The following is a 517,500-nucleotide window of genomic DNA, read 5'->3' on the forward strand; positions in this document are numbered from 1 at the left end:
TCTATCTATCTATCTATCTATCTATCTATCTATCTATCTATCTATCTATCTATCTATCTATCTATCTATCTATCCATCCATCTATCTATCTATCTATCTATCTATCTATCTATCCATCTATCTATCTATCTATCTATCTATCTATCTATCTATCAATCTATCTATCTATCTATCTATCTATCTATCTATCTATCTATCTATCTATCTATCTATCTATCTATCTATCCATCCATCTATGTATGTATCTGTCTGTCTGTCTGTCTGTCTGTCTGTCTGTCGGTCTGTTTGTGTCTGTCTGTCTATCTAATTATCTATCCATCTTTGTCCACATATTCATCCATCCATTAATTGTAGTCCCAACATTACTTAATTACTTAATAATTATCGTGTGAATGCTCCAAAGAATTCACAGACACGATTTTTTACATACAACAACTTCTTCTTCTTCTACAGAGTTTGGCGCGCTCTACCTTCCACGATTTTCATCCGATTCAAACCGTTCCAACTTCAAACTGTTCAGCCTTTTCGGGAATCGCTGGCTGTTCCTTTACCAATTCCAAAAATTCCAAGATTTCGCAGAATTCTAGGTTTTCTGGGACATTTTTCCAATTCTAAATGAATTGGCCATTTTTTTATTTTTCAATAAATTCAGACCATTGCACCTTCAACGCATCCCACCATTCTGGAAATTGAAAATTCTGTGATTTCAGGTCAACCTCAGCATTGGAGCATTCCCCTCATCTAGTTATTATTGTTATTATTATTATCATCATTATGAGACTCCTAAAGGTCCCCCACTCTATATTAGTGGACATTAGTGCCATGCTGCAATAGGCTTCACAATGAATTAATAATAATTGTTCCATCCATCCATTTCCTACCGTTTGTCCCTTTCCGGGTCGCGGGCGATGCTGGAGCCTATCCCAGCTGCACTCACGCGGAAGGCCAAGGACAAGTCGCCACCTCATCACAGGGTGAACACAGATAGACAACAATCACACTCACATTCACTCACGAGGGCCAATTTGTTACAAATTGTAAAACAAATACATGATATATGATCTTTCAAATCTAGAGGATCTTTGACAAGTGTTTTTGCAGTAGGTTATAGGTATACAATGTAATTAACAGAGTGCTCCTGTCACATTCAGAGGATCTTTGACAAGCGTTTTGCAGTAGGTTATAGGTATACAATGAAATTAACAGAGTGCTCCTGTCACATTTAGAGGATCTTTGACTAGTGTTTTTGCAGTAGGTTATAGGTATACAATGAAATTAACAGAGTGCTCTTGTCCCATTTAGAGGATCTTTGACTAGTGTTTTTCCAGTAGGTTAAATTAACAGAGCGCTCCTGTCGCATTCATTCGATCTTTGACTAGTGTTTTTGCAGCACGTTATAGGTATACAATGAAATTAACATAGCGCTCCTGTCACATTTAAAGGATCTTTGACTAGTGTTTTTTCAGTAGGTTATAGGTATACAATGAAATTAACAGAGCACTCCTGTCACATTTAGAGGATCTTTGACTGGTGTTTTAGCAGTGAGTTATAGGTATAAAATGAAATTAATAGAGCGCCCCTGTCACATTTAGAGGCTCTTTGACAAGTGTTTTTTGCAGTAGGCTATAGGTATACAATGAAATTAACAGAGTGCTCGTGTCCCATTTAGAGCAGTGGTCCCCAACCACCGGGCCGCGGCCTGGTACCGGGCCGCAGAAGAATTTTTTATAAAAAAATATATATATATATATTAAATCAACATAAAAACACAATATACACTTACAAATAGTGCACCAACCTCAAAAACTCCCTTTTTCATTACAAAGACGTCCCTTTTTCATGACAAAGAAGAAAAGAAAAAAAAAGGAAAAAAAAGGACACCCCCCCCGGGCCGCGGGACAAATTATTAAGCGTTGACCGGTCCGCGGATACAAAAAGGTTGGGGACCACTGATTTAGAGGATCTTTGACTAGTGTTTTTCCAGTAGGTTAAATTAACTGCGCGCTCCTGTCCCATTCATAGGATCTTTGACTAGAATTTTTGCAGTAGGTTACAGTTATACAATGAAATTAACAAAGCGCTCCTGACACATTTAGAATATCTTTGACTAGTGTTTTTGCTGTAGGTTATAGGTATGCAATGAGTTTAACAGAGCGCCCCTGTCACATTTGGAGGATCTTTGACTAGTGTTTTTGCAGTAAGTTATAGGTATACAATGAAATTAACAGAGCGCTCCTGTCACATTTAGAGGCTCTTTGACAAGTGTTTTTCCAGTAGGTTAAATTAACAGAGCGCTCCTGTCACATTCACAGGATCTTTGACTAGAATTTTTGCAGTAGGTTATAGGTATACAATGAAATTAACAGAGTACTCCTGTCGCATTTAGAGGATCTTTGACTAGTGTTTCTGCTGTAGGTTTTAGGTATGCAATGAAATTAATAGAGTGCTCCTGTCATATTCATAGGATCTTTGACAAGTGTTTTTGCAGTAGGTTATAGGTATGCAATGAAATTAATAGAGTGATCATTTAGAGGATATTTGACTAGTGTTCATGCAGTAGGTTGTAGGTACACAATGAAATTCACAGAGTGCTCCTGTCATATTCATAGGATCTTGGACAAGTGTTTTTGCAGTCGGTTATAGGTATACAATGAACGTAACAGAGCGCGCCTTTCCCATTTAGAGGTTCTTCGACAAGTGTTTTTTCAGTAAAGGTATGGTCTAAAATCAACAAAGTGATCCTGTCGCATTTGGGCATTGGAGAGTGTTTTTACATTAGGTCCAGAGTGCAGAGTTTTTACAATAGTGTCACATAGATCAGTGGTTCTCAAATCGGGGTACGTGTACCCCTGGGGGTACTTGAAGGTATGCCAAGGGGTACGTGAGATTTTTAAAAAATATTCTAAAAATAGCAACAATTCAAAAATCCTTTATAAATATATTTATTGAATCATACTTCAACAAAATATGAATGTAAATTCATAAACTTTGAAAAGAAATGCAACAATGCAATATTCAGTGTTGACAACTAAATTTTTTGTGGACATGTTCCATAAATATTGATGTTAAAGATTTGTTTTTTGGTGAAGAAATGTTTAGAATTAATTTTCATGAATCCAGATGGATCTCTATTACAATCCCCAAAGAGGGCACTTTAAGTTGATGATTACTTCTATGTGTAGAAATCTTTATTTATAATTGAATCACTTGTTTATTTTTCAACAAGTTTTTAGTTATTTTTATATCTTTTTTTCCAAATAGTTCAAGAAAGACCACTACGAATGAGCAATATTTTGCACTGTTATACAATTTAATAAATCAGAAACTGATGACATAGTGCTGTATTTTACTTCTTTAGCTCTTTTTTACAACCAAAAATGCTTTGCTCTGATTAGGGGGTACTTGAATTAAAAAAATTTTCACAGGGGTACATCACTGAAAAAAGGTTGAGAACCACTGACACAGATGATGTTCGAATAACTTAACATAGTAATTGTGTTTTAATCTGTGACCTTATGACTATTTGTGAAGGTATGTTTAATATTAGTTTAATGCTGAAGTATATGCACTTTTATTTTTGGCTTCTGCATAAAAATATGTAGATAGATGGTCAAAATAGACACCACAATAGAAACCCTTGTGACATGTCCAAGCCAAAGTTAATGTCAAAACAAATTATAATGAAAAAAATAACATCGTATCACATTATATATAGACTGAAAAAATCCCAATAACGTTAACATTTTTATTATTTTACAAGAAAAAATTACTTTTTGGTATGTAACTGAATTTACAATGTGACGTCATTTTGCAGTTCTTTCATTTGGCGTTAGAGGGCGCCGTTTACCAAATGTTGGTGCAAATTTGTCTGTATTCCCTAAATAAGACTATTAGGTTTCAATGTAGATTTAAAAGTGTTTTTACTTGCTCCCAATGAGAAGAAAAGGCAATATTTGTCCAAAGACTATTTTAAAAAGAAAACACATTTTAATGTGAAGCAAACTTTCATGCACTAAATAACAAACACTAATTTTAGGATAGGATAGGATAGACTGATTGATTGATTGATTGATTGATTGATTGATCGATTGAAACTTTTATTAGTAGATTGCATAGTACAGTACATATTCCGAACAATTTACCACTAAATGGTAACACCCGAATAAGTTTTTCATCTTGTTTAAGTCGGGTCCACGTTAATAAATTCATGCTACTTGTTATTTATCCCACAGTGTGGAAATTACGTTGTTGCAGTTCATCTTTTTACAAACAGTAACAGAAGTAAAACGTAATTAAATACAAACATTTAATAACTAAAACTACATATTGCATACTAATTTGGATACATAAAAAAAGATAAGATAAAACAAACAAAAAAACCAAACAAACCACCTAACATCTGTATTACAAACCACAAAAAAAAAAAACATCACAGTAATCACATACAGTCGTGGTCAAAAGTTGACATACACTTGAAAAGAACATAATGTCATGGCTGTCTTGGAAATGTTATTTTTTTGTGATAGAGTAATTGGAGCACATACTTGCTGGTCACAAAAAAAAAAGTTTGGTTCTTTTATGAATTTATTATGGGTTTACTGAAAATGTGACCAAATTGCTGGGTCAAAAGTATACATTTGACCCAGTAATATTTGGTTACATTTCCCTTGGCAAGTTTCACTGCAAAAAGCCGCTTTTGGTAGCCACCCACAAGCTTCTGGCAAGCTTCTGCTTTAATTTTTTAACCACTCCTCTTGACAAAATTGGTGCAGTTCAGTTATATTTGTTGGTTTTCTGACATGGACTTGTTTCTTCAGCATTGTCCACACGTTTAAAGTCAGGACTTTGGGAAGGCCGGTCTAAAACCTTAATTATAGCCTGATTTAGCCATTCTTTTACCACTTTTGATGTATGTTGGGGTCATTGTCCTGCTGGAACACCCAACAGCACCCAAGACTCAACCTGATGATTTTAGGTTGTCCTGAAGAATTTGGAGGTAATCTTCCTTTTTCATTGTCCCATTTACTCTCTGTAAAGCACCAGTTCCATTGGCCGCAAAACAAGCCCAGAGCATAATACTACCACCACCATGCTTGACGGTAGGTTTGGTGTTCCTGGGATTAAATGCCTCCAAACATATTGCTGGGTATTGTGGCCAAACAGCTCCATTTTTGTTTCATCTGACATCACATTGACAAAGATAAGACCTTCTGGAGGAAAGTTCTATGGTCAGATGACACAAAATTATTAACCAAATATTACCATTGCTGTATGTATACTTTTGACCCAGCAGATTTGGTCGCATTTTCAGTAGACCCATAATAAATTCGCAAAAGAACCAAACTTCATGAATGTTTTTTTGTGACCAACAAGTATGTGCTCCAATCACTCTATCACAAAAAAAAATAAGAGCTTCCGAAATGATTGGAAACTCAAGACAGCCATGACATTACGTTCTTTACAAGTGTATGTAAACTTTTGACCACGACTGTAAGTGCGTTGGAAAGTAATTGTATATGTTTTTAGCTCTGTGTCAGACCCAACTCTCCTGTGCCATCACTTAGACTGTGTTTCTATTTCTGGCCTGGCTCTGATTGTGGACCCTCCCAGTCCATGCTCTGTTTTTTTCTAGTGTCAGTTGTTCATGCTTATTAGGGAGAGAGAGAGTTGTCACAGGCTCGCTTCCGAGGGGATGCGGCAGCAGCAGCTGCTCTTGGGGCCACAGCTACCGAGGTGAGAACATCTCTGACCCAAACAAAACTTGTGTGCTTCCTCTTCGGATCGATCTCACCTCGAAAAAGTCTAGACCGAGACCAGGAGGATGGAAACCAGCCCCATTCCGGTTGTGACAGTCCAAACCACCCCCTTTGATGACCAGAGACCAGGTACCAATGGACTGCGGAGGAAGACAGCGGTGTTCGAGGGGAAGAAGAATTACCTACAGAACTACATCCAGAGCGTCTTGTCGTCCATGGATCTTCGGGACCGGCAGGGGTGCACCATGGTGGTGGGCAGCGATGGACGCTATTTGAGCCGGGGGGCCATCGAGGTCATAGTGCAGATGGCGGCCGCTAACGGGGTGAGTTTGGAAACTTTGATCCCCCTTGTCAACTTAGAGGCCATTTTGGAACACACTAACTTTGATTCAACCTCTTAAGGCCCAAGATGTTTGTTTACATGCTTTCTTTATTTCTCTTTGCTATTTGGGCTCATTGGACCCTAATTAGAATAAAAACTAAGAATCACCTTTTGATATGATGTACTTAGCCCATAAGTACACAAACGTGTACTTCATGTTTAGTGACATGCTAATTCTTATTTTGACACTTTTCAAATTCCATTGTATGTTGTACTCTTCTGACACCACCAGATGGCAGTATAAGTGTCCACATAAGTGGCTATAAGACCTCAATTCAGTGGTGTACACAATTTTGGAAATAAGAGCTAAAAGGTGCTGTCCACACATGTGGCCAACTAAGCCTATAGAGCAGGGGTCTCAAACTCAATTTACCTGGGGGCCACTGGATGCAGAGTCTGGGTAAGGCTGGGCCGCAAGAAAAGATTTCTTTAAAAAAGTATTTATTAAATGTCTTTATTTTCATTTTCAACACAAAATAGAATCAAAATATAAATGAACAAAATGAGGATTAAGAAATTTGAGGCAATGCAAATTAAATATAAAAATAACGGTTTGAATTGGTCCAGGTTATCGGGGAATGTTATTACTGACGGTATTACTGCCGGACAGATGTCGCGGTGCGACTGCAGTCAGGCACGCTAGAAAACCCTCGTCTCCATGGCAACGTCGCTGTCGTTTTCACTCATTAGCCGCTTTTCCACTAACGCAGGGGTAGGCAACCCAGAACATTGGAAGAGCCAATTTGGACCAAAATAACAAAAATCGTCTCTGTCTGGAGCAAATGGGAGGGATCGCTTAAGTGACGTCAATGTTTGGCCCTCGAGAGCCACATACCACACCATGATTGGTAGATTCCTACAGCTTCGCACACAACGTTGTCAAGCGCCATTCATACAAAACTCGCGGGCCGCACTAACATTAAACTTTCATATTGAGGTTGGGGGCCGCAAAATTACATCTCGCGGGCCGCAATTGGCCCTCGCGCCGCGTGTCTGAGACCCCTGCTATATAGGTTTTAAAGTACAAGCAAACTTGAATTTAATGGCAGTAGCTATGTTTTAATGGTCATAAATGGCGATGCAACTACCACAAGTGCTAAACAGCGTGTGCAAACTGTAAGATTGTACGTACTATTACTAAGGGTGCTGTAGGTGATTGACTAAGACTGTGTGGACAACTGATAACAAGTGCAAAAGTAGTGCAGACTGACACATTTAAATGAGGATTTCGCCTATACCAGCTTTCACCACGAAGATGCTCATGTGTGAATTATATTTATATAGCACTTTTCTCTAGAGACTCATGGCACTTTTACATTGTGAAACCCAAATATAAGCTACAATTTTTTTTTTCAAACCAGTGTGGGTGGCACTTGGAGCAGGTGGGTAAAGTGTCTTACGGCAGTGACTAGGATGGCAGAAACGGGGATTGAACCTGGAACCCTTGAGTTGCTGGCATGGCCACTCTACCAACCGAGCTATACCGTTATATTGAGTTTGAGTTTGAGTTTATAAAACAATATTGCCTTCCACATTTATTGCATCATATGGTCTAACCTGTAGCATATTACTATGTTGTTGACATGCAGCACACAAATATAATATGTACCAACTTTTGTTGGAATTGGGGGTTAAATCACCAAAATGATTCCCGAGCGCGACCACCGCTGCTTCTGACTGCTCCCCTCACCTCCCAGGGAGTGGAACAAGGGAATGGGTCAAATGCAGAGAGTAATTTCATCACACCTGGTGTGTGTGTGTGACTATAAGTGGTCTTTTTGTGGGCTATATACACCGGCCGAGTCAAACCAAAGACTACAAAAATGGGACCCATTACCTCTCTGCTTGGCACTCAGCATCAAGGGTTGGAATTGGGGGTTAGATCACCAAAAATGATTCCCGGGCGTGGCCACCACTGCTGCTCACTGCTCCCCTCGCCTCCCAGGGGGTGATCAAGGGTGATGGGTCAAATGCAGAGAATAATTTCGCCACACATAGTATGTGTGTGTGTGACAATCATTGGTACTTTAACTTTTTAACTTCAACTTTATATTCAAGAGCAATCTAGACAAAATAACCTGATTTTAGCTCTCTGAAGGTGCGTTTTGGGTGGCACTGCGGTGTTGTTGGTACATCTCTATCATTCGCTAACAGGTTTTATCCGGCCCGAGTTTGCTAAGTATAAAAAATTAACCAGAAATTTTTGAATGAAATAACCTGCTGTTTTAAATGTGTCCACTGGATGTCGCAATAACAATTCTTTGTATCTTTGTAGATGATGTTACATATGAACAAAATAAACCACACGATGTACAAACCCCGTTCCCATTGTAGTTGGGAAATTGTGTTACAGGCAAATAAAAACAGAATACAATGATTTGCAAATGCTTTTCAACCCATATTCAATTGAATGCACTACAAAGAAAAGATATTTGATGTTCAAACTCATACAAATTTTTTTTTTTTTCAAATAATATTTAACTTAGAAATTTAATGGCTGCAACACGTGCCAAAGTAGTTGGAAAAGTACATGTTCACCACCGTGTTACATCACCTTTTCTTTTAACAACACTCAATAAACGTTTGGGAACTGAGGAAACTAATTGTTGAAGCTTTGAAAGTGGAATTCTTTCCCATTCTTGTTTTATGTAGAGCTTCAGTTGTTCAACAGTCCGGGGTCTCCGCTGTCGTATTTTTCGCTTCATAATGCGCCACACGTTTTCAATGGGAGACAGGTCTGGACTGCAGGCGGGCCAGGAAAGTAACCGCACTCTTTTTTTACAAAGCCACGCTGTTGTGACATGTGCTGAATGTGGCTTGGCATTGTCTTGCTGAAATAAGCAGGGGCGTCCATGAAAAAGACGGCGCTTAGATGGCAGCATAGGTTGTTCCAAAAGCTGTATGTACCTTCAGCATTAATGGTGCCTTCACAGATATGTAAGTTACCCATGCCTTGGGCACTAATAAACCCCCATACCATCACAGATGCTGGCTTTTGAACTTTGCACCGATAACAGTCTGGACTGTTCGCTTGCCCTTTGGTCCGGATGACACAATGTCGAATATTTCCAAAAACAATTTGAAATGTGGACTCGTCAGATCACAGAACACTTTTCATCAGTACATCTTAGATGATCTTGGGCCCAGAGAAGCCGGCTGCATTTCTGGATGTTGTTGATAAATGGCTTTCGCTTTGCATAGTTTTAACTTGCACTTACAGATGTAGCGACAAACTGTATTTAGTGACTGTGGTTTTCTGAAGTGTTCCTGAGCCCATGTGGTGATATCCTTTAGAGATTGATGTCGGTTTTTGATATAGTGCCCTCTGAGGGCTCGAAGGTCACGGTCATTCAATGTTGGTTTCCGGCCATGCCGCTTACGTGGAGTGATTTCTCCAGATTCTCTGAACCTTTTGATGATATTATGGACCGTAGATGTTGAAATCCCTGAATCTATTGCAATTGCACTTTGAGAAACGTTGTTCTTAAACTGTCTGACTATTTGCTCACGCAGTTGTGGACAAAGGGGTGTACCTCGCCCCATCCTTTCTTGTGAAAGACTGAGCATTTTTTGGGAAGCTGTTTTTATACCCAATCATGGCACCCACCCGTTCCCGATTAGCCTGCACACCTGTTGGATGTTCCAAATAAGTGTTTGATGAGCATTCCTCAACTTTATCAGTATTTATTGCCACCTTTCCCAACTTCCCACCTTCTTTGCACACAAAAAAAAAGTTTATCAGTTTGAACATCAAATATGTTGTCTTTGTAGCATATTCAACTGAATATGGGTTGAAAAGGATTTGCAAATCATTGTGTTCCGTTTATATCTTCATCTAACAAATTTCCCAACTCATATGGAAACGGGGTTTGTAATTATTTGCGTTCACACGAGGAAAACTTTTCTGCAGTTCCGTGAAAGTTGGACGAGTGAAAGGCAAAGAAGGGAAATCCCTACAGCCCTCTGCATGATTACTTTGGACCTGCTCCGAAGAAACATGTGAAGGGAATATCGGTTTGTTTTTGACATCCTATTTTTCAACTTGCCTGGCCAAATGCCTCAGGTTTTCTGCCTTATCAGCTCCTCCATCCATCCTGCTCTTCTTTCCGGGCCAATCTTTGATCCCCTCAGCCTCTCTCCTGCCAGATCACTGAAGACGCTCCCAATTCCTGCAGCGTAAACATTGCAGGAGGCTGTAGTTGTACTTTCGGCGCTATGAATGCTAAGGAGCATACATTCCTCTCGGGTGAGGACACTCTTATTATGGGATGCTGCTGCCGCTACCAGGTTGAAAGCAGGAGACAATTATAGAGAGGCTTAGGCTACTTAGGCTCCACCTAGCACAGACATTTGACTTTTTCTATCCCGGATGATTTTTGAGCGAGAGGCACTGCACGCCTGGTCTGGTGACGAGCCAATCACAGAGCACGTTGACACCTATGGACAACTTTTAGAGTCTCAAATTAGCCCAAAAGGAACTCCGCACAGATATTCTAATCCTCAATCTTCTAACCCCGGGGGTTAGATGATGAGAGTATTTGGTGAACTTCGTTTTGTCCTACTAATTTCGGCGGTTCTGTGGACTGTGACTTAACGGTTTGTTTACATGTACGATCTTCCACTTTTTCTTTGTCTCATTTTGTCCACCAAACGTTTTATACTGTGCGTGGATGCACAAAGGTGAGCTTTGTTGATGTTATTGACTTGTTGGAGTGCTATTTAGGCCTTATTCAGTCAGCGCATGACTGCCAGCTATTCAATGTTAACATGCTTAGGCTAGCCGTATGTACATATTGCATCATCCTGCCTCATTTGTTGGTACATTTGAGCTCAATTAAGTTCCTTTACTTGTATCCTCTTTGTATATAATTTTGTTTTGCATGTCTCATGACACATTACCTGCATGTAACATTGGCTGCGTTTCAGATAGTTGTTTGTGCGCCATGTTGTTCCAGACCACATCAAATGTTTCCCAGCTTGCCAAAGATTGTAATAAATCTACTAAAAGAAGACAGCCTGCCGTTTCCTTTAATTTGGACACACACATTTATATCATTGGCCATTAAGTCATTTCCATGAGTTATCTCACCTTCTGAGTAGCCTCTGATTTATTTACAGTTTCCAATGTTGTAAAAATGTGTAGAATAAATATTACATTTCAACATTTCTGCCAACAAAGATTTGCTTCCGCCTGCGACACATAGTCATTTTGATAGTAGGCTAATATAGACACTTTGAGGTTTCATGGGGTAGTGGGTATAGCGGCCGTGCCAGAAACCTGAGGATTGCAGGTTCGCGCCCCACCTCTTGACATCCAAATTGCTGTTGTTGTGTCCTTGGGCAGGACACTTCACCCTTGCCCCCGGTACCACTCACACTGGTGAATGAATGATGAATGAATGATAGGTGGTGGTCGGAGGGGACGTAGGCGCAAACTGGCAGCCACGTTTCCGTCAGTCTACCTCAGGGCAGCTGTGGCTATAAATGTGGCTTACCACCACCAATGGTGTGAATGAATGATGGGTTCCCACTTCTCTGTGAGCGCTTTGAGTATCTAAAAATAGAAAAGCGCGATCTAATCCAAAATCTAATCCATTACTTACATCAATCAATCAATCAATCAATGTTTATTTATATAGCCCTAAATCACAAATGTCTCAAAGGACTGTACAAACCACTACGACTACGACATTCTCGGAAGAACCCACATAAGGGCAAGGAAAACTCACACCCAGTGGGACGCCAGTGACAATGATGACTATGAGAGACCTTGGAGAGGACCTCGAATGTGGGCACCCCCCCACCTCTAGGGGACCAAAGCAATGGATGTCGAGCGGGTCTAACATGACACTGTGAAAGCTCAATCCATAGTGGCTCCAACACAGCCGCGAGAGTTCAGTTCAAAGCGGATCCAAGACAGCAGCGAGAGTCCCGTCCACAGGAAACCATCCCAAGCGGAGGCGGATCAGCATCGTAGAGATGTCCCCAACCGATACACAGGCGAGCGGTCCATCCTGGGTCCCAACGAGCGGTCCATCCTGGGTCTCGACTCTGGACAGGCAGTACTTCATCCATGGTCATCGGACCGGACACCCTCCACAAGGGAGGGGGGGGACAGAGGAGAAAAAGAAAAGAAGCGGCAGATCAACTAGTCTAAAAAGGAGGTCTATTTAAAGGCTAGAATATACAAATGAGTTTTAAGATGAGACTTAAATGCTTCTACTGAGGTGGCATCTTGAACTGTTACCAGGAGGGCATTCCAGAGTACTGGAGCCCGAACGGAAAACGCTCTATAGCCCGCAGACTTTTTTGGGCTTTAGGAATCACTAATAAGCCGGAGTCTTTTGAACGCAAATTTCTTGCCGGGACATATGGTACAATACAATCGGCAAGATAGGATGGAGCTAGACCGTGTAGTATTTTATACGTAAGTAGTAAAACCTTAAAGTCACATCTTAAGTGCACAGGAAGCCAGTGCAGGTGAGCCAGTACAGGCGTAATATGATCAAACTTTCTAGTTCTTGCCAAAAGTCTAGCAGCCGCATTTTGTACCAACTGTAATCATTTCATGCTAGACATGGGGTGACCCGAAAATAGTACCTAACAGTAATCGAGACGAGACGTAACAAACGCATGGATAATGATCTCAGCGTCTTTGGTGGACAAAATGGAGCGAATTTTAGCAATATTACGGAGATGAAAGAAGGCCGTTTTAGTAACGCTTTTAATGTGTGACTCAAAGGAGAGAGTTGGGTAGAAGGAAATACCCAGAGTTTTTACCGAGTCACCTTGTTTAATTATTTGGTTGTCAAATGTTACAGTTGTATTATTAAATAAAGGTCGGTGTCTAGCAGGACCGATAATCAGCATTTCCGTTTTTTTGGCGTTAAGTTGCAAAAAACTTAGCGGACATTCATTGTTTAATTTCATTAACATGATGTGTTGTCTTCATTAAAACACTTATAAATAGAGAATTGTTACAAAGGAGAATCGAGATTAATTTGAAAATATATACTTTTTTGACACCCCTAATTCCCACCTCCTTTCCACGCTGGTCTGTCGGGTTTACGGGACTCATATTGGGTTAGAAAAGTGGACAAATCTTGTCATAAAGCAAAAAAAAAAAAAAAAAAACACAGGCAGGGCATACACTGAAGGGCTGAGAAGTGACTAGAAGTGTACTTTGCAGCAAGACACATGGAAGGCTCCTCTCCTCCAAAAAGAAAGATGTATTGATTGATAGGGGCGCCATTAGATAATGGGTTTCCCTATGTAAAGCGCTTTGAGTCACTAGAGAAAAGCGCTATGTAAATATATATATATATAATAATAATTATGTACGACTTTTAAAGTAATTTTGATAGTAGGCTAATATAGATACTTACATCATGCGTTGCCTTCATTACAACACTTAAATAAGACTTTTAAAGAATTTTGATAGTAGGCTAATATAGACACTTACATCATGCGTTGCCTTCATTACAACACTTAAATAAGACTTGTAAAGTCATTTTGATAGTAGGCTAATATAGACACTTACATCATGTATTGCCTTCATTACAACACTTAAATAAGACTTGTAAAGTCATTTTGATAGTAGGCTAATATAGCTGGTATAGACACTTATGCCATGTTTTACCTTCCTCATTCATGTCATTATATGCCTTGCATACGGCTTTTCATTTTTTGCGGCTCCAGACAGATTTGTTTTTGGTATTTTTGGTCCAAAATGACCTGGATGATCGTGTTGTCCTGAAGTCAATTGTTAATATTCTTTACATAATTACTTGATAATATTTTTGTATTAGTGACTGAGATGCTGTAATTTGGAGCTAAAGTTGTTTATATTTATTGTACGCTATAATCGGTAAACAGCAGTTAGATGATGTCACTTCCGCTAAATTACTTCCTGTTGGTTGACTTCCAATATTCGTTCGAAAGCAAGTCATACATGTTGCGGTCTTCTGTAGTAATTTATGTTGCCATCCTACACAAAGCGGCAAAGAAGCGATGCCGTAAGTTGTCTTTAATAAGTTAACATGTCAGACACGTTAAAAAAAAAAGTGTAATAATGTCGATATGTTGAATATAATTGTCGTATCTGATACAATGTGTTCAACTCATTCAGGCAGACGAGAGTCTCCCTCTGCTGGACATTTTTGGACATTACCGTTACATTTTCATATGTCATTCTAGACAATGGGTTGTACTTGTATAGCGCTTTTCTACCCCTTTTTAAGGAGCCCACAGCGCTTTGACAGTCTTTCCACATTCGCCCATTCACACACACATTCACACACTGACGGCGGGAGCTGCCATGCAAGGTGCTCACCAGGACCCATCAGGAGCAAGGCTGAACAAATATGTACAGAGGCTCTAAGTGTGTTAGTGTCTCTTTGTTGTTTTCAGTTTTTCAACATCTTGTCTATGAAGAATTACAGCGACATTCTCTTCATTGACTCCGGTTTGGCTTGGTGTTGAGTTGCCGTTTTTACACGTCTCACGAGAACACTAAAATGAGTGAAAACATTCATAGAAATTAGTCTACCTACATCCCGACTGCATTGAACATCTCCCTGATTGTGACGTTTTTGTGACGATAAAAAATACTCATGTTTGTCAATTTAATTGTGATATAATGTCTATCTGTGTTGGCCCTGTGATGAGGTGGCGACTTGTCCAGGGTGTAAAGGCCTTCCGCCCGAATGCAGCTGAGATAGGCTCCAGCACTCCCGGCGACCCTGAACGGGACAAGCTGTAGAATATGGATGGATGTATGGATGGATGGATAGCTCTTTCAGCGTTTTGGGTTACTGACCGTTGTTTGAACCACTCGGCCGATAAAAGCATTTAAAGGGGAACATTATCACAATTTCAGAATGGTTAAAACCAATAAAAATCAGTTCCAAGTGGCTTATTTTATTTTTCGAAGTTTTTTCTCATAATTTTATCCATCACTCAATATCCCGAAAAACTGCTTCAAAGTGCCTGATTTTCACCATCGCTATATCCACACGTCCATTTTCCTGTGACGTCACTGCGTGATGCCAATACAAACAAACATGGCGGATAGAACAGAAAGATATAGCGACATTAGCTTGGATTCGGACTTGGATTTCAGCGACTTAAGCGATTCAATAGATAACGCATGTATTGAAACGGATGGTTGAAGTGTGGAGGCAGATAGCGAAAACGAAATTGAAGAAGAAACTGAAGCTATTGAGCCATCACAACAGACAACGGCAACGAGGACGAATTCGGCGATCGCCTTCTAACCAACGATTGCATCTTTTGACAACTGGTGCAACTTGAATCTGTCGATTGGTATGTATTTGTCTGGCATTAAATGTGGGTGGAGGGAAAGGCTGGATGCAAATATAGCTACAAATGAGGCATAATGATGCAATATGTACTGTACATACAGCACGCCTAAATAGCATGCTAGCATTGATTAGCTTGCAGTTATGCCGTGACCCAATATGTCTGATTAGCACATAAGTCAATAACATCAACAAAACTGACCTTTGTGATTCCGTTGACTTTATCGTTGGAAATGCATCTGCTTTTAGTGTCGCAGGATATCCACACATCTCTGTCGTAGCATCGCTATCGTCGGTAGCGATGCTATGACAGAAAAGAACAAACGAGGGACTTTCGCATCTTTTGACAACTGGTGCCACTTGAATCCGTCGATTGGTATGTGTTTGTTTGGCATTAAATGTGGGTGGAGGGAAAGGCTGGATGCAAATATAGCTACAAATGAGGCATAATGATGCAATATGTACATACAGATAGCCTAAATAGCATGTTAGCATCGATTAGCATGCCGTGACCAGTTATATGTCTGAATAGCACACGCCACGTAAGTCAACTTGAATCCGTCCCTGATCGTGTTGTTATACCCTCGGACAACACACCGACGAGGCATGATGTCTCCAAGGTACGGAAAAGAGTCGAAAAAACGGAAAATAACAGAGCTGATTTGACTTGGTGTGTGTAATGTGTTTGAGAAAATGGTGGATTGCTTCCTGTTGTGACATCACGGGTGAAAGGTCATTGCTCCGACAGCGAACAATTGAAAGGCGTTTCATTCGCCAAATTCACCCTTTTAGAGTTCGGAAGTCGATTAAAAAAACATATGGTCTTTTTTCTGCTACATCAAGGTATATACTGACGCTTACATAGGTCTGGTGATAATGTTCCCCTTTAAACTGAGAATCTGTTCAAATCCCACACAAAAACACTATATAGCCTATCCTTAGAATGTAGTCATACCATTTTATATTTAATACAGAGAAGTGATGTGAATGTGGTCTGTCTATCTGTGTTGGCCCTGCGATGAGGTGGCGACTTGTCCAGGGTGTACCCCGCCTTCTGCCCGATTGTAGCTGAGATAGGCGCCAGCGCCCCCCGCGACCCCAAAAGGGAATAAGCGGTAGAAAATGGATGGATGGATGGACAGAGAAGTGATTCTATTGTAAAATGTAGCATTTTGGAGTTTTTTTTAAATATATATTAATGATCTTGCTGCATGTCCCTGTCCTTTTTCTGCTATGTGCAGCCGTAGAGCCCTCTGCCTTATTCTTTGTACAACAGGAATTCTGGCTAGCATCAAGGGACTATGCAAACAATACTGATGTCCAATAATGGCTTTTTCTCCGATATCCGATATTGTCTTAATTACCGATACCGATATCAACTGATACCAATATATACAGTTGTGGAATTAACACATTTTTATGCCTAATTTTGTTGTGATGCCCCGTTGGATGCATTAAACAATGTAACAAGGTTTTCCAAAAGATATCAACTCAATTTATGGAAAAAAATGCCAACATGGCAATGCCATATTTATTATTGAAGTCACAAAGTGCAAAAGTAGGTTTTGTTCTCGAGAGTGTGTCAGGAAGTGTTGGTGACGAACCCCAAGATGCAGAGAAGGCAGGCTTGATCCAGTAAAAACATGACTTTTAATCATACTTGCCAACCTTGAGACCTCCGATTTTGGGAGGTGGGGGGTGGGGGTGTGTGGTCGGGGGGTGGAGCGGAGGCGTGGTTAAGAGGGGAGGAGTTTAATTCACCAACTCGAGTATTTCATATATATTTCATATATATATATATATATATATATATATATATATATATATATATATATATATATATATATAATATATATGTATGAAATACTTGACTTTTAGTGAATTCTAGCTATATATATTTATTTTATTATATACATAAAAAAAATAAATACTTGAATTTCCGACGGCACCTATCAAATACACAATAATAAAAACACAGTACTGTACTAACTGTACTGTGCTTGCTGGTTACTAAAAAAAACCCAACAACACTTACCTTTCACTATTTGAGTAACCCTTGTTCTGCCATTTGCGTATTGGCGAGCGATCTTCGAATCCGGGAACATCCTTAACGGATTTGTTGTAGACATCCTCAAATGAGAACGGGATGTTGCTTCCATATCAGTATAGCCATCTTTGTCTCAGCATAAGTTACACCATTGGGTCTCCATTTTGCGAGGTGGCCCATAATACCGGGTCGTGAACGATGCTGCACTGCGGTTGCTTTGTGCTTCGCTGACCCTTCATGACTGAGTATATCCGTTTGTCCGCCGTGTTCAATGGAGAAGGCTGTTCTACAAAATTTACAGGCAACATACCTCTTCCCCTTCAAACTCTCCTGGATAAACTGAAATTCTTGTTTCCAATCGTTCTGGAACTTGCAAGTGTAGTTCTTCATTTTGCTCGTCGAGGGTGTAATATATGATGAAGTTACGTCTCTTTACTGTGGGCTTCAGAACAGACTCCCTAATGCATGTTACTTGACTGCACTTAAATGTAGAATATATGTAGAATTTATTTAAATTCTATTCTGTTCTATGTACAGTAGATGGCAGTATTCTCCTGTTTAAGAAGGTCATAACATTGCTGAGTCAGGTTCTCATGGAGCTGGAAGGGGCGTGGCCTCCAGCTCCGCCTGAATTTCGGGAGAAAATTTGTCCCTGGAGGTTTTCGGGGCAGGCGCTGAATTTCGGGAGTCTCCCGGAAAATCCGTGAGGGTTGGCGAGTATGCTTTTATTGTCCAAAATAAAATGCAAGAGAACAGGAACCAGGAGCCAGGAAACATGCAAACTGGAAACAGCTAACAGCATACATGATTCAGCAAACAGGAACCAGGGTCCAGCTCACAATAGTCCACCCATGACTGGAGGGCGAGGCAGGTATAAAAAGCAGCCGGCTGATTGACACCAGGTGTGCCCAGGCTGCCAATAAAGGGAAACAGCGCTCAGTGAGACAAGCAGGAAACTAAACCAAAATAAGAATGCTGACAGGAAATAAAATCTAAACACAGATGAAAAACAAAATAATTACCAAACTATCGTTGACAAGTCTGACAGATTGCACTATGATACAGCCTAAAAAGGTGGTACATACGGTATAATATTTGTGTGCTGCATGTCAACAACATGATGAAATGGCACAGGTTAGACTGTATGATGGCATAAATGTGGAGGGAAATGAGTGTCTCCATGGTTCATGCAAAATCCTTATTTGAATAGGGCGGTCTGCACCACTTTTGCACTTGTTATCAATTGTGCACGCAATCTTAGCAGATCACCCGCAGCACGCTGACATAGAATTCTATAGTTTGCACACGCTATTTAGCAGAGGCGAGGACTCGAGTCAGACTTGAGTCATGAATTTGATGACTTGAGACTCGACTTGACAAAATGTAAAAAGACTTGCAACTCGACTTCGACTTTAACATAAATGACTTGTGACTCTTCAGCTCTCACTGGATCGGTTCGCAGCCGAGTGTGAAGCGACCGGAATGAGAATCAGTACCTCCAAGTCCGAGTCCATGGTTCTCGCCCGGAAAAGGGTGGAGTGCCATCTCCAGGTTGGGGAGGAGACACTGCCCCAAGTGGAGGAGTTCAAGTACCTAGGAGTCTTGTTCACGAGTGGGGGAAGAGTGGATCGTGAGATCGACAGGCGGATCGGTGCAGCGTCTTCAGTAATGCGGACGTTGTAACGATCCGTTGTGGTGAAGAAGGAGCTGAGCCGGAAGGCAAAGCTCTCAATTTACCGGTCGATCTACGTTCCCATCCTCACCTATGGTCATGAGCTTTGGGTCATGACTGAAAGGATAAGATCACGGGTACAAGCGGCCGAAATGAGTTTCCTCCGCCGGGTGGCGGGGCTCTCCCTTAGAGATAGGGTGAGAAGCTCTGCCATCCGAGAGGAACTCAAAGTAAAGCGGCTGCTCCTTCACATCGAGAGGAGCCAGATGAGGTGGCTCGGGCATCTGGTCAGGATGCCACCCGAACGCCTCCCTAGGGAGGTGTTTAGGGCACGTCCAACCGGTAGGAAGCCACGGGGAAGACCCAGGACACGTTGGGAAGACTATGTCTCCCGGCTGGCCTGGGAACGCCTCGGGATCCCCCGGGAAGAGCTGGACGAAGTGGCTGGGGAGAGGGAAGTCTGGGCTTCCCTGCTTAGGCTGCTGCCCCCGCGACCCGACCTCGGATAAGCGGAAGATGATGGATGGTTGGATGGATGGACTTGTGACTTCACTTGGACTTGATGCTTTTGACTTGACAAGACTTGCAACTTTCCCCCAAACCCAAAGATTAAATAGTTATTCAGGAGCGGTCCCTATCTTTCATTGTGTACGTGTGTGTCTGTCAGCGTGTGTGCTGTCAGAACAACATCCAATCAAATTAGATCCAAGTTGTTTTCATCACACAGCATTCATCCAATCAAATTGCAGGACAACCAACGAAGAACAGTTGTCAAACAACGCGGCAGTGAGGAAAAATGATGCCAAAATAGTCTCGTTCGGGTATTAAAAACTACGAGTTGGTCAACAAAAAACGAATTGCAGTATGCGAAACATGCGGTTCGAACTTCAACTTCCAACTTCGTTCGACATTTGAAGTTGCACAAAGAAGGGTACGTTTTAAATGTAAGATAACGTTTATTGGCTAAATAACGTAATTTTTATTTGGTGTGTATTTAAGTCGGAGAGGCTGTAAACTCACTGCTAATGTTATAAACATAGACATTTTATAAGTAGACGGAGCATTGAGCGCTACTGCCTACTGGCGTTGACGAGACGCGGGGGCCGCCATCTTGGAGTGGTGATCCGCTCCACTCAGTGCAATTCATTTGGCAGGAGCAATCAACTGTCAGCGCATTTAATTCAGCTCACCTCACTGAATACAACTGATTTTCACGCGCTTTATTTGTCATACGTCGAGCTATGATAAAGGACACATGTTTTGGCGTGTTTTATTATTCATAGTTTGCAACGTCAGCACTATTTTTTCCCCCTGCAATTCCAAATGCACTTGTTCTAATGAATAAATACAGCATTTTAAAAGCATACACAATCTGAGTAAATATATTAGTCTGTGGTCAAAAGGACTTGAAAGGACTCGAAACTCAAAATGCAGGACTTGGGACTTGACTTGAGACTTTCAAGTCTTGACTTTGGACTTCAGTCTGTTGCGTGCGCGATGCATTTTGAATGCGCGTGTGTTGTCACCCCTAGATGCTACAGGACCGTAGCAAGCAAGATTGAAGGTAGGAGCTTATTTAATATAAAAATACAACAAAAGAACACTTGTACAAAGGGTAAAATAAAGGTGTGCCAATGCACGGAAAGCGGAATGCTAATAGTTAGCAAGAGTCGAGTTCAAAGTCCTTGGAAGCGCGAGCCGAGCGCGCAGAAGCTAAGATATGACTTAGCAGGGTGAATACAAAAAGGCGAGAATGGCAAACGCAACTGTTGCAAGAAGCAAACAAGACGTCCAGAAAGAACTAAGGTAGCAGACGGTCTTAAATACAAAACAATAATCAAAGACAGGTGTGCGCCAGGCGCCAGTGCAGGTGGACCAAATGAAGTCGCCATGTTGATGAATATAAACTAGGAAGTGCTCAAACAATGAGATCGGCAGAGTCCAGAAATGATCAAAACACAAAAAGGATACAAACATAAACTAGAGATGTGATCCGGGAACCGGATCACAACACACTCAGGACTTGCTTGTGTTGATTTGGGGCTTGAGGGCAAAGACTCGAGTCTTACTTATGATTTGCAAAACAATGACTTGGTCCCTCCTCTGGTATTCATTTATTTTTATTTGGGTCTTAGTAGATCTTGCCCAAAGTATTTTTCCGTAGGAAGCAGTCTGCAATATATAGGCGGTCCTAAATTGAGAGTCGAGATTTATACATGACAGATGACTTCTCCCCTAAGCTTTTCTTCCTGACACTTACACCAATCCAGTCACCAGGACATAGACCAAGCCCAGGCAATTATTTTGACTCGGGGGCCACATTTAGAGAACAAAATGTGTCTGGGGGCCAGTATATCTATTTTTATGAACACCAATACAAAACCTCACTATAATGTCTGATTGAATGTTAAAAACTAGGGTTGCGAATCTTTCGGTGTCCCACGATTTGATTCAATATCAATTCTTGGGGCACGATTCGATTCATAATCGATTCTTTTTTTCAATTCAACACGATTCTCGATTCAAAAATGATTTTTTTCGCGATTTTAAAGGATTCTCTATTCATTCAATACATAGTATTTCAGCAGGATCTACCACAGTCTGCTGACATGCTAGCAGAGTAGTAGGTTTTTTGTAAAAATATTTTATAATTGTAAAGGACAATATTTTATCAACTGATTGCAATATGTAAATTTGTTTTAACTATTAAACGAACCAAAAATATGACTTTATTTCATTTTTATTTTTATAAATGTCTAATGATAATATCAATGAGGGATTTTTAATCTCTGCTATGCTGTAATTATAACTAATATTGATAATATTCATTTTTGTTTCACTACTTTTGGTTTGTTCTGTGTCGTGTTTGTGTCTTCTCTCATTTGCTCTGTTTATTGCAGATCTGAGTGTTGCTGGGTCAAGTTTGGTTTTGGAATTGGATTGCATTGTTATGGTATTGCTGTGTATTGTTTTGTTGGATTGATTAAATTTTTTTTTTTTAAATAATAGATTTAAAAAAAAAAAAACAGAATCGATTCTGAATCGCACAACGTGAGAATCGTGATTCAAATTCGAATCGATTTTTTTCCCACACCCCCACTAAAAACGTTGTGACAAACCGCCTTAAAAAACATAATGGAATTTTACATTTTTCTATGAGGGATAGAACACTAAATATTGACAAAATATGAACGCCACAACCCCTTTTGATCGACATATTTTACAATCAAGTGAAACACACCAAAAATGCAACAAACAGTGAAATATAAACGCGAAGGGTACAAAATAAACCCACCTACAATCTGATGTATCAGATACATCACTAAGCTTTAGAACTTTAGAAAATCTCCTTCCGCGTCTTGGGAAACGCTTCCCGCCCACACTGCTTGGTGCCTCGTCTAAGCTGCTGTGACTTACCTAACCATAGCAACTAATTAGATGACCATAGTAACTAATTAGATGACCATAGTAACTAATTAGATTACCATAGTAACTGGTATATCATCCATAAGTGCAGATTCCAACCATTGAAATACTTTGTATAGTTCAAGACTTACGGTCGTTAGAAAACATGACTGCACATCAAAATGGCAGCCACACTTTCCATCTTAAAGATCTAAAAAAATTATTTGGGAATGTCCAGCGGGCCAGAATGAAAAGCTCAACGGGCCGCATGTGGCCCCTGGGCCTTAATTTGCCCAGGTCTGGCATAGACAATACAAGGGTTTCCCCTGTTATGTAGCCTACATAAACTGCATACATATACTCCATTGCTGCAGTTAGTCATGAAACAACACAACTATTTGGAGCGGAAACAGCCGTGTCAGCAAGTTTCTGTGCTGTGCAGATCGGTCGTCTGGTTATTGGTCACAATGGCCTGCTGTCCACCCCTGCTGTCTCCTGCATCATCAGGAAGATCAAGGCCATCGGAGGAATCATCCTCACAGCCAGCCACAATCCAGGAGGCCCCGGAGGAGACTTTGGCGTCAAGTTTAACGTGGCGAACGGAGGTGAGGAAGGATGCTTGCAGGGGAGTGTTTGAATGAGAATTCATTAGGATTGGGTACAAAATGTCTATTTCTTATGTTGGTTCTAATGTATCAGCAACCTATCATTTCCATCCATCCATTCATTTTCTATGGGGGGCGCTGGAGCCTGTCTCAGGTACATTCGAGCGGAAGGCGGGGTACATCCTGAACATGTTGCCACCTCATCGCAGGGCCAACACAGAGAGACAGACAATATTCACACTCACATTCACACACTAGGGCCAATTTAGTGTTGCCAATCAACCTATCCCCAGGTGCAGGTTTTTGGAGTTGGGATTAAGCCGGAGTACCCGGAGGGAACCCACGCAGTCTCGGGTAGAACATGCAAAGTCTGGGATAGTTACATGCTCCTCCCACGACCCCAAAAGGGACAAGCGGTAGAAAATGCATGGATGCTGCTTCCAAGTGTTACCATTTCTGAAATATTGTGTAGGGAAATAACTACAAAAAGGATTAATTCACTATTTATGTTAAATGATAAATAAATGGGTTGTACTAGTATAGCGCTTTTTTTACTACCTTCAAGGTACTCAAAGCGCTTTGAAACTACTTCCACATTTACCCATTCACACACACATTCACACACTGATGGAGGGAGCTGCCATGCAAGGCGCTAACCAGCACCCATCAGGAGCAAGGGTGAAGTGTCTTGCTCAGGACACAATGGACATGACGAGGTTGGTAATAGGTGGGGATTGAACCAGTGACCCTCGGGTTGCGCACGGCCACTCTCCCATTGCGCCACGCAAAAAAGATCAGTTAAGATAATACAGAATAGAGAAAATATACAAAAAATTATAATTTTCTGAATCAAACATATTGAAATTCAACTTTTTTTTTTGCATTTGCAAAGAGCTAAAATTATGTACAAAGCAAACTATAACCTGCTACCCAAAAATTATTTTTGACAAAATAGGAGAAATATAGCCTTGGAGGACAATCTGATTTAAGAGATCTGTATGCACGTACAACACTTAAAACATTTAGCAAATCAGTATGTGGATATAAATTATTGAATGGATTAAACAAGGAAATCCAACAACAGTAAGATTTAGTTTATGAAACTGTTCAAACTACATGTGTTCACATTGCAAAAACTGAAATCTAAGTAAGATTAAATATCTCAAATAAGTGATTGCTTATTTTCTGTCGGATTAGATAATTATTCTCACTAAGCAGATTTTACGTTTTAGTGTTTTACTTGTTTTAAGGGTTTCGGTCCGAAATTATCTCAATAAGATATAACAGCTTGTAGCTGAGATGTTATGACCTATATTGAGTAAAACATGATTGAAACTAGAATATCAACTGATGCAAAGCTGTTTCAGTAACACTCACATGTATACAACTGCTTTTTTAAAGTAATAATTTCTTACTTCAAGCATGAAAAAAAAATCATGATGCCGAGCCCATATGATTATGTCAAGATAATGGCACTAGCATTTACTTATTTAAGAATATTTTTAACATATTGAGCAAAAAGGTCAAATTTTTTTTTCTATCAAGAAAAGTGCACTTGTTATTAGTGAGAATATACTTATTTTAAGGTATTTTCGGGTTCATTGAGGTCTAATTTCACTTGTTTTGCAAATTCTTGACAAGCCAAATGTTCTTGTTCTATTGGCAGATAATTTTGCTTAGTTCAAGTAAAATACTTGTAGTTTTTCATTTTTGTTTTTGAGCACAGACATTTTGTAGTGCACAAAGAAGAATCATGATAAACATCGTGGACTTTTAAAAAAACAAACAAACAAAAAAAAAGTATTCATTTTAAAGACTTACACTGCCACTTCCTTCTATTGTCATTCAAATGTGAACTTTACAGTACAGGTAAGAACCACATTTTGTTGCATTAGCTTGTTGTAGTGCAGGATAAAAGAGCAATAAGATGCAGATAGAAAAAAATAGATTACTGTACAGATAAATATAATGCACATTTGCATATGCAGCCACATTTATGGATGTATGTTATATTGTCGGGGCTTCACGGTGGCAGAGGGGTTAGTGCGTCTGCCTCACAATACGAAGGTCCTGCAGTCCTGGGTTCAAATCCAGGCTCGGGATCTTTCTGTGTGGAGTTTGCATGTTCTCCCCGTGAATGCGTGGGTTCCCTCCGGGTACTCCGGCTTCCTCCCACTTCCAAAGACATGCACCTGGGGATAGGTTGATTGGCAACACTAAATTGGCCCTAGTGTGTGAATGTGAGTGTGAATGTTGTCTGTCTATCTGTGTTGGCCCTGCGATGAGGTGGCGACTTGTCCAGGGTGTACCCTGCCTTCCGCCCGATTGTAGCTGAGATAGGCGCCAGCGCCCCCCGCGACCCCAAAAGGGAATAAGCGGTAGAAAATGGATGGATGGGATGTTATATTGTCTTTATATTCTTATATTTATATTATACTCGTCTATATATATCTCTGAGGTGAACTATACATTACCTAGGTATTTATCTATGAGAATTGTAACTATTGTGTGCATGTCTAATATTTATTCATATATTGAATCATTTCTTACACACTTATTGTGTATTAATTTATGTATTTGCTTATTCACTGTAGTGTTACAGATAGACAGTGTTGGGTTAGTTACTAACAAAACCAGTAACTAGTTACAGTTACTAGTTACTTTATTTTAAAAGTAACTCAGTTACTAACACCAAAAAGTAATGGGTCGTGAACTTTATAGTCTATACATTAAGAATGATGTGATAATCAAACACTCTAGAAGTCTACAAAGAAATAGTGTATAATATGCTGAATTTCCCCCAGGGATCAATAAAGTACTTTCTATTCTAGTGTAGTCTATTCTATAAAAGAATTGACAAGAGTCTCTGTACCTTCAGTGCTGAATGATGAGCAAAGGCAGAGTTTGGAGAGTTTTCTTTAGCTCTCTTTCCATGTTTATGTGCTCACTGTCCACTCTGTCCAGGTACTTAAGAAATGTTTTCCATGCCATTTGCTGTTTGACGCCAATAATCATGCTAATTAACGCCACTGTAGAAATAGCCTGCATGTCTACATACGCTGCAATGGCTCCATCAATGTTGTCCTGGCTAGCAGTCCCTCCGTTAAAATCCTTAGGTGGAGGTGGTGGTGGAGGTGAAGTGGCATCGGAGTCTGTGTCTCTCTTTACGAGCTTCGTCGAAGTATGTTGCTTTTGTAGCTGTTTCAGCAGAATTGAATTGCTGTTTTGGGCAGTAGATAGGATCTTTGATACAAGACACAACTTTGCATTTAATTAAAATGTTCTTTTCTTTCTGCTCCACAAGAGAAAAGTAGTGAGAATATCTCCATCTTAAGAAAATTTACTTCAGTGCCGCCATGGTGTCTTGTTAGTAAACACAGACCCCTCCCCACCCCATTAACCCCCACCCGCCCACACACAACGCGTGACACACACTGCAAAAAGTCAGTGTTGAAAAACAAGAAAAAAAATTTACAAAAATTAGGGGTATTTTATTTGAACTAAGCAAAATTATCTGCCAATAGAACAAGAAAATTTGGCTTGTCAAGACTTTCCAAAACAAATAAAATTAGTTAACCTCAATGAACCCCAAAATACCTTAAAATAAGTATATTCTCACTAATAACAACTGTACTACTATATGAGTATGTATTTTCTATTGTTTCATTGAAAATAAAACAGCAAAGTCCATTTGGCTGTCATCTGTTTTAATTATGAGACACAATTGTGTCAAAGTCATGATTTTTTTTTTCCATGCTTGAAATAAGAAATCTTTACTTTAAAAAAGTTGATTTACGCTTGTGAGTGTTAACAGAGCTTTGCAACAGTTGATAATATAATTATAATGGGGGACTTTAATATCCATATGAATACCCCATTGGACCCACCGTGCGTGGCGCTCCAGACTATAATTGATAGCTGTGGTCTTACACAAATAATAAATGAACCGACGCATCGCAGCGGTAATACGATAGACCTAGTGCTTGTCAGAGGTAAGCTAATAATAATAATAACTGCTATAGCAGCCGCAACATTAATGCTGCCACAACGACGACTCTTGCGGACCTACTGCCCTCGGTAATGGCACCGTTCCCAAAGTATGTGGGTTCTATTGATAACCTCACTAACAACTTTAACAACGCCCTGCGCGAAACCATTGATAGTATAGCACCGCTGAAGTTAAAAAAGGCTCCAAAAAGGCGTACGCCATGGTTTACTGAAGAAACTAGAGCTCAGAAATTATTATGTAGAAAGCTGGAACGCAAATGGCGCACGACTAAACTTGAGGTGCACCATCAAGCATGGAGTGATAGTTTAATAACTTATAAACGCATGCTTACCTTAGCTAAAACTAATTATTACTCAAATCTCATCCGCATTAATAAAAACGATCCAAAATTTTTGTTTAGTACAGTAGCATCGCTAACCCAACAAGGGACTCCTTCCAGTAGCTCCACCCATTCGGCAGATGACTTTATGAAGTTCTTTAATAAGAAAATTGAACTTATTAGAAAGGATATTAAAGACAATGCGTCCCAGCTACAACGGGGTTATAGTAACACAGATACGATTGTATATACGGCGGATACTGCAAATATCCAAAATAGTTTCTCTCGTTTTGATGAAATAACATTAGAAGGATTGTTACAACGTGTAAATGGAATAAAACAAACAACATGTTTACTTGACCCACTTCCTGGGAAACTTATCAAGGAGCTTTTTGTATTATTAGGTCCATCAGTGCTAAATATTATAAACTTATCACTTTCCTCGGGCACTGTTCCCGTTGCATTCAAAAAAGCGGTTATTCATCCTCTCCTTAAAAGACCTAACCTCGATCCTAACCTCATGGTAAACTACCGACCGGTGTCTCACCTTCCCTTTATTTCGAAAATCCTCGAAAAAATTGTTGCAGAGCAGCTAAATGAGCACTTAGCGTTTAACAATCTATGTGAAACCTTTCAATCCGGTTTCAGGGCAAATCACTCGACTGAGACAGCCCTCGCAAAATTGACTAATGATCTATTGCTAACGATGGACTCTGATGCGTCATCTATGTTGCTGCTCCTCGATCTTAGCGCTGCTTTCGATACCGTCGATCATAATATTTTATTAGAGCGTATCAAAATACGAATTGGTATGTCAGACTCAGCCCTGTCATGGTTTAACTCTTATCTTACTGATAGGATGCAGTGCGTCTCCTATAACAGTGTGACCTCGGACTATGTTAAGGTAACGTGTGGAGTTCCCCAGGGTTCGGTCCTTGGCCCTGTACTCTTCAGCATCTACATGCTGCCGCTGGGTGACGTCATACGCAAATACGGTATTAGCTTTCACTGTTATGCTGATGACACCCAACTTTACATGCCCCTAAAGCTGACCAACACGCCGGACTGTAGTCAGTTGGAAGCGTGTCTTAATGAAATTAAACAATGGATGTCCGCTAACTTTTTGCAACTTAATGCCAAAAAAACGGAAATGCTGATTATCGGTCCTGCTAGACACCGACCTCTATTTAATAATACAACTCTAACATTTGACAACCAAATAATAAAACAAGGTGACTCTGTAAAAAATCTGGGTATTATCTTCGACCCAACTCTCTCCTTTGAGTCACACATTAAAAGCGTTACTAAAACGGCCTTCTTTCATCTCCGTAATATCGCTAAAATTCGCTCCATTTTGTCCACTAAAGACGCCGAGATCATTATCCATGCGTTTGTTATGTCTCGTCTCGATTACTGTAACGTATTATTTTCGGGTCTCCCCATGTCTAGCATTAAAAGATTACAGTTGGTACAAAATGCGGCTGCTAGACTTTTGACAAGAACAAGAAAGTTTGATCATATTACGCCTGTACTGGCTCACCTGCACTGGCTTCCTGTGCACTTAAGATGTGACTTTAAGGTTTTACTACTTACGTATAAAATACTACACGGTCTAGCTCCAGCCTATCTTGCCGATTGTATTGTACCGTATGTCCCGGCAAGAAATCTGCGTTCAAAAGACTCCGGCTTATTAGTGATTCCTAGAGCTCAAAAAAAGTCTGCGGGCTATAGAGCGTTTTCCGTTCGGGCTCCAGTACTCTGGAATGCCCTCCCGGTAACAGTTCGAGATGCTACCTCAGTAGAAGCATTTAAGTCTCATCTTAAAACTCATCTGTATACTCTAGCCTTTAAATAGACCTCCTTTTTAGACCAGTTGATCTGCCGCTTCTTTTCTTTCTCCTATATCCCCTCCTCCCTTGTGGAGGGGGTCCGGTCCGATGACCATGGATGAAGTACTTGACTGTCCAGAGTCGAGACCCAGGATGGACCGCTCCTCGGGACCCAGGATGGACCGCTCGCCGGTATCGGTTGGGGACATCTCTACGCTGCTGATCCGCTTGAGATGGTTTCCTGTGGATGGGACTCTCGCTGCTGTCTTGGAGCCACTATGGATTGAACTTTCACAGTATCATGTTAGACCCGCTCGACATCCATTGCTTTCGGTCCCCTAGAGGGGGGGGGTTGCCCACATCTGAGGTCCTCTCCAAGGTTTCTCATAGTCAGCATTGTCACTGGCGTCCCACTGGATGTGAATTCTCCCTGCCCACTGGGTGTGAGTTTTCCTTGCCCTTTTGTGGGTTCTTCCGAGGATGTTGTAGTCGTAATGATTTGTGCAGTCCTTTGAGACATTTGTGATTTGGGGCTATATAAATAAACATTGATTGATTGATTGATATTTTAGTTTCAAGCATGTTTTACTCAATATAAGCCATAACATCTCAGTAACAAGCTGTAGTGTCTTACTGAGATAATTGAGGACCAACACCCTTAAAACAAGTAAAACACTCTAACATAAAATCTGCTCAGTGAGAAGAATGATCTTATCAGACAGAAAATAAGCACTTCTCCCCCTTATTTGAGATAGGTAATCTTACTTAGATTTCAGTTTTTGCAGTGCAGGAAGATTCAGAAGGACGACATCACAGGGCTCCAATAAAACACACTCAGATCTTCTGTTTCTAGCCGATACTACATAAAAAAATAACGTAAAATAACGCAGTAACGCATCATGTAGTAACGGTAACTGAGTTACTGAATATAAAAAATAACGTGTTAGACTATTAGTTTCCACCGAAAATAACGTTACAGTAACGCGTTAGTCTTAACACTGCAAAATGGGATAAAATTGCTATGATACAAAAAGGGGTAGGTGTTATGATCCGCCACCCGGATCATATGTTATTTTGGTTTTTGAGTCCTCTTGTGTTTTCTGTTTGATTTTGGACTCTTCCGATCCCAAGTTTTGCTCTTCCTTGTTTGTTCCGTTACCATGGTTTCATATTTGTTCCACCTGCTACTTGTTTATGAGGCGCACCTGATTTCTAATTGCTGTCAGCATTTAAGCCTGCCTTCTACCTCAGTTCTATCTTGATCCGTTGTTTGCCTCATGCAACAATCACGTCGGGTGGGCCTCTGCACGTGATTGTTGCGCCTCAAAAACAAGTAGCAGGTGGAACGAATATGAAACCGTGGTAACGGAACAAACAAGGAAGAGCAAAACTAGGGATGGGAAGAGTCCAAAATCAAACAGAAAACACAAAAGGACTCAAAAACCAAAATAACATATGATCCGGGCGGCGGATCATAACAGTAGGATTAAATAAGCTCTGCTTCTTCCCACTCCTTTTCAGACGTGCTGTAATAAAACAACTGGAAATATGTGGTGCATTACATTGTAATTGTGTCCTATGCATGCTCGAAATGAAGTGAATCCTACCAACCGATGTTGGCTGTGCATGACAGGCCCGTCTCCAGACACGGTGATGGAGAGGATCTATCAAGTGAGCCGCAAACTGGAAGAGTACGCCATCTGCCCTGACCTTCGCATCGACCTCTCCAGGCTGGGACGACATGACTTTGACCTCGAGAACAAGTTTAAACCGTTTAGAGGTAAATTTGTCTCAAACTAACCACTGCAAGTCTTACTTTTCCCGGAACACGTTTACACAATATGTCTCTTAGCTTTTTCTGTCCTTTAGTTAGCATGCAATCTGTATTTTTATTCAAGTTTTCCGCAAGGCTGTAACACATATTTGTGGCACCCCCATGGGTTGGGATGAAAAGGCTTAGGAAGACATGCTAGAATAATGGTTTTATACAAATATCTTCAAAGTTTTATAATCATGGGATTATAAAAAGATCCCTCGCAAAGACCTTTTACTTGAAGGCAGACATGTTTTTCAACCAATCTTGCTTATATTTTTCATATACAGTACAGGCCATAAGTTAGCTAATGCATTAACGAGACAGCAATTAAGCGAGGCAATGGCCTAAAGCAGGGGTGTCAAACTCATTTAAATGGGGGGCCACATAGAGAAAAATGTACTCCCTAGTGGGCCGGACTGGTAAAATCCCGGCACGATAACTTAAAAATAAAGACAACTTCAGATTGTTTTCTTTGTTTGAAAATAGAACAAGCACATTCTAAAATTGTACAAATCACAATGTTGTTGTTTTTTTTACACTTACATGTTGCGGTTAATAGTATTCTATCTTTATTAGTCGTTATTTATACTTTCTGAATAAATTCTGTGATAATGTTCATCAGTCGACTCATTGGTGTTAATTCTCAGTCTATCAAGATAAAAAAAATTATATCATTTAGTTTGATAATTTTCCTCGACTGATGTACTAACATCATGTGGTTTATTTTGTACATATGTGGTATCATCTACAAAGATACAAATAATTGCTATTGTGACATCCAGTGGACACATTTGGAATTGCTGTTTCTTTCATTCAAAAATTGCAGGTACATTTTTATACTCCGCAAACCCGGGTAAAACCTGATCCGGGCCGCACGTTTGACACCCGTGGCCTAAAGAATGTCTTTTTAAAAATTGATTCACCAAAAAAATAAAAATGTTTTTTTTAAATGTATTTTATGTATTTAATTTATCAAACTTATGTATAGATTTGGAATCGAAATGAATAGTGTGTGTAGCTTGATCTACTTTACATAACCACTGCTCTCACGCTTCACTTAAAAGAGCCGTTGAAAAGAATGATCTCATATGAATGACTGTATAAACTTTATATCATTAGCAGGCAAGTGTTTATGCAGTTCTACATGACAAGCTTTTTAAGCTTTCTAAGGCCAAATGATGACCATAAAGATTCCACATAATGTGGTCAAAATGCATCCTTCCTACTAGGGTTGTATGGTATACCGTTATTGGTATAGTTCCGCGATACTAATGAATCATATTCGGTACTATACCGCCTCTAAAAAGTACCGGTCCGATAAAGGTGAACTTATAACACTGAAGCGTCCTCTGGAAGAAGTGCTTTAAGACATGGCTGCAGTCCAGCCCCTGTCGGCAATGTTTTAGCTACTTCTAAATCACTAATCCTCGCCTCCATGGCGACAAATAAAGTATGTTTCTTACATGTATCATCCCTGCAGGACGAGGAATAGCTAAACATGTTTCACTACACACCGTAGCTCACCGGCGTCACTGCTAATGACGACATTCCTGAATGTAAACAAATGCCATGGGTGGATCTACACCTAACATCCACTGTAATGATACCAAGTACAGGAGCGTATTTCGTCGATACTACTATGATTACATCTAGAGATGACTGATAATGGCTTTTTTGGTGATATCCGATATTCCGATATTGTCCAACTCTTAATTACTGATTTATACTTTCTGAATAAATTCTGTGATAATGTTCATCAGTCGACTCATTGGTGTTAATTCTCAGTCTATCAAGATAAAAAAAAATTATATCATTTAGTTTGATAATTTGTGGAATTAACACATTATTTTGCCTAATTTTGTCGTGATGCCCCGCTGGATGCATTAAACAATGTAACAAAGTTTTCCAAAATAAATCGATTCAAGTTATTGAAAAAAATGCCAACATGGCACTGCCATATTTATTATTGAAGTCATAAAGTGCATTTTTTTTTTTAACATGCCTCAAAACAGCAGTTTGCAATTTGGGACATGCTCTCTCTGAGAGGGCATGAGGAGATTGAAGTGGGCGGGGTTGGGGGGCGGGGTTGAGGTGGGAGGGGGGTGATTAGGGGGTAGCCGGGGTATGAATATTGTAGCATCCCGGAAGACTTAGTGCTGCAAGGGGTTCTGGGTATTTGTTCTGTTGTGTTTATGTTGTGTTACGGTGCGAATGTTCTCCCGAAATGTGTTTGTCATTCTTGTTCGGTGTGGGTTCACAGTGCGGCGCATATTTGTAACAGTGTTAAAGTTGTTTATACAGCCACCCTCAGTGTGACACTGTATGGCGGTAGACCAAGTATGCCGTGCATTCACTTGTGTCTGTAAAATGCTTGTTCATTGGCGCTCTGTACTTCTACCTATGTCCGTGTACCACTCCGCACAACGGCGTTTTAAAAAGTCATATGTTTTACTCTTTGAAACCGATGCCGATAATTTCCCATATCACATTTTAAAGCATTTATCGGCCGATAATATCGGCAGTCTGATATTATCGTACAACTCAAATTACATCGATATTTTTTTAGCATCACAAAATCTTTTTTTGTTTTCTTAAATTTATATTATGTTTATAAACTCAGGAAATATGTCCCTGGACACATGAGGACTTGAATATGACCAATGTATAATCCCGTAATGACTTGGTATCGGAGCGATACCTAAATTTGTGGTATTATCCAAAACTAATGTAAATCATCCAAACAACAGAAGAATAAGTGATTATTACATTTTAACAGAAGTGTAGATAGAACATGTTAAAAGAGAAAGTAAGCATATATTAACAGTAAATGAACAAGTAGATTAATAATTATTTTTTCTACCACTTGTCCTTAATAATCTTGACAAAATAATAGAAGGATAAATGACACAATATGTTACTGCATGTGTCAGCAGACTAATTAGGAGTCTGTTTATTTACTTACTAATAAAAGACAAGTTGTCTTGTATTTTCACTATTTTATTTAAGGAAAAACTTGCAATAAGAAGCATATGTTTGACAAACCCTATGATTTTTGATAAAATAAAGCTAATAATGCAATTTTTGTGGTCCCTTTTATTTTAAAAAGTATCGAAAAGTACCGAAAATAATGGAAATACATTTTGGTACCGGTATCAGAACCAAAATATTGGTATAGGGACAACACTGCTTCCTACTGTATTTATGCTTTTTTTTGTGTGTTTTTAGTGGAGATTGTGGACTCGGTGGATGTTTACCTGCAAATGCTACGAACCATCTTTGACTTCAGCGCCATCAAAAGTCTCTTAACGGGACAGGCCCAGCTGAAGATTCGCATAGACGCGATGAATGGAGGTGACATTATCTTCTTTTCAAAACCATACAAGTTGTTTGTTGGTGTTAATAGTGTCTTCTCTGCTGTTGCAGTGATGGGCCCTTATGTCCGTAGGATCCTGTGCGATGAGCTAGGGGCCCCGGCTAACTCTGCTGTCAACTGCGTCCCTTTGGAGGACTTCGGGGGACGGCCTGCTGAGCCCAACCTGATATACGCCTCTTCACTGGTGGAAGCCATGAAAGGAGGCGACTTTGGCTTTGGAGCCGCGTTGGATGCAGACGGGGTGAGATAAGACTGACTGATTTGGTTAGCTCGCTAAATGCTGAACTCTGCAGAAAGATAGCAGGAACTTGAGCTTTAGCTGTTTGGCACTACTGTGACTGGCTGACACCTCTTCAGGAACAAAGTGGATTCAAAAGACTGGAATAAGTGTTTTCCTGCTAAACTGACTGCACCACAGGGTGCAGGGTGAAGGAGCCTTGTTTAGACACTAGTAGAGTCAATGTGGACATTTTTTAAGAGCGTTTTTTTTCGTGTTTCATTTAGGCCAAGAATGGTGTCTATTTCTTTCATATTGAACGGACTTTATTATGGAAAACTTTGGTTAAACAACTGAGATCCTGAAATCCTGAGATCCGGTTAGGTGACTGCAGGATTAGGTCTCTGCTTTTTGCAGACGATGTGCTCCTGATGGCTTCATCTGGTCAGGATATTCAGCTCTCACTGGATCGGTTCGCAGCCCGATGTGAAGGGACTCGGATGAGAATCAGCACTTCCAAGTCCGAGTCCATGGTTCTCGCCCATAAAATGGGTGGAGTGCCATCTCTGGGTTGGGGAGGAGATCTTTACGCAAGTTGAGGAGTTCAAGTACCTCAGAGTCTTGTTTACAAATGAGGGATAGACAGGCCAATTGGTGCGGCATCTGCAGTGATGCTGACACTGTATTGATTCGTTTTGGTGAAAAAGGAGAGGAGCGAAGCCCGACGGCAAAGCTCCAATTTACCGGGCGATCTACGTAATGATCATTCCCGCGTTCATTTTGTCACGTATTGACTATTGCAATTCTTTCTTCACTCTTTTCAACAAGTCAACGCTAAAGAGACTTCAGACTGTAAAAAATGCAGCTGCCAGACCTTTGACTGGTGCACCCACAACCACAACAGCCCATGTTACTCCCATTTTATCCAATCTTCATTGGCTTCCAGTGTCATGATCCGTGGCCCGGATCATGTTTTTGTTATTTTCTGCTGGTTTTGGACTCCCTTAGTTCCTGTTGTTGTGCACCCTTGAGTTTGTTTGGTTATAATGGCTACTTATTATTTTCATCTGCCTCTGATTGGTGTTCGGGACGCTCACCTGTTCCCCGAGCACTAAGCAGAGGCATTATTTAAACCTGCCTTTGCCAGTCAGTCGGCCTGGCTTCTTTGTTTGCTTCATGCTCTCGTCACGTATGTTTTGGTTGTTTCCTAGCTAAGGCTAAGTTTAGCTTCGAGTGCGATTGGCACGTGTTTCCTACGTCTTGTTTTCTGTTTTTGGTGCTTCTTTGATTGTTCTGAGAAATAAATCATGTTCCTGCCTGCAAGTCCTGTCCAGAGTGGTCCGTTTGCATTCCGGGGGAACAAATCAGCAACACTGCCGTGACTTCCAGTTAAATTCTGCAATCATTTTAAAATTTTAGTCCTGACATTCCGTGCATTGCATGGTGGGGGCCCTCGGTACATCACTGACTTAGTATGCCCCTACTCTTCAGGACGCAGCCTTCGGTGTTCAGGCCAGGGTCTTCTAAAGATCCGCAAAACTCGTATTAAAACTCGTGGAGACCTGGCATTCCAGGCTATAATCTCAGACTCTGGAACAATTTGCACCAGTCTCTCTTTGATCTTGACTGTGTTGAAAAATTTAAGAAACATTGGAAAACTTCTGTTTTTAGTAAAGCTTTTAGTTAATGCACCCTTTAACTACCAATTTCAATCCACTTTGTATCCTTTTTATGATGTTGCCCCTGTTGTACTTACTTACTTACGTCCCTATTCTCACCAATGACCCGGAACTTTGGGTTATGACCAAAAGGACAAGATAAGGGTACAAGCGGTTGAAATGAGTTTCCTCTGTCTAGCTCCGTCATTAGGGAGGAGTTCAAAGTAAAGACGCTACTCCTCTACATCAAGAGGAGCCATATGCACGTCCGACCGGTAGGGGGCATGGGGAAGACCCAGGACATGTTGGGGAGACTGTCTGTCCTGGGAATGCTACGGGATCCCCCGGGAGGAGCTCGACAAAGTGAGGGAACTCTGGTCTTCTCTCTTAGGCTGCTGCCCCAGTGACCCAACCTCGGATAAGCGGAATAAGATGGATGGATAGATCGATGGCATTTGTGAAAGTGTACTCCTGTGGAAAGAAAATGTATAATATGTACATTCAGGTTTGATGTAATGATATTTTTATACTGGTTAAAAATATCTCTGTGAGAAATTCATAGTACATGCATCTTAACAGAATCTAAATCAAAAAATCGTTTGGGAACAGTAATCGAAACCCGAATCTGAACCGGAATCGCCCAACCTTAGAAGTGGACATTTGCCAGAGTAACACAGTTTTAGGAAGAAAGGGTTAGAATAAGGCAATGTTTGTGGAATAAGTCATTTTTATTTTGAGTTTATTGAGATGCTATGTTTTATCTTCTGGCAGCACGTTCGAACAGGGGTTAGTGCTCTTGCCTCACAGCAAGAAAGTCCTGGGTTCGATTCCTGGGCTCTGGGTCTTTCTGTGTGAAGTTTGCATGTTCTCCCATGCATTTTAACAGAATCTAAATCAAAAATCGTTTGGGAACCATAATCAAAACCCAAATCTGAACCGGAATCGCCCAACCCTAGCAGTGGGCTTTTTTTAGATCTATTTTGTTTTGTCAGAGTAACACAGTTTTAGAAAAAAAAAAGGGTTAGAACAAGGCAATATTTGTGGAATAAGTCATTTTTATTTGGAGTTTAATGAGATTGACTTTGGATTCCTCGACATTCAATATTTTTTTAAATGCTATGTTTTATTGTCTGGCAGAACAGGGGTTAATGCTCTTGCCTCACAGCGAGAAGGTCCTGAGTTCGATTCCCGGGCTCAGGGTCTTTCTGTGTGGAGTTTGTATGTTCTTCCCGTGACTGCGTGGGTTCACTCCGGGTGCTCCCACCTCCAAAGACATGCACCTGGGGATAGGTTGATTGGCAACACTAAATTGGCCCTAGTGTGTGAATGTGAGTGTGAATGTTGTCTGTCTATCTGTGTTGGTCCTGTGATGCGATGGCCACTTGGGGACAAGAGGTAGTAAATAGATGGATGGATTGATGGCCAAAAATGGTGCCTGTTAAATGCATTTTTTTTGTGAATTTAATTTCAATCAAAAGACAGATGAGCCTGACTTTATTCTATTGGAATTGTTTAGTTGGCCAACTTTTATGGATGTGCACTGTTAAAAAACAACTGAAGGATGATACATACTAGTCGTCTACAACGGGGGTTCTCAACTTTTTTTCAATGATGTACCCCCTGTGAACATTTTTTTAAATTGAAGTACTCCCTAATCAGAGCAAAGCATTTTTGGTTGAAAAAGAAGAGATAAAGAAGTAAAATACAGCACTATGTCATCAGTTTCTGATTTATTAAATTGTATAACAGTGCAAAATATTGTATAAAAGTGCAAAATATTGTCTTTCTTGAACTATTTGAGAAAATATAAAGAAGATATAAAAATAACTAAAAACTTGTTGAAAAATAAACATGTGATTCAATTAAAAATAAAGATTTCTACACATAGAAGTAATCATCAACTTAAAGTGCCCTCTTTGGGGATTGTAATAGAGATCCATCTGGATTCATTAACTTTCTTCATCAAAAAATAAATCTTTAACTTCGATATTTATGGACCATGTCCACAAAAAAATCTAGCTGTTAACACTAAATATTGCATTGTTGCATTTCTTTTCACAGTTTATGAACTTACATTCATATTTTGTTGAAGTATTATTGAATAAATATATTTATAAAGGGTTTTTGAATTGTTGCTATTTTTAGAATATTTTAAACAAATCTCACGTACCCCTTGGCATACCTTCAAGTACCCCCAGGGGTACGCGTACACCCATTTGAGAACCACTGGTCTACAACCCATTTCTTATTTTCATGTGTCTAGTGAGTAACAAAAAAGGCCAAAAATAAATGTTATCCTCTCATGTATTCTCAAGTTAATAGCAGGGGGATAAAACAAATAAGATAGAACAGAACACATAAAGACTTAGGGTATTAGGTGGCTCAGATCTTCCAATAACTCATCAACTTGTCATCATTTCTGCTTATTCTGGACACACGTACACACCATTTCCCGAATAAACCATCTTTGCATCAGGGGAGTTATGTCATCTGAGCTCCCCACTAAGGTCATTAGTGAGAGTGTTTAGAAGATGTTACGTAACGCTGCCGTCTTTATCTCGCCAAACTCTCAGCAGTCACCAAACACACAACAGAACTTTTATACACCAGTGGAACTCTTTATTCTTTTTAATATATGTCACGTCATCGTTGACATAGGGCTGCATTCACACTTGTCCTTTACCGTGAATTGATTAACGTGGATCCCGACTTAAACAAGTTGAAAAACTTATTCGAGTGTTACCATTTAGTGGTCAATTGTACGGAATATGTACTGTACTGTGCAATCTACTAATAAAAGTTTCAATCAATCAATCAATCAACCAATCAATCAATCGTGTCAGATTTGTTCAAAAGGAACTTTGGCGTGTTTGCGCTTCTAGTACAGTTTGTTTCAAGTGTGAACCAACCCTGGTATTCAAGGTTTTCACGGTTTCAAGTTTATTCGTCACATGCAGAGTACGCCACAGTGAAATACTTCTTTCCATGTTCTTCAGATATTGCGTTCAGTGGGATCCAAACACTAGTTGCAGAATCTACAGTTTGTAATACACTAAATACCGAAAATACCAAAAATGTAATCGCTCCGCATGTCAACATCTTAGTTTGGTGCCACACCAACAAAATGTAGAGGCAACCATTTCCACATCAATACTATATGAAAAAAATAGTCAATAACAGAAGGAGATAACGTCCACAGGAATCTACCACATAGCGAAGGACATACACTATTTGATTTCCTATTATGCAGCTCATTTTTATTTGACAGTTATTGAAATATCTTGTGTGACATCATGCACAAAAGTGCACTTTATTTGTTTTAAACTATTGTAGTGGCGTTTTGTACAAAATGTGCACTTTATTTTAGTGTTGTTTTGATGACATGCACAAAAGTTCACTAATAGCTTGTTTTAAAATGTCTCTGACAATCTTGCACTTTCTGTTTTGGAATGAAATGAATGTTTGTGCCACTGCTTAATAACTGTTTAATAAATACAGTTTCAGTCAATTGACTTAGTTGTGATTTCCCTCTGTGCATAAAAGTTTAAATTGAGCATATATTAATGCAGTATGAACAAGAATGTTTTAATGTTGACACATAGAATCATCATACTGCTGTGATTATATGTATCAAGTGTTCATTCAAGGCTGAGGCAAAATATCGAGATATATATTGTGTATCGGGACATGGCCTAAAAATATCGAGATATTAGAAAAAGTAAATCGCCCAGCCCTTAAGCCAATGTTAATTAGCACCAATATTGCGCATTTTGAAAAGTGGAGTCTTACTTTACATTTGAGCGTTTTATTTCTGTCATGTTTGCTTTGTTGGCATTGAAAATTGCAAAATTACCTTGAGGCAGTCCACTCGGAGTGCTGCTTGAGTGCTTGTTTCTTTGCCAAGTGTTTGACACTGTTTTTAATCTGCAATCAAGCAACAGAGTCATCAATATGGCACCGTTTGATTTCACGTGAATCAGTACCGGGTAGTACCGATGGAATTTGGTCAGTGCCTATAAAAGTAGCAAATTTTTTTATCCATCCTTATGTATGAAAAAAATACTCTCTTTGTCGCTCTTTAAAAGTATTTTTAGAGTCTTTATGACAAATCGAACTGTGTTAATGTATCAGCATATACAAACAGAGCGGATTACATTTTCATTTGGAATATTTAATTTACATCTCATATGTCAGCTCAGGTGTCAGGTCAAAGCTGACCAATCAAGTCCTTACTTCATTGTCAGGTTCAAACACTGATGACAGCTATTAATCAGACAAGAAGCAAGGAACCAAGCAGAGACAGAGTTCAATATAGCTCATGAGGAGAACGCGTGGCGCCGAACACTTAGTCACAGTCTCGCCCTACGCTCTAAGGTTCAGCTCCTGCGTCTCTCTTTTTATTCAGAGTTCCATAGTCAACATCACTGAGGCCACCTCTAAAAGGAGTGGTCACATATATTATGCAAAGCAGGTCCAGGACACACAGTACGTGACGGAATGGGCTGGGGGCCTTGTGATTTCGCCTTGCCCCCGCTTTGTCTGCGTGTTGTCATCTTATCTTCGTTGAGATCCTTGAAGTCCTTGGCTAAAACAAAGATAACATCTGTGGCAGATGCCACCCCTCAGACAAGAAGTTTTGTCCTTGCAAAGATTAGAAAAAGTCTAACTTGAGCACAATAGCTAATAACTAAAGAAACAGACTTAAAGCATACTAAAATTAGTATGATAATATATACATAATTATTCTAACATTCATGCATATTTATGTTCAGCTGTTAGTCACATAAAAAAAAATATGTTTCAAATAAATGTTCACAGTATGTTTATTGATGTGGTTGTAATTTGCAGAGTTCTACAACTAAACTGTTTCATACTTAGAGTCTAATATGAATGACAACATAACTGTGAAATGCACAATTGATGTTTGACTGTGCTCACTTCATCAGGACCGCTACATGATCCTCGGAGAGAACGCTTTCTTCGTCAACCCGTCGGACTCTGTTGCCATCATGGCCGCCAATCTCTCCTCCGTCCCTTACTTCCAACAGCTCGGCGTCAAGGGTTTCGCCAGGAGTGTGGCCACCAGCACGGCACTCGATAGGTACAACACACATACTTGACCCAGTCAGTGTTCCAAGCTGTTATTTCAGTCTCTGCAGAGTCTCACATGAAGAGTCACCCACCGTGAATTAGATATACAGTACGCACTTTTACTCACGACCTATAAATATTAAGCGTTATACGAGGCTGCGTGGGGCATTTAATGAATGGGCGCCACAGCTAAAGTTAGAGCCATTAACATGGTTCTATAAGTGGGATGGGGTTGGAGGGAATTCCCAGCTTTCCCCCCTCCCCAATGAACAACATGTATCATGCAAACCAAAGGTGCGTAATTTTTACCTTATAATACCGGTATATCTTCTCAAAGAGCATGAAGAGTCAATGAATGGTTCACAAAATGACTGTTTTGATAGTAAAGGTTGCCAAAACCTGACCTAGGCTGATGGAAAATAAGCATTTGGATTCTAGGGCAGGACAAAATTAGAAACTAGTTACCTATATTTGCATTTCTATAAATATTTGCACTGAAATATAATGGTTTCTCCTCGTGCCACCTCTCTGCCAATGCTGATATTGGCATTGTCAACTAACAAACACACTGTTTGAAATATTCACTTGTAATAAGCATGTCATGTCTTTGTGATTGATCATGTTTTGTTTGGTTATGTTCTGTTGGTTTTTGGACTCTATGTGCACTCTTGTTTTGTCACCATGACAACCATTAGTTTCACCTGTCATGTGTTCTGACTCACGCACCTGTTACTAATCATGTCTGTATTATTTAAGCCATAGTTTCCAGGTAGTCAGCCTGGCGACATCGCTCTTGATCACCCTTGATACACTCCTGATACCCCTGACATTGTTCCATGTTCGTTTTTTCACGTCACAGTAAGTGTTTTCGTTTTTATGTCCATAGTTCTGCCTTTGTGCCAGTTTTTGTTTTCTTCGCCAAGTTTGTTACCCGCCTTGTGCGCGCTTTTTTTTTGTTCCTTTTATTGTATAATTAAATGATGTATTCACCTTCAAGTCGTTTTGCACCCCGGGAGAACATTCATCGCAGCGAGCTACGAAAGCCTGGCAGTAAGCTGTTCCTTAGTCCAAGTCTTGACAAAGCAGAAGTTAAATGATGATTGTAATTTACATTTAAAATACTTCCTTGTGTTGAGCGGTTCTTAATCTTTTTGACCTCGGGGGCCAACTTTTTCACTAATTTTGCATGACTTACTGTTGGTTTTAATCTCTTAGTCATGGTCAAAAGTTTACATACAATTGTAAAGAACATAATATCATGGCTTGAGTTTCCAATCATTTCTACAACTGTTATTTTTTTGTGATAGAGTGATTGGAACACATACTTGTAGGTCACAAAAAACATTCATGAAGTTTGGTTCTTTTATGAATTTATTATGGGTCTACTGAAAATGTGACCAAATTTGCTGGGTCAAAAGTATGCATACAGCAATGTTAATATTTGGTTACATGTCCCTTGGCAAGTTTCACTGTAATAAGGCGCTTTTGGTAGCCATCCACAAGCCTCTGGCAAGCTTCTGGTTGAATTTTTGAGCACGCCTCTTGACAAAATTGGTCACAAAAACATAACTTTCCTCCAGAAGGTCTTATCTATGTCCATGGGATGTCAGATGAAACAAAAATTGAGCTGTTTGGCCGCAATAACCAGCCATATGTTTGGAGACCAAAAGGTGGGGCCTTTATTCCCAGGAACATCAACCCTACCGTCAAGCATGGTGGTGGTGGTAGTATTATGCTCTGGGCCTGTTTTCCTGCCAATGGAACTGGTGCTGTACAGAGAGTAAATGGGACAATGAAAAAGAAGGATTACCTCCAAAATTCTTCAGGACAACCTAAAATCATCAGCCTGGAGGTTGGGTCTTGGGCGCAGTTGGGTGTTCCAACAGGACAATGACCCCAAACACACGTCCAAAGGGTTAAAAGAATGGCTAAATTAGGACAGAATTAAGGTTTTAGAATGGCCTTCCAATGACCTGACTTTAATGTGTGGACAATGCTGAAGAAACAAGTCCATGTCAGAAAACCAACAAATTAAGCGTAACTGCACAAATTTTGTAAAGAGGAGTGGTCAAAAATTCAACCAGAAGCTTGCCAGAAGCTTGTGGATGGCTACCAAAAGCGCCTCATTGCAGTGAAACTTGCCAAGGGACATGTAACCAAATTGTAACATTGCTGTATGTATACTTTTGACCCAGTCGCATTTCCAGTAGACCCATAATAAATTCATAAAAGAACCAAACTTCATGAATGTTTTTTGTGACCAACAAGTATGTGCTCCAATCACTCTGTCATAAAAAATAAGAGTTGTAGAAATGATTGGAAACTCAAGACAGACATGACATTATGTTCTTCACAAGTGTATGTAAACTTTTGACCACGACTGTATGTATCTAACACACAAACCTCAGACTTAGGTCAGGCTGATTAGAAAAATAAGCTAAATAAATACATACGCATAATTATGTTTTGCTTTAATTAACAAACTAAATTAACAATGAATAGGAAGAAAACACTCTTTATTGTCATTATATATCAGCATAAACCCGTTCAAGATTAGACACACATTGTACAGGGGAGTTGATTTCAGACTGGGCTCTTGGTGGGGGGTCCAGCCTGAGGCCAAGAAAAAAAACTTGATAGCCGATAAGCACACATAAACTTGTCACACAGAAAACACAAGACTTGAAACACGGTTGGGGCAGCAGCTATTGAACTATGAATCGCTTACTTACATAGCTGAATACAAGACTCTGTGCTTAAGTTGTTTTATTTTTTCTTTAACAAGTTCAGCACACCATAGAGGGCCACAGAAAAATAGCGGGGTTCCGTTTGGGCCGCAGCAGTACTCAGATAAAATACCACATTCCACCACTTGTGGCTGTAAAGAAAATCTCCAACAAAGAAGTTTCTAAAGCGCAAAAATTAGGAATAGAGGATGAAGCGGTGAGGCAATTTTATTGACTGTATGATAAAGAAACATATTAAGATAGCAAAAGCTATCTTAATAGCGACTGCTAATATCTTAGTAGCTCCTACCCCAAATATGTTAGCCAATAAACACACATAAACTTGTCACACAGAAACCACAAGACTTGCAACGGGGTGGGAGCAGCAGCTACTAAGATAATAGCAGTCGCTATTAAGATAGCTGCTGCTATCTTAATATGTTTCTTTATCATACAGTCAATAAAATTGCCTCACCGCTTCATCACTTTATTCCTAATTTTTGCGCTTTAGAAACTTCCTTGTTGGAGATTGTCTTTACAGCCACAAGTGGTGGAATGTGGTATTATATCTGAGTACTGCTGCGGCCCAAACGGAACCCCGCTATTTTTCTGTGGCCCTCTATGGTGTGCTGAACTTGTTAAAGAAAAAAAAGAAAAAACTTGAGCACAGTCTTGTATTCAGCTTTGTAAGTAAGCGATTCATAGTCCAACAAGAACCCACAATGCAATGCGTTCCCACGTCACACTTTCAAACCCTATATATAGTAAACAGATTTATTGAGGTATCACTATGGCATCAAAAAGAGGCAAAACCTCGTCCGGTGTTGTACTTTGGCACTACCCAATGTCAGTCTGCTGGTGTTGGAGTCAAGGAGGAACTCCCATTTCAAGTCCCAAGTAAAGCGCCAGCATGCTCCACTTTTTTGACGTAATGCCAGGCAAAAGCTTTTAAGCCGTGGTCAGAGGAGACACACATAACTGGATGCTATGTTTGGCAAATTATAAAGTCACGGCCAAAAGCTGGTAGTGTTTCACCCCTACTCCCCACATCTTGACGGGGCCTCATCCACCTTTTGCTACTTTGAATTTGCTGAACGTTTTTGTGTAGGTGGAGGTTTGTTTTTTCACGCTCTACGTGTAAATGTGCTGTCGACAGCACTTAAACCTCATCAGTTTTTTATTTTTTTATTTTCTGGAATGTTTGGCTTTCAGTTCCGGCCCTCACATCCTCCCAGGAACTAAAATTGGTTTACTCTTATTTTGGTCTTGTAAACAACTGCACTGGGCGTACTGTGGGCTTTTACTGATGTGCATGATGGTTATGTGCACATGACAAACCCGAAGGGAAATCCCACAGGGAGAGTGTTTTCACGTTCATAAGACAGTTTACATTAGAGATGTCCGATAATGGCTTTTTTGCCGATATTCCGATATTGCCCACATCCTAATTACCGATTCCGATATCAACCGATACCTGTCATGATGTGGAGGTTTGTCATGTTTTGTGGCCACGTTCTGTTTGGTTTTGGACTCATTGTGCACTCTTGTTTGTTTTGTCACCATGACAACCATTAGTTCACCTGATTTATTTGGACTCACGCACCTGTTTTGTTTAGGACTCGTGCACCTGCGTTAATCACATCACTATTATTTAAGCTTGTAGTTGGCAGGCAGTCGGCCATCGCGTCATTGTTGTTGTTCCATGCTCTGTTCATTCTCTTCATGCCTTAGTTCATGCTTCATGCCCCGCACGTAAGTTTTGTTTTTTCAAGTCACAGTTAGCGAATTTTTCATATACTAAGTTTTTTGCCTTTGTGGTAGTTTTTGTTTTTTTTAGCCAAGTTTGTTCTCCGCCTTGTGCGCGCCTTTAGTTTGAACTTTTTTTTATAGATAAATTAAAATATGTATTTACCGTCACGCCATATCCCGTCACCTTCCTTTGCATTGCGGGAAAACAAACCACAACTTAGTCCTCGTTCTGACAAGGTTTACGCAGCTTACTGCGGAGTTTGTTCTCCCGGAATGCAAACGTACTACTCGGGACAAGGTGTGCAGGTAAAAACATGATTTAATCTTAAACCTCAAATGTGAAGACCAAAAGGCAACCAAGGTGAAAGCACAACATAACGCAGGAAACAAATACTAACACATAAACTGAACAATGGACATGAAACAAAAGTCACTAGTGATGGGTCCGGGAATACCAATGCACCCTGTGTTGGTGCGCGTACCGCTTTTAGAAAGTCACGTGGCAGATCATGAGCTTTTTTGGTCACGTGACCGACACGCGAACTGGGTCGAACTGACGCCTGTGCGCCCAACTGTGTTTATAAGGAAGCGCATCTATATACGGGATGCTGCTGCCAACAGAATCGCCGCACTTCTGTCGTAATTTATCGTCGTCGGAGATCATGGAGCAGCCTCAGGCAAAAAGAAAGATTTCCGCCATGAAATAATAGCTAAGAAGAGAAATCGTCTAAAATTTAAAACGTTGGAAAAACTGTTTTTTTGTTTTTTTTTTAATAAAAATGTGTAAAAAAATAAAACATTTTAAAAAATAAAATCCCAGTCCACAAGCATCCTCATTCACAACTTGTTCTCTTAGATTTCCATGTTATGATACATGTTGACATTATTTATTGACTGTATCTAAAAAAGATAAAAAAATATATTTTTTAAATGAAGATATGAAATAATCCTACAAACCCCGTCTCCATATGAGTTAGGAAATTGTGTTAGATGTAAATATAAACAGAATACAATGATTTGCAAATGCTTTTCAACCCATATTCAATTGAATGCACTACAAAGTCAAGATGTTTGATGTTCAAACTCATGAACTTTATTTTTTTTTTGCAAATAATAATTAACTTAAAATTTCATGGCTGCAACACGTGCCAAAGTAGTTGGGAAAGGGCATGTTCACCACTGTGTTACATCACATTTTCTTTCAACAACACCCAATAAATGTTTGGGAACTGAGGAAATTAATTGTTGAAGCTTTGAAAGTGGAATTCTTCAACATTCTTGCTTGATGTACAGCTTAAGTTGTTCAACAGTCTTGTTGTCGTATTTTACGCTTCATAATGCGCCACACATTTTTGATGGGAGACATGTCTGTACTTCAGGCGGGCCAGGAAAGTACCCGCACTCTTTTACTACAAAGCCACGCTGTTGTAACACATGGCTTGGCATTGTTTTGCTTAAATAAGCAGGGGCCTCCATGATAACGTTGCTTGGATGACAACATATATTGCTCCAAAACCTGTATGGACCATTCAGCATTAATGGTGCCTTCACAGATGTGTAAGTTACCCATGCCTTGGGCACTAATGCACCCCCATACCATCACATATGCTGGCTTTTGAACTTTGCGCCTATAACAATCCGGATGTTTTTTTTCCTCTTTGTTCCGGAGGACGACACCACGTCCACAGTTTCCAAATATAATTTGAAATGTGGACTCGTCAGACCACAGAACACTTTTCCATTTTGCATCAGTCCATCTTAGATGAGCTTGAGCCCAGCGAAGCCGGCGGCGTTCCTCTGTGTTTTTGATAAATGGCATTCGCTTTGCATAGTAGAGTTTTAACTTGCATTTACAGATGTAGCGACTAACTGTAGTTACTGTCAGTGGTTTTTTGAAGTTTCCCTGAGCCCATGTGGTGATATCCTTTACACACTGATGTAGGTTTTTGATGCAGAGGGATCAAAAGTTCGTAATATCATCGCTTACATGCAGTGATTTCTCCAGATTCTCTGAACCTTTTGATAATTTTACGGACCGTAGATGGTAAAATCCCTAAATTCCTTGCAATAGCTCGTTGAGAAATGTTGTTCTAAAACTCTTCGACAATTTGCTTACCAATTGGTGACCCTCGCCCCATCCTTGTTTGTGAATTACTTAGCATTTCATGGAAGCTGCTTTTATACCCAATCATGGCACCCAACTGTTCCCAATTAGCCTGCACACCTGTGGGATGTTCCATATGAGTGTTTGATGAGCATTCCCCAACTTTATCAGTACTTATTGCCACCTTTCCCAACTTCTTTGTCACGTGTTGCTGCCATCAAATTCTAAAGTTAATGATTATTTGCAAAAAAAAAAAAAAAAAAAGTTTATCAGTTTGAACATCAAATATGTTGTTTTGTAGCATATTCAACTGAATATAGGTTGAAAATGATTTGCAAATCATTGTATTCCGTTTATATTTACATCTAACACAATTTCCCAACTCATGGAAACGGGGTTTGTACAATGACTTGGTTTTTATTATTGTATATACTAGGTCATAAAATCAGTGTCAGTTGAGTCGGTCCATAGGTTGCCTGTAGGGATTTTTAATGTCCAGCAGATGTCAGTATTTAGTGACACAGTATCGACACAGTATCAATACAGTTTTGCAATGTGTCGAAATGCTTCATGACGCCTCATCAAAACATCACTTGTGCGCGTCTTTGATTTGCACTTTTTTTTATAGATATATTAAAATATGTATTTACCTTCACGCCGTTCCCATCACCTTCCTTTGCATTCCGGGAAAACAAACCACAACTTAGTCCTCGTTCTGACAAGGTTTACGTAGCTTACTGCGGGGTTTGTTCTCCCGGGATGCAAACGGACTACTCAGGACAAGGCGTGCAGGTAAAAACATGATTTAATCTTGAATCTTACATGTGAAAACAAAAAAGGCGCACAAGGTGAAAGCACAACTTAACGCAGGAAACAAAAACTAACAGACTGAACTATGGACATTAAAACGAAAGTTGCTAACTGTGGCATGAATGAACAAAAAACTTACTTGGCATGGAATGAAGCATGAGAAGAGCAATAGCAAGAATACCAGCATGAACAGAGCATGAAAAGATAATCAACAGAGCAATGTCGCCAGACGACTAACTGGCCACCACAAGCTTAAATAGTCTCTTTTTGGTTAGAGCCAGGTGTGTGTGTCACATGGGGCAGATGAAACCAATGAGTCGCCATAGTGCCCAAACAAGGGAGCGCAAAAACAGGAACTAATGGAGTCCTAAACAAACAGAAAAATAACAAAAAAGATTTTACACACCACAGATCATGACAATACCGATATATACAGTCGTGGAATTAACTATTAATTATTATGCTTAATTTTGTTGTGATGCCCCGCTGGATGCATTAAACAATGTAACAAGGTTTTCCAAAATAAATCAACTCAAGTTATGGAAAAAAATGCCAACATGGCACTGCCATATTTATTATTGAAGTCAAAAAGTGCATTATTTTTTTTAAAAATGTCTCAAACAGCAGCTTGGAATTTGGGACATGCTCTCCCTGAGAGAGCATGAGGAGGTTGAGGTGGCCAGGGTTGGGGGGGGGGGGGGGGGGGGGGGGGGGGGGGGGGGGTACATTGTAGCGTCCCGGAAGAGTTAGTGCTGCAAGGTGTTCTGGGTATTTGTTCTGTTGTGTTTATGTTGTGTTACGGTGCGGATGTGTTTGTCATTCTTGTTTGGTGTGGGTTCACAGTGTGGCGCATATTTGTAACAGTGTTAAAGTTGTTTGTACGGCTACCCTCAATGTGACCTGTACGGCTGTTGACCAAGTATGCGTTGCATTCACTTGTGTTTGTGAAAAGCCGTAAATATTTTGTGACTGGGCCGGCACGCAAAGGCAGTTCCTTTAAGGTTAATTGGCGCTCTGTACCACGCCCTACGTCCGTGTACACAGCGGCGTTTTAAAAAGTAATATATTTTACTTTTTGAAACCGATACCGATAATTTTTGATATTATATTTTAAAGCATTTATCGGCCGATAATATTGACAGTCCGATATTATCGGACATCTCTAGTAAAGACCCATATTTTTAACATTTGTGTTTTTTTTGTCAGGAAGTTTGTTACTTTAAAAAATAGGTAATGCGACCTAGCATTTGGCCCTGTGATGAGGTGGCGACTTGTGCAAGGTGTACCCCGCCTTCCGCCCAAAATGCAGCTGAGATAGGCTCCAGCACCCCTCACCACCCCCAAAAGGAACAAGCGGTAGAAAATGGATGGATGGATGGATGTAGCATTTTTTTGTGGTGTATAGTTTTTCCTATATGACATACTTCTGCTTGGACCCTGTATGGATCTGTCCAGTTACTAATACAGTATGTGTGCCCCCAAATTTAAACTCTACTACTGAATACATTTCTGCCCTTTTTCCTCATGAGCTTGGAAAGGTTTGCTGACTTGATCCTGTAACTCTTACCTTATTAAGTTGTTGCTTGGTTCGCTTTGCTTCTCTTTTCAAATGTCATTGTGACTGTCAAACTACCAGCAGGTGATAATTCTACTTTTTTATTCCTCTCAGGGTAGCCAAAGCCATGAAACTGTCGCTGTATGAGACTCCTACTGGTTGGAGGTACTTTGGCAATCTGATGGACTCCGGACGTTGTTCCATCTGCGGCGAGGAGAGTTTCGGGACAGGTAGCGACCACGTCAGCATCGCACTTTCACTCACTCGGCAACACATTGCAAAAAAGTTGGCACGGAGGAATTTTTACCACTGTGTTGCATGGCCTTTCCTTTTAACAACACTCAGTAAACATTTGGGAACTGAGTAAACCAATTGTTGAAGCTTTTCATGTGGAATTCTTTCCCATTCTTGCTTGATGTACAGCTTAAGTTGTTCAACAGTCCGAGGTCTCCGTTGTGGTATTTTAGGCTTCATAATGCGCCACACATTTTCAATGGGAGACAGGTCTGGATTATAGCCAGGCCAGTTTAGTACTATGAAGCCACGCTGTTGTAACACGTGGCTTGGGATTGTCTTGCCGAAATAAGCAGGGGCGTCCATGATAACGTTGCTTGGATGGCAACATATGTTGCTCCAAAAGCTGTATGTACTTTTAATGTGCATTTAATGGTGCCTTCACAGATGTGTAAGTTACCCATGCCTTGGGCACGAATACACCCCCATACCATCACAGATGCTGGCTTTTCAACTTTGCGCCTATAACAGTCCGGATGGTTCTTTTCTTCTTTGTTCCTGAGGACACGATGTCCTCAGTTTCCCCCCCAAAATTGAAATGTGGCATCGTCAGACCACAGAACACTTTTCCACTTTGTATCAGTCCATCTTAGATGAGTTGGGGCCCAGAGAAGCCGGCGGCGTTTCTGGGTGTTGTTGATAAATGGCTTTCGGTTTGCATAATATAGTTTTAACTAGCACTTACAGATGTAGCGACAAACTATAGTTACTGACAGTGGTTTTGTGAAGTGTTCCTGGGTCCATGTGGTGATATCCTTTACACATTGATATCGCTTTTTGATGCAGTACTGCGTGAGGGATTGAAGGTCCGTAATATCATCGCTTACGTGCAGTGATTTTTCTAGATTCTCTGAACCTTTTGGTGATATTATGGACCGTAGATGGTGAAATCCCTAAATTTCTTGCAATTGCTTGTTGAGAAATGTTGTTCTTAAACTGTTCGACACTTTGCACACGCATTTGTTCACAAAGTGGTGACCTTTGCCCCATCCTTGTTTGTGAATGACTGAGCATTTCATGGGCACTGTTTTTATACCCAATCATGGCACCCACCTGCTCCCAATTAGCCTGCTCACCTGTCGGATGTTCCTAATAAGTGTTTGATAAGCATTCTTTAACTTTCTCAGTCCTTTTTGACAATTGTGGCCAACTTTTTTGAAATATGTTGCAGGCATCAAATTCCAAATGAGCTAATATTTGCAAAAAATAACAAAGTTTAACAGTTCGAACATTAAGTATCCTGTCTTTGCAGTCTATTCAATTGAATATAGGTTGAAAAGGATTTGCAAATCATTGTAATGTGTTTTTATTTACCATTTACACAACGTGCTAACTTTATTGGTTTTCGGTTCCGTACAAACATTGAAAAAAAAGGAGTGTGTGTGTGTGTGTAGAATAGGGAATCAATATGCTGGTTGTTGTTGTCTGTGCTGGCTGACTTTTCAGAGGCGGTATAGTACCGAATTTTATTCATTAGTATCGCGGTACTATAGTAGTACCGGTATACCGTACAACCCTACTAGTATATTACTATATGATGGATATTACAGTGATGGAATCAACATTTTTATTTTTACAAAATCATTTTTTGGGCATTTTGTTATGGTTTCAAAATTCAGGCAATAATCCCCTGGACACGGCAGGACTTTGACAGTACAAAACAAAGGATTTAAATGAGAAGTATATTGTATTTTTGTATTTTGTTTAGTTATTGTCTATTATTGACTTTGTTTTGTTTAAACCTTAATAAACAAGAACAGGGAAACAGGTCAGGTTGTCAGGAATTGTTGGTGACGAACCCCAAGATGCAGCAATGGCAGGCTAGTTGCAGGAAAACATGATTTTAATGTCCATAATGCAGGGAAAACTCGAAAACAGGTGACAGTACACAGGAACCAGGAACCAGGCAACAGGATACAAAGAAAACTGGAGCCAGCAAACAGTCAACAGCAGTGTTTTTAACCTTTTTTGAGCCAAGGCACATATTTTGCATTGGAAAAATCCAGAGGCACACCACCAGCAAAAATCATTAAAAAACGAAACTCAGTTGACAGTAAAAAGTCGTCACAATTTTTGGATATGACTTGAAACCATAACCAAGCATGCATCACTATAGATAGCTCTTGTCTCAAAGTAGGTGTACTTTCACCACCTGTCTCATCACACCCTGACTTATTTTGACTTTTTTGCTGTTTTCCTGTGTGTAGTGTTTTAGTTATTGTCTTGCACTCCTATTTTGGTGACTTTTTCTCTTTTTTGGTATTCTCCTGAAGCAATTTCATGTCTTCCTTTGAGCAATATTTCCCGCATCTACTTTGTTTTAGAAATCAAGAATATTTCAGTTGTTTTTATCTTTCTTTGTGTGGACATTGTTGATTGTCATGTCATGTTCGGATGGACATTGTGGACGCCACCTTTGCTCCACAGTAAGTCTTTGCTGTCGTCCAGCATTCTGTTTTTGTTTACTCTGTAGCGAGTTTAGTATTGGTTTCATTCTGCATAGTCTTCCCTAAGCTTCAATGCCTTTTCTTATGGCACTCACCTTTTTGTTTATTTTTGGTTTAAGCATTTGACACCTTTTTACCTGCACACTGCCTCCCGCTGTTTCTGACAGCTACAAAGCAATTAGCTACCCGCTGCCACTTACTGATGTGGAAGAGTATTACACGTTTACTTTGCTGAGCTCTAGACAACACCGACATTAACAACAACAAATCATTTGCCGACTATAATTACTGGTTTGCAAAAAATATTTTTAACCCTAGTAGGTGAAATTAGATAATCTCCCACGGCACACAAGACTGTATCCAGTGTGCTACGGCACAGTGGTTGAAGAACACCGGTCTACAGCATACAATACTCAAGCCCTGACTGGAAAGTGAGGCGTGTATACATAGTGACATTGTAGCGTCTTGGAAGAGTTAGTGCTGCAAGGGGTTCTGGGTATTGATTCTGTTGTGTTTATGTTGTTTTACGTTATGGATGTTCTCCCACAAAATGTGTTTGTCATTCTTGTTTGGTGTGGGTTCACAGTTTGGCACATTTTTTAGAGTGTCCGCCCTGAGATCGGTAGGTTGTGAGTTCAAAGCCCGACCGAATCATACCAAAGACTATAAAAATGGGACTCATTCCTTTCCTGCTTGCCACTCAGCATCAAGGGTTGGAATTGGGTGTTAAGTCACCAAAAATGATTCCCGGGCGTGGCACCGCTGCTGCCCACTGCTCCCCTCACCTCCCAGGGTGATGGGTCAAATGCAGAGAATAATTTCACCACACCAAGGGTGTATGTGACAATCATTGGTACTTTAACTTTACTTTAACCTTTACCAGTGTTAAAGTTGTTTACATGGCCACCCTCAGTGTGACCTGTATGGCTGTTGACCAAGTATGCCCTGCATTCACTTGTGTGTGTGAAAAGCTGCATGTGTTATGTGACTTGGCCGGCACACTGTTTGTATAGAGGAAAAGCGGACGTGACGACAGGTTGTAGAGAATGCTAAAGGCAGTGGCTGTAAGGCACGCCCCCAATATTGTTGTCCGGGTGAAGATCAGGAGAATGGTTGCCCCGGGAGATTTTCGGGAGGGGCACTGAAATTTGTGAGTCTGCCGGGAAAATCGGGAGGGTCGGCAAGTCTGAGTATTATCTGTATAATACCAGCAGGCCAGCTCTAATGTTAATTTGATATTGCCTCAAGGACCAAATGAAATTACACGGCGGGCCAATTTTGGCCCGCGGGCCAGAGTTTGACACCCAGGCACTAAATCATCATTACAATATTTGTTTTAAAATGTTTTACCTTAGTTTGGCTGCCAGCTTACTTATTTTGTAGACTCCCCACATGGAGTAAGAGATGTTTATGACTGACTCCTAAGAAGGCCAAAGGGGGAAAAAATACAACAGAATCCAAGTCCTCTCCCCCCTTCTTGTTGACACACACACACACACACACACACACACACACACACACACACACACACACGCACGCACACACACACACACACACACACACACACACACACACACACACACACACACACACACACATTCACACACACTGCCCACTCGCTCTTTCTCAGGCTGGAGCGCATCCCGACTGCCATGTAATAGATGAGGGCCGCGACCCCGGCTGCATGTGTAAATAATCCCCATTCTTCTGCTATAAAAGGAGACTCTTTGAATGGCTGCAACATGCAGACGGCACATGTCGCTGCTGGTGTCTGGTCCACATGTTTCCCCCTCCAGCTTCTACACGGGATAAACACGACTTAAAAGTGTCTGAGAGATGTAAGGAGAATTGGTAGCGGAGAGCCAGCACGAGTGCAGGGAGCAGAGAAGTGAAAGGAGGTCTCTCTGCAGAGCACATGAGCTGTCTACCCTTTTAAGGCCAAAAAGCTTTGCAGAAGGGAGCTTTGCTGTAAATCATCTCAGCTGTGCACCACTTTTACTCTTCACTCCAAATGTCAGCGCTGTTTTGCATCCAGGTTTATATTATTATTGTGTATTGTCCAAGCAAAGCCAATTGAATAGCCTAAAGGTTTTTTTTGTGTGGTAATAGGATCTGATTCATTATGTGAGCCCAGACAAGCGTCGGTTCTAAGCAGGCCAAAAGTTTGGACACACCCAATGTTCTTTATTTTCATGACTATTTACATTTTAGATTGTCCCAAATGGCATCAAAACTATGAATGAACACATGTGGGGCTTTGTACTTTACAACATGTTGCATATTTTTTGTTTTTTGCCATAAAAACGGGGTTTTCTTCAACAAAAAATGCATAAAACATAAACAAAATAAAACAATAGACAAAAAGATCTGAAGTATATCTAGAGATTTAAGCGTTTACAAAAAATGAAATAATTTATTTATTTTTACTGTTTTTATGACTACACACTTCTGGGTCCCAGGACCAAACTTGAGGGGAGCCCTAAAGGTTAAAAAAAAATATACACAGTACAGGCCAACAGTTTGGACACACCTTCTCCTCATTCAATGCGTTTTCTTTATTATCATGACTATTTACATTGTAGATTGTCACTGAAGGCATAAAAGCTATGAATGAAAACATGTGGAGTTGTGTACTTAACAACATATTGCATATTTGTGTTTTTTGTTATAAAAACAGGGTTTTCTTCATCAAAAATTGCATAAAACATTAACAAAATAAAACTAGACAGAAAGACTGATTTGATTAACGTGGACCCCGACTTAAACAAATTGAAAAACTTATTCGGGTACTACGATTTAGTGGTCAATTGTACGGAATATGTACTGTACTGTGCAATATACTGATAAAAGTTTCAATCAATCAATCAATCAGATCTGAAGTTTATCTAGAGATTTAAACGTTGATAAAAAATAAAATATATGATTTTACGGAGGTTGCCCTCCTGCGCGTCCTCCAGTCCACCAAGCACTGCCATGAGAGCCTGGATCAGGGTTACATTAGAGTCTTTATTTCTAATAGTGCAGCAGCTTGCTTTCCAGCAAGTGTCCTTTTGCCGCTCTCGCTCTTGCTCGTGCACTCGCTCCAGCTCCCACCACCTCATTCCTCCCGGCTGCTGCTTATACAGAGCGACAGGTGACGGCGTGGCGCAGTGGGGAGAGTGGCCGTGCGCAACCCGAGCGTCCCTGGTTCAATTCCCACCTAGTACCAACCTCGTCACGTCCGTTGTGTCCTGAGCAAGACACTTCACCCTTGCTCCTGATGGGTGCTGGTTGGCGCCTTCAATGGCAGCTCCCTCCATCAGTGTGTGAATGTGTGTGTGAATGGGTAAATGTGGAAGTAGTGTCAAAGCGCTTTGAGTACCTTGAAGGTAGAAAAGCGCTATACAAGTACAATCCATTTATCATTTATTAGATAACAAGGCCTACCTGGGCCATCTACGCACCTGTCGCTGACTCCGAGGCCGATCCTGGCACACCCCGTTCTGCTGCAGAACGCCCCCCTCCACAGATTTATTTTTACTGTTTTCATGACTGAGACACTTCTGGGTCCCAGGATCAAACTTAAGGGGAGCCTTAAAGGTTAAAAAAATATATACGGTACAGGCCACATATAGTACAGGCCAAAAGTTTGGACACACCTTCTCATTCAATGCGTTTTTTCTTTATTTTCATGACTATTTACATTGTAGATTGTCACTGAAGGCATCCAAAATAGGAATGAACACATGTGAAACAACTGAAAATATGTTTTGTATTCTAGTTTCTTCAAAATAGCCACCCTTTGCTCTGATTACTGCTTTGCACACTCTTGGCATTCTCTCGATGAGCTTCAAGGACACCTGTGAATCGAAAACCATTTCAGGTGACTACCTGTTGAAGCTCATCGAGAGGATGCCAAGTGTATGTGAAAAAGGTGGCTATTTTGAAGAAACTAGAATATAAAACATGTTTTTAGTTATTTCACCTTTTTTTTGTTAAGTACATAACTCTACATGGGTTCATTCATAGTTTTGATGCCTTCAGGGACAATCTACAATGTAAATAGTCATGAAAATAAAGAAAACGCATTGAATGAGGAGAAGGTGTGTCCAAACTTTTGGCCTGTACTGTATGTGGGGGCATTCAGAAATGTGAAGGGGGCATCATGTGTACACGCTGCTCCACCATGCTGCAGCACTTTTTTTCTGTGCTAGTACAGTAGTGACACTGCCTTCTTCATAGAATTTAGTTCACTTGTGTCAAACTCGCCACATTATTTTATGTGGCCCGCAAAAGCCAGCAAATAATATGCGTTAATAAAATGCTTAATATTTTATTACTACATGTATTTGTTGTTTCCCTTTTGATATTAAAAATAATGTACTGCATGCAATTGCATATCTTTTAAAATTCAATATTATCAAAATCTAATATTATATTGGTCCTGGCTTCAATCCTGGGCTCGGGATCTTTCTGTTTGGAGTTTGCACGCTCTCCCATGGGTTACCCCCGGGTACTCCGGCTTTCTCCCACCTTCAAGGACATGCACCTGGGGATAGGTTGATTGGCAACACTAAAAGGTCCCTAGTGTGTGAATGTGAGTGTGAATGTTGTCTGTCTGTGTTGGCCCTGCGATGAGGTGGTGACTTGTCCAGGGTGTACCCCGCCTCCCGCCCATGTGCAGCTGCGATAGCCAATGGACAGAAAAGAGGGAGAATGATATCATATGTGTGTTGTAGCGTGTCCTTTTTTAAGAGGATTTCAACGCTCCGGATGGATGGGAAGACGTAGAGCTGGCCTCGCAAGCAGACACACTGGGATTAGACACTGGCGACTGTCACTTTCCTAACAGATGTCTTCTGCCAATAGGACACGTTCATGCCGCATGTTTGAGACATTTGCAAAGGTTAGGACTTGTCCCTTTTTTACTCCACACCCTTTTAATGGAAGTGTTACTTAAAGGGGAACATTATCACAATTTCAAAAGGGTTAAAAACAATAAAAATCAGTTCCCAGTGGTTTGTTGTATTTTTTGAAGTTTTTTTCAAAATTTTACCGGTCTCGGAATATCCCTAAATAAAGCTTTAAAGTGCCTTATTTTCGGCTCTCTGCGAAGACACTGGCCATTTCCCTGTGACGTCACACAGTGCTGCCAATGTAAACAAACAATGGGAATACCACAGCAAGATACAGTGACATTAGCTCGGATTCAAACTCGGATTTCAGCGACATAAGCGATTCAACAGATTATGCATGTATTGAAACAGATGGTTGGAGTATGAAAATATTGAAGAAGAAACTGCAGCTATTGAGCGAATAGCTATTGACGCTATTAATAGCCATAGCATGTCAGAATAGCTGCGTTAGCATCGCCGGTAAAATGTGCGGACCAAACGATCAGGACTTTCGCATCTTTTGACACTGGAGCAACTTAAATCCGTCGATTGGTAAGTGTTTTTTTCGCATTAAATGTGGGTGGAAGGAAACGGAATATAGTTAAAAATGCATCTACAGGTTATCCATACATCTCTGTTCCATGTCTGCTTTAGCACCGCCGGTAAATAGCATGTTAGCATCGATTAGCGTAGCATGTTAGCATCGATTAGCTGGCAGTCAACATCAACAAAACTCACCTTTGTGATTTCGTTGACTATCGTTGCAAATGCATTTGCAGGTTATCCATACATCTCTGTGCCATGTCTGCCTTAGCATCGCCGGTCAAATGTGGAGACACTCTGGCACATTCAATGGGGGTCCGGCGGCAGATTTCTTGCCACTTTCGCATCTTCAGTGCAACTTGAATCCCTCACTGTTAGTGTTGTTACACCCTCCGACAACACACCGTCGAGGCATGATGTCTCCAAGGTTCCAAAAAATAGTCAAAAAAACGGAAAATAACAGAGCTGAGACCCGGTGTTTGCAATGTGTTGAAAATGAAAATGGTGGTTGTGTTACCTCGGCGACGTCACATTCTGACGTCATCGCCTCTAGCGTGATAAACAGAAAGGCGTTTAATTCGCCAAAATTCACCCATTTAGAGTTCGGAAATCGGTTCAAAAAATAGATAGTCTTTTTTCTGCACCATCAAGGTATATATTGACGCTTACATAGGTCTGGTGATAATGTTCCCCTTTAACACATTGATTCTTGTTAAAGTATCAGCACGCTCACAACAGAAACTGTGCAACTGTCCTCGTGAGCAGCAAAATAGCTCCCTTAAGGAGCATATATGACATGGGTGTCCAAAGTGTGGACTGGGAGCTAATTTTTTAATGATATATTACAGAAATGTATTTAATTCATTATTATGGTGTGGCGGACTCCCAGCCGCCGTCACCGTGCGGGTTGCCGTGACACTCGACACAAGACGCATCATAGCAGGTTTGACTAGTGTTTATTAGTTCAATAAACCTGTCTTCTCTTGGCCATCCGATCGCGTCACTTTTCAGCGCGCGGGCTCTTCCTGCTTGCCGTCGCTGCAGGAAAGGCGTCCGGCGTTTGCGTCCGTTGCGGGTTGTCATCTCTCTCTCTCTTGTCCTTGATCGTCGTGCTCGTTGTCTGGTTGCCGTGGTGTCTTCGCCTACTCCTCCTCGCTCGTTCCTCCTTCCCCTCTTTTGTGCTGCAACAACAGATGAGCAGATTGAGCGCAGGTGTGTGGTGAACACACCTGACTTGGCTGGCTGGAGCGTCGCTCTGAGTGCGTCCCGCCTCCTCTCTCCGCCGCACGCCCCACCTCCTGGCCGCCATTGCGGGTAGGACCGGCATTTGTCCGCCCCTGCGGTCGGCTCCTCGGTTCCGTCTCTCCATCCATCCATCCATCCATTTTCTACCGCTTACTCCCTTTCGGGGTCACGGGGGGCGCTGGCGCCTATCTCAGCTACAATCGGTCGGAAGGCGGGGTACACCCTGGACAAGTCGCCACCTCATCTCAGGGCCAACACAGATAGACAGACAACATTCACACTCACATTCACACACTACGGCCAATTTAGTGTTGCCAATCAACCTATCCCCAGGTGCATGTCTTTGGAGGTGGGAGTAAGCCAGAGTACCCGGAGGGAACCCACGCATTCACGGGGAGAACATGCAAACTCCACACAGAAAGATCCCGAGCCGGGATTTGAACCCAGGACTGCAGGACCTTCGTATTGACATATGGTTATTATTATATTGATCCATTTCATGGGTGTCAAAACCTGTTCCATGGGGGCTGCACACTGAAAAAGCAATAAATAGCGAGGGCCATTTGAATAAATTCAATTTCCAAAATACAATATAAGATATATCCTTTTTGAATTAAAAAAAAAATACTCCATGTCAGCTTTGAATTATTAGTAGAGGTGCATTGTAAATATCGAACAGAAAATGATTGTGCTACGAGGTATTATTAGTCTATTTTTATTACTCTATTAGTCTTATTTCGTATATTCCGGAGAACCTGCATCCTCTGTTCTTTTTGAGGGACCTTCTGAATAACAGCACTCCTGTTGCGATCCGCTGCTCGGATCTTCACAGATTGTTGTTTTGTTTCCATTTTTGTATCACTCTCCGTCTGACTCCTTAGTTCCTGTTTAGTCCGTCACCAAGGTTACATATTATTTTCACCTTCCCCTTGCTTTCGACGCACACCTGTTTCTATTCTGATTACTGCCTTATATAACCCTGCCCATTTTCATTGTTCTGCCTGGGATCCTAGTTTGCTTTCATGCATCTGACGAAGACTTACTTTACATACACGCTAGCTCTCGCTCCGCGTTTTGTTTATTATAGCTCTCATGCTAATGGTTTGTTTTCCCTTTTTTGTGCCCTTGTGCCAAGTTTAGTTTATCTGTTCTTATTTTTAGTTTCCATGCTAGCGCCATTTGTTTGCCTTTGCTGCTTAGCACCAGTGTTTTTGTTTCCAGCCTGTTTTGATTTATTAAATCTTTATTTCTTACCTCAAGCTGTGTTTTTGCTCGACGCATCCCTGGAAGAACATAACCGGCATCGTTATGCCACATAGTCTTCACAACTCCGGTGTTTTTTATAATCTGCTGCAAAAATGTGAGTCCCTCCAACCTTTTCAAGCTGAACTCACAGGCCCCCGGTTAAATGACCCAAATGATGAAAAAGAGAGGACCTAATATGGAACCTTGGGGAACACCACGAGTCGAAATAAAGTAGTTGAACAAATGACTAGTAACTACATCTGAAGTAAACAAGCAACAGCATTACTTTATTAACATGAATCACGTCTCAGTTATCTAAATCACAAGTTTGGAGACCAGTGTTCTATGTTTGCTAGCAATGTTGAAATGTCAATGCAAGGATCTTCAAATGTGTTTAGAGTGGTCCAAGTTCTTATTTTGTTTGTCTCCCAAGTTTTTAACTGACCCAGGGGCTGGTATGGTGTCATTCCGGGACTGATTTTGCCCCTAGATGAATAGCCTTGGTCTAGGGCGAGGGTTTGCAACCTGCGGCTCTTTAGCGCCGCCTTAGTGGCTCCCTGGAGCTTTTTCAAAAATGTATGAAAATAGACAAAGATAGGGGAAAAAATATATTTTTGTTTTGATATGGTTTCTGTAGGAGGACAACATGACACAAACCTTCCCAATTGTTAGAAACCCCGCTGTTTATATTAAACATGCTTCACAGATGAGAGAATTTGGCAAGTACCGTTTTTGTCCTACTAATTTTGGTGGTCCTTGAACTCACCATTGTTTGTTTACATGTATGACTTTCTTCAACGATGCCAGAGAAAGACAGATTTTACGCCACTCATTCTTCGTTTCATTTTGTTCACCAAACTTTTTTCTGCTGTGTGTGAATGCACAAAGGTGAGCTTTGTTGACGTTATTGACTTGTGTGGAGTGCTTATCAGGCATATTTGTTCAAGGCATGACTGTAAGCTAATCGATGCCAACATCCTATTTAGGCTAGCTGTAATACATATTGCATCATTATGCCTCGTTTGTAGGTATATTTGAGCTCATTTCAATTCCTATGTCCTCTGTGGATTCAATTTATATCTGCATTTCTCACGACACATTATTTGTACTTAATATTGGCTGCATTTCTGATAGTGGTTTGTGTGCCATGTTGTTCCAGACCATAGCAAACGTTACTGAGCTTGCCAAAGATTATAAAAAAATCCATTAGAAGAAGACAGCCTGCCGTTTCCTTTAATTTGGACACACGCATCTATACCTTTGGCCATTAAAAGCCAGTAATTTCCAGGAGTTATCTCACCCTCTGAGAAGCCTGCATTTTACCAATGTTCTCCAATGTTGTAAAAATGTGTAGAATACATGTTAAATTTGAACATTTCTGTCAATGAAGATTTGCTTGAGCCCGCGACACATACTGTAGTCATTTTGATAGTAAGCTAATATAGACACTTACATCATTTGTTGCTTTCAGTATAACACTTATATAAGACTTTAAATTTTTTTGCGGCTCCAGACAGATTTTTAATTTTTTTTGTATTTTTGGTGCAATATGGGTCTTCCAACATTTTGGGTCGCCGACCCCTGGTCTACGGGTATGATTTTCACTTCGGGTGCTAGAGGTCAAAGATTTGAATCCAGGAGAGCCCCTTCTGTTGGCAGGAATGAAATAAACCATTATGTGTGACAACAATGTTACTCATACTTGCCAAGCTTGGGACCTCCGAATTCAGGAGATGGGATGTGGGGTTGTTCTTAGCGGGGTGTGTATATTGTAGCGTCCCAGAAGAGTTAGTGCTGCAAGGGGACTGGGTATTTATTCTGTTGTGTTTATGTTGTGTTACGGTGCGGATGTTCTCCCGAAATGTGTTTGACATTCTTGTTTGGTGTGGGTTCACAGTGTGGCGCATATTTGTAACAGTGTTAAAGTTGTCTATACGGCCACCCTCAATGTGACCTGTATGGCTGTTGACCAAGTATGCATTGCATTTACTTATGTGTGTGTGTATAAGTTGAGTACATTATGTGACTGGGCCGGCACGCTGTTTGAATGGAGGAAAAGTGGATGTGACGACAGGTTCTCGAGGACACTAAGGGCAGTGCCCGTAAGGCACGACCCCGATATTGTTGTCCGGTTGGAATTGGGGAGAAATTCAGAAGAATGGTTGTCCCGGGAGATTGTTGGGAGGGACAGTGAAATTCGGGAGTCTCCCGGGAAAATTGGGAGGGTTGGCAAGTATGATGTTGAAGCTACGAATAAAATTACAACATTAACTCCCAATTTATTTAAAAAAAAACAAAAAAAAAAACAGTGTCGTCGTATATCCGTGCCGCTTTGGACTTTCTATCACTAAAACTCAAATTTATTTTCTTTCTTTGACTTACATACTGTAAAAATACAAAAAACATAACAATTTGATGAACCAGACTAATTTAGTACATGGAGACGTAGTCAGTGTGACCTGAAAAGATGCAGCTGTGACACAAAGACTTGCTGGGGAAAAATAGTGTCTCAAAGTTTGTTAGCAAGATAGCAAACAGCAGAGGTTTGATGCAAATGTGAAGTGAAGTGAATTATATTTATATAGCGCTTTTCTCTAGTGACTCAAAGCGCTTTACATAGTGAAACCCAATATCTAAGTTACATTTAAACCAGTGTGGGTGGCACTGGGAGCAGGTGGGTAAAGTGTTTTGCTCAAGGACACAACGGCAGTGACTAGGATGGCGTAAGCGGGATCCAACCTGGAACCCTTAAGTTGCTGGCACGGCCGCTCTACCAACCGAGCTATACAGAAGATATTGGTGGTCATTGAAGGCAGCTGTCAGACAGATATCAAGCATTCTATCAAGTCTTGTATTGAGACTTGTCTCCAGTTTAGGTGGAAATGCTAAACCAAGCCAAGGTCAATGCCAAGACCATGCAGAATTCTTCTTTACTTCATGTCTCAACTAAATGAACCAAACAGTTTTTCCCCTGCAGGTTCAGACCACATCCGTGAAAAAGACGGCCTGTGGTCAGTGCTGATGTGGCTGTCCATCATGGCGACCAGAAAACAGGGCGTGGAGCAGATTGTCAAAGAACACTGGGCCAAGTTTGGACGTAACTACTTCTGCAGGTAAAGAGGCATTCACAAACTCACAAGCGGTTCCATTTCTCTGCAAACAATCACGCCTTTTACGGTTAAAGCCAAAAACATTCCCCTGGCCTTCACCTTTGTCCACTCCTCCTTACTCCCCGGGTGCCGTATTTGAACGTCTCTCCAGAGAGCGGTAAATAGATCAGCCATTGTCTCTTTTGACAAATACTGGTGGATACTGTGGTGTTCCCACATTTTACATAACAAGTAAACAAGATTGGAAGGGCATTGCGACCCCGTACGGGACAAGCGGTAGAAAATGGATGGATAAATTCCTGTGGCCATTTTGCATTAGGCTCCAGCAGATGGCACTGTGTTGAAAAAGAGTAGCGATTCATTTACTCAAATAAATTGTCTCACTGTCATTTCAGTTTTTTAGTGCAGTCATACCTCAATGTCCGTGCTTAATTGGTTCTGTGACAAAGCTCTTAACTCAAAACACTTGTATCTTAAATGTAAAGTGAAGTATATTTATGTAGCGGTTTTTCTCTAGTGACTCAAAGCGCTTTACATAGTGAAACCCAATATCTAATTTTTACATTTAAACCAGTGTGGGTGGCACTGGGAGCAGGTGGGTAAAGTGTCTTGCCCAAAGACACAACGGCAGTGATTAGGATGGCGGAAGCGGGGATCGAACCGGCAACCCTCAAGTTGCTGACACGGCCGCTCTACCAACCGAGCTATGCCGCCCCAAATCAATGTCTCCCTTTAAACTGAACAGAAATTAATTCAATGTGTACTTATCCCACCCCAAAACAGCACAAGTTTAACAAAATAAAATGCCTTTTAAAAAACAAAAACAAACATTTAGAAAAAAAATCCATCCATCCATCCATTTTTCTACCACTTTTCCCTTTTTGGGGTCGCGGGGAGTGCTGAAACCTATCTCAGCTGCATTTTGGCGGAAAGCAGGGTACACCCTAGACAAGACTGTATAAAAACAATACAATAATCTGTACTACTAACAACTAGTTAGTAGTACTAATTTTAGGAAGTGATGTTATTTTGATTCTCCTGAATTCTCCCTAGAAACTGTCGTGTTATGTGGTCACGTTTTGTTTAGTTATGTTCTGTTTGGTTTTTGGACTCTTTGTGCACTCTTGTTTGTTTTGTCACCATGACGACCAATTAGTTCACCTGATTCATTTGGACTCACGCACCTGATTCAATTGGACTCACGCACCTGATTCACTTGGACTCACGCACCTGGATTGTTTGGACTCACGCACCTGTCAATAATCATGTCACTAAAATTTAAGCTTGTAGTTGCCAGGCAGTTGGTTTGGCGTCATTGTACTCTGTACTCTACACTCTGTTTCATACCTGTTTCATGTCATAGTTCATGCTGCCCTGCTCACGTCTTCAAAAGTAAGTTTTTGTTTATTAATGCCACAGTTAGTGTCTTTTGTTTTTATGTCCATAGTTCTGCCTTGTGCTAGTTTTTGTTGTCTTAGCCAAGTTTGTTCTCCGCCTTGTGCGCACCTTTTCTTTGCACTTTTTCATAGTAATAGATTGAACATGTCTTTACCTTCACGCCACGTCCGGTCCAGTTCCTTTGCATTCCGGGAAAACAAACCACACCATAGTCCACGTTCTGACAGAAACTAGTGATGGAGATATTTGAAGTGAAAAAAGAAGCACATAAAGATAGAGGGGTGAAGTTTGTTTTATATAGATATTTATTCATTATTTGTTAATTTTTTTCTATTAATTTTCATATGTCTTATTTGTATTTTATTCTTTATTTTTACTTATGGTTCTTACTATTTTACAAGTTTGATTATTTTTATTTTCCAACGTTGTTCAGACGAGCCATCTGCCTCAGGGGTTATCGACCGTGCTTGTCAGGGCGCCTTTGTGTCAGCGTGCTGGTGGCCATGGTCTGGTGGCTCATGTGATAGTGTTTACTCACATGTGTCCTCTGTACTCAGCCATGCAATGATTGGTCCATATAGTTGCATAAGTGTGTATGTTGTGTGTGTTTGTTTGTGTGTGGTATCTGTGTCCGTGCGTACGTATGAGATAATGGGGGACATGTTTTAACTTTGTAAAGCACTTTGCGTTGCATTTCTTTAATGTATGAAAAGCGCTTTATAAATAAAGTTTGATTGGTTGATTTGATTAACATGTATGCTAAAAATAACATATCCTCATATCGTACTGTTTTCTGTCTCGCCTTTGTCAGGTTTGACTACGAAGGCCTTGACCCCCGCGCTTCCTTTTATCTGATGCGGGATCTGGAGTCGGTCATCTTGGACAAAGCGTTCATCAGCCAGAAGTTCGCTGTCGGAGATCACGTGTACAGCGTGGACAGGACCGACAACTTTGAGTACATCGACCCTGTGGACGGAACGGTGGCGAGACACCAGGTGAGTGCAGCATTGTACGAGGGTGTTATTAGGAATGAAATAAAGCAACCAGATGTAATAATTTCACCCAAAATCAACACCATGGTACACTGGGTTATAGTCAGGAGAATAGCATCATGGTGGCCCTAAACCAGGGGTCAGCAACCCAATAATGTTGAAAGAGCCGTAATGGACCGAAAATACAAAAAGTAAATCTGTCTGGAGCCGCAAAAAATTCAAAGTCCTATATAAGTCTTATAATGAAGGCAACACATGACAAAAGTGTTCTATATTAGCTATAATAGCCTACTATCAAAATTACTTTAAAAGTCTTATATAAGTGTTATAATTTAGGCAAGACATGATGTAAGTGTCTATATTAGCCTACTATCAAAATGACTATGTGTCGCAGGCTGAAGCAAATCTTTGTTGACAGAAATGTTGAAATTTTATATTTATTCTACACATTTTTACAACATCATGCACCGTTAGTAAATCAGAGGCTACTCAGAAGGCGAGATAACTCCTGGAAATGACTGGCTTTTAATGGCCATAGGAATAGATGTGTGTGTCCAAGTTAAAGGAAATGGCAGGCTGTCTTCTTTTAATCTATTTATTATCATCTCTGGCAGGCAATGTAATGTTTGCTGAAATGCAGCTAATATCACATATAGATAATATGTCATGAGACATGCAAAACTAAATTATATACAAAGAGGATAAAAGTAAAGGAAATGAAATGAGCTCAAATACACCTCCAAATGAGGCATGATGATGCAATATGTACATACAGTAAGCCTGAATAGCATGCAGTCAGGCACTGATCAAATATGCCTGATTAGCTCTCCAACAAGTCTATAACATCAACAAAGCTCACCTTTGTGCATTCATGCACAGTATGAAATGTTTGATGCGCAAAACTGAGAAAAAGGAGTGGAAGATTTTACATGTATACAAACTGTTGCGTCACAGTTTACACTATGGTGAGTTCAAGAACCGCCGAAATTAGAAGGACATAACGATGTTCGCCAAATACTCTCATTAGTGAAACATACACACAAACATATTAACCAGTGGGATTTCTAACAATTGGGAAGGTTTGTGTCATGTTTGTCCTCAAACAAAAAATATTCTAAAACCCAAAATGTATTTTCCCCCCTTCGTTTTCCATTTTCAATCTTTTTTTAAAGAATGCTCCAGGGAGCCCTTAGGATGGTGCTAAAGAGCTGCACGTGGCTTGAGAGCCGCAGGTTGCTGACCCCAGACCTAAACCATATAGTGAAACAGTCTATAAGAAGGGTGTCCAAACTTTTCTTCCACTTAATGCAGCACACTATAAAATAAAGCATGGGGGGGACATTTTAATTTTTTTCATTTTCAAAACCACTGCAATATATAAATTTGTTTTAACCTTTAGGGCTCCCCTCAAGTTTGGTCCTAGGACCCAGAAGTGTCAGTCATAAAATAAGTCTCAGTCAAAATAAATAATATATTTTATTTTTGTCAATGCTTAAATCTCTAGATAAACTTCAGATCTTTCCGTCAATAGTTTTATTTTTATTTGTTTATGTTTTATGCAATATTTGTTCTAGAAAACCCTGTTTTTTATGGCAAGAACAAAAATATGCAACATTTTCCACACACAAAATGTGCAAAGTGGAATATTTGATCTTAAGTATTTGGAGACTTAATTAGGTCAATAATTCCAAACAACATTGATTTTTTTTTGGTAACATTTTAGTATGGGGAACATATTGTAAGTAACAGACTTAATTTAGAGTTATTTTGTTAGGGTTAGAGGGTTAAGGTTAGGGTTAGTAATGGTGCATAATAAGGCCATGCAGAATAAGGCATTAATAAGAACTTAGTAATGAAGTCCTGAAGAATTTGGAAATAATCCTCCTTTTTCATTGTCCCATTTACTCTCTGTAAAGCACCAGTTCCATTGGCAGCAAAACAGGCCCAGAACATAATACTACCACCACCATGCTTGACGGTAGATACGGTGTTCCTGGGATTAAAGGCTTCACCTTTTCTCCTCCAAACATATTGCTGGGTTTTGTGGCCAGAAAGGTACATTTTTGTTTCATCTGACACCACATGGACAAACATAAGTCCTTCTGGATGAAAGTTCTGTGGTCAGATGAAACAAAAAATTAGCTGTTTGGCCACAATACCCAGCAGTATAATTGGAGGAGAAAAGGTGAGGAACACCATGTCTACTAGAAATTATTGGAAACTCAAGACAGCCATGACATTATGTTCTTTACAATTGTTATGTAACTTTTTGACCACGACTCTGTTATATTTGATGTTTTTAATCTACTTTATACCTGCATTATCCTATCCATCCTTACCCTTCCCATCCTTTGTAACTGAATTAGTGTGTGGAACAATTTCCCTTGTGGATCAATATTGTTTGTCTAAGTCTGAGTCTAAAACAAATATCTCTTACCTCTTCTTTAAAATCTGATTAGAAATATAACAGACTTGTCTACATGCTGACAATTTTCTAGCCATCTAATTGTTTATTTGAGAAAGGGGCATTTGTGTCTTCATCATGCAGCTCAAATTCTAACATGCCAGACCACCCACTCTGCTTTAACGTCGTCTCATCTGTGGGGATCCATGTTTGGATACGACGGCCTATCTTCCATTTTAAAACGTAAACACACCAACACAACTGACGTACGTACTCACTTCCCGTCCACGCCTCGGCCTGCTCCCCGCTGACTCCCGTCGGGTCTCTTCTGAAATGTCTGCCGCTGACATTTGCCCCACCCTGACATATGCCACACACACAAACAGTTCTTTAGTGTGTATACCAGCAGTTGTCCTTGTGTAAGCACAAACATGCATGCACCAACTCCCAGCAACGTTGTGCGACAGCTCAGGAGCGGTGAGGGGAACATCAGTCAAGGGGCCAATGACAACAAAGTGATGTTACCATGGTTACCATCCCCAAATGTGGCTTTAACCTCACTGGTATACCCATCAAGGCCCAGTCGCCCCCGATGTGCGTGTTGTTGTAGCACACATTCCTACCAGGCCGGAATTATATCAGCTGTCGTCTCCTCTCTCCAGGAGACAAGAAAAAAACAACACACACACACACCTATGGTAACACACACATCTTGTATGTATCTAACTTATAATAAATGATTCACCCCTATACAATATCCTACCCTAATACCTTCCTTTGCAATATTACCCTTCGAGTGCAATACATATGACACTGATTGTCATTTATCACTTTGGTACACTTATCTTGCTCTGTATATTGAACAGTATTTTGTATTTTGTATAGTGTTTTGAATATTGTACAGGATTGGTTATCATTTTTAGTGGATAGTAGTCTGTTTATTTCGAGACTTATTTATATTTTATTTATTACCTATTGTGCAATTTATTTTTTATCCCATATTTGTTCCCACTACCACACCTTAAGTTGGAGTCCTTAATCTTGTTGTATGCAAATATAATGACACAGACACCAGTGCCCCCCGCAACCCCAAAGGGAATAAGCGGTAGAAAATGGATGGATGGATAATGACAATAAAGTACATTCTATTCTATTCTAGTCTATGTAGGATTGTATGTTTAGTTCAGTGACATATAAAACAATAGTGGAAGTGGGACACTTTATTAGGTACACTCACAAGGTAAGATTGGTATCAAAATGTCAGTGACGTTTTTTTTTTAAAACCACAACATGGAAAAAGTTTCTAATTCCAAAAATTGTGTGACACCATAGCCCTCGCAGTGTGGCTGCTTTACGACCGTCATCACCGTGGCAACGGCCAGCGTCCTCTCGCCACTGTCACACATTTGAATACACTGCTGTTTGTGTGGTAAACAATGTTGGAGTTCACTGCTTCTATTGAAGTGAATTAAAGTGAATTATATTTATATAGCGCTTTACTCTTGTGACTCAAAGCGCTTTTACATTGTGAAACGGGTGGCACTGGGAGCAGGTGGGTGAAGTGTCTGGCCCAAGGACACAGCGGCAGTGACTAGAATGGCAGAAGCGGGGATCGAATCTGGAATCCTCAAGTTGCTGGCACGGCCACTCTACCAACCGAGCTATACCGCCCCATAATTGAAGCATTCCTTACCCTGTAATATAGGATCTTTGACCAAGGTTTTTGCAGAGACCGGAGCAGACCCAACAAAGCAACCAAGAGAGCCGACTCCATCCTCGGTTGCCCACCAAGTCTCGGACCAGCATTGACCACTGTGTGTTCTAAATCAGAGGTTCTTAATCTTTTTGACTTCCAGGCCCGACTCTTCCACTACAGAGGGGCACGGCCCGGTTCAAATATTAACAGGGAATTAGTAATCTTACTGTTCAATTTAATGGTATTCAATACTTATATCTAACCTGCTTACTTAGTATAAACCTTGGTAAATGATATGAAACCATGCATTAATCACAAAGATCGTGATCAAGGCTTTAGGTCAGGCTGATTATAAAAATAAGAAGTAATCGACTGTACTGCAACATGAATTTACATACAATTACCCAGGGATAAAATAAATACATTGTTACTACAATAATGAATGATGAATATATATTTTTTATTAAAAATGGTGAATAAAATTAAAGTGCAAAATGAAAATACTGCTTAACCACGTTAGTCATATTTTATGCGCTTAAGAAACTTTGATGATTATAGCTCCAGACTTCTTCTGTTTGTTTGAAATCGGCATTACTGCCACAAGTGGTGGAAAAGTATAGTACAAGTGAGTACTACTGCAGACCACTGCTGAGAAACAGATATTTTTCCGCCAATAGTTAAGCTTAACACTGTTCTAAATGACGATTTTTTAAAATTTATTATTGTTTTTCTGGATGATGTCGTTTGTCCTTAAACATGTTGGCATAAAACATCAATATTTTACAAATTTTGTTTTAAGTTTATTTCAGTTAAGAGTTTGTTCAATAGAAAAATACTGGCATTTATTAAGTAGTTATCACTGAAAATAACTATGATACCGTCAGCCTTGAATATTGACTGTCTTTATGTAAGTCCCTTGGTGCTAGTGACATCTAGTGGGCGTTTGCTGCTATTGCACTCTAAATGCCTATTTAGGGTAGGCCCTTGAAATGCAGAATTTTGTTTTCAAGGGGGTCCCTAAAGAGGACCAAAACACATTATTTCTTGCCTTGAAACTATGTCTTGGGAAAATTTAAAAATAAACATTTTAAAAACCTGCTAAGGTTTTTAATTTTCCTGAAGGAACTCTCCTGAAGGAATCAATAAAGTACTATCTAAACATCAAAATTAATAGATTTGTAGTCCCTATGCTAAGAGTTAGTAGTCTTTGGTGAGCAGAAATCTCCGAACTGGAGACTGTATTACATAATTTTTCTCACTTTGGGATCTCTGCTTGACCATATAACAACTGATTTCATAAAAACTAAACCTGTCCATCCAATAATGGCATGTCTATTTTCCCCAGGGTTTGAGAATCGTCTTTAGCGATGCGTCCCGACTGGTGTTCAGGATGAGCGGAAGCGGTGGTGGGATGGGCGCCACAATCCGCATCTATGCAGAGAGCTTTGAGAGAGACCCTGAGAGACACAACAGAGAGACACAGGTACAGAGTATGAATATGCGTTATTTGTGTGTGTGTGTGTGTGTGTGTGTGTGTGTGTGTGTGTGCGTGTGTGTGTGTGCGTGTGTGTGTGTGTGTTAGGAGTGGAATTATAAGCAGGGTTGTCAAACTCGTTTTCATTGAGGGCCACATCGCAGTTATGGATGCCCTCAGAGGGCCGCTTGTGACAGTGAATAACATATGAATATAATATGCCTCATTACACAATTATCGCTTATTATATTTTTTTACGTGTACTTTAAAACAAAATCTGTAGATTTGACATGAAAAAACTGACACTTCAGTTGCCAAAATTCAAATTTTTTTTACTATATACACTGTAAATGTAAATGGTAAAACAGTAGCACTGTTTTTACTTTAAAATCTATGATTGTCGTTTTTACGGTGTCTTACTGTAAATGAAAAACAATACCACACGTTTTGTTAGTTTTTTTTATGGTAACATTTTGCCAACTGAGCTACCAGTTTTAAAGCGTCAACACAATTTTTACGGTGTAAAATTTGAACTTGCTTTAACGTCATAAGTCCAGCCAATATTCAAGATATTTTATTTTTTATATATAATAATTGTGCAATATTAGGTATAATTTGAAAGATATAAAAATTGCATGCAGTTTGTGTCTTATTTTTCTGTCACAATGGAAAGTGTGCTAAAAAAATAATAATATGCATATTAATTCCAGGCTTTCGCAGACCATATGAAATTGTAGGTAGGTTTGACACATTTTTAGGTGTTATTCTCTTAGATATTTTAGTAAAAACCCCAAGTGATGAATCACAATGCTGAATTATTGGGATATACCAGGAGTGTCAAAGTAATTTTAGCTCAGGGGCCACAAACCTATTCCCACGTGGGCCGGACGAGTAAAATCATGGCATGATAACTTAAAAATACAACTAGGACAAGATCATAGTGTTTTCTTTGTTTTACTTTGGCCCAAAATAGAACAGGCAAATAGTCCTCTTCGCAAAACACTTAAAGTTAGTTAAATTCTGAAGCAAAAATTTAAAGAAAAAACTTTAAGTCACAGCCCCTCTAGGTTTGAACAAAAAAGAAAATAAGACATAAATAAAAAATATTGTATGTTTTAACTACCCCATTTTTCATTTCCATTATTCACTTTCTTTCAATTTGCACAGAAGACAATCATTTTCACAGAACTATATCAATGTGCAATTGTCTCATGCAGTATTTTAAGTGTTTGTTTTACTCCTGTTTGTTTTAATGCCCCACTTTACCGTGTACCTCTCGCTCTGTATACTTGCTCACCCTTGTGTAAACTGTTTGCTTGCCTAACAGAATTGCTATTGCGACATCCAGTGGACTCATTTAGAACAGCAGTGTCTTCAATTTAAAAATGCAGCTCAATTTGGGGCGGTACTGCTCGCTTGGTAGAGCGGCCGTGCCAGCAACTTAAGGGTTGCAGGTTCGATCCCCGCTTCCGCCATCCTAGTCACTGCCGCTGTGTCCTTGGGCAAGACACTTTACCTACCTTCTCCCAGTGCCACCCACACTGGTTTAAATTTAAAAATTAGATATTGGCTTTCACTATGTAAAGCGCTTTGAGTCACTGGAGAAAAAGCGCTATATAAATATAATTCACTTCACTTCACATTTTTACACTTAGCAAAGTTATCCCGCGGGCCGGATTGAAACTGTTCGCGGGCCGAATGTTTGACTTCCCTGATATATATGGTGTTCTGTGGTGTTAAATAGAACAACAATGTACATAACCGACCAAAATTGTGTACTTTGTGAACTGCTCCAGTGTATGTGTGTGTTTGTGTGAAACTGCTGACACGGTCATCATCATTACATGCCTCATTGTACCATGTACCACCTCCATTTGTCATTGGGTCGCCACAATTAGCAATACTGGCTTGTTGTGTAGCACTGCAGGCACTAACTTAACAAAATGGCTTTGCATGTGGCAGCCCACCACCCAACATAACAACGTATTAATAATCTGTTCTTCAATACTCTGTGGCCTAGTGGTTAGAGTGTCCGCCCTGGGATTGGTAGGTCGTGAGTTCAAATCATGGCAGAGTCATACCAAAGACTATAAAAAGGGGACCCATTACCTCCCTGCTTGGCACTCAGCGTTAAGGTTTGGAATTGGGGATTTACATCACCATAAATGATTCCCGGACGTGGCAATGCTGCTGCCCACTGCTCCCCTCACCCCCCAGGGGGTGAGGGGTCAAATACAGAGAATAATTTTGCCACATCTCCTATGTGTGTGACAATCATTGGTACTTTAACTTTAACTTTAATTCGCCAATAATCTGTTCAAAGATCAAACTTTTACCATCTCTGCAGCAGTCATTGATGCACTCTTCTCTTAACTTACCTGATGTCATGCATCTTGCACCATAACAAGAACCAGCTGACAAACTAGGTAATTGCCCCTATAAAATGCATGTTTTTAAAGGGCTGTAGGATCTTCTGTCATGACAACTAGCAAACCTATAATCTAAACAACTATCTGTTTATCTGCATGTTGCCCTTATCACTATCCATCTACGTAAGTAACAGTATCTATACGTGCTGCCTTACACAACAAAGCAAAGAGCAGACGGATGTTATTGTGGTAAAAATTGTTGTTGACCTATAGTTACTGGAGCCACAGTATTAGGTATACCTGCACAATCTAATGAGACAGAATATTAGGAGCGCGTTCCAGAGTACTGGAGCCCGAATACAAAATGCTCCATAGCCTGCAGACTTTTTTTGGGCTCTGGGAATCACTAAAAAGCCGGAGTTTTTCGAATGCAGATTTCTTGCCGGGACATATGGTACAATACAACCAGCAAGATAGGATGGAGCTAGACCTTTTTGTATTTTAGACGTAAGTAGTAAAACCTCAAAGTCACATCTTAAGTGCACAGGAAGCCAGCGCAGGGGAGCCAGTATAGGTATATAAGTATATAGGTATATACAGTATAGGCGGAATATGATCAAATTGTCTTGTTCTTGTAAAAAGACTAGCTGCCGCATTTTGTACCAACTGTAATCTTTTAATGCTAGACATAGGGAACTTCGAAAATATTACGTTACATTAATCGAGATGTGACGTAATGAACGCATTTATAATGATCTCAGCATCGCTGGTGGACAAAATTGAACACATTTTTACGATATTACGGAGATGAAAGAAGGCCGTTTTAGTAACACTCTTAATGTGTGACTCAAACGAGAGAGTTGGGTCGAAGATAATACCCAGATTCTTTACCGAGTCGCTTTGTGTACTTGTTTGGTTGTCAAATGTTAAGGTGGTATTATTAAATAGTTGTCTGTGTCAAGCAGGACCCATAATCAGCATTTCCGTTTTCTTTGCGTTGCAAAAAGTTAGTGGACATCCATTGTTTAATTTAATTTAGACACGCCTCCAGCTGACTACAATCTGGCGTGTTGGTCAGCTTTAGGGGAATGTAAAGTTGGGTGTCATCAGCATAACATTGAAAGCTAACACTGTATTTCATGTTACTTAGTGGCAGCATGCTTAAGAGTGCGAGGCCAAGAACCGAACCCTGTGGAACTCTGCATGTTATCTGAACATCCTCTGAGGTCACATTGTTATGGGAAACACACTGCATCCTATTAGTAAGATAGGAGTTAAACCAACAAAAGGCTAAATCTGACATACCAATATGTGTTTTGGTACTTTCTAATAAAATACTAAAATAATTAATCAGCAACATTAACTCAGAAGCGCAATATATAAAATAATTCAACTTACAAAACAAAAATCAATATATATATATATATATATACATTTTTTTTTTTGTCAAAATGATGAAGTCAGGATAATTGGTACAATGAGCACGTCTTGTAGTGCACAGCTTTTCAAGCGGGGTTTGTAGCATGGTAATGTATGGATGTGCGATACCACTGCTTTTCTTTCCGAACCGATACAGAGTAAAACTCAGGCTGCTATTGGCGATAACTGTCAGGTTCTGTCGGTCTTGAACCCCAAGATGCAGAAATGCCAGGCGTAGGGCAGGTAAACATTTTCGTGGCGAGGGGGGCAAGGATTGTTCTTCCAGGATGCAAACTGACTTTTCCGGACAACGGTAGAAGGTAGGAATATGTTCAATTTCCAAAACACAAAAGGGTACAAAAAAACTGAAAACAAATTGAAGTCGAGCGTGCCCAACGCACGCCAAAGCTAAGGTAAAAAATTTCGGACATAAAACGTGAAACTAAAAAATATGAAACTAACTCACTAAACTAGGGGTCGGGAACCTTTTTGGCCAAATATTTTTAAAAGTATTTCCGTGAAAGCCATATAGTATATATATATTTTTTTAACACTGAATACAACTAATTGCATGCATTTTTAAGCAAGACCAACATTTTTAGAGGATAATAAGTCTCTTATTCTTTTTAATAAGATTGTTATTCTGAAGCTAAACAACAATAAATAAAACACTTCTTACCATTAATGCGACTTCTTGAACAGGTGTGGTAGAAACCAGATGGATGGATTAAAATGCATGACAATGTTTTATATTTTGAACGTTATTTTTAACACTGTGATTACCAGCGGAGTTATTCATTACTTACCGTGTTAAGCGATGTCAGCTAAGATTTATCTGAGAGCCAGGTGCAGTCATCAAAAGAGCCACATCTGGCTCTAGAGCCATAGGTTCCCTACCCCTGCACTAAACTGTGGCTTGAATAAACAAATGGCATGAACTATGGACAGGGCAAAACAAAAACTCGCTAACTGTAGCATGAATAAACAAAAACGTACGTGGCGTGGCATGGCATGAAGCATGAAAAGAACAGAGGCATTGCATGAAACAATGACGGCAGGCTGATATAATGCCTCTGATTAGTGCTCGGGTAGCAGGTGAGCGGCCGAACACTTATCAGAGACAGGTGAACATAATTTGCAACCATAGCAACCAAAACAAACTCAGGGAGGTGCACAAACAGGAACTAAATGAGTCCAAAACTAACAGAAAATACAAAAATATGATCTGGACCACGGATCATGACAAACATGACTTTAATGTCAAAAAGCAAATAGTGCAACTATGTGCACATGTAGGGAACATTTACACAGGAAACAGGAAACAATCATCGAGCCCTGACTGGAGGGCGAGGCAGGGATAAATAGCATCCCGATTGGCAACGGCAACAAGGTGTGTCAGGCTGACAATCAGGGACAGGTGAGCGAAACGAGCGCTCAGGGAGACATGCAGGAAGTGGAACTAAAAGAAGAGCGCTGACAGGAAATAAACACAAGCTAAGGAAACATAACAAGACATGAACGTGACAGATCGTCACCATAATGATCCGATAACGATACTTTCTGCAAAAATACCTAATGTGTCTGGTCAAATTCAAAAAGTAGTGTACAGGTATTCTAAGTGTTGCTGCTCTTGGGCAATCATCTTCAAACAATATAAAATCACAGGGCGAAACAAATGATGACGTTATTCTGAACTGTTTTATCACATTCAACTCTGTATGTAGTGTCTCCAAATAGCCTCCAATAAAATGATACATGCACTTTCTGTTTTATAATACTGAGTGACTCATTATAATTGCTAGTAGTTTTCTTAAATAAACAAATGACAGACCGGATGACTAAGCACGGCACAGCGTGCCGCTGGACTTGCCCATTACGTACATACCTACATGTAGGCGGAACAATAAGTAGTTCCCAGGAATCACGTTTTATTTAGACAAGATCTCAGTGATTTAATTACTTTACACAGAGTTCCTATTAAGTAATGTAATTATTGATATAATCACATTATCTCAAACAATTGAAGTATCGACAGTATTGATATTTGATTTGACAATCAATATTGGAGCATAAAGATCTGGCATCAGCATTATCGGTGTTTCAGTATCGAACCGCACGTCTCTATGATACCACATGATACTGATAAAGCATTTTTGCTGGGGTCTCCTGCGACATCGCTCTACACCTTCCCCACTATTTGAGAATAACTTGTTTATCTATAGCAAATAATGCCATGTTTTGTGATTGTCAGTAGTGCTGTGTGTGTGTGTGTGCGTGCGTGTGTGCGTGCGTGCGTGCGTTTTGTTCTCTTGTTTCTGTTTTTATCTGTGTAAAACACATTGTGTTGCCGCTTGCCTGTGTATGATAAGTGCTGTATGAATAAAGTTTGATTGAGCAAATTAACACCAATGTTTTTAAATACAATTTACAGTACAATTGAAAAATAAATTATTTTAATGACAATATAAAATAATTTAATCATTTTTTAAATGTAATTATTCTTTTTTTATTTATAAATCCAACAAAATAATACACAATAATACCATAATAATGCAATTTCAATTCCAAAATCAAATCCGGCCCAGCAACATTCAGAATAGCAATCAACAGACCAATGGAGAGGACACACCAACATGACACAAAACAATCCAAACATAGTCAAACAAAATGAATAATATTTAACAACAGTAACAATATTAATAAGAATTCATACATAGCACTGATTAGAAATCCCTCATTGACATTATCATCACAGCAATTTATTTAAAAAAAATTAAAAATTAACAATAGTGTCACAGTGGCTTACACTTGCATGTAAAATGTAATTTGATGAAAACAGTTTAATCAAAATAAAAAAATTCATAAATCTAAATGTTGCTTTTATTTTAATCAATTAACTAACAAAAAAAATACATTAAGTTTGCATGTCCTCCCCATGAATGCGTGGGTTCCCTCCGGGTACTCCGGCTTCCTCCCACCTCCAAAAACATGCACCTGGGGATAGGTTGATTGGCAACACTAAATGGTCCCTAGTGTGTGAATGTGAGTGTGAATGATGTCTGTCTATCTGTGTTGGCCCTGTGATGAGGTGGCGACTTGTCCAGGGTGTACGCCTCCTTCCGCCCGATTGTAGCTGAGATAAGCACCAGCGCCCAAAGGGAATAAGCAGTAGAAAATTGATAGATGGATGGAAAAATACATTAAGTCAGTTAAATTCAAATTTCAAAGAGAGAATGTAGCAAATGGAATATATTAAATTTACATATTTTTGATAAAATTAACTAACTACTTACAGTATCTAATAGTTATACTGTTAGTTTCAGCAGATGTTGCATTAACCGTGCAGGATTTCTTAGACTTCTTATGAATAATGAATGTTCATCATCCTCAAACACTCCCCTACCAATTGGTGTGGTCACTGCAGGTGGTGCTGGGTCCTCTCATCGCCATCGCACTCAAGATCTCCAACATTCACGAGAGGACGGGAAGCAATGGCCCGAACGTTATCACATGAGTAGAAAACACTTTTTGCATCTCCCTGCTTACCATGTGTCCTCTGCAGCTTCATTCCGTGCACGCCCACCGAGGCGCTTACTTTCAACTATTTGAAGTAAAAATAACAAAAAAGACTAATAAATGACCACTATCTCGTGTGTCACTTATAGCCATCAACAGGGAGCTATTTACGTAATTATGGATCAATCATGACAAAAAGCATATTCATCAATGTGCATGGGCCTTCTATTTCATGTTTTATTGAGGAAATATTAACAAAACCTTCATGCTGAGCGTCTTGTTTCCACACTTTTCCCATGTGGTTTGTATGCCCCACTATATGTAACACTATGGAGTCAAATCAGGCAATGCATCACTAATAAATCCTTGCCAAATCAATTCGGAGTGCCTTGTATATCAAAATTTGATAGGATGCAAAAATACTTCATTCATATTAATGATGTTTCTCAATTATGTTTTTTGTGTGCCTTTTGGTATTTGGGCTTTAGTGAACATATTTTGTGTAGTGTTTTCCAAGATTTAGTTTGATTTAGATAGAGCAAAGGCTTGTGCAGTCGGAAGTCAAAAGGTTCCGCTTAAAGATAAGAAAAACAGTGTGGATCTTTACGAGGCCTGAAATTGACACTGAGAACAGGAACTTGTAAACACGCTGATTGCCGTGGTTATGAGTTGAGGATGTGCCAATGGATATATACGCACAAATGTCTTCACACGGTCAACTCCTTCTTTACCAGCTACTTATCACACCGTCAGAACTTTTACGATTTTTTTTTTTTTTTTTTTACAATATCACAGGCTATGTCTGAAGTGCCTGGATTAGAATCCGTGGCAAACTCAATCATAAAAATGAGTCACAAGTCAACCACGCAAAAAAGAATGGGTGTAAAAAGAAAGTCAATTTTCGAATGAATCACAATTCTTATTTGTAACAATTCCTATTCAATTAATAATTAAAAAAAATAAAAATATGTATATTTGTTTATTTGTCCTTTCCAGCTAAGCAAATCATATTTGTGATGTTGATGCCCATATTTGCTGTACAGATAAGTAAGTAATACAAACATTTATCAAAGCTGTTTGTCTATTTTATGGAGGAATGTAGTTAATCATAGAACTGGCATCTAGTGTTATTAAAAAAAAGTATTGATTATAAATCAATAATTATTTTGAATCGAGAATTGTTTCTGGATCAAAATGTTACCCCAAGAAGAATCAAATCGAATCGAATGGTGCCCAAAGATTCAATGCCCCCAAAAAGTCTAATAAATCTTCTTAATATTTCAAATGACACACGACCCCAAAAGGGACAAGCGGTAGTAAATGGATTGATGGATGATTGGATGGATATTTTTAGATAATTTTGATTAGCTGTGAGTTTGTAACTATGTTGAAAAACATTAGTGGTTAGTTTTATATATATATATATATATATATATATATATATATATATATATATATATATATATATATATATATATATATATACATGTGTGTACATGTATACTGTGCATATATATATACTATATATATACGTGTATATATATGTATGTAAAAATTGTATATATATAAATATATACACACATATAAACCCTGCAAATATTGTATATAAGTGTATGTATATGTGTTTATACACATTTATATGTATGTATACACACATATACTATACATACAGACATCTATATATGTATATATATATATTTATATATACATATGTGTGTAAATATATATGTGTGTGTGTATATATATATATATACTGTGTATATATATATATATATGTATTTATATATATATACATGATTGTATAAAAAATAAAAAATAAAAAATAAAAAAAAAAATATATATATATATATATATATATATATATATATATTTGAAAAAACAGTAGCGATCAAAAGTTTACATACATTTGTAAAGAACATATTATCAGTCCTATCTACAGTTGTATACATTATTGGAAACTCAAGACATTATGCTCTTTACCAGTGTATGTAAACTTTTGACCATGACTGTATACATATAATGGTACCCAAATTTCAATGCGAACCTGACTATGTTCTATTGAAAAGACTGTGATATCTAGCAGTACTAACGTTGTACATGGTTATTGGGTTGCCCCTAATGTTTTATTGCTTTGAACTTTATAAACGGTCGTAGAATGACTTCATCCTCTATTATTAGGACTAGATGATGTGATTCAGTCATCAGAGACATTATCCATTCATTTGCAACTACTATTATGGTGAACATAAAAGTCAGTTGATGGTGGAATATTCTCACAAAAATCTGAAAATGTTGTTTATTGGTAAACTGTCCAGCATGACATGACACACTCCAGAAAAAGGAGAAGTAACCATGTGTACATGTACTATTACCTTACACCAATGGTTCTCAACCTTTTTTCAGTGATGTACCCCCTGTGAACATTTTTTTAATTCAAGTACCCCCTAATCAGAGCAAAGCATTTTTGGTTGAACAAAAGAGATAAAGAAGTAAAATACAGCACTATGTCATCAGTTTCTGATTTATTAAATTGTATAACAGTGCAAAATATTGCTCATTTGTAGTGGTCTTTCTTGAACTATTTTGAAAAAAAGATTTAAAAATAACTAAAAACTTGTTGAAAAATAAACAAGTGATTCAATTATAAATAAAGATTTCTACACATAGAAGTAATCGTCAACTTAAAGTGCCCTCTTTGGGGATTGTAATAGAGATCCATCTGGATTCATGAACTTAATTCTAAACATTTCTTCACAAAAAAGAAATCTTTAACATCAATATTTATGGAACATGTCCACAAAAAAATCTAGCTGTCAACACTGAATATTGCATTGTTGCATTTCTTTTCACAGTTTATGAACTTACATTTATATTTTGTTGAAGTATTATTGAATAAATACATTTTACAAAGGATTTTTGAATTGTTGCAATTTTTAGAATATTTAAAAAAAATCTCACGTACCCCTTGGCATACCTTCTAGTACCCCCAGGGGTACGCATACCCCCATTTGAGAACCACTGCCTTATACAAACAATAGAAACACAGACAAGTCAGTGTCAATGTCTTGATGCTCCCTTGGCTGTCCTTGGATCGACCATGTGTGTCATGTTGTGTAACCACATATCTCGGCACTATTGTGCAAATGCCCGGCCTTAGTCACTTGGGGGTGCATCATGCATGTTTAGAACTCTTCCTCCATTCTGTGGACCCCACTCTCTCTCATCCACACATCCCAAAGGAAGCCTCAGTCCTTTCCTCAGGATACAGACTGTAAGGAGGCGGCTGCTCCCAGCTCCATGTGCAGTCTGGACTCTGAGCGCTGTCCCGGCTGTAGAGTGGAGGTGCCAAGCCCAAGATCACCTGCACCTCCTCCAGGATCAGTTCTTCTCCTGGATGTGGACTCTGGTGGCCCCCCTGGAACTCCTGATAGGCGGGGGGGAAGGAGCTGGGTCTTCTTTGTATTCAAATAGAACAATGGGTGGTTAATCACATCTGATATCACGGATATTATATCGATTGCAGGTTAGCTATATTTTTGTAATATTCAGGATATGTTCACTAAACTTGTTGGTGCACATTTATTTCCTTTTTCTCGTTTGGATTAGTCACAGATGAATAAAAAACAAAAATGGTAAAGTCATGTCGGTGACTGCGTGGGTTACCTCCGGGTACTCCGGCTTCCTCCCACCTCCAAAGACATGCACCTGGGGATAGGTTGACTGGCAACACTAAATTGGCCCTAGTGTGTGAATGTGAGTGTGAATGTTGTTTGTCTATCTGTGTTGGCCCTGTGATGAGGTGGTGACTTGTCCAGGGTTGGCATACTTGCCAACCTTGAGACCTCCGATTTCGGGAGGTGGGGGGCGTGGTTAATAGTCAAGTATTTCATATATATATATATATATATATTTATATATATATATATATATATATATATATATATATATATATATATATATATATATATATATATATATATATATATATACACACACATATATATATATATATATATATATATATATATATATATATATATATATATATATATATATATATATATATATATATATATATATATATAAAAATAAATCGCACGTACCCCTTGGCATACCTTCAAGTACCCCTAGCTGTCAACACTGAATATTGCATTGTTGCATTTCTTTTCACAGTTTATTAACTTACATTCATATTTTGTTGAAGTATTATTCAATTAATATATTTACAAAGGATTTTTGAATTTTCGCTATTTTTATAATACTTTTAAAAAATCTCACGTACCCCTCGGCATACCTTCAAGTACCCCCAGAACGAAATGTCAAATCATTCTGTGCAATTTAATTCAGAGTATTTTTTTTAAATTAAGATTGTTTTACATGCTTTACATGTAGATTACATCATTCAAGGTGTAAATATAACTGAACAGAAAAATTTATTGTTCAATTAAAAAAAACACCCCCCCAAAAAAACACAAGTGGTCGCGATAATGTGACATAAGCTGAAAATTGAAGTACCGTATTTCCTTGAATTGCCACAGGGCATACAGTATGCGCCTGCCTTGAATTACTGCCGGGTCAAACTCACTTCCCAAAATAGTTAGCGCATGCTTAGTATTACCGCTTGGTCAAATTCGTGATGTCACGAGTGACACTTCCCCTGTCATCATACGCAAATACGGTATTAGCTTTCACTGTTATGCTGATGACACCCAACTCTACATGCCCCTAAAGCTGACCAACACGCCGGACTGTAGTCAGTTGGAAGCGTGTCTTAATGAAATTAAACAATGGATGTCCGCTAACTTTTTGCAACTTAATGCCAAAAAAACGGAAATGCTGATTATCGGTCCTGCTAGACACCGACCTCTATTTAATAATACAACTTTAACATTTGACAACCAAATAATAAAACAAGGTGACTCTGTAAAAAATCTGGGTATTATCTTCGACCCAACTCTCTCCTTTGAGTCACACATTAAAAGCGTTACTAAAACGGCCTTCTTTCATCTCCGTAATATCGCTAAAATTCGCTCCATTTTGTCCACTAAAGACGCCGAGATCATTATCCATGCGTTTGTTACGTCTCGTCTCGATTACTGTAACGTATTATTTTCGGGTCTCCCCATGTCTAGCATTAAAAGATTACAGTTGGTACAAAATGCGGCTGCTAGACTTTTGACAAGAACAAGAAAGTTTGATCATATTACGCCTGTACTGGCTCACCTGCACTGGCTTCCTGTGCACTTAAGATGTGACTTTAAGGTTTTACTACTTACGTATAAAATACTACACGGTCTAGCTCCAGCCTATCTTGCCGATTGTATTGTACCATATGTCCCGGCAAGAAATCTGTGTTCGAAGGACTCCGGCTTATTAGTGATTCCTAGAGCCCAAAAAAAGTCTGCGGGCTATAGAGCGTTTTCCGTTCGGGCTCCAGTACTCTGGAATGCCCTCCCGGTAACAGTTCGAGATGCTACCTCAGTAGAAGCATTTAAGTCTCACCTTAAAACTCATCTGTATACTCTAGCCTTTAAATAGACCTCCTTTTTAGACCAGTTGATCTGCCGCTTCTTTTTTTTTCCTATGTCCCCCCCTCCCTTGTGGAGGGGGTCCGGTCCGATGACCATGGATGAAGCACTGGCTGTCCAGAGTCGAGACCCAGGATGGACCGCTCGTCGGGACCCAGGATGGACCGCTCGCCTGTATCGGTTGGGGACATCTCTACGCTGCTGATCCGCTTGAGATGGTTTCCTGTGGACGGGACTCTCGCTGCTGTCTTGGAGCCACTATGGATTGAACTTTCACAGTATCATGTTAGACCCGCTCGACATCCATTGCTTTCGGTCCCCTAGAGGGGGGGGCTTGCCCACATCTGAGGTCCTCTCCAAGGTTTCTCATAGTCAGCATTGTCACTGGCGTCCCACTGGATGTGAATTCTCCCTGCCCACTGGGTGTGAGTTTTCCTTGCCCTTTTGTGGGTTCTTCCGAGGATGTTGTAGTCGTAATGATTTGTGCAGTCCTTTGAGACATTTGTGATTTGGGGCTATATAAATAAACATTGATTGATTGATTGATTGATCATTTTCAAAATGGAGGAGGCTGATTTCAATACCGGTAATTTGAAATCGCATAAAGGGAAGAAGATTAAGAGCTATTCAGTAGGATTTAAGGTCCAAGCTTACATCACACTCAAATGTTTACTGCATGCCTTTGGTAAGTGCCGAAGTGAGAAGAGGTTTTAAAATAAATTAACGCATGCTTACTTTTACCGCATGCCTTTGGTAAGCGCAGGAGTGAGAAGAGGTTTGAATTAATTAGCGCCCCGGCGGCAATTCAAGGACATACGGTATATCTGTTAATCACTGTCGCACGATTGCACCTGCGAGCTATCAAAATAGATATATACAGTGGGGCAAAAAAGTATTTTGTCAGTTGCCGATTGTGCAAGCTCTCCCACTTAAAATTATGACAGAGGTCTGTAATTTTCATCATAGGTACACTTCAAGTGTGAGAGACAGAATGTGAAAAAAAAATCCATGAATTCACATTGTAGGAATTTTAAAGAATTTATTTGGAAATTATGGTGGAAAATAAGTATTTGGTCAACCATTCAAAGCTCTCACTGATGGAAGAAGGTTTTGGCTCAAAATCTCACGATGCATGGCCCCATTCATTCTTTCCTTAACACGGATCAATCGTCCTGTCCCCTTAGCAGAAAAACAGCCCCAAAGCATGATGTTTCCACCCCCATGCTTCACAGTAGGTATGGTGTTCTTGGGATGCAACTCAGTATTCTTCCTCCAAACACGACGAGTTGAGTTTATACCAAAATGGATACATGGATGATACAGCGGAGGATTGGGAGAATGTCATGTGGTCAGATGAAACCAAAATAGAACTTTTTGGAGTTGCATCCCAAGAACACCATACCTACTGTGAAGCATGGGGGTGGAAACATCATGCTTTGGGGCTTTTTTTCTGCTAAGGGGACAGGATGATTGATCCGTGTTAAGGAAAGAATGAATGGGGCCATGTATCGTGAGATTTTGAGCCAAAACCTCCTTCCATCAGTGAGAGCTTTGAATGGTTGACCCAATACTTATTTTCCACCATAATTCAAGAATAAATTATTTAAAATTCCTACAATGTTAATTCCTGGATTTTAATTTTTTTCACATTCTGTCTCTCACAGTTGAAGTATGATGAAAATTACAGACCTCTGTCATCATTTTAAGTGGGAGAACTTGAACAATCGGTGGCTGACTAAATACGTTTTTCCCCAATGTATGTTGTATTTCAGTTGTTTAAGTGACATAGTAAATCATGTCTGAGTGGTTTAGTATTGTTGTTAAAAGATAAATGAGGTACGGAATTATGAATTACATTTTTACCCAATTAGAATTTATTTTGATGTATTATTTATTTTGACCTAGAAGCAATTGCAGGTCACTGACCTCTCGATGGTGTACACTTGGATGTCATGTTGTAGTCTTCTCCTCCGATACACTTTGCTCTTCATGCGGTGGCAGAAGCTCCAAATGACGCCGGCAAAGATGGCCAAGAAGCCCAACACCATCAGGAGGTAAGCAAGGATGAGTGCCCATGAGTCTACGTCGTTGTCGTCGCCGCCGCCCTGTTGGGACAGAAGGTAGGCCATGCAAATCAACGCAAAGCCAACGCAGGGCATCATGACACGCAGCAGGCAGCACAGGTGCTTCTTCACGTTCTTCATTCTGGTTTCTCTTCAGAAATGTCTTCACTTCTCGTGGACGTTGACTGACTGCAACTTTCTCTGCAAGCAGTGTAAAGGTATGTGAGTGTAGTAATGTCCTGGAGGTGCAGCCCCTGTGGTTGTTTATTAACACAGTCTTAATTTGTCTGCAGATGCACAAAAACAAATCTTTGGAGAAATACATTAAAAAGGAGCTAAAGCTTCATTCCAAATAATGAGATGAGTAATTATCGGTTTAATGCTATTGATTGGCTCATCGTGCATCTAAAACAGCACATTATTACCAGGAGTCATGTCAGTAGAGGGCGCTGTTAGTCACATAATGCTTAAATTGGGCAACATTACATTACTCACCAAGGACAGTCAAAAACAGAAAGTCTGAACTTTGACACAGCCTAGTTGAAAAGTCATGACGTTATGTTTTCCATTCTTCATGCTAACAAATAGATAGAAAACAATGGTAAAGTTAGTTCATTTTACCCACTTCCACGCACACTATATTAGAATTAAATACATCTAGATCAGGGGTGTCCAAACTTATAGGTTTAGAGGCCGCAATGGGCTAAAGCTGACTGCATGTAAAGTAATTATATATATATATATATATATATATATATATATATATATATATATATATACATATATATATATATGTATGAATATACATATATATGTGTGTATATATCTATGTGTGGATATATATATATATATATATATATATATATATATATATATATATATGTGTGTGTGTGTATATATATATATATATATATATATATATATATATATATATATACACACACACACACACTATGGACTGGACTCTCACTATTATGTTAGATCCAGTATGGACTGGACATTCACAATTTTATGCTAGACCCACTTGACGTCCATTGCATCCAGTCTCCCCTAGAGGGAGAGGTGATCACCCACACCTGCGGTCCTCTCCAAGGTTTTTCATAGTCATTCACATTGACGTCCCACCGGGTTGTGAGTTTTTCCTTGCCCTTATGTGGGCTCTGATCCGAGGATGTCGTTGTGGCTTGTGCAGCCCTTTGAGACACTTGTGATTTAGGGCTATATAATTAAACATTGACATATATATATATATATATATATATATATACATATATATATATATATATATATATACATACACATATATATATATATATATATATATATATATATATATATTGACATATATATATTGACATATATATATCTATATATATATAGATATAGATATATATATACACAATGTATACAATATTTATACAGTTCTGAAGTTAGTCCATCCATCCATCCATCATCTTCTGCTTATCCGAGGTCGGGTCGCGGGAGCAGCAGCCTAAGCAGGGAAGCCCAGACTTCGCTCTCCCCAGCCACTTCGTCCAGCTCTTCCCGGGGGATCCCGAGGCGTTCCCAGGCCAGCCGGGAGACATAGTCTTCCCAAAGTGTCCTGGGTCTTCCCCGTGGCCTCCTACCGGTTGTACGTGCCCTAAACACCTCCCTGAAGTTAGTGTACTTATATATACACTATACCAGGGGTAGGGAACCAATTGTTCTCGAGCCATATGTGGCTCTTTTGATGACTGAAGCTAATTTGATTATCGTGGTCGTCTTGAATCAGTTAACAGCAACAAATGAGGGACAACAGTAAGGGCACTTTTGTTTTCATGTTTTATGTATCTTTTTTGTAGAACTTGAAACCTAGAAAACAACTTATTTTAAAGCAACAGTAAGGTAACATCTTTTTCACTGTTTTTGTTGCTCAAGGGTTGCCCCAGAAACACCAGTGATGCATGTCTCCTTATTACATGCTAGTGTACCATCGATATGGTTGAAAAGTTTTTTTTTGAGGTCAAATGACAATGTATTGTTGCCTTGATGATGCATCAGCGTGAATGCTAATCTGCATATTGTGCAGTGTAATGAATTAAATCACATACACGCTGGCTTTTTACTGGCACTGTTTCAGCACTCTTATCAGTGAGAGAAGTAATCCTCTGAGTGGAAATCATCGTGGCTTGTATGTGACAATTGCATCACAGCAGGATAACACATCCTGATATTTGATTGCAGCAAATCAATCACGCAATGCATCTTAATTGTGACACTAACTCCCTGATAGACTATACAGTAGATTAGATCATTCACATAGTCAAACAGCCTGTTGTTCAGAACAGGATATGAACATCATGTTGTGTAGTTATGACAAGTTATGGTCACGAGAAAACATCTCTGTGTGAGATGTCGATGGCTTGAATTTGTGCATGGACTCAATGCATGCATTAGATCATAGGCCTGCATGCAATTAGAGTGAGTGTGCGCATGCACATGCACACATACTTCTTTTAGACCTCATTATGTACTGATAATAATAGACAGAGGGTCATTAGTGATGAATGAAGGCCGGTTATTAATCAAATGGACCTGATGACGACCTGCTATCTGCTCTTTGAGATTAATAATACACATTATAGTTAGACTACGCACTGTCATTGTGCACAACTTTGCACATAAAGGCCTCCGCAGGATAGATAGATATCACTTATTTTTTTGTTTACATAATCAATCGTTCATTTTTGTCACGTGATTTTTATCTGCAGTACATCGGAAGCCCCCATGAGGGCGTGGAAGAGCTCTTGCGGTGGGATGATGTTCAGAAAAAGATAGTGTATAGTATAGTTTAAGCGTCTAGAACTGCATTAAAGAAATATATGTAATATTGTGAATATTTGTTGTACATTTTTTTTTATAATGTATTATAATTTGTTCAATTTACAGTTGACCCTTGTCGAATATTGCGGCTTCACCACATCGCAATTTTTGGCTTAATTTAAGCCATTTCATACGGAGCCCCTAAAGCATGGGTGTCAAACTCTGGCCCGCGGGCCAAATTTGGCCCACCGTGTAACCTCATTTGGCCCTTGAGGCAATATCAAATTAACATTAGAGCTGGCCCGCCGGTGCTATTCAGCGGTGGTGCCGCTGTAACACAGCATTCACCGCTAATACTCATACTTGTCAACCCTCCCGATTTTCCCGGGAGACTACCGAAGTACAGTGCCCATCTCGAAAATCTCCCGGGTTTACCATTCTCCCGATTTCCACCTAGACCACAATATTGGGGGCGTCACGTCCGCTTTTCCTCCATACAAACAGTGTGCCGATCCAGTCACATAATGTAAGCGGCTCGTAAGCACACCTAAGTGAATGCAAGGCATACTTGGTCAACAGCCATACAGGTCACACTGACGGTGGCCGTATAAACAGATTTAACACTGTTACAAATATGTGCCACACTGGGAAACCCACCCCAAACAAGAATGACAAACACATTTCGGGAGAACATCCGCAACGTAACACAACAGAACAAATACCCAGGACCCCTTGCATTGGGACGGATTCAGATGTTTTTAGACACATTCTCTAGCATAATTCTGGGAAATCTGTTATCTTTTTATTGTGTTGCTAGTGTTTTAGTGAGTTTAACAGTACCTAATAGTCGGAAGGGTGCATCCACGGGTGTCTTGAGGCCAGTGTCTGATGGAAGTCGACGGCAGCTGTATGTACGGCTCAAGCTCAGCTGATCTCCGGTAAGTGGCGACTTTTTACCACAATTTTCTCACCGAAACCTGCTGGTCGACATGTGGTCGGGATTCATGTTCGTTTGATCGCTCTGATCCATAGTAAAGCTTCACCTCCTGGAATTTTAAACAAGGAATCACCGTGTGTTTGTGAGGCTAAAGCTTTCCAACTCCATCTTTCTACTTTGACTTCTCCAATATCAATTGAACAAATTGCAAAAGATTCAGCAACACAGATCTTCAAAATACTGTGTAATTATGCGGTTAAAGCAGACGACTTTTAGCTGTGTGTGTGCGCATCGCTAATATTTCCTAACAGTCCGTGACGTCAAGAATATACGTCATCATTCCGCGACGTTTTGAACAAGAAACTCCCGGGAAATTTAAAATTGCAATTTAGTAAACTAAAAAGGCCGTCCGTATTGGCATGTGTTGCAATGTTAATAATTCATCATTGAAATATAAACTATCAGACTGCGTGGTGGGTAGTAGTGGGTTTCAGTAGGCCTTTAAGTGTGTAAAGTGACTGAAGGGAGTTATTTCATGTCTAGAGGGCTGTTAAAAAAACATTTAGAATTGTGATAAACATTTTTTTTATTTACTCTTGAAAATATTTGATTCATAACGATTCCTACTTCGGAGTAATTTGTTTATCGTGGTCATCTTGAATCAGTTAAAAGTAAAAAACGGGGGAATAAGGGCATTTTTGCTTTCATGTTTTGTGTATCTTTTTTTTTGTAGAACTATGATACGAATTGTAGTTGGACTACGCTCTGTCATAGTGCACAACTTTGCACATAAAGTAGATAGATATCACTTATTTTCTTTGTTTACATAATCAATCGGTCAGCTTTGTCATGCAATTTTTATCTGCAGTACCTCAAAAGCCCCCATGTGGGCGAGGAAGAGCTTTTGAGGTGGGATGATGTTCAGCAGAAGTTAGTGTATACAGGTGTTTAACTCCCAACAGTGTTCCACTTGATTGAATGCCTTATTGCTTTCATCATGTGGTACTTGTTTAATGGTTTGGTTAGAGGCGCTATGAAGCAGCCCGCCTGTTTCTGATAACCAGGATCCTCCTTGCTTTGGATATGTGGTCTACATTTTTTATCTTGTTTAGTCACAGACTGTAAATCTCCCAGCAGAGGATAACATATTTATGCTGCAAACTTACAGCCCCTGTGGCCTCTGAGGGCCGCTGTTGTAGATCCACTATAAATTAGGATGCACCCCTTGTCTTCTTTGCAAGACATGTTGGGCGATAGTGTGCGTCAAACTTTAGTAGAACAGTTTAGAGAAGTCCCTTTTCTGTCCGCAGTGCACAAAGTAAGGTTCTTAAAGGTCTACTGAAATGAGATTTTCTTATTTAAACGGGGATAGCAGGTCCATTCTATGTGTCATACTTGATCATTTTGCGATATTGCCATATTTTTGCTGAAAGGATTTAGTAGAGAACATCGACGATAAAGTTTACAACTTTTGGTCGCTAATAAAAAAGCCTGGCTTGTACCGGAAGTAGCAGACGATGTGTGCTTGACGTCACGGGGTGTAGGGCTCCTTACATCCTCACATTGTTTATAATGTAAACCTCCATCAGCGAGAGCTATTCGAACCGAGAAAGCGACAATTTCCCCATTAATTCGAGCGAGGATAAAAGATTTGTGGATGAGGAAATTTAGAGTGAAGGACTAAAAAAAAAAAAAAAAAAAAAGTTAAAAAAAAAAAGGCGATTGCAATGAGAGCGATTCAGATGTTTTTAGACACATTTACTAGGATAATTCTGGGAAATCCCTTATCTGCCTATTGTGTTGCTAGTGTTTTAGTGAGTTAAATAGTACCTGATAGTCGGAGGGGTGTGGCCACGGGTGTGTTGAGGGAAGTCATGAAGCTGCAGCAGGACAGAAGCTCTGCTGATCTCCGGTAAGAGGCGACTTATTACCACAATTTTCTCACCGAAAACTGCCGGTTGACAAGTAGTCGGGATCCATGTTCGCTTGACCGGTCTGATCCATAGTAAAGCTTCGCCTCCGGGAATTTTAAACAGGGAAACACCGTGTGTTTGTGTGGCTAAAGGCTAAAAGCTTCCCACCTCCATCTTTCTACTATGACTTCTTCATTATTAATTGAACAAATTGCAAAAGATTCAGCAACACAGATGTCCAGAATACTGTGTAATTACGCGATGAAAAGAGACGACTTTTAACCGTAAGTGGTGCTGGGCTAATATGTCCCCTCCAACCAATAACGTCACAAACACGCGTCATCATTCCGTGACGTTTTCAACAGGAAACTCCGCGGGAAATTTAAAATTGTAATTTAATCAACTAAACCGGGCGTATTGGCATGTGTTGCAATGTTAATATTTCATCATTGATATATAAACTATCAGACTGCGTGGTCAGTAGTAGTGGGTTTCAGTAGGCCTTTAAAGGCATGTTTGGATGGGTTTGATGTAGAAGACGAAAACACACGCCATCATCTTGGTGACTTCTGATGTCAGTAGAAAGTGATTTGTTTCGAGCCACTGTTATTTATGTTTTTATTGGATGTTGGAAGTATTACTGTAAATAAAAACATTGACATCAAATTATGGGCCCTGTTTACGCTGCACACCAAATCAAATTTTTTTTTTTTTTTTTGCCAGTCCAAATGCTCCAAAATGCTTCAAATCTGATCTTTTTGCATCAGATTCAGGCCACATCAGGAGCTAGTCTGAATCCGATTAGAATCTGATCTTTCCAAATGTGACTTCAGTCGAAACGGCAATTCACTTTGGGCGAGCTACGTCATTTGCGTGCACAGGGAAAGCCAGCGGAAGTGGATAATTAATCACAACATCCGGTTTTGGTGAGCAAAGTCTTTTTTTGACGCGCGTATTTTTGGTGCATCGCTAGTCAATAGTGCGCAAAAAACAGACTATGTGTATATAGTATATACATATCACTCACAAATATTCATATGACAGATGAATATATATATAATTAGGGCTATGCGATATGGCGTTTTTTTAACATTGCGATATTTTTAGGCCATATCGCGATATACGGTATATATCTCGGTATTTTGCCTTAGCCTTGAATGAACACTTGATACATATAATCACAGCAGTATGATGATTCTATGTGTCTACATTAAAACATTCTTCTTCATACTGCATTAATATATGCTACTTTTAAGCGTTCATGCAGAGAAGGAAATCACAATTAAGTCAATTTACCAAAACTGTATTTATTAAAGTTATTAGCGGGTGACTTTTTAAATGATGCTAAATATTAGCATTAATGCTATTTTTGGTCGCAACGCTTGTGCCCCACACTTGACAAATTGAAGTTGTCTATTCGACATATTCCCACTCAAAGCCAAACCACCGCCAGACGATGGACTCCCTGCTGTTTTTCTTGGGAATTAATTCTTCCTTCATTTGTTACCATATTCGCACTTTCTTTCTCTCGTACCACTTGACTTGAATGTGAATCTGCACCTCCGAGTCCGCTAGCATCACAGCTAACGTTAGCCACGCTGCTACCTCTCTGCTCCGGAGGGTGTTTAGGTATGTGATGTATGACGTGACAGTTGTGACGTGTGTGAGTTTGTGCGCTTGCTGTCTGTGAGGAGACACAAGAAGTAGTTAGAAACGCCTGAAGTGTAATGCCCGCAGCTGAAAGCAACTGCATGAGAACGTATACTCGAATATTACGACATAGTCATTTTCTATATTGCACAGACACAAACCCGCGATATATCGCATATATCGATACATCGCCCAGCCCTATATATAATGTTTATTTGATTCCGAATCAAACACGATTGTTGAATCACTGGAATTGACGCTCCCGTGCATTTGCTTACATATTATGTACATTGCATAAGTTGTTTACGTGAGTGAGTTCAAAAATAAAACCTTACCTAGATCCACGCCGGTGTCTGAGTCACCTTTTTTTAACAGCCATAAAAAGATTAGAACCCTCATAAATATGTTCAACTATATATATCCATTCATACATTATATTACTTTGACTTATTTTAATGTTTAAAACCCTCCCCCCACTATTTTTTAGGGTGTGGTGACTTTTATTTTATTTTGTAGTATTAGTAGCGACTTCCTTGCTAATTTACGGAATCCGGTCAACTTCCTTTGTTTTTACTTGATCAAACTGTGCATGAAAGGGATGTTGAGGTCACATTGGTGCCACACAAGGAGCCTGTGTGCTTTTACAATGGAGTTTGATAAAGATCACGTTTTACTTGCAGTGTAAACAGTCACACGGAAAAAAATGTGGTTTGTCCAACTTTGGCCTGGTGTGTAAACGTACTGTAGTCAAAATAATCTGTTCCAGGGTAAAACTGCCGCCATTAGAAACACTTATTAACTGTTGCATTGCTGTGTTGCAACATTGACACGTCAGGTTTTCGCTTTGAGGCGGGAACATTTAATGAATTCCGTTCATTTAGCAGCAGTTGTGCAGATGTCAAGCCAGATATAAAAATGTAGCTGCTTGTCGTTGCTATGGTATATGCTGCAGGCTTCGCAAGGTGTAGTAATCCAATTTTTGTTTAGGTTTTCTCAATGCTGAACATTTCACTATACACACTTAATACGACAAAAATCCATCCCATGTGGAAGTTCCTCAAGAAAATTGTTTTTATGTGGGAGAATAACAAACGTAAATAAATCAGTAACAGGCTCTACAGTTTATTTCAAGTTCATACAGATATTGACAAAGTGATCACTGCAAACTAGATTGTGTTCAGATTTGGCTCCACTCGACGAGAGCGACAGTTATTTTGTTGTTTTAATAATATTATTTAAACTTTTCTTAGGAACTCTGTAATAACTTTTATCAAAATCCCTATCTGAATGATTTCCACAGGCAGGAACATGGCGCACTAATGCTAAATTTATGCTCAGCTTTCACTTGACATCCTGCTATAAATATGCTTGCCAAGCACCACCGGACTTGACGTCACATTAGGGCTGGGCGATATTGCCTTTTTTTAATATCACAATATTTTTAGGTCATATCGTGATATATGATATACATTACGATATTTTGCCTTGGCCTTGAATGAACACTTGATGCATATAATCACAGGAGTATGATGATTCTATGTGTCTACATTAAAACATTCTTCTTCATACTGTACTAATATATGCTACTTTTAAACTTTCGTGCAGAGAGGGAAATCACAACTCAGTCAATTGACCAAAAGTGTATTTATTAAAGTTATAAAGCAATGGCACAAACATTCAAGTAATTTCCAAAACATAAAGTGCAATATTGTCAGAGACATTTTAAGTGTCAAATAAAAATGAGCTGCATAATAGGAAATCAAATAGTATTTGTCCTTCACTCTGTGGTATGTTCCTACGGTTATGAAATTCTCTTCATTCTCTAGCGAGTGACTTTTCAATTGATGCTACATATTAGCAGTAATGCTACTTTTTATAGCAACGCTTTTGGCCCACACTTGACAAATGATGGTTGTCTGTTCAACATATTCCCACATGAAGCCGAACCACCGCCAGACGATGGAAACCGTGCTGTTTATATTGGGAATTAAGTCTTTCTTCATTTGTTACCAGATCCGCACCTTCTTTCTCTCGTACGGCTACGTTAGCAGCTAACGTTAGCCCAGTCTGCTACCTCTCTGCTCTGCGAGGGCATATACGTATGTGACATATGACGTGACAGTATGTGACGCATTTAAGAATGTGCGCCTGCTTGTCTGCGAGAAGGAAAGACAGGAAAGAGCGAGAAGAGTCTGAAGTGTAATGCCCGCAGCTAAAAGTAACTGCGTGAAAACGTATACTCGAATATTACGATATAGTCATTTACTATATCGCACAGAGACAAACCTGCAATATATCATATATATCGATATATCGCCCAGCCCTACGTCACATGCAATTTTGCTTAAAGCAATGCTTTTCAAATATTTTCTGTTTCTCCCACGACCTAGGAAGAATGTGACTCATATAGAGTGGGGCAAAAAAGTATTTAGTCAGCCACAGATTGTGCAAGTTCTCCCACTTAAAATGATGACAGAGGTCTGTAATTTTCATCATAGGTACACTTCAACTGAGAGAGACAGACTGTGAAAAAAAATCCAGGAATTCACATTGTAGGAATTTTAAAGAATTTATTTGTAAATTATGGTGGAAAATAAGTATTTGGTCACTTCAAACAAGGAAGATCTCTGGCTCTCACAGACCCGTAAATTCTTCTTTAAGAAACTCTTCTGTCCTCCACTCATTACCTGTGTTAATGGCACCTGTTTGAACTCATTATCTGTATAAAAGACACCTGTCCACAGCCTTAAACAGTCAGACTCCAAACTCCAAACTCCACTATGGCAAAGACCAAAGAGCGCTCGAAGGACACCAGGAAAAGAATTGTAGACCTGCACCAGACTGGGAATTGTGAATCTACAATAGCCAAGCTGCTTGGTGTGAAAAAATCAACTGTGGGAGCAATTATAATAAAATGGAGGACACACAAGACCACTGATAATCTCCCTTGATCTGGGGCTCCACGCAAGATCTCATCCCGTAGCGTCAAAATGATCATGAGAACGGTGAGCAGAAATCCCAGAATCACACGGGGGGACCTGGTGAATGACCTGCAGTAACAAAGGTTACCATCAGTAACACACTACGCCGACAGGGAACCAAATCCTGCAGTGCCAGACGTGTCCCCTTGCCTAAGCCAGTGCATGTCCAGGCCTGTCTGAAGTTTGCCAGAGAACACATGGATGATACAGCAGAGGATTGGGAGAATATAATGTGGTCGGAGGAAACCAAAATAGAACTTTTTGGTATAAACTCAACTCGTCGTGTTTGGAGGAAGAAGAATACTGAGTTGCATCCCAAGAACACCACACCTACTGTGAAGCATGGGGGTGGAACATCATGCTTTGGGGCTGTTTGTCTGCTAAGGGGACAGGACGATTGATCCGTGTTAAGGAAAGAATGAATGGGGCCATGTATTGTAATATTTTGAGCCAAAACCTCCTTCCATCAGTGAGAGCTTTGAATGGTTGACCAAGTACTTATTTTCCACCATAATTTAAGAATAAATTATTTAAAATTCCTACAATGTGAATTCCTGGATATTTTTTTTTCACATTCTGTCTCTCACAGTTGAAGTGTACCTATGATGAAAATTACAGACCTCTGTCATCATTTTAAGTGGGAGAACTTGCACAATCGGTGGCTGACTAAATACTTTTTTGCCCCACTGTAGCTGTGTTTCTGATTGTGTAAAAGGAAGTTAGCCACTAAAAAGTAAACATAACATTTGTATCTAACTTAATGCTGGAGTCATACTGCTTTGAATGTGTCAATATTTGGCTTGTTCTTTATGGACTAGCTTTTGTTGAGGATGCTCATTAGTCTCAAAAGGCCAAAGAAAAAGCAAAATGTGCTTAGAATTTACCATTTGATGCGTTATGTTGAGGCTCGGGGACAGTGGTCAAAGACTTTTTTACCCCAATATTCTAGTAGAGTTCTAATTTGAACAGGTTTATTCAACTCTGTAGTGTATAAGAGGGGCTGCACCTAAGGGTGTGTACTCAGAACTATAGAAATAAGCAGTAGGTGTTCCACTTTCTCTCATGGCTTGCTCCTATGGCGTCCACTCCTCTCGTGTTGCACCGCCGAAGCCGTATAAACCACTTCGCAGCTCGTCTGGCTGAGGCGAGGCAGGAGGAGATCAATGAGTAGATCAATAGGGTCCCTGGGAGTCCTAATAGCCCTGTTACTGCTCGCTGACTTCCCTGACTGGCTGCCTGATACGTCTGGCAGCACGCTGGGAGGGGGAAGAAGCGTGTTGGTCCATGTGTGTGTACTCCGCATATATACAGTGAAAGCACCCCTGCTGAGTCTGCACCAAGAGACTTATGTAACAATAAGTGGCATCAGTCAAGCTCTTTGATGGAGCTGATAGCTAATTGGATCATTAAGTGGAATAAAAGTTGCTCTGATATTTCGCTTTTGATTTTTTTATACATTTTAAATATATATGTATATGTGTGTACCTTAGTGTGTATGTGTGTATACTGTATGTATTTTGGCCTGTCTAAACTGAGCGATCAGGGGACATGGGCCCTTGTCAGGGACCAGGAACCCGATGTCCGCTCTGTCGTAGCTACAGAATTCCTTTCTGGAGAGAGGAGAACCTTACAGAAAGACAATCATGTTTGCAGCAGTCCACCAATCAGGCTGGTATGGTAGAGGTACTAAACGGAAACCATTCCTTCGTAAGAGTTTCCTAAAGTGCACCTGAAAGACTGTCAAATCATGAGAAACAACATTCTCTAGTCCAGGGGTCACCAACCTTTTTGAAACCAAGAGCTACCTCTTTGGTACTGATTAATGCGAAGGGCTACCAGTTTGATACACACTTAAATAAATTGCCCGAAATAGCCAATTTGCTTAATTTACCTTTAACCATATTTTATTATTAATAATTAATGATATTTACCTTTGTGGAAACACTGATCATCTTAATGATTTCTCACAATAAATATATATAGAAACAGATAAATATCAATATGCAACACTTTATTTTTATATTTTCTCTAAGTGCACATTTTTCAAATTGAACATTTTCAAATGACCACTTCTAAGACAGTCTTGTGTAATCACAATAACCCATTTTAACTAGCTATCCACTAACATTTTTTTAACAAATCATGAATTACTTTGCACCATGTTTCTACAAATAACTCATGTAAAATACAAAGGTCAACTCTCAAATTTTTAAATAAATCATGTCACACTTTGAACTGGACACCAAATCTGTTATCTGTTTCTTTGTCAGTTAGTGGGAAGCCTGGATTTGCATGCTGTTAACTCGTGTGTTGTACTCTGGTGTGTAACTTGACACTGCAACTCTGAGTGAGTCTTGCAGATGTGCATCAGTGAGGCGTTTTCTGTGTTTGTTCTTGATGAAGTTCATGTCAGAAAAGGCTGATTCACAAAGATAAGTTGAACCAAACAGGCTTGCAACCTTCACAGCTGCTGCCCATACACCACTTTACTTTTCTGTGTCAACAAGGAACCAAAAGTTTGGTGCAGCCTGGTGGGCTTTAAATTTTAAATTGTCAGGAAAGAAGAGGAAGGAATATAAAAGGTAAAAGGGTATATGTGTTTAAAAATCCTAAAATCATTTTTAAGGTTGTATTTTTTCTCTAAAATTGTCTTTTTGAAAGTTATAAGAAGCAAAGTAAAGAAATAAATGAATTTATTTAAACAAGTGAAGACCAACTCTTTAAAATATTTTCTTGGATTTTCAATTTCTATTTGAGTTTTGTCTCTCTTAGAATTAAAAATGTCGAGCAAAGCGAAACCAGCTTGCTAGTAAATAAATCAAATTTGAAAAATAGAGGCAGCTCACTGGTAAGTGCTGCTATTTGAGCTATTTTTAGAACAGGCCAGCGGGCTTCTCATCTGGTCCTTACGGGCTACCTGGTGCCCGCCGGCACCGCGTTGGTGACCCCTGCTCTAGTCTAATCAAACGTTTAACTCTTTGGCGTGAATGACAGGCACAGCTTATCACCAGGCCAATACCATCCCTACAGTGAAGCATGGTGGTGGCAGCATCATGCTGTGGGGATGTTTTTCAGCCGCAGGAACTGGGAGACTCGTCAGGACAGAGGGAAAGATGAATACAGCAATGTACAAAGACATCCTGGATGAAAACCACCTCTAGAGCCCTCTTGAACTCAGACTGGGGCGGCAGCTCATCTTTCAGCAGGACGACGACTCAAAGCATACAGCCAAGATATTAAAGGAATGGCTTCCGGACAGCTTTGTAAATGTCCTTGGGTAGCCCAGCCAAAGACCAAACTTGAATCCAATTGAACGTCTCTGGAGAGATCTGAAAATGGCTTTGCTACGACGCTTTCCATCCAATCTCATGGCGCTGAGAGGTGCTGCAAAAAGGATTGGGCAAAACTGCGCAAAAATATGTGTGCCATGCTTATTGCGTCATATTCAAGAAGAGTTGAGGCTGTAATTCCTTTTTTTATTTTTTATTTTTTTTTAACAAATTTGCAAAAAAACCCGAAAAAAACCAACCTTTTCTCAAATTTTCGTTATGGGGTGCAAAAATGAAAATGATTATTTTTTGTATTTTGGAGCAAGGCTGTAATGTCACAATGTGGAAAAAGTAAAGCGCTGTAAATACTTTCTGGATGCACTGGATGTGTTTTAACATAGGGAGCAGGTGTACCTAAGGTGGTGGCCTGTACGTGTAAACCAGGGGTGTCAAAGTCATTTTAGATCGGGGGCCACATGGAGAAAAATCTACTCCCAAGTGGGCCGGACTGGTAAAATCACGGCACAATAACTTAAAAATAAAGACAACTTCCAATTGTTTTGTTTGAAAATAGAACAAGAACATTGTGAAGAAAACAAAAAAATGTTTACATTTATATGTTGCGGTTGATAGTATTCTATCTTGATTTGTTGTTATCTATACTTTCTGAATAAATTATGTGGTGTTAATGTTCCATCCATCAAGATACAAAAAAAAAAATATTAAAATCAAATTACAGGATGTTATTTATGCAGTTTGATAATTTTTGTCGACCGGTGCACTAACATCATGTGTGGGTTTTTTTGTTTTTACATATGTAGGATAATCTACAAAGATACAAATAATTGCTATTGGGACATCTAGTGGACACATTTAGAACAGCAGTTTCTTTCATTCAAACATTTTGGCTCATTTTCATACTTAGCCAACTCATCCCGCGGGCCGGATAAAACCTGTTTGAGGGCCTGATCCGCCCCGCGGGTCATAGGTTTGACACCCCTGTTGTAGACTGATAACATGACACAGCTTACAGTATTAGAACACTGGAGCCTTATTGGCTAACATGAGTACGACAAATGACACAATCTCAACAAAATATGTTTTTGTCAAGGAGGGTGTGAAACCACTTTATAACTGGGCATGTGTGTGTCAGCCAACTGACCAAGTTTTCGTCCACAGTTTCTTGTATATAGCATACCGAATTTCCTTGAATTGCCGCCGGGGCGCTAATTAATATAAAACCTCTTCTCACTCCTGCGCTTACCAAAGGCATGCGGTAAAAGTAAGCATGCGCTAATTATATTAAAACCTCTTCTCACTCCGGCACTTACCAAAGGGATGCAGTAAACATTTGAGTGTGATGTAAGCTTGGACCTTGAATCCTACTGAATAGCTCTTAACCTTCTTCCCTTTATGCGATTTCAAATTACCGGTATTGAAATCAGCCTCCTCCATTTTGAAAATGACGACAGGGGAAGTGTCACGAGTTTGACCAGGCGGTAATACCAAACATGCGCTAATTATTTTGCGAAGCGAGTTTGACCCGGCGGTAATTCAAGGCAGGCGCATACTATATACCCTGCGGCAATTCAAGGAAATACGGTATATCACAATAATCAATTGGTTTGATTCAAAGGCCACCCATTATTAATCTTGGAAAATGTTTTACTCAATTAGATAGGACATCCCATGAAATGTATCTGACTTATAAATGAAATGTTAAAGCCTACATCCATCTATCAACATTCCCCCTGTTCTGTGGTGGATACTCCCACTGTGCAAGTTTTCTCTGCGTGCTCACTCGAAAATGAGTTGTGACAGAAGTGAAAAAAAAACAACTGATGAATGCCAAAGCCGTACGTACGAACCCTGCTGGTTTTCACAAATTATCAGTCTTCTTCACACTGGCACATCACTTGTGCTAATAAACACAGTAGTAGGTGAGATGCAGAGAGGAGCAGTGCCATCAAGGTGATTCTGACTCTCGGTACCCCGCTGTCATAATTTCCAATATATATTCAAATGATTCGCACTGTCGGGATCAATCAAGAACAACAATGGCATTCAACAAAGATACATTTTAAAGGGGAACATTATCACAATTTCAGAAGGGTTAAAACCAATAAAAATCAGTTTCTAGTGGCTTATTTTATTTTTCAATTTTTTTTTCAAAATTTTACCCGTCCCGGAATATCCCTAAAAAAAGCTTTAAAGTGCTTGATTTTCTCTATTTGTTTAAGCCACTGTCCCTTTCCCTGTGACGTCACATAGCGATTCCAGTACAAACAATGGCGGATAGCACAGCAAGTTATAGCGACATTAGCTCGGATTCAGACTCGGATTTCAGCGGCTTAAGCGATTCAACAGATTTTGCATGTATTAAAATAGATGGTTGGAGTATAGAGGCAGATAGTGAAAACGAAATTGAAGAAGAAACTGAAGCTATTGAGTGATTAGCTGTTGACGCTATTCTGCCATCTTTGCGTTAGCATCGCCGGTAAAATGTGCAGACCAACCGATCAGGACTTTCGCATTGACACTGGATCAACCTAAATCCGTCGATTGGTAAGTGTTTGTTTCGCATTAAATGTGGGTGGAAGGAAACGCTGGATGTAAATATAGTTTCAAATGTACATATAGGTAGCCTAAATAGCATTTTAGCATCGATTAGCTGGCAGTCATGTCGCGACCAAATATGTCTGATTAGCACATAAGTCAATAACAACAACAACACTCACCTTTGTGATTTTGTTGACTTTATCGTTGGGAATGCATCTGCTTTGAGTGTTGCAGGATATCCAGACATTTTTGCCATCTCTGTGCCATCTCTGTCGTAGCATCGCCGGTAAAAACCAAACGGGGGACTTTTGCATCTCTTGACACCGGCGCTGTTACGATAGCGCCGCATCACGGATGTGCGGGGAGTGTCACCCCTCGATGGACGGGATCACAGCAGGCAGAATTGAAGGTAGGAACATGTTTTAATATCAATAACCAAAGTAACACTTGTACAAACGGGGAAAAAAAGGTGTGCCAACGCACGGGAAGCAGAACACAAACGTGAGCAAAAGGCAGAGTTCAAAAAGACCATACAGCGCGAGCCGAGCGCGCGGAGGCTAAGCTACACTTATCAGAGAGAATACAAAAAGACAAAACTAACGTAACTGTTGCGTGATGCAAACAAACTGGCGACGAGGAACTGAGCTACCAGGTGGTCTTAAATACAACACAATAAATCAAAACAGGTGTGCTTCGGGAGTAGGTGCAGGAAGCGTAATTAAGTAGCCATGGTGACAAATGTAAACAAGGAAGTGTTCGACTGAAGGGATCGGCAGAGTCCAAACGTGATCAAAACCTATCCAAAGCAAAACAATACACGATCCGTGTAGCGAATCGTGACAGGAGCAACTTAAATCCGTCCATTGCTAAGTGTTTGTTTGGCATTAAATGTGGATGGAGAGAAGGGCTAAATGTAAATATAGCTACAAATGAGGCATAATGCTCCAATATGTACACACAGCTAGCCTAAATAGCATGTTAGCATCGATTAGCATGCCGTGCTAATCGATGGACATTCTACGTAAAGCAACTTGAATCCGTCCCTGATCGTGTTGTTACACCCTCTGACAACACACCGACGAGGCATAATGTCTCCAAGGTATTGGAAAACAGTCGAAAAAACGGAAAATAACAGAGCTGATTTGACTCGATGTTGTAGGTAAAAATGGCGTTGAGTACCGATGTGACGTCACGTTCTGACGTCGTCGCTCAGAGAGGCATAAACAGAAAGTCATTTAATTCGCCAAAATTCACCCATTTAGAGTTCGGAAATCGGTTAAAAAAATATATGGTCTTTTTTCTGCAACATCAAGGTATATATTGACGCTTACATAGGTCTGGTGATAATGTTCCCCTTTAAGGCTTGGACCCCAAATGTGTTTTTCTTGTATTAATGTGAGGCCTCTTATTTACTTTATCATTAGTTGTTGTACGTTATATGTCTGTTATGGCAAAACACGACATATTTGATTATGATTAAGTCCCAGGGAGGAAAACCCTGTGTTAGATTTTGCCGATTTACCCAATATCTTGGCATACATCACGTCTGCTGCACGTGAGAATGTAAAGTTCAAAGCTTCTTCACCGGGAGCCATGTTGGAGGCAGATGTCATCCTCGATGCGTAGAGTTGCCACGTTATGTTCCTCCTGGGTAAGATGATGGCATGATAAGGCCAGCGGCCTCCTATACACAGGCCTTGGGGGAAAAGGTAATAATGGCGGTGTATAATTCAGGGTAATGAAGGCTGCACCACTAGATTCGTCATAAAGAATGATAGCCAGGGAGGCGGGAGAGGGGCTGCTTACACGTTTGACCTCAACTGGCATCCTCCCACTTCTCATAAATGTTTGTTGCTCGCACTACAGAGTGAAGGACTGAGACAAGATGAAAAGAAAATGAAGAAGGGAGTTGGAATCTAAGTAAAACTAGCACATGATTTAACTTAAGTCAAATCCATAGGGCACTATTTGGAATCTGATATTACCTAAGACAAGGACTCAATACTGTACTGTATGTTTTAGACGTATTGAATTTCTTTCAAAAAGAAAGGCAGAAAAAATTATTCTGCCCAAGGATTTTATCAGGTGTTAGTGTAATGAAAACACCTCGCTAACAAAAGCACCAATTTAATTAATTGTGAGTGTCATATAATCTCCAGCGTCATTGAAGTGTCTCAGTTTTGTCTTATTACAAAAACACGGACATTTGGTTTATTCAAAGTACCTGTAGAGTGGAAGCACAAGTGGACTTTATATTAGGGCTGCGAATCTTTGAGTGTCCCACTATTCGATTCAATATTGATTCTTGGGGTCGCGATTCAATAATATATCGATTTTTTTCGGTTCAATGCGATTCTCGATTCAAAAACGATATTTTTCCGATTCAAAACGATTCTGTATTCATTCAATACATAGGATTTCAGCAGGATCTACCACAGTCTGCTGACATGCTAGCAAAGTAGTAGATATTTTTTAAAAAGCTTTTATAATTGTAAAAGACAATATTTTATCAACTGATTGCAATAATGTTAATTTGTTTTAACTATTAAACGAACCAAAAACATGACTTATTTTATCTTTGTGAAAACATTGGACACAGTGTGTTGTCAAGCTTATGAGATGCGATGCAAGTGTAAGCCACTGTGACACTATTGTTCTTTTTTTAATTTTTATAAATATCTAATGATAATGTCAATGAGGGATTTTTAATCAGTACTATGCTGAAATTATAACTAATATTGACACTGTTGTTGATAATATTCATTTTTGTTCCACTACTTTTGGTTTGTTCTGTGTCGTGTTTGTGTCTCGTCTCAATTGCTCTGTTTATTGCAGTTCTGAGTGTTGCTGGGTTAGGTTTGGTTTTGGAATTGGATTGCATTGTTCTGGTATTGCTGTGTATTGGTGTGTTGGATTGATAAAATAAATAAATAAATTAATTAATTAATTTCTTTTTAAAAATAAATAAAATAGATTTTTTTTTTTAATCGCGATTCATATTCGAATCGAAATTTTCCCCACACCCCTACTTTAATTGTGTTTCATTGTATCCATTAAACCATATCCAATCATATTTACAATCCGCAAAGTATGTAAAAACACACTTTAACATCACAAAATGCCACAAATTCAGTGAACAATTTTGAATATTCCACTCCTATTACGTCACAAAGGGATTGCTTCTGCACTCTGACAACAGTATCAGATCAGTCATACTGGAAATACGCAAAAATGACACAGATATGCTGTCTATCATTCACAATCTCTATATATATATATTTATGCATTTCAAGGTGTACATAAATAAATACATAAAAAGTCTGCTTACGATGTAGTCAATGGGGTTTCTCTATTTTGGCCACAAAACCCTCTAAATAACCAATCAAAACCCACCATCAATACTCTTTATACATATCGTGACCTGAATTTTAACCAAATATTAGCGGCGTTAACGCATACAAACAATTTGTTAGCGGTGCAATGATACAGACAGCTTAGTAGCCCTCTGCTGCCTTTACTGTGAGCTGGCAGCGATGTCCTGCTGCACCCGCGTCATCGCGTCTTTGTTCGTCAAAGTTGTTTTGGATTATGAATCATGCCACTCATCTGGATAATAGGAGGATTTAGTCTTGAATCTAGAAGATGTTCATCTCTGACATTCAATTCATACCCAGAGATGGAGGCAAACGCACACAACCGGAGACCATGTCTGAAGGGTTACTTCCTTTTAACAGTTTGTGTGCATCATTATTAATTGTTTTTCTAAACAGGAAGATATGGACATCCTATCAGTTGTCATTTAAAGGCCTACTGAAACCCACTACGCAGTCTGATAGTTTATATATCAATGATGAAATCTTAACATTGCAACACATGCCAATACGCCCGGTTTAGAGTGCAGGTAGTTTCCTGGCCCGCCTGCAGTCCAGACCTGACTCCCATCGAAAATGTGCGGCGCATTATGAAGCGTAAAATATGTCAGCGGAGACCCCGGACTGTTGAACGACTGAAGCCCTACATAAAACGAGAATAGGAAAAAAATCCACTTTCAAAGCTTCAACAATTAGTTTCCTCAGTTCCTAAACGCTTATTGAGTGTTGTTAAAAGAAAAGGTGATGTAACACAGTGTTGAACATGCCCTTTCCCAACTTCTTTGGCACGTGTTGCAGCCATGAAATTCTAAGTTAATTATTATTTGCAAAAAAAAAATAATGTTTATGACTTTGAACATCAAATATCTTGTCTTCGTAGTGCATTCAACTGAATATGGGTTGAAAAGGATTTGCAAATCATTGTATTCCGTTTAAATTTACACCTAACACAATTTCCCGACTCATATGGAAAAGGGGTTTGTAGGTAGGTACCGCGCCTCAACCAATCTGCCAAGGGCCACATCTCTACTGAGCTGAACGTGGGCACACCTCTTACCTCCAATAGGACGTCGGTCTGTCTGGCCCCAAAGAGACACTCCACAATTGTTTTTGGTGGGGAAGGGCTCTGCGGCCCCTACCACTACATCACCCGATCACGTGTCTGGCTTCCTTATTATCTCTCAAAATGGCACAGGAATCTCCGTGAGCTTGATAATATTTTAATAATATCTATTTATTTGCAAACTTTGGAAGTCTTTACATGTCTTAAATCAGATATACCTGTACTGTAAATGATATCAATATAGAGGAAACTTCTTTTTCCACTCTACTGGTACTTAGTGGTTAGAGTGTCCGTCCTGAGATCGGTAGGTTTGTGAGTTCAAACCCCGGCCAAGTCATACCAAAGACTATAAAAATGGGACCCATTACCTCCCTGCTGGGCACTTAGCATCAAGGGTTGGAATTGGGGGTTAAATCACCAAATATGAGCACCGCTGCTGCTCTATGCTCCCCTCACCTCCCAGGTGGTAAACAAGGGGATGGGTCAAATGCAGAGGACAAATTCTGTTTACGATTAAGTTAATTGTAGTGTTTACAAAAAATGTATAATAAGATTGCTGAGAACTAGGGCTACGAGCGCCCCCTACATTTTAATACTTAAAAATGTCTGTTCAGTTTTGGGCCAAATGGCCCACAGCGGTACTCAGTTGTAATTCACTCTTCCACTACTGCTTACAATGTGTTGCGATCCGTGACTCGGATCTTCACATGTTGTTTATTTTTACACCTTTGTTTCATTCTCTTTCTGAACCACTTACTTCCTGTTTAGTCCGTCACCATGGTACTCATCAGTCCACCTGCTACTCCCGGTCCACACACACCTGTTTGTCTAATCACCCTCCTATTTAAGCCAGCCTCTTTGTTCATTTCTTTCTGGGTTCATAGTTTGCTCTCACGCAACTGTACGTCTGGTTTTGACCGTTTGCTTTCACGCAATTCGTATGTATATTCCCGCTAGCTTTTACGCTAGCCATTTGTTTATTCCAGCTCACATGCTAAGGAATTGTTTTTCTGTTTTTTGTGTGCTTTTATGCCAGCTTAGTTGTTTACTTTTACTTCCTAGTTCTCATACTAGCGTTTTTGGTTTGCCTTTTCTTAAGCTCCAGTGTTTCTGTTCAGAGCTCCTTTTTTGTTATTTAGAATAAATTTATTATATCTTACCTCTTTCTGTATTCATGTCTATGCATCCACGAAGTTTTCACCAGTCTTCACACAATGGAGCCTATTTTGCTCCTTTTGTGACATTTTTTTTGCCACATGTGACATCCGCGGATGTTTCTATACAGTATACAGTAAAGACTTATCCAATGTTTTTTGTGTGAATACGCCATTTTATTTACCATTCAAGCATTCGTAGTCCAAACAAGGTACGACACAAAGACCAGAACTGCCCTGTTATCAGTTGTTTTAACCAGCACAAGTCACTACGCAAACTTTCAGGGTCAGTTGGAGTAAAAACTGCCTTACTTTGAACTTTTATGATTCGTGGCAAAACACTAAACTCGGAAGAAGTCGCTCCGAGTATGTTCCAAGAAGAGTCCTGATTGATTGATTGATTGAAACTTTTATTAGTAGATTGCACAGTTCAGTACATATTCCGTACAATTGACCACTAAATGGTAACACCCGAATAAGTTTTCAACTTGTTTAAGTCGGGGTCCACGTGAATCAATTAATGATACAAATATATACTATCAGCATATAGTCATCACACAAGTTAATCATCATAGTATATACATTGAATTATTTCCATTATTTACAATCCGGGGGGTGGGATGAGGAGCTTTGGTTGATATCAGTACTTCAGTCATCAACAATTGCATCAACAAAGAAATAGACTTTGAAACAGTGTAGGTCTTACTTGGTAGGATATGTACAGCCAGCAGAGAACATAGCGAGTTCAGATAGCATCAGAACAAGTATATACATTAGGAATACATTTAATTTTTTACATTAGGTTATTTACAATCCGGGGAGATGGGATGTGAAGAAGGAGGGTATTAGTAAAGGGTTGAAGTTGCCTGGAGGTGTTGTTTTAGTGCAGTTTTGAAGGAGGATAGAGATGCACTTACTTTTACACCTGTTGGGAGTGCATTCCACATTGATGTGGCATAGAAGGAGAATGAGTTAAGACCTTTGTTAGATCGGAATCTGGGTTTAACGTGGTTTGTGGAGCTCCGCCTGGTGTTGTGGTTATGGCCTGCTTTCGATAAAATTTTACAAAATTATAGCTTTTCCAAAAAAATCGCTTTTAATGGCGGGCTCGGTGACTACTATTTATGGCAATGGATGAGACCATGAAAAGAGAAGTAATAACAGTAGGATATAAATGTGTGAATGATATGTTAGCATGGTTAGCTTGAGTTGTTGTGTTACTAGCTTAGCCTTTTAATGTAAGACAATAGCCTCACTGTCCTGCGGCAAAATGAAGAATGATTTTTCCTAAAAAGTACTTTTAATTGGATCACTGCCTACTTTGTATGGCAAGTGACCAGTTAGTAATATAATCCATGATTACGTTTGCGATGTCGCTCAGTCTGGTTTACTGCAGCCGGCTTGAGCCTCCATTGTTTACAAGTGTTCAATGTAACAGCAGTGGAAGAAGTATTAATAGAAAATCATTTTACTCTCATTATACGCATGGATATGTTCAGAGATACAGACTCTCTCGAAATTTAACCTTGGTGTATAGTTACAGACCTGCAACCTGGCTGGCTTTTGCTTCTCTTTTCTCATTTGCTTGCATAGTCTCTTTATTGCTCTGACAATAAAACACGGTGAGCCCGTCGGTCCTGCTATATCAGGGCTATTCAACTCCATAATGAAGAGTGCCGTATTTTCAAGGGCTCAGAGGCATGACATCGAAATTTAGATATTTCGTCAGAAAGTACCTTTGTAGTTTGAGACTGCGTTTACTTAATTGCAAGGTAAACACAACAGCTTTTACACTGCACTGTCAATTTCATTATTCTGCCCTCACTACTTGTTTCCAGCGTTTACCGCTAGACAGATAGTTAACAGCATGAAGGAACCGAAGCTCCAGAAGTTTTGTTGAAGATTGATGTTCTTTATTTTGAATAACACTTCTTCCTTCATTTAGGTTTGTAAGACTGAAAATATGAACATAAAATAAAGGCAGGAGTGACGGCCGCACCTGTTTTCAATCACCCTCTGCCTATATTGTCTGATCAACTCAGCTCGTTTCCAGTCCTCCTGCTTGTTGAGTTTATTTTTATGACTTCTCTATTCTTTAAATTTTGTATTCTGAGTGCTCAGTCTTCTCGTTTTCCCATTGTGGTCTACTTTTGTTTACTTGTTGCGTTTGTACTTTTTCATGTCACTGGCTCTCTCGCCAGAAGCATTGTCTTTTGTTTCCGACGTCCTAGTCTAGCATAGTGTGCAGACTTTTGTTGTTTTTCGCTTTTTGATGAAATCAAACAGACTATATGTCTATTCGTCTCTGTTATTTTGGGATTCTTCTCTGGAGTAAAAGTGTAACAAATTTTGTTAAATTTAAAGCCTCACATAAAAACTTTCAGTTTGTTAATTTTGGCGGCGTCAGTGGATCAAAGCGGTAGTGTTTTGCTTGAAAGACGACCACATTTCCCATGAAAACTAGCGCATAGCATCATCAAATTACTGTCGCGTACACACCAACTGACACAATAATACCGCAATGATTCAGTATGACTGATCTTAGGGACCTACATATTTTACTCAAAGGCCTACTGAAACCCACTACTACCGATCACGCAGTCTGATAGTTTATATATCAATGATGAAATATTAACATTGCAACACATGCCAATACGGCCTCTTTAGTTTACTAAATTGCAATTTGAAATTTCGTACGAAGTGTCCTGTTGAAAACGTCGCGGTATGATGACGCGTGCGCGTGACGTCACGGATTGTAGCGGACATTTTGTTCCAGCCTGATCCCAGCTATAAGTCGTCTGCTTTAATCGCATAATTACTCAGTATTCTGGACATCTGTGTTGCTGAATCTTTTGCAATTTGTTCAATTAATAATGGAGAAGTCAAAGTAGAAAGATAGAGGTGGGAAGCGGTGTATTGAAAGTTGCGAACTTTATCGTGGATGTTCTCTACTAAATCCTTTTAGCAAAAATATGGCAATATCATGAAATGATCAAGTATGACACATAGAATGGACCTGCTATCCCCGTTTAAATAAGAAAATCTCATTGTAGTAGGCCTTTAAAGCGTGAGTAATGAATGCGTTATGAATGCACTACTGACCTGATGTCTGAAAAAGATGATAACATGTTACCTGCTCACAGATAAATAAATGGGTTGTACTTGTATAGCACTTTTCTACCTTCAAGGTACTCAAAGAGCTTTGACACTACTTTCACATTTACCCATTCACACACACATTCACACACTGATGGAGGGAGCTGCCATGCAAGGCGCTAATCAGCACCCACCAGGAGCAAGGGTGAAGTGTCTTACTCAAGAACACAACGGACATGACGAGGTTGGTACTGGGTGGCGATTGAACCAGGGACCCTCGGGTTGCGCACGACCACTCTTCCCCACTGCGCCATGCCGTCCCATCTATCTGGTGGCTGTTTACACACTGTAGGTAGTCCTAGATAGTCCCACTCCTTAATGTCTAAGTCACACGTAAGATTGTCACAGGAATGAGGCAAAAATACAACCTTACCTACCTTGGATGGAATTTATTTCTAGTATTTTTCCATCATATCAGTTTTTTCTGGAATGCAGTATGTTTGTTGGTCATGTATTTGACAGTTTGGGGTGTCAACTGTATAGTTGAGATAGGCTCCGCCTCCTATGACCCGGATCAGAATAAAGAATATATGAAAAGTTGGACAAAACTGCACTCATTGCAACATAGCCTCCCTGGCGGAGGTAATCAAATAGTAGAGTCTAGCTTGGTAGTTGATCGGTATGCAGGCGGTGTGCACGTGCTGTGGGCAGACAGGGGCCACGCTGCTCTCCTCTACATGTCTGCTAAATGACAGTAATTATTTTCCTGGGCTGCAGGCGACTCATGCATGTTTTATTTCCTCCTCCACCTCCCCCATCTGCCTGCATGCACATGCATGGCACACTCTGTGGCGGAATGGGGAACGGAAGAAAAAAAAAAAACCCTGAAAAACATTTTATTTTTCTCGACACCTCCTTACTATGAGTCCCCATTGGGTTTCTCCAGGCATGCTCCTTTCACTGAGGAGGCCCCTGACTTTTATGGTACCACAGGGGTTTTGAGCAGGGGCTGACAGATGCTGTTAGGGTGGTCTCATGATGGTCGAGACACAGATAAAGACACCTAACGGGGGTTTGTGCACACTCACTGCTGTTGTAAGCATTTTGCTTGAAAATAGCAACCATGTTTCATGCAGCTCCATGTCAACAAGGTAATGCCCACTGTTATGTGTTTTTTCTCTCTCAGAAATATATATTTGCTCACTCTCAAAATATTATTTTTTTGCACCGGTCCCACTAAAATGAAGGAATATGCTTTGCGAGGCTGTCAAGTGCATTTCAAAGCACATAACTCCTAACTATAAAGGCAGTTGTATAGCCATTCAGGAGTCTGGAAAAAGTAATTTGAGGAAATGGCATATTTAATCATACGCATTGCCAATTTAAATAATTTCAATATAAAGTTATGAAAAACTATATACAAAGTTGTTCTGCCGTTGCTGCTCTGAACAGTGGAATTATCTGCCTTTACACATTAGACAGGCCTCTTAACTGCCTTTTTAAGTCTCTTCCTAAAGGCCTACTGAAAGCCACTACTACCGACCACGCAGTCTGATAGTTCATATATCAATGATGAAATATTACCATTGCAACACATGCCAATACGGCCTTTTTAGTTTACTAAATTGCAATTTTAAATTTCGCGCGAAGTATCCTGTCGAAAACGTTGGTATGATGACGCGTGCGCGTGATGTCACCGGTTGTAGCGGACATTTTTTTCCAGCCCAATCCCAGCTATAAGTAGTCTGCTTTAATCGCATAATTACACAGTATTCTGGACATCTGTGTTGCTGAATCTTTTGCAATTTGTTCAATTAATAATTGAGACGTCAAAGAAGAATGATGTAGGTGGGAAGCGGTGTATTGCAGCTGCCTTTAGCAACACAAACACAGCTGGTGTTTCCTTGTTTACATTTCCGAAGGTGAAGCTTTACTATGGAACAGAGCGGTCAAGCGAACATGGTTCCTGACCACATGTAAACCGGCAGGTTTCGCTGAGAAAATTGTGATAGTAAGTTGGCTCTTACCGTAGACATGAGCGGAGCTTGCGTCGTTCCTCGTGCACCTGTCAAAGAGGCAGCTGCGTGCCTTCCCTCAGAGACACTGGCGGCCACCACACCCGTGGCCACACCCCTCCGACTTTCAGGTACAACAGTATAATCTCACTACAACACTAGTAACACAATAAGCAGGTAAGGGATTTTCCAGAATTATCCTAGTAAATGTGTTTAATAACGTCCTTCACTCTAACTTTCCTCATACACAAATCTTTCATCCTCACTCAAATTAATGGGGAAATTGTCACTTTCTTGGTCCGAATCGCTCTCGCTGCTGGTGGCCATGATTGTAAACAATGTGACGATGTGAGGAGCTCAACAACCCGTGACGTCAAGCGCACATTGTTTGCTACTTCCGGTACAGGCAAGGCTTTTTTACTAGCGACCAAAAGTTGCGAACTTTATCGTGGATGTTCTCTACTAAATCCTTTCAGCAAAAATATGGCAATATCGCGAAATGATCAAATATGACACATAAAATGGACCTGCTATCCCCGTTTAAATAAGAAAATCTCATTTCAGTAGGCCTTTATACATGTCTATGAATGTTCTCTTTCATCCAGGTCATTGTAATCTCAGGGAATTCAGTGGATTGCAACTGGACTGTTTGGTATGTTTGAGAAGGCGTTTCTCCTCTCATTCAAATAGGCTTCATCAGTTCATGCTGGTAGATTTAGATTGGTCAGTTCTAGTCTGGCGGCTGGTGCCACCTTTTGTGACCACAATGTTTTTAACTCCTGTTATTTGTTGGAGGCTAAATATCTGAGTCATTTAGGAATGGTTGAAAGGACAGTGTTGTATGTGGCAAGTACGTGGTGTAGCAGACCACCTCCCCTGTTCAGGGATGTTTTTTCAACTTCAAATTTAAGATACCTTTTCTAATTATGACGTCAGTGGATATCTTCATACATAGTAGAAATGTACCCGAGGTGGTTTGCGCGTGTCAATAAGTTCCTTCTTTTTCTCTATTCTCTTGTTGTGGTGCAGACTGGCTCGTACATGCATCCTCTGCTGTTGCCATTTCAAATCCAAAATAGCGCAAAGTTAGAACTTATATCTGTCAGCGGACTCGCCCTGGAAGCACTAAAAACTACAATTTGGCTGATGGGGAGAATACGCAGTCAAAGTTGAGCCACATAAATAAAATCGCACCACAAAAGAGCACATTCTGAAGAGATGGTCAGAAAGTGGCTTGAAAAACATGTAACATTTTGATCAAAGAATCACCATGTTATGTAGACCATAAAGAAGTGTTTTGAATGTAGTAATAAATCATAATATGACCCCTTTGAGACATATCTCTTTCATTTGATCTTTGATAGGGTATTTATACTTTTTTATTTATCTATTGTGGTCTATCAATGTTAGAGGTGGGGAAATGTTTTGAGTTAACCAACGTCATCGATGACGTAATTACATCGGTTTACGCGCATTGCGTCGAAGAAAGATGGCCATGCGCAGAAAAAAGATGACACAAGTGGTGCTTGTATTAATCAGCCACCGTTCAAGAACTGTACTGTACTCAGCAGTGCAAGACACACAATAATGCTGTTTACTACAGGAGCCAGTGTGTATGCATGGGTAATTTTGTCATTTGTGTAACCTACCTTCCGCTCAAGTGCAGCCTGGATAGGCTCCAGCACCCCCCGCCACCCCGAAAGGGACACGCAGTAGAAAATTAATGGATATTCCTAAGGGTGTAACGGTACGTGTATTTGTATTGAACCGTTTCAGTACGGGGGTTTTGGTTTGGTGCGGAGGTGAACCGAACAAGTTGCCACAGGACATATTAAGTAGCGTAAACAATACTCAAAATGCCGGACATTTGAAGCATTTAAGAAACTCCGCCCGGACAGCCCCGCAAAAGAGGACATGTCCGGTGAAAAGAAGACGTATTGTCAGTCTATCCTAGCCCAATCGCTGCTAGCACCGGACATGTCCTCTTTTGCTAGCATGCTAGAAGCGACCGGGCTAGGATAGACTGACCATACGTCTTCTTTTCACCGGACATGTCCTCTTTTGCGGAGCTGTCAGGGCAGAGTTTCTTAAAGGCCTCAAATGTCCGGCATTTTGAGTTAGGGTTGCGTGTATTAAAAATGTACGTTCAGGGTTAAGAAGGGGTTAAAAACAAAAACAAATTGTGCGCGGAGCAGCCGCATTCGTGAGGGAGGGGCAGAGAGCGAGAGAGTTATGATAAACGCGCATGCGTCACCAGGCTCTGCTTTTTATCCATTGATTTATCAGATTTAATTTTTTATTATCTATAGCAGGGGTGTCAAAAGTGTGCCGCAGAGGCCATTTGCGGCACACAGCTAATGATTTAAAGGCCCACGGCACATTCTAAAAATACTATTAAAATAAACAAAAACATAACAAAAGTGAAATAAAAAAGTTTAAATGCTAAATGTAAATTAGAAAAAGTTGCAACGTTGACTAATAAAACAAAACTGTTTTTTTTTCTTTCAAACTGTCATTGCTCAAAACAAAATATTGAATCAAAATGAATGTTAATATGCATTATTGACCTATCCAATGTTCCCATTACTTCACATCAAATATTCCACTAAGAAAAATATTTTTGGTGGAAGATTTTGCAAATTTGGTAAATGAATAACCCCAAAAAATTATATTTGGTTGTTTTCTTACTGTACCGAAAATGAACCGAACCGTGACCTCTAAATCGAGGTATGTACCGAACTGTTACACCCCTAGATATTCCATTCATTGATGGAGCCGGAAGCAGCTAAAAATACATCTGCGATATAATTTCATATGACGTGCACTGTCATTCGTTAATGGAACACAATAGAACACATAATTGAAGCTTGCCCTCTCCAAAGACTAGTGACGATTAGTCACCCTCCACACAACAGACCAGGAGGCAACTGCTTGGCTAAAGGACTTTGCATTTGCTAAATAAATATTTGTTAATCAACATTTTACATGCATCGGCTCCAGCACCCCCCGCCACCCCAAATAAGGACAAGCAGTAGAAAATGGATGGATGGATGGACATTTTACATACGTACAGCGTAAGTTCTACCTTTAGGATAGGTCGACCCTGGATATAACTAATACTGCTCCTGTAACTGCAGTACATTGTATTGGATTGATACCAAAAGTTTAATTATGACCCTATACCAGTTCATGTCTCAAAAACGAAGGCGATTGTATGGTTCCTTTTTCAGACCATAATCAGTAGCACTCACCATAACTAATTAGAAAAAATGACAGTTCATGTGATTATATCGGCAGATCTCACTTACAAAGTTCATCACAACTATCAGCATAAACCCTGATCAGAACACCCATGGATGCCACCAAAGAAAATAAAAATAGCACATTCTGATGAGACCATCAGAAAGTGGTATGAAGATGGTCTATAAGACATAGTCTGTCAAAGAACCAGAATTATGTGTTACGTAGACCACAAGAAAGTGTTTTAAATGTAAAAAAAAAAAATCATCATATGATTGCTTTTAAAGAGGCACCACAGGGGATTCTTCATGATGGTGGAAGCGCTAAAAAGGCTCTGGAGTCTGAGTAATTTAATTTTGAACCCCAACTGAGTAGCATAAAGTTTTGACATACAATTACGTTGTTGGCGTATTCTGAGGGACTTCCGTCGTAAAATTGTTTCACCACTACATTAAAGAAACGTTGAATATAAAGACAATTAAATCTACAAATTATTTGGTGCGGCCAAAACTGGCTTATCTTTACTTGAGTTTTTTTTGGATGTATTTTATTGCACTTTTTCAGTATATGTCCCTTTTAATTTGTGTGTTATTCTGTCAGCACTTTGATCCATTGTGGTGCTCTACAAAGTTGGATTGGATTAGAAAACCGAAAAAATAACACCAACAAAAAAAAAAATCATCAAAATAAAGTTTGAATTGGGTTTTATATTGATTTTTCAAAATATCATTTTTAACACATTTTTCAAAATGTGTTAAAGCAGGGGGTTAGTGCATGTGTATCACAATACAAAGGTCCTGAGTAGTCTTGAGTTCAATCCCCGATCTTTCTGTGTGGAGTTTGCATGTTCTCCCCGTGACAGCGTGGGTTCCCTCTGGGTACTCCGGCTTCCTCCCACTTCCAAAGACATGCACCTGGGGATAGGTTGATTGGCAACACTAAATTGGCCCTAGTGTGTGAATGTGAGTGTGAATGTTGTCTGTCTATCTGTGTTGGCCCTGTGATGAGGTGGCGACTGGACCAGGGTCTACCTACCCCCCCTTCCGCCAGAATGCAGCTGAGATAGGCTCCAGCACCCCCGCGACCCTGAATGGGACAATCAGTAGAAAATGGATGGATGGATTGAGTCACAGCCCCTCTACCCCCTGTTTCTATTGTGGAGGCCATCCGTTTCTTTGGCACCACCATCGCCCAAGACCTCAAATGGGAGCCGACCATCAGAAGGCCCAGCAGAGGATGTACTTCCTGCGGCAGCTGAAGAAACATAAGGTGACGACCAAGATGCTGGTGCAGTTCTACTCAACCATCATTGAGTCCATCCTCACCTCCTCCATCACTGTGTAGTTCCCCGGCGCCACAGTCTGGGACGAGCATTGACTGCGCCGCATGGTATGTACTGCTGAGAAGGTTATTGGCTGCAAACTCCCATCCCTCCAGGACCTGTTCTCCTCCAGGACCAGGAGACGTGTGGGTCAACTGTCTATGCGACGTCAAGGCTTGGTTGTTCCAGAATTTTTTAATAATGAATGAGGGAAAAACGGAAATTTCAGTTTTTGGTCCGGCCCTCACTGACTTGGGACCATTGCAAAAGTACGTGCGTCTTAAAGTCACCAGCCTTGGCGTCAAAATCGACAGCGATTTTAAACTTGACAAACAAGTCAATGGCATTTTAAAATCGTGGTTTTATCACCTTTGTCTTTTAGTAAAGGTTAAACCGTTTTTATCTTTTAACCTTTTTGAACAAGTCGTGCATGCTTTTATTTCAAGTGGCCTGGACTACTGCAATACACTTTATGCTGACATTAGCCAAAAAGCGCTCTCCCGGTTGCAGTTAGTCCAAAACGCGGCAGCACAACTTTTAACAGGGGCCAGGAAACGCCAGCATATAACCCCAACTCTTCAGAGTTTGCACTGGCTCCCTATTCATTTTACAATTGATTTTAAAACATTGCTGTTTGTTTTTAAATCTTTACATGGACTGGCACCTCAGTATATCTCGGACCTCATCCAAATTTACAATCCTGCACGCGCTCTGAGGTCCGAGAGCCAGCTCCAGCTCGTGGTGCCCAAGACCATATTTAAAACCAGGGGAGACAGGGCCTTCTCTGTGGTCGGCCCTAAGCTCTGGAACACTCTGCCCCTCCATGTTAGAACTGCTTCCACAGTGGAGTGTTTTAAAGGGGAACATTATCACCAAACCTATGCAAGCGTCAATATATACCTTGATGTTGCAGAAAAAAGTCCATGTATTTTTTCAACCGATTTCCGAACTCTAAATAGGTGAATTTTGGCTAATTAAACGGCTTTCTGTTTATCGGTCTTTTAGCGATGACGTCAGAACGTGACGTCACCGAGGTAACACACCCGCCAGTTTCATTTTCAACACATTACAAACACCGGGTCTCAGCTCTGTTATTTTCCGTTTTTTCGACTATTTTTTGAAACCTTGGAGACATCATGCCTCGTCGGTGTGTTGTCGGAGGGTGTAACAACACTAACAGGGAGGGATTCAAGTTGCACCACTGGCAAGAAATCTGACGCCAGAACCCCATTGAATTTGCCAGAGTGTATGCATATTTTACCGGCGATGCTAAGACAGACATGGCACAGAGATGTATGGATAACCTGCAGATGCATTTGCAACGATTATGTCAACGAAATCACAAAGGTGAGTTTTGTTGATGTTGTTGACTTATGTGCTAATCAGACATATTTGGTCGCAGCATGACTGCCAGCTAATTGATGCTAACATGCTACGCTAATCGATGCTAACATGCTATTTACGCTAGCTGCATGTACATCTGAAACTAGATACCCACATTTAATGCAAAACAAACACTTACCAATCGACGGATTTAAGTTGCTCCAGTGTCACAAGATGCGAAAGTCCTGATCGTTTGGTCCGCACATTTTACCGGCGATGCTAATAAGGCAGCCATGCTATGGGCCACTTCATTAGGTACACCCACGCTATGGCCGAATAGCGTCAATAGCTATTCGCTCAATAGCTTCAATTTCTTCTTCAATTTCGTTTTCGCTATCTGCCTCCATACTCCGACCATCTGTTTCAATACATGCGTAATCTGTTGAATCGCTTAAGCCGCTGAAGTCCGAGTCTGAATCCGAGCTAATGTCGCTATATCTTGCTGTGGTAACCGCCATGTTGTTTGTATTGGCAGCACTGTATGACGTCACAGGGAAATGGACAGTCGCATCGCAAATAGCGAAAATCAAGAACTTTAAAGCTTTATTTAGGGATATTCCGGGAGGTGTAAAATTAGGAAAAAAACTTAGAAAAATAAAACAAGCCGCTGGGAACTGATTTTTTATTGTTTTTAACCCTTTTGAAATTGTGATAATGTTCCCCTTTAAGTCTCGTCTTAAGACCCACTTTTATTCTTTGGCTTTTAACACTACGTCAGTTGTCTGGTCCTCTGTTGTCCTCTGTGTTTTTTTTTTTTTTAATGCTTTTTGATTTCTATTTTACTGTTTTAAAAACAGTAAAATATTTTACCCTTTAAAATTGTTTTTAATCATATTTATTTTTGTATTGTTTTTATATTGGTTTTATATTTATTTATTTATTGTTTTTATTCAGTCATTGGTGGAGCATAATATTGTTTTTTAATATTGTTTTTAACATGGCTGTGCAGCACTTTGGAAACGTTCTTGTTGTTCAAATGTGCTATATAACTAAAATGGATTGGATTGGATTGGATCACAGCTGACTCTTCTCACCCTGGGCAAAAACTATTCTCTCCTCTCCCCTTAGGCAGGAGACTACGGTCCATCCAGACCCACACCTCCCGCCACCTGAACAGTTTTCCCCCTCAGCCATCAGACACATGAACAAGAACAAGATCTGATAGCTCAATTACAGCTCATCTTATTCTATTCTGTGTTATGTGTTTTATGTTGCACGATTGCCCATCCATCCCATCCATTTTCTACCGCTTTTTCCCTTTTGGGCTTGCGAGGGGCGCTGATGCCTATCTCAGCTACAATCGGGCGGAAGGTGGCGTACACCCTGAACAAGTCGCCACCTCATCGCAGGTCCAACACAGATAGACAGACGACATTCACACTCACATTCACACACTAGGGCCAATTTAGTGTTGCCAATCAACCTATCCCCAGGTGCATGTGATTGCACCAAGTAAAATTCCTAGTTTGGGAACCTGTTCTCAAACAATGGCAATAAAAACTTTTCTGATTCTGAAATGAAAGCTTAAACTATTTAAGCCAAACCTGGTCTTCAACCCTCCGGTTTTCCACTATAAACACCCGTTATTTTATTTTGTATTTTTCCCGTATTTTAGCTTTCATAATAAACAAACTTTTCTTTTGTACTGTTTGGGCAGCACAACTTCTGGTCCATTTGGCAGTACTTGGGAAACATCGGCGCAACACATATTGTTTGCTGTAAAGACAGGCCTTCAAAATGTAGAGCCCCTGGAAAATGTTTCTTAAGTTAGCAGGATTTCCCTTATTTTTCGTTTTCCTTTATTTGTTGGAAAGTTTCCCTTACGTTCAAATGCAAATGTTGACAGGTATGACAAAAGCCGATCAGAAGCCTCAAGTAAGTCATGTTGGGATAAAGGCAATAGAAAAAAAGAGCAATCATACTTAATTTACTGACATGATAAAATGAGCTGAACATAGAGATGAGCAGAAAAATTATCAAAATAAATACACAAAGCAAAAATTATTCCTTTATTTGGTTCAGATGTTTCGAAAAAAGAAATATCTAACTTTCAATGGATACTCTAGCCCAGTGGTTCTCAACCTTTTTTCACTGATGTACCCCCTGTGAACATTTTTTTAATTCAAGTACCCCCTAATCAGAGCAAAGCATTTTTGGTTGAAAAAAAGAGATAAAGAAGTAAAATACAGCACTATGTCATCAGTTTCTGATTTATTAAATTGTATAACAGTGCAAAATATTGCTCATTTGTAGTGGTCTTTCTTGAACTATTTGGAAAAAAAGATATAAAAATAACTAAAATCAGATTGAAAAATAAACAAGTGTATATAAAAATAAAAATAAAAATAAATAAAGATTTCTACACATAAAAGTAATCATCAACTTAAAGTGCCCTCTTTGGGGATTGTAATAGAGATCCAGCTGGATTCATGAACTTAATTCTAAACATTCCTTCACAAAAAAATAAATCTTTGACATCAATATTTATTGAACATGTCCACAACAAATCTAGCTGTCAACACTGAATATTGCATTGTTGTATTTTTTTCACAGTTTATGAACTTCCAGTTATATTTTGTTGAAGTATTATTCAATAAATATATTTATAAAGGATTTTAGAATTGTTGCTATTTTTAGAATATTTCTAAAAAATCTCACGTACCCCTTGGCATACCTTCAAGTACCCCCAGGGGTACGCGTACCCCCATTTGAGAACCACTGCTCTAGCCCACAATGCATGCTGGGGAAAAAATAGATATTTCAAACAAAAGGGAAGCTGCCCAGCTGGAAGTCAGTCAAGGTTGGCTAACAAATGCATTAACTGGAGAAGCTTGTCCCCCACCCAACCTCCTTTTTCTTTTTTTACGTATCCGCTTCATGGCACTGTTTTGTGTGTCACGCCGTCCTGTGACACGCTGGCTCGTTTGGCGCCACTCGGGGGATCTCTAACACCCCTGCAGCTTTCATAATGAACATGTGGCTTCTCTCTCTTGGGCACAATTTAACGTAATTCATAGGCAGAGGACGGGGCATTAGCCAGATGGTGCTGTGGGTGGCATCTTTTCTCTGGCCATCCATTAGCGCCATGCTGGTGACAAAATTTCAATTTGAGGAGACAGACAAGGTATTCGCTTTCAATATCATCCCTGTGTATGGGTCTGCGTGTCTGTGTTTGTGGGGGCGGTGGGTTGAAGTGTGAATGTTATATGTGGTTCAGTGATCTCTGCATGCTGGATTTCTCAGGGGGCGACAAGTTCAAGAAGACAAATGATTATTCATAAAAATATGTAGATTCCTGCTTATGGTAATTGAGTTGGTGATAGCAGCTTTAAAGGCCAACTGAAACCCACTACTACTGACCACGCAGTCTGATAGTTTATATATCAATGATGAAATATTAAAATTGCAACACATGCCAATACGGCCGGTTTAGTTTACTAAATTGCAATTTTAAATTTCCTGCGGTGTTTCCTGTTGAAAACGTCGCAGAGTGATGAGGTGTGTTTGTGACGTTATTGGTTGGAGGGGACATATTAGCCCAGCACCACTTACGGATAAAAGTCCTCTCTTTTCATCGCGCAATTGCACAGTATTTTGGACATCTGTGTTGCTGAATCTTTTGCAATTTGTTCAACTAATAATGGAGAAGTCAAAGTAGAAAGATGGAGGTGGGAAGCTTTTAGCCTTTAGCCACACAAACCACGGTGTTTCCTTGTTTAAAATTCCCGGAGGTGAAGCTTTACTATGGATCAGAGCGGTCAAGCGAACGTGGATCCCGACTACATGTCAACCGGCAGTTTTCGGTGAGAAAATTTTGGTAATAAGTCGCCTCTTACTGGAGATCAGCGAAGCTTCTGTCCTGCTGCAGCTTCGTGACTTCCCTCAGAGACTGGCGTCAACACACCCGTGGCCACACCCCTCCGACTATCAGGTACTATTTAACTCACTAAAACACTAGCAACACAATAGAAAGATAAGGGATTTCCCAGAATTATCTTAGTAAATGTGTCTAACAACATCTGAATCGCTCCCAATGCTATCGCCTCTTTTCTGTTTTTTTTTCTTTTTCTAGTCCTTCACTCTAAATTTCCTCATCCACGAATCTTTCATCCTCGCTCAAATTAATGGGGAAATTGTCGCTTTCCCATTCCGAATAGCTCTTGCTGCTGGAGGTTCACATTATAAACAATGTGAGGATCTGAGGAGCCCTCATACCGGTGACGTCACGCGCACATCGTCTGCTACTTCCGGTACAGGCAAGGCTTTTTTATTAGCGACCAAAAGTTATGAACTTTATCATGAATGTTCTCTACTAAATCTATTCAGCAAAAATATGGCAATATCACGAAATGATCAAGTATGACACATAGAATGGACCTGCTATCCCCGTTTGAATAAGAAAATCTCATTTCAGTAGGCCTTTAAATGACCAATAGCTTGTTTATAGTGATCAAACCCACATATACAGTACAGCACAAGCTTTTCACATTTCTAGAGTTTTTGTCTTAATCTTTGTTTTGTTTTCTAACTCTTCCCGATGTTCTACAGACTAGTTTACTTTTGGGCCACTGTGGTAAATTCAGGGATAAAGAAAACATGTAAGACTTAAATTCCATAAATAAATAACACAATCGTGACTTTACTAATGATGAGAATATTATTGTTGTTATTAGCAGTATATTTTTAAAATTGTCACATTAATGTATTATTTTCTGTCCTATTTACTATAGCAAAGATACTATAGAATTTACAACATAATACAATAATACGAATACAATTTATACTGTAGCAATGAGGTAAGCTAATCACTCAATGTTTTTATAGTTAAAAGTATTATTAATGTGCTACTGATATATTAATTTATCAATATATATTTGTATATTCTTAATCATATTTTTATTTGAGTAAGTAAATGTTTTCTTACGCATAGATTTATTTTTGCTGTCAATATTAGCTACTCTTATGAATCCTATCATAGTTAAAAAAGGGGAAAAAAATAGAATTCCTGTGACGATGCTGAATGCCGGCTAGTGTCGCGATCTCAAGGTGCAGAAAAGGCAAGAGTTGTGATCAATGTGGCGACTCTCAAGCTGAAACTCTGCAAAACAAAGATGGAAGTACCACAACGTAAACACCAAGACATAGCCAAACTCAAGTGCCTAAAGACTAACCGAAAATTCATAAGATGTAAAGAACTGCTTCTCTGCTCTTGCCGACACCTATCAGGAATCTGACGTGGACACCAAGTGGAAGACCATTAAGGACACATACATAGAAACCGCTGTCAACATCTTAGGCTACAGGAAGAAAGAGAATAAAGAATGGTTAACATCAGGCACATAGCAGAAGATTGGAGATAGAAAGGATCTGAAGACCAGAATATTAAACACCAAATCACCTCGATTCCAAGAGCAGGTGCTGCAAAGACCGTGAAGTCAAGAAAAGTGCTAAGAGGGACAAGTGGGCCTTTGTAAGAGAGCTTGCAAATGAACTGGCACCTGCCAGAGGGGAACTGAGCAGTGTGTAGAAGATCACCAAACATCTTTATGGTAAGAATAACAGTTCCTCCTTCCCGGTAAAAATGGAAGAACAAGCTACACGATAGGTTCAACACTTTTGTGACGTTCTTAGCAGACCAGAGCCTGAAGACCCAGCATTAATTAAAACACCAGAAGCTGCCTTGGACATTGACACCAGCCCACCCAGTAAAGAAGAAGCAAAGACAGCTGTCAGAGCCTGAAGAATGGGAAGGCAAGTGGAATGGACAGCATCAATGCAGAAATGCTAAAGGACGGTTTAAAAACCCTCAGCCGAGGTTCTTCCCGTCTTCTTCAATTCCATCTGGACCTCCGAAACAATCCCTGATGACTGGACTAGGGGTGTCATTGTAAAGCTTCCCAAAAAGGGAAACCTAAACACCTGTGACAGCTGGCAAGGCATCACATTACTATCCATATGATCCAAAATGTTTTGCCGAATCCTCCTGATGGGAATTGTCTCAAAAATCAACACCGAGCTGAGGGAATAACAAGCTGGCTTTAGGAAGGGAAGAGGATGTATAGACCAGATTTTGACCTGAGGAATATTATTGAGTAATGCTTAAAGGCCTACTGAAATGAGATATACTTAATTAAACGGGGATAGCAGGTCCATTCTATGTGTCATACTTGATCATTTCGCGATATTGCCATATTTTTGCTGAAAGGATTTAGTAGAGAACATCCACGATAAAGTTCGCAACTTTCGGTGTTAAGAGAAATGCCCTGCCTCTACCGGAAGTCGCAGACGATGACGTCACACGTGTGGGGGCGCCACACATATTCACATTGTTTTTAATGGGAGCCTCCAACAAAAAGTGCTATTCGGACCGAGAAAACGACAATTTCCCCATTAATTTGAGCGAGGATGAAAGATTCGTGTTTGAGGATATTGACAGCGACGGACTCGAAAAAAAAATGATAAAAGAAAATAAGTTAAAAAATAAAACGCGATTGCATTGGGACGGATTCCGATGTTTTTAGACACATTTACCAGGATATTTCTGGGAAATCCCTTATCTTTCTATTGTGTTGCTAGTGTTTTAGTGAGTTAAATAGTACCTGATGTTCGGAGGTGTACGTCCACGGGTGTCTTGACGCCAGTGTCTCAGGGCAGTCGACGGCAGCTTTATGGACGGCACAATCTCAGCTTTTCTCTGGTAAGAAGCGACTTTTTACCACATTCTTCTCTCTGAAACCTGCTGGTTGACATTCCGTCGTGATTAATGTTTGCTTGACCGCGCTCTGATCCATAGTAAAGTTTCACCTCCGGGAATTTTAAACAAGGAATCACCGTGTGTTTGTGTGGCTAAAGGCTAAAGCTTCCCAACTCCATCTTTCTACTGTGACTTCTCCAATATTAATTGAAAAAATTGCAAAAGATTCAGCAACACAGATCTCCAAAATACTGTGTAATTATGCGGTTAAAGCAAACGACTTTTAGCTGTGTGTGTGTGCGCAGCGCTAATATTTCCTTACAGTCCGTGACGTCACGCGTACACGTCATCATTCCGCGACGTTTTCAACAAGAAACTCCCGGGAAATTTAACATTGCAATTTAGTAAAGTAAAAAGGCCTTATTGGCATGTGTTGCAATGTTAATATTTCATCATTGATATATAAACTATCAGCCTGGTTGGTGGGTAGTAGTGGGTTTCAGTAGGCCTTTAAGTTGTACAAAAGAGTAATAAACTTATTTTTACCACAGTGCCATTTGCAGGATCAGGTGGGGCATTTTGTCACGTGCAACACAGCAAATCCAATACTGTACCAGCATGGCTACCAGCAGCTCATGGCTAGCACTTTGTCAGCGGAGGTGTCACGGTCGCCACGGCAACCGTATAATGGGTGCAGGCCTAATTCAATCCCAGGGGGTGAACAGTGGGTCTTGGTTGGACTGGTGCACGGAGAGAATTGGTGTGCGTCTGAAAGCCATTCAAGTGTGAACTGAAAAGCCAGCAGAAGACGTAACTTTCTCATCCACTCCTAATCTTCTCCTCCACATTATTCCCTCCTACTCTCATTATTCCTCTTTTCACCATCTTCTTCTCCACTATACTTCCATGCCTCACATCGCTTCCACTCTATTCAATCAATACCTCATACAATCACACTCTCTTGCCCCCTTTCTCCCTCCCTGCTGACATTCCTGCTCCGGAAAATAATAGGATTTCATTAGTACCACTGGATCTTGTTGTATTATTGTTAAACCTCCCCGAAGAAGACAGGGATTAGTGCTGGGGGGGCTGCGGACAACTTAAAGCAATAAGCCTGCAGCCAAGCGTCCACTAGGTGAGCAGGGGAGCGGAGCAGCGAGGGAGGGCGGGACTAGCATGGCTAATAGCATGACCGACCAATCACACGGCTGCGTGTGTTAGTCCCGACGAGGGAGCTGGAACAGTTAGTTACAGGCGGTGTGGGTGCATAACTCCTGTCACTGGTTGTGCATATAGAAAAGGCCTGAGAAGGGCTCGAGGCTAGCGAGCACTGTTTGCAGACGGGGGTGGAATTAGAGGGAGGACGTGGCAAGATTTGCATCCCTTTGAATCCTGGAGGAAGAGGAGAGGCTGTGTTTTAAAGGGGAACATTATCACAATTTCAGAAGGGTTAAAACCAATCAAAATCAGTTCCCAGTGGCTTATTTTATTTATCAAAGTTTTTAAAACATTTTTACCCATCATGGAATATCCCGAAAAAAGGCTTTAAAAAGCCAGATTTTCGCTATCTGTGAATCCACCGTCCATTTTCCTGTGACGTCATACAGGACAGCCAAACATGGCGGATAGTACAGCAAGATATAGCGACATCAACTCGGATTTAGACTCGGATTTCAGCGGCTTAAGCGATTCAACAGATTACGCATGTATTGAAACGGATGGTTGGAGTGTGGAGGCAGGTACCGAAAACGAAACTGAAGCTATTGCACGAATAGCTATTGAAGCTATTCGGCGATCGCCTTCTAACCAACGATTGCATCTTTTGACCACTGGAGCAACTTAAATCCGTTGATTGGTATGTGTTTGTTTGGCATTAAATGTGGGTGGAGGGAAAGGCTGGATGCAAATATAGCTGCAAATGTACATACAGCTAGCCTAAATATCATGTTAGCATCGATTAGCTGGCAGTCATGCCGTTAGCCAATATGTCTGATTAGCACATAAGTCAATAACATCAACAAAACTCACCTTTGTGATTTCGTTGACTTTATCGTTGGAAATGCATCTGCTTTGAGTGTCGCAGGATATCCACACAACTCTGTGCCATCGCTATCGTCGGTAAAATGTGCAGAACAAACGAGGGACTTTCACATCTTTTGACACTGGTGCAACTTGAATCCGTCAATTGGTATGTGTTTGTTTGGGATTAAATGTGGATGTAGGGAAAGGCTGGATGCAAATATAGCTACAAATGAGGCATAATGATGCAATATGTACATACAGCTAACCTAAATAGCATGTTAGCATCGATTAGCATGCCGTGCTAATCGATGCACACTCCACATAGGGTCAACTTGAATCGGTCTCTGTTCGTGTTGTTACACCCTCCGACAACACACCGACGAGGCATGATGTCTCCAGGGTACGGAAAACAGTCGAAAAAACGGAGAATAACAGAGCTTATTTGACTTGGTGTGTGTAATGTGTTTGAGAAAATGGTGGATTGCTTCCCATTGTGACGTCACGGGTGAAAGGTCATCGCTCCGACAGCGAACAATTGAAAGGCGTTTAGATCGCCAAATTCACCCATTTAGAGTTCGGAAATCGGTTAAAAAAACATATGGTCTTTTTTGTGCAACATCAAGGTATATATTGACGCTTACATAGGTCTGGTGATAATGTTCCCCTTTAAAGAGTAGCATACACAGAAACTAATGGTCTAAGGGGGGGGACGATTGGTGCAAATTGTTTACGACACTGTTTGTCAGGATTTAGAGATAAGACTGCCACCATATCCAGCTCAGTGGCGTTGTGGGTTGAGTGTTCGCCCTGAGACTGGGAGGTTGTGAGTTCAAACCCCGGCCGAGTCATACCAAAGACTACAAACAATGGGACCCATTACCTCCCTGCTTGGCACTCAGCATCAAGGGTTGGAATTGGGGGTTAAATCACCAAACGATTCCCGAGTGCGGCGCATGCTGCTGCTCACTGCTCCCCTCACCTCCCAAGGGGGTAAGCATGGGGATAGGTCAAATGCTGAGGACACATTTCACCACACCTAGTGTGTGTGTGACAATAATTGGAACTATATATATTCAAAATTCTTGTGTTCGAACTAGGGCTGGGCCATATGGCCTTTTTTTAATATCTCGATTTTTTTCAGGCCATATCGCGATACACAACATACCGTATTTCCTTGAATTGCCGCCGGGGCGCTAATTAATTTAAAACCTCTTCTCACTCCTGCGCTTACCAAAGGCATGCGGTAAAAGTAAGCATGCGCTCTTTGTTTTAAAACCTCTTTTCACTCCGGCACTTACCAAAGGCATGCAGTAAAAATTTGAATGTGATGTAAGCTTGGACCTTAAATCCTACTGAATAGATCTTAATCTTTTTCCCTTAATGCGATTTCAAATTACCGGTATTGAAATCAGCCTCTTCCATTTTGAAAATGATGACAGGGGAAGTGTCACTCGTGACATCACGAGTTTGACCAGGCGGTAATACTCCATCCATCCATCCATCTTCTTCCGCTTATCCGAGGTCGGGTCGCGGGGGTAGCAGCCTAAGCAGGGAAGCCCAGACTTCCCTCTCCCCAGCCACTTCGTCTAGCTCTTCCCGGGGGATCCCGAGCCGTTCGCAGGCCAGCCGGGAGACATAGTCTTCCCAACGTGTCCTGGGTCTTCCCCTTGGCCTCCTACCGGTTGGACGTGCCCTAAACACCTCCCTCGGGAGGCGTTCGGGGGGCATCCTGACCAGGTGCCCGAACCACCTCATCTGGCTCCTCTCGATGTGGAGGAGCAGCAGCTTTACTTTGAGTTCTTCCCGGATGACAGAGCTTCTCACCCTATCTCTAAGGGAGAGCCCCGCCACCCGGCGGAGGAAACTCATTTCGGCCGCTTGTACCCTCGGTCATGACCCAAAGCTCATGACCATAGGGGAGGATGGGAACGTAGATCGACCGGTAAATTGAGAGTTTTGCCTTCCGGCTCAGCTCCTTCTTCACCACAACGGATCGGTACAACGTCCGCATTACTGAAGACGCCGCACCGATCCGCCTGTCGATCTCACAATCCACTCACCCCCCACTCGTGAACAAGACTCCTAGGTACTTGAACTCCTCCACTTGGGGCAGGGTCTCCTCCCCAACCCGGAGATGGCACTCTACCCTTTTCCGGGAGAGAACCATGGACCATTTAGAGGTGCTGATTCTCATTCCGGCCGCTTCACACTCGGCTGCGAACCGATCCAGTGAGAGCTGAAGATCCCAGCCAAATGAAGCCAACAGGACCACATCGTCTGCAAAAAGCAGAGACCTAATCCCGCGGACACCAAACCGGAACCCCTCAATGCCTTGACTGCACCCAGAAATTCTGTCCATAAAAGTTATGAACAGAATCGGTGACAAAGGGCAACCTTGGCGGAGTCCAACCCTCACTCAAAACGTGTCCGACTTACTGCCAGCAATGCGGACCAAGCTCTGACACTGATCGTACAGGGATCGGACTGCCATAATAAGACAGTCCAATACCCCATACTCTCTGAGCACTCCCCACAGGACTTCCCGAGGGACACGGTCAAATGCCTTCTCCAAGTCCACAAAGCACATGTAGACTGGTTGGGCAAACTCCCATGCACCCTCAAGAACCTTGCCGAGAGTATAGAGCTGGTCCACAGTTCCACGACCAGGACGAAAACCACACTGTTCCTCCTGAATCCGAGGTTCGACTATCCGGCGTAGCCTCCTCTCCAGTACACCTGAATAAACCTTACCGGGAAGGCTGAGGAGTGTGATCCCACGATAGTTGGAACACACCCTCCGGTCCCCCTTCTTAAAGAGAGGGACCACCACCCCGGTCTACCAATCCAGAGGTACCACCCCCGATGTCCACGCGATGCTGCAGAGTCTTGTCAACCAAGACAGCCCCACAGCATCCGGAGCCTTAAGGAACTCTGGGCGGATCTCATCCACCCTGGGGCCTTGCCACCGAGGAGCTTTTTAACTACCTCAGCAACCTCAGCCCCAGAAATAGGAGAGTCCACCACAGATTCCCCAGGCACTGCTTCTTCATAGGAAGACGTGTTGGTGGGATTGAGGAGGTCTTCGAAGTATTCCTTCCACCTATTTACAACATCCGCAGTCGAGGTCCAGAATCGCTTCGAAGCCGTCCGGAAGTCGTTTTCCATTGCTTCTCCGAACTCCTCCCATGTCCGAGTTTTTGCCTCCGCGACCGCTGCAGCTGCACACCGCTTGGCCTGTCGGTACCTGTCCACTGCCTCCGGAGTCCTATGAGCCAAAAGAACCCGGTAGGACTCCTTTTTCAGCTTGACGGCATCCCTCACCGCCGGTGTCCACCAACGGGTTCGAGGAATTACCGCCACGACAGGCACCAACAACCTTGCGGCCACAGCTCCAGTCAGCCGCCACAACAATAGAGGTTCGGAACATGGTCCACTCGGACTCAATGTCCCGCATCTCCCTCGTGACATGTTCAAAGTTTTTCCGTAGGTGGGAATTTAAACTCTCTCTGACAGGACACTCTGCCAGACGTTCCCAGCATACCCTCACAATGCGTTTGGGCCTGCCAGGTCTGTCTGGCATCCTCCCCCACCATCGCAGCCAACTCACCACCAGGTGGTGATCGGTTGAAAGCTCCGCCCCTCTCTTCACTCAAGTGTCCAAAACAAGAGGCCGCAAATCCGATGACACAACTACAAAGTCGATCATGGAACTGCGGCCTAGGGTGTCCTGGTGCCATGTGCACATATGGACACTCTTATGTTTGAACATGGTGTTTGTTATGGACAAACTGTGACGAGCACAGAAGTCCAATAACAAAACACCACTCGGGTTCAGATCCGGGCGGCCATTCTTCCCAATCAAGCCTCTCCAGGTTTCACTGTCATTACCAACATGTGCATTGAAGTCCCCTAGCAGAACAAGGGAATCACCCGTAATACTAAGCATGCGCTAATTATTTTGCGAAGCGAGTTTGACCCGGTAGTAATTCAAGGCAGGCGCATACTATATGCCCTGCGGCAATTCAAGGAAATACGGTATACATATTCAAAATTCTTGTGTTCAAACTAAGGCTGGGTGATATGTCCTTTTTTTAATATCTCGATATTTTCAGGCCATATCGCGATATACGATATGTATCTCGATATTTTGCCTTGGCCTTGAATGAACACTTGATACATATAATCACAGCAGTATGATGATTCTATGTGTCTACATTAAAACATTCTTCTTCATACTGCAATAATATACACTCATTTTAAACGTTCATGCAGAGAAGGAAATCACAACTAAGTCAATTTACCAAAAAAGTGCAAGATTTTCAGAGACATTTTAAGTGTCAAATAAAAATGAGCTGCCTAATTGGAAATCAAATAGTGTTCGTCCTTAGCTATGTGGTAGGTTACCGCAGACGTTATCTCCTTTTGTTGACTTTTTTTTTATACGGTGTTGAGCTAGAAATTGTTGCTTCGGCCTTTTGTTGGTGTGGCACAGAACGGAGATGTTGACATGCAGAGTTTCAAACACTCTTCATTCTCTAGCAGGTGACTTTTCAAATGATGCTACATACTAGCAGTAATGCTACTTTTTGTAGCAACGCTTTTAACCCCCACACATGACAAATTACGGTTGTCTGTTCGACATATTCCCACTTGAAGCCAAACCACCGCCAGAAGATGGACCCCCTGCAGTTTTTCTTGGGAATTAATTTTTCCTTCATTCGCACCTTCTTTCTCTCGTATTACCACTCGCATGGCTCTGTTAGCATCACAGCTAACGTTACCCATGCTGCTACCTCTCTGCCCCGCGAGGGCGTATACGTATGTGACGTGTGTAAAAAGGTGTGCTTGTCTGTGAGAAGGAGAGACAGGAAGGAGCGAGAAGAGCCTGTAGTGTAATGCCCGCAGCTAAAAGCAACTGCATGAGAACGTATACTCGAATATCACGATATAGTCATTTTCTATATCGCTCACAGACAAACTCGCGATATATCGTGTATATTGATATATCGCCCAGCCCTAGTTCAGACACGTTTTTTGGGGGTTGGAAAGCTTTTTTTTACCGGCTGACACTTCAGCCTTCGTCAGGGCTTCCTAGTGTGACGTGTCTAAAAACAGTTGACCGAGGTGATCCTTCCTCCTGCAGGGGTCGGTTATAGGTAATTTTTCGTTTGTTTTTGTGTACTGGTGAACTTTGCAACTGTCTCCTCAACGACTGAGACAAGAGAAAAGTCATGACATCAGAAAGAAAGAAATACAAGAGATGGATCAAGGAGGCCATGAAAATCAGGAAGCGAGGGACCAACACCATGGACAGGATGTGCTGTTTAGCACACCTTCATCGGCGACGTCTGGTCGGAGAACTTGATTTTGAAAGGTTTCTCGACCAGGTCGGCTGTTGTTGGAAACGCCACACTGCAGCTCTGTCGAAGGCTGAGGAGTCAGCTGTAACTGTCAGTAGGTAAGAAACCTCTCTTACACACAAAAAAAATAATATTTGAGAGGACAAGACAGAGGAGACCATCGGTTTTTGTCGTTGTTATTAATTGTTGTGTCATTGATGCGTTTACTGCGGCTTGGTCTTCAGTTATTTTGAAATTGTAATTCTGTAGGTACAAAGAAGACACACTGTATATTTCCAACAAAACCCATGGACCATCTCAGTGGCCTTGTGGTTAGAGTGTCCGCCCTGAGACTGGGAGGTTGTGAGTTCAAACCCCGGCCGAGTCATACCAAAGACTAAAAAAATGGGACCCTTTACCAATAGGGCTGCGAATCTTTGGGTGTCCCACGATTCGATTCAATATCGATTCTTGGGGTCACGATTAGATTCAAAATAGATTTTTTTTTCAATTCAACACGATTCTCGATTCAAAAACTGTTTTTTTTCCCGATTTAAAAGGATTCTCTATTCATTCAATAAGTAGGATTTCAGCAGGATCTACCCCTGTCTGCTGACATGCAAGCAGAGTAGTAGATTTGTGTAAAAAGCTTTTATAATTGTAAAGGGCAATGTTTTATCAACTGATTGCAATAATGTAAATTTGTTTTAACTATTAAACGAACCAAAAATATGACTTATTTTATCTTTGTGAAAACATTGGACACAGTGTGTTGTCAAGCTTATGAGATGTGATGCAAGTGTAAGCCACTGTGACACTACTGTTCTTTTATTTTTATTTTTAGAAATGTCTAATTGTAATGGCAATGAGGGATTTTTAATCACTGCTATGCTGACATTATAACTAATATTGATACTGTTGTTGATAATATTCATTTTTGTTTCACTATACTTTTGGTTTGTTCTGTGTCGTGTTTGTGTCTCCTCTCAATTGTTCTGTTTATTGCAGTTCTGAGTGTTGCTGGGTCAGGTTTGGTTTTGGAATTGGATTGCATTGTTATGGTATTACTGTGTCCTTGGGCAGGACACTTCACCCTTTGCCCCCGATGAATGGATGATAGGTGGTGGTCGGAGGGGCCGTAGGCGCAAACTGGCAGCCACGCTTCCGTCAGTCTACCCCAGGGCAGCTGCGGCTACTGATGTAGCTTACCACCACCAGGTGTGAATGAATGTTGACGCCCACTTCTCTGTGAGCGCTTTGAGTGTTTAGAAAAGCGCGATATAAATCCAAGTTGTTTTGTTATTGTTTTGTCGGATTGATTAAAAAAATAATTTAAAAATCTTTTTTTTTTTTTTTTAAATCGGATTTGATTCTTAATCGCACTACGTGAGAATCGCGATTCAAATTCGAATCGATTTTTTTCCCACACCCCTAATTACCACCCTGCTTGGCACTCAGCATCAACGGTTGGAATTGGGGGGTTAAATCACCGCATAATTCCCGAGCGCGGCCCACCGCTGCTGCCCACTGTTCCCCTCACCTCCCAGGGTGTGAACAAGGGGATGGGTCAAATGCAGAGGACACATTTCACCACACCTAGTGTGTGTGACGATCGTTGGGACTTTAACTTTAAAAGCAAATCGAAAAAAAGGCTACCAAACCAGAGATTTTCCTTAATATAACTGCGAAAAATGCATCACAACTCTGCCATATGCAGTAAGACGGTATTTATGACAATATAATGCCGATCCAAATAAGCATAAGTGGGTGTTGGCTCGTGGAACTCGCTCAAGTCAAGTCATGCCTGGGTCATTCTGCGGACTCGAATAGATTTCGTGAATGGCAACGGGAGAGCAAGAAAAGGACAAGGCTTCTCTCTCTTTCTCCATGGCGTCATATTAAAATTCATGGAGGCTCTCTGTGCAGAGCACAAATGTCAGCGACAAGGGCCGTGATATATGCTCACATTCTCTCCCCTTCCTGTCGCTCCATCTTTCTTTCGCTCCCCTCTCGCTTCCCGTCTTTGTTCCAGTCGGCCGGACGCTCAGTGCCTGCTCCTGCTGCTGCCGGAAAGGAGGGAAAAGAAGCAGACATAGATGACTGAGTGGGACGTCACGCTGTTCCTCATTTAGGCTTTTAATCAAGCAGCCAGGGAATGTTGAGACCATTTCTTCCGGCGAGGCCTTCACAGCTTGTTTACACCCCCAGCCTCTTTGCGTATGCTATTAAACTCCACATTACCTGGAATCTTCTACTCTGCAAGTCTAAAACAAAGCAGGGCTTTAACGATGTCATTCTCACTGCGGTGTTTTTTATATTCTCAGCCGCGGCCGTGCTGTGCTGCTGGATGTGACGTGTCTGCCGAGCATATTTGCTGAGGAAAAGAGGAGTCAAGTGGGCTTTTCCTTCATTACGCTGCTCTCGCCGTGACATTATAAACACTGGCAGACAGATTTAAGGCCCTTAGCAGGAGAGACATCCGGAACACAGTTGGACAAAAAAAAAACTAAGTAGGAACAGGAGAGAAGTGACAGTATTTTGGTCATACAGGTGTCTATAATTTATATTCTAACTCAAGTATCAGCAACTACACAGAACCAAGTACTGTTGGCCTCTGTAGTCAAAGGGCAGGCCACCTTTCTTACTTTCTTTCTAATTCCTTGTAGTTTAAATCAAAGTTACTGTTCTATCCTTACAATTTTGACCTTCCATCCATGAATTTTCTACCGCTTGTCCCATTTGGGTTCGCGGGGGGGAGTGCTGGAGCCTATCTCAGCTGCATTCGGGCGGAAGGCGGGGTACACCCAGGACAAGTCGCCACCACATCGCAGGTCCAACACAGATAGACAGACAACCTTCACACACTCGGGCCTCTTATCCAAAAAAATATGTAATAAAGATAGAGTTGTTGTTATTATCAATAACAGTAATAACAGGGATTAGGATTCTTACAAAAATAATACATTAAAGCAGGGGTGTCAAACTCAAATACAGAGTGGGCCAAAATTTAAAACGTAACAAAGCCGCGGGCCAAGCTTGAACAAATTAACCTTTTAATAGAGACCCAAACAAGTTTTGCAATGAATATTGAACAAGCAAGGCTTAAATAGGGCAGCACGGTGGAACAGGGGTTAGTGCATCTGCCTCACAATACGAAGGTCCTGAGTAATCCTGGGTTCAATCCCAGTCTTTCTCAATCTTTCTGTGTGGAGTTTGCATGTTCTCCCGGTGACTGCGTGGGTTCCCTCCGGGGACTCGGGTTTCCTCCCATGGAACAGGCAGAGCTTATATAACGTAATAGTGAAAATCAACTTTCAAAAAACTAACAAAAAAACATCAATTTAATTTTGTAGCTGAGATAGGCGCCAGCGCCCCCCGCGACCCCAAAAGGGAATACGCGGTAGAAAATGGATGGATGAATAAAAAAATTAAAAACCTCTTTTCTATTTGCAGCCTTTTAAAGTAAATATCAACATTAACTTTTTCCACAGGCTAATAAATTCGAAAATAAAATAAAAATGAGGTGGGCGGGGTTTGGTGGTAGCGGGGAGTGTATATTGTAGCGTTCCGGAAGAGTTAGTGCTGCTAGGGGTTATGGGTATTTGTTCTGTTGTGTTTATGTTGTGTTACAGTGCGGGTGTTCTCCCGAAATGTGTTTTGTCATTGTTGTTTGGTGTGGGTTCACAATGTGGCGCATATTTGTAACAATGTTAAGGTTGTTTATACGCCCACCCTCAGTGTGACCTGTATGGCTGTTGACCAAGTATTTGGGCATTCGCATTTGTGTGTGTGAAAGCCACATATATTACGTGACTTGGCCAGCATACTGTTTATATGGAGGATAAGAGGACGTGACGACATGTTGTAGAGGACGTTAAAGGCAGTGCCTTTAAGGCACGCTCCCAATATTTTTGTTGAAACGTGAAAAAAATTAGAAACAATTTTTTTTAAGATGTTGTTTCTCTTTAGATATCCTTTTTGAAAATAGCCTTGCAAATATGTGTTGTCTTGTCCTGATGGGGCCTGGTTAGCGCCTTGCATGGCAGCTCCCGCCATCAATGTGTGAATGTGTGTGTGAATGGGTGAATGTGAAAATAGTGTCAAAGCGCTTTGAGTCCCTAAAAAAAAAGTGGAAAAGCGCTATACAAGTACAACCCACTTACCATTTACCATTCGTCTAATCATAAAAGATGCAAACGAGGCATGTTGGCTGACTTCTTCAAGTTTACTACACAGCGTCCTCGACAATAACATCCAGCTGCCGGCATGTCTACATTTAACAACCCAAACGGAGCTACTGTGCATGCTGGGTAATGGAGTTCTTATGTTACCTGGCTCATAACATCACAAAATATATCTGCCTTACGCCAGCTAGAAGGCCTTACTGACAACAACTCGTGATCTTATTGGCTATCGCAACAGTCTGTCAAATGTTTGTGTCCGTTCACTTAGAGTGCACTGAGACCCGCATTGTTGATTCTGAAGGTCTCAGGCAGATTTGGTACAGCATGGCAACATAAGTTAGCATATTTCTGATTGGATAAAAACTCTATAACCTAAAAACAACCGCGCTTGAAGGAGCACAACATGACATGAAGAGAATATGAATAATTTTAGATATTTAGGGAAAGTAAATAAAAAAATATTTTTAACCTTCTGCCCAATTGTAGCTGAGATAGGCGCCAGCGCCCCCCGCGACCCCGAAAGGGAATAAGCGGTAGAAAATGGATGGATGGAACTTTGAATATGATCATGATTTCTGGTTATGTTAGGCTAGCCACTGGTGAAACCCTATGGGATAATATTGTTTTAGTTTTTCTCTGTTAAGGTATTGCTTGGATTTTTTGCGCGCAAAGTGTGCCGTGTTTCACAGAGAGACAAGCTTGGTAGGTAAAGCTCATTACTGTATATCGACAGTGTGGAATTAGTTCAATTTTTTTGTCCTTGGGATTGTAAATATGCAATTTGCAACGACTGTAAAGCACGAGTCATATTAGGGGGGAGTAAGCTGTCTTCCTCCAACACTTCTGAAGGCCGCACATAGTTAAAGTTAAGTACCAATGATTGTGACACACACACTAGGTGTGGCGAAATCATTCTCTGCATTTGACCCATCACCCTTGATTTAACCCCCCAATTCCAACCCTTGATGCTGAGTGCCAATGGGTCCCATTTTTATATTATTTGGTATGACTCGGCCAGGGTTTGAACTCATAACCTTCTGATCTCAGGGCGGACACTCTAACCACTAGGCCAGTGGTTCTCAAATAGGGGTACGCGTACCCCTGGGGGTACTTGAAGGTATGCCAAGGGGTATGTGAGATTTTATAAAAAATATTTTAAAAATAGCAACAATTCAAAAATCCTTTATAAATGTATTTATTGAATAATACTTCAACAAAATATGAATGGAAGTTCATAAACTGTGAAAAGAAATACAACAATGCAATATTCAGTGTTGACAGCTAGATTTTTTTGTGGACATGTTCCATAAATATTGATGTTAAAGATTTATTTTTTTGTGAAGAAATGTTTAGAATGAAGTTGATGAATCCAGATGGATCTCTATTACAATCCCCAAAGAGGGCACTTTAAGTCGATGATTTATGTGTAGATATCTGTATTTATAATTGAATAATTTCTTTATTTTTCAACAAGTTTTTAGTTATTTTCATATCTTTTTTTCCATATAGTTCAAGAAAGACCACTACAACTGAGCAATATTTTGCACTGTTATACAATTTAATAAATCAGAAACTGATGACATTGTGCTGTATTTTACTTCTTTATCTCTTTTTTTCAACCAAAAAAGCTTTGCTCTGATTGATTAGGGGGTGCTTGAATTAAGAAAATGTTCACAGGGGGTACATCAGTGTATCTATGTAACAGTGTATATGTTTCTTTTACTTTTTATTCATAGCTGTATGTAGAAGTGGCTGGTTGCGTCAGCTCCGCTACTTTGATGTCTCTCATGTCCTTTGTTTTCTTTGATGTTTCCCTCTTAGTAAGAGGGATGTGTACTATGGCTATGAGTTGTTGTTTTTTTCCCCTTGGCCTCAGTCTTAACCCCCTCTCCAGGGGCCCTGGCGTAGACCATTTTTTATTTTTTTTTTAATTTTAATCTTTTATTTTTTTCTCCCATTCCCCCCCTTGTTTACCTGTATCTCACCTTTTTTGTAAGGGGCACTGGAAGTCGGCAGACCCGTCAGTGATCCTGTTCTGTCTCCCTGTAATGTTTGTCTGATCTTGAATGGGATTGTGCTGGAAATCTTAATTTTCCTGAAGGAACTCACCTGAAAGAATAAATAAAGTACTATCTCTTTATCTATCTATCCATCTATCACTGAAAAAAGGTTGAGAACCACTGCACTAGGCCACTTAGTGTATTATATACACCCCCCCACGCCCTCATTTTTTGTATATATTGTTTTTCAAATCACCTGACATGTATACTGTGTATATGCACATATTTTATCAAATTTTTTAGGTATTTTTTTATATACCTGTTACAGATTATTTATCTTTAATTATTGAATGTATCAAATGTGATGAATATTTAATGGACCACAATGGAAACAAGCCTTTTGGCTTTTTGTGCCATTCATTTGCCTTTTTAAAGCATTACATGGAAGAGCAAAATAAAAAATGTGCACGGGAATTTCTAAAAGTCACCAGATTATTTTTTTAAAGCAAACTCAAGTGACAAGTGCTTTGTTTTGCAGATCTTTCACGGCTGGTCCCAAAAACAAAGACTAAAAAGATGTAGTTTTCCAATAATAGATGTAAACAATGTCATTTTGGCCATTTGTGATTTTACCGCCGGTCGCTTCTTAATATTTTTCTGCGACTGATTCAATTCTATGAGATGCCAATAAACTTCTCAATCAATCAATCTAAAGGATTACCACACCCCAGGAAGAATCACAAATGGCCAAAATGACATTGTTTGTATCTATTTTTGGAAAATTACATCTTATTAGTCCTTGTTTTTGAGACCAGCCGTGAAAGATCTGCAAAACAAAGCACTTGTCACTTGAGTTTGCTTTGAAAAATAATCTGGTGACTTTTATGATTTCCTGTGCACATTTTTTTTTATTTTGCTCTTTAATGTGCAGTCCAGGGTTATAAAAAGATGGTTTACGAGGCAAAATCTGTCTTTGGAGGATCTCAAAGGCATAACTGTCAAGAACATCACCGGTGCTTTGCTGTGTTTTGTTTTGAGGAAAAGTAGTAGAGTAAATATGAGTCATAAACCAAAAAGCAGATGAGGCCCAGTAGACAAGGAGCGGACATGTTAGTCAGTCGCTCAATATCCTCCCATTGCTTATAATCATTACTGATATTGGAGCCAGTAAAACATTTGTGGCCCAGAAATTGTGGGAGAATAAAACTAAATGACGTGTGTAACTTTGTTCAAACATTTTGTCCTCCTCGGAGGCTCGTGTAGGTCTGCCTGAAAACGGCGAGAATGTCAAAAGAGGTTACAAAAAAATAAATAAATAAAAAAGATGGCACCGCAGTGTATTTCAGCGTGTAAGTTATGACCGGAACTTTCTCACTCTGTCAGGCGCTTTAAGCGTCTGTCCTGCAGGACACGTTAACTTGGTATCCTTAAATAAAGTCCCTTAAATAAAGCTGGGGGAGTTCAATAATGAGAAAGCGGCCTGTCCGCTTTTAAATGAACCTCAGCCTTTCTTATTAATGTCCCCTTATCGCTCATCATGGCCGCTGACCTGCCGCTGTAACCCCGCCTCACTCCACCTCGTCAGCGCCGCCGCCAAGTGGCCGCCGCTGAAGTAATTGAGGGCAATTTTCAAATTAAAATTTAAACCCCTCGTCCATCTTCGAAAGCCGCAGAGAGAGGGGGCTTTCGGGGGAGGCGGGGGGCTGACGATTCGATGAGGTTTCCTGGCGTGGCGGGCAGGCAGGCAGGTACTCGGGCCTGGCAAGGAGGGATGATGAACGAGGGGCATTAATCTCCATGACAGAGAGAGAGAGGAGTTAGCGGCGGTGATAGCGGCGCTAACGGATTTAATTAGCATTTAATCAGACGCCTCTGGGCAGATGGAGGGGGTGGGGAGAAGATCAAACTCCGGCGGCCTCTTGGAGGAACGGGGAAGACGAGTCCCACTTGCTGCAGGCTGTGTCGAAGAACACGCGCCTATGATCCTTTTTTTTTTTTTGTAGCTGTGTAATGCTAACGAGCTTGAAGCATCTCGAAAGGCTGCAGACTTTTTTTTTTTTTTTTTTTGCGGAGTGTGCTTGTACTGTCGATGCAGCGCAGCATTACTCCAGAACCACTACATTAAACATCTAAGAGATTATGATGCTGTGCACAAAGTACCCAGACATGGCGAGCATGAGAGCTCTGGGCCTTGCTCAAGCGTTGAAGCTTTAGGGGTGTCTACCGAATGTCTTACTTTTATAGGTACCATCAGGATTAAAGGCCTACTGAAACCCACTACTACCCACCACACAGTCTGATAGTTTATATATCAATGATGAAATATTAACATTGCAACACATGCCAATACGGCCTTTTTAGTTTACTAAATTGCAATTTTAAATTTCCCGGGAGTTTCATCTTGAAAACGTCGTGTAATGATGACGTGTACGCAAGACGTCACAAGTTTTTAGGAAATATTAGCGCTGCGCACACACACAGCTAAAAGTCGTCTGCTATAACCTCAAAATTACACAGTATTTTGGAGATCTGTGTCGCTGAATCTTTTGCAATTTGTTCAATTAATATTGGAGAAGTCAAAGTAGAAATATGTTTAGCCTTTAGCCACACAAACACACGGTGATTCCTTGTTTAAAATTCCCAGAGGTGAAGCTTTACTATGGATCAGAGCGGTCAAGCGAACATGGATCCCGACCAAATGTCAACCAGCAGTTTTTGGTGAGAAAATTGTGGTAAAAAGTCGCCTCTTATCGGAGATCAGCTGAGCTTGTGCCGTCCATAAAGCTGCTGTCGACTTCCCTCAGACACTGGCCTCAAGACACCCGTGGACACACCCCTCCATCTATCAGGTACTGTTAAACTCATTAAAACACTAGCAACACAAAGAAAGATAAGGGATTTCCCAGAATTATCCTAGTAAATGTGTCTAAAAACATCTGAATCTCTCCCAATGCAATCGTGTTTTGTTTTTTTAACTTGATTTTTTCTTTTCTAGTCCGTCGCTATCAATATCCTCAAACAAGAATCTTTCATCCTCGCTCAAATTAATGGAGAAATTGTCGTTTTCTCTGTCCGAATAGCTCTGTTTTTGGAGGCTCCCAATAAAAACAATGTGAGGATCCGAGGAGCCCTCAATGGGTGGCGTCATCGTCTGTTTCATGAGGGGTTCCCTCAATCATCAGGAGATGATGATCTCCTGATGATTGAGGGAACCCCTCATAAAACAGTTCTGTAGAGACGAAGTAGTCTTGTGATTTTTCCCACACACACACACACACACATATATATATATATATATATATATATATATATATATATATATATATATATATATATATATATATATATATATATATCCATCCATCCATCCATTTTCTACCGCTTATTCCCTTTCGGGGTCGCGGGGGGGCGCTGGCGCCTATCTCAGCTACAATCGGGCGGAAGGCGGGGTACACCCTGGACAAGTCGCCACCTCATCGCAGGGCCAACACAGACAGACAACATTCACACTCACATTCACACACTAGGGCCAATTTAGTGTTGCCAATCAACCTATCCCCAGGTGCATGTCTTTGGAAGTGGGAGGAAGCCGGAGTACCCGGAGGGAACCCACGCATTCACGGGGAGAACATGCAAACTCCACACAGAAAGATCCCGAACATGGATTTGAACCCAGGACTGCAGGAACTTCGTATTGTGAGGCAGACGCACTAACCCCTCTGCCACCGTGAAGCCCATATATATATATACACATATATATATATATGTATATATTATATATAATATTTAACTTTAATATTAAATAATATACTTATATAATATTTCTTCAATATTATTAAACCTCAAAAAAACCCAAAATAGGTTTTCTTTATCCTTATAATTATATGTTAGTTTTTTTGTTTGTTGTTTTTATTTTCAATGTGGGCTGATTTTGGTTGAATTCTGCAATACAGTATTTGGATTAGATACTAAAAATTAACTGAATAGATAAAATGGATGACTAAATAAATAAATCCATGTAAATAATTAAAACTGTCCTGTAATAAAGTCGTGACTCGGAGCAATGTGAGTGGTTAAGAAAAGAAATGGACTGATCGATTAAATTGAGTTCAATCACGAGGTGCCTGTAAGATATGTTGGGTGTATTTTGTAACCTTTAACCTCATAAATGACAGAGCACTTGAAGACAACATGATCATCTCTGCTGCTGTGTGAGGACGACATTCCATCTCTTATATCAATCCGTGCAACTTATGCAGCAGCACATATTTTTTTTAAAAATGTCAGAAAGGACTTTTGTTCATCTTCAAACCAGTCTTTCAGTTGGAGGTGAAAGCGGCAACAGACTGACAGCTCAGGCGAGTAAATGTCAGCCTTGATGCACGGGGAAGCGAGGGGGAGTGGAGTGTAGGAGAGGACGGGGGGATGACGGTGTTGGAATTCAGGGATTTTTTTTTTTTTTTTTTTGGCATGAAAGCGAAGCGGCGTGTGATCATGATGTCATTAGTAGTATGTGGTGAGACAGGCCCGCTTGCACCGAGCTGCACCCGTGGGACGTCATTACCAGCTGCAAGTGAGCAAGGCACCTGCACACAGGTCACACACACACACACACACACACACACACACACTCACACACACACACACACACACAACTAGCATGGGTGATGTTTTTTTTTGTTTGTTTTTTTTTAAAGCTCAGCTGCACTATTTCTTTTCAGGCAGGCATCCGTCACGTAACACACGGAGACTACGGTGTGGCCTCTGACAGCAGAGGGCCTTTTGTTGCTAAAGCTGTTGCATTCCTCCATAGCCAGGTGGACACCTCTATGGACAAATGGGCCTCATTAGTGGCCACACACACACACACACACACACACACACACACACACACACACACACACACACACACACACACACACACACACACACACACACACACACACACACACACACACACACACACACACACACACACACACACATACTGATTATCATTTGGAATGATCTTGTGGGGCCCACACTTTCTATAGGTTGTGGAGGCATGAAAAAAAATTGGTAAAATGGCCACTGCCCAGTTAGCTCATACACGTCTCTAAAGGTCTACTGAAACCCACTACTACCCACCACGCAGTCTGATAGTTCATATATCAATGATGAAATATTAACATTGCAACACATGCCAATACGGCCTTTTTAGTTTACTAAATTGCAATTTTAAATTTTGCGCGAAGTATCCTGTTGAAAACGTCGCGTGACGTCACAGATTGTAACAGACATTTTTTTCCAGCCCGATCCCAGCTATAAGTAGTCTGCCTTAATCGCATAATTACACAGTACTCTAGGCATCTGTGTTGCTGAATCTTTTGCATTTTGTTCAATTAATAATGGAGACGTCAAAGAAGAATGATGTAGGTGGGAAGCGGTGTATTGCAGTCGCCTTTAGCAACACAAACACAGCTGGTGTTTCCTTGTTTACATTTCCGAAGGGGAAGCTTTACTATGGAACAGAGCGGTCAAGCGAACATGGTTCCCGACCACATGTCAACCGGCAGGTTTCGGTGAGAAAATTGTGGCAATAAGTCGGCTCTTACCTTAGACATGAGCGGAGCTTGCGTCGTTCCTCGTGCACCTGTCAAAGAGGCAGCTGCGTGGCTTCCCTCAGAGACACTGGCGGTCACCACACCCGTGGCCACACCCCTCTGACTTTCAGGTACAACAGTATGATGTCACTACAACACTAGTAACACAATAAGCAGGTAAGGGATTTTCCAGAATTATCCTAGTAAATGTGTCTAATAAAATCTGAAGCGCTCCCACTGCCCTGTCTTTTTTTTTTTTTGTAGTCCTTCACTCTAACTTTCCTCATCCACGAATCTTTCATCTTCGCTCAAATTAATGGGGAAACGTCGCTTTCTCGGTCTGAATCGCTCTCGCTGCTGGTGGCCATGATTGTAAACAATGTGAGGATGTGAGGAGCTCTACAACCCGTGGCGTCAAGCGCACATTGTCTTTTTTACTAGCGACCAAAAGTTGCCAAATTTATCGTCGATGTTCTCTACTAAATCCTTTCAGCAAAAATATGGCAATATCGTGTAATGATCAAGTATGACACATAAAATGGACCTACTATCCCCGTTTAAATAAGAAAATCTCATTTCAGTAGGCCTTTAAATCTCTGGATTGATGAAGTACCGTATTTTTCGGAGTATAAGTCGCTCCGGAGTATAAGTCGTACCTGCCGTAAATGCATAATAAAGAAGAAAAAAACATATATAAGTCGCACTGGAGTATAAGTCACATTTTTGGGAGAAATTTATTTGACAAAACCCAACACCAAGAATAGACATTTGAAAAGCAATTTAAAATAAATAAAGAATAGTGAACAACAGGCTGAATAAGTGTACGTTATATGACGCATAAATAACCAACTGAGAAGGTGCCTGGTATGTTAAAGTAACATATTATGGTAAGAGTCATTCAAATAACTATAACATATAAAACATGCTATACGTTTACCAAACAATCTGTCACTCCTAATCGATAAATCCCATGAAATCTTATACGTCTAGTCTCTTACGTGAATGAGTTAAATAATATTATCTGATATTTTACGGTAATGTGTTAATAATTTCACACATAGGTGGCTCCTGAGTATAAGTCGCACCCCTGGCCAAACAATGAAAAAAACTGCGACTTATCATCCAAAAAATACGGTAATGTGCAGATCATTCTAACTGGGGACCTTGGGGAAAAAGAGTTAATATGGTTCATGGGGACCAAATTTAGATAATTTTGCATAATTCACACACATGTGTACGTGACTACTGAGGACCTTTTAAAAATAAAAATAAAAAAATAAATAAAAAAGTTCAAATTAAATATGACATGATCCTCAGAATACAGCACTGCAGCTGTCCTCTTATAGCAGGGGTGCCCAAAGTGCGGCCCGGGGGCCATTTGCAGACCGCAGCTAATTGTTTACCGGCCCCCCACATATTCTGGAAATTCTATTACAAAAATAAAAAAGAACATTTAAAAATATTGGAATGAGGTGAAATCTATCGAGAGAAAGTTGCAATTTTGACACAAAGCTGCCATGCAGTTGTTTTTTTTTTGTCTTTTGTCTTTATTTCACCATGTAAAAACCATCTTTACCATGAATTGATTAACGTGGACCCCGACTTAAACAAGTTGAAAAACTTATTGTGGTGTTATCATTTAGTGGTCAATTGTACGGAATATGTACTGCACTGTGCAATCTACTAATTACAAGTTTCAATCGATCAATTATTTATTTTTGATTTTTTTGACATTTGCTCCAAAAAATATAAAAAAATAATCCATGTTGTAATTAATTATTTTCAAAGCTCCAATTAGTTCAAATATTTCACTTTAAAATGTTTTATGTGGTAAATATTGCATATATTGTGTAGTTGCCATAAAAAAACATGAACGTTTTCTTTGACAAAAGAGCAAAAAACGAACAAAATGATAGTTTAAACGTAAAATCAACAGATATATCTGAACTTAATCTCGTAATGTAAGTGTTGAAAGTAAAAAAAAAAAAACCTAATAAAAATGTATCACTTCATGAGTGTGGCACCTTTTTTGTCTTTTTTTTCACTGTGATTACTCAAAAATAATAAAGATTTCAAATCAATGGTGTCCTGCATTGATGATCTTTTAGGGCTCTTATTACTAAATACCGCATATTTCAGTTTTACTATAAAAACAATTTCTTTTTTTTACAGAAAAGCCATAAAACCTTTTTTTTAAAAGTTGATGTACAGATTTACTGTAAACGTTAAATAAAAAATAATAATTCAAATTTGAATTGTTTTTAACATTTTAATTACTGAGACCCTTTATGGTCCCTGGGACTCCTAGAGGTAAAATACATTTTAAAATCCATATATTTTGTTATGGTTTGAAAATGAAAAATATCAAAATGGTGAAGTGAATTATATTTATATAGCGCTTTTTCTCTAGTGACTCAAAGTGCTTTACATAGTGAAACCCAATATCTAAGTTACATTCAAGCCAGTGTGGGAGCAGGTGGGTAAAGTGTCTTGCCCAAGGACACAACGGCAGTGACTAGGATGGTGGAAGCGGGAATCGAACCTGCAACCCTCAAGTTGCTGGCACGGCCACTCTACCAACCGAGCTAAACCGCCCCCTGGTCCCCGCATGCTTTAATTTTTCCATGTGTGGCCCTCAGTGGAAAATGTTTGGACACCCCTGTCTTATAGGAACTTTCACCTCTTACATGTTAAAGCACATCCTGCATCTTCTGTGACATTACTGAAAACTGCTACTTAGCAGCAATGAAGATGTCTGCAACTCTAACTAGCATATATAGAAGGATGGAAAATTTTGAATGTGAATCATACTTTAAGGTAATAATGTTTTATAATCATGCTGTATGAAAATGTCATCCTAAGAAACACCAAACCAGATTTTGTTTTTGGAAAAAATATATATTAGTTTTTCTAAAGATGGATACCATACAGAATCACAGTACTATTAATGTTTTATGGGCCACAGCTTAAAAATCACTTAAGCATCTTCAGAATGGATCCTGTTGTGATCCGCTGCCCGGATCACATTTTGATTTTGGTTTTTGAGTCCTTTTGTGTTTTCTGTTTGTCTTGGACTCTTTCGGTTCGTGGTTGCACTTCCTTGTTTGTTGTTACCATAGTTTCTGATTTGTTCCATCTGCCCTTGTTTTGACGCGCACCTGTGGTTACTAATTGCTGCCCTGATTTAAGCCTGCCTCCTTGTTTCTCTCGTTCTCGCTTAGTAGTTTCTGTTCACGCCGTTTGTGTTTCGCAACAGTAACGACTCTGTTCCCGATCCTGTTTTCTGTTTCGCAACCAGCTAGCTTCCATGCTAAGTATTTGTTTTAACTCTAGCTGTCATGCTAGCGCTCTTGGGTCTTTCAAGCTCCCATGCTAGTTCTGTTTTTTTTTTCCTTTTGTGCCTAGTGCCAGTGTTTCTGTTCTTAGTCTGTTTTTAGTTTAAATAAACCTTTAATTCTTACCTTCACGCTGTGTCCGAGCCCGATCTGCATAGAGGAAGAACAAACCGCATCACCATGCCACCCTGATGTTACAGGATCCGGCAATCATTTAAAAAGCTCCTGATCCCCATACCGTCAGAAGTCCCCTAAAGGTGACCGTGTAAACAGAGGCATGTCCCCATTAAGTAAGCATTGCCAGAACACACACACACACACACACAGAGACACACACACGGACATAAAGGTTCGTGTCGTGTTAGGCAGCAGTGTGCGCTTCATTACCGTTCACGCACAGACAGTTGCGGTGTTTTTGTGTCAATGTTTAATGAGGGTCTGTGAGTCTGGGGACCTCGCTGCTGTCAGGAGCTCCTGTAAGTCTGCTGCTGGTACCACCTGTTCCCAGTCAGTCCCTCAAGGGCCCCCCTCCCAGCACACGCACACACACACATACATAAAAGGGTTGCAAACAAGACACCTGACAAACTACACGCACTGATGATGTAGTCATCCTGTGGCATGGGTGTGTAAACGGCTCAGCGGACACCAGCTACAAAAAGCAAAAGGGAATTGCAATTACTGTATTTTCCCGGCTATAGGATGCACCGGCGGTATTTAAGCCACACCCACCAAATTTCGAAATTATTTTTTAAAATGTATATACTGTATGTTAGCCGCACCAGACTAAGTCGCAGGTTAGGTTGTGAAATGAGATATTTTGTAGAGATGTCCGATAATGGCTTTTTTGCCGATATTGTCTAACTCTTAATTACCGATTCCGATATCAACCCATACTGATATATACAAAATTATGCCTAATTTTGTCGTGACGCCCAGCTGGATGCATTAAACAATGTAACAAGGTTTTCCAAAATAAATCAACTCAAGTTATGGGGGAAAAAATGCCTTACATGGCACTGCCATATTTATTATTGAAGTCACAAAGTGCATTATTTTTTTTAACATGCCTCAAAACAGCAGCTTGGAATTTTGGGACATGTTGAGGTTGAGGTAGGGAGTAGCGGGGGGTGTATATTGTAGCGTCCCGGAAAAATTAGGGCTGCAAGGGGTTCTGGGTATTTGTCCTGTTGTGTTACGGTGCAGATGTTCTCCCGAAATGTGTTTGTCATTCTTGTTTGGTGTGGGTTCACAATGTGGCGCATATTTGTATCAGTGTTAAAGTTGTTTATACGGCCACCCTCCGTGTGACCTGTATGGCTGTTGACCAAGTGTGCCTTGCATTCACTTGTGTGTGTGAAAAGCCGTAGATATTATGTGACTGGGCCGGCCTGCTGAGGCAGTGCCTTTAAGGTTTATTGGCGCTCCGTACGTCTCCCTACATCCATGTACACAGCGGTGTTTTAAAAAGTCATACATTTTACTTTCTGAAACCAATGCCGATAATTTCCAGTATTACATTTTAAAGCATTTATCGTCCGATAATATCAGCAGCCCGATATTATCGGACATCTCTAACAAATAGTATTTTTTGGAAGTTGATAATATATGTTGTGATGTGTTGGATACAGTATAATCTTATCAGTCAGAACTTGCTTACGCTTTTTGATGCAATTACAGTTAATTCTTGCAAAAACCAGCTTGCGCAGGACAGAAGTAACTTGGAGGTTGTTTTATACTATGATGTATGAACGTGTGGTAATAAATGGTTTTTACATGATTTTTTTATGTAGCATGTACGTGTCATTTCTGAGGGATCTGATGCAAAAACAGCTTGTAGAAGATATAGGCTGGATTGCTATGACAGTAGTAAATTTGAATTCATGTGGGCGTGTTTGGTCAGCATTGTAGCAAGTACAAGCTTGCAGGAGATAAAGAAACTAGTGTTTGCTATCATATGCTGTGATGTGTCAACCAGGATTACAATATTTTTCCATTCATTGCTTTCTTTGGCGTCTCTCAGCTATTACTTGAATCTTTTATCCTGGTAACATTTTTAACATCATTTTGAGGCATCCGCGGCTGGGGAATCGGATATTGCCGTGATATGTTGTGATACAGTAAGCAATACCATCCCTGCAATAATCTGAACTGAATGATATCATTTTAGCGGCAGCAACTGCAAAAAGAGTTGTTGCTGTGATATGCTGTGATGCCAGGAATTGATTAATGTGGACCCCGACTTAAACAAGTTGAAAAACCTATTCGGGTGTTGATTGATTGAAACTTTTATTAGAAGATTGCACAGTACAGTACATATTCTGTACAATTAACTACTTTTGGTTTTTCCACTTGTTTAAGTCGGGGTCCACGTTAATCAATTCATGGTGTTACCAATTAGTGGTCAATTGTACGGAATAAGTACTGTACTGTGCAATCTACTAATAAAAGTTTCAATCAATCAATGCATCAACAACTACCGTGTCACTGTCCGTCGCTCTCAAAAGGATAAAGACTTTGAAAAAACTATTTTTTTTAAAGAGGACCTATTATGCAAAACAAAGTTTTCTTACATATCGGTTACTGTTTTGGTGTATTTGGGATCTGCATAGGTCTAAAAATTTGAAACCATGGAGGCATGGCGGATATATTTTATAAAATGTTCCCAATTTGTGACGTTTTTCCAAAATCTTTATTAGAGATGTCCGATATTATCGGCTGATATATGCTTTAAAATGTAATTATCGATTTCAAAAAGTATTAATTTTTTTGTCCTATCCATTTTCTCAGGCAAATCATATAGTTGATATAAATGCCCATCGGCTGTTCAGATTGAGCCCAGTTTATAATTCCCTGTTACACAGTACGCCAGGCAGTCTTGCACTAAAGGAGGACTATGTTATTGTTTACTTTATTACTCTAGTATACTCTGGACTGAAGCTGTGTGCCTTCGTTGTTTTTGTTGCTGTTGTTTTGAGGCATGTCTAAAAAAATGTTTTAAGAAAAATAATGCACTTTGTGAAAGTCAAAGTATAGTATTTCCCATAGTTGCAGTGGGTATTAGGATTATCTCAGGGAGAGCATGTCCCAAATTCCAAGCTGCTGTTTTGAGGCATGTTAAAAAAAATAATGCACTTTGTGACTTCAATAATAAATATGGCAGTGCCATGTTGGCATTTTTTTCCATAACTTGAGTTGATTTATTTTGGAAAACTTTGTTACATTGTTTAATGCATCCAGCGGGGCATCACAACAAAATGAGGAATAATAATGTGTTAATTCCACGACTGTATATATCAGTATCGGTTGATATCGGTATCGGTAATTACAATTTGGACAATATCAGAATATCAGCAAAAAAGCCATTATCGGACATCTCGAATCTCTATTATTAATTTACCCGTTAATTTACTGTTAAAGGGAACCTATCATGCAAAACCAACTTCTCTTACCTATTGGTAAGCTTTTTTTTGTGTATTTGAGATCTCCATACACCAAGTCCCTACAATTTGACATTAAACCAACTATTTAAAAAATAATCATACTTCCTCCCACCGCTCCATTTAGATTTTCCCTCAAATAAGTTAAAGTACCAATGATAGTCACACACACACACACACACACACACACACACACACACACTAGGTGTGGTGAAATTTCTCCTCTGCATTTGACACATCCCCCTGTTCCAGGTGAGGGGAGCAGTGGGCAGCAGCGGTGCCACGCCCGGGAATCATTTTTGGTGATTTAACCCCCAATTCCAACCCTTGATGCTGAGTGCCAAGCAGGGAGGTAATGGGTCCTATTTTTATAGTCTTTGGTATGACTCGGCCGAGGTTTGAACTCACAACCTACCGATCTCAGGGCAGACACTAACCACTAGGCCACTGAGTAGGTTGTGATGTTTTACAAATGACGTCGGCGGATATGTCCATACAGGGTAATGTTTTACCCAAACAGCTTTGCGCGAGTCTGCCATTTTTAGTCGTACGCCGTAGTCAATAATCTCTTTTTCCACTATCCTGTAGCGGGAGACTGGCTCGTACATGAACGTGCATCCTCTGCTCTTGCCATTTCTAATAAATTAGCGAAAAGCTCTAACTTGTATCTGTCAGAGTCCTAACAGAAGCGCGGTCGAAGTGGAGGCACGTAAACAAAACAATACATCCTGAAGAGACGGTCAGAAAGCGGCTTGAAGATGATCTGGAAAAGATAATCCACCGTATTTCCTTGAATTGCCGCAGGGCATATGGTATACGCCTGCCTTGAATTACTGCCGGGTCAACCTCGCTTCCCAAAATAATTAGCGCATGCTTAGTATTACCGCCTGGTCAAACTTGTGACGTCATGAGTGACACTTCCCCTGTCATCATTTTCAAAATGGAGGAGGCTGATTTCAATACCGGTAATTTGAAATCGCATAAAGGGAAGAAGATTAAGATCAATTCAGTAGGATTAAAGGTCCAAGCTTACATCACACTCAAATTTTTACTGCATACCTTTGGTAAGTGCCGGAGTGAGAAGAGGTTTTAAAATAATCAGTGCATGCTTACTTTTACCGCATGCCTTTGTTAAGCGCAGGAGTGAGAAGAGGTTTTAAATTAATTAGCGCCCCGGTGGCAATTCAAGGAAATACGGTATGCACAATTTTGAGCAAAGAACCACCAATCCATGTTATGTAGACCACAAAGTGTTTTAAATGTAGAAAAAAACAAAACAAATCATAATATGACCCCTTTTATTAAAACAAAATCAAAAAAATAAAATAAAACAAAATCAATAATTGACTCATTACCAAGATTATAAAACAGTGATTTAGTTACATAAATAAACTGATATCGGTGTATCAAATTTGATTTTCATAAGCATGTATACATGGGTCATGGTAATAAATAAAAAGGGGAGAGCGTCCTACACGAACAAACAAAAACGGCTAGAAAGACTCAAGAGGAAATTGTTGAGACACTGGACATGACCAACATACTTTTTTTTTTTTTTGTCTTTTTTTAACCACCAGCAGACACACGTGAGGAGTTTTGCTTTGTCGTTTAAAGCAAGAAGAGTTTACTAACACAGCCATTCGCTTTACTAATTAAGGACACTAAAGCTGGACCAAGGTGGGTCGCCTCTCACCTCTTTGAACGCGTTTGGTTGTTAGACAGAACTTCCTGTTTGGTTACTTTAAAGCGTTAAGAAGACAAGGCAAGAGAAAAAGGCTGCACTTCTTTCTGTTGTCAAGACACCGAAAAAAAAAAAAAAAAAATCTACAAACAATACAAAATGTCCTTTCTTTCGACGGCTTGCTGACTGATATGAGACAAGTAGTTTCACTGCAGAGGGACGATCCATTCATCTGACTCGTATTATTAGTCCTTCTCTTTAAAGCGCTTTATCCATCACCCAGCTTTGACCTCCTTTCTCCTCTTTGCTGGAGTCAGCAGGAATGAAGTCAGACATCACCCCCCCAACATGATATGTTCCATCACATGACAAAAACAAAAGAAAGCAAGTGAGCGAGAGAGAGAAAGAGAGAGAGCAAACTACAGCGGCTTCAAGTATTTCACATTACATAGAATACTCTGTATAAATTAGTCAACATATACTTTCAGATCCTCCATATTCAGACATATACTATGGCATATATACAGAGTACAATAAATGCTCGCTCATGTCTAGTTTTTTTTTTATTTTTTCAATTTTCCTGCAGTCAGTCTTTTTGTTCCGCCTTTTCGCTTTTGTTTTTCCCTTATTGTGAAGAAAAATCCCTGAGAACATTTCGGTGGACAATTAGTGAAGGTTTTAACAGTAGAAAGTCTCATTGCTATGACACACAGAGAGAGAGATAGTGGTGGGGTGGGTGGGGGGGGGTGGGGGCATAAACAATGACACTGGCCTATTTGTGGACGATGGGTGGGATGGGAGTGATGCACATTCCCCCCCCCCTCGGCTAGCCCCGCCCTAGATTGATGACGACTGGTGACAAATATCCTGACAGCACATTTAAATTGGGAGCATGTTCCACACTGCATCATGAGGTAGCGACCCCCCCCCCCCCCATGCAAAGCCATTATGTTCATAAAACAACACCCACTCCATTAGGTACACATGCACTGAACCTAATGAGATTAAATGCACCATTGATGCTCATATGTTCACTTTGGATTGACAGCCGCAACGGCCGACTTTTTGCCGCGTCCCGTCGTGACGATTGGGGAGATTTTTGAGTGTTGTGAACATTCAAACAAAAAATTTGTTTTCCCCTTGGCTATCAGGCACATGAACAATAACAATAGCTCAGTTAAAGCTGATGTTATTCTATTCTGTGGTATATGTGTGTTTTATGTTGCACCATTACACCAAGAACAATTCCTAGTTTGTGAACCCGTTTTCAAAAAAATGGCAATAAAAACAATTCGGATTCTGAGATACATGGCCTTTGTTGGGGGGGAAAAGCCCACAAAATAAATAGTATAATAAACACAAAAAATACGGAAAAAGAAAAATTCCACATGCATTTTGTTGAACAGTAATACTAAGAAAATACATACTGTCACCTAACAGCTTTTATTCTTATTTCTATTAGGGCAGTTAAAAATTACCACTTCCATCCATCCATTTTCTACCCCTTGTCCCTTTTGGGGTTCGGGGGATGCTGGAGCCTATCTCAGCTGCATTGGGGCAGAAGGCGGCTGTATACCCTGGACAAGTCGCCACCTCATCACAGGGCCAACACAGATAGACAACATTCTTAACTCATGCAATTAATCACAAAAAAAAATTGAAATATTGTGTGCATCAGGTCAATACGCAGATTTAATTAGTTTTGTTTTTTTTTTTGTAAATTTTTGACCGTACATGTTACTTTACATTAACCACAGGAAAAGGCAGCGTGGGTTGTTATACGCTCAGTGGTCAGTGCAGAAGTCTGCTGGCTGACATATTTCAGGACAAAATGCACCCCAAATAGACTTTAGATCAGGCCGGGGGCCACATGCGACCCGTTAAGCTTTTCAATCTGACCCGTCGGACATTCACAAATTTTTTTTTAGATCTTTAAGATGGAAAGTGTAGCTGCCTTTATGATGTGCAGTTATGTTTTCTAATGACCGTAAGTCTTCAACTGTACAAAGTATTTCAATGGTTGGAATCTGCGCTTTTGGATGATATACTAGTTACTATGGTAATCTAATTAGTTACTATGTTAATCTAATGAGTTACTATGGTCATGTACGTCACAGCAGCTCAGACGAGGCACCAAGCAGTGTGTGTGGGAAGCGTTTCCACAGACGCGGAAGGAGATTTTCACAACAACGTTCTAAAGCTTAGTGATATATCAGATTGTAGGTGGGTTTATTTTGTACCCTTCACGTTCATATTTCACTGTTTGTTGCATTTTTGTTGTGTTTCACTTGATAATATGTCGATCGAAAAGGGGTGCGACGTTGATATTTTGTCAATATTCTGTGTTTTATCGTTCATATAAAAATTTAAATTTCCATTACGTTTTTAAAGCGGTCTGTCGTAACGTATTTAGCATTCAGATTTTATTGTGAGGTTTTGTATTAGTGTTCCTAAAAATAGATATACCGGCCGCCAGACACTTTTTTTTCTGTAAATGTGGCCCTCGAGTCAAAATAATTGCACAGGCCTGCTTTAGATACAACAGTAACCGAGTTTTGAACAAATAAATGAAATTCTTAAAGTAAAAGATAAAAAAACAAAACATTTTGACAATTGAATGGCATTAGTGTCCTTTTAAGTTGAATAACCTGTGAAATTGAAAGTAGGATTACTTTGATTTACACATTTTTTATCATTTAACAGTACTAACTTCTATATTTTTATTTGAAATTATATTTCCAATTTTAATAAACAGCGATTATTAAAATTGTAGTTAAAACACCAAATGTGCATGTGACTTAATACATATCTGCCAAAACACTGCTTGGTTACCAAAATACTGAACTTGCAGGACATTCAAATACAGTCACCCACTATGCTGCTCACAGCCACTAGGGGGCGTTTTTGGTTTCATGTCATGTATTGACACAGTTTGATGACAGGCATGGACATCCAGATTCTCTTAACAATTATGTTTTCAGACATCCGAAAATACTTGTAAAATTTGGCTTCTCATAAGGTTGAATAAATACATCTGACTGTCAATCAAAACTGAGCATATATCTTTGTCAAAGGCCGATTTTTGATACATGTGTATTGCTGGTGTACCTAATAGTGTGTCCAGTGAGTCTATACTATAAGATGTAATGACTGTAGGTAGCTGCATGCGTCACATTATTACAGGTGGTTACGAAGAGCATTGGTGTGTGTGTGTGTGTTGGTTCTAAGAGCTAATTAATGGTTCAAGTGCTGCTGTCCGGGAAAAAAAAAATGCTGACGATGGCTTTCGGGGCCTAGCGAAGCTGTGCAGTGCTGTCTGGTGTCCCCTGGTGGGACCCCGAGGGCCAAACGGGGAGGTTGCTCTGTGTGTTATTAAAGCCTTAGTTTTCTCTTCAAAAGATGCAGTTCTGTCGTTGTTTTGAACATGAGCGCTGCTTGTTACAAGGCCTTCAGCCACACACAGAAAGAAAAAGATGTTTCAATCACAAAAAAAGTCATTTTCCTTTCATACACATGTAGAGAAGTACGCACAACATTCACAACGTGACCAATTTCCTCCCTTGTGAAAAATAAAAACACTTCTGTACACATAGTAGTAATATTATTATTATTATTAATAATAATAGTAATAATGTTTGTAACCATAACAACAGCAAGAACGATAATACCGCGTGTGGCTTTGTTGAGTTTTTTTTTCTACGTCCTCTTATTACGAGTAGTCCAAAGGAAGTTGAAAAGGCAGACTTGATAAAAAAAATAAAAAAAAAAAGTACGAGTGCGAGCTCAGCCGAAGCGCTCCCTGACCAGCATCATTAGTTTCTTTTTGCCCTTGTAGATCTGTTTCAGGTTGTCTATGAACTGAGTGAACTGGATGTGTCCGTCGTGCGCCATCATGAACGTCTCGCGCGCCTTGCCCAGGAACTCGATGAACTCGCTGTAGTGGCGCGGGCTGATGTGCGTGAGGCGCGAGTGCGTGGTGTTGATGTAGGCCCCGATGGTGGCGTCCAGCAGCTGCCTGAGCGGCGCCTTGTCCAGCGACATCAGCTTGCCGGAGTTCCTGCGGCTGTGCAGCGCCGACACCATGCCCGGCGTGGTCAGCGTGCACCGCCGCAAAATGTCCGAGAGCACCGTGGCGCACTTGACGCTTTTCACCACCAGGGGGATGACGGCGGCCAGCTCGTTCTTGCCCAGCGAGTGGCTGAGTGCGCACGCCCAAAGCACGTCGTTGATGGCGGGGTGCGTGTCCTGGTTGTAGCTGAGGTTCAGGTGGGCCATGGCCAGCGTAGCCAGCTTGTACGCCCGCATGGGGTAGCCGCGGTGCTCCATGTAGCGGGCGATGGTGAACAGCTGCGTGTAGCTCATCCCCGTGGCGGCGGCGTCCAGTACAATCTGGTAGGCTGTCTCGAAGGCAATGTGGTCCTTTTCGCAGAGGGTGAGGGCCGACAGTGCGCAGTTCTGGGGGTCCTTCATGGCGCACTGCAGGGCCAGGGTGCGGGCTGACGAGGCCAGGTTCTCCTGCTGGTGGCAGTCCAGGTGCAGGCGCACGATGGTGCTGTTGGACATGACCGTGGTCGCCACGATGCTGGTGGCCTCAGTGGGGGTGAAGAGGGTGAACCAGCTCTGCATGATGCTGTCCAGCGCGTACACGCCTGGCACGGGAGAGAACAGAGTGAATTTTGGAACCTAAAGCAGCAGAAAGAAGCAGCATTCTCTCAATTATACGATCATTCCTTCAGCAGATTTACTTTTTATAACTGGACTATTTGCAGATATGTCTGAAATTTGCCACAAAATGTACTTGTAAAAAGTGAAAATGTATTTTTCAAAATACAATTAATAAAGTAAGGATATATAATTAAATAAACCATATTAAACTGTCAAACTTTCATTCATCTTCTTCTGCTTATCCGAGGTCGGATCGCGGGGGCAGCAGCCGAAGCAGAAAAGCCAAGACTTTCCTCTCCCCAGCCACTTTGTCCAGCTATTACCGGGGGATCCCGAGGCGTTCCCAGGCCAGCTGGGAGACATAGTCTTCCCGTGTCCTGGATCTTCCCCGTGGCCTCCTACCGGTCGGTAGTGCCCTAAACACCTCCCTAGGGAGCCGTTCGTCCTGACCATACGCCCGTACCACCTCATCTGGCTCCTCTCAATGTGGAGGAGTAGCGGCTTTACTTTGAGCTCCTCCCGAATGGCAGAACTTCTCACCCTATCTCTAAGGGAGAGCCCCGCCACCAGCTGGAGGAAACTCATTTCGGCCGTTGGACCCGTGATCTTGTCCTTTCAGTCATAACCCAAAGCTCATGACCATTGGTGAGGATGGGAACGTAGATCGACCGGTAAATTGAGAGCTTTGTCTTCCGGCTCAGCTCCTTCTTCACCACAACGGATTGATACAGTGTCCGCATTACTGAAGACGCCGCCCCGATCCGCCTGTCGACCTCACAATCCACTCTTCCCCCACTCATGAACAAGACTCCGTGGTACTTGAACTCCTCCACTTGGGGCAAGATCTCTTCCCCAACCCGAAGATGGCACTCCACCCTTTTCCGGGCGAGAACCATGGATTCGGACTTGGAGATGCTGATTCTCATCTCAGTCGCTTCACACTCGGCTGCGAACCGATCCCCTGAGAGCTGAAGATCCCGGCCAGATGAAGCCATCAGGACCACATCATCTGCAAAAAGCACAGACCTAATCCTGCAGCCACCAAACCGGATCCCCTCAAGGCCCTGACTGCGCCTAGAAATTCTGTCCATAGAAGTTATGAACAGAATCGGTGACAAAGGGCAGCGTTGGCTGAGTCCAAACCTTCACTGGAAACGTGTCCAACTTACTGCCGGCAATGCGGACCAAGCTCTGACACTGATCATACAGGGAGCGGACCGCCACAATCAGACAGTCCGATACCCCATACTCTCTGAGCACTCCCCACAGGACTTCCCGAGAGACATGGTCGAATGCCTTCTCCAAGTCCACAAAGCACATGTAGACTGGTTGGGCTAACTCCCATGCACCCTCAAGGACCCTGCAGAGAGTATAGAGCCGGTCCACAGTTTCACGACCGGTAAGGTCTATTCAGGTGTTCTGGAGAGGAAACTACGCCGGATAGTCGAACCTCGGATTCAGGAAGAACAGTGTGGTTTTCGTCCTGGTCATGGAACTGTGGACCAGCTCTATACTGACAATCTTTATATCCGAAAATGAAATACATATTATGAATAGTGTATAAATATCTATTGTATACATACAGTATGTTATCTATTCAGGAGTTAGGATTTTTTCAAAAACAGTCTAAAAGAATACATGTTGAATCTGAACAATATTTATTATCCATCAATCCATTTACTATCGCTTGTCCCTTATGGACACGTGGGTGGTGCTGGAGTCTATCCCAGCTGCACATGGGCGGAAGGCATTGGACACATTTGATTTAAATAATTATTTAAATACAATATTGATTATTTATATTATTTACCTATGTAGCATACATACAACACAATGATAAAATGGTTTCAGAATAGTACGCCTATTTCATAGGGCATTAGGTTTTTTATAGGGATGTCCGATAACATCGGCCGATAAATGCTTAAAATTAATATCGGAAATTATCGGTATCGGTTTCAAAAAGTAAAATTTATGACTTTTTATAACACTGCTGTGTGTATGGACATAAGTAGAAGTACAGAGCGCCAATAAACCTTAAAGGCCCTATCTTTGCGTGCCGGCCCAGTTACATAATATCTACGTCTTTTCACACACACAAGTGAATGCAAAGCATACTTGGTCAACAGCCATACAGGTCACACTGAGGGTGCCCGTATAAACAACTTTAACACTGTTACAAATATGCGCCACACTGTGAACCCACAACAAACAAGAATGACAAACACATTTCGGGAGAACATCCGCACCGTAACACAACATAAACACAACAGAACAAATACGCAGAACTCTTTGCAGCACTAACTCTTCCGGGACGCTACAAAATACACCCCCACCTCAACCTCCTCATGCGCTCTTAGGGAGAGTATGTCCCAAATTCCAAGGTGCTGTTTCGAGGCGTGTTAAAAAAAATAATGCACTTTGTGACTTCAATAATAAATATGGCAGTGCCATGTTGGCATTTTTTCCATAACTTGAGGTTGGTTTATTTTGGAAAACCTTGTTACATTGTTTAATGCATCCAGCGGAGCATCACAACAAAATTAGGGATAATAATTAATCCCACGACTGTATATATCGGTATTGGTTTATATCGGAATCGGTAATTAAGAGTTGGACAATATCGGGAAAAAAAACATTATCGGACATCTCTAGGTATTTATTAAACTGAAATCATATCAATTATTCTTTAGTAAAATCTATAAAGTACAAAAAAAAAATCAACCAAAGAAAAAAACCCCATTTTCCACCAATGAGTGCATTACTTGTTTGTACAAAACTGTATACAGTTTACCAGGACTTAGAGTTTAGTAGACAAAATGGACTCACTTACCAACTTCAGTGGCACATGTGACTAACCAGCGCACCATTTCCCGTCGCCTCCAGTTTAACGTGGACAGAGTTATTCTCATCACCTGACCCCCAAAAAAAGAAGTTAACTTCCAATTTGCTCAATACCTCAATGCTCATTTAAGGACGACAAATGTGATTTGTTAGTCTGCGTTGGTATCGTAGCATCATTAGTGCACACGCTCTGGTTACCTGCAGTCCGAGCTCCAGGGCGACTTTTAGCAGCGTGATGTCAGGCAGGCTGTCCATCAGAGTGGCGATCTTGAACGCGTCCTGCGCCAGTTTGAAGATGTGAGACGAGGAGTGGATGTTTTTCTGAATGGACTCCAGCACCGTCTCCAGCCTGCGACTGTCACCTGGCAGTCGACACAAACATCTGTCATTGGGTCCGGTTCCATAGGTGTTGTGTGTGCCTAGTCGTCCCATTACTTATGCCCGTGTGTGTCGTGTTCACCTTTGGCCGCAGTGAGCATGGTGGAGGCCAGCTCACACTGCTGAGACTCGATGTGGCTGAGGGTGAACCAGCGCGGGTAGCGGTTGGGCACCACCGACACAATGTGGTGAGGCCTAGACAGGTCGCCGGATGACGCCGTCGACTCCAACACGGGCAACCTGGGGGGGACGGGACCGCATGATAAGACCCCAAATATATTCACATTATTGTTACGCATAAATGTAGCTTGTATTCAAAATGAAAGTCACACCAAACTTCACCGATACACGCTGTCAACCCTTTGTGCACAGCAAGGATTAACAAGAGTGAGTTTTTTCTGTTTTCCAAAATCAAGAAACATTAGCCTTACGAGGTTATTTATGAAACAAATAATTATATTCACCAGAAATAAAACTAAGGTGCAGTAAAGTTAACAATGAGTATTTTGTTGGGGTTTAATGTTTAACAATGATCCATTCTTTTTCAGGGTCTCTGTAGGTTTCAACAAGTCAAATTTAAGACTTTTTAAGACCATATTGAAAATAATAGAAGCCCATTCCACATCCATACGAACAAAAAAAGTACTAAGTAAAATCAGAGGGTCAGAATGACTAGTAAGTAGAGATGTCCAAAAATATCGGGCGGCCGATAAATGCTTTAAAATGTACTGTATTTTTCGGACTATAAGTCGCAGTTTTTTTAATAGTTTGGCCGGGGGTGCGACTTATACTCAGGAGCAACTTATGTCTGAAATTATTATCACATTACCGTAAAATATCAAATAATATTATTCAGCTCATTCACGTAAGAGACTAGACGTATAAGATTTTATCGGATTTAACAATTAGGAGTGACAGATTGTTTGGTAAACGTATAGCATGTTCTATATGTTATAGTTATTTGAATGACTCTTACCATAATATGTTACGTTAACATACCAGGCACCTTCTCAGTTGATTATTTATGCGTCATATAACGTACACTTATTCAGTCTGTTCACTATTTTTTATTTATTTTAAATTGCCTTTCAAATGTCTATTCCTGGTGTTGGGTTTTATCAAATACATTTCCCCAAAACATGTGACTTATACTCCAGTGCGACTTATGTTTTTTTCCTTCTTTATTATGCATTTTCGGCAGGTGCGACTTATACTCCGGAGTGACTTATACTCTGAAAAATTAAGTAATATTGGAAATTATCGTTATCGGTTTCAAAATTAGCCCTGCGATGATGTAGCGACTTGTTCAGGGTGTAGCCCGCCTTCCGCCCAATTGTAGCTGAGATAGGCACCAGCGCCCCCCGCGACCCCAAAAGGGAATAAGCGGTAGAAAATGGATGGATGGATGGATGGATGGTTTCAAAATTATCGGTATCGGTTTTAAAAAGTACAATTTATAACTTTTTAAAACGCCGCTGTGTACACGGACGTAGGGAGAAGTACAGAGCGCCAATAAACCTTAATAGCACTGCCATTGCCAGTCACATAATATCTACGGCTTTTCACACACACAAGTGAATGCAACATACTTGGTCCACAGCCATACAGGTCACACTGAGGGTGGCCGTATAAACAACTTTAACACCGTTACAAATATGCGCCACACTGTGAACCCACACCAAACAAGAATGACAAACACATTTCGGGAGAACATCCACACCGCAACACAACATAAAAACGATAGAACAAATATCCAGAACTCCTTGCAGCACTAACTCTTCCGGGACGCTACAATATAAGTTGTGAAAAACAGTGTGTGCAGACAGTCAGAGCTTGTCTAAAAAGCAAGAACCGATTGCTCAGCTCATTTTGTATCTGGTGTGCATGGATACATTGTGCCTGTTTCTTGTGACGTTTTAAAACATTGCTATAACAAGGAATATTTTTTCTTTAAGCCAGACAAGATCCATCCATCCATGTTGTACCACTTGTCCCCTGACATTTGCAACTCTTTTTTGCTTTCCTCACCCCGCCATAAAGTGAGTGTAAACACTTAAAATACCACCTTTATAGCTTTTAATGTCAGTTGTTGTATAATCTTGGAGAAAATATTAGGCATGAGACACTGACATGAAATTATTGAAATAAATAATAGAAGACAAATACGTTGTTTTTTTTTTTTTTTAAGTTTTACTGCTGTAAATACACTACTACAGAGAGAAATTAGTGTGCTTACTGTATGTTATAGTTTGATTTCACTAGGGGGGTGGGGGGCTTGCCCACATATGCAGTCCTCTCCAAGGTTTCTCATAGTTACTGTCACCGACGTCCCACTGGGATGGGTTTTTCCTTGCTCTTATGTGGGCTCTGTACCGAGAATATCGTTGCGGTTTGTGCAGCCCTTTGAGACACTTTTGATTTAGGGCTGTATAAATAAACATTGATTGATAGATTGAAACATCTCATATTTATCCCCATTGGCAATTGGTGCCATTTTACTCATGTGACACTCCTATGGGTGGATTACCTTTTTGGTGTTTCAGCTGATTTATCCCGGATTTTTGACCTTAACATTGTCCATTCACTTTCAGCGCAATGTTTACAAACGCTCCCCTCCTCGATGGCTGCACATCCGGTTCCTGAACACTTAATATGTTTCCATCCACCGGCTTCAAACATTTATTCAATTGATCGTTCTGGAGCCACAAGTCAATCAACGTGCACTTACTCATCTTATGCATGTAATTCGGCTTTGCTGTGTGCTTTCCTTTATTTTTCTCCGCTGCTATTTTAAGATGTAAAATCACACCGCTGCGCACGAACAGCACGCTCGCTGATTTTCCGGGATACATTCTGGCCAGGGTAGCACAGGGAGCTAGCTTACTTTGGTTCCATTTTGTAGTTACGGCATGTTATAGAGTCCTCCAAAATCGAAACAGTTAAAAGCAAAACTGAAGTTTATGCATGTTCTAAATACAAATAAAAAATGTTTTAGAACCTTTTACAATCCTATTCAAGAACTTTTATGAGATTGTAGGATCCATCCATTTTCTACCGCTTGTTCCTTTTGGGGTGGCAAGGGGGTGCTGGAGCCTATCTCAGCTGCATTTGGGTGGAAGGCGGCGTACACCCTGGACAAGTCGCCACATCATCACAGGGCCAACATAGATAGACATACAACATTTACACTCACATTCACACACTAGGGCCAATTTAGTGTTGCCAATCAACCTATCCCCAGGTGCATGTCTTTGGAAGTGGGAGGAAGCCGGAGTACCCGGAGGGAACCTACGCAGTCACGGGGAGAACATGCAAATACCACACAGTGGGATCATTTTAGAAATTTCAAGTCCTTAAATTAAAATTTTGGGATTTAAGACTTGAGACACCACAGATACCCTGTAGTTGCATTCTGCAACCGGTTACAACTTTATTTTCAGTAAAGTTTTATTCTCCTAAGGGTTGCAGCTATGGAACAATTGAATAATTGAGTAATCTTGTCAAATTTTTTCTTGCCCTGGTGTGGGATCTGAGCCGAGGATGTCGTTGTGGCTTGTGCAGCCCTTTGAGACACTCGTGATTTAGGGCTATATGATTGATTGATTAAATCTATTAATTAATTTGCAAATAGTGCGTGTTTTAGAGAAAATAGCTGAAAAAACAAAAATGTTTCTGGTTGCCTTAATTAACCTCTCAAGGCCTTAGTGGCCACATGCGTGGACAGCACCTTTTAGCTCTTATTTCCAAAATTGTGTACACTGCAGAATTGGGGTCTTACGCCGCTTTTGTGGACACTTATACTGCCATCTGGTGGTGTCAGAAGAGTATAACACACAATGGAATTCGAAATAAAAAAGTGTAAAAATAAAAAATAGCATTGACACTACACATGAAGTACATGTTTGTGTACTTATTGACTAAGTACATCATATCAAAATACATTTTTTTGTTTTTATTCTAATTAGGGTCCAACAAGCCCAAATACCAAAGAGAAATAAAAAAAGCATGTAAACAAACAGCATGGGCCTTAAGAGGTTAAGCGTCATTATTTTTCTAATAAATGCACATCATCAACATCGACATTGCACTTTTAACGTGAAGTGAAGTGAATTATATTTATATAGCACTTTTATCAAGTGACTCAAAGCGCTTTACACTGTGAAACCCAATATCTAACTTGCTTTTTTATTTTTTTAACCCAGTGTGGGTAGCACTGGGAGCAAGAGGGTAAAGTGTCTTGCCCAAGGACACAACGGCAGTGACTAGGAAGGCGGAAGCGAGGATTGAACCTGCAACCCTTAAAATGCTGCTCTACCAACCGAGCTATACTGCCCCCGTGGACAATAATAGACATTATGAGTGTGTGTGTGGGGGGGAGGGACTCTCTGCTGTTCTCAACCATACAGATCAGACCCTCACACATCACCACTCTCATGTGCTTTCTATAGATAGAAAGATTGTACTTTATTGATTCCTTCAGGAGAGTTCCCTCAGGATAATTTAAAAAACGATATTGCAGCGCCAGGCGAAAACTAAGTCCATCTATGTAAAGTTCCGCACATTCGATGTAGATTTTATAATTTTTATTAGTTACACTCGTTAAATAATTAATTGAAGTAACAAAATATAACTACATGTTTTTTTTAATTAAACAATTGTTGCAGCCATAATTCATCTTTATATTTGAAAAACTGAAGTTGGTTAATTAACTTTTATGTTTAAAATTGCCTGGACAGTCAGTTATTTTAATAAAGGCATTTTGAGGACCGTGTTATTAGATTTTACCGTTGACTGCTTTTTACTCAAGGATGACAAAAAATTAGGTACTTAAAACACTGACAACATTTTGACCATGGATTATTACCTATACCAGAAGCGTATGTAATCCTTTCCATTGGTTTGTGAGTTAGTTAGCAACATAACTGAAAAAGTAATGTACAGATTCTAATCTAACATGCAGGAAATGTCCAAAAATGAGATAAGGAAAAAGTCACTCTATTGTGGTTCTTATCCTAATCATGTATACTACCTTGGCTTACATTTTCAAACTCCTTCACATGTAGTCTAGCACCTCTGCCTCCAACCACAGAGACAAAGACAGTGGATGACTGACAAGAGGCTTTATTTAGGTAGCTCAAAAAACGATGGGTAGATTTTGATTAAACTTCTATTAAAGGGAAACTGCACTCTTTTTGGAATTGTGTCTTCACAATCTTTACGTAAGACAAGCACACACCTTTTTGTTTTTTCATGCATTCTAACTCATGCAAGCAAAAGTCCAATTATAATGGAGTCTATTGGAGTCGCTCTATTCTGCCTTTAAAATACTTATAAATATCCAAACACCTCCCTTAAGGTTTTATATACATGCTGTAAACATGTAACCGGCACATTCATAATAACATTTAATACTTACATATACCCCAAAAGGGACAAGCGGTAGAAAATGGATGGATGGATATTTTGTTCATTTTAACCATATGGTGGTGCATTCATTTCACAAATGCATCCACACATTGTCTTTTTTCTTCATCATCACTGATTACCCACTGCAGAAAACATCATTGGATAAATTGGCTGTCAAAGTTGACCAACTTCTTGGATTATGTCATCATTCTTCTACTATTAAAGGTGAGAAGCATTATTTATGATCTAGAACAGTGGTTCTCAAATGGTGGTACGCGTACCCCTGGGGGTACTTGAAGGTATGCCAAGGGGTACGTGAGATTTTTAAAAAATATTCCAAAAATATCAACAATTCAAATATCCTTTCTAAATATATTTATTGATGAATGCTTCAACAAAATATGAATATAAGTTCATAAACTGTGAAAAGAAATGCAACAATGCAAAATTCAGTGTTGACAGCTAGATTTTTTGTGGACATGTTCCATAAATATTGATGTTAAAGATTTCTTTTTTGGTGAAGAAATGTTTAGAATTAAGTTCATGAATCCAGATGGTTCTTTATTACAATCCCCAAAGAGGGCACTTTAAGTTGATGATTTCTTCTATGTGTAGAAATCTTTATTTATAATTGAATCACTTGTTTATTTTTCAACAAGTTTTTAGTTCTTTTTTAATATTTTTTTCTAAATAGTTCAAGAAAGACCACTACAAATGAGCAATATTTTGCACTGTTATACAATTTAATAAATCAGAAACTGATGACATAATGCTGTATTTTACTTCTTTATCTTTTTTTTCAACCAAAAATGCTTTGCTCTGATTAGGGGGTACTTAAATTAAAAATATGTTCACAGGGGGTACAGCACTGAAAAAAGGTTGAGAACCACTGATCTAGAATAAACATTTACAAGCTCCAAGGAGGCAAGGAAGCAGCTAACCAGCTGATGACAATATAGCAGCAATGAGCGAGTTAGTGATCATGGCATCGCTAAAAATAGTTTGTCTGTGTTAGCACTTACAATAACAATATAGCTAATACTTAGTTAATATTCCATTCATCCTGTTTCTACCGCTTATTCCCTTAGGTGTCGCTGGTGCTTATCTCAGCTACTATCGGGCGGAAGGAGTTGTACACCCTGGACAAAATTTCAATAGAGTATTCTTGGCGCTTTATGGATGGTTATTTAGAGGGCGTATTGGGCAGAATAAAGTACTCCCAGTGACTCCATTGTAAGGTGACTCCTATTTATGAGTAAGAAAAGCATTAAAAAGGAAAGGTGTTCTTTTCTCTTATAAGATTTGTTAGCTATAGGGAAAATTTCCCAAAAACTCTAGTTCCTTTGAAAATGTCAGAAATGAGCGTGATCCAGATCAATGTCTGGATTTAAGACTTTATTACTATTGGGTAACAGGGCCTGGCGGAGGTCTGCATTGTCCAAGTGCTATTTTAATTCATAGGTTTGTAATAGAGACGTCCTATAATGGCTTTTTTGCCGATATCAGATATTTCGGTATTGTCCAACTCTTAATTACCGATTCTGATATCAACCGATACAGATATATACAGTCGTGGAATTAACACATTATTATGTCTAATTTTGTTGTGATGCCCCGCCGGATGCATTAAACAATATAACAAGGTTTTCTAAAACAAATCAACTCAAGTTAATGGGGAAAAAAAATGCCAGCATGGCACTGCCATATTTATTATTGAAGCCACAAAGTGCATTATGTTTTTGAACATGCCTCGAAACAGCAGCTTGGAATTTGGGAGCATGAGGAGGTTGGGGTTAGCGGCGGCGGGGGGGTGTATTGTAGTGTCCCGGAACAGTTAGTGCTGCAAGGGTTTCTGGGTATTTGCTCTGTTGTGCTAATTTTGTGTTACGGTGCGGATGTTCTCCCGAAATGTTTTTGTCATTCTTTTTTGGTGTGGGTTCACAGTGTGGCGCATATTTGTAACAGTGTTAAGGTTGTGTGTGTGTGAAAAGCCGAAGGTCAGACCAGGGCAAATTAAGGCCCGGGGGCCACATGCAGCCCGTTAAGCATTTCAATCTGGCCCGCCGGACATTCCCAAATATTTTTTTTAGATCTTTAGGAATGAATTTGTAGCCGCCATTATTTTGTGCAGTGATGTTTTGTAATGACCGTAAGTCTTCAACTATAGAAAATATTTCAATGGTTGGAATCTGTGCTTTTGCATGATATACTAGTTATTACGGTCATTTAATTAGTTACTATGGTAATGTAAGTAGTTACTATGGTAATCTAAGTCACAGCAGGTCAGACAAGGCACCAAGCAGTGTGGGTGGGGAGCGTTTCCACAGAGTCTTTTCTGAGCCTAAAATGTGGGTGTCAGGGGCTGACGCGGAAGAAGATTTTTACAACAAAGTTCTAAAGCTTAGTGATATATTTTTTACCCTTCACGTTCATATTTCGCTGTGTTTGTTGCATTTTTGTTACGTTTCGCTTGATTGTAAAATATGTCGATGGAGAGGGGGTGTGATGTTCATATGTTCTCAATATTCAGTGTTTTATCTTTCATAGTTAATATTGTAAATCCCATATTCTTTATTTTCATGTACATTCTGGGTGTCTCATTCAGTAAAAAAAAATATTTTTTAAGGCGGTCTGTCATAACGTTTTTAGCATTCAGACATTATTGTGAGGATTTGTTATTGCGTTCCTAAAAATAGATATTTCGGCCGCCCAGACACATTTTTTCTCAAAATTTGGCCCTCAAAGCAAAATAATTGCCCAGGCCTGCCGTAGGTATTATGTCATTGGGCCGGCAAACAAAGGCAGTGCTTTTAAGGTTTATTGGCGCTCTGTACTTCTCCCTATGTCCGTGTACCACTCCGTACAGCGGCGTTTTAAAAAGTCATACATTTTACTTTTTGAAACCGATTCCGATAATTTCCCATATTACATTTTAAAGCATTCATCGGCCGATAATATCGGCGGCCCGATATCATCGGACATCTCTAATTTGTAATCTTATTTTCATAATTGGAAAAAAATATGTAAATCCAATAAGGTGGCTTGAGCTAATTTACATTTTTTTTTCAATACCTAATTTCCAACATCTATGTATTCAAAGAAAACAGGCATACAATATTTATTATCGGAACAGAATCACTTTTTGGCCAGACGGTGAACATGAAACTGTTTGTCACATGTTTCATAGCCAATTGTTGCTAGGCAGAATTTGTAAAGAGCAGTCATTTGTTGCCAATGTGACAGACAACATACAAGCCATGCCAACTACTGAGAGAGATACACAAACATGTTCACGTACATTAACTTTGCAAATGATTACTACGTGGTACTAAATACAAAGTACACAGTAAGATCGGATACGGCCACTGCATGAAACGCATTTCACTGAGGTGACAGGAGAAGAAAATCATTAGCAATTTGAAACAGACTTGAAAATGAAAATAGGCTCACAGGGGAATACAACAGTTAGCTTATCCCTGCAATTTACCCCCAACTTGCTATTTAATCACCTAGAAACCAGAGTTTAATGAGTATTTTCTCCACTCTAATTGGTCCTAATGAAATCAGAGCTGCGTGACACCTGCTAGCGCATGAGGACGCTTCACTCTCTCATCACCATCATCATCATCATCATCATCACGGACAGAGCCAAGTCTTCTACGGCCCCGACCCAACCTGTCTCATCTCCTATTCCACTTCACTTGCAACCTCCACTTTCAAAAAGGTCTACTCCGCTTCAGAAGCCAGCAACCTGGCCTTCTCTCGACCAATCGCGACGCTAATTGAGTCCACGGGGAAATTAAGGGATTCACCTTCCAGCCGCGTAAGGCTGGACACACATCAAACAAATACCGGCACACATGAGCAGAGGAAGGGAGGAAAGGGCCGACACACACACACATACACCTGCCCTTTTGAAAACACATCAAAGCTGCCTGGTAAAAGCAATGTGATGCTAAATGCCAAGTTTCAATTCCGGTGCAACATGCAAGTGATCCGTTTGGCTGCTGAGTGAGAGCACCTTTAAAAACCATGTGAACCAACACGGAAGGCAACAAAACACACCGTTGCCGTTGGTGCAACAGTGTGAACATTTCCTGCAAAGGGTTCTTCCCATTTTCACACCATCTAAAGAGCTGCTAAAAGCTTCCACCTCACAAGGGCCTTCTGGAAGATTCCTAGGGTGTAGCAAAGCAAAAGGAGAAGAAAAAAAAAACGGAGCCTTGGGTAAAAAAAAAAAAAGGAGGCCTCATCAACATTCCATCCTTTGTGTTTGGTTTGCACTGGAGAGTCAGAGGCCTCCATTGGATGGAAGCTGAAGAGGCTTGGATGGCAGGCAAATAACCTCCTCCAAATGTCGGGGAGGGGAAATCCATACTGGGCTTTTGTTCCTTGTGGACTACAAAGTTGGGAAGCATGTATTGAAAACAAGTACAGTAGGATTCCCTTCCGTGAGGGTGCTTTTCATGCAGCTACATTCCACTGCATGGTTTGAGGAGAACTGGCTTTCTTTGCATTGCAACCAATCTAAACAGGATCCTGACACCCTACTTTTACCTACGCAGCATAGGTTGCTATGGTAACAGGGTAGGCACACTGTGTATTTACTAGGAAGGGACTAAGTTCTATACATTTTTAAAAAGGTCCCCTATTCGGTTGGTAGAGTGGCCGTGCCAGCACTTTGAGGGTTCCAGGTTTGATCCCCGCTTCCGCCATCCTAGTCTCTGCCGTCGTGTCCTTGGGCGTGGAATGAACACATTATTATGCCTAATTTTGTTGCAATGCCCCGCTGGATGCATAAAACAATTTAACAAGGTTTTCCAAAATAAATCAACTCAAGTTATGGACAAACATGCCAACATGGCACTGCCATATTTATTATTGAAGTCACAAAGTGCATAAATTTTTTTTAACATGCCTCAAAACAGCAGCTTGGAATTTGGGACATGCTCTCCATGAGAGAGCATGAGGAGGTTGAGGTGGGCAGGGTGGGGTTGAGGTGGGGGGATAGGGAGTAGCGGGGGGTGTATACTGTAGCGTCCTGGAAGAGTTAATGCTGCAAGGGGTTCTGGGTATTTGTTCTGTTGTGTGTATGTTGTGTTACGGTGCGGATGTTCTCCCGAAATGTTTTTTGTCATTCTTTTTTGGTGTGGGTTCACAGTGTGGCACATATTTATAACAGTGTTAAAGTTGTGTATACAGCCACCCTCAGTGAGACCTGTATGGCTGTTGACCAAGTTTGCCTTGCATTCACTCGTGACCGTGAATAACCGTGCCGGCACGCAAAGGCAGTGCATTTAAGGTTTATTGGCGCTCTGTACTTCTCCCTACGTTTGTGTACCACTCCCTACAGCGGCGTTTGAAAAATTATAAATTTTACTTTTGAAACCGATGCCAATAATTTCCGATATTACATTTTAAAGCATTTATCAGGCGATTATATCGGCAGCCCGATATTATTGGACATCTCTAATGAAATTAAAACTGAAATTGTGTAATTAATATCTTAATGTGCTATAAAAAAAACAATTACTTAATGTGTTGTTTTTCAGCTTCTTGTGTTGTTTTATCCATTGGAAGTCACACAAACAACACTCTTTTGAGCTTGTATTGCCAATCTTGTGCCAACAACAACTTTAATTCCGAAACATATTCTTTCTTGTGCACACTTTCTCTCACGCACACGCCACTTCCTCATTCCCCATCAATACCTTTTAGGCACAATGGTAATATTCGTGAACCGGAGAGCTTGAACATCAATACCACATGAACATATAACAAATCACCATACCTCTCTTTTCCGGACCAACAGCAAAATTGCCCATGCTCTGCTGGGACCGTTCAGGGGTTAAAGTAAAGTTAAAGTACCAATGATTGTCACACACACACTAGGTGTGGCGAAATGATTCTCTGCATTCCATCCATCACCTTTGATCACCCCCTGGGAGGTGAGGGAAGCAGTGAGCAGCAGCGGTGGCTTCGCCCGGGAATCATTGTTGGTGATTTAACCTCCAATTCCAACCCTTAATGCTGAGTGCCAAGCAGGGAGGTAATGTGTCCCATTTTTATTGTCTTTGGTATGACTCGGCCGGGGTTTGAACGCACAACCGACCGATCTCAGGGCGGACACTCTAACCACTAGGCCACTGATTCACAGTCCATCTTGACCAACTTATTTTCCTTCCGTTTATGAGTCAAACGGCCATTAAAAGTAAACTGATGTTTCTGAATGATTAGTTCCAGTGTCAACAAAGATGGCGATGTTGTGGGTTGTCATCAATCTTCACAAAACGCTGCGGTTGCTTTTTCGAGAGACCCTGCCACTTAGTGTTTTGGAAGAGAATTGCAATTTAAAAGTCAGGCCCAGTGGAAGAACTATAAATCAATCAAGTCGCCATCAGATGACGTGGCGCAGGAGTTTATCCCAGCCTTTACATTCCAAGATCCATCACAAGTGTCTGGTCAGCATCCCGATGACCACCAACCTTTTGATGTCAGTCCTTGACTGTAAACACTCTTCTTTCCTCAAGTGTTCCTTCTTCAGCTAAGCTACACATTCGCCAACAAGAGCTAAAGTGCGTCCACACAGATAGATTAAAAAAAAAAGTCAATTTTAAACGTTCAGGCGTTACATCTAGTATGAAAGGTGCAGGGTTTAAGGTGCAGGCAGGGTTTAAAGCCAAAAATGCAAAGCGGGGATGAGCACTTGTGAGTGTCATTGCTTTAACTTTGTCACGCTTCCTCCTCACTCCACCACAAACAGTGCTGCGTTGGCAGCGATTATGCAGCGGATCAAAGGTTGCGGATTATAGCGAGGATCGAGCTTCATTAGCATTGGAAGTCTTGTATCTCCTATGGAAATCTAATATGATAACAAGCGCTGCCGATTTGGCTCCTTGGCTTCCGGAGGAGTGGAGATAAGGGGGATGTGCTGCATCTGCTGCTTCTTCATATTCATATCCACACTTTTAAGTTTGAAAAAGGCACACTTTCTAGTACATTCCACCCACAGCAGGGGTGTCCAAAGTGTGGCTGTAGGGATGTTTGACGGACGTAGGGAAAGGTACAGAGCGCCAATTAACCTCTAAGGCACTGCCGGCACGGTTATTCACAATCACGAGTGAATGCAAGGCATACTTGGTCAACAGCCATACAGGTCACACTGAGGGTGGGCGTATAAACAAACTTTAACACTGTCCACAAATATGCGCCACACTGTGAAACCCACACCAAACAAGAATGACAAAACACATTTCGGGAGAGCATCTGAACAGTACCACAATATAAACACAACAGAAAAACTACCCATAATCCATTGCAGCACTAACTCTTCCGGGAAGCTACAATATACACCCCCGCTACCCCTACCTCGCCCCCTCCACACACATCAACCCCACCCACCTCAACCTCCTCATAACCTCTCTCAGGGAGAGCATGTCCCCAAATTCCAAGCTGCTGTTTTTGAGGCATGTTAAAATAAAAATGCACTTTGTGGACTTTAATAATAACTATTGGTTGTGCCATGTTGGTATTTTTTTCCATACCTTGAGTTGATTTATTTTGGAAAACCTTGTTACATTGTTTAATGCTTCCAGCGGGGGCATCACATCATGATTGGGCATAATAATGTGTTAATTCCACGACTGTATATATCGGTTGATATCGGAATTGGTAATTAAGAGATGGACAATATCAGGTATCGGCAAAAAAAAGCCATTATCAGACATCTCTAATAATAATAATAATTTATAATGCTTAAGAAAATTTTTCATTTAAATAAATCTGAAAGGGCTACAGTACAAATTAATATTTAAAACAATAAAAGCTTAGCCATTAGAACAGACTAAAACACTAAGTGAGGCATAAGAAACACAAAACATGTTAAATAGTGGGGTTTTTTTAATAGTGTCTATTTTCATTTATAATTTTTTTGTTAAATAATTACTTATTTAAAAGATTTTAATGTATTTATAAATATATATGTGCTTTCAACAATAACAATAAACCTTTAAGATTTTGGTCACAATCATTTTGCATAGTTACAGCCCTACTTTAATTAAACACAAAAAACAACATTTTGCCACAATTTCAGTCATTAAAGACATTAAAACCAAAGCTTTATCGAGAAAAAAACATTCCACTTATTAGAATGCATTACATTTTGTATAAGTTCTTACTGAATTCTCATGGTAAAAAGCTTCATTACATGCATGATTAGAAGACGCCAGCACACCACCTCTCTCTAAGATATATATATATATATATATATATATATATATATATATATATATATATATATATATATATAAATATATATATATATATATATATATATATATATAAATATATATATATATATATATATATATATATATATATATATATATATATATATAAAACAGCTCCTGTGAAGCAGCCAGATGAAGACAAATACAAAAAGCATGCAATGTGAAAAAGTCTCCCTTTCTCCTCTGCGTGTATCAATGATAATGTTATAATGGGGGCCATTAAAATAGCCCCGGCTCCTTTACCCTCCTCCTCTATATTTAAACTGTCCGTCGTCCCGTGGGAGCGTTGGAGCTATATGCTCTCGTATTACACTACGCTACATTACACACATTCATTATGTGCTGAGTAGACACCCCTGGCTCCCAGGGAGCACCCATAAGTGGCCGTATTATTCTAAATCGCCTGTTTCACACCACAGGGGGAGCACATGGAGGAGTAACAAGTGAGAGGAGGCTGACTCAGGCAAAATAGAAGTTTGAGGAGTGGAAAGCAGCGGCCAAGCACTTGTTTGGCTTCAATTAACTCAATCTCCTCTCTGCAGGAAGTGAGGTGTGATGTGTTCGTTGTCTTGGTATATATATCTAAAAACTGGACGGGCTGGGGGCAGAACGTACCCTTTCGATGAACTTAATTTGCCAGCTTTGCGGAGAGAGACAAACAAACAATCTTTCCCATACTTCCCAGTCCCTGCTGGCCAGCACGCCCCCCTCTTCCTCATTACAGTCACACTAATTAAACTCTCATTAATATAATTAATATTCACTGATCCAGCTCCCGTGAGTCCACAACATCAAAAACAGCAGCGCAGACTGATTAACACACATTGTCCACACGTGACACATACACACCAAAACACACAGTGCAGGGACAGAGGGGCAACACACACACTGGCATCCTTACTTGTCCCCTATTCCAGTGGAAGCATCCCACAAACCGGAATGAATCCATCACCGTTAACGTGCTTTTGACTACTTATGCGACTGACAGAGCACTTTGACTCATTTATGAAAGACTTTTTCCCAAAAAAAAGGTGCACATGTTTGACTTTTAACAGGCAGCGGATTGGACATAGCAAGCCAGCTAAGTGGCTAACGATGCCGAGTCACCAAACAGCGGCATTTTTCAAGTTTTTTTTTATCGACAACACCCAGAAATGCCGCCGGCTTTGCTGGGCCCGAGCTCATCTAAGATGGACTGATACAAAGTGGAAAAGTGTTCCATGGTCTGACGAGTCCACATTTCAAATTTTTTTCGGATACTGTGGACGTTGTGTCCTCTGGACCAAAGAGGAAAAGAAACATCCGGACTGTTCTAGGCGCAAAGATCAAAAGCCAGCATCTGTGATGGTATTGTAGTATATTGGTGCCCAAGGCATGGGTAACTTACACATCTGTGAAGGCATCATTAATGCTGAAAGGTACATACAGGTTTTGGAGCAACATATGTTGCCATCCAAGCAACGTCATCATGGATGCCCCTGCTTATTTCAGCAAGACAACGCAAAGCCACGTGTTAAAACCGCGTGGCTTCATAGTAAAAGAGTGCAAGTATTAGACTGGCCTGCCTGTAGTCCCAGATCTGTCTCCCATTGAAAATGTGTGGCGCATTATGAAGCGTAAAATACCACTACGGAGACCCCGGACTATTGCACAAATTAAGCTGTACATCAAGCAAGAATGGGAAATAAATCCACCTGAAAAACTTAAAAAATTGCTCTCCTCAGTTCCCAAATGTTTTACTCAGCTGCCGATGTAGTCGGGAGATGACTCAGCAGAGATTAACTGTTTAACAGGGGTGACCCGAGCCCGATATTTATATCTGCTTGATATTAGCAACAAAACATGTATCGTATTCTATCGGTTTGCATCTAAAATCTCCAAAATAAGCCCTCAGAAATGAGCATCATTTACTTTAGAATCTTCAAAATATCCTCCAATAAGCACAAAATGTAGGCTGTAGGCTAATTAAAGCTCGCAGCTACACAACAACTGAGCACGGAATAGCACACGAGCTAGGCATACATAACAAGTGTCCTTATTTGATCAATAGTGCAGTCTAAAAGTTCAAGTTAAAGTCCCAATGATTGTCACACACACTAGGCGGGGCGAAATTTGTCCTCTGTATTTGACCCATCCCCTTGTTCACCCTCTGGGAGGTGATAAATGGATAGATAGGTCTTTATTAGTCATTGCACAAATACAATAAAACTTTGTTTTCAGCACAAACCCGTTCAAAATTAGACGAACAAACAGTGTACAGGGTTACAGAACAGGAACACTGATGGGTCCCGCCGCAAGGCGACCCCGTAAAAGATGGGGAAAAAGGTAAAATGCTGTGGAAGGATAATTAAAAAATACAATCTAGACTGGGCTCCTAAGGGGGCTCAGTCTAGAGTGGGAAAAAAAAACCTCCATAGCAAAGCACATTTACATATCTCAACGTACATCTTGAGATATCTAGCAACAGAGGGGAGGGAGTGCGGGGTCATGGTGGTAGGCCGCAGCTCTCAGGCACTGACCATCCTTGGTGAGGGGAGCAGTGAGCAGCAGCGTGGGCCGCACTTGGGAATCATTTGGTGATTTAACCCCCAATTGCAACCCTTGATGGCTGAGTGCCAAGCATCCCATTTTTTCTAGTCTTCAGTATGACTCGGCCGGGGTTTGAACTCACAACATCCCAGTCTCAGGGCGGCACTCTAACCACAAGGCCACTGAGCTGAACCACATTTTGTCAATATAAAATATTACCAAATAATTATAGTGGCAAAATTACTTACACATACTGAGACTCCAAGACACATGTGTATTAGAAAGTATCCAGGAACAAACATGTCCGCATCATTCAAGACACTGCTTCATGAACTTCACTTAATTAATTGTTGTGACCATTAGGGTGGACGCTAAGAAAACAGTTGAAACCCCACTTCAACTTAAAGACAGCATAAGTCCCATTCCAGAAGGATAATAATAAAGGTTCATATTGTAATACCTACTATTGATCTCTGTCACTTGATCAAATCCTTATATAACATTCCACACTAAAACATCAAAGTATGTACAGTTTTACGCTGATATTGCATTGGTTGAATATCGGTAATCGGCCGATACCCAAGGCTCCAACATCAGTAGCATATTGGAAGCGAAAGCGTAACGGGACACCCCTACATTTGTTTGTTGATGACACGTTCTAGCTGTGTACAGCAAATTTAACAGCAAACAAGCGCACAACCGTATTCTCAACGCAATGTAGCATTCCTGCAGGCAATCTAGTGGCTAACGTCCCTTCACAGTGCAAAGCCGCATCCTTGCTTGCAAGTTAAAAGCAAACAAAGTATCTAATCTTATCACTAAAGGACCAGGAATAGCTAAATATGTTACACTAAACACCAGGAGGATACAATAAGCCATGCTAACTACTAAGATAGCGATAAGATAGGTGGACGGATCGATACAAATATTGAGAGTAATAATACCAAGTATAGTATCAATATATGGTCGATACCACAGTGATCAATATTTTTTTGTTATCTTAAATCCGTTTTTGTCGCTTTTGTTATTGTTTACAAATTCAGGCAATAAGTACCTGGACAGCGTAGGGCTTAAAGGGCAAAAAATCAAAAGATTTAAATCCAAGACAATAGTAGTTTTTGCTTATGTTTACTAATTTTTCCCAACTGCAGTTGTTTTGTTCAAAATAAAGAAATAATTTTAATATTTAATTGATTTTGCCATTCTGTGTTTTTACCAGATTATAATGTTGATGAAAAATGTTATCATTCAAAGATACTGAAAATTTTAAGTATCAGTATTATCATTGATATGACCAATACTGCCCCCTGTAACTACTTGGCATTGGATCGATACCTACATTTTTAGTATCGCCTAAAACTAATGCATAATATCCAAACAGAAGAACTTGTGTTTTTGAACATTTTAAAAGAAGAGTATATAGAACCATGTTACAACAGAATGTAACCAGATATTCACAGTCAGGTAGCAAGAACTGTAGATGAATATTAGTTTTTGAGAAAATAATACACCCAGAAATGACACAATATGGTACTGCATACGTCAGCAGACAAATTTGGTAATAGTTTTAAAATGGTTGTATTATTTACATGCCAAATAAAATGTTATCGCCGGAGGCTATAATATACTGTATATCGCAATATAGATTTGGACTGATTTTCAGTAGATAATACATCTGTATTTATATACAAGCTGTGCACTGACAACACTAAAGTAGTTGTATCATAATAACAAATAATGTTAAAATGTGAGGGATGTACTCACTTCTGTCAGATACTGTATATTTTATTGCATTAAAAAGCAGTATTGGTTAGTCCACTTACCGCATGGCTCTCAGTGCAATTTTGTACGCCAGTTCAGCGTCATGAGGTAGGAGGGAGGTGAAGAGATAGCGGGCGAAGGTGTGCATGGGAACACTCTCTCTTTGGACGATCTCTCCAAGACCAGAGTAGGGACCGGCTGCGTGAAGCAACAGAATTTTCGGGTCAATAAAGGAACGATTTAAATGGCTGCCAACAATAGTTTTTGATTTGTTTTAGTTAGTGTGCATTAGCCACTTTATTTAGTTGAATATATAGCATTCAGTACCACAAATTCAATACATCATCTGAATTGCAAACAATACTAGCAAACAAAATTTTATAAGATCAGCTTTGTAAAAAATGTGTCATTGTGTTTCTTTCAGTTATTTGCTATAAAACATTTTCAGTTTCTATTGTCTATTGTCAAAGAATCGGATTGGGACTCAAAATATAATCGAGATTGGAGGTAAAAAAATGTTGATTAAGACATCTTTACATTTTATTTACTGTGCTTTGATCGCTCATCAACTGGTAGAGTTCTGTCTCTTCTTGTCCAAGTCTCAAGTCAGTTTTGTGAACCTGAAGTACTCACTGGGAATTGTCCATATTATTTTGGCGGGTTTTTATTTACTTTGTTGTTTGTAGTACAGTCCCGTTGGTTAATATAACATGATGGACAGAATATCTTCTGTTCATGGTTCAAAACTGGGCAAAGATATGCGCTCTCAATATAATTGTTTCTGGAAATGACTTCTTTCTGGCTTGTGATTGGCTACAACATATGTACAGTTAAGGCTTAGAGTTAGCCCTACTAATTTGATAGTGTGTAGATGTGCTTTCACATTGACAGATTTTTTGTTTCTACCAAATGTGTTTGAAAAGATATTTGGACCTATGAGAGGACAGAAGTGGTCTGGCGAGGAAAAGTCAAAGCCACATGGCCTTTAAACAAACAATGATGTCAAAGACCACATGTTCGTGTGCACAGTTGGACTTGGGACTCTTCTCTTACCCCACCCCTCCAATGGTGCTTCCTGTCGTCTCTGGTGGGTTATTTAAGAAGAAAAAAAAAAACCTTAAGCGCAGACCGCATCAGATGGTGGCGTCGGTTGCAGCCCTCTAAAAAGCCGCACGGGGGCCTCTGTCTATTAGAAACAGAGCCAGAGGTGGGTGGTCGTGCCAAGCCCTGTGTTTTTGGTGCAGATTGGGGGGTTTGGGTGGAGATGGGAGTCGTATTTTGACGGTGGCCCCCCTCCGCCCTTTTGCAGCATTCTGCACCATAAATGACCACAGTGTAGAGTATAATACGTGGTATGTGTGCTGACACAATGGGGCGGGTTTTGCAGGGCTAAGAGCTCATTTTGGTCGGCTTTGCCTCGATTTGCACCACAAAATGAAAGCAGAACAAATAGCGAGTCCAAGTGAAGGATGTGTTTTCAAAAGTAAATATACACACACAAGTTCAGGCAAATCCACTTTCTGCTTACCTTCTAGCAGAAAAACGGCTTGCTTGCGGAAGATCTTTACTAGCAAGTCGTCCAGCTCCACCTCCTGAAGCTTGGCCAACAGCTGCTCCTCGTTGCGACACACCTTCTCCTGAGCGTACAGCCCGTCCGGCATCACCCGCTGCTGGCCCAGGCCAATCAGAGCCGTCTCGACCGCCAGTGCCACGTACGACTCGCCATCGCCCAGCAGTCTCTGCACGGGCATTCGCTGGAGGTCTGCTCGAGTCACCACACTGGAGCAGTCTAGGAAGAAGGATGAATGGGAGTAGTTTTTAAAATTCAGATTATATGCTCAAACCCAGAAGTTCATGGTTCTTCCCCGGAAAAGGGTGGAGTGCCATCTCCGGGTTGGGGAGATCTTGCCCAATGTGGAGTAATTGAAGTACCTCGGAGTCTTGTTCGCGAGTGAGGGAAGAGTGGATCGTGAGATCGACAGGTGGATCGGTTGGTGGCGTCTTCAGTAATGCGGACGCTGTATCGATGCGTTGTGGTGAATAAGGAGCTGAGCCGGAAGGCAAAGCTCTCAATTTACCAGTCGATCTATGTTCCCCATCCTCACCTATGGTCATGAGCTTTGGGGTTATGACCGAAAGGGACAAGATCACGGGTACAAGTGGCCGAAATGAGTTTCCTTCACCGGGTGGCGGGGCTCTAGCTTAGAGATAGGGTGAGAAGCTCTGGCATCCGGGAGGAGCTCAAAGTAAAGCTACTGCTCCTTCACATAGAGAGGAGCCAGATGAGGTGATTCGGGCATCTGATCAGGATTGCCACCCGAACGCCTCCCTAGGGAGGTGTTTAGGGCATGTCCGACCGGTAGGAGGCCACGGGGAAGGACCCAGGACGCGTTGGGAAGGACTATGTCCCCCCGGCTGGCCTGGGAACGCCTCAGGATCCTCTGGGAGGAGCTGGGCAAGTGGCTGGGTAGAGGGAAGTCCGGGCTTCCCTGCTTAGGCTGACCCGACCTCAAAATAAGTGGAAGAAGATGGATGGATGGATGTATATCAAATGTAGGTCTCATTAAAAAATATTTCATACATTAAATGTATTCAAAAAAATTCATTATGATTTATTGTTATTTATATTGATAAAAAAAAAAAGAAGGAAGATATGCAAAAAATAATGTGCCTTGATGTACTAAGAAATTTATTTTCAAAAGATGACCATCCATTCGGGATCAGTACAAGCGTTCCTTGTCACATCGCCTTTAAAATGTTATGTAGCTTTACTCTGTCCACGGTTGTCCTTTGACGTTTTATGTATTTTTTACCCATTTGTTTTCTAAATTAAGTTTAAATATGTCAAAATAACATTCTTATTTATTAATGAGTACGTCAATTTCCATTTTAATGCCGATGAAGCCATTCTTTGCGTGCCTGTTTTTCTTATTAAGTGGAAAGTATAAAAAACTGCTTATGCACGTCATCTTTTTTTACTAATGTCTTTGGCGTGGTTGTGGCCGACAAACCGTTTTGCTCACTAAAGTGATCGATGGAATTCCTACCCTCCTGAAAGCGTCTTTCTTGACAGATGTTACAAAAATTTAACAGTATTGACGCACATTGTTTTATCTGTTGCACCCGCTTGTTGGTCACCTGTCAAAATCATACAAAATAAATTGTTGTGTTTATTTTGTTTAGAGTTCATGTGAAAACTTTATTTTGTGCGCGGCAAAGGACGCGTGAGCAGTGTGTAATCGCGCAGCAGAAGCAACGTTGGTTGAAACCTGTATTTAGAAGGTTCATAAACAGTTTTTTGTTTATACTCTAACAATGAACATATTTATTGATTTATTCATTACAATCTTACTAAGGGAAATTCATTTTTCAAAGTCAGGCCTGGAACCAATTAGAAGATAAATGAGGGATTAATGTACAACATATGGTCAGTATTACCTGAGAGGTCCAAGCAGATATTGGATCCCTCTTCTCCTACTCGTCCCCGACTCGGTCAGGGTGCTGAAGAGAGTGCCGATGGGGTCCAAGGGATGTCCCCACCCAGCCCTCCATGTTGGTAATGGAAGTGTGGCCCTTGAGGAGCAACTCTGGGAGGAATGGAAGTAAGCATTTGTCAGCATGGATAACATTTTATGTGGGATTATTTTATAAAAAGCCTTAACCCTTCTTGTGTCGGCGGAAGTGCTCAAGTTGCCGCTGCTGTTGCCGCCGTAACGTGTTCACCACGGCGATGGCTAGTCGGAGGGCTTCTCTGGGGTATCCGTGGGAACGCAGCGCATCCACCCTGGCGCAGGCTGTGGGGGACGTGCTCTGTAGGAGAGCCAAAAAGGCAAAAATTCATCCTAACATTCTTTTGAACTTGGTGTGTTTCTCCAATGTGAAAGTTCCCAAGCTCACCATGCCACAAGGGGCCAGCCGCGCGAGTCGAAGAGTGAGCCCTCTTGGTTGTCCATGGTAAACAGTAGTTGGCATAGAGGTCACTGGCTATTATGTGCTGCAGGTGCCGGTCCTGCCAGTGCAGGTCACAGGCCTCGATGGCCCGCGTGAACACAGGTCCTGTGGGGTCGCATGTCTGCAGAAAAGCATGTTTGTTTTTTATACATTATATCGAACAAAGAGAGAATTGCCTCATTTTCCCAGCCAATCTGAGAATAAAGAGGGTTTCAGTCAAGGCACACTTAAAAGGAAACTGTCCATCCCATCCATTTTCTACCGCTTGTCCCCTTTTGGGGTTGCGGGAGGTGCTGGAGCCTATCTCAGCTGCATTCAGGCAGAAGGCGGGGTACACCCTGGACAAGTCGCCACCTCATCACAGGGCCAAACACAGATAGACAAACAACATTCACACTCACATTCATACACTAGGGCCAATTTAGTGTTGCCAATCAACCCAGGGTTTCCCACACATTCGTTTATTTGTTGCGGCCCCGCCACGAAACAATTACGGGCCGCCACAAAAAAAATAAAAAATAAAAAAATAAAAAATAAAATATATATATATATATTTTTTTTTCCGGCTTTTGACTCGCTCGACCGCTCATAAAAGCAAACAGGACTCTGTCTGTGAATGGAGCTTGTAGTTACATATTATATAAATATTATATAAATATGTATATAAATATGTACATAAAGTGTTGTAATTTATATTCCAACTCCGCGACCTTCTTGGTCATCTCCGCCGCCGCTGCCTCTTACAGCTAATGCCACAGCAGGCCGTCGAAAGGCGATGTGTTACTACGCCAGAAAAACAGTTTGTCAGTGTTTGAGCTTACAATAACAATGTCTCTGCAACTTGGTTATTATAAAAGTTACAGAACATAAATTAAGCAATGTTGGCTGTTTTTGGATGCATTTTTAAAGTGACTTAGAGGCAGAATGAATGGTTTCCCATCAGCTGCATTGCTAGCCACCCAGAATGATCTGATTATTACAAACTAGAATCCAGAAAATAAAAACTTGTCTTCTTGTCTCTCATAAAGATTTTGAACGATAGGCAAAATTCCCCATAAAAAGGTGCAGTTCCCCTTTAAGCTCCCATAAAGGCAATACATTCTTTGTACATGGAAGTTTAAATATTTGTTAATGAAAAATAAAAAAACCTTCACAGATCAAAGCAGTTGTCAAGTTAGTTAATTTGTGGATTGCTAGATTGTAATCACTTATCAATAGCACGCCCAACGACACTTAACAATTACAAAAACATGGGCAAGAGAGTGTGACTAAAACAAAAGAGCAAAGAAAGAAACATGGTGATGTAGCCACTAATCAGGAAGGTAGATTCCAGGCTAGCTTTGAGACATATTTGTTGCTCCAGCATGTCCGAGGTCTGCCCCGAGGCCTCATTCAGGCTGGGCATGCGAGATCACCTCACCAGGGAAGCATCCTGGACACAAGCTGGTCCTGGAACTTTGCTAGAATGTAGTATACGAGAACCCACTGTGGAGTTAAGCTTGCAGGAGAGGGTCGCAAGTAAGTGCCCGGAAAAAAAACAGCCATAAGGGGCCACTTTTGCAGACCAACTACTAGGGCTGAAAACTGTATCAGTACATGTGTGTTTAGGTCTAGCAATAATTATTGATATCTTTATGAATATGGACCCGGAGAAAACTACAAATTATTAAATGTATTCATTTTTATTTAAATTGGAAACCTACTTCTGAGCATAATCCCTTCAGCTATCAAACACAGAAAAAGAAAGGACATGTCAACACAACCATGGCGAACACTTAATCAATGTCAACAACATTCTAAATCACATTGAACACTTAAAGAGGAACTCCACTTTCTTTGTTGCCTAACTTTCACAATACCTATGAGAGAAAAAAAAAAAAATGTTTTTTTTTTTTGCATTCTAACTTGCAATAATCGGCTCTGTCTAGGTGCACTGCAAAAAGTCAGTGTTCAAAAACAATAAACAAAAAAACAAAAATGAGGGTATTTTATTTGAACTAAGCAAAATTATCTGCCAATAGAACAAGAAAATTTGTCTTGTAAAGACTTTCCAAAACAAGTGAAATTAGCTAACCTCAATGACCCCAAAAATACCTTAAAATAAGTATATTCTCACTAATAACAGGTGCAATTTTCTCGGTAGAAAAAAAGAGAGACCTTTTTGCTCAATATGCTGAAAAATATTCTTAAATTAAGTAAATGCTAGTGCCATTACTTTGACATAATGATATATGCTCGGCATCATGATTTTTGTTTTTTCATTCTTGAAGTAAGAAATTACTACTGAGTGGAGCGTTGATGACACAGCTTTGCAAAAGTTGATATTCTAGTTTCAATCTTGTTTTACTCAATATCGGCCATAACATCTCAGCAACAAGCTGTAATATCTTACTGAGATCATTTAGGATCAAAACCCTTAAAACAAGTACAACACTAAAATAAAATCTGCTTAGTGAGAAAGAATTATCTTATCAGACAGAAAAAAAAGCAAATATCACCCTTATTTGAGATATTTATCTTACTTAGATTTCAGTTTTTGCAGTGTGACTAGCAATGCAGCTAATGAGAGCAATCCATTCTGCCTCTAAATCACTTTAAAAATGCATCTAAAAAACTGACAACAATACTTTCATTTAGGGCCCATTATCTGTATAATAACCAAGTTGTAGTGACATTGTTATTGTAAGAGCGAACACAGAGAAACTGATACACATCGCTTTGCTACGTAAGCTTTGTACGTACTGAACAAGTTGTCCTGTGTTGACAATTACTTTGTGTTCAAATAATCCCGGAAAGTTAAAGATTGTGTAATTGACCAACCTTGGTTGCCATGGGCACCCTGGGGCAGCGAGTGGGTGAGGGTTGGGCAGCTCGTTGCCGTGGTTTCCATCCTCCCAGGGGCAGACGTCCACACTGTTTCCACCGGCGCAGCTGCCGCAGCCACGACATCTTCTGCTCGGACTTGCAATGCGGGTTTCAGTACGATGCACATCCACAGGGCGCCTGGACGACAAAATACAGAGCATAATGTCATAACTCCATCTTGCTTTCAAAGAAGTACGGCATTCCTCACTTTTTTTTTTATAGAGGACATTTTGTAGCCTGCAAAAAAAACTGATAGGACTTTACTAGTTTTCGAGGCGAGGCACACATCATTTTGGCAAAAAATTGGGAATAAACAGGATACGAAAAGTGTCTGAGTCCCTTGGGATGCGAGCACAATCAGGGATTTTACTCAAGACTGAAAGAGATGTGCACTCTGTGTGTGAAAAAGTTGGGGAGAAAGGGCGAAAACAAGGCCGGGACAAGAGCCTCTGAAAAATGTGAGTGAAACAAAAGGAGGTTTAGAAAAAAAGAATTAGGAAAACGACAAATGAAAGAGCTAAGAAAATAGCTGATGTGGGATGAACAAGACACATGAGAGGACAAGTGAGCAAGAGAAAGAAAGACGAGGAGTTGTAGCGGTAAAAGAAAAAGTGAAGATAAAAGAATAAAAAGGCGAGAGTGGGAGAGAAAAGAGGCAAACGGAAGCATGCAGCCAACATCACAAAAAGCGATAAGGACTCGGCAAAAAGGGGTTTGAAATGCTGAATTCAAAAGGAAGCCGATGCATACACGTTAGACTGCAAAAAATACGTAAGACGAGATCATTGCATTGCCCAAACAAAGTGTACAACAAGGAGAGAGACATCATTGTCAGTAACAAGAGCTATGACATGAGACAGACAAAAAGGATGAAGAGAAAATGGTGGCTGTCCTCTGTTTGCCACATTTGTTGTTGTTTGAGCATTTCTCATCAGACTAATCAAAAACAGCTGAAGACGTGCTTAAATTGGCCCTGCGATGATGTAGCGACTTATCCAGGGTGTACACCGCCTTCCGCCCGATTGCAGCTGAGATAGGCTCCGGCACCCCCGCGACCTCGAAAGGAATAAGCGGTAGAAAATGGATGGATGGATGGACATGCTAATGGAACCTGATTTTGTATTTTGTGGCTAAATGTGGCATTTTAGTGCAGAATGTTGGCCAGGTTTGAAGTGTACATATTGAAGAATGTTGGCCATGCTTGAGGAGTATTTTGCACCATATTGACTATAACTTTGGTGTGTGGTACAGAATATGCACCATGTCTGATTCTTACAGCCTGTCAGCCATGTTTGATATTTTTCGGGCATTGAAAATTGATTACAACTGAACTGTTCATATTGAATTAAAAGACCTTCTGCCTCTAATCAGAGTCTTAATCAGTTTCTGCTCGCGACTATATGGAAAGTTGTAATCTGAGAGAATGGTGCATCATCCCAAATATGGTTTTGCTCTTTTGTGGTGCAAAATGGCAGAGAAAAAAAGTGAAATTATTTTTGCTCTAGCATATTGGGTATCGTGACTACCTTGGAATATAACTACTTTGGATCCTGCACCATCCCCTCAAACAAGAGCTGTCTTATGTAGTCTTAGGAGCAGGAACCGATGAAGCCTGCCTGGATTAGAGCGTCTTTCAAAAGACGACATAAACAGTCCTGTTGTGATTGATTTAATGCCCTGAAAATATGGCTGGGCGATATATATTGCGGGTTTGTCTCTGTGCATTATAGAAAAGGACTATATCGTGATATTTGAGTATACGTTCTCACGCAGTTGCTTTTAGCTGCGGGCATTACATGACAGGCTCTCGTTGCTCTTTCCTGTCTCTCCTCCTCACAGACAAGCCCACTTTCTTACATACGTCACATACTGTCACGTCATACGTCACATAAATATACGCCCTCGCCCAGCAGAGAGGTAGCAGCATGGGTAACGTTAGCTGTGATGCTAGCGGAGCCATGCGAGTGGTAATACGAGAGAAAGAAGGTGCAAATGAAGGGAGAATTCATTCCTAAGAAAAACAGCAGGGGGTTCATCGTCTGGCCGTGGTTTTGGTTTCAAGTCGGAATGTCAAACAGACAACCATAATTTGTCAAGTGTGGGCCAAAAGCGTTGCTATAAAAAGTAGCATCACTGCCAATATGTAGCATTATTTGAAAAGTCACCTGCTAGAGAATGAAGATAATTTCATAACGTCCGTAGTAACCTACCACATAGCGAAGGACGAATACTATTTGATTTCTTATTATGCAGCTCATTTATATTTGACACTTAAATGTCTGTGACAATCTTGCACTTTCAGTTTTGGAAATGACATGAACGTTTGTGCCACGGCTTAATAACTGTTTAATAAATACAGTTTTGGTCAACTGACTTAATTGTGATTTCCTTCTCTGCATGAAAGTTTAAAAGTAGCATATAGTATTGCAGTATGAACAAGAATGTTTTAATGTAGACACATACAATCATACTGCTGTGATTATATGCATCAAGTGTTCATTCAAGGCCAAGGCAAAAATATCGAAATATATATCGTATATCGCGATATGGCCTAAAATATCGAGATATTAAAAAAAGGCCATTATACCCAGCCCTACCTGAAAATACAATAAACTGAATGAATGGGAATATTTACGTTTGGAGAGTAATTTTGGCAGCATGTCCGCCATATTTGAGGAGTGTATTGTAGCGGGTGCGCCATGTTGAAGCATGTCTAACATGTCTGACGTTGAAGTAAGGTTACCTACACGTGTTGCGTGTGAAGCGGACACAAAACTATTGCGCTTGAATTAGTATACCACTGCCATTTTTGAGTCAAATATAATTCATGAGGCTCCTGGTGCTTTAAAGAAATTGTTGATCATTTAGACTACATCCACACTGAGAAACTGTGTGTGTGTAGCTATAAATGTGTGTGCTATCTAACACGCATGAAACATGTCTGTGTGTGCCTTCGTGGTGATGTCTGCGTCTGATCAGCCACCCACCTTGTTGAATGTGTGCGTGACTGTGCATACTGTGACGTGTGTGTGTGTGTATCTTACCCAGCTCGTCCCAGAGCTGTCTGTACTTGTCTGTCATGGTGGTGCCTTGCTGTCTCCACAGTGCCAGCCGAGGGTCGGCCATGAATTGTTCTGTGATAAGTGTTAACATTCTCGCTCCGTTGGAGTCACGCATCTTCAGCATCTCTCGCACCTACAGTGGAGGAGTGAGAGTGAGAGTGCTGTCATGTACACACGTTCATACACAATGTGGTTACAATAACAAACTGCTCACTCACTTGACATACACAGAGAAAGGGCCAAAACAATAAGCAGGTGTACCTAATGTTGTGGCCTGTGAGCGTAAATATAGCTTTCCCCGTCTCGCTCTTGCAATTATCTCTGACTAAGAGGCAGCACACCAAGTCTAAGTGCCAATGTGCGTCTGAGATTACTTATAGGACAAATATCTCTTCTCAGGTGGGAGCATAAGTGCACTAGAGAGGGAAAATATTAACCAGAAGCGGAGGAAAAGATCAGGGTGAGACTACATTATTCTTCATGTAGTGGTGGTGGTTGAGGGAGAACCTGAGTGCGGAAAGACGTGGCGGTAGGTGCTGTTGTGGTGGGGTGTGAGTGTGGCGGCTCCTCACCTTGCTGAATAGCAGGTTGAGCTGCTTGCCTGAGCCGTGGTATCCTCCCTGGGACAAGAAGAGTTTGACTTGTTCCTGAACCTGCTCCTCATCCAAATGCCAGCAGTTCTCATCATCTACGCTGGCGCCTGCAGTAGGGTCCGGGGCACCTAAAAGAGTGAAATACAGTATTAAAAGAGGTATCTCTCGTTTCCCAAAATAACATTACACTGCCTTCCCCACCTCCCTCTTCCTTCCGCTGCACGTAAAGAAGATGAGGCAACATGATACATTTTGTTTTTTTTTCCATTCGCATCATTGTATTAACCTGCCTGTTAAATTTATATAGTTTTGTAATTTTGTGAGACTGCGTGCACCACAGGGCTAGTGACTCTGTGTGTGTGTGTGTGTGTGTGTGTGTGTGTGTGTGTGTGTGTGTCTTACCCAGCTCGTCCCACTCAGCATCAAGGGTTGGAATTGGGGTTTAAGTCACGAAAATGATTCCCGAGCGCGGCCACCACTGCTACTCACTGCTCCCCTCACCTCCCAGGGGGTGGAAGAAGGGGTTGGGTCAAATGCAGAGGATAATTTCACCACACCTAGTGTGTGTGTGACTATCAGTGGTACTTTAACTTTGTACACACATACTAGGATAATATCACCACACCTAGTGTGTGTGTGACTATCAGTGGTACTTTAACTTTGTACACACATACTAAGTGTGGTGATATTATCCTCTGCATTTGACCCACCCCATTGTTCCAGTGAGCAGCAGTGGTGGGCGCGCTTGGGAATCATTTTGGTGATTTAACCCCCAACTCCAACCCTTGATGCTGAGTGCCAAGCAGGGAGATGATGGGTCCCATTTTAATAATCTTTGGTATGACTCGGCCGAGTCATACCAAAGACTATTTGTGGTTGTTTTGACTTTATTAAATAGAAAGTTGACCCTTCACCCCATTATGATGTTTGTTTGATATACAGTACTGTATGGTGCGTTATATTGCGTTCAAAGTTTACAACACTTTGCTAAAATATGGTTGTTAAGGCTGGAACCCATCCATCCATTTTCTACCGCTTGTCCCTTTAGGGGTTGCTGGAGCCTCTCAACTGCATTCGGGCGATACCCATTATATATATATATATATATATATATATATATATATATATATATATATATATATATATATTTACATTGATTAATATAGAGAAATGTGCTTCAATAATCTAACTTTTCTATTTAAGAACCCTGTTCAAGTGCCAATTAGGTTCATAAATTGAGGTTACACTGTATTATCTGCCAATAATCAAGACCTCAAGAAGCCATATTGTATTGATCCTTATATACCTCACCATAGGTCTGGGCGATATATCGATACACACGATATATCGCGGGTTTGTACCTCAGTTAGAAAATGACTATATTGTGATATTCGAATATACGGTCTCACGCAGTTGCTTTTAGCTGCGGGCATTACACAGCAGGCTCTTCCCACTCCTTCTTGTGTCTCCTTCTCACGGACAAGCGCACCTTCTTATACACGTCACATACTGTCACGTCATACGTCACATACGTATACGCCCACGCCCAGCAGAGAGGTAGCAGCATGGGTAACGTTAACTGTGATGCTAGCGAAGCCGAGTGGTAATACAAGAGAAAGAAGGTGTGAATCTGGTAACAAATGAAGGAAGAATTAATTCCCAAGAAAAACAGCTGGGGGTCCATCGTCTGGCGGTGGTTAGGCTTCAAGCGCGAATATGTCGAATAAAAAACTTTAATTTGTCAAGTGTGGGGCACAAGCGTTGCTCCCAAAAGTAGCATTACTGCTAATATGCAGCATCATTTGAAAAGTCACCTGCTAGAAAATGAAGAGTGCTTACTCCGCATGTCAACATTTCCGTTCTGTGCCACACGCCCACACCATCAAAATACCGAGGCAAACATTTCCAAATCAACACCGTATGAAAAAAACAGTCAACAACAAAAGGAGATAATGTCCGCAGTAAACTACCACATTGCAAAGGATGAACACTATTTGATTTCCTATCATGCAGCTAATTTTTATTTGACACTTATTGAAATACCTTGTGTGACATCATGCACAAAAGTGCACTTTATTTGTTTTAAACTATTGTAGTGGCGTTCTGTACAAAAAAAGCACTTTAATATAGTGTTTTGATATGTCATCTTAGTGACATTATGCACAAAAGTGCACTAATAGCTGGTTTTAAAATGTCTGACAATCTTGCACTTTGTTTTGGAAATGACATGAATGTTTGTGCCACTGCTTAATAACTGTTTAATAAATACAGTTTTGGTCAATTGACTTAGTTGTGATTTACTTCTCTGCATGAAAGTTTAAAATGAGCATATATTAATGCGGTATGAACAAGAATGTTTTAATGTAGACACATAGAATCATCATACTGCTGTGATTATGTCTCAAGTGATAATTCAAGACTATGGCAAAATATTGAGGTATATATCGTGTATCGCGATATGGCGTAAAAATATTGAGATATTAAAAAAAGGCCATATCGCGCAGCCCTACCTCACCAATATCCATACTTGAAGTTTACTTATGAAACATCATACTTTTGCCCCACCCACTCACCATGAACTTGGTTGATCTCAGAGTTTTGAGACAGGATCTCGTCCGCCAGTTTCTGCGCAGTAGGCAACACTTCGGTGTGGTGAACCGAAATTAGATACTGTACGAACTTCTGCAGCTGGTCCCTGCTCATCTGGAACAGGGTTTCCGAAATGGGCAGGTGCAGTTTGACCTGCTCGGGTTTGCGCACTCGGTAAAGTGACAGTGCCACCACGTGGGCGCAGTAGAAGATGTCCTTGTTGCCGCACGTGCACGTTACTGCCGTGATCTTGCAGCGGTCGAAGCTGACGCTGACGCTGCATACGAGTTCTGGGGTGGAAGGAGTGGCGGGGTCCGTTACTGTGCCACTTAGGTGGAAACCTAGCAGGACAAAAAACACAAAAGATTTATAGTTAGGCTTATTTTGCATTTATATTATACAATGACAAACTCACAATATTAACATTCTCAACCAATACACAACATGCTTTAAATCCTAACATTTGGAGACCAACAATACTTTAGGGATAAATATAATTTAAGAGAAAAAATGCTTTACATTAAATTAAAGATTTAGTAGCTGTTCTTTGTATTTTGCAGCATCATCAACTTATTCATGAAGCAAGAGAATAACTGTTAGGCTTCATTGCCCACTTTGTTACTGAGTTTACTCGATTAGGAATTAACCAATTTGGCTCATTTTAGTAAATTAGGTTTTGGAGAAAAAAAGATTAGGCTTGCAGGGGGAGTGTGGGAAAGGGATTGAACTTGATTTGGATCCTCTCAAACAAAGAACACAAAATGTAGTTTCAGCCATTATCAGGTAAACACCAATTCATTGAATTTTCCCTTTATAGCAAATGAAATGACCCAATCTTTAATGAATCAAAGAGGTGAAAATTGAGTTAAGATGAGTTTTTGTTTATTTCAAACATGCATGCTTACAACATGATACATGCCATTTTCCAATTCCTCTATTCAACATGTTTGAAAAGGAGTAGGAAGAAGCAGAGCTTATTTAATTCACCCCATTTCCTTTACATAGCAGTTGCTAAAACTTTTGTTCACTTCCTGTTCTCAATTTATTCATAATATACTCCATAAGTAATAACAATAAACATAAATAAATAAGAAATAGTGAAGTAAATTATATTTCATATGGTGAGATAATCTAGAAAATGAATGGATGGATGAAGTGGGGATGGCGTGACGCGGTTGGTAGAGTGGCCATGCCAGAAACCTTAGAGTTCCTAGTTCAATCCCCACCTTTTACCAACTTCGTCACGTCCGTTGTGTCCTTAAACAAGACACTTCACCCTTGCTCCTGATGAGTCGTGGTTAGGGGCTTGGATGGCAGCACCCGCCATCAGTGTGTAAATGTGTGTGTAAATTGGTCAATGTGGAAATAGTGTCAAAGCACTTTGAGTACCTTGAAGGTAGAAAAGCGCTATATAAGTATAACCCATTTAATTAAATACATTCAGAATGTTTATCATGGTTCTTCTTCTTTTTACTTTGTAAACACTTTAAGTTTGAAGAGTTTCATGAAGTGGATTATATTGGTACATTGTTTGATTTTTTTACTTAATTCATTCCATAATTTAATTCCACATACTGATATACTGATGGTCTTAAGTGTTGTACGTGCGTACAAATGTTTTAAATAAACATTTTCTGAAAGGTTATATTTCTCCATTAATGTTGAGAAGAATTGTTGTACAAACCCCGTTTCCATATGAGTTGGGAAATTGTGTTAGATGTAAATATAAATGGAATACAATGATTTGCAAATCCTTTTCAATCCATATTCAGTTGAATGCACTACAAAGACAAGATATTTGATGTTCAAACTCATAAACCTTTTTTTTTTTGCAAATAATACTTAACTTAGAATTTCATGGCTGCAACACGTGCCAAATTAGTTTGCAAAGGGCATGTTCACCACTGTGTTACATCACTTTTTCTTTTAACAGCACTCAATAAACGTTTGGGAAATGAGGAAACTAATTGTTGAAGCTTTGAAAGTGGAATTCTTTACCATTCTTGCTTGATGTACAGCTTAAGTTGTTCAACAGTCCGGGGTCTTGTTGTCGTATTTTACGCTTCATAATGGGCGACAAATTTTCGATGGGAGACATGTCTGGACTGCAGGCGGGCCAGGAAAGTACCCGCACTCTTTTACCACAAAGCCACGCTGTTGTAAGACGTGGCTTGGCATTGTTTTGCTGAAATAAGCAGGGGCGTCCATGATAACGTTGCTTGGATGACAACATACTGTATGTTGTTCCAAAACCTGTATGGACCATTCAGCATTAATGGTGCCTTCACAGATGTTTAGTTACCCATGCCCTGGGCACTAATAATAATAATAATAATAATAATGGATTGGATTTATATCGCGCTTTTTATTATTAGATACTTAAAGGGCTCACAGAGAAGTGGGAACCCATCATTCACACCTGGTGGTGGTAAGCTACATCTGTAGCCACAGCTGCCCTGGGGTACACTGACGAAAGCGTGGCTGGCAGCTTGCGCCTATGGCCCCTCCGACCACCACCTATCATTCATTCATCATTCATTCACCAGTGTGAGCGGCACCGGGGGCAAGGGTGAAGTGTCCTGCCCATGGACACAACGGCAGCAACTTGGATGTCAATAGGCGGGGAGCGAACCTGCAACCCTCAGGTTTCTGGCACGGCCGCTCTACCCACTACGCTATGCCGCCCCATACTACACCCCCATACTATCACAGATGCTGGCTTTTGAACTTTGTGCCTATAACAATCCGGATGGTTATTTTCCTCTTTGTTCCGGAGGACACCACGTCCACAGTTTCCAAACATAATTTGAAATGTGGACTCCTCAGACCACAGAACACTTTTCCACTTTGCATCAGTCCATCTTAGCTGAGCTCAGGCCCAGCGAAGCCGGCGGCGTTCCTGGGTGTTGTTGACAAATGGCTTTCGATTTGCATAGTAGAGTGTTAACTTGCACTTACAGATGTAGCGACCAACGGTAGTTGCTGACAGTGTTTTTATGAAGTGTTCCTGAGCCCATGTGGTGATATCCTTTCCACACTGATATCGATTTTTGATGCAGTACCGCCTGAGGGATCAAAGGTCCATAATATTGTCGCTTACATGCAGTGATTTCTCCAGATTCTCTGAACCTTTTGATGATTTTACAGACCGTAGATGGTAAAATCCCTAAATTCCTTGCAATAGCTCGTTGAGAATTGTTGTTCTAAAACTGTTCGACAATTTCCTTACAAATTGGTGACCCTCTCCCTATCCTTGTTGGTGAATTACTTAGCATTTCATGGAAGCTGCTTTTATACCCAATCATGGCACCCACCTGTTCCCAATTAGCCTGCACACCTGTGGGATGTTCCAAATAAGTGTTTTATGAGCATTACTCAACTTTATCAGTATTTATTGCCACCTTTCCCAACTTCTTTGTCACGTGTTGCTGGCATCAAATTCTAAAGTTAATGATTATTTGCGAGAAAAAAAAAAATGTTTATCAGTTTTAACATCCATCTAACACAATTTCCCAACTCATATAGAAACAGGGTTCGTATATTCTTGGGTAGCAGTCTGTAGTTTGCTTTGTGTATAATTTTATCTGTTTGCCCTATGTCGTGGAATTTCAGTATTTGATTAAATACATTTGGAGGCCTCCAAATAAATGCCAAGACTAAAAAAATCCAGTATTTTCCCCCTGTTTGATTTTAACAACTTCACTAGGGTGAGCAATGGTACCCAAAGGGTGGAATAAAGACAATGTTGTATTCTGATTGATCAACATACATGTGTCAATTCTTTAAAATGGGCCACAAAGAAAACCAGTTGCCGAATAGTTGTCATTTGTTGGGCAGAAAGTCTCTCTATTCTAGGCTCAAGCCTAGGTGAAGAGGTGGATCTGTGTTTGTACGGTTGCTCACACAAGAGCACATGCATTGAAAATGTTGGATTATGTATCAATACAGTACATTCAACTCTATGAGGAAGAGGTTACAGTGTTTCAGCATGGTAGCGTTTCGGGGCAGTGTTGCATTGCTGGGAGAATACTACACCATTGAAAACTATCGTGGAAAGCTGAACAAAATTGCACTGGGCTTAAATGAGTCATCTGCAATGCATGGGAACAGCAACGAGGAGCATGTGCAGAAAGTTACAGCAGGTATTATACAGCCCCCGCCTCCAAACTCCCTTACTTTGCATATCATGTTTGATCTTATCCCTGACTGCGCTATCTGGAGGTGCCACCGCTTTATATTATGCAGGGATGAATATGAATGAGCAGGGTGGAGTCCCCGGGACTGTATTGTAAAACACACAAGATGAGCATATGAATCAGACACGCACACACCCGCCGATTCACAGCATGGGATCATACATTTATTAATAATGGGAGTGGTTAAGGAGAGGCTGAGAGCAGCTTATGAATGCATTCATGTGCTCAGGAGAGATGTTTGAAATATTTGGAGCAAGCGAAGACATACATCACCTAAACATGTTTATCAAAGGGCTGAGCGGTACGCAACGCTGTTATATCAAGCATGTATTAGTGAGCGATATCAAAGCGGCTTCCCATTGATGTACGCGCAAGGGAGGAGTTGAATATTTTATTGCATGCAAATGGAAAGGGGACGCACGCGTAAGCTAAACCGAGGCCAATAATAAAAAGGGTCAGCGCAACCTCTGCAGGGTGGATGCTAAATGAAACAACCAAGGTCTTGTGTATCAATGCAGTGCAATGGTCAACACTAACTGCACAACTAGGAAGTGTCGGTGGTAAATATCGCCATACAGATTTTCCCAATTGCAAGCGCCAGCTGGCAGAGGGAGGACAAGTTTGTTAACAATATTCAGAGAAGAAGGGGCTGTGCACGCAATAAAGCAACCGCCTGCATCTGCACTGATCAAAGAGAGCGACTGTCGCCGTGAGGCGGTCGTAGCGAGTCACCCAAGTGGTACAAAAAGGTTTACGCGATGCAGCTTGTGGTACAATGGTGAAATAAACTCGCTTTTTGTTGCAAGGCATTTGAGTAATTACCTCTGCCAGCGTTGTGGAGAGGCGGGGCTTTGGTCAAGGAAGAGTCCATTACATTTTGGTAAGGATATGGGTCTTCTTAAGGTTTGTTCCCCCGTTTCATATGTTCAAAGTCGCTATTAAAGCAGTGGTTCTTAAACTTACCACCATAATGACCAATATTAGAACAGTAGCGTAGTAGTCCTGAATATTCATTAAAAACAAGTAAGGTTTTATTCAACAAGTATATTTAATACAATTCAAGTTATCATTACATGTATGTATTGTTGCATTTGAAACAACTGCATTGTTGATAAATGAGGTAGTTATTACTATTCATCATAAATAGTGTTATTTCTATTGGTATTTTTACTGCTCCATTTGTAGTGCAGTACTTTTCATTGCAATTTCTGTGTTATTAATTATCCGCTTTGCAAATTGGCTCTTTGCTATCAATTTCCGCATCATATTTGTACATATCGTATTTGCTAATGTTGTTCTGTTTTTGTTGTTATTGTGTCTGTCTTATCATCCGCATTTCATTTAATAAATTCAAATACAAATAAGGCAACAAGAGAAGCATCCCACACTTCTCTTTTGAAGAGTAAATCTGTACAGCAGATATGGGCTTCTACATCAAAAACATGATTTGCCTGATTAGCTAAACAGGACAAAAACAAAACAAAACAAAACAGTACATTTAATATTTTTGGCCAATGTGATATTACTCATAACACTGTGTTTGAATGTAGAAAGATAAAACACTTTATTTTAATAAAGTGATTAAAGGGGGTTAAAAGTAAGAAAGTCTATATAATTTGTGCCTGTTACAGATCCATCCTCTATTGACTGCCATTCTAGTCCATTTAGGTCTAAAATAATGAAGTCTATTTCACCCTTTAAGACACTGGTAAAACAAGCATCTGTTTACATGGACAGAGTCTATTTCACCCTTTAAGACACTGGTAAAACAAGCATCGGTTTACATGGACAGAAGCTTGAAAACGTTGGTTTTACCAGTGTAAAACAGTAATATTTGATGATTTGCCGCTGGTTATTCGGAACGGCGACCATGTGAACAGGCATTCAGCTACCGTCTGCGTTGTTGGAGTATAATCTCGTTCACTGCGCACATGTGCTACGTCAGCGTGATGCGTTTCCGCCCTTGAGACAGCCAAATGTTCACAGTGTGCAGTAAACATGGGGCAGGGAAGCATAATTGGTCCGTTGCTGACCCGGCTTGATTGTTGGAAACATTGAGAACTCAGGATTGTTGAATGCCTTGATAGTTGAAAGGTTGGTAGAAACACAAAGTTGTGCAAACAAGTTAATAAAAACTGCAGAAAACAATCAACCAAATTAAAAAACGCAGGAAATGTTTAAAAGGCTTATTAAAAAGCTGAAAGTCAAAACGGTTCTGACCCTGCCAGCTTTCTAGCTGATGGATGACTTTATGGGAGATCAACCGTTGACAAACTTGTTTTTCACTTGTGTGGATGTTGTTTCAGACGAGGAAAATGTTAACATGCCCTAGGACAACAACTTTGAGGTTCATGAGGATAATATCACCACAAAGATCCATCTATCTATCCATTTCCTACCAATTGCCCCTTTTGGGGTTGCGGGTGGTGCTGGAGCCTATCTCAGCTGCATTTGGGCGGAAGGCGGGGTTTGATTGATTGATTGAGACTTTTATCAGTAGATTGCACCGCACAGTACATATTCCGTACAATTGACCACTAAATGGTAACAACCGAATAAGTTTTTCAACTTGTTTAAGTCGGGGTCCACGTTAATCAATTCATGGTAAGTCAAGGGTGTACCCCTGGGCAAGGGGTACACCCTGGACAAGTCGCCACCTCATCACAGGGCCAACACAGATAGACAGACAACATTCACACTCACATTCACACACTGGGGCGAATTTAGAGTTGCCAATCAACCTATCCCCAGATGCATGTCTTTGGAGGTGGGTAGAAGCCGGAGTAACCGGAGGGAACCCACGCAGTCACGGGGAGAACATGTAAACTCCACACAGAAAGATCCCGAGCCCGGGATTGAATTTAGGACTACTCAGGACCTTTGTATTGTGAGGCACATGCACTAACCTCTGTCCCACCGTGATGATGTACATAAATGTGCACAACGCCAGAAGGTAGAAAATTAATGGTGAATGAGCTGACGATGTGCAGTCAACACAGAGTTTGTTAACAACATGGAAGAAGTAGTTCCTTCTTCTATTTCCAAAAAAAGGCAACTGTGCACATGACCAAATGTTTTTTCTTTTTCTATTAAATGCTTGCCGCATGAATACGCACGCCATGTGAGTTTGGAATTTTGATCAACCAAGTTTGAGATCATATTAGAGAAAGTTTGCGCATGTAAGCATAGCTACTGTTGGATAACCAAAATGGGGAAGATGTTATGTATTTGCTTCGCCGCATGTGGCTGTTGACTATAGCAAGGTGACTTGTTTTATCCGCGAGGAGACGGAGAGCAGCAAGAAAACAGATCGCTGCAGCAAAGCTGAGACTGTGGTGTACAATGTAAATGTTCTGTTTTTGCATTGCGCATTATTATTGTACTTCCGGTTGTCAGTCGGTTATGTGAACGGCAGTGGCCAGTTTGTTATTGTGTTCCCTCAATTTACACTGAGTAAAATATACTTATACAAAGAATGTTGTCGTCATTGAGTTATCATATAATACTGTATATTAGTCATTTTTATGTTCATGTATCCTAAAATATTACAGGTAGTGAGGAATTTGCTCAACCAATCAGCGAACAGGGTCACCAAAATAGTTATTGGCAATAGTACTTTATACCTGCTTTTGCCAATTAAAATAGTAGAGCTGTGGTCAGAGTCACTATCCTCCTTTTTACAAAGATTTTTATCTCTAAGTTACCACATATTGTTGCTTCAATAGAGAGTGTATCAGGAGCGTGTGTGTGTGAGACACACTTGTGTTTGAAGAGTCCGGAGAGGGCAATGAAAAGGAGAACATCAAAAACATGTGAGAGCAAAAAAAAAAAAAAAAAATAAGATACTCATGCTAAAGTCCAAAACAGCTGTACCGTCTTTTTCACCACCACTTCCCCCTTGGGGTAAAATTTACACAATTATTTTTCAAATTCATCACACTTGGATGATATACTGTAACTGATTCAAAAGTCTATTTTGTTTTGCTTGCTCCAAACCACCATCCTCCCTCGCCCTTTTCCCACAGCTCTCTCTCTGACAGATGGGTAGGTAATGAGTTTCGCCTTTCCCTGTCCAATAGCCTGGGCACCAAAAACTGCCCCCCACGCCAAAAATGCCCTTTTAATTTAGCCAAGTGCTGAGTACAGGGATATTACTGTTTAGGTACACACACACACACACGCATACCTCCCATGACTCCTGGTTGGGTGGGTTGAAACCTTCCACGTCTCGTGTACTTGCTATGTAAGAGTCTGGTTCCCACCCCAGTCCACCTAGAAGATTTCCCCCTCTCCTTTCCACGAGTGGTGCTCAGGGATTCTTTCTGTGCGGGTTCAAGAGGCTGCTCTTGGCTTTCAAAGTAACCATGGCGGCCATTTTTAGAACAAGGCTTCTGTGAGGTTGCCCTAGAAACCCCTCCTGGCCGCAACGGTGAAATCACACTTGGCCCTCGGCGTTGTGGAAGAGTGTGTGAAAGAGCAAGGCAGAAAGCGCCCATATGTATATATATTTATATAGGTTCAAATCCCACAGAGGCTTGAAGGACCACCCACATTTTTGCTACATCAAAGCATCCTCGACACTCACACACCCCCCCCAGATTAGCCCTTCGCTCTCTTCCCTCTCTGGAGTTTTAAAATGAAAGTGCTGATAAGCTAGTGTGTGCTCTTTGGACTCAAGAATACAGATAGGCATTGCTTAGTTGATTAATGGATGGTTTAGAATTCTGTCGATTGTTTGGAATTGATTGCAAATGAGACAAACTGGAGCGCGTCTCTTGAATGCAACTAGCTATCGATTCATTCGACAACTTTGCAACCTGAAGAAGAAAGATGGCTACACAGCACCAGTTATGGGAAGTAGGGCTACAATTATAAAGATATGGCAAAACTTATCTGCATCAAAACAAGAGTTCAAAACATTCAGAGAGAGAGTCTCAAGTCAGCGGTTGACCATGTAGCTAAATGAATGCGGAAGGAGCGTCCTCGTCTGTACTGTATCATCCAGGAGTTGAGTGGGTGCATTCTGTGGTAGAAAAGCACTTACGAGTCAGATCCTTCTCTGTAAAGCGTGCCAGGTCGCCTCAGTGTCTTTAATAACTTCTCCTAACATTCAAAAATGAAACAAGTTTCCTCAAGAAGCCAATAGTTTGACACCAAGACCTGATAATTGCCTTGCTATTCAGTATAACCTAAGCAAAACTTAGAGCACTGAACTCTTGGATATAAATATATAGACATAGTACAATACTTTTATATGTACTAATGAAAATATTTATAGGATCAATTTGTACAAAACCAGCTTTTAAAAAGTGCATATTAATACCCTCATAGATTGTGTTCAACCTTTTTAAATATCTCTAATTAACATATCTACAATATGGATTGGAAATGTGTTGCTCCTTGCACATAAATGTAAACACTTTGATCAAAGGATCACCAGAGTGGACTTTCTATGCATGGACCAGTCTACATGGAAGAAAGATCATAGCGCGGCTCCAACCCGAACATTTAATTAACAGTAGATGACGAGAAGCCGAAGGGAGGGGGCCAGTTTACACCAACAGGAAAACAAATTAAAGATGCAGACACTAAAATGTCACTAATTTTCTAAGTATACAAGTGCATTACGCCAACATGTTCAATAAGTAGCAAAACATTTTAATGAATAAGTCGGTTTTCTAACACCAAAACTAATTTGCATAGAAACGGAGAGAAACTCATTGTAGGTCTATTTTTCGTCACAGCAGTAAATAAAATGTATTTAATACCTCTCATTATTATTTATTTTAAAGGGTAAAAACACCCAAAGTGGTATGACGGTGTGCTTAATCAAACTATTTGGTGGAATAATACTGGAATGTCCATTTATAACAATTTAGACACCATTGCATCCATGTATTATAAATAACTCTGTGCATAGCAAAGTTTGTTTTTAGACAGCAAAACATCACAAAGGTGATTTTTTTCGATTTCTCAAAGGACGATCACAAGAACCAAAGCAGATGTCATTAAAAAAAAAAACATTAAAAAAATAACTGACAGCACGAAAGTGCTGTAGAAAGCTATGTTAACCATTCATTTCAAAGACACACAGTGGGCAATCATTGATTTAGACAGCATGCATGTAAACAGGGATTTCACATGAAGGCCAAAATATTCTGGGAATTTGATTGATTGAATTACCCAGACATTTACTGCGCTTGTAGTTGTACACTTCTACTTCCCAAGACCGGTTCTCCAAGGTGACAACAATGACATCCACTGATAATGGATCTATCGATTCTACAAATATCACAGCACCACATGCCAAGTCAAGACTGATTCATTTTCAAATCATCCAAATCAGATCACGTTTTTCAGCGGAAAGGCCCCAGACTGGAATCCTTACTGAGATGGAAGAATGGAGACGGGGGTTAGCCGACTTTGTGCTCGCAAAAGCACAAAAGTGCTCAGTGTTGGACTGGACTTAATTTGATTAGGCTGCAAACATATCTATTTCTCTAATCAAATTAAGATTCCAAATCAAAGTAGGAAACTGGTAGAGGACATTAAGTGTACTGGCTAAATTGAGACTAACTGTCAACTAAATCTAATATGGCACCACACCGCTTTGGACTTGATGTGTGCGAAAAATCAGACTACATGGCCAATTTCGATGTGATAGGGAGTCAACAAAGAGAGTAAAAATACGTTAAATTTTCCCTCGCACCTTATTAAATTACCTCATCAGACAGAGCGAGCCGACACGAGACCTCCTGACTCTTAACTCACTTTTTATGATACAAAGCCTGTGAGCGCCTGCGGCCATTTAGAAACAAGGGATTTGACTCTGTGTTGACCAAAGATGGCCTGCTGAAAAGCCTCCGGGATAAAACGACTACTGGACTGGAATCCAATCTGTGTGGTTGGATTGGAAACCCTGAAAGGAGACCTGAACCCCGACCAAAGAAAAGCAAGGCTTTGCGGCAGTTCGAAGAGAGGTCGAAGAACATTGCACGACCTCCCCTCACCTTTTAAACGCTGCCTGAATCCCACCCACAGCTAAAGAGATCCCAACTCATTGCGGCTTCCTTGAACTGACCCAATAAATTGGCCTACAAAGACCAACACAAGGCCTTTTCGGATCTTAGGTCTAAGCATGTGTGGTCCTATAAGGGAGCACAAATAGAGATCAATGCTATCCTACTGGAGACCTTGGTGTGTGTGTGTGTCTCTTAGGTGTTACATGGGCTGGAATAACACAGCTGAGCTCCAAGGGCGGCCATATTTATGCCCTGAACCCTCCGGGGAGGGCGGGGATCCTCCCCCCAGATGTGTTTTCATCATTTGGGACATCCATGTATGTCCCCTCTCTCACGATCCCAACTTGTTCATGAAGCATGAATTTGTATTCAGGAAAAATTCTGCGAGTTTTCCGATCCTGACAAGCAAAATGTACACACTAATCAGCGGGATGGAAGGCAAAGGAAGGGAGGGGGAGGCACCGTAGCTGTCACGATCTGGCAGTTCGGAAGTGACAAGCCGCTGCTGACTGCCACTTAGTTGCCAAGCGCTACATCCAGAGTGACTTGCAATTTTCCAACTATCACTTTCAAAATGGATTCTAATTCTGCCGGACGGGAGCCTGTCAAGCGGAGCTGATGCTGCTGCATGCTGATGACTCATCCCAAAAGGTTGCCGCTCTAAAAGGAATGACTGGCAAATGGGGAAAAGACAGCCAGGGTTGATTCGGGAAACAACAAAGGGTTAAATACAGTGGCGTTTACATGAATTAAACAGAAATGTATACAAATTGACAACTGTTACATTGTTTAATCAAATAACTTTAAAGGGGAACTGCACTTTTTTGGAATTTTGCCAATCGTTCACAATTCTTATGACGACGGATGGATTTTTCTGTAATGCATTCAAAATATTAAATAAACGTAAATAAGTCAGGTTACAGCGGAGCCAATGGGAAGTCCTTTATTTCGCCCAATACATAACCATTCAAAAACCAGCAACAATAATACATTTAGATTTCGTGTCTTGAATATTAACCAAGTATTAGTGGTACTGTTATTTTAAGCACTAACGCAGATTAACAATTTATAGCGGCGCCGTGATCACTACTGTGTGTGCCTTTGTTTACAATTTCGAGTGGTCTATTTTTTCCCTTCCCTGCTACCCGTAAGTTTATTCTAGATCACAAATCATGCATCTCACCTGGACAGAAGAAGTCTGAGTAGGTATTCCGACAAGTTGGAAATTTTTGACAGCCATTTAAGACCCGAAAATAGCGAGGACGACACAAAAATACACTAGGTTCCCTCCATCGGTTTTTTTGTGAGCATTATGAGACATTCATCATCTAAATGGGAATATCTGAACATCCTAGCAGGCTGCATCTTAATGACAGCAGATGTTGTACAGTAAGTTATGTTTTATTATGTTTATTGGCTTTCAAAGTCTGCAGTGAGTAATAATCAGTGATGAACAAAAAAAAGCAAACGTGATGAGTATTTTAAATTAATGCGCCACGTATGCTTAATGATCAAAATACGTAAATACTAAATGTGTGAGAGCAACCAACGGTTACTTTGGGCAAAATCATGATCCAGAACCTAATAATATTGATCCTGAATATAAGCAGGATTAGCTACAAGTTTTGGAAGCTCTGCTAAACAAATTCAGCTTTAGTGAAACACAACAGCATCACTTGGCAGCATTGCTTAGTGTTACTAAATAAACCAAACAAGAAAAACAAACTAAAAACATAATACAATGATAGCCTACTGTACAATGTCTTCTCTTACTTTGATGACTACTGATAGGCTGTCCATAAATTCCCATTTAGATGAAGAAATAATCATGATACACACAATGGGTTAACAAGGAAGTCTCCCTGCAGACACTGTCGTCGTTTGTTTGTGTTTGTCTCCATCTCTGGGTATGAATTGAATGTCACAGATGAACAGCTTCTAGATTCAAGGCTAAATCCTATATTATCCAGATGACTCGCATGATTCATAATCTAAAACAACGTTGACGAGCCGAGATGTGATGATGCGGGAGCAGCAGGATATCGCTGCCAGCTCACAGTAAAGGCAGCAGAGGGCTACTAAGCTGTCTGTATCATTGCACCACTAAGAAATAGTTTGTTTGCGTTAGCGCTTATAATAACATTGTTAATATTTGGTAAATAATCAGGTCACTATATGTATAAAGAGTATTGTTGGCGGGTTTTGGATGGTTATTTAGAGGGTTTTGTAGGTAAAATAGAGAGCCCCTATTGACTACATTGTTAGCAGACTTTATGTATTTATTTATTTATGACTTAGAATGCATAATTTTAAAAAAAAAAGTGTGTTTATGTCTTGTATAAAGATTGTGAATGATAGACAGCACATCTCTGTCTAATTTTTTAGTATTTCCAGTATGGCCGATCTGATTCTATGGTTCCCATCGTGACGTCAATTTCCGGAAATAGCCAAACGTATTCGGAGCGGGATATTCTAAAGAGCTCACTGAATTTGTGGCATTTTGTGAGGTTTAGGGCTTAACGGTGGCAGAGGGGTTAGTGCGTCTGCCTCACAATACGAAGGTCCTGCAGTCCTGGGTTCAAATCCAGGCTCGGGATCTTTCTGTGTGGAGTTTGCATGTTCTCCCCGTGAATGCGTGGGTTCCCTCCGGGTACTCCGGCTTCCTCCCACTTCCAAAGACATGCACCTGGGGATAGGTTGATTGGCAACACTAAATTGGCCCTAGTGTGTGAATGTGAGTGTGAATGTAGTCTGTCTATCTGTGTTGGCCCTGCGATGAGGTGGCGACTTGTCTGGGTGTACCCCGCCTTCCGCCCGATTGTAGCTGAGATAGGCGCCAGCGCCCCCCGTGACCCCAAAAGGGAATAGGCGGTAGAAAATGGATGGATGGATGTGAGGTTTAAGCGGTGTTTTTACATACTATGTGGATTGTAAATATGATTGGATATGGTTTTAATGGATACAATGAAACACAATTAAGCATTTAAGACCAATATGTTTTTCCGCTCTACTGGTACTTGAAGGGCTTTGTAAGCGGAATTGCGCAGCTCTTAAAAGCTCCGATTCAAGCAAACTTCTGATCGCATTTATTTAATATTTGGAATGCAAAAAATATATAAATATCCATCGTCATGTCTTTCGTGATTGTGAACGTTAGGTTAAATTCCCCAAAAAGTGCAATTAACTTACAATAAAATAAACATTACGTGTTTTGTATTTTTGTTTAGGGTTTAAGTTGATTACATTACAAAAATGATGGTCAAAAATACAACAAATATTTACTGAAAGCACAAACTGTATTAAATATCATGGATTTAATAAAGTAGAAGTGCAACATTATACTGTATATAGTTTCACATTTAAACTTTGAATGATTTAAACTTTTATTAGTAGTTTGCACAGTACGGTACATATTCTGCACAATTGACCACTAAATGGTAACAACTGAATACGTTTTTCAACTTGTTTAAGTCGAGGTCCACGTAAATCAATTCCATGGTAAACACACGCAAAACTACTGTAAAAGTTCCTATAATTTACCAGAATTTAGTACAGTAAACACAAAGCTGCAGTCGAAGGCTATTTAGCTTAGCCTAGCAGAATTTTTTTTTTTTAATGAAACATGGTATTTTTGTGATTTTAGTGGCTGAAAAAACATCTTTAAAGTCAACACAAAACTTTGATTTTGAAACTACATGAAAGCTACCACAATTTGTCCATAAATTCCTAAAATGTTACAACTCTGAACCTCGCATAAATGCGCTTGTGTTTTTGAACTCTGATGTTAATTAGCATCCATGTTGTTGCTAGTCTGTCTAAATATGTCAAATTAGACCCGACACACACAGGACACATTTTAGGATATTTTAAAACAGGAAGTAACTAATCTGCAATTGGGTAGCGAGAGCGCTGTTAACCTTGGACTGGCAATACCATTATATGTAGATTTACAACCAGGTGTCATTTCAGAATGGCGCCTACTTTCGTGTGCTATTCCACAAGTATCCCTGTCACTGAAGGAGCCGGCCACCTGCTAATTCCGGTCTCCTGGCTGTACATTAACTTTACATTATAGCAATCCATGTGTAAGGTTCATTAGTGTGAATGAAATTACAGCTAGCTGGGAATGGATGTGTGTAATTAGCAGAGCTGTGTCCCAGTAGGGCTACAGCCGCTATATACTGTAGATGGGAGGTAATGGGATCCATTGAAAAGCCATTGTCTCCTACTCCTGGCCTTGAGTATCTTTCTAACGACAAAGCCATAGAGTGGAGACATTATAGCGCTGGCCAGGCGATAAACTGAGAAGATGATGCTGCTGCCAAAAGTCCGTCAAGCTTGAAGACTAAACAAAGAGTGGAACAATAAATGTGGCGCATTGCTTTGGAATGTGCGTTGGTGTTTGCTTGTGTATACATTCAAGCATGAGCGTCCCAAAATGACAGTTGTTGTGCCGGTCACCATTGATTACAAATGTGTGGCTCTTGCTTCAGTTGAACATTGACTCACAAATCCCATTAAGTTCAAAAGTTCAGTTTGAAAGCCGGAAGAAAGCCTGTTGTAAAAAGGAACTACAGAGATGACAATAAGGGGGACTATGACCTATATTCCAGCATATTTTAGGTTTACTATTTCTTTTTCCAGGAAGTAGGCACACAGATTGTAATCAGCATGGGGTCATAACATAAATCAGTTCCAGATGTGACTGTAGGTAACCGCCTAATGGTGTTTGTTGTTTTTTTAAACCGCCACAGTAGCTGCATTTGAAGAATCATGAGTGGTCCTTAGCTGCCTCTGCATGCGCTTTTAAATACCAGTAGAGTGAAAAAAACAAGTTCACATGAATTGATTACGTGGACCCCGACTTAAACAAGTTGAAAAACTTATTCGGGTGTTACCATTTAGTGGTCAATTGTACGGAATATCTACTGTACTGTGCAATCTACTAATAAAAGTTTCAATCAATCAATCAATCAAACTGTATATGGTTAGTTGCGTATCGTTGTATCCACTAAACCATATCCAATCGTATTTAAAATCCGCAAAGTATGTGAAAATACCGTCTAAAAATAAAAAAATGCCTCAAATTGAGTCAACCATTTTTTTAATATTCGGCTCGAAACATTTTCAGTAATTTCCGTAAATTGACATAACTGTAGTAATACGCAAAAATTAAAAAATCTTTATGAAAGACATGTACACGTTTTTCTTTGTTATGTTTTCCAAGTTATAAATAAACACAAATAAAAAGTCCGCGAACAATGCAGTCAATGGGGGGGCTCTCAATTTTGCCCACTAAACCCTCTAAATAACCATTCAAAACCCGCCGAAAATACCTTATACACACATCGTGACATGAATATTAAACAAATATTAGTGGTGTTGTTATTAAAAGCGTTAACATAGGCAACTATTTTTTAGCAACACATTGGTAGCACACAGCTAAGTGGCCCTCTAGTGCTTTACTGTGAGTCGGCAGCTATGTCCTGCTGCTTGTCAATGTAATTCTAGATTATACAATTATGCCCCTCATCTGGATATTAGGAGGATATAGCCATAAAGCTAGAAGTTGTTCATCTGTGACATTCACTTCATACCCTGAGATGGAAACAAACACACAAAACCGAAGACCGTGTCTGCAGGGAAACTTTTCCTTCTTAAGCCTTTGTGTGCATCATGATTGATTCTAAACAGGCAAATATATGGAAATCCTATCAGTCGTCATCGAAGTAACAGAAGACATTGTACAGTAAGTTATCGTTTTGTTATGTTTGTAGTTTGTATTTCTTGATTAGCACTTACGAATAATGCTACATGATCCTTAGTGTTCCACTAAAGTTGGATTTGTTTAGCAGAGTTTCTAGAACGTGTAGATAATCCTCTTTATATTCAGGATCAACAATATAATTTTCTGGATCATAATTTTTCCCAAAGTAATTGTTGTTGGTTCTCACAAAGACTGCATGATTTGCATTGTTGTTGGTGATGAAGGGATCTGTGGTTCCGACCTCTAAAATCACGCGATGACGTGTCTGGCTAGCTCATTATCTTTCAAAATGGCTCGGGAATCTCCATGAGATTGATACTATTTTGATCATATTTATTTACTAGCAAACTTTGGAAGTATTTTGGTGTCATAAATTACATATATCTTTGGTAATAGCTCCAATATAGAGGCAACTTGTTTTCCCACTCTACTGGTACTTTAAAATGTAATTTGCGCTTCTCAGCTGATGGTGTGAAACTCATGCGTGTTACCCTTGATTTTATTTGTTTACAATGGACTCATCACTGCTATAAATACTGGCTAAGCAGTTTGCACCTCAGAGCCTACATTATTGGTTCTGTTTCTGTTGTTCTGTGCTATATGCAGTACTAGCTAATTAATGACGGTGTAGTCTGTGACCTTCTTTCAATAAGTTATATTCGTCAAACCCGTTATGATATTTGTCGCTGACAAACAATAATAGTTGGTGATGTCATCGCCCGTGTATTTCCGAATGGAAACGAAGCTCAAACCGTGACTGGCAGCAACTGAAAGAGAAAAATTGCTACCAATGTAACAACAAAGCGGGCAAAAACGTTAAAAGTACGGGAACATTTTACCTTTAACACGTCAAAGACACAAATAAATGGCGGAATTTGGAACGCGTACTTTGCTTTTCATGCCAGTCATGTCGGACAACTGACAGATGCGATATCCAACTATACTTGGTAAGATAGTTAGCCTACAGGCGAGAGATGAAGTTAGTTGTCAGAAAAAAAATATCCGCCAGCCAAACTTTGTCTAAATACCAATGTAAATATTTCCAAACACATCACAAAATGAGCTTTTCTTTTTGAAGAAGTTAGCTAGATTCTTACTTTTAAATGAGCAAAGGTTTATTAGCCAGTTTTGTTTTGAGACAGCCTAATGAGAAGCACAGATCCAGCACAAATACATATTTCTGAATAAAGTAGTCATCTTTATTGTTAGTAAGGGTCTGAATAAAAAATATCTCAAGCTGAATTTAAACGGCAATGGCTAAATTAGAGCAATTGAATGTGTGTACACTTCATAATCCGATTATAGTCAACTAATGGTGAAGATAGTCGATAACTAATCGACAATCAAAATAGTTCATAGGCTTGCAGCCCTATTTGGGTTTTTTTTTAGTTACAAATGAACCCTGTTATGCAAAACACAAATGTCAACTGCAATATTTTTAGGCCATATATATACGATATATATTACGATATTTTGCCTTGGCCTTGAATGAACACTTGATGCATATAATCACAGCAGTATGATGATTCTATGTGTCTACATTAAAACATTTTTCTTCATACTGCATAAATATATGCTACTTTTAAACTTTCATGCAGAGAGGGAAATCACAATTAAGTCAGTAGACCAAAACTGTATATATTAAACAGTTATTAAGCAGTGGCACAAACGTCCATGTCATTTCCAAAACAGAAAGTGCAAGATTGTCAGAGACATTTAAGTGTCAAATATAAATGAGCTGCATAATAAGAAATCAAATAGTATTCGTCCTTCGCTATGTGGTAGGTTACTACGGACGTTATGAAATTATCTTCATTCTCTAGCAGGTGACTTTTCAAATAATGCTATTAAACAGTTATTAAGCAATGGCACAAACATTCAAGTCATTTCCAAAACATAAATTGCAAGATTGTCAGAGACATTTTAAGTGTCAAATAAAAATGAGCTGCATAATAGAAAATCAAATAGTATTTGTCCTTCACGATGTGGTATGTTACTAAGGTTATGAAATTCTCTTCATACTCTAGCGAGTGACTACCATGAATTGATTAACGTGGACTCCGACTTAAACAAGTTGAAAAACTTATTCAGGTGTTACCGTTTAGTGGTCAATTGTACGGAATACCTACTGAACTGTGCAATCTACTAATAAAAGTATCAATTAATCCAAAAAAAACTTTACAAATGATGCAACATATTTGTAAAGTTTTTCCCTCCCCACTTGACAAATTACGGTTGTCTGTTTAAAATATTCCCACTTGAAGCCGGACCACCACCAGACGATGGAAACCATGCTGTTTTTATTGGGAATTAAGTCTTCCTTCATTTGTTACCAGATCCGCACCATCTTTCTCTCGTACGGCTACGTTAGCAGCTAACATTAGCCACGCCGCTACGCGATGGAAACCATGCTGTTTTTATTGGGAATTAAGTCTTCCTTCATTTGTTACCAGATCCGCATCATCTTTCTCTCGTACGGCTACGTTAGCAGCTGACGTTAGCCACGCCGCTACCTCTCTGCTCTGCGAGAGCGTGTATGTGACGTGTGACGTGACAGTTTGTGACGTATGTAAGAATGTGCGCCTGCTTGTCTGCGAGATGGAGACACAGGAAAGAGCGAGGAGAGCCTGTAGTGTACGCCCGCAGCTAAAAGTCCTGCGTGAGAATGTATACTCGAATATTACGATATTACGGTATTAGCTTTCACTGTAATGCTGATGACACCCAACTCTACATGCCCCTAAAGTTGACCAACACGCCGGATTGTAGTCAGCTGGAGGCGTGTCTTAATGAAATTAAACAATGGATGTCCGCTAACTTTTTGCAACTCAACGCCAAAAGAACGGAAATGCTGATTATCGGTCCTGCTAGACACCGACCTCTATTTAATGATACAACTCTAACATTTGACAACCAAACCATTAAACAAGGCGACACGGTAAAGAATCTGGGTGTTAACTTCGACCCAACTCTCTCCTTTGAGTCACACATTAAAAGCGTTACTAAAACGGCCTTCTTTCATCTCCGTAATATCGCTAAAATTCGCTCCATTCTGTCCACTAAAGACGCTGAGATCACTATCCATGCGTGTGTTACGTCTCGTCTCGATTACTGTAACGTATTATTTTCCGGTCTCCCATGTCTAGCATTAAAAGATTACAGTTGGTACAAAATGCGGCTGCTAGACTTTTGACAAGAACAAGAAAGTTTGATCACATTACGCCTGTACTGGCTCACCTGCACTGGCTTCCTGTGCACTTAAGATGTGACTTTAAGGTTTTACGACTTACGTATAAAATACTACACGGCCTAGCTCTATCCTATCTCGCCGATTGTATTGTACCATATGTCCCGGCAAGAAATCTGCGTTCAAACGACTCCATCTTATTAGTGATTCCCAAAGCCCCAAAAAAGTCTGTAGGCTATAGAGCGTTTTCATTTCGGGCTCCAGTACTCTGGAATGCTCTCCCGGTAAAAGTTAGAGATGCCACCTCAGTAGAAGCATTTAAGTCTCACCTTAAAACTCATTTGTATACTCTAGCCTTTAAATAGACCTCCTTTTTAGACCAGTTGATCTGCCGTTTCTTTTCTTTTTCTCCTATGTCCCACTCTCCCTTGTGGAGGGGGTCCGGTCCGATCCGGTGACCATGTACTGCTCGCCTGTGTATCGGCTGGGGACATCTCTGCGCTGCTGATCCGCCTCCGCTTGGGATGTTTTCCTGCTGGCTCCGCTGTGAACGGGACTCTCGCTGCTGTGTTGGATCCGATTTGGACTGGACTCTTGCGACTGTGTTGGATCCATTATGGATTGAACTTTCACAGTATCATGTTAGACCCGCTCGACATCCATTGCTTTCCTCCTCTCCAAGGTTCTCATAGTCATCATTGTCACCGACGTCCCACTGGGTGTGATTTTTCGTTGCCCTTGTGTGGGCCTACCGAGGATGTCGTAGTGGTTTGTGCCGCCCTTTGAGACACTAGTGATTTAGGGCTATATAAGTAAACATTGATTGATATAGTCATTTTCTATATCGCACAGAGACAAACCCGCGATATATCGTATATATCGATATATATTGCCCAGCCCTACTTATAAGTATAGCTAATATAAGTTGCTAATTTTGTTTTTAAAGAAATCTAATAGAGACAATTTTTACCTGTTCTATTCGCAGATTTTCTGCTGATTACAAGTTATTTTTGCTTGTTATCAGCAAATAAATCTGCCAATGGAACAGGTCAAAAATGTCTTGTAAAATTTCTTGAAATAAGGAATCAGCAATTAAAACTTACTATTAGCTATACTCACTAGCATTGTGAAGTGCTGTGTCCAATAGCCAACTTGTGAAGCTCAAAAACAGTATATTTTTTACTCAGAAGATCTATTGTCTAAAAAGTACGTTCTTATGTCTTACTATTTAGGGGATTGTGACTTGTATAAAGTTTTAGATATTTTGACTAGAAATTAGAACTACTAACTTGGTGAGATTGTGAGTTTTTTCAGTGAGGCATCAATGATCAGGGCTCTACAGTCTTCTCTGTCATCTGCCATATGTAGGAGTTCAATAATATTGATATTTCCGATAACATTTCCTAGGCTGTTGATGTTGTTCGCTGTCAAACTTCTTTCCTACTAGTTTTCTCGTTAACATCAGTTTTTCTAAGCTGTCCGAGGAATTTCAGCTGCCATTTTCGAATCGTTGCAATCTGAGATTTTCTTGTTTTTGCCTGTGCTAATACGTAATTACCGTATTTTTCGAACTATAAGGCGCACTTAAAATCCTTTCATTGTCTCAAAACTCGACAGTGCGCTTTATAACCCGGTGCGCCTAATGTACGGAAAAATTTTGGTTGTGCTTACCAACCTCAAACCTATTATATTTGATACATGGTGAAATGATAAGTGCGACCAGTAGATGGCAGTCACACATAAGATACGTGTAGAGTGCAATAAAATGGCAGTTATATATAAGAGATAAGTGTAGACTGCAATATGACTCAAACAAGACCAACATTTTAAATGTTCCATTGAAAATATTTAACAGACATGGCGCTCAAAATTGTATCAAAATGTTTTAGTACGACTTTGGTAAGCTTGATGGATTGTACTGAGCTTTGACCTACAAGTAATATGATGTTTGTATAGGGCAGTGGTTCTTGACCTGGGTTCGATCGAACGCTAGGGGTTCGGCGAGTCGGCCTCAAGGGTTCGGCAGAGACTCTGCCGCGGACGTCAAGACACACCCGACTCATCGTGTAGATACAAACTTCTCCCGATCGGCTTATTGTGAATACAGCAAGAGCAGAAGTCACACCGATTTGCAGGTGTGTCATTTGTTGAGTTAATGCACTGTGTTGGTTTTGTTCTTTGAACAAGGTGATGTTCATGCACGGTTCATTGTGTCCATCAGTGAAAAAATATAACTTTGTCTTGAATTTGAAAAACAAAACAAAAAAAAAGCCATTTTATATTTCACTAAAGGTGAATGCGCATATTAAACTGGTGGGGTTTGGTACCTCAAACAAGGTTAAGAACCACTGGTATAGGGTAAGGCATATTATCTACAATTTTGTTTTGCAATATTATCCAACATCAAATTTTTCTTCTGCTGATCTGTATTTTGGATCTGCATAAGTCCTGAAAATTTGGGCGGGTCCGCCTTTGTTGTCCGGGCCGACACCGTAGTTGATAGAGAAATAGTTCTCTTTCTTCTTGTTATGGGACATTCATCCTCCGCTGTTGCCATTTCTCATATAAAGTATTGTAAAGTTCTTACTTGTATCTGTTGGTAAACTCGCCATGAAAGCGCTAAAACATACCGGTGAAGTGAGTTTACATTATTCACCCAAGGAACTTTAGTAGTTATAGAGTTCCGGTCAGACGGTTTCTCACGGGACACATTTCCGGCGTTGTTATTGCATTAGTGAGCCACGGATGAGGAGTGGCTGCTCCGTTATTGATTTAAGTAAAGTCTGAATGTCATTAAAACAGTTAGCTCCATCTTTTGACACTTATTCCACTCCCGTCCTTGCACGCTACACCGCTACAACAAGGATGACGTTGCTGAGGGTGAGCCATGTAAATAAGACCGCCATCACAATAGCACATCCTGAAGCGACTGTCAGAAAGTGGCTTGAAGATGATCCGCAGAAAATAATCTATGCAACATTTTGACCAAAAAAAAACACCATTACATGTTATGTAGATCACAAGGAAGTGTTTTCCATTTTAAAATGTGTTTTAAAAAATACTACCCCTTCAATGTGCCCTATAATCCAGTGCACCTTTTGTATGAAAATAGCCCTGACAAGATTGGCGTTGCGCCCTATGGTCCGGAAAATACGGTACTTTTCTTATTAGTTCATGATATGCATTTTTTTTCCTGAAAAAATAATTTGTTATGTTGTGATGTTGTATTTTATTTTTTATCATATTGTATATGTATTGTGTGCTTTTATTATTGTTCTCCCTCTTTCTTTCTTTTTTGTTTTAAATTGTAATTTTAATACCTTTTTTACATCATGGCCAGGGGACTACAGATGAAAACTAGCCTTCTGGCTAATTCAGTCTTTTCAACCATGTGTAGTCATGTGTTTTATGAAATTGCTTTGTCCCCTTTGAAATAAACTAATGTAATCTAATCCAATTCCAGTTGCCTCTAATTTTCTCCAGTTTACAATTTACAGTAGTAATAAAAGTTAACTGCGTTTAGTCATGATGTGAAGAGACTCACCTCACAATCACACATGGCAATGTTTCATTTTAACAGCGGTTAACTACTTTTTACATTTGAAATGTTACTCAAAATGCCTGTACGTCTATTTTCCTTCCTTTATTTTCAATGGATGGAAATTATGTAAAGATGAACAAAGTGGACGGCGACCATGCAGCATTTCAGAATGCACACTATTTTATATCCATTCATTTTTCTACCGCTTATTCCCTTCAGGGTCGCTGGAGCCTATCTCAGCTACAATCGGGCGGAAGGCGGTGAACATCCTGGACAAGTCGCCACTTCATCGCAGGGCCAGAAACAATTCACACTCACATTCACACACTTTATTTATAACATATTTAAACTGACGCAAGAAATACACACACACGATATTTCTTGATGCGCACGCACACGCACACACACACACACACACACACACACACACACACACACACACACACACACACACACACACACACACACACACACACACACACACACACACACACACACACACACACACACACACACACACACACACACACACACACACACACACACACACACTCTTAGCAGTCAGCCTCATTCTGCTCCAAAACAGCCCCACCTCTCTTTTCTCTAGCTCTTCAATAATTGGCTCATCTCTGGTTGCCCCCTCCCATCGCTCTCACACACACACAAACACACACACACACAGTGAATGTTCCCTAGCCTGAAGCTGACCCGTTGTGTGTACTGACGTCACTTACTAGTCAAGGGAAGGCATCATTCCAGACACACACACACACACACACACACACACACACACACACACACACACACACACACACACACACACACACACACACACACGCACACGCACACGCACACACACGCACACGCACGCACACGCACACGCCCCAGCCGAGGCAGGAGAGAGGAGGGGGAGTTGCATTCCAGAACAGGCACACAGACACACATCACCACGCCTGACGAGTGGAAGCATGGGGAGCGCTCAGCTGTAGCAGGTAGGCGGGGCTAAGTTGTGGCGGTGGTGGGGGCTGGCGGCGTGATGGGCGGATAGGCTAGGGGAGTGGTGGGCGAATAGCAAGGGGGTGAGGTGGCAGCCAGCCAGCGCTCCTCTGAGCTCAGCACTTCCCCTTTGAGCAGCAGCCAGCCGCTGCTTTTTGCGTAACGTGCAGCAGGCCCTGCCTGCTGACCGGCTCTTTATTTAACCTCTTCCTTCCTGGACTGGCCGAGGTCACGGCGGCCATTCTCCTGTCTGCACTTATGAACGTGACTTTTTGTGTGTGTGTGTGGTGTGCAATGCATCCTGCCACCCCCTCACTGCACCCCAGTCGCTTTGCCTGACAGCCCCCAATATCCCATTATAGCATAGCGCTCATACTTTCACATTATTACCATGACACAGATGAAAGCACACACATGCATGCTCGCCACAAAGTCAGTTAACCCTTTACATGCGCACAAATGTGTGCATGGAAACAGATTCTGCCCTTTAGACTGTGAAAACTCAGAATCTTTGTTCTCTTACCAGTGCCTTTTTATGTTAGAGCAATTTGCTTGCCGGTGTTCGGGTCTGTGGGACCTGTTTTAATTTTTTATTAAAAGAATCACGGTGGCAGAGGGGTTAGTGCATCTGCCTCACAATACGAAGTTCCTGTAGTCCTGGGTTCAAATCCAGGCTCGGGATCTTTCTGTGTGGAGTTTGCATGTTCTCCCCGTGAATGCGTGGGTTCCCTCCGGGTACTCCGGCTTCCTCCCACTTCCAAAGACATGCACCTGGGGATAGGTTGATTGGCAACATTAAATTGGCCCTAATGTGTGAATGTGAGTGTGAATGTTGTCTGTCTATCTGTGTTGGCCCTGCGATGAGGTGGCGACTTGTCCAGGGTGTACCCTGCCTTCCGCCCGATTGTAGCTGGGATAGGCGCCAGCGCCCCCCGTGACCCCGAAAGGGAATAAGCGGTAGAAAATGGATGGATGGATGGATAATTAATTTTTCAAACTGAGACTCACTGACTTTGGCTCATTTGCTGTGAAGAACATATATCAGAATACATATTTAGTGACCACACACCATACACCCACCCCTCCCCCCAACACATTTATTTTACATATAAGATGTCCAGGTCCACTGGACCCTTGGCTAATATAAGTCTGGAAATTGATGTTTGGTGTAATGCACGCACCTAAACAGCAGGCCTATACAGGAGGAGGACAGAGTGTATGTACACAGAACATCAAAGGGTCAAATGTGCGAGAAAATGAGAGCAGACAGTGCTGACAAACAATGTGGCAACCGCAGGTGCAGAAACAAAAAAGAAGAATCCCTGTGTGATACAGAAACTGGCAGAAAAATTTTCCGTGCAACATTCATATTGTTGTTACTCAACCAGCGCTTGTGGGTCTGATGGACTCGTTGCATTTTGTGGCTTTTAATGCCTTACAATATCTACTGCTTTTGACACACACAAGTGAATGCCACGCATACTTTTTCAACAGCCATACAGGTCACACTGAGGGTGGCCGTATGTATAAACAACTTTAACACTGTTACAAATATGCGCCAAACTGTGAACCCACACCAAACAAGAATGACAAACAGATTTTGGGAGAACATCATCACCGTAACACAACATATACACAACAGAACAAATACCCAGAACACCTTGAAGCACTAACTCTTCCCGGATGCTACAATATACACCCCCCGCCGCCCCCTAAAAACCCCGCCCCTCCCAACCCCGCCCACCTCAACTTCCTCATGCTCACACAGGGAGAGCATGTCCCAAATTCCAAGCTTCTCTTTTGAGGCATGTTAAAAAAAAAATGCACTTTGTGAATTCAATAATAAATATGGCAGTGCCATGTTGGCATTTTTCTCCATAACTTGATTTGATTTATTTTTGAGAAAACCTTGTTACATTCTTTAATGCATCCAGCCGGGCATCACAACAAAATTAGGCATAACAACGTGTTAATTCCACGACTGCATACATCTGTATCGGTAATTAAGATTTGGACAATATCGTAATATCGGATATCGGCAAAAAAGCCTTTATCGGACATCTCTAGGCAAAACTATTTTAAATAAAGATAACTTGGTATTGCACGTGGTAGCACATCTGCATTACAGCCAGGGTGGTTTGCCGGGTTGAAATCTTGGCTCTGTGTTTATAGTTCTCAATGTTTTCGTGGAATCCACTGAGGGTACTTCTTTCCCCATGCATTATAATACAAACATTTTTTTCTGTGTTTAAAGACCACATAGACGGCCATTTGAGATGTACTCTGTACTCTAAACAAGACTCTAAAAAAAGACAAAGAACCGTCTCACATTGACCAAAGCAGACAGTCCTTGGCGGAAGGGTCGCCGGAGGAGGAGTAGGTGATGGGGGGAGGTAGTGGATGAGAGGGGAGGCACGTTTCTCTCATGTATAATACCGCTTGACACACGTCATGCAGCATCTCTGGAGGAGCCGCTGAGTCGGGGGTCAAAGCCGCAGCTTGGGCAAATACCTCGGCCACCTGGCGCTGTGGTCAAGCGATGGGAGCAAGAGAGAAGGTAAAATACATCTGGTCGATTCTCATGCCTGCGGGGCACTGCTGTAAATATTGACGTTGATGTTAGGATCACTCTCCTAAGGATAAGCTATAAAGCAAAGGGAGGCGGGTGTTTAGATTTACTCAGATAAAAAAAAAAAAATCACACGCTACACTTCCTTTCAGAGTGCGTTCAAGGCAATCAATGAGGTGACGTTGGCAGGGTGAAGACTAGTAAACACCACCGGGGAGTTCAGCTTTTCCCCCTCCACCTCACTGGGTGGTTTAGGTTTCCACACTCAAGCTTAAAGCAGACATCAAATCCTTCCTCCCTCCACTTTTTTCACCAGAAACATCTCCCCTTTCATACGAATAGACGCCCTTTGGTGTCTACTTTGAGATAAATTGGACCCTGCTGGACCGGAGGAAGGAGAGGAGAAAACTGGGGGCTGGGGTGGACAATGCTCAACCTCTGAAGCCTCTTCTTTTGTTGACATTTGTATGTGTCACCATGACAACTCGCCGCCAGTGCAATCGTATGCATTTGTTCTGCAAAATTGTGAGCAAATAAAGGCCTCCATGGCATTCATTCGACCTTGAACAAGAATATGTGACAATATTAGGACACCCTGCACACAAAAGCATAAACATCCATGAAAACATGCACTCTGGCAGTGTTGCCCGCATTGTTAATTCTATTAACAACTAAGATGAAAATTATTCCTCAATGACACATTTTCCCCTGACTAAGATGAGACTATGACAGTTTAGTCCAGGGGTCGGCAACCCAAAACGTTGAAAGAGTCATATAGGACCAAAAATATAAAAACAAATCTGTCTGGAGCCCAAAAAAAAATAAAAGTCTTATATAAGTCTTATAATGAAAGCATCACATGATGTAAGTGTCTACATGAGCTATAATAGCCTACTTATCAAAATGACTTTAAAAGTCTTATATAAGTGTTACAATGAAGGCTACACATGATGTAAGTGTCTATATTAGCCTACTATCAAAATGACCATGTATCGCAGGCTGAAGCAAATCTTCGCTGACGGAAATGTTGGAATTTAAAATGTATTCTACACATGTTTACAACATTAGAAACCATTAGTAAATCAGAGGCTACTCAGGAGGTGAGATAACTATTGGAAATTAATGGATTCTAATGCCTAAAGGTATAGATGTGTGTGTCCAAGTTAAAGGAAACTGCAGGGTGTAATAAATCTTGAAAAAAATCTTCTTAAAATAGATGTATTACTTTCTTTGGCAAGCTAGGTAATGTTTGCTGTGGTCTGGAACAACCTGGCACACAAACAACTATCAGAAATACAGCCAATTTTACATACAGATAATGTGTCATGAGACATAAACTAAATTATAAACCGAGGATAAAAGTAAAGGAAATTAAATGAGCTCAATATACCTAAAAATGAGGTAAAATGATACAATATGTACATACAGCTAGCCTAAAAAGCATGTTAGCATTTATTAGCTTGCAGTCATGCTCTGACCAAACAAGCCTGATAAGCTCTCCAACAAGTCAATAACGTCAACAAAGCTCACATTTGTGCATTCACGCACAACATAAAAGGTTTGGTGGCCAAAATGAGATTAAAGAAGGAGTGGAAGATTTTACATGTAAACAAACTGTTGCGTTTGTTTGTATTTCCCCCCCATCTTTTTCCATTTTCAATCCTTTTTTAAAAATGCTCAAGGGCGCCACTAGGGCTGCACAAAAGAGCCACATGCGGCTGTAAAGCCGCGGGTTGCTGACCCCCGGTTTAGTCCATGAATAAAACCGACAAAAACCCATTAATGCGCCAAAAATGTCATTTACATGCATGTGGAAAGATTACAACACCCCATGGGGAAGGAAGTACTGGCACAATGTCATGCTAATTTTATATCATATATTGCTACAAAATGGACATGAACTGCACATAAACAGCGAAGACAATTTTTATTGGCTATAAACATGGATTCATGACTGATTCTGGCCCCTGTCCTTCAGTTTGGAAACCCTCATCTAATGTGATTCAATCCACGACAGTACTTTTGTCCAAACATTTGACTTAATGTTTGGTCAACACATAATTAAGCTTGGAATGAAGCTCTAAGTAGGTGAACGGTCATTGCCAAATGTAGTCTTCACATAAGTTGCTCACCTTTGCGATTGTTGTAAGCAATTACGTGAAACGAAATGGCCTTGATTATTAGGCCGCACGTTTCCATTCCAGTATCCTTCCGTCATTCAACGGGGGGTATGAACCCGGCGCCATGGCAACCAGGAAGGATGTCAAGGACCAGCAAGTTAACCCGCAAGGATGGAGGCAGAGTGAGATTTGTTTATGTGAGATTTTCTATCCTGTGGGCAGCAGTTAGCTTTCACCCCTTAAGTAGGTCAGTGAAATTTGCCCAAATTAGGTCAGTGGCAGTCAAAGGCAGTCAATGGGGGGGGGGGGGGGGGGGGGGGAGATGGTAAAGGAGGAGAGTGGTTATAAAGCCATTTTTTTACCAAGCCAAAGCGTAATCTGGCTTGTGTTATCACCACATTTTTGTGCAGTTAACAGTAAATAGTGAGACCTCCGAGCATCAAATTCATATAATTTTTATCCTACTGCGCTTATCCTGGAGTCTATCCCAACCGGTGGATAAATTAGTGAAAGCCCAATGCATTCAATATATATTAAGGTGGTTATGGACAACTACTTTGCTTATTTTATTGGTCAGTCCTCCACAAACAACAATTTTTAGACCTACACTGAAGGACAAAATTATTAGCCACCTATTAGCCAATTTCTACCTAATATTTGTTACATTTTAAAAACAATTCTATAAATAATTATTCAATGACATAACCTGATTTTGCTTCATTTTTAAATGAAAAAATTATTTTCAAGATGTCTTACTGAACGATTTGGTAAAATTGATTAGTCCTCTTAAAATGTTGAGCTTTAAAAACCCATCTGAGCATTCAATGAACACTAAATGTTATTTAAATGACCTCAAGAAGCAGGGTTAGTATCAATCGACCACTTGATGGGAAGAGACTTGTTCCTAAATCGTTTTAAGAATGTATATCATCATGCTAAAAAGTAAGGAAAACAGTCTGGATCTCACGAGACCAAGAGGCACTAACTGTTTTCAGGTGATGATCTTGAGTACCATGAGGCTGCTGTTTATTTACCTGCATCAGTGCAGATTTGGGCGTATTGGAAAGGTTTACATGCACAGAAAAAACATTTAAAATGGAAGGGAGTGGATTTATACACTTAAGAAAAATTGTTTTGGAAAGATTTAAACCATTCTTTACCACCAAGACGTTAGTGCTCGCTAAGACCTTACTTAATTTGACAATCGCACAGATTTATAGAAGAAAACACTGGAGGCACATCATGCCTTTACATCTGTGGGGTTCATAAATTAAGCATTAATCCGTGAAAGACAAAGCTGGACTTATTCCTGCATCGCTAAGTAACGTGTTTGATTGACATATAGTACCATTCAGGTGTAAACGTGACGCTAACAAGAAAAAGGATACGTTTGTTCGCAGAATTCCTGCGATCTAAAATTAATATCTACTGTTGTTTTGGGACTCTATAACAGCTATTTCCTATCTCTGTTTGAACGACTGGAACACCCAAGAGCAGAACAGCAATATGGCAGTTTACAGTATGCTCAAACTCTACACTCACTCCTATTTGTTTTAATGCTACGCTCGAGCTCCTTGACCATCGTGTTAATTAAGCCGCGAATAAGAAAAACAGATGTGACGTCATATGCAACCCAGCAATAGTTGCTCCTCTTGAAGGGGAACTGTATTTTTTTATTTTGCCTATTGTTCACAATCATGAATGACACAAACTGTTTTTTTTTAGGATTCTAAAGATGATAAAAACAATTTAGCCTTCAAAACCCCTTCATCAACCTGTTATGTACACACTGTAAGTATATATACAGTATATATAATGTAGTAACAGACATGTTCATAACAATTTGCATGACAAAAACAGGTTTTTTAGGATTTTAAAGATGATAAAAAAATGTAGCCTTCAAAACCCTCCATCCACCTGTTAAGTACACGCTGCAAGAATACATATAATGTAGCAACAGACATGTTTTGTAACAACTTGCAATATGTACAATAATTACCATACTTTGGTCATTTTAGGCCTTACCGGAAATTATTTGTGGGTGCAATGATTTTCTGTTTTCAATAGCAACGTACGTCTGACTTATGTGAACAAGTTAAAGTTAAAGTTAAATTACCAATGATTGTCTCACACACACTAAAAAGTGTGGCGAAATTTGTCCTCTACATTTGACCCATTCCCTTGGAAGGTGAAGGGAGCAGTGGGCAGCAGCGGTGCCGCGCCCGGGAATAATTTTTGGTGATTTAACCCCCCATTCCAACCCTTGATGTTGAGTGCCAAGCAGGGAGGTAATGAGTCCCATTTTTGTAGTCTGTGGTATGACTCGGCCAGGGTTTGAACTCATGACCTAATGATCTCTGGGCGGACACTCTAACCACTTGGGTGTAGGTGTAGTAACAATAGTAACAAATGTGTGTTCCTACATCCTGCAACAAACGCGTGCGCGTTTTAATCACGGCAGACTTGGTAATAGACAACAAAGCTGACTATTTGTGGAGAAATGAGGATTCACACCATTATCTTTTTGAACCTGAATATACGGAAGATGAACCACTGGTTATAGTAGCAGAGCGAGCACTGAGAGAGGGTAAAACGTTGGAGTGGACGAAAGCCGAGAGAGTCAGGACCAGCATGACTTTGTCACGTTGTAAATGTGAAGCTTGCCAAATTATGCCAACAGAAATGAAGTGCTTCTGCTGCACTGAGTGCCAAACAATCTTATCGATAGAAAGCATTCTTGTATCTGGCGAGGACGACATTGCTAAAAGAAACTGCATCACAACGAAAGACGAACTGTTAGCACAAAAAAAAAACCCTGCAGTGGTAAAAACTTGTTTCCCCTTACCCAAAATCAACTAGAAATGACCAAATGGACAAGTGTCCATTGAGTATGTTACTATAATTTTGACCATGATACTGTCAGAACGTGGATTACTTTGCAGCTTGCTGTGAGGATTGTTTTCCCGGGATGCATACGAACTTGACTGGACATGGCTTGCAGGTAAAAACATGATTTAATCTTAACTCAAAAGCAACAAAAGGGTACAAACAAAAGGCGCTCACAGTGAAGGCACAAAACTTGGCGCAGCCAACAAAAACGTAAACACGTAGCCTGAACTATGGTCATAAACAAAAACACTTACGGGGACGTGAGCAGACCAGCATGAACTATGAAAAAGAATAAACAGAGCATGATCATGTCAAGAGTACTAACAATGTCAATGTCGCCAGGTCGACTACCTGGCAACGACAGGCTTAGTCACTTCCTGATTAGTGACAGTTGCTTGAGTCCAAATGAGTCGAGTCAGGTGACAAAACAAACCAGGAAGTGCAAACAGGAACTAAAAGAGTCCAAAAACCAACAGAACATAACATGACGGATACATTCGCCACATCATGCTTATTATTACAACTACATATGCTGTCGAACTAGCTGTGTACAAACAAAACATGAAATATGCGCTAATATTTTACAGACACTGTAATATGATTGTTCATGTTTTTCAGTCAGTACAGATTGGTGTTCTATCGCATTACAAACTCAAACACTATTGAGCTGCTGACGCAGAAGCTTGCTTACGTCTTGCCAATACCGTAGAATACGGCGCAAGGCAATGTGTTACTACGCTAGAAAAAACTGTTCCTCAGTGTACATTTTTAAAATAGGCCTTGTTCACACTGCAGGTCAAAACAATATTTCTTAGAGAGAAAAATAGTTCAAGATGCGAACAAGAATCCTCAGATCTCTGCAAAGGCTATTTCCCACCATTGAGACTTGATGTTTCACATCATATTGTTGTACAGGCTCTTCGTTGTGGTGGACTGTATGGCCACTGTCCAACAAAAAACGTTTTTCTCTTACAGCAGCACGTCAAAGCTTGATTGAAGTTTGCCAAAGAGAATCTGAAACATGGGGACGAGTTTTGGAAGTCTGTTTTTTGGTCTAAACAGTGAAGCATGGTGGTGAGAGCTTTATGCTGAGATGTTTTGCTGCTTCAGGCAAAGGAAACCTTGTTAGGGTGCATGGGACCTTAAAAACTGTTGATATGTTCAAGGATAACAGCAAGAAGTTCGCTTTAAGTCTTGGTTTTTGCTCGTCATTTAGTCGCCTAACTAGAAAATACATACAATATACATCAAAGTTGATCAATGCGCCCATCATTGCCAAAATCTCACTCCTATGGAGAATCTGTGGAGAGAGCTGAAGGTTAAGGTCCACGCTCGGAAGCCAAGCCATCTGGATGATCTTGAAAAATGTTCCATGGAACAATGCACTAACATCCCTCAGCAGACATGTGCCAACTTCATTAGAAACTACCAGAAGACATTGGTTTTCCAATTTCGAATCAGAAAGGTTGTACTATTGACTATTAATTATCATCAAGGGGCTAATCATTTTGTCCATTGCATTTTTTTTTACTTTTGTCCTGTTTCAATTAAGCAAAGCAATAAAAATGTTGATTTGGCTTTCTTCATGCAGATGGTTTCTTTGTTAAAGAAGACATAAGCATTCAAGAAAAGGGATAATATTTTCGTCCTCAAGTGTATGCTTTCTTTTTTTACTGCCCAATATAAAAATAGCTTACTTTCCTTCTACCACATTTCTATTGTCATTTGGAACGCCTGATAATGGTGGGCATGTGTAAAGAGAAGCATGACATACCAGCACAGCAGAGTATAATTACCCAATAATATATATAATTTTTTTAAACTCAAACAAGCTAACAATAATCAACAGTGCGAAGTCCTGGAGTCATACAAATTGAAATGTGTCATTTTAAAGAAAAATATGCAACTAAAATGGCACAAACCTTTAGGTTAACTTGCCACCATACATAGGCCTTTTTCTACTGCAGGAACATTAAAATTTACACGGTTAAATAAAGTGTCTTGTGTTTCCACAAAAAACTACCTGGGTAGATTTAGTTCCACCGGAATTTTTTTATAGTTCCTAGTAACAAGGTGGGACGTTCAGAAGTTCCATAAGAACTTTTGAAGGACGATAATTGGTTGAACACAGTTGGGGTGCGTTCCTAAAACTTTGTATACAAAGTTTCATCCGCCACTAGAGTATGTGGGGACAAACTGTTTATTTTATATTTATTGTCTATTTCTTATTTATTTCTAACCTACTTATCAACAGAGAAAAAGACTAATTTACTTTTGTGGGGCTGAAGAACGCTGATCACTATAACTATCTTGTCGTGTTTTTTTACTCAGCTGTAGTCGTCGTACTAGTCTGCAGTTTGATGTTGTTTACAAACATTGTTCTACATATTTCATTTCAATATGCAAAGCTACGAGAAGTTGACAAACTCTTTTACACGTATTTACAGAGGAATATAAACTTCAAAGCGGCGAGGTGAGCTGCTCACTGGGACTACAACCTAGTAGTGTGAAGATAAACGTGAAATGAGTAGAAAAAATATCAAATATTCACCATTTAATTTGTTAGGTGCTGTAAAAGTAGTCAGTGACACAACATTTGTGGCGCTATTTGTCTTAATCCGACTAACCCAATTGCTAATGCCAACAGGCAAACACAAAATTTGATGTGTTACCGTGAGATTAACACTTGACCATTTTATATATATTATTTGCGGCTGTAATGTATTATAACAAATTACCTGACCCTCATGAATTCCTCATTTACTAAGGGGACTACTTTCTGACTGTTGGACATTCTGGACAAAAGCCTGACTTTTTATGTAACATCCGGTACACTTTGTTTTTAAATTATATAATTTTGTATATTCTTGATTTGTATCTAATTTACTTACATAGTAAAATAACTATGCCCGAATATTGTCTGTTTATTTATATGGTATCAGTTTTCAAATATACTTTAGCACTTATACTTACAGTACGTCATCCGCCTGATTTGTATAAACTACCCTGAACTGTGAAATGCGGTGGAAACACAAGCCACATACTTCTGCATGGACCTTCAAACTAAAGGTTCCAATAAATAAAAAGACCCTGATCTTTCGGTGAAAAAAGGCCTCATGACATAATGCAAAAGTTAGCGTACATAGCAAGAGCTCATTTAGGTGAGCGCTGCTCCTGTAGTATGCTGACTCAAACACTCTAAAGCATCACTTATGCTATGTTATGACAATAGACTGTTTGCCAATCAACTAACAGCAATGTCTGTAAATCAGGGGTCTCAAACTCAATGTACCTGGGGGCCACTGGACGCAGAGTCTGAGTGAGGCTGGGCCGCAAGAAAAGATTTCTTCAAAACAATGTTGCATACTCCTCAGCATGTCTAGTTGCATAATGACGTTTCAAATTGTATTCCTTGTGCACCGCAACTTTCTCTGTGCAAGTAAGACACGTCTGGGTGCCCCTGTGCTCAACAAAGAAATATTGCATCGCCCACTTTTCCTGGAATTGTCCTTGCTCATCACAAACCCTTCTCTTCACTGCAGGCTTTGAAAAACACATATTTGGGGTTGTGGAATATATTTGTATTTAGACGACGCACGGAGAATAATGTTATTTCCGCAACGTGTATCGTTCCGCTTTTCCTACCTACAGCAACACGGCAGTCAGATAACAGCCGGCCGGGAAAGTACCGGGATAATGAGCGCAAAAAAGTGACGGCTACCGGAGTGTTATCCGGCGTCATATAGAAATATATGTAATGTTCATCGTGTGAGGCAATGCAAATTAAACAATAAAAAAAAAAATAACGGTTTTAATTGGTCCAGGTTATCGGGGAATGTTATTACCGACGGACAGGTGTAATGTTAGAAAACCCTCGTCTCCATGGCAACGTCTCTGTTGCTTTCACTCATTTGCCGCTTTTCCACTAACGGAGGGGTAGGCAACCCAGAGCGTTGAAAGAGCCCTTTTGGACGCAAATAACACAACGCTGTCAAACGCCGTTCATATAAAACTTGCGGGCCGCACTAACATTAAACTTTCATATTAAGGTGGGGGCCGCAAAATAACGTCTCGCGGGCCACAATTGGCAAGTTTCCTGTACCATACTTGTACCGCAACAAATGGCTGCAGTTTCAGTGATGATTGGCGATCGTTAATTGCCATTGGCAGTGGAAATGTGGTTTAAGGCTAGCTGAGCAGAGTGGGGCATCTGACTTTGAGCTTTTAAAATGGTGTTAATCGTATTGCTTTGCAAAAGGCAAAGTGAAAAACCACACTTCCCAAAAGCAAATTTTTTATGAACTTCAAGACGTCACTTTTTCTCCCCTCAAACATCCTTTGTATCAGAAGGCATGCGCATCAAACACCCGATTTGATTGAAAATGCTTTTGAAAAGTAGTCCGATTCGGTTACAGTGCTTTGGTCTGATTATTTAGCGGCCCTCTTTTCATTTTTCCTCCATCGGGCCCCCTCCAGCTGTTTGGATGGCTCCTTGCTTGTCATTTGCCTCTGTTCCTCCAAGCTTTCCCTCCTCCCTATTTTCAAGAATCCACATTGGGAGAGCGGATTGTTGCCGATAAATGGCGGAACATGGGACACTTTGAAGTGCGCGCTGAGTTCTGAATATGCTTTCATCGTCCCCGCATGTGTCAGTCAACACAAGGAACCCAAAAGGAAACTTTTTTTTTTTTGCTGCACACCCACTGCTTTCCTCTTTGTGCATACACAAACAACCAAAATGGCAAGAACAGCCAAGAGTGGGCTGGATAATCATCCACAAGGCGCTTGCCTATTTCCACACCAGAGAAGTGTGTCTGTGGGGTATTTTCTGAACAGTGTCATCCCCGTGCAAAGGCGGAGGAATTGGAAGAACAATGACAGGTGTCTTCTATGGGCGAGAGCCTGGACCTCCACCTAATCCCACAAGCCTGCAGCCTCGCTCTGACAGCCACTGAGGTGGCAAGAGGAGGAGGAGGGATGTGTATGTGGGACAAAAGCTCCATTCCCCGGGCAAAAATCAAACTCGGGGGGGCCCCTGGCTTGCCAGGAGATGTGACAAGGCCCCCCTTTGCCGCTTTCCTCCACGCCCCCTGCTGCCAATCATGTGTCACATGCTTCGCACTCTCGCCCGATGCACACATTTGTGTTTGTGCCATGGCCGGGCTGTCTCGGCGAGTTAAAGAGACGTAAAAAAGAATCCGAGCAGACAAAGAGACACATGATGAGCCAGAGAGAAGAAGAGAGAAAGAAACCCGAATGTGTGAGCCGAATGTGGCTTGCAGTGAAGTGAGCCACAAAGAGTTACAGTGACTAATGTTACCAGCCAAAGAGAAATGCCTGGCCAGAGTGGCCAGGAATGGGAGCCAGAGAACTGAACTGCAGCCAACCTAGATGGAGTCTTGGTCCAGATAAGTTGGGCTTGGCCCAAAGGGCCCAGTAACAGCTTGTCAGTGAGGGGAGAAGGAAGAGGAAGGAGGGAAAGGCTAGCTTATGGGCAAAATAGAGACGCGGGGTTTAGAGGCTGCAATGGTTGGGGGGGGGGGGTAACCACTGAGTCAAAACGAGCTGGATTCAAGACTCAGAGGCAGGGCCATGGTAGAGCTGGGGCGGCCCAGAGAAGAGCCAGGGCTGGAGGCCAGAGGAAGGAAAGGAAAGAAGGAGGGGTGGCTCGGAACACAACCAGGGAAGAGGGAGGGAGGCTGCAGCAGGGTTGGGGCTAGAGCCAGAGCCAGAGCCAGGGGCCCCCAGCTTTAGATTTAGTCAGCTGTTCCCCTGGCCAGCAGCTGGAAGGACACGGAAAGAGAAAGCAAGGGGAGGTGCCGGTTAAAAGGGGAGGGGGCGCTTTTACAGGGAAATGGAAAGTAGAGCTGGAGGACAGTGGAAAAGCCATTAGATTCCTTGGAGAGTGAAAACAGGACAAAACGCAGACAGAAGGTGGTTAAAGCTCACTTGCTTTGCAACCACTCATTCCCTCCTCCATTATCCTTTTCCTCCTCCTCTCCGGACAACTCCATCTCCGCCATTTGTGCTCGGGCAAAAGGCCCGCTATTCATTGCGGACGACCCGCAGCCGAGAACCGACAGTACCAAAATAACAGGTGCCACATACACGTTCAAGCAAAGGCATCCCACATGACAGAGGAGCAAGAAAATAGGGATGGTAAGCCAACAAAGCCGTTAAAAAAAAGAATGAGATATATTGTGTTTCTAGGAAATGAGTGAGTCAAGTGATAGCGGATTACTAGCCAGTATTGGCAAACGCACTCTATGACGGATCATATTGCATTCAGATGGACAAGGCGTTAGGGATAGAAAGCATTTTGGCTGCGCGTTAGAGAGTGACTCAGCGCTTGCACACTTTGCAGGTGTGCCGCGCTTTTGCATATATCAGCTGCATATCAATGAGGTGCATATGGAAGGAACACTGCTTCTCTCATTCCCTTGGTTTACTTTCACATACACCGCATTTTTACTTATCGAAAAACAGCATACCCTGAAGGTTTTTCCTTTAGATCAGCCAAAGAATGTCTAGATTGCTGAAATAGCTAAGCCAAGTCAACAGTTTGGTTCAGAAAGGATAAAGCATTACTTGGATTTTTATGGACACAGGACCACTGGAAACTAGGTGCTCGGCACCTTCATGGAGGGGTGCAAAAAAGGACATCTTAGGTCTGATTTTTTTGTACGCGCTGTAAGTCAACCGTTAAGTGGCGAGGGAATCTCTGTATTTATCCCCCAGGATTAAGGAAATGTTTGAAAGCTGTGTGATGTCATTCTGTTGACGTCACAGACAAAGGCGATGAACCGTAAAATGGTTAAATAGTACAGACCAAGTGATCCAACTCGGATCAGTGCATTGCAGATTTTAAAGTACCAGTTTTAAATAGTTTGTTTAAGTTATGTATAATTTAGTATATGAAGTGTTCTAAAAGCATAGTAACTGTTTACACGTTTGTTTTAAAGCTGTGCGGAGAGCTTATAAAAACTTTGAATGCATATAATATTCAAAAAAATCATAAAATAGCGTGCCTACTTTGTGGAAATTCACTTATCATGGTGGGGTCTAAAACTTAATCCCCGCCATAATCGGAATAATAAAGATCCCACAATTTTCCAGAGGGAACCTGAATTTTTTTATGCAAACCGGTGTTAGGGGCCAATTTACTCACTTTTCACGCCAGTAAAATAAAAAAAAATGTTCCTGCTTTTTGCCATATTGTTGTTCTGTGTGAAAAACACTGACACTGAATAGCGGTATTGAGTCAACACATCAGTTTTCTGTTTTAGGAAGGTAGTATTCCAGCTGTAACACAGGCAGGAAGTCACCTGTGTGGCTAAACCAGCTTGAACCAATAGAAGATTAAATACTTAGTTCACTTTAACAGAAGTTTAGATGGAACCGCCCAACAGCAAAATGTAAGCAGCTATTAACAGGAAAGTAACAAATACATAAACAACCGTAGAGACAGAATAATATAACAGCTACTGCTAATATAAGCAACACCGCACTGGAGCTACATGTAAGGGATCCATATCAATAGTGATGCTCGTGTGATTAGATCGATATTTTATTTCAAATTAGTTTTTTGTCATTTTTGTTAATTAAAAATTAAAGGGAATACTACAGAAAGACTTTGGCGGCAAATGCTAATGGCAGTTTTTACTTTTGTTTAGTTATTTTGCAGGATTGACTTTATTGTGCTTAAACAATTGCAAGTTAAAAAAAAGAAAATGTAATAGTTAAAATATTTAGTTGATTTGGTTATATTGTGATATCCAATTTTCAGTGAATGTAAAGGATAGGCAAATATAAGCTTTGGCTTCAGTCTATTCCTTTTTTGGTCATTCTTTTTCTTTTCTTTTCTTTTTGTGTGTAAATGTGTTCCCCCCTTTCTACCGCTTGTCCCTTTTTGGGGTCGCGGGGGGTGCTGGAGCATATCTCAGCTGCATTCGTATGATTGTTAAATATGTATAATCTGTACTGTTAATCTGGTCACACAAAAAGGTTAACAGTTGATTATATGACCAAAATAAACTTGTTTCATTCTTTCATTCATTCATTCATATTGCCATTCTGTCTTACGCAGATGTTTGTAATTGCTATTAAAACATGAAAAGCAAAATTATTCAGCGATTCTCAAATGGGTGTACGCGTACCCCTGGGGGTAATTGAAGGTATGCCAAGGGGTACGTGAGATTTTTTTTTTAAATATTCTAAAAATAGCAATAATTCAAAAATCCTTTATAAATATATTTATTGAATAATACTTCAACAAAATATGAATGGAAGTTCATAAACTGTGAAAAGAAATGCAACAATGCAATATTCAGTGCAGACAGCTAGATTTTTTGTTTACATGTTCCATCAATATTTATGTTAAAAATTTATTTTTTTGTGAAGAAATGTTTAGAATTAAGTTCACGAATCCAGATGGATCTCTATTACAATCCCAAAAGAGGGCACTGTAAGTTGACGATTACTTCTAGGTGTAGAAATCTTTATTTATAATTGAATCACTTGTTTATTTTTCAACAAGTTTTAAGTTATTTTTTATCTTTTTTTCCAAATAGTTCAAGAAAGACCACTAAATGAGCAATATTTTGCACTGTTATACAATTTAATAAATCAGAAACTGATGACATAGTGCGGTATTTTACTTATTTTTCGGGTATTTTTCAACCAAAAATGCTTTGCTTTGGTTAGGGGGTACTTGAATTAAAAAAATGTTCACGGGGGTACATCACTGAAAAAAGGTTATACCACTAACATAGTCAATAACAATCATAATAAATACATACAAAAATGATGTGATTATTGGCGGATCTCACTTATGATCAGTTTAGGAAATGCTGCATAACAACCAAAGCCGGACACCCCTAGCTGCCACTGTAGAAAACGATCCTTTTGCAAGGAAAAAAGTTCATAGTCCAGTGTCACAGTCATGGAAAACATTAACACCACACTGTACACGGTTCTGCTACAATGCACAAGCACTTAAAATGGCATAAAGTTGTTGTTTTTTGGGAGGATTGGCGATTACCAAGAACAACGCGGAGTGGGAATATAATTACAACACTTTATGTACATATTTATATACATATTTATATAATATGTAACTACAAGCTCCATTCACAGACAGAGTCCTATTGCTTTTATGAGCGGTCGAGCGAGTCAAAACCCGGGGAAAAAAAACAAAAAACAATTTATTTATTTATTTTTTGTGGTGGCCGTAATTCTTTCGTGGCGATCCGCCACAAATAAATGAATGTGTGGGAAACCCTGTATCGATATACGCGATATATCGTGGGTTTGTCTCCGTGCGATATAGAAAATGACAATATCGTGATATTCGGGTATACGTTCTCTCGCAGTTGCTTTTAGCAAAGGGCATTACACTACAGGCTCTTCTTCACTCTTTCTTGTCTCTCATTCTCACGGAGACGTAAAACAAGCGCACCTTTTTACACACGTCACATACTGTCACGTCATACGTCACATACGTAAACGCCCTCCGGAGCAGAGAGGTAGCAGCATGGGTAACGTTAGCTGTGATGCTAGCGTAGCCGTGCGAGTGGTAATGCGAGAGAAAGAAGGTGCGAATCTGGTAACAAATGAAGGAAGAATTAATTCCTAAGAAAAACAGCAGCGGTGTTTTGGCTTCAAGCGGTGAGGTGTCGAATAAACAACTTTAACTTGTCAAGTGTGGAGGACAGGCGTTGCAACCAAAAGTAGCATTACTGCTAATATGCAGCATCATTTGAAAAGTCACCTGCTAATAACTGTTTAATATATACAGTTTTGGTCAATTTACTTAGTTGTGATTTCCTTCTCTGCATGAAAGTTTAAAATGAGCACAGTATAAACAAGAATGTTTTAATGTAGACACATAAAATAATCACACTGCTGTGATTATATGTATGAAGTGTTAATTCAAGGTTAAGGCAAAATATCGAGATATATATTGTGTATCGCGATATGGCCTAACAATAGAGATATTAAAAAAAGGCCATACCGCCCATCCCTAGTGCAGCACTAAACGCCAAAGATGGTGGCCCATTTTCGAGCTCCACCATCCCAACAAGCCTAACAAAGTGCGACAGTCCGGGTTGGATATTGTGAGACCCTTTACGATGGAAACACATTCAAATAAAGAGAAACAGGGCTTTATGACTAAAGCAGACACCCTCCCCCTCCATCACCCTCATCTCTCTCCCAGTAACCCATCTGCCCTTCTTCCTTCTACCTCTTTGCCATTTCATCTCCTACCCGCCCCTCACTGGTGCTTAATGGCGCAGGCATCCAGTGTGGAATATAGATCAGTGCGAGATGGATGGGGCACCAGGAGCTCCGGCCAGTCCCGCAGGTCCCAGACCAAAGATTAACTAAATATTAGCTGACAGGAAGAGAGAGAGGCTGGGACACAGCTGCAGCTGCCCGTGCCACGGCTGGCGGAACAAACGACACAGGCGAGCTTGAGCCCTCTTTTTTCTTTTTAAATGTGATAGTACACACACACACAAACACAACACACTGGGGGGTGTAGATTCTGGTGTGCAATCAGAGGCATCCTGGGAGAAGAAGTCCTCTAATCACATTCTCTCCTCCCCCATCCTCGGTCGGCAAGAAAAAAGGGAATAAATCTTTATTAGGCGATGTGTCCCTACTTTATCGATCGTTTTGCTCCTCCCTCACTCTTTCGCTCCCCTCCTCCTTTTGTTATTTTAGGCGTGTGTCTGCCATCCGCTCCAATTGAGTCAGGCCGTACATCAGAGACGACCATTACCCACGTCTCCCTGGGCCCCCGAGCCTGTCACTGGCCTTGCAAGGGTTAGGGGGTGAGGTGATGGAGCCACCCAGGAGGCACAGCTAGCCGGCTAATAACTAGCCAGACAGACAGATATGAGGTTTTGGGCAAGAATGCAGACAGGCAGGGTGGAAATGTCACTGTGGCGGCCAGATGACAACAATGGGGACAACTGTGCTTTGTTGCTATTGTAAAACAATTCATGTGGCCCCGGACCTAATGGAAGTACATTCAGGAACTAGACCGCTCCCACTCGCACAGTTTTAGCACACTTGCAGATGTTCTTCCCTGACAAAAAAAGGGAAGCAGCTGTACACAAAATGCTGAATATTGCATAAAGACAAGCAGTCGACAAGCAATTCACCTGTGTAAAAAAACAAAGCCTATGTTTTATTGATGACGACAATGACAATAAACAAGGATACAAATTGAAGTAGACATGTCGTGGATCCTTTCATACTTTTTTTGGGAAGCTCATGAGAATTTAGAAGGATTTCTTCAGAAAAGTACACAAAGATGCACACATTTTTGTTACTTATTTTTTAATATTGTCAGGGATGTTCCTCCGATCAGGCTTTTATCGATCATCCATGAATGGGATCGGCCGATGCCAATACCGATCACATGTGTTGGCAGCACAGTGAAAGATGGGTTTGTGCGTCTGCCTCACAATACGAAGGTCCTGAGTAGTCCTGGGTTCAATCCCGGGCTCGGGATCTTTCTGTGTGGAGTTTGCATGTCCTCCCCGTGACTGCGTGGGTTCCCTCCGGGTAGTCCGGCTTCCTCCCTCCTCCAAAGACATCAGGGTTTCCCACACATTCATTTATTTGTGGCGGCCTGCCACGAAAGAATTACGGCCGCCACAAATAAAATAAAAAAATAAAAAATAAACAAAGATTTTATTTATTTTTTCCCGCTTTTGACTCGCTCAACCGCTCATAAAAGCAATGGGACTTCTGTGAATGGAGCTTGTAGTTACATATTATATAAAGATGTAAATATTATATAAATATGTATATAAATATGTACATAAAGTGTTGTAATTATATTCCAACTCCGCATTCTTCTTGGTCATCGCCGCCGCCGCCGCCGCTTCCACCCTCCCCCCCCCCTAGCCATGTCTTAAAGCACCTCTTCCTGTGGGAGTTTCAGTGTTATAGCTTCACCTTTATTGTTAGTTTTTAAGCCAAAATGCATCCGTTTTTCCTTTTCTATCTACACACTGTATCTGCTTGTAAGTACCCTGTGGTTGTGCGCTGCCGAACATGCTCGTCTGCTTGCAAGCCAGCAATGACACAACGTGACGACGACAGGGGGCAGAAGGTAGGGGACCGGTACTTTTTAGAGGCGGTATAGTACTGAATATGATTCATTAGTATCGCGGTACTATACTAATAACAGTATACCGTACAACTCTTATGGATAGTTTAGCACGATCAACACAATAGTTAAACTAGTTCCTTATTCTCTATTGTTACATACAAATGTTTGAGCAAAACAAAGTCAATAGTACACAATAACTAAACAAAAGAGAAAACTACTATTTGCTCATTTTAATTATTTGGTAGTGCCTTCTAAAGCCTCAGTTAACTCTAGTATTGACCATACACTGATACTACCCTTTGTAACGGTTTTTAGGTAGGTCAGTCCTCGAGGACCGTGAAGAATCCGGACAAACGATACTGCTATTTGTATTTTTTGTTCCAGCTGACCGACGTTATCATGACACGCTGTCACATTCAGTTCAGCTGCTGCTACATGTTGCAATTAGCTTTGAATAATGACAAATAAGGAAGCAAAGCCACAAATATGTTTGTAATACAAATATATTTCCTCTTCAAAACTTCCTCAAAGTCACGCAAGCTTTACAAGTTTGAAGTTGATTTGGGGACGACGTGGCGCAGTTGGAAGAGTGGCCGGGCCACCAACCTGAGGGTTCCAGGTTCGAAACCCACCTTCTACCAACTTAGTCACGTCCGTTGTGTCCTTGAGCATGACACTTCACCCTTGCTCCTGATGGGTCATGGTAAGTGCCTTGCATGGCAGCTCCTGCCATCAGTGTGTGAATGTGTGTGTGAATGGGTGAATGTGGAAATAGTGTCAAAGCGCTTTGAGTACCTTGAAGGTACAAAAGCATTATACAAGTATAACCCATTTACCATTTAAGTGAACACACTTTGCTCACGACGAGTCATGACCGCGGTAGATCATCTGTCCTCTTAGCGATCCATTAATCCACAGGCCAATATTAATCCACTCAAAAAACTGAAAAATGTAGCTAATGCAATAATCTATAAAGTTGCTTTGAAGCGATATAGCTTTCACTGTGACTGACAGGTCTCTGGTTGCCGTCTGACGTCACTCCACTGTGTCACATTTGCGTGTCATTAAACACAATTTGTGTAAATGTCTTTGTTAGTTTCGTCTCTTGACTACAAACTGGACGATCGAGCATTACACTTTGAGGCTTTTTTAATTATGTAATACACACTGCACGCTGGCATGATACCTACTATGGCTTCCGGTCCTTCACTCAAATACATCCACGTACAATATAAACACAAATAATAATTCCTATTGTTACAAAATGCACAGCAACATTATATGCTAATCGATTGTATTGATTTATATTCTATATTTGATGTTAGACATATATATATATTAAGGGTGTAACGGCACACAAAAATTTCGGTTCGGTACATACCTCGGTTTAAAGGTCACGGTTCGGTTCATTTTCGGTACAGTAAGATAACAACAAAATAAACATTTTTGGTTTATTTATTTACCAAATTTGTAAACAATGGCTTTATCCTTTTAACATTGGGAACACTATAATAATTCTGCCCACGTTAATCCACATTAAACTGCCTCAAGTTGTTGCTTATATTGAATACAATGACAAAACTTTTCTTCTACATATAAAAAGTGTAGCATTAAACAGTTTCAAGTCAACTCCATTTTCTACCGCTTATTCCCTTTTGGGGTCGCGGGGGGCGCTGGCGCCTATCTCAGCTACAGTCGGGCGGGAGGCGGGGTACACCCTGGACAAGTCGCCACCTCATCGCAGGGCCAACACAGATAGACAGACAACATTCACACTCACATTCACACACTAGGGCCAATTTTTAGTGTTGCCAATCAACCTATCCCCAGGTGCATGTCTTTGGAAGTGGGAGGAAGCCGGAGTACCCGGAGGGAACCCACACATTCACGGGGAGAACATGCAAACTCCACACAGAAAGATCCCGAGCCTGGATTTGAACCCAGGTCTGCAGGACCTTCGTATTGTGAGGCAGACGCACTAACCCCTCTGCCACCGTGAAGCCCAAGTCAACTCATCATGCTTAATTTATTACAGCATTTGGGAAGCCTGTAGTTGATTTTTATTATGTAAATGTTATATTTTTATCAACATGTGATAGCAGGGACCCTGCTATTCAAAACTAGGCTGCTGCATTACTACTGATTAATATTAGATTAGATTAGATTAGATAGTACTTTATTTATTCCGTCAGGAGAGTTCCTTCAGGAAAATTACAATTTTCAGCACAATCCCATTCAAGACCAGACAAACATTACAGGGAGACAGAACAGGATCGCTGACGGGTCTGCCGGCTTCCAGCGCCCCTTACAAAAAAGATGACATACAGGTAAACAGCGGGGGGGATGGGAGAAAAGAATAGAAGATTAAACTAAAATAAAAAAAAAAATAAAATAAAAAAAAAATATCGGTCTTAGCCTGGGCCCTGGAGTGGGGGTGCAGACTGAGGCCAAGGGAAAAAAAAACAACAACAAAAATATAACTATATATATAATATATATATATAATATATATATACAACTATAGATGGAAAAATAGTACAATAGCAATAGGAGAGACTATTCATCCCTGAACACCATGGAGTTCATGTAGGCTTAATGATGCACTTACATTATTATATACACTATCAGAGACAGAAACTCTTCATTTAACATAATGTCCTTTTTTGCTGCTTCAATACAGCTTAATCAACACTGTCCGTAACACACACACACACACACACACACACACACACACACACACACACACACACACACACACACACACACACACACACACACACACACACACACACACACACCGCACAATGAGCTAACACACACACACCGCAAAGTGAGCTAACGTTACGCTAAAAGCTAATTAGCCTTCACCTCAAGCCAGGACTGCAAGTGAGCTGAACTACAGTTTGTTTCTAGAACGTCAATGGGCTCATAGTGATGCGTGTAGTTGACAGGGAGGTGTGATCGAGTCGAGTGATCTGCTCGACGCTGAAGCATTTACTACTTGCGCTCTGAATACGCACTGCTGTTTGGTTGTTACCGCTCTGAATACGCACTGCTGATTGGTTGTTACCGCTAAATATGTAACCAATCAGATAGTTGTGTGGGTGGGACAATGCTGGGTGCTGTGTAGGAGACAGGGGCAGAAAGCAGAGCAGCTTGTTAAGACTTTAGCTTAGGCGGCTACTTCAGATGTTCGTGTGGAAACTCGTTCGGTACACCTCCGCACCGAACCGAAACCCCGGTACCGAAACGGTTCAATACAAATACACGTATCGTTACACCCCTAAAATTTGATGTCATTTATATGCTGTATAAGATGTTATATATATATGTCATATAAAAAGGTCTGTACTCTGCACATGCATGTCATGCATAACCATTATTTCCAGCTGAGTAATTGTAATAAATAGAGACACATTGATGGATCTGTGTGGCATTTACAAGAAAATGACATAACTGTATTCCACCTTACACTGCACACATAGATGACGCGTTTAAAACTTTAAAAAAACAGGTGTTGATCTTTATTTCCCCAAATGACATATTGTACCAATAAAAGTACCGATAAATACCGGTATTGAGAATGAATATTGATAAGGGTATCGTATGGATAAAATCTTAAGGAGATACAGCAATAGTCTTGAGTGTCATGTGTCGATGTAACAAAAAAAGGAGGGATCCAGTTGTTTCAAAAAGCTGTTTTAGTCATTCAAAATGCCAAATGCTAGAAACTACCGAAACTACGGCAAACAGTACATATCACAACATGGAGGGCACAAAACAGCTCCATTTCAAAGACAGAGGTAAAACAAAACAAAAAAAGATAACGTTGCCACCTTTGACAAGCTAAAATGCACAGAGCCAAGTTTGTTGTTGACTGCTTCCTCTTCTTCTTCTTCTTCGGTTTACGGTAAGTGATGCACATGTCAAAATAAAGTATTCTGATTTAAGGTGTGGTGCATGAAAATGCATGACATCATCTGATCATTTTTTCAAGTTCCATGTACACAGTAGCACTCTAATGTGAATTAGGATCAGATTAAATAATTTTTCCCCATGTATACGTGGCTTGTGAAATTGAACTTTTAACATGTGTGCATTAACTAAAATACCGAATTTAATGGCACCCTGGCCTTAACCACTATTCTCATATGCAACCCACAGTCGACACCATGTCTGCGTATTTCAACTTTTGGGCACTCCATGTGGTTCGGATTTGATACATTTGTATTCGTTACGCTCAGTTAACGATTATTCAAAGTAACAGAATATGAATCAAAGCTTCAATCGATTAATCGTTGCAGCCCTATAATGTAGTGCATCGTGTTCTATTCCCTACAAAATCATGTGAAAATCCCCACAGCTCCACTCTGAAAGTAAGCACCAAACATTCCATCCATGCATCCATTTTCTACCGCTTGGTGGTGCTGGAGCCTATCTCAGCTGCATACGGGCGGAAGTCGTGGTACACCCTGGACAAGTCGCCACCTCATCGCAGGGCCAAACATAGATGGACAGACAACATTAGGGCTGGGCGATATGGCCTTTTATTAATAGCTGGATATTTTTGGGCCATGTCACGCTACACGATATATATCTCGATATTTTGCCTTAGCCTTGAATGAAAACTCGATAAATATAATCACAGCAGTATGATGATTTTTTGTGTTTACATTAAAACATTCTTGTTCATACTGCATTAATATATGCTCAATTTAAACTTTCATGCAGAGAGGGAAATCAGAACTAAGTCAATTTAGCAAAACTGTATTTAATAAACAGTTATTAAGCAGTGGCACAAACATTTATGTCATTTCCAAAACAGAAAGTGCAAGATTGTCAGAGACATTTTAAAACAAGCTTTTAGTGCACTTTTGTGCATGATGTCAACTAAGATGACATATCAAAACAACACTAAATTAAAGTGCACTTTTTATACAGAATGCCGCTACAATAGTTAAAAACAAATAAAGTGCACTTTTGTGCATGATGTCGCACAAGATATTTCAAAAAACTGTTAAAAAAAAATTAGCTGCATAATAGGAAATCAAATAGTTTATGTCCTTTGCTATGTGGTAGGTTCCTGCAGACGGTATTTCCTGTTGATTTTTTCTTCATACAGTGATGATTTGGAAATTGTTGCTTCGGCATTTTGTTGGTGTGGCACGGAGATGTTGACATGCAGAGTTTCAAGCACTCCTCATTCTCTAGACCAGTGGCTCTCTGGAACTTTTTGCTTTTCAAAAATATATGAAAAATGGAAAAAGATGAGGGGAAAATTTTTGTTTTTTGTTTTAATATGGTTTCTGCAGGAGAACAAACATGACACAAACCTCCCTAATTGTTATAAAGCACACTGTTTATAATAAACATGCTTCACTGATTCGAGTATTTGGCAAACGCCGTTTTGTCCTACTAATTTTGGCGGTCCTTGAACTCACCGTAGTTTGCTTACATGTTTAACTTTCTCCGACTTTCCAAGACTTATTTTATGCCACTTCTTTTTCCGTCTTATTTTGTCCACCAAACTTTAAAGTTGGGCATTATTGCACAAAGGTGAGTTTTCTTGATGTTATTGACTTGTGTGGAGTGCTAATCAGACATATTTGGTCACTGCATGACTGCAAGCTAATCGATGCTAACATGATATTTAGGCTAGCTGCATGTACATATTGAATCATTATGCCTCATTTGTAGCTATATTTGAGCTCATTTAGTTTCCTTAAAGTCGTCATAATTCAATTTATATCTCATGTATCTGTATGTATTATGGCTTATAATTTTTTGCGGCTCTAGACGGATTTGTTTTTGTATTTTTGGTCCATTAAGGCTCTTTCAACATTTTGGGTTGCCGACCCCTGCTCTAGATGGTGACTTTTTAAAAGATGCAACATATTAGCAGTGCTGCTACTTTTTGTAGCAACGCTTTTGCCGCATAATTGTTCACCAAATTCCCGCTTGAAGTCAAACTACTGCCAGGCGATGGACCCCGTGCTGTTTTTCTTGGGAATTAATTCTTCCTCCAGTTGTTGCCAGATTCACACCTCCTTACTCTCGTATTACCACTCGCACCTCACTGTTAGCATCAAAGCTAATGTTACCCATGTAGCTATCTCTCTGCTCGGGGAGGGCGTGTGACGTTGCACGCGTGACGTATGTAAGAAGGTGCACTTGTTTTTTATGTCTCTGTGCGAAGGAGATACAAGAAAGTGTGGGAAACACATGTAGTGTAATGCCCGCAGCTAAAAGCAACTGTGTGAGAACATATATTTGAATATCACGATATAGTCATTTTCAATATTGCACAGAGACAAACCCGTGATATATCGCCAAGACCTAGACAACATTTACACTCACATTCACACACTAAAGCCAATTTAGTGTTGCCAGGGTCAAACCCAGGACACTTCGTATTCTGAGGTAGACGCACTAACCCGTGTGTTCCACCGTACTGCTGCAGCCAACATTAAAGAAGCAAAAATATGTTTATGCCGAGCAAGGCATGTAAAACATAAAGGGGGGGGGGGGGGGGGAAACTCCAGAGAACGACATCACAGCAAATAGGCCAAGTGCTGCTCTGCCTAATTCCAGACATTGGTAAACACAGCTTCTAAATGTAGCAGCTGATAGCCCTGAGGTCGGGATGCAGACTCGCTCCGACTGGGAACGGGCCGAGAGGGACGCCAGTGAACGAGCAGTCAGTAAGCAGGCTCTACTGGCTATGGCCATCCTCTGGGAGTTTAGACACAGGAAGCATTATGGAAACATGCTGTATCTAGATAGGGGCAGTGTAAATAAGATATGAGTTTATATTGCCTAGCTTGGGAAATGAAACTGGAAAATTGAGGAGCGCAGGAATGGAGAGTTAAGAGCTTAAAGAGGGAGAGGGAGGAGGGACACCCGAGGATGATTAGAAGCTGAAGAGGAAGGAGGAAAATGATGGGTAGGGATAGAAAGCAAGAACTTAAGAGTACGTTTAAGTGATAATGACTGAGAAAAACCTTTGCATGTTACTGTGAGACCACCAGATACATTGACATAGCCATGGATACAAAAAACACCCGTGGCAGATCAAAACTACAGAAAAAAATTTGAAAGGGCTGTTTGCAACACTTACACAGATGGCTAGAAGGTGTTAACTTTCCACTGTATTTTGCATCCTAAAGTATTCACAGCACGTGACTTGTAATGTTACAGCCTTATTCCAAAATGGAATAAATTCATTTTTGATTCTGACGAGTCTCTAAGTTCCTGCCGCTGAAAAACATCCTCATTTCATGCTGCCACCACCATGCTTCATTTATGCCAAATAGTTCAATCTTTGTCTCATCAGACCATATAACATTGTTTCTCATTGTCTGAGAGTCTTTCAGGTGCATTTTGGCAAACTTTTTATTGAGATATGGCTTGATTGGCGGATTGCTGCAGAGATGGTTGTCCTACTGGAAGATTTTCCTCTCCACAGAGGAATGCTGTAGCTCTGACAGAGTGACCATTGGGTTCTTGGTCACCTCTGACCAGACTAAGATGCATGCAGCAATTTACAGAGACATCCTGGATGAAAACCAACGCTTCCAATTGGAGCTGTCCGATAATATCGAACTGCCGATATTATCGGATGATAAATGCTTTAAAATGTTAAATCGGAAATTATCGGAATCGGTTTGAAAAAGTAACATTCATGACTTTTTAAAACGCCGCTGTATGGAGTGGTACAAGGACGTATGGAGAAGTACAGAGCGCCAATAAACCTTAAAAGGCACTGCTTTTGCGTGCCGGTCTAGTCACATAATATCTACAGCTTTTCACGCACACAAGTGAATGCAAGGCATACTTGGTAAACAGCCATAAAGGTCACACTGAGGGTGGCCGTATAAACAACTTTAACACTGTTACAAATATGCGCCACACTGTGAACCCACACCAAACAAGAATGACAAAAGTATTTCGGGGTAACATCCGCACATAACACAACAGAAACACAACAGAACAAATACCCAGAAACCCTTGCAGCACTAACTCTTCTAAGACGCTACAATATACACCCCCAGATACTATACCCCCCCATGCCCTCCCCAACCCCGTCCACCTCAACCTCCTCATGCTCTCTCAGGGAGAGCATGTCCCAAATTCCAAGCTGCTGTTTTGAGGCATGTTAAAAAAAATAATGCACCTTGTGACTTCAATAATAAATATGGCAGTGCCATGTTGGCATTTTTTTTCCATAACTTGAGTTGATTTATTTTGGAAAACCTTGTTACATTGTTTAATGCATCCAGCTGGACATCACAACAAAATAAGGCATAATAATGTGTTAATTCCACGACTGTATATATCGGTATTGGTTGATATCGGAATCGGTAATTAAGAGTTGGACAATATCGGACTATCTGCAAAAAAGGCATTATCGGACAGCTCTACTTTTGATCTATTTTTTTTGTTGGAGTTACACATTTCAGAAGAAGAACAAAAACAGAGGATAACAGATGATACAGTCACTTAAAAATAGTGTCAAAAATCTGACTTATGCACTCAACCTGGAAATTTGTTTAACTCCAGACTCATTTTCATCAAAACATTTCCAGGCTTCATGAAATGAGATGTCAGTGACAACACTGCAAGCACTGAGCAGTGTCATCTTAAGAATGCAAAAAGTGAAACTATCCGTCCAGCTGCCTTTCATACCATGAGGGCCTCTCCCCTTTATGTTTGGCATCGACTTGCCAGAGAGCAGCACGCTCACGTCTCACATGCCACAGCGCCCTGACATCGCTGCGCCAGGCGCACCCAGAGGCACCTTACCCTCTCTGGTCCTTCCGGCACAAACACCGCTCTTTCTCCACATAGCTCACATGGCTCTTGGAGTCTGTTGGCCAGGGACAGTTTCAGGGTTTGAAGTCCTCGTTCTCTCACGTTGGACATTCACATGACACTTTTGGACTGGAAACGTGAAAACCGTCGGCTTATAGAGCCTAAAAATGCAAGGTGTCTCTATGTTAGGTGTTTGAAAAGGATTGTGTGTAAAAACAAACAGTCTTGTGGAAAAAACGAGGACATACATGTTAAGTAGTCAACGCAGCCTGCAGTTACTCTGCATTAGGAGTTCCAGAGGCATCAGTTGGTTACTTTTCATCTTTCCAATATGCAATATTCATATTTAATACAGAATAATGGGTCAAATGCATTTGTTTCCGGTGGGGGAGATAGACAAGCGTATGGTTCTTTTTTTCCCTTGGCTTATAGGTTAGTTATGATTCAACCTTATGAATTCTGTCTCGCAATAAGCATTTATGCAAACTATTGAGCTACAATGCTGCATATTAGACTTCAACTTCCTTTTTATTGTCATTCAAATTTGAACTTTACAGTACAGATAAAAACAACATTTTGTTGCACTAGCTCAGGCCTGGGCAATTATTTTGATTCGTGGCCCAAATTTCAAGGAAAAGTGTGTCTGGAGCCGGTATATCTGTTTTTAAGAACACTAATACAAAACCTCAAAATAATGTCTGATTGAATGCTAAAGACTGCCTTAAAAAACGAAATTAAATTAAAATAGTTTTTACTGAATGAGACACAGAGAATGTACATGTAAATAAAGAATGTGGGATTTACAATATTCACTATGAACGATAAAACACTAAATATTGACAACATATGAATATATGACAAATTTTACAATCAAGTGAAAACGCAACAAAAATGCAACAAACAGCGAAATATGAACGCGAAGAGTAAAAAAAACCCCACCAAAAATCTGATATGTCTGATATATCACTAAACTTTAGAACTTTGTAGTAAAATTCACTTTCCGTGCCTATCCCTGACACCTGCATTTAAGGCTTGCCACTCTGTAAACACTCCATGGAAACGCTCCCCCCCCACACTGCTTGGTGCCTGGTCTGAGCTGCTGTGACTAAGATTACCATAGTAACTAATTACTAGGGGTGTAACGGTACACAAAAATTTCGGTTCGGTACGTACCTCGGTTTAGAGGTCACGGTTCGGTTCATTTTCGGTACAGTAAGAAAACGACAAAATATAAATTTTTTGGTTATTTATTTCCCAAATTTGTAAACAATGGCTTTATCCTTTTAACATTGGGAAAACTATAATAATTCTGCCCACGTTAATCCACATTAAACTGCCTCAAGTTGTTGCTTTGATTAAATAAAATGACAAAATCTTTCTTCTACATATAAAAAGTGCAACATTAAACAGTTTCAAGTCAACTCATCATGCTTAATTTACTACAGCATTTGGGAAGCCTTTAGTTGACTTTTATTATGTAAATGTTATATTTTTGTCAACATGTGATAGCTGGGACCCTGCCATTCAAAACTAGGCTAGGCTAATAGTACAATAGCAATAGGAGAGACTATTCATCCCTGAAACAAGTGAAATAACGGACAGACAGGGCTTTGCTGCCCCTAACACACACACACACACTTAGCAAAAATTAGCTAACGTTATGCTAAAAGCTAATTAGCTTTCACCTCAAGCCTGAATTGCGAGCGAGCTGAGCTGCAGTTTAAGTTTCTAGAAGGTCAACGGGCTTATAGTGATGCTAGTAGTAGTTGTGACTGGGAAGTGTTTTTTATAATTTGGGGAGAGTACGATGTCCGCTGCTATACACATATCTGCTCGACGCTGAAGCATTGACAACATGCGTTCTGAATACGCACTGCTGATTGGCTGTTACATCGCTCTGAATATGCACTGCTGATTGGCTTTGTATGTAACCAATCAGATGGTTGTGTGGGCGGGACAATGCTGGGTGCTCAGACAGAGGCAGAAAGCAGAGCAGCTTGTTAAGACTTTAGCTTACAAACTCGTTTGATACACCTCTGAACGGACCGAAACCCCCGTACCGAAACGGTTCAATACAAATACACGTACCGTTACACCCCTACTGATTACATTAATATAGTAACTAATTAGATTACCATAGTAACTAGTATCTCATGCAAAAGCACATATTTCAACCATTGGAATACTTTGTATAGTTCAAGACTTACGGTCATTTGAAAACATCACTGCACATCATAATGGCAGCTACAGTTTCCATCTTAGAGATCTAAAAAAAGTATTTGGGAATGTCCGGCGGGCCAGATAGAAAAGCTTGACGGGCCGAACCTGGCCCCCGGGCCTTAATTTGCCCAGACCTGCATTAGCTGATGGTAGTGCAGAAAAAAAATATGAATATAAATAAATGGATTACAGTACAGATAAATAGATTGCACTTTTTGCATATGCATCCATATTTATGGATGCATGTTATATTGTCTTTATACTCCAACGAGTTAATCCATTTTTGGGGGGAATTGAGGGGATTATTATGACGCGTTCAAGAGTCTTACGGCCTGAGGGAAGAAGCTGTTACAGAACCTGGAGGTTCTGCTACGGAAGCTGCGGTACCTTTTACTAGAGTCCAGCAGTGAAAACAGTCCTTGGTGGGGGTAGGAGTCTAACTTCTAAAATACTGTTTTAATTGTTACCTTCTCAAAGAGTTTAACATTGAGATGTTCCAATCAGGGTTTAAGGCTGCCGATTTCGATACCAATTATCCATGACTGAAATCTTTAAAATACAAAATCTTTAAACTAGTTCCTTATTGTCTTTCTTAGTGTGATATATAATCAGTGTTGTCCTCCAGTGATAATGTTACGTTATAAAAATACTTAAGATACAAACACATGCAGTTTGTTTGCCATACAAGAGGTGATTATTATTAGCAAAGAGGAACGGCTGCCCACTGTTTATGGGGATACATTATTAAAGGACTAAAAATAAATAATAAATAAACAAAATCCTTTTTTGTGATCAGCAGTTAAATGCATTAATCGGCAATGGCCATCACACGTACTATTTTACGAAAATCGTCACATTACAATTTTCATGTCAATTGTGATCAAATAAAATCTAAACGTATGTTCACGTATGCCTTAGACTTGCCTGAGCGCATGTTGGCTCATTTTTGACCTATTGTTACTATAACAATCTACAAGGTTAATTAATATAGGTTGATTCTCTCTATTCCCCTCCATTTTTCCATATTCATTTTTTATCTGTAGTTATCATTACGTATATGTATTGTTGCATTTGAGCAACTGTATTTGTTGATAGTAGAGGTAAATTATTGGTATTGTTCATTATGAATAGCGCTATTTCTATTGGTATTTGTAATGCTCCATTTGTAGTGTAAAAATTCTCATTGTCATTTCTGTATTATTATTCATTTCGCTAACTGCTTCTTTGCTATCACTTTCACCATCATATGTGCTGATTTTGCTCTATTGTTGTTGTTGTGTTCGCTGTTGTTGTTTTTGTCTCTCTATCTAATCCCCCTCTAGTCCCCACAATTTCCCCCTCTGTCTTCCTTTTTTTCCCCTCTTTCTATTCTTTTCTGCTCCGGCCTGGCTGCACCAAATGATAATGTAAATACATTTAATAAAGTCAAATACAAATAAGGCAACAAGAGAAGTATCCTACACTTCTCTTTTGTAAAGTAAATCTGAACATCCGGTATGGGCATCTACATCAACTATATGATTTGCCTGAGAAGCTGGACAGGACAAAAAAAAAGACTTGCCTGTACGACTGCAGCATTGTGTATGACTTTGTGGCTAAGTGCAAGTTCATCGATCGATTTTCTACCGCTTGTCCCTCTTGGAGTAATGGGCGGGCTGGGCGGAGCCAAGTCACTCTGCTTTAATTCTATTGTGCATAGTAGTGGTTATCATTACTAACTGACGAAAATAGTGATTGCATTTAATATGACATTTGCCTCTGCTCGTGCATAAACCAGCAGACTGTCGGCTTTGACTATGTTGACTATTGCAATCGATGTGTTTTTATTATGAAAGGTGGTTATCATTAATAACTGGCAGGGGGAGGCACAGCGATCAGTATATTGATTGCTGAGTGAATGTTTGGTATCCTTTTTTTTGTTGGTATTGTGCAAGAAACTGCACATTACAGCATTTACAGGTTTCAGCGGTGGTCATTTTGGCCGGACAACTTTTTAAAGATTTTATTTGAGTTACTGTGTCGATCCTGCCAAAGGAGGTACGGGAGATAGTGAGCCTGTCCGATCAGGCGCAGGGCTGTTTGTCAGAGTATGCAAAAGTCTAGCTTTGTTGTTTATTGGAAAACAATAATGGCTCCTTGCTCTTCTAAGTCAAGCAATTGGCCACTGGAGGGACCGTCTGACCATGTTGACCTGTGGCTTTAGTAAATCCCTGAGGGGGTCAAGTGAGGAGGTCAACATTGGGCCAGCTCACCGCTTTTTTTTGGGTGAGGTCGATGAGTGAACACCTCTGTCTCCTCCTGTGTGCGAGTACGTTAGCGTGACAGGGGTCAGCGGCAGGTAAGCCCTCATTGCTGGAGGTTGTTTATTCTAAGGCGCCGAGTCGGTGGCGCCCCAGCACCGCCAAGCTGAGGGAGCGCCTTAGAACACCCCTGTGTGTGCGTGCAGGAGTGGAAAGGCAATAGCGTGGGAATGAAGACAGACGGGAATGTCATCTACCAGCTTATCATTTACATGCCTCACCTTTATTATTGGCCGTAAACACATTTGGCGAGTGCCTTCACGCTTGTATTAACCCAGAGATAAAAATCTTCCCAAGCATGGAGTAGCCAAACGTTAACACGCCCTCCACTTTTTGGATGTGGAGTCATATTATTGTGGGACAGCAGCAGGTAACTTTCCGCTCTTTACACAAAACATACACTGATTATGTACACACACACACACACACACACACACACACACACACACACACACACACACACACACACACACACACACACACACACACACACACACACAAACACACACAGACACACACACAGACACACACACACACACACGCGCACACACACGCACACACGCACACACACAAAGATTGTTTGTCGCCTTTGGGCTCAGGCAGAGCAGTTTGGCTTCTGGCGAGAAAACAGATGCTGATCAGTTTGCAGAAAAGAGCCTCTGTTCTCCTAAGCACGTATTCTTAGGTGGCGCCCTGGGCTGTACAAATCGGAATTCAACAAACATTTTGAGGGTTTGAAATAACATCTAGTAAGTAGTCGAGTACAAGCTGTTGTGGTGAGACCTGAGTGCAGTCAGCATCAGTAATAGGCTTGGTTGACTGTGAGAACAAATGTACAATACTTAACTTGTATTGTTATGTTTAAATGCAATAAGAGTATCCCTCTAAATCAGAACTGGGCCAATTAAGGCTCGGGGGCCACATGCAGCCCGTTAAGATTTTCAATCTGGCCCACGCAGACATTACCAAATAATTTTTTTAGATCTTTAAGATGGAAACTGTAGCTGCCATTATGATGTGCAGTTACGTTTTCTAATGACTGTAAGCCTTGAACTATACAAAGTATTTCAATGGTTGGAATCTGCACTTATGGATGATATACCAGTTACTGTGGTCATCTAATTAGTTACTATGGTCATCTGATGAGTTACTATGGTCATCTAAATTACAGCAACTCAGACGAGGCACCAAGCAGTGTGGGTGGGAAGCGTTTCCACAGACACAAGTTCTAAAGCTTAGTGAGATATCAGATTGTAGGTGGGTTTATTTTGTACCCTTCACATTCATATTTTACTGTTTGTTGCATTTTTGTTGCGTTTCACTTGATTGTAAAATATGTCGATCGAAAGGGGGTGCAACATTCATATGTTGTCAATATTCAGTGTTTTATCGTTCATAGAAAAATGTAAAATTCCATTACGTTTTTTAAGGCAGTCTGTCATAAGGTTTTTAGCATTCAATCAGACAATACTGCGAAGTTTCGTATGAGTGTCCCTAAAAATAGATAAACCGTACCCCAGACACATTTTTGTCTCTAAATGTGGCCCCCCGAGTCAAAATAATTGCTCAGACCTGCTCTAAATGTTCTGGACTTCTGTTCCTAACGTAGCGTTATTTTGAGCAGAATGATGCTGACCACAGCAGTAATCTTTCTAAAACTCACATCAACAGCACCTCTGCTGGTTGCAGCCAAGTAGTGCACTCTATTTTACCTCACGATTAATTAATCAATTCCACACAATTAACCACATGCTTAGTCATAGGTTAAATGGTTGTGATGTCCATGCCTAGCTCGCATCACATTAATGTTTTGTGGAATTTTGGGACAGTACATTCCAAAAATAAAAACAACTAGGGATGGACATTATGTCCTAAAGTCTGTATCACAGCCTCTTGCTATATCACAATGTAGTATTAGGTACATAAATAATAATATAATCATTTCAAAACAAGGTAAAAGGTCTCCTAACTTAGCTGCTGATCTATACGGTAACATCTAGCCATTTCCACTCGTATTGGTTTGTCAAAACTATCATGAATATACTTGTTCATTTACTGTTATTAACTGGTGACTTTCTGTTGTAACATGTTTCTATCCACACTTCTGGTCAAATGTAGTATGTCTGTGTTTGAAAATGTGGGTATCGATCCAGTACCAAGTAGTTACAGGGGCAGTATTGGTCATACTAATGATTATACTTGTACTTAAAATTGTCAAAATCATTGAATGATTACATTTTTGATCACAATTATAATCAGACAAAAATATGGGATGGCGGTGAAACATAATCAATTAAATACAGTCAATAGTGCAAAATAACTAAACATAAGCATAAACTAAACACACTTGCTTTTTGCCACTCAAGTCTCCCTATAATCAGGGATTTATTCCTAGAGTTTGTAAACAATGACAAATACTGTAACGAACACATCAATCTAATAATCACTGTAGTATCAGCCATATATTGGTACTATTCATGGTAAAGTAACTGTTGATATTGGTATCAACCTGCCCAAATGTGTTGACATTCAAGAGGTTTAGTTTTAGCGTTAGCCTAGCTTCTTGCATCCTCGAACAGTGTGTTGTGTGGCATGTTAAGCTATTCCTAGACCTCCAGTGATATTGGTACGTGTAAAAAACTAGTGTATACTAGAAACAACTTAGTGGTAACTTCAGTGAATTTTATAGAGTGCCTTACTAAAGTGATACAGTTCAGTTGGACCCGGTGTTGTCCAGTGTTTCTGCTGACTCAAGTCAGTGATACATCAACATCTGAGTTGATGATTCGCAATGTCTACTTTGCAGCAGCTCCCTGCCAAAGGACTCATAGGGTCCAAGTTAATGGCAACCCCCTGACTCATGCTTCCTGATTGGGAAGTTTTGAATCATTAACCTGGGCGATTACGGAGCCAACCAGCTTTAGCCAAAACAATGGCTATTAGGGGAAGAAGAATGTACACAGAAACTTACGTGAAGTAAGCGGATATACATCTGGAACATAGATGGTCAATAAAAGGTGTTTTGATAATGTATGGCTGGGCGATATGGACCAAAAAGTATATCCCGATATATTTTTATTTAAATTCGATATTCGATATTCGATATATATCTCGATATATTTCAGGTGAAAGTATACAAATATAGATATTCATTTTTGAGCGTGATTCACTGAAATTGAAGTGAATGACAACTGTACTGTAAACAGTCAGTGGCACTTTTATTAACCCAGTTAGTCAAGATGGGCATTAACTAGGGGTGTAACGGTACGTGCATTTGTATTGAACTGTTTCGGTACGGGGGTTACGGTTCGGTTCGGAGGTGTACCGAACGAGTTTTCACACAGACATATTAGGTAGCGTACCGCACATTGTGTAAACAATGCACACCGAGGCACAACACACGGCATGCTAGCAGCGACCGGGCTACAATAGACTGATCATACCTCCTCTTTTCACTGGCCATGTCCTCTTTTGCAGGGTTGTCCGGGTGGGGTTTCTTAAATGCCTCAAATGTCCGGCATTTTAAGTTAGGGTTGCGTGTATTTTCAATGTACGTTCAGGGTTAAGAAGGGGTTACAAACAAAACAAATCAAACAAACAAAACAAAACAAAAACAGTAGCTTTTGTGAGGGAAGGGCAGAGACAGAGAGAGCGAGAGAGTTATAATAAACGTGCATGCGTCGCCAGGCTCTGCTTTTTACCCATAGATTTATCAGATTTTATTTTTTATTATCTATAGCAGGGGTGTCAAAAGTGTTCCCCGAAAGCCATTTGCGGCCCCCAGCTAATGTTTTAAAGGCCCACGGCACATTCTAAAAATACTATTAAAATAAACAAAAACATAAACAAAAGTGAAGGAAAAAAGCTTAAAGGCAAAATGTAATTTACAAACAGCTGCAATGTTGACTAATAAAACAAAGCTGTTTGTTTTTCTTTCAAACTGTCATTGCTCAAAACTAAATATTGAATCAAAATCAATGTTATGAATTATTGACCTATCCAAGGTTCCGATTATTTCACATCGAATATTCCACAAACAAAAATATTTTTGGTGGAAGATTTTGCAAATTTGGTAAATAAATAACCAAAACATTTATATTTTGTTGTTTTCTTACTGGGCTTCACGGTGGCAGAGGGGTTAGTGCGTCTGCCTCACAATACGAAGTTCCTGCAGTCCTGGGTTCAAATCCAGGCTCGGGATCTTTCTGTGTGGAGTTTGCATGTTCTCCCCGTGAATGCGTGGGTTCCCTCCGAGTACTCCGGCTTCCTCCCACTTCCAAAGACATGCACCTGGGGATAGGTTAATTGGCAACACTAAATTGGCCCTAGTGTGTGAATGTGAGTGTGAATGTTGTCTGTCTATCTGTGTTGGCCCTGCGATGAGGTGGCGACTTGTCCAGGGTGTACCCTGCCTTCCGCCCGATTGTAGCTGAGATAGGTGCCAGCGCCCCCCGCGGCCCCGAAAGGGAATAAGCGGTAGAAAATGGATGGATGGATGGATGTTTTCTTACTGTACTGAAAATGAACCGAACTGTGACCTCTGAACCAATGTACGTACCGAACCAAAATTTTTGTGTACCGTTACACTCCTAGTATTAACAGCACAAAAAAAAAACTGTTTAAATTGCATAGAATTACTTAACATAAATAAAATAGAAAAATATACTTTCTACGTGAAATAAATAACATAGCTGTGCAAATAATACAAAATGTATCTCATATAAAAAATGAATTCGCAGGCATGGTAAACAACTCACATGAATGTTTTATCCAGACCCATGCATTTGTCCAAATGTGGCCAAATATACACAGTGGGTTTCCTGGATGTCGTCTAAATTGTTAAAAAAAAAAAAAATCTAAAGAAGAGATTATTAGCCATCTTTCACTAGTTTTTTAATATATAAATCGCCTGCTTGAATATTCCCTTTTTCTCTGGTCCGACTCTCTCTTCATCATTTGTAATGTCTGTTGTGATTACCCTTCTAGGTTCCATGACCCACCCTATCCTGCCTCTGATTGGCCTAATCTCAACCAATAGTGACTCATCATAGTAAACAACCATCCAATCATGGATGTTCTCATATATGCAAGCACGTCTTAGAAGGAGGGAGGGGAGGGGTTTAGTAGCCCATGGAGGGACAGCGGGGGAGAACAAGGAACACAACAAATATGTAGAGATGTCCGATAATGCATTTTAAATGCTTTAAAATGTGATATCGGAAATTAGCGTTATCGGTTTCAAAAAGTAAAATGTATTACTTTTTAAAAACGCCGCTATACGGAGTGGTACACGGACATAAGGAGAAGTACAGAGCGCCAATAAACCTTAAAGGCACTCCCTTTTCATGCCGGCCCAATCACATAATATCTACAGCTTTTCACACACACAAGTGAATGCAATGCATACTTGGTCAACAGCCATACAGGCCGTATAAACAACTTTAACACTGTTACAAATATGCGCCACACTGTGAAACCACACCAAACAAAAACGACAAACACATTTTGGGAGAACATCTGCACCGTAACACAACACAAACACAACAGAAAAACTCCCAGAACCCCTTGCAGCACTACTTCTTCAGTGACGCTAAAATATACACCCCCCACTACCCCCTACCCACCTCAACCCCAACCCTTCCTACCGCAACCTCCTCATGCTCTCTCAGGGAGAGCATGTCCCAAATTCCAAGCAGCTGTTTTGAGGCACGTTAAATAAAATAATGCACTTTGTGACTTCAATAATAAATATGGCAGTGCTATGTTGGCCTTTTTTTCCGTAACTTGAGTTGATTTATTTTGGAAAACCTTGTTAAATTGTTTAATGCATCCAGTGGGGAATCACAACAAAATGAGCCATAACAATACGTTAATTCCACGACTGTATATATCGGTATCGGCTGATATCGGAATCTATAATTAAGAGTTGGACAATATCAGAATATTGGCAAAAAAGCCATTATCGGATATCTCTACAAATGTGCGATGTTTTGGTCGTTTGAACGATATTACGATATTTTCTTAATTCATATCTTCTTTAAAAATATATCGATATACCTTACAAACTCGATATATCGCCCAGCCCTATGATGATTGGCAGCTTGACCCTAAAACTGAATATTTGTACAACTATTATGATTTCCTATGTTCAAGCTTAAAGGTTGTACTGTACAGTAAATGCCCTCACACATATACAGTATGAATACATTTGAACATTGCACTGCTGTAAGCAGGCTGTTTTGTGCTTATTTCAGCAGGCCATTGGTGCAAAGAGGAATTCATTAAAAAGGGGGTTGAAAAAAAAAAAAGAATGTGAACATCAGATAGGAGAATGCTGAGCGCTGCATTCTCTTGTTATTATTGCCCAATCGAAGAGCGGCGTGGTAATAAAAGTCATTAAATGAAATAGGGAGAAAAAAATGGCTTTTAATAGGGCGCTGTCATAGTGGATTTAGTAGCCCTTTTTCTGCTGCCCCGCTTAACCCTCCTTCCTCGTGAGGAAGAAGAGCAGCACACGAGTGGATTCCTAGACAGAGCCTTGCAGCCAGTCGAGGAGCGGCGCTGACGCAAGCCAAGCAGCCACAGTCTGGGACGGGAGACAAGTAGAGCTGGAAAAGGGAGGCGGGGGGGGGGGGGGGGGGGACTGGGAGGGAAGTCACGTGGGAGCTTTATTACTTTAACTGGTTTATTTTAACAGGGGTGACACACACACACACATACACACACACACTGATGTGGGGTATTGAAAATGCGTTAGTGTGCAGGGTCATTTTTTAAAAGTGTGCTACATCTGGAGTGTGGTATTGAGGCAAGGCTGCAAGGCTGGCTTTGGTAATTTAGGGGGAAACAGTCCATGTCTGAGGCTGCAATTGGGGTAGGGAAGGGAGAGGAGAGGAGAGGAGGCTGGCACCAGTGGGCTGGAAAAGACTGGAAATAGGGCAGAGACATCAGGACTTGATGGCAAAAGGACTGTCCCTTGATAAAACGTGACAAAGAGGAGAATATGGTCTGGTGTAGAAAAGCGTTTTTGGAAATAGGGGTGATTTGCTAGGAGTGTGGGACGGGGGGGCATGACACACGTGCACTCTGGGACCGTCTGGCGTGCAGGGAATTTAACGGGGAGCCGTTAGGGATACGTTTGATCGTTCCCTTCCTCGCGTTTGATCGTTTTCCAGCCAGCCACGACACATTTTTATCTCATCGCATATGGCAGCTATTTTGTTTTGATTACTCGTTGGGACAAGAAAAAAAAAAAAAAAACTGGGCAAAAAAACATTTTATAGCCCGTCGCCAAAATGATCAGGAGATTGGAAGACATTATTGAGAATAATCGCTCGCTGCACAAAACACTGAAGATGGCATACAACAACGAAAAAAGTGTTTGTTTGCCAGAATCTGCCTAGAAACACAGGCACCTATAAGGACTGCAAGATTACTGTGCAAAAGTATTGTTTAAGCTATAGGGCTGGGCCATATATCGATATACTCGATATTAGGGCTGGGCGATATATCGATATACACAATATGTCACGGGTTTGTCTCTGTGCGATATAGAAAATGACTATATCGAGATATTTGAGTATACGTTCTCACGCAGTTGCTTTAAGCTGCGGGCATTACACTACAGGCTCTTCTCGCTCTTTCCTGTCTCTCCTTTTCACAGACAGAAAGCGCACCTACTTACTACATACGTCAAATACTGTCGTCATACGTATACGCCCTCGTGGAGCAGAGAGGTAGCAGCATGGGTAACGTTAGCTGTTATACTAGCAGAGCCGTGCGAGCGGTAATACGAGAGAAAGAAGGTTGAATGAAGAAAAAAGTAATTCCCAAGAAAAACAGCAGGGGGTCCATCGTCTGGCAGTGGTTTGGCTTCAAGTGGGAATATGTCGAACAGACAACCGTAATAAGTCAAGCATGCGGCACAAGCGTTGCTATAAAAAGTAACAATACTGCTAATATCTAGCATCATTTGAAAAGTCACCTGCTGGAGAATGAAGAGTACTTACTTCGCACATCAACATCTGCGTTTGGTGCTATACGCCCACACCATTAAAATGCAGATGCAAACATTTCCACATCAACATCGTATAAAAAAAATATAATTTAATAACGTCCCAAGTGACCTACCACATAGCGAAGGACGAACACTATTTTATTTCCTATGATGCAGCTCATTTTTATTTGACACTTAAAATGTCTCTGACAATCTTGCAATTTCTGTTTTGGAAGGTACATGAACATTTGTGCCACTGCTTAATAACTGTTTAATAAATACAGATTTGGTCAATTGACTTAGTTGCGATTTCCTTCGCTGCATGAAAGTTTAAAAGTAGCATATATTAATGCAGTATGAATTAATGTAGACACAAAAAATCATCATACTGCTGTGATTATATGTATCAAGTGTTAATTTAAGTCCAGGCAAAATATCGAGATATATATCGAGTATCACGATAAGGCCTCAAAATATCGAGATATTAAAAAAAGGTTATATCGCTCAGCCCTACTCAATATATCTATCAACATACTCAATATATCGGTGGTTTGTCTCTGTGCGATATAGAAAATGACTATATTGTGATATTCGAGTATACGTTCTCACACAGTTGCTTTTAGCTGCACGCATTACACTGCATGCGGCAAAAGCGTTGCTACAAAAAGTAGCAGGACTGATAATTTGTAGCATCATTTGAAAAGTCCCCCGCTACAGAATGAAGAGTGCTGAAACTGCATATCAACATCTCCGTTCGGTGCCACACCCACAAAATGCTGAAGCAACTATTTCCACATCAACACCGTATGAAAAAAATAAACAACAGAAGACGATAAAGTCCGCAGGAACCTATTATGCAGCTCATTTTACTTGACAGTATTTGAAATATCTTTTTGACATCATGCACAAAAGTGCACTTTATTTGCACTTTATTTGTTTTAAACTATTGTAGTGGCGTTCCGTACAAAAAGTGCACTTTATTTTAGTGTTGTTTTGATATGTCATCTTGGTGAAATGAACAAAAGTGTACTAAAAGCTTGTTTTAAAATGTCTCTGACAATCTTGCACTTTCTGTTTTGGAAATGACGTGAATATTTGTGCAACTTCTTAATAACTGTTTAATAAATACAGTTTTGGTCCAATGACTTAGTTGTGATTTCCCTCTCTGCATGAACGTTTATAATAAGCATATATTAATGCAGTATGAACAAGAATGTTTTAATGTGAACACATAGAATCATCATACTGGCGTGATTATATGCATCAAGTGTTCATTCAAGGCTAAGGCAAAATATCGAGATATATATTGTGTATCGTGACATGGCCTAAAAAGATTGAGATATAAATAAAATAGCTTTAGCCTAGTCATAACAACTACAAATTATACCACAAACTATCACCAAAAGGTAGGAAAAAAAAAACACTATCACCATATTTTCATTTCGGTTGTCATCTTTTATTTTTAGTCTAATGGAGACTGAGGGCAGAGTGCAACATTGGGTATGATTTGGTGATTAGTACATTTTTAAAAGTGTAGATGGAACCATGTTGCAGCAGAAAGTAGGCTGTTATTAACAGGAAATTAACAATTAATTTAATATTAGTCAAGAGTGAGAATACAACAGCTGTTGGTGTGTCAGCATTGTTAAAGTCGGTACATGTCACATAAAAGCAAAACAAATCAATCAATACCAAGGGTAGTATCAGTATATGATCTGTACTTGAGTGATTGGATCATTTTTTGGGTAGTTCTTGTATATATTCACAAAATTAGGGAATAATTCCCTGGACACGGGAGGACTATGGGGGCGAAAACCAAAGGATTACAATGAGCAGTATTGATTCTAGTTTTTTTCCTTGGTTAAATTATTGTGTACTTTGATTCTCATTTGCTATTCTATGTAATCAACAACTATTGTAGTGGCGTTCTGTACAAAAAGTGCACTTTAGTGTTTTTAATTTTCCTGAAGGAACTCACCTGAAGGAATCAATAAAGTACTATCTATCTATCTAGCTAATAAAAGTCAATAAGTAACTAAAATTGGCCTTAGAGTGTGAATGTTGTCTGTTTATCCGTGTTGGCCCTGTGATGAGGTGGCGACTTGTCCAGGGGTACACCCTTGAATTACCATGAATTGATTAACGTGGACCCCTACTTAAACAAGTTGAAAAACGTATTCATGTGTTATCATTTAGCGGTCAATTTTACAGAATATGTACTGTACTGTGCAATCTACTGATAAAAGTCTCAATTAATCCGCCCGAATGCAGCTGAGATAGGCTCCAACACCCCCCCGTGACCCAGAGAGGGACAAACGGTAGTAAAATGGATGGATGGAAGTAACTGCTGTATCTTTTGAAGTATAAGTCGCTCGGGAGTATAAGTCGCACCTGCCGAAAATGCATAATAAAGAAGGAAAAAAAAAAACATATATAAGTCGCACTGGAGTATAAGTCGCATTTTTGGGGAAATGTATTTGATAAAACCCAACACCAAGAATAGACATCCATCCATCCATCCATTTCCTACCGCTTATTCCCTTTTGGGGTCACGGGGGGCGCTGGCACCTATCTCAGCTACAATCGGGCGTTTGAAAGACAATTTAAAATAAAAAAAGAATAGTGAACAACAGGCTGAATAAGTGTACGTTATATGACGCATAAATAACCGACTGAGAAGGTGCCTGGTATGTTAACGTAACATATTATGGTAAGAGTCATTCAAATAACATATAAAACATGCTGTACGTTTACCAATCAATCTGTTACTCCTAATCGCTAAATCCCATGAAATCTTATACGTCTAGTCTCTTACGTGAATGAGCCAAATAATATTATTTGATATTTTACGGTAATGTGTAAATAATTTCACACGAGTCGCTCCTGAGTATAAGTCGCAACCCTGGCCAAACTATGAAAAAAACTTTGACTTATAGTCCGAAAAATACGGTAGTTTAAATATTGTGTTGATATTGTTAAATCGTCAATAGCACTCGGAATAAAAATAGTGTACAGTTAACATATGTGATCAGTATCTATATTGGTATCAGCCAATCGCACTCATGGATGATAGGTATCAGAAAGTTTGATCGGAACATCCCTACTAATGGTCATAAAACTGCAAGAGTATTATATATTAGTATTACGTGTACACTAACATGTTTACCAAAAAATACCCCATAGGGGGCGCCACACATGCCACACAGCATGAGAACTAAATACTGTAAAAATGTTAAGAGCTTCACCAAGCGAAATATATCAGTTGCGCGACAAAGCTGTGGAATCCGCTTCTCGGAATGTCCGCTCCACAGCGAAAGAGCAAGAGTTCTTTCCCTAAAGACCGTCTTTCACATGAATGCAGTTGTTGGCCCTCGCTCGCTCTCTCCCTCTTGGACAGCCAGATGTTTACACTAGCTCCAGGCTCAGCCATGTTTCCATGACGATACAAGTTAGTCACATGGCCGGGGGTAGACCTCAGGCATGGCGGATCCACGGGATTTCGTCTCACCTTTGAGGCCGTGAGGGGGCTATTTTCCCTACACGTGCGTGACTCACAAAGATGAAATGACCTTGCAGCGCTTCATTTAGAAAACATTAAATACTTTTGGGTGTCGGGGCACGCTTCCCAAAAGTTCTGAATCATATTGTGTCAGCATCTTGTTAAGCTGTCACTTGGCACTCTCAGCGGAGCACGTGTTGGCTCATTTTTGACGGGCATTATGAAGAAGGAAAAGGGAAGAAAAGAGGGGGGTGGGCGGGGAGAAACCCCGAGATAATAAAACCAGATCCACCCACATGAAACGAAAACAGCTCACACACACACACACAAACAGAACGGCGGAGCACTCAGCTCACCTAGAACGCCGCTCACCAACCTGCTGGCGTCTGGCTGGCGACATGCTCATGCAAGATTTACACTTCTCATCATAAATTCTGCACCTTTGTGGACAAAATGCTTGAAGTGTCCAGCCTGGACTTGCAACTAAAACCAAAATACTAAACATACTGCCACAGTGATGCCTCTCTGCTGACCAATCATAATGGGGATGGGCTGATTGGCAACACTCAATTGGCACAAGTGTATGAATGTGAGTGCACCTACACCACATACATACACACATTCACATAGGTATATATAAACACATTTATACACATACATATACACACTAGGACTGGGCGATATATATCAATATATCGCCGGTTTGTCTCTGTGCGATATTGAAAATGACTACATTGTGATTTTCGAGTATACGTTCTCACATAGTTGCTTTTAGCTGTGGGCATTACACTCCAGGCTCGTCCCACTTTTTCATGTCTCTCCTTCTCACAGACAGCAAGCGCACCTTCTTACATACGTCACATAATGTCACGTCATACGTCACATACGTATACGCCCTTGCGGGGCAGAAAAGGTAGCAGCATGGGTAACGTTAGGTGTGATGCTAGCGGAGTCGTGCGAGTGGTAATACGAGAGAAAAGGTGCGACTCTTGTAACAAAAATGAAGGAACAAATTAATTCCCAAGAAAAACAGCAGGGGATCCTTCTTCTGGCGGTGGTTTGGCTTCAAGTGGGAATATGTCGAACAAACAAACGTGAATTGTCAATTGTGGGGCAACCCCACACTTGACAAATGTAGCATAATTTGAAAAGTCACCTGCTAGAGAATGAAGAGTGCTTACTTCACATGTCAACATCTCCATTCGGTGCCACACCAACAAAATGCCGAGGCAACCATTTTCACATTGACACCGTATGAAGTAAATTGTCAACAACAGAAGGAGATAACGTCCGCAAGAACCTACAACACAGCGAAGGACATACACTATTTGATTTCCTATTATGCAGCACATTTTTATTTGACAGTTATTGAAAAATCTTGTGTGACATCATGCACAAGTGCACTTTATTTGTTTTAAACTATTGTAGTGACCTTCTGTACAAAAAGTGCACTTTAATTTAGTGTTGTTCTGATATGTCATTTTAGGGACATCATGCACAAAAGTGCACTAATAGCTTGTTTTAGAATATCTCTGAAAATCTTGCACTTTCTGTTTTGGAAATGGCATGAATGTGTGTGCTACTACTTAATAACTGTTTAATAAATACAGTCTTGGTCCAATGACTTAGTTGTGATTTCCTTCTCTGCATGAAAGTTTAAAATGAGCATATATTAATGCAGTATGAACAAGAATGTTTTAATGTAGACACATAGAATCATCATACTGCTGTGATTTTATGTCCATCCATTCATTTTCTACCGCTTATTACCTTCGGGGTCGCAGGGGTGCTGGAGCCTATCTCAGCTACATTCCGGCGGAAGGCAGGGTACACCCTGGACAAGTCGCCACCTCATCGCAGGGCCAACACAGATAGACAGACAACATTCACACACTAGGGCCAATTTAGTGTTGCCAATCAACCTATCCCCAGGTGCATGTCTTTGGAAATGGGAGGAAGCCGGAGTACCTGGAGGGAACCCACACAGTCACGGGGAGGACATGCAAACTCCACACATCAAGATCACGAGCCCGGGATTGAACTCAGGACTGCTCAGGACATTTGTATTGTGAGGCAGATGCTCTAACCCCCGTTACACCGTGCTGCCCCTGATTATATGTATCAAGTGTTAATTCAAGGCTAAGGCAAAATATCGATATATTATATATCGTGCGTCATGATATGGCCTAAAAATACGAGATATTAAAAAAAGGCCATATCGCCCAGCCCTATATCCGATCAGTATAGCTCGGTCTATACAGAGCTAAGTGCCGGAGATTCAAGAAATACACGGCACACTTACCCGTTTAGTGTGGCTGACACGAGATTTAGGCTAAATAGTTATTAGTTGAAGGAGTTATCCGGCTTAATGTAGACAGGGCCGAAAAATTCTCCTGCCCAACAGTTAGACGATGCCTAAATTCTACTGAGACTTGAGTATTAAGTGTTTGAATACACGAAACATTTTTTTCATTTTTGCATTAATTTTGTCAAAGACATTTCTCTTCAAAATAACTAACTGGGAGGACCGGACTCTAAAACACAACTGGGACCTCTTGTAGAAATCCAATTTAATCAAATTAGACAGTATTACCACAAATTAAAGTGTTTACAAAGTACAAAGAAGAAGAACCATGAAAACATTCTGAATTTATTTCATCCACCTATTCATTTTCAAAATGATTTTACTCATCTCACCATATGAAATGTAACTTACTTCATCGAGCATTATTAATTCATTTATTTATTTTATTGTGAATAAATTGGGAACAGGAAGTGAACAAAAGTTTTAGCAACTGTTATGTAAAAAAAAAAAAAAAAAAAAAAGGAGTAGGATTAAATAAGCTCTGCTTCTTCCTACTCCTTTTTGAACATGTTGAAAAGAGAACTTGGAAATTGTGATGTATCATGTTGTATGCATGCATTTTTGAAATCAACTCAAATAATGAGTAGTAAAGAGTAGGGGTGTAACGGTACACAAAAATTTCGGTTCGGTACGTACCTCGGTTTAGAGGTCACGGTTCGGTTCATTTTCGGTACAGTAAGAAAAAAACAAAATATATATTTTTTGGGTTATTTATTTACCAAATTTGCAAAATCTTTCACCAAAAATATTTTTCTCAGTGGAATATTTTATGTCAAGTAGTGGGAACCATGGATAGGTCAATAATTTATAATAACATTGATTTTGATTCAATATTATGTTTTTGAGCAATGACAGTTTGAAAGGAAAAAAAAACAGCTTTGTTATTAGTCAACATTGCAACTTTTTCTAAATTACATTTAGCCTTTAAGCTTTTTTACTTCACTTTTGTTATGTTTTTGTTTATTTTGATAGTATTTTTAGAATGTGCCGTGGGCCTTTAAAACATTAGCGTTGGGCCGCAAACGGCCTCCGGGGAACAGTTTTGACACCCCTGCTATAGATAGTAAGAAATAAAATCTGATATATCTATGGATAAAAAGCAAAGCCTGGCGACGCATGCGCGTTTATCATAACTCTCTCATTCTCTCTGTCTCTGCCCCTCCCCCACGAATGCTGCTGCGTGCACAATTTGTTTTCTTTTTAAAACCTTCTTAATCCTGAACGTACATTGAAAATATATGCAACCCTAACTTAAAATGCCGGACATTTGAGGCATCTAAGAAACTCCACCCGGACAGCTGCGCAAAAGAGGACATGTCCGGTGAAAAGAGGATGTATGGTCAGTCTATCGTAGCCTGGTCGTTGCTAGCATGTGTGTTGTGCCTCGGTGTGCATCGTTTACACAAAGTGCTCTACGCTACTTAATATGTCCGTGTGGAAACTCGTTCGGTACACCTCCGAACCGAACCGAAACCCCTGTACCGAAACGGTTCATTACAAATACACGTACCGTTACACTCCTAGTAAACAGATTTTTCTAGGACAGGACCAGGTGTTCCAAACGTTTACTATTTAAGAATCCCTCGGTTAAATACATGGGCAAATTTACTTTGTGGTTAAAATGCCAAAAATTAGCAACTTAGGAAAAAAACACGGGGAACCACCAGCCTTTCACTGACATCATGTTAAAGATTTGGGGGAAAAAATAGATGGAATAGATGATGCAGAACCCTTATCAAGATTCTTCAGAGCATGAACAAATTAACCTGAGTTACGAGCAAGACGGACACAGGAGCCCGCACGCACACACACAGTTTCCTGGCAGAAATAGGTGGACTAGAAAAGGATTGACATTCACACTTAAAGAAGCATGACCGCGATGGACATTCAGTGGTATTTTCAAGGCCAGCAACCGTGGGCTGTACGGTCCAGGGGCGCCACCTCAGGCTACGCAATTTACGTCGGATTTTTAACAAATCGTGTCCGCCTAGTCACTCAGATTTGGGGCAGCTGCTTGATAAAATGACATGTATTTCCGTGAGGGGAATTAGCCTAACAAGGGTGGAGGGTGCGGCCTAATGACATTGCAGAGAGCGACATATGCCAGGCATCACTATGTCTGTCGCTCCTTGGGGATATTACAGTAACAGGATAGTAAGGAGGAGGTGGAGTGTGTGTGTGTGTGTGTGTGTGTGTGTGTGTGTGTGTGTGTGTGTGTGTGTGCGAGGGATGGGGGTTTTGCCCTGGAGACAGACAGTGGGGGTGGAGCGTAAGAAATACAAGGCACAAGAGGTCAAAGAGGGAAGGAGGAGGAGGACAGTAGATGAATGGCAGAAGAGGGGATGAACTTGACCCAGACTAGAGGACTAAAAACAGGAAGGAGGGTAATGAAGTGGAAACATGCTTTGTCATGACTTGCTAGAGCCATAGGATTAGACTTCTATAATTAGAGGACGGGGCTTCATAATGCCAGCCTGCTTTTCGAGCCGCTGAGGTTAAAATTACACCGGAGGAAGGGGAACAGAAGCTACAATAACTGGAAGAAGAAGACATGGGAGTTTCCAATAACATCTGATTGACAAGATGGTGATATGGCTGTAACCGTGTACAACACTCACACAGCGACACCGCATCCCGTGAAATAATAATTCAATGTGCTATTGAATCAGCTGCAGTGTCTGATATAATGTAGGGCTGGGCGATATGGCCTTTTTTTAATATCTCAATATTTTTTTTGCCATATGACGATACACGATAAATATCTCGATAATTTGCCTTAGCCTTGAATGAACACATGATGCATACAATCACAGCAGTATGATGATTCTATGTACTCTACATTAAAAATGTTCTTCTTCAAACCACATTAATATATGCTCACTTTAAACTTTCATGCAGAGGGAAACCACAATTAAGTCAATTTACCAAAACTGTATTTATTAAACAGTTATTAAGCCGTGGCACAAACATTCATGTTATTTCCAAAACAAAAAGTGCAAGATTGTCAGAGACATTTTAAAACAAGCTATAAGTGCACTTTTGTGCATAATGTCCCTAAGATGACATATCAAAATAACACGAAATTAAAGTGAATTTTTTGTACAAAACGCAATTACAAAAGTTTAGAACAAATAAAGAGCACTTTTGTGCATGATGTCACACAAGATATTTCAAGAACTGTCAAATAAAAATGAGCTGCATGATAGGAAATCAAATAGTGTATGTCCTTCGCTATGTGGTAGGTTACTAAGGACATTATCTCCTTCTGTTGTTAAAAAAATCTTTTTCATATGGCATTGATCTGGAAATGGTTGCTTCGGAATTTTGTGGGTATGGCCCCGAACGGAGATGTTGACATGCAGAGTTTCACGCACTCTTCATTCTGTAGCAGGTGACTTTTCAAATGATGCTACACATTAGCAGTAGGTGCTACTTGTTCAACATCTTCCCGCTTGAAGCCAAACCACTGCCAGAAGCTGGACTCCATGCTGTTTTTCTTAGGAATTAATGATTCCTTCATTTGTTACCAGATTGGCACCTTCTTTCTCTCGTATTACCACTCGCATCACTACGCTAGCATCACAGCTAATGTTACCCATGCTGCCACCTCTCTGCTCATAAGGGCGAATGACGCGACAGTATGTGACGTATGTAAGAAGGTGCGCTTGTTTTAAGTCTCTGTGAGGAGAGACAAGAAAAAAGGGGAAAAAGCCTGTAATGTAATGCCCACAGCTAAAAGCAACTGCGTGAGAACATATACTCGAATATCACGATAGAGTAATCGAACAGAGACAAACCCGCGATATATTGAGTATATCGCCCAGCCCTACGTCAAAGCTCTTTGAAATGGCCGCACCAGTGTGTACAGAATTTAAACAGGAAGTGACGTAGGGGGCTCAGCCTCTTCAAAATGTCCATGCCCGTGTGTATAGGAAGAGATATCATTATTATGACAGCCCCTGATGGCAGCATGCAAAATGAATGACTGAATAAGCGTTCGTACACAGAGACATATTGGCGGGATGTAAAGGTTCGTAAACCAAAAAGGTCGTTCAGAAATCAAGGTTCCAATGCAATAGGTTTTAGAAAGTTGGGGACGCAACATCAAACTCAAAACGTTTTTTCATTGTACTCGTGCAATGACAGTAAAGATCCATCTATCTACAGCAAATCTTAAGCCATAATCGTTTGACTCGTTGTTTAATGGGAAAAATATATCTGAGAAAGCGGCTGTTCAAATAGTCGTATGTTGCATTCCTACTGGACACTCACTACCTCCGAGGTGGACAACTGCCAGGTCGACTTTGCACTCCTGTTTATATCGAATATTGACACAAATAAAAAATACAAGTGATAAAATCCCACAGCACCTGTTCTGCAAACTAGTTACAAAAACAACAGCGTTTTATCAGTTTTCATTTAAAAACAGTCTTGTGTCGATTAAAATAATTATTTCCCCATCTGACAATGAAAGTGTAAAAAGAACGCATAGAAAGTTAAAAGAGACGGAAGATTAGCACGTAGGGGCCTTTGGTTCTCCTTCTGACGCTCTTTCATACGATGTAAAAATAACTTAACCGTCATGTAAAAAAATATATAACACATACAACTTTTTAACTTTTAAGAGTAACAGTTGTAAATGGGACAATAGAAACTCACTTTCTCATGTACATTTTATTGTTGGTTTTACTCCTACAGTGGTACCCAGTGTTCGTAATAACGGCGTGTGGAGGGGGAAGTGGCCTGCGGGCCTGCAGCGAGGCAGGGTGTGCCAGGACCGGCCTCGAAGTCAGCGACGGGTGCATAGACGTCCCACCTGGGCCTTGTTATCTAATCACCTGTCGCTCTGTATAAGCAGCAACTGGAAGGAGAGACGTTGTTGGAGCTGGAGAGAGCATGAGCATGACGAAAAGACAAAAAGACGACTGTTGAAAGGCACGAAAGAGACTTGTTGGAAGAATAAACACTGTCTCATAACAATGAAACGGGCTTGCCTGTAAATGCTTAGTACTCAGGAGGACCCACTGAAAGAGAGCTTCCACACGGCGTTAGCAACAGCGTTACTATACTACTAACGAATAATTGAATTACTTTTAGGTCCGTCACAACGCAGTTAGCGATAGCTTGATGTAACGCGGCATGCTACTTTGGATGTGGTTTTATTTACGTCAACAAGTGCAGCAAGTTCAATGCAGGAAATATATTTTTACTAGTGATAGCAAAAAGCGGCAACGCACTAAAATTAACTCGACATCAAATAGGAAGAGATACCATCACACTGTGACACAGCAGACAACAACATACGCACACGTGCACAATGAAAATAATCAACAACAAATCAATGACTTGATGGGAATTTCCAAACGTTCTTGGTCCCCTGCTGTTTAGTTTTCCCTTGGAAGTCAGTTTTCCAATTGTTAGGTTTAAAGTGTTTACATGCGCTGCGAGAACTAGCCATTTACTTGTGAAGTAGGGGTCACGAGCAGAAAACCAAGGTCAGCGGTTTATTCCCCAATAATTAATCCATTCGGCAGGATTTCAGCCGCTGGTGTTGTTCGCTTTCTCCAGGACAAGCAGGAACGAATGCGAGTGGACCCCTGCCTGGTTGCCTGGATTTCAAACTACCTCACCGATAGGCCACAGTAGGTCAGACTGAAGGACATCACGTCTGACAAGGTGATCAGCAGCACCGGAGCACTGCAGGGAACGGTGTTGGCCCCTCTTCTCTTCACCCTGTACACCGCTGACTTCTGCTACAACTCAGAGCTGTGTCACATCTAGAAGTACGCGGATGACACAGCCATCGTCGGGAGCATCAGGGACGGCAGAGAGGAGGAGTTTCGTAGCGTGGTGAGGGACTTTGCTGTCTGGTGCCACAGGAACCTCTTGCAGCTCTTGTGATCGAGGGACAGACCGTGGACTCATTCAAGTACCTCGGGGTGTTGGTGGACAATAAGCTGGATTGGACTGTTAACACGGAGCACTTGTACAGGAAAGGACAGAGCTGGCTGTACTTCCTGAGGAGGCTGCGCTCCTTCAACATTTGTAAAAAAACTCTTGTGGATGTACTACCAGTCTGTGGTTGCCAGTGTTCTGTACTACATCGTAGTGTGCTGGGGGGGCAGTACATTTAAGTAGGACAGCTCCAGACTGGAGAAACTGATTAGGCGGGCCGGTTCTACGATCAGAATAAAACTGGAGCTGGTGGGAGAGAAGAGGACTGTGGACAAACTAGTGAGCATCCTGGATGAGGCCAGTCACCCTCTGCATACCGTTATCAGTAGCCAGAGGAGCCTGTTCAGTGCTAGACTGCTTCATCCCAAGTGCAGGACTAATTGACTAAAAACTTATTTGTCCCACACGCCATTAGACTGTGCAATTCCTCTCTGGGGTCTAAGGGGGTACTAGGATGACAGGGGATGCAAAACAATAACAGTGCAATACTTTTTCATAACATGGGGGCGTGCCTTAAAGGCACTGCCTTTGCGTGCCGGCCCTATCACATAATATCTACGGCTTTTCCCACAAGTGAATGCAATTCATACTTTGTAAACAGCCATACAGGTCACACGGAGGGTGGCCGTATAAACAACTTTATAACACTGATACAAATATGCGCCACACTGCTAACCCACAACAAACAAGAATGACACACACATTTCAGGAGAACATCCGCACCGTAACAAAACATAAACAGAACAGAACAAATACCCAGAACAGAACCCCTTTCAGCACTAACTCTTCCGGGACGCTACAATATACACCCCCCGCTACGCCTTAGCCCCCCCAACCTCCTCGTCTTCTCTCAGGGAGAGCATGTCCCAAATTCCAAGCTGCTGTTTTGAGGCATCCATCCATCCGTTTTATACCGCTTGTCCCTTTTGGGGTCGCTGGAGCCTATCTCAGCTGCATTCGGGAGGAAGCCGGAGTACCCGGAGAGAACACACGCAGTCACGGGGAGCACATGCAAACTACACACAGAAAGATCCCGAGCCCGGGATTGAACTCAGGACTATAATGACCTTTGTATTGTGAGGCAGATGCACTAACCCCTCTACCACCATGCTGCCCCTGTTTAGAGGCACCCATCCATCCATTTTCTACCGCTTATTCCCTTTGGGGCCGCGGGGGGCGCTGGTGCCTATCTCAGCTACAATCGGGCGGAAGGCGGAGTACACCCTGGACAAGTCGCCGCCTCATCGCAGGGCCAACATGGATACACAGACAACATCCACACTCACATTCACACACTAGGGCCAATTTAGTGTTGCCAATCAACCTATCCCCAGGTGCATGTCTTTGGAGGTGGGAGGAAGCCGGAGTACCCGGAGGGAACCCACTCAGTCACGGGAAAAACATGCAAACTCCACACAGAAAGATACCGAGCCCGGGATTGAACCCTGACTACTCAGGACCTTCGTATTGTGAGGCAGACGCACTAACCCCTCTACCACTGTAAAGACCTGTTTTGAGGCACGTTAAACAAAAATAATGCACTTTGTGATTTCAATAATAGATATGGCCGTGCCATGTTGGCATTTTTTGGAAAACCTTGTTACATTGTTTAATGCAGTGGTTCTCAAATGGGGGTACGCGTATCCCTGGGGGTACTTGAAGGTATGCCAAGGGGTACGTGAGATTTTTCAAAAATATTCTAAAAATAGCAACAGTTCAAATATCCTTTATAAATATATTGATTGAATAATACTTCAACAAAATATGAATGTAAGTTCATAAACTGTGAAAAGAAATGGAACAATGCAATATTCAGTGTTGACAGCTAGATTTGTTGTGGACATGTTCCATAAATATTGATGTTAAACATTTCTTTTTTTGTGAAGAAATATTTAGAATTAAGTTCATGAATCCAAATTGTTCTCTATTACAATCCCCAAAGAGGGCACTTTAAGTGAATGATTACTTCTATGTGTAGAAATATTTATAATTGAATCACTTGTTTACTTTTCAACAAGTTTTTAGCTATTTTTATAATTTTTTTTCCAAATAGTTCAAGAAAGACCACTACGAATTAGCAATATTTTGCACTGTTATACAATTTAATAAATCAGAAACAGATGACATAGTGCTGTATTTAACTTCTTTATCTCTTTTTTTTTCAACCAAAAATGCTTTGCTCTGATTTGGGCGTACTTGAATTAAAACAATGTTCACAGGGGGTACATCATTAAAAAAAGGTTGAGAACCACTGGTTTAATGCATCCAGCGGGGCATCACAACAAAATTAGGCATAATGATGTGTTAATTCCACGACTGTATATATTGATATCAGTTGATATCGGAATCGGTATTGAATGGAAAAATCGAAAATGGGTTATACTTATGTAGCGCTTTTGTACCTTTGTTTTTTAAGGAATTCAAAGCGCTTTGACACTATTTCCACATTCACCTATTCACACACTGATGGCAGGAGCTGCCATGCAAGGCGCTAACCAGGACCCATCAGGAGTAAGGGTTAAGTGTCTTGCTCAAGGACACAACGGACGTGACTAGGATGGTAGAATGTGGGGATTGAACCAGGAACCCTCAGGTTGCGGGCACAACCACTCTCCCAACTGCGCCTCACCGTCCCAATTAGGAGTTGGACAATATCGGCATATCGGATATCGGCAAAAAAGCCATTATCGGACATCTCTAGCACTGCTGCATTATCAACTTTGTTGTTTTGTAATGAGCAGCCAGGATAAAGTCACGTGTGTCACGTTCCTCAGTCATAACAGCGTCCATTTCTAGCACTAACCGTTCTTATTCGGCACCCTTGTAAGGTGACATCGAGAGTCGCGCTAAAGTCCTGTGGGACAGTCCAAAGTCTCAAATGAAGAGGCGTTCCCGTCGCGACAGTAGTACACGGAGAAGCTCTTAAAAGAACAGGTACACGATCTGACATATTCATCACTGCCTGTGTGGAGCCACCAGGTCTATATAACAGAAAAGCAGTGGACCGTCGGAGAACACTCCTGTATATGAATATTTATCTGAAAGGCTGGCATTGGAACAGATGAGCTCGCACGGGAGAGCGAACACGCCATCCATCTCACTCGCTCCCCTTCTCTGCTCGCCATCCGTTACTTTCACACATCCCCTTCTCTTGCAATCACCATTTCAATGCTTCTCCACTCTTTTGCATTCACCCACCCACCCACCAATCCGACCCTCTCTAACCTTTCCTGATATCGCCCCATCTATTGCTCTTCCCCCTTAAACCACAGACCCCCCCGCTAGACTTTCCTCCTCCTTATCCATTCCCTCCACTCTGCTGATATATGTCTGGTAAAAGATGGACGAAGGCAAAAAAAAAGGAGAAAAAAAAACGTGATTAATGTCTTAGAGAAAAAGATAAATAATCACAGGAGACTGGGGGCTGGTAGTTGGCCTTAGGGGAGCAAATATGGAGAGTTTTATGGCCGGGGAGGAGGAGGACGGCGACAGCAGATCCATTCAAGTATATTAGCCTGCACCCCTTCACCCCCTCTCATTTCTCCCTCCCACATACACACAATAACCTCAGCATCTTTTCTATTGCGCTACTGTCTTTCATCATCAACACTGAATCCTCCATCCCTCTGACAGCACACACACACACACACACACACACACACACACACACACACACACACACACACACACACACACACATGGATAAACACTTTTTTCCAGGCCACTTTATGTGTGTGTGATGGGCCAATACATGTGCTGCCTGAGTGATGTCGCTGACAGCCCCCTCCCTCCACACACACACACACACACACACACACACACACACACACACACACACACACACACACGCGCACACACGCACACACGCACACCCCTCCCATGCTGCCCTGCTTGCTTTTAAGCCCCTCATCCTCTCATCCTCTCATCCTCCAGTGGCTGCCTGTCCCCTGGAGTAGATTGCATCTTTTATTTATCATTTTCTCTTCCTTGGCTTTATTTCTTTCCCACCACCACTACCAGCACCAGCACAACCCCCTCTGTGGAGAAAAAAAAAACGGAGCGAAAATTGCAATCAGCATAACACGCCGTCGTCCTCCTGCTGTGTACTCGCCTGTCATTCTCGCCTCCGTTGTGAGCCGATGAGACTGACAGCCCGTGCAGACGACGACACAAACACATGCGCAGACCCAATCCCCTCTTTTAACAAACACACTCACAGACAAGTTGCATAATGACCGATCCGTTGATTGATCGCTGAAAATGCTGACCATTTTATTGTAATCGTTTTTCGAACTACAGGGCCGCAACCAGCAGAGGCGCTGTTGAGTCCGTATCAAAACAGGTTTTACATGTTTGACGTCCCCTATGGGTTGTGCTCAAAATGCTTAGAAGGCATGCCAACATAAATGTAGTATATAACAGGGGTCGGCAACTCGAAATGTTGAAAAAGCCATATTGGACCAAAAATACAAAAAAGTCATCTGCCTGAAGCCGCAAAACATTGAAAGACTTTGATAAACTCACCTTTGTTTACTCACGCACAGTATAAAATGTTTGGACGACAAAATGCAACAAAGGAGGAGTGGCATTAAATGCGTCTAACTGTAGCAAAGTCGGAGAAAGTTGTACATGTAAAACAAACTGTTGAGTCACGGTCCACACAACGGTGAGTTCGAGGGCCGCTGAAATAAGTAGGACAAAACGGCGCTCGCCAAAGACTCTCATCAATGAAGCAGAAACACAAACATATTCAACAGTGGGCTCTTTGATAATTAAGAAGCTTTTATGTCGTGTTTGTCCTCCAACAGAAACCATATTACAACACTAAATATATTTTTCACCTCATTTTTTTTTTTCCATTTCCATACATTTTTGAAAAAGCTCCATGGAGCCACCAGGGCGTCGCTCAAGAGTGTGGCTCTAGAGCCGCGGGTTGCTGACCCCCGTACTATAAGTATAGATGGGCGATATAGCCTCCTGCGATCACAAAATATATCACTGTAAATTATTTGATATGTAACTGATAATGGAAACCTTTCAAAACGGTTTACAAAGGCTCCTAATTTCGCTGCTGACGTATGCGATAATAATTTAGTAATTTCCAGTTGTATTATTTTTCTCAAAAATATTATTATTCTACTCGTTAATTTCTGTTGTAACAATATTTTTGTTAAAATGTACAAATAAGTTATTTTTCTGTAACTTTAATACATTACTCAACATAATTTTGGGTGATATTACAAATTTGGGTATTGATCCAATACCAAATAGTTACAGGGTCAGTATTGGTCATACTAATGCTGATACTTTAAAATTTCAAGATCTGATTGGCAACACTAAAAATTGGCCCTAGTGTGTGAATGTGAGTGTGAACGTTCTCTGTCTATCTGTGTTGGCCCTCTAATGAGGTAGTGATTTGTCCAGGGTGTTCCTCGCCTTCTGCCCGAATGCAGCTGAGATAGGCTCCAGCACCCCCCACGACCCCAAAAAGGGACAAGCAGTAGGAAATGGATGGATGGATTGGAATGATTCAATTTTTGATCACAATTATAATCAGACAAAACCACAGGATGCTGGTGTAACAATATCAGTTTAATATTTAAAGTATTCCCTACTATTTTTTGCCCTTAAAGCTCTCCATTGTCCAGGGACTTAGTATCTTAGTTGGTAAACAATAACAAAAACCAACAAAACATGTTGTGATGATAAAAATGTCGACCATCTACTGATTACATACTAAGTATCATTACAGTCGATATATCTGTATCGATCCGTTCCCTTTGTTTGTATCCAAGAGCTCTATTTTAGCATTTCCTACGGTGTGTAATGTAGCATGTTTAGCTATTCCTCGTTCTCCAGTGATACAACGTGTAAGAAACATAGGTAATTGGATTGCTGTGGAGGGACATTAATCGCTAGCTTGCTAGCAAGAATGCTATGTTGCGTTTAAGACGCGGTTGTTCAGTTGGCGTTGTTAAATTTGCAGGGCACAGCTAGAATGTGTCATTTACCATGAATTGATTAACGTGGACCCCGACTTAAACTAATTGAAAAAGTTATTCGGGTGTTACCATTTAGTGGTCAATTGTACGAAATATGTATTGCACTTTGCAATCTACTAATAAAACTCTCAATCAATCAATCAACATGCATTATCATGATATAACAATAGTATTAAAAGCTGTATTGTTGGCTAAGTTCATATTTAAATTGTCTATATCGCACAACCTTAGCCTTGGGTATCCTGAAAATATTCTCACTATTAGAAAAATGGTCACACCCTGAAAATGTTCTCACTATTAGAAAAATGGTCACACCCTGAAAATGTTCTCACTATTAGAAAAATGGTCAAAGACTTAAAGACAATTTGTTTCTAAGACATTTTCAATCTTGCAGACTTTTTTTCTCAGGCCACTAAATATTTGTGCAAATTTTTGTGATAATTCTTCCAAGAACCTTAAAGTTACGGTCGGTGGAATTGTATAGCACATTCAGAGCTGTGTGAGAAACTTGCACTCATTCGGACCGATGGGTGTCAAATTTGGGATTAAATAACAGCGCCGTGTCTGAAAAATATTGGCAGAGGCAACACAACATGGGTGCATGTTTTGACAAGGTTTCACCCGCCTTTTGTGTGCGGTGGTTCATGAGCAAAGGAGTGTGATACCACAAATAAATACAGTCGTGTGACACAATTAAGACATACCACGGATCCGCTGTACATCCAAGCAAATAATCAACAGTACAGTTTGGAATCAAAATATCATATTTTGCGTGCTTAATCTGTTTTCAGTCATTCACATAACACGTGTAAAAAGTGAAATGTCTGTTATCGTGCTAAGCCACTGAATTTGCTGTAACAAAATATGGAGGATGACTAATCAATCGAATAAAATCAATATATTAAAGGATTAGCGTTTGTGTAATGTCAGCAATTTTTGACCAAAATCGTGACAATGTTGGTCACGATTATTATTATAGGAAATGTTTCCTTCATTTTACAGGTACAGCTCCTCCAATACAGTATTGGCATGGAAACAGGAGTTCAGAACACCAATCTCGCTCTGAATGTTCTTGATTGTGGTTTATGAGCGATGTCATATTAAGTGGATTAATACTTGTTAATGTGCCTCAATAGCCAGCTGACATTGTGTTTTTCTTCAGTAGACAGCTGCAGTGGTACCTCAACTCAAGAGTTTTGAGGAAAAAAGCCATCGCTCGGCTAATTGTTGTGCTTTTAAGTTACAGGCAACAATTTCACAGGCAACAATTTCAGCTACAAACATCCCTGCCATTAGTTGGCATAGCAAATGTCACACTGAACTCCACCTAAACATATCTGGTCTTACTCGCCAAAATTAGCTTACAGCTAGAGAGCGACATAACTTTGTTATGAAATGGATGATATTCTTTGAAATAAACAAAATGAATCATGAAAAACATGCTGGTCTGCACCATACTGAAGCAGAATAAATCAATATAGCCAGTCAAGGATGTTCAAATAATATCCAAACAGTGGACATTAATCCATGAAAATATAGGGAAGATGCTAATGGTGTGTTTGACGAAGAAGCAGCTCAACTTGACAGAGAAGCAGCTGGAAGGATGTAACATACATGTCCACTCTCCAAGGTACAATACTGTACATTATTATTACCATTCTTCATGAATTGAGTGTAGTTGTTAGTAGGCCTATTGTTCTCATGCAATATTTCTCCAAGGTACAATACTCTACATTATTATTACAATACTAGTATATAGTTGTTAGTGGTACATGCTGTTGTAGGCCTATTGTTTTCATGCAATATTTCTCTTAAGTACAATACTGTACATTAATATTACAATACTATACTATAGTTGTTAGTCAAACATGCTGTTGTAGACCTATTGTTTTGATGCAATGATTTTCCAAGGTACAATACTGTACATTATTATTACAATACTATAGTTGTTAGTGGTATATGCTGTTGTAGGCCTATTGTTTTCATGCAATATTTCTCCAAAGTACAATACTGTACATTATTATTACAATACTATACTATAGTTGATAGTTTTACATGCTGTTGTAGGCCTACTGTTTTCATGCAATATTTCTTCAAGGTACAATACTTTACATTACTACTAACAACTATAGTTACTATGTTACTATGCTGTTTTAGACTTATTGTTTTCATGCAATATTTCTCCAAGGTACAATGCTGTACATTATTATTACATTACTATAGTTGTTAGTAGTACATGCTGTGGTAGGCCTATTGTTTTCATGCAATATGTCTCCAAGGTACAATACTTTACATCATTAATACAATACTATAGTTTTTAGTGGTACATGCTGTTGTAGGCCTATTGTTTTGATGCAATATTTCTCCAAGGTACAATGCTGTACATTATTATTACATTACTATAGTTGTTAGTGGTACATGCTGTGGTAGGCCTATTGTTTTCATACAATATTTCTCCAAAGTCCAATACTTTACATTATTATTACAATACTATATTATAGTTGTTAGTCAAACATGTTGTTTTAGACCTATTGTTTTCATGTAATATTTCTCCAAGTTTCAAAACTCTACATTATTATTACAATACTATACTATAGTTGTTAGTGATACATGCTTTTGTAGGCCTATTGTTTTCATGCAATATTTCTCCAAGTTACAATACTTTACATTATTATTGCAATACTATACTATAGTTGTTAGTGGTACATGCTGTTGTAGGCCTATAGTTTTCATGCAATATTTCTCCAAGGTACAAAACTCTACATTATTATTACAATACTATACTATAGTTGTTAGTGGTACATGCTGTTGTAGGCCTATTGTTTTCATGCAATATTTCTCCAAGGTACAAAACTCTACATTATTATTACAATACTATAGATTTTAGTGGTACATGCTGTCGTAGGCCTATTGTTTTCATGCCATATTTCTCCAAGGTACAATACTCTACATTATTATTACAATACTCTAGTTGTTAGTGGTACATGCTGTTGTAGGCTTATTGTTTTCATGCAATATTTCTCCAAGGTACAATACTCTATATTATTAAAATACTATACTATAGTTGTTAGTGGTACATGCTGTTGTAGGCCTATTGTTTTCATGCCATATTTCTCCAAGGTACAATACTCTACATTAGTATTACAATACTATAGTTGTTAGTGGTACGTGCTGTTGTAGGCCTATTGTTTTCATGCAATATTTCTCCAAGGTACAATACTCTTCATTATTACAATACTATACTATAGTTGTTAGTGGTACATGCTGTTGTCGGGCTATTGTTTTCATTAAATATTTCTCCAAGGTACAATACTCTACATTATTATTACAATACTATAGATGTTAGTGGTACATGCTGTTGTAGGCCTATTGTTTTCATGCCATATATCTCTAAGGGACAATACTCTACATTATTATTACAATATTACAGTTGTTAGTGGTAAGTGCTGCTGTAGGCCTATGTATTGATGCAATATTTCTTATCCAAAAGTTAGTTTTTCTTTTTCAAAAGGTATGCTACCCTATAAAACTGTTCCTGGGGGGTTGATTAATTTCAATGACAGATATTGATTTGTGATACAAATTTTTTGAGTTAAGAGTACCGTCACAGAACCATTTAGGCTTATATTTTGAGGCACTGCTGTATTTTGATCAACAGTGCCTCCGCTGGCTGCAGCTGAACACTGCGCTGTAGTTCGTCAGACTTGCTTCTTAATAGACAATTCTTAATGATAAAGGATTACAACTTTGGTCACGAGTGGGTTCACATGATAGCTAACAGTTAGCACTGTGTTTACGTTTGTTGGATTGCGTCTCTCGGCTGCTATTTGTCAACAAGCTACGGCCAATTTATCGTCCGGTTACGGTGCATTAGGCTTTTTTCTATGTACCAGGCCTCTAGTACGCAATGGAATAATAATAATTCAGTGATTAATTTAGCGTGAATTTCCCCCCATGGTACATTAAGGAAACTTGCCCTTTTCCATTCCACCCCCCAAATGTGCCTAATGCTGGGGAATCTGGTAAACAGGCCAAGCTCAAGTGGCGAGGAGTAGGCGAAGAGGAGGGGAACGCTGCCCGCCTGTCTGCCTTGCTCCATGGCTACTATTGTGCACTGCACATTCTCCAAGCCCACAAGAGCTCCAGCCATCTCTGCACGCAGATTCTTTGGAGGCATTGGAAGCCAAGAAGTGAGAGTGGGGGTGGGAGGGAGCTGGAGGAGGATCATGCATAAAATCTTGTTTGCAGGATGCGTTAAGATTCAGATGAACTAGGCAGGGTAATGGGATTAGAATCCTGAACCGCTTCCAAGGGTGTGGAGTGGGATTGACAGCTAAAGTCGAATGCACTGGTGGAATATTATACACAAAAGTGGGGGGTTGCTGGGTGCCTAGCCCACATTTCTCCTCCCTCATAATAAAAGTAGGTGAATAATTTGCATGGAGCAGGCGCATATGTCCTGGCGTTGACTGGATGCTGGCATACAACACACACCCACACAGAGAAGGGGGAAAAAAAATTTGTTTGGCAACCCAAATAGAGGCACTGTGGCTTTAAATCGCCCAGCCCTCCCACCCTTCTTTCTAAATATCGTCTATTTAGCCAGCGGTGAAAAGATATAGGGGGGCTTTTGTCTGTGGCTCGGTGGTAGTGGTAAATGGGGGTGGGGGGGGGTTGGCAACAGAGGGCTGGAAAGACACAAAAATAGGAACAAAGTGCTATAAGCTTCCATTTGGGACGGCTTCGGGGCAATTCAATGCGCGCAGCTCAGTGGGCAAGAAGAAAAAGAAGAAGTGGGCTACAATTACTGACTGGCGTGTGGAAATACCCTGCATTGTTGACAGTAGAGAGAGAGAGAGAGAGAGAGAGAGAAAGCCAGCACACAATGCGTTGTCTTTCCTGTTTTAGCGTGCACTCACCGACTTGCAGTACGTTGTCCACCCAGCCGCCCTCCAGCAGAGTGACACCTCGCAGGAAGGGCAGCTGGGTCTCGTCGTTATTGTCCCCGCTAGTTCCACTCTCCTCGGCCCCGGCGTTGAAAGACGAGTACATACAGATCTCCTTCTCGCTCCTCGGAAACGACCAGTATACGATCCGGCGCTGGACGGGCTCCGGGATCCTTTCAAAGCGCTCCTCCACCCGCTGGAAGGGCCACTTCTCGGCTACCCTGCGCGCCGCGATGTCGAGCAGCGACTCCGGGTTGTGCGCCTTGCCGCTTTGCCCCGACCCTCCCGGAGCGGAGCCGGAGCCGGAGCCCGAGCCGCCGCCACACAGGACTCCTCCAGCCCGTTGCCCCTGTCTGCACGCCAGGTTGTAGCCGGGCCGGCAGCAGAGCCGCTTGGCTGGAGGCTGCTGGACTCGCTCGGCCATGTTCGCACCGCTTCCGACCTGCCTCGCCGAGCCGCTCCGATCATATAAACTGGATGAGGAAGAGAAAGAGCAATCTGGCGCCGATTGTTTGCCCTACATGGGCCGCCTGTCCTTATTTGGCGAGGGGGCGGAGCTAGCGAGTTTCACGGAGTCCTTTGTGTTGGGAAAGTAGCCGCGGTGGGCGTGGCCTTGGCGCCGTGCCAGCGCACGAGTGGCGCTATAAAAGGAAGTGGAGGCGGAATTCCCGAACGTAGGCAAAACCTTTGTGAAGCCGCCGGGGGGGGCGGAGCTACGGCGCCCGACGTCCCTTTGAAGTTTCCCACTTATTTGAGTTTAAAGGCGGGGACTTAATCCAGGGGCGTTCCTGCTGGTTCCCACAGGGCCGAAAGGGGGGCACGAAAGAGGACGTTTTTCTTCTGCTTCTTCTCTCTCAAGTTTTCTCCTCCAGTGGAGCCTGAGCTGCAGTAACAGCATGATGCTTGTTGTTCGGACTTTGCTCCCAAGAGGACTTTGAACTGTTATAAACAGAAGAGAAAGTTTGTGAGTAGTGTTAAAATCAGGAGTTACATACAAATAACTTTAAAGGTCACTCAGTGGAACACAGACATCCATTAAAAAATTAAAGTTAAAGTACCAATGATTGGCACGCACACTAAGTGTGGCGAAATTATTCTCTGCATTTGACCCATCACCCTTGATCACCCCCTGGTAGACGAGGAGAGCAGTGAGCAGCAGCGGTGGCCGCGCCCGGGAATCATTTTTATTGATTTAACCCCCAATTTCCACCCTTGATGCTGAGTGTCAAGCAGGGAGGGAATGGGTCCCATTTTTACAGTCTTTGGTATGACTCGGCCGGGGTTTGAACTCACAACCTACCGAAACCCAACGGTTAAAAAAAGGGAAGAGGAATTATGATATGTTGAGTTTGTCTGTTAGCTAGCAGGCTACTTTCTTTCATTGCAAATGAGGACTAGACTGTTCCACCTGATGTTAATGTGAATTAACGAGTCAACTAATGGACCAGATATGACTAGGGATGTACACCGGTAGTTTAAAAAATGCACGATTCGCTTCAGAACTTTTCAAAGTAAAAGGGAACTACAAAATATGTCAATATTGGCTTAATTTTACACAAACTCCTACAATACATTAAACATATGTTTCCTATTGCACTGAAAGAACAATTTTAGAAGGGTAAAATAGAAATAAAAGGCATTAAACACATTGGGCTTTTCTTTTTTCACTAAAAGAGCAATTTACTATTTTCCATATTACATATCCTATTACATCATATTACATACCCTAACCCTTGCCATAATCAAAGATAAGGCTGGAATAGAATAAAAAAAACTTTGTTGACATTATATAAAATTATTCATGATTTATGGCCGTGCTTTCAGAAAAATACAATTATTAGTAGAGATGTCCGATAAATGCTTTAAAATGTAATTGGAAATTATCGGTATCAGTTTCTAAAAGTAAAGTTATTGACTTTTTAATACACCGCTGTACGGAGCGGTACATATCCGGTAAAACACGGACGTAGGGCATACTTGTCAACCCTCCCGATTTTCCCGGGAGACTCCAAAAATTCAGTGGCCCTCCCAAAAATTCTCCCGGGGCAACCATTCTCCCGAATTTCTCCCGATTTCCACCCGGACAACAATATTGGGGGCATACCTTAAAGGCAATGCCTTTAGCGTCCTCTAAAACCTGTCGCCACTTCTGCTTTTCCCCCATACAAACAGCGTGCCGGCCCGGTCACATTATATATGTGGCTTTTTCATACACATAAGTGAATGCCACGCATACTTCGTCAACAGCCATACAGGTCACACTGAGGGTGGCCATATGAACAACTTGAACACTGTTACAAATATGCACCACACTGTGAACCCACACCAAACAAGAATGACAAACACATTTCGGGAGAACATCCGCAATGTAACACAATACAAACACAACAGAACAAATACCCAGACCCCTTGCAGTGGCCGTGTAAACATCTTTAACACTGTTACAAATATGCGCAACACTGTGAACCCATACCAAACAAGAATGACAAACACATTTCGGGAGAAAATCTGCACCGTAACACAACAGAACAAATACCCAGAATCCCTTACAGCATGAACTGTTCCAGGATGCTACAATATAAACCCCCGCTACCACCAAACCCCTCCCCCCACCCCCGCCCACCTCAATAATGTGTTAATTCCATGACTGTATATATCGGTGTCAGTTGATATCGGAATCGGTATTTAAGACTCGCACAATATTGGAATATCGGATATCGGCAAAAAAGCCATTATCGGACACCCAGTTTCCATATGAGTTGCGAAATTGTGTTAGATGTAAATATAAACGGAATACATCCATCCATCCATTTTCTACCACTTATTCCCTTTCGGGGTCGCGGGGGGCGCTGGCGCCTATCTCAGCTACAATCGGGCGGAAGGCGGGGTACACCCTGGACAAGTCGCCACCTCATCGCAGGGCCAACACAGATAGACAGACAACATTCACACTCACATTCACACACTAGGGCCAATTTTAGTGTTGCCAATTTTAGTGTTGCCAATCAATCAGGTGCATGTCTTTGGAAGTGGGAAGAAGCCGGAGTACCCGGAGGGAACCCACGCATTCACGGGGAGAACATGCAAACTCCACACAGAAAGATCCCGAGCCTGGATTTGAACCCAGGACTGCAGGAACTTCGTATTGTGAGGCAGACGCACTAACCCCTCTGCCACCGTGAAGCCCTAAACGGAATACAATGATTTGCAAATCTTTTTCAACCCATATTCTACTGAATGCACTACAAAGACAAGATATTTGATGTTCAAACTCATAAACTTTATAACTTTTTGCAAATAATAATTAATTTAGAATTTCATGGCTGCAACACATGCCAAAGTATTTGGGAAAGGGCATGTTCACCACTGTGTTACACCACATTTTCTTTTAACACTCAATAAACGCTTGGGAACTGAGGAAACTAATTGTTGAAGCTTTGAAAGTGGAATTCTTCACCATTCTTGTTTTATGTAGAGCCTCAGTCGTTCAACAGTCCGGGGTCTCCGCTGTCGTATTTTACGCTTCATAATGCGCCACACGGGAGACATGCCTGGACTGCAGGCGGGCCAGGAAAGTACCCGCACTCTTTTACTATGAAGCCACGCTGTTGTAACACGTGGCTTGGCGTTGTTTTGCAGAAATAAGCAGGGCCATCCATGAAAACGTTGCTTGGATGACAACATATGTTGCTCCAAAACCTGTATGGACCATTCAGCATTAATGGTGCCTTCACAGATGTGTAAGTTACCCATGCCTTGGTTACTAATACACCACCATATCATCACATATGCTGGCTTTTGAACTTTGCGCCTAAAACAATCCGGATGGTTATTTTCCTCTTTGTTCCGGCGGAAACCACGTCCACAGTTTCCAAATATAATTTGAAATGTGGACTCCTCACACCACAGAACACTTTTCCACTTTGCATCAGTCCATCTTAGATGGGCTCGGGCCCAGCGAAGCCGGTGCCGTTTCTGGGTGTTGTTGATAAATGGCGTTCGCTTTGCATAGTAGAGTTTTAACTGTCACTTACAGATGTAGCGACCAACTGTAGTTACTGACAGTGGTTTTATGAAGTGTTCCTGAGCCCATGTGGTGATATCCCTTTACACACTGACGTCGGTTTTTGATGCAGTACCACCTGAGAGATCAAAGGTCCTTAATATCATCGCTTACGTGCAGTGATTTCTCCAGATTCTCTGAACCTTTTGATGATTTTACGGACCGTAGATGGTAAAATCCCTAAATTCCTTGCAATAGCTTGTTGAGAAATGAAGTTGAGTAAAACTGTTCGACAATTTGCTTACAAATTGGTGACCCTCGCCTCATCCTTGTTTGTGAATTACTTAGCATTTAATGGAAGCAGCTTTTATACCCCATCATGTCACCCACCTGTTCCCAATTAGCCTGCACACCTGTGGGATGTTCCAAATAAGTGTTTGATGAGCATTCCTCAACTTTATCAGTATTTATTGCCACCTTTCCCAACTTCTTTGTCACGTGTAGCTGGCATCAAATTCTAAAGTTAATGATTATTTGCAAAAAAAAATGTTTATCATTTTGAACATCAAATATGTTGTCTTTGTAGCATATTCAACTGAATATGGGTTGATAATGATTTGCAAATCATTGTATTCCGTTTATATTTACATCTAACACAATGTCCCAACTCATATGGGAACGGGGTTTGTATTAGTAAATACTTAATACAAAACAATGGATAAAAGTACACATATAAGCCATGTAGCAGATAAAACACAAATTGTAGGATTTTTTTACAAAATTCTGTCATTTCACTTGCATTAATTCACGCTAAATAGGTGATATTACCTCCGCAATTATTTGGTATCAAGCCAAGCACCTGTGTGCATGTCTACTTATGTACATGTGCACAATAGGGAGCGAGTTAACTTATGAGAGTAGCGTATGTGTTTGCAAGAATGGCAAGGTGTTGGCTGAGTGACGTCAGTGAGTGAGTGGGCGAGTAAAGAGAGAGAGAGAGAGAGAGACAGTGTGCACTGTGCAGTGGAGTGATGAACAGATCTGGTTGTGTCCTGCAAAACTAACAATGAAGCGATTGTCACAACTTGGCGGCCTCGTCATTCCGACCCGAAAGCCTAGCTTAACAGACCCATTGCCGGGAAAAGTTTAAGGGTGTTACTACCCCCGACGAAAACATCGGCCCTGTAGGGAACGTCTGCCCTGTGCTCCTCGACTACGGTCTGCATGGGAGCCGAACAGCAGGACAGGTGTAACAAGTACATTATTACATGTCACTCTTTATAACTCCTTGCACAGATCTGAATGTTCATTATTTAAATGTTTACTTAGGTTTAAAGCAACAGTGGTGTACTAATCGCCACATTTGGTGGTGGGTGTTTTAAAGCGTCACTTTCAGCGCGGAACCTCCTTGTTTAAAAGCGTCACAAAAGAAGCAATCACATTCCCAAATATAAACATCCCAATGACACGGCAAACTTTTTTTCTTAGTGATCTGCGTCAATTTAGTTGTCAAAACGTGGATTATGGGGTTTGTTTTTCCGGAAGGCAAAGGAACGTTCTCGCGGGCAAGACGTGAATGTAAGTACATATTTATTAATAACACTAACAAACTACAAAAAAAAGAAGCAAAAAAAGAAGCAAACAAAAGGCGCGCACAATGGCGCAGAACAAACTTGACTAATGAAAATAAAAGACTACCACATGGGCAGAACTTTGGACAAAAAACAAAAGACACTAACCGTGGCATTAATAAACAAAACTTACGTGGCATGACAAGAAGCAAAACTATGGATCGGCATGAAACCGTGGCATTAATAAACAAAACCTACGTGGCATGACAAGAAGCAAAACTATGGATCGGCATGAAACCGTGGCATTAATAAACAAAACTTACGTGGCATGACAAGAAGCTAAACTATGGATCGGCATGAGTGACAGAGGTAGCATGGCATGACGTGGGTAAAGGTAAAGTCGCCAGGCTGACTACCTGGCAACTACAGGTTTAAATAATGCTGTGGTGATTAGAGACAGGTGTGCGAGGGTAAAACGTGAGACAGGTGCATGACATAAGGACAGGGGAAAACTAATAGGTAGTCATGGAAACAAAAACGGTAATATTACAAAAATGGATAGATGTTGATTGTACAACTCATACTGACTGGTATACACAAACTATGGAGATGATATAAGTTGAAAAAACTGCATTTAGTTTAGATAACAATGAGTCATATCTTGGAATATGGGATATTTTATTTAAATTCATTTTGACTATTAAATTAACCTAAATATGACTTATTTTATCTTTATGAAAAATACTGTACACAACGTAAAGCTTATGAGATGCGATGCAATTATAAGCCACTGTGACACTATTGTTGATTTTTTAAATGTTTTAATTTTTTATACATGGCTGTGATGATTATGTCAATGAGGGATTTGTAATCACTGCTATGCTGGAATTCTAATTAATATTGATACTGTTGTTGTTATTATTCATTTTTGTTTGACTACTTTTGGATTGTTTTGTGTCATGTTTTTGTGTCTTCTCAATTTCTCTGCTATTCTGAATGCTGCTGGGTTAGGTTTGGTTTTGGAATTGGAATTGCATTATTATGGTATTATTGAGTATTATTTTGATGGACTGATGAATAAAAATTAAAAAAATTAATAGAATAAAGCGGCACCTTTGTTAGTTTTGAAGCCCAAATACCTCCACATTGCACTTCAGGTACTCTCTTTATTAACAAGTAAAAATTAAATTTATCTGCCATTCTTCCTCTCCACGACGTTATTGCTTGTATGCGCGTTTTGACACACTCAACATCATGCGCCTCGGTCCTGTAGGGAACGTCCCACACTGATGGCAGGAGCTGCCATGCAAGGCGCCAACCAGGATCCATCAGGAGCAAGGGTGAAGTGTCTTGCTCAAGGACCCAACGGACGTGACTTGGATGGTTGAAGGTGGGGATTGAACCAGTAACCCTCAGATTGCTGGCACGGCCACTCTCCCAACTTCGCCACGCCGTCCCGAGGTGGGACTAAGTCATTGTTTTGCAAGTCATAACTACAGCAGCATAAACGGCACCGGTATTTTTCCAAGGTAGTATAGTACCGTTTTCAATTGCTTAGTACCGAGACACTTTAATAGTAGCAGTTTACCGTACAACCCTAGCTTGCCATCAGATTTTATAATAATATGCTCTTATTTGATTCTATTGGCATTTCAAAAAACTATTTTTATTCTCTATCCAGATTCCGAACTGACTGCAGGGTTTCCCGCAGTGCTTTGTTGTTAAGGTGGCCGCCTTAACAACAAAGAGCCACCGCCTAAACTAAAGTCTTAAAAAATGAATAAACAAAAATATAATTTACATTACAGAAGAGAAGTGTAGGATAATTCTCTTGTTGCCTTATTTGTATTTGACTATCAAATTTATTTATACATACACACACACACATATATATATATATATATATATATATATATATATATATATATATATATATATATATATATATATATATAACCGGTATAGCTCGGTTGATGGAGCGGCCGTGCCAGCAACTTGAGGGTTGCAGGTTCGATCCCCGCTTCCACCATCTTAGCCACTGCCGTTGTGTCCTTGGGCAAAAGACTTTACCCAACTGCTCCCAGTGCCACCCACACTGGTTTAAATGTAACTTAGATATTGGGTTTCACTATGTAAAGCGCTTTGAGTCACTAGAGAAAAAGCGCTATATATATAATTTACTTCACTTCACTAATTTTGTGCTAAAATTAAGTCCAAATAAGCTTCTAAGTTTCGTTCTGCCTCTGTCAGTACATCGCTGCAGCACCCAGCATTGTCCCACCCACGCAACCATCTGATTGGTTACACGCAAAGCGGTCACAGCCAATCAGCAGTGCGTATTCAGATGAGATGGAGACGTGATGGTGGCGACAGGCCAAATAACACTGTTCCGTAACGCCTACCCAGCACCAAGCCCCTTCACCGTCCGGCCGCCTGTCCCGAGTGACGCCCTCTTCCCCCCAGAGAGACACCACCTTAACTGGCAATTATTCTGGGGGAAACACTGGACTGTTTGAGCTTGAGCAGTTTATATGTGTTGTAGAATCTCCCGGCAAAATATGTACCGCGTCCCGACGGCCTGGCAGCGAGGCTTCACACGCCATCATTTCCGGCTCCTACCCTACATGAAGCAAGCCTCGATATGCGTGCCCCGGAAACAACCCCCTTTCATTACTCGGCACACGCCTCGTCCCATCACTACAAATAGGGACGCAACACAAAAGTTTGTAACACAAGAAGATTTCCCCTTCAAAAGTCACGCAGGCAGGTAACATTTAGTGTCTGAAGTAAAAAAAAAAGTCAAAAACTGAAGTCACCACACAGACACATAATCTTTAGCTGCCAACATTCATAATGGCTTCCGGTCCATCACTCAAATACGTGCGTGTGAAACATAAAAAACAAATAATAATGCCTATTGTTACAAAATGAACACACACCTTACATGCTAACTGATTGTATTAAATATATTAGATATTGATATATTTGATAGGATGTATCACGTAAAAAGGTCTGCACTCTGCACATGAATGCCTTAATTACATACTGTCAGAGGTAAATGGGTTGTACTCGTATAGCGCTTTTCTACCTTTTTAAGGAACTCTAAGCGCTTTGGCACTATTTCCACAATCACCCATTCCCACACTGATGGCACGTGCTGCCATTTAAGGCGCCAAGGTGGATCCATCAGGAGTAAGGGTAAAGTGTCTTGCTCAAGGACACAACAGACGTGACTTGGATGGTAGAAGGTGGGGATTGAACAAGTAACCCTCAGATTGCTGGCACAGCCACTCTCCCAACTTCACCACGCCGTTCCGAGGTGGGACCAAGTCATTGTTTTGCAAGTCATAACTAAGTCAAGTTCAAAGTCAAGCCTGGAAAGTCTCAAGTCAAGTCCAAAGTCCTTCATTTTTGAGTTTCGAGTCCTTTCAAGTCCTTTTAACCACAGACTAATATATTTACACAGATTGTGTATGCTTTTTAAATGCTAGTATTTATTTATTAAAACAAGTGTATTTTGAATTGCAGGGTAAAAAAATAGTGCTGACATTGCACTTCATAATAGCACTATTAACCAGTCCTTTTAAACATTTAACTCATTCCTTTACAGAATAAACACATTTGAAAAAACAAGTGCAACTGTACTAGTTTGCACAAAGGTGTTAACATTGTATTTCCATGGCATATTGCATTGTAATTAGTTCCACAGCAGTTTTCTATCCTGTTCTTACCTTATCTCATTGTGTGTGCGTGGATGTGCGTATATACATGAAAAACATAAATACATGAACATAACAATTAGCCAATAAACATTAGCTTACATTCAAAACTTACCGTTTTTTGCACAACTTCAAAATTCGAACGAAGTTGGACGTTGTTGCGTTTTCGTCTGTAATCTTCGAACCGCATGTTTTGGCATACTGCAATTCGTTTTTTGTTGACCAAGTCGTAGTTTTTATACCCGAACGAAACTAAATTTGGCATAATTTTTCTTCAATGGTGCGTTATTTGACAGCGCTTCTTCGTTGGTTGTCCTGCAATTTGATTGGATGAATGCTGTGGGATGAAAACAACTTGGATCTAATTTGATTGGATGTTGTTCTGACAGCACACACGCTGACAGACACACACGTACACAATGAAAGATAGGGACCGCTCCTGAATAACGAAAGATAGGGACCGCTCCTGAATAACTTTTTAGTCCCTGAAAAACTTTTTAATCTTTGGGTTTGGGGGAAAGTAGCAAGTCTTGTCAAGTCAAAAGCCTCAAGTCCAAGTGAAGTCACAAGTCATTGATGTTAAAGTCGAAGTCGAGTTGCAAGTCCCTTTACATTTTGTCAAGTCAAGTCTAAAGTCATCAAATTCATGATTCGAGTCTGACTCGAGTCTAAGTCATGCGACTCAAGTCCACACCGCTACATACTGTAAATGTTATTTCCAGGTGAGTGTAATTGTAACGCATTGAAACACAGCGATAGAGATGCATGGTCTTTACAAGATGATGACATAACTGCATTGCACCTAGCACTGCACACATAGTTTACTTGTTAAAGAGTTTAAAAGCAAGAGTTTATAAAAAAAAAAAAACATCCCTGTGAGATTTTACACAATGTTGGTGGTGTACAACCTTTTCTGCTGATAAAAACGGTAATAAAAACAGATTTTCACATCTTTCATTTACAGCAATTACATCTAGTACCGATTAGAGTACCGATACATACCAGTATCGATAAGCAATATCGAAATTGGTATCAGTATTGATAAAACCCTAACAATATACATCTTTTAGATGTAACTATTTTTGTTGCTCAATAGAGGCTATTTTCTTACATCAGTGTCATAATTCTGTTCACTGTAATTGTCCACTTTATGACTCGAACATTGAAAGTATAATTCAATATGTAGGCCTGTTCATTTTTCAACAGATATTTAACCCTTACAATTTGATTAAAAAATGCTGTGAATAACATCAAATATTTCAACTTAAAACACGTCAGTCTATGGAAAGTACTTCTTCCTGAATTACACATAACATTTACCATGACTTGAGTATCGTGGACCCCGACTTAAACAAGTTGAAAAACTCATTCCGGTGTTACCATTTAGTGGTCAATTGTACGGAATATGTACTGTACTGCGCAACCTACTAATAAAAGTTTCAATCAATCAATCAATCAAATATTAATTATAATTGAGGATTAAAAGAAAAAAAAAACTTTAGCCCAGTATGTTAACACAGCTCTAATGTTATTTATCCTCCCAAACAAAATCTCAAGTAAAATCTCACAAACACAATATTTCCAACGTCAATGTCAGGATGAGTTTGTGACGAACCCCAAGATGCAGAGAAGGCGGCAGGCATTTTGCAGGTAAACATGATTTAATTTATCACTAAAACAAAAACAAACAAAAAGGTACAAACAAAAGGCGTGCACGAGGCAGATAACAAACTTGTTTGGCTATGAACAAAAACACTTACTGTGACACAAAGGAACTATGGCATGAACAAAGTGAACAGAAGTAGACAGAGCTACAACGATAAGTAAAAATGATATTGACAGGTAATGGTGACATCGACTCGATAATAATCCAGCATCGGACTGGAGGACAAAGCAGGTTCAAATAAGAGCGGGCTGATTGACCCCAGGTGTGGCCAGGTGCCATTCAGCCGCAGCTAAGGGGAAACAGCGCTCAGGGAGAAAAGCAGGAAATGACCAAAATAAAAGCGCTGACAGGAAACAAAGACCTACACAGAGGAAAAACAAGCCTGACAGTCAATAGTGATAGAAGTTATCATTTGATAGCAGAGCATCCTTGCTAAAAACGATGAAAGGGTCTGCAGGTTTTGGTGGGGGGACAGTAAAAAGCCCAATCTGGTGTACATCATGAAAATGTAAAATTTAATGTCCTTAGTTGAAATAAATGTTGGATAAAAAAGGGCCTTTTCAAAGTTTTTATACGGGACACTTAAGAATTTTGTGTCGTTCCTGTGTAGCGTTGCCATTTCAGTCTACTTAAAACAACTGAGATGACGATTCCACAAAATGAATTCAAAGTTAAAAAAATTAATAGCACACAATGCGACTATGATATTATGGGTTAAATTTAGAGATGTCCAATAATATCGGACTGCTGATATTATCGGCCAATAAATGCTTTAAAATGTAATATCGGAAATTATTGTTATCGGTTTCAAATTCATCGGAGTCGGTTTCAAAAATTAAAATGCATGACTTTTTAAAACGCCGCTGTGTACACAGACATAGGAAGAAGTACAGCGCGCCAATATACCTTAAAGGCACTGCCGTTGCGTGCTGCCCAGTCACATAATACCTACGGCTTTTAACACACACACAAGTGAATGCAAGGCATACTTGGTCAACAGCCATACAGGTCACACTGAGGGTGGCCGTATAGACAACATTAACACTGTTACAAATATGTGCCACACTGTGAACCCACACCAAACAAAAATGACAAACACATTTCGGGAGAACATCAGCAACGTAACACAACATAAACAGAACAGAACCAATACCCAGAACCCCTTGCAGCGTTAACTCTTCCAGGACGCCACAATATACACCCCGCTGCCCCCCTACCTCGACCCCGCCCACCTCAACCTCCTCATGCTCTCTCAGGGAGAGCATGACCCAAATTCCAAGCTGCTGTTTTGAGGCATGTTAAAAAAAATAATGCACTTTGTGACTTCAATAATAAATATGGCAGTGCCATGTCGGTATTTTTTTTCCATAACTTGAGTTGATTTATTTTGGAAAACCATGTTACATTGTTTAATGCATCCAGCTGGGCATCACAACAAAATTAGTCATAATAATGTGTTAAGTCCACGACTGGATACATCAGTATCGGTTGATATCGGTATCGGTAATTAAGAGTTGGACAATATCGGAATATCGGCAAAAAAGCCATTATCGGACATCTCTAGTTAAATTGATTTGATTTAACTTTTTCATTTTAGATTTTATCCTCTAAGTTAAAAAACAAATGTAAATGTGATCTCGCTTTTGAGTTGAGTAAGTTGCCCCTAAATGGTGGAATGCTTCTGTTGACATTTTTAAAAGGCAGTTAAAAACACATTGTGAATTCCTGTAATGTTCCATTTTAATTTCATTTTATATATAACAAGTGGTAGAACATGGATGCCTCGATGGATGAATGTTGTGTTTATCATCCTATTTATTATTTTATTTTGCAATGTTTCGGCTGTTGCGTCATACCTATGTATGCTTGTTTGATTGTGCTATTTGTATTTTAACTATGTGAAGCACCTCTCTCTGTGAGAAGATAGATAGAGAGATAGTACTTTATTGATTCCTTCAGGAGAGTTCCTTCAGGAAAATTAAAATTCCAGCAGCAGTGTACAGAGTTGAGATCAATTTAAATGAAAGTAAAAAGTAAATAATGGGGGTTTAAATGGAAACAAAATAGAGGAATATTACAATAATAAAAACTAAAAAGCGACAATTAGAATAAAAATATAACAGTAAAATAAGAATAAAACAAGACAAAGTAGGCAGTAGTGACCATGTTATGAAAACGTATTGCACTATTATTGTTTTGCATCCCCTGTCATCCTAGTACCCCCCGCCCCCCGCCCCAGAGAGGAGTTGTACAGTCTAATGGCGTGTGGGACAAAGAAGTTCTTGAGTCTATTAGTCCTGCACTTGGGATGAAGCATTCTAGCACTGAACAGGCTCCTCTGGCTACTGATAACGCTATGCAGAGGGTGACTGGCATCATCCAGGATGCTCACTAGTTTGTCAACAGTCCTCTTCTCTGCTACCGTCACCAGTGTGTCCAGTTTCATTCCGATTGTAGAACCGGACCGCCTGATCAGTTTCTCGAGTCTAGAGCTGTCCTTCTTAGATGTACTGCCCCCCCAGCACACTACCATGTAGAACAGAACACTGGCAACCACAGAACTTCTATATGAAGAAAACATACTTCCTTAATAGGCACCGAAAAAGATATAGGAAATGTCTCAGTGTATGACCGGGTCATTACTTTCCCTTAACAGCCATTAAAAACACACAACTTAGTGGAGGTGGATGGATACCAAATGTTGTACAGTACAGTCATTTTGCATGCCCACCTTCCTGTGTGTTGATAGCTCCACTGTGACAGGAAAATAGTGCCAGCCAGCTTCTTTGGGAGCGCTCATAGAGTTGTGGTTACATTGCCCACCTCCGTGCTCCCCATGACAGCCCCATGACAGAAACGACTATAATAATTAAGACAATTTAACAAAATGGTCACCAGATTGCTCGCCTTAATTGTCTATAAAACAAAAGTATGCTAATAAATCAGAATGCCATGCGTCTGCTATGAGTTCCCAGCTGCCCTTGCTCTGACTCCTGCGTGCAGGACTAAAAAGGCTGGCCTTTGAACCGCTCTGAAAGCGATCCATGCCGTATGGAGCGAGCAGATGTGGCCTAACCTGATTTGGTTTCAATACTTCCCCACAGGAAGTTCACAAAGCCAGGAGGTCCCTCTTTGTTATGTTTAGTCATCTTTCTCAAGAGGGCCAGTGGAGCCTTTTTGGCTACCTTTTCTGCTTTCTGAGTGGCGTTATTGCTTTATAATTTGCTGTTGCGTTCAAACAGAGCATTTACTGGTGATCAGGTTTTTTTTTTCCTAATCAAAGCCAAGTGTCATGTTTCGTTTTTTATCTGGCTACTAGGTTCCGTCTACTGTCAGTTTCTAAGACCAGGGAATGCTTTCATTTTCTTCAGATCTTGTGGCAAATGAAGCCTTAAGTCTTGAGTAAAAAAACTGGGCTTTCACTTGGTTCACAAAACAGAGATCAAAGAAAACATGGTCTTACAGTCATGTAGCAAGGGCAAACTATTAATAAACCAAATTTTGGCCTGGTGCATAGTCCTAAAGTACCTTCCGCTCCTTCAAAAATGTCCGTTTGAATTTAAGTAGTTAGTGATTAGCTGCACCTTCCACTGCACAGCATTATTAGTAGGCACTGAGAATAAAAGTACTTTTAGAAACTAATATTTGTAAGCCATTGTAACAAAAATGTAACAATTTAATTGAATTACAACACTGCGATGAGGTGGCAACTTGTCCTGGGTGTACACCGCCTTCCGCCCGATGGTAGCTGAGATAAGCGCCAGCGCCCCCGCGAACCCAAAAGGGAATAAGCGGTAGGAAATGGATGGATGGATGGAAATTTTATTTTAAGCTCCACCCATTTCCAAGCATTTCCTGACTTAAAACAAAATACATTGTACTATCTGCAGTTTAATAAATAACATAATCTTGTGTTTTAAATAATTAATCTACTGTAAATATTGCCTTTTTATGGTGTATATATATATATATATATATATATATATATATATATATATATTGAGTCAGGGTTACCTGCAGCGCTTTGTTGTTAAGGCGGCCGCCTTAACAACAAAGAGCCACAGCCTAAAGTCTTTAAAAAATAAAAAATAAATAAAAGTTAATGACTTTGTTTGTCCTGTCCAGCTTTTCAGGCAAATCATATAGTTGATGAAGATGCCCATATCGGCTGTTCAGATTTTCTTTACAAAAGAGAATTGAATAAATTAGAGTTGAATAAATACATAACCTAATCTTGTATTTTGAGGAGTTAATCTACAGTAAATAGTGCCATTTTTGGTATATACAGTGGGGCAAAAAAGTATTTAGTCAGCCACCGATTGTGCAAAGTTCTCCCACTTAAAATGTAATTTTAAGTGGGAGAACTTTCTCCCACTTAAAATTACATTTTAAGTGGGAGAACTGTAATTTTCATGATAGGTACACTTCAACTGAGAGACAGAATGTGAAAAAAAAATCCAGGAATTCACATTGTAGGAATTTTAAAGAATTTATTTGTAAATTATGGTGGAAAATAAATATTTGGTCACTTAAAACAAGGAAGATCTCTGGCTCTCACGGACCTGTAACTTCTTCTTTCAGAAACTTATCTGTCCTCCACTCGTTACCTTTATTAATGACGCTTGTTTGAACTCGTTATCTGTATAAAAGACACCTGTCCACAGCCTCAAACAGTCAGACTCCAAACTCCACTATGGCCAAGACCAAAGAGCTGTCGAAGGACACCAGGAAAATAATTGTAGACCTGCACCAGACTGGGAAGAGTGAATCTACAATAGGCAAGCAGCTTGGTGTGAAAAAATCAACTGTGGGAGCAATTATCAGAAAATGGAAGACATACAAGACCACTGATAATCTCCCTTGATCTGGGGCTCCACGCAAGATCTCATCCCGTGGGGTCAAAATGATCATGAGAACGGTGAGCAAAAATCCCAGTACCACACGGGGGGACCTGGTGAATGACCTGCAGAGAGCTGGGACCAAAGTAACAAAGGTTACCATCAGTAACACACAACGCCGACAGGGAATCAAATCCTGCATTGCCAGACGTGTCCCCCTGCTTACGCCAGTGCATGTCCAGGCCTGTCTGAAGTTTGCCAGAGATCACATGGATGATACAGCAGAGGATTAAGAGAATGTCATGTGGTCAAATGAAACCAAAATAGAACTTTTTGGTATACACTCAACTCGTCGTGTTTGGAGGAAGAAGAATACTGAGTTGCATCCCAAGAACACCATACCTACTGTGAAGCATGGGGGTGGAAACATCCTGCTTTGGGGCTGTTTTTCTGCTAAGGGGACAGGACGATTGATCCGTGTTAAGAAAAGAATGAATGGGGCCATGTATCGTAATATTTTGAGCCAAAACCTCCTTCCATCAGTGAGAGCTTTGAATGGTTGACCAAATACTTACTTTCCACCATAATTTACAAATAAATTATTAAAAATTCCTACAGTGTGAATTCCTGGATTTTTTTTTCACATTCTGTCTCTCACAGTTGAAGTGTACCTATGATGATCATTTTAAGTGGGAGAACTTGCACAATCGGTGGCTGACTAAATACTTTTTTGCCCCACTGTAGATGTATCAAATATACAGATATTATATTGCTATCAACAGCCATTTGCATATTATAATTGTACTGTTTCTTAGCACATAGTTTTAAGCTCCACCCATTTCCAAGCATTTCCTGACTTAAAACAAAATACATTGTACTATCTGCTGTTGAATAAATACATCACCTAATCTTGTATTTTGAGGAATTAATCTACAATAAATATTGCCTTTTTTTTTGGTATGTACATATATTGAGTTTACAGATATTATATTACTATCAACAGCCATTCGCATATAATTGTACTGTTTCTTAGCACATAATTTTAAGCTCCGCCAATTTACAAGCATTTCCTGACTTAAAACAACATACATTGTACTATCTGCAGTTGAATAAATACATAACTTAATCTTGTATTTTGAGGATTTAATCACCAGTAAATATTGCCTTTTTTGGTATATACATACAGTATACTGAGTTTACAGATATTATACTGCTATCAACAGCCATTCGCATATAATAATTCTTAGCACATCATTTTAAGCTCCACCCATCTCCTGATTTAAAACAAAATACATTGTACTATCTGCAGTTGAATAAATACATGACATAATCGTGTATTTTAAAGGCCTACTGAAACCCACTACTACCGACCACGCAGTCTGATAGTTTATATATCAATGATGAAATATTGACCTTGCAACACATGCCAATACGGCCTTTTTAGTTTACTAAATTGCAGATTTAAATTTCCCGCAAGTTTCTTCTTGAAAACGTCGCGGAATGATGACGCGTGCGCGTGACGTCACGGACTGTCAGGAAATATTAGCGCTGCACCACTATCGGCTAAAAGTCGTCTGCTTTAATCGCATAATTACACAGTATTCTGGACATCTGTGTTGCTGAATCTTTTGCAATTTTTTCATTTAATAATGGAGACTATAAAGAACAATGCTGTTGGTGGAAAGTGGTGGATTGCAGCTGTCTTTAGCACCGAGACACAGCCGGTGTTTCTTTGTTTGTTGTGAAGCAGAGCGGTCAAGCGAACATGTTTCTGTACGTCAACCAGCATGTTTTTGGATGGGAAAATTGTGATATATATCTTACCGGAGACATCATTGGATTATTCGTCATCCTGCAGCAGGTGTGAGCTTGACTCCTCGGCTTCCCTCTGAGACACTGCGTGTTCACCGCAGCCATCCGACCTCGAGGTAAGTCTTTACAATCTTTACAATCTCACTAAAACACTATTAAAACAATAAGTAGATAATGGATCTTCCAGAATGATCCTAGTAAATGTGTCTAATTACATCTGAAATGCTCACACTGCCGCCGCCCGGACCCGTCGCTTTATTTTATTTTATTTTTTCCTAGTCCTTCACTATCAATATCCTAATTCAAAATTCTTTCATCCTCGCTCAAATTAATGGGGAAATTGTCGCTTTCTCGGTCCGAATTGCTCTTAGTGCTGGTGGCTCCCATTATAAACAATGTGAATATGTGTGGAGCCCTGCAACTCGTGACGTCACGCACACATACTTCCGGTAAAGGCAGGGCTTTTTTATGAGCGACCAAAAGTTGCGAACTTTATCGACGATGTTCTCTACTAAATCCTTTCAGCAAAAATATGGCAATATCACAAAATGATCAAGTATGACACATAGAATGGACCTGCTATTCCCGTTTGAATAAGAAATTCTCATTTCAGTAGGCCTTTAAGGAATTAACCTACAATAAATATTGCCTTTTTATTGTATATACATATATTGAGTATACATATATTATATTGCTATCAACAGATAGTTTTACTGTTTCTTAGCACACAATGAGTATGCATATCTTCCAAACAATTACCGATTGTTCAATTGTCCACAATAAAGCCCACCACAAATTATTCATTAATAGCACTCAATTCTTGTTTCTATACAGATTAAATACAACATTGACTGTTTTATCCACCTTAAATGTAGCTAAATACGGCAACAAACTCACCCCATGAGACGCAATGTGCCTTTATTGGGCCACCATGAAAGCCGGACGTTGTTTATGCCTCTTTTGGATAAAGGACTACAACTCCCATCTGCATGACGTCACATCCGCCAAACGCTAACTTCCGGAAAAGAAAGCGAAAGGTTAAGAAACACGAAAAGTCACTGCGCACAGGTTAGTATGTTGCTTTTAAGTGATTTCTTATAAACAGATATAAAGTAAAACTTACCCTTTGAAGTAGTTTTTTTTAAGATGTGTATTTTGCTTTCATGCGTGTCGTTCGTAAAGTTAGGCTATTATCTGCAGGCTAACTAACCCTGGTAAGTAATGTTGCTTAATCCCTCATCATCTTCCCCTGCAAACTTCATGTTTGGCCACAAGTCAAGTCGTACAATTTGCGATTTATCCGGACGTGGAGCTATTTTCACTTTTCAATGAGTGCTTATTGTTCCGTGACGGAAGCTAGCATGGTTAGCTTACGCGGCGTGTTTAATAAAGCTTTGTAGTTCCAACAAGTCAGCGATCGCCTCCGTAAACGAAGACGAGTCCTGAGATGTTTTGTTCGGTGTGCTTCCAGAGGTGTGACGTTCATTGTGCCGGCGCATGTCAGTTTAAATACGTTGTTTACGTCTGTGGGTTTTTTCTTCCAAATTGTGTCGATGCCGTTATTTGTGTTGTGGTTCGTGCCGCTTGTGTGATAAACAAAGATCAATCAATCAATCAATGTTTATTTATATAGCCCTAAATTACCAGTGTCTCAAAGGGCTGCACAAACCACATCGACATCCTCTGTAGAGCCCACATAAGGGCAAGGAAAACTCACCCCAGTGGGACGTCGGTGACAGTGACTGTGAGAAACCTTGGAGAGGACCGCATATGTGGGCAAAGCCCCCCCCCCCTGTTGTAAGTAGTTTTTGACCAAATTATCCATAGTAGCAATATCAAAGGCCTACTGAGATGAGGTTTTCTTATTTAAACGGGGATAGCAGGTTCATTCTATATGTCATACTTGATAATTTCGCGATATTGCCATATTTTTGCTGAGAGGATTTAGTAGAGAACATCCACAATAAAGTTTGCAACTTTTGGTCGCTAATAAAAAAGCCTTGCCTGTACCGGAAATAGCAGACGACGTGCGCAGGACGTCACGGGTTGTAGGGCTCCTCACATTGTTCATAATCATAGCCACCAGCAGCAAGTGCAATTCGGACTGAGAAAGCGACGAGTTCCCCATTAATTTGAGCGAGGATGAAAGATTTGTGGATGACGAAAGTTAGAGGGAAGCACAAAAAAAAAAAAAAAGAGAAGGCGACAGCTCCAGGGGGCGGCAGTGTGAGCGATTCAGATGTTATTAGACACATTTACTAGGATAATTCTGGAAAATCCCTCATCTGCTTATTGTGTTAATAGTGTTTTCGTGAGATTATTAAGTCACACCTGAAAGTCGGAGGGCTGCGGTGAACGCCAGTGTTTCTGACAGAAGCCAATCGAGGAGCCAAGATCACAGCTGCCTTTTTGAGCTGCAGGAGGAGGTCGCATAATCCACTCAAGTCTCCGGTAAGAGCCGACTTAATATCACAATTTGCCCATCCAAAAACTTGCTGGTTGACGTAGAGAAATATGTTCGCTTGACCGCTCTGTGTTAAAGCTTCACAAGAAACAATGAAACACCGGCTGTGTTTCGGTTGCTAAAGGCAGCTGCAATCCACCCATTTCACCAACAGCATTCTTCTCTATAGTCTCCATTATTAATTGAACAAATTGCAAAAGATTCAGCAACACAGATGTCCAAAATACAGTTTAATTATGCGACTTTTAGCCGTAAGTGGTGCTGGGCTAATATGTTCGCTACAACCCGAGACGTCACAAACACGTGTCATCATACGCGTCATCATTCCGCGACGTTTTCAACAAGAAACTCCGGGGAAATTTAAAATTGTAATTTAATAAACTAAACCGGCCGTATTGGCATTTGTTGAAACGTTAAGATTTCATCATTGATAAAAAAAAAACTGTCAGACTGAGTGGTTGGTAGTAGTGGGTTTCAGTAGGCCTTTAATAATGTTGCATTTACTATGCATAGTGCACTTAAAATAATTACGACAATATCTAGGAATTGATATGACGGGAATTTTCCGATTGTTTGCTTGGGGCTGCGATAAACTGAGCACATCATAATTTGCTACCTCAGTAGAACGCATGTCCAACTCTGACAAAGTCATAGCAGAAAAAACTTGTTCTAATTTAACTGGCTCCTCACCCAGACTAGCAGGCTCGCGTCTTCCGTTTAAATCCAGCTTCAGAATGGAAGGAAGCGGTGTTCTGAGGGGATTAGCTTTTTGCTTTGTTGTTAGCATCGCTCGGCATTCGCGTTTCTGCTTCCGATCACACCGCGCACGTGTGTCTTCCTTCGACGGCCCCCGCTGGTACTATACTCCGCTGCGTCAAAGGCCGCTGGACGTAGCCGGCGATGTATTCCCATGCTAGCGAGGTGGTTTTCAGTCTTTCGTTAGTCAGTCCAAAACGGCCCGATCTATCCACATCCGGAATTGTCTGGCGGTCGTAAGTGATCACAGAATGTCCACGCTGTAAGCCAGCCGTGAAATTTGCAGAATTGTCCGGTGTTTTTTGCCAAATGTTCCATTTCTACCAAAAGCTTCTGTAGCCGCAGCCGGTCAAGGCGCAGCCATCTTGAAACTCCTGTAAAATGGCGGACTTTATAAAAAAAAAAACATCATGCTGTTGCATGAATATTTTAATACATGATATACTTGCCTTTACTGCTACAGTGACGTGGTGTTTGTTCAGAGGGTTTTTTTCCTATGTCAGTGAACCGGAAGTAAAAGAGACACAGCGGTGGTGAACCGGAAGTGAAACAGACAAAGCGATGGAGGAGCCTACCCGTCGTTCGTGGGAGACGTTTATTGATTTCTAATTTAGTATTGGTTTAACTGTCTATCTGTGTTGGCCATGTGATGAAGTGGCGACTTGTCCAAGGTGTACCCCGCCTTCCGCCCAATTGCAGCTGAGATAGGCTCCAGCGACCCTGAAAGAGACAAGCTGTAAAAAAATGGATGGATACAAAGACATGAAATCGTATTATGGTCCCACAACATGGCACAGGTGATGGGTAGGCTCCCACTCCTCCATCGCTGTGTCGGTTTCACTTCCAGTTCACTGACATAGGAAAAAAACAACTTTTGCGAGATCTCGAAATAAATTGTGTAGCAAGATCTCGCAAAAAGTATTGCAGAATCTCACAAAAAGTATTGCGGAATCTTGCAAAAAGTAATGCGGGATCTCGCAAAAAGTATTGCAGAATCTCGCAAAAATTATCGCGGGATCTCGCAAAAAGTATTGCAGGGTTTTGCCAAAAGTACTGCGGGATGTCGCAAAAATTATTGCGGGATTTCGCCAAAAGTATTGCGGGATCTCACCAAAATTATTGCAGGATTTTGCAAAAACTATTGCGGGATCTCACCAAACGTATTGCGGGATCTCACCAAACGTATTGCGGGATCTCACCAAACGTATTGCGGGATCTCACCAAAAGTATTGCGGGATCTTGCAAAAAGTTCTGCGGGGACCTAGCAAACAGTTTTGGGCGGTCTCGCCAAAAGTACTGCGGGATCTCGCCAAAAGTATTGCGAGATCTCACAAAAAGAACTGCGGGATCTCGTCAAAAGTATTGAGAGAGCTTGCAAAAAGTACTGTGGGATCTCGCAAAAGTATTGAGAGATCTTGCAAAAAGTACTGCGGGATCTCACAGAAATATTGAGAGATCTTGCGATACTTTTGCAAGATCCTTGCAGTACTTTTTGCGAGATCTTGCTAAAGGTTTTTTCCTGTGTCAGTGAACTGGAAGTAAAATAGACACAGCGTTGGTGAACAGGAAGTGAAACAGACAAATCGATGGTGGAGCCTACCCATCATCCGTGGTAGAAGTTTATTGATTTCTATTTTAGTATTGGCCTAACATATAGAGACATCAAATCAAGTGATGTTCATTGTGCTGGCGCATGTCAGTTTAAATACGTAGTTTACGTCTGTGTTTTTTTTTTTTCAAATTGTGTCGATGGCGTTATTTGTGTTGTGGTTCGTGCCGCTGGTGTGATAAACAAAGATGTTGGACTTTATAAAGAAAACATCGTGCTGTTGCATGAATATTTTAATACACGATATGCTTGCCTTTACTGCTACAGTGACGTGGTGTTCCAAGTTTTTTTTTTCCTATGTCTGTGAACCGGAAAAAAAAGAGACACAGCGGTGGTGAACCGGAAGTGAAACAGAGAAAGCGATGGAGGAGCCTACCCGTCGTCCGTGGGAGAAGTTTATTGATTTCTATTTTAGTATTGGCTTAACTGTCTATCTGTGTTGGCCCCGCGATAAGGTGGCGACTTGTCCAAGGTGTACCCCGCCTTCCGCTCGAATGCAGCTGAGATAGGCTCCAGCGACCCCGAAAGGGACAAGCGGTAAACAATGGATGGGTGGATGGATACAATGATATCTAAATGTATTATTGTCCCACAACAAAACACAGGTGATGGGTAGGCTCCTGCTCCTCCATCGCTGTGTCGGTTCCACTTGTGCGAGATCTCGCAATAAATTGTGTAGCAAGATCTCACAAAAAGTATTGCGGGATCTCGCAAAAATTATTGTGGGATCTCGCCAAAAGTATTGCGGGATCTTGCAAAAAGTACTGCGGGATCTTGCAAAAAGTACTGCGGGATCTTGCAAAAAGTACTGCGGGATATCGCAAAAAGTACCGCGGGATCTCGCAGAAAGTACTGCGGGATCTCGCAAAAAGTACTGCGGGATCTCGCAGAAAGTACTGCGGGATCTCGCAAAAAGTACTGCGGGATCTCGCAAAAAGTATTAAGAGATCTCGCCAAAAGTATTAAGAGATCTTGCAAAAAAGTATTGCGGGGATCTTGCAAAAAGTACTGCAGGGTATCACAAAAAGTACTGCAGGTTATCGTAAAAAGTATTGAGAGATCTTGCAAAAAAGTATTGTGGGGATCTTGCAAAAAGTACTGCGGGATCCCGCAAAAAGTATTGCAAGGTCTCGCAAAATAGTATTGCGGGTATCTTCCAAAAACTACTGCAGGATATCGCAAAAAGTACTGCGGGATATCGCAAAAAGTACTGCGGGATCTCGCAAAAAGTATTGCAGGATATCTTAAAAAGTACTGCAGGATCTCGCAAAAAAGTATTGCGGGATATCGCAAAAAGTACTGTGGGATCTCGCAAAAAGTACTGCGGGATCTCGCAAAAAGTACTGCAGGATATCGCAAAATGTACTGCGGGATATCGTAAAAAGTCCTGCGGGATCTTGCCAAAGGTATTGTGGGATCTTGCAAAAAGTACTGCGTTATCTCGCAAGATGTATTGAGAGATCTCTGAAAAAGTACTGCGGGATCTCGCAAAAAGTGTTGCGGTATCTCGCCAAAGGTATTGCGGGATCTCGCAAAAACTATTAAGAGATCTCGCAAAAAGTACTGCAGGATCTCGCGGAAAATACTGCGGGATCTTGCAAAAAGTATTCAGAGATCTCGCAAAACATCCATGTCCCTTTAGGGGCTCTGTAATATGAAAGATTTACATACAATCAAGAAATAAAAATATTCAAAACAAGTACAAAAACAGTACAAAACAGCGCCAGGGGGTTGTAAACTCAATAGAGTAACTAAAATAGAATGTAAAATATATATATGTAACAATATGTAAAGCCATAGGCTCGCACAAGTTCCGTCAATAATCCTAATTTGGAACACAGCATCATAGTTTTCACAGCTTTTTGGTTGTTAGAGGTGGAGGGCGTTTTAATGTAGATTTGTAATTATATAGTAAAATGAGGTTGCAAAGGTAAAATTCCTTTTCACATTTTTTTTTCATACAGTGTAAATCCAAATAGCATAAATGTGTCATGAATATCGTCCAAGATGAAACTGCCATAGTGATGGAGTGTTTTCACAAGTCCAAAACAGGTGGTAAACAGTGAGGATGCATGTTACATGATGTCCTTCTTATACATAAGCATCACAGTCTTCACAGGATAATAACCATGAATGATTTAAAAAGAAATCTCTTTGACTTTGTTCGTGAGTAAATAAATACGTGTTGGGAAGGGACCGTGTTCTGACCCCAGCATTGTCGCTCTAAGGTTTGATCACCGGCCGACCACCATGATCGACGTCAGAGCATGGGCAGATTACGTGGTGGAGTGGGCTGCCAAAGACCCCTACGGCTTCCTGACCACCGTCATCCTGGCCCTCACGCCCCTTTTCATCGCCAGCGCCGTGTTGTCGTGGAAACTGGCCAAGATGATCGAGGCGAGGGACAAGGAGCAGAAGAGGAAGCAGAGGCGCCAGGAGAACCTGGCTAAGGTGAAGAGGAACTAGAAGGACTTTGTTGTGCTGTTATGTAACAGGGAAAGTGGGGGCCATCATGTGACCCAGTAGTCCCCGCCTATGCCTTACCACCCGCACAGACCCTCTAACTCTGTGCAAGGAGCAGGAACACTGGACCAACGTCCCACACGTGCTGAACGAGATGGACGTTCCACGCTTAGAGGAAGCTCGTCCATGTTGGACTTACATTTTTGTACACAGCTGTTGCTGCACATTGCATTCCAATAACACCTCTGTTCCATTCAATTAATTAATGACTTCTCTCTATAACTATTTCATTTTTTAACAATAAAGCGTTCACGGATCATTTTAAAAGTGTTTTGTGTGCAATTTGTTCAAGTTGCTGGCACGGCCACTCCACCAACCGAGCCACACCGCCCATCATGCAAAAGTGCAGATTCATATTAGTTCAAGACTTACGGTCATTAGAAAACATCATTGCACATCATAACGGTAGCTACAGTTTTCATCTTAAAGATTTAAAAAAAATGTTTGGGGATGTCCGACGGGCAAGATTAAAACACTTAACAGACCTGGGCCTTAATTTACCCAGGTCTGTTGTAGATATATATAATTGCATCCTGGTTGAAATGTCATCTTTATCTTAAATTGAGATCAGTTCATTCCAAAAAAAGTAATAGTGTCAAAATATTAAACTGAAAGGTCATAGCTCGTTGCCTGTAATGAGTGTATCACATCATATCCAGCATCCTCCAAACCAATAGTAATATCATTAAAAATATTATTATAGTATTTTATCATTGCCTTACAAAAAAGTACATTTTGACCACAAATATCAAGACTGGGAAGTATTGCATTACTTTAATTAAGTTAAAGTACCAATGATAGTCACACACACATTAGGGCAAAATTATTTTCTGCATTTGATCCATCACCATTGATCACCCCCTGGGAGGTGAGGGGAGTATTGTACTGTCTATGGACGTATTTCTAATCCTTAATTTTTGGGATTGGGCCGCCAGGAGCCCGGCTGAAAGGTGTTGGCGGTACTAGTGGGCTCCTCGCTGATGTCTTGCTTGCCAAAGCTGGTGACTGCCGCGTGACCCTTGGCCACCGTTTTGGAAGGCATCGCCACCAGACCGTCTTTGAATTCCTTCGCTTTGAGGAGAGCGTCTTTCTCCTCGTACTCCTTGGCCTTCAGCTTGATCTGCTGCCTGTAGGCCTCGTTCTTCGCCAACTCCTGTAGGGAAGCAGAAAAAAGACATTGGTATGTTGATCGTCATGATTTAAGTCAACAATAACAGATTTCTAAGTAGAGATGTCTGATATTATTGGACTCCCGGTATTATCGGCTGATAAATGCTTTAAAGGCCTACTGAAATGAGCTTTTCTTATTTAAACAAGTATAACAGGTCACTCCTATGTGTCATACTTGATCATTTCGCGATATTGCCATATTTTTGCTGAAAGGATTTAGTAGAGAACATCGACAATAAAGTTCGAAACTTTTGGTCGCTAATAAAAAAGCATTTCCTGTACCGGAAGTAGCTGACAATGTGCGTGTGACGTCACGGGTTGTAGGGCTCCTCACATTCTCACATTGTTTATAATCATGGCCACCAGCAGCAAGAGCGATTCGGACCGAGAAAGCGGCGATTTCCCCATTAATTTGAGCGAGGACGAAAGATTTGTGGATGAGGAAAGTTAGAGTGAAGAACTAAAAAAAGAAAAACCGACGGCTCCGGCAGTGTGAGCGTTTCAGATCTAATTAGACACATTTACTAGGATAATTCTGGAAAATCCCTTATCTGCTTGTTGTGTTAATAGAATAGAATAGAATAAAATAGAATAGAAAGTACTTTATTGATCCCTGGTAACAGTATTTTAATGAGATTCTAAAGTCATACCTGAAAGTTGGATGGCTACGGTGAACGCCAGTGCGTCTGAGAGGAGCCAAGATCACAGCTGCCTTTTAGACAGAGGACGCATAATCCACTGATGTCTCCGGTAAGAGCCGACTTAATATCACAATTTTCCCATCCAAAAACTTGCTGGTTGACGTAGAGAAACATGTTCGCTTGACCGCTCTGTGTTAAAGCTTCACAACAAACAAACACCGGCTGTGTCTCGGTTGCTGCAATCCACCGCTTTCCACCAAAAGCATTCTTATTTGACGTCTCCATTATTAATTGAACAAATCGCAAAAGATACAGCAACACAGATGTCCAAAATACTGTGGAATTATGCGATGATAAGAGACGACCTTTAGCCGTAAGTGGTGTAATATGTCCGCGACAACCCGAGACGTCACAAACACGCGTCATCATACGCGTCATCATTCCGCGACGTTTTCAACAAGAAACTCCGCGGGAAATTTAAAATTGTAATTTGGTAAACTAAACCGGCCGTGTTGTCATGTGTTGCAATGTTAATATTTCATCATTGATATGTAAACTATCAGACTGCGTGGTCGGTAGTAGTGGGTTTCAGTAGGCCTTTAAAAAATAATATCGGAAATAATCGGTATCGGTTTCAAAAAGTAAAATTTATGACTTTTTACGTAGTTGTACACAGACGTAGGGAAAAGTACAGAGCAGTTGCGGCTCCCAGTCATACTTCCCAACCCTCCCGATTTTCCCAGGAGACTCAAATTTCAGTGCCCCTTCCGAAATTCTCCCGAGGCAACCATTCTCCCAAAATTCTCCTGATTTCCACCCACACAACAATATTGGGGTCGTGCCTTAAAGGCACTGCATTTGCGTGCCGGCCCAATCACATAATATCTACAGCTTTTCACACACACAAGTGAATGCAAGGCATACTTGGTCAACAGCCATACAGGTCACACTGAGGGTGGCCGTATTAACAACTTTAACACTGTTACAAATATGTGCCACACTGTGCACCCACACCAAACAAGAATGACAAACACATTTCGGGAGAACATCTGCACCGTAACACAACATAAACAAAACAGAACCAATACCCAGGACCCCTTGCAGCACTAACTCTTCCAGGACGCTACAATATACACCCCCGCTACCCCTTTACCCCAACCGCGCTCACCTCAACCGCCTCATACTCTCTCAGGGAGAGCATGTCCTAAATTCCAAGCTGCTGTTTTGAGGCATGTTTAAAAAAAAAAAATCACTTTGTGACTTCAATAATAAATATGGCAGTGCCATGTTGGCATTTTTTTCCATAACTTGAGTTGATTTATTTTGGAAAACCTTGTTACATTGTTTAATGCATCCAGCTGGACATCACAACAAAATTAGGCATAATAATGTGTTAATTCCACAACTGTATACATCGGTATCGGTTGACATCGGAATCGGTAATTGAGAGTTGGACAATGTCGGAATATCGGATATCGGCAAAAAAAAGCCATTATCAGACATTTCTAATTCTAAGGTAATTTTTTTTTTGCCATTAATTTTTTGATCTTCACACCATTTTACAACAATCAGTCCCAAAAATGTGTGCTTTCCGTTTTTTTTTTTTAATTAAAAAACAGTGGCGTTGTATAAACATCCATCCATCTATTTCCTACTGCTTGTCCCTTTTGGGGTGGCGGGGGGTGGCTAGCGCCTATCTCAGCTGCATTCGGGCGGTAGGCGGGGTACACCCTGGACAAGTCGCCACCTCATCACAGGGCTTGTATAAACATACCGTCCATAAAAGGCTAACCTTACACACACATTTTTTTCCATATTATTCGTATATAAATATATAAGTGTTCAAACAATTCCACAATCTTTTTAATGTAAAAAAGGGAACGCACACAAACAAGCCCACATAGTACAGGTGGGTACTGAATGCCTTAAATGGGGAAAAGTAGCGCCATCTGGAGACCAAACAGAAGGTCAGTAGTCCAAATTTAAAGTCGGAAAAAACCCAATATATGATATTTTTACTGTACTTTTTGGGAAGGTGACATATTTGTGTCCTGATGAAGTTTGAGTGTGAGGTTTAAAAAATAAATTAATGCATAAAAGTCAGTATTTCATCGCTTTTCTACCTTTAAGGTACTCAAAGCGCTTTGACACTATTTCCACATTCACCTATTCACACACACATTCACACACTGATGGCAGGAGATGCCATGCAAGGCCCTAAAACCACGACCCATCAGGAGCAAGGGTGAAGTGTCTTGCTCAAGGACACAACGGACGTGACTTGGTTGGTAGAAGGTGGGGATCGAACCAGGAACCCTCAGGTTGCTGGCACGGCCACTCTCCCAACATCGCCACGCCGTCCCCTATAAGCATTTAATAAGAACAATAACAAGCAAATACTCAATTCAAAACGGATTGGTTAAAGTAAAAAAATAGGTATAAATCTAAATATTTTTACTGTAGTTTTTTGGAAGTGAACATTTTTGTAAAAGAAAAAAAAAAGCTTTTGTTTTACCATTTACAGTAATATGGCTGTAAAAACCACAGCACATTTTACAGTAAAATTAAGGCGACTAAACTACAAAATTTAATGTATTTATTTTTCAACATGTATGTAAAAAAGATGTGATAATCAACTGAATAGGTTTTTGTGTGAAAGCTCTAAAGCATTCACACATATGGTTTTCTACACCAAAATTCATCCATCCATCCATTTTCTTCCGCTTATCCGAGGTCGGGTTGTGGGGGCAGCAGCCTAAGCATGGAAGCCCAGACTTTCCTCTCCCCAGCCACTTCGTCCAGCTCCTCTCGGGGGATCCCAAGGCGTTCATCTATTTATTATTATTATTATTCTCAAGATTTTGGCGCGCTCTACCTTCCGCATTTTTCATCCAATTCAAACCGTTCCAACTTCAAACTGTTCAGTCTAATCAGGAATCGGTTCTTTGTGTGCATTTTATAGACGTTAGTTGGGACTCACTAACCCCACACACAACCTCCCATCTCATGCCTGGATGTAGTTTAACGTATTACCCAGAATCGATTATAATTTTTTTTTAAATCGATTTTTAAAATTTTTTTTTTAATCAATCCAACAAACCACTACACAGCAATACCATAACAATGCAATCCGATTCCAAAACCAAACCTCACCCGGCAACACTCAGAACTGCAATAAACAGAGCAATTGAGAGGAGACACAAACACGACACAGAACAAACCAAAAGTAATGAAACAAAAATTAATATTATCAACAACAGTATCAATATTACTTATAATTTCAGCATAGTAGTGATTAAAAATCCCTCACTGACATTATTATTAGACATTTATAAAAAATAAAAAAAGAACAATAGTGTCACAGTGGCTTACACTTGCATCGCATCTCATAAGCTTGACAACACACTGTGTCCAATGTTTTCACAAAGATAAAATAAGTCATATTTATGGTTCGTTTAATAGTTAAAAAAAATTACATTATTGCAATCAGTTGATAAAACATTGTCCTTTACAATTATAAAAGCTTTTACAAAAATCTACTACTCTGCTAGCATGTCAGCAGACTGGGGTAGATCCTGCTGAAATCCTATGTATTGAATGAATAGTGGCTTCACGGTGGCAGAGGGGTTCGTGTGTCTGCCTCACATTACAAAGGTCCTGCAGTCTTGGGTTCAATCTCGGACTCGGGATCTTTCTGTGGGTACTCCGGCTTCCTCCCACCTCCAAAGACATGCACCTGGGGATAGGTTGATTGGAAACACTAAATTGGCCCTGGTGTGTGAATGTTGTCTGTCTATCTGTGTTGGCCCTGTGATGAGGTGGCGACTTGTCCAGAGTGTACCCCGCCTTCCGCCCGATTGTAGCTGAGATAGGCGCCAGCGCTCCCCGCGACCCCAAAAAAGGGAATAAGGGGTAGAAAATGGATGGATGAATGAATAGAGAATCCTTTTAAATCGGGAAAAAAATCGTTTTTGAATCGAGAATTGTGTTGAATTGAAAAAAAAAAAAAAATTCGATTTTTAATCTTGACCCCCAAGAATCAATATGTATATATATACAGTATATACTGTATATATATACATATACATATATATATATATATATATATATATATATATATATATATATATATATATATATATATATATATATATATACACACACACACACAAACAGCCTGTCCCCCGGCCAAATTATTTTAACCCAATGCGGCCTTTGGGTCAAAAAGTTTGGGGACCCCTGGCCTATACATTTGTATCCACAAATTATTCCCGGCTACAAGCGGCCCTCTAAAGGCATCCATAACTCGATGTGGCCCTCAATGAAATTGAGTTGGACACCTCTGACTTAGGGCTTAGAAATAAAAACATCTGCTCACGAGTCTAAAAGTAGGGTGAACTGTCACTGGGTGTCTTCCAGGAACAAATGTGCATGAAGTAGCCGTGTTTATTAGAAGAAAAGTGAGCCATATAATTGATGTTGGCGCTTGCAATGCATTGGTAAATTACAGTTTTTTGCTGGAAACCTGAACACACCGTGGAAAAGATCCCTCTCCTCCCCGCCGCTCCTGCTTGAGCCATGTCGACCTCAACTGGGCACGGCGCTGCTGCGTGCTGGCCTGGAAAAGCGAGCGGCGTGGCCAAAAAAGCGGCGTTTTGGGGATGGAGACAAACATACTGAGCTGCTTTTCCAGCCTGTTAATGACAGGATTTAATCCAATCAATTTATGTCGGCTTGGACGGGGTGTAGACAGGGGAGCGTGACAAGGGGGTAGGGGTAATGTGCTGGGAGTGAAGCCTTGGCCGCGGCCGCGCCGTCCAGCTGTCGACGAGCGGCCATCGGGCAGACACCAGGCAGAAAATTGGAAGAGAATGTTCTGGCACTGGCGGCAAGGGGGGGTGGGTGGCAATGGCCGCTGGCAAGGAAGAGACGGTAGAAAGAGCGAGCCGAGAACTGCCTGGCCTTCCCAGGGACTTCCTATATGGAGACACATTTTGTTGCGAGCCAAGCCATTTCCAGCGTTCTCGCGTTTAAAGAGCAATAAACCCGGAGAGAGCGGGGGAGGAAAATGGAGAAGACTGCCAGAAATAAAAGCACAAAAAGCCGCCCAAAAAATGCAGGGAGGCTTGTGCTAGGGAAGCTAACTAGGACGTGGTGTCACTCAAAGGCATCATTTGCTGTTTATTTTAACACCTGTCCCCGAAATTCCAGGAACGGAGTTGGAAGCTTGCGAGATAAAAAAAAAACAAATCAAAAAAACATCTTTACTCCTTCGCTTCCCTTGAAACTCCGCCCTCCCCAGAGTCCAACCATCACCCCGGCGGAGCGGCTGCCGGGTGGTGGTTGGGGAGACGTACCTCAAGAGAGGGAGGCTCCTTCCTTCTGCCTCGGATCCAAGCTGCAGGAGAAGAAAATGTAGTGAGAAGAGGCGCACAAACAAAATATATTTATAGGCATCACAGCTCGTCGGCGGCATGGAGTACTGTCATGACCCAAATATAAGACCGCCCTCTTTTACAAGACCCGTTTTGTGTTCAATATTAGTGAAATACAGTCGGCAAGGTTGCCTCATTCCTGTGAGAATCCTGCAAGTGACTGTGGCATTGAAATTAGGGCTGGGGGATATATCGCGGGTTTGTCTCTGTGCGATATAGAAAGTGAATATATCGTGATATTCTAGTACCGTATTTTTCGGACTATAATTCGCAGTTTTTTTCATAGTTTGGGTGCGACATATACTCCGGAGCGACTTATGTGTGAAATTTTTAACACATTACCGTAAAATATCTAATCTCATTCGCGGAAGAGACGAAGAAAATGTCAGCCATCGTCACACACACATCAACCAATAAGAATTTGGCGGGGGAGGGTCATGGCAGAAGTGCATTGTGGGTCATAGAATGCTAACTGCTATATGGTATATGCTACTGCTGTAGCTATTAAAATGGATCTTTTCATCGTTGGCGGTACTTTATAAAAACTGAGAAGAGCTGAACAAAAATGGCACCGAAAAGAAAATCATGTAGTGCAGATTACAAGCTGGACGTAGTGAAATATGCAGCAGAAAACGACAAGAGGAAGCGGCGCATACCTTTGGAGTTGGCAGAGTTGTTTAGAAGCGAAATCCAGGAAGAAGATTTCATGGGATTTATCGATTAGGAGTGACAGATTATCTGGTAAACGTATAGCATGTTCTATATGTTATAGTTATTTGAATGACTCTTACCATAATATGTTATGTTAACATACCAGGCACCTTCTCAGTTGCTTATTTATGCGTCATATAACGTACACTTATTCAGCCTGTTGTTCACTATTCTTTATTTATTTAAAATTGTCTTTCAAATGTCTATTCTTGGTGTTGGATTGTATCACATAAAATTCCCCCAAAAATGTGACTTATACTCCAGTGTGACGTTTATATGTTTTTTCTCTTCTTTATTATGCATTTTTGGCCGGTGCGATTTATACTCCGAAAAATACGGTATATGTTCTCACACAGTTGCTTGTAGCTGCAGGCATTACACTGCAGGCGTTTCTCACTCTTTCTTGTCTCCTTCTTATAGAGACAAAAACAAACGCACCTTTTTACATAAGTCACATACGTGTACGCCCTCGCGGGGCCGAGAGGTAGCGGCATGGGTAATGTTAGCTGTGTTGCGAGTGGTAAAATGAGAGAAAGAGGGTGCGAACCTGGTAATAAATGAAGGAAGAATTCATTCCCAAGAAAAACAGCAGGGGGTCAATTGTCTGGCGGTGGTTTGGCTTCAAGCGGGAATATGTTGAACAGACAACCGTAATTTGTCAAGTGTGGGGCAAAAGCGTTGCTACAAAAAGTACCATTACTGCTAATATGTAGCATCAATTGAAAAGTGATCTGCTATAGAATGAAGAGTGCTAGAAACTCTGCATGTCAAGATCTCCATTCGGTGCCACACCAACAAAATGCCGAGGCAACCATTTCCACATCAACACCGTATGAAAAAAATAGTCAACAACAGAAGGAGATAATTTACCTAGCACATAGCGAAGGACATACACTACTTGGTTTCCTATTATGCAGCTCATTTTTACTTGACACTTATTGAAATATCATGTGTGACATCTTGCACAAAAGTGCACTTTATTTGTTTTAAACTATTGTAGTGGCGTTCTGTACAAAAAGTGAACTTTAATTTAGTGTTATTTTGATATGTCATCTTAGTGACATCATGCACAAAAGTGCTCTAATAGCTTGTTTTAAAATGTCTCTGACAATCTTGCACTTTCTGTTTTGGGGGGGGGGGGGTGCTGGAGCCTAGTTAGAGATAGATATTGTTGTTTCTTCCTTTTTTGGAGTGATTTTCAGTTTGTCCACATTTTGCGAAACCTTTTTGCCTGGTTGTTGAAGTTTATAGCCGTTGTTGTATTGCCCTGACTAAAGAGGTGGAAAGTGAACTTTTCAAAATAAAAGCCTGCTGGATTATTCCCACCTCTGCATCTGAGTCCTATTTTTGACAGTGTCCCGACAGTATATTTCTTATATGAGAATTCCAGTTAAATTTGTCTTCTATTATAACACCCAAAAATAGAGACGTCCGATAACATCGGACTGCCGATATTATCGGCCGATAAATGTTTTAAAACGTATTATGATCGGTATCGGTTTTAAAAAAGTAAAATTTATGACTTTTTAAAACGCTGCTGTACGGAATGGTACACGGACCTTAAAGGCACTGCCTTTGCGTGCCGGCCCAATCACATAATATCTATGGCTTTTCACACACACAAGTGAATGCAATGCATACTTGGTCATCAGCCATACAGGTAACACTGAGGGTGGCCGTATAAACAACTTTAACACTGTTACAAATATGCGCCACACTGTGAAGCCACACCAAACAAGAATGACAAACACATTTCGGGAGAACATCCGCACCGTAACACAACAGAACAACTACCCAGAACCCATTGCAGCACAAACTCTTCCGGGACGCTACAATATACACCCCCACGCTACCCCCTACTCCACCCACCTCAACCTCCTCATGCTCTCTCAGGGAGAGCATGTCCAAAATTCCAAGCTGCTGTTTTGAGGCATTTAAAAAAAAAAATGCACTTTATGACTTCAATAATAAATATGGCAGTGCCATGTTGGCATTTTTTTCCGTAACTTGAGTTGATTTATTTTGGTAAAACCTTGTTACATTGTTTAATGCATCCAGCGGGGCATCACAACAAAATTAGGCATAATAATGTGTTAATTCCACGACTGTATATATTGGTATCGGTAATTAAGAGTTGGACAATATCGGGGCATCGGCAAAGAAGCCATTATCGGACATCTCGAGCTGTAACATAACGTGTGGAAAAAGTGAAGGGCTGTAAATCATTTCTGGATGCACCGTAAGCTCTTATGTGCTTTCTCTATATTTTTCTCAGTGAGTGACGGGATGAAAAGAAAGGCCCGAACATCAAAGCCGCGCAAGGATCAGTTAGTCCGAGCGGCGCCGGATCACCGAGAGAAGTCTCCAAAGACACCGAGCGGATCCGCACTGATCTCTGAATTTTCGGAAGCGTGCACTCTTGTCGTTTCCCATCGCTACCTTTTGTCCTTCTTTCCTCCTCCTGAGTAGACCCCGTCTGTCATAAAAGAAGAAGATCTGTTTTGGCTGAGCTGGCTGCCTCGCAGGTTACAGGAAGCCAAAGAGAGAGAGGGAGAGCTTCTCTGACTCGTCCTCCAGCGAGCGCAGGGATTCTGGGCCCTCTTTTATCCTTCTCTTATTTGCATGCTGATGAAAATGCATGAGGGATGGGGCAAAGCAGGATGAGGGGGTTTAACGTGGATAAAGCCAGCCTGAGACAGAGGGAACAGTTTGTATCCACTTGTAAGGAACGCTATTTTACGGTGCGCTTGTGTAAGACCGGCGGAAGGCGTCTTTGATCAACCCGAGCGTTCCTCGACCCGCCCATTCTCCGCCGTGACTGAAAATACAGAAAAGGAAGCCATGATGATGATGATGATGATGGACACACTCACCGTCCCACTCTGTTGGTATGTTGCCTTCCATGTATTCAAACTCAGCCGGATTGAAGGCCTGCACCATCCTCTTGGCATGGACATGCCTCCCTGGAACAAAAAAAAAGATGAGCGGGGAGACGAGATGATGCAAAGCAGCACAAACAACGATACACACACACACACACACACTACACAAAGCCCCCCTCTCCCCGTGGTACACACACATAAATACACGGAGGAATGACAGCGCTGTGACAGGCCATGGATGATTACCTCGTGGCCCCCGGGCCCTTCTCCTCAGATCTCGCTGAGTGGCTCCAAATCTGGGCTAAGCCTTTATGCAAATGAGGCTGCCTTTCACCCGACCCCTCCCTTCCGCCGCCGAACTCCACCAATGGCGGCGCTGCGGCTAACAATGCCCTCCAAAATCAACATCAAGCCGAGCGGGGAGACAAAAGAGGTCAGATATCACAGAGAACAGGGGGAGGCGCGAGCCCGCGTGGAATATTAAGCGCCGGTTTTTGCGTACCCGCGGACAGGCGCCGGGCTCGCTCGCACCAATTATTTTGGTGGAAATCCCGCTGATTAGACAAGTTTGTGCTGGCTGCACAATGACAGGGAAAGGGGATTGGCGAAAGGGGTTGGGATGAAAGAAAACGCCACAACGTGTGTACCGGCGCTTTGTTTTCTCCCAGCAGGTAAAGTGTCCAGCGATAACTGTGAGAAATGATGGCGGGGGGGGGAAGTAAGAGCAGGGCGCCATGGGGAGGGAGAGAGAGAGAGAGAGTGATGATGCATGGCAAACATGGCAAGGAGGAGGAGAAATGGATGGGCAAGGAAAACAACATGCTCCAGAACACAGACTATCTGTCAGGATTCCATCAGCGCTGACTTGACGTGGACAAATGGAGGCGAGCGCCAGCATGCAAAATGATGGCCCAAACGTTCACGCTGCCGCCATGACAGATAGCTGTGGCGAGTAGGATAACTCAACGTATATCTTTAGCATCCTTCCCGCCAAGAAGTACGGTGTTTTTTTTTTTCTTCGTATGTGACAAAAAAAAAAAAAGTTAAAATACACGTGGTGTGGCGAAATTATTCTCTGTTTTCGACCCATCACCCTTACCATGAATTGATTAACGTGGACCCCGACTTAAAGGCCTACTGAAATCCACTACTACCCATCACGCAGTCCGATAGTTTGTATATCAATGATGAAATATTAACATTGCAACACATGCCAATACGGCTTTTTTAGTTTACAAAATTACAATTTTAAATTTCCTGGTAGTTTTGTCTTGAAAACGTCGTGTAATGATGACATGTACGCAATACGTCACGGGTTTTTAGGAAGTATGAGCGCTGCGCACACACACAGCTAAAAGTCGTCTCTTTTAACCGCATAATTACTCAGTATTTTGGAGATCTATGTTGCTGAATCTTTTGCAATTTGTTAAATTAATATTGGAAAAGTCACAGTAGAAAGATGGAGTTGGGAAGCTTTAGCCTTTAGCCACACAAACACACGGTGATTCCTTGTTTAAAATTCCCAGAGGTGAAACTTTACTATGGATCAGAGCGCGGTCAAGCGAACGTGAATCACGACCAAATGTCAACCAGCAGGTTTCGGTGAGAAAATTGTTTAAAATTCCCAGAGGTGAAACTTTACTATGGATCAGAGCGCGGTCAAGCGAACGTGAATCACGACCAAATGTCAACCAGCAGGTTTCGGTGAGAAAATTGTGGTTAAAAAGTCGCTTCTTACCGGAGAAAAGCTGAGCTTGTGCCGCCCATAGCTGCCGTCGACTCCTTTGAGACATTGCCGTCAAGACACCGTGGAAACACCCCTCCGACTATCAGGTAATATTAAACTCACTAAAACACCAGCAACACAATAGAAAGATAAGGGATTTCCCAGAATTATCCTAGTAAATGTGTCTAAAAACATCCGAATCTGTCCGTCGCTATCAATATCCTCAAACACAAATCTTTCATCCTCGCTCAAATCAATGGGGAAATTGTCGTTTTCTCGGTCCGAATAGCACTTTTTGTTGGAGACTCCCATTAAAATCAATGTGAAAATGTGAGGAGCCACCGACATGTGACATCATCCTCTGCGACTTCTGGTAGAGGCAGGAAATCTATATTAGCACCGACAGTTGCGAACTTTATCGTGGATGTTCTCTACTAAATCCTTTCAGCAAAAATATGGCAATATCGCAAAATGATCAAGTATGACACATAGAATGGACCTGCTATCCCCGTTCAAATAAGAAAATCTAATTTCAGTAGGCCTTTAAACAGATTGAAATACTTATTGGGGTGTTACCATCCATCCATCCATTTCCTACTGCTTGTTCCGTTCGGGGTCGCGGGGGGTGCTGGAGCCTATCTCAGCTGCATTCGGGCAGAAGGAGGGGTACACCCTGGACAAGTCGCCACCTCATCACAGGGCCAACACAGATAGACAGACAACATTCACACTCACATTCACACACTAGGGACCATTTAGTGTTGCCAATCAACCTATCCCCAGGTGCATGTCTTTGGAGGTGGGAGTAAGCCGGAGTACCCGGAGGGAACTCACGCAGTCACGGGGAAAACATGCAAACTCCACACAGAAAGAGCCCAAGCCCGGTGTCAAGCAAAATAAGTGCTCGCTGCGAAATAAGTGCCCAAGCGTGTCGGGGCATATATTTAGCGCCTTAAGAGCGAAATATATGCCCACCCTATTGTATACAGTGTGTATGGGACGGCTTGCCAAATAATTGCCCCTGTGGATTTGCGGATATTGTTAGCTAAAAGAAAAAACGTATCATACCAAAGTTACTGTAATACATATTGTCTTAGGCTATTAAATATGGAGAAACGGCAGGATGAAACAAATAAGATCAGTAGTTTTAATTTTGGTGAGTTAAGCTTTTAAAAATATTGGACGGTCTCTTTTTCACTACGCACACGTTGGTTTGTCAATGACACCGCCCTGCCAAAAAACTCCCCCCCCCCGAGTACTTATTTCGGCTGGGCACAAATTTGGCTTGACACCGGGATTGAACTCAGGAGTACTCAGGACCTTCGTATGGTGAGGCACATGCAGTAACCCCTGTTACACAGTACTATATACATATATACATACAAACCCCGTTTCCATATGAGTTGGCAAATTGTGTTAGATGTAAATATAAACGGAATACAATGGCTTGCAAATCATTTTTAACCCATATTCTGTTAAATATGCTACAAAGACCACATATTTGATGTTCAAACTGATAAACATTTTTTTTTTTTTGCAAATAATCATTAACTTTAGAATTTGATGCCAGCAACACGTGACAAAGAAGTTGGGAAAGGTGGCAATAAATACTGGTAAAGTTGAGGAATGCTCATCAAACACTTATTTGGAACATCCCACAGGTGTGCAGGCTAATTGGGAACAGGTGTGTGCCATGATTGGGTGTAAAAACAGCTTCCCAAAAATGCTCAGTCTTTCACAAGAAAGGATGGGGCGAGGTACACCCCTTTGTCCACAACTGTGTGAGCAAATAGTCAAACAATTTAAGAACAAGAAATTTAGGGATTTCAACATCTACGGTCCATAATATCATCAAAAGGTTCAGAGAATCTGGAGAAATCACTCCACGTAAGGGGCATGGCCGGAAACCAACATTGAATGACCGTGACCTTCGATCCCTCAGACGGCACTGTATCTAAAAACGACATCAATCTCTAAAGGATATCACCACATGGGTTCAGGAACACTTCAGAAAACCACTGTCACTAAATACAGTTGGTCGCTACATCTGTAAGTGCAAGTTAAAGCTCTACTATGCAAAGCGAAAGCCATTTATCAACAACATCCAGAAACGCCGCCGGCTTCTCTGGGCCCGAGATCATCTAAGATGGACTGATGCAAAGTGGAAAAGTGTTCTGCGGTCTGACGAGTCCACATTTCCAATTGTTTTTGGAAATATTCGACACCGTGTCATCCGGACCACAGGGGAAGCGAACCATCTACACTGATATCGACGCAAAGTTCAAAAGCCAGCATCTGTGATGGTATGGGGGTGCATTAGTGCCCAAAGCATGGGTAACTTACACATCTGTGAAGGCACCATTAATGCTGAAAGGTACATACAGGTTTTGGAACAACATATGCTCCCATCTAGGTGCCGTCTTTTTCATGGACGCCCCTGCTTATTTCAGCAAGACAATGCCAAGCCACATTCAGCACGTGTTGCAACAGCGTGGCTTCGTAAAAAAAAGAGTGCGGGTACATTCTTGGCCCGCCTGCAGTCCAGACCTGTCTCCCATCGAGAATGTGTGGCGCATTATGAAGCGTAAAATACGACAGCGGAGACTCCGGACTGTTGAACGACTGAAGCTCTACATAAAACAAGAATGGGAAAGAATTCCACTTTCAAAGCTTCAACAGTTAGTTTCCTCAGTTCCCAAACATTTATTGAGTGTTGTTAAAAGAAAAGGTGATGTAACACAGTGTTGAACATACCCTTTCCCAACTACTTTGGCACATGTTGCAGCCATGAAATTCTAAGTCAATTATTATTTGCAAAAAAAAATGAAGTTTATGAGTTTGAAAATCAAATATCTTGTCTTTGTAGTGCATTCAATTGAATATGAGTTGAAAAGGATTTGCAATTATTGTATTCCATTTATTTTTACATATAACACAATTTCACAACTCATATGGAAACGGGGTTGTATATATATATATATATATATATATATATATATATATATATATATATATATATATATATATATATATATATATATATGATATCACGTCATCGATTGGAAAATGCATTTTTAGACAATGTGATTTGCCTGAGCGGCTAGGAGACTCTGAGAGTAACAAGCAACAAGCGGTAGAAAATGGATTAGAAAAGACAGATTTAAAAAAAAAAATTGCATTTTTTTTTTTTAACTTGGGACTTCCCGCCGGCCGGATCTCGAACGCTGGCGGGCTGGATTTGGCCCGCGGGCCGTAGTTTGGGCACCCCCGCCCTACATGGTACAGTAGCGGTAGGGCGGAATGAGTTGTTCAAATACACAGATACAGTAAAACCACAAGCTGAGCGAGATGATAGTTTACCGTTGTAAATCAAGACAACAAAAAAAGTTAGCCTTACGGTTTGGTAGTCGTGCTCAAAAAATCAATTCACATTCAAATCGCCATTTTTAGTTTTTCCGATTCTAAATAGATTCATCAATTATCCAAAATTGATTAAATAAAATACACATTTGGTTGAAACACATTCAACAACTATTATTGATACTGTTACGATTTGTAGAATCTTACTTAAATGTATTGTATTTGTATGTCATCTCAATTGTTTTGTTAATTCCCATCATAAGCATTTTAGCTTCTTTTATGAAGACGCTTTTTGAGTCAACATTGAGTCGTACGGACCAAAGAGGAGCTTTTGTAACCAGTGACCTGTTTAGAAATTTTTTTAGGTTAAGTAATATACCAAATAATATATTCTGAGAATCAGTCACGTGCGGTGAACTAAACACCAGGTGAGGCATACATACTTTTTTTTTCTTCTTTTTTTTTTAACTTAAATTCATATGTGCAGTTCTAGTCGTTGTTGATTTAGGTTGCACATTAGAGTAACAGGGGAAAAAAAGGGGGAGTTATTCGCTTTCATAAAAAGGTTATCATAATGATATTATGATATGATAAATAGGTCCAAAAACTATTTGGTAAAGTTGTCATTAAATACTTTTATGTCCCATTTGCTTTAAACAAAATAAATCAAGTATTGTGAGCGTATATTACCTTTCTGTATTTGTATCTGAAGCAGCAATAGCTATCCTCCATGAAAACATACTTTGTATGATTGCATTCATTTTGTCTTAAAGTCCAGTTTAGAGAATTATTTAATCTTGGATACAGTATATAATCCTCCATATTGGCAGAAACATTCATTGAATTAAATTTCATTACAAGAAATTAAACAATATTTTTGCATCTGACAAAAAAAACCCACAAACGTTGGCTTACTCTAATAAAAATGCCATGTTTGTTATAAATACAAATAAAAAAAAAAAGAAAGGAAAAAAAATTCTGGCTTCCGCTGGAGAGACCTGTGTCTGCTAGCTTGAGCGCGCCCACTTCTCTCAATGTGGCGAGTCAGAGTACTGCTGAGGCATTGAACTGCAAGTTGACAATATAGTGCCCCCTACCTTGAGGCAGAGGTACTTGCTGCCTCAAGACCTGCCTTTTCCACGTAGCAACAAGTATGTGCCCCCTCGCACGCACGCCCAATACACACTGTGTGTAGCCGTGGAGGCACCGCCAAGTGTCTACCTCACTTCTCATCGCTGCATTGTTTTAAACAGGACACATGGAATTTCCGCGATTTTGACCATGATGAAAATGATCAAAATATACAGGAACCACACCAAAATCCCATAGAAAGCATAAACCAAAAGAGAAATATTAAAACCTTTTTTATTTTATTACTTTGTTTCGGAACATCTCATTGTCAAGCCACCTGGTGGCAGGCGAGGCACTGCCTCACTTGCCTCCCCTGACAGCACGTCACTGCTGAGAATCATGTTGAATCAAGAATCGACTCTGAATCAAATCCTCACCCCAAGAATTGGAACAGAATTGTGAGGTGCCCATAGATTACCACCTCTACTGTTTGGTATGTTGTTCTACGATCCTATCAGCACATTAAAGGCCTACTGAAATGAGATTTTCTTATTCAAACGGGGATAGCAGGTCCATTCTATGTGTCATACTTGATCATTTTGCGATATTGCAATATTTTTGCAGAAAGGATTTAGTAGAGAACATCCACAATAAAGTTTGCAACTTTCGGTGCTTAGAGAAAAGCCCTGCCTCTACCGGAAGTCGCAGACGATGACGCCACATGTTGATGGCTCCTCATATATTCACATTGATTTTAATGGGAGCCTCCAACAAAAAGTGCTATTCGGACCGAGAAAACGACAATTTCCCCATTAATTTGAGCGAGGATGAAAGATTTGTGTTGGAGGATATTGATAGCGACGGACTAGAAAAAAACAAGTTAAAAAAAAACGCGATTGCATTTGGACGGATTCCGATGTTTTTAGACACATTTACTAGGATAATTTTTTGAAATCCCTTATCTTTCTATTGTGTTGCTAGTGTTTTAGTGAGTTTAACAGTACCTGATAGTCGGAGGGGTGTGTCCACGGGTGTCTTGACGCCAATGTCTCAGGGGAGTCGACGGCAGCTTTATGGGCGGCACAAGCTCAGCTTTTCTCCGGTAAGAAGCGACTTTTTACCACAATTTTCTCACCGGAACCTGCTGGTTGACATTTCGTCGTGATTCGTGTTCGCTTGATCGCCCTCTGATCCATAGTAAAGTTTCACCTCCAGGAATTTTAAACAAGTAATCACCGTGTGTTTGTGTGGCTAAAGGCTAAAGATTCCCAACTCCATCTCTCTACTTTGACTTCTCCAATATTATTGAACAAATTGCAAAAGTTTCAGCAACACGGAGATCCAAAATACTGTGTAATTATGCCGTTAAAGCAGACAACTTTTAGCTGTGTGTGCGCAGCGCTCATATTTCCTAAAAACCTGTGACGTCTTGCGTACACGTCATCATTACACGTTTTCAAGACGAAACCCCCGTGAAATTTAAAATTATAATTTAGTAAACTAAACCGACCTTATTGGCATGTGTTGCAATGTTAATATTTCATCATTGATGTATAAACTCTCAGACTGCGTGGTGGGTAGTAGTGGGTTTCAGTAGGCCTTTAAGTACAGTAGTAATCAGGTCAGCTAATTAGGCTGGTATCTGTCGTGATTCCCATTAGATCGTCTCTACAGGGCCTGGCCCGTCTGTACAGCTCCCGCCTCGATACGCAGGTCTGTAAAAAAAAACAACAAAAACACTTTCTTCCAAGAAATCAACTCCCACCTCGTCCATGTTTGCAGCAAACAAAAGGCGGCGTTCTCCAGGCACGGCGAACAAATACATTTAGCGGGTATGCTTATTACCGGTATACATTATCCATATTTGCAGTGGGTGCGGGTGGCGGCGGTACACAGGCCCCCACCAGAAACATGTCGGGCTCGTAAGCACCTTCGCCGACTACATCTCTTTCCTCGCCGACACGCTTTTCTCCCCGTCTCGTTACTTTTGCAGCGTGACTAAACCTTTTTCCACCGCTGCAGCCTTTATCCCCGGATTTGAATAACACATACAGTATGTACATATATTTAGGAAACACAGCTGATCCTCCCACCACATACACACTGAGATGGGAGGAGGAGGATAGACTAGGGGGTTGCACGGTTGGTAACCTCGCATCTAGGACAAATGCACAAAACACGCACTCAGGCATTGGTTGCAGAATGACGAATGGGAATGATGCAATGCAACACACTCATTGTTGAAATCGCTTATCCCCAAACTGTGGTGCATGTACGTCTTGTAGTACGCGGGGTCCATGTAGTGGTAGTCCAAAGTAGGGCTGGGCGATATATCGATATACTCCATATATCGCGGGTTTGTCTCTGTGCGATATAGTAAATTACTATATTGTGATATTGGAGTATATGTTCTCACGCAGTTGCTTTTAGCTGCGGGCATTACACTACAGGCGTTTCTCACTCATTGTTGTTTCTCCTTCTCACACAGACTTAAACAAGCTCACCTTCTTACATACGTCACATACATATGCGCCCTGGCGGAGCAGAGAGGTAGGGACATAGGTAATGTTAGCTGTGATGCTAGTGGTGAGGTACGAGTGGCAATACGAGAGAAAAAAAAGTGGGAATCTAGTAACAAATGAAGGAAGAAAAATTAATTCCCAAGAAAAACAGCAAGGGGGTCCATCATCTGGCGGTGGTTTGGCTTCAAGCGGGAATATGTCGAACTTACAACCGTAATTTGTCAAGTGTGGGGCAAAAGTGTTGCGACAAAAAGTAGCATTACTGCTAATTTGTAGCATAATTTGAAAAGTCACCCGCTAGAGAATAAGGAGTGCTTGAAACTCCGCATGTCAACATCTCCATTCAGTGCCACACCAACAAAATGCCGAGGCAACCATTTCCAGATCAACACCGTATGAAAAAAAATAGTCAACAACAGAAGGAGATAACGTCCGCAGTAAACTACCACATAGCAAAGGATTTGATTTCCTATTATGCAGCTCATTTTTATTTGACACTTATTGAAATATCTTGTGTGACATCATGCACAAAAGTGCGCTTTATTTGTTTTAAACTATTGTAGTTGTGTTCTGTACAAAAAGTGCACTTTAGTGTTTTGATATGTCATCTTAGTGACATCATGCACAAAAGTGTTTAAAATGTCTCTGCCAATCTTGCACTTTCTGTTTTGAAATGACATGAATGTTTGTGCCACTGCTTAATAACTGTTTAATAAGTACAGTTTTGGTCAATTGACTTAGTTGTGATTTCCTTGGCTGCATGAAAGTTTAAAATGAGCATATATTAATACAGTATGAAGAATTTTTTAATGTAGACACATAGAATCATCATACTGCTGTGATTATATGCATCAAGTGTTCGTTTAAGGCTAAGGCAAAATATCACGATATATATCGTGTATCGTAACATGGCCTAAAAATATCAAGATATTAAAAAAAAGGCCATATTGTCCAGCCCTACTCCAAAGAACCACTTGATTAAAGTTAAGTGTTGTATTTTCTCATATTCAAACACAGTGTTACTGTTTACACTGTGTATTTAATGAATACTGTAAATTATGGTTTATAAGCCGCTATTTTGTTCCAACGCTTTGAATCCAGCGGCTTATAAAACGGTGCAGCTAATAGTTAAAAAAAAAAAAAGCATTCATCCATTTTTCTACCGCTTGTCCCTTTCGGGGTAGCGGGGGGGATGATGGAGCCTATCTCAGCTGCATTAGGGTGGAAGGCGAGGTACACCCTGGACAAGTCGCTACCTCATCGCACGGCCAACACAGATAGACAGACAACATTCACACTCAATTTAGTGTTGCCAAAAAACCTATCCTCAACTTGTAAGTACTCGGTGATTGTACGCTGTTGAACATGCTCACCTTCTCGTAAAACCAATAATGCTACGACGTGACGACGACTGGGGGCGGGGGACCGGTGCTTTTTAGAGGCAGTGTAGTACAGAATATGATTCGTTCTATACCAATACCGGAATACCCTACAACCCTAGTACAAACCCCGTTTCCATATAAGTAGGGAAATTGCGTTTGATGTAAATATAATCGTAATACAATGATTTGCAAACCCTTTTCAACCCATATTCAATTGAATGCACTACAAAGACAAGATATTTGATGTTCAAACTCATAAACTTTACTTTTTTTGCAAATAATAATTAACTTAGAATTTCATGGCTGCAACACGTGCCAAAGTAGTTGGGAAAGGGCATGTTCACCACTGTGTTACATCACCTTTTCTTTTAACAACACTCAATAAACATTTGGGAACTGAGGAAACTGATTGTTGAAGCTTTGAAAGTGGAATTCTTTCCCATTCTTGTTCTATGTAGAGCTTCAGTCGTTCAACTGTCCAGGGTCTTCACTGTCGTATTTTACACTTCATAATGTGCCAGAAATTTTCGATGGGAGACAGGTCTGGACTGCAGGCGGGCCAGGAAAGTACCCGCACTCTTTTTTGTACGAAGCCACGCTGTTGTAACATGTGCTGAATGTGGCTTGGCATTGTCTTAATGAAATAAGACGGCGCTTAGATGGCAGCATATGTTGTTCCAAAACCTGTATGTACCTTTCAGCATTTATGGTGCCTTCCCAGATGTGAAAGTTACCCATGCCTTGGGCACTAATGCACCCCCATACCAATTTGAAATGTGGACTCGTGAGACCCCAGATCACTTTTCCACTTTGCATCAGTCCATCTTAGATAATCTCGCGCCCACAGAAACCGGCGGCGTTTCTGGATATTGTTGATGAATGGCTTTTGCTTTGCATAATAGAGCTTTATCTTGCACTTACAGATGTAGCAACAAACTGTATTTAGTGACAAAAAATATTTATCAGTTTGAACATCAAATATGTTGTATTTGTAGCATATTCAACTGAATATGGGTTGAAAATGATTGGCAAATCAGTGTGTTCCGTTTATATTTACATCTAACACAATTTCCCAACTCACATGGAAACGGGGTAGGTATAAACTTATGAGGAAGTAAGGTGTATATTTATTGGTACAGTAGCCGTCAAAAGTTTGGGGATGGTTTCCCAAGCCACAAAACTTTTGACTAGAAATATGTGTAAATGCATTATTATAAATAGTCCATGTCAGCCTAAGACTATAGGGATGTGCATGGTTTACATTTTAAAAGTTACTAGTACCAAATCGGTACCGGTAGTCTTAACTAGTACTTTGAAAAAAATGGAAACATACACAAATTTGACAAAACAACAAAAAACGTCACCTTAAAAAATAGGTAGAATATTCTTGTGTGCAGAAAAATATGTTTTTTTTTTGGAGTGAGAGATAAGAGACACCTCTCACTCTGCTGACAGTTGCGGCTGACACTGCAACCTTCGTCAAGAGCTGTCTCAGAGCTTCCTGCTGTGACGTGTCTAAAAACAGTTGGTCGGGTTGGGGAACTTTATTTTCGAAAGTTTCTCCCAGCCTTGGCATCGCCGATGAAGAACGGTGTCCCTTAAATGCAGAAGCATGCATGCCCAACCCCATGTCTGTTAATTGTATTGGTCCCTCGCCTCCTAATTTCTATATAAGGTGAAGTTGGGGAACATTATTTTGAAAGTATTCTGGCCTGGCAAGTAGTTTTTAGACATGTCACACCAGGACAAAGGCTGACAAAAAGGATAGTGTGCCAGCCGGAACTGTCAGCAGGTAAAAGTCGTTTCTCATTCAAAAAATGCAACACACAAAAATATTGTACCTTCAATGATATAAATAGAATGATAACTATGTAATACTAATACGTAACACAGGGAATGCAAAAAAAAAAAAATAACCTGTTTGAGTTGGTACGTTGATGCTCACAATTCCAGGGTTTGTGATTTTGGAATGCATCTTGCTTAGTTTTGCTTCAGTCAGCACGCTACATTACTTACAAAACGTTACTTGTACAAAATTACTGCCGAGCACTTCTGGCATTCATTTTAGCTCCAAACTGCGGCTCAGATAGAACCATCCTTTGTGATTACTACCGTTTGCATCAGCACCGGTGGCATAATGGAACCAAGTTCCGGTACCCATCCCTGCTTATAAGAATGACAAAACAATGATGGTCTTTTCCCTTGTTTTTTTTACCATATTTCTATTTTTGGTGATCGTTTTTTTTTTGGTAATATATTGTATATATAATATACACATAATATAAAATAATATATCAGTATATGTAATATACTGTACATATATTATGTAAATATTACGTATATATGCTATATTTTATATCGCTATATTTAGTGTATTTATACCTGCATTGTCCTTTCCATTCTTACACTTTCCATCATTGTAACTGAGCTACTGTGTGGAACAATTTCCCTTGTGGATCATTAAAAATTGTCTAAGTCAGTGGTTCTCAACCTTTTTTCAATGATGTACCCCCTGTGAACATTTTTTTAATTCAAGCACCCCCTAATCAGAACAAAGCATTTTTGGTTGAAAAAAAAAGAGATAAAGAAGTAAAATACAGCACTATGTCATCAGTTTCTGATTTATTAAAGTGTATATCAGTGCAAAATATTGCTCGTTTGTAGTGGTCTTTCTTGAACTATTTGGAAAAAAATAAATAAATAACTGAAAACTAAAAAAGTGATTCATTTATAAATAAAGATTTCTACACATAGAAGAAATCATCAACTTAAAGTGCCCTCTTTGGGGATTGTAATAGAGATCCATCTGGATTCATGAACTTAATTCTAAACATTTCTTCACAAAAAAAAAAAAAGAAATCTTTAACATTAATATTCATGGAACATGTCCACAAAAAAATCTAGCTGTCAACACTCAATATTGCATTGTTGCATTTCTTTTCAAAGTGTATGAACTTACATTCATATTTTGTTGAAGTATTTATATTTATAAAGGATTTTTGAATTGTTGATATTTTTAGAATATTTTTTTTAAATCTCACGTACCCCTTGGGATACCTTCAAGTACCCCCAGGGGTACGCGTACCCCCATTTGAGAACCACTGCTCTAAGTAATGTATTCTAAATGGATTAACAATAAAAATATTAAAATAATTACTTTTTATTCCTTATTTTTGTTCTTAACACTATGATACATTTATTTCCTAATTATTAATGATTTCATTCAATTAATTTCATAAAATTGTTTCTATTTTTTTTAATCCTGCATTTATTAGTTCCCTATAATTATTTATTTTAATGTGTACAATGAGTTTCTAACACCACGTACACAACACATGGAGGCTAACAGCAATATTAACAAGTATAATTTATATAATTTTTTATTTTTTTTAATTTAACGGGTGACTTTTACCTCATGTCCACAGTGAACTGGTATGAGTAAAAAAAAAAACGAACAGGACAAGAACAGAAAGTGTGTAGGCGCATGATGTGTTGTGTGGCTTTGTGTTTCCATTAATGGCCTGTGAGCTGCATTATATGTGAAACGCATTAAGTTGATGAAATCCCAACATTTCCTGTGCTGAACTTTAATTGTGAAAGCTTTTATAACAATTTAATGGAGGGCTTTTAGTGCATATTGTATGTAATAATATACTAGATATTGATTGCTATAAACTATGTATTTGTATTAGTGCTACATTACAATTGTAAAGCCTCACCCTAGTACATTTCCAAAATTAAATTTCTTTCTAAAATGTAAAATTAGGTATGGTAGTTAGACTTCGTGCTGGCCAAAATCCAGCTTTGATGTTAAAAAGCCCTTCTGGGAACATGTTTTGTAGCCTTAAAGGGCCCCTTTAAAGCTAACAAGACAACATTGGCATCTTTTTTAACAGCTGTGGACCTAAAATATTGTCTACATGTAAAATACCACCCAAAATAGACACAGTGGTGATTGTAGGCTTGTTTTCTAACACTGCACATTTTGGAACGCCCATTCTTAGCTCTACAATGTCAGCCTTCTGACGTCCCCTACAGAAGACTGGAAACAAATCTATGTAGAGTAGTATGTGTTTTGGAAGCGTCTTCATCCCGAATCAGCATATTTTCATGCAGAATTTGAAGGAATCATCAAATATGTCTGCCAGATGCAACTAAGACTCTGTCTACACTAAGTCGGATAACTCCTTACACCAACAATTATTTAGCCAAAGCCTCGTTTCAGCCTCGCTAAACCATCGTTTAAGGTGTCCCTCCTTGGATATTTTTTTACACGGGTAAGTGTGCCGTGTATTTCTTGAATCTGCGGCTCTAAACTTCGAACGTTTACAAACTGAGTTCGGGGAAGAAGTTACGTCGGAGAGAACGTGGCACAGCCAGCTTCATAACAAGCTGTTTCCACTCGGAGGTAAACACTAAAAAAGATGGAGGCGAGTCATCCAGACATGTCCTCTATATATACAGACGCTTGTGGAAATCACACATGAATACCTTAAGAGAAAGCGATTGCAGCTATTTGGGATACAACACATCTCAGGTGGCAAGAGAACTTTCCAATGTCCAGGTCAGCTGTGATTCTGCTGACCGTAAAAACTTTGTCCTTTTGTCGAAGGAGAGACAACGAGAATGCAGGCTCCCGTGGATGTGAAAAAATAGGTGTCACGGCAATGGCGCGTTTTCATGCGCACTCATCTTTGCGTCCTTAGGAGCGCACCGCAGGCCACGGCCACAAGCCCTCTCTAAGCTGCAGGCGCAGATTGTCTGCGCTTGCAGGCAATCTGCAATCGGCACACCTGCCCGTGATTAGCTAGCTGCCTTCATAAGCCTGCACAACCTGCCAGAATATAACCTTCTGTTCGCGTACAGTAAGCCACTTCCTGCTTGATGCAATTCCTCTCTCTCTCTGTGTTTGCCCCTCCGTGTTTTCAATGTGTGTTTCTTGTGTCGTCCCCGCGGTACCTTCTGTCGCCTGGAAAGTGAGCTGTGCGTCTCACTTTTCCCTGGATCTCCCTCTGGACTCTGACTGCCTCTCTCGATCCTTGACTTCCCCTGCTTTGGACTCAGACCTGTAGACTTCTCTCTACCCTGGACTTCCTCGTCTCTCGTTCAACATTTACGGTAAAACTCAACAGCTAATCTACACACATAGTCTTACACCATACACACTCTTGGATTTTGGCACTGCGCGCCACGCCTACAGGCGCTCTCTCTCTCTGCTGTGGGCGTGCCTCCTCGCGCCTGCAGACAATTTACAATCAGCGCACTTTCCCATGATAGGCGAGCTGCCTTCATAAGCCCGCACAACCCGCCATGCCGATCCGGAATATAACCTTCTGTTCGCGTACAGTAAGCTACATGCTGCTTGATGCAATTCTGCTCTTTCTATTTGCCGCTCTGTGTTATCAGTTTGTGTTTTTTGCGTCGTCCCCGCAGTAACCCCCGTCGCCTGGAAAGTGAGCTGTGCTTCTCACCTTTCCCTGGATCTCCCTCTGGACTCTGACTGCCTCTCTCGATCCTTGACTTCCCCTGCTTTGGACTCGGACCTGTAGACTTCTCTCTCCCCTGGAGTTCCTCGTCTCTCGTTCAACATTTACGGTAACACTCAACAGCTAGTTTACAAGCATAGTCTTACACCATACACACTCTTGGATTTTGGCAACGCGGGCCACGCCTACAGTTGCTCTCTCTCCGCTGCGGGCGTGCCTCCTCGCGCCTCCTTGCGTCTGCAGACAATCCACAATCAGCGCACTTGACCGTGATGAGCGAGCTGCCTTCATAAGCCCGCACAACCTTCTCCCGCTTTGGACTCAGACCTGTAGACTTCTCTCTACCCTGGACTTTCCTCGTCTCTCGTTCAACATTTATGGTAACACTCAACAGCTAATCTACACACATAGTCTTACACTATACACACTCTTGGATTTTGGCATTGCGCGCCACGCCTACAGGCGCTCTCTCTCTGCTGTGGGCGTGCCTCCTCGCGCCTGCAGACAATTTACAATCAGCGCACTTGCCCGTGATAAGCGAGCTGCCTTCATAAGCCCGCAAAACCCGCCATGCCGATCCGGAATATAACCTTCTGTTCGCGTACAGTAAGCTACGTCCTGCTTGATGCAATTCTGCTCTTTCTATTTGCCGCTCCGTGTTATCAGTTTGTGTTTTTTGCGTCGTCCCCGCAGTAACCCCCGTCGCCTGGAAAGTGAGCTGTGCTTCTCACCTTTCCCTGGATCTCCCTCTGGACTCTGACTGCCTCTCTCGATCCTTGACTTCCCCCGCTTTGGACTCGGACCTGTAGACTTCTCTCTCCCCTGGAGTTCCTCGTCTCTTGTTCAACATTTACGGTAACACTCAACAGCTAGTTTACAAGCATAGTCTTACACCATACACACTCTTGGATTTTGGCAACGCGGGCCACGCCTACAGTTGCTCTCTCTCCGCTGCGGGCGTGCCTCCTCGCGCCTCCTTGCGTCTGCAGACAATCCGCAATCAGCGCACTTGACCGTGATGAGCGAGCTGCCTTCATAAGCCCGCACAACCTTCCCCCGCTTTGGACTCAGACCTGTAGACTTCTCTCTACCCTGGACTTTCCTCGTCTCTCGTTCAACATTTACGGTAACACTCAACAGCTAATCTACACACATAGTCTTACACCATACACACTCTTGGATTTTGGCATTGCGCGCCACGCCTACAGGCGCTCTCTCTCTGCTGTGGGCGTGCCTCCTCGCGCCTGCAGACAATTTACAATCAGCGCACTTGCCCGTGATAAGCGAGCTGCCTTCATAAGCCCGCAAAACCCGCCATGCCGATCCGGAATATAACCTTCTGTTCGCGTACAGTAAGCTACGTCCTGCTTGATGCAATTCTGCTCTTTCTATTTGCCGCTCCGTGTTATCAGTTTGTGTTTTTTGCGTCGTCCCCGCAGTAACCCCCGTCGCCTGGAAAGTGAGCTGTGCTTCTCACCTTTCCCTGGATCTCCCTCTGGACTCTGACTGCCTCTCTCGATCCCTGACTTCCCCCGCTTTGGACTCGGACCTGTAGACTTCTCTCTCCCCTGGAGTTCCTCGTCTCTTGTTCAACATTTACGGTAACACTCAACAGCTAGTTTACAAGCATAGTCTTACACCATACACACTCTTGGATTTTGGCAACGCGGGCCGCGCCTACAGTTGCTCTCTCTCCGCTGCGGGCGTGCCTCCTCGCGCCTCCTTGCGTCTGCAGACAATCCGCAATCAGCGCACTTGATCGTGATGAGCGAGCTGCCTTCATAAGCCCGCACAACCTTCCCCCGCTTTGGACTCAGACCTGTAGACTTCTCTCTACCCTGGACTTTCCTCGTCTCTCGTTCAACATTTACGGTAACACTCAACAGCTAATCTACACACATAGTCTTACACCATACACACTCTTGGATTTTGGCATTGCGCGCCACGCCTACAGGCGCTCTCTCTCTGCTGTGGGCGTGCCTCCTCGCGCCTGCAGACAATTTACAATCAGCGCACTTGCCCGTGATAAGCGAGCTGCCTTCATAAGCCCGCAAAACCCGCCATGCCGATCCGGAATATAACCTTCTGTTCGCGTACAGTAAGCCACATCCTGCTTGATGCAATCCTGCTCTCTCTGTTTGCCCCTCTGTGTTTTCAGTGTGGGTTTCTTGTGTCGTCCCCGCAGTACCCTCCGTCGCTTGGAAAGTGAGCTGTGCGCCTCACTTTTCCTTGGATCTTCTTCTAGACTCTGACTGCCTCCCTCGACCCTTGACTTCCCCAGCTTTGGACTCGGACCTTTAGACTTCTCTCTCCCCTGGAATTCCTCGTCTCTCGTTCAACATTTACAGTAACACTCAACAGCTAATCTACACACATAGTCTTACACCATACACACTCTTGGATTTTGTCACACTCTATTTCCTTAGTTAGTATATTTAGTTTTGTTTGATTATTATATATATATTATAATATATAACAAAATATTTAGGGCTATACTGCTCCATGGTGTCTTTGCCGTCATCTCCCTCTGTTTAACCATAACAAAAGGTAGCATGTGCTTTGTATTACCTGGCCGTTGAGGGAAGATTATGGAAAATATCGAATGCATTTGGACTGGCGAAGCAGACTTTATCAGTTATTGTCCGCCATGTATGTCGCGGATTCAAGGTCTAGGTCCAGAGCAGACCTGGGCAAATTAAGGCCCGAGGGCCAAATGCGGCCCGTTGAGCTTTTCAATCTGGTCCACCGAACATTCCCCCAAATTTTTTTTTAGATCTTTAAGATGGGAAGTGTAGCTGCCATTATGATGTGCAGTAATCTGTGTTTTTGTTGTTGCTATTTTTGTATTATGACAATTTATTATTGGATCATGTTGTACTGCATTTTAATCGTTTGTTCTGTGGTTGTGTGATGTTTTTTGCCTGGACCCCAGGAAGAATAGTCTCCACTGCGGTGTAGACTAATGGGGATCCTTAATAAACTAAATAAACTAAATACGGATGATGTACCAAATACTATGGTAATCTAGTTACTATGGACATCTAATTAGTTACTATGGTAATCTACGTCACAGCAGCTCAGACGAGGCACCAAGCAGTGGGGCGGGAAGCGTTTCCACAGACGCAGAAGGAGATTTACTCAACAAAGTTTGAAAGTTTAGTGATATATAGAATATAAAGTACTTTATTGAATCATGGGGGAAATTCAGCAAATATGTTATATCAAATTGTAGGTGGGTTTATTGTGTATTCTTCGTGTTCATATTTCACTGTTTGTTGAATTTTTGTTGCGTTTCACTTGATTGTAAAATATGTCGATCGAAAAGGGGGTGTGACATTCATATGTTGTCAATATTCAGTGTTTTATCGTTCATAGAAAAATGTAAAAATTCTATTCCGTTTTTTAAGGCGGTCTGTCATAACGTTTTAAGCATTCAATCAGACATTATTGTTTTGTAATAATGTTCCTAAAACAGATATACCGACCCCCAGACACATTTTTTTCTTTAAATGTGGCCCCTGAGTCAAAATAATTGCCCAGGCATGGTCCAGAGTATATAAAGTCACAAAAAATAAATGGACAATGAAGGTGAAGGAAAAGAATGAGTGTCCTCACCAGATATCTAGATCTTTCGATTGATTGTTGTAAAATGTTCTTTTACATTGTTTACTTTCACATTTCCGTTAAAGATTTGAATAAGTTATGATGGCTCGAGTGTGATTCACTACAATAGGGCCCCACAGCACACTGGACTCCAGCTAATTGAAATACAACATTGGATATTGTTCAGATAAGCTAATTTTAATTTAAGAACTTGCACACAAAGCAAGGCTGGAGGTGACTATGACGTGCGCATTTTACGCGCCTGCGTACTAGGTCGCGTTGCCCTGGCGGACGTAGGGGGTCTTAAACGACCATTGTGTGTGTGTGGACAAGGATAAGCTTTGGTGGGATTTACCCTAAATAACCATAGAAGGGTCCTAAAGAAGGGGTCAGCCTGCATGCATTTGCAAATGATGCGAATATGAAGAAAGTATGGACCGCTCCAGTGAAATTGACTAATGCAAAATGGGAGAGGAGCGAGAGGAGAGTATTTTTAAGCCATTATTTTGATGATTCTGATTTGGAAAAAGAAGGGTTTTGGTCAGAGTTTGAATAAAAAAAATTTAAAAGACTCAAACCAAATGGGATCCAAAAATCAGGGGCACCGCCGAAGGGAGAAAGACTGAGTCAGAACCGGCGGGAAAAAACATAGAAAATGGAGCAGACCAGGCTCTCAAACACAACAGCTAAAGAAAGTAAGCTGCAAGTATTCGATTTTTCGTCGTCTTCTACTGATATTGTCTGCAAGATTCTTGAGGAAATGCTGAAAGAGCATGAGGAAACACATGGAGCAGTATAGCTCAGTTGGTAGAGTGGCTGTGCCAGCAACTTGCGGGTTACAGGTTAGATCCCCGCTTCTGTCATCCTAGTCACTGCCGTTGTGTCCTTGGGCAGGACACTTTAACCACCTGCTCCCAGTGCCACCCACACTGGTTTAAATGTAACTCAGATAATGGGTTTCACTATGTAAAAGCGCTTTGAGTCACTAGAGAAAAACGCTATATAAATATAATTCACTTCACACTTCAAATGCTATGTTCTCTATGGAAGAGGAGATGGAAGAGCAAGGAAGTCTGGATATAGTGATTCTATAGAGGTTAACTTGTGTCTTTATTACAAAAACTTTTTTTGGACACTGAAATTATGATTTTTTAAATTTGTTTTTACATCAAAACATGCTAAAAATTTCACTGATTAATTGTGGGCAAAATTTGTTAGAATTGTGTATTAAAATTAGGTGTGTAAGATAAAAATCAGAGGAAATAAAAATAAAAATTCAGTGTATAAAACTTTTTCTTTTAATTTTTTCTGTACTGAATTTTTAAACAGTGATTTTTTTCCAACTGATTTTTTACAAGATTAATTTTAAACCTGTATTTTTAACAATCATCATTTTTAAATGCAAACCCTTTGTTCACAATTTTAAGTTAAAGTTAAAGTACCAATGAGTGTCACACTTTTGGTGATTTAACCCCCAATTACAAGACTTGATGCTGAGTGCCAAAAAGGGAGGTAATGGGTCCCATTTTCATAGTCTTTGGTATGACTCGGCCGGGGTTTGAACTCACAACCTACCGATATCAAGGTGGACATTCTAACCACTAGGCCACTGAGTAGTACATTTGTATTTAATGAAACTGTCAGCATAAACTCTTTTTTTATTCTTTGTTTTTTATTTTCATTTTTTTTCTGATACGGTTAACATAACAGTTTTGAAGTAATCGTGGACCATGGCAACAAAAACATGCAATTAAGTGATCAAAATAATAGTTTTTCATGCATTTATCCACATGGTCTATGTGGGAACATTGGCTCCAGTCAGTAGATAACGTCACACCATGAATCTGGGGATGGAAAGTTAGTTATCAACAGATTACTCAAAAAGTTATTTATATTGTTGTATATTATTATTATATATAATATTATACGATGTTATATAAAGAGAACATGTTAGTGATATTTTGGTCATCTGGACACTACAGTATAGGTCATTTAATGCTAATAATGACTTGTGTTTTTCCATACTGTGTGTGGCTCCAAGAAGCACTATTGTGCATTGTAACTCTGCACTTGTCCATTGTAATCGAGGTCATCCATCACAGAAGGCATAGGAGGACACAAATGGTAGCTAGAATAGCAAAGTTTCTCACAAAACTGCAAAAGTGGAATTTGGAGACAAGCTATTTCGACATAAATGGCGTGCTTACCCCAAATAAACCGGAAAATAAACGTCCCAGGCCAGCTGAACCAAACACACCACTGTCCATCGAGTGACTTATTCAAATATTTATTTTGATACACGCAATGCATGTTATTGCAACTACAGTACATACGCTGTCCGGCCAGCTGTGTACAAACAAAACGTGAAATGTGGGCTAATACTTTACATACTATAATAAAATTATTCATGTTTTTCGGTCAGTACAGATTGGTATTATATCCCAGTGTGTTGTGCGTCATGAACTCAAACACGTTTCGTGTTGTTGTAGAAGCCAGCTTGTCTCTTGCTGTAGTTAGCTTTGACGGCTAATACCGAAGCACGCCGATGTGTTACTATGCTAGAAAGAGAGTTTCTCAGTGTTCGCTCTTACAATAACAGTGTTGCTACGGTTGTGTTATTATACAGGTTATGGAACGTAAATAAAGTATTTGCAATTTTTTAAAGTGATTTAGAGGTACAATTGATTAATCCCTCGCCTCCATGGCGACAAATAAAGTAAGTTTCTTACAAGTATCATCCCTGCAGGGCGAGGAATAGCCAAACATGCTTCGCTACACACCATATCTCACTGGCGTCAAAATGTAAACAAACGCCATTGGTGGATCTACACCTAACATCCACTGTAATGACACCAAGTACAGGAGCATTTATATTCCATACGACTATCATTACGTCGATATTTTGGCATCACAACATGTTCAGTTTTTTTCAAATTTATATTATGTTTATAAACTCAGGAATAATGTCCCTGGACACATGAGGACTTTGAATATGACCAATGTAATGACTTGGTATCGAATCGATACCCAAATTTGTGGTATCATCCAAAACTAATGTAAATTATTCAAGCAACAGAAGAATAATGATTATTACATTTTAGCAGAAGTGTATATAGAACATGTTAAAAGAGAAAGTAAGCAGATATTAACAGTAAATGAACAAGTAGATTAATAATTCATTTTCTACCACTTGTCCTTAATAATTTTGACAAAATAATAAAATGATAAATGACACAATATGTTATTGCATATGTCAGCGGACTAAATTAGGAGCCTTTGTTTGCTTACTTACTAATAAAAGACAAGTTGTCTTGTATGTTCACTATTTTATTTAACGACAAACTTGCAATAAGAAACAAATGTTTAATCTAAAATAAGATTTTTGTTAAAATAAAGCCGGTAATGCATTTTTTGTGGTCCCCTTTATTAATAAAAGTATCGAAAAGTACTGAAAAGTATCACAATTATTTTGGTACCCGTACCAAAATATTGGTATCGGGACAACACTACTTCTTGATTGATTCTTCAAGATTCCCCCAAAAAAATGCAGTTCCACTTTAAGACTAGCAATAGGGGGCTGCAGTGCAGGGAGAGCTTCTGGAGGTGAGAATCTTAAGTATGAATCAACGTTAAAACAGGATCAATTGGAGTTAAATTAATTTTTTTCTAACGCATCATGCCACTAAAGTCTCACTCTAGTACAGGGGTCGGGAACCTTTTTGGCTGAGAGAGCCAAATATTTTAAAATGTATTTCTGTGAGAGCCATTTAATATTTTTAACACCAAATCAGGTTCAAACACTGATGACATCTATTAAACAGACAAGAAGCAAGGAATTAAACAGAGACAGGATTCAATTTAGCTCAATGAGGAGAAACTCGTAGACCTGTACCCTTTTACAGTGTTGTCCAACGCTCTGACAAGAGAATTCTAAGCCTCCTCTTTTATTTGGATTTTCCCTGAACTAAATGCATGCATTTTTAAGTAAGACCAGCATTTTTAGAGTATAATAAGTCTCTTATTCTTTTTAATAACTTTGTTATTTTGAAGCTAACCAATAATAAATAAAAAATACTTTTTACCATTAATGTGACTTCTTGAACAGTGCGGTAGAAACGGATGGATGGATAAAAATGCATGAGAATGTTTTATATTTTGAACGTTATTTTTAACGCTGTGATTACCAGTGGAATTATTCATTACTTATCGTGTTAAGCAACGTCAGCTAAGATTCATCATGCAGTCATCAAAAGAGCCACATCTGGCTCCAGAGCCATAGGTTCCCTACCCCTGCTCTAGTATATAGTAGCGTCCCAGAAGAGTAAGTGCTGCAAGGGGTTCTGGGTATTAGTTCTGTTGTGTTTATGTTGTGTTACGGTGCGGATGTTCTTCCGAAATGTGTTTGTTATTCTTTTTTGGTGTGGGTTCACAGTGTGGCGCTTATTTATAACAGTGGTAAAGTTGTTTATACGGGCACCCTCAGTATGACCTGTATGGCTGTTGACCAAGTAAACTTGCATTCACTTATGTGTGTGAAAAGCCGTAACTATTATGTGATTGGGCAAATGCAAATGCAGTGCCTTCAAGGCACGCCCCCAATATTGTTGTCCGGGTGGAAATCGGGAGAAATTCGGGAGAATGGTTGCTTCGGGAGCGGCACTGAAATTCGGGAGTCTCTCGGGAAAATCTGGACGGTTGGCAAGTATGACTGGGAGACGCAACTGCTCTGTACTTCTCCATACGTCCGTGTACCACTCCATACAGAGGCGTTTTAAAAAGTCATAAATTTTACTTTTTGAAACTGATACCGATAATTTATCCGAAATTACATTTTAAAGCATTTATCGGCAGTCCGATATTAACAGAGATCTCTAGTATATACTGTACACAAATTGGTGCTCTTTAACAGACTCTTGGGACACAAAGTGACATTTGCATAATAAGGGATCTTTAATCAAGATAAATTGTCTTCCTTTGTGTTATGGGGTTTTGACCACTGTCACCGTGGCAGAGGTTTAATTTGACTGAGTTTCACATTTTGCTTTTCTGTTTAACCACAGAAACGGTCAAAGTGGGAGAGTTAGATGCCAGTGTTCCGTCTCGCATAGTGAGAGAAAAGTGAAGGGGAGAGGCATGAAGGGTGTTAGGAGCTCTCCATCTCAGCGGGGCCCTCGTGACAGGTCGGCCTTCTCATCACTCACGAGGGGGAACCTACTTACCAATATGCACACACACACACACGCACTCACGCACGCACACACACACACAAGAGCTAGCAAGCCGGCAGATTAACCTGAGGGACAGGAGTGAGAGCGCTGCCTCTCACCGTGAAGGACAAACAGCAGCATTGCGTCGCGCGGCGATGCGAGGGGTCGGGGGAGGGTCCAGCAGCTGTAGGAATGAAATCCCGCCTCATAAATATTCATGAGCCACCTCACCTGTCTGAGTGCAACTCATCCGCGAGCCTCGGCGTACTACACAGCCGTGGGTGGGGGATGGGAGGATGAGAGAGCGAGAGAGACTGGGAGGAGACTGGGAGGAGGGGGGTTGCCGTGGCAGCGGGATGGGCGAGCCAATCAAACTGCTCGGAATAAGACGGCGTGTGCGTGCGTGTGCTCTGAGGGGGCCGCTCTTTGAACCCTGGATACACCCTGCTAAACTCCATCACCTGCTCCAACACACACACACAACTTGACACATTATCTCCCAGGTGACTCCCGCCGGGTGGGGGTGGACCCGAGATATATATATTTTTTCTACCTCCGCAATGTCGTTGCGGGCGTCTCGACTGTCAGCCGTCTTTGATGCCTCCTGAAGATGTCAGCGGAGGGAAAACAATCTGACTGGAAACATCTGGATAGAAGCAGATGAACAAATAATCCTCCTCTGACCGGTGGACCAGCGCCTCGCCCACATGGACTTCTACCCGGAGACGCACCTGACTCACTGCGGGCTACAGAGCAGGGAAGACATTTGCATCCCCTGCTTCTTGAATAACACAGCTGGTCTCGAGGCGAGGCCTTCACACTTACACTTTATTACAGACACTGTCTCACATTTCTGCAAAGATGTAGTTAGTGCATGCATGTGCAGCTTTTATAGCAGTGCTATATAGCTTCTGCTATCCGCTAAAAAAGAGTCAACACATGGTCGGTGTCTGTAATTGACGACAAGCAAAGAGGAAGAGGCGGTGCTGTGCCGCTGCATTAGTGCTGCCGGCTCATGTGTGGGTATACCTTTTTGCAGAGGAGAGTAAATACAAACCCCGTTTCCATATGAGTTGGGAAATTGTGTTAGATGTAAATATAAACGGAATACAATGATTTGCAAATCCTTTTCAACCCATATTCAATTGAATGCACTACAAAACAAGATATGTGATGTTCAAACTCATAAACTTTATTTTTTTTGCAAATAATAATTAACTTGGAATTTCTTGGCTGGAACACGTGCCAAAGTAGTTGGGAAAGGGCATGTTCACCACTGTGTTACACCACCTTTTCTTTTAACAACACTCAATAAACGTTTGGGAACTGAGGAAACTAATTGTTGAAGCTTTGAAAGTGGAATTCTTTCCCATTCTTGTTTTATGTAGAGCTTCCGTCGTTCAACAGTCCGGGGTCTCCGCTGTCGTATTTTACGCTTCATAATGCGCCACACATTTTCGATGGGAAACGGGTCTGGACTGCAGGCGGGCCAGGAATGTACCCGCACTCTTTTTTAATGAAGCCACGCTGTTGTAACACGTGCTGAATGCACAATTTTTCATGTGTTGCTGGCATCAAATTCTAAAGTTAAGGATTATTTGCAAAAAAAAAATGTTTATCAGTTTGAACATCAAATATGTTGTCTTTGTAGCATATTCAACTGAATATGGGTTGAAAATGATTTGCAAATCATTGTATTCCGTGTATATTTACATCTGACACAATTTCCCAACTCATATAGAAATGGGGTTTATATATACAGTAAGTTGTATCCCGGATAGCAATCTTTTCCAAACCGTCCGACAAAGATTAAGTCATGCGGAAAAACCAAAGCAATAGTGCAAATCCCTCCAACACTGTGGTTGTGTGATACAGACCAGTGCTTCTTAACCATAGGCATACTTGCTAACCCTTCCGGTTTTCCTGGGAGACACCCGAATTTCGGTGCTCCTCCCGAAAATCTCCCGGGGCAACCATTCTCCCGAATTTCTCCCGATTTCCACCCGTACAACAATATTTGGGGCGTGCCTTAAAGGCACTGCCTTTAGCGTCCTCTCTCACCTGAAAAGAAGACTATCATTTATGTCTCCGTTATCCATATATTTATCTATAACCCATTAAGTAGGCAGGCACCGAGCTATTTCTCAGCGTGTGTTTATTCAAGCCGGCATAAATAAAATACACTGACAAACAACATCCGGATTCCCATCATGCATTGCTTCAAAACTACGTCAAGTAGTAATGTCCAGAAACATAACAGAGACGAAGCAAAAAAAAAACGAACAAGAGACATGGTGACGACGAGTAAGAAGAAGAAGTACGCTTGCAGTTTCCAAAATGATTGGAAAAAAATAATTTCAGTTCATCCAGGTCAGCTTGAAGGGGAGGGGTATGCTGTCTGCAAATTTTGTAGATCGGACTTCTCCATTGAACACGGTGTTTGAACAGATATACTCATTCATAAACGGCGTATTTTTATATATATATATATCCATCCATCCATCCATCATCTTGCGCTTATCCGAGGTCGGGTCGCGGGGGCAGCAGCCTAAGCAGGGAAGCCCAGACTTCCCTATCTCCAGCCACTTCGTCTAGCTCTTCCCGGGGGATCCCGAGGCGTTCCCAGGCCAGCCGGGAGACATAGTCTTCCCAACGTGTCCTGGGTCTTCCCCGTGGCCTCCTACCAGCTGGACGTGCCCTAAACACCTCCCTAGGGAGGCGTTCGGGTGGCATCCTGACCAGATGCCCGAACCACCTCATCTGGCTCCTCTCGATGTGGAGGAGCAGCGGCTTTACGTTGAGCTCCTCCCGGATGGCAGAGCTTCTCACCCTATCTCTAAGGGAGAGCCCCGCCACCCGGCGGAGGAAACTCATTTCGGCCGCTTGTACCCGTGTTCTTATCCTTTCGGTCATGACCCAAAGCTCATGACCATAGGTGAGGATGGGAACGTAGATCGACCGGTAAATTGAGAGCTTTGCCTTCCGGCTCAGCTCCTTCTTCACCACAACGGATCGATACAACGTCCGCATTACTGAAGACGCCGCACCGATCCGCCTGTCGATCTCACCATCCACTCTTCCCCCACTCGTGAACAAGACTCCTAGGTACTTGAACTCCTCCACTTGGGGCAGGGTCTCCTCCCCAACCCGGAGATGGCACTCCACCCTTTTCCGGGCGAGAACCATGGACTCGGACTTGGAGGTGCTGATTCTCATTCCGGTCGCTTCACACTCGGCAGCGAACCAATCCAGTGAGAGCTGAAGATCCCGGCCAGATGAAGCCATCAGGACTACATCATCTGCAAAAAGCAGAGACCTAATCCCGTGGCCACCAAACCGAAACCCCTCAACGCCTTGGCTGCGCCTAGAAATTCTGTCCATAAAAGTTATGAACAGAATCGGTGACAAAGGACAGCCTTGGCGGAGTCCAACCCTCACTGGAAACGTGTCCGACTTACTGCCAGCAATGCAGACCAAGCTCTGACACTGATCATACAGGGAGCGGACTGCCACAATAAGACAGTCCGATACCCCATACTCTCTGAGCACTCCCCACAGGACTTCCCGAGGGACACGGTCGAATGCCTTCTCCAAGTCCACAAAGCACATGTAGACTGGTTGGGCAAACTCCCATGCACCCTCAAGAACCCTGCCGAGAGTATAGAGCTGGTCCACAGTTCCACGACCAGGACGAAAACCACACTGTTCCTCCTGAATCCGAGGTTCGACTATCCGGCGAAGCCTCCTCTCCAGTACACCTGAATAAACCTTACCGGGAAGGCTGAGGAGTGTGATCCCACGATAGTTGGAACACACCCTCCGGTCCCCCTTCTTAAAGAGAGGGACCACCACCCCAGTCTGCCAATCCAGAGGTACCGCCCCCGATGTCCACGTGATGCTGCAGAGTCTTGTCAACCAAGACAGCCCCACAGCATCCAGAGCCTTAAGGAACTCCGGGCGGATCTCATCCACCCCCGGGGCCTTGCCGCCGAGGAGCTTTTTAACTACCTCAGCGACCTCAGCCCCAGAAATAGGAGAGTCCACTACAGATTCCCCAGGCACCGCTTCCTCAAAGAAAGACGTGTTGGTGGGATTGAGGAGGTCTTCGAAGTATTCCCTCCACCGATCCACAACATCCGCAGTCGAAGTGAGCAGAACACCATCCGCACCATACACGGTGTTGATAGTGCACTGCTTCCCCTTCCTGAGGCGCCGTATGATGGTCCAGAATCGCTTCGAAGCCGTCCGGAAGTCGTTTTCCATGGCTTCCCCGAACTCTTCCCATGTCCGAGTTTTTGCCTCCGCGACCGCTAAAGCTGCACACCGCTTGGCCCGTCGGTACCCGTCCACTGCCTCCGGAGTCCTATGAGCCAAAAGAACCCGATAGGACTCCTTCTTCAGCTTGACGGCATCCCTCACTGCTGGTGTCGACCAACGGGTTCTGGGATTACCGCCACGACAGGCACCAACAACCCTGCGGCCACAGCTCCAATCAGCCGCCTCGACAATAGAGGTTCGGAACATGGTCCACTCGGACTCAATGTCCCGCACCTCCCTCGTGACATGTTCAAAGTTCTCCCGGAGGTGTGAATTGAAACTCTCTCTGACAGGAGACTCTGCCAGACGTTCCCAGCAGACCCTCACAATGCGTTTGGGCCTGCCAGGTCTGTCTGGCATCCTCCCCCACCATCGCAGCCAACTCACCACCAGGTGGTGATCGGTAGAAAGCTCCGCCCCTCTCTTCACCCGAGTGTCCAAAACATAAGGCCGCAAATCAGATGACACAACTACAAAGTCGATCATGGAACTGCGGCCTAGGGTGTCCTGGTGCCAAGTGCACATATGGACACCCTTATGTTTGAACATGGTGTTTGTTATGGACAATCCGTGACGAGCACAAAAGTCCAATAACAAAACACCACTCGGGTTTAGATCCGGGCGACCATTCTTCCCAATCACGCCTCTCCAGGTTTCACTGTCGTTGCCAACATGAGCATTGAAGTCTCCCAGTAGGACAAGGGAATCACCCGGAGGAGCACTTTCCAGTACTCCCTCGAGTGTTCCCAAAAAGGGTGGGTATTCTGAACTGCTGTTTGGTGCGTAAGCACAAACAACAGTCAGGACCCGTCCCCCCACCCGAAGGCGAAGAGAAGCTACCCTCTCGTCCACTGGGTTGAACTCAAACGTGCAGGTTTTGAGCCGGGGGGCAACGAGAATTGCCACCCCAGCCCGTCGCCTCTCACTGCCGGCAACGCCAGAGTGGAAGAGGGTCCAGTCCCTCTCGAGAGAACTGGTTCCAGAGCCCTTGCTGTGCGTCGAGGTGAGTCCGACTATATCCAGCCGGAACTTCTCTACCTCGCGCACTAGCTCAGGCTCCTTCCCCCCCAGTGAGGTGACGTTCCACGTCCCAAGAGCTAGCTTCTGTAGCCGAGGATCGGACCGCCAAGTGCCCTGCCTTCGGCTGCCGCCCAGCTCACAATGCACCCGACCTCTATGGCCCCTCCTATGAGTGGTGAGCCCATTGGAGGGATGACCCACGTTGCCTCTTCGGGCTGTGCCCGGTCGGGCCCCATGGGGACAGGCCCGACCACCAGGCGCTCGCCATCGTGCCCCAACTCCGGGCCTGGCTCCAGAGCGGGGCCCCGGTGACCCACGTCCGGGCGAGGGAAATCTGGGTTCATTTTGTTGTAATTCCATAGAAGTCTTTGAGCTGCTCTTTGTCTGATCACTCACCTAGGACCTGTTTGTCTTGGGAGACCCTACCAGGGGGCATGAAAGCCCCCAGACAACATAGCTCCTAGGATCATTGGGACACGCAAACTCCTCTACCACGGTAAGGTAGCAGCTCAGAGAGGAGATATATATATATATATATATATATATATATAAGAAATACTTGAAAATACATACCCCCCCCTGCTGCCCCCCACCTGTATAGGCCACAGCTGAGACTTGTTTTTTTTATATTGTCATCCATCCATCCATTTTCTACCGCTTATTCCCTTTCGGGGTCGCGGGGGGCGCTGGCGCCTATCTCAGCTACAATCGGGTGGAAGGCGGGGTACACCCTGGACAAGTCGCCACCTCATCGCAGGGCCAACACAGATAGACAGACAACATTCACACTCACATTCATACTATATCAAAAAACAAAAAGGCTGAAGCTAAAGTCATAGAGAAGTTTCTTAGCCACAAAAAATATGACATTACTGCCACAAGTGGTAGAAAAGTGTATTACAACTGAGTGCCACTGTGGCACTCAGTTGTGACAATCACATATATTAAAATTACACCGTCATGATCTGTGGTGTGGATTATGTTTTTTATTTTCAATCTAAGACTCTTTCGGTTCCTGTTTTTGTGCACCCTTGTTTGTTTTGGTTACTTATTGTTTCCACCTGCTTCCAATTAGTGTTCACTCGCTCACCTGCTGCCTGAGCACTAATCAGAGACAATATTTAAACCTGCCTTGCCCTCCAGTGAGTACTGGAGTATTGTTTGCTGTTTGCTGTGGATTGCCTTTTTTTTGGAAGCTGAGAGCTATTCCCTAGAGCCCGACTTCTGTCCCTGTTTGCTGTTTCCTGGTTTCTGGTTTGTGTTTTCCTTGCCTTATTTTTTTAACATTAAACCATGTTTTCATTTTCCAAACCTGTCATCTCTGCATTTTTGGGGTTTGTCACCAACACCACGTGACATACACAGTGCTAAAATACATAATTGATAGTATATATCAATAACATGTGTTTCTTAAACAAACCATCAAAGAAATTCAAGTGCAAATGAAAATACAGCTTAACCACTTAAGTCATATTTTTTGCAGCTAAGAAACTTCTCTATGATTTTAGCTTCAGACTTCTTTTTTTGATATTGTCAATACTATATAAAAAAAAAAAGTCTTAAGCTAAAGTCAACTTCTTTTTTGATATTGTCATTACTATGTCAAAAAAAAGTCTGAAGCTAAAGTCATAGAGAAGTTTCTTAGCCGCAAAAAAGTGACTAAAGTAGTGAAGCTGTATTTTAATTTGCACTTTAATTTCTTTGACGGTTTGTTTAAGAAACACATGTTATTGATATATATTATCAATTATGTATTTTAGCAGTGCGTAATTTAATATATCTAATTGTCATCAGTTTCTATGACTCCCTTCTTAGTATTTGTTTTTGTAATCACCCTGATCTAAACCGTGTTATGATCAACACCTGCTTTTATATCTCAATATATCTTTTATATAGCTCAAACTTATTTTAATGCAATAATTATGTCTCGTTTTTAGTATTGTATAACATGTTGGTCGCAGGCAGGTAAAATGACACTGAGGCCATTGGAAACTTTGCACAAACAATCACTCAAAATCCTTGACCGAAAACCACAACGCCACCATCACTGTTTAGCTCTCCAATAAAAAAGATTGTTAAATTTAGCTAACATTCAAAGATTAAGATGAATACGAATGGCCTATCGAATCCTAAAAACACTGCACCAGCGCCACTTAAGCACTTTGTCCAATTTACATCTGCTGTGACAACTACGAACACACGAGTCTCCACCAGGGGACAGTGGAGCGTACCCAGATGTAAAACATCTTTTGCACAATCAGCTTTTTCATATAAAGCCATAAAGGAATGGAACGACCTCACAAAAAACTTGAAAAGTCTAACAGATTACTCTTAATTCACAATTGAAGTTAAAAAGTGGCTTTGGAGCAATCAAAGCTGCTCACACGGTCACTAAGGTGGGCACTATGTTTGACACATCAACTTAATGTGTATTATATTTACCCATGAGAGCATTATTGTTGTAAATTGTGAGGTGTGTGTGTGTGTTAAAATCATGGTTGTTTTTACAAATGATGACGGATGTGAACAAGAGCATGTATTGTCTTTGTGTGATGATGTAAATGAGGTGCGGTTGTATTGTATATTAAGTATGTGTCCATGAAAGGGCATTTTATGACTTTTCTTAATTTGATTACATGCTATAGTATGATTTTATTGTCATAATTTTATTGCATGATTTTTGTATCCCTTTAATTTAGGTAGCCAGGGACTGCAGATGGAAATGAGCTATTTAGCTACAATCTGGTACAGAACATATCTGTCTTTGATCTTAATGTTACTGTGCATTGTCCCTTCAAATAAAGACTAAACAATAACAACAATATATCATTTGACAAGGTTGTAGACTGTAAGTAGGTTAGATATAATTATTTAATAATAACAATGGATTAGATTTACAGTATTTAGCGCTTTTCTAGACACCCATAGGACTGAACACAGAAGCGAAAACCCATCATTCATTCACTCCATATTCACACCACCTGGTGGTGGTAAGCTACATTTGTAGCCACAGCGGCCCTGGGGTGGACTGACGGAAGCGTGGCTGCCAGTTTGCGTCTACGGCCCCTCCGACCACTACCCATCTGGCCCCCGGTGTGAGTGGCACTGGGGGCAAGGGTGAGGTGTCTTGCCCAAGGACACAAGTTACAACGGCAGTATTTTGGATGGCAAGAGGCGAGAAGTGAACCTGCAACCCTCAAGTTTCTGGCACGGCTGCTCGACCCACCACGCTATGCTGCCCCAATTAATGTATTAAAATCAAGAGTAAGACAACTGATTCTGTGTTAATATTTGAGTGGGGCCAGAGCCCTGAGATCCAAAAAGTTAAGAACCCCTGATATAGACAAAATAAATGATATACATTTGGCCGGCGATCGAGCTTTTAATACTTACATCTTGATAATGCATGTTGATGACACATACACTCGTAAATTTAACAGCAAGAAGATAACAAAAGCATCCTCAATGCAATGTAGCATTCGTAATACTGAGCTAATGTCCCTCATAGTGCACCTTCTAAATCACTAATCCCCACCTCGTCAGTGGCAAATAAGGTAGGTTTCTTACAGGTACCATTATCACTGGAGGACTAGAGGACAATGAACAGCTAAATAATGATAAAAATGCCACATTGTACAAAAAAAAAAATTTTACCACTAAGCTAGAGGTCTTGAATGTAAACAGGAGAGGGCAGATCGATACAAATATGAGCACACATTTGAAACGATACCAAGTATAGTATCAAAATATGGTTGATACTACAGTGATCAGATGGATGCTTTTTATTATTACAAAATCGTTTTGTCATTTTTTTTTGTTAAAAACTCAGAAAATAAGAGTCAATGGTAGTTTTTGCTTATCTTGAGTTATTTTGCACTATTGACCTTTTTATACATTTAGCATGTAATTAAGAATAAGGAAATTACTCTAATATTAATTGATACACATCTTGTGTTTTAGTCAGTTAACATTTTTTTTTGCCACTGCAACATTACACACCGTTTGAACAGTAACACTGTTTAAATATACAAAAACAAAACACTGTACTTTAATCTAGTGATTCTGTGGCATACCACTGGATGGAGTCTACGCATACCACAGTTTGACATTCCCTGGACTATGGTGTGTTGCCAGAAAGTAGTTTTGCCATTAAATTGAAAGTGCTAATTTACTCTTAATGTTACGCCCTACAAAATGTTTAAACTCTAAGTATTGTACTTATTACACACCAGCTGTTTGATAGTAACGTGCATCTTAGTTTTCATTACCAAGTTTAGAGGTGTTGAATTTACCATGTAAAATCCATCCACCTATGCATTTTCTACCGCTTGTCCCTTTTGAGGTCGCGGTAAAGTGGAGCCTGTCTCAGCTGCATTCGGGCGGTAGCCAGGGTACACCCGGACAAGTCACCACCTCATCGCCGGGCCCCGTGTAAAATCGCCAATGCTAATTGATAGCATGTCTATGGCAACTCGAATTGAAATTAGCATCGAGCTAGCGTATTTTGAAAGTTTTGAATACCAAATTTAGAGGTTCTGAAATCACCATGTAAAATTACTAATGCTAATCGGTAGTGTGTACATGGCAGACCTAATTTAAATTAGCATCGAGCTAGCGTATTTTGAAAGTTTTCATTACCAAATTTAGAGGTGTTGAAATCACCATGTAAAATCGCTAATGCTAATCGGTAGCGTGTCTATGGAAAACCTAATCTAAATTAGCATTGAGCTAGCGTGGCCTTACGATACTCTCTAGCACCTTTTTCTTGCTTTGTTGGCATGTAAAATTGGTTAACTTTAGCGGCAGTCCAGTCCATCTGAGTACTTGTTTCCCGACGGACATCGGTCAGTACTGGTGTTGTCCCGATACCAATATTTTTGTACCGGTACCAAAATTATTTCATATCTTTTCGGTTCTTTTCTAAATAAAAGGCACCACAAAAAATTGCATTTTTGGCTTTATTTTAACAAAAAATCTTAGGTTACATTAAACATATGTTTCTTATTGTAAGTTTGTCCTTAAATAAAATAGTGAACATACAATACAACTTGTCTTTTAGTAGTAAGTAAGCAAACAAAGGCTCCTAATTTAGCTGCTGACATATCCAGTAACATATTGTGTCATTTATCATTCTATTATTTTATCAAGTGGTATGAAATGAATGATTAATCTACATTTACTGTTAATATCTGCTTATTTTTTATTTTAACATGCTCTATCTACACTTCTGTTAAAATGTAATAATCACCTATTATTTTGTTGTTTGATATTTTACATTAGTTTTGGATGACACCACACATTTGGGTATCAATCCGATACCAAGTAGTTACAGGATCATACATTGGTCATATTCAAAGTCCTCATGTGTCCAGGGACATAGGAGCCGTTACTTTTTAGGCGGGATAGTACCGATTATGATTCATTAGTATCGCGGTACTATACTAATACTAGGGGTGTAACGGTACGTGTGTTCGTATTGAACCGTTGCGGTACAGGGGTGTATCGAACGAGTTTCCACACGGACTTAATAAGTAGCAAACCGCACGTTGTGTAAACAATGCACACCGAAGCACAACACATGGCATGCTAGCAGCAACCGGGCTAGGATAGACTGACCATACCTCCTCTTTTCAGCGGATATGTCCTCTTTTGCAGGGCCGACCGGGTGGAGTTTCTTAAATACCTCAAATGTCCGACATTTTAAGTTAGGGTTGCGTGTATTTTCAAAGTACGTTCAGGGTTAAGAAGGGGTTAAAAACAAAACAAATTGTGCTTGCAGCAACATTCGTGAGGGAGGCGCAGAGACAGAGAGAGCGAGAGAGTTATGATAAATGCGCATGCGTCGCCAGGCTCTGCTTTTTACCCATAGATTTATCAGATTTTATTTTTTATTATCTATAGCAGGGGTGCCCACAGCTAATGTTTCAAAGGCCCACGGCACATTCTAAAAATACTATTAAAATAAACAAAAACCTACCAAAAGTGAAATAAAAAAGCTTAAAGGCTAAATGTAATTTAGAAAAAGTTGCAATGTTGACTAATAAAACAAAGATGCTTTTTTTTTTTTCAAACTGTCATTGCTCAAAACATAATATTGAATCAAAATCAATGTTATTATGAATTAGAGATAGATAGATAGATAGATAGATAGATAGATAGATAGATAGATAGATAGATAGATAGATAGATAGATAGATAGATAGATAGATAGATAGATAGATAGATAGATAGATAGATAGATAGATAGATAGTACTTTATTGATTCCTTCAGGAGAGTTCCTTCAGGAAAATTAAAATTCCAGCAGCAGTGTACAGAGTTGAGATCAATTTAAAAACAAATAAATATTATTATAAAATTATTGACCTATCCAAGGTTCCCATTACTTCACATCAAACATTCCACTATGAAAAATATTTTTGGTGGAATATTTTGCAAATTTGGTAAATAAATAACCAAAAAATATATATTTTTTTGTTTTTGTTTTTGTTTTTTTGACGGCGTGGCGCAGTGGTAGAGTGGCCGTGCGCAACCCGAGGGTCCCTGGTTCAATTCCCACCTAGTACCAACCTCGTCACGTCCGTTGTGTCCTGAGCAAGACACTTCACCCTTGCTCCTGATGGGTGCTGGTTAGCGCCTTGCATGGCAGCTCCCTCCATCAGTGTGTGAATGTGTGTGTGAATGGGTAAATGTGGAAGTAGTGTCAAAGCGCTTTGAGTACCTTTAAGGTAGAAAAGCGCTATACAAGTACAACCCATTTATCATTTATCTTACTGTACCGAAAATTAACCAAACCGTGACCTCTAAACCGAGGTACGTACCGAACCAGGATTTTTGTGTACCGTTACACCCCTACGTACAACCCTAGTATAGAAGTTGGTGCCCGTCCCTACTTGCAACTTTCTTTGGCCCCACAAGGTATTATTGTTAGTACCCATGCAGCTATCGCGCCATCTCAGCTGGAGACTACAAAGTGGAAGCCTAACCCAGATCAGGGTTTAGGGAATCGAACTGCAGTGGTCTAGAACTAAAGAGAACAAAATACCTGGTCTGAGTCTGTTATATTTCTTTCCAGTTGAGCGCAGGAGTACGGGAGAGAGGGACGAGCACCACTGGGCCAGTCTTTATGAAGATGGAGAGATGGGATAAGCATCAGTGATACCGGGGCAACCAGGTACCAATCCAGACTCCATCTCTCTATTCTTTATCCTTCCATTCTCTTCCACAGGGGGAAAAAGCATAAGGGATGTGTGAGGCCTGTAACCATGGTTACCTATTAGCTGCGAGCCTTGTGACGCAAAGCGAGGTTTGGAGGGAAAAGGCCAGCCGTTGTTTTACACCCCGAGAGGCGGAGCTTAGGCATAAAAGTCGGTCCGTTTTTTATTTTTTATTCAGTTTGTCCCCGCTGAAGCCGCCGAGGCTGGAGCAGAAAGGAGAATAATTCATATGAAGGAGCGCTGATTTCCCCCGAGTGCGACTTTTAACTAAACGCAGGCACAGTCGCAGGGAGGAGGGATATCCGCGCACTTAAGGCGACCAGCAGTCCTCGCCAAGCCAGCCAGGAAGTCGGCGTCCTTTTGTGTAAGCCCCACATCCCCTCCTCCCTTGTGGGTGTGATGTCCATACAGGGAGCTGTCCACCCCTTTCTATTCACCTCCATCATCCGCCCGCCTTCCGTTGCACCTTCAGAACCCCCCACCCCCACCCCCCGCCTCCATTAACCTGCCTCCACCTTCTTCTTTTTTCCCGTCTGGCCGTTCCACCCACTCATTTCACCCTCTTTCTGTCAGATAAAAAAAGCCTCATTTCACTTTCACTCTCGTCATTCTTCTCCCCTATCCGCTCTATAATTTCCTCCCTGTATGTCAGCATCCCGCTTGTTCTTTGTCACTCACTTTTTTTTTTCCACGCCCCACCTTCTCTTGCTTTATCTCTGCTTCATTAAAACGTTCAGAATAGGCGGAAAAGGCCGTCTGTCCGGGCGCCGGCCGGACTTACGTGACAGGGAGCCCCTCAGGTGTCCCTGCACATCTGAGATGTCTGCCCACTAGACAGCGAATGGACTCCACGTGCACGAAAAGTATGATGGTAACCATAGAACCCGACATTGGACTTATGGTGTCTTTGGGAAAGTGTCTGCTAGGTCGAATATGAGCAAAATAATAATTAATTACATACACATTCAGTAATTTGGCAGACCAAGGTGGTGGTTCCTCTCTTTAAAAAGGGGAACCAGAAGGTGTGTTCCAACTATCGTGGGATCACACTCCTTAGCCTTCCCGGTAAGGTTAATCAGGTGTACAGGAGAGGAGGCAACGTCGGATAGTCGAACCTTGGATTCAGGAAGAACAGTGTGGTTTTCGTCCTGGTCGTGGAACTGTGGACCAGCTCTATACTCTCGGCAGGGTTCTTGAGGGTGCATGGGAGTTTGCCAAACCAGTCTACATGTGCTTTGTGGACTTGGAGAACGAATTTGATCGTGTCCCTTGGGAAGTCCAGTGGGGAGTGCTCAGAGAGTATGGGGTATCGGACTGTCTGATTGTGGCGGTCCGCTCCCTGTATGATCAGTGTCAGAGCTTGGTCCGCATTGCCGGTAGTAAGTCGGACACATTTCCAGTGAGGGTTGGACTCCGCCAAGGCTGCCCTTTGTCACAGACTCTGTTCATAACTTTTATGGACAGAATTTCTAGGCGCAGTCAAGGCGTTGAGGGGTTCTGGTTTGGTGGCCGCAGGATTAGGTCTCTGTTTTTTGCATATGATGTGGTCCTGATGGCTTCATCTGACCGAGATCTTCAGCTCTCACTGGATCGGGATGAGAAACAGCACCTCCAAGTTCGAGTCCATGGTTCTCGCCCAGAAAAGGGTGGAGTGCCATCTCCGGGTTGGGGAGGAGATATTGCCCCAAGTGGAGGAGTTCAAGTAGTAGTGAGGGAAGAGTGGATCGTGAGATCGACAGACGGATCGGTGCGGTGTCTTCAGTAATGCGGACGCTGTATCCAACCGTTGTGGTGAAGAAGGAGCTGAGCCGGAAGGCAAAGCTTTCAATTAACCGGTTGCTCTACGTTCCTATCCTCACCTATGGTCATGAGCTTTGGGTTATGACCGAAAGGACAAGATCACGGACACAAGCGGCTGAAATTCTTTTCCTCCGCCGGTTGGCGGGGCTCTCCCTCAGAGATAGGGTGAGAAGCTCTGCCACCCGGCAGGAACTCAAAGTAAAGCCGCTGCTCCTCCATATTGAGAGGAGCCAGAGGAGGTGGTTCCGGCATCTGCTCAGGATGCCACCTGAGCAGATGCCCGAACTATATCTCCCAGCTGGCCTGGGAACGCCTCGGGATCCCCCGGGAGGAGCTAGACTAAGTGGCTGGGGAGAGGAAAGTCTGGGCTTCTCTGCCTAGGCTGCTGACCCCGCAACCCGACCTCGGATAAGCGGAAGAAAATGGATGGATGGATGCTTCCAAAACATTTAATAAAGTCAAATACAAATAAGGCAACAAAATAAGTATCCAAAGTACAGCTTTACTTTTCCTAAAGTAAAGCATCTACAGTTGTGATCAAAAGTTTACATACACTTGTAAGGAACGTAATGTCATGGCTGGTTTTAGTGTCCAATCATTTCTACAAGTCTTATTTTTTTGTGATGGAGTGATTGGAGCCCATACTTGTTGGTCCCAAAAAACATTCATGAAGTTTGGTTCTTTTATGAATTTATTATGGGTCGACTGAAAATGTGAGCAAATCTGCTGGGTCAAAAGTATACATACAGCAATGTTAATATTTGGTTACATGTCCCTTGGCAAGTTTTACTGCAATAAGGCGCCTTTGGTAGCCACCCACAAGCTTCTGCTTGAATCTTTGACCACTCCTCTTGACAAAATTGGTGCAGTTCAGCTAAATTTCTTGGATTTCTGAAATGGACTTGTTTCTTTAGCATTGTCCACACGTTTAAGTCAGGACTTTGGGAAGGTCATTCTAAAAGCTTAATTCTAGCCTGATTTAGCCATTCCTTTACCACTTTTGACGTGTGTTTTGGGTCATTGTCCTGTTGGAACACCCAACTGTGCCCAAGACCCAACCTCCGGGCTGATGATTTTAGGTTGTCCTGAAGGATTTGGAGGTAATCCTCCTTTTTCATTGTCCCATTTACTCTCTGTAAAGCACTAGTTCCATTGGCAGCAAACCATGCCCAAGCCTAATACTACCACCACCATGGTGGATGGTAGGGATGGTGTTCCTGCACTTAAAGGCCTCATATGGCAAGCTTCTGGTTGACTTTTTGACCACTCCTCTTGACAAAATTAGTGCATCCGTCCATCCATTTCCTACCGCTTTTTCCCTTTTGGGGAGGCGGGGGGCGCTAGCGCCTATCTCAGCAACAATTGGGCGGAAGGCGGGGTACACCCTGGACAAGTCGCCGCCTTATCGCAGGGCCAACACAGATAGACAGACAACATTCACACTCACATTCACACACAGTTCAGCTAAATTTGTTGGTTTTCGGACATGGACTTAAAGGCCCACTGAAATGAGATTTTCATATTTAAACTGGGATAGCAGGTCCATTCTATGTGTCATACTTGATCTTTTCGCGATATTGCCATATTTTTGCTGAAAGGATTTAGTAGAGAACATCCACGATAAAGTTTGCAACTGGAGAAAAGCTCTGCCTCTACCGGAGGTCGCAGGCGATGACGTCACCCGTTGAGGGCTCCTCACATATTCACATTGTTTATAATGGGAGCCTCCAACAAAAAGTGCTATTCGGACCGAGAAAACGACAATTTCCCCATTAATTTGAGCGAGGATGAAAGATTTTTGTTTGAGGAAATTGATAGCGATGGACTAGAAAAAAAAAAGGAAAAAAAACGCGATTGCAATCGCGTTGCATTGAGACAGATTCATATGTTTTTAGAGACATTTACTAGGATAATTGTGGGAAATCCCTTATCTTTCTATTGTATTGCTAGTGTTTTAGTGAGTTTAACAGTACCTGATAGTCGGAAGTGTACTCCCACGGCCGGGTGTTGACGCACAGTGTCTCAGGGAAGTCGATGGCAGCTGTACGGGAGGCGCAAGCTCAGCTGATCTCCCGTAAGTGGCGACTTTTTAACCACAATTTTCTCACCAAAACCTGCTGGTTGACAAGTGGTCGGGATCCATGTCCGCTATGATCCATAGGAAAGTTTCACCTCCAGGAATTTTAAACAAGGAATCACTGTGTGTTTGTGTGGCTAAAGGCTAAAGCTTCCCAACTCCATCTTGCTACTTTGACTTCTCCAATATTAATTGAACAACTGGCAATAGATTCAGCAACACAGTTCTCCAAAATACTGTGTAATTATGCCATTAAAGCAGACGACATTTAGCTGTGTGTGCGTAGCGCTCATACTTCCTAAAAACCCGTGACGTCTTGCGTACACGTCATCATTACACGACGATTTCAAGACGAAACTCCCGGGAAATTTAAAATGGTAATTTAGTAAACTAAAAAGGCCGTATTGACATGTGTTGCAATGTTAATATTTCATCATTGATATACAAACTATCAGACTGCGTGGTGGGTAGTAGTGTGTTTCAGTAGGCCTTCAAGAGTTGTAGAAATTATTGGAAACTCAAGACAGCCATGACGTTATGTTCTTTACAAGGGTATGTCAACTTTTGACCACGACAGTATATGTATGTATATTTTTAAGTCCAATTTAGATTTTTTGGATTACAAATAAGAATTGCGATTATTCTGAAAATCAATCTTTTTTGACACCTCTAATAAATAGCATAACTATTAGCATAAAAATGCCTGTGTTTATTTACCTAAATGAGGTGTTCATGGGTAGCAGGCAATAATTGTACATTTGGAAACTCAACTTATTTTCCTTACTCTATCAATGATTCGGAGTGAAAACTCAGCTCTTCTTGACCACAAAGTCATGTATACATAAGTATATTTCACAACACAGCAGCAACAGAACCAATGTTGTGATAGCGGTAGGAGCAAACTGTTCAGTTGGCCTTAATAGCGCCGATCGGTTCATTGCAAACAACAGAACAACCAATGCAAGACACGCATGTCTTTCACACTTACAGTATTTTTTCCAACAAAACCTACAAGACACTGGTACAGCTCTGCATATAATATAGTGATTTAGGGCTATATAAGTAAACATTGATTGATTGATTGATTGAATATAAATGCAAATACAAGTCAGTCAAACAAAAAACTAATAAGAAAAAGTAATCTTGTTCAAAGATGCAAGTATTTTAGAGATGAACCGATCGATCGGTCAATGTGTGTGATCGCCATTGCCAATTGACAGAGGTGGGACCAAGTCATTGTTTTGCAAGTCACAAGTAAGTCTCAAGTCTTTGCCCTCAAGTCTCGAGTCAAGACAGGCAAGTCCCGAGTCAAGTCCAAAGTCAAGACTGGAAAGTCTCAAGTCAAGCCCCAAGTCATGCATTTTGAGTTTCGAGTCATTTCAAGTCCTTTTAACCCCAGACTAATATATTTACACAGATTGTGTATGCTTTTGAGACGCTGTATGCATTTATTAAAACAAGTGCATTTGAAACTGCAGGAAAAAAAATAGTGCTGACATTGCACTTCATAATAGCACTATTAACCCGTCATTTTAAACATTTAACTCATTCCTTTACAGAATAAACACATTAAAAAAAAACAAGTGCAACTGTACTTATTTGCACAAACGTGTTAACATTGTATTTCCATGGCATTTTGCATTGTAACTAGTTCGACAGCAGTTTCTATCCTATTCTTACCTTATCTCATTGATCTCATCTCATATTCTATGTGTGTTTATGTGTGCGTACACATTAAAAACATAACAAATACATGAACATAACAATGAACAGAGTTGTACTTTTTAGATGTCAGGGCCCTATGCAATATGTACACATATTCTTAATATAGTACACATTTTAACCGACTTTTATTTGACTATGTCTGTCTTTTTGTCGGTGGCTAAAATACGCGGTGCTGCTGACCGCCGTCTAACGTTGCGTTACTGTGTGTGATGCATTCACCAACGTAACGTTATGTATAGGTACGTCATGCAACCCCGCTTAAAAAAAAAATCACCTGACAAAAAGTATGAATAAAGTAGTGAACTGCAGTGGACGCAACATATTGTCGTGTTTGCAATGACGTTATAACCATAGACATCTTATAAGTAGACACAGCATTGGCTGCTATTACACGAGCAATTTGGCCGCCATCTTGAAGAGGTGACAAGGTGTCGGCGAGCAGCCTAAACTGACAGGTAGAAAACAAAGATGTCGGGCTGGTGTTCAGAGTTTTCCTGCTCAAATGAGAGGACTGTTGAAAATAGGAATCTGGGGCTTTCTTTTCATAAGTAAGATTTAACATTAACGTACTATTGGTTGTATTTTGTGAAAATAATATCACCACAGAGTTGAGAAGGAGCAAATATCTTCAATATTTGTATGTGAAAATCACAAAGAAATCTTCTGGGGGAGGATGACCCCGCCCCTACAGGTATTTGGTTAACAAACTTTCAGACCCACCTAAAACAAAATTCACCAGCCACCACTGATTATGATGCATTCTCATTTTAGGCAAAATATAAGACAATACTCTCTTAACAGTCTAATTGTAACCAGGAATAAGTCTTCAAGTAACAATACTCAAATACTAACTTTGTTGGGTAAGGCAGACTTTGGTTTTATTCTGAATCCAGTGAAACAGATTGGTGGTTTTAGTTCATATAAAGACTTTCAGGTGTTTATATATGTTTAAGTATTTACCAGACACTTTTGTCCAAACCAACATACATAAAAAATACATATAAAACAATCACTCTAAACATTATTATTTAAGGGAAGAATGTAATAGAAAATATCAATACAAAGTGTCAAGACAGAATAAACTCTCTGTTGCTGCAAAAACGGAGATACAGTCTATAGGTCCCTAAGATATATAGATATCTAATGTATTCATACATTGTTTATGTAGGATATACACATGTATATATAACTTAATCATATTGTTTCTTCAATTTAAAAATAGCTGACCGTTTTTTTCCCCCCTTCTCTGGGATTATTATTCCCAGTTTTGATCTCGGACGTCTGGTCACTTATAGTATATAAGAATATATTACTGTTAAGCAAACTATGAACACGCCAAAACATGTGTCCTTTATCATAGCTACACGTATGACAAAAAAGCGGGTGGAAATGAGTGGTATTCAGTGAGGTAAGATGAATTAAATGCGCTGACAGTTCATTGCTCCTGCCAAATGAATTGCACTGAGTGGAGTGGATCACCACTCCAAGATGGCGGCCCCGCGTCTCGTCTGCGCCAGTAGGCAGTAGCGCTCGATGCTGCGTACCATTGATTGATTGATACTTTTTACCATTATAAGATGTCTATGGTTCTAACGTTAGCAGTGAGTTTACAGCCTCACTGAATTAACTACACAACAAATAAAAGTTACGTTACTCAGCCAATAAACGTTAGCTTTCATTTAAAACTTACCCTTCATTGTGCATCTTGAAATGTCAAACGAAGTAGGAAGTTGTTGCGTCTCCGTCTGTAATCTTCGAACCGCATGCTTTGCATACTGGAAATCGTTTTTTGTTGACCAACTCGTAGTTTTAAACCCCGGACGAAAATATTTTTGGCATAATTTTTCCTCACTGGCGGGTTGTTTGAGAGATCTTCTTCGTTGGTTTTCCTGCAATTTGATTGGCTGAATGCTGTGTGACGAAAATAACGTGGATGTAATTTGATTGGCTGTTGTTCTGACAGGTAGCGCGCACACGCTGACAGACACGCGTACACAAGGGAAGATACGGAGCGCTCCTGAATAACTTTTTAATCGTTGGGTTTTGGGGAAAGTAGCAAGTCATGTCAAGTCAAAAGGCTCAAGTCCAAGTCAAGTCACAAGCCATTGATGTTAAAGTCTAAGTCGAGTTGCAAGTCTTTTTACATTTTGTCAAGTCAAGTCTAAAGTCATCAAATTCATGACTGGAGTCTGACTTGAGTCCAAGTCATGTGACTCGAGTCCACACCCCTGCCAATTGATGCCTCTTAATGCCGAGCTGCTCCCCTGAGCTGATAATGATCACCTCTAATATGACCAACAAAATGCATTTCTTAGTACCTTATGCGTCATTATCAAGTATCATTATTACCGGAGGAGAAAGCTATATATGTTACAAACTAATAACTAAGCCAAATGCTGAGTTTGCTTTAAAAAAACACCAAGAAATAAGTGCTTAGTTAACTTTATCAAGTGTAGACGGAACCACATTACAGCATACAGGAGGCATGAGCTTTTAACAGGAAATTCACAAGTAGATTAATAAGCATTAGAGAGAGATAAAAACAATTGTTGATGTGTCAGCATTGTCTCAGTCAGTACATGACTGCATGGTGGTGGATACCATCGTTTTTGTTGATGATTACAACATCAGAGAATAATTCCCTGGACACAGGAGGACTTTAAGAGCAAAAAACAAACGATTTATATGAATAGTAAATAGTAGTTTTTTGCTTTTCTTTTCAGTTATAGCCATACTTGCCTGTATGTATAGTGGGGTAAAAAAGTATTCAGTCAGCCCCCTATTGTGCAAGTTCTCCCACTTAAAATGATTGTGACAGAGGTCTGTATTTTCATCATAGGTACAGTACACTTCAACTGTGAGACGGAATGTGAAAAAAAATCCAGGAATTCAAATTGTAGGAATTTTAAGAATTTATTTGTAAATTATGGTGGAAAATAAGTATTTGGTCACTTCAAACAAGGAAGATTTCTGGCTCTCACAGACCTGTAACTTCTACTTTAAGAAGCTCTTCTGTCCTCCACTCGTTACCTTATAACCCGCTGCGCCTTTTGGTCTGAAAAATACGGTAGTAAACATGTTACATGAATGCCAGTGTCATTTATAGATACAACTAAAATACTTGATAGAGCTCTCATATTGGCTCTCCGAGATCAACTGAATTAGTTCTCAAGTACAAAGTAAAGACTTAATTTTGAACCGCGGTGACATTGGCTGGCTCGCCCTACTTGGAACGTTCTCCCACTGGAATTGAATTCCTTTATCTCAGCGTGAGCATCCATCTTTGCAAATGCTTTTTTAATTTAGTAGTTAAGCCACTCCATGATGTTCGCGCCCACACACATACACACACACACAATACTTGGCAACCTGGTGCGACAAGCCAAGCCCAGTTTGCGCCTCTGTAGCGATTAAACAACCTTCATTTAAACCTTGCGCACTGCGAAGCTGCTGATCAATTAACGTGATTTACCGTAGCGAGCGTGGACATCGCCAACCGCGCGTGGTAAACACTGCCTTGATGTCCTACTGTAGGGTAGACCTTCCGTCATGGCACCCAGGGGATGACTTGGGCAGAATAAACAGCCATTTGGACTGGCGTCTATTCCACCGCCGCGACTCTTTCCATGGAAATAAGCGGCTTGAATCAACGCTCTGATGACACGCGGCCATCTGTTGTTGTGCTAAGTGTGTTAGGGCATGAAGCGGGGAGGAAAAAAAACACACAATGGCTGATTCCTTTTAAACACAAAGCACATACAAATGCATGCGCCGCATCGCTCGCCGTCCCTAGAGTGGAGCCGTCCTGAAATAGCAGAGCCGAGGCCTTTTCGGTTTTGGCTGATCAAATAAATAATAGACAAAAGGCAGAGGGATGGTGACGGGACGACAAGAAGCCAGCGCGCCTTTTCTCCGACACAGCGTGGCGCACCTCTGAGGAACCTCTGAATCCCTTCCTTTCTGCGGGATGGATTAAAACTGCATGGCATACGCTGCTAAAAATGAATAGGGCTAAAAATACTCGCTTTTCAGTCAAGACATGAAAGGAAGCTGCCTTTCCTCTGTCCGGTATTGAGCAGCCATTGATTCGGAGACAAAGGCAACACCTCCTCAAAGAGGTAAGAAAAATAGCAATCATACTGGCAATTATTTTCAAATGCGCCTGCAGCGGCCGATAATGTCAGTGCGCCTTCTCTTCTTTCTAAAATAATACAGGAAAAAAAAGGCGGCGGCGACAGCGGGACGTCAGAAGCTGCAAGCGCGAAGACGAATGAGCCCCGTCCGCGTGGCGCTTTGGCTTTCATCAGCATGACACGGCGACCTCATGCAGTGCGAGGCCGGGGCCGGCCGGGCCTACGGGACCAAGAGTGAAATAAATATTGATCCCATATTCAGCTGAGCCAACAACAAGGAAAGTATGCAGGACGGACAGCCAGTGGACATGGGCGCACGGGTGATGCAGTGGGTAGCTACTAGGGGTGTAACGCTACGTGTATTTGTATTGAACCGTTTCGGTACGGGGGTTTCGGTTCGGTTCGGAGGTGTACCGAACGAGTTTCCACACGGACATATTAGGTAGCGCACCGCAGGTTGTGTAAATAATGCAGAGCGAGACACAACACACGGCAGGCTAGCAACGCCCGGGCTAGGACAAGATGCAAAAGCCAGAGTTGGAAGGCCCTCCTGCCTCGTTAACATCTCCTGTTTGGGAATACTTTGGCTGCGCGGTACTATACAACAATGGAGGACGGAGGTTTGCCGACATTGTTCAGCAGCAGTAGGATACGCTTCTGCCAACACGTCAAACATGCTTACTCCTTTGAAGCGTCACCACCGCATTCAAGCAGCCTCTCCTCGGCGAGTCAGGCAGGGCTGAAGCAATAACAAATGTTTTTGTAGCAGCAGATTTAAGACCATCCATCCATCCATATTCTACCGTTGTCCCGTTTGATGTCGCAGGGGGTGGCTGTATTGCATTAAAAACTAGATTTTGACCCACTTCTATGGTGGAAGAACAATAAGCCCATATATAAGCCCAGGGACGGTGTGGCGCATTGGGAGAGTGGCCGTGCGCAACCCGAGGGTCCCTGGTTCAATCCCCACCTAGTACCAACCTCGTCACGTCCGTTGTGTCCTGAGCAAGACACTTCACCCTTGCTCCTGATGGGTGCTGGTTGGCGCCTTGCATGGCAGCTCCCTCCATCAGTGTGTGAATGTGTGTGTGAATGGGTAAATGTGGAAGTAGTGTCAAAGCGCTTTGAGTACCTTGAAGGTAGAAAAGCGCTATACAAGTACAACCCATTTATCATTTATATCCTCTTACTGCCAAGTTAGCCAGGCTAGGGGGGTTCGGGGGGGGACCCTGACTTAAACAAGTTGAAAAACTTATTGGGGTGTTTGCATTCAGTGGTCAATTGTACGGAATATGTACTGTACACTGTACTGTGCTATCTTCCAATAAAAGTCTCAATCAATCAATCAATTAAAAAAGCACTTTATATGTAGAAAGGTTTTGTTAAGAAACCATTCTGAGCCTTATCTTATTTAGTTTTTATTTTATAAATGTTGACCACATTAACCTTGGCAATGGAGCCTGTGTGTATACGTATGTTATGCCATTGTTTACAAATTTGGTAAATAAATAACCAAAAAATGTATATGTACCAAAATTTTTGTGTACTGTTACACCCCTAGTAGCGACAGTTTCCCCTCTCACTTTGCAACCCCACGCTACGCATAAAGGCAGGAGTCGGCAACCCAAAACGTTGAATGAACCATTGGACCAAAAATACAAAAAACAAATCTGTCTGGAGCCGCAAAAAATGAAAATCCATAAAGAAGTCTTATAAAATAGGCAACACATGACGTAAGTGTCTATATTAACTGTATTAGCCTACTATCAAAATGGCTATGTGTCGCAGGCTGAAGAAAATCTTCTTTTACAGAAACGTTGAAATGTAATATTTATTCCACACATTTTTACGACATTAGAAGCCATTAGTAAATTAGAGGCTACTCAGAAGATGAGAGAACTCCTGGAAATTACTGGCTTTTAATGTCCAAAAAGGTATAGATGTGTGTGTCCAAGTTAAAGGAAACCGCAGGCTGTCTTCTTTTAATAAATTAATTAAAATGTTTGGCAAGCTCAGTAATGTTTGCTGTGGTCTGGAACAACATGGCACACAAACAACTATTGGAAATGCAGCCAATATTAAATGCAGATAATGTGTCATGAGATATGCAAAACTCAATTATATACAACGAGGATAAAAGTAAAGGATATTAAATGAGCTCAAATATACCTACCAATGAGGCATAATGATGCAATATGTACATACAGCTGGCCCAAATAGCATGTTAGCATTGATTAGCTTGCAGTCATGCACTGACCAAATATGCCTGCTTAGCACGCCAACAAGTCAATAACATCAACAAAGCGCACCTTTGTGCATTCACGCACAGTATAAAACATTACGTTGACAAAATGAGAGACACTAAGGTGTGTTCAAGAACCGCCAAAATTAGTAAGACATAAGAATGTTCACCAAATACACACAAACATATTAAACAATGGGCTTTCTAACAATTGGGAAGTGTTGTGTCATGTTTGTCTTCAAACAAAAAACATAGTAAAACAAATAAAAAAACAAAAAATCTATTTTCAAGTATTTTTTTTAAATGCTCCAAGGAGCTACTAGGGCGGCACTAAAGAGCTGCATGTGGCTCGAGAGCCGTGGGTTGCTGACCCCTGCATTAAGGCATTCATTTTGATGCGAGCTGCGAGACATGAAGACGAGAGGGCATAGAAAGACAGAAAGAAAGAAAGTCTCCGCCATGCTGAACTACTCTTCTCTTCTAAATCGCGGTCTTCGCTGGCAGGGCTTCAAAGAGGGTATGGGACAAGAGGCAGCACCAAAAGGAAAAGAAGCATGTGGAGGACCGGCCCACTGGAGGGAAAATAAAGAGACGTTTGAAATTACAGTGGACATAAGCAAAAACTAGATGCACTGCAAAAAGTTAGTGTTGAAAAACAAGAAAAAAAATACAAAAATTAGGGGTATTTTATTTGAACGAAGCAAAATTATCTGCCAATAGAACAAGAAAATTTTGTCAAGACTTTAGAAAACAAATAAAATTAGCTAATCACAATGAACCCCAAAAGACCTCAAAATAAACATATTCTCACTATTAACAACTGTACTACTATCCATCCATCCATTTTCTACCGCTTATTCCCTTCCGGGGTCGCGGGGGGCGCTGGCGCCTATCTCAGCTACAATCGGGCGGAAGGCGGGGTACACCCTGGACAAGTCGCCACCTCATCGCAGGGCCAACACAGATAGACAGACAACATTCACTACTACTATATGAGTATTATTTTTTATTATTTCATTGAAAATAAAACAGCAAAGTCATGTTTTTTTTTTTTTTACTAACTTTAAATAAAAAATGATTACTTTAAAAAATTAGTTTTATACTTTTGAGTGTTGATGACACAGCTTTGCAACAGTTGATATTCTGGTTTCAAGCATGTTTTACTCAATATCGGTCAGAAAAACTCAGCAACAAGCTGCAATATCTTGCAGAGATAATTTAGAACATAAAAACTGCTTAGTGAGAAGAATTATCTTATCAGACAGAAAATAAGCAAAAATCACCCTTATTTGAGATATTTAATCTTACTTAGATTTCAGTTTTTGCAGTGTGCACACCAACAATGCTAAATCTCTCAGTGATTGACATTTAAACATAGGTAAGGAATGCAAAAACAATAAACATGAGTGATGCATCACATCAAAAATGTCTGGCCAAAAGACTTTTATCACCGAAAACAAGACTGACGAAACCAAATGTTGTGTTGAAGTAAGCAGGAAGCACATGGCTGGAACAATAGAACAATATGAAAATGAAATATTAGAGATGTTCGATAATGGCTTTTTTGCCGATATCCAACATTCCGATATTGTTCAACTCTTAATTACCGATACCGATATCAACCGATACCGATATATACAGTCGTGGAGATAACACATAATGTCGGGATGCCTCGCTGGATGCATTAAACAATGTAACAAGGTTTTCCAAAATAAATCAACTCAAGTTATGGAAAAAAATGCCAACATGGCACTGCCATATTAATTATTGAAGTCACAAAGTGCAGTATTTTATCTAACATGTCTCAAAACAGCAGCTTGGAATTTGGGACATGCTCCCTGAGAGAGCATGGGGAGGTTGAGGTGGGCGGGGTTGAAGTGTCCAGGAAGAGTTAGTGCTGCAAGTAGGGCTGGGCGATATATCGATAAAAACGATATATCGCGGGTTTGTCTCTGTGCGATATAGAAAATGACTACAGTATATCTTAATATTCGAGTATAGGTTGTCATGCAGTTGCTTTTAGCTGCGGGCATTACACTACAGGCGTTTTTCACTCCTTTTCGTCTCTCCTTCTCACAGAGACGTAAAACAAGCCTGCCTTCTTACATACGTAACATACTGTCGCGCGTGTAGCCTCATACGCTCTCCCCGAGCAGAGAGGTAGCAGCATGGCTAAAGTCAGCTGAGACAGGTGGCGCAAACAGAGCGGAGCGGAGCGAGTTGAGTGACATTACAAGAGAGAGAAGGTGCGAAACTGATCACAAATGGAGGAAGAACCATTAACGGCAAAAAAACAGCAGGCGTCCATCATCTGGCAGTGGTTTGGCTTCAAGCCGACAACAGCAATATGCAAAGTATGCAGCAGAAGTGTTACTACAAAAGGTAGCAACACTACTAATTTGTTCTTTCATTTAAAAAGTCACCCGCGAGAGAATGAAGAGTATTTATTAAATACAGTTTTGGTTAATTGACTTAGTTGTGATTTCCCTCTCTGCATGAAAGTTTAAAGGTAGCATATATTAATGCAGTATGAAGAAAAATGTTTAATGTGGACACATAGAATCATCATACTGCTGTGATTATATGCATCAAGTGTTCATTTACGGCTAAGAAAAATATCGAGATATATATCGTATATCGCGATATGGCATAAAAATATTGCTATATTAATACAAGCCAATATCTCCCAGCCCTAGCTGCAAGGGGTTCTAGGTAGTTGTTCTATTGTGTTTATGTTGTGTTACGGTGCGGATGTTGTCCCAAAATATTTTTGTCATTCTTGTTTGGTGAGGGTTCACAGTGTGGCGCATATTTGTAACAGCGTTAAAGTTGTTTGTACGGCCACCCTCAGTGTGACCTGTATGGCTGTTGAGCAAGTATACCTTGCATTCACTTGTGTGTGTGAAAAGCCGCAGATATAATGTGACTGGGCCAGCACGCAAAGGCAGTGCCTTTAGTCATAAATTTTACTTTTCGAAACCGATACCGATAATTTTGAAAAAGATACCGATAATTTCCGATATTACATTTTGAAGCAGTGGTCCCCAACCACCGGGCCGCGGCTCGGTACCGGGCCGTGGCCTGATTGGTACCGGGCCGCAATTTTTTATTTAAAAAATATATTTTTTTATTTTTATTAAATCAACATAAAAAACACAATATACACTTACAATTAGTGCACCAACCACAAAAACCTCCCTTTTTCATGACAAAAACGTCCCTTTTTCAAGACAAAGAAAAAAAAAAGGACCCCCCCCCCCCACCCGGGCCGCGGGACAAATTATTAAGCGTTGACCGGTCCGCGGATACAAAAAGGTTGGGGACCACTGTTTTAAAGCATTTATCGGCCGATAATAATGGCAGTCCGATAATATTGGACATCTATATGTAATATCATGATTATTGTGACCAAAAATGATCTCGGTTATCATTATTATCGCTAGAAATTGCTCCAAAAGTACCTACGCACACTGAAATATTTAGTTTTTTTCAAATAGGTAAAATAAATAGAGAAAATGTGAGAAAGCCCACTATTTTGCATGTTTTATGTTCCTTATGCTTCATGGATAAGAGTGTTCAGGCAGGCGTTGCGGTGTCCTACTTTGTTCAGCGGCCGTTGAACGCACCGTATATACAACAGTATAAGGTGACCATTCTGTACTAGCAAAGCACAGCTTGTAGGTTCAACATGCACAAACTAAAATTTGTCTGTCCGTGAGTTTATCCAAGTGTGATTATCAATCACGGTTTTTCGATCAAAATAATCAAAACGATAATTATAATTTATAATATTTATCGTTACATCCCTAGTCTGGAATAAAGGCAACATGATATCTACCTTGTGGACGTACTTCAATTTACAGTGGTAAACAGCTGGATTTCCTTTTTGCAAACTTTGCACCAGGCTCCTTGTGGATTTAGTCCATGTTTAATCCAAAGATTGTGTATGTCATTTTCCATCCAATGTTCAGTAAAACGACAACCTCCCGACATGATGGACCGATGTACCGCTGTCCTTTCAGGGGTGACACAGAGCCACATGACCTGATGTAACCTAATGTAAGGGCTTGTGCAAAAGCCAACAGATCAAGCGCTTTCATTTTTAAGGAAACTTATTTTATAATTAGCCTATTGAGTCAGACTGCCGAGAAATATGATGAACATTTCCAAGCATTTACAAGCCCTTCACTCAAAATTCAAGCATTTTTCAAACCTTGGACACACAACATTAGAATCCTAGCATTTTTTAAGGTTTTTAAGCACCCGTACGAACCCTGTATATCATTAAGTCGTACAATGATTGAAATACTTTATGAAATTCTGCTAACTATCTAAAATACATTGAAGTGAAGTACATTTATATAGCGCTTTTTCTCTAGTGACTCAAAGCGCTTTACTTAGTGAAACCCAATATCAAAGTTACATTTAAACCAGTGTGGGTGGCACAGGGAGCAGGTGGGTAAAGTGTCTTGCCCAAGGGTACAACGACAGTGACTAGGACAGACCTGGGCAATTATTTGGACTCGGGGGGCCAAATTTAGAGAAACAAATATATCGGGGGCCGATATATCGGATTTTTAGGAACACTAATACAAAACTTCACAATAATGTCTGATTGAAAAATAAAAACGTTATGACAGACCACCTTAAAAAAAACGAATTGAATTTTCCTTTTTTTGAATGTGGGATTTAACACATTAACTATGAAGGATAAAACACTGAATATTTACAACAATATGAATGTCACATTCCCTCTCCATCCACATATTTTAAAATCAAGCGAAACGCTACAAAAATGCAACAAATAAAGCAAAATATGAAGGTTAAGGGTAAAAAAACATACCTACAATCTGATATGTCTGATACATCAGTAAGCTTTAGAACATAGTTGTAAAAATCTCCTTTCATGTCTGTCCCTGGCACCCGCATTTCAGGCTCTGGAAACACTCTGTGGAAACACTCCCCACCCACACTGCTTGGTGCCTCAACTGAGCTGCTGCGACTAACATTACCATAGTAACTAATTAGATGAGCATAGTAACTAATTAGATGAGCATAGTAACTAATTAGATGACCATAGTAACTAGTATATCATGCGAAAGCGCAGATTCCAACCATTGAAATACTTAGTATAGTCTGCGGGCTATAGAGCGTTTTCCGTTCGGGCTCCAGTACTCTGGAATGCCCTCCCGGTAACAGTTCGAGATGTTACCTCAGTAGAAGCATTTAAGTCTCACCTTAAAACTCATCTGTATACTCTAGCCTTTAAATAGACCTCCTTTTTAGACCAGTTGATCTGCCGCTTCTTTTCTTTCTCCTATGTCCCTACCCTCCCTTGTGGAGGGGGTCCGGTCCGATGACCATGGATGAAGTACTGGCTGTCCAGAGTCGAGACCCAGGATGGACCGCTCGTCGGGACCCAGGATGGACCGCTCGCCTGTATCGGTTGGGGACATCTCTACGCTGCTGATCCGCCTCCGCTTGAGATGGTTTCCTGTGGACGGGACTCTCGCTGCTATCTTGGATCCGCTTGAACTGAACTCTCGAGGCTGTGTTGGAGCCACTATGGATTGAACTTTCACAGTATCATGTTAGACCCGCTCGACATCCATTGCTTTCGGTCCCCTAGAGGGGGGGGGGGGGGGGTTGCCCACATCTGAGGTCCTCTTCAAGGTTTCTCATAGTAAGCATTGTCACTGGCATCCCACTGGATGTGAATTCTCCCTGCCCACTGGGTGTGAGTTTTCCTTGCCCTTTTGTGGGTTCTTCCGAGGATGTTGTAGTCGTAATGATTTGTGCAGTCCTTTGAGACATTTGTGATTTGGGGCTATATAAATAAAGATTGATTGATTGATTGATTGATTGATAGTTCAAAACTTTCAGTCATTTAAAAACATCACTGCACAGTTTCCATCTTAAATGTCTAAAAATATTTTGCGGGTATTGTCCGGCAGGCCAGATTGAAAAGTTTATGAGAGACCACCTTAAAAAACGGAGTGGAATTTTCCTTTTTTTTACTGAATAAGACACCCAGAATGTACATGAAAATAAAGAATGTGGGATTTACAATATTAACTATGAATGATAAAACACTGAATATTGACAACATATAAACATCACACCCTCTCGATCAACATATTTTACAATCAAGCGAAACGCTACAAAAATGCAACAAACAAAGCAAAATATGAAGGTTAAGGGTAAAAAAACCTACCTACAATCTGATATATCTGATATATCACTAAGCTTTAGAACGTTGATCTCCTTCCACGTCTGTCCCTGACATCTGCATTTCAGGCTCTGGAAACACTCTGTGGAAACGCTCCCCACCCACACTGCGTGGTGCGTCATCTGAGCTGCTGCGACTTACATTATTACCATAGTAACTAATTAGATGACCATAGTAACTAATTAAAAGACCATAGTAACAACAAACCCCGTTTCCATATGACTTGGGAAATTGTGTTAGACGTAAATATAAATGAATACAATGATTTGCAAACCATTTTCAACCCATATTCAATTGAATATGCTACAAAGACAACATATTTGAAGTTAAAACTGATCAAAAAAAATTTTTTTTTTGCAAATAATCATTAACTTTAGAATTTGATGCCAGCAACACGTGACAAAGAAGTTGGGAAAGGTGGCAATAAATACTGATAAAGTTGAGGAATACTCAGCAAAATCTTATTTGGAACATCCCACAGGTGTGCAGGCTAATTGGGAACAGGTGGGTGCCATGATTAGGTATAAAAGCAGCTTCCATGAAATGCTAAGTAATTCACAAACAAGAATGGGGTGAGTGTCACCAATTTATAAGCAAATTGTCGAACAGTGTGAGAACAACATTTCTCAACGAGCTATTGCATGGAATTTAGGGATTTTACAATCTACGGTACGTAAAATCATTAAAAGGTTCACATAATCTGGAGAAATCACTGCACGTAAGCGATGATATTACGGACCTTTGATCCCTCAGGCGGTACTGCTTCAAAAACCGACATCAGTGTGTGAAGGATATCACCACATGGGCTCAGGAACACTTCAGAAAACCACTGTCAGTAACTACAGTTGGTCGCTACATCTGTGCAAGTTAAAACTCTACTATGCAAAGCGAAAGCCATTTATCAACAACACCAAGGAACGCCGCTGGCTTCGCTGGGCCCGAGTTCCTCAAAGATGAACTGATGCAAAGTCGTAAAGTGTTCTGTGGTCTGACAAGTCCACATTTCAAATTATATTTGGAAACTGTGGACGTGGTGTCCTCTGGAAAAAAGAGGAAAATAACAATTTATATTGTTATAGGCGCAAAGTTCAAAAGCCAGCATCTGTGATGGTATGGGGGTGTATTAGTGCCCAAGGCATGGGTAACATACACATTTGTGAAGGCACCATTAATGCTGAAAAGTACGTACCGGTTTTGGAGCAACATATGTTGTCATCCAAGCAACGTTATCATGGACGCCCCTGCTTATTTCAGCAAAGCAATGCCAAGCCACGTGTTGCAACAGCGTGGCTTCGTAGTAAAAGAGTGCGGGTACTTTCCTGGCCCGCCTGCAGCCCAGACATGTCTCCCATCGAAAATGTGTGGCGCATTACGAAGCGTAAAATACAACAGCGGAGACCCCGGACTCTTGAACGACTAAAGCTCTACATAAAACAAGAATGGTAAAGAATTCCACTTTCAAAGCTTCAACAATTAGTTTCCTCAGTTCCCAAACGTTTATTGAGTGTTGTTAAAAGAAAATGTGATGTAACAAAGTGGTGAACATGCCCTTTCCCAACTTTTTTGGCACGTGTTGCAGCCATGAAATTTCAAGTTAATTATTATTTGCAAAAAAAAATAAAGTTAATGAGTTTGAACATCAAATATATTGTCTTCGTAGTGCATTCAATTGAATATGGGTTGAAAAGGATTTGCAAATCATTCTATTCCGATAATATTTACATCTAACACAATTTCCCAACTCATATGGAAACGGGGTTTGTAGTTTATCATGCAAAAGTGCAGATTCCAACCATTGAAATACTTAGTGTAGTTCAAGACTTGCAGTCATTTAAAAACATCACTGCACAGTTTCCATCTTAAAGATTGAAAAACATTTTTTGGGGGAATGTCCGGCGGTCCAGATTGAAAAGCTTAACGGGCCGCATGTGGCCTCCGGGCCTTAATTTGCCCAGGTCTGGACTAGGATGTCTGGACTAGGAGTTGCTGGCCCGTCCATTCTACCAACCGAGCTATACCGCCCCATCGAAACATACCACCTTTATACTTGATGGAGGTAAAAACTGGGGCCTTTATGTCCTTTTAGCCCTTTTTTCTGAGCACCTATTAAAGTTCTCATACATAGTTTACCACACGCAAGATTGCTTACGCCCCAGTTTTCTAACGTTAACAGTCCAAGAGAGGGAGAAAATGGGAGCAGCAAAGCATGGATAAAGGTAGCAGGATGGACCGAGCACTGGGGATGAACAAATGAATAGAAGAAGGAGTAGGTAGAGCGAAGGAAAAGCGCTCATTCACCCTGTCTGAACCGACCGCTGGTATGCCGCAGCGAAAAGCCTCGGCTGTCCGTGCTTCAAGGCCCCCGAGCCCACGCTTGGCCTATCAGTTTAAGATCAAAAAAGAGCTCGCTTTAGCGAGACATATGGACTGAATAATGCATCTGATTTACTTCCACCAGCCCGGACCGAGTTCAGTGGCAAGACAAGAAAGAGGAAAAAATGTAGATTTCTCGTCACGTGTGAGCAATGCATTGTTGGTCCTGCGGTGTCAGTCACCGCCATTGGCCGGCCCGACGGTAGCCTTTGGCGTGATGGGGGAAATGGAACTGTGTGATGTCTCATTTGAATAGTCTGACAGTCTCCGCAGCCGTGTAATGAATTATAAATATGAGGTGGATGCAAGTTTTCTCCGCCTAGCAAAGTGCTTAAAGAAAAAGGTGAAGTAGAAAGTCAAGTTCCGTCAGAAGGAAACCATGCGTGCAAGCCTGCTGGAGGCTAGTGGCCCCGGTCCCTAGTCAAAGAAGAAAATACCTCACATGAATAGTTAACTATTAATGAATGTGTGTCATGCATTTCATCTACTCAAGCTCTGCTCCATGCTGTTTTTGTGGAAGACTTACCAACAATGCGCCTTGTGGTTAGAGCATCCGCCCTGATATCGGTAGGTCGTGAGTTCAAACTCGGGCTGGGCGATATATCGATATACTCGATATATCTCTGCGCGATTTAGAAAATGACTATATCGATATATTCGAGTATACGTTCTCACGCAGTTGCTTTTAGCTGCTGGCATTAAACTACAGGTTCTTCCAACTCTTTCCTGTCTCTCCTTCTCACAGACAGCAAGCGCACCTTCTTACATACGTCACATACGTATACGCCCTCGCGGAGCAGAGAGGTAGCAGCATGGGCAACGTTAGCTGTGATGCTAGCGAAACCATGCGAGTCGTAATAAAAGAAGGTACGAATCTGGGAACGAATGATGGAAGAATTAATTCCCAAGAAAACAGCAGGGGGGCCGTCGTTTGGCTGTGTTTTGCCTCAAGTGGAAATATGTCGAACAGACAGCCGTAATTTGTCAAGTGTGGGGCAAAAGCGTTGCAATAAGAAGTAGCATTACTGCTAATATGTAGCATCATTTGAAAAGTCCCCTGCTAGAGAATTAAGAGTGCTTGAAACTCACTTGTCAACATCTCCATTCGGTGCCACACGACCACACCATCAAAATGCAGAGGCAAATATTTCCAGATCAACACCGTATGAAAAAATAGTCAACAACAACAGGAGATAATGTCCGAAGTAACCTACCGCATAGCGACGGACAGACACTATTTGATTTGCTATTATGCAGCTCATTTTTATTTGACAGTTATTGAAATATCGTGTGTGACATCATGCACAAAAGCGCACTTTATTTGTTTTAAACTATTGTAGTGGCCTTCTGTACAAAAAGTGCAATTTAATTTAGTGTTGTTTTGATATGTCTTTTAGTGACATCATGCATAAAGTGCACTAATAGCTTGTTTTAGAATATCTCTGACAATCTTGCACTTTGTGTTTTGGAAATGACATGAATGTTTGTGCCACTGCTTAATAACTGTTTAATAAATACAGTTTTGGTCAATTGACTTAGTTGTGATTTCCTTCTCTGCATGAAAGTTTAAAATGAGCATAAATTAATGCAGTATGAACAATAATGTTTTAATGTAGACACATAGAATCATCATACTGGTGTGATTATATGCATCAAGTGTTCATTCAAGGCTAAGGCAAAATATCGAAATATATGTCATGCGTCGTAATATGGCCTAAAAATATCGAGATATTAAAAAAGGCCATATTGCCCAGCCCTAGTTCAAAACCCGGCTGAGTCATACCAAAGACTATAAAAATGGGACCCATTACTTCCCTGCTTGGCACTCAGTATCAAGGGTTGGAATTGGGGGGTTAAATTGCCAATGATGATTCCCGAGCGCGGCCACCGCTGCTGCTCACTGCTCCCCTCACCTCCCAGGGGATGAACAAGAGGATGGGTCGAATGCAGAGGACAAATTTCACCACACCTTGTGCGTGTGTGACTATCATTGGTATTTTAACTTTTTTAACTTTACATGTAAATGACCACATCCACAGAAATTATGTTAGACCCACTCGACGTCCATTGCATCCGGTCTCCCCTAGAGGGGGGGAGTCACCCACACCTGCGGTCCTCTAAAAAGGTTTCTCATAGTCATTCACATTGACATCCCACTGGGTTGTGAGTTTTTCCTAGCCCTTATGTGGGCTCTGAACCAAGGATGTCTTTGTGGCTTGTGCATTGATTGATTGATTGAAACTTTTATTAGTAGATTGTACAGTACAGTACACATTCTGTACATTTGACCACAAAATGGTAACACCCGAATAAGTGTTTCAACTTGTTTAAGTCAGGGTCCACGTAAATCAATTCATGGTACAAATATAAACTATCAGCATAATACAGTAATCACACAAGTTAATCATCAGAGTGTATCCATTAAATTATTTACATTATTTACAATCCCAGGGGTGGGATGTGGAGGGGGAGGGGGGTTAGGTTTGGTTGATATCAGCACTTCAGTCATCAACAATTCCATCATCTGAGAAATGGATATTGAAACAGTGTAGGTCTGACTTGGTAGAATATGTACAGCAAAGTAGTGCAGCCCTTTGAGACACTTGTGATTTAGGGCTATATAAATAAATATTGACTGATTGATTGAAATAACCTGCTTTTACAGTTAGTTAAATAAATACATTAAAAAAAATACATGCTCAAGAGAAAACTCGCATAAATAATGATAGTGAGCCTCGTACGCCATCAAGTGGTCAACCTGCAGTACGACAAGGTTAAATGGTGGTGTCAAACTCAAGACGACATATTTTTGGTGCAAAATTAGAATACAAAAAGTAACTTCCTTCATTCATTATTCATGAGGATTTACGATTTGTTAAAGATTGAAAAGGCTAAGTGGTTCAATAACATCTTCAATGTCATTAAGGAATTAGTCAAATAAATCGATTCCCCTAAAATGTCTAAATTGGTGACGGTATATGACCGTAACTAGCTAGATTTGTAAAATTTTAAGCTCAAAATTGGCTTGTTTGGCTAACATTAAAGGCTTACTGAAACCCACTACTACCGAACACGCAGTCTGATAGTTTATATATCAATGATGAAATATTAACATTGCAACACATGCCAATACGGCCGGTTTAGTTTACCAAATTGAAATTTTAAATTTCCCGCGAGGTATCCTGTTGAAAACGTCGCAGAATGATGACGCATATGATGACGCGTGCGCGTGACGTCACCGGTGGTAGCGGACATGTTCTCCCAGCACCGTTCCCGGCTAAAAGTAGTCTGTTTTTATCGCATAGTTACACAGTATTCTGGACTTCAGTGTTGCTGAATCTTTTGCAATTTGTTCAATCAATAATAGAGACTACAAATAAGAAAACTGTTGGTAGAAAGCGGTGTATTTCGGCCGGCTGTAGCAACACAAACACAGCCGGTGTTTCCTTGTTTGTTGTGAAGCTTTAATATGGAACAGAGCGGTCAAGAATTGATTAACGTGGACCCCGACTTAAACAAGTTGAAAAACTTATTCGGGTGTTACCATTTAGTGGTCAATTGTACGGAATATGTACTGAACTGTGCAATCTACTAATAAAAGTATCAATCAATCAAAAAACCATATTTATTAGCGACCAAAAGTTGCGAACTTTATCGTGATGTTCTCTACTAAATATTTGCAACAAAAATATGGTAATATCGCGAAATGATCAAGTATGACACATAGAATGGACCTGCTATCCCCGTTTAAATAAGAACATTTCATTTCAGTAGGCCTTTAAAACAAGCTGGTGGTAACATTTAGCATAACACAGCGTGACTTACCTGTCCATGTCTTCTGTTCGGGTACAAAGTAGTACTTATTCCCCAAATGATCTGTCCCGACGTGCTCGCGTACTATGCCTAATGTCCTCCGTAAGGCGGCGACAACTTTGTTCATATTCACAAGATATTGCAAAAGGTTATTTCTAAGGATCTTCTGTGTCCCTTTTAGCGGGTTGTTTATGCAAGTCTTCCGGGGTGCGGGGCAACATTGAACAAAGTGCATTTTGATTGGCGAATACTGTTTGGACGAACCAATAGGCGCGTTCGTCGACGGAAGTGGTCGTTTGTTTCAAAATGGCGGCTTGTGTTGAGCCAAATATATTTATTGAACGAAATTAATTTATTAAAAACATTGATAATAGAGCTATTGTTTGGTGTGTTCGCTTTTACACCTCTACCGACATAATATTATGTATAACGTTGCGAGAAACGTGTTTATACGTAGAATAGCCCTTCCTCGGTGTGGGTAGCATGCTAGCCTTGTGGTTAACGTTGAACACATTTTGTAAATACTCACATTTAATCCAGAGTTTTGTTATTTTAAAAAAATGTTGGGTTATTTGGCAGCAAGGAGGGCCGGCCTGGATGACCCTCTGCTTTTCAGACGTGCAGAGTCGACAAGGAGGTAAGTATATTTGATTAGTAATGTTCATATGTACGCGTGTTTGAGACCCCTGTTATAAATGATGTCATTTATAACAGCGCTCTCAAACACGCGGCCCACGGGCCAATTGCGGACCTTAATATGAAAATCAAATGTTGGTGCGGCCCGTGAGTTTTATATGAATTGCGCTTTACAGCGTCATACTTGTACATTCTCGATTATTCCGGGAGACTCACAATTTTCAGTGCCCCTCCAGGGGTAATCATTCTCCCGTATTTCACCCTAACAACAACATTTAAGGGGCATCGTGGGGGTACCGTCTTTAGCACCCTCTACAACATGAACTAACAGCGCGCCAGCCCAGCCACATGTTGTATCTGGCTCCTGTAGACGCAGTTAGCGACTGCAAGCCATACTTGATCAATAGCCACACAGGTTACACTGAGAGTGGCCGTATAAACAACTTTAACACTGTTAAAAATATGCGCCACACTGTGAAGCCACACCAAACAAGATTGACAAACACATTTTGGGAGAACATCCGCACCATAACACAACATAAACACAACATAACAAATACCCAGAATCCCATGCAGCCCTATCTCTTCCGGGATACAATATACACCCCCGCCCCCCTCAACCCCGCACCCTATTGTAGCCCGGAAGAGTAAGGGCTGCATTGGATTCTGGGTATTTGTTCTGTTGTGTTTATGTTGTGTTACGGTGCGGATGTTCTCCCAAAATGTGTTTGTCAATCTTGTTTGGTGTGGGTTCACAGTGTGGCGCATATTTGTAACAGTGTTAAAGTTGTTTATACGGCCACCCTCAGTGTGACCTGTATAGCTGTTGACCAAGTATGCCTTGCAGTCACTTCCGTGGGTCTGCAGAAGCCTCATACATTAAGCGACTGGGCCGGCACATTGTTTGTATGGTGGAAAAGCGGACGAGAAGGTAGGTTATAGACAACATTAAAGGCAGTGCCATCATGACACGCCCCCAATATTGTTGACCGGGTGAAAAGCGTGAGAATGACTGTCCCGGGAGATTGTCGGGGGGAGCACTGATATTCGGATGTTTCCCGGAAAGATCGCGAGAGTTGGCAAGTATGTTGCTAGGGTGGGAAAGCCATTCAAAGTAGGTGAATTCATTAAAAAGTGTATGTTACATTTTATAAGAAATCTTTTCTTGCGGCCCAGCCTCACCCATTTTCTGCATCCAGTGGCCCCCGGGTAAATTGAGTTTGAGACCCCTGGTGTATATATATATATATATATATATATATATATATATATATGTGTGTGTGTGTATATGTATTTATATATATGTATACATATATATATATATATATATGTGTGTGTATATATATATATGTGTGTATATATATTTATATATGTATATATATATATATATATATATATATATATATATTAGGGGTGTAACTACACAAAAATTTCAGATCGGTACATACCTCGGTTCAGAGTTCACGGTTCGGTTCATTTTCGGTACAGTAAAAAAACAAAATATACATTTTTTGGTTATTTATATACCAAATTCGCAAAATCTTCCACCCCAAAATTTTTTCTTAGTGGAATATTTGATGTGAAGTAATGGGAACCTTGGATAGGTCAATAATTCCTAATAACATTGATTTTGATTCGATATTATGTTTTGAGCAATGACAGTTTGAAAGAAAAAAAAACAGCGTGTCGCAGTGGGAGAGTGGCCATGCGCAACCCGAGGGTCCCTGGTTCAATCCCCACTTAGTACCAACCTGGTCACGTCCGTTGTGTCCTGAGCAAGACACTTCACCCTTGCTCCTGATGGGTGATGCTTAGCGCCTTGCATGGCAGCTCCCTCGATCAGTGTGTGAATGTGTGTGTGAATGGGTAAATGTGAAAGTAGTGTCAAAGCACTTTGAGTACCTTGAAGGTAGAAAAGCGCTATACAAGTACAACCCATTTTTTTATTTATTAGTCAACGTTGCAACTTTTTCTAAATTACATTCAGCCTTTAAGCTTTTATATTTTAATTTTGTTTATGTTTTTGTTTATTTTAATAGTATTTTTAAAATGTGCCGTGGGTCTTTAAAACAGTGTTTCTCAAATGGGGGTACCCGTACCCCCGGGGGTACTTGAAGGTATGCCAAGGGGTACGTGAGATTTTTTTCAAATATTCTAAAAATAGCAACAATTCAAAAATCCTTTATAAATATATTTATTAAATAATACTTCAACAAAATATAAATGTAAGTTCATAAACTGTGAAAAGAAATGCAACAATACAATAGTCAGTGTTCACAGCTAGATTCTTTGTGGACATGTTCCATAAATATTGATGTTAAAGATTTCTGTTTTTGTGAAGAAATGTTTAGAATTAAGTTCATGAATCCAGATGGATCTCTATTACAATCTCCAAAGAGGGCACTTTAAGTTGATGATTACTTCTATGTGTAGAAATCTTTATTTATAATTGAATCACTTGTTTATTTTTCAACAAGTTTTTAGTTATTTTTATATTATTCTTTTTCTAAATAGTTCAAGAAAGACCATTACAAATGAGCAATATTTTGCACTGTTTTACAATTTAATAAATCAGAAACTGATGAAATAGTGCTGTATTTTACTTCTTTATCTCTTTTTTTCAACCAAGAATGCTTTGCTCTGATTAGGGGGTACTTGAATTAAAAAAATGTTCACAGGGGGTACATCACTGAAAAAAGGTTGAGAACCACTGCTTTAAAACATTAGCTGTAGGCCGCAAATGGCTTCTGGGGCACACTTTTGACACCCCTGCTATAGATAATAAAAAATTAAATCTGATAAATCTATGGGTAAAAAGCGCATTTGTCATAACTCTCTCGCTCTCTCTGTCTCTGCCCCTCCCTCACGAATGCTGCTGCGTGCGCATTTTGTTTTCTTTTAACCCCTTCTTAACCCTAAACGTACATTGAAAATACACGCAGCCCTAACTTAAAATGCCGGACATTTGAGGCATTTAAGAAACTCCACCCGGAGAGCTCCGCAAAAGAGGACATATCCGGTGAAAAGAGGAGGTATGGTCAGTCTATCATAGCCTGGTCGCTGCTAGCATGCCGTGGGTTGCCTCGGTGTATATTGTATACACAACGTGCTTTGTAAAGCTACTTAATATGTCCGTGTGGAAACTCGTTCGGTACACCTCCAAACTGAACTGAAACCCCCGTACCGAAACGGTTCAATACAAATACACGTACGGTTACACCCCTTATATGTGTATATATATATATATATATATATATATATATATATATATATATATATATATATATATATATATATATATATATATATATGTATATATATATATATATATGTATATATATATATATGTATATATATATATATATATGTGTATATGTATATTTATATGTATATATATATATGTATATATATGTATATTTATATGTATATATATGTATATGTTTATATATATATGTATGTGTATATATATATATATATATACATATATATATATATATATATACAGATATATATATATATACATATATATATATATATATATATATATATATATACATTTAAATTTAGTTACTTTATTGAGTTTACAATCCCCTGGCGTGAGTTGTACTGTTTTTGTACTTATTTTGAATATTATTCTTTCTCCAGTGTTTGTAAATGTTGCCCATGTCCAGTTGTTTCATTACAGCACGTCCGAAAAGGAGTAGGAAGAAGCTGAGCTTATTTAATCCTACCGCTTTTCATACCATAGCATTTTGTGTACCATTTTCCTTGTTCTCTGTAACAGAACAGTAAACAAATAGATAATAAATAAATAATATACCATAGTAAGCAAACAATTATTAAATACAAAAATAATCTTTGTCTAAATAGAAAAAAAAGGGTTCAAGATGTTCATCATAATTCTTGTTCCGTGTACTTTGTAAACACTTGTAGTTTGAACAGACTATTAACTGAATCATATTGGTGTGCTTGGTTTGCTTTCTTTGGTTAATCCGTTCGATAATTCAATTCCACATACATATATACTAAAAATTTGAAATGGTGTACAAGCATACAAATGTATTAAATTAGATTTTCCTCTAAAGTTATATTCCTCCTCTTTTGTTGAGAAGAATTGTTGTACATTCTTGGGTCGCAAGTTTTTTTTTGCTTTATACATAATTTTAGCTGTTGGCAAATGCACCAAATTGTTAAATTTTAATAATTGTGATTCAATAAATAAAGGGTTTGTTTGTTCTCTATATCCACACTTCGTGAAGGAAGCGCACATTTGTAATTTTTTCCCCATATTTCTGCACAGTAACTCCGATACGGTAACACTAGTGAGGAGTAAAGAATATGAAGTGATTTTTGGTCTAGAACATCCATCCATCCATTTTCTACCGCTTATTCCCTTTTGGGGTCGCGGGGGGCGCTGGCGCCTATCTCAGCTACAATCGGGCGGAAGGCGGGGTACACCCTGGACAAGTCGCCACCTCATCGCAGGGCCAACACAGATAGACAGACAACATTCACACTCACATTCACACCCTAGGGCCAATTTAGTGTTGCCAATCAACCGATCCCCAGGTGCATGTCTTTGGAAGTGGGAGGAAGCTGGAGTACCCGGAGGGAACCCACGCATTCACAGGGAGAACATGCAAACTCCACACAGAAAGATCCCGAGCCTGGGATTGAACCTGTTTGCTTTATTCAGTATTGAAATGTTTCTTGCTACTTTATATTGTATATTTTTTAAATTAGATTTCCAATTCATTTAATCATCTATTATTACACCCAAATATGTGTTTTCTTATACCTTTTCGATATGTGCTTTGTCTATTTGTATTTGTGTTTGACTTTCTCTTCTACTGTTACCAAATTGCATTATTTTAGTATTACTGAGATTCAAATAATTAAATAACTTAGATTTATATTGCGCTTTTCTAAACACTCAAAGCGCTCACAGAGAAGTGGGACTCAACATTCGTTCACACCTGGTGGTGGTAAGCTACATCAGTAATCACAGCTGCCCTGGGGTAGACTGACGGACTCAAAGATTCAAAGATAGTCTGTTTTTGTCAAACCATCTTTCTTGATTTGTTCACTTCTTCTGTTATTATTTGTATTATCTTCAATGTGTTCTCTCCTAAACAAAAAGCAGTTGTATCATCTGCAAATAATACTTACTTTAAGTCCTTTGTAACTTTACAAATGTCATGTTTAGAAGGCATGCATTCCTCTTTCGTTGCATAGACTGTAAGCCTCTTCCGTTTACAAAAAAATCCTAAAATGTCAAATGATTATTCTTACCATATGTTATTTATTTATGTAGAAATATCTAATGTATTTGGTATTTTATGCTTGGTTAGGTGGGGCAATCATATCATTCTCCCTACATGTTTTTTGTCTTTATTGAGTTGTATTAGGGAAGTGAATTCATGCATTACAAGGCTTCATATGATAATATTCAGATTTTTTTATATATATTTCAAGGGTCCTTTGCCTGCAGTTGAACGTGGACAGGGATATGGACAGAATCCACGGAAATGGCGTGAACACCCTTGACATTGAAGTAATAGAAGGCAAATAGTAAGTCCAGTGTTTACGCCGTTCTTTTTTCCTTGAAAGATGCAGCATTCTGTCTCTAAATTACTCTGCTACTGCGTGTTGTTAGCATGTTGTCCGGAGGTGCTGATGGAGTGATTGTCCTCTACGACCTAGAGAACTTCAGTGGGAAACCACAGTACACATGCAAAGCTGTCTGCACTATTGGCAGGTTTGTGTCATTCCATTTACGACAGTGTGTCCACAAGAGGGCAGCAACTTTGCCTGTATAAAAAGTATATATAGCTAAACGAATGAACCAAGCCAAAATTGAGCAAAGCAGGCATCATTCTGGTTTTATATTGTGCAGGTTCACTTCATGTACTCATGTTTGATTATAATCTGACCTCTATCTGAATTGTTTATACTCAACAATGTTGAGTGGCGCAAGTTATACTGGTACTCTTTGATTTGTAGATACTAGATGACTTGCATTGACCTATTAACTTCTAATCTCCTTTTATTTACTTTTTTTACCTAAATGTAGGTCCAGCAAGTATGTCCATCGATTCAGCGTTGAGACGGTGCAGTGGTATCCATATGATACTGGCATGTTTGTATCCAGTTCCTTTGACAAGACAATGAAGGTGTGGGACACTGAGACACTCAAGGTATGTCACAGCGCTTCGATGTAATAGGCTCAGGCGAATAAATGTTGGCGCCTTTGCTACAGCTCTAATGCTCCAATTCAGTGCAATCTCTGTGATCCGGTACATTCATTTCCCCTGGGCTCAGTGGGCTCAACACATACACCGAAGCAATGCATTTTCAGCCCAATAAAAGTATTACAGTGCTTATTTACACAGTTGAAGCTCTGCACACAGCAGCCGCTGATATGGAGATCTTTATACTAACTGTCAATCTTGTGTCTTTCCTATTGTCTTCTTCACGGTTTCTATATGCCCCCTTGTTGCAAATGGCCAACACGGCGCCGCGCTAGAGTCCCACTGGCATCATGCTTACCTCACAAGTTCAGGAAAAGGACAAGAACCCGTTGCTCTTTAATAGGTTCTAGCCCGAGTGTTGATGTCTCCCTCAAATATGGTTAATGATGATATATGACAATGATTTTATAGTGCGTGCTTTGTATGTATGGGGGAGTGTTTTTTATTGCAAACAGAGCCTCCTCTGTGTGCCCAATAGCGGACTGAATGCCGGTGCTGGCACACAGTGACAGATGGTGGAACAACAGAGACTTTATTTATATTTGCCGGAGAATTTGCATTGCAGACACCACTGCTGCTTCACTAAGATGCCTTTTGATCTCCCAGCTGTGCTTGCATTTTTTTTTTTTCACTCCCTATTTTTTGGGCCTAATTTAAGCCCGTGTACAAGTACTGGGCAAAAGTCTTAGGCCAGAAACTAGCCTCTTTGCCGAGACGGAAGCTGTTGAATTAAAGTGAGGTTCTGGATCAATGTGCAGATGAAGGAATTTAGAAAAGTCCACCCCAGCCTAGAATCATAATGGTACCGCCCATTATCCTCTGACAGACAACCACAAAGACTAAAAGGGACATTTCAAGTATATAATGCAGTGGTTCTTAACCCTGTTTGAGGTACCGAACCCCACCAGTTTAATATGCGCATTCACCGAACCCTTCTTTAGTGAAAAAAAATTATAAAGCATTCTTAATTTAATCGTAATTTATAAATATTAATCATGAAATTTTGTTATTATATTAAATAAATACTAATAAAGATATATTTTACAAACAGAAAGTTACAGGAATGTTCACATGATCTCATGTTTACATCTCATTGTGCAACATGTGAATGTTTTAGTGGGAACTAAATGCTAAACCTTAAAGGGGTACAAATTATTTCCGAAGCAGGAACCCCACCCAGAAATATAGTAGTAGTATACAGCTTTTTTTGATTGATTGATTGGTTGAAACTTTTATTAGTAGATTGCACAGTTCAGTACATATTCCGTACAATTGACCACTAAATGGTTATACCCGAATATGTTTTTCAACTTGTCCACGTTAATCAATTCATGAAAAACAATATTTTTTGTTATTGTCATTGTAATTGGGCCAGAAAATAATCTCATGGGAATGTCATTTGGTTATAATAATAAAACATTGACCTTGTTATTTAGTCAGGTTTGGGGCAGGTGTGCTGCTGGTGTGGCCACCGTGTATGTGCACGTCTGACGTCACTCACATGTGCTCCACTGAATGCTCAAAGAGTTTTTGCGTTTGCTCACGCATATGAAAAATTAGAGGGAACATTGTTTGGGGATATCCATAATACGCCAATAGGGAGAAGTTTTTATCTACACGATGAGTCGGGTGTGTCTTGACCTCTGCGGCGGAGGCTTTGGCGAACCCTTGAGGCCGACTCACCGAACCCCTAAGGTTCGATCGAACCCAGGTTAAGAACCACTGATATAATATAATGAAACCGTTATTAAAAACACCAAACGTGTGGTACGACACTTTTTGCACAAATTTAGGACAATGGAAAGGCATAAGCAAATGCATTTGTAGGCCATCAAGCATATGCCAAAGGAACATGTGGCACTTTTTCTTCATCACTATAAACCTCAAGAAAGTTAGTTGTATTGCTATATGCACTGTAAAAAAACAACAATGGTAAAAATATAATTAGATAAAAGTATACAGTACTACATTAAATCAAGCAAGTCTGAGAATAGGCAAATCCGACTGTGTGTGTTTTGAATCTTACAGAATAAAGTAATAACCTAAAACGCATGCTTCTCAAACTAAATAATTAAGTTGATCTTTAATATACAAACTTACAAGAATAATAAATGTATTGCCGTCACATTTGTTACGGTCTGTATTTGCATTGTTGTTCTGGACGGTAGGATGCAGACAGCAGGTAAAGTGGATACAAAAATAAGAGTGCTGGAAAGATAATAATACAGAAACTAATGAAGTCCAAACTGTCATGTGAGATGACAAAATTGGCACAGCTGATAATATATAACACCATTTTTTTGTTTTCCCAACAATTTATTTAATAAAATTGGCTCTCGGTCATAAGTTTGGGAAAGGCTGACATCCTTCTGCATAGCAAAAATACTCTAATACATGTTTTGCTTGTTTCAATTCGATATTTAAATATGCTTTGTTTTTATACCATCTTTTTTTTTTTCTGCCTCAGCCTGCTGAAGTCTTTGAGTTTGAAGGCAACGTCTACACACACCACCTGTCTCCCATTGCCAAGAAGCACAGTCTCATCGCAGGTGTGTGTGTAACAGGGACGATACACTTCTATTTGCTGACCAAACCAACCAGAATGAGCAGCACACATGCCAAAAGGGACGTTTCAGTCAGTGTTCTGCTTCCATTCAGACACAACCCTTAACGACCCTATGTTTTACCTGAGGTTCACATAGTGACATACATGTGGCCCTTAAGGGGTATAAGTAAGTCATATACCAGTCGCCTGTAGGGCCAACTTCTTAGAATTGAGCAACAAGTGATGAAAGGTCTTCGTGTTGCCTTACCTCATCACCCAGCAGGAACAACAGGTTACTCGTACCAGCTGTTTTACTCATCTGGGTGCTTCTTTGTGTGTGACACGCCTGTTTACATTTTTGTTGAGGAGTTTAGAAACATGTGTTCTGTAGTTCACTTCAGTATATAGTGTATTATCTGCACAGATTTTTCCAAACAAAGCCATGCAATCATCAAGGGCTGGACAATATTATTAAACTGTTACAATAGGAAAAAAAAGATTCATGGGCCGTGCAATGTGCAAATTCCTGAGCTTGTAACGGTAAAACGGATGTGGAGCGAAAAAGTTAAAAAGAGAGCATGTGTACTAGAAAGTTGAGGTCTCACCATTTTTTCTTGCTTTGTGTTTGACACAGCGCTATTATGCCTAATCAATAATTACCAAACTCAACAAAAAAGTAAGGCATGTGATTTCCACGTTGACATATCTGCAGACGGAATCACATAATTGATCAGTAAAAGGGAATCTGCTGTTAAATGCAGAAAATTATGGAAATTGACATGCATGTAACTGAAATGCTGTCATTATGAGGAGAAGAAATATTTGTTTGGGACAATGATGTGTCCAAGACTGCTCATTCATCACAGAAATTCTTAACCGCCCCGTCCTGAACTAAACAATGCGGAGACAGCCACTTGAAACAGTGACTAAACTACGAAACTAAAGCTAGCGAGGACAATCCATACACCCGCAACACACTTCCTCTGCTTGTGAACAACATCATTGATGTAGGATCAGTGTACAAACAGTAAAGCAGTCACAACTTTTAATACTGCCTCAAGTCGTTTCTACACATCAAGCTCAGATAACAGTTCTAGAGGCACATACGGGCACTTCTGGGTTTCAGGCAATGTGAAGTGAAGTGAATTATATTTATATAGCGCTTTTCTCTATTGACTCAAATCGCTTTACATAGTGAAACCCAATATCTAAGTTACATTTTTTTTCAACCTGTGGGTGGCACTGGAAGCAAGTGGGTAAAGTGTCTTGCCCAAGGACACAACAGCAGTGACAAGGATGGCGGAAGCAGGGATTGAACCTGGAACCCTCAAGTTGCTGGCATGGCCGCTCTACCAACCAAGCGATACGGCCTATACGCAATGGTCCAAACCCCATTAGGCTACTGTTTAATTACTTAAATCCGTGCAGACTTAGGCCTATTTTCGAAAGGTTTAGAGGCAAATATAAAAGCGATCATGATATAATATTGAAAATGGGATGGAGTGGATTTTTACACTTATAAGAACAATATTTTTTTAAATTATTTATCATTACCAAAAGGTTACTGCTACCTCACTTCATTTGACACCTACGGTATTTAGAGAAGAAAAGATTGGCGGCACATCATGTCACTGTAATAAATGACATTGAAACTAACTTGCAAAATTCTAAGTTTGATGGCATTATTTGCCATTGAAAGTGTAGATGTGGGTGTTTTTAAACGACTGATGAGCTACATACATAGGGGCCGTAGGCGCAAACTGGCAGCCACGCTTCCGTCAGTCTACCCCAGGGCAGCTGTGGCTACTGATGTAGCTTACCACCACCAGGTGTGAATGAATGATGGGTTCCCACTTCACTGTGAGCGCTTTGAGTATCTAACAATAGAAAAGCGCGATATAAATCTAATCCATTATTATTATTATTATTATTATACTGTACAGGTGAGAATAATCAATTAAATTTGTCATATGAACGGCACACGATTATCGTAATTCCATGACCGAAGCAAAAAACTTCTCTTATACTGAAATAAATACACCTACAACTTATTAAATGAAAATAAAGAAGAAAAAAATACTAGCAGCGGTAAAGTTTAGATCCATCAAGGAAAGAAGAGTGTGAATTAATGTTTATAACTGAATAAATGTACATATACATAAACAATTGTTTTCTTTTGTATTATTTTTTAAATGAATTAAGTAACGTTTATGAAAACCTTTTTCCAAAACACATAATTGAATGTGAGTTGTAACAGGAAAAGGCATACATTTATCATTTGTTTTCAAAACGGTTACAAAAAATTGGGACCTCATTTTTATGACTTGATGGGATCCCTGGGACCCCATTTTCAAAATTCCTTGCGCCAACACTGTTAGTTCATTTGCACAACCAGGTATTTGCAGTCATATTTAGGCAAAGCAACCACAAAATAATTAAAAACTAATACGATCTATTGTCATTTCTGTATGTTTAGTTCTGCTGTCAAACACTACAAATATGACTCGATTGCATCACAGAAAGCTTCTCAAACAAATCAAATGTTCAAACAAACATTTTACAAAGTGATAGCTGCAGACATGAGGATGGTCCGATTGTATTCCACAAGATGATGAAAGTGCTATTTTTAAGGGACCTTTTTTACGACGCACTTTTGTTTTTTTATACTTTTCTGAACCACTGAAAGCTATTTCCTATCCCTCTATTTGAATGACTGAAACACCCTAGAACAGAAGAGCAATACGGCATTTTCTCATCAACTCTACACTCACTCTCACTTTTTTTGATGCTACGCTCTAGCTGCTTGTGAATTAAGCCGCAAAGAAGTAAAATGGATGTGACGTCCTATGCAACCCTCGTTCTGACTGTGCTAACAAATTAAAAGTTTCAAAAAAGTACCTTGCACAACCATAATGTACTTAAGCAACCTTCTAATTTAATCTAATCCTTTTAATTTTCCTGAAGGAACTCTCCTGAAGGAATCTACAAAGTACTATCTATCTGATATACTTACACATTTATTATGCTTTGACTTAAAACTCTGGTCAAATCTGCCCAAAGATGTATTGCACCACTAAATATGAGGATTTTTGCATTTAATTAAGATTTTATAAAATTGTATATAAGACACAAAAAGCACATACTCAATGCTGGTAAAATAATTTGAACAGGTTAAAAACGAAAATTAAAACGGAGAAACTAAATTTTATTTTTTCATATTGCTATTATTATTTTTTAAATTTATTGTTGTTCCTATTATACATTTTTTACTAGTTTATTTGTTACCAATTTATATGCAGGTATTTTAAATTATATTTAAAGTAGTTTTGGTGGTTACAAAAAATGCTCATGTTTTAAATTAATGAATAATAGTGATTTCAAAATCAGTCCACATATTTGTGATTATTATTCTTGCCATAACAGTCCTGCCCAAATGCCTTGTTGAGCATTTTAGCTTCAGTTTGTTTAATGTTGTGTTATTAGTGTTTTGTTACACCACACCTTGTTTCTGCAAACCTGGGACTTCCAGTTTCTCCAACCACACCCCTCTTGCGGTACAAAAATCTCTTATTGTTTTGAAAGAATGTGTGACTGAATGTCACCCCGTCCCCCACCCCTTGTCTTGTCAGTTGGCTCCCAAAATCCTAAAATACAACTATGTGACCTGAAGTCCGGCTCGAAAATCCATGTCCTTCAGGGTAAGTGATGTATTTCATTGTACACTTGTTTGAACAAACCATACCATTAACCGTTACCACAGACACACAAAGCCTTACACACTATCAAGAGATAGACACACTAATTGTGTCTCCCCCTTAGGCCACAGAGCGGAGGTCCTGTCTGTGCGATGGTCTCCCAGATACGAACATATCTTAGCCTCTGCCAGGTAAGCACAGAGTTAAAGTGTAATTTATTTAAGTTTATTCCGAAAATGTATGTAAATTACAACATAATACATTATATATTTTACATATTTTCATTTTCTTTTCAACATGTCTGAAAAAAAAAAGAAAAACAATATATACCGTATGCATTTTTTCTTTTATATATATATATATATATATATATATATATATATATATATGTGTGTGTGTGTTTGTGTGTATGTGTATATATATGTGTATACATATATATATGTCTCTCTATATATATATAGATATATATATATATATATTTTATATACAAACCCCGTTTCCATATGAGTTGGGAAATTGTGTTTGATGTAAATATAAACGGAATACAATGATTTGCAAATCCTTTTCAACCCATATTCAATTGAATGCACTACAAAGACAAGATATTTGATGTTCAAACTCATTAACTTAGTTTTTTTTTTGCTAATAATAATTAACTTAGAATTTCATGGCTGCAACACGTGCCAAAGTAGTTGGGAAAGGACATGTTCACCACTGTGTTACATCACCTTTTCTTTTAATCACACTCAAAAAAAAATTTGGGAACTGAGGAAACTAATTGTTGAAGCTTTGAAAGGGGAATTCTTTCCCATTATTTGTTTTATGTAGAGCTTCAGTCATTCAACAGTCCGGGGTCTCCGCTGTCCTATTTTGCGCTTCATAATGCGCCACACATTTTCGATGAAAGACAGGTCCGGACTGCAGGTGGGCCAGGAAAGTACCCGCACTCTTTTTTTATGAAGCCACGCTGTTGTAACACTTGTCTTGCTGAAATAAGCAGGGACGTCCATGATAACGTTGGTTGGATGACAACATATGTTGCTCCAAAACTTGTATGGACCTTTTAGCATTAATGGTGTCTTCACAGATGTGTAAGTTACCCATGCCTTGGGCACTAATACACCCCCATACCATCACAGATGCTGGCTTTTGAACTTTGCGCCTATAACAATCCGAATGGTTATTTTCCTCTTTGTTCTGGAGGACACCACGTCCTCTGTTTCCAAATATAATTTGAAATGTGGACTCGTCAGACCACCTTTCCACTTTGCATTGGTCCATATTAGGTGAGCTGGGGCCCAGCCAAGCTGGCGGCGTTTCAAGATATTGTTGATAAATGGGTTTAGCTTTGCGTAGTAGAGTTTTAACTTGCACTTACAGATGTAGCGACCAACTGTAGTTACTGACAGTGGTTTTATGAGGTGTTCCTGAGCCCATGTGGCGATATCCTTTACACACTGATGTCGGTTTTTGATGCAGTACCGCCTGAGGGATCAAAAGTCTGTAATATCATCGCTTACGTGCAGTGATTTCTCCAGATTCTCTGAACTTTTTGATGATTTTACGGACCGTAGATGGTAAAATCCCTAAATTCCTTGCAATAGCTCGTTGAGAAATGTTGTTGTAAAACCGTTTGACGATTTGCTTACAAAGTGGTGCCCCTCGCCCCATCCTTGTTTGTGAATTACTTAGCATTTCATGGAAGCTGCTTTTTTACCCAATCATGGCACCCACCTGTTCCCAATTAGCCTGCACACAAGTGGGATGTTCCATATAAGTGTTTGATGAGCATTCCTCAACTTTATCAGTATTTATTGCCACCTTTCCCAACTTCTTTGTCACGTGTTGCTGGCATCAAATTCTAAAGTTCATGATTATTTGCAAAAAAAAATGTTTATCAGTTTGAACATCAAATATGTTGTCTTTGTAGCATATTCAATTGAATATGGGTTGAAAATGATTTGCAAATCATTGTATTCCATTTATATTTACATCTAACACAATTTCCCAACTCATATTTGTGTATATATATATATGTGTGTGTGTGTGTATGTGTGTGTGTGTATGTCTCTCGAAAATTATGAATCGCTTTAGAATTGGAATAATTATATTTGAATGTGAATGGATATTTTTGGAGCACCCCTAATAAGAATATATGATAAACAATTTTTTAAATTTTTAGTGTAAAATAATAAAATGTGGGCTATCCACGTATAAAGCACCCTGCCACTTATTAATTAATATTTTACAAGCTCTTTTTTTCCTTCTCAACATTGTGTTAAGTGTCAGGGGTGTTGTGTATAGATTAAAAAAACAAAACTCCCAATGATGGCCTGTCCACCCCTGTGCTTTTTTTCCTGTCCGATATGATGTACTGTAAACTACACCCGTAGTGTTACAAAAACAGTGTTTGAAAAAGTTTTATGATTTTACTCAACATTTTAACAGCAACCGTTTTTGAGTAATTTATGTCACAAGTATTGCGACAGGCTCTTAGATCACATCTGGCATCTAATTAGTCAGTTGCTGCTTGCTGTCAGTCATTGTCACTTTGGCAAGAAGGCAGTGCTAGAAAGCTAATCAATGATCTTGTGGGTGTTCTAAAGGGACAAGCGTCTGAGCGGCGGAATTCCGCCTGAAATAGATGTTTGACTTGTTTCCATTCGATAGCATCACATTATTTTTGGACATTTAAGGGGACATAAGGTGCAGGGGACTTGTCACCCCCATCCACCCTAAATTACATCTATGGGTACGTCTGAGAATGACAATGCACAATCGAAAATTAGTGCACAACTCTGATGTAGCTATTTTGAATCAATCTCCCTGTAAAAAAGGCTATGCGGGTATTCCCCCGAATGTTTGCCCGGGGTTTATGAGTATTTTGTTCGAAATTTTAGCGACCTGATTTATTAAATGTATGTTTATTTGATAGGAACATCGTACAATACATACATTGCAAAGACCAGACATAGCTACTTGGGCATTTTAATCTGTTGCCCCCGACCAAATGCCAAGTGACAGCAGGTTAAAAATACACTTACAAATAATTATATTATAGGGAAAAATTAGTGGCGATTAATTGAGGCACAGCGCTTATTATTCTATTATTAAGGTAACACTTCTACAGAAGAGTGTTCATAAATAATATATTTTTTTAAAAAGCTCATGTATTATATGAAGTGTGTGTCTAGCTTGTCCACTGGGGCCCATCAAAGAGTCCAGGCCATCCAAGGCCATCTGGCCACAGGACCAAGTCAAAGATGATGGCAGCACATCTCTGGTTCCTCAGTAGAACTGTCAGTATAACATATGGAGATACAGCTCAGACACCTGCTTATGCTACAATAGAACTGTTAATTAATCTAGTGGGGCCAATGTGCTGATCTCCCTTTGGACGTTAACTGATTGAAAACAACTGGCTCAAAGAGGCAAGCAGTGACGCCCGTATGATATTTAATTTGGCTCCTAGTCAGAAAACTGACTGATAAAGGCAATTATTGTTGTTGATGTATTTCCCTCACTAGAATGTCTTTATTATTGTGGTATTGTTGTTCTTTGCCGCGTTGTACAGCTGCAGATCAGCCACACAGTAGGAAACATATTGTTGACACAATAAAACAAGATTGTTCATTTCTCTCTCCAAGTGCAGACAGCAAAGTAAAATTGTGGGATGTGCGTCAGGCTTCAGGTAGTCTTCTGACGCTGGACCAACACAACGGAGATAAGTCCAAAGCTGCCTCTGAGGCAGGTAATGTCCGCTGCGGCTTTATATTTGTTTCTTATCCACAGCATTTTATATTTTATTGTATTATTGTAGGGGTATAAGTATGTTTTTAACTTTTGGAGGCTTTTAGCGAGTGTATATGTTCTACATAATGTGAATATCTTTTCACTGTATTTTTTTATTTTTAAGATGAAGAGGATAATTTCTTAAAGGATTATACATTTTTTCCCCATTCATTTATACCGAACTTATATTGTATTAGACATAAGCTGTGGCAGATGTCTTTTTTTGCATTACTTTGCAAGGTTATATAAGTGTTTTCATATGTTTTATCCTATTTATTTTATATTTAAGTATCTATCCATTTTCTACCGCTTATTCCCTTTGGGTTCGCGGGGGGTGCTGGTGCCTATCTCAGTTACAATCAGGCGGAAGGCAGGGTACACCCTGGACAAGTTGACACCTCATCATAATATAATACACAAACCCCGCTTCCATATGAGTTGGGAAATTGTGTTAGATGTATATATAAATGGAATACAGTGATTTTCAAATCCTTTCCAACCCATATTCAGTTGAATGCACTACAAAGACATGATATTTTATGTTCAAACTCATAATCTTTATTTTTTTTTGCAAATAATAATTAACTTAGAATTTCATGGCTGCAACATGTCCCAAAGTAGTTGGGAAAGGGCATGTTCACCACTGTGTTAAATCACCTTTTCTTTTAACAACACTCAATAAACGGTTGGGAACTGAGGAAACTAATTGTTGAAGCTTTGAAAGTGGAATTCTTTCCCATTCTTGTTTTATGTAGAGCTTCAGTCGTTCAATAGTCCGGGGTCTCAGCTGTCGTATTTTACCTTTCATAATGCGCCACACATTTTCGATGGGAGACAGGTTTGGGCTGCAGGTGGGCCAGGAAAGTACCCACACACTTTTACTACGAAACCTCGATGTTGTAACACATGGCTTGGCCTTGTCTTGCTGAAATAAGCAGGGGCGTCTATGATGACGTTGCTTGGATGACAACATATGTTGCTCCAAAACCTGTATGGACCATTCAGCATTAATGGTGCCTTCACAGATGTGTAAGTTACCCATGCCTTGGGCACTAATGCACCCCCATACCATCACAGATGATGGCTTTTGAACTTTGCGCCTATAACAATCTGGATGGTTATTTTCCTCTTTGTCCTGGAGGACACCACGTCTACAGTTTCCAAATATAATTTGAAATGTGGACTCGTCAGATCACAGAACACTTTTCCACTTAGCATCAGTCCATCTTAGATGAGCTTGGGCCCACGACGCCGGCGGCGTTCCTTGGTGTTGTTGATAAATGGGTTTTGCTTTGCATAGCAGAGTTTTAACTTGCACTTACAGATGTAGCAACCAACTGTAGTTACTGACAGTGGTTTTCTGAAGTGTTCCTGAGCCCATGTGGTGATATCCTTTACACACTGATGTCGGTTTTTGATGCATTACCGCCTGAGGGGTCTAAAGTCCGTAATATCATCGCTTACATTGAGTGATTTCTCCAGATTCTTTGAACCTTTTGATGATTTTACGGAACGTAGATGGTAAAATCCCTAAATTCCTTGCAACAGCTCGTTGAGAAATGTTGTTCTAAAACTGTTTGACAATTTGCTTACAAATTGGTGACCCTCGCCCAAACCTTGTTTGTGAATTACTTAGCATTTCATGGAAGCTGCTTTTATACCCAATCATGGCACCCACCTGTTCCCAATTAGCCTCCACACCTGTGGGATGTTTCAAATAAGTGTTTGATGAGCATTCCTTAACTTTATTAGTATTTATTGCCACCTTTCCCAACTTCTTTGTCACGTGTTGCTGGCATCAAATTCTAAAGTTAATGATTATTTGCAAAAAAAAATGTTTATTAGTGTGAACATCAAATATGTGGTCTTTGTAGCATATTCAACTGAATATGGGTTGAAAATGATTTGTAAATCATAGTATTCCGTTTATATTTACATTTAACACAATTTCCTAACTCATATGGAAACTGGGTTTGTAATAATATTCACCTCCCAGGGGTTGATCAAGGGGATGGGTCAAATGGACAAATTTAATCACACCTAGTGGGTGTGTGTGACAATCACTGGTACTTTATTCCTTATTACTGTATATAATTTTGTTTCATTGTATTTTTGTTTTTATAAAAATACTAGCAGATAGGTTTAGGTTTTTAACATTTTATTTTTTGTATTTTTTTTTTAATTTGATGACATTTTTTTAAACTAGATTGGCAAATTCTCATAAATGTTTTCATTTATGTATTTGTTTTTATATAACTTTTGCATGACTTAGTTTTGGTCAATTATTATGTATTTTTATTTATTTATAATTGCATTTTAAATTAAAGCTAGATTGTGAAATTATTTAATTTGAATGTTGTTTTATTTGTATATTATTTTATATATGTTTTTACATTACTTTGTTTGGGTCTGTTATGTATTTCTTCCATTTATAATTTCCATAATCCAAGACTATGCACAGAGAACAGCATGAATACTTTTAGGAAGGATCTGAGAGAACAAAATTTGGACAATGTGTATAGTGAAAATGATGTAAATGAAGCATATGTTGTTGTTTTTTAAATATTATTGATATATTATTTTTATGATGCTTAATGACAATGTTTGTCCATGGAAACAACTTAGTATAGAAGCAGAAGAAAAACAATCAAACATGGATGACAAAGGGACTGACAAATGCTTCTAACAAAAAGAAGAGGTTATATAGAACATTTATTAACACAAAGATCTACAAGGACAAAAAGTAAGTACAACAAATATAAGAATAAGTTACAAACATGTAGGAAAAAATATTAGACAGGAACAAAAACAACATGAGAGCAACATGGGGCATCCTAATGAGTGTCACTAAAAATTGTGTTGAGAAGGATTACCCTCAATACTTAAAAAATGGCAATATGAAAGAAGTGGTTGAAAGCATAGCTACTTTGTAAATATTGGACCAGATCTGGAGGAAAACATTCCAGTTCCCAACTCTATGTTCCTCCATGGACGTGACTGTTGAAAATTAATTTAAATTTGTAAATACGTCTACATCCAAGACCCCAACTGATTGTGACGGAATTTATATGGAAACAATAAAAAAGGTCAGTGAAGACATTTCAGAACTCTTAACTATATAACCTGCTACCCAAGACTGTACAACAATTCTTCTTGACAAAAGAAGGCAAACATAACCTTAGAGAAAAATTACATTTAAAACACCTGTATGCACGTACAACATATAAGACCTTTTAGTATATCAGTATGTAGATTAAATTATGGAATGGATTAAGCATGGAAGTCAGACAAAGTACTAATATGATAAAGTTTGAGAAACTGGACAAACTCAAAAGTGTTCACGTACCAAAAAGAAGAATCTTGATGAATATCTTGAACCTTGTTTAAAAATTAGATAATCTTATAGATGTCATTATGTGAACCATAAATTACTTAACTATTTATTTATGAGAACTTTATTTATTGTTATTTATGTATTTAATATTTATTTACTTATTAATTAGTTTATTCACGTTTGTGTTACAGATTGAGTAGTTACAAATGTGTTAGAAATTGCTATGATATGAAAAGAGTTAGAATTAAATAAACTCTTACTCCTTTTTACACATGTTGTAATGAAAAACGAAATGTGTGATGTATTGTAATTGTGTGCATGTTTGGATGAAACTAACACCGTAACTATCTTTTTACTCGCTGACGATCAGGTATGTAAAATTATTTTTGCAATGTCTAATGTGTTTCCTGTCACTCCCCAGTGAACACAGCCCACAATGGCAGAGTAAATGGCCTCTGCTTCACAAGCGACGGCCTGTACCTCCTCACGTCTGGGACTGATGACCGCATGCGACTATGGAACAGTGCCACAGGGGAAAACACACTGGTATGGTTTGGTGTGTGTGTGCGCATGTGTGCTTGCTTGACTATGAGAGTATGAAAAACTACCCAGGCTTATGTCACTCTATTAACTTGCATTTGAATAACATAGTTGTGTACTTACCCTGGCACCATTAATACGCTATTCCTCAATCCCGGGGAATTCATGCCATTGCCCTGATCTCTAAACACAGCTTCCTTTTTAAATTTCCTGCTCCACCGGCTTGTGCTGCAGTTGCCATGGTGTGTTTTTTTTGTTCCACCTGACACCGTCTAACTTACAAGGTAGAGGATTTTTTTCTCATGGGAACACACCGCAAGACCCAAGCTGGATTCTATAGGCAGGTGAAGCTGTGGGAATTTCTCGGGTACAGTTCAACAATAAATGTTTCACACTGTTCCAGAACTTGTTTTTCATAAACACATTTTTGTTTGCTGGAGTTAAGACCAGGGTTCTTTGAATGTTATTCCACACCAAACTCATTCAAGCATGCTTTTATGGGTCTTGGATTTCCCTTACTGCTCCCTCAAAGCTGGAGGCATACTGTATCAGGGTATCCGCGGGGTCTTAAGAAGTCTTAAATCCAATAATTCGAATTTAAGGCCTTAAATTGGTTAAAATTCTCCTAAAATCTCATAAAAGGTCTTAAAAAATTAAGATTTTGAAAAGTCTTAAAAATCTGTTGACGTTACATGCATCAACTTCAGTCTCGCTTTGAAATGTTTCGATTTTTGAGGACGCTAAAACGTAACTACACAGCTGAACTAACTGTGCTGCCCGGTCAGAATTTATCAAACACTACCAGCTATTGCTGTGGGCACGCAACTGTATGTTGACAGCTTAGTTAGCATAGCCGCGGAGAAAACTTAACGAAAGCCCACAGCAAAGCCAAATTACTTTCATAAGATAGGTAAGTAAAAGTTCAAAGATTGGTGTCCCCTGAACGATCAGTTTAATGCATGACTGAAGCCGGTGGATGGAAACGTATAAAGCATACTTGCCAACCATGAGACCTCCGAATTCGGGTGGGGGGGTTGAGGTTGGGAGGGGGGGTATGGTGGTAGCGGGGGGGTGTATATTGTAGCGTCCCGGAAGAGTTAGTGCTGCAAGGGTTTCTGGGTATTTGTTCTGTCGTGTTTATATTGTGTTACAGTGCGGATGTTCTGCCGAAATGTGTTTGTCATTCTTGTTTGGTATGGGTTCACAGTGTGGTGCATATTTGTAACAGTTTTAAAGTTGTTTATACGGCCACCCTCAGTCTGACCTGTCTGGCTGTTGAGCAAGTATGCCTGCATTCACTTATGTGTGTAAAAGTCGCATATATTATGTGACTAGGCCGGCACGCTGTGTGTATGGGGGAAAAGCGGTCGTGAGGACAGGTTGTAGAGGGCGTTAAAGACAGTGCCTTTAAGGCACGCCCCCAATATTGTTGTCCAGGTGGAAAACGGGAAAAATGCGGGAGAGTGATTGCCCCGGGAGATTTTCGGGAGAGGCATTGAAATTCGGAAATCTCCCGGGAAAATCGGGAGGGTTGGCAAGTATTGTATAAAGTATTTAATACTCAGATGTGCAGCCATTGAGGAAAGGAAGCGTTTGTAAACATGGCGGTGAAAGTGAATGGAATGGTAATGTAAAAGTCAAAAATCCGGGATAAGTCTGTGTCAAAAGATGCTGAAACACCACAAACACTTGCACAACTTTACAAAGATAAATGTAACCCCCCGCCTCAAAGGAGTGTTATGTGGGTTAAGCGGCACCAATTGCTGAAGGAGATCAATATAAGATATTTGGCTTCCTCCCACTTCCAAAGACATGCACCTGGGGATAGGTTGATTGGCCACACTAAAATTGGCCCTAGTGTGTGAATGTTGTCTGTCTATCTGTGTTGGCCCTGTGATGAAGTGGCGACTTGTCCAGGGTGTATCCCGCCTTCCGCCTGACAGTAGCTGAGATATGCACCAGCGCCCGCCGCGACCCCAAAGGGAATAAGCGGCAGAAAATGGATGGATGGATAGTAGTGAAATCCTACTATCACATACAGTAAGCACACGCTAATTTCTCTGTGGTAATAGTGTACTCAGCAGTAAAACTATTTAAAAAAAAGACAGAATTTTATTATATTATTTCTGTTATTTGTTCCAATCATTTCGGGTCAGCTTCTCATGCCTAAGTGGTTGCCTGTTTAGTGTTTACACTCATCTTATTGTGTGGTTTTTGATTGATCGAGAGGAGCCAGATGAGGTGGTTCGGGCATCTGGTCAGGATGCCACCCGAACACCTCCCTAGGGAGGTGTTTAGGGTACGTCCAACCGGTAGGAGGCCACGGGGAAGAGCCAGGACACGTTGGGAAGACTATGTCTCCCGGCTGGCCTGGGAACGCCTCGGGATCCCCCGGGAAGAGCTAGACGAAGTGGCTGGGGAGAGGGAAGTCTGGGTTTCCCTGCTTAGGCTGTTGCCCCCGCGACCCGACCTCGGATAAGCGGAAGATGATGGATGGATGGATGGATGATTGATTGATTGATTGATTGAAACTTGTATTAGTAGATTGCACAGTACAGTAAATATTCCGTACAATTGACCACCAAATGGTAACACCCGAATAAGTTTTTCAACTTGTTTAAGTCGGGGTCCATGTAAATCAATTCATGGTAGGAAAGCGATAGAGATTTGCGAATGTCATCTCGTCATGCCTAAATGAAAACTAATCTTTGTGTATTAGCAATATGTTTTCAAAAAATTACAAAAAACAGGTAAAAATATATCCATACACACCAAATACAAAGTGAGCTGAGCACATTTGAATGTTATTCACATTATTCACATCCAAATTCTGTTTGAGGCTTCCCATCCATCCATTTTCTACCACTTATCCTTTTCGGGGTTGCGGGGGGTGCTGGAGCCTATCTCAGCTACAATTGGGCGGAAGGCGGTGTACACCCTGGACAAGTCCCCATCTCATCGCACTGCCAACACAGATAGACATTGTTCACACTCTCGGGCCAATTTAGTGTTTTCAATCAACTTATCCCCAGGTGCATGTCTTTGGAAGTGGGAAGAAGCCAAAGTAACTGGTGTTAACCCACGCAGTCACGGTGAGAATATGCTAATTCTACACAGAAAGACACAGAGTTCGGGAATTGATCCCAGGACCATCTTATTGTGAGTCACAAGCACTAACCGTGCTGGACAAAAAGGGCAAATAGATAAAATTAAATCGAAACCAATTGTAGGAAAACATTTGAATAGTTGATTTATAGTTACACTGCCCTCCTGTGTTTGTGCCTGACTATAATTGTGATTAAAATTGGATCATACAATGATAATTTTAAAAATGAGTGTTTTGAACAACCTTTGAAACCTTTTTGAAATGCTTTAATTATAATTTACTTTCCCACAAATGTAATAATCTAATAAGTAATCATTATCACAGGAGGCTGCAATATACATCACAACATACATTTTTTTGGGCAGCATCGCCCGTCCCTAATACAGTACAATGTGTATTTATTTCTGTAAGTTCTTCTACTTCTAAACAGCACACAAAAGGGTTAAATTTTGACAAAACAATCACCCCTACTTTACCTGTGCAGTTGTTTTATTTTTTTTACAAATACACCACCCTGATGTTTGACCCTGTATGTCGGATTGAGTTGAAAGTGTTCACAAAGCTAAATGCATCCCATTGTAACTTTAGGGTGTTTAGCCAGATCACAACGTAATTTGGTACATACCTTTAGTGGACGCGATGCGTGTACAATTTTTCAAAAGATTAGTTGAAAAGCCATCAAGTCGTTCAAGTCAACTTTGACCATGCTCCCAGTGCCAACCACACTGGTTAAAGGCCTACTGAAATTAGATTTTCATATTTAAACGGGGATAGCAGGTCCATTCTATGTGTCATACTTGATCATTTCGCGACATTGCCACATTTTTGCTGAAAGGATTTAGTAGAGAACATCCACGATAAAGTTCACAACTGGAGAAAATACCTGCCTCTACCGGAAGTCGCAGACGATGACGTCACATGTTGAGGGTTCCTCATATATTCACATAGATTTTAATGGGAGCTTCCAACAAAAACAGCTATTCAGACCGAGAAAACGACAATTTCCCCATTAATTTGAGCGAGGATAAAAGATTCGTGTTTGAGGATATTGATAGTGGCGGACTAGAAGAAAAAAAAAACGCGATTGCAATCGTGTTGCATTGAGACGGATTCATATGTTTTTAGGGACATTTACTAGGATAATTCTGGGAAATCCCTTATCTTGCTAGTGTTTTAGTGAGTTTAACAGGACCTGATAGTCGGAGGTGTATGTCCACGTTGACGCGCAGTGTCTCGGGGAAGTTGACGGCAGCTGTATGGATGGCACAAGCTCAGCTAAAAAGGCGACTTTTTAACCACAATTTTCTCACCGAAACCTGCTGGTTGACATGCAGTCAAGATCCATGTCCGCTTTGATCCATACTAAAGTTTCACCTCCGGGAATTTTAAACAAGGAATCACTGTGTTTGTGTGGCTAAGGGTTAAAGCTTCCCAATTCCGTCTTTCTACTTTGACTTCTCCAATATTAATTGAACAACTTGCAAAAGATTCAGCAACACAGATGTCCAAAATACTGTGTAATTATGCCGTTAAAGCAGACGACTTTTAGCTGTGTGTCTGCGCAGCGCTCATATTCATAACAGCCCATGACGTCACACGTACACGTCATCATTGCGCGACGTTTTCAAGAAAAAAGTCCCAGGAAATTTAAATTCGAAATTTAGTAAACTAAAAAGGCTGTGTTGGCATGTGTTGCAATGTTAATATTTCATCATTGATATATAAACTATCAGACTGTGTGGTGGGTAGTAGTGGGTTTCAGTAGGCCTTTAAAATGTAACTTACAAACCTGGTTACCATATGAGTTGGGAAATTTTGTTGGATGTAAATATAAACAGAATACAATGATTTGCAAATCATTTTCAACCCATATTCAGTTGAATGCACTACAAAGACAACATATTTGATGTTCAAACTAATGAAGATTTTTTTTGTCCAAATAATCATTAACTTTAGAATTTGATGCCAGCAACAAGTGACAAAGAAGTTGGGAAAGGTGGCAATAAATACTGATAAAGTTGGGGAATGCTCATCAAACACTTATTTGGAACATCCCACAGGTGTGCAGGCTAATTGGGAACAGGTGGGTGCCATGATTGGGTATAATAACAGCTTCCCTAAAAATGCTCAGTTTTTCACAAGAAAGAATGGTGCGAGGTACACCCCTTTGTCCACAACTGTGTGAGGAAATAGTAAAACAGTTTAAGAACAACGTTTCTCAAAGTGCAATTGCAAAAAATTTAGGGATTTCAACATCTACTGTCCATAATATCATCAAAAGGTTCAGAAAATCTGGAGAAATCACTCCACGTAAGCGGCATGGCCGGAAACCAACATTGAATGATTGTGACCTTCGATCCTTCAGACGGCACTGTATCAAAAACCGATATCAATCTCTAAAGGATATCACCACATGGGCTCAGGAACACTTCAGAAAACCACTGTCACTAAATACAGTTCGTCGCTACATCTGTAAGTGCAAGTTAAAGCTCTACTATGCAAAGCTAACGTCATTTATCAACAACATCCAGAAATGCCGCTGGCGTCTCTGGGCCTGAGATCATCTAAAATGGACTGAAGCAAAGTGGAAAAGTGTTATGTGGTCTGACAAGTCCACATTTCAAATTGTTTTTGTAAATATTCGACATCGTGTCATCCGGATCAAAGGGGAAGCGAACCATCCGGACTGTTATTGACGCTAAGTTCAAAAGCCAGCATCTGTGATGGTATGGGGGTGCATTAGTGCCAAAGGCATGAGTAACTTACACATCTGCGAAGGCACCATTAATGCTGAATGGTACATACAGGTTTTGGAACAACATATGCTGCCATCTAAGCGCTGTCTTTTTCATGGACGCCCCTGCTTATTTCAGCAAAACAATGCCAAGCCACATTCAGCACGTGTTAGAGCAGCGTGGCTTCATAAAAAAAGAGTGCGGGTACTTTCCTGGGCTGCCTGCAGTCCAGACCTGTCTCCCATGGAAAATGTGTGGCACATTATTAAAGTTAAAGTACCAATGACTGTCACACACATACTAGATGTGGCAAAATTATTCTCTGCAATTGACCCATCACCCTTGATCACCCCCTGGGAGATAAGGGGAGCAGTGGGCAGCAGCGGTGCCACGCCCGGGAATCATTTTTGGTGATTTAAACCCAATTCCAACCCTTAATGCTGAGTGCCATGCCAAGCAGGGAGGTAACGGGTCCCATTGTCATAGGCTTTGGTATGACTCGGCCCGGGTTTGAACTCACGACCTACCGATCTCAGGGCGGACACTCTAACCACTAGGCTACTGAGTGGGTAAATAGGCCACTGAGTAGGTATTATGAAGCGTAAAATACGACAGCGGAGACCCCGGACTGTTGAACGACTGGAGCTCTACATAAAACAAGAATGGGAAAGAATTCCACTTTCAAAGCTTCAACAATTAGTTTCCTCAGTTCCCAAACGTTTATTGAGTGTTGTTAAAAGAAAAGGTGATGTAACACAGTGGTGAACATGCCCTTTCCCAACTACTTTGGCACGTGCTGCAGCCAAGAAATTCTAAGTTAATTATTATTTGCAAAAAAAAAAAAGTGTTACATGTATGCCAACACGTCCTCCACTGCGCACAAATGTCATAAATGTCAATTACAGTCTTGTTAAAAAAAAAGGACACCCCATGGGTAGCAATCATACAGATGAACCATGTGCACTTTCAACCTTCCAGGTGAACTACGGGAAGGTCAGCAACCAGAGCCGTAAGAGGCGTCAGCTCACCGTATCTCAAGGCTGCAGTCCAGAGTTTGCGTTTGTTCCCTGCGGCACCTCAGTCGCAGTGTACGCCCTCCACACGGGCGAGCTGGTGACCACGTTAAGAGGCCACTACAACCAGGTGGACTGCTGCGAGTTCCACCCACACTACCAGGTGAGACGAGCAGGGCGCAGCGCTGCTATTTTTGTCTTGATTGCAAGAAAGTTGTCACCACTTGATTGTCATGACTCATTATTAACACATTTTACACATCAAAATTATGTCCATCCGGCGCTTCATACATGGGTTTTGTTTGAACTAATAAGGCTGAAAGAATGCGGTCAAGCAGGTTGTCACTCGCAGTTGAAGGTTGAAGTGATGCTCTGTGCTTACCCTCCTTGCTGCATTGCCATTTTTAAGCTCCTTAATCACTTTGCTTATGTCCTCATTGTACATGTATTTACATATTGGTGAAGCAACAACATCACCTTTGTACTTACACTGATGGATCTTTTAATTTGTCTACATTTGTATTATTTTTTGGTTTACTATGTACAGCAGGGGTCCCCAAACTTTTTGACCCGGGAGCCGCATTGGGTTAAAAAAATGCGGCCAGGGGCTAAAAAAAGTCATATGTCCACTGATGTTTAAAAACTCGACACTCGGAGTCTGCTTTACGTTTCCCCAACCATTTGGCAATTTTTTTCCCTCGTGTACTTATTGACTGAAAGAGCGTGATGACGTCACGTTATCGATAGGAAAATGCTTTTTTTGACAATATGATTTGCCTGAGAGGTTAGGAGACCCCGAGAGTGACAGGTGGTAGGAAATGGATTGATGGGCTAGAAAGGACGGATTTAAAAAAAATTCTAATAAAAAAATAAATAAATATATATATATATATATGTATATATATATATATATATATATATATATATATATATATATATATATATATATATATATATATATATATATATATATTATTATTATTATTATTTATTTTTTTTTACTTGTGACTACCCATTGGCCGGATTTTGGACGCTAGCGGGCCGGATTTGGCCCGTGGGCCGTAGTTTGGGGACCCCTGATATACATGTGAATTCGGTTCAAATTAGTGCTGTCATGTTTGTTTGTCTTAATCACATTAATCACACCTCATAATTTGGATTAATCATGATTAATCACAGTTTATTAGTAGCTTGTATAATTCAAATTAACTTAAAAAAAAAGTCCAATATTTGGACACATATGCAATTTTAATGTCAGAATGTCATACAGGAGCAGTTCTTAAATGTTTTACTTGAGTGCACTACATTTATTTGCTCAAAACTTGGTAACAGTTTGATCTAAAGTCCCATCTGAGTGTATTTCAAAGTAAAATTTGCAGTAGGAGTCTTCTCCTTCATCTTTGCACCGGCGTGTGCATTGACCTAATCACTGACCATGCAACAACCCCCTTGTCGCCTTTCAGTTAAGTTAAAGGAGCATAATATAAATTGCGCAATTAATCTGCATAATTACATGATTAACGTGGTCCTTTTGTGTGATTAATAATGAGTTAACTTGTCATTTTTGACATTCATAGTTCAAATGCAAAGAATGGTGGTTAGGTATATGTCAAAGTAGCCCCAATACATTTTGGTGACCTCATAAAATGTAAATACGTTACAAAAATAAATAAAATGATATGTTTTGCAAATTGAATACATTAAAAAGACATGAAAAAAAATAACACATTGAAATGAAACAAAATATAGGTTTTCTTGACAATCGCTACCACGATAAATGCATAAAAGCGTTGTTTTATTATTATTATTAGTAGTAGTAGTAATATTAATCATATTATTGGAGCTATTACTGGTATATGACTATTATTTGCATATTCCTGTATTTATACCTTTGTATTTTTTGCATTATATATTTGTACTACAGTATGTGTTCTTTTTTAATTATTGTAACCTTTTTTTTTTAAATTGTTGCTTTTATCTTATTTGTGCACCATTTCAGTTCTGTTGGGCTTGCATAATGAAACTGACTTTGAAATCAAAACAAACAAACAAGCCAGCCAACTTGTCTTAATAATATAATGTAATTAGTTCATAAGGTGAATTAACATTGCATGAACTCCTTGCTTCATCAACCCTCTTGCACATCATATTTATTGTATCTGTTTATAATAGACCTTTTATGGGTTATTTTATACACTATATCATAAACAACTAGAGGATGACCTGCTGGGTACGTTTTAGTCGTCAACTACTATGTATTTGTAGTTGTTTAGTTCAAAGTCATTTTTTTAAATTTGACTTTCAGGTAGTTGTTTTTCACATATTCAAGTTAGAAAGGGTCAATTCTCTACATTATGTGAGTCTTTGTATTCATTTTATATTTTTTTTATTTTTCAAGGTTAAGGGAAGGATTGTGCAATATAAACATTGTTTTAACCTCTTTTTTAAATAATTTATTAGACCTGTCAATTTGTAACAGCATTTAGATTATTCAGAGTTTTTTTTTGCCTTGCTTAGTTTATTTATAATTAAAAATTTTTTTATTTGTATTTATTGAAAGTCAACTGTCCACATTATGTGTCTGCAGAAGATGCAATTTCACACAAAGTTGTATTCACTGTACGCAAACACTGGCAGTAATTTAAATGTATCTTTTCGAAGTTCAGATTCTTATAACTTCGTCAAACGTCCTCACATGGCTTTGTTATTTGTTGTGCTTATAAGAGCTTCTTCACTCAAACAAGGTCAAGATTCAAATACTAAAAGGGCAGTAAAAAGGGACAGCATGTCTCACAATAATGTGTCTGTTCATGTTGTGCAGGAGCTGTACAGTGCAGGTAAAGATGGAAACATCCTGGCGTGGGTTCCTGCCCCGGGTGCCCAAGATGTGGAGGAGTCGTCATCTGAGGTGCCATTACATTACAAAGCTATGTCACCTGTAACGAGTCACACCTTTTTTGTCTTTTGCGCAGTGACATCATCGCACAAAGATGTGTGCTGCAATTCATGTACCTTGATTACACACACGATGCTTCTCCCTTTTTAAATGCCTGTTGTGTGACTTACAGTTCTAGAAGCTTCGGATGAAAAAATAACAACAATAGGAGGAGGATTTAAATGTTGGCTTTGCATTTCATTATTTTTTATCAATTACCGACAAAATGATGAGTAACTACTTTCAGAGTAAGACGTCATGTCCAATTCGTGGAAAGGGAATATTTACGGTGTCCATTTTGTGAGGCAGAAATTCTTTTTTCACCATAGAAAATAATATGATTGAGTAAATACATCTGTTCCAGAGTAAAAGTTAATCATGAAACCTTTGTAATTGTACAGGTAATGTTTAAAATTACACTTTAACATTCCCAAATGTCACAAGTGTAAACAAGTGAAATATTGACACTAATTCGAAGTAAAATAGAGTAAAATTACTCACCCTTTGAAAATGAGTCATAGTATTCGCATCAGCTTAGTCCAAGGGTCGGCAACCCAAAATGTTGAAAGAGCCATATTGGAACAAAAATTACTGGAGCTGCAAAACATTTTAATAATTGTATATGTGTTATAATGATGACAACACATGATGTAAGTGTCTTAAATAGTTATATTAGCCTACTATCAAAATGACTATGTGTTGCAGGCTGACGCAAATCTTTGCTGACAGAAATGTTTAAATGTAATTTTTATTCTACACATTTTTACAATATTGGAAAACACTAATACAACTTCTCAGAGGGTGAGATAACTCTTGGAAATGACTGTCTTAGAATGGCCAACATTATAGATGTGTGTGTCAAAGTTAAAGAAAACGGCAGGCTTCTTCTAATTGATTTCTTACAATCTTTGCAAGTTGGGTAATGTTTGCTGTGGTCTGGAACAACATGGCACACAAACAACTATCAGAAATGCAGCCAATATTACAAACAGATAATGTGTTATGAGACATGCACATATACATTAACATAAGTACAGGAATTAAATGAGCTCAAATATATCTACAATCGAGGCATAATGATCTAATATGTACATATAGTTATCCTAAATAGCATGTTAGCATTGATTACCTTGCTGTCACGCAGTGACCAAATATGCCTGATTAGCACGCCAACAAGTCAATAATATCAACAAAGCTCACCTTTGTGCATTCACACACAGTATAAAACGTTTGGTGGACAAAATGAGACAAAGAACAAGTGGCATAAAACACATCTTTCTGTGGAAGCGTCGGAGAAATTTATACTTGTACACAAACTGTTGAGTCACAGTCCACACAACGGTGAGTTCAAGGGCCGCTGAAATTAGTCGGACAAAACGGCGCTCGTCAAATACTCTCATCAGTGAAGCATAAACACAAACTTATTAAACGGTGGGCTTTCTAACAATTAGGAATGTTTATGTCATGTTTGTCCTCCTCCAGAAACCATATTACAACAAAAAATATATTTTTCACCCCGTTTTTTTCCATTTCCATACATTTTTGAAAAACCTCCATGGAGCCACCAGGTAGCCGCTCAAGAGCCAAATGAGACTCTAGAGCCGCGGGTTGCTAACCCCTGACTTAATCATTTTTTAAATTTTTATTTATTTTATGTATTTATTTATTTTTTGTCCTGTCCAGCTTCTCAGGCAAATCATACAGTTGATATAGATGTTCATACCGGCTGTTCAGATTTACTTTACAAAAGAGAAGTGTAGGATACTTCTCTTGTTGCCTTATCTGAATTTGACTTTATTAAATGTATTTATATTGTCATTTGGTGCAGCCGGGCCGGAGCAGGAGGGGATAGAAAGAGAAAAAAAGGAAGACAGAGGGGGAAATTGTGGGGATAAGAGGGGGATTAGACACAGAGACAAAAACAACAACAGCAAACACAACAATAACAACAAAAACAACAACAATAGAACAACACCAGCACATATGATATGTACAAAATGAGTGTAAAATTGATAGCAAAGAAGCAGTTAGCGAAATAAATAATAATATAGAAATGACAATGAGCATTTTTACACTACAACTGGAGCAATACAAATACCAATAGAAAAAGCGCTATTGATCATGAACAATACCAAAAGTTTAGCTCTATTATCAACAATACAGTTGTTCAAATGCAACAATACGTATACATAATGATAACTAGAGAGACTTATTCAAATTAATGTGTTAAACATAAAAGAAAAAGCGCTATTGATCATGAACAATACCAAAAGTTTAGCTCTATTATCAGCAATACAGTTGTTCAAATGCAACAATACGTATACATAATGATAACTAGAGAGACTTAGTCAAATTAATGTGTTAAACATAAAAGTACTAATCAACCATTCTCTTTCTTATGTCACTGTATATTACATGTAATGTTCTAGGTTTGTCAGTCTTTTGGTTTTGCCACCACTGTTACGCTATTTTTTTTATAGCAAAAGAAAAGCAAAACTTGTGGATAGGGTCAAATTGACGTTTCAAACTATATTTTAACTTTCCTAAATACCAGAAATATAAACAGAAATTAACAATTAAAACTAAATACAAGAGAAATAAAAGCAAAGACAAAGCAAGCTTCTCTCCTAATTTCCATGCACTGTGTTGGCATTAAAAAAAAAAAAAAAATAAGCCGAAGAAAAGGAAATATGCAACCATGTTCGGTTGAGTCACGCCGAAGACTACAAAAAATGTGATCCATTCCCTCCCTCAGCATCAAGGGTTGGAATTGGGGATTGATTCACCAAATGATTCCCGAGCGCTTCTCCCGCTGCTGCTCACTGCTCCCCTCACCTCCCAGGGGTTGAACATGGGGATGGGTCAAATGCAGAGGATAATTTCACCACACCTAGTGTGTGTGACAATCATTGGGACTTTAAATCCCCCCTTTTACCTTTTGACCATAAATCACGATGAATATTAGTCACTCAAGTCCAAGTGAATGATTATGAACATTTATGAAAGACTCCAAGGGATTTTTTTTATTATTATAACCCTCCTTTTCTTTTTTTACTATGTGGTGTTTTATTTTACAGCACGCTCCTGGCCGGTCATCGGTCAATCCCGCCTTTCAGGACACGTGGAGTGATGAAGACTAACGATGGCCTTGTCAAGTTTCACCTCTAAGATAGAAGACACTCCTGCATATCACTCTATGTGGACGCTTCCACCAAGATTCACAGAAAGTGTAATAGCTATACACACACACACACACACTACTGTTGTGATGTGGTGATTATGGCACGGACATATTTCCACGAGAGTGACATTATAGTTGTTTAGACAGCGAGCGGGGCTGTCATGTATGCATATGTGACTGTGTGATTCCTAGTATTACATGTTTTTTTCTTGTGCACCTGCTCGTGTACCTCAAAAGCAGGGCGTGACATTGTGCTGACAAACTAATTGTCATTACCAGTACTCATTTGCATGTGTGTTTGTCGGCAGGTCAAGTATGCTGAAACTGGAGCACATCCTTTACTTCATTTTATCATGTTGCCTTTTGTAACAAAGTTTGAACCTGATTCACTCTTAATTTACAATAGAACTTTTAAAATCCTGTGTCACTGAAACTACATTTTTGTTACTCAAGGAAACGCATGAAAAATGTGGAAACAGTACAATGCCACATTTTTGTGTTTTATAAATACCAACAAGTCCCTCTTTTTGTACTTTTTTTCTAATATGTGTGTCATTTTGATTAAATGGTTGAGCTCAAGCAGACACATGTATGTATACTGATTCTCATTACTTTTTAATGGATACTTGTGGAGTTACGGAAACATTCAGTTCACGTCATCCCCCATCCATCCATTTTCTACCGCTTATCCCTTTCGGGGTCGCGGGGGGTGCTGGAGCTTATCTCAGCTGCATTCGGGCGGAAGGCGGAGTAATTCCTGGACAAGTCGCCACCTCATCGCAGGGCCAACAGTTTCAGTTTGTTTCGAACATGCATACGATACAACGTAATGTTTCATTACAGCATGTCCAAAAAGGAGTAGGAAGAAGCAGAGTTTATTTAATCCAGGGGTGACCAAACTTTTTTCCACTGAGGGCCACACACAAAAATTAAAACATGCGAGGGTCGTTTTGATATTTTTTATTTTCAAACCATAACAAAATGTATGGATTATTTTTTTTTTTTTTTACCTTTAGGACTCCCAGGGACCATTGAGGGTCTCCGTCATTAACATGTTAAAAATAAGTCCAATTATTAATTTCATTTTTTATGTAACGCTTACAGTAAATCTCTATATCAACTTCAGGTTGATATAAAGTAAAAAAAATAATTAAAAGGTTTTATGCATTTTCAGTCAAAGACAACTTTGTTTTTTTATAGTAAAACTGAAATACCAGTATGCAGTATTTCCCCCATTGCCCAAAACATTCAGAAAGCCATGTTTGATCTGAAGTAATTGGAGCCCTAAAAAGATTAATAATGCAGGACACCATTGATTTAAATGTATTATTATTTCTGAGTAATCACAGTGAAAAAATAAATAAAATCACACTAAATATCTTTGGGATCCAAAAGGTCCCACACTCAAAGTGATAAATTTATATTATTATTTGTTTAACTTTCAACTTCAGATATATCTGTCGATTTTACGTTTGAACTATTATGTTGTTGGTTTTATGCCCTTTTGTCAAAGAAAACACTGTTTTATATGGCAACCACACGGTATATGCACATCTTTTCAACATAAAATATTATAAAGTGAAATATTTGAAGTAATTAGAGCCTTAAAGGCCTACTGAAACCCACTACTACCCACCACGCAGTCTGATAGTTTATATATCAATGATGAAATATTAACATTGCAACACATGCCCTGCGATGGGGTGGCGACTTGTCCAGGGTGTACCCCGCCTTCCGCCCGATTGTAGCTGAGATAGGCGCCAGCGCCCCCCGCGACCCCGAAAGGGAATAAGCGGTAGAAAATGGATGGATGGATGGGCAACACATGCCAATACAGCCATTTTAGTTTACTAAATTGCAATTTTAAATTTCCCGCAAAGTGTCGCGTTGAAAACGTCGCCGTATGATGACGTCTCGGGTTGTAGCGGACATTATTTTGCAGCCCGATCCAAACTATAATTAGTCTGCTTTAATCGCATAATCAAACAGTATTCTGGACATCTGTGTTGCTGAATCTTTTGCAATTTGTTCAATTAATAATGGAGAAGTAAATGTAGAAAGATGGAGGTGGGAAACTTTTAGCCTTTAGCCACACAAACACAGCCGGTGTTTCCTTGTTTAAAATTCCCGGAGGTGAAGCTTTACTATGGATCAGAGCGGTCAAGCGAACATGGATCCCGACTACATGTCAACCGGCAGTTTTCGGTGAGAAAATTGGGGTAATAAATTGGGGTAAAATTTTTTTTTTTTTTTTTTAAGCCTTGGCAATAAGAGCAAAATAAAGAAAAACAAACAGCCTGGATGGCAGCTTTGTGTCAACATTGCAACTTTTCCCTGTTAGATATCACCTCATTCTACTTTTTTATAGTTTTTTTAATTTTTATTTTTGCAATAGCATTTCCAGAATGTGTGGCGGGCCATTAAACATTTAGCCGCGGGCCGCAAATGGCCCCGGAGCCGCACTTTGGACACCCCTGATTTAAGCCTACCCTGGGGATGGGGGGTTTGCCCACATATGCGGTCCTCTCCAAGGTTTCTCAGAGTCGTCATTGTCACCAACGTCCCACTGGGTGTGAGTTTTCCTTGCCCTTATGTGGGCCTACCGAGGATGTCGTAGTGGTTTGTGTTGTGGTTTGTGCAGCCCTTTGAGACACTAGTGATTTAGGGCTATATAAATAATCATTGATTGATTGATTGATAACAATTTTATCAAATGTTCTTGTTCTCTGTAACAGAAAAGTGAATAAATAAATAGAATACCTTAGTAAGCATACACATATCAAATACATAAATCATCTTTGTGTCATAGTCCATTTGTAGTACATATTGTACTTTTAGTACATATTGTACTGCCGAATAGTTCCAGTAGAAGTCATTGATTGGCTGCATGATAACTTGTGACGTCTTCATTTGAGTCATTGGTCGGGAATCATAGCGTATGCAAACGGGCCAATCACGATCGAGGAGGAGTCCTAGAGCCCGCCCCTTGCGGATGCTATAACTAGCGCGGGATGCACCATCATTGCATGAACTAAGCTCAAGACGCACCTGTGTGATTCCTGGATAGGGTATAATTTTTTTGTTTGTTTTTTTAAAGCCACTTTTCATTAAAAAAAAAAAAAAGGATTCCCTTCGACCGTCAAAACGGAAGAATTACAGGTAAAGTGACCACTTTTAACTCGAAAGTGTTATTTAGAAACTTAAAAGGGATGGTGTTTAAATTATAAAGGAGCTTCGACTTGTAGGTAAAGTCTAAAAAAAATGAGTGTGCGAGTCTATCACTTTAAAAATATATTTGGCGGACTTACGTACATGTATATGACTTTGAAAGGGAATTTTAATAAAGTTTTTACTCACTGTAGATTTTTTTTGTAAGGGAGTTTCGTATGAGCTCTGTGGCGAAAGTGCTTGTCCGGTCCGAAATTGTTGCAACTCACGAGGGCGCTTTTAGGCTTGAAACTGCGAGTGAAGCCAGGCGGCGGTCACAGCACCTTCGCTCTTCAAAGGGCTTTGTTCTTTTTCGCCATCAAATAGTATTTTCACGGTGTCTGTTTTTTTTTTTTTAAGTGAGAAACTAAATGCTCTCAAAGACCATTTGATTAACCAGGTAATTTTGACGATGGAGGGTTGGGAAAATGCGAAGAATGTTAATTGGAGCGTTGTATCCGCTTGTAATATTTTACATGCTCTCAGTAGAAACCACCTTCCGGTTTAAACGCTCATCCAACGATACATCAGTCATTTTTTTGCTTTGTGCTCTTGTACTTCCTCTTAGGTGCAAAGTAGTCATTTTTTTTATTTGTCTTTTCAAACACACCCATTTCCGGTTTCACTCCACTTGGAGGTTTGACCATGTACTTGTCTGTTCGCATGAAGCTTTTCATCATCTTGTAGTAGTAATTTACATGCTCTCAGAAAAAACCACCTTCCGGTTTAAACGCTCTTCTAAAGATACACATCAGTCATTTTTCTGCTTTCTTGTACATCCTCTTAGACTTAGACAGACTTTTAAGGCCTACTGAAATGACATTTTCTTATTTACACAGGGATAGCAGGTCCATTTTATGTGTCATACTTGATCATTTTGCGATATTGCCATATTTTTGCTGAAAGGATTTAGTAGAGAACATCGACGATAAACTTTGAAACTTTTGGTCGCTATTAAAAAAGCCTCGCCTTTACAGGAAGTAGCAGACAATTTGCGCGTGACGTCACTGGTTGTAGAGCTCCTCACATCCTCAAATTGTTTACAATCATAGCCACCAGCAGCTAGAGCGCTTCGGACCGAGAAAGCTGCAATTTCCCCATTTAATTTGAGTGAGGATGAAAGATTTGTGGATGAGGATAGTGAGTGAAGGATTAGAAAGAAGAAAAAAAAAAAAAAAGGCGAGGGCAGTGAGTGCGATTAAGATGTTAGACACATTTACTAGGATAATTCTGGAAAGTCCCTTATCTGCTTATTGTGTTACCAGTGTTTTTAGTGAGATTATATGGTACCTGAAAGTCGGAGGGGTGTGGTGACTTATTAGCACAATTTTCTCACCGAAAACTGCCGTTTGACATGTGGTCGGGAACCATGTTCACTTGACCGCTCTGTTCCATAGTAAAGCTTCGCCTTCGGGAATTTCAAACAAGGAAACACCGGCTGTGTTTGTGTTGTTAAAGGCAGCTGCAATACACCGCTTCCCACCTCCATCTTTCTACTTTGACTTCTGTATTATTAATTGAACAAATTGCAAAAGATTCAGCAACACAGATGTCCAGAATACTGTTTAATTATGCGATTTAAAGCAGACTACTTATAGCTTGGATCGGGCTGGGAAAAAAATGTCCGCTACAAATGGTGACATCAAACGCACGCGTCATCATACCGCAACGTTTTCAACAAAACACTTTGCTGGAAATTTAAATTTGCAATTTAGTAAACTAAAGAGGCCGTATTGGCATGTGTTGCAATGTTAATATTTCATTATTGATATATAAACTATCAGACTGCGTGGTCTGTAGTAGTGGGTTTCAGTAGGCCTTTAATGATCCACATGGGAAATTGTTCCACACAGTGGCTGAGTTACAAAAGGATGGAAAGGATAATGCAGGTATAAAGTAGACTAGAAATGTACCGTAGTAGCAAAATAACATGTATGTAATATTTACATTGTGTATATATACCACGGTGTCCAAAGTGCGGCCCGCAGCTAATCGTTTACCGGCCCGCCACACATTCTGAAAAAATTGCAAAATTGATAGTATTTCAAAAATTCAAAAAATATTTAAAAAAATTGGAATGAGATGAAATCTAATGAGGAAAAGTGGCAATGTTGACACAAAGCTGCCATGCAGGCAGTTTTTTTCCCTTTTATTTTCTTTTTTCTACTGCTCAAAAAAATCTGTTATGAATTATTACTTAAAAATTATCACTTTAAAATGTTTTGTGGAAAAAATATTGCATATGTTGTGTGGTTGCCATATAAAACAAAGTTTTGACAAAAGTTAATAAAACCAAATAATACTTCAAACTTAAAATCGACAGCTATATCAGAAGCTGATCTTGAAATTTAAGTGTTAAAAGTAAAAAAAAAAAAAAATATTTTATCATTTTTATGAGTGGGGAACCTTTCGGATCTCAAAAATATTTAGTAGTGAACAAGACTCCGAGGTACTTTAAGTACATATGATATATATTCTGAGAAATTATACTTTTCTATAATATGTAACAATTACTATGTACAATATTACAGTAAATCTAACAACTGCAGTATAAATTGAAGAGTAGATCCAACAGAAAATTTGCCTTATAAACCAAGAGAGGTAGCTAACATAGAAGCGGCCAGATAATTAAGTGCACAGTAGTGTTTTTTTAAAGGTGTCTTTTCTGATACACTCACTTTTGGGTTTCCTCCCATGTCATTGTTCTTGAACTGGTCTGTTCGATACAACCAGTCTATCTAGTTTACTTTTTCGACTAGATACTGATACCTTGTGGCTTACTAAGCAATTAAATCTCTCTGTTGTACCCCGCCTTCTGCCTAATTGCAGCTAAGATAGGCGCCAGCGACCCCAAAAGGGATAAGCGGTAGAAAATGGATGGATGGATGTAATTTCAGGAGGTAGCACACACTATTGCAAGGCTGTTAATTTATCTCAGGAGTGTCAAACTCATTTTGAATCGGGGGCCACATGTAGAAAAATCTACTCCCAAGTGGTCCGGACTGGTAAAATCACGGCACGATAACTTAAAAATAAAGACTACTTCATACAACATGCACATAATGGAATTGTCCAAGTCATGTTTATTTATATATATATATATATATATATATATTTTTTTTTTTTACACTTTCATGTTTATAGTTTTCTTTATATTTTCTGAATAAATTGTCAGTGTTAAATTTCAATAAAGATTACATTTAAAAAAAATTACAGGATGTTATTTATGCAGTTAATTTTCCTCGACTGATGTACTAACGTGGCTTATTTTGTACATGCTGTATGTAGCATCATCTACAAAGATACAAAATAATTGTTGAGACTACCAGTGGACACATTTAGAACAGTTTCTCATTAAAACGTTTCAGGTTAATTTTTATACTTCGCAAACTCATCCCGCGGGCCGTATAAAACCTTTTCGGGCCTGATCCGGCCTAGGGCTGTACATTTGACACCCCTGATCTAAGTTGTTTTTGCTGGCCATGCTCCAGAAGGCTAAGGACCTTTCACCAGCATTCTTAATTTTGTATATTCATAAGAATCATCTGCCGTGAACATTTGATTTTGGTCTAATCTAGTCAGTGTTGCTAAATTCACGACATAAAATGGCTCTTTGTGCAACAGGAGGTCTGGTGTTTTTAAGGAGAGAGTCAATGGAGATCAGGCACACGTTAGTGTTTTTTAACTTTTATTTTAAATTGGTCCCGTGGGTCGGTCTACAGTCATTCCTGGGCTGGATTTAGCCCCTAAGGCTGCTAGTTAAATAGCCCTTCAGTGTTGCACAATTGCCTTGTTTAGGCTTCGACAAACTTTGTTGATCCATAAGAGAATTGTTCTCAAGTGATATAAAAAAAGCCCAAAAAAGTTGATTAATGCCTAAAATGAAGGCAGTCAAAGGACTTACTTTGATGTGCTGCCATGCTTTCAGGCGCATCAAAGAAAATGTTTCTTGAATGCTAACAATTGCGAGTTTTTAGAAAAATTGTTAGATCATTTTTTAGAGCTGTTTATTGCCGAATTTTTGGCTTTTGTTGTCAAAGTGGTATTTTTATTCAATTTATTTTTGCTGAAGTAAGATTTTATTCTGAGATAGCATCATCTTCGACTCTGGCTGGAGTGTCTTCCATTTTCTGATTTTTTTTTTTCCTTTACATGTATGCATTATAATTGATCTGTTAACAGAATTGTCCATGTGGTCATATTCATGTACTTGGTATTTAATTTATAGGATTGGGGTTCATTAGAGCAACGGTATTTCATATTAAATTAAGTTTAAGTGCCAATGATTGTCACACACACACTAGGTGTCGTGAAATTTGTCCTCTGCATTTGACACATCCCCTTGATCGCCCCCTGGGAAGTGAGGGGAGCAGTGGGTAGCAGCGGTGTCGTGCCCGGGAATAATTTATGGTGATATTGTGTCCGTCTGCCTTTTTTAATCTTTTTTTTTTTTTTTTTTTTTTTTTTTTTTTTTTTTAGCATAGATTGTAGCTGAGCTAGGCCCTTGTGACTCCGAATGGGATAAGCGGTAGAAAATGGATGGATAGTTTAGCCATTTTAATACAACCATGATCCCACTGTTGCTTAGGAGGCTATCACTCATTGTACTGCGTGTACACACTGGGCTTTGTGTGTGACTGAATGACTGCAACCCTTCATTCCAGGCATTTTTTTAAATGTTTTTTATTTGACTTTCAGTTAAATTGAAACTTATTTGACAGAGCCATGCCCATTAATGGTACTGAGCTGTACCACTTGCAAAGGTTAATAGGTCAAATTGAAAACATGTTTGTTGCGCCTAAGTTAAGTTCCTCCATGTTCTCCTTTTTAGGTAAACTTGTCACTGTATAGTCTGGAAATGGAGCTGAATAATATAAAGTCTTCAGCTGAACTCATGTATGATAGCTTCATCCAAAATGCAGGTTGGTTTTTCTTTTAATTTCCCATTAGTTTAAATCTATCAGCGCTGACAACCTTTTTTTCGCCCTTGTTCCAGACTCTCGGACTGGAAACTGGCTGCTCATGTCGTCTCCTGTACCCCAGACCGTCATCATCATGGCGTACATTTACTTTGTCAGGTCACTGGGGCCTCGCTTCATGGAGAACCGCAAAGCCTTTGACCTCAGGGGGGTTTTGGTGATTTATAACTTCAGCGTGGTGGCGCTGTCGCTCTACATGTGCTATGAGGTGGGTGTGCTGAGTGACTGCGAAGGGCCATGTGCAGCCTTCCTGCTCCATGACATGTTAAATATGTAACTCATCAAATGTTTCATCTGTTATTAAGACTGATGTATTTGGTTGTTTTGCATTATTGACCAGATAGCTTATTTTAATTTTTGCCTTAAACCTTGTGCTTTTTTCACTAACTGGAATGTGTTTGTAGTTTATTATGTCAGGATGGGGAACAGGATACTCCTTTCGCTGCGACCTGGTCGACTACTCCAACTCACCACAAGCTCTCAGGGTAAATGAAGTTAACGCGTAAAATTAATTTCTCGACATTTAATGCAAGATAAACTGCTAGGTTTTAAGTGGAAGATACCAGTTGTGTATGTTAAATTTATACCACTGCTAGATAATTTGGGGCCCTAAGCAGAATTTTATTTGAAGGCCCCCATCCATTATTTTTTCCCACTTATTTGTTAGATTTTAATTATCAAAATTAAATTGATGTATGCTTTATACTAAGAGTTAATGGGAAAGAAATTAACATTAAAAGGTAAATGTTTGCACAAGTGCAGTACTGCCATGTGCCACAGAAGCCTTATATTTTTGTTGTCTAGGTCAGTGGTTCTCAACCTTTTTTCAGTGATGTACCCCCTAATCAGAGTAAAGCATTTTTGGTTGTTAAAAAGAGATAAAGGAGTAAAATACACAACTGTCATCAGTTTCTGATTTATTAAATTGTATAACAGTGCAAAATATTGCTCTTTTGTGATGGTCTTTCTTGAACAATTTGGAAAAAAGATATAAAAATAAACTCTTGTTGGGGAAAAAAAAACAAGTGATTAAATTATAAACTTTTCTACACATAGAAGTAATCATCAACTAAAAGTGCCCTCTTTGGGGATTGTAATAGAAATCCATCTGGATTTATGAACTTAATTCTAAACATTTCTTCACAAAAAATACATCTTTAACATCAATATTTATGGAATATGTCCACAAAATCTTGCTGTCAACACTGAATATTGCATTTATTTTCAGTTTGTGAACTTACATTCATACTTTGTTGAAGTGTTATCCAATAAATATATTTATAAAGGATTTTTAAAGTGTTGCTATTTTTAGAATAGTTAAAAAAAAATCTCACGTACCCCTTGGTATACCTTCAAGTACCCCCATTTGGGGACCACTGGTCAAGGGAACTAGGAATACAGTACTTTTTGTGGTAAAATATTATGTGAATGGCCCTGTATTTTACTAACATTGTACATGAGCTTCTTCATGCAAAGCAGGGCCCTACCTACGTTCTGTGGCTGCCACAGTGTCAATCTAAACTCATTGTCTTTTTCTGGGCAGAATTTTTGAAATAACTCTTGTATTGCCTCTTACTGTTAAGGTCTACCTACGGTCAAACTATATTCTAAATCTGTTAAAGCATAAGTCTTTTACTGTCAATAATTGTGCATGCTGTCACCGAAATATACTTTTTAGCTATATCATGTTTGTGTATTGTATCCAGCTGTCGTTTGTTCTAATCATGCATTCCGCTTTGTCTCCTCTAGATGGCGGAAACGTGCTGGCTTTACTATTTCTCAAAGTTTATTGAGATGTTGGACACAGTAAGTGATGTCATGGTGTTGACTTAGCTCCATCTACAATTGTCAATATTTTTTTTTTTTTTCGTTTTAGATTTTCTTTGTGCTAAGAAAGAAAAACAACCAGGTGACCTTTCTTCATGTGTACCATCACTCCATCATGCCTTTTACCTGGTGGTTTGGGGTGCGCTTTGCCGGAGGTATAATAACCTACCTCTTGTACTCCTGCTTTTAATTAAAAAAAACAAAAAAAAAACATTTTTCTGCATTCAAGCAGATTTCGGCATTCCCACTGCATATTTTTTTTATTTTTTTTCAGGTGGTATGGGCACATTCCACGCTCTTCTCAACTGTGTTGTCCATGTAATCATGTACTCCTACTACGGGCTGACCGCTATGGGCCCCAACTACCAGAAGTATCTGTGGTGGAAGAAGTACCTCACCACCATTCAGCTGGTATGTCATATCTACTTTTTTAGTTAGTTTGTTTGCTTTAAATACTTTAACTCATGTGCTCCAATAGAGTGTTCAATGAATTCTAGCATGGTTGTGATGGGAAATGGACCAAATCAGCATGATGTGGGGGGGGGGGCGCATTACCTAAATCAATAATAGATTGAAGTAATTTACTTATATTTTGGATATGAAACATGGTTGTTTATATAATATAATTACCGTATTTTTCGGACTATAAGTTGCAGTTTTTTTCATAGTTTGGCCATGGGTGCGACTTATACTTAGGAGCGACTTATGTGAAATTATTAACACATTACCATGAAATATTGTTTAGCTCATTCTAGTAAGACACTAGAATTATAAGATTTTCATGGGATTTAGCAATTAGGAGTGACTGTTAAACGTATAGCAAGTTATATGTTTGAATGACTCTTACTATATGTTACGTTAAAATACCAGGCACCTTCTCAGTTGGTTATTTAGGAGTCATATAACGTACACTTATTCAGCCTTTTGTTCACTATTCTTTATTTTAAATTGCCTTTCAAATGTCTATTCTTGGTGTTGGATTTTATAAAATTTCCCCAAAAAATGCGACTTATACTCCAGTGTGACTTATAGTTTTTTTTTCCTCCTTTATTATGCATTTTTGGCAGGTGCGACTTATATTCCGAAAAATACGGTAGTCCTCAGATTATTTTTAAGGTCTTTCCTCCACATTATTAAAAATGTCGCAATATATGGTCTTTCTTTTACAACTGTAGATTCTGACAAGCTTTCCCCACAAAGTTGTTTTATTGTTGATGTTCCAGGTAGCTATGCAACCTTCTGCCTAAGTCGTTGTGCTAATCTGCTTTTCTCCACAATAGTAATTTTAGAAGGGTCTAGTGTTGTCCCGATACATTTTGGTACCGGTACCAAAATATTTGTATTTGGATACTTTTTTTCTATATAAAGGTGACCACAAAACATTCTAATTTTTGCCTATTTTGAACAAAATCTTAGGGTACATTCAACGTATGTTTCTTATTGCAAGTTTGTCCTTAAATAAAATAGTTAACATAGACAACTTGTCTTATATGCAGTAACATTGTGTCATTTTCAATTGTATTTTGTCAAAATTAAGGAAAAGTGACAAATTATTAATCTACTTGTTCATTTACTGCTTACTTTCTCTTAACATGTTCTATTTACACTTCTGTTAAAATGTAATCACTTATTCATGTTTGGATGATGCCACAAATTTGGATAATATCAATTTGATACCAAGTAGTTACAGGATCATACATAAGTCATATTCAAAGTCCTCTGTCCAGGGACATATTTTCGAGTTTATAAACATACATTTTTTAAAAACGAAACATGTGATTTTAAAATATATCGATGTAATCATAGTATCAACTAGATACGCTCTTGTACTTGGTATCATTACAGTGGATGTTAGGTGTAGATCCACCAATGGCGTTTGTTTACATTGTGAAGCCGGTGAGCTACGGTGTGTAGTGACGCATGTTTAGCTATTCCTTGTCCTGCAGGGATGATACTTGTAAGAAACTTACTTTATTTGTCCCCATGGAGGCGAGGATTAGTGATTTAGAAGTAGCTAAAACACTGCAGCCTGGGGATAGACGTTGGATGCTACCCAGCCAAGTCTTAGAGCGCACCTGTCTGAGGGTGTTTCAGTGTTATAACTTCATATTTATCTGTAGTTTGGAAGCCAAAATGTGTCCATTCTCCCTTGTAAGTACTCTGTGATTGGGCATTTTTTGGAGACTGTATAGTACTGAATATGATTCATTAGTATAATGGTACTATACTAGTACCGGTATACGGTACAACCCTAGGTCATTTTTATTTATTGTAACATTCCAAATACCACCTTGTGGCCGCCACGTTGTGGGCAGTTTTTATTTACGTTCTGAAGTCCTCCTCCAGGCCAAGCCTCTTGTGGGCTTTTCCACCCTGTCAGCCATGTTGTAATTTTAGCGCTTTCATAACGAGTCTGACGTAAGTTAAAATCCACTAGTTTTAATTAGAAATGGCAACAGCAGAGGAGTTCACCATCCTGATGACCAGCCAATCCGCTAAACAGTAGGATAGAGGAAAATAAGTAACTTTGTGACTACAACGGAATAAAATGGTAAACATAACTAAAGCAAAATACTCAATTTGTTTTTATAATTTCAAACTGCTTGTTTTTGGAAAGCAATAAGTGTTAATATCTCTGCCATGCATCCATGGTCTGCATTACAATTTCGGAGTTATATAGAGATTATTTGATTTTTATCAAGGAGCCCCATTACCTGGTTGCCACAACAACTCACTAGTCTTCCTGGGGTCCACAAACTCTATAAAAGCATATAATTATTACTACACAATATAAAAAATAAATAAATAAAAGCAATAAGAAAACACGCAAACAGTCACAGAATAATTACCATATAAATATACCGTATAACTACACAATACAAATCAAGCAAACTAATTTACAGACTCAGATAAAATGTTACTTTCCTTTTTAAACTATTTACTTTCAATCACGGTGAAAATTTGAGGCAGGTTATTCCAGAGCAATACAGATCTCTAAATTATTTCCGCAAAACATTCTTCCTGGGACAAGGGAGTACAAAATGCCCCTCACTCGACGCCCTGGTATTATGATTATGTATAGTGCTACTGTAAACTGATAAAATACACAAATGGATGCCCACCTGTAAAAATTGGTTTTGCGTACTGACCCCCCTTTTTAAAGTCCTAATCAGTGAAGATATAGAAGAGGCTTTAATTTTTCATTGCATATTAAGGACAATGAAATGTGGTCAGTGTGGATGAATATGAAGCAACCCTAACTTTATTTCTGTGCCCTTCAAGATCCAGTTTGTGATGGTGACCAGCCACATCTCCCAGTATTTCTTCATGCGAGACTGCCCTTACCAGTTCCCCATTTTTGTTTACATCATCGGCGTGTACGGCCTCATCTTCCTATTCCTCTTCCTCAACTTCTGGTACCACGCCTACACCAAAGGCAAAAGGCTGCCCAAGGTCCTGCAGGCTCAGACCTGGGCACATCACACCAATGGTGTCATGAACGGGAACGCTAACCACGAGAAAGATGAGTGATTATGAGAGCCTTAGATCTATGCTAGTTTGCCAATTACAAAAAAAAAAAAGACAATCTTTAAATTATAACCAGAGGTCTCTTTTGGGTATATTTTATTTACAACTGTCGGTGCTAAAGAAAATTCTTCCTGAAAATGTCCAAAAAAGTTAATTCTTAATCCCTGTATGGCATGACTCACTTCATGACCCCAAACTGTGCAGCCTTCAAACTCACAATTTTAACAATTACTGGGATGTTTTTTTTTGTTTTTTTTTCCAAATTGATTGTTGTGGTGCACAAAAACACAATGCCGAGTATCAGCTGCTTGGAATCTCTTTCCTTTATTTGAATGATTCCAGATCCTGTTCAGGCTGTTAAATGGTCACATGTATGCATAATTGGGTGCTTTTTTGTGTGATTTTAACGTAGTTTCACACCACTATGGCTGGATTCACAGTTGCTGATGGTTCAGGTTTATGTCAAACGTTCCAATGAAGCTTATGCAGGGTGAGCCAGGGGCGAGCTTATCTTTACCCTGGTGGCCCTTTTTTATTATCCATAACCCAAAACTTTATACAAACGTACACATCCTTTTTTTTTGCGCTTACTGTGCTGAAAGCCCCCGCAATGTCTTTTTAAACAGACTGGGGTGTTCATCATTGTCTTGATCTTAAAATGAAGCTGAAAAGTGATGCAATACAGCTCCTTTTTCCGCTGATTAGAGGACACTGGATCAAGTTTGGAAATTGTGGAAGATAACTCAGTGGTTGCTCTAATGATGCGTTGCCTGTTAAGTGTCCTTAATTTTTCCCAGTCTCAATTAACGCTGTTGAAATTTGTTTATATTGTATTTTATATGTATTTATAATAAATGATGTCCATGTACTTGGCTTGTCTAATCTTTTGGATTGTTTTTTAGCACCCTGAATACCAAAGTTGTCCCTGCATCTTTTAGTTAAAAAATAAAAAACGGCTTTGTCTAGACCAGCGGTACTCAAATGTTACGCATACCCCAGGGGGTATGTGAGATTTTAAAAAAATATTCCATAAATAGCAACATTTCAAAAATCCTTTAGAAGTATGTTTATTGAATAATACTTCAAGAAAATATAAGTTCATAAATTGTGAAAAGAAATGCAACAATGCAATATTTAGTGTTGACAGCTAGATTTTTTTTTGTGGACATGTTCCGTAAATTTCTTTTTTTTGTGAATAAATGTTTAGAATTCAGTGCATGAATCCAGATGGATCTCTATTCCAATCCCCAAAGAGGACACTAAGTTGATGATTACTTCCTCTGTGTAAAAATCTTTATAATTGAATCACTTGTTTTTAATTATTTTTGTCTTTTTTCCCAATTAATTCAAGAAAGACCACTACAAATGAGCAGTATTTTGCACTGTTATACAATTTAATAAATCCAAAACTGATGACATAATGGTGTATTTTACTTTATCTCTTTTTTTTCAACCAAAAATGCTTTGTTCAGGGGGTACTTGAATTAAAAAAAAAAAATGTTCACGGAGGTACATCACTGAAAAAAGATTGAGAACCACTGGTTTACACAACCAAAATATATTTTTGTTTCATGCAAACCATAATTGAATGACTGAATATGAAAATTTAATCATATTTAGGATTTCTATAAGGGAATTTGGGGGGAATTTTCTTGAATTAGTGATATATCACGTCTTCACGTGACTGTAACTTGTGAGTTCAGTGGGTTAACTCAGTGCTTTGCGGTATATCGCAGAGGTCATTTCAAGGACCAAGTTATTCAACTTATATATTTGAAAAGCCAGAAGACTTAAAGTTAACACTATTTTCAGATGGCATGCTGTAAAGGGGGGACATTCAAAAGTAATATATGGTAGAAATGAACAAACCAAAGATGATTTACATCAACTGTTATCTTTGTACTCATAAAACAAATGTTATTTGGAAATATAAAAATATAATTGTGGTACAAGATTTATAATTTATCTGGAAACCTCAAGCACATGAAGTGGAAATCAACATCAATATAAAGGTAAAAATAAATTCTGTTTCCAAATGTGAAATAGTGTGTAGCAATATGGGTAAACTGTTAGGATAATCCATAAAGTTGTATGCAAGAGCCATACACATCCCTTATTCATAAATACAAATCCCGTTTCCATATGAGTTGGGAAATTGTGTCAGATGTAAATATAAACGGAATACAATGATTTGCAAATCATTTTCAACCCATATTCAGTTGAATATGCTACAAAGACAAGATACTTGATGTTCAAACTGATAATTTTTTTTTTTTGAAAATCATTAACTTTAGAATTTGATGCCAGCAACATGTGACAAAGAAGTTGGGAAAGGTGGCAATAAATACTGATAAAGTTGAGGAATGCTCATCAAACACTTATTTGGAACATCCCACAGGTGTGCAGGCTAATTGGGAACAGGTGGGTGCCATGATTGGGTATAAAAACAGCTTCCCAAAAAATGCTCAGTCTTTGACAAGAAAAGATGGGGTGAGGTTCGCCCCTTTGTCCACAACTGCGTGAGCAAATAGTCAAACAGTCCAAGAACGTTTCTCAAAGTGCAGATGCCAGAAATTTAGTGATTTCAAAATCTACGGTCCATAATATCAAAAGGTTCAGACAATCTGGGGAAATCACTCCACGTAAGCGGCATGGCCGTAAACCAACATTAAATGACTGTGACCTTCGATCCCTCAGACGGCACTGTATCAAAAACCGACATCAATCTCTAGAGGATATCACCACATGGGCTCAGGAACACTTCAGAAAACCACTGTCACTAAATACAGTTTGTTGCTACATCTGTAAGTGCAAGTTAAAGCTCTATTATGCAAAGCGAAAGCCATTTATCAACAACATCCAGAAACGCCACCGGCTTCTCTGGGCCCGAAATCGTCTTAAGATGGACTGATACAAAGTGGGAAAGTGTTCTGTGGTCTGACGAGTGCACATTTCAAATTGTTTTTGGAAATATTTGACATTGTGTCACCCGGACCAAAGGGGAAGCGAACCATCCAGACTGTTATCGATGCAAAGTTCAAAAGCCAGCGCCTGTGATGGTATGGGGGTGCATTAGTGCCCAAGGCATGGGTAACTTACACATTTGTGAAGGCACCATTAATGCTGAAAGGTACATACAGGTTTTGGAACAACATATGCTGCCATCTAAGCGTTGACTTTTTCATGGACGCCCCTGCTTATTTCAGCAAGACAATGCCAAGCCACATTCAGCACGTGTTACAACAGCGTGGCTTTGTAAAAAAAAAAAGAATGCGGGTACATTTTCTGGTCCGCCTGCAGTCCAGACCTGTCTCCCATTGAAAATGTGTGGCGCATTATGAAGCGTAAAATACGACAGCGGAGACCCCGGACTGTTGAACGACTGAAGCTCTACATAAAACAAGAATGGGAAAGAATTTCACTTTCAAAGCTTCAATAATTAAGTTTCCTCACTTCCTAAATGTTTATTGAGTTTTGTTAAAAGAAAAGGTGATGTAACACAGTGGTGAACATGCCCTTTCCCAACTACTTTAGCACGTTGCAGCCATGAATTTCTAAGTTAAATATTATTTGCGAAAAAAAAAAAAAAGTTTGAATTTGAACATCAAAATATGTTGTCTTTGTAGTGCAGTCAATTGAATATGGGTTGAAAAGGATTTGAAAATCATTGTATTCCGTTTATATTTACATCTAACACAATTTCCCAACTCATATGGAAACGGGGTTTGTATAACATATGGAAGTGTACATATATTGTACACTGTCAAACCTGAAAAAAAATTAAGCAGATCCGTTTAACAAAATGTACAATTCTTCTCATCCTTAGAGGAGAAATCATTTTAGGAATAAACAAACATTTTTTGTGCATGCACAACATTGAAGGCATTTAGTGAATCTACTGTAAGTGGAATTAAAATCTGGAATTAGAAACTTGATATATGAATATGGATCTGATTTAGGAATGCAAAGTTCAAAGAACAGCATCTTAGACTGGCTGTAAGATGTTCATTTTATTTGGTTTTTATTCTTCAAGTCGGAGCCGGTAGAAAGACAATTACTAATCAAAACAACATTACCTTGACTAAGATAGCACAATTGATGTTGACTAACAAAATCCATCCATCCGTTTTCTACCGTTAGTTTTAATTTGTCTTGTCGATGGGTGGGACAAATTCAGAATATATCTAATCCCAGCTCTTTAACGGCATACAGTTGTGCTCATAAATTCACATACTCTGGGAGAATTTATGATTTATTGGCCATTCTTCAGAGAATATGAATGATAACACAAAAACATTCCTTCCACTCATGCATAATGGTTGTGTGAAGCTATTTATTGGCAAACAACTGTGTTTACTCTTTTTAAATAAAAATGACAAAAGAAAGTACCCAAATGACCCTGCTCAGTGTTTACATACCCCAGTGACTTTGATTTGATAACATGCACAAAAGTTGACACAAACAGGTTTGAGTGGCTAATCAAGGTTCCAATCCTCACCTGTGACATGTTTGTTTGTAATTAGTGTGTGTCTAAAAGGTCAGTGAGTTTCTGGGCTTCTGACAGACCATTGCTTCTTTCATCCTGTGCTGCACAGATGTTTGTGGATTCTGAGTCATGGGGAAGGCTAAATAATTGTCAAAGGATCTGCGAGAAAAGGTGAGGGAACTGCATAAAACAGGAAAGGGGTATAAAAAGATATCCAAGGAATTGAGAAGGCCAATCAGCAGTGTTCAAACGCTGATTAAGAAGTAGAAAATGAGGGATTCGGGTAGACAGGCAAAAATTTCAGCCACAACAGCCAGGAAAATTGTTCGAGATGCAAAGAAAAATCCACAAATAACTTCAACTGAAATCCAGGACTCTCTGAAAAAATGTGGTGTGGCTGTTTCAAGATGCACAATAAGGAGGCGGTTGAAGAAAAATGGGCTGCATGGTCGAGTCGCCAAAAAGTTCAATTTTGGTCTTCATCCATCCATCTATCCATTCTCTACCGCTTATTCCCTTTAGGGTCACGGGGGGGCGCTGGTCCTTATTTCAGCTACAATCGGGCGGAAGGCGGGGTACACCTTGGACAAGTCGCCACCTCATCGCAGGGCCAACACAGATAGGCAGACAACATTCACACTCACATTCACACACTAGGGCCAATTTAGTGTCGCCAATCAACCTATCCAGGGTGTATTCCGCCTTCCGCCCGAATGCAGCTGAGATAGGCTCCAGCACACCCCGAGACACCAAAAAGGGACAAGCGGTAGAAAATAGACGGATGGATGGATGGCTTTCTTCTGGCGACTCGACCATGCAGCCCATTTTTCTTCAAGTGCCTCTTTTAGGCCGAGGGTGGAGTCGGCTCTCTTGGTTGCTCCCCCCACCCTAGCAAACTATGGCATGGAACACCGTAGAGGCCACCGCAGTGTGTGTGGGTGTTGAAATGATGTTTTGTGTGGTTGCTTGTCTATGCATGGTGCAATTGTGTGCGCACAATGTATAATAATGGTTGATTATTTTTTGTTTTTTTGGTTGTTTTACTTTTGTGGCTGTGTGTAGAAGTGGCACTGCTGGAGTGGCAGCTGGTTTTCACTGTCCTTTGTGTTCTTTGATGTTTCCCTCTTATACACTTGGCCCTAGGGCAGGGGTCCGCAACCTTTACCACCCAAAAAGCCATTTTGACCCGTTTCACGAAATAAAGAAAACAATGGGAGCCATAAAACTCTTGGGAAATTTAAAATGAATTAACACTGCATTTTTTTGTTTTGTTTTGTGCTATATATTAACCAGGGTTCTCAGACACGGGGCCCGCACCTTAATATTAAAAATTTAATGTTAGTGCGGCCCGTGAGTTTTAAATGAATGCCGCTTGACAGCATCAAACTTGCCAACCCTCCCAAATTTTCCGGGAGACTCACAAATTTCAGAGCAACTATTCTCGCGAATGTCTGCTGATTTTCGCCCTAACAACATTAATACGGGTGATCTATAAAGGCGCTGCCTTTAACGCCCTCTACAACATGTACAAATATCTAGTCCAGCCCAGCCACGAGTCATACGTGGCTTCCAAAGACACACTTAAACGACTGCAACACGTACTTGTTCAACAGCCATACATACAGGTTACACTGAGAGTTGTGATATAAACAACTTTAACACTCTTACTAATATGCGCCACACTGTGAACCCACATCAAACAAGAATGACAAACACATTTCTGGAGAACATCCTCACTGTAACACAACATAAACACAACAGAACAAATACCCAGAATCCCATGCATCCCTAACTGTTCCGGCCTACATTATACACCCCCGCCTTCACCAACCCCCCCCCTCCGTGCATCGGTTGAAGTGGGCGGGGTTGGGGGGGCAGGGGTGTATAATGTAGCCCGGAAGAGTTAGGGATGCAGGATATTCTGGGTATTTGTTCTGTTTTGTTTATGTTGTGTTACAATGCGGATGTTCTCCCAAAATGTGTTTGTCATTCTTGTTTGGTGTGGGTTCACAGTGTGACGCATATTAGTAAGAGTGTTAAAGTTGTTTATATCACAACTCTCAGTGTAACCTGTGTGGCTGTTGACCAAGTACGCCTCGCAGTCACTTTCGCGTGTCAACAGAGGATTCATGCTACATCTGACTGGCTGGCACGTAGATAGCATTGTGTAAAAGCGGGAGCAACGACAATTTTTACAGGACTGTGAAGGCATTGCCATCAGGGCACGCCCACGATATTATCGAAGAATGTTGGCTGAGGGTGATTGCTGTGAGAGGCGTTAAACTCCGGAAATCTCTCGGGATAATCGGGGGGGGCTTGGACTGAATTTTTTTTTTTTTTTTCCGTCACCATTACCTGAATGCCGGTGGGTCCTTCAGGAGAACACCTGTGCATGGAATCGTTGAAAGTGGTGCACAGGAAGCCAAAACAATTAGAGGCCCGTCTTTGCTGCAGCCTTCTTCCGCTTTTGTGACCTTTGAGGAGCTTCCTTGCCATCTTCAACCTCCCACTCCGCCACTGAAGGTTTATTTGTTTTTATTTTTCACATATCTAATCACGCCAGGAGCACCAGAATGTCTCACGGTCTGTACTCTTAGGCTGCAAGACTGCTATAAGGACACTTCACTACTCACCACCTCAAAAACTGTGACCTGCACATTGCATCGCTGCAGCAATGACATCACACTCTTCAAACCTTTTTCATGCGGCTGTACAACATTGTGTTGACATATAAAACTGATTTTATTATGACAAGGACGATAAACGGATTGTTTGATTACACATGTGATGATGGAGTCTACAGGAGAGTAGCATTCTGTCCCTCTCCGTCCTATTTTTAACCCAGGAAGTAGGAGAACACCCTGACCTGTCTAGTGGACATGACTCCTACCTCCTTCAGTGCACATAATGAAGGGTGCTCTCCTCCCCAAAAACTCTGAGAGTTAAGTCATGCTGTTACACTGTGCAGTGACGGCACAGATGTTTCAGGGGGCATATTTTAATATAATGGTGTTTATTCAAATGCAGTGCAATGCATAAATGATGAAGAGACGCTGATGAGTGGGTCTCCCTCACAACTCCATTGTTCTGGGAGGTTTGGAGGGGGAGGAGGGTATCATTGTCAAGATTCATTGTGGGTTTGAGATCACTGGCGACTGAGAGGATGGAGTTTTTTTTTTTTTTTTTTTTTTTTTTAATTCATGTGCAGACAAGACAAAGTCCAAATGTGATGCAAATCAAAGTGATCATTCCAATGTGTGAAATTTGGCTATGATAAAGCGCTGCCCCTTTTACACCACTGCCTGTGAGGATAGGCTTCCACACATCAGCACTTACACAGCGTGTTATTTCTCTGCTACCAAGTCAGGCCCTCAAAGCCCTTATCAGCACTTTGAAAATATAAAAAAATATATCAAAGTGCTTTGATAAATGTTCACAGGACATTATACCTAACCCTCCCTAAATCCCTAAAAGATACATCCCAAACCTCAACTTAATCAGAATCAGAAGTACTTCATGTCATTAACCATGCTCCGGATCATGTTTTTGTTATGTTCTGTTAGTTTTAGACCCCATTAATTCCTGTTTTTGTGCACCGTTGTTTGTTACCATAGCGTCTTATGATTTTTACCTGCCTCTGGTGTTTGGGACACGCTCTTGTTTCCAATCAACAGACATGATTTAAGCCCACCTTTGCCAGTCAGTCGTCCGGGCGTCATTATTGGTTTCATGCCACAGTTTGATGTTGTGCTATGCCATAGTTATGTTCGTTGTTTCATGCCACAGTAAGTCTTGTTTGTTCTATGTCCATAGTTCATGCTAAATTTAGTGTCTATGTTTCCTGCATTAAGTTTTTTTGTTCTTTAGCCTCACGTGCGAACGGCCCACTTTCCTTTTGTTTTAGTTCCTGTCTTTTGTGATGTGTGGGATTAATGAATTATTTAATTGATTGATTAATATGTTCCTACCTTCAAGTACTGTCCGGATTAGTTCGTTTGCATCCCGGGAGAACAAACGCCGCATAAAGATGTGACCCTGTCCTGACACTTTGCTGAAAAATGTCTTTGGCCTTCATCCATCCATCCATCCATCCATCCATCCATCCATCCATCCATCCATTTTCTACCACTTGTCCCTTTAGGCGGGGTATACCCTGGACAAGTCACCACCTCATCGCAGGACAAACACTGATAGACAGACAACATTCACATTCACATTCACACACTAGGGACCTTAAATTAATAAATATTCAGACCTTCAGTTAAGAAATATTCTATGTGTTTATGTCACAATCCAACAGTTGCGGCAGGTACTGTAACCTAGAAAAGTGTAAAATTGCAAATGACGGTGCGAGCACGCTTCAAAGTGTCCCTTAGGAAGAAATGACGACCTACGTCTCTTTTTTTAAGATTGCATCGACAGTATGTACGAGGAGTTTAGTGGTTAGAGTGTCCGCCCTGAGACCAGTAGGTTGTGAGATGAAATCCCGACTGAGTCATACCAAAGACTATAAAAATGGGACGCATTACTTTTCTGCTTGGCACTCAGCATCAACTGTTGGAATTGGGGGTTAAATCACCAAAAATTATGTAAATTTGTTTACATAATTCATGTATTTTATAGTACCGTATTTTCCGGACCATAGGTCACACCGGATTATAAGGCGCACTGCTGACCAATGGCCTATTTTCAATCTTTTTTCATATGTAAGGCGCACCGGAATATAGGGCGCACTTAAAGTAGTGATATTGTTGTTGTTGTTTTTTCTAAATGTAAAACACTTCCTTGTGGTCTACATAACATGTAATGGTAGTTCTTTGGTCATGATTATGTTTTACAGATCATCTTCAAGCCGCTTTCTGACAGTCGCTTCCGGATGCGTCATTTTGTGGGTGGTCTTATTTACTTTGGCAGTGTCTTCTCCCCGCCATCTTTATTGCAGCGGTGTAGCATGCAAGGACAGGAGTGGAAGAAGTGTCAAAAGATGGAGCTAACTGAAAATACAACAAGGCACATGAAAAAAATGTCCGACCGGAACTCTCTAATAACTAAAGTTCCTTGGGTGAATAATGTAAACTCACTACACCGGTATGTTTCAGCACTTTCATTGCGAGTTTACTGACAGATTTAAGTAAGAACTTTACACAACTTTATATTAAAATGGCAACAGCGGCGGATCAATGTCCCATAACAAGAAGATAGAGAAAAAGAAAAAGCCTATCGACTACATTGTTGGCACGGACTACAAAGGCGGACACGTGCAATTTTTCAGGATTTTTGCAGATCCCAAATACAGATAAGCAGATACCAGAAAGTAAGAAAAGTTGCTTTTGCTTTATATTGCGAAACAAAATGCCAGATAATACAGTGATGGTCAAAAGTTTACGTACACTTGTAAAGAACATAATGTCATAGCTGTCTTGAGTTTCCAAATATTTTTACAACTCTAAATTTTGTGTTAAAGTGATTAGAGCACATACTTGTTGGTCACAAAAAAACCATTCATGAAGTTTGGTTCTTTTATGAATTTATTATGGGTCTACTGAAAATGTGACCAAATCTGCTGGGTCAAAAGTATACATACAGCACAGTTAATATTTGGTTACATGTCCCTTGGCAAGTTTCACTGCAATAAGGCGCTTTTGGTAGCCATCCACAAGCTTCTGGCAAGCTTAAGCTTGAATTTTTGACCACTCTTCAAGACAAATTTGGTGTGGTTCAGCTAAATTTGTTGGTTTTCTGACATGGACTTGTTTCTTCAGCATTGCCCACACGTTTAAGTCAGGACTTTGGGAAGGCCTTTCTAAAACCTTAATTCTAGCCTGATTTAGCCATTCCTTTACCACTTTTTACGTGTGTTTTGGGTCATTGTCCTGTTGGAACACCCAACTTCGCCCAAGACCCAACCTCCGGGCTGATGATTTTAAGTTGTCCTGGAGAATTTGGAGGTAATCCTCCTTTTTAATTGTCCCATTTACTCTCTGTAAAGCACCAGTTCAATTGTCAGCAAAACAGGCCCAGAGCATAATACTACCACCACCATGCTGGACGGTAGGCAGGTGTTCCTGGGATTAAAAGCCTCACCTGTTTTCCTCCAAACATATCGCTGGGTATTGTGGCCAAAGAGCTCCATTTTTCTTTCATCTGACCACAAACCTTTCTTCCAGAATACATACGTCCCTCTTCCATCTCCACTCTTTCTGCTTATAAGTGCTCTCAGTGTGTGTGTTGACACACATGCGTCTTGGCTCATATCCCCAGCAATGTCACTACGGTGAGCCATCATGCGCATTAAAAAAAAACAGTACTGGTATTTTTCCGAAACAGTATAGTACCTTTTTATAATTCATTAATACCACGACACTTTATTAGTATGCCGTACATCACTATTACATACAGCACAAGGAAATGTTTCAAATCCCAATATGGCCCCTTTAAATCTGCTGATGACGCTAATCGGTCTTAAAAGTAGTGACCTTAGAAAGGTGTTAGACATGCACCACTAACGGCATACTAACACTCCCCTGACCTTAACCATAAACCTTTAACTCATATCTAACACTGGAAATTTTAAACTCCTAACCTTAACACTGCTGTTGTCCCTAAAGCCTCAACTCCTCATCTGTACCCTAGACTTTAATACAAATAATAAGAACATGCATTCATCAATTATAGAGACAGACTATACACAGATACTAGTAGAACACTCATTAAAATGGTGAAATAAATACTGTTTTTGGGTAGAGATGTCCGATAATGGCTTTTTTGCCAGTTTCCGATATTCCGATATTGTCCAACTCTTAATTACCAATACTGATATCAACCGCTGGATGCATTAAAAAATGTAACAAGGTTTTCCAAAATAAATCAACTCAAGTTATGGGAAAAAATGCCAACATGGCACTGCCATATTTATTATTGAAGTCACATAGTGCATTATTTTTTTAAAAACATGCCTCAAACAGCAGCTCGAAATTTGGGACATGCTCTCCCTGAGAGCATGAGGAGGTTGAGGTGGGCAGAGTTGGGGGGGCGGGGTTGGGGTGGGCGGGGGTAGGGGGTAGTGGGGGGGTGTATATTGTAGTGTCCCGGAAGAGTTAATGCTGCAAGGGGTTCTGGGTATTTGTTCTGTTGTGTTTATGTTGTGTTACGGTGCAGATGTTCTCCCGAAATGTGTTTGTCATTATTGTTTGGTGTGGGTTCACAATGGCGAATATTTGTAACAGTGTTAAGGTTTAATTTGTTTAATATTTAGAATGCATTAAAAAAAAATCCATCCATCATTAAGTCTTTCAGATTGATTTGTAAATAAATTCTAAAAAAGTGCAGTTCCCCTTTAAGGAATAAAGAACAAACAAATGGGGGGTTGGGGGTTTGTGCTGGTGCCTAGTTAGAGATCGATATTTTAGTTTCCTTCTTTTTTGAAGTAATTTTTCAGTTTGTTCACATTTTGTGAAACCTTTTCAAGTTGATAGCCGTCGTTATATTGCCCTGACTCAAGAGGTGGAAAGTGAACTGAAAGTGAAAATAAAAGCCTGCTGGATTATTCCCCACCTCTGCATTAGAGTCATATTTTTGACCGAGTCCTAAAGGTATATTTCTTATATGAGATTTCCAGTTAAATTTTTCATCTATTATTACACCCAAAAATAGAGATGTCCGATAGTATCGGACTGCCGATGTTATTGGCTGATAAATGCTTTAAAATGTTATATCGGAAAATATCGGTATCGGTTCAGAATTATTGATATCGGCTTCAAAAAGTAAAATTTATGACCTTTTTAAAACGCTGCTGTACACAGATGTAGGGAGAAGTACAGAGCGGCAATAAACCCTTAGAGGCACTGCCTTTGCGTGCCGGCCCAATCACATAATATCTACGGTTTTTCACACACACAAGTGAATGCAATGCATACTTGGTCAACAGCCATACAGGTCACACTGAGGGTGGCTGTATAAACAACTTTAACACTGTTACAAATATGCGCCAGACTGTAAAACTGACACCAAACAAGAATGACAAACACACTTCGGGAGAACATCCGCACCGTAACACAACATAAACACAACAGAACAAATACCCAGAACCCCTTGAAGCACTAACTCTTCCGGGACTACAATACACATCCCCCGCTACCTCCTACCCAGCCACCCCCCACCTCAACCTCCTCATGCTCTCTCAGGGAGAGCACATCAAAAATTCAGAACTGCTGTTTTGAGGCAGGTTTAAAAAAAAAAAAGCACTTTGTGACTTCAATAATAAATATGGCAGTGCCATTTTGGCATTTTTTTTCCATAACTTGAGTTATGTTACATTGTTTAATGCATCCAGCGGGGCATCACAACAAAATTAGGCATATGAAGATACAGGTGATGGAATTCCTGCTGGGCATTGATGCCTGACGCACCTCCTCCAGTGCCTTTGACAGGTGTGCTGTGACACCCCACTAAACACCTCTGTGGGCATAAATGGGTCATCAGCTGGGGACCACCATTCATTAACGTTTCGCTCCTTTAACCCCATGGTGGCGGAGCGATGGCAGGAATGTCTCTCTGCCACCCCCTGCTGATGCCCTAGGTGTTTGCACACCAACTTTTATTGTTCCTCCTTAGCCACAGCCAGAAGCTGCCTTTGATCCGCCTCCTCCGCCAGCTCTTTCATGGCTTTCCGATGCCCCGCTCCTGTGCATCCAATGTCTCGGAGAAGGCGGGCAGTTGAGGAACCAAAAAAGCCCCTACACCCCTTGAAGCACTAACTCTTCCGGGACTACAATACACATCCCCCGCTACCTCCTACCCAGCCACCCCCCACCTCAACCTCCTCATGCTCTCTCAGGGAGAGCACATCAAAAATTCAGAACTGCTGTTTTGAGGCAGGTTTAAAAAAAAAAAAGCACTTTGTGACTTCAATAATAAATATGGCAGTGCCATTTTGGCATTTTTTTTCCATAACTTGAGTTATGTTACATTGTTTAATGCATCCAGCGGGGCATCACAACAAAATTAGGCATATGAAGATACAGGTGATGGAATTCCTGCTGGGCATTGATGCCTGACGCACCTCCTCCAGTGCCTTTGACAGGTGTGCTGTGACACCCCACTAAACACCTCTGTGGGCATAAATGGGTCATCAGCTGGGGACCACCATTCATTAACGTTTCGCTCCTTTAACCCCATGGTGGCGGAGCGATGGCAGGAATGTCTCTCTGCCACCCCCTGCTGATGCCCTAGGTGTTTGCACACCAACTTTTATTGTTCCTCCTTAGCCACAGCCAGAAGCTGCCTTTGATCCGCCTCCTCCGCCAGCTCTTTCATGGCTTTCCGATGCCCCGCTCCTGTGCATCCAATGTCTCGGAGAAGGCGGGCAGTTGAGGAACCAAAAAAGCCCCTACACCCCACTTCCACAGGGCAGATGATGGCTTTCCAGCCAGCCTCCCTGCAGTCTGCTGCCAGGTCAGAGTACTTGGTTCGCTTCCGCTCATAAGCAGCCTCCAACCCTCCCTCCCATGGGACAGTGAGCTCGACCAGAAGAACCGTCTTGCAAGCCTCTGACCAGAAGACCAGGTCTGGCCGTAGCGATGTTTCGACGATCTCCCTGGGGAACTGGAGCTGCTTCCCCAGGTCAACCTCATGCTCCACTCATTTCCTGGTGAGAGAAGTCTCGCTGTAGATCTCTGGTGGGGGGGTTTGGCACCCTCTCCAGCCCTTGCGAACTGGATCCGATGTTTGGCTGGAACGGAAGGTCTGCTATTCGCCTCCTTTCTGCAGGTCTCTGACACCTCTGCCAGCTTCCTCAAGACTTGGTCGTGTCGCCATCTATAGCGGCCTTGCGATAACGCTGTCATGCAGCCTGACAGGATGTGCTGGAGGTTTGCATTGATGGTGTTGCAGAGGGGACAGGTCTCCTCGGCACCAAACCATTGGTGGAAGTTTCGGGGACAAGGCAAGGTGTCGTACGTTGCTCTGATCAGGAAGCTGAGCCTGGCTTGGGGGATCTTCCACAGGTCAGACCAGGACATCGACCTGTCTGTGAGACCTTCCCACGATGTCCAATGACCTTGCTGGCCCTGGGACATTGCTTTGATGTTTAGGTGTTCCTGCTCAGTTCTTGCCACTTCTGCCACCACCATGGCGCTCCGGTCTTTTTTGGAAGCTTTTGACCAGAACAAGGGAGCCTTGCCACTACCAAGGCCTGCTCTGCCTTCCTGAACTCTGCCGACCACTTCACGGTGCTTCAGCCTGCAGATTGCCGTGTCGACCTCTTCTTGGGCATTCCACGACTGTATATATCGGTATTGGTTGATATCTGTATCGTAATTAAGAGTTGGACAATATCGGAATATCGGATATCGCCCAAAAAGCCATTATCGGACATCTCTAATGAGAATGTAATCTGACAAGTTGGGACAATTTGACAGCCATTAAGAACCCAAACTGGCAAACCCCCTGTTTCTTTGTGAGGATTTTGAGACATTGTTCATCTAAATGGGAATATATGAACATCCCGGCAGTCGGCATCTAAATGACAGTGGACCTTGCACAATAAGTGATAGTTTAATATGTTTGATGGCTCTCATGAAGTCTGCAGCGAATAAATGAATGCGCCGCGTATGCTTAAAATGATCAAAATCCATGAATCCATCCATCCATTTTCTACCGCTTATTACCTTTTGGGGTCGCAGGGGGCGCTGGCGCCTATCTCAGCTACAATCGGGCGGAAGGCGGGGTACACCCTGGACAAGTCGCCACCTCATCGCAGGGCCAACACAGATAGACAAGAATATTCAATGTTATTATAAATGTGCCTAAAACCCTAATGGAGGTTTTTGGATGTTTTTTAAGGGCTTTATAGGATGAATGGAGCAGCTGCCATAGGCTCCATCGTAAGCAGACTTTTGATCGAATCTATTAGTCATGTCTTTCATAATGATTGTGAACGATAAGTAAAATTCCCCCTCAAAAAGTCAAGCTCCCTTTTAAAAGAAATGAAAAATACCGGTATGAGAGATATGTGATCATCATGTTGAAACTGTATACATGTTAGAAATAAACTTTAACCAACCCTTGACCTACACTGCAAAAACTGAAATCTAAGTAAGATTAAATATCTCAAATAAAGGTGATATTTTCTTATTTTCTGTCTGATAAGATAGTTCTTCTCACTAAGCAGATTTTATGTTATTCTTTTACTTGTTTTAAGTGTTTTGGTCCTAGATGATCTCAGTAAGATATTACAGCTTGTTGCTGAGATTTGATGACCTATATTGAGTAAAACATGCTTGAAACTAGAATATCAACTGATGCAAAGCTGTGTCATCAACACTCATAATTATAAAACTACTTTTTAAAAGTAATAATTTCTTATTTCTAGCATGAAAAAAAAAATCATGATGCCGAGCGCATATCATTATGTCAAGATAATGGCACGATTATTTACTTAATTTAAGATATATTTTTTTATTTTAATATTTTTCAACATATTGAGCAAAAGGGTCTCTTTTTTTCTAACAAAAAAACTGCACTTGTTATTAGTGAGAATATACTTATTTTAAGGTATTTTTGGGTTCATTGAGGTTAGCTAATTTTACTTGTTTTGGAAAGTCTTGACAAGCCAAATGTGCTTGTTCTATTGGCAGATCATTTTGCTTAGTTCAAATAAAATACACCTAATTTTAGGGATTTTTTTTTCTTGTTTTGGAACACTAACTTTTTGCAGTGTAATTATCACCAAACACAACCATTTACTCTTGATGCTAAACCCTAGGGCATGGCCCCCCGCAACCAAACCCCTAGCCCTTACACCCACGTTCTTAGTCCTAACCACAAGCCTTAAACCTAAACTACCTTTATGCTCGCTGCTTGAAACCCTTCTGAACCCAAACCTAAATCCTAACACTAATACCACCCAAACCTTAAGCCCTGACAGCCTCTTACAAAAAACCTTACCCCTAACTGTCCGATATCATAATTTCTGTTGTAAAGAACTACATATATGTGTGATGTATGTGTTCTTGTATTTCCACCCTTCTTGAGAAATCAACAAGGAAAAGTACCTTCCATATGAGGACCGGTGAACAATTTTGGACCGAAACCATGGCCCCAATACGGAAAACCATTGCATAAAATAGAGAATGTCTCATTGGCACCCCTGGTGGTGAAATCTATCAAAATTAGGCTGGTTGCATAAAGGAGGGGGTTTTCAAATGGACTGTGTGTCGCTTTTAAAACTGCTCTTCCGCTGGTCAACATATGAAATAACAAGTGTGTGTAAAAATTTTAAGTGCTCCCCCTCTGGCCTACATATGTAATAACAAGTGTGTGTAAGAAATTTAAATATGCCCCCTTTGGCCAAAATGAATAATAATAACAAAAAAATAAATAAAATAAAAATAAATATATAGCTATATATATATATATATATATATATATATATATATATATATATATATATATATATATATATATATATATATATTTATTAGGGGTGGGCAAATTGATGCGTTAATTACGCGTTAACTCATCAATCTATTAACGCCGACAATTATTTTATCGCACATTTGCGTATGTTGTTTACATGCTTTTATTTTGTTAACGCCTTTTCTTAACAAGATAGCATCTCCCGGATGTATTTCGGCGTCAAGGGGCTCTTGGTAAAGATGGAACATTTGGCAAAAATACCGGACAATTCTGCAGATTTCATGGCTGGCTTACAGCGTGGTCACTCCGGGATCACTTACGACCGCCAGATAATTCTGGATGTGGATAGATCGGGCCGTTTTGGACTGAATGACGCGTGCTTGCTAGACCGGCTAGCTAGCATGGGAATACTTTGCCGGCTCCATCCAGCGGCTTGTGACGCAGCGGAGTATTTGTGTTGTCTGTCTATTTATGAATAATGCAGACGAGGAGTGTTGGCTGAGTTCTTAACGTTTGCTTTCAGAGCGTGCATATCACAACATACAAGATGCCGTCATGGCGACACAACCTATACCGGGCTACCGCGCATGCTCGTCACTCCTGTTGCATGCTGGGTAGGGTAGTTCTTTTTTTCCCTGGCTCATAACATCACAAATAGTACCATGTATATGCGTTCAGTTTATCAAAGCACCAAGCAAACAATCGGAAAATTCCCATCATATCAATTTCTAGATATGGTCATAATTATTTTAAGTGCACTACGCAGAATAAACACAACATTATTAATATTGCTACTACGGATAATTTGATAAAAAAATTCCCTAAAACAGCCCACTACCTATAATATAGGTTTTTTAAACATAAGACCCTGATAAAAAAAAAATTCTGCTGTTACCTCAGAAATTGCCTGTTCAGATGTTATGATTGTGGCTCAGAGATTTGTATGTAAATTATATTTATTTTCCATAACAAACAGGATAACTTAAATACCCTGGCAGTGGCAATAAGCTTAAATGTTTGTATTTACAATTTTTGAGTTGATTTTCATAAAATATGCTATTTAACTGCTACTGTTTAACAAGGACTGATTTAAATTGTGTTTGCACAACAAATGTTTTGGCGCTTTTGTTCATGTGGGAGAATATTCCAATGAAGGTGCATTACACACTACTTTTGAATTCATTATTGGGCTTTGCGTATACAATGCAGTTAATCGCGATTAATCGGAGAAATAGTGCGATTAACTTTGATTAAAAATTTTAATCGTTGCCCAGCCCTAATATATATATGTATATAGAGACATACTTTAATAACGTGAAGTAAAAAATTAAGATTAAAAAATTATTACAAACAAAAAAATTCATAAATAAAAGCTTACCTTTTTGATATTTACATAGTTTGTGTATATTAATAATGGTGTAAATACAAATCTTTATATATCTACAAAGGGTGGTCCTATAGAGATAGGCATTTTTCAGAGGTCTCAAGAAGGTAATAAATACAAGAACGTGTGTGTGAGTGTATTCTTGTATTTCTACCCTTCTTGAGACATCGACAAGGAGAAGTGCCTTCCATATGAGGACGCGTAAACAAGTTATGACCAAAATCATCCACCTAATACGAAAAACCATTGCATCTAATATTGAATGTCTCATATGCACTCCTGGTGGTGAAATCTATCAAAATTAGGCTGGTTGCAAAAGGGAGGGATTTTTCAAATGGACTGTGTGTCGCTTTTAAAAGTGCTCCCCCACTGGTCAACATATGAAATAACAAGTGTGTGTAAGAAATTGAAATGTGCCCCCTTTGGCCAAATGAATGATAAAACAAAGTATGTGTGAGTGTATGTGTGTGTATGTCTGTGTGTATATATATATATATATATATATATATATATATATATATATATATATATATATATACATATATATATATATATATATATATATATATATATATATATATATATATATATATATATATATATATGTATATATATATGTATATATATGTATATATATATATATATATGTATATATATATATATACACACACACACACAGACATGTGTATATATATATAACAACTACAAACAAAAATAATAGTAAATAAAATGAAAGCTAATCTTTTTTATATTTGCATAGTATGTATATATTATTAATAGTGTAAATACAAAGCTTAATATATCTAAAAAGGGTGATCCTAAAGAGGTAGGCATTTTCCAGAGGTCTCCAGAAGGTAATAAATACAAGAATGTGTGTGTGTGCATAGTATGCTCTGGGGGGGGTGGGGGTTGTCGCTTTGCTTTAAGTCTGCAGAGCAGCAAGTCTTCACACCTCTCCACAATGTAGAACATCTCTGCTCCTCTTTGTCATGGCGCCCGTCAGCAGCTCGCCGTTGTGCTCGGTTTTTGTCCTTGTTCTTATCTCGCCTGCAGAAAAGTGGACTCACTGAACACTGTCCTGTGGTGCATTACGCAGAACAAGTCCGGCTGGGAGTGAACTTACCTGCATTTGTACTGCTGTGTTTGTTCACCACACGCATCACCCCTCATGCTCTAATAAGTATCGCTGCTCATTCATTGTTATTAATGCACAAAGCAGCACAAGGCTTTTGTATATTATTAACATAACCTTTCCACTCCCATGAACGTATGAGCCTTGCCGCCAGCTTGCCTGCTTTGCTGATTCCATGTCTGCATTCCTGCTTGCCTCACTTCCCCGACGACACCGACTCCTCTGAGAAAAGTAGTCAAGGACTCGTGTTGTGCAGTACGACTAACTTATCCTTAGTGCAGTTAAAAAAAAAAAAAAAAAAAGTTCCTGTTTACACTCTTACTGCTAAGCGAACAGCATCAAACATCCAGCCCGGTATTCAAGTGACACACGTGGGTGGCGGGACATTTTGCATCATACTTCCAATGGATTTGACATGAACTGAGTCCGAATAAACTAATTGCTTTGTCCGTTACGGAACTCCGCAGATGGAACAAATATTCTTCCAGCGAGCAGACGTAGCAACACGACAACACCTTTTCCTCTGTGTCTTTGCTTTGCTGCACCTTGTTGCCAGGCAGAATTTTCCCACCGGTCATCAAGATGCTACGGCTTTTTTATTGTTTATACATGTACAAAACAAGGACCACTTTTTTCCCCACCAACCTTGTCCTCCAATATTATTTGATAGGGATACTGAATATACTAAGAAAGAGAGGTGTGAAATTCAGGGGCAATTTTGTACATGTATATATATCCATTTATCATCTATTCTACCGCTTGTCCCGTTTGGGGTCGCGGGGGGGTCACTGGAGCCTATCTCAGCTGCATTTGGGCGGAAGGCGAGGTACACCCTGGACAAGTCACCAACTAATCGCAGGTATATATATGTATATATACGATGAGGTGGCGACTTGTCCAGGGTGTACCCCGCCTTCCGCCCGATTGTAGCTGAGATAGGCGCCAGCGCCCCCCGCGACCTCGAAAGGGAATAAGCGGTAGAAAATGGATGGATGGATGGATATATATATATATATATATATATGTATATATATATATATATATATATATATATATATATATATATATATATATATATATATATGTATACATATATGTATATATGTATTTGATGTAGATATGTATGTATATATGTGTATTTATGTACATGTATGTATATATGTATGTATATATATGTACATATGTATTTATAAATATACATGTGTATATATATATATGGTATATATATATATATATATATATACATATACATATAATATATATATACTGTATATATATATATATATATATATATATATATATATATATATATATATATATATATATATATATATATATATATATATATATATATATATATATAAAATTGCCCATGTTGCAATAGGGATGCATCGGACAATCGATGATTTTTCCCACCTCTACGAAGAAATGCAGTTTATTTGCTGTAATTGAGATGTTAATTGGTAGCTTAGAGGAGTGGCTCCCCGCTTTGTATAAAGACACATACTTAGCTGCTAGCTGCTAGTCAGCCGGAGGAATTTACAAATAAAGACAGTGTCAGCCAGAGGGGATCGACGTAAGTGATCACAATTAAAACTAATAATTTAGCAATGGCGATCACATACTTTTTCACAAATGTCAACAACAGAACATTGCAACATTACCTAGAGCCAGTCCGCTACCAATACGCCTGTTTGCCAACCAAGAGCTTGTGATGTCTGCAACTGGACGTGACACCAGATTGGCACTGTTTGATTTCATGTGAACTGGTACCCGGTAAGGTTGTACAGTATACCGGTATTAGTATAGTATCGCCGTACTAATTAATCAAAAACGATACTATACTGTTTGAAAAGAACCCGTTCCCAATTTTTATTTTTGTAACGGGTGCGCCGTCCCATCATGTCATTGCACAATCGCATAGTACTTACAAGCAGACACGGTGTTTAGACAGAAAAGGGAGACTGGACGCATTTTGGCCTAAAAAGTAATGATGAAGGTAAAGTTATAACACTGTAACGCCCTCAGGAAGAGGTGCTTTAAGACATGGTTAGCAAGCCAGCAGCAAACAGCCCCTTTATTTAGTATCAAAAAATATCAAAATGCATTTTGGTAGTGGTCTCGGTACCAACATATTGGTATAAAGACAACTCTGCACCCGGTAGTACTGACAGAATACGGTCGGTACCTGTTAGAATAATAATGTTTAAGGTATCACACAACTTTGGTCTGCTTAAAGTCCGTTGCTATGGTTATTAGCTATTGTGCTCAAGCTGTACTTTGTCTATCTGTGCAAGGACAAAAGCTTCTTGTCTGAGGAGTGGCCTCAGCCGCAGACGTTATCTTTGTTTTAGCCTGCTAACAGCCAAGGACTTCAAGGACCTCAACGAAGACGACAGCACGCAGACGAAGCAGAGACAAGGCGAAATCACAAGTCCCCAGCACATTCCGTCACGTATTTTGCGTACTGGGCCTGCTTTGCATGATGTATGTGACCACTACTTTTAGAGGTGGCCTTCGTGATGTTGACTGGGGAACTCCGGATTAAATAGAGGGACACGGAAGCTGTACCTTATAGCGTAGGGTGAGACTGTGCAGCTCCATGCGTTCTCTTCATGAGCTAAATTGAACTCTGTCTCTGCATGATTCCTTGCTTCTTGACTGTTTAATAGATGTCATCAGTGTTTGAACCTGACAGTCCCTATGAAAAAATGGTACCCATCAATGTCCCTGTGTGTGTTTGTGAGACTGGAAGAAAAGGTCCGACTCGGTTGGGAGGAGTCATTTGTTACCATACATTGGTTTCTATCAATGCATTTGTAAACCCTCAAAAATGAGTCTTTTTAGACGGAAAAATATCAATGTGGTAATTATTTTCAAATATTGGAAGTATTACTGGGGCAATGCCAGAGTTCCCCATCACTAATAACCCTCTCATATACCAATCTCCTCAAACATAAAGTCATGTATAGATGTATATCATTCTGGAATGGGTTGCCATCTCACATTAATCGCTCACAAAGTAAATTGTCATTCAAGACAGCTTTGAAGATACACCTATTGCAGCTGCCCACATGACGTGAATTTTTAATACTGGTTTAACTAGCTTTTTTTAAATCTAATTTTGTATTTTTCCTTTGTACAATGTTTGGTAATGCATGTATCCTTTGTATTTTTATTTGTATTTTAATTTGGCAACATCCCGCTTCGCTGCAGTTCTGCAGGCCACTCCCCCGCCACAGTTAGCTTCAGAATGTTATAACAATGTTACTACAAAGAATAAGAGACCTATTATACTCTACAAATTTTGGTCTTACTTAAAAATGTACACTTTTAGTTGTGTTAAGTGTTAAAAAAAATATTATATGGCTCTTACATAAATACATTTTAAAATATTTGGCTTTTTGGCTCTCTCAGCCAAAAAGGTTCCCGACCCCTGCAGTAGACTAAAGCGTGCTAATAAACAATATTCTCGTGGTAATATTTTCCAGCATTATTGCAAAGAGTCGTCTGATGGTCACAGTGAGCGCCTTCGGCTCAACATGTTCCAGCCATGTAAGAAAAAGCCTGATTTGATATGATGACTAGTGATGTGCGTGACACGCTTACATAGGTGTTTGGCGTCGCTCCCGCTCTGTCTTCCTGGGGACTTGGACGGTGAAATACATAACAATCCAATCTATCTCATGGTTTATTTGACTTGCAATGATTTCAGTGCTGGGAACGAGGTTTGAGCTTCATATTTGAAGCATTTTTTTCCCCTATAAAGTCTAGAAGGCGCTTGTATGTTTGTTGTTTTTAATTTTATTAAGCCCTAAGGGGAAATTGATTTTTTAAACTCTTAAGAAATATTTTCACACGCTGCACCCTCAAGATATGGATATGGATATCATCATGTGCCCATATTTAAGCACATATTGATCCATCCATCCATCCTCCTCCGCTTATCCGAGGTCGGGTCGCGGGGGCAGCAGCCTAAGCAGGGAAGCCGAGACTTCACTCTCCCCAGCCACATCGTCCAGTTCTTCCCGGGGGATCCCGAGGCGTTCCCAGGCCAGCCGGGAGACATAGTCTTCCCAACGTGTGGCCTCCTACCGGTTGGAGGTGCCCTAAACACCTCCCTAGGGAGGCGTTCTTGTGGCATCCTGATCAGATGCCTGAACCACCTCATCTGGTTCCTCTCGATGTGGAGGAGCAGCGGCTTTACTGTGAGCTCCCCCCGGATGCCAGAGCTTCTCACCCACCAAGCGGAGGAAACTCATTTGGGCCGCTTTTTCCCGTGATCTTGTCCTTTCGGTCAAAACCCAAAGCTCATGACCGTAGGCGAGGATGGGAACGTAGATTGACTGGAAAATTAAGAGCTTTGCCTGCCGGATCAGCTCCTTCTTCACCACAACAGATCGAAACAGGCTGAATCTTAGGCTCTTTAGCTTGGTTCCTATCTACCATCCCCAGCATGCCCACAACACTCGTAACTTAGATCTGATATCAGGTAAACATTGTTTACTGGCTTGTACCGCTCCAAGTGTTTTATGCAGGGGACCAAAGATTTGGAAACAGCTTAATGAGAGCCTCAAGATGCTGTATCCATTCTCCAACTTCAAAAAGAAACTGAAAACTTACCTATTAACCACCTATCTTTAATGCCTCATGTGGGGTAGACTACTGTTGGGTTTTGCATGGTTGAATGAATGTATGTATGTATGTGTATGCTTGCTTTAGTACTATTATCTTGTGTTTATTAAATAGCGTTGTTTTTTGTTGTTGTTGTTGTGCTTGCTACCATGTTTCATCATTCCATGTATATACTGTCCTCTGGACCCTCTGTCAAAAGCTTCTTCTGGCTTATTTGGGGGACCCTTTCACGTACCAACATCTTTAAATGATGTTATTCACTACTATTGTAATTGTTATATGGTATTGTGAATAAACTTGTGGATACAGCGTCCGCATTACTGAAGACGCCGCACGGATTCACCTGTCGACCTCACGATCAACTCTTCCCTCTCTAGTGAACAAGACTCCAAGGTACTTGAACTCCTCCACTTGGGGCAAGATCTCCTCCCCAACCCGGAGATGGCACTCCACCCTTTTCCGGGTGAGAACCATGGCCCCGGACTCGGAGGCGCTGATTCTCGTCCCAGCCACTTCACAAACCGATCCAGTAAGAGCTGAAGATCCCGGCCAGATGAAGCCATCAGGACCACATCATCTGCAAAAAGCAGAGACCTAATCCTGCGGCCACCAAACCGAAAATATTGATTTGCACATATTGATTTGACCTTAATTGTACTTCTTTGTTAGGGAATAAGCTCAAATATCTTGAGAAAGGTCAATGGTGAGTCTCTCTTGTTTTTCTGGTCATGTGACAGTATTGCATCTCTATCAAAAAGTAGTGGTGAGCTTTTTTTTCCCCTGCAACCCGTACTCCCAAAATACGACTGTCACGTAGATGAAAGCGGCAAACTAGGGATGTCGCCGATTCCTGTACCGATCGTCTATGAGTGTGATCAGTCAATACCAATCGCTGTCATGATCCGTGGTCCGGATCATGTTTTTGTTATTTTCTGTTAATTTTAGTCTCTTTTAGTTCCTGTTTGTGACACCGCTGATTTGTTTTGGTTGCCATCGCTGCTTATTGTTTTCACCTGCCTTTGGTTAGTAGTCGGCATGCTCAGCTGCTGTCAACCACTAATCAGAGAGCTTTTTATTCACCTTGCTCGCCACGCTCAGTCTGTCTTCCTTGTTTGCGAATGCAACAGGTATGTTGGGTATTCCTTGTTTTCTTGACTTCAATTTCATGTGCTAAGCTTCGCCGTAGCTCCCATGCTATCAGAACGTTTGTTTAGCATTCTTGTGTTTTGCATGATTTATGGACAATAAATCATTCCTACCTACCTCACGCTTTCGTCCAGAGTTTTCTGTCTACCTTCCTGGGAGAACGACCACGCATAAAGATGCGACCCCGGCGTGACAATTGATTGTGTTAACTGTAAATGTTTCCATGTACAAAACCCAAAACCAGTGAAGTGGGCACGTTGTGTAAATCGTAAATAAAAACAGAATATCATTATTTGCAAATCCTTTTCAACCTACATCCAATTGAATAGACTACAAAGTGTCATGATCCATGGTCCGGATCATGTTTTTGTATGTTCTGTTAGTTTTAGACTCCAAACAAGGGTGCACAAACCCTTGTTTGTTTTAGTTACCATAGGGACCTATTAGTTTTACCTGCCCATGGTGTTTGGGACACGCACCTGCTCTAATCAAGAGACCATTATTTAAGTCTGTCTTTACCAGTCAGTCAGCCTGGCGTCATTACTTGTTTCATGCTATACCATAGTTTAAGCTGCTCGTTTTCATGTCCGATTCCAAGTTTATACAAGTTGTTCGATTCATGCCGTGTCCACATAAGTGTTGGTTGTTTCATTCCACAGTAAGTCTTGGGGCGGTATAGCTCGGTTGGTAGAGTGGCCGTGCCAGCAACTTGGGGGTTGCAGGTTCGATTCCCACTTCCGCCATCCTAGCCACTGCCGTTGTGTCCTTGGGCAAGACACTTTACCCACCTGCTCCCAGTGCCACCCACACTGGTTTAAATGTAACTTAGATATTGGGTTTCACTATGTAAAGCGCTTTGAGTCACTCGAGAAAAGCGCTATATAAATAGTATTGAGACTATATAAGTAAACATTGATTGATTGATTGATATTCACTTCACTTCACTTCACTTGTTTGTGCCATGCCATAGTCCATGTTAAGTGTTGAGCTTCTATGTTTCCTGCATTAAGTTTTTTTGTACGTTTCTCGTGTGAACGGCACGCTTTTCTTTTGTTTGGTTCTGGTCTTTGTGATGTGTAGGATTAATTGCGGAAATAAATATGTTCCTACCTGCAAGTCTTGTCCGGAATAGTCAGATTGCATCCCGGGAGAACAAACATTGCCATGGAATGAGCATAAAAAGAGTCCGATTAAGAGTAGAGTATGAATAATGTCAGGGGTATCAGGAGCGATGTCGCCAGGCCTATCTGGTAACTACAGGCTTAAATAATGGTGACATGATTAACACAGGTGCGTGAGTCCTTAACAAATCAGGTGCGTGAGTCAAAATGAATCAGGTGAGCTAATTGGTCGTCATGGTGCGAAAACAAACAAGAGTGCACAAAGAGTCCAAAACCCAAACAGAACTTAACTAAACAAAACCTGACCACAGAACATGAAACAAAAGGTTCGGAGAATCTGGAGAAATCACTGCATGTAAGTAGTATGCCCGTGACCTTCTATCCCTCAGGCGGTACTGCATCAAAAAGCGACATCAGCATGTAAAGGATATCACCACATGGGCTCAGAAACACTTCAGAAAACTACTATCAGTAACTACAATTCGTCACTACACCATTCTGTAAGGGCAAGTTAAAACTATTTTATGACAACTGAATGTCATTTATCAACAACACCCAGAAACGCCGCCGGATTCGCTGGGCCCGAGCCCATCTAAGATGGACTGATGCTGTCATGTTCCACGTCTTGGATCATGGTATAGTCTGGTTTCGGTTCTGTTTGTTATCACATTCTGTCTTGTATTTTTCTTCCTCAGTTTTTTGTGGCACTTACTGGTTTGTGTCTGTTGTCCTAGCAACGCACTTGTGTCACCTGCCTTCCGTTTAATCACACACACCTGCCTCCTGATTTATCTCCTTATTTAAGACCGCATTTGTTGGACATTCATTCTTGGACACTTGTTTGCTTCACGATACAGTTGACGTCGCTCTTTCCAGCATTGTGGTAACTACCTTCGTGTACATTAGCTTCCATGCTATTTCAGTTGTTTGTCCCTAGCTCATGCTAGGGCTTTCTGTTATGTTTGTTAGTGCCTTCGAGCAAGTGTTTTTGGTTCTTAGTCTGTTTTAGTTAGTATAAAAAAAAGTATTGTTCCTACCTCACGCTGTGTCCATCGTCGCTGCACCCACGAGAGAACAACTCGTCACCACAATGCCACCAAGACGTCACAGATCTGTGACGTCTTGGTGGCATTGTGGTGACATTGTGGTCTTGGTGCTCTTGGTGGCATTGTGGTCACCACAATGCCACCAAGACGTCACAAAACTGTGATGTCTTGGTGGATCATGACAGATGCAAAGTGAAAAAGTATTCTGTGGTTCTACGAGTCCACATTTTAAAATGTTTTTGGAAACGATGGATGTCGTGTCCTTCGGAACAAAGAAGAAAACAACCATCCGGACTGTTATAGCCGCAAAGTTCAAAAGCCAGCGTCTGCGGTGGTGTGGGGGTGTATTGGTGCCCAAAGGCATGGGTAACTTACACACCTGTGAAGGAACCATTAATGCTGAAAGGTACATGCATGTTTTTGAGCAACATATGTTCCCATCCAAGCAATGTCTTTTTCATGGACGCCCCTGCTTGTTTCAGCAAGACTAATGCCAAGCTACGTTCGTAGTAAAAGAGTCTAAAGTCCAGACCTGTCTCCCATTGAAAATGTGTGGCGCATTATGAATCGTAAAATACGACATTTAAGACCCTGGACTGTTGAACAACTTAAACTGTACATCAAGCAAGAATGGGAAAGAATCCCACGTGAAAAGCTGCAAAAATTGGTTTCCTCAGTTCCCAAACGTTTACTGAGTGTTCTTAAAAGGAAAGGCCATGTAACGCCATGGTAACTTTGTTTTGCAATGTGTTGCTGCCATTAAAATCCAAGTTAATGATTATTTGCAAAAACTTATTGCGAAAAAGAAAGGATTTTAAGTGCAGTATGCACTTTTTCACAAAAAAAAAACAAAACTGTCCTATACTGACTGGCGGCCAATAGATTGGCACATCCCAAGCCAACATGACGCAATACTTCGTCGTTCTAAAAAAACAACAACAAAAACGGCCTAAATAACGGATAATGGTGTATTATGACAAAAGTGTAAACAACGTTGTTCGGTATGTTTGAAATACACTAGAGCATTACCATTGTACTGTAGTTTCATGACTACCTTGTCCTCATTTACGTGTGTGTGTGTGTGTGTGTGTGTGTGTGTGTGTGTGTGTGTGTGTGTGTATGTGTATGTGTGTGTGTGTGTGTGTGTGTGTGTGTGTGTGTGTGTGTGTGTGTGTGTGTGTGTGTGTGTGTGTGTGTGTGTGTGAGAGACGCCTGAATAAATACGTCAGAGCCCCTTTTCATAAGGGACTGTTCTGCAAAGGTTTAACTGCCTCATTTGGTCCGCTCCGCATCAACCATATTGCTTTTGTCGTTTCCCTCCCACTGAAGGCAAACCGTGTCCAACTTCCTTTCAGGATATTTTTCGGAGCATCTGTGCCACTCTGAAAAATGTACAATTTTCCACTAAATTTCTCTACATGCGACATGACTTGGGGAGGATGTTGTTAAATGGGATTATTTCACAGGCTGGCATATAGGCCAAAGCCTCCAGGGCAGCTGTGTTTTTCCACTGTGGGATGCATATGGAAAGATTGAAGCATAACTGTGGGGGGGCCACCTTTTATGTTTATTAAAGGGGCCCTATGCTACATTTTCAACTTTTGTTTTTTTGTCCTATCCACCTTCTCAGGCAAATCATATAGTTCAGGGGTCGGCAACCCGCGGCTTTGGAGTGGCATGCGGCGCTAAAAAGCTTTTCCAAAAATATATGAAAAATGGAAATGATGAGGGGAAAAAACATATTTTTTGTTTTAATTTGGTTTCTGTAGGAGGACAAACATGACAGAAACCTCCCTAATTGCTATAAAGCACACTGTTTATATTAAACAGGCTTTACTGATTCGAGTATTTGGCGAGCGCCGTTTTGTCCTCCCAATTTTGGCGGTCCTTGAACTCACCGTGGTTTGTTTACATGTAAAACTTTCTCCAACTTTCTAGGACATGATTTATGCCACTACTTTTTCTGTCTCATTTTGTCCACCAAACTTATAACGTTGTGCATGAATGCACAAAGGTGAGTTTTGTTGATGTTATTGACCTGTGTGGAGTGCTAATCAGACATATTTGGTAACTGCATGACTGCAAGCTAATCGATGCTAACATGCTATTTAGGCTAGCTATATGTACATATTGCATCATTATGCCTCATTTGTAGCTATATTTGAGCTCATGTAGTTTCATTTAAGTCCTCTTAATAATATTTATATATCATGACACACTATCTGTATGTAATATGGCTTTTATTTTTTTATGGCTCCAGACATATTTGTTTTTATATTTTTGGTCCATTATGGCTCTTTCTCTTGCCAACTCCTGATATAGATGCCCATATCGGCTGTTCAGATTTACTTTACAAAAGAGAATGTAGGATACTTCTCTTGTTGCCTTATTTGTATTTGACTTTATTAAATGTATTTATAATATCAGTTGGTGCAGCCGGGCCAGAGCAGGAGGGGATAGTGTCAAGGCGTGGACTGTGGTGCGGTTTGTTTTCCCTTGGTGCAAAGCGACTGGACCGGACACGACATGAAGGTAATGACATATTTTAATTAATAACTCAAAAAAAGGTACAAACAAAAGGCGCTCACAGAGGAAGAACAAAAACCTGGCTCTGAAAACAAAAAACTTGCACAATGGCAGAACTATGAACAACCAAAACCAAAACACTTACTGTGACCGAGGAAGAGCATAGATCATCGGCATGGGTAACATGGGTGTGTAGGAGGTGAGTAGAAGGTGATGTCGCCAGGCTGACTGCCTGGCAACTACAGGCTTAAATAGGTGCAGTGATTAACAGGTGCATGAGTCCAAATGAACCAAGTGCGTGACATGACAGGTGCAAACTAATTGGTGGTCATGGTGACAAAAACAAATAAGAGTGCACAATGACAGGAACTAATGGAGTCAAAAACAAAACAGAACATAATTAAACAGAACATGATCACAAACACATGACGGATAGAAAGAGAAAAAAAGGAAGACAGAGGGGGAAATTGTGGGGACCAGTGGAGGATTAGACAGAGACAAAAACAACAACAGCAAACACAACAATAACAACGACAACAACAACAATAGAGCAACATCAGCACATACGATATGTACAAATGATGGTAAACATGATAGCAAAGAAGCAGTTAGCGAAATAAATAATAATACAGAAATGACAATGAGCATTTTTACACTACAACTGGAACATTACAAATACCAATAGAAATAGCGCTATTGATTATGAACAATACTAATAATTTACCTCTACTATCAACAATACAGTTGATCAAATGCAACAATACATATACGTAATGATAACTAGAGATACAAAAGAATGCAGAAAAATGGAGGTGAAGAAATTGTTATTGTAACAATAGGTTAAGCTTTGTCAGTGTGCCATGTGTTACCCAGTTTCCCCTAGGGCAACAGCGTCAATATATGTTTGATAAAATGCGATTATGTGCAGGAGTGTATGTATGTATATGTACTTGTATATGTACAGAATGTGTATATGCATGTTTTTACAGTAAATGTATATGTATGTATATGTATGTGTATATGTATGTTTGTACAGTGAATATGCATGTGGATGTACGAACTTTGAGTATGTAACTATGTACTGTATTTGTGTATGTATGTGCGGGCGTAGGTACGTATGTCTGTATGTATGTATGTATGTATGTATGTATGTATGCGAGTATATGTGTACAAACCCCGTTTCCATGTGAGTTGGGAAATTGTGTTAGATGTAAATATAAACGGAATACAATGATTTGCAAATCATTTTCAACCCATATTCAGTTGAATATGCGACAAAGACAACATATTTGATGTTCAAATTGATCAAAAATATGTGTTTTGCAAATAATCATTAACTTTAGAATTTGATGCCAGCAACACGTGACAAAGAAGTTGGGAAAGGTGGCAATAAATACTGATAAAGTTGAAGAATACTCATCAAACACTGATTTGGAACAACCCCCAGGTGTGCAAGCTAATTGGGAACAGGTGGGTGCCATGATTGGGTATAAAAACAGCTTCCATGAAATGCTAAGTGATTCACAAACAAGGATGGGGTGAGGGTCACCACTTTGTAAGCAAATTGTCGAACAGTTTTAGAACGACATTTCTCAACGAGCTATTGCAAGGAATTTAGGGATTTTACCATCTACGGTCCGTAAACTCATCAAAGTTCTGAGAATTTGGAGAAATCACTGCACGTAAGCGATGATATTACAGACTTTTGATCCCTCAGGCGGTACTGCATCAAAAACCGCCAGTGTGTAAAGGATATCACCTCATTGGCTCAGGAACACTTCATAAAACCACTGTCAGTAACTACAATTCGTCGCTACATCTGTAAGTGCAAGTTAAAACTCTACTATGCAAAGCCAAACCCATTTATCAACTACATCCTGAAATGCCGCCGGCTTGGCTGGGCCCGAGCTCACCTATGATGGACTGATGAAAAGTGGAAAGGTGTTCTGTGGTCTGACCAATCCACATTTAAAATTATATTTGGAAAAAAAGGATGTGGTGTCCTCCAGAACAAAGAGGAAAATAACCATTCGGATTGTTATAGGCGTAAAGTTCAAAAGGCAGGCATGGGTAAATTAAACATCTGTGAAGGCACCATTAATGCTGAAAGGTCCATACAGGTTTTGGAGCAACATATGTTGTCATCCAAGCAACGTTATCATGGACGCCCCTCCTTATTTCAGCAAGACAATTATTACAACAGCGTGTCTTCGTAAAAAAAGAGTGCGGGTAATTTCCTGGCCGGCCTGCAGTCCAGACCTGTCTCCCAGCGAAAATGTGTGGCGTATTATGAAGCGTAAAATACGACAGCGGAGACCCCGGACTGTTGAATGACTGAAGCTCTCCATAAAACAAGAATGGGAAAGAATTCCACTTTCAAAGCTTCAACAATTAGTTTCCTCAGTTCCCAAACGTTTATTGAGTGTTGTTAAAAGAAAAGGTGATGTAACACAGTGGTGAACATGTCCTTTCCCAACTACTTTGGCACGTGTTGCAGCCATGAAATTCTAAGTTAATTATTATTTGCAAAAAAAAAATAAAGTTTATGAGTTTGAACATCAAATATGTTGTCTTTGTAGAGCATTCAATTGAATATGGGTTGAAAAGGTTTTGCAAATGGATGTATTCCATTTATATTTACATCTAACACAATTTCCTAACTCATATGGAAACGGGGCTTGTATTCGTATGTACAATATATTTGACATTTTAAACTTTATAGAATTATGTATGTGTTTTAAAATGTTGTTCAGCGGCTTTGTGGTTAGAGTGTCCGCCCTCAGATCTGTAGGTCTTGAGTTCAAACCCCCGGGCAAGTCATACCAAAGACTACAAAAATGGGACCCATTACCTCCCTGCTTGGCACTCCGCATCAAGGGTTGGAATTGGGGGTTAAATCACCAAAAATTATTCCCGGGCGCAGCCACCGCTGCTGCTTACTGCTCCCCTCACCTCCCGGGGGGGGGGGGGGGGGGGGGGGGGGGGGGAACAAGGGGATGGGTCTATTTTTCACCACACCTAGTGCGTGTGTGTGACTATCAGTGGTATTTTAACTTGAACCAACTTTAAGTGCATAATCGCCTTTGACGCCTTGTACTCGTAACAAAGTCCCATCCGAGCATGTCGGGCCAAAAGGAGAAGAATGCAAATTTACTATGTGCACAACTTGACATTTATGGAGTATTTTTCGTCGCAAATTGGACCTATTAACTCCCTGCTTTGCACTCAGCATCAAGGGTTGGAATTGGAGGTTAAATCATTAAAAATGATTCCCGGGCATGGCCACCACTGCTGCTCACTGCTCCCCTCACCTCCCAGGGGGTGATCAAGGGTGATGACTCAAATGCAGAGAATAAATTTGCCTCACCTAGTGTGTGTGTGTGTGTGTGTGTGTGTGTGTGACTATCAGTGGTACTTTAACTTGAACAACATGCCGTTACTAATGAGAGTCAAGCCTGGCTGCCAACTTACTGTCTAGTGCAGCTCTAAGGGCATTGGGGAGAGGGGTTACACAACCAAGTATCACACGGTCACACTAGCAGGCATCCATTGTGAAGTATTAACTCCACAGGGTTCTTTGGCTTTTCTGTGTTTTGTTGTGCCGGTCTGTGTGTGCCTGACGCCACAAAGAAGAAAAATGTGACGCCAGCTGTAGAACATCGTGGCTAATAGCGACGTAGTGGCGGGATTTGTCTTGGCTGCTCAGTACTACATGACTTAAAGATTGCAATAAGAAAACTGATAAGGCAACGACCCATTTTGATTGGTGAGTCTGATAGCAATGTGTTGCTTTGTTTGACCTCTCATGTAAATTTGAGAAGCGGTCATTTCAGTACATATGTCTATGTCTAGGTTGGCTAGTACAAAATGGCAACAGTATGTGATGTTGTGAGTTTCTTGTCCCAAGTAACTTTTTTTTTCTTGTGTGAATGAATGAAGCATGTAAAGCAGTGGTGTCAAACAAATTTTAGCTCAGGGCCCGCATGGAGGATAATTCTAATATTCCCAATCGGGCTGGAATGGTACAATCATGGCGTGATAACTTAGAAATAAAGACAACTCCAGGTTTGTTTTCTTTGATTCACTTTGGCCAAAAATAGGACGAGCACATTATGAAAACGTACAAATCACAAATAATTCTCTGGACAAAAACCCTTCAAGTTTGTTAAAATTTCTGAGGAGATTGGTGCACTTTCATAAACACAATGGGCCCCATTCAGCAACCGGTCTTAAGAATACATTTTGTTCTTAGGCCCACTTACGAAGATTTTAAGGAGATTTTTGTATTCACCAATGTTGTCTTAGCTGGGATTTGTCCGTGGGTGAGGAAATAGGGTGGCCTAGTTGTTCTTAAGTGTGACAAGTTTTATATATATATATATATATATATATACATATATATATATATATATATAGCAAAATGAATAATATATAGACATTTCAAAATACTGCACGCACACACACACACTGCAAAATGTCAAGATGCCGCAGATCATGCCCTGGAGAGGAAGAATATATTTCACGACCATGTACGAAGTGACAAATATTTATTTGAACGCTTTGATCTACAAAGAGCTGTCCCCCCTTTCTTAAACTTTATTTTTTTATTTTATTTTATTTTTTATTCATGTCTGTATTGATAATGTCAATGAAGGATATGTAATCACTGCTATGTCAAAATTGTTACTAATTTTGATACTGTTGTTGATAATATTTGTTATTGTTCCACTACTTTTAGATTGTTCTGTGTCATGTTTGTGTGTCCTCTTAATTGTTCTGTTTATTGCTATTCTGAATGTTGCTGGGTCGGGCTTGGTTTTGGAATTGGATTGCGTTATTATGATATTGTGTATTGTTTAGTTGGATTGCATTATTATGGTATTGTTGAATATTGTTTTGTTGGATTGATTATTAAATTCTTAAAAAAACAAACAAAAAAAAAACCTTACGATTTGACATTATGTATTCCCCGGCGGGATAATACAAATTTCTGTTCTGTAATCTGTTTGTGTTTTGTTCGTGTGTTTGATGGTTGGCTTTTCCGCCGTAATTGTGCCCTTATATAGGAAATTAAGGGCCTTTACCTATGCAAATTACGGCATTAGGGGCGTTTACCTATGCAAATTATGGAATTAAGGGTGTTAACATATGCATATTGGGGAAATAAGGGCGTGTTTGTATGCAAATCATGATAGACACGCACGCGCTAACCATTTGGCATTCAGCAACTTAAGAACTGCAGGTGGGAACAATTTGGTCGTTTAAGAACACGTCATGAATTTGAATAGACTCCTCTTAGAAAATCACTTAAGAAGAAAGACAAGAGGAATAATTAGGAAATTATTGCTGAATGGGGCCGAATTAGCTTAGACTTTATCTCGGTGTATCTACAAAGCCAGTATTAAACTTTCAGCCACAGTCTTTCTGGGATTGAACAAAAAACACAATATGTAAACTCTTCGAGGTATCAAATGCTTTCTTTGTCATGTCCAAAGTCAGGACCCGTTGTGGACCGCTCGCCTGTGCATTGGTTGGGGATGTCTCTGCGCTGCTGACCCGTCTCCGCTTGGGATGGTCTCCTGCTGGCCCCACTATGGACTGGACTCTCACGCAGGCCTGATGAGACCTGTTAGCGGGCAGGATCCGGCATGTGGGCCGTAGCTTTGACACCCCCGATGTAAAGTTTTGCCTTTAGAGTTGAAAAGGATTTGATATTGGTCACAGCTTGACCCTGGAACAGATGCACTTTTCTACAACATTCCCTCTCTTTGCCAGTCCTAATCAAATCAGCCATTGCCTAGGTCTTGCTCACAGCCTTTCTTCCATGCCAAGCACTCCCCTCTTCTCCTCCACAGACCGCAATGGGACTTTTTGCAGTACGAGGACTTGGACCGGACGGATGGAGGGAAGAAGGGCGGGGGGCGGTCATTGGCTAAAAGGCAGGAAACACAGTCAACGTCATTGGCTGTCAGCTTTCAGCAAAGAGTTCTCTCTCTCTCTCTCTCTCTCTCTCTCTCTCTCTCTCTCTCCTTGCATCAGTAGCAGCAGAGTGGTGATGCATGCTGCTTTGTTTTGGTCCGTTCTGCCTCGGAGACTTTTGGACCAGGATTGAACGTACAAGTAAGTTTTTCTTTCATTGTGGATAGTAGTGAAGGTATAGCACCAGGGGTAGGCGGAGGACTTTGCAGCTGCAATGCTTCACTTTCACCGAAAAGCTCAAGGACTCGCTCTATCTCCTCTTGCCCGAAATGTGTGTGACTTTCAGGGGTCACGCTCCAAATTGGGCCAACGCACTTCCATTGTCTTTGCCTTGATGGCAGCTAAAAAGTTGTGTGGTGTCTGGTGTGGATACTGAATGGAAGTTCCTGCTTATCGAACTGGCTTGAAAGCGTACACTCATGTATTGTGCGCTCGGCCTCACGTCACCTCATGCAAATAGACGCTCCTCTCAGCTGCACGATCCATTGTGGCACCTGTGCACAATCACCTGCTGATGAAGTTGTGTTTTTCACGGCCTCTGGTAATGCCGCAATCAAGCTTCCATTGTGCAGGGACAACAGGTCAAGACCGGGCTTTCATATTTTGTCATGCCGACTTTGATGGTCAAACGGTTAAATGGTCGCAGTTATGTTACCCACTCAGAAATAATGCCTGGGTGGATTTATTTGAAGTTGTCCATACGGGACCCATCACTTGTAATTTATACACCCAGCTCAAATGGCTCTGTCCTGACGAGCGACGGCTGGACCAGTAGTTGTTATTTATTTTCAAGTGTATTTATTTTAATCTACCAGCATATTTGAAATGTTTGCATCATTGGACTATGGTGTGGTTTGTTTTCCCGTGGTGCAAATCGACTGGACCGGACACGATTTGAAGGTAACGACATCTTTTAGTCTTAACTCAAAAAAGGGTACAAACGAAAGGCGCTCACAGAGGAGGTACAAAAACTTGGCTCTGAAAACAAAAACTCGCACAATGGCAGAACTATGAACAACTGTGACGTGAAAAGCATGAATCTATGGCAAGAAGTGAGCAATCCGGTATCAAGGGCGTGTAGAGGGTGATGTCGACAGCTGACTGCCTGGCAACTACAGGCTTAAAAAGTGACACGGTGATTGACAACAGGTGCATGAGCTCAAGTGAATCAGGCGCGTGACATGAGGACAGGTGAAAAATAATGGGTTGTCATGGAAACAAAACAATCGAGTGAAAAAACAGGAACTAATGGAGTCTTGAAGTAACATAACACAACTAAACAAAACATGATCACAAATACATGACACCCTCTAAGACTCTCTCAACATCCCACATTTACTGTCCCTACTGTGCGTAAAGAGGTGGCCCTTTTAGATTGGAATCATCTGCCGGGTCTTTATCAACCATTGGTCCCTTCAAAGTGTCTCTTGTTGTTTATTTTAAAAGGGAATGCCACTGTATGTAGTCTGTCCTTGGTTGTAATGGAATTTAATAATATTGGTGACATTTTAGTATGGGGAACACATATTCACCATTAATTAGTTGCTTATTAACATGCAAATTAGATACATATTGGCTCTTAATTAGTCATTGTTAAGTACTTATTAATGCCTTATTCTGTATGGGTCTAATATACAACCAGTAAGCCATTAACTAAGAGTCTTCCGTTAATAACCTCAGAATTTTTGCTGATTAGGAACCCTAATCCAAACCCTTGTATGTTCCCCTAGTGTCCATATAACTATAAATTAAGTCTTTGTTTCTTTAATAAGCAACCAACTAATGGTGAAAATGTTCCCCATACTAAAGTGTTACCATAATATTATATTTATTTTACTGCATTATGTGTCATTCTAGTGTAAATATTGTAAATTCTGAGAGAGTTGTGTGAGCTCAGAGGTATCTGAGCAAAATTGTCTCTACTAGTTGTCTGTAATTGTTTGTTGTGTAACTTGGCCTGTGTTGTACTGTATTGTGTTCATTTTAAATGTCTTTGGAGGATCTTGGACTGGCGTTATTGTTGTAGGTCCTTGTCACGTCAGGGATCTTGGACTAGCGTTATTGTTGTAGGTCCTTGTCATATCGAGGATCTTGGACTAAGGTTTTTGTCGTAGGTGCTTGTCACATGGAAGATCCTGGACTAGCGTTATTGTTGTAGGTCCTTGTCATATCCAAGATCTTGGACTAAGGTTTTTGTCGTAAGTGCTTGTCAAATTGAAAATCTTGGACTAATGTTTTTGTAGTAGGTTCTTGTCATATCGAGGACCTTGGACTGGCGTTATTGTTGTAGGTCTTTGTTATATCGAGGTGAATCTTGGACTAACTTTTTTTTGAGTAGGTTCTTGTCATATCAAGGACCTTGGACTAAGGTTTTTGTTCTAGGTCCTTGTCAGATTGAAAATCTTGGACTAGTGTTTTTGTAATAGGTCCTTCTCATATCGAGGACCTTGGACTGGCATTATTGTTGTAGGTCCTTGTTATATTGAGGTGGATGTTGGACTATCGTTTTTTTGAGGAGGTTCTTGTCATATCAAGGACCTTGGACTAAGGTTTTTGTTGTACGTCTTTGTCAAATTGAAAATCTTGAACTAGTGTTTTTGTTGTGGGTCCTTGTCATATCGAGGACCTTGGACTGGCATTATTGTTGTAGGTCCTTCTTATATTGAGATGGATCTTTGTCCAGCGTTTTTTTTGAGTAGGTTCTTGTCATATCAAGGACCTTGGACTAAGTTATTTGTTGCAGGTCTTTGTCAGATTGAAAATCTTGGACCAGCGTTTTTGGAGTAGGTTCTTGTCATGTCAAGGACCTTGAAGTAAGGTCTGTGTTGTAGATCCTTGACAAATTAAGGATCTTGGACTATATTTTTTGTTGTAGGTCCTTGTCATATATAAGATTTTTGAATTGTATTTTTGTTTTAGGTCCTTGACTAATCTAACATTTTTGAACGTTTTTGTTGTAGGTCCTCGTCATATAGAGGATTTTGGACTAGTGTTATTATTGTAAGTCCTTGTCATTTCAAGGATCTCGGACTAGTGTTTTTGGAGTAGGTTCTTGTCATATCAAGGACCTTGGACCAAGGTTTTTGTCGTAGGTCTTTGCCAAATGGAAAATCTTGGACTAGCGTTTTTGGAGTAGTTTCTTGTCATGTCAAGGACCTTGAACTAAGGTATGTGTCGTAGGTCCTTGACACATTAAGGATCTTGGACTAGCGCTTTTGTTGTAGGACCTTGTCATATTGAGGATCTTGGACTATTGTTTTTGTTGTTGGTCCTTGTCAGAGGTGGGTAGAGTAGCCAGAAATTGTACTCAAGTAAGAGTACTGTTACTTTCGAGATTTATTACTCAAGTAAAAGTAGGGAGCAGTCACCCAAATATTTACTTGAGTAAAAGTAAAAAGTATGTTGTGAAAAATCTACTCAAGTACTGAGTAACTGATGAGTAACCTGATTACGGCAACAAATAATGCACAAAAACATAAAAATAGCAATGAGCAAATTCAGAGCCAGGAATATCTCTTAAGCAACTAAAACAATAATATATATTAAATAATAGTACATTAAAATAAAATTAAAAAAATGGCACATTGAGCCACAATAACTTAACAGCACCATAGCCTCAGTAGGCATTCATTAATTTGATTGATTGGTTAAAACTTGTATTAGTAGATTGTACAGTACAGTACATATTCCGTACAATTGACCACTAAATGGTAACACCCCAATAAGTTTTTCAACGTTTATCAATTACTCAGTAAATGACCAAGTCGAGGTGATAGTCTACCTCATATATATATATAAACATACACACACATATCATATATACACACACATATCATTTATACACACACATATCATACATACACACACACATCATTTATACACACACAAATTATATATTATATATATATATATATATATATATATATACATACATTTATATATACAGTATATAACTTATATTTATTTATTCTGCCGTTTTTGTTCACATGTTGAAGGTGTTTTAATGAATATACAAGCATGTTTAACATATAGATTCCTATCTTTCATGAAGACAAGAATATAAGTTGGTGTATTACCTGATTCTGATGACTTGCAATGATTGGACTCAGACGTCCACGTTTTCAAATGGAGGAGAAAAAAGTTCCTCTTTTCTGTCTAATACCACATGAAAGTCGTTGGTTTTTGGCATCTTATTTGTCCAGCTTCCATATTCGTTTTTATACACTTTACAAGAAATACATTGGCGGCAAACTCCGTAGTTTGCTAGCTTGTTTGCGCTGGCGTTCGGAGACTCTTATTTTGTTAGCGCAGGCGCGATGGAGCGGCGCTTTTATTGTGAAGACAGGAACTGTGCGATCAGTCTTTAGGCTTTTGACGGAAAGTACGGCTGAAATAAAAAGTGCATTTTTTCCTTTACACTTTTGATTGATTGATTGAAACTTTTATTATTAGATTGCACAGTACAGTACATATTCCGTACTATTGACCACTAAATGGTAACACCCCAATTCGTTTTTCAACTTGTATAAATCGGGTCATGTGACCGCCTGGCTCTGTTTGATTGGGCCAACGTCCCCAGTGACTGCATGTGATTGGTGAAACGCAGGCATGCGTAGATTCTACTTTGAAGCTCTGTCATTAACCAAAACAAACATTAATAGATCAATAAAAAAAAGTAGCGAGTAGCGAGCTGAATGTAGACGAATGGAACGGAGTAAAAGTTGCGTTTCTTCTCTATAAATATACTTAAGTAAAAGCAAAACTATGTTGCATAAAAACTACTCGTAAAAGTACAATTTATCCCAAAAGTTACTCAAGTAAATGTAACGGAGTAAATGTAGCGCGTTACTACCCATCTCTGGTCCTTGTCACATCGAACATTTTTGAATCGCATCTTTGTTTTAGGTCCTTGACATATCGAACATTTTTGAACAACGTTAATTTTGTAGGTTCTTGTCATATCGAGGATCTTGGACTAGCGTTATTGTTGTAAATTTTTGTCATATCGGGGATAACGGATAACGTTTTTGGAGTGGGTTCTTGTAATATCAAGGACCTTGGACTAAGATTTTTGTTGTAGGTCCTTGTCAAATTGAAAAACTTGGAATAGTGTTTTTGTAGTAGGTCCTTGTCACATCGAGGACATTGGAATGGTGTTATTGTTGTAGGTCCTTGTTATAGCGAGTTGGATCTTGGACTAGCATTTTTGGAGTAGGTTCTTGTCATGGCAAGGATCTTGGACTAAGGTTTTTGTTGTAGGTCTTTGTCAAATGGAAAATCTTGGACTAGCGTTTTTGGAGTAGGTTCTTATCATGTCAAGGACCTTGAACTAAAGTCTGTGTGGTAGGTTCTTGACAAATTAAGGATCTTGGACTAGCGCTTTTGTTGTAGGACCTTGTCATATTTAGAATCTTGGACTATTGTTTTTGTTGTAGGTCCTTGTCACATCGAATATTTTTGAATCACATCTTTGTTTTAGGTCCTTGATATATACAACCTTTTTGAACAACAATTTTGTTGTCGGTCCTTGTCATATCAAGGATCCTAGACTAGCGTCATTGTTTTAAGTCCTTGTCATATCGAAGATCTTGGACCGGCATTTTTGTCGTAGGTTCTTGTCATATCAAGGACCTTGGATTAAGGCTTTTGTTGTAGGTCTTTGTCAAATTGAAAATCTTGGACTAACATTTTTGGAGTAGGCTCTTGTCATGTCAAGGAGCTTTAACCAAGGTTTTTGTCATAGGACCTTGTCATATTAAGGATCTTGGACTGGCGTTATTGTTGTAGATCCTTGTCACATCGAGGATCTTGTACTCGTATTTTTGGAGTAGGTTCTTGTCATATCTTGGATCTTGGACTAGCGCTTTTGTTGTTGGTCCTTTACATATTGAGGGTCTCGGACTATTGTTTTTGTTTTAAGTAGTTGTTGTATTGAAGATATTTGAATGGCGTTTTTGTTTTAGGTCTTTGACATATCAAACATTTTTGAACAACGTTTTTGTTGTAAGTCCTTATCAAATCAAGAATCTTCGACTAGTGTTTTTGGAGTAGGTTCTTGTTGTATCAAAGACCTTGGACTAAGGTTGTTGTTGTAGGTCCTTGTCAAATTGAAAATCTTGGACTAACGTTTTTGGAGTAGGTTCTTGTCATGTCAAGGAGCTTTAACCAAAGTTTTTGTCATAGGACAATGTCATATCAAGGATCCTTGACTGGTGTTATTGTTGTAGATCCTTGTCACATCGAGGATCTTGGACTTGTATTTCTGGAGTAGGTTCTTGTCATATCTTGGATCTTGGACTAGCGCTTTTGTTGTTGGTCCTTGTAATATTGAAGGTCTCGGACTATTGTTTTTGTTTTAGGTCCTTGTCGTATTGATGATATTTGAATGGCTTTTTGTTGTTTTGGTCTTTGACATATCAAACATTTTTGAACAACATTTTTGTTGTAGGTCCTTATCATATCAAGGATCTTCAAAAAGTGTTTTTGAAGTAAGTTCTTGTTGTACAAGGGACCTTGGACTAAGGTTTGTTGTTGTAGGTCCTTGTCAAATAGAAAATTTTGGACTCGCGTTTTTGGAGTAGGTTCTTGTCATGTCAAGGAGCTTTAATCAAGGTTTTTGTCATAGGACCTTGTCATATCAAGGATCTTGGACTGGTGTTATTGTTGTAGGTCCTTGTCCAATCAAGGATCTTGGACTTGTATTTTTGGAGTAGGATCTTGTCATATCAAGGACCTTGAACTAAGGTTTTTGTCGTGGGTCCTTCTCATATCAAGGATCTTGGACTAGCGCTGTTGTTGTAGGTCTTTGTCATATCGAAGATTTTTTAATAGCGTTTTTTTTTAGGTTCTCGATATATCGAACAGTTTTGAACAATGTTTTTGTTGTAGGTCCTAGCCATATCAAGGATCTTGGACTAGCGTTATTGTTGTAGGTCCTTGTCATATAGACGATCTTGGACTGGTATTTTTGGAGTAGGTTCTTGTCATATCAAGGAACTTGGACTTAGGTTTCTGTTTTAGGTCCTTGTCAACCTAAAAAAAATCTTGGACTAGCGTTTTTGGAGTAGGTTCTTGTCATGGCAAGGACCTTGAACTAAGGTTTTTGTCGTAGGCCCTTGTCATATCAAGGATCTAAGGACTAACGTTTTTGTTGAGGTCCCTGTCGTATTGAAGATATTGGACTATCGTTTTTGTTGTAGGTCCTTGTCATTTAGAATATTTTTGAATAGCGTTTTTGTTTTACTGCAATGAGGTGACGATTTGTCCAGGGTGTACACCGCCTTCCGCCCGATTGTAGCTGAGATAGGCACCAGCGCCCCCCGCGACCCAGATGGGAATAAGCATTAGAAAATGGATGGATGGGTTTTTGTTTTAGGTCAAAAGTTAAAAATTAAAGTACCACTGATAGTCACACACGGACACTAGGTGTGGTGAAATTACCCTCTGCATCTGACCCATCCCCTTTTTCCACCCCCTGGGAGGTGAGGGGAGCAGTGAGCAGCAGTACTGGCCGCGCTCAGCAATCATTTTGGTGATTTAACCCCCAATTCCAACCCTTGATGCTGAGGTAATGGGTCCCATTTTTATAGTTTTTGGTATGACTTGGCCAGAGTTTGAACTCACGACCTCCCAATCTCAGGGCGGACACTCTAACCACAAGGCAACTGAGCAAGTCCTTGACATTTTTGAACAATGTTTGATATTGGTCCTTGTCATTTTGAGGATCTTTCAATAGCGTTTTTGTTCTTGGGCCTTTCCATATAAAACATTTTTGAATAGCATTTTTGATGTATGTCATTGCCATAGAAAATACTTTTTTTATTAGCGTTTTTGTTGTAATATCTTTGAATAGCGTTTTTGTTTTAGGTCCTTGTCACATTGAGGCTCTTTGACTAGTGTTTTTGTTAGACTCAGACAAACTTTAATGACCCAGAAGGTAAATCGTTCCACACAGTAGCTCAGTTAAAAAACATGAAAAGGATCAGGATGGAAAGGATAATGCACACAAGGGCATAAAAAGAGGGCAAAAACAAAAGGTATAAAGAAGACTAAAAATATAAAATATAAAAATAGGTCCTACTCAAATTGAGGATCTTTGACTAGAGTTTTTGATCTCGGTTCCTTTAAACAAAAGTTTTACTGTGATATAAAGGAAATTTGAGTATCGTTTTTGTAGTTGGTTCCTTGAAACAATAGATTGTCACTCTAATAAAGAGAATCTTTGACTCTAATTAAAGAGAATATTTGACTCTAATAAAGAGAATATTTGACTAGCAATTTTGTTGTAGGTCCTTGTCATATAGAAGATATTGTTATCCTCGATAAGACAAGAACGCTCATCTCTTTGTAGGAATCTGCTGAAAAGCGTTTTCACTCCAAACTTGAAGTGTTAGTCGAGTGTGACGTCAATAATTGTTGATTAATACATTCCTCCCTAAGTGGTTAACATAAAAACAACAATCAAATCAAGGTTCTTTGACTAACATTTTCGTTGTAGGTCCTTGTCTTATCAGATATTTTTGATGAGTGTTCTTTTTGTAGGTCCTTGTCATGTCAAGAATCTTTGACTAACGTTTTTTTTGTAGGTCCTTGTCATATCAAACATTTTTTAATTGTGTTTTCGTTGTAGGTTCTTGTCATAGCAAAGATTTTTGATGAGCGGTCTTTTTCTAGGTCCGTGTCATGTCAAAGATCTTTGACGTTTTTGTTGTAGGTCCTTATCATATCGAAAAGATTTTAATTGCGTTTTCATTGTAGGGCCTTGTCACATCAAAGCTTTCTGATTAGCGTTCTTTTCCTACAGGTCTTTGTCATGTCAAAGATCTTTGTCTAGCGTTTTTGCAGCATGTCCTCGTCATATTTTTGATTTGTGTTATTTTCCAAGGTCCTTGTCATGTCAAGGATCTTTCACTAACATTTTCGTTGCAGGTCCTTGTCATATCCAACATTTTGTAATTGCGTTTTTGTTGTAAGGCCTTGTCATATCAAAGATTTTTTATTAGCGTTCTTTTCCTATAGGTCCTTGTCGTGTCAAGGATCTTTGACAAACATTTTCGTTGTAGGTCCTTGTTATAGTGAACATATTTTTAAATGATAAATGGGTTGTACTTGTATAGCGCTTTTCTACCTTCAAGGTACTCAAAGCGCTTTGACACTACTTCCACATTTACCCATTCACACACACATTCACACACTGATGGAGGGAGCTGCCATGCAAGGCGCCAACCAGCACCCATCAGGAGCAAGGGTGAAGTGTCTTGCTCAGGACACAACGGACGTGACGAGGTTGGTACTAGGTGGGATTTGAACCAGGAACCCTCGGGTTGCGCACGGCCGCTCTTCCACTGCGCCACGCCGTCCCTTAATTGTATTTTTTAATTGTATTTTCGTTGTAGGTCCTTGTCATATTGATAAGCGTTCTTTTTCTAGGTCTTTGTCACGTCAAGGATCTGTGACTAACGTTTTCTTTTGTAGGTCGTTGTCATATCGGAAATTTTTTAATTGTGTTTTCGTTGTAGGTCCTTGTCGTATCAAAGATTTTTGATGAGCCTTCTTCTCCAAGGTCCTGGTCATCTCAAGGATCTTTGACTAACATTTTTGTTGTAGGGCCTTGTCATATTGAACATTTTTTAACTGCGTTTACATTGTAGGTCCTTGTCATATTGGAAATGTTTTAATTGTGTTTTCATTGTAGGTCCTTGTCATATCAAAGATTTCTGATTCGCGTTCTTTTCCTATAGGTCTTTGTTATGTCAAGGATCTTTGACTAACATTTTTGTTGTAGGTCTTTGTCATATCGAAGAGTTTTGATTAGCATTTTGTTTTTGATGAGCGTTCTTTTCCTAGGTCCTTGTCATGTCAAGGATCTTTGACGAATGTTTTTGTTGTAGGTCCTTGTCATATCGAACATTTTTGATTAGCGTTCTTTTCCAAGGTCCTTGTCATCTCAAGGATCTTTGACTAACATTTTTGTTGTAGGTCTTTGTCATATCGAACATTTTTTAATTGTGTTTTTGTTGTAGGTCCTTGTCATATCAGAGATTTTTGATTAATGTACTTCTTCTAGGTCCTTGTCATGTCAAGGATTTTTGACAGATGTTTTTGTTGTAGGTCCTTGCCATATCGAAAAATTTTGAATTGTGTCTTCGTTATCGGTCCTTGTCATATCAAAGATATTTGATTAGCGTTCTTTTCCCATAGGGCCTTGTCATGTCAAGGATCTTTAACTAACATTCTCGTTGCAAGTCCTTGTCATATCAAACATTTTTTGAATTGTTTTCGTTGTAAGTCCTTGTCATATCAAAGATTTTTGATGAGCGTTCTTTTTTTAGGTCCATGTCATGTCAAGGATCTTTGACTGATGTTTTTGTTGTAGGTCGTTGTCATATTGAACATTTTTTAATTGCGTTTTCATGATATGGCCTTTTCATAGCCAACATTTTTGATTAGCGTTCTTTTCTAAGGTCCTTGTCATGTCAAGGATCTTTGACCAACATTTTTGTTGTAGGGCCTTGTCATATCGAACATTTTTTAATTGTGTTTTCTTGGTAGTTCCTTGTCATATCCAAAATTTTTGATAAGAATTATTTTCCGAAGTCCTGGTCATGTCAAGGATCTTTGACTGTTTTTGTTGTAGGTTCTTGTCATATCGAACATTTTTTAATTGCGTCTTTGTTGTAGGGCCTTGTCATATTCAAAACTTTTGATTAACATTCTTTTTTGTAGGTCCTTGTCATGTCAAGGATCTTTGACTAATGATTTTTTTGTAGGTTCTTGTCATATTGAACATTTTTTAATTGTGTTTTTCGTTGTAGGTCCTTGTCATAGCCAACATTTTTGAGTAGCGTTCTTTTCCAAGATCCTTGTCATGTCAAGGATCTTTAACATTTTTGTTGTAGTCCTTGTCATTTCAAACATTTTGTAATTGCGTTTTCGTTGTAGGTTCTTGTCATAGCCAACATTTTTGAGTAGCGTTCTTTTCCAAGATCCTTGTCATGTCAAGGATCTTTGACTAATGATTTTTTTGTAGGTTCTTGTCATATTGAACATTTTTTAATTGTGTTTTTCGTTGTAGGTCCTTGTCATAGCCAACATTTTTGAGTAGCGTTCTTTTCCAAGATCCTTGTCATGTCAAGGATCTTTAACTAACATTTTTGTTGTAGTCCTTGTCATTTCAAACATTTTGTAATTGCGTTTTCGTTGTAGGTTCTTGTCATAGCCAACATTTTTGAGTAGCGTTCTTTTCCAAGATCCTTGTCATGTCAAGGATCTTTAACTAACATTTTTGTTGTAGTCCTTGTCATATCAAACATTTTTTAATTGTGTTTTTGTTGTAGGTCCTTGTCATATCAAAGATTTTTGATGAGCGTTCTTTTTCTAGGTCCTTGTCATTATAGGCATTTTGACTTACATTTTTTTTGTAGGTCCTTGTCATATCGAACATTTTTAATTGCGTTTTCGTTGTAGGTCCTTGTCATATAGGACATTTTTGAATTGTGTTTCTGTTGTAGGTCCTTGTCATATCAGAGATTTTTGATTAGCATGCTTTTCCTAGGTCTGTGTCATGTCAAGGATCTTTGACTAACGTTTTTGTTGTAGGTCCTTATCATATCGAAAACATGTTAATTGCTTTTTCATTGTAGGGCCTTGTCATATCAAAGATTTCTCATTAGCGTTCTTTTCCTACAGGTCTTTGTTATGTCAAAGATCTTTGTCTAGCGTTTTTGTAGTATTTTTGATTAGCTTTTTTTTTTATGTGCGTTCTTTTCTTAGGTCCTTGTCATGTCAAGGATCTTTGACAAATGTTTTTGTTGTAGGTCCTTGGCATATCCAACATTTTTGACTAGTGTTCTTTTCCAAGATCCTTGTCATGTCAAGGATCTTTAACTAACATTTTTGTTTTAGTCCTTGTCATGTCAAACATTTTGTAATTGCGTTTTCAATGTAAGGCCTTGTCATATCAAAGATTTCTCATTAGCGTTCTTTTCCTACAGGTCTTTGTCATGTCAAAGATCTTTGTCTAGCGTTTTTGTAGTATGTCCTTGTCATATTTTTGATTACCGTTCTTTTCCAATGTCCTTGTCATGTCAAGGATCATTAACTGACATTTTCGTTGTAGGTCGTTGTCATATCAAAGATTTTTGATGAGCGTTCTTTTTCTAAGTGCTTGTCATGTCAAGGATCTTTGACTAACGTTTTTTTTTAGGTCCTTGTCATATGGAACATTTTTTAATTGCGTTTTCTTTGAAGGTCCTTGTCATATTGGGAATTTTTGAATTGTGTTTTCATTGTAGGTCCTTGTCATATCAAAGATTTTTGATTAGCGTTCTTTTCCTATAGATCCTTGTCATGTCAAGGATCTTTGACTAACGTTTTTGTTGTGGGTCTTTGTCATATCGAAGATTTTTGATTAGCTTTTTTTTAATGTGCGTTCTTTTCTTAGGTCCTTGTCTTTCAAGGATCTTTGACAAATGTTTTTGTTGTACGTCCTTGTCATATCGAACATTTTTAATTGTGTTTTCGTTGTAGGTCCTTGGCATATCCAACATTTTTGACTAATGTTCTTTTCCAAGATCCTTGTCATGTCAAGGATCTTTAACTAACATTTTTGTTTTAGTCCTTGTCATGTCGAACATTTTGTAATTGCGTTTTCATTGTAAGGCCTTGTCATATCAAAGATTTTTCATTAGCGTTCTTTTCCTACAGGTCTTTGTCATGTCAAAGATCTTTGTCTAGCGTTTTTGTAGTATGTCCTTGTCATATTTTTGATTACCGTTCTTTTCCGATGTCCTTGTCATGTCAAGGATCATTAACTGACATTTTCGTTGTAGGTCGTTGTCATATCAAATATTTTTGATGAGCGTTCTTTTTCTAAGTGCTTGTCATGTCAAGGATCTTTGACTAACGTTTTTTTTTAGGTCCTTGTCATATCGAACATTTTTGAATTGCGTTTTCTTTGAAGGTCCTTGTCATATTGGAAATTTTTGAATTGTGTTTTCATTGTAGGTCCTTGTCATATCAAAGATTTTTGATTAGCGTTCTTTTCCAATAGGTCCCTGTCATGTCAAGGATCTTTGACTGACGTTTTTGTTGTGGGTCTTTGTCATATCAAAGATTTTTGATTAGCGTTTTTTTTTTGATGAGCGTTCCTTTCCTAGGTCCTTGTCATGTCAAGGACCTTTGACTAACGTTTTTTGTAGGTCCTTGTCATATTCCAAAAGTTTTATTTGCGTTTTTGTAGTATGTCCTTGTCATATCAATGATTTCTGACTAGCGTTCTTTTCCTACAGGTCCTTGTCATGTCCAGGATCTTTGTCTAGCATTTTTGTAGTGCGTCCTTGTGGTATCGAGGCACTTTGATTAGCATTTTTGTAATAGGTCCTTCTCAAATAAAGGATCTTCGAATATGTTTTTTGGAGTAGAGCATACAAACTATTTTGTCTTGTATCGGATATTTGAGTAGCATTCCCAATAGGGCTGCGTCACAAATCAGAAAAAGGACAATGAGAGTTGGCTGCAACAAAGTAAATTAAAAAAATTAAAATATTTTTAGTCACTACCAAGTAAACTTGGTAAACAACTAAAGCAACTAGCTTTGTCCACTATTGTGCAACTTGCTGGGCACTCTGAGGCAAAAAGACCACAAGTTTTTACAACAATGACAACCTTAGGCTGATTGGTAGCTGAATACGTTTGTCGGACCCACTGGGGGGGAGGTTATTTGCATAACAGGCCACGCCCACCATGTCTGAACCGCTAAGCTCCGTGGAGATGAAAGCAGCTGTTTGCGTCATGTGTGGATCTTCAGCTTTGATCTATAAGACCTGACTGTGCGTAAATATTTATGCGACTTTAAGGTACCCATCTGGTTCTCCTTTGCCGGCGATGAGGACAGAGCGGGAGATGCACTGTAGCACTTTGCAGAGGTTAAAGGTCGGGGGCTACATTACAAGAGGGGGAGGTTGTCTTTGGTGCCAACAAAGTTAAATGTCACATATTTCCCTGAGCCACTCTTGCCATTTTATAAGGAAAAACTCGATGGGAAATTATATAAGTCACTTATTAAATCATGGCGGCAATAAAAACAGCATGTTTGTTTTTCTTTCTCTTTATTCGCTGGGCAGATCTATCATGAGCGCAGTGGTGACGCGTGAGCCGCTTACTATGAAATCCGAGGACCGCCGTGACTTTTGAACTTGATGATGGAGCGCTCCTACTTGGTGCTGCCTTAAAAGGCATCCACATACCTGCACAGATGACAGCAGGAGTCTCCGGTTCAAGCAGAGGCAGACTTGAATGTCTTTTCTCGACTCTTTATCACAGTCGAACAACATCCGACCTCACGTAGGCTACTGGAGTCTTCCAGTCCACATTCATTTATTTCATACCGAAGACTATAAAAATGGGGCCCATTACCAGAGGTGTGTAGAGTAGCCAGAAATTGTACTCAAGTAAGAGTACTGTTACTTTGGAAATTTATTTCTCAAGTAAAAGTAAGGAGTAGTCACCCAAATATTTACTTGAGTAAAAGTTAAAAGTATGTTGTGAAAAAACTACTCAAGTACTGAGTAACCGATGAGTAACCTGTTTGTTCAATGATGACGGAAACACGTAATGCACAAAAACATAAAAATAGCAATGAACAAATTCAGAGCCAGGAATATCTCTTAAGCAACTGAAACAATAATATATATTAAATAATATAGATTTTGTTTTACACTGTATTGAAACATTTTTTTAAATGAAATTTACCTTTGCAACCTCATTATACTATTGGCTAAGTTTTATATTCATAAATGTAAGTTTCTCAATACCCGACCTGTTTTTCGTGCCTTTAAAAAAGATTTAGAACTCCACATAAAACACTCTACCTCTAACAACCAAAAAGCTGTGAAAACAATGATGCTGTGTTCCACATTTAAGTTATTTGCTGAGATTGAGTAAGCCTATGGCTTTGCACTTTGTTTATTTCATATATGTATTATTTTTGCATTCTATTTTAGTTACTTTGAATTTACAACCCCCTGCTGCTGTTTTGTACAGTTTTTATACTGTTTTTGTACTTACTTTGATTATTATTTTCAACTGTTTGTAAATGTTGAAATTTATAAATAAAGGTTTATAAAAAATAAATAAAAGAATGTGCAGTTAATCATGTACCGCCTGGTTACATGATTGAGGATCTTGGACTAGCTTTTTTGTAGTAGGTTCTTGACATATCGAACATTTTTGAACAATGTTTTTGTTGTTGGTCCTAGTCAAATCAAGGATTTTGGACTAGCGTTTTTGTTGTAGGGCGTTGTCACATTAAGGATCTTGGACTAGCATTTTTGTCGTAAGGTTCTTATCATATCAATGTAATCATCGTCACGATAGCGGATTGTTGCCGTTGGTATGACCCCAGGATGCAGAGACAGTAGGCAAAGTGCAGATAAGATAATCACACCATTAACATTAGTCACGATAGACAAGTGATAAGAGCAAAATCCCGATTTTCCCGGGATTTCCTCAAACTTCAGAGCCCTTCCCGAAAATCTCCTGGGGCAACCATTCTGCCAAATATCTCCCGATTTCCACCCGGACAACAATATTGGGAGCTTGCTTTAAAGGCACTACCTTTAACGTCCTCTACGTGTCATCCGCTTTTTCTCCATACAGAGTCAAACGTCACCAGTGACTGCATTTGATTGGTGAAACGGAGTCAAACGTCACCAGTGACTGCATTTGATTGGTGAAACGCAGGCATGCGATAGATCCTACTTTGAGGGTCTGTCTGACGAACCTAAACAAACAAAAAACAAAGCGTGCATTAACGGATCAATAAAAATCGGTAGCGAGTAGCGAGCTGAATGTAGATAAATGGAGCGGCGTAAAAGTAGCGTTCCTTCTCTATAAATATACTCAAGTAAAAGTATGTTGCATTAAAATTACTCTTAGAAGTACAATTTATCCCAAAAGTTACTCAGGTAGATGTAACGTAGTAAATGTAGCGCGTCACTACCCACCTCTGCCCATTACTTCCCTGCTTGGCACTCAGCAACAAGGGTTGGGTTTGGGGGTTAAATCACCAAAAATGATTCCCGGGCGCAGCCACCGCTGCTGCTCACTGCTCCCCTCACCTCCCTAGGGGTGAGGGTGATGGGTCAAATGCAGAGGATAATCTCAACACACCTAGTGTGTGTAACAATCATTGGTACTTTAACTTACCCTTTAACTTTACAGGCAGTGTTCCAGTAGCATGTTTGTCCCAATTTTGGGGGTTTTGTGTTGTCAAGTGTTTCTCCCTGGCGTGCATTCTTATTTTTGTTCTACTTTAATGTATTGGTTATGTCTTGCGGTGATTTTCACCGCCGTGTCTGAGCGCTGTTCTCCACACCTGCTCTTGAATAGTGATCAGGGGAGTCACTTTGTATCTTATCCATACTTGTCAACCTTGAGACCTCTGAGTTTGGGAGATTGGGGGGGGGGGAGTTTTGGTGGTACCACGGGTGTATATTGTAGGGGGTCCCGGAGGAGTTAGTGCTGCAAGGGTTTCTGGGTATTTGTTCTGTTGTGTTTATGTTGTGTTACGGTGCGGATGTTCTCCCGAAATGTGTGTGTCATTCTTGTTTGGTGTGGGTTCACAGTGTGGCGCATATTTGCAACAGTCCTAAAGTTGTTTACACGGCCACCTGCAGTGTGACGTGTATGGATGTTTACCAAGAATGGCTTGCATTCACTTATGTGTGTGTGTAAAAGCCGCATATATTATGTGATCGGGCCGGTACGCCCTCTGTATGGAGAAAAAGCGGATGACACGTAGAGGACGTTAAAGGTAGTGCCTTTAAAGCAAGCTCCCAATATTGTTGACCGGGTGGAAATCGAGATTTATTCGGCATAATGGTTGCCCAAGCAGATTTTCGGGAAGGGTACTGAAATTCGAGGAAATCCCGGGAAAATCGGGATTTTGCTCTTATCACTTGTCTTTTGTGACTAATGTTAATGGTGTGAATATATTATCTGCACTTCACCTACTGTCTCTGCATCCTGGGGTCATACCAAATGCAACAATCCGCTATCGTGACAATGATTACATTGATATGATAAGAACCTATGACAAAAATGCTAGTCCAAGATCCTCAATGTGACAAGGACCTACAACAAAAACGCTAGTCCAAAATCCTTGATATGACAAGGACCAACAATAAAAACGTTGTTCAAAAATGTTCGCTATGTCAAGAACCTACTACAAAAAAGCTAGTCCAAGATCCTCAATGTGACAAGGACCTACAACAATGACGATAGTCCAAGATCCTTGATATGACAAGGACTTACAACAAAAACGTTGTTCAAAAATGTTCGAAATGTCAAGGACCTAAAACAAAGACGTGATTCAAAAATCTTCTATGTGACAAGGACCTACAACAAAAACGATAGTTCAAGATCCTAAATATGCCAAGGTCCTACAACAAATGCGCTGCTAGTCCAACTTTCTGAATTTGTCAAGGACTTACGACAGAGACCTTAGTCCAAGGTCCTTGATATGACAAGAACCTACTCCAAAAACGCTAGTCCGAGATCTTTGATATGACAAGGACTTACAACAATAACGCTAGTCCAAGATCCTCGATATGACAAGGACCTACAACAAAAACATTGTTCAAAAATGTTTGATAAGTCAAAGACCTAAAACAAAAATGCTATTCAAAAATATTCGATATGACAAGGACCTACAACAAAAACGATAGTCCAAGATCCTCAATATGATAAGGTCCTACAACAAAAGCGCTGGTCCAAGATCCTTAATTTGTCAAGGACCAACAAACAAATACCTTAGTTGGAGCTTCTTGATATGACAAGAACCTACTCCAAAAACGCTAGTCCAAGATCCTTAATGTGTCAAAGACCAACAAACAAAAATCTTAGTCCAAGGGTCCTTGATATGACAAGAACCTACTCCAAAAAACATTAGTCCGAGATTTTCGATATGACAAGGACTTACAACAATAACGCTAGTCCAAGATCCCTGATATGACAAGGACCTAAAACAAAAACGTTGTTCGAAAATGTTCGATATGTCTAGGACCTAAAACAAAGACGCAATTCAAAAATCTTCCATATGACAAGGACCTACAACAAAAACAATAGTCCAAGATCCTTAATTTGTCAAGGACCTATAACAAAAACCTTAGTTGAAGCTTCTTAATATGACTAGAACCTACAACAAAAAATCTTAGTCCAAGGTCCTTGATATGACAAGAACCTACTACAAAAACGCTAGTCCAAGGTCCTCGATTTGACAAGGACCTACAACATAAACGCTTTTCAAAAATGTTCGATATTTCAAGGAACTAAAACAAAGACGCGATTCAAAAATATTCAATGTGACAAAGACCTACAACAAAAACGATGGTCGAAGATCCTCAATATGACAAGGTCCGACAACAAAAGTGCTAGTCCAAGATCCTATATTTGTCAAGGACCTACAACAAAAACCTTAGTTGAAGCTCCTTGATAGGACAAGAACCTACTCCAAAAACGCTATTCCTAGATCTTTGATATGACAAGTACTTACAACAATAACGCTAGTCCAAGATCCTTGATATGACAAGGACTTACAACAAAAAAGGTTGTTCAAAAATGTTTGAAAAGTCAAGGACCTAAAACAAAAATGCTATTCAAAAATCTTTGATATGACAAGGACCTACCACAAAAACGATAGTCCAAGATCCTCGATATGACAAGGTCACACAACAAAACTGCTAGTCCAAGATCCTTAATTTGTCAAGGACCAACAAACAAAAAACCTTAGTTGGAGCTACTTGATATGACAAGAACCTACTTCAAAAACGCTAGTCCAAGATTTTCAATTTGACAAAGACCTACAACAAAAATCTTAGTCCAAGGTCCTTGATATAACAAGAACCTACTACAAAAACGCCAGTCTGAGATTTTCGACATGACAAGGACTTACAACAATAACGCTAGTACAAGATCCTCGATATGACAAAGACCTACAACAAAAACGCTGTTAAAAAATGTTTGATATGTCAAGGACCTAAAACAAAGATGCGATTCAAAAATCTTCGATATGACAAGGACCCACAACAAAAACGATAGTCCAAGTTCCTCAATATGACAAGGTCCGACGACAAAAGTGCTAGTCCAAGATCCTTAATTTGTCAAGGACCAACAAACAAAAACCTTAGTTGAATCTTCTTGATACGACTAGAACCTACGCCAAAAACGGTAGTCCAAGATTTTCAATTTGATAGGGTCCTACAACAAAAATCTTAGTCCAAGGTCCTTGATATGACAAGAACATATTCCAAAAAACGCTAGTCAAAGACCCTCAATATGACAAGAACCTACAACAAAAATGTTGTTCAAAAATGTTTGATAAGTCAAGGACCTAAAACAAAACTGTTATTTAAAAATCCTCAATATGACAAGGTCCTACAACAAAAGTGCTAATCCAAGATCATAATTTTGTCAAGGACGTACAACAAAAATCTTAGGTGAAGATCCTTGATATGACAAGAACCTACTCCAAAAGCGCTAGTCCAAGATTTTCAATTTGACAAGGATCTACAACAAAAATCTTAGTCCAAGGTCCTTGATATGACAAGAACCTACTACAAAAACGTCAGTCCAAGATCTTCGACATGACAAGGACTTACAACAATAACGCTAGTCCAATATCCTCGATATGACAAGGGACTACAACAAAATCGCTGTTTAAAAATGTTCGATATGTCAAGGACCTAAAACAAAGACGCAATTCAAAAATCTTTGATATGAAAAGGACCTACAACAAAAACGATAGTCCAAGATCCTCAATATGACAAGGTCCGGCAACAAAAGTGCTAGTCCAAGATCCTTAATTTGTCAAAGACCAACAAACAACAATCTTAGTCCAAGGGTCCTTGATATGACAAGAACCTACTCCAAAAAACATTAGTCCGAGATCTTCGATATGACAAGGACTTACAACAATAGCGCAAGTCAAAGACCCTCAATATGACAAGGACCTACAACAAAAATGTTGTTAAAAAATGTTCGATAAGTCAAGGACCTAAAACAAAAATGCTATTCGAAAGTCCTCAATATGACAAGGTCCTACAACAAAAGTGCTAATCCAAGATCATTATTTTGTCAAGGACCTACAGCAAAAATCTTAGTTAAAGATCCTTGATATGACAAGAACTTACTCCAAAAGCGCTAGTCCAAGATTTTCAATTTGACAAGGACCTACAACAAAAATCTTAGTGCAATGTTTTTGATATGACAAGAACCTACTACAAAAATGCCAATCCAAGATCTTCGATATGACAAGGACTTACAACAATAACGCTAGTACAAGATCCAAGATATGACACGGACCTACAACAAAAATGTTGTTAAAAAATGTTCGATAAGTCAAGGACCTAAAACAAAAATGCTATTCGAAAGTCCTCAATATGACAAGGTCCTACAACAAAAGTGCTAATCCAAGATCATTATTTTGTCAAGGACCTACAACAAAAATCTTAGTTAAAGATCCTTGATATGACAAGAACTTACTCCAAAAGCGCTAGTCCAAGATTTTCAATTTGACAAGGACCTACAACAAAAATCTTAGTCCAATGTTTTTGATATGACAAGAACCTACTACAAAAATGCCAGTCCAAGATCTTCGATATGACAAGGACTTACAACAATAACGCTAGTACAATATCCAAGATATGACAAGGACCTACAACAAAAACGTTGTTCAAAAATGTTCGATGTGTCAAGGACCTAAAACAAAGACACGATTCAAAAATCTTCGATGTGACAAGGACCTACAACAAAAACGATGGTTCAAGATCCTCAATACGACAAGGTCCTTCAACAAAAGGGCTGGTCCAAGAGCCTTAATTTGTCAAGGACCTACCACACAGACCTTAGTTCAAGGTCCTTGATATGACAAGAACCTACTACAAAAACGCTAATCCAAGATTTTTCGTTTGACAAGGACATACAACAAAAACCATAGTCCAAGGCTCTTGATATGACAAGAACCTACTCAAAAAAACGAGATCCACATCTATATAACAAGGACCTACACCAATAACGCCAGTCCAAGGTCCTCGATATGACAAGGACCTACTACAAAAACACTAGTCCAGGATTTTCAATTTGACAAAGACCTACGACAAAAACCTTAGTCCAAGATCCTCGATGTGACAACGACCTACAGTAATAACGCTAGTCCAAGATCCTCGATGTGACAAGGACCTACAACAATAACGCTAGTCCCAGATCCTCGATGTGACAAGGACCTACAACAATAACGCTAGTCCAAGATCCTCGATGTGACAAGGACCTACAACAATAATAATATTTACAATATTTACACTAGAATAACATATAATGCAGTAAAATAAATATAATATTATGATAACACTTTAGTATGGGGAACATATTCACCATTAATTGATTGCTTATTAAAGTAACAAAGACTTAATTTAGATTTATTTGGACACACAGGGAACATATAAGGCTTAAGGTTAGGGTTACTAATAAGCAATAATTCTGAGGTTACTGAGGGAAAACTCTTAGTTAATGGCTAACTGGTTGTATAATAAGGCCATGCAGAATAAGGCATTAATAAGTACTTAATAATGACTAATTAAGAGCCAATATGTTACTAATTTGAATGTTTAATAAGCAATGAATTAAAGGGGAATATGTCTTCCCCATATTAAAGTGATACCAAAATATTTTACTCAATATTTTTTTTTATTCCTCAACATAATAAAAATCAAAACCAGGTTTATTTGCCTAGTATGTTTAACCCTAAAGGAGTTTGACTTTGGTCTCTTCGTTCAATGCAAGAAACCAAAAAAACCCCACAATAATTACAAGCGAGCACGGTACCGTGGCGGACATCTACAGTGCCATCTTGATATGAAAACAAGTGGGAAACATTAAAGCCCACAAAAGACGTGAAATACTTTAAAGGAGCACAGAGTTGATGCAACGAGTTGCCACTTCAGAGGCGCTACTACTACATAAAGCTACAAATGTCAAACACAATGAAAGACGATAAATAATACATGTTGCGCACATACCATTGCACCATGCATAAACAAACAACAAAACTATAACACCATTTCAACAAACCCACGCCATCTCTCTGCTAGCATGACTAGAAACAGGAACAGATACAACCAATTTTTAAATTTCACTTTTTAAATTTTTTCTCAATTTTGCACACTGCTGCTGGAATTTTTTATTTTCCTGAGGTAACTCTCCTGAAGGAATCAATAAAGTACTTTCTAACACAGCAACCAAGAGAACCTACTCCATCCTAGGCTGCCCACTAGCTCTCTGCCAATGTCCAGTCAATATCCAGTCCGCGCGGATGAGCCAGAATCCATCCAGATAGACCGAAGTGTCCGGTAAATGCTCGTTAAACCAGGGCTCCGTGAAGATTGTTCATCCCGCAGAATCTTCTCTGTTCTCTCCACGCTGACTTCGGTGTGGCAGAGAGCCAGCAGTTGGTCTCCGGTGGCATGGCTCCCCAGGGCAGGTCAAAAAGTTTACAGAAAAAAAAAAACATAAAAAAGAAGCGCAGAGGCCACGAAAGTCCCACCCCTTGTTGCGCAGTCCCAAAGGGACCAGAACCAAAAGGCAAAAAACTCGCGAAAACAAGAGGGAAACTTGCAAGAAGCCGCCACTACAGCGGCACCAGGTGGGCCTTTACTGTTCCTAATATACGTAAATGACATGTCATCAGCATGCGACTGTGAATTGTTCCTGTTTGCAGATGACTCGACCCTGCTGATATCCAGCAAGGGCAAATCACAGGTGGAAAAAATCCTCAGTGCTGAACTCCGTAGTATTTGCAACTGGCTCGCTGACAATAGACTTTCCATAAACTTAGATAAAACGGTATCCATCTTATTTGGGTCCCAAATCAACCTTAAAGAAAGTCACCTACCTAGGTTCCATTCTAGAGGCTAATCTTTCCTGTGATAAAATGGCAACCAAGGTAATCAAAAAGGTCAACCAATGAATGAGATTTCTCTCCAGAATCTCCTTTCTGGTCAACAAAAGCACCTTGAAGATTCTAGCAAGAACTCTCGTTCAACCCTTTTTCGATTACGCTTGCACCTCCTGGTACCCTAGCACCTCCAAAATCCTCAAATCTAGACTCCAAACATCCCAGAACAAGCTTATCAGGTTACTTTTAGACCTCCACACCAGATCACACCACGCTCCTACCTACTTCTCCAAAGTGGGCTGGCTCAGGGTGGTGGACAGAGTAAAACAACTTGCACTGAGCCTAGTCTATAAAATCGGCTACACCTCCCTGATACCGAAGTACATGTCAAACTACTTCCATAACGTAAATGACCGCCATAACCACAACACCAGGGGGAGCTCCACAAACCACGTTAAACCCAGATTCCGATCTAACAAAGGTCTTAACTTATTCTCCTTCGATGCCACACCAATATGGAATGCACTCCCAACGGGTCTAAAAGAAAGTGCATTTCTATCCTCCTTCAAAACCGCACTAAAAGAACACCTCCAGGCAACTTCAACCCTTTACTAATACCCTCCCCCCTCCACATCCCACCTCCCCGGATTGTAAATAATCAAATGTATATACTTGTTCTTATGCTTTCTGAACTCACTATGTTCACTGTTCGCTGTACATATCCTACTAAGTAAGACCTACACTGTTTCAATGTCTATTTGTCTGACGATGCAATTGTTGATGACTGTAGGGCTGATATCAACCAAACCTAATGCCGTCCCGGGTTTAACAAAGTTTTATTTTGCATCAAAGTTCTTAGCATGACACTCGACTTTTCAGTAGCACTCCTCCGTGTTCTGCGTGCTTCCGTCTCTCCTCCTCTTCCTGCTCCCAGCCGCTACTGATAAGAATCACTGATAAGTGATTAGACAACTAGTCCTGGCTGGGCAACCTAATCACGTGTCAGCTGTGTTCCAAAGCACACCCCACTCCTGCAGCAACCGCAGTGACCACGCCCCCCTCCACAGACTTACGTGATTCTTACAAAAAAAATGATTTGCGGCATTTTCACGTTGCATGTGTCTTTTTGTCTGTTTTTAGTTTGTGCATCATATCTGGAGCGTGTTACAGTGCATTTGTGTCTATTAATCATCAATCAATAAATGTTTATTAATATAGCTCTAAATCACAAGTGTCTCAAAGGGCTGCACAAGCCACAACGACATCCTCTGTTCAGAGCCCACATAAGGGCAAGGAAAAACTCACAACCCAGAAGGACGTCGATGTGAATGACTATGAGAAACCTTGGAGAGGACCGCAGATGTGGGTGACCCCCCCCTCCCCCCCGCCCTCTAGGGGAGACCGGATGCAATGGACGTCGAGTGGGTCTAGTATAATATTGTGAAAGTCCAGTCCATAGTGGATCTAACATAATAGTGAGAGTCCAGTCCATAGTGGGGCCAGCCAGAGACCATCCCGAGCGGAGACAGGTCAGCAGCGCACAGATGTCCCAAACCGATGCACAGGCGAGCGGTCCACCCCGAGTACCGACTCTGGGCAGCCAGCACTTCATCCATGGCCACCGGACCTGTGTCCCCCCCACCCCCACCTCCACATGGGAGAGGGGGACAGAGTAGAAATGAAAAGAAACGGCAGGTCAACTGGTCTAAAACGGGGGTCTATTTAAAGGCTAGAGTATAAAAATTAATTTTAAGATGGGACGTGTAAAAATAGGCCAAAGTCATATAGAATGAAACACATACAAAACACTGGTCAAAGAAGTTATCGCAATACACTTTGAAAGATAATGAACACACACATTAATACAATAATTACTCATGAGTCACTATATGAGTATGAGATGAGTTGGCGACTTGTCCAGCGTGTAAAACCACCTTCCGCTCGAATGCAGCTGAGACCTACTTTCCCGAAAGGGACAAGCGGTAGACAATGGATGGATGGAACTATATGGGTAGTACATGTCTGTGATGACAGGTTAGACAACGTCCCTGACTTCCAAGGGACATGAGAGTGTGTAGGAAGCTGACAAAAAGGGAGAAGTAGCTGTAGCCGAAAGTTCATTCTGATCTTTTCTTTTCTGTCATTCTGTTTGTTTGCATGTTGACAAAAAAAAAAAAAGTCAAGTCAAGGTTGCTGTCACAACAAACACTGCAGGGATTTGGGGAGTAGGAGGGGGCTTTATAATATCCCATGAGAATTATGGTATGTGCTGCACAGTACATCCGGAAGCACCCCCCCCCTAATACAGTGGAAATTTTTTTCCATTACAACTGTTGATATTGTCAGTGTTTGGGACTGCAGTTATTCCAAAGGAACCCCAGTTTACTCCTTCCTTTAAAAGCTCCACCACCCATATACATAATGATGACGCCCATCTAAGTGTGCCCTACACAGGCAGCATCCTTTTCCACCATTCAAACGTTGTTTTTGCCACTGCTGTGCCTTTTTCCAGCTCGCTTTAATATTGTTTTTATTTCTGCTGGGGCCTCCTGCCATGTGGTCAGCAAATAAATGACAATAAAGGTCAAATAACCTAAAGATGAAATAAGCAAAAATAAATAAAAAAAAACACATTATTTTGTGCTTTTCCCAGATAAATAAAACAAGAAATTAAAATACATGATGAAAGGAAAAAAAGAAGAAATTAAAATTCGTATATATCACACTATTAAGTGCTTTACAAGATATTTATACACCAGTAAAACTAAAAGAAAACATAGTTCACATTAATTATATGTAGTTTTTAATTCCCCAGTAACCACAGCCAAATGTAAAAATAAAATAATAAAACTAATTACTGTATTTTTCGGAGTATAAGTCGCTCCGTAGTATAAGTCGCACCTGCCGAGAATGCATAAAAAAGAAGGAAAAAAAAAATATATAAGTCGTACTGGAGTAATAGTCGCATTTTTTGGGGAAATTTATTTGCTAAAACCCAACACCAAGAATAGACATTTGAAAGGCAATTTAAAATAAATAAAGAATAGTGAACAACAGGCTGAATAAGTGTACGTTATATGACGCATAAATAACCAACTGAGAAGGTGCCTGGTATGTTAACGTAACATATTATGGTAAGAGTCATTCAAATAACTATAACATATACAACATGCTATAAGTTTACCAAACAATCTGTCACTCCTAATCGCCAAATCCCATGAAATCTTATACGTCTACTCTCTTACGTGAATGAGCTAAATAATATCATTTGATATTTTACGGTAATGTGTTAATAATTTCACACATAAGTCGCTCCTGAGTATAAGTCGCACCTCCGGGCAAACTATGAAAAAAACTGCGACTTATAGTCCGAAAAATACGGTATGTGCTTTTTTGGGATACACAAAACTAAAATAAAATGAAAAGCATAATTTTAATTATTTAAATTTTGTGAAAAGCTCCAGCAAACACCTGCATTAGTAAAACAACAACAACAACAACCACAACAACAACAACAAAACACCATCATGTGCTGTTCAAAATACAGTAAAATAACAAAAACTGAAAATCATGGTTTGAAAAATAAAGATTTTTTCAAAGCTCTGGCAACCAACTGCATAAGCAAAAATAAAGATAATACAACAGATTATGTGCTTTTCTGGATTATTTAAAAACATATTTAAAAACTAAAAATATCATTGAAAACAAATACAATCCAACAACCACCCACAAGAATGACAAAAAAACGACAACAAAATGATTACAAAAAACTATCTGTGTTGGCCCTGCGATGAGGTGGCGACTTGTCCAGGGTGTACCCTGCCTTCCTCCTGAATTTAGCTGAGCTAGGCGCCAGCGCCCCCCGCAACCCCAAAAAAGGGAATAAGCGGTAGAAAATGGATGGAAGGATGGATTTTATGTACACTAAAATTAAATTAAGGCTAAAAACACAATACAAATAATTAAATACATATTTTGTAGATTTCTAAAATAAAAACACACATAGGTGACAATATATATATTGCCTATCCATATATATATATTTAAATAACAACATTAACATTCCCGAGCGCGGCCACTGGTGCTGCTCACTGCTCCCTTCACCTCCCATTAGGGTGAACATGGGGATGGGTCAAATGCAGAGGATCATTTCACCACACTTAATGTGTGCGTGACTTTCGTCGGTTCTTTAATTGGAACTTTAAAATAGCGGTAACCTTTGAAATTACACTTTGCATGTGATTTGATGAACATGGAGCCAGTTCAGCGACCATACTCAGCTAAAGCTCTCAACATAATGCCATGTTGTTGTACAGTACTGCAACCACAATACTTAAATGTACAATATACATACAAAAACTTAAATGTATAATATATGTAGGATATATTTATATTATTCATATATTATATATATATGTCATATATTAATTATTATTATTATTGTTTATTGTGAGCGAACTGTGGTGCTGAATTTCCCCCAGGGATCAATAAAGTACTTTCTATTCTATTCTATACACACATTGTCAAATTAATACCTCTTTGACAGTGTCTATAAAAAAAACACACTTATTATCTTAAAGTCTGGTGCATTATAGAGTTGCGCAGTTAAAACTTGCACGTTTCAAGTGTAAATAAATAATATCCTGGGATTATTTTACTGGTAAGCAGCTTCACTCAAGACCATGTATAAAAAAAAATTGAAAACATTTATTTTTATTTTTTATAGATATATGCATACTAATTCTAGCTATTAGGTAGTTTTAGTTTTTTATTTATTTATTATTTTTAGTATATTTTTATTATTTTTAATACACTGTAGTTCTTTGAGGTGGATTGCTCAATGTAAAGTGCTTTTTACAAATAAAATCTATTATTATTATTATTATTATATTAAGATATTTTCCATTGATATACTGTGTATTGGCAGTAATTGATGTGTTTAAAGGTGTCATTTGACTGCAGTGGGCCATGACTTGTGTAAAAATGAGCTTTTATTTCACAATACAATGAATATTAGGTGAGATTTTTTTTGTTCATTATATATTGGCAGTAATTGATGTGTTTTAAAAGTGTCATTTGACTGTAGTGGGCCATGACTTATGTAAAAATTAGCTTTTATTTCACACTACAACGAATATTAGGTGAGATCTTTTTTTGTTTATTGTATATTGGCAGTGATTGATGTGTTTAAAAGTGTCATTTGACTGTAGTGGACTATGACTTGTGTAAAAATGAGCTTTTATTTCACAATGCAATGGATTTTGGGTGATATTTTTTTTGTTTCTATTAACTTTTTAACATGGTTCATATTTATACCACATGAGCCGACCGGAAGTTGTTGAATAGCTCTCTGCTGACATCTGTTGGACGGACTGAGTAGTGCATGTTTAAGCATAACCTGGAAACAATGCGTCAGGATTTTGTATTTTACTCCGATTGTTTAAAATCATCAACAAAATATAGCAGGATTTAAACGGGGTCATCCGCCATTTTTACCAAATTTGTTTTAAAACCCGTGTAGCTGTTAGTTGACCGACATGAGAGCTCTAATTCTTGGCATACATGTTAGTGCAAAGTCATCTCACTCTCATGGGACACGAACGGAACGGGCCAAAAAATCACCTAAAGTCTGGAAACCGTAAGTAAAACCATCATAAATCCACACAATTGACACATATCTGGTCCAGTGTCATACTAAAGCAGGCTTAAAAACTAGACCCCTTAATAAGCAGGTTGGTCTGCCATATTGGATTTGGCAACAGGTCCCAACAATGTTGTCTTTCTCATGTGCTGTCTTCATGTTTCCTCGCCATAATTGTTGTTTATGTTCAAGTTTAACTGCCACGACAATTATAATATTCCGTCTTCCCTAAGACAGGGGTCAGCAACCCAAAACTTTGAAAGAGCCACATTGGACCAATAATACCAAAAACAAATCTGAATCAAAAGCCGTATATAAGTCTTACAATAAAGGCAACACATGATGTAAGTGTCTATATTCAATCAATCAATCAATCAAAGTGTATTTATATAGCCCTAAATCACACGTGTCTCAGAGGGGCTGCACAAGCCACAAAACATCCTCCGCTCAGATCCCACATCAGGGCAAGGAAAAACTCAACCCTATGGGCTACAGTGAGAAACCTTGGAGTGGACCCACAGATGTAGGCACCCTCCTATCCCCCCCAAAAAAGGGGGGTCTATTAAAGGCTAGCGTATACAAATTAGTTTTAAGATGGGACTTAAAAGCTTCTACTGAGGTAGCATTTAACCACAACACCATGGGGAGCTCCACAAACCACGGGAAACCCAGATTCCGATCTAACAAGGGTCTTAAAGGCCTACTGAAACCCACTACTACCGACCACGCAGTCTGATAGTTTATATATCAATGATGAAATATTAACATTGCAACACATGCCAATTTAGTTTACTAAATTACAGTTTTAAATTTCCCGCAGAGTGTCCTGTTGAAAACGTCGCGGAATGATGACGTGTGTTTGTGACGTTATTGGTTGGAGGGGACATATTAGCCCAGCACCACTTGCGGCTAAAAGTCGTCTCTTTTTATCGTGCAATTTCACAGTATTTTGAACATCTGTGTTGCTGAATCTTTTGCAATTTGTTCAATTAATAATGGAGAAGTCAAAGTAGAAAGATGGAGGTCGGATGTTTTAGCCTTTAGCCACACAAACACACGGTGTTTCCTTGTTTAAAATTCCCGGAGGTGAAGCTTTACTATGGATCAGAGCGGTCAAGCGAACATGGATCCCGACCACTTGTCAACCGGCAGGTTTCGGTGAGAAAACTGTGTTAAAAAGTCACCTCTTACCGGAGATTAGCGGAGCTTCTGTCCTGCTGCAGCTTCGTGACTTCCCTCAGAGACTGGCGTCAACACACGCGTGGACACACCCCTCCGACTATCAGGTACTATTTAACTCACTAAAACACTAGCAACACAATAGAAAGATAAGGGATTTCCCAGAAATATCCTAGTAAACGTGTCTAAAAACATCTGAATCGCTCCCAATGCAATCGCCTTTTTATTTTTTAACTTTATTTATTTATTTTTCTAGTCCTTCACTGTAAATTTCCTCATCCACGAATCTTTCATCCTCGCTCAAATTAATGGGGAAATTGTCGCTTTCTCGGTCCGAATAGCTCTTGCTGCTGGAGGCTCATATTATAAACAATGTGAGGATGTGAGGAGCCCTCATACCGGCGACGTCACGCGCACATCGTCTGCTACTTCCGGTACAGGCAAGGCTTTTTTATTAGCGACCAAAAGTTGCGATTTTTATCGTCGATGTTCTCTTCTAAATCCTTTCAGCAAAAATATGGCAATATCGCGTAATGATCAAGTATGACACATAGAATGGACCTGCTATCCCCGTTTAAATAAGAAAATCTCATTTCAGTAGGCCTTTAACTCATTTTCCTTCTGTGCCACATCAATATGGAATGGACTCCCAACAGGTGTAAAAGAAAGTGCATCTCTATCCTCCTTCAAAACCGCACTAAAAGAACTTCAACCCTAGACTAACACTCTCCCCCCTGCACATTCCACCTCCGTAGATTGTAAATAATCAAATGTGGAGTTCAGTCCATAGTGGGGCCAACTAGAGATCAGCTTGAGTGGAGACAAGTCAGTAGCTCAGAGACGTCCCCAACTGATGCACAGATGAGTGGTCCACCGTCTTTGAACAGCAAACGCGTCATCTGTGGTCACCTAATCTGTAGAGCAGAAAAGAGACGGCAGATCAACTGCTCTAAAAAGAGGGGTCTATTTAAAGGCTAGAGTATACAAATGAAATTTTAAAATGGGACTTAAATGCTTCTACTGAGGTAGCATCTCAAACTGTATATATTATTATTATTATTATTATAGGTAACTATATTAGCTATAATAGCCTACTATCAAAATTAATATGTCGCAGGATGATGCAAATCTTTGTTAACAGAAATGTTGAAATTTTATATTTATTCTACACATTTTTACAACATTGGAAACTGTTAATAAATCAGAGGCTACTCAGAAGGTGAGATAACTCATGGAAATGACTTAATGGCCAATGATATAAACGTGTGTGTCCAAATGAAAGGAAACGGCAGGCTGTCTTCTTTTAGTAGATTTATGACAATCCTTGGCAAGCTGGGTAATGTTTGTTGTGGTCTGGAACAACATGGCACACAAACAACTATCTGAAATATGTCATAATACATGCAAAACTAAATTATATACAAAGAGGACAAAAGTAAAGAATATTAAATGAGCTCATATATACCTAGAAATGAGGCAGAATGATGCGACATGTACATTAGGGTTGGGCAACATATGGAGTTTGTAAGATATATCGATATATTTTGAAACAAGATATAAATTAAGAAAATATTGTATTATCTATATAATTTATTTCACGTTAAAATTACCAAAGACCGCTTATTTGTTGTGTTTCTTGTTCTCCCCCGCTTCCCTCCATGGGCTATTAAACCCCTCACCTTCCTCCTTGAAAGATGTGATTGCATCCATGATTGGTTGGTTGTTTACTATGATGAGTCACAATTGGTTAGGGACAGGCCAATCAGAGGCAAGATAGGGCTGGTCATCTAACCAAGAAGGAAATTTAAAAGTGCCTGCCTGCAAATGTATTGTTTTATCTGAGTTTGATACATTTTGTATTTGCCTACAGCTATGTTATTTATTTTACGTAAAAGTACATTTATTTTATTTTATTTATGTTACGTAGCCTTCCGCCCGATTGTAGCTGAGATAGGCACCAGCGCCCCCCGCAACCCCAAAGGGAATAAGCGGTAGGAAATGGATGGATGGATATACTACTTAAGCAGTTTATTTTCTGTGATGTTAATACCCATCTTGACTAACTGGGTTAATAAAAGTGCCACTGACTGTTTACAGTACAGTTGTTGTTCTCTTCAATTTTACTGAATATCGCTCAAATTTTCCGGGTTCTCGCCCGGAAAAGGGTGGAGTCCCATCTCTGGGTTGGGGAGGAGATCTTGCCCAAAGTGGAGGAGTTCAAGTACCTAGGAGTCTTGTTCACGAGTGAGGGAAGAGTGGATCGTGAGGTCGACAGGCGGTTCAGTGCCGCGTCTTCAGTAATGCGGACGCTGTATCGATCCGTTGTGGTGAAGAAGGAGCTGAGCCGGAAGGCAAAGCTCTCAATTTACCGGTCGATCTACGTTCCCATCCTCACCTATGGTCATGAGCTTTGGTTTATGACCGAAAGGATAAGATCACGGGTACAAGCGGCCGAAATGAGTTTCCTTCACCGGGTGGCGGGGCTCTCCCTTAGAGATAGGGTGAGAAGCTCTGGCATCCGGGAGGAGCTCAAAGTAAAGCTGCTGCTCCTCCACATCGAGAGAAGCCAGATGAGGTGATTCGGGCATCTGGTCAGGATGCCGCCCGTACTCCTCCCTAGGGAGGTGTTTCGGGCACGTCCGACTGGTAGTAGGCCACGGGGAAGACCCAGGACACGTTGGGAAGACTATTTCTCCCAGTTGGCCTGGGAACGCCTCGGCATCCCCCAGGAGGAGCTGGACAAAGTAACTGGGTAGAGAGAAGTTTGGGGTTCCCTGCTTAGGCTGCTGTCCCCGCGACCTGACCTCGGATAAACGGAAGAAGATGGATGGCTAAATCCCTCAAAAATGAATATCAGATGGATGGATGAAACCTTCAAAAATTAATATCTTTATATGTATACTTTCACAGAAAAATATTTAAGTGAAAATATATCGAGATATACTTTTTCGTCCATATCGCCCAGCCCTAATGTACATTCGTCCACCCTTCCATCCATTTTTTACAGCTTGTCCCTTTTGGGGTTGCGGGGGTTGCTGGAGCCTATCTCAGCTGCATTCGGGCAGAAGGCGGGATACACCCTGGACAAGTCGCCACCTCATCACAGGGCCAACACAGATAGACAGACAACATTCACACTCACATTCACACACTAGGGCCAATTTTGTGTTGCCAATCAACTTATCCCCATGTGCATGTACATACAGCTTGCCTAAATAGCATTTTAGCATTGATTAGCGCACTCCAACAAGCGCACCTTTCTGCATTTACACATGGCATGAAACTGTTGGTGGACAAAATGAGATAATTTTGAGACAGTTTGTTTACATCTAAAAAAAACTGTTGCGTCACAGTCCACACTATGGTGAGTTCAAGAAGCGCTAAAATTAGTAGGACAAAACGATGTTCACCAAATCAATCAATGTTTATTATCAATCAATGTTTATTTATATAGCCCCAAATCACAAATGTCTCAAAGGACTCCACAAATCATTACGACTACGACATCCTCGGAAGAACCCACAAAAGGGCAAGCAAAACTCACACCCAGTGGGCAGGGAGAATTCACATCCAGTGGGACGCCAGTGACAATGCTGACAATGAGAAACCTTGGAGAGGACTTCAGATGTGGGCAACTCCCCCCCCCACCCCCTTTCCCCCAGGGGACCGAAAGCAATGGATGTCGAGCGGGTCTAACATGACACTGTGAAAGTTCAATCCATAGTGGCTCCAACACAGCCACGAGAGTTCAGTTCAAAGCTGATCCAAGACAGCAGCGATAGTCCCGTCCACAGGAAACCATCCCAAGCGGAGGCGGATCAGCAGCGTAGAGATGTCCCCAATCGATACACAGGCGAGCGGTCCAAATACTCTCATCACAGTCCACACTGTGGTGGGTTCAAAAACCGCCAAAATTAGAAGGACAAAACGATGTTCACCAAATACTCTCATCAATCAAGCATACACACAAACATTTTATACAGTGGGCTTTTTAACAGTTGAGAAGGTTTGTGTCATGTTTGTACTCAAACAAAAAACATTCTAAAACAGTAAAATACATTTTCCCCATCTTTTTCCATTTTTAATCCTTTTTTTAAAAATTCTGCAGGGAGCCACTAGGGCAGCACTAAAGAGCGCGGGTTTAATCCTTTTTTAAAAATGCTACAGGGAGCCACTAAGGCAGCACAAAAGAGCCTTGGGTTACTGACCCCACCTTAAGATAACATTATATAACCATTGTCACGTGCTAGGGGAGGTCTTCACATGACTCACACTGATTTGATTCAAATCATTTGCATGTGTTAGCTAAATATTCAAATGAGCGAAAATGTACATTCTCATGTCGCTATGCACTGTGAAATTGTCTTTTAAACCAGTGAAGTGAATTATATTTATATATCGCTCATCTCTAGTGACTCAAAGCACTTTACATAGTGAAACCCAATTTCTAAGTTACATTTAAACCAGTGTGGGTGACATTGGGAGCAGTCTTGCCCAAGGACACAACGGCAGTGACTAGGATGGCGGAAGCGGGGATCGAACCTGGAACCCTCAAGTTGCTGGCACGGCCACTTTACCAACCCCGTTGTACCGCCCCAGCTGTAGCATACAGTATGAAAGTGGTCTCGGTTATGTACCAGACTGTCAGACAGTAGCTTATTTTGTGTTGTATTTTTTTTTTATCCATAAACCAGCAGCAGAATACGAGGCTGTATCTGCAAGTGACGGTGTATGCTCTAACAAGAACGAGGCAGTAGATAGTGCTTTATGGATTTTTATTATGGAGCCACATGCCTATGGCTGCCATGTAATTTAAAAATACCTCATTGTCTCCGTATTTGCACCAAAAAATATCGGTTGTGTAGTTTTTGCATCATCCCGCTGCCAGATGTATGCTGATGATGCTGTGCATGCACAACCTAAATGCCAAGTTGCACGTGATCCATCAGCTGCTGTGTTTAAAGTGTCAAACTGGTTGAACCTTTCTCACCTGCATTTTAATGAGTTAAAAACGGCATGTTTGTATTTAAGAAGGCAAACGCTGATATAACTTTTGATGTGTATGTAAGATGACACAAAGCTTGAAGTCGTACAGGAGTTTTAAGTAAGTTCAAACCCTGTTTCCATTTGAGTTGGGAAATTGTGTTGCATATAAATATAAATGGAATACAATGATTGGCAAATAATTTTCAACCCATATTCAGTTGAATATGCTACAAAGACAACATATTTGATGTTCAAACTGATAAACATTTTTTTGTGTGCAAATCCTCATTAACTTTAGAATTTGATGCCAGCAACACGTGACAAAGAAGTTGGGAAAGGTGGCAATAAATACTGATAAAGTTGAGGAATGCTCATCAAACACTTATTTGGAACATCCCACAGGTGTGCAGGTTAATTGGGAACAGGTGGGGGCCATGATTGGGGATAAAAACAGCTTCCCAAAAAATGCTCAGTCTTTCACAAGAAAGGATGGGGCGAGGTACACCCCTTTGTCCACAACTGCATGAGCAAATAGGCAAACAGTTTAAGAACAAAGTTTCTCAAAGTGCAATTGCAAGAAATTTAGGGATTTCAACATCTATGGTCCATAATATCATCAAAAGGTTCAGAGAATCTGGAGAAATAACTCCACGTAAGCGGCATGGCCGGAAACCAACATTGAATGACCTTTACTTTTGATCCCTCGGATGGCACTGTATCAAAAAACGGCATCAGTCTCTAAAGGATATTAATTACCACATGGGCTCAGGAACACTTCAGAAAACCACTGTCACTAAATATAGTTCGTCGCTACATCTGTAAGTGCAAGTTAAAGCTCTACTATGCAAAGCGAAAGCCATTTATCAACAACATCCAGAAACGCCGCCGGCTTCTTTGTGCCCGATATCATCTAAGATGGACTGATGCAAAATGGAAAAGTGTTCTGTGGTCTGACGAGTCCACATTTCAAATTGTTTTTGGACATATTCGTCATCGGGTCAACCGGACCAAAGGGGAAGCGTACCATCCAGACTGTTATCTACGCAAAGGTCAAAAGCCAGCTTCTGTGATGGTATTAGGGACCAAGGCATGGGTAACTTACACATCTGTGAAGGCCCCGTTAATACTGAAAGGTACATACAGGTTTTGGAACAACATATGCTGCCATCCAAGCACCGTATTTTTCATGGACGCCCCTGCTTATTTCAGCAAGACAATGCCAAGCCACATTCAGCACGTGTTATAACAGCGTGGCTTCGTAAAAAAAGATTGCGGGTACTTTCCTGGCCCGCCTGCAATCCAGACCTGTCTCCGATCGAAAATGTGTGGAGCATTATGACACCTAAAATACGACAGCGCAGACCCCGGACTGTTGAACGACTGAAGCTCTACATAAAACAAGAATGGGAAAGAATTCCACTTTCAAAGCTTCAACAATTAGTTTCCTCAGTTCCCAAACGTTTTTTGAGTGTTGTTAAAAGAAAAGGTGATGTATCACAGTGGTGAACATGCCCTTACCCAACTACTTTGGCACGTGTTGCAGCCATGAAATTCTAAGTTAATTATTATTTGCAAAAAAAAATAAAGTTTATGAGTTTGAACATTAAATATCTTGTCTTTCTAGTGCATTCAATTGAGTATGGGTTGAAAATGATTTGCAAATCATTGTCTTCCGTTTATATTTTTACATCTAACACAATTTCCCAACTCATGGAAACAGGGTTTGTAGTAAAAACTGTGAATGTAATAAAATACAACCTCTCAAATGTTACATAGGTTCGAAATAACTTAACTATTGACTCTGCAAAACTATATCTAAGTACAAAAGTAATTCTGGGTTCTGGGTGTAGAAACGGATGGACGGTACCCACTTGTTTATAACATGACACCATCTAACCTCATTTAAATGTGGTATGAAAAAAGTATTATAAAGATGTATGCAAATACAAAATGTTTAGTAGAGGTGTCAGAAAAAAAACAATTTTCAGATTAATTGCGATTCTTATTTGCAATGATTCTAAGGGAATCTTTACTCTTACAGATGTAGCGACAAACTGTAGTTACTGGCAGTGTTTTTTTTAATTGTTCCGGAGCCCATGTGGTGATATTCTTTACACACTGATGTCGCTTTTTGATGCAGTACCGCCTGAAGGATCGAAGGTCCGTAATATCATCGCTTACATGCAGTGATTTCTCCAGATTCTCCGAAACTTTTGATGATATTACGGATCGTAGATGGTGAAATCCTTAAATTCCTCGCAACAGCTCGTTGAGAAATGTTGTTCTTAGACTGTTGAACAATATGCTCACGCATTTGTTCATAAAGTGGTGACCCTCGCCACATCCTTGTTTGTGAATGACTGAGCATTTCATGGAAGCTGCTTTCATAACCAATCTTGGCACCCACCTGTTCCCAATTAGCTTGTTTCCCTGTTTATTTGGAACATCCCTGTGGGATGTTCCAAATAAGTGTTTGATGAGCAATCCTCAACGTTCTCTCTCTTTTTTGCCACTTGTGCCAGTCTTTGGGAAAAATTTTGCTGGCATCAAATTCCAAATGAGCTAATATTTGCTAAAAATAACAAAGTTGTCCAGTTCGAACGTTAAGTACTTGTCTTTGCATTGTATTCATTTGAATATAGGTTGAACAGGATTTGCAGATCATTGTATTCTGTTTTTATTTACGATTTATACAACCTCCCCAGATTGTAATTAATCAAATGTAAATAATCAAATGCATATACTTGTTCTTATGCTTTCTGAGTTCACTATGTTCACTGCTAACTGTACATATCCTACAAAGTCAGACCTACACTGTTACAATGTCCATTTCTCAGATGATAAAATTGTTCATGACTGAAGTGCTGATATCAACCAAACTTAACCACCCCCCACCCCCTCCACATCCCACCCCCCGTATTGTAAATAATGTAAATAATTCAATGCATATACTCTGATGATAAACTTGTGTGATGACTGTATTATGCTAATAGTATATTTACATTGATTTACGTGGACCCCGACTTAAACAAGTTGAAAAACTTATTAAGGTGTTACCATTTTGTGGTCAATTGTACGGAATATGTACCGTACTCTGCAATCAACTAAGAAAAGTCTCAATCAATAAATCAAAGTGCCAACTTCACGGGTTTTGGGTTTTGTGGAAAACAACGTAACGGTCGCGTGTTGCGAATAAAGCTGCCAGGCAGAGTGTGGCACGAGGCATGAATACCGGTAAATAGCTCTCTCATTAGTGACCGGGAGCAGGTTAGCGTCCTGACCACTAATCAGAGGCACGTGACAAAAATCAGCAACGAAGAAAGCAAACAATAGTGCTGAAACAGAACTAATCAAAACTTAAAGAAATATCAAACTAAACAAAACCTGATCCAGGCAACGGATCGTGACAGTTACTGCATGGATTTCAACTCAGTGAACCGTTTCAGATTGTATCAAAAAACTAATACATTTCCTGAATCTGATTGGCGACGTAACATTATGATTCGAATCGAATCGTTGTTGAAGCAATTCGTTAGTTCCCTAGTATTGTGTCAACCCCAACAGTCGTTCAAATGAATCATCAATACCTCAACAAAATCAGGATGCTTCATAAATCTGTGATTTCTTCCCTCCAGTTAAAAACAAAATTCAAATAACACCTCCCAACGGGGCGAGTGATTTTTCTAAATTGTCTGTAATTCTGCACTGAGAGTCATTTCCTTGTCGTTATTAATGTGCAGTGTTAGATTTCACACAATTTCCACCAACTCCTCGCTTGTGATGAGCCCAATTTCACAGCCCAAAAAGCAAACAATAATAAAGAGTGTGAGTCTTATAAGATGGAAGACCCTCTGGGAAAGGGGTGTGTGGGTGTGTGAGCTCATTTACATATTAAGTACGTTTAATTTATTGTATTTCATTGCCGGGCCGCTTGGATGTGAAATTGCTTCTGGGCGCTACAAAGACCTGGTCACATGTCAACAAAGTGACACATGAACGTTATACAACCTTAATCCTACCTTTACCAAGTGACAGCTATTTTTTTTTTTTCAGGGGGCAGTTTCTGGTGCAGGACTCTCTCTCTCTTTCTTTCTTTCTCTCTGTGTGATTGTGTTACATGAGGCGACGGCCCCTCGGAGCTTTGATTGCTTCTGATTTATGTGGATCGTGCTCTGAGGGATGTGGAAAGGACAGGACAAGGTTGTGCTAACCGAGTCACCGAGGATTATGCATTAAACATCATCCAAGCCATATTTGGACTCATCTTCTACACCCTTTTTTAAAATAAATCCAAAGCATGTCCACTTGGAGGAGCCACTGCTTCATTGGATCATGCTTATGGGGCACAGTGACATTTCTTCTGTCAATAATCATCTACACTACCAGGAAATTGTTATTTTTGAGGAATAATTGTCTCCAGTTAGCCTAATAGGATAGGGAATTTGACTAATTGGATGATATTTGGAAAGACCTTAGGGAGCATCACAGAAGTGAGAGAAAGTCAAGCGCTCTGCTGTTTGTTTTTCAGAAGGTATTGCAACATTTCTTGTTTTAGAGCAGGGGTCTCAGACACGCGGCCCACGAGACATCATTTTGCGGCCCCCACCTTAATGTGAAAGTTTAACGTTTATATGAATGGCGCTTGACAGTGTTGTGTGCGGAGATGAAGTAATCTACCAATCACGGTTTGGTATGTGGCTCTCGAGGGCCAAACATTGACGTCACCTGCGTGATGCAAGCAAAGAAACGTTTTGCCGCTTTTCTACAAGAACCGCACGCGCTTTTCCTCCCTCCCTCGCAGGCTGCTCGCTCTCTCCCCTGAATCCAATTTGACATTTCAGCAATATATATATATATATGTATATGTATATGTATGTGTGGGAAAAATCACAAGACTACTTCATCTCTACAGAGCTATTTCATTAGGGGTCCCCTCAGTTGTCAGGAGAATCTCCGGTAACCCCTCATGAAACAGTTCTGTAGAGATGAAGTAGTCTTGTGATATTTCCCACACATACATATTGCGCTCTACCACGGTATCGAGCACTATTCTCTGGATAATCCAATTAAGACATATATATATATCTATATCTATATATCTATATATATATATATATATATATATATATATATATATATATGTGTATATCTATATATATATATATAGATATATAGATATAGATATGTATATATATATATATACAGATATAGATATAGATATGTATATATATATATATATATATATATATATATATATATATATATATATGTCTTATTTGGATATATATATATATATATATATATATTTTTTTTTTTTCCCTGAAGGAATCAATAAAGTAGTATCTATCTATCATCCAACTCCTATGTGTTGCCATCCATCCATCCACCTATCCATGTTCTACCGCTTGTCCCTTGCCATCCACTGTATATTCTCATTCACTTACATTTAAAAAAAAAAATGCATGCATAAATGCCTGCCAGCTATCCGCAGGTCTGTAAAACCTAACAAGTAAAGTTTACACTCAGATGGAAATCAACCCCCTGTGGTCGTTGCTGCAGGCACACAGTCTGCTACTTCCTCTAATCCTTCACACACACACCAAAAAGCACCCTATCAACACTCTCTCTATGCTTGGATGTTCCAACATTGCCATGACACACTAAGATCCAGCATCTGTACCAAAGATTGTGACCTTACAAAGATGATAATGCTCATTTTTGACTGACACTGTCAGGGTAGTAGTATCTGCATCTCTGACTGCTATTGATATATTGTTGTACTGTTCATTACCAATCCCAAATAAATCTCAGAGGTTCCACAGTTCTTGTCATCCAAAGTCTAGCCTTGTTTCTGGAAAGTACACAGTTCAAAAGTGTTTTGGTAAGCCCTACTTGAAACATGCTTTTTTTGCGTGTCTGCGGCTGTAATGCTAATGAGCTGTTTGCAGTGCTGTTGTGCACGTTATCCACTATTTTAGGACACAAACATGAGCAATGTTAGCTCATCTATGTGAGTTAGAGCAGTGGTTTTCAAAAGGGGGTACCTTGGGTGTCCCAACCTGGTCTTGATAAGAGCAGATTGGCCCGATAGTGGTTCGATATCAGCCAAAAACAAGTATCGTGTTATATGGGCTTGCATCTATGATATCCAATAAGAGCACTCCTCTGATTCAAGTAGTACTGTAGTGCGTTTACTTGTGCAAAGCTCGAGAGCCAGTTAACGTCTAAATGTCCTTTAATAAGCAAAGTTTCTTGCAATTTAGGAAATAATTTACAATAAATAGGTAAACATGGTAGGCCAGGGGTGCCCATTACGTCGATCGCGAGCTACCGGTCGATCGAGGCATTCAAAAATAGAGATAAAAATGAGCAATCTTCAATCTTCACCAAGACTTCTTTTTCGTCAGTTGTTTGACATTATCGGCACCCGAGGATCTTGTGAGATGACGCTGGCTGCTGCGAGTTCATTATTAAGAAAAAAATCATTGACAGGACGGAGAGAAACACTTTTTATTTCAACAGACTCTTGGGCCGTACCTGTTGTCAAAACTCTAAAGACCGACTGCAGAGTTCGTATCTTGACCATAAAAGACCTGCTTCATCCTGCCTGTACTAACAAAATAAGAGTCTCAGAAAGCTAGTGTGCACAAGCTAGCAAGCTACGGAGTTTGATGCCAATGAATTTCTCAGCTCCTGCGCCCTCTCCTCCCTCGCCCACACACTCACTGACGTCACTCACCTGCTGTCACACATTAAAGGGCCACACAAACATATGCTACTCTCATAACAAAGTGTTTAAAAAGGAGTATGCAAGTTGGACAAATGAGATGCCAAATCCAACCACTTTCATGTGGTATTGCACAGAAAGGAGGACTTTTTTTTCTTGTTATCAGCACCACTGTCTGATTCCAATCAATGCAAGTCATCAGAATCAGGTAATACACCAACTTATATTCTTTTCTTCATGAAAGAAAGGAATCTATATGTGTTTAAGATGCTTGGGTTATCATTAAACACCATTAACTTGTTAACAAAAATGTCCCTTTCATAAATAAATAAATATAAATTATAAATATGAATGAGGTAGATCTCCTCGACTGGGTCTATTGAAAAGTAGCTTGCAGAAAAAGGGTGAGACCCCTGAGGTAGGCTATAGGCTAATACGGGGGTCACCAAACTGCCGCTCTAGAGCCACCTGCGACTGGCTCTTTGGCGGCGTCCTGGTGGCTCCAAGGAGCTTTTTCAAAAATGTATGGAGATGGGGTGAAAAAATGTTTTTTGTTGTCATATAGTTTCTTTAGGAGGACATACATGATTGTTAAATAGCCCACTGTTCAATATGTTTGTGTTTATGCTTCACTAATGAGAGTATTTGGCGAGTGCCGTTTTGTCCCACTAATTTTAGCCCTTGAACTCACCTTTGCGTGGACTGTGACTTAACAGTTTTTTTATAAGTAGGGCTGGGCAACGATTAAAAAATTTAATCGAAGTTAATCGCACTATTCCTCCGATTAATCGCGATTAACTGCATTGTATACGCTAAGCCCAATAATGAATTCAAAAGTAGTGTGTAATGCACCTTTATTGGAATATTCTCCCACATGAACAAAAGCGCCAAAACATTTGTTGTGCAAACACAATTTAAATCAGTCATTGTTAAACAGTGGCAGTTAAATAGCATATTTTATGAAAATAAACTCAAAAAATGTAAATACAAACATTTAAGCTTATTGCCACTGCCAGGGTATTTAAGTTATCCTGTTTGTTATGGAAAATAAATATAATCTACATACAAATCTCTGAGCCACAATCATAACATCTGAACAGGCAATTTCTGAGGTAACAGCAGAAACATTTTTTTTTATCAGGGTCTTATGTTTAAAAAACCTATATTATAGGTAGTGGGCTGTTTTAGGGAATTTTTGATCAAATTATCTGTAGTAGCAATATTATTATAGTTGTGTTTATTCTGCGTAGTGCACTTAAAATAATTATGACCATATCTAGGAATTGATATGATGGGAATTTTCCGATTGTTTGCTTGGTGCTTTGATAAACTGAACGCATATACATGGTACTATTTGTGATGTTATGAGCCAGGGGAAAAAAGAACTACCCTACTCAGCATGCAACAGGAGTGACGAGCATGCGCGGTAGCCCGGTATAGGTTGTGTCGCCATGACGGCATCTTGTATGTTGTGATATGCACGCTCTGAAAGCAAACGTTAAGAACTCAGCCAACACTCCTCGTCTGCATTATTCATAAATAGACAGACAACACAAATACTCCGCTGCTTCTCAAGCCGCTGGATGTAGCCGGCAAAGTATTCCCATGCTAGCTAGCTGGTCTAGCAAGCACGCGTCATTCAGTCCAAAACGGCCCGATCTATCCACATCCAGAATTGTCTGGCGGTCGTAAGTGATCCCGGAGTGACCACGCTGTAAGCCAGCCATGAAATTTGCAGAATTGTCCGGTATTTTTGCCAAATGTTCCATCTTTACCAAGAGCCCCTCGACGCCGAAGTACATCCGGGAGATGCCATCTTGTTAAGAAAAGGCGTTAACAAAATAAAAGCATGTAAACAACATACGCAAATGTGCGATAAAATAATTGTTGGCGTTAATAGATTGATGAGTTAACGCGTAATTAACGCATTAATTTGCCCACCCCTATTTATAAGTATAAATTTTTCTGAAGCTGCCACAGAAAGACATGTTTTATGCCACTCCTTCTTTTCCTCATTTTGTCCACCAAATGTTTTATGCTGTGCATGAATGCACAAAGGTGAGCTTTGTTGATGTTATTGACTTGTTGGTGTGCTAAACAGGCATATTTGGTTACTGCATGACTGGAAGTTAATTGATGCTAACATGCTATTTAGGCTAGCTGTATGTACATATTGCATCATTATGCCTCGTTTGTAGTTATATTTGAGCTCATTTAATTTCCTTTACTTATGTCCTCTGTGTACAGTATTCAATTTTATTTTTACATGTTTCACGACACATTGATTTTGATGGTAGACTAATATAGACACTTATATCATGTGTTGTCTTCATTATAACACTTAAATAAGAATTTTAAAGTTCTTTTGATAGTAGGCTGATATAGCTAATTAGCCACTTACAACCACGTGTTGTCTTCATTATAACACTTATATAAGACTTTTGAAGTCATTTTGATAGTAGGCTAATATAGGTAACATAGACACTTACATCATGTGTTATAACACTTACTGTATATAAGTCTTTACATTTTTTGCGGTTCCAGACCGATTACTTTTTTGTATTTGTTTTCCATTATAGCTCTTTCAACATTTTGGGTTGCCGACCCCAGTCCTTTTAGGATCTAGAAGCAACACAACAGCCAAGCACACAATAGTAAAAAGGCTGAGTGTGGCGTTTGGGTCTGTGGGACCCGTTTTCATTTTTTATTAAAAAAAAAAAAAAGACAAAAGTAATGAATTTAATTTAACTCCACATAGATAGACTCCGAGCGCAGGATCGAACCCAAGCCCTTCGAATTGTGAGGCAGACACACTAACCCCTGTTACACCGTGCTGCTCTACACAAAAATTGTTTATCTTTATCATAATGCTACTTGAAGTTGACCTTTATTTTATGTGCAGTTTTTGTTGAGGCTACTTTGCTAAAAAAGGACTGAAAACCACTGAGCTAGAAAAGAAAAACTGTATTACAAAATAGTTGTCAGAGATCTGGGGAGTGTAGGGAAGCATTTGTGTCATGATCCGTCACCCGGGTCATGGCATGATTTGGGCTAGGTATTTTAGCCTAAGGGTTGCAGGTTTCCTTCCCACCTATTGACATCCAAATCGCTGCCGTTGTGTCCTTGGGCAGGACACTTCACCCTTGCCCCCAGAGCCGCTCACACTGATGAATGAATGATAGGTGGTGGTCGGAGGGGACGTAGGTGCAAACTGGCAGCCACGCTTCCGTCAGTCTACCTCAGGACAGCTATGGCTACTGATGTAGCTTACCACCACCAGCTGTGAATGAATGATGGGTTCCCACTTCTCTGTGAGCGCTTTGAGTATCTAACAATAGAAAAGCGAGATATAAATCTAATCCATTATTATTATTATTATTATTGTGAAAAAGCGGCACCATTTTCTTTTTCCCCCCCACATGTTTGGTGCTTATAAAAATAATAACGTAGAACATCCCATTGGCAAGGGACTGTGTGACTGTATTCCAGTGTCACGTGACTTGTTACTCAGCCTAAAATTTGCATTTGTGTCCTAGAAACCGCTTGAACACTCCTTCCAATCCAGTTCACATGGATGCAGAAGAGTAGCCTGTGAGATTTTGTCATCCCTAAATTTTTGCCTCCATCCTCCACTACTACAAGGTGAACAATACTGGCTCCACTTTTTTTTTTTTTTTCTGCCGAAGTAGTTTGGAGCGCTTTCAAGGCTTAGACGATAGACATGATACACTTTCCGAGGGCGTACCCCGGAGTGCCGAGTTCCTCGTCTGCAGGGGTTTGTTTTGTGTGAAATTTATTTTTGTGAATGACTTATTATGCTCGTAAGGTTTGCTGGAGTTCCTGACGGATGCAAAATGTCAACCACTGCGCTGCACTTTGAGGCGAGGGTGTTCATTAGCATCTCTCAGCATTGACATTCTCTGCCATGGGCTACAGAGGAGAGAGCGGCACAGACTGCTGAAAGATAGGAATTAGATCCTTTTTTAAACCACACTCTCGACTAACTCAAAGGGACCGACGAGGATCGCAACAACAATAGTGTGTGGGATTTGTCTTGTCGAGCATAACTTGAAGTTTATCATATTTTTGTTGCCTTATTTAGACGCGCGCATATTTATTGTGTCAATGTATGCTGCGTGAATCACAACTGTGCGTAGCTAACCCAAGGCACAAAGTATGAAGTGCAAGGTTTTGCATGAATAATTAATAGCAAATTCATACTTTTTTGTGTGTATTCAGTGCACAGTGACACGTCTTCCACTACCTTAGTCATTTGTCCCATGTTTTATCTTTTATGCCGCCTTCACCTGCACTCCAAGGGAAAATATTGATTGAATTGAATTAGTTTTTCTTTGAAAAACATACTGTACAATTTTTGCATAATGCATTATAGAATAATACAATATTAATATACATGCATCGTTTACACACACATATATATATATATATATATATATATATATATATATATATATATATATATATATATATATATATATATATATGTGTATTAATTGGATTATCCACAGAATAGTGCTCGATACCGTGGTAGAGCGCAATATGTATGTGTGGGAAAAATCACAAGACTACTTCATCTCTACAGAACTGTTTCATGAGGGGTTCTCTCAATCGTCAGGAGATTTTCAGGAGAATATATATAGATTTTCAGGAGAATATATATATATATATATATATATATATATATATATATATATATATACATATATATATGTATATATGTATATGTGTTTACATACACTTGTAAAGAACATAATGTCATGGCTGTCTTGAGTTTCCAATAATTTATGCAACTCTTATTTTTTTGTGATAGAGTGATTGGAGCAGATACTTTTTGGTCCCAAAAAACATTCATGAACTTTGGTTCTTTTATGAATTTATTATGGGTCTACTGAAAATGTGACCAAATCTGCTGGGTCAAAACTATACATACAGCAATGTTAATATTTGGTTACATGTCCTTTGGCAAGTTTCACTGCAAAAAGGCACTTTTGGTAGCCAGCCACAGGCTTCTGCAAGCTTCTGGTTGAAATTTTGACCACTCCTCTTGACAAAATTGGTGCAGTTCAGCTAAATATGTTGGTTTTCTGACATGGACTTGTTTCTTCAGCATTGTCCACATGTTTAAGTCAGGACTTTGGGAAGGCCTTTGTAAAACCTTAATTGTAGCCCGATTTAGCCATTCCTTTACCACTTTTGACGTGTGTTTGAGATCATTGTCTTGTTGGAACACCCAACTGCGCTCAAGACCCAACCTCCGGGCTGATGATTTTAAGTTGTCCTGAAGAATTTGAAGGTAATCCTCCTTTTTCATTGTCCCATTTACTCTCTGTGAAGCGCCAGTTCCATTGGCAGCACAACAGGCCCAGAGGATAATACTACCTCCACCGTGCTTGACGGTAGGAATGGTGTTCCTGGGATTAAAGGCCTCACCTTTTCTCCTCCAAACATATTGTCAGGTATTGTGGCCAAACAGCTCAATTTTTGTTTCATCTGACCACAGAACTTCCCTCCAGAAAGTCTTATCGCGTTGTCCATGTGATGTCAGATTGTGACTGTATACAGCAAAAGCAAAACGTTTGGACACACCTTCTCCTTATTCAATGCATTTTCTTTATTTTCATGACGTTTTACATTGTAGATTGTCACTGAAGGCGTCAAAACTATGAATGAACACATTTGGAGTTATGTACTTAACAAAAAAGCGTGAAATAACTGAAAACATGTTTTATATTTTTGTTTCTTCAAAATAGCCACCCATTTCTCTGATTACTGCTTTGCACACTCTTGGCATTCTCTCGATGAGCTTCAAGCACACAAGTGAAGTGAAAACCATTTCAGATGGAAGCATGTACACAGCTGCATTGACTCTGGACTTGATGAAACACAGTGGACCAAAACTAGCAGCTGACATGGCTCCCCAAACCATTGCTGACTGAGGGAACTTCCGTTGTCTAGAGTTCAGGAGTGGCTTGACCATGGGAATACGGCTATTGAAGCTGTCTGTATCTGTTGAAAAGCTCTATGGAGATGATGATTTCATTTTCCAGCATGATCTGGCACCTGTCCACAGTGCCAAAACCAGCAGTAACTGGTGTACTGACCATGGCATTACTGTCCTCCATTGGCCTGCCAACTCCCCTGACCTGAACCTCATAGAGAATTTGTGGGGTATTGTGAAGAAGAAGCTGAAAGACACCAGACCCAATAATGCAAATGAGCTGAAGGCCGCTATTGAAGCATCCTGGGCATCCATAACACCTCAGCAATGCCACAGGCCGATTGTCTCCATGCCACGCCGCATTGATGCAGTAATCCGTGCAAAAGGATTCCCAACCAAGTACTGAGTGCATTAATTGACATTTTCAAATGTTTGATTTTGTTTTGCTGTTATAAATCTTTTTTTTTTACATGGTCTGAGGAAATATTCAAATTTTTTGAGATAGGATTTTTGAGTTTTCTTAAGCTGTGTGCCATAATCAGCAATATTAAAATAATAAAAGGCTTGCAATATTTCAGTTGATGTGTAAAGAATCCAGAATGTATGACATGTTCATGTTTTTAGTTGCATTACAGAAAATAAACGATTTTATCACAATATTCAAATTTTCTGAGACAGTCCTGTGTGTGTATATATATATTAGGGGTGTATGTATATTAGGGGTGTAACAATAAACAGTACTAATGATTACTGTGGTAAAACTCCAAATGGTTAGTATTACCGTTTTAAAATGATTAAAAAACTGGGATTGATAACTGCAGTTTGATAAACTCACGGACTGAAACAACATACATACCCCAATCTAAACTTACATTAGCACAATGCTGTCTGAGCAACTAAGCTAATCATTTATGCAAAGTGAGCTTACAGGCTGTGCTCTCTTCAAACAGCCCGATTGTTCTATACTCAAAGGAATACCAGACAGAGGTGGTTCAATGGTGCATTCAAGGAGCGCTGAACAGTATGCGATGCCTCAACGCCTCTCCAGAACACGCGGCATAAGAAACTCAAAACATGCAAAATAGTGAGCTTTGTAGTTTAACAGTGGGTCTATTTATTTAAGTTATTAAAAACAAACAAAAAAACCTTGTTGTAAAGTTATCAGTACTTTTTGAGCACACTCAACAATACCGCGTTAATAATTATGATAAATGTGATCATTTTGGTCACAATTACAATGGCATAACATTTTCATATACATACGTATATGTATGTGTATATATATATATATATATATATATATATATATATATATATATATACATATATATGTAAACACACACACATATATAGTCAAGGTTTCTGTGGTTTGTGTTTACAAAATCCCCTGACAAGCAGGGACACCTGTAAAACAGGCTTGAAGGGATGAATTAGCCTCTTTGTTTCTTCCTTACCTAACGCACGCACGTGTGTATATGTGTGTGTATATGTATATATATATATATATATATATATATATTTATATATAGTGTATATAATTATCTATCTATATATACAGTATTTATATACATATGTGTATATATATCTATCTGTATATACTGTATGTATTTACATACATATGTGTATATATACATACTGTACGTATGTGTATTTATACATACATATACATATATGGGGGGGGGGTCGCACTAATATACAACGAAAACTTTAACCTTAGTCCTAACATAAATAATAAATATAAATCGTTTAAAGTGCTTACTATGAGGTCTGTCACACCGCTGCCTCTACACCTGGGTGTTACCTACCGCCCCCCAGGGCCCTATTCGGACTTTATCTGTTAGGACTTCGCATGGCTGCAGTTGTGTGACCTCAAGTATGCAAAAATCCAGGAGAGCAGAAAGCAGGTAAGATGATTTTAATTTCATCAAAGTAAAAGATATAAACAGAAAGCAGTCTTGCATGGAGATGTTCCCAACATGGTTTTAACTTCGAGCACTGAGGAGTGCTCGAGTGAAACATAAATAGACCTCTGTTGATTGACAGCAGCTGAGGACCGCTGCCAATCAACGGCGAGTGTGACAAAAACAGTGCTCAGCGGAGTAAACAGGAAGTATAACAAAATAAGAGCACTGAACAGGAAATAAAGTACAAAACACGAAAAACTATCAGAAAGTAAGTGACAGATTGTTACATTATCAGTGAATTCTCAGAGTTCGTTGTTGATCTAGTGACGCACGCCGATAATATAATCATAATGGGGGACTTTAATATCCATATGAATACCCCATCGGACCCACCGTGCGTAGCGCTCCAGACTATAATTGATAGCTGTGGTCTTACACAAATAATAAATGAACCCACACATCGCAACGGTAATACGATAGACCTTGTCAGGGGTATCACCGTATATGTGGGCTCTATTGATAACCTCACTAACAACTTTAATGACGCCCTGCGCGAAACCATTGATAACATAGCACCGCTAAAGTTAAAAAAGGCTCCAAAAAAGCATACCCCGTGGTTTACAGAAGAAACTAGAGCTCAGAAATTATCATGTAGAAAGCTGGAACGCAAATGGCGCACGACTAAACTTGAGGTGCACCATCATGCGTGGAGTGATGGTTAAATAACGTATAAACACATGCTTACCTTAGTTAAAGCTAAATATTACTCACATCTCATCCACCGTAATAAAAACGATCCTAAATTTTTGTTTAGTACGGTAGCATCGCTAACCCAACAAGGGACCCCTTCCAGTAGCTCCACCCACTCAGCTGATAACTTTATGCAAGTCTTTAATAAGAAAATTGAAGTCATTAGAAAGGAGATTAAAGACAATGCATCCCAGCTACAAATGGGTTATATTAACACAGATACAATTGTATATACGGCGGATACTGCCCTCCAAAATAGTTTCTCTCATTTTGAGGAAATAACATTAGAGGAATTGTTACAACGTGTAAATGGAATGAAACAAACAACATGTTTACTTGACCCTCTTCCTGGGAAACTTATCTAGGATCTCTTTGTATTATTAGGTCCATCAGTGCTAAATATTATAAACTTATCACTTTCCTCGGGCGCTGTTCCCCTAGCATTCAAAAAAGCGGTTATTCATCCTCTCCTTAAAAGACCTAACCTCGATCCTGACCTCATGGTAAACTACCGACCGGTGTCTCACCTTCCCTTTATTTCAAAAATCCTCGAAAAAATTGTTGCGGAGCAGTTCAATGAACATATAGCGTCTAACAATCTATGTGAAACCTTTCAATCCGGTTTCAGGGCAAATCACTCTACGGAGACAGCCCTCGCAAAAATGACTAATGATCTATTGCTAACGATGGATTCTGATGCGTCATCTATGTTGCTGCTCCTCGATCTTAGCGCTGCTTTCGATACCGTCGATCATAATATTTTATTAGAACGTATCAAAACACGAATTGGTATGTCAGACTTAGCCCTGTCTTGGTTTAACTCTTATCTTACTGATAGGATGCAGTGTGTCTCCCATAACAATGTTACCTCGGACTACGTTAAGGTAACGTGTGGAGTTCCCCAGGGTTTGGTTCTTGGCCCTGCACTCTTCAGCATCTACATGCTGCCGCTAGGTGACATCATACGCAAATATGGTGTTAGCTTTCACTGTTATGCTGATGACACCCAACTCTACATGCCCCTAAAGCTGACTAACACGCCGGATTGTAGTCAGTTGGAGGCGTGTCTTAATGAAATTGAACAATGGATGTCCGCTAACTTTTTGCAACTCAACGCCAAAAAAACGGAAATGCTGATTATCGGTCCTGCTAGACACCGACCTCTATTTAATAATACAACTCTAACATTTGACAACCAAACAATTAAACAAGGCGACACGGTAAAGATTCTGGGTATTATCTTCGACCCAACTCTCTCCTTTGAGTCACACATTCAAAGCGTTACTAAAACGGCCTTCTTTCATCTCCGTAATATCGCTAAAATTCGCTCCATTTTGTCCACTAAAGACGCTGAGATCATTATCCATGCGTTTGTTACGTCTTGCCTCGACTACTGTAACGTATTATTTTCGGGTCTCCCCATGTCTAGCATTAAAAGATTACAGTTGGTACAAAATGCGGCTGCTAGACTTTTGACAAGAACAAGAAAGTTTGATCACATTACGCCTGTACTGGCTCACCTGCACTGGCTTCCTGTGCACTTAAGATGTGACTTTAAGGTTTTACTACTTACGTATAAAATACTACACGGTCTAGCTCCATCCTATCTTGCCGATTGTATTGTACCATATGTCCCGGCAAGAAATCAGTAGAAGCATTTAAGTCTCACCTTAAAACTCATTTGTATACTCTAGCCTTTAAATAAACTCCCTTTTTAGACCAGTTGATCTGCCGTTTGTTTTCTTTTTCACCTATGTCCCACTGTCCCTTGTGGAGGGGGTCCGGTCCGATCCGGTGGCCATGTACTGCTTGCCTGTGTATCGGCTGGGGACATCTCTGCGCTGCTGATCCGCCTCCGCTTGGGATGGTTTCCTGCTGGCTCCGCTGTGAACGGGACTCTCGCTGCTGTGTTGGGTAGTGTTGGATCCGCTTTGGACTGGACTCTCGCGACTGTGTTGGATCCAATATGGATTTAACTTTCACAGTATCATGTTAGACCCGCTCGACATCCATTGCTTTCGTCCTTTCCAAGGTTCTCATAGTCATCATTGTCACCGACGTCCCACTGGTTGTGAGTTTTCCTTGCCCTTATGTGGGCCTACCGAGGATGTCGTAGTGGTTTGTGTTGTGGTTTGTGCAGCCCTTTGAGACACTAGTGATTTAGGGCTATATAAGTAAACATTGATTGATTGATTGATTGAAGAGACAGAGGGTGGTGTTTGGTGCAACGAGTGGCTGGCTTAATCGATTCCTGTGTCGGAACAACTTTACCCTCAAGAGGAAAACAACTGTTGCACAGAAGGATGCTCCCGTCGAGAAGATTGTCATCATCCTCGTTTTTTCCACTAAACAGATAGAGGCCAAGAAAATCCAGCCCAAGAATATCATCGCCATGGATGAAACAGCCGTCTGGTTTGACATGGTTGGTTTTAGTACGGTCAATGAGAGGGGCGCCCGGTCCATCTGCCTCAAAACCACCGGCCGGGAGAAGGGACGCGTCACGGTGGCTCTTGCAGCCAAAACAGACGGAACAAAGCTGAAGCCTTACATTGTGTTTAGAGGTGCTGTCCGTGATGTAAAGGCTATGCAGAGCATCCCCGGGGTCATCATAGCTTCCTCCAAGAATGGCTGGTTTAATGATGACCTGACAAAGGATTGGCTCCAGAGGGCAGTAGGGAAATTTTACTTCGGACCGAGGCTACTTGCATGGGACTCGTACCGATGCCATTTCAGAGAGGCCACGAAGGCAGAGCTCAAAAGGGTCTACAACCTTACAATGGCTGTTATATCTGGAGGTTGCACAAAGTACCTGCAAGCTACCGGTGTTGTGTGGAATGGCCCTTTCAAAGCGCAGCTCCGTGACTACTATGATAATTGGATGGCTGGTGATAAAGACAAGACCTACACCAAGTCAGGGAACCTGAGAGCCCCTTCCTGCCGCCTCCTCGTCGACTGGGTCCTGGGAGCCTGGGATGCTCTGGATCGGGACACTCTGATCAACTCATTTAAGGTAGGCTGGCTGGCTGTGTGTATGTGTGTGTGTGCGTGTGTTGCAAACAGTAGCCAGAGCTGATTTTTGCTTTCTGGTATCATACAAGGTGTGTGGACTGACGGTGGCAGCTGATGGGAGTGAATTTATACCAAAATGGATACATGGACAATACGATTGGGAGAATGTCATGTGGTCAGATGAAACCAAAATAGAACTTTTTGGTATAAACTCAACTCGTCGTGTTTGGAGGAAGAAGAATACTGAGTTGCATCCCAAGAACACCATACCTACTGTGAAGCATGGGGTAGAAACATCATGCTTTGGGGCTGTTTTTCTGCTAAGGGGACAGGACGATAGATCCATGTTAAGGAAAGAATGAATGGGGCCATGTATCGTGAGATTTTGAGCCAAAACCTCCTTCCATCAGTGAGAGCTTTCAATGGTTGACCTAATACTTATTTTACACCATAATTTACAAACAAATTCTTTAAAATTCCTATAATGTGAATTCCTGGATTCTTTTTTTCACATTCTGTCTCTCACAGTTGAAGTGTACCTATGATGAAAATTACAGACCTCTGTCATCATTTTAAGTGGGAGAACTTGCACAATCGGTGGCTGACTAAATACTTTTTTGCCCCACTGTATATATATCAGCATATATATATATATATATATATATATATATATATATATATATATATATATATATATATATATATATACATTTATTGATGTATATATGTATATATCAATCAATCAATGTTTATTTATATAGCCCTAAATCATAAATGTCTCAAAGGACTGTACAAACGACTACGACATCCTCGGAAGAACCCACATAAGGGCAAGGAAAACTCACACCCAGTGGGACGCCAGTGACAATGATGACTATATATATTTAGTCGTCTCTCGGCACATGCATATTTGGCTTCAATTAGGCGTTAAATCAATTAACATTGATAAACAAGGCAAAATTACTATTATCTTTTAGAAAAAGATGAACAAATAAAAACAAAAAAATCTTACTAAATTCTTGTACTATGTCAACGTTTTTCCTTGTGAATTACGATTGAAATCTGAATGAAATTGCCACTTTATTCCTATAATATTACAACCTTTTTTTGTTGTTTGTTTGATTTCTTTCTCATCACCTTTTGACTTTTCCCTAAAAAATATTAACTTAATTTCTATATCAAAACTTATTCTTCATCTTTAAAACATATTCTTGATGTTTTACAGCTTTTTGTCAAATAATTCTGAATATCTTTGTATTTACAGTAAAAACAATATCCTCGATATATACTCGATGGATCATAACCAGTCATTATTTTTCCTTTGATCTTCTCTTCCTGTGTGGTAATTACCTTGCCGGGCTGTCACTCCGCATCTATTTAGTGGCGCTGGGTCCGAGTTAAAGTTCTGCAGTGGAGATGGTCTTGCTCATTGCTTATTTGAAGCGCATCAAAGTGTTGCTGACAGGGTCAGAGTGGGGTTCCCATGTTGTAAATGGCAAGCGACATCCAGGCTTCTGTAAATTACCTTTAAAATGCATGGGTAAATGCATTATTCAGGAATTCTTAACTATATTCACAGAGAAATGGAGGGCAGGTGAAGTTGCAATATCAAGATCCTGCTGCTTTTTTGGATTTTTCCACAAGATATGAGTGGGTACACGTCAATCAAGTCATGTTACATCTGTTTGTTTGTTTTTCTGTCTTTTTTCCTTTTGCTAATGCCAATCTCAACACGTTCCACTCACTGACTTGTGTGGGGACAGAAAAAGACAAAAAAGCAGAGAAGCAGGTGTAGGATAGATGGGTTATTAGGCCAGGTAAACACAAAAGGGTTGTGTAACTCTCTTTGTTAATTCACTGACCTTTACCTTTTACAGCACTAATGCATTCTAATAGGCCAGTGGATCCTAGTGTGACCCCCGCAACACACACATGCATTATACACACACAGGGTTGTCAAGGAGTTTACAGCATTCATGTCTGCAAACACAGTGCTGATCTTCTACTGGAAAACACTGATAAACAGCTTGTGAAAAACCTATGATACAATACTGCATTAAAATGGCACAGATGTTGTAATTTTTAGTGCTTCCATAGCAAGTCTACTAACAGATAAAAGTTCGATTGGTAACACTAAAATTGGCCCCAGTGTGTGAATGTGAGTGTGAATGTTGTCTATCTGTGTTGGCCCTGCGATGAGGTGGCGACTTGTCCAGGGTGTACTAAGGCAACAGCGGGGGATGCATGTACAAGTACGAGCCAGTCAAACGTCTTTTTAGGATAGGACAGGTCTTTATTGTCATTGCACAAGTACAACGAAACTTTGTTTTCAGCACAAACCCGTTCAAGATTAGACCAAAAAACAGTGTGCAGGGTTACAGAACAGGAACGCTGACGGGTCGCCGCAAGGCGTCCCGTAAAAGATGGGAAAAAGGTAAAACGCTGGGGAAGGATGAGTGAAAAAATACAATCTAGACTGGGCCCCTAAGTCTGGAGTGGGAAAAAACCTCCATAGCAAAGCACATATACATATTATAACATACATCTCGAAATATCTAGCAACAGAGGGAAGGGAGTGCGGGGTTATGGT

General features: G+C 40.3%; 8 protein-coding genes across 10 annotated transcripts in view; 5 read left to right on the plus strand and 3 right to left on the minus strand.

Moving 5' to 3' along the window:
- The first annotated feature begins 5,649 nt into the window (after nucleotides 1–5,649).
- pgm5 (phosphoglucomutase 5) lies at nucleotides 5,650–79,847 on the plus strand. Its single transcript, XM_061900676.1, has 11 exons — nucleotides 5,650–6,079; nucleotides 23,025–23,187; nucleotides 30,978–31,124; nucleotides 34,386–34,511; nucleotides 34,584–34,774; nucleotides 41,355–41,509; nucleotides 50,558–50,673; nucleotides 64,069–64,204; nucleotides 66,411–66,594; nucleotides 72,037–72,174; nucleotides 79,378–79,847. Exons 1-11 carry the CDS (start codon nucleotides 5,822–5,824, stop codon nucleotides 79,465–79,467), a joined length of 1,704 nt encoding a protein of 567 aa, XP_061756660.1. The 5' UTR covers nucleotides 5,650–5,821; the 3' UTR covers nucleotides 79,468–79,847.
- Nucleotides 79,848–82,385: 2,538 nt separating this feature from the next.
- LOC133557900 (transmembrane protein 252-like) lies at nucleotides 82,386–87,201 on the minus strand. Its single transcript, XM_061908868.1, has 2 exons — nucleotides 86,924–87,201; nucleotides 82,386–82,924 (listed from the first exon to the last, which is right to left on the minus strand). Exons 1-2 carry the CDS (start codon nucleotides 87,199–87,201, stop codon nucleotides 82,690–82,692), a joined length of 513 nt encoding a protein of 170 aa, XP_061764852.1. The 3' UTR covers nucleotides 82,386–82,689.
- Nucleotides 87,202–153,694: 66,493 nt separating this feature from the next.
- On the minus strand, nucleotides 153,695–300,113 carry LOC133553017 (zinc finger SWIM domain-containing protein 6-like). The gene is given in 22 exon segments (XM_061900752.1): nucleotides 153,695–158,743; nucleotides 161,590–161,671; nucleotides 161,799–161,962; nucleotides 162,061–162,218; nucleotides 180,025–180,160; nucleotides 181,491–181,751; nucleotides 183,401–183,446; nucleotides 183,448–183,498; nucleotides 183,500–183,549; nucleotides 183,625–183,770; nucleotides 183,860–183,915; nucleotides 183,918–184,013; nucleotides 184,015–184,034; nucleotides 186,734–186,773; nucleotides 186,775–186,831; nucleotides 186,833–186,889; nucleotides 186,891–186,916; nucleotides 189,823–189,973; nucleotides 190,413–190,561; nucleotides 193,007–193,363; nucleotides 281,504–282,469; nucleotides 300,037–300,113. Coding segments are annotated over 21 exon segments (3,420 nt in total). The 5' UTR covers nucleotides 281,955–282,469; nucleotides 300,037–300,113; the 3' UTR covers nucleotides 153,695–157,877.
- On the plus strand, nucleotides 300,054–306,758 carry smim15 (small integral membrane protein 15). Of its 3 annotated transcripts, none has more exons than XM_061900723.1 (2): nucleotides 300,054–300,207; nucleotides 306,197–306,758. In XM_061900723.1, exon 2 carries the CDS (start codon nucleotides 306,219–306,221, stop codon nucleotides 306,432–306,434), a length of 216 nt encoding a protein of 71 aa, XP_061756707.1. In that variant the 5' UTR covers nucleotides 300,054–300,207; nucleotides 306,197–306,218; the 3' UTR covers nucleotides 306,435–306,758. The 3 variants fall into 3 exon arrangements, with proteins under 3 accessions (XP_061756707.1, XP_061756723.1, XP_061756716.1); XM_061900739.1 differs by lacking the exon at nucleotides 300,054–300,207 and adding an exon at nucleotides 300,329–300,353; XM_061900732.1 differs by lacking the exon at nucleotides 300,054–300,207 and adding an exon at nucleotides 301,444–301,590.
- A 492-nt stretch (nucleotides 306,759–307,250) lies between these two features.
- On the minus strand, nucleotides 307,251–378,856 carry ndufaf2 (NADH:ubiquinone oxidoreductase complex assembly factor 2). The gene is made up of 4 exons (XM_061900715.1): nucleotides 378,644–378,856; nucleotides 317,322–317,411; nucleotides 313,660–313,700; nucleotides 307,251–307,644 (listed from the first exon to the last, which is right to left on the minus strand). The coding sequence occupies exons 1-4, from the start codon at nucleotides 378,756–378,758 to the stop codon at nucleotides 307,402–307,404; spliced, it is 489 nt and encodes a 162-aa protein (XP_061756699.1). The 5' UTR covers nucleotides 378,759–378,856; the 3' UTR covers nucleotides 307,251–307,401.
- A 41-nt stretch (nucleotides 378,857–378,897) lies between these two features.
- On the plus strand, nucleotides 378,898–412,973 carry ercc8 (excision repair cross-complementation group 8). Its single transcript, XM_061900701.1, has 12 exons — nucleotides 378,898–379,268; nucleotides 384,743–384,838; nucleotides 384,924–385,025; nucleotides 385,341–385,464; nucleotides 387,986–388,067; nucleotides 391,693–391,761; nucleotides 391,883–391,949; nucleotides 395,406–395,509; nucleotides 399,306–399,430; nucleotides 406,244–406,441; nucleotides 409,100–409,186; nucleotides 412,291–412,973. The coding sequence occupies exons 1-12, from the start codon at nucleotides 379,192–379,194 to the stop codon at nucleotides 412,351–412,353; spliced, it is 1,194 nt and encodes a 397-aa protein (XP_061756685.1). The 5' UTR covers nucleotides 378,898–379,191; the 3' UTR covers nucleotides 412,354–412,973.
- Nucleotides 412,974–415,399: 2,426 nt separating this feature from the next.
- On the plus strand, nucleotides 415,400–426,803 carry elovl7a (ELOVL fatty acid elongase 7a). The gene is made up of 8 exons (XM_061900762.1): nucleotides 415,400–415,553; nucleotides 420,433–420,523; nucleotides 420,598–420,788; nucleotides 420,985–421,065; nucleotides 422,330–422,386; nucleotides 422,457–422,562; nucleotides 422,682–422,818; nucleotides 425,690–426,803. Exons 2-8 carry the CDS (start codon nucleotides 420,460–420,462, stop codon nucleotides 425,936–425,938), a joined length of 885 nt encoding a protein of 294 aa, XP_061756746.1. The 5' UTR covers nucleotides 415,400–415,553; nucleotides 420,433–420,459; the 3' UTR covers nucleotides 425,939–426,803.
- A 35,069-nt stretch (nucleotides 426,804–461,872) lies between these two features.
- Nucleotides 461,873–517,500, plus strand: part of LOC133568270 (cAMP-specific 3',5'-cyclic phosphodiesterase 4D) — a 128,795-nt gene continuing 73,167 nt past the window's right edge. Inside the window, exon 1 of the mRNA XM_061920126.1 lies at nucleotides 461,873–461,948. The gene's annotated coding sequence lies outside the window, so the exon portion shown is untranslated. The remainder of the gene's footprint in view (nucleotides 461,949–517,500) is intronic.

Source organism: Nerophis ophidion, linkage group LG01 (genome assembly GCF_033978795.1).
Source record: "Nerophis ophidion isolate RoL-2023_Sa linkage group LG01, RoL_Noph_v1.0, whole genome shotgun sequence".
Taxonomy (NCBI): domain Eukaryota; kingdom Metazoa; phylum Chordata; class Actinopteri; order Syngnathiformes; family Syngnathidae; genus Nerophis; species Nerophis ophidion.

Coding starts and splice junctions, on each gene's coding strand:
- ercc8 (XM_061900701.1), top strand. CDS start 379,192: ATGTTGGGTTATTTGGCAGCAAGGAGGGCCGGCCTGGATGACCCTCTG. Junction 379,269..384,742: donor CGTGCAGAGTCGACAAGGAG/GTAAGTATATTT, acceptor ATATATTTCAAG/GGTCCTTTGCCTGCAGTTGA. Junction 391,762..391,882: donor GAAAATCCATGTCCTTCAGG/GTAAGTGATGTA, acceptor TCTCCCCCTTAG/GCCACAGAGCGGAGGTCCTG.
- elovl7a (XM_061900762.1), top strand. CDS start 420,460: ATGGAGCTGAATAATATAAAGTCTTCAGCTGAACTCATGTATGATAGC. Junction 422,387..422,456: donor TTATTGAGATGTTGGACACA/GTAAGTGATGTC, acceptor TTTTCGTTTTAG/ATTTTCTTTGTGCTAAGAAA. Junction 422,563..422,681: donor TGGGGTGCGCTTTGCCGGAG/GTATAATAACCT, acceptor ATTTTTTTTCAG/GTGGTATGGGCACATTCCAC.
- smim15 (XM_061900723.1), top strand. CDS start 306,219: ATGATCGACGTCAGAGCATGGGCAGATTACGTGGTGGAGTGGGCTGCC.
- LOC133557900 (XM_061908868.1), bottom strand. CDS start 87,201: ATGAAGAACGTGAAGAAGCACCTGTGCTGCCTGCTGCGTGTCATGATG. Junction 82,925..86,923: donor CAAGTGTACACCATCGAGAG/GTCAGTGACCTG, acceptor TTGAATACAAAG/AAGACCCAGCTCCTTCCCCC.
- ndufaf2 (XM_061900715.1), bottom strand. CDS start 378,758: ATGAACAAAGTTGTCGCCGCCTTACGGAGGACATTAGGCATAGTACGC. Junction 313,701..317,321: donor CATACCAACAGAGTGGGACG/GTGAGTGTGTCC, acceptor CTTCTCCTGCAG/CTTGGATCCGAGGCAGAAGG. Junction 307,645..313,659: donor AGGAGCCTCCCTCTCTTGAG/GTACGTCTCCCC, acceptor GCTTCCCTACAG/GAGTTGGCGAAGAACGAGGC.
- pgm5 (XM_061900676.1), top strand. CDS start 5,822: ATGGAAACCAGCCCCATTCCGGTTGTGACAGTCCAAACCACCCCCTTT. Junction 64,205..66,410: donor GGACGTAACTACTTCTGCAG/GTAAAGAGGCAT, acceptor CGCCTTTGTCAG/GTTTGACTACGAAGGCCTTG. Junction 72,175..79,377: donor GACACAACAGAGAGACACAG/GTACAGAGTATG, acceptor TGGTCACTGCAG/GTGGTGCTGGGTCCTCTCAT.